Source organism: Myotis yumanensis, unplaced genomic scaffold (genome assembly GCF_028538775.1).
Source record: "Myotis yumanensis isolate MYYU_CA2020_CCGP unplaced genomic scaffold, mMyoYum1.0.hap1 SCAF_3, whole genome shotgun sequence".
Lineage (NCBI taxonomy): Eukaryota > Metazoa > Chordata > Mammalia > Chiroptera > Vespertilionidae > Myotis > Myotis yumanensis.
Window position 1 is genome coordinate 175024566 of NW_027223754.1, and position 523300 is coordinate 175547865.

General features: G+C 40.4%; 2 protein-coding genes, 1 long non-coding RNA gene, 1 other non-coding gene and 9 pseudogenes across 9 annotated transcripts; 5 read left to right on the forward strand and 8 right to left on the reverse strand.

Annotated features, from left to right (window-relative positions):
- Positions 1–14022: 14022 nt before the first annotated feature.
- On the reverse strand, positions 14023–234444 carry FGD4 (FYVE, RhoGEF and PH domain containing 4). The gene is made up of 17 exons (XM_070410470.1): positions 234340–234444; positions 88503–88655; positions 79439–79622; positions 74331–74838; positions 49824–49913; positions 45731–45876; positions 45137–45293; positions 41430–41568; positions 37785–37843; positions 37326–37472; positions 26611–26783; positions 22677–22707; positions 22069–22161; positions 21650–21775; positions 18620–18760; positions 16353–16493; positions 14023–14948 (listed from the first exon to the last, which is right to left on the reverse strand). Exons 3-17 carry the CDS (start codon positions 79528–79530, stop codon positions 14706–14708), a joined length of 2286 nt encoding a protein of 761 aa, XP_070266571.1. The 5' UTR covers positions 79531–79622; positions 88503–88655; positions 234340–234444; the 3' UTR covers positions 14023–14705.
- On the reverse strand, positions 61124–64391 carry LOC139005594 (cullin-1 pseudogene; annotated as a pseudogene).
- LOC139006450 (adenylate kinase isoenzyme 6-like) lies at positions 91396–92595 on the reverse strand (annotated as a pseudogene).
- LOC139006451 (leucine-rich repeat-containing protein 34-like) lies at positions 155049–162008 on the forward strand (annotated as a pseudogene).
- Positions 167704–170085, reverse strand: LOC139006452 (dnaJ homolog subfamily C member 2 pseudogene; annotated as a pseudogene).
- LOC139006453 (dnaJ homolog subfamily C member 2 pseudogene) lies at positions 169705–179967 on the reverse strand (annotated as a pseudogene).
- Positions 184686–204236, forward strand: LOC139006454 (large ribosomal subunit protein uL4-like; annotated as a pseudogene).
- Positions 216496–217707, reverse strand: LOC139006455 (keratin, type I cytoskeletal 19 pseudogene; annotated as a pseudogene).
- Positions 234326–235641, forward strand: LOC139007236 (uncharacterized). The gene is made up of 2 exons (XR_011470837.1): positions 234326–234439; positions 235283–235641. It is a non-coding gene; the product is annotated as an uncharacterized lncRNA (long non-coding RNA).
- Positions 235642–252390: 16749 nt separating this feature from the next.
- Positions 252391–443703, reverse strand: BICD1 (BICD cargo adaptor 1). Of its 6 annotated transcripts, none has more exons than XM_070410465.1 (10): positions 443054–443703; positions 349433–349645; positions 308283–308435; positions 301756–302181; positions 290347–291441; positions 284542–284693; positions 281342–281549; positions 280059–280224; positions 258502–258577; positions 252391–252610 (listed from the first exon to the last, which is right to left on the reverse strand). In XM_070410465.1, the coding sequence occupies exons 1-10, from the start codon at positions 443264–443266 to the stop codon at positions 252490–252492; spliced, it is 2823 nt and encodes a 940-aa protein (XP_070266566.1). In that variant the 5' UTR covers positions 443267–443703; the 3' UTR covers positions 252391–252489. The 6 variants fall into 6 exon arrangements, with proteins under 6 accessions (XP_070266566.1, XP_070266565.1, XP_070266567.1 ...); XM_070410464.1 differs by having other exon boundaries at positions 280059–280252; positions 281232–281549; XM_070410466.1 differs by lacking the exon at positions 280059–280224 and having other exon boundaries at positions 258502–258587.
- Positions 443704–471104: 27401 nt separating this feature from the next.
- Positions 471105–472952, reverse strand: LOC139005596 (probable ATP-dependent RNA helicase DDX5 pseudogene; annotated as a pseudogene).
- An 11997-nt stretch (positions 472953–484949) lies between these two features.
- Positions 484950–485055, forward strand: LOC139007785 (U6 spliceosomal RNA). The gene has a single exon (XR_011470947.1). It is a non-coding gene; the product is annotated as a U6 spliceosomal RNA (small nuclear RNA).
- A 6275-nt stretch (positions 485056–491330) lies between these two features.
- LOC139005597 (DNA-directed RNA polymerase II subunit RPB3 pseudogene) lies at positions 491331–492098 on the forward strand (annotated as a pseudogene).
- Positions 492099–523300: the final 31202 nt, after the last annotated feature.

Sequence of the window (523300 nt, forward strand, 5' to 3'; positions counted from 1 at the left end):
TCATTCAAACCAGCCAAAACGTATTAGACTGGCCTGGCGTAGGACTCCTCATCAGAGGAGCTGCCATTGCCATGTTACTTTGCTAGGGAGCAGGCTGGCTTTGATCTAAGTTAAAATCCTTAATAAGAGAAAGTTCATTTTAAATTAAATTAGAAACTGAGAAAATTTTAATAGTTCTTGCAAAAGACCATTCAGATGATTTTTTACAGCATAAGTATTCAGATTAATTTTATGCCAACATTTTGATCATCAGTCTTAGCCAAGCTGCCATTATCCATGTCTTAATACCTCTTTGTCATATTTTGGAACCTGCCAGTGTTTTGCAACGATGATAAACAGCTTTAATCAATTAGCTCAAATATTGTCCGCAGGTGCAGGAAATTGTCTGCAGAGGGTGGAGTGGGTCAGGTGGTCAGAAGCCAGCAATTGAATCCGGTGAGATACCGACAGCCCATTAGAGGGCAGTGTGACAACACAATTAAGAGTAGGAGAGTCTTCATAAAGAGTGAACTGGTGGTTGTCATGGGGGAGGATGTTCGGGGGACTGGGTGAAAGAGGTGAAAGGAATAAAAAGTACAAATTAGCCCTGGCCAGTGTGGCTCCATTGCTTGGGTTTCGTCCTGTGCCCTGAAGGGTTGCAGGCTCAATTCCTGGTCAGGGCACCTGCCTGGGTTTTGGGCTCAATCCCCCCAGTAGGAGGCAGTGATCCATGTTTCACTCCCATATTGATGTTTCTCCATCTCCCTTCCTCTCTCTTTAAAAAATCCATAAAAAGCCCAGCTGGCGTGGCTCAGTGGTTGAGCGTCGACCTATGAAACAGGAGGTCACGGTTTGATTCCTGGTCAGGGCACATGGGCTGGATCACCAGGAGGCAGCCAATCGATGATTCTCTCATCATTGATGTTTCTATCTCTCTCTCCCTCTCCCTTCTTCTCTGAAATCAATAAAAAACTATTTTTAAATATCCAGAAAATATTTTTTTTTAAAAAAGAAGTACAAATTGGTAGTTATAAAATAGTCACAGGGATGGTAAAGCACAGGGAATATAGTCAATAATATTGCAATAATTATGTATGGTGTCAGTTGGGTATTGGAAATATTGAGGACACTATGTAAAGTATAGATTATCTAACCACTCATTTGTACACCTGAAACCAATACAAAATAAAATTGAAAGTAAAACATAAAACAGCAGTAGAGCCTTGCATCTCCCTAGACGATTTTTTCCCTGTTGTTCCACACGCATACACCAATGGAACACCCTCAAACATGTGACATATTTAACTGTTTGAAATAATAGTGATTTTTACCTCATAGTAATGCCAAAACTGAAAATCTCTGTTAGACACCCCGGTCTTAAACTACTTTACCCTGTCTCCGGGAATTCCTCAGTAGCCTCTTTTCTTTACAACTGCATTCTAGGTTCCCAAAATGTTGTTTGGCGTTCTTAGAAGCCTTTCAAATTTCCTTTCTCTGTATTTCCGGCTTCCTTTTTGTCTTCCCTACACCAACTCCATTAGCTCACACTTAACGCTGAGGGACGTACAGCTTTCAGCCCCTGGTAAGCTGGCTTTGTGTGTCAGAAGCGCACTAGTACACTGGTGAGCAAAAGGGGCACCTGCCCTGCATGTCTCTCTTCAGCAGCCAGGTCTAGAGGAGACTTTGAACATCTTCACTCTCTAATTATTCCTCAACAATTCATCCAAACAGTAGTGGGCAGCGTAAGTCAATTTGAGTTTTAAGAACAAATTATGGTGGATAATGACACACACCAGTGACAGTAAACCAGTGACTAAGGTAGTCTATCACACAGTACTAAGCACAGCACATGTAATATGTCTGAAGGTTTACCCAACAGTTGACTTTTTGTTTCCTTCTGGTGGCTTTTATTTATTCTAATTCCTCTTCAGTTCCTGAATGTTTGACTCAATGGATGGGTGGGTGAATAAATGTTTTGCATATTAAATATACCTCATTGGGCTAGTCGGAGACTAAACTAATAAGTTGTTATTTTAGAACTAGTACAGGGTGAGAATAAAAGTTCTGAATTAATCATCCTCTTTAAGAAGCATGACCTTACTCCCAACCCCTGAGCTATGAAATGGGAATAATGTAACTACTAAAGATGTGACCTACAACCAAAATAAAAGTTTTTTTAAAAGCATTAGCAATACTAGCAAGTTAATACAAATGTAGAAAATGATGCAGCCAAAATCCAGACAGCAGTCTTAAATGTGTGCCTCTATTCACACCATTAGCAAAACCAAAAATAAAAAACAGATGAACAGGCATTAAATACTACATTAAGCACTCAAGATAGAAAGGAGAACAAAACACATTTATTGGCATTCCTCCAAACTGCTCAACTCTCCTTTCTTCTCATCCCCTCCTCTCAAGAAGAAAATGATAGTGTAACTGAGGTCGGCACATAGAAGGATCTAGCCTGGGCTTCCTGGGTTAAAGGATGAACAGGAGTTGACCCAAGAAAGAGGAAGATAAAGAGCTTCCAAACCAGTCAGAGCTCAGCAGCTTGTGCAAAAGTGAAGATGAAGGAATAAAATGATACATTCTGGATACTTTTAAATAGTTCAGTGTGGCTAAGTATCAAGCAGGAGGGTCTGTGAGGGCATGGGAAGCGGCAAAGCTAATAGCTGGTCAGTCAGAAGGAAACTCAGAAGAGTGAGGAATTGGAAATGTATTCTGATGGTAATGGAGAAAAGCAGAAGAGTGAGCAGAGACACATGACCTCATGAGTTTTATAAAGGTCACCCATGCCTCGTCCCACTGAATTGGAATGAGGTACGGGAGAATGGGAAACCAGATAGGGGATGTGGCAGTAATTCAAGTCAGAAATGATGGTAATGTATTCCAGGGTGATAATAATGGAGATGGAGACCCTTGGACAAATTTAGACCAGAGGCACTAAAGAATATAGTGCAGAGAATATAAAGAAAAAAATAGCCAAGGGCAGAATGGGCCATAAGAGCAGACAGAAGAAAGATGTTAAGGAAATCATAAAATAATCAAAAAGATAAAATAAAACAGAATGGCTTGTTCAAAACGTATTTTAATCTCGTTTTTTTGTTGTTGGTGGTGGTTTTTGTTGTTTTGTTTTTTGCTTCAGAAGCTAAAAAGCCAAAAAATACATTTCCAATATCTTTGCAATTAAGTGTTCTAGATGTAATCTTTTTTTTTTTTAAATATATTTTATTGACTTTTTACAGAGAGGAAGGGAGAGAGATAGAGAGTTAGAAACATCGATGAGAGAGAAACATTGACCAGTTGCCTCCTGCACACCTCCCGCTGGGGATGTGCCTGCAACCAAGGTACATGCCCTTGACCGGAATCAAACCCGGGACCCTTCAGTCCGCAGCCAACGCTCTATCCACTGAGCCAAACCGGTTTCGGCCTAGATGTGATCTTAATTCCATGAAACAGATGCATTCATGCAAGATTTCAATTCTGAATTAAATTGTGAGGACGTAGAGTTACACAAGGCATACGTTTTGCTGCAGAGGTCATGGGTGGCATGGCGTGGCTCTGGAGTTGATGGTTCTAACGGTGCTCTCCTGATTCTCAGATAGTGGCTAACGTGAAGAGATCCTGAGAGTAAGCTCCTGACCATGGTAAACGTAATAGTAACTTTGGTGCTCCAATTGTTTGGGGAGTAATTTCTGAATGCCTAACCTAGTCATTCTACCAGATTTAATTCAGTGTATTAAATCTTCATTTCCTAGGACTCCTATAGCAAAGTACCACAGAATGTTTGGTTTAAAACAATAGAAATGTATTGTCTCACAGTTCTAGAAGCTGAAATCCAAAATCAGTATGTCAGCAGGATTTGTTCCTTTTGAGGGCTGGGGAGGAGAATCTATTATTCCGTGCCTCTCCTAGCTCTTGTTGAGCCCAAGTGTTTCTTGGCTTGTGGCAGCATAAATCCAGTCTCAGTCTGCTCCCTGCATGTGTTCATATTGTCATCCTTCTGTGCATGTCTGTCTCTAAGAGAGTCCAAATGTCCTCCTTTTATAAAGATACTAGATGCCCAGTGCACAAAATTCCTGCATGGGTAGGGTCCCTAACAGCTGCTGGCTGCCCGCCAGGGCCTTCCTTCATTCTGTGCTGCCGCCTAGTGGTCAGCGCACATCATAGCGAGCAAGCGAACTCCCAATTGAACTCCCAAGGGGACACTTTGCATATCAGGCTTTTATATAGAGAGATTGGATGAGGGTTCAGTCTAATGATCTCATTTTAAAAAGAGACAGAAGATAGATTTCAATTCAAAGGAAATTTAAGTTGATTAGCTCTGTAAAGACCTTATTTCCAAATGAGATCATATTCTGAGGTACTGGGGGTTAGGACTTGAACATACCTATTGGGGAGAATACAATTCAATCCATGATAAGGAGTATGACAAGAACATTTGCTAGTCACTAACTATTCATATGGTTATTATTTCCCAGCCTCCTTTGCAGTCTGATTGGGGCCATGTGTTTCTTCTGAGCTGGGTCAGTGAAAAGCCTTGCTCACCCTCTCGCTCCCTTCCTCCACTTTGGCAAACTCTGAAGCTTCATGTTGAGTGAGGTAGCATGATGGTCAACCCTTAGCCTGGGCCCCTGAGTGTCTACATGGACTCGAGTTCCCTGCCAAGACATACTAGACATGTAACAAGGACAATAAATCACTCTGAATAAGACTTAGAGGTCTGTTGCAGCAGTTGATGTTAATTATCCTCATTAGTACAGCACCCTAACTCTGATGGACGCAATATTGGAAAAGTTCCTGACCTGTGAGTTCAGCTTGTTCTTAAAGTGGGCTTTTTAAATATCTGCTAAAAAAGAAAAAGAGGGGGGATGTCCTCTCCCAACAAAGACTATCCATGAATAAGAGTATAAAAATCTCTACATATCTGCATTAGTCTGCTTATGTTGCTATAACAAGACACCACAGACTGGGTGGCTTAAGCAACAGACATTTATTTTGTCACAGTCTAGAGCAGCGGTCCTCAACCTGTGGGTCGCGACCCCTTTGGGGGTCCAACGACCCTTTCACAGGGGTCGCCTAAGACCATCGGAAAACACATATATAATTACATATTGTTTTTTGTGATTAATCACTATGCTTTAATTATGTTCAATTTCTAACAATGAAATTGGGAGTCACCACAACATGAGGAATTGTATTAAAGGGTCGTGGCATTAGGAAGGTTGAGAACCACTGGTCTAGAGGCTGGAAGTCTAGGTGCCAGCAAAGTTGGTTTCTGGTAAGATCTTTCTTCCCAGCTTGCACATGGCTGCCTTCTCCCTGTGTCCTCCCACAGCCTTTGTTCTACGCATGTGTGGAGAGAGAGCGCCCTCTGGAGTCCCTTCCTCTTCTTACAAGGACTCTAGTCCTATCAGATTAGGGCCCCACCCTTATGACTGGTTAACATGAATTACCTCTTCACACACCCTATCTCCAAATACACTTACACTGGGTATTAGGGCTTTAATATATAGTATATTTGGGGGAGGGGGGAACACAATTTGGTCCATAGCAATATCATTAAATAAATATTGCAAAATATGAAAGGCTCCTTACCTCTGATCACACTCTCCAGATCAGAAGCACTGTTAGTAGCTTCTTTCTGTTCATACTTTTCACTGCTCTGATACAAACGTATAAATTAGATCACACCATACATATAGCTCTATTTTTTCACTTATAGTGAGATTATAGGTTTTTTTTCACTCATTGCTATATATCTTCTATATCAATACATAAAATCCCAAAATATTTTTTCAAATAGTTGCAAAGCATTCTCTTATAAGGATTCTAATTTAATAGTTTTTCTCTTGGTAGGTGATACATCACTTTGAATATATTACATTATGGATAATGTTGCAGAAAATATCTTTATACATGGTTGCATTTATACTTTTCTTAGTATTTCAGTAGGGTAGATTCTTTAGAAGTGGAATTGCTAAATCAAAGGGTATGCATCTTTAAAATCTGAATAGTGTGGCCATTTATGGTTCTAGCAAAAGTATATGGGTGTACCCATTTCCCCATACCCACCTTAAGGTAGTATCAATATTTTTTATATTTTTAACTTAATAGGTTAAAAAACCAATCATTAGTGAATTTTTGCATATATTGATCCTTTATATTTCTTTTCCTGTGAATTACCTATTCATATTCTTTGCCTACTTTTTCCATTGCACTTTTAAAATATTCATTTGTAAGAGCTTTTTATGTTTATTATGAAAAATAAGTTTTGTCATGGATGTTGCAAATATTTTCTCTCAATATACATTTTCTTTTAATTTTGTTAATGGTATCCTTAACTGTATGGAAGTGAAGTTACAGGGCTAACCATGGCCTTTTTACAGGTAGATGGTACCAATAAGTGTGTTGGGGGTTAGGAATCAGACTCCACGCCTGGGAGGTCAGCCAGGGCAGAGATGGCCTCTACAAATGCCTTCTCAGTGCTTAATGCAGCACTTAGAATGCCTTATCTGACCGTCAGCCCAGCCCATCAGCCTGAATAAAAACTGACTCTTGCAGAGGGGACTTTTATATGTGTATCAGCACGAATGCTTAACCCACCAGCTACCTTCTTTGTCCTTCCGGGACCTCTGGGCTTCAGCTGAGCGATCAGAACCTTCTGGATGAAAAGCCACAGAGAGCAGACTCTCCATACAACACTATGTTAACAAAGCATGTGAAGAACATTCAGAAAAAGAGAAGTGATTATACATACAGTGAAATTATACTTGCATATGATTCCAAATACAGGTTTTTAAAAAGGCAAGTGGAATCAGGGGAACAATGAATAACAAAAATATAAATAATAAGAATCTTCTACTACTGGAGCCTAAAGGAACATTAGCAATTCTCATCACTTTAAATTTTAGTCCAACAATAATAATGTACAAGTAAGGAAACCAGGGCTCAGCGAGGTAAAATGATGTGCCCAGATCACAGTGCCAGGTGAGACAGGATTAGAATTCAGTTCTCGACCCTGAATTTTTGACCAAAGCTCCCTGATTTAGGACTTCATTGTATCTCTGGATTTAAAAAGGAAACCCATACATTTAAAATAGGACTTTTAGCCCTAACCCGTTTGGCTCAGTGGATAGAGCATCAGCCTGCGGACTCAAGGGTCCCAGGTTCGATTCCAGTCAAGGGCATGTACCTTGGTTGCGGGCACATCCCCAGTAGGGAGTGTGCAGGAGGCAGCTGATCGATGTTTCTCTCTCATCAATGTTTCTAACTCTCTATCCCTCTCCCTTCCTCTCTGTAAAAAAATCAATAAAAAATATATTTAAAATACGACTTTTAGCAGAATTAAAAATTTGTGTTACTAATCAGCTTTCACAATTATTAAGTCCTTGTCGGAGACCCACCTGCACTCTTTGGTAGAAGATGAACACAAGCCCTGAAATCAACTCAAAGCCCCAGGAAGTAGCATCGTGAAGTTCTGCCCACACACTTGGACTTCACGTAGTTCCCAGAATCAGCAACTCAGAGCTGTGCTCAGTGTATGATGACGATATATTTAAGTGATCACCTAAAAATACTGTATCTTGTGAAAATACCATAACTGGACTATGTGGTGCCCTCTTAACCTCAGAGCATTTCCTTTTCTGAGACAAAACCACCTGGCTTTGTTTTTACTTAAAGGCAGGACCCAAACAATGCATGAATCACTTCCTCTGGAGGAGAGTAAACTGCAGACTAAGTGCCCATCATTCTAACCCCAGGTCAGGTCCACTCGGACCCACTTCCTCAGGACGTGTGTTTCAGCGCCGCAGGCTTTTTCTGGAACAGGGACCAGCTGCCTCTGATTTCCTCGCAGTCCAGGTGTGGTGGTGATGCTGGTGAGAGTGGGTTGAGACTGTTTTTTTTTAAAAAGCAAGAATCCATCATGCAAAGATTGCCTAAGGTTTTCACCATTATGTTTTGAGGAAATCCTTGACTATGTTTTTAAACCCTTAATTAGGAATCTGGCTTTGTTTATGAAAACAGCTTAGCTATAAAAAATATTGCTTTCTTTTACTCTCAACCACTATTCCAAGAGTCTGTACCCATAACATTCTTCCTTTTATAGAACCTAGTTTTTATAGGCAGGGCTTTATTGAGTGCCTACCATGTGCCAGGCACAATGATGAGAATGGGGACATCAGTGATCAAAACAGGTAAAAATCCTTACCTTTATGGAGCTTATGTTTTAGTAAGTGTAGACAAACAAAAACAAACATAAAAATAGGTAATTATTTAATTTGTTACAAGATTATGAGTACCATGGGGGAAAAATAAGATTAAAGATGAATGGGAGTGTTATGTTGGAATCTAAGATGCCAGGCCTGGTCAAGTGAGATTATGGTGGTGAGATTTGAGCAAAGACTTTAAATTGGCAAAGGTGTCAATCACGCAGAAAACTGGGGAAGGAGCGTTGCAAGAAGAGGGAACAGACAGTAGTGTGTGTGTTCTAAGGCTGGAGTGTAGTGGGCTTGGTTAAAGAAAAGCAAGGAGACATATGGTACAGGGTGGAGGTGAGGGAGATATATAGGGTCTAGTGAAGCCACTCAAAGGATGTTGGCTTTTATTCTGAGTGAAATGAGGAGCCTAAGGGACTGGGGTAGAGAAGCAACATGATCTGATTTGTGTTTTAACAGACTCTCCTGGCTGTGTATCTGACAGTAGTGGGAGGGAGAAGAACCAAGCAAAATTTGTGTGAACTGAACATATATAATCCTAGGTGAAATAACATCTAAGTCTTTAGAATTCATTTAAGGATGTATTTATTTACAAGATACAAATGTTTAATATTTAAGAGGAATTAAAGTGCTTAATTTTACAATGTTTCTGATTCCCCGCCTTTAGGACCAAATATACATATGTTACACAATATATACACTATCTGCAAGTATTTTACATTCATATAGCTAGAAAAGAAAAATTACCTTTATGTATACTTTTTTCACATTTGAGTTAACTCTAAAATTCTGATAACATACCTTTTCAAACTGATCAGCCAACAATTCAAAACCAGATCACACTTACTCAAAAATATCAGTCAACTGTCACTTACAAAATGAAATGCTAGTTTGGTAAAATAAAAACAGAAGACAGTTTTATATACAGACATGATTGCTAATGGAAACCCCCCACCCTCCCCAAGTGATACATTCCAACATCCATATAATGTGTAACATATAATGCAATTCAGTTATCATAATGGTCCCTACAGATTATTATGCCTCTCCCCCAAAACTACATATATATCACTCTATGTATTTGGTATTCACTTATTAAAATATGCTACAATGAGATTTCTTGAATTAATTTATCACTAAATCTACCTAATCTCACTAATTCAATCTACAATGAATTTTAGAAAGGGATAACCATTGGGTAACTCAGTAACCCCAACAAGTTAAAAATGATCTTGTCGAGGCATGTGCTATTTCATCTCAAATCACAGAAAAGACACTATATTCTGCCAAATGTTCAGTCCAGAAGTAAAAGACCAGGATGGACTTTAGAGGGATATTTTTTTCTACTTCAGTAAACAGCACTAAAAATGGCCCAACAGAATAAATTTATTTCTTTTATAGTCTAAAGGAAAAAGAAAGTAATTATATAGAGGTCAAGGTGAAAGGCTGGGGTGCAATAAATCCCATCAATATGCAATTATGTAAATTTATATTTTATATCCTTTCTGCAGTGTGAGTATTTTTTCTTATCTTAACACACTTTGCTCTGATCTGGAGACCAGCAGTCTCTTTCTGCTGCCCACCTCTCTGCTCATTCCTGCTTGCTTCAGTTCCTAATTTTATTCCTCTCTACTATAGCAGTAAAAAAAGCAAAGTTTTCATCTCATGACATAGATACAGGAATAAATAAGAATGAACTATACTAAAATTCATGGGAGTAATTTATGTTAAAATATTTAAACTAAAAAGAACAGTTTCTATAAAAATTTTGTTCCTATAAAAAAACAGAATTGGAAATCAATAATATTTTTACATATATACATATACTCAGAAATTCACAGAGTTTTAAAAGTAGATCTAGTGGTTTTTATATATTTTCCAAATCTGGAGAATCTATAGTAGAGAGGAATATGAAAATAAAAGTAATTTGATTCAACTAAAACTGGATGAGAATAAGGAAATACATGGTCCACTACGGATATCAATCCAGTCCTGAAAATCAGAACTGGTTGGCCACAGTTTTTATATTAATACATTCTTGAAGAATACAAAATTTTAACAATGAAAACACTAAGACATTCTTGTCTTTTGAATTAATTTTAGCTTATAAATACCATGTGCTTAGACCCGCTCACACGAACATCACGTGATGTAGAAAATTTTAATTAATCTTCTGTATTATAGCAAAGGTAACTACAAAAACAAAAACAAAAAAATATGAAGAAGACCTTGTTCCCTAGAAGTTTATTTGCTCCTGTTGGTGCCTTTTCCTCGGGATGGATCCAGCCCAGAAAGATCATTATCAGAGTTACCACAGACATTAAACTCAGAATAAGAACGTAAGGCTTTGAATAGAACCAGAATTGAGATCTAAAATTTAAAGGAATTTAAACACCCTGTTCCACAGATTAGACAAAAAGAAGTAAAGCGCAATTGTGAACTCCAAGAAGTATGTTTGATTTAAGGTTTTTAGAAGGCATTAATGAATCCTTAATAACCCTGAAGTACTATGAAGTTTTTTTTGTAATATACTGAGGACTACAGCAAATATTCTTTAAAAAAAATCCAATGTTTGTCTATAGATGGGGACAGGGCACATTTAAAAAACTAGTTCTTAAAAAGTTAAAAAATGGTGTATTTAAAAAAATGGGGGTAGGTCACCCAGTGAAGATAAGTACACCACGTGTATATTATTAAACTTCATGAAAAATGAAATGTTGCTTGATAAAGTAGTGCAGATGTGCTTTGTTTCATTATCCATACCCATTGCAAAAGTAAAATGGTTTTGATAGTTATTTGAATCCAAAGAATAATGCCCACTCCCCCCGACCCCCTACCCCCAAGCACACACACTTTCTCTTCCCTATACCAGGCAATGAGTTACATGATCATTTCTAGAAGTGAATTCTCTTCTAGAATGTGGCTAGGGGCATTCATGTTAAGATTTCAGTATAAAAACATACCCTGAAGAGTTTTATTGCTTGCATACATGACAGCATTATAGATGCCATTATTACAAAAGTGGCTGGTGGCAGTTTTCATTGTTGAGTCCCACTTAAAACCTGGAGATCAGTCTGCACTACATTTCATACTTAATATCCAAAATGGTAGACTTTCAATAAAGCAAAATTTAAGTTTAAAAAATTGGAATGTTTTATAATGAACAGCAGTTTTTAGGAAAGAAATATTTTTTAACTTTAAAGAAAAGATGAGTTGGAAAGCACCAACTGAGAGAAAACAAATTGTAAGACCTACACGATGGGATGCTGCCTTTAATAGGAAAGCAACCAATTACCTTCTTAGGTTCAGTCCGTCCTGACTGCTCAGGTGTCTCAGATAGCAAAAGGCGTAAGTTATTCTTGTAACCGATCATACTTTGAGGTCTTTTGGTTTAGTTGAATGCTTACTAAATGGCTGACTAAGCTTATTCCTTTGCCTTTCTCCAAATAAAAGCATTAGTGATTATTTAACCAAAAACAGGTAAGGCTGCTTCATTGCTTCTCTTTGTGCTTGGCTACAGAACAAGGGGTGGGAGTGAAATTGGTAACTGGATAATTAAAAGTTCTCTTCTTACAATAATATTTCTTTTTTTATCAAATTAAAGATAATATTAAGAGCATGATAATAAACATTGTCTTCATGAATATTCTTTCAATAGTCTAAATTAAATAACACAGATATGTATTGAGCCAAAATTTGTCCACTCCAGAAGAACTCACTGAAAGGGAAAGTGTAGTCTTCTTGCTGCTCAAAACAGTTTTCAAAAATAATCTGGCCAATAGATCTTCTAATTGGCCCTTACATTTCCATTGTTCTATCCACATTTACAAAAGTCACCTTCCCCTGGTAATCATTCCATATTTTTATTGCTTCTCTCTACTTGAGATTAAGAAAACCAAAAGCATCATCTATATAGCTATAGTTTAACCTTCTCAATAACCACCTATGAATACACATGTTGTGTGTACGTACACACACACACACACACACACACACGGCAACTAGAAAAGAGAAGCAATGTAAAATGCTTTTAAGTCTGCCCCTGATTTAATAGGAACAAGTTACCTTTTATCTTTTTTTGGCTCCAAGTGTTTGGTTTAATATAAATGATCTTGGTTGGTATTCCTTTTATGGAAGAAGGAACCCAATCATGTCAGCCATAATTAGTTTATCTGCTCCTTTGCAGAAAAATAAATGTTTCACATTTTCTTAAGAGGGCCTAAATAGATGAGTGAAAATCTCCAACTCTGAGCAAATCTATTCTACATTTAAGGTGTAATCCCCAGGCCTAGCTGGCTTGGCTTGGTGGATAGAGCATCATCCTGCAGACAGGGGCTTGATCCCCAGTGCAGGAGGGAGGGTGCAGGAGGCAGCCATTCAATGTTCTCTCTCATTATTAATGTTTCTATCTCTCTCTCCCTCTCCCTTCTCTGAAATCAATAAAAATATACATATTTTTTAAAAAGGTGTAATCCTCAAAGGCAGAGGATAGTGAAGTCATTCTTGTGGATCTCTAGACGATGCATTAAATGTGATAACATTTGAGGCATAACAGGGTAAAAAAAACAACAACAACAAAAAAACCCAAAAACGAAAAACAAAAAAACAGATCTAGTTAGAGAAAAGGGTTAAGTTAAATAGCCAACTTAATGTGAGATTTTAATCATAATTACAATATAATGAAGAGCAGCTTTTGTCACAAGAAATTATATTTTGTCTACTATGATTCCCCAGAAAGATAAACGAGAAAGGAATGCTCAGACTCTCTTCAATTATCTTGTACCTCCCCAAAACCTACCATTAAAACATTGCTTTTCAATACTGTGCTCCCGCCCCCATTTTTTACTGAGGCGGTTTAAAGAATTGAACATAAACTTCCTTTCATATCTATCCAGCCCACTCAAACATAGGTTACCACATGTGAATTTTGCATTATATCTGACAAAGGAACAGGCCCACACAGTTATCTGGAGTATCTATATATATAAAAGCCTAATATGCTAATTATCCCTCCGACTGTTCGACTGGTCGCTATGATGCGCACTGACCACCAGGGGGCAGACGCTCTGACCGGTAGGTTAGCTTGCTGCTGGTGTCCTGCCAATTGGGACTGGGTGAGACAGGCCGGACATACCCTGGAGCCCTTCCACTGTCCCTCCCCAGCCCGTATTGTGCATCAGTGGGGTCCCTTGGCCTGGCCTGCACTGTCTCGCAATCCGGGACCCCTCAGGGGATGTCAGAGAGCTGTTTCTGCCCGATCCCATCTCTAGTTAATTATATAGTCCTCATTTAACTATGCTTAACGTCTTAGAGAAAAAAAAAACAGTACAGGAAATGCAGTTTCCTGATGTCCCAATTCTGCTTAAGGTCAGGTATTTTGCACAATCCAGGTTTTTGTGAAGATTTCTGTATATGCTGATATTAACTGTTGTACAATTAGAGGATCATAAAATGAAAAACAACCTGTATGATTTTGACCATTCTGGTGACCAAAATGCACTTTATCTGAGTAAGCAAGACTGAAGCATTAATTAAACCCTCACCTTATATTTAAATAGAAATTATTAGCACCTTCAAAGAGAGGCACTGTTTTAAATAGGCACAGAACAAACAAAAAATAGTACTTTAAAAATACAGTTGGAATTCACTAGTATATCCCATGCCACATAAATTACTGCTTTTTCTTATTATAAAAATATCAATACCTTTAGATGTCAATCAGTTAAACATTTATCACCAAAAACATTACGTTTAGAACATGTCCAATTCTAAGATAAAACATGCTTTGTATTTTAAAAATAAATTAGAGACAAACATGAACCTAAAGCTGAAGAGAAAGGCATGTATAGTATATAGATATATTTATATTTAATACTATATATACATAATTGCTATATACGTAAGATATTTTATTTTTAGGAGTATTTCTACAAAAACAAATATCTTTTCTTAATAAGTCGAAAGTTTGAACACCAACAACCTGTCCTTTTTCTGTTTTAAAAGGACATACATTATTTATGCAGCTTGAGCTTTATACACTAAATTAAATAAGTTAACACAACAGCCTAAACTGTCCTTGTAATTCTTCTAACCATGGATCTATTTTGGCAACATGGAGGTATATCTTTCAAACTGTTACAAGTCTTACATGTGAAAGAGAAGACATTAAAATAATTCTTAAGTGAAAGTGGCCTATTCTAACCTGATAGTGACATAATCAATTGATACCATTTTCTCCAAGACAAAAGTACATGTTCAAGAAATAGCTCATTAAAAAATGCTCCATTTTTCACATTATTTCCAAAAGTTATCGGTAGAATGGCTCTCCACATTAATTTCACCAGAGTACACAAACAGGAAAAATAGTCCCCTATCAGATACATTTATGAGCCTATACTTCTCAACATAAAGTGCTAAGAGATGAGTAAGGAGAACTGGGAATGTCTTGAGCGGTGAATCTTGGGACCCCCACACTGTGGTTGGTCCTGGAGTTCAGCATTCTGATTTTTATTTAGGTTCAGGGTTATCGTCCAAGGTAGCTGAATGGTTGTTAGGACCATCAGGTGTCTCACCTGTGACAGCTAGAAAGATGATTTTCAGCCACTTCTGTTTCAGTTCCTCACTGTCTGCAGCAAAGCTGTGCACAGACTTGGACTGGGTCAGTTTGAAACTGTGTGGCAGGTCTGCACTCCTTGGCATATCATCCACACTGTAGCCCAGGAGTGGAATGGTGGCCTGGGCTCTGACATCCTAAAGAAAAAAAACAATAATACATAGGAGTGTGAGCATGCTAGACAAGTCCCTACTAAAACCTCTTTTCCTATGACTATTCCATACAGACTTGCACTGTGAAGTCTCCATGGTCAGAGCTGGTGAACCAGGAATAGCACAGTGCCTGTACATGAGGTCACTGGTAATACTGACTGCATGAATTAATGAATGAGAGTGGACACTTAACTCAGCTAGGATTCATTGACCCAATACCTCCTCTGTGTAAGAGCCTCCCCAGCTCTTCGTCAGTGAAAAAGGCAAGAAGAGAATAGTTATCTTATTGTATAAAACCAGCAAATGTTAATGACTCATTACCAAACACAGTTTTACTTGGTGTTTCATTCATTAATGAATCAATTTATTTATGGGCAGGAAAAAGTTATAGGAAAAACCACAACACAGAATAGAACATATACCTTGGCATTTTAAGTCTATTTCTAAAAAACAAAACAAAAAAAAACACACAAGTTTTACTAGTCTTTAATGTAGATATAGGCTAAAATACAATAGGTACATTGAAAAGTTTATGTATTTCCAGGTGAATGCACAATTGGTATACATGGCCTGTTTTTTTAAGCATTATATACTCCGTAGTATCTGGTGCTGCTCTGGTTAGAAGCTAAATCTGCATGTCTGTTGTTCCCACAGATTTATCTCAGATCCATGCACAGACAGTTCTCAAACAACTGTTACTGGATAATGTTAATCTAAGCTTGATTTACATTTTTCTTCCTCTCAATTTCTTTCTCTTTCAGGTATTCCTGTATTCAGGCGGGGTGGAGGGAAAGCTTGCCTGTTACTTCCTATCATTAAAAAGGCTCCTTCTCGCCGAAACCGGTTTGGCTCAGTGGATAGAGCGTCGGCCTGCGGACTGAAGGGTCCCAGGTTCGATTCCGGTCAGGGGCATGTACCTGGGTTGCGGGCACATCCCCAGTGGGAGATGTGCAGGAGGCAGCTGATCGATGTTTCTCTCTCATCAATGTTTCTGGCTCTCTATCTCTCTCCCTTCCTCTCTGTGAAAAATCAATAAAATATATATTAAAAAAAAAAAGGCTCCTTCTCCTTCCTGCTTCTTCCTCTACTTCACCCCCTTCTCCCAATGTCCTTTCAACTCATCTTTTTTCAACTCACCTTTTTTTCAAGCCCATAGAATAGGAATGAGAAAAGGGGAGAAAGGATCCATGGGGTGGAGAAATTATTGGTTATAAAAGGAATCCACTAGTTTAAGTAAACTTGAATTTGTTATTATTTTCTCCAATTATAATGAAACTGAACTTTCTTGTCCCATAGAGGGGTGATGGAAGGGTTTTGAGTTCACTATCTAATTGCCTCCCCCGCCATCCGCATGACCTCTGTCCCTTCAGTCAGATGTAGTTCAGATACCTGGGGGGCACCGTACATGTACAGCACAAGAGGGTCTTGTTTGGGGATCACACACCAAGCTTTCTGCCAAGGTTTTGACTTCTCCATATACTGAAGAAAGCTGCACACCACACTGTTTCCAGATACTTCTGCTGACTCAATCTAGAAAAATATAATGGAGTGAGAGTGAGTGAGTGAGATTGAACACAAAACGGGCCAGATAGAGAAGTAATTAAATTTAGGGCAACATTCATTAACTACAGTGTGTTTATATCAAATGTCTTCTGGGATCACCCAAAAAATTAATCTGCAATTATTATTTAAATATTCATCCAGATCTATTATTAGCATGGAAAAATATCTAAGTCAATTTTAACTGTCTCTATAACCAGACCTTGAATTTAAATGAAGTTACTAGTAAACATTTATTAATTGCTTACTATGCATGCACTTTTCTTAGCTCACTAAGAAATGTATCATTTCATTTAATCTTCACACCAACACCAAGAAGTTACAACTTTCATTATCTATGAGGTTCAGAGATGAAATAGCTTTCCCAAGATTATACATTTAGGAATTGGGATGCTGGGATTTGAGTCTGGATGCAGAGCCTAAACTTTTAACCACAACACATACCAACTTCACTTATGTAAGAATCCATAACAAAAAGGCAAATACTGGCCAGCAATCTTTGTCTTGGAACTGAGATAATTCAAGTTGTAAAAACTTCACTAAAGCCCTGGCCAGTGTGGGTCAGTTGTTTGGGTGTCATCCCATATACTGAAAGGTTGATGGTTCGATTCCTGGTCAGGGCACATGCCTGGGTTGAAGGCTTAATCCCTGATGGGAAGCATGCAGGAGGCAGCCAATTAATGTTTCTCTCTCTTCATCTCCTTTCCTTTCTCAAATAAATCAATTAAAAATCTTAAAAATCAATGAATAAATAAAAATTGCATTAACTGTTTGTAGAGCCATTTACAGTTTTCTGCTTTGCCTCCTAAATACATAAATCACTGGCTAAAAAGGGAACAAAACCATTTGACTAAATGATAGTTATTACACACATTATAGAAAGCATCAAATCCTTAGGGTATTGCTCCTCAGTGTCAGTTCATGAGTGCTGGTTTGTCAAATGTTTAGTTACTGGTTCAAGATAAGCACAGAAAGTAAGAGTAAACACTGAAAAACTTCCATAGAAATTTGACTTTGTGATGATACTCAAGCACATGATTGTGTGTTTTACAAAATTACTGAGCTATCATGAGGTTTGGAAATAAAACTGGCCCTTCATCACAGATAGGTGAAGAAGCACTGGCTGGCAAACTATGGACTACCAGCCCACCATCCGGGAGCTAAGAAAGTGCTTTCAGATAAACATTTAAAATCAATTTGATAATAGGAAACACTAACTTTAGACTCCAATTAAGGGAAATATTACCTTCCCTCCTCCCACTAAAGAATTCCATTCTTATTACCATATTAGAAAAAAAATCATACTAAATTATTGTATTTTAAATTTTGTCAATGTAAATTTGTGAAAATTTGTTTTCTCTCTTGTTAGAGAAGTAGTAGTCTCCGTTTTGCCTCTTGGCCTGCAAAAACTACAATAGTTATTCTCTGGCCCTTTACAGAAAAAGTTTGTTAAGACCTTTGGTCTAGCTAGCTCATATAACACTAGTTGGCACAAAGTGAGTTTCAAATATTGCATGTATGTGTGTGTGCACATGTGTTCACATGGTTAAGTAATTGACTCCCCCCAAGTTTTTTCTAGAAAACTCCCTTGAGGTTTTTACTTCATAGCTACAGCCTGAAACTCACCCCTTAAAACAAGTGATCACATTAATTCAGTTGCATCAGTTGCTGTTGTTAAGAACTGAGCCTGTGTCTTTAGGAGCCAATGAAGCATTTCTTTCCCTCCGACCTGCCTGAAGAAAACCCATTTTGGTCTGCCATTCAAGTGACATCTATACACCCGGGAACTCAGAGTTATATTTTAAGTTTGCAGACCTACACTTTAATCTTAAATGAATCTTGAAGTTCATGATCTTTTTCCAGTTATTCAAAATGACATTTGTGTACTCTCAACTGCAGAACACTGACCTTGTTCTTTCTGTATGATCCTAACATTCAGCAACACAGAACAAAAGTATGATTTGCTCATCGTTCTCAAAAATTGTTAAATACTAAGAGAAATAACAAAACGTTACTTGTCTTCTTCAGGGTTAAAATGCAATTCTATGTCCCTCATATAAAAATCTAAAAGACATCCAACATTTACTATTTCATACCTCTAAAATCCCTTTTCGTTTCTTTTCTTCACTGTCTGCAAATCCACTCAATATTTGGTAACAGTCTTTACAAACTTTGCTCAATTTACCACCATCATACTCCAGTTGAGCTTTGTAATCAGAACACTTCCAACAAACCACCTTAAATTAGAAAAGGTAACGAGGAGTCAATAATCATATTTTAAAAGTAATAAGATTTAAGCCATAAACATTTACAATGATAATAAATGAGAAAGAGCTATATATAAAAGGCAAATTTTTATTACACTAAGAACATCCCCGTGAACATTAGGATTATTATCACAATATTATAGTGCTGTTTGTAATGGGCTGTGCTTGTTCATCTTTTCTTTCTGACCCTAAAGGTAGGAGATCTTCAGAGGCTTAATCCAGACCCTTACTCTTCATACCTCTGGATGTTTCTTGGCTATCCCGCCAAAATGCGCTCATGAACTTCCTTGTCCTCAGCGCTCTCCTTCCCCCACCCCACCCTTCCCAACCTGCCCTCCTCTCCTCTTGCTCCCTGTAGTAGAAGATAGCACAGTCATTCAACCAGTCATGGCAAGTCATAAACCTAGGGACATCCCTGATACCTCTCCACGGCTCACCCCAAAGAGTCATACTATGACAAAGTCCTGCCAATTTTACCTCCTAGAGTTTTCAATCTATCCATTTTTCTACATCTTCCTTGTAATCACCCAAGTCCAAGCTATCAGTATCCCCGTTTGGACTATTATAGTCTCGTGATTGCTCCTTGTAGCATTCTTACTGGCCTCCAGGCTTCTACTCTTATATCCCTCCAAGCTATTTTCCAAATAGCACCAGATGCTCTCTTAAAAATCATAAACTGATATGTTTCTCTCTATTTAAAATCCTTCGGTCTTCCCTTTGCTGTTGGATAATGAACACACGCTACAGTGTGGCCTACAAAGTCCTCCATTATCTGCTCCTCTGACTCCCCGTATCTTTAGTGACACTGGCTTCTACGGCCCCAAAGTGCTATGCTCCCTCCCGCCTCATCTTTGCTTCATGAGGTAACTCGTTCATCCTCCATATGTTGACTAAAACGTCACTTCTTTAAGGAAGACTCCTCCAACTTCCAGTACAAAGCATGTCTCTTAGCACTGTGCTACTCAAGTTCCCTGTACTCTTTTTCATGTACTGATTACAAGTTATACTCATATACTTGTGTGATTATTTATGTAATGTTTATTACCCCGACGAGGCTGCCAGCTCTATGAGATTGTTCTTATATATTTTGCTCACCAGCACACAGTAAACATTTATTGAATGCCAAGGAATGAATAACCATAATGAAAATACATATGATTTCTTAGTGAATGGTATTTTCCTTAATTACTATAGGATAATTGTTAATAAAAAAAAAAACAACTTCCACTTAAAAAATTTATCTTCTTGCTTCTAGAAGCATATTTTCCCCCCAATTCATAGTAAACAAACTCTAAGAAATGTAAATATTTGTAAAACTTTTGGTTTAGATTCACAGCATGTAAAATTCATGATATAATTATAATAAAATTACTCTAGGATTCAGAATTAGACTTGTTTGTATATGTAAACTCCTATTAACTGATCTCTTATTTTTAAATCATATCATAGTATTTTGATGATCCACATTCAAACATTTTTGTTTGTTCACTGAACCAAATATATCAGTACCTAAAATCATTTCAAGCAAACTTGATAGATTTTAAAAAGTCTTCCCCGGGGGATCGGAGGGAAATGTTTGCTATCACTTCAATTTGACTACAAAACGGTCTTGCTGAGTCAAAACTTAGAAAAAGAGGAAGAATAAATTTATAGTGTGAGGATAATCTAAAAGAGCTATTAATAAGAATAGTTGCACTTAAGCACACTAATAATATATTACACTGCAATGCCTACCCTTCTATTTATTCGTTGCTTTTTAGAAGGAAGTATGTCATCTTTAACAAGGTTAACAAGGCCCTTCAAAACCTGCTGCTACCTCTCTCCAGCTTCATTTCATGCTTTGTTCGTTTTCATTCATTCCACATGAAACAACTCAATTTCTGAAAACCTGTTATATGCTTTCTCTGACTTGAGTTATAACCATACACCTCTAATGGGCACCCAGCAGTCCACCTTTATTTCTCTGACAGGCTCATCTTCCCTGCCCAGAGATGACTATTTCACCCTTAGTCCTTTCTCAAACCTCCTCCACCTTTCTTCCTTCCCCCTTCACTTCCAGCTGATGACATTTTCTGCTACCTCGATGAAAAGATACATAGCACCAGACCTAAATTCCCTCATTTCCCACCAGCAAATTAAAAAACCCCACATTTACAGCCATCTGTTTTGTTTTGTTTTCCTTTCCGTTACCATGGAGGGAAGTTTCCTTCTCCCCATCAAAAGCCTGAGCTTCCACTTATGCTAACAAGTTCTATCTAGTCTCTCAAAGCCATCAACTCCTTTGGTTTTATCATTTCTCTGCTGTTTCTTCTGCCACACTTTCCCTTACTCATCACACTCCAGCACATGGCCTTTGGCAGTCTCAAGAAAAGACCAAGCTCTGGCCTGCCTTGGGGCTTATAAAATACAGACTCTGCATGAAAGCAGGTCCCAACTCCCTTCTGTGGCTAGCTCTTCCTCACCTTTTAGGCATCAGCTTACATATCAACCCCTCAGACAGATCTTCATTTTTCTAACTAAAAGTGGTTCCAAATCCTCCTTCCTTGCCATTATTCTCCATTTTAAACTTCCTGATTGCCTCCTTATTGCATCTATAGTCATTTGAAATGCTTATTTGTCCATTTACCCGACTTTGGTCTACTTTTCTCCATTAGAATGTAAGCTACATGGAGCTGCGTATCATTTTGGTTACCATTTTTTATCCAGGACCCAGCACTGTGCTTTGTGGATACTTGTCACTAAAATAAGTTTATCTATGAAGTGCTCTACTGAATGAGTTTTGGCGTCTTTTCCAAGTTGATGATTTTACAATACTGATTGAGTTACTGGCCATCTTAATGACCAAGAAATCTCACTTACATGTCCACATGCTCGACAATGATGCCTTCTCCTTGTCAGTGCGTTGAAAGCCTCTTTGCATTTCATACACATCGTTACTTCATTATCTCGGATCCATCTTGGGGCTCTTTTCCCTAGCTCAGCAGTCTAAAAAGGGAAGAGAAATTCAATTTTAACAGAAAAGAACTGTCGTTTCCTTCCTGCCTGCCTGCCTTCCAAGCACCTTAACAACATTGCTCATACCCTGTTCTGGTAAAGAAGCAAAAGGTTCAAAGAAGTTTAAGCAGTATAAAAAAGGCACTCACTATTACATTCATCTAAGAAGGAATGAGATTCTGTCTAATAGCCAGTTGTGAAGGAAAAAGACTAGATAACAAAATGACCAGATAGATCTTTTGTAATTGCAAAGAGCCTAAAGTTAAGAATTTAATTCAACTTACAGAAACCTCTGACTGAATGTCATTATCCTTTGCAATCGCATTTCTGAAGGTTTCATACCTCTGATGGAAAGCATCGATAGTCTCTTGAAGGGCCTAAAATATAAATAAAATTCAAAGCACACATTAAAGTATCACATGAAAATTTATTAAAATACTATATTAAGCAAATATCTATGATGGGAATCACTTTAAAAATTAAATGACCTTGCCCTGGCCTGCAAGGCTTGGTGGTTAGAGCGTTGGCCTACACACTGGAGGGTCGCAGGTTTGATTCCCAGTCAAGGGCACATACCTGGGTTGCAAGTCCGATCTTGGCCCCTAACTGGGGGGCGCATGTGGTCGACAACCAACCCAGGTGTCTCTGTCATATTGATGTTTCTGTCTCTCTCCCCTTTCTCTTTCTCTCTTCCCTTCCCCCCCCCCCCCCTCCCTTCCACTCTCTCTAGGAATCAATGGAAAAAATATCCTCACTCATCGGGTACAGATTTAAAAAAATTTAAATGGCCTTGATCCGATGACTACATGTGCACAATACAACAATATCTGCACGTTTGCATACACATACAGAGATTGCCAAAACAAAAACTAAAAATAGAAATAAGGTTTACCTTGATCCATTCTTCTTTGTCTTGTTCAGAACTAAAACAAAACAAAATTAAACTGAATGCAGAGACCATCAATGAGTTACACCTGGTGAATAAAACTATGTTTTAATGTTCTTCCAACTTTCTGGAAAACTCAGGGATGTCCAAGAAAGAGTTACAATTAAAATTAAACAGACTCTCTGGCAATTGAACAAATAAATTCTTGAACAGAGTTTTAGAGGCTCTACTTACTTTGGAACAGATAATTTTTGATGGGGAGAGATAAGTTTACCTTTTACAATAGAATGCCCTGGCATTAAGTTTAACAACCATCATCTAGTTATAGACATTAGGCACTGGATATACAAGTAACCTTCAATTCACCTTTATAAAAGCACATGGGGCCTTTAAAGGCTATGGGCCACAGCCCACCTTAAGAAAGATTATAATTAGCTTTGAGAATCTAAAATATCTTTGTAAGATTTTAGGGAACTATTTAACACTAGTGCCCTGGTGCATGGATTTGTGCACATTGAAAGGAAATGAATTAGAAGGTGGCCAGCAGGGCGGGACTGGGTGAGATGGGCTGGACATGCCCTGGAGCCAACCTCCCGAGGTCCCTCCCCAGCGGCTACACCTAGGGCGGTGCCGAGGCTCGAATAGCATCTGCAGAGTGAGCGGGGTCCCTCCAGCAGGTGGTGTCCCTCAGCCTGGCCTGCGGGGATTGGGCCGAAACCGGCTCTCCGACATCCCCCAAAAGGTCCTGGATTGCGAGAGGGCGGTTCTTGGGTGACACACCCTGAAATCAGGCTCCCTCCTCTCTGGTTCCAAGGTGCATCACCTGAGAACCACCGCTGCCAAGTCACTGCAGCTCGGCAGCTCCTGCATCTAGCATCTGCCCTCTGGCAGTCATAGCTACTGGTCGGATGGTCACTTAGCCTTTTATATATATAGATTCCCTTTGATGAACAATTTAATTTTATTCTGCTAGAAGGCTTCAGGCAATACCATACCTAATCAATTACAGATAAAGCAAAACAAACAGTTTAAATGCCCGTAGGAAGGAAGTTGCACAGATTAATGGACCCCAATACTTAATAACGTTTTACTGAGAAAAATTTCCCTTGACTGTAATCAAATCCTATGGTTTTCCTGTTGAGGCCAAATTTTTTTTTTTTTTGAGGCCAATTTTCTTAATTCTATTCTCTCTTGCAGGTAGCTTACAGAGCTGGTTGTTGTCATATAACTATCTTAGAACAATCCCTGTTATTAGACTCTGGACTAAGATCTCCAAAGAGTGTGCTCTGTTTGCGTGTGTTGGGGAGGCGAGGGCTAAGGTTGAGTTCCGCTTGAATGTCACATGCCTTGGTCCCACAGGGATCACACATGCATGAGTCTGGCAGGAGGTTTGCTCCTATGACACTGTCCATCCTTCCAGTACATTTATTTTTGAGTACCACAAAGTCCCAAGAATGCTGCTGGAATCTGTACCTATAAAATGAAAGATTCTGCTTATTGTTCATCTGGGGATCCTTGGTTGGTGGGAGGTGTGGTGTGATATCAATCTTTCCCCTCAAAAAAGATTCCCCCTATTGTTGTGCCCTGCCCCCACCGAATCAGCTCTAGGACCCTGAGAGCATCCGTGTATGCTTGCTGCTTTTAGCTTTTTAAATGCTAAGGAACTTGACAAGTCTTCAATCCTTTCTTTAGTTTACTCGCCAGTATATTTTTATAACCATTCAGCAACCAAAAACCATTAAATAAAAATTACAGAAACTAAGAATACTTTATATTCTTTTGAACATGGAAGGGTACACAGAGTATACGAGGTCAGTCTTCAGGCTGACTCATTTAGCAAGAAAAGTAGAGTCCCTTCCCCCCGCCTCCCCCCCCCCCCCCCCACACTCAAGTGGCTTTAGAAGCAAATTCTCTTGAAATATCTCTAAATACGTACCCAATTTGGGGTTCCATGTAATCCCACTAACACTCTTACTTTCTGGGACTTTCAATGTTTGTCTCCATTCTTGAGTCATTACAGACCAGATGACAAATAATCACTTAATTTTGATCTTCAATTTACCATATAATCATAAATAGAACTAAAGCAATGATATGAGGGGAATAAAACATTTGAGGAAAATGATCGTGTTTTGATAACTAATTGGAACGTATCCAATACTGCATATTGAAACTCTACAAAGTGATGACTACCTGCAGTTAAGAAAACTCCCCATGAACCAGCCCCACCCTAAAAACAGCCCACGCTGCTAAAGAAAGGCTGGAGTCCCTGGTTAGGCAACCCAAGAAGCCTTATAATCTTCAGCTGCTCCAACACACCTCTTGGTTTATAGATTTGGAAGTATGCTGACATTTCAGAGCTGGCAGCACCTTCATTCTTCCACAATGGCGACTCCTTTAACAACAATCAGAACTAGGGGAGTCCTCCTTGTTGCCAGGTCCAATCACCCAGTGAGTCAACATCTACATTCTTCTCTTGGGTTTGATGGCTGGAGCCCAAACCCCATCACGATAAGGTAGAAAAACCATGATATTCAAAGCCAAGTCTTCCACCATTTTAAATCGTGTTTGAAATGCCACCTTCGAATCCTTAGCTCAGTCCCCTAGCAGCCTGCCACATCTTCCATAACTGTAATTTCACCAGTTCCCTGACTGCCAGGGCACACATTACTGCTAAAATGATTTACTCTTTTTTTTGAAAGTCTGAAGTTTAAGCTCTTATGTGGTCACTGAGTACAAATATCCAGGATGAATTCACCTGAGCAGCCAGAACCACATGCTATTGGTGCAAAGGAACAGAAGGGCTCTCTGACTCCCCACAGCTTCTAGGATGTCAGACCATCAGTGCTGGGCCCTGGCCGGTGTTGCTTGGTGGTTTGAGCGTGCACCAAAGCGTCTCTGGTTCAATTCCCGGTTAAGGGCATGTGTGCCTGGGTTGCAGGTTCGATCTCATGTGTGGGAGGCAACCAACTGAAGTGTCTCTCTCACATCAATGTTTCTCCCTCCCCCCCGCCCCGCCTCTTCTACTCTCTCTAAAAATCAATGGAAAAATATCCTCGGGTCAGGATTAACAACAGCAAAAAGAACCATCAGTGCTCGGATTGGTACTTAACCCTTTGATCTGTGATGTTTTGGAGCCTCCCAATTTTCACCAGGCCAGGCCTTTATAGGATGAATAGATAACCATCTTCTAAAGCAGGTATTTAATACCCAACAGCACTCTGTCCTGCAGAGGTTCACGCATGAGGTAGCTGTGATCTACTGCAGTGGTTCTCATATTTTCTTCTTTCCAAACATGGTTATGGTAGGAGGATGGATGCTGGAATTCCAGCTCTTTCTCTTCCATTCAGTAAAGCATGTAAGAAGAACCATCCCTTCAGAATTCCTGGTCACTAGAGGCCCCTACAGCCCCAAATGGCCTCCTTCATGTGTCCTCCCACTGTGGCAAGAGAATCATTACCTTTTCCAGCCTGCCTCCTTCGAACATTCTCTCCATCAAAGTGCTAATAAGTCCCATGAATGCAGAGCCTCTGAAGGACTGAGAGTTAAACCTCAACATTGAGCATGGGATAATAAGCATCAATGAACATGTGTGGACCACAGGAAGGATGGAGGGGAAAAGGGTTAGGGGAGAATCTTTTCTTCTAAGACTCAAAATGTTGGCTTAAATGCAACAACTTCGTTCTCTGAGCACCTTGTTAATCTAAAGAGTAAAAATAACTTACTGAGCATTAATTTCTGAAAACGACTATCCTAGGCACTGTAGGGGAATCAAAAGAGATGACATAATTCCTGCTTTTTAAGGGCTTCCATCTCTCCACTTATGTCCAACCAGACTCGCAGAGGTTTGTAGCATTCACCTGGGAAAGACTCAGCATTTTCTAATCTACAATTAATTCTGATGATTTTGAAAGCTGTGTGATAAGAATGGCTCTCTTACCTGGCTTGCAATTCCAGTGTTCTCTCTTTCCCAGATACCTGGAAAGTGTGCGGATACTCCTCATTGTGAGTCTCCACAATCTGCATTCCATCTAAGCCGACCCTGGTCCGAACTGTGAATTTGGAGCCCACCAAGCTGAATTTTGGCACACAGTACAGCAACATGTTGTTGAACTGCAAGGAGACAGAACACATATCAATCAAGAGGAACACAAAGAGGGAAGAAAGTGACCAATACTACCCTACACAATATTCCAAGGACTTCCCAAGGGGTACCAGACTGTCTATGTGAGCAAAATTATTTAAATACTATACAGTATTGAGATTTTGTGTTTGCACCCAAATTATCAGTTTAAAATGCATAGCTTATACTTTTCTTTGTTGGTTCATAAATATTTTATTGATATTTCAATAAACCAATCATTATTTTGAACCATTAAAGAAATTAATTCAATTCAGCAACATTATATTAAGAACCTTCCATATACCAGCAACTGAAACTATCAACCCATAAAGTTGAAGTACTTAGAGAACAAAATTTCTAATTGTTATATCTTAGAGAGCAATTCTATAATAGCTGTTAGAGGAAAAGTTTAATATTTAGTCATTCTTTTTATCAGTGTATTTATTGTTAAGTTAATATATAGCCAAAATTATTAGTTTAAATTTTATTCAAACATGTGGGGTTAGCACATTGTCAATGTAAAAAAACAAAACAAAACAAAAACTAAGTCACTGTTTTATATTCACCCACATCTTGCTTAAAAATTCATCCCAGTCCTAACCGGTTTGGCTCAGTGGATAGAGCGTCGGCCTGCGAACTCAAGGGTCCCAGGTTCGATTCCAGTCAAGGGCATGTACCTTGGTTGTGGGCACATCCCCAGTAGGGGGTGTGCAGGAGGCAGCTGATGGATGTTTCTCTCTCATGGATGTTTCTAACTCTCTATCCCTCTCCCTTCCTCTCTGTAAAAAAATCAATAAAAAAAAAGTTCATCCCATATGACTTAACAGAAAAGTCATCTATTTTAGTAAAAAAGTCTTTAAAGATCGTTATAGGATCTACTTTTAAAATGAAAAACTTTATTTTGAGCCCAGTCAAATTATGTGTAGTCCCTCTTTTCCAGTCAACAAGGAGCAGCTCCTGCTCATCAGGCCCAAGCAATGAGTGACTTTGGGAGGGCAATTAGTTCCCTTCGAATGTATTAAAATATGCAAAAGGATGAAAGAGTAAATATTTGGGTTAATTTGTGGGAAGATCCATACCTATATTCCTACTTCATACTTATTGTTTCTAGGGTTACATATATTTTTTAAAGACACGAGCAACTGGAACGTAAACCCTTATGTACCTTGTAACCTCTCATGTCTCAGGATCATTCTCTGTAAAAGTTACAGGTTGTTGACAGAATTCAAAGAGGAAAATGTCTGGTTCTACAAGCCCCTCTCTCTGGCTCCACACGGCCATAAAGACAAGAAATGGTGATGGATAGTTAAAGATATTTCCACATGTTTATGTGATCCCATCCTTTGTACTCATTCTGAAAGCCAATTTCTCACCAGTTGTTCCTCATACATTATTTTGCAACTTCCTGTAACCAGTGTCAGAAATTTCATTTCCACAACTGGATAATGTAGAAATAAAAGGATACTAAAATCTTATCAGATATATCTCAACACCACATTTCGCATTTACATTTCTAGAAGAGAACACTAAGGGCATTAATGACCACTGCCTTTGTCATGTCCGCTGTGTTCTAACTATGGCAATCAGAGCCTCACTGTGACACCTGGGATTCAGATTTGAAACCGCACTGCAAGGTTCTCAGCACCATCCCAGCTTGATTAAGGCACCAGCTCGCCTGCTACCTGTTCATGTTTAACATTTCTTTCTCTCTTCTAAGCCTTCCGGAAGGGATTTGGTCACACTGTGAATGGTGCAGGACAAGCTGCACCAAAATGGACTGGGCTCACACATTCAAGATGGCAACAAGAACCATTTTTTTCTGCATACTGAGTGACAAATGTAATGTTCTGTACTCAAGTTCACTTTATAAAATTCAGCAAAGTCTTATTATTTTATAGAAACACAAGTTGATAAATATGGAAGTTCTAAGTATTTGCTTTTTGGAGTTATGCTCATACAAGATGATAGGCTTTTTTAAAAAGAACACTCTTTCTTTCTTTCTTTCTTTCTTTCTTTCTTTCTTTCTTTCTTTCTTTCTTTCTTTCTTTCTTTCTTTCTTTCTTTCTTTCTTTCTTTCTTTTAAAATAGTTTATTGATGTTTAGAGGAAGAAGAAGGGAGAGGGAAAAACATCGTTCGGCTGCCTCCTGCATGCCCCCTACCAGGGATCAAACCTACAACTCTGGCATGTGCCCTGACCTGGAACTGAACCAGCAACCTTTTGGTGCATGGATGATGCCCAACTGAGCCACACCGGCCAGGGCCTGACTATCTTATACTGAACTAGAGGCCTGGTGCACAGGTGGGGTCCCTCGGGGAGGCCTGCAGAGATCGGGCCCCAACTCACGCCCCCAGCCTCTCAGCCCCGCAGCCCTGCCTTGACCTGGCACCACCCCCTCACCTGCTCCACCATCCCACCTGCGGGGCGATCGATCGGGCCTGGGTTCCCCAGGTGCTGAGGGAGCCAGGTGGTGGGCCCTGCCCCCTGCTGCTGGTTGCCATCTGTGGGGTGATTGGGCCCCTGCTCGTACCTGCCTTGACCTGGTGCTGCCCGCTCACCTGCTCCACCATCCCACTGCGTCCCGCTCCCGTCGGGGCCCATCAGGGCCAGCAGCGCCTCCACTGCCGCCCGCTGCCAGTGCCGCATCACTGATGCACGCCATGTTCCATGCCACCCCCTGGTGGTCAGCACACATCATAACAAGCAGTTGAACTCCTGGTCGAACTCCCAGTTGAACAACTGCCCAAGGGGACAATTTGCATACTAGGCTTTTATTATATAGGACTAGAGGCCCGGTGCACAAAAATTTGTGCACTCGGGGGGCAGGGGGAAGGGGGGTCCCCCAGCCCGGCCTGTGCCCTCTCGCAGTCTGGGACCCCTCGGGAGATAACGACCTGCTGGCTTAGGCCTGCTCCCGGGTGGCAGAGGGCAGGCCCAATCCCTAAGTGCAGCCCCTGGTCAGGCTCAGAGCAGGGCCAATTGGGGAGTTGGGGCGCTGCCCCATCATGCACAAAGCAGGGCGGATTGGGAGGTTGTGATGCCACCCTCAGTCACGCTCAGGGTAGGGCCGATTGGGGGGTTGGGGCACCGCCCCCTGTCACACTCAAGGCAGGGTCGATGGGGAGGTTGCGGCGCCACCCCCTGTCACGCACAGAGCAGGGCCGATCAGGGGGTTGGGGAGCTCCCCCCTGTCACTCACAGAGTAGGGCAGATAGGGGAGTTGAGGCACCACCCTCTCTCACACACAGAGCAGGGCGGATCAGGGGCTTGGGGCGCTGCACCCTGTCACACTCAGGGCAGGGCGGATCAGGGGCTTGGGGCACCGCACCCTGTCACACACAGAGCAGGGCCGATCAGGGGGTTGGTGTGCTGCACCCTGTCAAACACAGAGCCGCAGGGCAATCAGGGGATTGTGGAGCTCCCCCCTATCAATCAGGCACAGAGCAGGGCCCGTGGGGGAGGGGAGGGTTGGGGCACCACACCCTGTCACACACAGAGCAGGGCCGATCAGGGGGTTGGTGCGCCGCACCCTGTCACACACAGAGCTGCAGGGCGATCAGGGGGTTGGGGAGCTCCCCCCATCAGGCACAGAGCAGGGCTGATCAGGGGGTTGGTGCGACTTCCTCTGTCACGAACAGAGCAGGGCAGATAGGGAGGTTGTGGCCCCGCCCCCTGTCACACACAGAGCCGCAGGGCGATCAGGGGGTTTGGGCGCTGCCCCCTGTCATGCTGATCCGGGTGCCGGGAGGCATATTACCCTTTTACTATATAGGATAGAGGCCTGGTGCATGGGTGGGGGCCGGCTGGTTTGCCCTGAAGGGTGTCCTGGATCAGGGTGGGGGTCACCACTGGGGTGCCTGGCCAGTCTGGGTGAGGGCTGAGGGCTGTTTTCCGGAAGCGAGTGACTGAAGCTTCCAACCACTCCTTGTTTTCTTTTTTTTTTTTTTTTATTCTGGACCAGCTTTAGCTCTGAGGCCTCCCTGCTGAAAACATCGATACAATGTTGCTAAAGCCCTGCTGAATGAAAGCCGGTTTCTGGTGTTTTTTTTAGCTTCTTATTTGCAACATAGTACATAATTTCTTAGTGTTGTAGCTCAGAGGCCGGCTAGTGAGGTGGGGAACGTTGGAGTTCGCAGCAAGCAAGCCTCCCTGCTCGCTTCAGTGCCTGGCTGCCGGCCGCCATCTTGGCTGACAGTTAATTTGCATAAGGATACGCTGATTAGCCAATGGGAAGGGTAGGGGTCGTACGCCAATTACCATGTTTCTCTTTTATTAGTGTAGATGATATATTTCTCTTCCCCTTTCATGTTTTCAGGATTACATTTCCCCTATTATATTCTTCCTAAGTGGAACTTCATATTCATATTGTCAATAACTATATATTAACCTTTTATTACTTAGGTCACAATCTAATGCTAGTCAATAAATACTCCTTTTCTTCTTCCCAGAGATGAAGGTGAGAGCTCTTGAAGGAGACAGAATATTGCTTACAAAGAAGTGGATGCCATATCTGTAAAGGAATTAGGTATCTAGCCCTGCTCCCTCCGTGAACCTTGTTCCTGTGGCAAAAGCCACCGTCACCTTCTCTCTTGGTTCCCATGGACACTGAAAGAGGAAGTTAGAGCAACTGTAACTCTAAGTAGATCAACTTTCCTTTTCAGTGTAGGGGTTCCTCTTTATCCCATGCCCATAGCTCAGAAGCAGATATTGACAAAGCAATCCCTGGCTGGCGAGGTACGCTCTGGAGGTGCCAGGCTGGGCCCAAACCTAGAAGCAAGTCTCAAGTTTATTAAAAGTGTAGGGAAGTGCCTCCTTCTTGATCTCTAATATTCCTCAATTATTTATTTCAAGTTTCTTAAAATGTATTTATTTGAATGAAATAATTCAATTCCATGTCTCAATAGTGACTGTTCCATTAAAGTTTGGGAAAGTAAAAGTACATTGTTGGAGAAATTTCCAGAGCCTAGTCTGTATTCAAAATTTAAATGAGTTGGGGTTGGGGGAGGGTGGGAATCTAAATTTATCAAGCTACAAGGAAATAAGAAATAGAACTCCAAAGGGTCAAGAATAAAACCTCTTGGGTCATTTTATACTTTATAGGATAATTCAGATACTTTTTTTTTAAAACTTTCAGATGTCGGGAGAATCGAAGATGGCGGCATAGGTAAACACCGGAGACTGCCGCCGTGGACAACCACTTCAAAAATACAACTAAAAGTCGGAGCGGACATCAACCAGAACCACGGGAAGGCTGGCTGAGGAGAGTCTCTTCAACTAGAAGCAAAAACAACAGCATTCCGATGCTCAGCGGAGGCGCAGTGTGGAAAATTTAAAGGTACGGCGGTGCGGTGGTGAGGGTGCGCGCGCAAAGCGGGCTGGCGGCTGAGGGCGCGATTGTCGTTTTCAATCAGGAGCGAGTCTCAGACTCTGGGCTACAGATCCGGGCGAGTCTCTAGGGACCCAGACTCAAACGGGAGAAGCGGGACTGTCTGGCTACGGCCCCTCCGAGGTTTGCAGCGATTGCTGGGACAGAGAGGCAGAGCCCCTGGGGACGGACTGAGAGCGGCCATAGCTGCTCCCTCCCCCCCGCCCTGTTGAGCCCGCCCCGCCCAAACCCTGCGCACAGCCATTTGCCGATCGCCTCAGGCAAGGGCTGGACTAGCGCCTCCCCTGAGGACTGAAGTTTTCCCACAGCTGATTTCCACAGCCAGTCGGCCTGGTGGTCAAATCCCTCTAGTGTTAACTACAACAATTAAGGCTTGGCTAGAACAAGACTGCGCACAGAGACCACAAGGGGGTGCACCAAGAAAGCATAAAAGATGCGGAGACAAAAAAACATGACAGAAATGGAGGATATGGAGCTAAGAATCGCAATTTTGAGGGCTTGCCATAAATTTGTGCAGAGCCTCACGAAAACTAATGAGACCCTCGATGCTACGATAAAGAAATTAGAAAGTAAGCATACACGGACTGAAATAAAGAATATTATACCCAATAGCAGACCAGAGGAGCACAAGAATCAAACCAAAGATTCGACAAAAAAACACCCAATTGGAAAAGCAAAATGAAAAAAGAATCCGAAAGTGTGAAGATAGTGTAAGGAGCCTCTGGGACAGCTTTAAGCGGACTAATGTCAGAATTATTGGAGTGCCAGAAGATGAGAGACAGCAAGATATTGAAAACCTATTTCAAGAAATAATGGCAGAAAACTTCCCCCACCTGGAGAAAGAAATGGACTTACAGGTCCAAGAAGCGCAGAGAACCCCAAACAAAAGGAATCCAAAGAGGACCACACCAAGACACATCATCGTTAAAATGCCAAGAGCAAAAGACAAAGAGAAAATCTTAAAAGCAGCAAGAGAAAGAGGCTCAATTACCTACAAGGGAATACCCATACGACTGTCAGCTGATTTCTCAACAGAAACTTTGCAGGCCAGAAGGGAGTGGCAAGGAATATTCAAAGTGCTGAATACCAAGAACCTACAACCAAGAGTACTTTATCCAGCAAAGCTATCATTCAGAATTGAAGGTCAGATAAAGAGCTTCACAGATAAGGAAAAACTAAAGGAGTTCATCACCGCCAAACCAGTATTATATGAAATGCTGAAAGGTATCCTTTAAGAAGAGGAAGAAGAAGAAAAAGGTAAAGATACAAATTATGAACAACAAATATGCATCTATCAACAAATGAATGTAAGAATCAAGTGAATAAATAACCTGATGTACAGAATGAACTGGTGACTATAATGAATCAGGGACATAGAAAGGGAATGGACTGACTATTCTTGGGGGAAAAGGGGTGTGGGAGATGCGGGAAGTGACTGGACAAAAATCATGCACCTATGGATGAACTCAGTGGGTGGGGAGTGAGGGTGGAGGGTGGGGTGGGAGCTGGAAGGAGGGGAGTTATGGGGGGAAAAAAGAGGAACAAAAGTAATAATCTGAACAATAAAGATTTAAAAAAATAAAAATAAAAAAATAAATAAATAAAACTTTCAGATGTCAGGTGTGGTTATTTACTTAATCAACAGAATACCCTACCATTGATATATACGTATATATGGTGCAGAGACAAGCAAATTTGCAACACACACAAAGATTTGAAAGCTGATATCAGATTCTAAATATGATTTGGCTTTTCAGATAAATGTAACATCCCCAAAGTAGGAAACAAAAAACTGGCCCTCATTTTCTTTCTGGAGAGAAAGGAAAATAAAAATGATACTTCAGCCGAAACCGGTTTGGCTCAGTGGATAGAGCGTCAGCCTGCGGACTGAAAGGTCCCGGGTTCGATTCCGGTCAAGGGCATGTACCTGGGTTGCGGGCACATCCCCAGTGGGAGATGTGCAGGAGGTGGCTGATCGATGTTTCTCTCTCATCGATGTTTCTGACTCTCTATCTCTCTCCCTTCCTCTCTGTAAAAAAATCAATAAAATATATTAAAAAAAAAAATGATACTTCAGAAGTTTCTACATATGAAAAAACCAAGGATGCTCTATGGGAATTAGAGTGTGCTGGCCAAAGGAGAGACTCTGTGACAAGTACAGTATTAGAGAGGGAGGATTAGAAGAACAAACACTAGAGGAAATGCTTCTAAGATGGTCTTCAAAAGATGAATGTGGCATTTCTAAAATCCCTGCTGTCTCACTTTATTCTCCCTGGAGGCAAATGCATCATGAGAACATGCACTGGAACAGGAGGGTCCTTGCCTCAAAGTTACTACTGCTTTATCCTCCACTTTATCCCCCGCCCCCCCAAAGGCTCTTTGCCCCCTGTCCTCCAAATAGCTGCTTAATTGGGCTTTGCACCAAGGTATGCAACCTAAAACTATTTCCAGAACAATCCTCAAACATGTAAATTAAACTAAGGCAAGTGGTTAAAAGTTTAACTGCAGAAACTAAAACACTAATGAGAAAGAGAAGAAAAATTACCTAAGTACCTAAAGGCTTGGTAATGACACAGGGAAGAAAGACATTGACTCCCAGGCATTTTGCCCAGAAGAGTGTATTATGCATGTCTCTTTAACCTGTATTTTTGATGCTCTGACATCTTTGTTTTTTAAAATATATTTTCATTGATTTCAGAGAGGAAGAGAGAGGGAGAGAGATAGAGGCATCAATGATGAGAGAGAATCATTGATCAACTGCTGCCTGCACGCCCCCTACTGGATATAGGGCCCACAACCCGGGCATGTGTTCTGACTGGAAATTAAACCATGACCTCTAGGTTTGTAGATTGACGTTCAACCACTGAGCAACACCGGCTGGGTGATGTTTTGACATCTTGGGACCTTGCCGACCCTGAAGGGACTGCCCTCCCAGGGTTACCCCATTTCCAGAGCCAGGAAATGACTCACCTGCCAGCAGCCCTTTCCAATGGGAACCAACCTATCCAGAGTCCACATACCCTAAAGCCTCCTTTATCAGGCTCTCACTAGCTGAGTCAGAAATGCCCTGCCCTGATCACGTAGGGCCAGGTCCCTGACAACAGCCCCTAAGCACCAGAACCTGATAAAATTATGTACACTGGCAAATCCTAAACCTGTTCCCCCTGCCTGGCCCATTCCTTCTTGCAGAAATCACAGTAAAGCTCTTGCCCATGTTTTCTGCTTGTTTGTTCCCTCTGCCTCTTGACTCTGGTGCTTTCTCATGTAACACCCCTCCCACCGCCACCCCATGGTGTGGAATGCCCCCGCCCCCTCCTCCTCCTTTGGGATCTGTAGCATAACCATCTTTTCAATGGCAATCATCTCCAATCTGATGGCCTCACCACACCTAAACAACAAAATATACATTTCAAAATAAATAGACCTCTGACCCCTGACAGGACATGTCCCTGATTTATATGTAGGTCTCTACAACTTCTGAAAGGTAAAGTGCTTCTGCTGAGCTCAAATGATTTTTATAGTTAATTTAGACAATATCTATGTATTTTTTAAAGTTACTGAAATATAATTTATATACCATAAAATATATTCTTTTAAAATGCATAATTCATGGCTTTTAGGATAGCCATACATTGTGCAGTGACCACTACCATCTAATTCCAGAACATTTCATGACTTCAAATGGAAACCTTGTGTCCACTTCCTCCTCCCACCAACCCTAGGTAACCACTACTTACATCCTACCTCTATGCATTTGCCTATTCTGGACATTTCATATGAATGGAATCATGCAGTGTGGCCTTTTGTGAATGGCTTTTTTCATTTGCCACAATGCTTTCAAAGTTCATCCACGTAGCATGTATCAGTAGTTTATTCCTTCTTATTGATGTATCATGTTCCACTGCATGGATATACCGCATTTTGTTTGCCCATCATCAGTTAATGAACATTTAGGTTGTTTAGACTTTTTTACTAGTATGAATAATTTTGTTGTGAACATTCATGTACACGTTTTGTGTCGACGTATGTTTTCAAGTTTCTTGAGTTATACAAACTTGGAGTGGAACTGCTGGGTCATATGGCGATCATGTGTTCTTTTATTCAAAAATGAGACCACTCCTCTGCATGACAATTAGTTCCTAGAAATTTCCCATTTAAGGAAATTATAACCAGACAACAGAAACTTCTAAGCCCCCAATAACAGCTCATATTACAATGGTGAGATGACTGCCTTGCAGCAGAAAAGTCAGATGTAACATCCTGAGACTGGATGGTGTGCCAGTCATGGAGCAGCGTCTATGCCAATGTCTCTCTGTTTCTTTGCCTATAATAACAATCGCAATAATAGCTAACGTTTACTGAGCTATCACTCAACGTTAGCTTTCTGCTACTCAATGTTAGCTATTACGATGATTGTCATATCATTAGATAGGAAAAGGAGCTGGAACTACTAGTGACTAAAAATAAATCGCCTGGATTCCCCAGGAGAGATCTTACATGTCAGCCAAGCCCCTGAAATAACTAATGGTTATTTCAGGAAGTGCAGGCAGGGACAGGCCTGACTGCAGTGACAAGGAACTATGGAGCAAACTCGTACTTTTCACATATGAATTGTAGGTGCACGTTTTTCAACATAGCTTATATACTTCTTCAAACTAGAAAGGCTAAAAAGTAGTGTTTAGAAATGACTAGGAAGAAAACTGTTGTCAAGAAATAATATGTTGACACAATATCCAGGAAACAGTACCTTTTAGCCTGTAAGAATGAAAGGAGAAGAAACCAGAAAGCATGTCATACCTCATACACACACACACACACACACACACACACACACACACACACACACTGCTGGCTATGACCATCATGGAAAGGCTCACTTATCTTCAGGATGTGTTACCAGAGTAAATTACATATGGCAAATACACAGAAAAGTTATAGAAAAATACTTCAAAAATAAGGATTTGTGTCCTTGAAAGAACAACTTTCAGTTACTGAGGACTTTCCCGATGTGGAGTCTTGACAGTGGTGATGGCACCAGGTTAGATACCATTGTTTTGGAGAGCGGGCAAGCATCCTAGTTTTCCAAGATGTATATAACAATGCTTATAAATTATTCTTAAGCAATCTGCTCACATGACAATACTCACTAACAAAAGGTAGCGTTCCTGTGCTGATGTGTTCCGAGCAGCTAGTTTAAGGATCTGTCCTTCTTTTATTAGTTCATTGGAAGGATTTACAATGTCTTCCTCTTCTCCCAGCATTTCATAAATCTCTAAGAGTTTCTTTAGGTTATCCTAAGAAATGAAAACAAAGCACAGCAACATAAAATATAAGGAGGTTTCGCCTTAGTGGTTTTAATAATATAACAACCTTAGCTAAAATATGAATAACTCAGAAGCAATTGGAACTAAGCATAAATTTTGGTATAAAATACGTCACTTATGAGGAAATTAAGAGAAGGTTATTACAGATAACATTAAACAGTTTATAAACAATCCTTTTTGTTTATCTGTACCAATTCATTTTGATACAAACTTTAGATAATATTAGGCTATATTACTGGCAATTATCTAACTAGAAGATTCCCGTCTCCTCTTACCACTTACCATTTTTCTTATTGCACTATTAGAATGGCTTGCTGCTGTAGATATAATTTCCAGTGATTCTAAATGGAGAAAAATAAAATAAAATAAATATATGTTGTCCTTACTATGCAACTAGATAGCTGAATAACATATACTTTACACTACAATAAGAAGAAATCTGGAAAAAGAAAAAAAGAAAAGAAGCAGAAATCTGAGACCAAAGATCTATAATAATAAAAGCATAATATGCTAATTAGACCGGACAAAGCCAGGGCTATGACAGAAGTCCAGGGTCCCGGGTGCCTGCTGGCAGCCGGAGGAAAGCCTGGGTCCCAGGTGCCAGAGGGAAGCTGGTGCCAGCAACTGGGGGAAGGAATGCCTACTCTTTTGTGCATTGGGCCTCTAGTACATAATAAAAGCAGGAGGCAATTTCCATTTACAAACTGGATACAGATACTCCTCGGGTTATATCATTTCGTGGTTACGTTGCCATCTCCCATCCTATATAATAAAGAGGTGATATGCAAATTAATCCTCACATCCTCACAAGATGGCTGTCTATGACTAGGCTGCAGGGGAGGTTAGTGAGGGACAACCAAACGACTGAACAAGCAGGCTGCATGGGGTGACCAGGCCAGCGGGGGGAGCAGTTAGGGGTGATCAGGCAGGCAGGCAGGTGAGCGATTAGGGGCCAGTGGTCCAGGATTGTGAGAGGGATGAGGATCGGGTCTAAACCGGCAGTCGGACATCCCCCGAGGGGTCCCGGATTGGAGAGGGTGCAGGCTGGGCTGAGGGGACACCCCCACACCCACACCCGCACCGCCTTGTGCACAAATTTCATTCTTCGGGCCTCTAGTTTATTTATAAAAAAAAAAAATTAATCATTTCAACATATGTACATATGTGCTTTATGTTTTTTATTAATTATTTACCACAAGTAAAGGTCAGGAATTGTTATCTTTTAAATTTTTTTTACTGTTTCACTTCATTACTGCTGTGTATGTGCTCCACGTGAGTGACGTAGGTGCTTATGTAGGTGGGTTCCGATTTACGGCGAAAATCGTGTTATGTCGCATCATAGGAACGGATCTCCGACGTAACCCGAGGACCTACTGTACTTTTAAAAGCTCATTTGTAAGTAGATCAATACTTGGAACTTGAAGGGTATTTCCTCATTGACAATTATTAGGCTTACAGATAGATTTAATCCATAATGGAACTTTCAAAATCAGCAAACACCATGTACACTAGCTTGGGACAAGGCCCTCTGCCAGGTGCTTTCATAGGTATTAGGTCAATTACTTCTTATACAACCCTGAATGGAAAGTATATTTGTTTCATTTGACAGATTAAAGAAATGGAGTGTGATGTGTCTTGGCTAAAGTCACACAACTATGATATTAAAGGGCCACATTTAAACCCAAGTCTTCTGACTCGAATTTCTACAACATTTCAGTGGTATTATTTTATTGATTTTATGAGCAATTTAACCACTAAGTAGAACTAACATTCTTTGGGAAAAGACAGCCATAGTTCTAGCTTCAGCCAATGCTGATAGAGGGTTTTGCTACAGGGGTGGGTGGTATGGAGAGATGGCAATGGGAACTCATAGTCTGAGCAAGGTAGGAGGCCTGGGGCCCCCGGTGAAGCTGGGGAAGCTGAGGTCTCCTGCCGGCTCCACCCCAGGGAATGCTCTCAATATTAAGTCAGGTCCTACTCTCTTCCTTTCTTTTATATCTTGTGAATCCTGGTTGGGTTAATTCTGTTACAACAACCTATTGGCTCTGGACCAAATTTTCTGTCTTCTTTGTTCCATTACTAAACAAATTGCACTTTTGTTGCTTTCCCGACTTTTATGTCTCCCTCTGTGATTGCCTTAGAATTTTAGTGTAAGTAGCAACGGGAAATCAAAAAGAGTAATAAAATACCACGTTGCCAATTTTGTCATTTTTGACATTAGCACATAAGAGGAAGTCGGAGTCTTTAAGTATAGAAGAAACTGAATTTTATTTACATTCTGGAGAATTATGCGGATACGGGCAATTCTGTGCATTCCACACAGAATCCATGAGAGAGGGAAAAAAAGCAAGACAGGCTGGGGCCACTGCCCAGGAGACCAATTTGAGGAGTAGCAGTGGTAACTCCCACCTCCAGCCCAACCACCAGTTCTGCCACTAACACCAAGAACTCAGGCCAGATGTGTGGAAAGTGGAGATGAAATAAAAAGTGAAAGACAGCAAGTCAGGAAAGTTCTAAACGGAAGAGGGAGAAAGGGGAGAAGAGAAGTTCCTGCGGTCACTGACTCACTTGGATGGTGGGAGAATCAAATCAGAGCTTGTGTTCAAAAAAAAAAACCCAGGCTCCTAGACCAAAGATTGTGTTTTGTGATCCTCATCTCTTATCAAGGCACACTTATAATGGAAGACAAGAAATTATTAGAGGAAGTAGCAATGCTTTAAGATTATATACCAGTATTGTTAATACTTGTTGAATACAAACCCAATTCTATTTCTTAACTTTCATTCTTACTTTCACAGCTAATAGATTTTTTAAAAATATTTTTTTATTGATTTCAGAGAGCAAGGGAAAGGGAGAGAGAGATAGAAACATCAATGATGGGAGAGAATCGTTGATCGGCTGCCTCCTACATGCCCCCCACTGGGGATCGAGCCCACAACCCAGGCATGAGCCCTTGACCGGAATCAAACCCACGACCCTTCAAGTCTGCAGGCTGATGCTCTATCCACTGAACCAAGCTGGCTAGGGCACTAATTGATTTTTTTAAAGTACACAAGAAAGTAACATTATTGAAACCTTTAAGCTTTAAAGAAAGCCTTTCATTTATTATCTAAAAGACATACATGACAAGTCTTCTATAAAATAAAAGACAACTAGCAGAATAGGAATAACGTTTTCTCACAGGGAAATGTTAACTGACAGTATATAGCATCATTTTCTCTTCTGAACAGGTAAAGCCAACACTGCTTAGGTTATTTTGAGATAATAAATGCCATCTCATCTTTCTCGGTATGCATCAACCTATCTAACCAGCAGCACTAGTAATTCCGATAATTGTATTCTTCCTGTGAGAAGGTAATCGTGTGTTGCAATCCCAGATGTCTCTAAGACTATAGTTTGTTTGCTTATTTTGTTAATCCTCACTCTAGGGCATTTTTCCCATCGATTTTTAGAGAGAGTGGGAGGAAGGCGGCGGGGGGGGGGGGGGGGGGGGGGGGGGGCGGGGAGAAAGAGAGAGACATCAATGTGAGAGAGACACATTGATTAGTTGCCTCCCGCAGGCTCCAAGTTCCAGGCCAGGGATCAAACCTGCAACCCAGGTATGAGCCCTGGACAGGAAATCAAACCCACAACCCTATGGTCCGCAGGCCGACGCTCTAACTACTGAGCCAAATGGGCCAGGACTTTAAGACTATAGTTTTCTATTTCAGAGTTAGTGATTAATGAGAAGCCAGCATGAGAAATGTGATCTGCATTGCTCTAAAGTGCTTGCCTAATGGAGGTGCTGTTAACAATATCCAGTGAGATTATTTCCTGGCACCAATATTTTCCTGAAGTGCCTATCAGACCTATATCCTGCGTTGGAACCACAAAGCTGCTTGGCCACTACATCATCCCATAATGGAAAAGAGCGGGGAATGCATTTACTTTTCGCATCATTCCAGTCTGGAGAGTCAGGGGGCAATTTCCGCAGGTAGTCCTTCAGGAGCATCTCGTACCGAGGAATCCGCTGAACGGGCTCCAGCATGTGGTGCTGCAAGGTCAAATTCCCACACACCTTCTGTTTCTGTAATTAGAAAGGTTTGTAAAGAAAGATTTAAAAATCAGGTTGGCTAGTTGAAAACTGTAATACAGAGCTTTCATCAGGGGCAGTGTCTCCCTGCAAAGTACAGTCTATGTATCATCTGCATTAGATATAACTGCGGGTACTAATGAAAATAGGAATTTTAAACCCCACCCGAATCTATGAAACGATGATTTTTGAGGTTAGGGCCTGGGCATGTGCATTGGAATCCCTGATTCTTCCACTGCAGTTTGAAGACCACCAACCAAGGGTAAGAACAGAAAGGAAAATCAAGCAGCATTTTAAGCAAGAAAATTCCAGAGTGCTGGCAACCACTTCAATTAGTCATTACAAGTCTGTGTGAGGTCATATTATTAAATCATACTGTAGAGATTTTCAAAAGAAGCATCTACTATTTAATGAGCTTCACTAAGAAAAATTTTATTAAATGATTTTGGACTCAGCAGAAACTATTTTATAATAAGGCCACCACAAACATCATTTCCTTTGAACTTAAAAATACTCTACACAGAATGACAAGATCTGATCATTTCATTATCTGTCAGAATTTTTCCATTTTTCATTAGGTCATGGCATTCTTTTCCATTAGAAACCAAACTCCTTAAATAGATTTTTTTTTTTCTGGGTGAAATCGAGTCGATAGCATTTGTTTTCAATAAGCTGTTGACATAAGAAAGGGAAAAGATTCCTTGAAAAGTAAGATGTGTTCTTGTTCATATTAAACAAAGCATGAATCTTCTTAACATATTTATTCAACTCATAGCATGATTAAGGCAAGGTTATACAAGTCATATTAAGACACGGTTAGCAATTAAAGCAAACAAGAAACCAAAGGCTTTGCAGAGAAAGGAACATTTAACCTGAACATGGATGAGGGCAGGCTTTGGGTGGGAAGGTACTCAAGGAATACCAGGAGGCAAATGAAGATAGAGGGACCTTGGAGAACAAGCCCAAGGCAGTGGGGCATGAAACATGGTCAATAAAAGGGAACAATGGAGTTTTGTTAGCAAATAATATATTTGTATGGACACAGGATGAAGAAGAAATAGTAATCTGGTGTATAATGTCAAACTGAGTGTAGTATTGTTTCAGGTTTTCATGCAGGGGAGGGATATCGTTAGAGGTCTACTAAGATCAACCTATTGCAATATGGCTTTAGGAAGATGTGGGGAAGCTAGTTTGGAAGTCATTATTGTAGACTAGGAAATGTAAAAAGAGCCTGAAATTAGCGTGGAAGCTGAGGGGTAATGGCTTTGCTTAATAAATATTAATGTGCCCTAACTGGTTTGGCTTGGTGGATTGAGCATCAGCCTGCGGACTGAAAGGTCCCAGGTTCGATTCCAGTCAAGGGCATGTACCTTGGTTGCGGGCACAACCCCCCTGGTGGGGAGTGTGCAGGAGGCAGCTGATCGATGTATCTCTCTCATTGATGTTTCTAAATCTCTATCCCTCTCCCTTCCTCTCTGTAAAAAATCAATAAAATATATTTTTTAAAAAATAATAAAAATAAATAAATAAATATTGTTATAAGTTTAGTCATCTCTTTTGACTTTCTCTAACAAACGTATTACACACACAGGTCAGCGAAAATATTACTGATCCCAAAATTTGTACATAAAGAAACTGTGGCTTAGGAGAGTTAGACAGCTTTCTGAGGTAAAATGATTGTAAGTGGCAGGCGAGGATTCTAAATTAGGTTAGCTGATTCTCAACCCATTGCGCCTTTCCCAGTCTCATCATTTCCTCATAATATGGAGATGACAGACATTGTAGAGACAGATTTCTGTTTTGGTAAAATAATGACCACCATCACCAGCATCGTGCAGTGAGCACTTATTATGCAACAAGCTCCATGGTAAGCACCTTAGATACAGTATCGCCAGGCAAACAGAGAGAAGAGGAAACACAAAAGAGAGCAGTTGCCGAAACCGGTTTGGCTCAGTGGATAGAGGGTTGGCCTGCGGACTGAAAGGTCCCAGGTTCGATTCCGGTCAAGGGCATGTACCTTGGTTGCGGGCACATCCCCAGTAGGAGATGTGCAGGAGGCAGCTGATCGATGTTTCTCTCTCATCGATGTTTCTAACTCTCTATCTCTCTCCCTTTCTCTCTGTAAAAAAATCAATAAAATATATTTAATAAAAAAAAAAAAAAAAAGAGAGAGCAGTGAAGGGGCACAGAATTCCCAACCCCAGAAACGTATGTGATCTAAAGAATTTTTTAAAAATATTTAAACTTTGGCACAGAATAATTATTAACAACTTCAACTAGAGAATCAAATAGAAATTACTATGGTATTATTAAAATGTATTATTCTGGTGTCACAAAAAATTAAAAAATATTTTTTAATCATATAAAATCACAAAAAAATCCAGAATAATTATATTTCTAAAATATCAGAATTTATAACAATCATTCTTTTTAAACAATGTTCTTACTGATTTTAAGGAGAGAGGGAGGGAGACAGAAATATCAATGAGAGAAAAACTATAACCAGCATCTATATATATAACGAGCCAGGGGCCATCACATCTGAAACAACCGAATGGACGACCGAACAGGATGAGTGGGGCGACAAGGCCGGCAGGGGGGTTAGTGAGAGACAACCAAATGACTGAGCAGCAGGCTGCGTGGGGCAACCAGGCAGGCAGGGGGGTTAGTGAGGGACGACCAAATGACTGAACAGCAGGCTGCGTGGGGTGACCAGGCCGGCAGGGGGGCAGTGAGGGGCGACCAAATGACTGAACGGCAGGCTGCATGGGGTGACCAGGCCAGCAGGGGGCACAGTGAAGGGTGACCAGGCTAGCAGGGGGCGCAGTTGGCGGCAACCAGACCGGCAGGGGGGAGCAGTGAGGGGTGACCAGGCCGGCAGAGGAGGGCAGTGAGGGGTGACCAGGCTAGCGGGGGGGGGGGGGGGGGGGCCCAGTTGGGGGCAACCAGGCCAGTGTGGGGAGGTGGGGGCAGTTAGGAGGGATCAGGTCAGCAGGTAGAGGCGGTTAGGGGTGATCAGGCTGGCAGGGGGGCCAGTTAGGGGCAATCAGGCAGGCAGGCAGGCGAACAGTTAGGAGCCAGTGGTCCTGGATTGTAAGAGGGATGTCCGACTGGATCGGGCCTAAACCGGCAGTTGGACATCCCCCAAGGGGTCCTGGATTGGAGAGGGTGCAGGCTGGGCTAAGGGGACCCCCCCCTCCTGTGCACAAATTTTGTGCACCAGGCCTCTAGTTCTTTATATTCACTTCTATTCATTTCAACATTTCAACCTCTGAAAGAAAGCAAGAGAGGCACAGAACTAAATGGGAATTCACTTTGTAATTTACATGGACCCAAATAAAAGCACTCTCTTGCTCTCAAAAGCAAATGGAGAATTTACTGCTCAACACATGGCCTATGCTCAATATTTTAATTTTGCAGAGATGGTTTTTACATAATTCAGAGTTGAAGGAATTTGGCTAGGTATCTCAAACAGATACCACAATCTAAATTTTATATCTAGAAACTTTATGATTTGGACAGAACAACTGCTGCATAGCCTTAAACAAAAGAGTCATATTACCTGAATTTCTTCAACTACTGATTTGAACTGGGGAATACGCTCTGTCATGTTTTTAACCAATTCCATTGCGTTATCAAATCCTTTCACGTATTCTCCATACATCTTAAGGAATGGTGCCAATTTCTGGAGGATGTCACCAATTCTAGGAGTAGTTTCCCTGTATAAAATATAGAAACAAGTCATTAAGATTTCTTATAGAATGAGTGAGTTAACAGGACTTCAAAAGAAGTTATCACCTTTCTACACACAACCTATACTTAATCGGATTCACTCTGCTATGAGATTGGTAGAGAATGAAGGAAGGTAGAGAATTAAACAAAGTTTAGGAATGAAATAGTAAAAAGCGATACTAAGAAAATCTTCAAACTCCATATAACTCATAACATTGTATCTTCACTAGTAAAAACAGTTTGAAGAGATGAAACCCTTTTAAAGTTGAAAACGTACACCTCCTATTATTGGTCTATAGCATAAAAATTTAGCCCAAATATTTGGCTACAGCTCTGTGTAACATAAGTATTTCAGTTTAAAAGCTGAATAACACAGCATCTAGTATGACTGCCTTAGACATATCATTTGCTATCTACTCCTTACCATTCTTGCATTCGTTTCTCCAGTTCTGGCAATAGGAATTTACTATGGAAGGCATTTATTGATGAAATATTAGAAAAGATTTTATTCACCATCTCTGCTGGAAATGAGCCTCGATTGGCCTCTTCCAATAGTCTGCAATAAAATACCTGAATAAGAGAATAGAGCAAACATTACTTCAAATTTATTGGCTTACCACCTGGCACTGTGCTATGCACATAGTAGGTTCTTTAACAACTTTTTGTTGAATAAATGGAAAAGTTCATGGTTCAAGAAATCAATCATTTTTGAACTACAGGACTGAGTATGTACTTTGGTTAAGAAGAACCAGAAATTAGAATTAGGAAACTTTGCCTCTTTTTGTGGGATGCTAACCACTTTTGTGCCAGAGAATTTCCAACTGAGGTTAACAGAATTTACCCTTCGAATCCATAAGTAGAATTAAGAGATTAAATAATAAAAAAAAAACTTTACATACACCTCATAATTGTGGCATTTTCCACTCCTGTTTATGTTTTGAATGATTTTTGTGTCCTTTACTACATATTGCCTTTACTGGTATTGTCATTTGTTCGCATACGTCTCTTTTTTTTCTATTAAAACTATACAACTTGGGGAGGGAAGACATTATAATTTAGTTTCTATAGAAGAAAAGTACTTAATAAATAACTGGTCAGTGGATGAAAAAAGAATATTTCAGTTCTCTAATGTTTTCCTACTTTTTAGTAAAAAATGTCACAAAACTTGAAACACTGGTATTAGGACAAAAAAATCTTCTCCTGCATATGGATAATAATAGGTATCATAAAGAAAAAATCTGCAATCTTAGCTATACTCCACTAGGGCTACTATACCTCTTGCCATTCTGTTAAATGTAGGCAGAAGGAGGTCTGGTCCTTCATAATATCCAGATGGTTGTTAATTTTCTAAATTCCCCTCCACTGCATTTTCTTCAGGCAAAAAGAACACAAAATTATGTCCCTAGAGACTCCAATAGATAGGATATTGTAGTAATTAAGAGTCTAAACTTCTCTATCGTCAGCAACAATAGCTGAACAAGCTAATGTGGCTGGGGAAAAAAGGTGGAGGACACATCCGATTTTTAAAAAAGACATATCTCCCTTATGGGAATAACTAAAAGTTTCAGGTCTGTGATCCCCGTGAAGAAAAAAGTTGTTTCAAAGATACAAACTCAAAGTAACTTGATTGACATGGAGAAATTCTTTGGAAAGTATTACTTGAGTTGCAAACTCATTATTTCAAAGAACACAGTGTTAATTCGGCCCCTGGGGGCTCACTGTAACAGGAACTCTAGGAACTGATGAGAGGGAGCATGCACAGGATGACCTACTCCCATGAAGTTCCAGTTTTCCAATGACAGAAGAGGACAATTCTTCTTACAACTAATGCTCAAGCGTGGCAACTCTCTCTTCTAAGAGCAGTCTGTATTAGCAGACAATCTACCAATTATCTTGTTCTTTTATCACTGAAGCAGGATTGAGAGATCTTAGTTTTCAATAGTTACTCTTACAATACATTTTAAAATGTTTTCACAGAATTAGAACAAATATTTATATGGAACCACAAAAGACCCCAAATAACCACAGCAATCTTGAGAAATTAGAACAAAGTTGGAGGAGTCACAATACCGGATATCAGACTATAATACAAGGCCATAGTAATCAAAGCAGCAAGGTAGAGACTTATAGACCAATGGACCAGAATAGAGAGCCCAGAAATAAACCCACATCTTTCTGGTCAATTACTATTTGACAAAAGAGGCAAGAACATAGCATGGGGTAAAGATAGTCTATTCAATAATATTGAAAACTGGACAGACACATGCAAAAAAAAAAAAAATGAAACTAGACCACCTTCTCACACCACACACAAGAATAAACTCAAAATAGATTAAAGACTTGGATGTTAGACTTGAAACCATAAAATCCTAGAAGAAAATATAGACAATAAAATCTCGGACATTTCTCTTAGCAATATTTTTTCTGATATATCTCCTTGAGCAGGGAAACAGAAAAAATAAACAAGTGGGACTACATCAAGCTAAAAAGTTTTTGCACAGGAAAAGAAACCATCAGCAAAATAAAAAACAAACCACTGAGTGGGAGAGCATATTCACCAATAGTACATCCGATAAGGCAGTGGTTCTTAACCTGTGGGTCACGACCCCTTTGGGGGTCGAACGACCCTTTCACAGGGGTCGCCTAAGACCATCGGAAAACACATATATAATTACATATTGTTTTTGTGATTAATCACTATTCTTTAATTATGTTTAATTTGTAACAATGAAAATACATCCTGCATATCAGATATTTACATTACGATTCATAACAGTAGCAAAATTACAGTTATGAAGTAGCAACAAAAAGAATTTTATGGTTGGGGGTCACCACAACATGAGGAACTGTATTAAAGGGTCACGGCATTAGGAAGGTTTAGAACCACTGCGATAAGGGGTTAATATCCAAAATTTATAGAGAACTTATACAATTCAACACCAAACCTCCCCCCAAAACAATCCAATTAAAAAATGGGCAAAGGACCTGAATAGACACTTCTCCAAAGAGACATATGAAAAGATGCTCAATGTCACTAGTCCTCAGATAAATGCAAATTAGAACCACAATGAGGTATCACCTCAACCCTGTCAGAATGGCTTTCATCAATAAATCAACAAGTGTTGGTGAAGTTCTGGCAAAAAGAGAACCCTAGTGCACTGTTTGTTGGAATGAAGCTTGGTGCAGCCACTGTGGAAACCAATATGGAGTTACTTCAAAAAATTAAAAATGGAACTGCCTTATGACCCAGCACTAAAAAACCCAAAACTAATTTGAAAGAATATATGTACCTCTATGTTCATTGCAGCATTATTTACAATAGCCAAGATTTGAAAGCAGCCCAAATGCCCATTAGTAGATGAGTGGATAAAAAATCTGTGGTACATTTACACAGTGGAATACTACTTGGCTATAAAAAAAAGAAGGAAATCTTACTTTTGCAATAGAATGGATGGGTCTGGTGAGTATTATGCTAAGTGAAATAAGCCAGTCAGAAAAAGACAAGTACTGTATGATTTTATTTGTACATGGAATCAAATGACCAAAATAAACTAACAAACAAAATAGAAATAGACTCATAGATACAAACTGACAGCTGTCAGAGGGGAGAGGGATTGGTGAAAGGTTAAGCAAAAACAAAACAAAACAAACAAAAAACCACACACACACACAAATAAACCTCTTAAACACAAACAACAGTATGGTGATTACCAGAGGAAAAAGGGGTGTGGGGGGCAGGATAGGAAAGGATAAAGGGGAGGTGGGTAAATGGCGATAGAAGAAGACTTGGCTTGGGGTGGTGAACACACCATACAATATACAGATGATGTCTTATAGAACTGTACACCTGAAACCTATGTAATTTTATTAAGCAATGTTACCCCCAATAAATTCAATTAAAATATAAATAAATAAAAATAAAGAAATACCGGGAGAAAAAAACAACTTTCTTTGCAAATGTGCATCTGAAATAACACTCAAGGCTCTACCAGGATGGAAGTACAAAATGTGATAAAGTAGATTCACATATTCAACAAATACTGACTGTGCAACTTTGCATCAGTCACTGTATTAAACGTTTCCTACAAGGCTGAGCAAGTGAACTCTCAATATCCCCTCTGGCCCTATGACTGCAGCCACTCAGGTCATGCTCATAAGACTGAACAGCAAACAAGCCAAACAGAATCAGTGATATATTCACGTTAGTATCACATCAGAATCACAATCTCTCATTTAAATTATCATAGAAACATAGCATAGAGAATCACAATAATGGGTTGAAAGACATGGATAAAAGACACATGTGACTTGTACGAAAAGTCCGTCAGTCTGCTCTTTATGAAGTATAACACTTTATACCGAGTGAATTCACTGATAAACCTAGAAATGCTATAAATTTCCTTTCACTGGCCAAAAATGGTCAGGTCCTTCTCTGTAGTTTCTAAAGACTTTAATTATTAAGTTAAAGTAATGTATAGTGCCGAAGATTAAAATAATTCTGAAATGGAAAATATTACCTGATCTAAGAGGTCAAGTCGGTTGACGTAAGCTCTTTCTGTAAGCAACAGTTCATTGGCTATGTTGTGAAGTTTTTGCTCATTTGTCTCCTACAAATTGAACAGATATGCACATATTAGGAAATAAAGCTTGGACAGTATTTCTCAAGTAATAAACTCCTCATCGAATGGTTTGATTAAAACAGTTTTCTCAAGCTTCTCAAGTACCCAATTCCTTTCAGCCATCGAGGAACATCCAACCAGAAAGTGAGAAAATTAGAAATGGGCAATTTGCTAGATATAATGTGTAACAACTTTTTTTAAAAAAAGGATAGTTTATTGATTTTTAGAGAGGGAATGGGAGGAGAGACATCGATGTGAGAGAGCAACATCGATCAACTGCCTCCTGCACACCCCCTGCTAGGGATTGAGCCCGAACCCGGGGATGTGCCCTTGTGTGGAATCAAAGTGGCGATCTCCAGGTTCACAGTGATGCCCAACCAACTGAACCACACCAGTCAGGGCCAGTAACGACTTCTCCTGTGACGCCTGTAGCAGTCAGTTACCACTGTCACCCATCTTTGCCTTGAAACATCTTTTAACTTTTCCGGTTCCCAGACACAATACTTTTCTTGTTTTCCCCCCACCTCTCTTTGGACACGATTTCATCATTCTCTCAGTCATCTTCTCTAATTGTCAGCTTTATGCACAAAACTTTTTGTCCTTGCAAAAAAACATTGCATTGTGGAAAATTTCAATCTATAATAATAAAAGGATAATATGCTAATTAGACTGGACATCATTCCGGACAAAATCGGGGCCAGAGGGAAGCCTGGGTCCTGGGCGCCAGAGGGAAGCCAGTGCCAGCAGCTGGGGGAAGGAAGGCCTACTCTTACACAAATTTCATGCATCAGGCCTCCAGTCATATATAAAAGAAGAGAAAAGAGTGAAATGAACCTCCATGTGTCCATTGCGGAGATTCCACAGTCATCAACTCATTGTTAATCTTGTTTCATCTATGCCACCTACCTTCTTCTACCCATTTTGTTTTTTTTGAGAGAGAGAGAAACATCAATCAGTTGCCTTCCATATGTACACCAACTGGGGATCAAACCCACGACCTGGGTATGTACCCTGACCTGGAATCGGACCATCACCTTTTGGTATACAGCATGATACTCCAACCAACTGAGCCCCACTGGCTGGGGCCTTTTATCCATATTTTAAAATTAAACCCACACTTTATTATTATTATTTTTAAAGAAGAAAGGGGAAATGGGGTATTAAATTTCAGAAGTGAGAATGGGTGATTTATAGGTAGTTGAGGGAGAGGGGAACATACATGGCAGGCAAATTCTTTTCGTTCACATTCCTTTTATTCTTTTAAACATATTTTTATTGATTTCAGAGAGGAAGAGAGAGGGAAAGACTGAAATGTCAATGATGAGAGAGAATCATTGATTGGCTGCCTCCTGCATGCCCCCCACAGTGGATTGAGCCCACAACCCAGGCATATGCCCTTGACTGGAAGCGAACCCGGGAGCCTTCAGCCCACAGGCCCACACTCTATCCACTGAGCCAAATTGGCTAGGGCTCAAATTCTTTAAAAAAATATATTTTTTCATCGATTTTTAGAAAGAAGGGAAGGGAGAGGGGGAGAGAAAGAGAAACATCGATCAGCTGCCTCCTGCACACACCCCCCATCAGGGATCGCACCTGCAACCTGGGCATGTGCCCTGACTGGGAATCAAACCAGAAACGTTTTGGTGCACTGGACATGCCCAGTCAACTGGGCCATACGGGCCAGGGCAGATATTTACTTAAATATATCTGTGTAGACCCCTGCTAGTTCCATGAAGATGGGAACAGTTTTTTCCTTATTAACTATCTCCTGCGTCTACCACATGCTTCAATAAAATATTGACGCGCAATAAAATATTTTAAGTTTCACATACCTAACTATTGTTGGACACTTATTACCACTTTGACATAGTGTTAATGTAAAAGTAAACTCATCTTTTCTGGAAAACACCATCTCCAAACTTTACCATCTTGGCAATGGTGCCATCTCTTTCTGGTTATCTGTCTTTGGCATCTTGAATTACTTTACACTTAGCTCCCTACCACAAAACCCAGTCAGCTACCAACTCTTCTCACGCCATTATGTCTTTCTGTTTATTTCTCTCTCTCTCTATTTTTGCTATTATGTCTTTAGCATCCATCCCTTAAGTTTTCATCGCTGCTACCCTGTTTTGCTCAAGATCAGGCCAATCAATAGTTGCCAAATGCTCTGATTCCACTATTTTTGGCTCTAACCCACCTTGTTTCTGCCATATGAGGAGTGTTTCTAAAACTCCGCTTTGCCCAGGTAACCCTACTTTCCATAGAAAGAGAAGCCTTCAAGAGTCCTCTCCTCAATGACAGGACAAGATCCAGATTCTGGGTACCATTCAGGGTTGTTCAAACCTGGTCACTTCCTCAAACTTCTCTCTCACTGTATCTTCACAGGCACACTTTCCCCCAAACACACTAATCTATCCACCTTCATCCAAACATGTCCCCAGCCATCCCCAAACCTTTCTTTTATCCCCTCTGTCTGGCACATGCTCTCGCTGTACCTCTGTAGGTGTTTAAGACTTACCTTCCTTTTTGATGGCCGGCTGAATTTCCAGCCCTTGTCTATGGAGTCTTCTTTAACTATCCAAAGCCCTTCGGCTTGGTCCTATTAAAATGCATTTTATATTTTATACCTAAAATATGTTTTTTATTTAGAAAGTTCTACCTACTTTTCTGAGATACCCTTTCACTCTAGGAGAGTATTAAGTATAATAAAGGTTTAGTAAAAACTCTAGTACCAAAACAGACCAAAGTATATTTTAACCAGGGTTTAATTTGTGTAAATGTTATATTTTTAAACTGTATAAAATACTATTAAGCTGTAAGAATGCTTCACTGTATTCAACATATAGGACAACTACTTATGTTTTATAGGCAGCATCTATTCTAATGTGGAAAATGACCAAGTTGCTTCTTACAGCAGTACTGAGCTGAGGTATTTTTATGTGAAGTCTTTAGGTAAAGTAACTAATACTGTTTAAATAATTTGTGGTCTCAGAAATACTGAAATAATAACTATGTAGTCAGCAAATCCCCCAACTAGTTAAGGTTTTGTTTTAACTTAATAAATTTAGGGTAAAGCACTAGCATTGTTACTTACCTGCCTGGTATCCTTTGCCCCCATTTTTTTTTAAATCCTCACCTAAGTATATTTTCCCATTGATATTTAGAGAGAGTGGAAGAAAGAAGGAAAGACAGAGATAAACATCAATGTGCGAGAAACACATCAACTGGTTGCCTCTTGCACGTGCCCCGACCAGGGCCTGGGCTGGAGAGAAGCCTACAACCAAGGTACATGCCCTTGACCAGAATCGAACCCATGACCCTTTGGTCCACAGGCCAACACTCTATCCACTGAGCAAAACTGGCTAGGCCTCCCCCAATTTCTTAATGGTATCCAGACTTGGTTCACGTAACTCACCACTATGTAGCCTTTCTTTTGGGGAAGTAACCACTGTCCTCCCAGATTAAAAGGGGGTCCCTGATTGGTGTAACAATAACGGGTACACAGTGATTGGTTCAGGAAACAAGGAGACATGAGGAAATGTGTACAGCAGAGGGGAAGAGGAGGTTCCCTACTCTTAAAGGAAGAACCACGGAAAAAGCGCTCTCCCTTTGCTGCTCCATGTAAATGTGGGACCTATGTAGGCTTCAATGTTGAGCAGCCATTCCATAACCACAGAGGTGAAGCCAATAAAAGTTGCCATTGTTTAAGCCAGGTCGAGTGTTATTGTTGTTATTTGTAGCATTCTGATTAACACAGAAAACAAATACTCTGAAACAGATGCAATATATTCCATGAAATTTAAAAACTTTCAAGTAATTTTTAAACAATTACTACTTATAGAGAAAGTAAAATACTTAATGACCTAAAAATGTGACTTTGAAACTGTTACTAAGTGAACACAAATATACATTAAATACATAAGAAATCTGTCAACATTTCAGGGAAAGATAAAGCACTATGTTATTCCATACACAGGAAATAGTGATCTGCATCAATACTACAAGATATTTGTGTTTGCTTTGTTTTTTTAAAGCCAGATTTATTGATATAATGTACAAGTGATAGTAGAACTGACCCTTTTGGTATATAGTTTTAGTTTTGACAAATGCTTGTCATCATGTCACCACCACCCCAATCAAGGTGCAGAACACTTCCATCAACCTCATCTCAAGTCTCTTTGTACTCATTAGATTCCTTGTTCGTTTATTTTGATTTTTAGATCCAATTGTTGATATGTATTTATTGCCATTTTATTGTTCATACTTTTCCTCCTCTTCCTCCTCCTCCTCCTCCTCCTCCTCCTCCTCCTCCTCCTCCTCCTTCCTCTTCTTAAAGAATACCCTTCAACATTTCATGTAATACTGGTTTGGTGTTGATGAACTCCTTTAGTTTTATTCTAATAGTAGCGATGTATCTTTTTGATTTGCATTCTTTTATATGTTCTAGTTCTGACAAATATCTTTAAAAAAAAAAAGATCCTGCAGAATGTGTGCTATAATAAAATAATGTGTCTTTTATTTGTCAGAATCCATTAACCAACAGGCCAGACTGTCTATTATTGCCACGAAATGAAGCCACCCCTGAAGTCTTCCACATCCTATGGGATCTTAGGACACTTATATGCAACAATCTTTTGCTGACTGCAAATCTTATTTTAGCTGAATATGGCAAATTGTGGGTATACTGGTAATATTTTGCAAAATCCAAGGGGATAACAGCAGTTATTAACAAAAGCTATGTTCCTTCCACACAGATGGCCTTCTAATGTTAGGTCCCTTACCTTGCCAAAACTAACACAAAGATAAGCAAAAGTAAGCTTGCTGATGGGTTTAATCACTCACGTAGGTTTGTGAAAAATTACTAGGGATTTTGTGGCTGAGGTCAGGAAATCACTGTCTCAGTGGAGCCTTGTTTTAGGTCAATCAAAACAACAATAACAATGCCACTGTAAAACTATCTAATCCTTACAACGTCATTGTAAAATAGATACCATTATTATTCTTATTTTACAGGCAGTACCATACACAGAACAAAACAAAATCCCCAAGCTCAAAGAGGTCTGGGAAACTTGCCCAAGGTCACTTGGTTAGAAGGTAACTGAATCAGATTCTTATCTGTGGTATGTGATTTTAAGTAACTATTCACTAAAAGTTGGCTCTCACTCTAACCTTTCTTTGCAACAGAAAAACAAAAACAAAGCTGCATTAGTGCCTACAAGTGAACAGACTAATAAAATACTCTATCCACTTAAAAATGGAATACGGTACCTACTACACATTTTAATTTGTTATTTTTTCAATAAAAATTCTACTTAGCCCTGGCTGGTGTGGCCCAATGAATAGAGTGTTGGCCCAAGTGCTGAAGGGTCTGGGGTTCGATTCCTGGTCAAGGGCACATACCTGGGTTGCAGGTTCAATCCTCAGCCCCTGTTAGGGTATGTGTGGGAGGAAACCATTCAATGTCTCTCTCACATCAATGTTTTTTCCTCTCTCTCTCTCTACCTCTTTCCTTTCCTCCCTTCCACTTTCTCTAAAAAATCAATGGAAAAATACATCCTCTGGTTAGGATTAACAACAACAACAACAACAACAAAATTCTACTTAAGGCTGACTTTTCAGCATTTTAGTACTAATTATCAGGTATAAAAATTCATATTTCATGTAATAATATAATGGTTTCTGATTTTAGGAATTAATTTAGTTACTAAAACTCATCTGTGAGTACCTTTAGGGAGAAATATACAATCCCTCTGCATGCATGGGGTTCTTATTATTCTATCAGACTTATGCTAAAATAACGGACAAAATAGTTATAAAATTGTTGGTACATTGAGGCTGTAGCCTGATTTTTTTTAAAAATAGTTAAATAGGTCAAGTTATATAATATTGGTTCTTATTGTTTGCCACTTCCAAAGTATATAACCCCTACTTTGTGCTTAGCACTTTACTAAGAAGTCTTGTGATTTATTCTTGTGATTCCTTGGGAAACAATAATAGTTATACAATACTGATTAAGAAGTAATCCTATCAGATTCTATTGGAAGCTAACACACAGGCTTGACTTTTCAAAATAATGATAAGTATGTTATTTTAAAAGCATCTTACTTTTGATATCTCTCTATACAATAGAGGGATTGGGTTATATACTTGCATATTGAAAGCTGATTCTCAGAGTATTATTGCCTCAAACAAAAATACACTAGAGTAGCCCTGGCTGGTGTGGCTCAGTGATTGAGTCCTGTCCTGTGCACCTAAGGGTCTCAGGTTCGATTCCCAGTCAAGAGAACATACCTGGGTTGCATTGGGGTGCATGTGGGAGGCACATAGATGTCTCTCTCCCTCTCTCTCTCTCTCTCCCTCCCTGCCTCCCTCCCTCCCTCCCTCCCAACCTCCCTTTCACTCTTCTAGAAAAAAAAAAGTCAATGAAAAAAAGATCCTCAGGTGAGGATTAATAACAACAACAAAAATGCATTTGAGTATATGTCAAGTACCAGATCTGAAAAAATAAGATACACTCCTCTTATAAGAATAGACCAACCAATTTACTCTTCTCTGCTGCACTTCGCCTTCTCTCTGCTCACTGCACTGCCAAGGCTATTACTGTGTATTCTCACACCTCCAGTAACCTTTCCCAGAGATCTGCTCCATTCTCAATGGGGTTAGGTTCAACCTTGTTATCAGTCACCGTACCTGCTGGCTCATGAGTGTGCTCCAGGGTCAGTTCTGCCTCCTTAGTTGCAGATGTCACCGGCTCGTATAGTTCTTTTCAGACCTTTGACATGGCTGTGTATGGCAGGAGCTGGACAAAGAGCTCCCTCCCACTACAGTTCACAGAGTTCACTAATTGGATAGGCAGAAAATGCGTGTGTGGAGCCAGTGAGTCATTCTTCAAATCGTAGTGCCATACCCCCTGCCATATGCCTCAAAAACACCAAGTGGGGGAGTAGATATTGCAGAGAGATTTTGTAAATGATAATGAACAATTACAGTTTCCTGAAAGATGTTATAGGGACAAAATCTTCGTTTATTATTATTGTTTATTTTTATTTTATTATTTTGTTAATCCTCACCCAAGGATATTTTTTTCCATTGATTCTTAGAGAGAGTGGAAGGGAGGGAGGAGAGAGAGACACACACACAGAGAGGAACATCCTGTGAAAAAGACACATCGATCAGTTGCCTCCCACACACTAACCAGGGCCGGGAATCAAACCCAAGACTCTTCGGTACATGGGCTGGTGCTCTCACCACTGAACAACACCAGCCAGGACCAATTTTAAAAAAATGAATCAGATATTGGCATCATGCTTTATAACTCTTCAATACATGTTGTCATGTGATTTCATTTTAAGTAGAATTTTTTTCTAAAAGCATTGACTCAAATGCTACTAAAAGTTATTACAGCCTTTTCCACATATTAATGGGAAGTTATATTAAAAACAATCTACACTAATAAAGAGAAAAATGGTAATTGGCGTACGACCGCTACCCTTCCCATTGGCTAATTAGCGAGATATGCAAATTAATCACCAGCCAAGATGGCGGTTAACTGTCAACAAAGATGGCGGTTAATTTGTATATGTAGGCACAATGCAGGAAGGCAAAAGGGAAAGAACAGAAGCCCCCTGGCACTGACAGTGATCGGAAACCCAGGGGGGAGCTAAGAGCCGGGGGGAGCTAAGAGCCCCGCAACCCTGAGGGCCGCCTTTGCCCTGCCCCCCAGCCATGATCGGAGAATCCTGGCCTTTGCCGCACTGGCCAGTGATAGTGGGAAGTAGGGGTGGAGCCAGCGATGGGAGCTGGGCAGGGGCGGAGCCCACGATCCTGGGGTGGCTGCAGCTGTCGGTCTCCGCTGCCCGGAGCCCACTATCAGGGAGCGGTTGAGCTGGGTGGGGGGGGCGGCTGCAGCTAGGGGTCCCCGCTGCCCGGGCCTAACGCCTCGGCCAGAGGCGAAAGGCCTGGGCAGGGGCGGAGCGCACGATCGGGTCGGCTGCAGCCTGGCAGGGGCGGAGCCCACGATTGGGGGAGGCTGCAGCTTCGGGCTGAGGCTGCATGGGCGGTGTGGGCGATCGTAGGGAGCTGGGGGTCCCCTGCCCACCCTGATCTGGGACACCCTTCAGGGCAAGCCAGCTGGCTCCCACCCGTGCACCAGGCTTCTATCCTATATAATAAAAGGGTAATATGCACATGCAATTTTTTTCCCCAAATATATTTTATTGATTTTTTACAGAGAGGAAGGGAGAGGGATAGAGAGTTAGAAACATCGATGAGAGCGAAACTTCGATCAGCTGCCTCCTGCACACCCCCTACTGGGGATGTGTACGCAACCAGGGTACATGCCCTTGACGAGAATCGAACCTGGGACCCTTCAGTCCGCAGGCCGATGCTCTATCCACTGAGCCAAACCCGTTAGGGTGGTAATGTGCAAACTGACCCTAACAGCAGAACGACTGGGAATGACTGGTCACTATGATACACACTGACCGCCAGGGGGCAGATGCTCAATGCAGGAGCTGCCCCCTGGTAGTCAGTGCACTCCCACAGGGGGAGCTCTGCTCAGCCACAAGCCAGGCTGAAGGCATCACATTGGCGATGGTGGGAGCCTCTCCTGCCTCCTCAGCAGCTCTGTGGATGTTCAACTGCAGCTTCGGCCCACTAGCAAGTGGAAATCCCCCAAGGGATGTATCACTGCCAGCTTAGGCACAATCCCCCGGGGAGCAGGCCTAAGCCAGCAGGTGGACATCCCCTGAGGGGTCCCAGACTGCGAGAGGGCACAGGCTGGGCTGAGGGACCCCCGAGTGCACAAATTTTTGTGCACCGGGCCTCTAGTCTATAATAATCTATAATAATAAAAGCATAATATGCTAATTAGACCAGACAGCCGGACAACCTTCTGGATGAAGCTGGGGCTGCGAGGGCCGCAGCTGCGAGGGTCAATCCCCTTGCATGAATTTCGTGCAACAGGCCTCTAGTGTGTCTATAAATTATCAGGTTTTTAGAGGACCAGAATGACTATTTCTTGGTCTTGGGAGTTTCTGCCCATATCTGCTGTCAGTTAATTATATTCTCCATGGAGTAGGAAGATGTGGCTTTGTATAGGTACACATATCTCTGTGTTCCTAGAAGTCCATTCTCTCATAACAAGATGAGTCAATGTAAGGGAATAAACACTTGATGTTTATAAACACTTGATACATCTCCTGTACCACAAGTCAGGAGATGTATCAAAATTTTGACGTCATTTTTCATGTACTTCCAGACATCAAAGTCTTCCATCTGGCTCAAAAGTAAGTGATTGAGCCCACAGTCAAATCCAGGTCTGTGAAAACAAAGTTTTTGCTCTGTTACAGCCTTTTAACTAAGAGAACTTCCTCTGGATTTGGGGAATAAGAGAATGAAAAGGTAACGGAATAAAAACACAGATTCTGTGCTCAATTAAGATCAGGTAATAATCCCCTAAGTAAGGTCATATGGTCTCATGGAAGATTTGTAATCAGCAAGAAATGTATCACCAGGTTCACATTACAAGAAAAAGAGAATACCCACTGGGACACCCAGACATTACTCCTGCCCCAGTGCTTCATAAGGTAGTGTCACAAACATAATCAGGCTATTTTAGCATGATCTTCAAGAAACTTTGAGAGCAAAGTCTACACCTGCTTTGGACCCAGCACCAATGCTTTTCCAATCTTATGTCCTCTACACACAGTTGCAGCAGAAACAAACAAAACAAAACCAAAAAAAAAGGAGAAGAGGTGCCTGTGTGAGAGCTTTTAATCTGAAGGTTATAATGACATTTTTTTGAGGTAAGCAGGGGAGAAGGGAGAAACAGCTTGCACTGACAAGGGCAATTTGGTTACTTGCGTCAGATCAGACAGGAAGTAAGTGGTAGCAAAAAGAGAACTCTGCTCTTATACTCAACTTAGTCTACATTAGACTAAACTGTCCTTTGGGTTTTGCAGAAATTAAAGATCAGACACCAAGAAGAATTGAATAAATACAATCAATAACTGAATTAACCTATCCTAAGTCTAGGCAGAACATCAAAGAAATTAGGTCATTTATAAATATTTCTTATAATAATTCCCGGGAGTTAAAACCTTGTACATATTTATAAATGAGTGCCTTATGTGGTAATAGGCTACGGTTTTTAGGCAAGAAAAACAAAACATGGAAAACCTAAGTTTAAAAGGAAGAGGCATGCAAACTTATATTTGTGCAGCCCACAGGAGTACCTTAATTTAAATCGGAAATGACAGCAGGTGCTGGGATATTCACCAGGCTGGATATGTCGAATTCTGGATCTACTGAGGGACATCTCTGGTCATGGGTCTATTCATCTTGACTTACAAATGGGAAACAGGATTTTATTTTATATTTGATTTAACAAACACATAGCTCATATTGTGTTTCAAGGCACTGTTCTAAGTCCTTTACAACGATTAAATGACCTAGGCCTTATTACAATTTTATGAGGTAGTAGGTATTATTATCTCCATTTCATAGATGAGGAAACTGGGTTCAGAGAGGTTGAGTGACCTGCTCAAGGTCATTCAGCTCAAGGTCATTTGGCTGATAAGTGGCTGAGTTGGTATTCAAACCTAGAGTCTGGCTCTTGATCCTATCTTCCTAACCACCAGGTATTGTTTTCTTTTCCTTTTTGTAAGACACATTGTTTTTGTTTTTGAAAGCCACATACAACTGCTATGTTTTCAAGATCTGACCTTTCCATTCCTCTCACACCCACACTAAACTGGACCTACATGTGCATCGTGATCTTGATGTACCCAACTGTCCCAAATCTGGTTCATGGCAACCCCTATCCCTGACTCCGTTATTCCCATGCTCTTAGCACTGCTGAGTAGCTGACCCTGGTTTGCTCCCACTCCAGGTTTGCTGCTTCTCTTTCTTGAGTTCCAGGTGTAAGCAATGCTGGAAAGACTGCTGACTGGTCCTTCCATCTTTGACCTGGACCTTCAAAGTCATAGTCATACGTTATCACAGGAGCCAACCTTCTCTACTGTCCTCAAGCTCCAAGCCTCATCCCTTGAGGTCATCTCACTAGCTTCTACAGGCGCTTCCCAAATCAACACATCTAACATCAAGCCTTGGTACCACCTCTCTTCGTACCTCACTGAGTTCCAGGTCTGCCTGGCTTCTCCACTTCTGCTCACAACAGGGAATTCAGCCTCTCCACTATGCTCCAGAACCTTAGCTTACCTTGGAATTCTCCTTTCCCCTTCACCTCATGATATCTTAAGTAATGGTCACGTTGGGGTCCAACCCCAGCAGGTCCAGGGGTCCCCAAAGGTGTGGAAGGAGTCGGCGAAGAAGGAATGACACGGAGAGAGCGTTCCGTTGATCAGCAGCCTAGCCAGGATCTCTAGCCAGTATCTCCAGCCAAGTTCTGTCTTTATTGTCTTGTTATCTGTATTTATACCGGCTGATTTTTAAAAAAATATATTTTATTGATTTTTTACAGAGAGGAAGGGAGAGGGAGAGAGAGATAGGAACATTGATGGGAGAGAAACATCGATCAGCTGCCTCCTGCACATCTCCTACTGGGGATACACCCGCAACCAAGGTATATGCCCTTGACCGGAATTGAACCTGGGACCCTTCAGTCTGCAGGCTGATGCTCTATCCACTGAGTCAAACCGGCTAGGTCTATACCAGTTGATTTTATTTATTTATTTATTTTTTTACAGAAATCCTTTAATTTTCTTTATTTCACACATTAAACACACTATACAAATGGTTTTCAGAGCAGATTACACATGGGTCCATTCAGACTCCTCTCAAAGTGTGGCCGACACTCAGTGCTGCCGAGACGGAGGCAGCTGTTAGCACGTAGCTGATGTATTGATCTAGATGCAGTAGCATGCAGCCCTCAGCATGACAGTTCATTCTCCTCTGTTCTTAAATTAGGTTAAATGGCGTCGGTGTCCATATTTACAGACTTGAAATGTATCGATCCTGAGCAGTTCTGATGTACATCTGAGACCGGCTGCTGGGAGTCTTGGTCTCAGTTTAAAAAGGGAGGCCAGTGGTGCAGGCAGCTGCTAGGAACTGGTCATCATCCTGCCCACCAGGAACACTGGCCGCGGTGGCACAGTCAGACCCTCTACAAGGGTTAAGCCAAGTAACTGTAGGTGTCCTTTTCACCATCAACTCGCTCCAAATACTCTTTCTCGATCAGAATATCAATGCATTTCTTGATGACCGGGACCCATGGCTTGAACCGTGAGGACAGCTGAATGAGCACCTCCCCAAGCAGCTGCTGGTGCTTCAGGACCTTCCGCATCTTCATGATCCTCACAATCGCCGCCTGGATCAGCAGTTTCCGGTCCTCTTCAATATTTTTGTGTGTAGTTTCTTGTTCCTGCTTCTGTTCGGTTTTCATTGGCACATTGATGTTAACCCTTAATTTCTTATTTTTATAACCAAGATATAATTTTATCAAGGTATCTGGCTTCAATTCCACCTCATCAACATTTGCATTTCCATCTTCCAAGACCAATAACTTCGACTTCAATAAAATCTGTAGGACTTGTGCCAAAATGTCCATTTTGATATGAGTGCTGTCCGTCAGCTGCTGCACCGCATAAACATCATCCGTGTTGTATTGAAGCAGGATTGCCATCTGGAATGTAGATGCCTGCAAAGTGTACCTGTTCTTGAAGCAGTTTGTGACCAGATCTCCTTTGGAGAGTTGGTACAACCACGTCAGCTTCCTGCCGCTATGACGACTAGCATAGAAAGCAGTGAATTGCTGGTAGCTACGTTCCAGCTCTGACGGCAAGGCGAACGTGCAGGACTGCTGGAAGGGCCACGAGCCGGAACTCAGCACCTGGATACTGAAGTCCAAGTCCAGTGGCTCTGAATTTGTCAGGTGCTCTTTGAACTGTTCGTTTAAATCTTTGCTCACGCCAATGTCCTGAAACATCCGCTGAAGTTTAGAGGTATACTCATACCCACATGCTTGCTTTAATTTGGAGATCATGCTTGCTTCGGCATCATCACTCGCACTGTTCTGGTGCACGAGTCTTTTGGCCAGCATCTTCGCATAGAACTTCTGGAACACATCCTTGTCCTCTATGTACTTGAAAACAACCATCACTTGATTGAGTGTATCTTCTAGTTCTGCTTCTTCTGGGTTCTTGGAACTCTTCTTCAACAAGGAGTCACAGTATCGAGCCAGCAATTCGGGGGACTTACTGGATGACTGAGCCATCTTGGTGACAGCATTGTTGTTTATGAAGCGCCCACAAGCCTTGTCCAGGGCGGCCACGAAGCCCGCGTTGTTACTGAATGCTGACATGACCAGGGCGTTGTACTTTTTATGAACATCCAGCACTGTCTGCATGTACATTTTGGGATCATTTAAAGCAGCTTCGCCACACTTTTCAATTGCTGCAAGACCCTGACTATGAATATGTGTCTCCAAAAGTTTTTTCAGTTCTCCGAGGCCATCCTGGATTCGAGATACAAGATTATACATGCGACCTAAATCTTCGTTTTTATCAGCATCCAGCAAGTTCTGAAACTCTGTGTGAAAAGTCTCCAGGTGCTTCTCGATAAGCACCTGCTCGCACTTCCTCGCTAGCTCGTCCTGAGTGCTTTCGTGGAGGTAGACCTGCACTCTCCATTGCTCCTCGAGCAGACGGGCCTCTGCCTTGTTCATGTATTCAGTAACTGGGCTCTGCTGCAGGAATTCAGTACTCTCTCTGGTATAAAATCTCTCTGTATCAGCCAAAAACTGAGACTCAAAGGATTCTTTATACACTGTTAACATAGGACCCTTGGCAAATGCATCATCTTCATTCAGCCCCAATTCCACATAAGACTGTACAACTCCACTAATCAGTCTTGTACTGATGGTTTCACCATTTCTTTCCTTTTCAATCAGTTTTAAAACAGAATTGGTTACCTGTTTGTTCAAGGGCCTGAACAGACAATCTCTCCAAGTTACCAATGCGAGAGAATAGATTTCATATATTCCTTTTCGCCCTTCATCACATTCACGGTGAACCCAAATCTATTGAGGTAGGCACAAATTCCATTCAGAACTTTGCTGGAAAACCAGTAATCTTCCCACTGCTGAGTGTAGAACTTCAGTACACTCTCATCCATCAAGTCTTCTCCATCCTTAAGAAGATTTGTCAAGTAATTCTTCAAAAATTCTTTAAGTCGTTTGTATAATTCCAAGCCAACAAATTGCGCTCCTCCAGGCGTTTGCTCCTTTTTCGATTTAGAAGGAGGGACGCCATCCCCTCGCGTTTGGTTTGACTGGTGAACACTCGTGCAGTAGCTATAAACATGAGTGTAGAGCTCCATGTATCTGGATTTTGCCATACTCTGTCTGGTGTACACCTGCTGGGTTCCGGCTCTGAGGTCATCCCAGATCTGGTCAAGGCCAATCTGGGGATTCTGTCCATGGGGATTCTGACTCCTGTTCGATGACATTGTCAGTAATATTCTGAAGTTGTCCAGTGCAGCAATCCTTATTCAAAGATGGAAAAATTCCCCTATTGTTGTTGATGTATTTTCCCTCCACCTCCCGTGTGGTTCAGGGTTCGGGGTCTACTGATGGGTACTTGGATGTTGGGGTCCAACCCCAACAGGTCCAGGGGTCCCCAAAGGTGTGGACGGAGTTAGCGAAGAAGGAATGACACGGAGACAGCGTTCAGTTGATCAGCAGCCTAGCCAGGATCTCTAGCCAGGATCTCCAGCCAAGTTCTGTCCAGGATCTCCAGCCAAGTTCTGATGTTTATTGTCTTGTTACATCTGTATTTATACCAGTTGATTTTAATCCTGTCAATTTCTATTGCAAAGGTTAGGGCGTTTCTTATCTCCATTCCAGGGAGTAAAGATTATGTAGCTTAAGCGTGATTGTTTGTAGTTAAAGTGATTAATTACCTGCCTGGCACTTAGTTAAGGGGTTTTATCCCCTCCCTAACTTCAGGGAAAAATCCCTACCTGGGCAAACAACCTTTCTCGAAGAGGTGACCTTGGTTATAACACATAGCACTAAGGGGAGCAAACATATTAAGAACAGTATGCTATATACGCCAGGTCCCTTGAAACATATGCTGTGCAGATGTTTCTTTCCTGCAGCGACTGTGTCAAGCAGCAAGGATGGACCGGCTTCCGGCAGGTCATTTATCTTAATCCTCCTTCTCAACGGTTAGTTTCCTCATTGTATTCACTGTAGTACTTTGCACCCAGTATAAGTACAATATAAATGCACTCAATTTCATTTAATTACCCAGGTTCACTAAGCCAGTGGGCTGTATTATCCCTGGGAAGGTCTAGGGCTCCAGGTTAGCTGCAGTTCCATATTCTAAATGATGACTGTCCTCATAGGCTCACCAATAACCCCACATGTTCTACCCTCTCAAGCTCATTGGTTCTTACAACATCATTGTCTCTTCTTCTTTTTTCTTCTGTTAATTCACTGTGTTCCTCTTTTGATTGTTTGTGCTTTTAGGGCTTGGTCCTTGGCCTTTTCTCTGTTCCTACATATTTTATGTTGGCAATATTAATCACGCCCTTGTATACAGAATATCTCCAGAATATTCCACTTTTGTTTTAGACATTTTCACCTGGACAAGATGAAGTCCTTCAAATTCAGCATGTCTAAATCCAATTTATTTTTTGCCCCAATATATGTCGCTCCTTTTATTTCCTTGAAGTTCAATAATGGTATACCACCTGCCACCCATTCAAGCTAGGAGTTGAATATGACTCATTCCCCACATCCAGTTACCGGATCCTCAGAAATCTCTCTTCCTGGTCCTAACCCATCGCAGCAGCGAGGACCTCATCCTCTCACACCTGGAATACTGACGTTGCTGTTATGTGTCCTGCTCCATCTGTTTTTCCTTTCATCTGACTCATTTTTCTAAAGCCCACAGGTATAAACTCATGTCACTTCCATGCTTTGTCTCTGAGGCCAGTGAGTACCAAGTTTATGGAAAGTTTGAAATAACATGGGGGGAAAAACCTTATGCTTCATCCAACAAAACAGGATGCAGAGTGACCATACATTATGCTATTGAATATAGTCTTAATCGGCTCAGGAAAACAAGATGGAATGCTAAACATCAAAGCAGTTCTCTCTGGGTGGTAGAACTATGGATGCTTTGTGTATTTTCTATGCTTTGCTGCATTTTATTGATTTTCTATGAGAATTATTAATTTTTAGTTAGACTTTCAAAAATCGTTTTTTATAACAGGAGATGACATATAACTGGTAATAAGAAGTCTCCATTGTCCTAGGGGGAGAGAAAATACAACTTAGGCAATGCAAACCCATTTCGATTTGTCCTTAGCTTACATTCTCTTTTGAAGCCTCTCCCTCTACCCCTACACTCATTTCTCTAGCCCTCTGGCCTATTATCATGAAGCCAGAAATACCCCAATTATGGCATCCACTTTCTTGCCTCTACTCATTCCTCACGCCTTCCTTCTGCCTAGACACATTCAACACCTTCTTCCCTTCTAGTCTGGATCACCCAGCAACCTCCCACTCTTTCTTCAAGCCCAATTCAATTGCTTCTCCACAGCCTGCCCCTCATCTAGCCCTCCTCCAGGCACCTTTGTTTCTTCATCTGTGTTTCCAAAGCGCGTATACACTGAGTGGCCAGATTATTATGACCACCCCACCAGTACTTCGTTGGGCCACCTTTTGCCTTCAATACTGCGGCGATTCTTCTTGGCATTGACTCCACGAGATGTTGAAAGGTGATGCGAGGAATCTGACACCATGCCTGATGAATAGCACTGTCCAGTTCTGTGAGATTTGATGGTTGTGGAACCAGCTGCTTGATGGCTCTTTTAACTTTGTCCCACAAATGCTCAATTGGATTGAGATCTGGTGATTTGGGGGGCCACCTAAGCAAGGTAAAGTCTCTCTCATGTTATTGAAACCACTCCTGCACAACAGGAGCACTGTGGCATGGCGCATTGCCTTGTTGGAAGAAGCTATCTCCATTGGGATACGCCATCAACATGATAGGATGAACGTGATCAGCAACGATACTTAGGTATGTTGTGCTATTCAGACATTGTTCCACATGAATTAAATGGCCCAAATCATGCCAGGAAAACATGCCCCAAACCATAACACTGCCCCCACCAGCTTGAAGGGTTGTACTCATGCATGTGGGGTACATGCTTTCATGCTGTTTCCACCAAATTCTCACTCTGCCATCTGCATGATGCAACTGGAAACGTGATTCATCGGACCACATGACTTTTTTCCAATGCTCGACTGTCCAATCCTTGTGTTCCTGTGCAAACTGGAGACGTTTTATCTTGGTAACTGCAGACAGCAAAGGTGTTTGAACAGGCCTTCGGCTTCCATATCCCATACGATGCAGTGTACGGCTAATTTGCCTACAAACGTCAGGTGGTCATAATAATCTGGCCACTCACATTCATATATATCCCACGTTCAAAGGCTGTTAAATCGCGTTGTTTACCCATATCTTCAGAAAAAAATCACTTCTACTGTCATGGTAAACAACCTGCTTCCCTATTTATAATGGTCTGGCCCTCTAGCAACTTCAGCACGAAATTATAGCTAATTTTCCTACAAACATCAGGTGGTCATAATAATCTGGCCACTCAGTGTACATCATATTATGGTGATTTACTTGTGTTCCTCTCTGCTCAGTAGACTGAGGCTTTGTGGGCAGGGTTTGTGTTGTTCATTTGTTTAGCACCTGGAGACTGAACCTGGCACACTGCAGTTTCAGATTGAACAACAGGTGGTTTTTCAGGTACAGGTTCCATGAAGTTCATTTCTTCTCATTTCTTTCTTATATCTTGCCAACATACTATACAAAGTCACCACAAAACAAAGAAGTTTCTAAGTTCACCATTCAGTTGTAAATGAATAAAGAAGTTATCTACACCCTAGTGGTTAACACAATAGTTAGAGCATTGGCCCATGGACTGAAGGGTCAAGGGTTCAATTCCAGTCAAGGGCACATACTTCAGTTGCAGGCTTGATCCCTGGCCCTGGTCAGGTTGTGTGCAGGAGGCAATCAATCAATGTGTCTCTCTCACACCAATGTTTCTCTCTCTCAGTCTCTCCCTCTCCCTTCCACTTTCTCTAAAATTAAATGGGAAAAATATCCTTGGGTGAGGATTGAAAGAAGGAGAAGGAGGAGGGAAGGGGGAGGAGGAGGAGGAAGAGGAGGAGGAGGAGGAGGAGGAGGAGGAGGAGGAGGAGAACAAAGCTATCCTCAAGAGTGTATGAATTATCCAAATGGTTAGTGGACAACTTTCCTTATCCTGCACATTGTTTTAATATTCCTACAACTTTAGTTGGAGCTCTCATTGTAATAATCTATACATATAAAAGCCTAAGCGATTGGTATGACCAAACAACTGGAACGACCAGAACAACTGGTTGTTATGACATGCACTGACCACCAGGGGGCAGACGCTCAGCACAGGAGCTGCCCCTAGCCTGCAGGCCCTGATCACCGATGGGGCCTGCAGGGCAACCTCCTGGTCCCCCGCCCCCCCCCCCCCCCCCCCCCCCGTCAGGCCCCGATCACCCAATTGGGGCCAGGCCCCCGGGGCTGGGACAAGGAAGCAGGGGTGGGTGGCAGCAGATGCGGGCGGCAAGGGAAGGAGGGGGGGGTTGTGGGGAACCACGTGGTGGTGGCATGGGGGTGGCGAGGGAAGGAGGCGACAGGGAGGCAGGGAACCTGATCAGCCCTGATTGCCAGCCAGGCCTAGGGATCCCACTGTGCACAAATTTCGTGCACTGGGCCTCTAGTAGCAGCAATAAGAGGCTGACCAGTGGAGCTGGATAATTTCTAGGTGGTACTTTCACTTGCTTGGAATTACTCCTGATTTGGCAAGAGAAGAAATAGCTAAGGAGTGACTTACTATGTCTTCAAATCTAATGAGGCCTCAGCAGTTATCCTTATTTTTCAAGAAGTAAACTGAAAGAAAAGTAAAGCTTTACCAAAACCAAAACCAAAACCAAACCTGCTGCCTATCATAACAAATGGAGAACCAAAATAAGCATTGTTTTAACGCCCAGAAAACTTTGATACCTTATATCATATCCTGTAAATTTAATTAACAATTTTAATGATTAGAATTAGACTCAGTGGGGGGTGGGAAGTGGGGCATTGACAGAAAAAGAGGAAAGGTGAGTTGATTTGAATTATAGCAATAGTTTTCTATTCACAATTTACTTCTGAATTTGAATCTCTGTCATTCTTTTTCCCAAGGAGACGATTATCTTAATTTTGAGTATGTTCAAAAGTTATAAACCCTCAAGTCTTATGTAATAATATAATAAATAAATGGTAATTAAAAAAACAGAAATAACTAGGAAGTAAACACTGAGGTGTTTTTTTTTTTTTTAACTTTTAAAAATGTTTCCATAAATCTGTACTTTGTGGCTGGCCACCTCCTTCTTCATCTATCTCCTACTTTACTATATAATTTCTTTCATTGTTGGTGAAATGAAAGATTAAAATTTAAAAATTAGCCCTGGCCAGTTTGGCTCAGTGGATAGAGCGTCGGCCTGCAGACTGAAGGGTCCCAGGTTTGATTCTGGTCAAGGGCATGTACCTTGGTTACGGGCATATCCCCAGCAGGGGGCGTGCAGGAGGCAGCTGATCGATGTTTCTCTCTCATCAATGTTTCTAACTCTCTATTCCTCTCCCTTCTTCTCTGTAAAAAATCAATAAAAAAAAATAAAAATAAAAATAAACAAAAATTATCTCTAGGGAATGACATAACTAACATGGTGACGTGGGCTGTTCCTGACTTCACTCCCCCTGAATTAAGAACAACTACCAGCTATCAAGAAACCACTGAGAGAACCCTAGAACATGGGGTGAGGCTGAAGTGCCTCCCCGCACCCAGGGACCAAGGCAGAGTGCATCACAAGGATGGCATGGCCCTGCTGAGCTAGCTTGCCACATGCTTTTGGTTTCACTGAGAGACATCCATCTGCCACCACATTCAATAATGATTCCCAAAAAATGTAGATGGAGGAGGAGGAGGAGGAGGAAGAGGAGGAGGAGGAGGACAGAAGACTGTGATGAAGGCAATAATGTTGCCCATCAGGTGTAGTCTAGGATCTGGCCGGGTACTAGATTCCCTCTAGTCATGAAGTCAAAGGCAGACAATAGCAACTACATCCTCCCCTTCCCTGTGGCGATGAACTGAGGACAATGCAGTTCACTCAGCATGATTACTGATACAGGTTTAGAAAGAAGTCTTTGATATGAAAGTAAAAGCCAACAATCCTAGGGCAATTTAAATATTTTAAAGGAGTTTTTGGCCCAGGGACAGGGATTTAAAAAAAAACTTGCTTATACATAGTTCATTTACATTATTTTGCAAAAATTCCATACCATCCTGTGAGGGGTGAGGAGGTGAAGAAGAAAAGGCAAGAAATCAGAGACTTCTGGGGGAGTATACTTATATTGAGGAAAGTCTCTAAATCTATTTTGGAATTACATTTTATGAGGCAGGAAACCATCCCCAGTGGGTATTTTAACTCTACATAATAATATTACTCTGACTTAAAAAACAAAACAAAACTGCTTCTGCTACAGTCTTAAAAAAAACTGCTATTTTTAGAGGTTTAATATATTGCTACTTTGAGCTTATGTTGCCAGTAATAGAGATTTGTTATTTATTTAAACTTAGTCTTAAAAAGCTTATATCTACACACATTTATATTTGGCCTATAGGATAAAATTATAGAGGAAAACAATAAATAGCAGAAAAACATACTAATATAGTACATTAAAGTATATCATTGGATATTAGAAGGCTGACACAAACGAAAGAGAAGTTTATGTCTATATAGCATTCCACATCAGCGCATGCCTACTAAAGCTGACCCACCAAAGCCCACAAGTCTGAGACAGGGTGACCATTTTTAGTAACATTCATTCTAAAATGTATTGACTCATTTACTTGAGTCTCCTAATTAAGCTACTTATGATAACACAAATTAGTCATGCCAAACAGAAATTCTAATACTATTTCAACCCCTCATCCCCACCCCCCAAATCTCCAAGTATGCTTGCCTGTGCGGGCAGCACACGTACGCACACAATAGTCCTTTGCCTCTACCTTCCCTGGAACTTATGGGTTTCAGTTTTTCCTTATAACATCTCCCCTTCAGTAGATTTCAATCTTTTCATCTGCTGTAATACACAATTAACCTTAATTTAAAGGTACTGTAACACCTTGTGGGTGAGAGATAAAGGGATCGCAAAGTGTTAACAATTCTCCTTTGGCTCTGAGGTGTGTGTGTGTGTGTGTGTGTGTGTGTGTTTAATCTGTTTATGGTAGAGTCAATAGTTTCAGTAAGGTAGGTATTCTTTATCTTTTACAAGGTAAAAATAACAGTATTTTCTATTGACTACTGAAAGAGATTCTTAATCAAAATACATCAGATAATCAATAAAACAGTTACATAAGCTGAGACTGTTTTCAAGTCAGTTCTCAATTATTAATGATTGCTCAAGATGCACTTTAATATGTCTCTACTTTCGTGAAGTATCTTTGCGATTCTATTCTACTCCTACCTTCCAGCCCCCAACCCCCCCTCCTCCCATTCCTGGTGGGCACTTAGGAAATGTCCATTAAATTTAATTCTGGGACAAATGAAACCTATTTAATCCTTTTCTGATATAAATCTCTTTATCGAGTTATATAAGGAGAGACATTTTTTTTCAGTTGTCTGCATTGTGAAACTCAAATATTCCATTACCTCTTCGATGAAGTTCAACACATGACAGATTAAGAAGCAGCTGCCTATGTGGAGGGCGGTGCTAACAAAGGAATGTACCTACTTAGATGCTGATACCACTGAAAAGGGCCTTATGATCATACTCAGTTTATATCCTTTAACTAAAGGTACACAAAACTGACTTGCTGAAAGCCGTACCGTTAGTTAGTGGACAAGCCAGAAGCCGCATCCAGATTTCCTGGTTCTGGTTGTTTGGTTCACTCTATACTGCTAAATTAAGATTTCTGTGTTATGCTTAATTACAGTAAAATGTACATAATATAAAAGTTACCATCTTAACACTATTAACATTTATGTTTGTACTTTGGAACAAGGAAAGGCAATGCAACAAGCATCAGAGCAGCAAAGAGGAACACATGGTCACCACATAGAAATTAAATCCTAAGACTCCTTTCCGGATCGGAGACATGTGGTGTTCAGAACTACAGCTCTGCAGAGAAAAAAAATTATTTTCTTCCCACACAGAGCACGCGCCATCCACTACTTACATTCCCATTTAGGAGAAAGGCCAGCTGTACTCTCCTAGATTTCACTCGTTTAATACAGAAGCCCGATTAAGTCTCTCCCAAACCAATCTCTGAAAATGGATACATAATACTATATGACAGTGGGGGGGGGGGGGGGGGGGGGGGGGATTAGGACCCAGCAACCACAGGCATCCTTACCAACTAAAATATTTCCCTTAATAAGAATGGCTCTTACTGTTAAATAAATACTTGCTGGTGGCATCCTCCCAACAGTGAAAGGACAGCTGTCTGAGTGTTGAGTTTCTTGATTCTAACCTTCTCTTCCGTGCACCATGGCTCAAGCAGAGACACACTAACTCACTATCAAGATGGTAAGAGAGCCACTTTGCGTGTCCTGTCTCAGATGTTACCAAGTATGACTCACACTTTCTCCCCCCCACTTCCTCCTCTGAACTTTCCTTGCTTGAAAGTCAGCATTTAAAATCAATTCCCCAAACCTCGAGAAAATAAACCAGAGGCTCCTTTTTGGAATTTTCCTTTGTTTCAGGGGCAGGGAAAATTGTACCAGAAGGTGGATTTCACTTCAAAGTTCTAAACACATCCATCAAGCACTTTTTACTCTAATATTTTAGGATCAGTCCTTTTGAATTTCTGCCTATGTGAATGCCAGTTAAGACACAGCACCATACCAAAAAAAAAAGCACATAGATTTAGGACTTGGATTTGTCACTTACAAATTTTGATAGAATTATCAAATTTTCAATTCTCAACTCTCCTTCATAGATTGTTATTTGAAATTGATAAGAGACTAAGCAATGGAAACTTTTTTCTTGTCTTCAGAGATGGACACAACTTTCTTATTCCAGCATCTACCATGAGGCTTCCATGGCACCTCTAATCCAAGAAATTCCAAATACTCTGTAAAAAGCCATTATTTATTAATATTTCAAAAGCACTACACCGACATGGATAAAGAATACAAATGCAATGGTCTTACCACTGCAATTGTATCAAAGTTCTTGCTACAGCACCGGTAAATTATGAGCACATTTCACCAACAAATCAGCTCTCTGTTGGCTCAAGGGCAGAAATGCCACTCAGGTGGTTCTCAGGACTCTTCAGAAAGGATGTCAACTTCCAGTGTGCCACAGTCTCACCCCCCTCTAGTATGACTCATGGCTGCTGCACTCACTGACATTTCCCACATTTTGGCATTTATGTTTGTGACTCATGGCATCCGGGATACAACACTGGCCTGGGAATCAGGGCACAAGGGGTCTCGGCTATTATTATAACCCTGGAAAATCACTTCAGCTTTCTGGGACTGTTCCTACTTCTATAAATGGATTGCTGGCTCAGGCAATTTTTAAGGAGTCTTCTAATTATAAATGGTGTGTTAATTAGATTATTTTTTTTAAAAAAAACTTAGAAGCCTGGAAAGAGTTACAGATAGCTATTGGCTAATTTGTGACTACTTCCATATTCATGTCCTTACAAGACACATTTGCTAGTATAAGTTAATCTTCCAAGTCTATTTCTTCTATTAAATTAGAAATGTCTGAAAAGCAAAGATTATGCAATTTCCTCTTGCTTAGACCATAAATATTAGGGGTGCAGCCCTAATACCTAGCAACAAAGAACCTTTGCTTCCTCTGTAAACAAAGGCAATGCTGTGGTTTGCCTGTATCAAAGTCTACACACTCTTCTGACTCCTGAAATCACAACAGGTCGACAGAGCCTACAGAAAGTAGGGGAAAAACCCGTTCCAGCTAGAGCTAGAAAACTGCTTCCCTGGGACAGAGGGCGATCTGACTCATTCATTGCACGGGTGCTATGAAACAGTTTTAAAACAGTAGCGGAGCATCGACCTGTGAACCAGGAGGTCACAGTTCGATTCCCAGTCAGGGCACATGCCCAGGCTGTGGGCTTGATTCCACAACCGGTAGTGAGGTGTGCAGGAGGCAGCCAATAGACGCTTCTCTCTCATTGATGCTTCTATCACTCTATCCTTTCCTTTCCTCTCTCTCTCCACCTCCCCCACCCCTCATCAATAAAAACATATTTTTAAAAATATTATTTTTTTAAATGATCAGTGTTCCCTCCTACTTATAGGCCGGTCTCATGCTTTACCTTCATCTCCTGGTGCTGGTCCAGCTGTTCCAGTTCCGAAGAGCTTTCTCCATTTTCCTTCTCTTGACCCTTGGTGTCTGTGTCTGCCCTTTCTTCTTCCAGTGGGAGGGCTGGGTCCGCACTGGGCGTCCTGCAGCTGCTGTCAGAAGCATTTCCATCACAGTCATTTGTTGTGGGTGAGGCGGGGCCCGTGGTACTTTCGTCTCCTGCTCCATTCACTAAGTTCGTGTCCAGCAAGGGTTCAGCAGCTTGAGTAGGAGTATCTGGGCTACCAGTGGCCGCTTGGTCCTCCTCACATTCCACCTGGTTTTGTGCCTCCATCACACCGTTAGCCACACAAGTTTGTACACCCTGAGTTGGCTCCACATCACTTGCCTGCTTCTGTGGTGGGTCCTGGGAGGGGAGCTTTTGCTGAGGTGTGGTTGTCAGTCCATGCCTTCCTGTGGTTCTAGGAACATGTAGGTTCACAGCCGAATTTTTCTTCAAATCACCGTAACTTGATAATGTGCTAAAAAGACGAAATCCACAGGAAGTGTGAGAACACTGGCATGGACCAGCTCTAGAATAAAAACAAGTTTATTCCAGCGGAAAGGGGATAGTTAGTAAAGACATTTCCCCTGCTGATGGTTTTAGAAACACAGATAAGAATATTCCAGTGTAGTTTTCAGTCTCTGGCAATGCTATCTGCACTTCAAGAAACATTTAAATAAAGATGACAGCCCTGACCATTATCTATAAGGGCTGAAACATTTCCTTGGGCTGTTTATCAATATTGCTAGTTAGTAGAGACTTAAATATGAGAAATATTTATATTTATAAAACCATCTTTTGCCAAGACTTCTACCTTCTTAACATTTTAAAAATAAATTGCCGAAACCGGTTTGGCTCAGTGGATAGAGCGTCGGCCTGCGGACTGAAGGGTCCCAGGTTCGATTCCGGTCAAGGGCATGTACCTGGGTTGTGGGCACATCCCCAGTGGGAGGTGTGCAGGAGGCAGCTGATCGATGTTTCTCTCTCATTGATGTTTCTAGCTTTCTATCTCTCTCCCTTCCTCTCTGTAAAAAATCAATAAAATATATTTTTAAAAAAAAATAAAAATAAAAATAAATAGAGCCAGTCCTCAATGTATGAGAAGGTTAGAAACCAAAAGTTATTTTTGTTTGGGAAGTGAAATACATCTCAAAAACTTGATTGCACATGCTGCCATAGCCTCCTAACTCATTTCTCCGCTCCCACGCCCAGTCCCCTCCAATCTAGTCTCTCCAAGTTGGCTGCAGAGATCAAACTCAGTGCAGGCTTCCCCATACACTTAAAGGTCAATCTGGCATCCTGACCATGCCCCTGAGATTCTGTATACTCTGCTAGCCTGGCCTCATTAAATTCCATTTCTCCTCACTCCCCGTGCTCTTGCATTCCTGTCTCCTTGCTGTCTCCCCACCTCCCAGTAAGCGAACACACGCATCCAAGAATCTCTGCGCTGCTGTTCTCTCTGCCCAGGACCTCCTCCCCTAAGACACTGGCTGGCTTCCTCCTGCCCATCACTCAGGGTTCTGCTCAGATGTCACCTCCTGGATGGTTCTCTCCATGACAGCACACTCCACCACTAAATACACGTTTTATTTTATTTCAAGTTCTTATTATTACTTACCACCGTATAGACCAACAATAGTATGATGGAACCTAACTGCCAATATATTTCAATATTCCTATGGGAATATCTGTATAGCATTTTAATCTAGGATTCCAGGGAGGAAAAACATAAAACTCTGGGCTGCAGTCTTGGAGAGATTCCTATGACCTAACGAGGAATAAAGATAAATTTAGACTAATGCTCCAAGAGGGTGCAGAGCATATCTGTCCTGTTCTCTGCGTTATCCCGACTCCTTAGCACAGCACTTGCCATATGAAAAGTGCTCAGTAAGTACTCAATGAGTAATAAATAACTGTGGTTGTGATGATGATCATGGCACCAATTCAGTATTAGCAGCTAACATTTATTAATTGCCAAAACCTACACCAAGCCCTTCATAATGGTTATTTGTTTCAGCCTCATAATATTTCCAAAGTAGGGCCCCCATAAATCCAGGCTTTGAAACTCACATAAAGTGGCAATGTCACATGGCTAACACATGAGAAGGCCAGAGTTCAAACCATGAAGTCTGATGCTAAATCCCACAGTCTAACCCCACATTATAATCAATGCACTGGGCCATGAAGGAGGGAGAGAGGAGCAAGTGAGTAGGCCACATACAATTGTGAGAAGACAGCCCAGGGCTCGCATCCTCCCAGTGCAGGAAGACATCAGAGGGTAGAGATGGGAAGAAAAGGGGGGGCGGGGGGGGCGCACCAGGCACAGCAGCAAGGGCCATGGACGATGCTGAGATGTGTGACCCCCTCTCTTCTCACTCCACTCCTCCCAGACACTGCTGATCTGGACTGGAGAATGGAACAGGGAATAGCAACAGACAGCAGGAAAGTAATAAGGGAGGAAAGAAGACATGGTCAGTTTCAGCTCCACAGGAAGGAAAATACTGGTAGGAGAACACGTCATCTATGTAAAAGTTGGAGGTCATCAAAATAAATAAAGGTGACACACTCCATCAATGAAGGTTATCTTCTATGAAGTATACCCTTGGCCTAGATAATTTCCCAAATGGCCCTTGGAGAATGAATCAAACTGTATTCCTTTTTCTGACCATATCAGCAGCCCAGAAGAAAGACCCTCAGAAGATCCTCTGTAGCAAGCTTTGGGCTTGCTTAGGATTTCTGGAAAGGACTGCTGTGGATGACAGGAGGGAATTTCCTGCAATAAGTGACATCCAGGGGACATGTGGGGGGAATGGGGTAAGGGATGAGGGGTGGGGGGGGGGGGGGGGGTTAGTAAAAGTAGTGGTTAATTCGTAGGAGATTCCTGATGCTTTGGAGAAAAACAGTTGGCCTAAGCAGTGTCCTTGGGAAAAACCAATGTTCAGTTTTGTGGGGGAAATCTTATTTATTTCTAAAATCCTGAAATATGTCATAGGTTAAAAAGACTAGTTTCTCTTACCCTCCAATAAATAAATAAATAAATAAATAAACTACAGTAAAAAATAAAATTTCACTTGTTTCAAATACCTCCTCTATGTCACTCATCTTAATAAAACAGAGCTATCTAAATTATTGTAAAGAGTGAAACTCTGCTACATGGGTGAGGTCTTAACAAGTGCAATTGGTCTTCTATGATGTCACTGCAGCAGACATTGGTTCTTCCTGTCAATCTACTGTGGTAACGCACAGCCCGCCGAATCTCCCTCTAGTCCACAGAGTGCTGGTTCAAGCTGTAATAACTGGGGTATAACCCGAGAGCTATACTGCAGGCACATGGACATCAGTGGACAGGAAATACAAACTTCCCATTCAAGCCCCATAGACCCAAAGCAGTACTAACCCCTCAGGCACTTTTAGGGTCAGTGTCTACTCATGACACCTCACTGAGAACATACAGCTATGTTTCGTATTGGCAGTGGACTTGGCCACAAGTAACAGTCCTTCAGCAGATTTGCCAAAATGCTCACGTGATATCCTAGCTTCACTTAGGACAAGTTTTCTTAAATGTCATAAATTATAGCACATCTCTCTCCTTAGATCCAACCTTCTAGCTTTGCATCAAACTATGACTTTGTATCTGTGAAGTCTGAAAGAATAAAAGAAAACTGGTATCAATGAGTGGGAAAACTGTGTACCTTTTGCATATGGAGAGGAATGCAAAGAGGGGGTTACCAGATTTGTGAGGTTTAGAGGACTCAGCCTTTGGAATACTGACCCACTCAGGGGATTCGGGTTCTGGCACGCACCGTGAACAGGGGCCAGGGCTCCAGGGCCTCGCTATATGACAGTCATAGACATGGCCCTGGAAACCTACAAATATGAGGGGTCGTGCTCTCTGAGATTAAATCTACTTGTTCTGGGAAACAAAAATTTTAAGTGGGATTAAATCATTTAGTAGATTGCTATAATTTAAGATAGCAAAGCTATTAAAAAATCCTACTTCCGAGGAGGAGATGTTGAAATTTAAATATTCATGACTCAGGCTCCCCCAATTAACGGGGAACAAAAATTGAAGACAGGCTTCTGAACTAATTTTCTCCAGAACTTGTTACTAAATATAGTCTCATTTTAAATGAGGGACATTGCTGCTTTGTAATGGGTCACAATTTCCAGAAGATTTTGAAAGCATTTCCAAACTTTGGTTCATTACATATATAACAATAAATCCTGCAAACAGTAAAACCACCTAATATTCCCAAATATTACACTGGATTTAATGGAAATTAGTGGCTTCAAGGATGAGAGTAAACGTATACATATTCTGTTAAATTATATATAGTCTCTTGGTGACATAAAAATAACAAAATGCTTCTGATAAAATTTTTCCAAAACTCTATTTGTCAGTGATGGGAATTCTAAGAAAAAACAATTGAGGGTCATATAAGTAGAAAAGCAACTTATGTGAGTTTGTTTGTTTTTTCTTTAAGTGAGAAATACAGTGTCTCACCTACCTTTTTTGAAACATTAGGACTAAAGGGTATAAAACTATATCAATTGTCAATATCTCTTCACAATACCTAGTATATAGTAAGAACAGGTGTGTGGGGAGAGGGGAAACAGATACAGATTGGATACAGAAGACCCATGTTAAATACAATGGGTCAGAAAGAAGCCTGCAGAGATGGGACAGGCCCACTGGAGTCACATCCAGAAACATACAAAGCAAGAAACAGAGACAGAGACAACCTCCTGCCTTCCCAACCCAGATATCCAGCGACCAACACAATGACCCCAAGGACACACACAGATACCGAGGCGCTGAGAGGGCACGCCTATAACACACATAGCACACAATGTGAAGAAGCGGGTGCTATTAGTGCTGCACACAGGTAACGAACAGTAAATGACAGTTTCTATTAGGGCAAGATTAAATACGTTTAAAATTCACTATTTCTAAAGGCCTACCAAACCCAATGGGAGAAGATGTATGTTTGATTTGGAAAATTTATGGCTCTGTCATCTTTTTCAAAACTCAGCGTTCGTCTCCCCTCTGCCTTCTCCCGTTGTGAATTAGCTCTTACCTGCCTCCTTCAAAGCGACTGATGAGATCTGATATTTTACTGGATTTTTCTTTTGAGACACAAGAAGCAGAGGCAGGTTTAACTTCCTCCATCCTGGGTGCTGCACTAGATAAAGCTTTATGCTTAGGGGTTGGGTGTATACTGGACAAAGGTGAATTCTGCAGATGTAATGGCTTTGGAGGCACTGTAGAAAAAGAATTAATAGAATTCAGTATTTCCTTAACAAAACAAAGCAAAATCTGGTGTCCTGGGTGTAAAAAGCTTCAGCATTATCAAACTTTTGTCAAGAGGTCTGTCAACTTTGTATTGAAACTTAACCAAGGGACCCTTATCTATCTTGGCTCTGTGTCCTGTGGAAATTTCATCTCCAAGATTTAAGTGGTTCTTTTCATTTTAGGTCATTTGAAATATGGTATTATTAAACACCTAGGGGTCTGCATAGGGCCATGGCATTCCAATACTATTAGATATAACATAGCAGTTATTTATCTAGTCAGAAAAAAAGAGAGTGCTAAATTTAAAACTAATTCCTAGAGATATACTGCTTGCTTACAAAAGACATTTTTAATAACAGTGAATAACAGATACGCCAGAATCCAGACCAATAAGTTAAACATAAAAGCCAACAAAACAACAGCAACAAACAACAGTAATGTTGCATTACTATAGCATCTTCCCATTTAACAAAAGCATCTTATCTCATTTGATCTTAGATAAAAATGATCAGTGCATGGGCCAACACTCTAACCATTGAGCGACACCAGCCAGGGCTCATAGCTGGTTGGAGCATCTACCGTACACCAAAAGGTTGCAGTTTTGATTCCTGATCAGGGCACACACCTAGGTTTCGGGTTAGATCCCCAGTTAGGGTGCATATGGGAGGCAACCAATCAATGTTTCTCAAATCAATGTTTCTCTCATATCCTCTGGTGAGGATTAAACAAACAAACAAACAAACAAACAAAAAAACACAACAAAACCTTTCTCCTAACGTCTGGAAGAAGGCTGAGGAATCATGTCTCTTCCTAATCACATGCCCCAATTTCCCGGAGCTGGTTACCCTGGTTTTCAGTCCTCTCATCTTTTATAAACTCAGTTGACGGTTGGTTGCCTGATGCTCACTGGCCTAGATCTTACCATGTCTGTGCCAGTTATCAATTCATACAGAGAAGAGACGAAAATGTGTATCACAATGGGCTACAGGTGTAACAATTCATTTCATTCCCTTTCAATACAAATGAGAAGAAAATCCCAATGGAAAAATGATATTATTTATAAACATGATATTATTTTCCAAGATGTGCTTGGGGAAAGGGTTAATATAGTATCTATTGGGAAGGAGAAGGCTTACATAAGTGTGATATTTGTTAATCTTAAGGAAAAATTTCCTGTGTAGAATAAATACATACCGATATAGTAAACCAGGACAACACCCCACCAAAAAAAAAAGTTTCATCATTAGGAGTAATTTCAACATTCATAACTAGAATATTCAAAGGAAGCAAATATGGTTTTATAATTCTGTTTGCAAAGACTGTTATAAAATAACTCATCCTAATCTCGAGTTTACTCAGTAAACATTTCTTATTTGTTATGTTCCAGACACTGTCAGATGCTTGAAAGTTTCAAATAAAATGATGAGTTCCAGCCAGTCAGGTTCTGAGTGACTCTACCGACCCTTCCCATCTCAATTACCTCTACCTCTTAAACCATTTCATAACAGTGTGTACTTTCCCCCAAAGCGCTCATATTATTGTGATTATTAATTAGTTGTAAGTAGTATTAAATAATAGAGCAGCAATAAAGTATTAAATACATTATAGATGTAAAGCTTTCTCCCCCACAAGGCTGGAGTTCTGTAAGGGTAGGAACATGTCCGTTTTTTTGTTTTGTTTTTATTTTATTATTTTTTTAAACATTTTCTCTCTATTGATGAAGGTATTACATATGTGTCCTTATCCCCTGACTGCCCCCACACCACCCCATCCTCCCACTCATGCCCTCACCCCCCTGGTGTCTATGTCCATTGGCTAGGCTTATATGCATGCATACAAGTCCTTTGGTTGATCTCTCCCCCTTATCCCCACCCTCCCCTACCTTCCCTCCGAGGTTTGACGGTCTGATCGATGTTTCTCTGTCTCTGGATCTGTTTTTGTCCGTTTTTATCACAACTACATTCCCAGTAACTCTCTAACTGAGTCATCAGGACTCATAGTCTTGAGCAGAGACAGTTTATATGGATAAAGGTGGGCATTGGATACACAGTTATGTTAGAAGCACAGAGGAGGCATCTACTTTAGCAAGGGAGATGATCCAAATGTACAGAAAATTAGTAAACATACACATATTAAATAAAAGAGCACAAATGCCACCGTGGCTGGTGGCTCAGAGGGTTGAAGTGTCGTCCCCTACACTAAAAGGTTGTGGGTTTGTTTCCCCAACCAGGGGCATATGGGAGGTGAGAGATTAGTGTTTCTTTCTCACATAGATGTCTCTCTCTCTCTCTCTCTCTCTCTCTCTCTCTCCTGCCCCCCCCCATACCTCTCTCTCTAAAAAAAAAAAAAAATCAATAAAAACATCCTTGGGTGAGGATTTAAAATGAAGTTTTTATTAAAAGAGCATATGGCACATGAATGGCTGAAGTGTCACAATACACTGTCTTAGAGGAAAATAATGCATACTTTTGATCCTAGTGAGCAATGTTACCCCAATAAATTTAATTTTTTTAAAAAGAAAATGACTCCTCTCTTTCTCTCACCCTATCTGATCTTACTTTTATACTACAAAGGGTGTAAACATTTTGAAATGTTTTCTGAGTGTCTCCTAGGTGTCCTATCAGCACGTAGTCTAGTTCATTATGACTAAAACTCAAGAGTCGTTAATTACTGCTAACTTCCCCTGAAGCCCAAAGGATGTGAATAGGAGAAATAGTAAGTGTGATATTTACATAATTGTGATTATCCATGCACTGCTAATCAGGGAAATGCAAATTAAAACCACAATACGATATCACATCAACCCCATCAGATTAACCAAAAATTTTTAATGTGACAATACCAAGTGTCAGTGAGAATATGAAGCAATGTGAGGTCTAAATGTGAAAAGTATACATTTTCAAAGGAAATATAATTAATACAATCATTAAGAACTCGACATTTCCAAAATATATATCCTAGAGAAATCTTACACATCTATACTGTACAGGATTTTTAAAAAACAACATTTATTTATTGCTTTGAGGTGGGGGGAGAGGGGAGAGAGAGAGAGACAGAGAGAAACAGAGGGAAGGAGAGAGAAACATCGACTTGTTCTAGTTATTTAGGTATTCATTGGTTGATTCTAGTTATGTGCCCTGACCAGAGATCAAACCCAAAACCTTGGCATATGGGGTGATATTCTAACCCAGTGGTTGGCAAACTGCAGCTCGGCAAACTGCGGCTCACGAGCCACATGCAGCTCTTTGGCCCCTTGAGTGTGGCTCTTCCACAAAATACCGACTTCTGCGCATGGACCACGAAGTTTCAATCACACTGTACGTGCGCACCCGCACGTGATTTTGTGGTATTTTGTGGAAGAGCCACACTCCAGGGGCCAAAGAACTGCATGTGGCTCGTGAGCCGCAGTTTGCCAACCACGGTTCTAACCAACTGAGCTACCTGCCCAGGCTGTACAGGGTTGATGTTGTTAAGCTTACTTTTTCATTAATTCAACAAATATTATTCCTTTTAAGCTCTATGCACTTGACCATATCAATGAACAAAAGGAAAAACAAACAAACAAAAAAAAAACATAGCAAGTAAACCATATATCACACGGTGGTAAGTGCTAAGAGAAAAGGGGGGAAGGTTAAAAAAATAAGATAGCCCTAACCGGTTTGGCTCAGTGGATAGAGCGTCGGCCTGCGGACTCAAGGGTCCCAGGTTCGATTCTGGCCAAGGGCATGTACCTTGGTTGCGGGCACATACCCAGTGGGGAGTGTGCAGGAGGCAGCTGATGGATGTTTCTCTCTCATGGATGTTTCTAACTCTCTATCCCTCTCCCTTCCTCTCTGTAAAAAGTCAATAAAATATATATATTTTTTAAAAAGAATAAGATAGAAGGGATCCGGAGTGTAGGGATTGGGGGGAAAGAGCAGATTGCAGTATTAAGTAGGGTGTGCAAAGTGGGCCTCTCTGAGAAATTCTGATTTGACTAAGACTTGATGAAGCTGAGGGAGTGGAGGAAAAGCATTCCGTCACATATAGCAAAAGCTGAACACCAACGGAGACCAATGTGACTGAACCCAAAGGAGCAAGCACAGAGGAGCAGGTATTGAGATCAGAGGGAGGGCCTGATAACACAACTTTCTACAGATTTTGAAATTCGTGAAATGAGAAGTCGCTGCAGAGTTCTGGCCACAGGAGGGACATATGACATAAATTCCAACGGCCTCACTCTGGCTGTTGTGTTGGGAATTTATGGGAGGTGGGCAGAAGAGTCAGGAGGTTATTTCGAAAATTCAGGCAAGAGATAATGGTGCTTAGAAGGAGATAGTGAAATAGTTGGATTCCAGGTATATTTTAAAAGTAGATTTCCTGGTAGATTAAATGTAGGTCTGAGAGAGAAAGCGAGGAGTCAAGGATCCTTGACTCTGAGACCTTTGGCCTGAACAACTGAAAGGATGGAATTGTCATCAACTGGCACATAGTAGGGACATTCTTTTTGGAAGAAGGATTGATAGTGCAATTTTGGACATGCTAAGTTTGAGATATCTAGATGACTATAATAAAATGGGCTTTATTACAACCAATTTTACAGACAGTAAATAGAACAAAACAATTTAGTTATGCAAAAACTTCCAACTAAGCAAAGTAATTATTAAGAATGAAAGAGATGCTAATTGCAATTTAAGTTTGGGGATGCGCACTACATTTTTAAAAAATTGTTTTTATTTACTTTAGAGAGAGTGGAAGGGAAAGGTAGAGAGAAACATCAATGAGAAGAGAAACACTGATTGGCTACCTCCTGCAAGCCCCCTACTGGGGATCTAGCCCAGGGTGGGGATGCCCACTACATTTCAATTATTTTTATTTTACTATGAAAAACAATAGCTGGAAAAAAAAAGAAAAACAATAGCTGGCTATATATTAATACATTATAAATTTATAGCATTATACCTTAAGAATTGAACATTCCACATAGAATGCTTTACTTTAGAAGCAAATTAAATAGGTTCGAGTACTTTAAATATACTCAAATTATTCAAATAATAATGTCTTTCCAAGCTCATGAAACTTTTCTAAACATTTAGGTTTAATGATGAAGAAGTGACAAATAGTGGGTTTTATCAAAATAATTAACTATGCAGAAAATGTTGTGGATCAAAGCTCTTAAGGGAAAAAGAACTATTAGCTTTAATTGCTAAGAAAGTTATTTTGAGTCCTGTCTAGCATGGCAGGAAATAGGCCAATTTTAAAAGCAGTGAACAAGAGGAAAGACTTACATTTGAAGTTTCTCTGTAATTTATTTGTTTGACTGGTAGGGTTGGTATGAATTGAATAAACCATTGTTTTCCAAGCCTTAGGGTGTTTTCCAAGGCGAGGGAAAACAAGCCCTAACTATTGAAGGAACCCATTTTTAAATTTACAGGCTCCAATTTAGATTCAAATGGCAAGGTTATCTAATCTCTAATCTAAAATTTGGCTCTTTTATCCTTTTAAAAACTATAATGCTTAAAAAATATTTACGTATTGGTAATTAATAAACATAAACCTGATGTTGTTCTAGACACATTACTACATAAACACCACTAATGAAGTTATTTAATATTGTGTCTTCTTTTAAAATTTATCATAATAAACTATAGCTATGATCTTATTAGTGTTCTACAGGAGAAACAAACAAGATTTAATTATGAGCTGTTTTCAGGATCTAGATCAGAGTTTTATATCGGCATTTCAGGGTGGATAATTCTTTGGGGTGAGGTGAGGTAGGGGGACTGAACTGTTCTTATAGGATGTTGAGCAGCATCTCTGGCCTCTATTTAGCAAAAGCCAGTAGAAACTCCCACAAGTTGTATCAGGAAAAAAGTCTCCAGACAATACCAATGGGAGGACTGTCTCCCGTTGAGGACCACTGATCTAGACTAAGAGTCTTCAATTAAATTAGAAGACTAATTAAATCTGGAAGCCTCAGCATCCTCACCATTCATAACGATATAGTGAAAACACAGGGGTTGGTGTGATAATCCCTTCATCTGCACAGAAAGTGCCATTAGCATCCCCTTCCTTTTTCCGCCTTGGTCCCCCAGATGTTCTTAAGGGTTTGGAGAAATGAAAGTAGCTTCCTTTCACAAGAGGGTGAGGAACACTGCTTACTGGTAGATAAGTCAATAAGTGGTGCCCAATCTATTTGGCAGCTGACCTCATAATACCCAGATGTATCCTCACTTCAGGGACATTGGTCTCTATAGGGCACACATTCTAAGTTGTAAACAAAAAATAGCAGAAACAGAGAAAGTGGAGGAAACATGGTGATAAAGCAGGGATTCATTCAACAAGTATTACTGAAGATCTGCTATGCTACGTGGCAGGCATGGGGATGCAGCAGTGCAAAAGGCAAGGAAAAAAAATCATTGCGGATGAATAAAATATATAATAGGTCAGCTTGTAATGAATGAGAACAAAGAGAAAGGATGGGGAAATATGAAATGTCAGAGTTGAAGGTGTGGTTTAACTTTTAACAAGGGGGGCCAGGGAAGGGACAAAAACAAGAGAGAATTTTTTTTTCCTAATTTACTGATTTTAGAGAGAGAGAGAGACAGACCTAGGAGAAAGGGAGGGAGGAAAAGAGAGAAACATTGATTTGTTGTTCCACTTATTTATGCATTCAATCGGTTGATTCTTGTATGTGTCCTGACCTGAGATCAAACCCACAACCTTGGCATATGGGGATAAAGCTCTAACCAACTGAGCTATCTGTCCAGGTTAAAAATATATTTTTTAAAACATTTTTTATTTTCCAACTTATTAAACAACAATGAAGTACAGTTCATTATTTTTGGGGGAAAAGATTGTTTTGTTATACCTTACTTGTAATGTACAATAAAAGTGAATCTTGACTGATAAGTGTTAGTTTCCTCCTGTACAAATGTGAATTTGAGAAGGGAAAAGAAAGGAATATTTTTTAAAGAAAATAATATTTTTTAAAAGAAGTATAAAGTCCTTATTTAATTTATTGAGTGCAGTCATGAACTATAACAATGTTTCAGTCAATATACGACTGGTCCCTTTTAAAATTATAATGGGGCTGAAAAATTCCTATTGCCTACTGACTATAGCTGTCATAGGTGATGCTGGTATAAACAAACCTACTACATTGCTAGTCATAGAAGTATAGCATATACAATTTATGTACAGTACATAATACTCGATAATAAACAACTGTTATTAGTTTATATATTTACTGTACTATACTTTTTATCATGTTAGAGTGTACTCTTCATACTTAAAAGTATCACTATATTTGTAGTTATGTAACATTGTATGCAAGAATCCACACTCAAAATAGGAAGTAAATATGTACTGAAGTAGCAATACACTTACTTTCATATAACTACAAACATCAAAAGCAAGGTTAAATGTTGTCTCCCTAAAGAATATGATTATTTCAGCACACAGCTCAGGAAGGACACTTCTGTAATTTATCTCAGTGAACTATGAAAAACAATGAAGTAATGCAATGAAGCTTCCAAAAAAAGGCTTTATAAATAATGAAATTCTTCTGTTTGATTTGGGCAATTACATAAAATTAAATTATATTCTTTTTTTATATTCTTACCCTGTTTCATCTTTGTCAGCTCAGGTTTAATAAGCAAGATGGAATTTTGTACTTTGCAAATAAATGGCTTAATTAAATCATCATCAAAAATTGCTACATTCGTATTCACATCAATGTTACAGGGATGAGTATGGACAAAGGAAAAGGTTATAAACACATGAATAGACTATTCATTTGAATCACCAATTTTTTCTCCTTGCTGTATAGCCATAACTCATACTATCACCAATACTCCTAGTAGTGAGAACAAAAGAAAAATATCTCATAATGTGGAAGACTCAATTTTAAATCCTTTTTAAAATTCTCTTTCAGAAATCTTTAAAACAGAAGAACTTTCAAGAATAACACCAACTCTTTTATAATGCATTCTCTATAACACTTTTTTTCTTTGCAAGAACAGGAAAGAGACCAAAGTAAATACAAAATAAACCAAATACAAACTGATTTTTCCAAAGTATAGTAATTCTACAAATGCCCAGTTTGTTTCTTGGCTGAATGTTGAGCATTCAGTATAAATAAAAATCTGTTAGGAAGAAACTACACATTAAACCATAATGGAGCTTAGCTTTACATTACATTTCAAAGGGCGTCACTATCTTCAAAATTATAATTTGGTGCTTCTCAAAGTTAACATCCAGTTAGAGATTTATTGTAAAAAGAAATGGTACTGAACAAATTCACCACTATAATTGTTTTACTACTTGCTGGCTACTCCTTCCTTGAACCATTTATTTTTATTTTCTACGGATGATTTTATTAAGGTTTTCAAGCCCAAGCTCCTTAATATTGTAAAAGCACCTTCTTACTCAGTACGTTAAGCACTGTTTTAGAATGATCTGTTTCACAGATCCTCTGACATTTAGCAGGTCGTAAGAACTGCTGACAGTACTTCTAAACACACATTCCTTTGTCACACATGTATTACGCAAACAGTAAGTTAGGCCCTGTGCTAAGTCAAGCATAATGCATGAATGGACCTCTGTCCCTTAAAGGGGAAACGTAAACTATTTCCGAAACATGAAAAGAACTATGACAGAGAAATGTATAAGGTGTTTTAGGAGCAGAGGAAATACCCAACTCTGTCGGAGAGGGTTCACCGACTGACTTTTCTCCTGAAAACAATAAATGCACTCAATTCCTCCCATCTGTAGCTTAAAACTCTTCCTTAGTGGTCACCATTCTTCTGGGTTGCCTTCACTGATGAACAAAGTACCCAACCTATGCCAAGAACCCCTGATCAACGTACCTTGTGGCTTTGGACTTGCAGCTGAGTGTTTTGCTGGCGTTTTTCCATTTATTCCCTGAGCCTCTTCATCAGATACATTCTGATCAATCAGTGTGGTTGTGCTGCTTTTCAAAAAGGGTGGAATGATAGTGATCTTTGGACAGGTACTGCCACCTGTGAGAGTTCAAAAAGAAAGGGCAGGTGAATGCAGAGGCAGAGCACTACCATGTCTCATGACTGAAATTCCTCCTGACCCCATAAAACAAAAAACAATCTCAGTTACGAGGCTAAGCACAGAAATGCTTTTCCCATGTGTGCTGACCCTGACAAAAGAGTCTCCCTGGGAAAGATCTCATTCCATGTGCTTGGGAAACCTTATAATCCATATTGACAGACTGCTGTGCACACGTGCACACGCACACACTCGAACACACTCATGCACACACAGGCATTCTCTCTCACTCCTTCAACTCCTTTCCTTGCAGGGCTACAAAAACGGCATATCAGATGCAGATAAAACCGGCTAAGGAGAGGCCTGGAGGACCCCATACTAACTTGTTAAAAGCGTTCCTTTCCAGCCTGTGAGCAACTCGAAAGAGCAAAGCAGTTAAGTACCAACCTGACAGCTCACTAAAGACTGTGAGTGAGGAGAATGGCTCCATTAGAAATGAACACATACACACACACACACTCACTCACCAACTTACTCAACTCCAAATTAGCATAGACAAGCTAATAGCCATGCCCCTCCCAAAGAATGATTAGATTATAAGGATAACACCGTCCTATTCAAACCCCAGAATATTCTTTAAAACACTGAAATACAACATGAAAGATAGAGGAAAAATGGATAAATTTTTTGTTTGATTTCTGACATAGAAGTTAAATGTTGAACTTCAGAGACTTTAAAAGAAATCATATGCCAATGTTTTCTCTTTACACTCATATTAAATTTCCTTTTCTTCTAGTTGACATGGTGATATTAACAACAGATTGGACCTTGCTTAGGAGAAAAAAAATTTTTCTACCAGGGAATTCACTATTACTAAGTAAAAGTGTGCAGAGAAAATGTGATTTGGTTAAAAACAGTTTCGTTTTTACAGAATCAAAATATCTATGAAAAGAGAACTATTAGAAATAAAAAGCATTATTAGTCAAAACAAAAAAGCTAATAAAACCCAATCAACTTTCTTTTTTTTTAAAATATATTTCTTTTTTAAAAAAATATATTTTATTGATTTTCCACAGAGAGGAAGGAAGAGGGATAGAGAGCTAGAAACATCACTGAGAGAGAAACACCGATCAGCTGCCTCCCGCACACTCCCTACTGGGTATGTGCCCGCAACCAAGGCACATGCCCTTGACTGGAATTGAACCTAGGACCCTTGAGTCCGCAGGCCGACGCTCTATCCGTTGAGCCAAACTGGCTAGGGCTTTAATATATTTCTTTATTGATTTCAGAGAGGAAGGGAGAGGGAGAGAAAGAAACATCAATGATGAGAGAGAATCATTGATTGGCTGCCACCTGCACGCCCCCTACTGGGGATCGAGCCCACAACTCGGGCATGTGCCCTTGGCCGGAATCGAATCTGGGACCCTTCAGTCCACAGGCCGATGCTCTATCCCAGGGGTGGGCAAACTTTTTGACTCGAGGGCCACAATGGGTTCTTAAACTGGACCAGAGGGCCGGAACAAAACCATGGATGGAGTGTTTGTGTGAACTAATATAAATTCAAAGTAAACATCATTACATAAAAGGGTACGGTCTTTTTTTTTTTTTAGTTTTATTCATTTCAAATGGGCCGGATCCGGCCCGCGGGCCGTAGTTTGCCCACGGCTGCTCTATCTACTGAGCCAAACTGGCTAGGGCCCCAATCAACTTTCTATTGAGTAAAAAACAAATCCCTCTTATTTCAATTGATTGTTAAATAATATTGATTAAAAAAAAACATACTATTGCTTTCTTGTCTGTGCTCCCTTTAAAATTTATCTTGGTAATACTGATTTTAGAAGATGTTAAGAGTACCAAGGACTGTCTGAGAAGTTCTAAGAGACCCAGTGCAAAAACAAATGTAGAAAGGTTTCATCAGACAGCTTTCTGCTAAAGTGGGCTGCCCGCTGGATTAAGCATTTCATTATTTAGCCAAATATGACAAAGGCCTTTCTTGAATGTAAGATGCAGGAAAAATTATTTCACAGCATATTACTAAAATTGTAAAGAAAAGAAATAAAAGCTCAAATTTTTAAATGTGTGATCTTATCTACCTTCTTAAAAAACTGTGAATTAGGCCAAATATATTCCTAAAATCTGCAGCCCATAATCCAACTGGTTAGTCTTTTACTAGTAGGGGAGTGAGGGCTTTCATTCCCGTGGTGATCCCAAGAATGTGTTGGTAATCCTACAGGCCACCTGCTGGGTTCTAGTGAAACACAGCCAAGGTTGTGGGTTTGATCTCTAGTCAAGGTACTTACAGGAATCAACCAAAGAATGCATGAATAAGTGAACAAAAAATCTCTCTCCTTCTCTCTGTTTCTCTTCCTCTCAAAAAAAAAAAAAAATCAATAAAATTTTTTAAAAAAGGAAATATGGTAAAAGAAAACACTTTTTAAAAAATCTTTAGACTTGAATTTTAAGAGATCATGTTCATTTTCTTCTATAATAAACTTAAAAGATTATCCATCTACCCATTTGGTCAGATTTATTTATTCTTTAGCAGTCAAAGCATTCAACAATGACAGCTTTTATTCTCAACCTTTAATAACATTATATTCATTATACTTGAGATTGCTTTGCTTTCCTATGAAAACAAAAACAAAAAACACCCAAACTACCCACCTATTAGTTCTGCAGCACAATTTTAATAAAAAGTTTTACTCATATCTGGACAATTTATATGATGTGGGCAGAGGAATATTAGAGTGAGTTTAAAGTGTCCAGTCCTGTAAGTGAAGAGCTTTGTTCTTTGATCCATTCCTCAATCCACTTCAATATCTGATTGATATTATCCTCTAGATCTGGTTTATTGCTGGGCAGTTGATGCATTATTTCTTCCTTGTAGGATGCCAATGCTTCTTCATACAGAATTTGAAAAATTTCACATTGAATGTTACCTTTATTTTCTTCTCACTATAAATCCCTTGTGTCAAATCTTTTGCACAATACACTGTTATCTGTTTCCAGCACAAAAACTGTATGAAACCAGCATTCAGGGAAGAATTCACAACTGTGGTAGTCAACAGTAAATTCCACCTTCACTCATTTGGTTTTCTAACTCATCAACTACTCTATTTTCATCTAAAATGGGACAAGCCTACTCTTCATCACAGCCATCATATAACTGCCCTTCTCGAGCTAAATTGCCTACATCAGTGGTCGGCAAACCTCGGCTCATGAGCCACATTCGGCTCTTCGGCCCCTTGAGTGTGGCTCTTCCACAAAATGCCACGTGCGGGCACACACGTAGAGTGTGATTGAAACTTTGTGGCCCATGCGCAGAAGTCGGTTTTCGGCCTGGGCGAGTCTATTTTGAAGAAGTGGCGTTAGAAGAAGTGGGGGGTATCGGTCAGTTGGGCGACGGGAGACGCAGTGCAGGCGGGCGAGGCGCGCACGATTCATGCGCGAGTTGAGTGAGCCAGTCAGTCAGCAGTCTCATGTGCAGTGGTTAGTGCTAGTCGTGTCCGCAAATCACGTTTGGGTGACAAAAGTACCTACTCGAAGCATAAAGTTACCTGTATTTTTCCAACCAGCTGCAAATCCTACAGGTATTTTTGTCATCAATTTAAGAATTGTAATTCTTTTGTGTTGGTGGCTTTATTATTATAAAATGAAACATTTTTTTTTAAGGTGCCCTGTTTGAGATGGCTACAAAGAAGAAGCAAAGAAAAACAGAAGACGAAAACCATGAATTTAAAGTTGAATTTAAAGTTGAATGTACCTACCTATATAGTTTAAAAAATTTGGCTCTCAAAAGAAATTTCAATCGTTGTACTGTTGATATTTGGCTCTGTTGACTAATGAGTTTGCCGACCACTGGCCTACATTAATGTATTTCAATCCTGAACTTGATGCAAATTCTTTGCCTAGTGTGTTTTTTCCAACCCTTGGAAGCAACATGGCCCTCAACGTGATGGCTCTAGAAAACACATGCTTAAATCGTTGGGTTTTTAAAAAACCAAAACAAAAAAAAACCATAATGACAAATATGCAACAGAAACCATGTATCGCTGTGAAGCCAAAAATATTTACTATCTGGCCTTTTATAGGAAAGTTAGCTGACCACTGTTCTAGGTAAAACACATAAGGTAAAGGAAGTTTACCTAAAGGCAACACCATTTCATGCAGTACTTCATCTTCTAACATCTTGAATATTAGCAATAAAAAGTTAAACTTCTTTCTGCTTGTTTATGACTGACTCAGGCTGCTCACATTTGGAGACAGTCCTCTTTTGGATGCCAGTTGCATAACAGAGATGAAACCCAAATTGTAACCAGATGGTCCACCCATTCAAGACAATTTATATTAACTAAAGAGGCTTTTGGTCCCAATTTACCCAGAAGAACCAGAAGGAGTGATTAAACTGTTATCTTGGACACAGCTATAACTAATCACATTATATTAGTACTAGAGGCCCGGTGCACGAATTCATAAATGGGTGGGGTCCCTCTGGGTGGCCTGCAGGGATCAGGCCCAAACCCGCAGTCCAACACTGCCTGCAGCTCCTACCTGCCACTTCTGCTTATCCCAGCCCCCCTGTGCCTACCGTGGGCTCACGCCCAATCAGTCCCTATCGGGAGAGGCTCACGCAGCCACAGCAGCACTCACCAGCCATGAGCCCTGCGTCTGGGGCCCTCCCAAGGGGAGTGGCTGCGGGATTGGGCTGAAACTGGCTTTCCAACATCCCCCAAGGGGTTCTGGATTGTGAGAGGGTGCAGGCCAGGCTGAGGGACCCCACCAGTGCATGCTCTGGGCCAGGGAGGGAACGTGGGAGGGCTCCAGGGCATATCTGGCCTGTCTTGCTCAGTCCCAATTTGCCGGACCCCAGCAGCAAGCTAACCTACCGGTCGGGGCATCTGCTCCCTGGTGGTCAGTGCACATTATAGTGAGTGGTTGAGCAGCCTTAGCATATCATTAGCATATTACGCCTTTTTTGGTAGTTCAGTTGTTCTGCCTTTTGGTCTATTTGCATATTACCCTTTTATTATGTAGGATGGGGGTGGGGTTGTCCTATTTAAATACTGTTTTCTCTTAATGACTGGTCATCTTTTTTAGCCACTGGCCCTAAGCATTTCGAATTGCTCTGTCTTCAGGTTACTCACGTAAGCTTTCTGGGTCTTACCTCCTATAAGAAATGTCTAGACCTATGGTAACAGCAGGGGCTCCTCGGATTATCAATTAATCCAGCCTCATCTTTGACTGTATAAGGCAGTGGTTCTCAACCTTCCTAATGCCGCGACCCTTTAATACAGTTCCTCATGTTGTGGTGACCCCCAACCATAAAATTATTTTTGTTGCTACTTCATAACTGTAATTTTGCTACTATTATGAATCATAATGTAAATATCTGATATGCAGGATGTATTTTCATTGTTACAAATTGAACATAATTAAAGCATAGTGATTAAGCACAAAAACAATATGTAATTATATATGTGTTTTCCGATGGTCTTAGGTGACCCCTGTGAAAGGGTCGTTCGACCCCCAAAGGGGTCGAGACCCACAGATTGAGAACCGCTGGTATAAGGCTCCCTGTTTCAAGGCAAGAGTTTGCCCCTATGGCTTAACTTTTATTTATCTGTCTTCTTTTGCAGGACACCGGTGAGTGGTAAATAATGCTTCTGATGGGTTTAAGGTAACTTTGTCTCCTGTTTGCAAAACTTTGTATTGGGCTATGTCTTGCCACACCATTCTTGAATAGCTCTTTCACATTTTAAGGTTGGACTTACTTTTTGGCCATCCATTCAAAGAAAAGTCCACTCAGTTCTCGGATTCTTCAGACCTAATCTCTTGCCATGCTATCTGAGATTTCAGATCACATCTTTATGGTCTTGCTATGGCCAAGTCTGTACTGCCTCATCCACTCATAACATCTCTCCCAACTGCACCAAATCTCTAGCTCAGAAGATTTCAGTGGACTCCACCCCTCAGGACAAGAGGATTGCTTGGATTTAAGAGAACAAAAGTAGTTTTCTAGGGGAGGCAATCTTTTTAGAAGAACAGAAATAAAAGAAATACCTTAAAAAATAAAACAACTTTATTTTGAAATAATTTTAGATTTACAGAAGAGTTGTACCCAGGTTCCTAAGCACCTTACAAAACTATGATATATATATATAATCTCAACACCAAGAATTTAATATTGGTACAATACTAAACCACAGATTTCATCCCGATTTCATCAACTTTTCCACACACATCCTTTTTCTATTACAGGATCCAATCCAAGATACCAAGTTGCATTTAGTTTTCATTGTCCCGTGATTAAATTCAACCTGTGAATTACTCAGTCTTTGCTGGTCTTGCATGACCTTGGCACTTTTGAAGGTCAGCAGTTTGTAGACTGTCCCTTAACATGGGCACATACAAACAATGGAATTTTATTTGGCCTTAAGAAGGAAGGAAAGTCTGATGCATGCTACAACATGGTTGACCTCTAGGCCAGCGGTTCTCAACCTGTGGGTAGCGACCCCTTTGGGGGTCGAATGACCCTTTCACAGGGGTCACCTAAGACCATCGGAAAACACATATATAATTATATATTGTTTTTGTGATTAATCACTATGCTTTAATTATGTTCAATTTGTAACAATGAAATTGGGGGTCACCACAACATGAAGAACTGTATTAAAGGGTCGCGGCATTAGGAAGGTTGAGAACCACTGCACTAGGCTATTATGTTAAGTAAAACAAGACAGTTAAAAAATACTGTATGGTTCTACTTATATGAAGTACACAGTCAAAATCAGACAGAAAGCAGAATGGTGGTTGCCAGGGATGGGGGGAAGGGGAGAATGCAAGAATGGAAAGTTATTGTTTAATGGGTAGTTTCACTTTTGTAAGATGAAAAACGTTTCAACTTTGCAAAATGGGATGCTGGTCATAGTAGCACCACAATGTGAATGCACTTTAATGCCAATGAACTGTACACTTAAAATGGAAGCATATCTCTTGCTAAATGAAAAGTTAAGAAATATTACTACATTCAATTGCCTACTTAGCATCTTTACTAGTATGTTTACGAGCTTACACTCAACATACCCAAATATGGCTCTCTCATCTTCCAACTCTGACCCCAAACCAACGAGCTTCAGGTCTTCTCCATCTCAGTTAATGGTGACTTCATCTCGGCTTAGGGCAACAAGACTTGGAGAACCCTCAAGTCCTCTCTCTCTTTTTCTCTCACATTCCACATCTTTTCATCAAGTAATTCTGCTGACTCTACAATCTACCAGCACCACCTCCACTGCTACTCTTCTGGCCTAAATTATCACAATCTTTTAACTGTATTTCATCAGAACCCTCCACCTGTTCTCCCTGCTCCTACCCTCACCCCAGTACAATCCATATTTTCAACCAGGACTGGAGCGATCCCTTTTATTTAACCCAAGTCAGATCATATCACCCTGTGCTTAAAATTCTCCAATGGCACTCCGTTACTCAGAGTAAAAACTCAGCTCTTGACAGTAACTGACAGGCTCTATGTCATTGGTCCTAGTCCCCTTACCACCGACCTCAGTGCTAGTATTGCCCCCCTTGCTCACTCAACTCAGTCATATTGGTTTCCTTGCTGTTCCTCAGGCCAAGCACACTTGAGGGCCTTTGGTCTAGCTGTTGTCCATATGAGGAGTCTGACAACTCTAGTTTAGTACTACTCTTGTCATGTTTTATGGTTTATTTTTTCCAAAGCACCTTCTAACAAACTACATTATTTTGTTTGTTGTTATTGTCTGTTTCCTGTGGTTGTAATGTAAGCTCTGGGAAGGCAATGATCTTTGTTTCTGATATACTCAAGAAGCATCACCTATCACATAGTAGATGCTCAATAAATACTTGTTGAACAAATGAATTCTAGACCTTAGTCAAGTACCTCTTCACTTGCCTACATTCTTAGTGGCTATCTCATAAGAGATGTCTTCTAAATTCCAACAATAAGGAAATATATACCTGTCTTAGAGCCCATTCTATACAAAATTTCAAACATTTCCATTCTTATCTACATTTTAAAACATTCAAGGTTATTTCTACACAAATTATAAATATCTAGGAAAAAACTTGTATCCAAGTAATCTTCCCTTGAAATCCAGTTTTCTAAACATTGGGAATTGTGAAATCCATGTTTGTCTTGATAAACTCGGCAGCAGCTAAAAGTCCCAGCAACTGACTGAAATGTTTTCATTTATTATAATCTGTAATGTTACTTACATGTACTCGTCTCATGAGCTAAAATGCTCTAAAGGCTGCCAATATTTCAGACTCATCTGATACTACCTAAAATTGGAGGACCTGTAATACTGTCGAAAGCAATATGAACTCAAGCCTTGAAGGTAAAGTAACTATAGATATTAGATATTTTTAAAGATCCCACAGCTGGATGACACAATAAAATGTGTAAAAAGGCAACTGTTACTATTATATCATTCTTAAGCAGATGCATGTATGTGTAACGTAAAAGAAATGTGCAGCTTCAAAAAACACAAAAATAACTTTTGTTTTAAAACTGGAAATATTTGATTTTCCTGAAATAGAAAACATGCTCCCTAATTAATTACAGATTTTTTTTTTTTTTTGCTACCCTGAAGGGATGAAAAGAATAACAAAATTCTAAAGAATGCTGTTGTTTGTGGTCCCTTACAAGTTAGAATTCTGTTAGATGAACTGCACTGAAACACTTCTCATTAAGCCTGTTAGTTACCATGAATTTCTGCACAGGAAGCATGGAAAGTGCACATTCCACGATGACGATGATGCTGGGTTGGTGCCGGGACGGGTCTGGTCAGTGTGTTCTGCTGTGCCTGGGATTGGTGTTATTTCAGAGACCAGCTCCTTGCAGAATCCCTGTGTTGGGAAGGGAGCTGGAGGCAGCTCGCTCACCTGCAACCACGCACCGAGGGAGGTTCCCCTTTTATCTCCGTTCAAGTAAATATATTGGTCAAGATTACAGAAAGTTCTTGCTATTTAAAGCACCAAAATTAGTCTGTATCTGCAGCCATGACTAGAGTGGAAGGTGGAAGCAGAGAAAAACCACAATCAATTACATGTTTCTTTTCGCTTCCTCGAGAAAGATGGTTCTAGTTGACAACATCTTGAGTTGGAGGAGATTCACAGCCTGCTGTGCTTTCTTTGGCACATGGTTCCTAGTTTATAACACCCATTTCTGGGCTTATCCACACACCCTATGTTACTCCCGTGCTGGTGGTGAGAAAAGTCTCGGAGAAGCTGCCCATTCATGCAATCAACTGCTAAGTTTTGAAGCCGTCACTCTTTTTGCCAGAGCCTAAGATTCATCACAATTTTAAGCTTTGATATTAATGACTACAGCACAAAGATCTCTAGGTATATTACTCTGAGGGTGGACCTGATAACCGATGTTCAATTTCCCTGATAGAATCACCTATCAAAAGGGCGGCTCAGATGCTATGCACATGTGCACCCAGGCAGCTTTCCTTGATTTCCAGAGCTGGCTCTTTCCGTGCTAACTGCATGAGTTACTGTACATTACTAAGCATTATATCATCAGGCACTAAATATACCCCTACTGCAATGTAAACATTCTTCAGGGCACCTCAGTCATAGAACTATCATATAACTAAATCCTGGCTTCTACATTTACTAGCTGGGTGACTGACTTACTTTCTCTATACTTCAATTTCCTCATCTATAAATAAGAATTCATAGGATTCATAATTTTACCCTCCCCCAATAAGGTTGTTGTGAGAATTACGATTTCATCGATGCTAGTGAAAGTACTAGAGTAGCAGCAGGCACCTGGTAAGTGCTATATGACTACATGCCATTATTATTATTTGTATGGCACTCCAATCTATACAATGCCAGCACAGGGGATCAGGGGACCAGATCCTTAGTCTCTTTTCCCTGCAGCCTTCTATGGCCCTTACCTTTTTACCTCCCATTGATTTAAATTTGCCCTCACCACTGCCTAAATTTTTATTTACTGCTGCCCAGCACTTGCTCTTGCTGCCTTACTTTCTCAGTTTTGTAGCTGCCATTTGCTCTAGTGCCCAACCCCACCACTTTCAGGGATTTTCAATAGATCGTTTTGGATACGTTTTGACCAAATAATGACTCTTTTGTAAATTAATATAACGATTAATTATTTACAAGTGTATGGCCTGGTACATCAACTATGAATCTCTTATTCACTAAAGATAGTAACAGTATCAGTAATGATAAAATGATGTCTGACATTTGGAGAATTTACTGAAGATAATTTTAACACCAGACGATTTAATCATATTCTTCACTTTTTACCATGACTGCAACTGTGTGTCCTGGATCCATAGACTTTTTTCATTTTTCCTCCATTCAACATTTCTTCATTTGATACTAATCACAATGGCTGGTATTGATTAGCACATGTAAATATGCTTATGACCACTTAAACTTGGTGCTTAATCTTAATAGCTCTCATCTTTATGCTGCCAAAGCACCAACTAAGCACTGAGAATACCTAATGGTCAACTGCAGAGTGATAAAACCTACCAAGTGTCTGATTTATTCCACTCTTTGTTTTCTTTTTGTTCCTACTTAAATGTATTGACTGACAACTCCCTAATTAGAAGTGCCAAGTACTCTGTTTATTACTGGGGACAGGAGAACAAATACTAGTAAGACAGAATCCTCACCATCATGTAATCCATGGTTTAAATGGGGAAAGAGATGTACAATCCATAGAAGTGTAGAACACCTGCCTCCCTTCCTCTCCCCTCCAACTCCCTACCCCCACCCCCCCCACCCCCGCCCCATCCCCTTGCTAGCTGTGGTTAGGAAGCAGCAGCACCAGTCCTGAATGATGGCAATGGTTGAGGGTGAAGAGGAGGAACAGCTGTGGACATACTGAGGAGAAAACCATTAGGGGAGTGGCTGAAGGAGGAGGATCAGAGAGGAGTAAAGGATGATCCGTACTTAGGCTCCTGTTTAAGGTGACACGGAAACAGTGCCTTTCACTTTAAGTAAGAAGAATGCAGTTCCTGCCTAGGAGACTGTCACAGCGGTTCTCAACCTGTGGGTCGTGACCCCTTTGGCGATCAAACGACCCTTTCACAGGGGTCGCCTAAGACCATCCTGCATATCAGATATTTACATTACGATTCATAACAGTAGCAACATTACAGTTATGAAGTAGCAACGAAAATAATTTTATGGTTGGGTCACAACATGAGGAACTGTATTTAAAGGGCCAGAAGGTTGAGAACCACTGATCTAGAGTAGCCCATCTGCCCTGACTTTCAATAGGTTCAGCCATCCCTATAGACTCCATCTGCCTCATTTTCAACCTCATTGTTAAAGTTTTCAGACAGATCCCCTTTGATACGTTCTTTAAAATACCATTTCACTGCCTTTTAAAGGAGGGGGAAAAAAGGCTATTGGATGCAGGGCCGATGGCCAATTGTACAGAGGCTCTGATCCACGTTTTTGTTTGTTTCTGGTCTCGGTAATTACGGGCTAAATCACTTGTCCTTCCTATGTGGGCTGATATCCTTAATTTCATTACTAGGAGGAGCAAATGCCAGGTAAGTGATTAGGCTGGAGAGAGGAAAAGAGCATTTACTAGGAGCCTAAAGATCATTTTTGGGGTGTCTGTTGGTTCCTTCAGGACTGCACGGGATACAGAGCAGCTCCTTAAAGAGCCCACACCACACGCCCCAGGCTAGCTCTTCCCGAGGGTGTCCTGTAAGACACTGCTCCGGCCACAGGACCCTTCATCAGCACCCTCCCCTTCCCCCACCCCCACCCCAACCCACCATGGTTCTATATGAAATATAGGTGACCTGACAAATGTACAGCTTTATCGTGTATATTCATGATGCCAGTGGGCATATTAGAGGCTGTGAAAAGTCCGACAGTAGAAAAACCTGTTTAACTTGGAACCCAGTGTGTCCAGGAAACTTTTCCATCACATATTATGTACAAGTAAACATCCCATGGAGCTACTGTGACTTGAAACATTTGGGAAAAGTTGCCCCAGGAATTCTTCCCACGCCTGTCAGCTATCCCCATGGCATTTCCCACACTTTTACCCCCGCCCCCCGCCCCCCCCCACGCCGGTACCTGCTCCTGACTTCCCAAAAATCATTGTGGCTGCCCTCATGACTCTGACTCAAATTATGAACCGAAACTCTAACCTGCCCTCGGTTTTTGAATGTGAGCCTGCTGCCCGCAGCTTCGAGGCTACACAATCCCACAAGAAGAGGACCACAAAAGTGCACCAGGGCAGGTGCTCGAGTTCTGCTTCTGGAATCGCTAACTGGAGTAGCTCTCAGATTTAAAAAAATCAGGTGAAATCACATTCTGTAATTCTGCCAGTCCACTTTTTCCCCATTCTCTTCACCTCTCTCCTCATCTCAGCTGCAAAATCCACAGCCTAGCACACTTGGAGGCATACAACTTAGAAATATGGAAAAATCTTAAAGTGGTCGTAAAATGGGATCTAATGTATTGCACTAATTAACAATGCAGAGAATAGTCACATGTAGAATACCGCAGGCAGTTTTATTTCATTGAGACAAGTATGTTCTCTGTTTTGCCAAAGACTCCACACACCACATAGAAGCACTGTAGTGATCTTAAATCCAAGTGAATTAAAATACTGTTTTGAGAAACTAAACATACCATGAATGTAAAAGCACACCACTGCCCTTTCATTTTGCAGTCGCAACCAGATGCAACTGTTCCTATGCTCTGTGGTCTCCCTTAGGGTTTAAACCCCAAAATCAGGCAAAAAACTTTATTCAATAAGAAAATGAACTTCTTTCGAGGACTTATAGCCCATATACCAACAGCGGTCGCCAACCAGTGGTCCGCGAGGTCTGAAAGGTGGGCGACCGCTGGTTTAAGGAAATAAAAACAACTAGTCCTCAAAATGGCCTTTTCTCAATTGATTTGTTCTCTAGACACCAAGAGGAGTTTATGTAAATGCAGTGCAATGCATAGCTTCAGACTGGGATACATTGATGCTAAGAGATACGCCCTTCAGTAACATACCCTCAAAAACACCCTGAATGTTACAAAAATATTTACAATCAGGGAACTAGTAGCGCTTTAAACCTTACAGCGTTTACAACAAATTTGCTTGCAAATACTACTACGGTTCCTGCTACTATTCGCAATAATGGTGGTAATAAAATCTAACAATATTGTTCATTCTGTGCCAACTATGCACTAGGTGAAGCACTTTGTATGCATTATTTCATTTACTCCTCTTAAGTTTATGTAATAAAGTAAGGCTAGTGTTTTTTTATTTAAAGAATAGTTTATTGATTTTTAGTGAGAGAAGAAGGGAGAGAGGGAGAGGGAGGGAGAAACATTGGTGTGAGAGCACAACATCAATCAGCTGCCTCCTGCACATTTCCTTCTGGGGATCAAGCCCGAAACTCAGACATGTGCCCTGACCGGGAATCAAACTGGAAACTTCCTGGTGCACGGAGGATACCCAACCACCTGAGCCACACCAGCTAGGGCAAAGCTGGAATTTTTATGTCCATTATAAAGGTGAATAAACTGAGGTGGTGTTACGTGACAAGCTGATGTTAGATGTTACATATAGTTTGTACTAGTAAGTGCCTCTGGACAGGGACTCTAGCTCATACTCCTTTGACTTTCACTCAGCAGGTAATTAAATGATTACATCTCTGTTATATTACAGCTATTTGCTCTGACCCTGCACCTTTATATAAGGCAATACTGTGCAGCCAGGAGTTTCACAATACCCAACACACACAAAAATCCAAGTTAAGAAAAACAAGAGATCCAAGATAGCAGTGGAGTAGGTGAAAGTTACACTCACCTCCTCCCAGGACCAAACTGGAATTAATATCGAAATATAAAACAATCAACTTGAAGGACCTACTGAAGACTAGCTGAACAGAAGTCTTATAATCAAGTATTTAAAGAAGAAGCCACATTGAAACTGATAGGAAGGGCGGACACAAAAAGAGCTGGCTAGCACCCATGTGCCATGGTTGAGAATCCGGAGGGCTAGCTCAGCTGTAAAGATTCCTCTTGAAGAGCATGGAGTTGAGACCAGAGACCCAGAGCTGGAAGAGGCACCCACATAACATCTGGCTGTGAAAATCAGTGGGGATTCTGTATCTCCAATGGGGAGATACAGAAGTTTGTTAGAAACCCAAACACCCTCTTAAAGGGTCAACACACAAAATCACAGACACTCACCCTGGGCTCTGGAGAAGGGAGCAGCTTGGAGCAGAATAGAGTCTTGTGAAGAGAAACTGGGTTCTGTGGCCATGGAGAGAGAGCTGAAGGGACAGCAGCCAGGGTCCCTGTGCCGATTCCCTCTTCCAAACCCCAGACGCCACCATTCTTGAGTGAAGGACTCCCCTCCACAAGGTATCAGCTTGGAGGAATGCAATAGCCCCACCCTAACAACTCCATGTCCTGTGCCCTGAGGAGCACACACCCTGTGGAGGAGTCAGCTGCCTAGGCCCCGAGGGTGTAGAGGTTCAGAGTGTGTCAGAGACTATTTATGTTGCTGAGGGTGGAGGACGGGGGCGGGGGGGGGGGGGGGGGGGGGGGGGTTGGGATTGCCCTCCACCCTCACACTAGTCTAACCGGCACAACCTCCTCCTGAGAAATCCACTAGCCCCACCATCCCTGGAAGCCGCAGAATCCAGGACAGACTGAATTGTGTTCCTATAGGTCAGGGAACTTTTTTTTCCTTCACATGCCTGATAGGTGCAGAGCCCTTCCTTCACACCGCCACATCTTGGTCTGTTTGGGCCTGATAAAATCTGCTGGCCTCACCATGATGATTCCCTGAGACCCTGCCCCACAACAAAGGTCTGAGGCACCAGGTGGGTGGCAGCTAGCCTTGGTATACCCTGGGACTTCTGCTGAGTGGACCAAGACCCAGCACTGACACCGAGTTTGAATCAGTAACAGTCCGGTGGACACCACTGTCCTACCTTCTGACTCCTGAGAACCTACCTCATGCAACTTGCATACCACCAGAGGCTCTTTCAGTGACAGCCTCAGAGGAAGCCAGCAGGCGGAGGCAGAGGGAGGCAAAATGGGAGTGGCTTGGGCCTTTTGCTGACCTGCCCCTGGGCTAGGTGCTGGTGGAAGCTGGCCTTGGTGCTCAGCTTGGCCCTCGCCATGTACACCCAGGCCAAGCAGAGGGAGCCACAAACTATGGATGGCTCTGTAGCACCAAACAGGTTGCCCAAAGCCAGTCACAGGCAGCGACAGACATTAACCTGCACCAGAGTCCTTCCCAAGTGGCCCCAGAACCAACCCACCCAGTGGTGAGCTTCAGACAACATCAGAGCAGAATTAGCTCCTCAAGAGGGAAGTCCAAAGGAGATCTCAGTGCCTGCTGAGGCAAATTCTGCCTTGTGTGGTAAGCTCTCGCACCGCAGCTCATACACTGTGGTCAGGGTTGATCCTCAGTCAGCCTGCATGAGGGTCGACTCTATGCACAGCTGGGCCAAGAGCAATCAAGATTTAACTACAATAGGTGGGCTCACATAACCCACACAAGGGGACATTCCTGGAACACCCAACTCAAGTGATCAAGGAGACTGCACCACTGGGTCCCATAAGATACCTAATACATAAGGCCATCCTACCAAGATACACACCTAATATACAAAGACAAATACAGAGAGACAACCAAAATGGGAGACAAAGAAACATGCCCCAAATGAAGGGACACAGAAGAAATCTCTAGGAAAAAAAAAAAAAAAAAAAAAAAGAACACACAACTAAATGAGATGGAGACAAGCCATCTATTAGATACAGAGTTCAAAATAATGGTTATAACAATGCTCAAAAAACTTAGTGAGAACTTCAACAGCATGAAAAAGGATATAGAAACCATAAAAAAAACCCACCAGAAATGAATAATACATTACCTGAATAAAGAACAGAAGAGAAGGAATAAATACTGGGTTAGATAAAGCAGTGAATTGGGAGACAAGGTGGCAAAAACACCCAATAAGAGCAGCAAGAAGAAAAGAGAACTTTTAAATACAATGATAGTTTAAAGGACCATTGAGACAACATGAACACAACAACATCCAAATCATGGAAGTCCTGGAAGGAGAAGAGAGAGAGCAAGGGATTGAGAACCTATTTGAAGAATTAATGACAGAACTTGGTGAAGGAAAGACACTTAAATCCAGGAAGTGTACTGGTATACAGTCCTAAACAAGATGAATCCAAACAAGCTCACACTTAGACACATTATAATTAAAATGACAAAGGTTAGAGACAAAGGGAGACATATCATAATTAAAGTAACAAAGGTTAAAGACAAACAGCAGAAGAAAATCAGTTAGTTACCTCAAGGAAGGTCCCATAAGACTGTCAGCTTATATCTCAACAGAAACTTTCAAGCCAGAGGGATTGGCATGAAATATTCAAAGTAATAAAAAGCAAGGACCTACAACCAAGACTACTTTACCCAGAAAGGCTATCCTTTAAAATTGAAGGAGAAAGAGTTTCCCAAACAAGAAAAAGCTAAAGGAGTTTAATACTACCAAACCAGTATTACAAAAAATGTTAAAGGGTCTTCTGCCTTAGCCACTGTGGCCCACTTGGTTGGTGCACTGAAGAATCAGGGATTCTATCCCCAGTCAGGGCATGTGCAGGAGGCAGCCAATCAATGTTTCTCTCTTTCTCTCCTTCTCCCTTCCTCTCTCTAGAGAATCAATGAAAAACATTTCCTTGAGTGAGGGTTAAAGAAATAAGGGTCTTCTTTAAGAAGAAAGAAAGAAAAAAGAGAAATATAGCTATAAAAAATAAAAAAGGAAATAAATTTGTACCTATCAATAATTACTTTGAATGTAAAAGGCTTAAAAGCTCCAATCAAAAAGACATAGAGTAAATGAGTAGATAAGAAAACAAGATAGCTGAAACCGGTTTGGCTCAGTGGATAGAGCGTCGGCCTGCGGACTGAAAGGTCCCAGGTTCGATTCCGGTCAAGGGCATGTACCTGGTTTGCAGGCACATCCCCAGTAGGAGATGTGCAGGAGGCAGCTGATCGATGTTTCTCTCTCATCGATGTTTCTAACTCTCTATCTCTCTCACTTCCTCTCTGTAAAAAATCAATAAAATATATTAAAAAAAAAAAAAGAAAAAGAAAACAAGATATATATCTATATATATCTATACACACACACACATACATATACATACTGTCCAAAGAGACCCACCTCAGAACAAAAGACACATACAGACTACAGATAAAGGGATGGAAAAAGATATTTCATGCAAATGTAAATTAAAAACAAAAAGTTGGGATAGCAATACTTATATCAGACTAGAGGCCCAGTGCATGAAATTCATGCACTCAGGGAGATCCCTCAGCCTGGCCTGTGCCCTCTCACACTCCAGGAGCCCTAGGGGATGTCCGACTGCCGTGGAGGCAGAAGAGCCTCCCGCCACTGCCGCTGCGCTCGCCAGCTGTGAGCCCAGCTTCTGGCTGAGTAGCGCTCCCCCTGTGGGAGCATACTGACCATCAGGGAGCAGCTCCTGCATTGAGTGTCTGCCCCTGGTGGTCAATGCACATCATAGCAACCAGTTGTTCCGCCGTCAGGCCAAAGTCAGCCAAAACCGGCTCTCTGACATCCCCCGAGGGGTCCTGGATTGCAAGAGGGCATAGGCCAGGCTGAGGGACCCTACCAGTGCACAATTGGGGCTGGGGAGGAGCATCAGAGGTTGGCCAGCCAGGGACAAACCACGGGAGGGCTCCAGGGTGTGTCCGGCCCAACTCGCTCAGTCCTAATCGGCCAGACCTCAGCAGCAAGCTAACCTACCAGTCAGAGCGTTTACCTCCTGGTGGTCAATACACGTCATAGCGAGCGGTTGAGCAGCCTTTGCATATCATTTGAATATTACGCTTTGATTGGTTGAATGGCCAACCGGATGACCAGACACTTAGCATATTAGGCTTTTATTATATAGGATAAGACAGACTTTAAAACAAAGGCTATAAGAGAAAAAGAAGGACATTACATAATGGTAAAGAGATCAAACCAACAAGATAATATAACTCTTGTAAACATTTATGCACCCAACATAAGAGCACCTGAATATATAAAGAAAATCTTGATAGACATAAAGAGATCGAAAGTAATACAGTCATTGTAGGGGATTTTAACACCCCATTCATATCAATGAATAGATCTTCTAGAAAAAAATCAACCGGGAAACAGCAGCCTTAAATGACACACTAGATCAGATGGATTTAACTGAAATATTCAGAGCATTTCATCCAAAGCAGCAGCATACATATTCTTTTAAGTACACATGGAACATTTTCTAGGCTAGACCATGTTAGGACACAAAACAAGTCTCAATAAACTTAAGACGACTGAAATCATATCTAGCATCTTCTCTGACCACAATGTTATAAAATTAGAAATCTATTAAGAGAAAAAAACCTGAAAAACACACAAGCATATGGGGGCTAAATAACATGTTACTAAACAATGAATGGGTAAAAATGAGATAAAGGAAGGAATCAAAAGATACCTTGAGACAAATGAAAATGAAAATACAACTACCCAAAAATCGGTGGGATGCTGCTAAAGCTTTCCTAAGAGGGAAGTTCATAGCATTATAGGCCTACTTCAAAAAACAAAATAAAACAAAAATCAAATAAACAATCTAACCTTACACTTTAAGGAACTAGAAAAAGAACAACAAAGACCAAAGTGAGAAGTAAATAATAAAGATCAGAAAGGAAAACTAAGAAAAATAATCCCATTTACAATTGCATAAAATAAAACCCCACCTAGGAATAAATTTAACCAAGGAAGTAAAAGACCTGTACTTGGAAAATTATAAGACACTAAAGAAAGAAATTGAAGAAGGTATAAATAAATGGAGGCCTATACTGTGTCATGGACCGGAAGAATTAACATTGTTAAAATGTCCATAGTATGTAAAGCAATTTATAGATTCAATACAATTCTTATAAAAAACCAATGGGATATTTTATAGAACAAGAACAAATAACCCCAAAATTTTATATGGAACTACAAAAGAATCCAAATAGCCATAGCAATCTTGAGAAAGGAGAACAAAGTTGGAGGAATGAAACGTATGTGGATGAAATCAAAACACTGTTCGGATCTAGGAAGGCAGGGAGAGTTAAGGCAGAGGCATAGAAATTGCTCTTCCCCTCTCTTGTCAATCCATGTCTATGGTCTTTAAGATAACTTGTTATGTAAAATTATTTATTTATCTAAGATGCACCTACACTGAGTTTATCTGAAAAATAAAGAAGTCGATATTAAGAAAAAAATTGTAAATGGAAGATTATAAGAGAGGGTTTTGCGTGCCAGCAAAAGTTACTGGCGTGCCATGTTTGGCATGCGAGCCAGGGGTTGCCCACCCCTGGTCTATTCACTAAATGGTGTTGGAAAAATTGGACAGATACATGCAAAAACTGAAACTAGACCACATTCTTATACCATATATAAGAATAAATTCAAAATGGATTAAAAACTTAACTGTAAGACTCAAAACCATAAAAATCCTAGAATAAAACATAGGCAGTAAAATCTCAAACATTTCTCTTAGAAATACATTTTCTGATACATATCTTTGAGCAAGGATAACAAAAGAAAAAATAAGCAAATGTGAGTAATTAAGCTAAAAATTTTTTTCAAAGCAAAGGAATCCATCCTATATAATAAACCCTAATATGCAAATTGACAGAAAGGCAGAACGACTGGTCACTATGACGTGCACTGATCACCAAGGGGCAGACACTCAATGCAGGAGCTGTCCCCTGGTGGTCAGTGCACTTCCACAGGGTGAGTGCCGCTCAGCCAGAAGCTAGGCTCACGGCTGTCAAGTGCAGCAGCAGTGGTGGGAGCCTCTCCTGCCTCTGTGGCAGCACTAAGGACCCCTTGGGGGATGTCCGACTGCTGGCTTAGGCCCGTTCCCCGTGGGCCGGCAGTTGGACATTCCCCGAGGGTTTCCAGACTGTGAGAGGGTGCAGGCTGGGTGGAGGGACCCTTCCCCCCGCGTGTCTCCCCCCTCCACCCCCCCCCCCCAGTGCACAAATGTCGTGCACCAGACCTCTAGTCAACAAATAAAACAAAACAACCCACTGAATGGGAGAACATATTTGCCAATGATACAAAGGGTTAATATCCAAAAATGTTTAAAGAACTCATACAACTCAACAACAACAAAATCAAACAATTTGATTTAAAAATTGGCAAAAAATCTAAATAGACACTTCTCCAAAGAGGACATACAGATGGCCAATAGACATATGAGTGACCACATCTTCACTCATCATCAGGGAATGCAAGTTAAAACCACAATGAGATATCACCTCACACCTTTCAGAATGACAATCATCAATAAATCAACAAACAAAAAGTATTTGCGGGGAACTCTTGTGCACTATTGGTGGGAATAGATTAATGCAGCCACTGTGGAAAACAGTATGGAGTTTCCTCAAAAAATAAAAATAGAATTGCCTATGACCCAGCCATTACAGGTCTGGGTATATATGCAAAGAAGCCCAAAACAATATATCAAAAGAATATATGCACCCCTATGTTCATTTCAGTGTTATTTACAATAGCCAAGATATGAAAGCAACTCAAGTGCCCATCAATAGACAAGTGGATAAAAAGCTATGATACATATATACAAAGGAATACAACACAGCCATAAAAAAGAACAAAATCCTATTTGTGATTGTATGGATCTAGAGAGGGCATTATGCTCATTGAAATAAGCCAGTCAGAGAAAGACAAGTACCATATGATTTCACTTATATGTAGATTCTAAAGGACAATATAAACAAACAAAACAGAAACAGACTCAGCTATATAGAGAATAGACTATTGCTTTCAGAGAGGAGGAGGGTTGGGGTACTGGGTGAAAAAGGTGAAGGGATTAAGAACTACAAATTGGTAGTTACAAAATAGTCATGGGTATGTAAGTATAGTACAGAAAATATAGTTAATAATAATGTCATTACTATGTATGGTGCCAGGTAGCTACTGGAAATATCAGGGGAACATTTTGTAAAGTATATGATTGTCTAGCCACTATACTATACTATACAGTGAAACTAATCTATACTAATAAAAGCCTAGGTGGTCCTTGTGCCCTCGCGCAACACCCTCATGTTGTCACAGGATGGCCACCACAAGATGGCCGGCAGGGGAGGGAAGTTGTGGGCGATCAGGCCGGCAAGGGAGGGCAGTTGGGGGTGACCAGGCCGGCAGGGGAGGGCAATTAGGGGCCATTGGGCTGGCAGGGGAGCAGTTAGGTGTCCATTGGGCCAGCAGGTGAGCGGTTAGGGGCGATCAGGCAGGCAGGCATTAGTGGTTAGGAGCCAGCAGTCCCGGACTGTGAGAGGGATGTCCGACAGCCAGTTTAGGCCTGATGCCTGTGGGATCGGGCCTAAACCTGCAGTTGGACATCCCCCAAGGGGTCCCAGATTGGAGAGGGTGCAGGCCGGGCTGACAGACACCCCCCTCCCCCTGCATAAATTTCATGCACTTGGCCTCTAGTCTATAATAGTGAAAGCATAATATGCTAATTAGACTGGACGTCCTTCTAGACGACCTTCCGGATGAAGCCAGGGCTGCGAGGGAAGCCCAGGTCCTGGGTGCCTGCCGGCAGCCGGAGGGAAGCCTGCGTCCTGAGTGCTAGAGGGAAGCTGGTGCCAGCAGCTGGGGGAAGGAAGTCCTACTCTTGCACAAATTTTGTGCATTGGGCCCCTCGTACAAAAATAATATTAAATGTAAACTTTAATTGAAAAATATAAAAGGTAAATAAAATAAACATTTTTAAAGCATAAAAAAAGATAAGAATGTGAATCTTGATTTGGGATAACTGAACAGATCAAGGCAGAGTTCCAGATTTCCTTGCCTCTCACAGCTACGAAGCTCCTATACCCACTTGCTCTTCAGTTCTTCAGATTTCTTGCTGTACTGAGGCCGATAAGGCCTCTCCATTATAGACTCTTAGGTATTCTGTCTGGAAACCAATGGGCACACCTACTTAGGTTCTCTCTGTGCTAGTCTAGTCCTAGTTAGCTCTGGGCTACATGGGTCTTGCTTCTGCTAGTCTTGACCCAGATCTCTTTAGGGCAGTGGTTCTCAACCTGTGGGTCACAACTCCTTTGGCGGTCGAACGACCCTTTCACAGGGGTCGCCTAAGACAATCCTGCATATCAGATATTTACATTATGATTCATAACAGCAGCAACATTACAGTTATGAAGTAGCAACGAAAATAATTTTATGGTTGGGTCACAACATGAGGAACTGTATTTAAAGGGACAGACGGTTGAGAACCACTGCTTAAGGAGAGGTCAGAAAAGACCTCATGAAGCACTTTCACATCCATCACACCACATTTCACCTTCAGCATCCACAAAAGGTACATAGGACATTCATCTGCATATTATAGTTTAAGAAAGTAAGGTTGAGCCCTGGCCAGTTTGGCTCAGTGGATAGAGCGTCGGTCTGTGGACTGAACGGTCCCAGGTTCGATTCTGGTCAAGGGCATGGACCTTGGCCGTGGGCACATCCCCAGTGGGGGGTGTGCAGGAGGCAGCCAATCGATGTTTCTCTCTATCCCTCTCCCTTCCTCTCTGTAAAAAATCAATAAAATATATTTTAAAAAGAAAAGAAAAGAAAGTAAGGTTGGTAAATAGGGGTTAAGCCAAGAGTCAGACCAGGGCTTTTGATTCTGTGGCCAGTGCTTTCCACTACAGTTCTTTCTGGCCCTGCTGTCAGACTCACCTATGTTTTGCCTTGAAAATGGGCTCATGATCTGGAGGTGTGTTTCCAGTATTTCTGGGGCTGTGAGGACCCATCAGTTATTTGCTCCGTTTTGTCAAAGACTCTGCCCAACACATACATGCACTATAGTGATCTTAAATCCAAATTAATTGAAATACTGTTTTGAGAAACTACACATACTCTGTAAATCATTAACAACACTCCAGTTGTCACAGAAACAAGTTTAAGAAACACTCTGAGGTGTTTTTCTTAAATACATTTTTATTGATTTCAGAGAGGAAGGGAAGAGGAGAGAGATAGAAACATCAATGATGAGAGAGAATCATTGATTGGCTGCATTCTGCACGATTGGGGATCAAATCTGCAACCCTGGACATGTGCTCTGACCAAGAATCGAACCCTGACCTGGTTCATAGGTTGATGATGCTCAAACACTGAGCCATGCTGGCTGGGCAACACTTTGCGTTTTAATGTCTCAGAATCTGCTCCAGGAAATCAGGACAATAATAAATGTCTTCAGAGTAAGCAAAAGCTCTATTCACTTCAAGAATTCTACCAAACCTGGGAATTATAACCTGCCACAGACCTCTAAGAACTGAGGTGCACACCCTCTCCCTAGCTGGAATATGTGCCAACTTTTATCTCTACTGAAAGACTAGATATAAGAGTAGGTTATGGATAATAGAAAAAAGGTTGAGTTGCATGTGTGCAATTCAACAAGCATTTACAGAGCACCTTGTAAGGATTAGTAGCAGGGTCAGTTAGCGCCAGGCACTGTGTAGAACCATTAAGATCCTCAATCTGCTCTCAAGTAGAAAGACTACAATGCTCCTCAATCAGGGGACTGCAAACTACAGCACTCCAGTCCCTCCGTGGGAAGATTAAAACACCCCTGAACTGGAGGTCTGCAATCCACAGCTCGCAGGCCAAATTTAGCCCACCACTTATTTTTGTCAATAAAATTGTATTGCAATACAGTGACACTCATTCTTTTACATATTGTGTATGTCGCTTTTCACTACATTGGCAGCATTGAGGAGCTGCAACAGAACCCACATGGCCAGCAAAGCCTAAAATATTTATCATCTGGCCCTTTACAGAAAAGGTTTGCAGACCTTGACCTAAATAATCAAAGCAACAAACCATGGGTGCGTGCTATAAGTGCTATAATACAATACTATGTTATAATATATTAGAGGCCTGGTGCATGAAATTTGTTCACTTGGCGGGGGTTGGGGGTCCCCTCAGCCCAGCCTGTGCCCTCTCGCAGTCCAGGAGCCCTTGGGGAATGTCTGGCTGATGGCTTAGGTCCTCTCCCATGGGGAGCGGGCCTAAGCCGGAAGTCAGACATCCTTAGTGCTGCCGCAGAGGCGGGAGAGACCACTGCCGCTGCGCTCGCCTGGCTCAGGGCTTCTGGCTGAACAGTGCTCCCCCTGTGGAAGCACACGGACCACCAGGGGGAAGCTCCTGCATTGAGCATCTGCCCCCTGGTGGTCAGTGCACATCATAGCGACTGGTCGACCAGTCGTTCAGCCGTTCAGCCAATTTGCATATTAGCCTTTTATTATATAGGATTAGTACTATAAGTAACCTTGATTCTGTCCCCAGCCAGCAATGTGAACTTTGGCAAGTAAAAACCTGTAGGTTTCTTGGAACCACTGACACAGGGGACTCTAGGGTGTATTTGGTAAATTAACAGTGCTCTTTAGAGTATCTTCAATTTCTAATTGGTCTAAATCCCATAGGCATAGCATGCTACTGATTCTGTTGCCTTCCTAGTTATTTTTAGCAGAAGGGATCTTCCCCACCCATCTACTGCATGTGATCCAATAAGTCAATAGGGCATGCTTCCTGGTCAGTGGTGCTCAACCAGGATCACCTGTGGGGATGCAATCCCTGGGCTGCACCCCAAGCCGATGGAACCACACACTGGGGAGCGAGGGGCCCAACGATCATTGTGTCTTAAATCTTCCCAGGTGATCCCAATGTGCAGTCAAGGCTGAGCACCACCCTTCCTGTTATCATGGTAACAGGTTTGGATCAAATGAGTGTCTGCAGGGGAAGTTAAATGAAATGGATTCAATAATTTTAAACTGTTAAACTGAAGTTTCACCAAAATTACATCCTAAAGTGGGGATATCATGAAGACTTGGTGAAATTTTAATAGAAATGACGTAGGCTCACAGCATCGCCTGACTCCTCTGAAAGTCACAGCCAATAGCCCAGCCAGCATGGCTCAGTGGTTGAGCATCGACCTGTGAATCAGGTCACAGTTCGATTCCCGGTCAGAGCACATGCCCGGGTTGTGGGCTCGATCCCCAGTGTGGGGTGTGCAGGAGGCAGCTGATCAATAATTCTTTCTCATCGTTGATGTTTCTGTCTCCCTCTCCCTTCCTCTCTGAAATAAAAATATATTTGAAAAAAAAAGTCACAGCCAATGTATTTCTGTCCAGTGTGAGGCCTTCTTTATCATGTGGTAGACAAAATATGATTATCTGACTTTAGAATCTATTACTAAAAATAACCTAGACCTCACTGGTTTATACGAAAAGCTACCAATTAGGACGCTTGAGAATTCAGAAGAGGGAGATGATTTCTGGCTGATGCAGAGTATGGCAAGCTCTGTTATGAAAGGAGAAACTTCTGAAACAATTAAAAACTTTTACTGACTGACTTCATAAACTCTGAAAGAAATAAAAACAGATGTAGGAAAAGAACTTGAAGGGTAAGAGATAGTTGTGTGTGTGTTTTTTCTAAGAGCTTCAGCCCACACTTATTTCCTCAAGATGTCTGGTTCATAAATTAACAGATTCTTGGCTTTTCCTCTTCCTTCTACCCACTGCCAAACTATTTTCCATTTACTCACAATAAATTTATCTGCAGATCCAAAAAGAAGAAGAAAACCAAACTGGCCAAGGTTTCATAAGGCTGCAAAAGGATGTTGCTAAAACCAAACAGAATTGTTTTAATTATCTTCATCACAAGTAACCAAGAATGGGCTACTGTTTCTCTTCACAAAAGGGAATATACATGCTTTTTCTAAACAAATCCTTCCCGACCTTGCTTGGGTTTTTATTAATTTTGTAACTGCTTTTCTGGTTTATTTTTCTGAACCTGATTTCTCTAAGCCTGATTCCCAGCAGCTAAAACATCCCAGTCTAACACTCTCTGTAAACTATTTTCTGGGCATTTCTGCCTATTTCATATTGCCTATTTCAAATTACCAGCCCACGTACACTTCTCAGCTCACTGTCCTCTAACTCTTGGCTTTGTAGTTACTGACACTGTTCATGCACTTTTCAAACCGAAATTTAGCTTCACAGCAATAATGGAGAAAACGAACAAGGAGGAAAAGCTCCGTAAGGCCAGCCAGTTCTTCACTTTGAAAGCTACTTTTTTTAACGGTGCCAGTTCTACCCATGGACAGCGTCAGCCAAACCAGTCATAAGCAAGGCTATGTTTATTGGAAGAGCATCCTCCCTGCCCCCCACCCCAGAGAAAACAGGGTGTATTAGTAAAACTAGAGGTCAAATTTTAACATGATAATTTATTTAAGTTGGACCGTGAGAAAGTTATTTAACTTCCTTATAAATGAGAAGTTTCTATTGCTCTAGTGACATTGCTTAGATACCGGTCACGGGTAGGTAGATGCAGACTTCCAAATGCTTCCATTTGGCATGGCCATTTTTAAAGATATATCTGACAAAGGAGGTGGCTTTCTAAAAAGGTCTTGGTGCCAGGCTCTCCTGCATCCCAACCTTCCTAGTCATATTGATACTCTCTCCTTTAAGACAAGCATGGATATAAATCCCCTTTTACTTCAATTTTAATATTCCACAGCTTACAAAGTTCGATATTTGCTTTCCTTACTCCCTGCTGAGTAATCAGACCAGCCTCATATTTTTCCACCCCAGCTAGATTCTAGACCAGGAGCACAATAGCATTGTGTGTTCGGCTTCTAACAGTGTAGAGGATTGTTTCAGTCATACAGAACTTAAAAAACAAATACTGCATCTAGCTTATGTATTATTTCCCATATTTTCTCTGGCTGACAGAGGAAGGAAGTTAGGAAGAAAAATAAGCCAATTCATCAAAGATAACCACTTTTCTAATTCTGAATTTTAAAACTACATTACATAAAGTGAGGTTTGGTTAAGTCTAATATGATTGCTCCAACAACAACAAAAACGTTGAACTATTTTATTCATTCACTGATAAAGCCCATCTTATTACTCCCTTCCTTAAAATTCTTTATGCAGAACTGCAAGCTCTGAAGGAAAACTCTAATTTTCATAAAGGACCCTTCACCATCAGACTTCAACCGACCTTCATATCTACCTCCTCACAGCCATGCACCACTAATCCTCCAGCCACATTCCAATCTTCTCCATTCCTGGAACACGTTATCCTCTTCGGTTGTGTCTCTGCATGTTTTTGCATAAGTTAGTTCTTTTAGCTTGATAGTCTTTCTTTAAACACATTGAGTTCCAAAGTCACCATGTTGGAGGACATTTTCTTGAATCATATGAAGGATCAGTTGCTCCCCCTTTTCTATTCTCCAAACATGTCTTTCGTACCTCTCCTATGGCATTTGTCATGCACAATCACTGCTTCTAGATGTCTATGGTAGAAACAAACTTAAGGTTCCTTCAAGGCAGGAATATTAAAAGTTTCAGGATTGAGTCTAGTGAATACATTAATATTTTCTGTCTCTAAGCATGTCTTGTTACCATTGTCTTGTGTCTAATAGTTAATCTATTTTGAACTAAAGAGGTAGACAAAATATCTTCTTTGCTCAATATTCTTTTTTTCAGTATTTGCTAATTTGCACTCTAAATTAGGAACTGTGATAAAAGTCAATCAAGAAACAAAATTTTGTTGGGCAATGTTAAAAGAGAAAAACTGATGATATGGCATATAAATTTGGAACTCCACCAGTTCAACAATCCTTGGCTTATATTTATAATCATTTTCAATCTTTTTATATTTCTTTTTACTATGTAATCAAAATAGATTTCATATTTCTAAGAAGTCATGTGATCTAATTATGTCATCATTATTCAGATTAAGGATATTCTTATACAGCGAATAATAATTCACAAAATTTAACTGTTAGTTATAGATTTTAAAATGCAGGTCAATTTCTACTTATCCAGATGGATTTAGAAATGAATTGCATGAGTATAAATAAATATATAAATAATTCTCACATTTTAATTCATGCACTGGTTTTCTACCCTTTCAAATCAAGTTTTACAAGAAAATTTAAAAGGAAACATTTTTAAATTGTTACATTTTATTCTACCTTCTTTCTTTCCCTACCTCTCCAGGGGAGTTCAAAGAGTTAAATGCCTTTAGTGCAAGAGAAAAAAAAGAAAAAAGAAAAAAATGCACACCCTTAATACATAGCAAACCATCTTAAATAGTTTTTCTTCATCTTGCCACAATTTTCTCCATGTAGACAATCTGTCCCCCAAATTTCTTGGTCTCACACTCCAAAAATCCTTCCATCTGTTTTCTTCTCTCCCAACAGAGGCCCATAACTGTAATCCAAACCATTTCTTTCTTTCTTTTTATTAAGTTGCTCCGCTTACTTATGCATTCACTGGTTGCTCCTTGTACTGTATGTGTCCTGACCAGAGATCAGACCCCCAACCTTGGTGTATCTGGACAATGCTCTACCAGTGGTTCTCAACCTTCCTAATGCTGCGACCCTTTAATATAGTTCCTCATGTTGTGGTGACCCCAACCATAAAATTATTTTCGTTGCTACTTCATAACTGTAATTTTGCTATTGTTATGAATCGTAATGTAAATATCTGATATGCAGGATGTATTTTCATTGTTCACGACCCACAGGTTGAGAACCGCTGCTTAACCAATTGAGCTACCTGGCCAAGGCCCAAACCATTTCTAGTGGCCAAACCATTTCTTGAGCCCATCAGTAGACTCCAGTCTCATTACCCTCTCCTTATGCTCAGTTCTTTATAACTGATCAACTGAGCTTCTCAGGCCAATGAGAAGAAACTCATTACTCAGATTCTGCTCAACAAGTGAGACCAGAAAGTAGTAAGTAGAATATTTACTCTTCAAAAGGGAATTCAGGGGAAGAAACAGAGAACACTATAAATATTTATAATTAACTTCTCTTATTTTTTTTAATTGTTTTATTGCTTAAAGTATTACAAAGAGTATTACATATGTCTCCTTTTTTCCCCCCGCCCTTAACAATCCCCCAGCCTCCCCTACCCCCCAGTGTCTTATGTCCATTGGTTATGCTTATATGCATGCATACAAGTCCTTCGGTTGATCTCTTACCCCCACCCCCCCGCCCCTCAACCCTCCCCGGCCTTCCCGCTGTAGTTTTACAGTCTGTTCGAGGCAGCTCTGCCTCTGTATCTATTTTTGTTCATAAGTTTATAATGGTCTTTATTATCCATGAGTGAGTGAGATCATGTGGTATTTTCCTTCATTGACTGGCTTATTTCATTTAGCATAATGCTCTCCAGTTCCATCCATGCCATTGCAAACGGTAAGAGTTCCTTCTTTTTTACAGCAGCATAGTATTCCATCGTGTAGATGTACCACAGTTTTCTAATCCATTCATCTATTGATGGGCACTTAGGCTGTTTCCAGACCTTAGCTATGGTGAATTGTGCTGCTATGAACATATGGGTGCATATATCCTTCCTGCTCATTTAGCTTTAAATTTGCAAACAGAAAAGGTCTATGAATATTAGAAACATATGCATTCATTCAGCAAATATGAATGAAATACCCAGTATCTATCAGTACCTAGTATAAACCCTTCAGATATAGCTGTGAACCACACAACAAGCATTTCTATAACTGCTAGATATTATATAGTGCTAAGAGGACTGGCTGGTGTGGCTCAGTGGTTGAGCATCAACCTATGAACCAGGAGGTCAGAGTTCAATTCCCAGTCAGGGCACATGCCCAGTTGTGAGCTCGATCCCCAGTGTGGGGTGCGCAGGAAGCAGCTGATTAATGATCTCTCATCATTAATATTTCTCTCTTTCCCTCTCCCTTCCTCTCTAAATCAATAAAAATATATCTATAATAATAAAAGTGTAATATGCTAATTAGACCAGACATCCTTCCAGATGACCTTCTGGATGAAGCCAGGGCTGCAAGGAAAGCCTGGGTCCTGGGTGCCTGCCGGCGGCCCGAAGGAAGCTCGGGTCCTGGGTGCCAGAGGGAAGCTGGTGCCGGCAGCCAGCGGGGAAGGAAGGCCTGCTCTTGCACGAATTTGGTGCATCAGGCCTCTAGTTAAAAAATAAAGTGCTATGAGGAAAATAGAGCTGAGTAAAGGAACTAGAGAGTGCTGTTGGGTGAAGGGCCGCTATTGTTTGTAAGAAGTTCCAGGAAAGCTTCTCTGAACAGATGACAGCTGAGTAGAGACATGAAGGGAGTGAGGCACACAAATATTTGGGGGATTAGCATTCCTAGCGAAGGGTAAAACCACAAAAGTCCCCACAGTAACATAGTCAGTGATGTGTTTACAGGGAAATAAGGAAGACAACACAGGTAGAGGAGAATGAGCAGGGAGGAGCCGGTCTGGCACTGAGTCAGAGAGTTCACAGGACGGGACAGGTACGGCCTTGCATATCACGGAGAGGACAGAGAGGGAACCCACTGGAGGGTTGAGCAGAGGAGTGACAATAATCAGTTTTCACTCAGGCTGCTGGGTAGAGAAGAGACATCAGAAGAAGCTACTGAAGTAATCCAAGGGAAAGTTGAGTGTGGCTAGAACCAGGGAGGCATTGTGATATGGTCAGTGTGATGTCTTTTAAGCAGGATTTGCCAACAATTTCATGTGTGTAAGGGAAAAGATCCAAGCAAGACTAAGGACTTTGGCCTAAACATTTTTTTAAAAAAGTTATATGATGATATGGAGAAAACTGAGCCCATAGTGAGTTTGTGTTTTTATTTTTAGTTTAAATTTTAAAAAAAATAATCTTGTTTGTATTCATTGTCTAAGGGGAAATATTCATTTTCTCTCTACCAGGTTTTCATAATCACCATGTAGAATGACCAACTAATGCTGTATTTCTTATCAAAGGTGTTTTGCTTTTGCCTGCTTCAACATATGGCCAAGCAACTACAGACCTGAGTCATTTAAAGAAAAATCACCTCAGAAGAGTCTGATCTAAGTAGAGCTTACCAAGTACTGTGGTAGAGGGTCAGTCAGACAACATTTAAATCAGGGTGAAGTCCGGCTGATGTTGCTCAATGGTTAGCATCAATCTATGAACCAGTAGGTCACGGTTTGATTCCCGGTCAGGGCACATGCCCGGATTGTGGGCTCGATCCCCAGTGGGGGGCATGCAGGAGGCAGCCGATCAATGATTCTCTCTCATCATTGATGTCTTTCTCTCTCTCTCACTCCCTCTCTGAAATAAATTAAAAAAATATATAAATCCAGTGTGAAGACCTTTACAAATATATTTCAGGCCAATAAAAATTAGCTCCCTATTTTATAAAAAAGAAAGAGCACAGAGAGTGAAGATGATAAATCAGACAAGGGTAGGGATGGATAGATCTACAAGCACCTAGGAAAAAGCCATTTTATTTTCAGAATGAATGTTGTTCTAATGTCTAAGGAGAGTTGGTCAAAGTTAAATCTTAATTTTGGATTGCACTGTAATTTACAGTTTGGATACATATGGAGGACAATATTATCATCCTGCAAAGACAAAAACAATACTTCCTACTGAGTCATGCATCACAATCTATTTTTCAGTTTTTGCATGAGTTTGCCTACAAGCACAGGTTTTAAAAAGAAAAGTTTCTTCAAGTAATAAAAAGACGACAAAACTTTTAAAAACAACATGTATACTAAATATGTATATTTACATTTTTTTTCTGAGGCAATAAAAGAACCCAGTAGAGTGGAGAGGAAGTGCTCACTACATTACTGTCTGTTCAGTTTAGAAAACTTCAAAGGAACTTCTAAAGCCACCTCTTTGCAGCAGTGTCACTACAGGGAGTTGTCCATTACCGGAGAAAATTCTAGCAGCAGTTCCTTCTGCGGAGAGCTGCCTTCCAGGAGGGAATACTAATGCTCTCTCATCATCCCTGACTGTTTGAAGATTGAATAAGAAGAAACAGAAGCTGCTTCAGGAGAAAAGAGAACTTCACTGATGGAGCAAGAAAGTACTTCCCTTTGGCCACATTAAAATTTTTTCATATTTGCCCTAGCCGGTTTGGCTCAGTGGATAGAGCATCAGCCTGCGGACTGAAGGGTCCCGGGTTCGATTCTGAACAAGGGCACATGCCCGGGTTGCAGACTCCATCCCTAGTAGGGGGCGTGCAGGAGGCAGCCAATCAATGATTCTCTCTCATCATTGATGTTTCCATCTCTCTCTCCCTCTCCCTTCCTCTCTCTGAAATCAATAAAAATATATTTTAAACAAATTTCATATTTAGAATGCAATGATAAACCATGAAGAGATCATAGGAACTTTGAATTTTATGCAAAAATGGTGGAAACCCTGCAAAGAATTCGAGGCCCCTGCCTGGATGGTAGAAGAAACCAGGGCAGGCAGGGAGGGACTGGGCTACTCATTCTCTTTCTCTAGCCAGGCTGGGACCTGGGAACAGAGCCAGCCCAGGCGGTGCAGCTGCAGGCTGCGGTCCTGGGACCCATCCCACCCTTGGGCTTCCACACAAAGTTGAAGCCCCTCTGAGGAAAAGTTAACACCACCAGGAAGAGAATCCTGGTAACTCTGAAGACTGCCTGGCCCAAGTTCAGTTTGCCTTATTTAGCAGTGTAAACATTCTTCAGGAAGGTTTGTATCCATGCAGAAACAATGGGGAAAATAGCTACACAAACTAACCCATTTCAGTTTTTAAAAACATTTTTAGCAAACAGACTGTCGAATCTCAGAGGGAAGGTGGGGGTGGGTGGGAAGAGATGAACCAAAGAGCTTGTAAGCATGTACGCACAACCCATGGACACAGACAATAGGGTGGGGAAAGCCTGGGGGGGGAGGGGCGGGAATGGGCTAGAAGGGGTTAAGGGGGGGCGGGGGGAGGGGACATATGTAATACTTTCACAATAAAAATTAATATATCTTTTTAGCAAAAATTTCCTATCACATGATTACATTTCTACCACACCATAGCATTTCATTCCTCTTTGAAAGAATCAATTTCTCATTAATATACTGTAGAATAGTAGAGGAAAAACAGTGGCTTAATAGCACTAACAATTTAAAATAACAAACCCATGCCTGTCTCTACAATGTTATCTTATATGGAAAAACAAGTCACACCCACTCCCCTGAACTTTGCTAAAACAAGAAGATTGGGACTTTGTTTCAACAGAACAGTGCTCCCAAGCTGTAGAAGTAGGAAAGGATTAGTGGTAAACATTTCTTAGCTTTGCTCAACACCAGAAGCAGAAGAAAAAACGAAAACTTGCCTTCTTCTGCATTCAAACTTTCAAACTGTTTCTAAATGTAAATGTTACCAAAAGAATGAGGCAGAGGAACAGACTACTAAACAGATTTCAATTTCACAAGCCCAAAAGAAGCCTGCTGGAAGAGAAACCTCATGGACACAGTACATATTTCTAATGCTGAAGCTGAAAAATAATGTGAACCTTATTCTTAACTTTAAAACAAAACCAAACTGCCACTTCGATGTCCCTCAGCATACTGTATTCTAAACTGACCCACACATCTGAAGGAAAAACAAAACAAAACAAAAAACAAGAGAAAGATACACTAGAAAATGAAACTACTTACCTTGGTCAGTGGACATGATTTCACATAGATTGATAATTAGCCTACTCTGGTTTGATAAGAAAATATCTGGCTTCACTCTTTTAAAGTTCATGTGATAGAATCTCACTCCTGGCTTTAAAGCCTGTGGTAGACTGGAGATCACACACATCAGCCAGGAGCTCTGACCGGAGCGCTTTAACTTCAAGGCATTCTTAGACCTCGCGGCTCAGAGACAACCTCATGCATAATATGCCACACCTCCCCAGAGGAAGGGCCGGCGCAGTGTTTTTCATGAGACCAAGTAGATGAGGATGGAGAGACTGCTATTTATTACAGTAAAATAAACAACAACGGAGGCACATGGAAGTCTCAAACACACTACAAATACATTTGGGAATAGGATGGTTTAGAAACTAATTCCTTAACTATTAGTAATGGCCTGAAAAAGCTGACATGAACACAGTTTGTTTCCACTGTAACTGGGTACAGAAGTTACAGATTCAGGATTCACAGGCTTAAGATGTTACAGTGTCATTTTGTGTGACCTCAACTGTTATTTTACCACTTAGGACTTTCCATTTTAGCCCAGCTCGTGGATCTTGATGAATCCATAGTGCAGAGTGAATAAATAATTCTCATGAAACTTTCTAAGGAAACCAAGTTCCATATGTAATTTCAGAACACTGTTTTACTGGTAAAATATTTATTATTTCTTTTTGTATATCTTATAAGCTTATATCATTTCATCAGTACTTTAGGTCACTTGGATGGCATTGGAACATGCATGGCCTGTTCCCAGCTCCCCCAGAATTTGTATTTCTCACAAGCTCCCAGGGGTCACTGACACTGCTAGTCCGGGACTGTATTTCAGAGACCACACAAGGAGAACCACTGGCGCAGACACTTGCTTGTTTAAAGGGCGAACAACTCACTCCCCCGATGGCCGAAAGCTCTGGTTCAATTGCACCTGCTTAGGAATTGCTTAAAGTCAGGGCAAGGGACAAGGCTTAGGATAAGATATGAGGGAGGCTTCTGTGCATATTCAAATGGGGCGTACAGTTACTTCTACCTACTCATCAGGAAATGGGTTACCAACTTGACAAGTATGTGTGTGTTTTTAATTTTATTTTTCAGTTACAGTATACATTCAGTATTATTTTATATTTGTTTCAGGTGTACAGTCATAGTGGTTAGACCAGGGGTCCTCAAACTACGGCCCGCGGGCCACATGCAAATACAAATATTGTATTTGTTCCCATTTTGTTTTTTTACTTCAAAATAAGATATGTGCAGTGTGCATAGGAATTTGTTCATAGTTTTTTTTAAAACTATAGTCCGGCCCTCCAACGGTCTGAGGGACAGTGAACTGGCCCCCTGTTTAAAAAATTTGAAGACCCCTGGGTTAGACAATCATATACTTTACAAAGTGATCCCCCTGATATTTCCAGTGCCCACCGGGCACCATACATAGTTATTACAACATGATTGACTCTACTAGAGGCCCCTGGCCCCATCCCTGCCACTGCTACTGCTTGCCATCTGTGCAGTGCTGCCCCCCCAACCTCCCCCAACTCCGGCCACTGGTGGCCTCCCTCTATAGGCAACAGGCTGGGGTGCGATGGCTTGGCTGGCCTGGGCCTCCCTCTGTGGGGCGATCGCTGGCCGGCCGCACACCTGACACAGAGTTGCTGCCAGTGGCCTAGGCCTCCCTCTTTCTTTGCTTGGGGGCAGGGCCAGCAGGGGTAGTCTGACTACCTGATTGCCCCTAACTGCTGGCCTGCCTACCTGATTGCCCCTAACCACTCTGCCTGCCTATCTGATTGCCCCTAACTGCTGGTCTGCCTACCTGATCACCCCTAACCACTCTGCCTGCATGCCTGATCGCCCCTAACCACTCTGCCTGCCTACCTGATTGCCCCTAACCACTTGCCTGCCTACCTGATTGCCCCTAACTGCTGGTCTGCCTACCTGATCACCCCTAACCACTTGCTTGGGGGCAGGGCCAGCCCGGTGAGGGGCCATGGTGATTCTGGTCTCTGGTCGTCCTGGTTGTTCCGCTTATGGTGGCTGGCCTTTTATTATATAGGATTCCCTATGCTGTGCTTTACATCCCCGTGACTATTTTCTAACCACCAATTTGTCGTTCTTAATCCCGTTACCTTTTTCACCCAGCCCACCAACCCCTCTCCCCTCTGACAAGCATCAGCTTGTTCTATGAGTCTTTTTGGATTTTGTTTGCTCGTTTATTTTGTTCTTTCGAGTCCACATATAAGTTAAAATCATATGGTATTTGTCTTTCTCTGACTGACTTATTTTACTTAGCATAATACCGTCTAAGTCCATCTATTCTGTAGCAAATGGTAAGATTTCATTCTTATGGCTGAGTAATAGTCCATTGCATATATATACCATGAGTTTTTATCCACTTTTCTATTCATGGGCACTTGGGTTGCTTCCATATCTTGGCTATTGTAAATAACACTGTTTTAAACATAGGGTTGCATATATGTTTTCGAATTAGTGTTTTGGATTTCTTTGGATACATATCCAGAAGTGAAATTGCTGGTTCGTTATCAACTTCATAATTCTTAATAAATTTGTTTGCATATTAGGTATGAATAGATTTTTAAACTAATCTAAAAAGAATAAACATTGACAAAAGGAGTCACGGAAAGAGAAGAAATCTGAATTGCTTTTTATTTCCTTCAGAAACTCTACCCGTGTGTTTAAATTGCGCCGTGGCAGGAAAGCTGCTTGCATGTGATTCCAAGACCACTTAGCCTTGGCAAATTTCAGTAATGTAAAAAACAGAATGCTTTCCTGTCATAAAAATGCCCCAACTTCTGTACTTCCTGAGTTTGATAGCAATGTTTAAGTTACAATATCAGGTTTGGTTTTCAAACAAATACCATTTCTTTTTTGGGCGCCAATGTTTACTTTGTGCCAGCTGCTACGTTAAGCACTTTCTACATGGCATTTCATTAAATCCTCACTATAAGGCAATAATAACTCATTGTTATTTTACAAAAGAGAATCACTCTTCTGTAAACAGAATAATATAGGTAAGATAAGAAATAATAATTTATTAGCATTTTGCAAATGAGAAAACTAGATTTAAGAGGATAAAAATCTTGGCCAAGGACACTAGTTAAAATAACCTTTAAGAAATCTAATTCATGCTGAAACCGGTTTGGCTCAGTGGATAGAGCGTCGGCCTGCGGACTGGAAGGTCCCAGGTTCGATTCCGGTCAAAGGCATGTACCTTGGTTGCGGGCACATCCCCAGTAGGAGGTGTGCAGGAGACAGCTGATCAATGTTTCTCATCGATGTTTCTAACTCTCTATCTCTCTCCCTTCCTCTCTGTAAAAAATCAATAAAATACATTTTAAAGAAAAGAAATCTAATTCACTTTTAATGCAATTAAGATATAATGGAATCCATGTTGACTCTTTATAGATGAAAACTAGAAACCCAAAATATGATTTATATATAGCTTAGAAAGTTTTAATTAAGATAAAAATACAATTATCATTGATTTTCATTGTCCACAAGTAGATAAACTCCAATTGTATTCAGTATCTACCACAAACTAGTAAATAAACTCTAAGCTTCCCATTAGTAGCCACGGCAGTTTTTATAAAGTTAAACATGCATTTTCTTATGACCCAGCATTCACATTCCTAGGGTACTCATCCAAATGAAATGAACACTAACCTTCACATGAAAACCTGTACATGAATGTGTACAGAAGCTTTATTAATAATCACTAAAACCTGGAAATTGGGTCAATTGTCCTTCGATTCACAAATGGATAAGCCAACTGTGTTGAATCTACACAAAGGCATAGCACTCAGCAATAAACAAGAATACTCGCATGTACATTAAAAAGAAGTCACCTTAAAAGGCTGCATAGATATGATTCAATGTGCAGATGACATGATACTGTATGTGGAGAACCCTAATGATTCAACCAAAAAAACAACTAAAACTGAAAAATAAATTCAGTAAAGTAGCAGATGTAAAATACATATCCAGAAATTGGTGGCTATTTTATACACCAATAATGAACTATGTGTAAGAGAAACTAAGAAAACAGTCCCATTTACAACTGCATCAAATAAAATAAAGTACATTGAAATAAACTTAACCCACAGCTATTCACAAAATACCATGTACTGAAGACTTAGTGGGCTATCACCTGCCCTTATGCTTTTCCTTATAGTAGAGCAGGTTATTTATTTACAAACTCTGCTGAATAAAGAACTTAGAAGCCCAACAGTCACATGGTATTTCATAACTACTTGTTTTTTCATTATATGGAACTTACTTTACCTTTTATTAAAGGCTATCTCTATTATTTTCAATAACTTACCAGTCCTAATGGAAATAATCTAAAACAAAATTTGCAACCTGTGCTTCCTGAATTAAAATTTATTAATCTACCATGTTAAAAAAAAAAAAAAAAAGGCAGTTGGGGGAATGGGGACTAAGTTCTCTACTCCACCATTTAAAATTTTTTTTTATTTAAATATGATTTTACTGATTTTAGAGAGAGAAGAAGGGAGAGGGAAAGAGAGAAACATCTTTGATTGGCTAGGAATTGAGCCCGCAACCTGGACATGTGCCCTGACTGGGAATCAAACTGATAACCTCTTGGTTCCTGCGTAGAAGCTCTATCCACTGAACCACACCGGCCGGGCTGCTCTACCACTTTTATTTAAAGCTACCCAGCACACCATCTGTCATATAATTGAAAACTTCCATGCACTAATGACAAAGTTGGCTTTAATTATTATTTACTAATACACATTTTGGAAATAAAATAACAAAACAATTATATCAAGTTAATGTTAATATTTCACTTTGTTCAGCTAAAACAAGCTGTAGGAAAAATAACAAGTGCTTCTGACTTACTTTACATGTTTACTAGTACATACACAGTTCCGTAGTAAACACACTTTAAGTTGGTGATATTCTGTTTCGGCATTTCCTCCCATCATGGTCCACTCTTTTCTCTAAGTCTGGGGTGACTTTTATCTAATTTTGTTTTTATACCAATCTAGGATAATTAATACAAAGCAGAAACAAAATTAATGGATAAATATGGGGTGTGTTCCTTCTTTATTTATGAACATTATTATTTTTACAGAACTTCTTTGGATTGCATGTGCTCAATGCCAAGTAGCTACCCTACATGCGGAGAGTTATGTATTTCCTGCAGGGAGATCACATTCACTTCATTAAGTAGTAATTCTGAGATTTCAAGTACTACAATTCTCACCTTGCCACCACCTAGATTTCTTTCCTACTCAAAACTCTTAAATGAACTCATTCTTAGCTTTCATAACAACTTCACTAAATAACATACACAAGGCCCTTAATATTATGTTCGTTTGCTCCATCCCTTCCTGTCACAGTCCTTCTGTCTTACCGCCTCACCACAGAATCGCTCTTTACAAATGCTTTCTCTAGCAATACAGCATCTCCTTCATCTCTACCTATCATGACAATGTCCACCTAGAGGGTTCTGGTGGGAGGCTGCCATGTATTGTGAGCAAAATATGACAGCAACAATTTAATGGGAACAGAAGTTCAGTAAAGAAGATGGAAGGGTTCCAGAAATGGATGGTGGTGATGGTGGAAGAAAAATGTGAATGTACGAAAGCCACAAAATTGTACTTTAGCCACTTACAAATGGCTAAAAGGGTAAATGTTATGTAAAGTATATTTTTTACTGCAATAAAATAAATTATTGCAACTAGAATATTTTCTGCCATCAATTTATACTGCCCAACCAAGCTACCTCTACTGTGCATCTATTTGTCCATGCTTATGAATTTCCTGCCATAGGCTCTCTACTGCCTGTACTGTTCCTTTGCATTCTTCTCTTTCTTCATTATCTACTCTGGATAACTGACCACTGGAGGGCTGAACTCCTCGGCCATGCAGAAGACCCTAAAATGTCTATTTCCAATAGCAACCTCTCTTTTCAACTTCATGTTCTCACTCCCACATGTCTGGAAGGTAGCTACCTCCTCCAGGGATGAAGGAAAGTTTGAACTCTATCTTGAAAGGCAAGTGAGATTTCACTAGGCAGCAAAAGGTGGGAAAGGATCTTACGTTGGGTCTGTGATGAGGAAATCTGTAGCAGATTTGACAACTTCATTCTGGCCTGCAGAAATGTCCCTCACTCGCCACTGAGACCCTCCCTGGCTGCTTGCTGCACTTAGAATGAAATCCAAACTCCATACAAGGCCTCAAGGCTCTGTCCCCTCCTTACCTTTCCAGCCTCATCTCTTGCCATGGGCTTTCAAAATATGTTCCCAAACCATGTTCCCTCCATCAATCGCGGGTTTTGAGAAGGAAGACAAGAGAAATGTTTTCTTTTCATAAAGCTCCACAGGAACTTAACTATTATTTTTTCCAACTTTGAAATAATCATGCAGCTTCCAGAAAAGGCTCCTCTGAGGCTTTAAGAAAATAAAACGTAGGCTTTGCCCTTGCCAGGTCAGATAAAGGGTGAGGCACATCCAGGCTGGCTGCTACTTGGGAGAAAAGAGAAAAGCTTTCAGTTCTCTCTTTTTTTGGATCAGCTGCCTCATACAGATTTCTTTTAATAACTGTCTTCCTTTCCCTAAGACCCAATGCACAGTTTATGGGCGGCGTAACAGTAGCTGCTTAGGCCTTTTGTATTGGCCCAAATATTCTGAAAGGACAAACTCAGAGTGTGGAAAGAAAAGATACCCTAAATATAACCAACACCATCCTGACTTTGCCAATCATCCACTCTACCTATTTCTTGCCTTTTGTCCCACTGATAACGGCACACATAACCATGTAGTTTCCTTTTCGATGCAATCTCAAAAGTGTATTTCTGGAATAAAGGAAGTTCCAAAGGAAGAAAGAATCATAGTAGATCCAGATTTCAGTACACTTTCAGATAATTTATCTTAAGTTACTGCCTTTGTGGTCAAAAATAAGACCAAGGATAAAAAGGGAACTAATTTTTTTTTTTAATTCTATTTTCATCATATGGGCCTTCACTGATAAATGGGTACTTGATAAATTATAAATTTATTTGCTTGAAAATTTCAAATTATTATTCCTAACAATCTATGTATTGTGAACTTTACCAATAATGATGGAACATAAACAGGTTTTCAATATTACACTAAGAATTATAAAATATCCATGCAGTCTTTTAAAACGTTAGTTTGTACATTAATCACTAGTAGAACTCAAGATAAATAATCTTATATTAGTAAACGGCTCACTGTCTATAGAGTGTGGCAGATCTTTATCCTCTACACAGGATAGCAAAGGCTAATGCATAGAGCATCTAGGTGGATAACTCAAATGGGTAAGGATACAGGTTTAAAACAACATGAATTAAGATTCAGCCCTAACCGGTTTGGCTCAGTGGATAGAGCGTCGGCCTGTGGACTCAAGGGTCCCAGGTTCGATTCCGGCCAAGGGCATGTACCTTGGTTGCGGGCACATCCCCAGTAGAGAGTGTGCAGGAGGCAGCTGATCGATGTTTCTCTCTCTCATAGATGTTTCTAACTCTCTATCCCTCTCCCTTCCTCTCTGTGAAAAATCAATAAAATATATATATCTTTAAAAAGATTCACTTGTGGCAGACTGTTGAATGATTTTTTTAATTTAAATTTAAAACTCAAACACATTGGGTGGGCCAAAGAAAACTATAAATTTGAGGGCCTCCTTCTAAAATTGTTTTACCTGCTTATTTACAAAGAATTATTGAGTCCCTCCTTGGAACACAATATATTATACACGGCACACTGCGAGGCACTTGGGAATTTTTAAGAAAGTCCTGACCAGCACTTTCCTGTAATGTAATTTTCTGTCAGCCACATTATTCTTTTCCATGCCTATGGCCTTTAAGGTCTTCACAAATGACTAATCTCAGATCCCCTGTGGATTTCCCTTGAACACTTATTTACAACTGTAATTAAATGTTCAATGTCCTTGTTTAGCATTTGTCTCCCCTACTATTCCCAAAGCTTCTGGAAAGCAAGGACCATGAATGTCTGGCTCATCATTACGGGCCCCATGTACACAGTGTCAGGCACTTAATACAATCACATTAAGTGGTCCCTTCCAAGGAGTCAGAGGAAGAGCTGACAGTAAAATGGTGATTGAGAAGTTTGGTTGGGACCCAATTACCGTTGTAGGTGCATAGGGGAGGGTCAGGGAAGGCTTTCTAGAACAGTATCTTCAAACTTTTGATGACATATCCCTCTCAGTATGCAATCTGGATGTTGCCCTCCCATGTATGTATACACTTGTGTATAAGTTAAACACAACAATTACTGTCCTACAATGACTATTGCAAAACACAAAAATAGAACTTAAAATAGGATGAAGTAAAGAGAAAATACTATATTTTTGAGAAATAATGGGATTCCGTTTACTTTGTTTTTTAAAATGTTGGTTAATATTTCATGATTCAGCTATTTGAAAGAGCAGATCTAAGTGAGTTTACTGCCATACTTGGTTTTAATGATTGCCCTACCTGAGAAAGCATCCTGGGTGCATTCGCTAAATAATGACATACACTTCAAAAATCCCATCTACTGATCATGCACAAGTTTTCCTTGAAATCCCTTTAGTAAATTTCCATCTGCCTTGATGTCTTGGAAGTTTTTTGTTGTTGTGAAAAATCTGGTCTAGGGGACATCTGTAATACTTTCAACAATAAAGATAAATTAAGAAAATAATAATAATAATAAACATTTATTGAAAAAAATTTGGTCTACAGCCTACTACAACTATTTCAAAGATTTTTAAAACAAGGCTAAAAAGATGTGTATTTGTGTTTGTGCACAGAAGTAAGGGTCTTAAAAATAAATGAAAATAAAAGATATATAATAATTTTGGTGATAAAATTACACAATATTAGAAACATTTCCAAACAATCATTTCAAAAATGCTCTGTCCAGCATGCACATTCCTCTGCTGACTGCATTTACTTCACTCATTCAAATCTCACCTTTACCTCAAAAGGACAGGTTGTGTTTATTTTTTCAAATATATCTGTTAGGTAAGAACCTGCTAAATATTTACTGACAGACACTTGTCTTCACACGAGAGGTTAGTGCAAGGGGCACATCTGTGCTTTTGTGTGTAAAAAAGATACAATCCTTTGTTCTGACAACTCATTAAGGACTGTGCCATTATATAACCTACAAATCTCTGGGGTGGATGGGGCGGGGGGGGGGGGGGGGGGGTACAAAAGATGTTTATGGTCTCTTATTTCCAAGCATTCTCAGAATTCCATTATCTAAAGTAATAAAATCTCAGTCTGTTTCCTCAGCTAAACCTAAAATGCCATGGGCAGAAAGGACAGAAGCTGCCATGGCCGTCTCCCACCCTTCCTCTGGAATTCCTCACACGCACCTGCTACACTAACTACACTTGACACAGACACTGAATAAAGGTGGCAGGATAAGTCCATATGTATTAGAAATGATAAGGTGTTTTTTTTAAAAAAAAAACAACAAAAAAAACCCTACCAAAACTCCTTAGGGAAAATGTTCCAAGTTCTAGGATCAGCTTCCCACACTACAAGGGATTGTCTTTGGTTCATCTTCTGAGGTATATAACCTTTCCCGGGCCATTGCTCAGGAGAAGGCAACTTCTCAAAGATCATCTGTATTTATGTTCCCAGATAGTTTTTCACAGGGATCTTGCACATTTCATCTAATAATCCTTTGACCTACAAGTTATTCCAGAAATGTATGTCAAAAAGCTGCCATAAATGCTACTGTACCCATGTTAAAATGGTGATAAATGCATAAACCATAAAAGCTACAAAACAAAAACACTAAAATAATTTGGAAAAAATACACAAAAAAATCCCTCCATAATTATTTTAAATTGAATTCTTCTAAAACTTTAATCGTATCTCCAGATCATTCTAGATGATAGGAAGACTACCTAAACCGATGGTTTGATTCTAGGTTATCAATTATAATAATGAAAAATTAAGAAAATATCATAGAATTGAGGATGCCATTACATTTTCATCTAAAAGTAATTGTGAATAATATTGGTAAAGATATGTTTGAAAAAGAATGTCATCCCCATACTAAAAGATAGTTAAATCTGTCCGGTGTGGCTCAGTGGTTGAGCATTGACCTATGAACCAGGAGGTCAGGGTTTGATTCCCGGTCAAGGCACATGCCCAGGTTGCAGGCTTGGATACAGCCAATCAGTGATTCTCTCTCATCATTGATGTTTCTACCTCTCTCTTCCTTTCCCTTTCTCTCTGAAATCAATAAAAACGTGTTTTTTTAAAAGATAGTTAAAATATCACTTTTAAGCCTTGGATTAGAATAAATGCTTTGAAATGATAAGATCTAATCCTGAAGAAATTGTCATCTCAAGCATCCCCGGTGTCAGGTAAATTAAAACAGTCACCGAGGAAGCAAATATATATATATATATGAATGCAATGTCATTTGGAACAGGGAAAAACTCAAAGTAATTTAACAGTGTAACAAAATTATTTTTTATATTATACTCTCTTCCCCAAGACAAGGTCAGTTTGAAGAACACAGAAGCCACGAAATATCTGCTAATTTAATGAGTTAATAGAGCAGCTTTACTAAGCATTTACGCACTTTTTTGGGTACTCACTAAAATCATATGAGACCTGGAAGTGCCCAATTTAAATTATGGTCATTTTCAGATCCATTACAGTATTATATAGTAATATTCCCTAAATATGTCATAGATATATGTTGATTAGATAAAATTATCATCTCAAACCAAAGTACTAGGTTTACCATTCCTTTCTTCATTTGAATAATGAATTAAAGCTTTGTTACATACATAAGCCAGAGTCATTTTTCTCTTATCATCTATACCAGTGATGGCGAACCTATGACACGTGTGTCAGAGGTGACATGCAAACTCATTTTTTTGGTTGATTTTTCTTTGTTAAATGGCATTTAAATATATAAAATAAATATCAAAAATATGTCTTTGTTTTACTATGGTTGCAAATATCAAAAAATTTCTATATGTGACACGGCACCAGAGTTAAGTTAGGGTTTTTCAAAATGCTGACACGCCAAGCTCAGAAGGTTCACCATCACTGATCTATACATATAAAAGCCTAAGTGACCAGACGACTGGATGACCGGCTGGTAGCTATGACGTGCACCGACCACCAGGGGGAAGAAGTTCAACACAGGAGCTGCCCCCTGGTGATCAGTGTGCTCCACAGCGGGAGCGCTGCTCAGCTGACAAACAGGTGCCAGATGCTGGGCTGACAGCTGGCGAGTGCAACTGAGGCTGCGCAAGCCTCTCCCACGGACACTCCCCCTGTGCACTGGAGCGGTGGCGGCAGGTGCAGCGGAGCCGGGATGAGCCGGAGCGGCAGGGCGCCCAGCCCAGGCTCAGGCTCCTCCCCGGCTGCCTGCCACTTTGTGCACTACTTTGTGCTGTGCGGGATTGAGGTTGACAGCGGGCTGGAGCCCAACGAGCTGGTGGGTAAGGCTGGGCTGCTGCGGTGCAGAAGTCCACTGATCCCCACAGGCCAGTCCGAGGGACCCCACCGGTGCATGAATCCGTGCACTGGGCCTCTACTTTATATATAAATCATCTAATACCCACTCTGGAGTTTGAAATGAGAGATTTCTATTCTAGTAAAATGAACTTTATTCTATGTTAAATGTAACAATTTGCTCTAAAAGATCACTTTATAGCTTATACATTCCGTAGGCTATGGTATGCCTCAATGGAAGCATACATGCTTAGAATAGATATCCAGGCAACAAAATCTCAGACAGATGCCGAAGCAATTTCTTCACTGATACAGCTCCTAGGGCACTTGAAACTAAAGAGAAAATGAACAAATGGGACTACATCAAAATAAAAAGCTTCTGCACAGCAAAAGAAACCATCAACAAAACAACAAGAAAACCCACTGCGTGGGAAAACATATTTGCCAATGTTATATCTGATAAAGGCCTAATCTCCAAAATTTATAGGGAACTCATACACATTAACAAAAGGAAGATAAACAATCCAATCAAAAAATGGGCAAAGGATCTAAATAGACACCTTTCAAAAGAGGACATTCAGAAAGCCAAGAGACATATGAAAACATGCTCAAAGTCACTAATCATCCGAGAGATGCAAATCAAAACAACAATGAGGTACCATCTCACACCTGTCAGAATGGCCATCATCAACAAATCAACAAACGACAAGTGCTGGAGAGGATGTGGAGAAAAAGGAACACTCGTGCACTGCTGGTGGGAATGCAGACTGGTGCAGCCACTATGGAAGACAGTATGGAGTTTCCTCAAAAAACTAAAAATGGAACTCCCATTTGACCCTGTGATCCCACTCCTAGGAATATATCCCAAGAAACCAGAAACACCAATCAGAAAGGATATATGCACCCCTATGTTCATAGCAGCACAATTCACCATAGCTAAGATCTGGAAACAGCCTAAGTGCCCATCAATAGATGAATGGATTAGAAAACTGTGGTACATCTACACGATGGAATACTATGCTGCTGTAAAAAAGAAGGAACTCTTACCATTTGCAACGGCATGGATGGAACTGGAGAGCATTATGCTAAGTGAAATAAGCCAGTCAATGAAGGAAAAATACCACATGATCTCACTCATTCATGGATAATAAAGACCATTATAAACTTATGAACAATAATAGATACAGAGGCAGAGCTGCCTCAAACAGATTGTCAAACTGCAGCGGGAAGGCCGGGGAGGGTTGGGGAGCAGGAGGGAGGAGGGTAAGAGATCAACTGAAGGACTTGTATGCATGCATATAAGCATAATCAATGGACATAAGACACTGGGGGTAGGGGAGGCCAGGGGATTGTCAAGGGCGGGGGGGAAAAAGGGACACATATGTAATACCCTTTGTAATACTTTAAGCAATAAAAATAAATAAAAAATAAAAATAAAAAAAAGAATAGATATCCCTTGTCAGATTCACTATCATTACTATGGACCTGCATAGTGTCTAAGAGACCAGGCATACTCAGTGCAAATAGAAAATGCTGATGATACTTACCACAACTTTAAAAAGGGAAATTAGTTTCACATCCTAGAACTTTTCAAAGGAGTTTTTTCCCCCTTACTATTGCTTTTTTTACCCTGATTTCCAAGAAGAGTTTCAGAGTTTTTTAATTAAATTTGTTGGGGTGACATTGGTTAATAGTCATACAGGTTTCAAGTGTAGATTTCTATGATACAAGATCTGTAATATTGCACTGTGTGCCAACCACCCAAAGTCATATAATCTTCCATCACGAGATATTAGCTCCTTTTCACCCCTCAACAAGAATTTAAGTATTGATTTTGACAATTTAGTTATTACGTCATATAATAATTTTGAATTAAGAGCCTGTTATTTATGAAAACACATTACTGGTTATAGACTAAGGTTGAGTTATTCAATAGGTTACCTCTATTATTGAAAATTCACTTGACTGCCCTTCTAAAAGAGTACAGTAGTCTCCCCTTATCTGTGGTTTTGATTTCCATGGTTTCAGTTACCCGTGCTCAACCATGGTCCAAAAATATTAAAGGAAAAATCCTAGAAGTAGGCAATTCTGAAGTTTTAAATTCTGTGCTATTCTGAGTAGTGTGATAAATTTAGCCCCATCCTTCTTCCTCCTGCCCATCCCAAAGATTGTTGTCCTTATCTCTGTAGTTCTGACTGTAGAGATAGCTGGGTAAGACTCATGATTTTCCTTTTGCCTTCCATTTGATGCTTTATCTAGCACCTCCTATTTACTGGGCTTTGTGCAAGGGCCTGGGAGCATAAAGGTGATCAACAAAATCCGTGACCTCCAACAGCTCCCCAATTTAGTCAGCGAGAGCTGGACAAGAACAGACCCAGAATCCTCAGAAATTGGAGGAGGAAGTGTTTGTTTATTTTTGGTGGCGTAGGGCTCTTTCCCAAAGAGGAGACAGGGCAGCTAGATGAGGTAGTTACTGTAGTGTGGATAAGTTCCTTTATGTTACATTTTTTCTTTAGTCCTAGTTCAGTTCAACAATTTAAAAGTAAGCATGAGACCCTAACCAGTTTGGCTCAATAGATAGAGAGGGTTGGTCCTTGGATTGAAGGCTCCCAGGTTCGATTCTGGTCAAGGGCACATATCTCCGTTGCAGGCCTAATCCCCAGCCCAGTCAGGGCATGTGTCGGAGGCAACCAATCGATGTATCTCTCTCCCATTGATATTTCTCTCCCTTTCTGTCTCACCCCCTCCCTTCTACTCTACCTAAAAATGAAGAAAAAAATATGTCCTTGCGTGAGGCTTAACAACAACAACAAAAATGTAAGGATGGGGTCAGTGCTGAGCCAAAAGCTGGGGATCTCAGATAAGCAAATAGTCCCTAGCCCCAGGAACTCAATCTAGTTGGAGAGAGAGATAAAATAGCAGCCAAATGCAAAATACGTTGATGACTGATATAATCACAGAGTGCTCCAGGGGCTTAGAGAAGAGTAAAGGGGCTGTGAAAAAAAATGCTTTATTGGAAGACAAGTGGTTGAGGAGTCTTGAAGGAACCCAATTAACACTGAAATTTTTTTTCTGCCATTAAAATAAACTCCAATGTCATACAGGCATTTCTTGCTTCGACATTCACAATGCTTCAACATTTTATTACTGAAATATATATAACCAACAAACTAATTTCCTGCTTCAATAGATTTTAGACACTTTCTATAAATATAAATATTTGTTCTTCCAAGTTGTACTGTAAACTCAGAAGAACCGTTTTACTTCTGAAGTTCACTCCACAGCAAGGGCTCAGCCACCTGTTTATAGGCAACAATTTATTTTAAATGCTAGAAAGTACTAGAATTTGAAGTATGATATTCAAAGAAAAAAGAGGAGTTGTTCTTAAATCTCTGATTCTTTTTGCTGTCATATTCCTCCCCCCCCTTTTTTTTATGAAATGGAATCTCCTACATGTTATCACACTAAGAATTTATATGGACTTATTTGGCATTTCTTTTTGAAATTGTAAAAAATATAAATTTCATGCACAAAGCTAAACTAGTTAGACATGTGATAAAATATTTAATAGTATTCCCAAATCAAAAGTAGCCTGCTTTGCCCACAGCTAAGGATGCATCGCCTAGCCAGCTACCCAAGCTGAAAACTCTAGCGCGGTCCTTGATGCTTCCCACACCTCCACCCGACCCACACATCCTTTTTATCACCGATTCCTGACAATTCTCCTACAGACTTTTCAGTTCCTTATCTCTTCTACATCTTCGAGCCATTCCTTGTCTTAATTCAGTAACTCATCATCTCTCTCCTGGATCATCCGCTCCCTATCAAACGCCAGGGCTCCTACACCTTGCCACCCTAATCCTTCCTCTACAATGCTGTCCAGTCATCTTTCCAAAGGCACTATGTTGCTTGCCAGGGTAAAGGTGTATAAGCATTCTCCCCTGCCCATAAAATATAATCCCACCACGGCATGGTTTAGAGTCCAGCGGTTCTCAACCTGTGGGTCGCGAACATTGAAAATACATCCTGCATATCAGATATTTACATGACTATTCACAACAGTAGCAAAATTACAGTTACGAAGTAGCAACGAAAATAATTTTATGGTTGGGGGTCACCACAACATGAGGAACTGTATGAAAGAGTCGCGACATTAGGAAGGTTGAGAACCACTGGTTTAGACAATCTAATATAATTTGGTGCCAGTGGTCAACTCCGACACCCAGTCCCAAATACACCAACCTTTTGTACTACAAATAGGTGTTGTTCTTTTTATAGTTTCAAGCCTTTGTGTATGTTGTCCACTTGATAGGAAATGTCCTTAACTTTTCAACCTGGCAGACACCTCCTCACCCTTAACCCTTTGAGTGCCAACCAGTATCCTAGGAACTATGCTAAAATTGCCAAGGCATTTTTGCTGATTCTACAGAAGTTTAGGAAAAAATTATGAATCGCAAGTAAATGAAGTTACATATTCAATATCTTCCACAAAATCGTCATCTTCACAGCAAGAATTGACATATTTAGCAATATCATCATCGCTAATAAAAGCAGGCTTAGAACTGGACTCTGCAGGAGGAGCGCGATACCGCTCCCAGCACTTTTGGCGAAAGACAGAAGGAGCCCGATCGCGCTCCCCGGCACTCTAGGGGTTAAGACCGTGCAGCGAGCTGCCTCTGGCCTGGGCATGCATCCTTTCTTCTCTCTATGTAATCACAATACTTTGCCCTGACCTTTGTACAGTCTTACGAATCTGAATCAAACATGTTACGAAAGTGAGCTTCCTGAGAGCCAGACTGTATCTTTACTGCTCAGCACAGGGCTGGACACGAAGAAAACACTACATGTTTATTACATGAATAGCCAGGTTGCCTGGATCAGGAGATAAACCTATCCAACTTCATAAAAATGAGATTCCATTTGGTCTGCTTTCCACCACAAATTTTATGCACGCCCTCCCTTCCCCCTTTCTGCCAATACTCACAAATGATAAAATAGATTCTGTGGAAATATGTTATACTTATGGTAATCAAGAAAAAACAGTTCTGGATGGTCAAGGATGCGGAAAAGGTAGATAGCCTTATTTGCTTCAAACCATCTGTTTTTCGCTTTGTTCCCCTTTCACTTCCATCTGGTCAAAACAACTCAATTTTCACTAATGTTAAAATGTATATGCTTCCTGGAAGAGAAAGAGCTGGGCCTTGGAATAGCCTTTTTCAAAACTAATTGTGCACTTTAGGTAGTCAAACTATTGAATGAGCTTACTCTACCTGGTACAGAGCTGGCTCTTCTGAGAAGAGAAACCACCACTCCAACAATTTTCTACAAGAAGACAGTGACAAACTTCAATAGGGGCCGAGAGGTCCCAAATGTTGTAGAACCAACAGACAACTGAAGGCCGAAGCTAAGTGAGCTTAAAGTCATGAACACTCTACTCAGAGCCCCAAAGTGCCCATGACATTGAGTTTAGGTACATTCATCAGAATTAGTATAGAAGTTGTTTATCACAGACAGAGATTCAATGTACACAAGGATTAAAAAGCAGAAAGATAACTCAAGGAAGAGCTATATTAATGATCACTTTTACAGTAATAATTTTAGACCTATCCCAATTTTTTAAAAGAAGGGAAATTAGCTTTATAGAAATGCTAAACTAAGGTTAAACATTGAGATCAGCTTACTCTTTAAGGAGCTATGCCTTTTTCTAATGAACAGAAAGAATATACCTTTAGTATTACTTTACTTTGGTAAAAAGGCAACACATGCACACAGACACACAGCCCAGTAAAATGAAAGGCCCTTGGTTGCTGAGTAATTGAGATTTGGGGCAGCCATGGGTCCTGCCCTCCACACAGAGGGGCAGACGAGGCCAGTCTGAGGGAGCGGGAGTGGAACAATCCTGGGTCAGGCTCCTGTGAGGCCAGATGGTCTTCCTGTCCTGAAGGCTCTAGGACAGTGGTTCTCAACCTTCCTAATGCCGCGACCCTTTAATATAGTTCCTCATGTTGTGGTGACCCCCAACCATAAAATTATTTTCGTTGCTACTTCATAACTGTAATGTTGCTACTGTTATGAATCGTCATGTAAATATCTGATATGCAGGATGCATTTTCATTGTTACAAATTGAACATAATTAAAGCATAGTGATTAATCACAAAAACAATATGTAATTATATATGTGTTTTCCGATGGTCTTAGGCGACCCCTGTGAAAGGGTTGTTCGCCCCCCAAAACGGTCACGACCCACAGGTTGAGAACCGCTGCTCTAGGAGATACCTTTTTATTGTTTCTACTCATCTCTCTCTTATCTAAGTTTTAGGGGGATTCTTCTGTTCCTTCCAACAAAATGTTCTCTAAGATCACACATATTATCAAATTGTTTTCCAAAGAGTTATATCAATTTACATTGGCATCCGAAATATATAAGGATGCCAAATCCAAAATGTAAGCATTCAAGAAATTTTTGCCAATGTAATAAGAGAATATTTATTTTGTAAATTGATTGCCAGTTATAGAACACTTTTTTCTCATGTATTAGTCATTTGTGTTTCTTCTTTTTTGAAATATCACATTCATGTTCTTTGACAATTGCTAAGTACCTAAGGGCTTCTTAAAGGCAGCAACACAATTCTCCCTCTTCATCTCTTTGAATTTTTTCATTTCTATACCCCTTCTGCTACTGCAATATTTACATTTCATATATGTGTGAAACATATATATGTGTGTGTGTGTATATATACATATATACACACATATGTGTAAATATAGCCCAGGTTAATGCAATAGCTTTCTAATTAAAGAAAACTGAACATAAAAGCTAAGAATATAGAATTGAAGCCAGAATGGATCAGGGTTTTTATTCCAGTTCATCATTTAATTATTAGTGAACTTGAAAATATTATGTATCTCATAACAAGAGTTTTATTTGTTCAGCTAGGATAAATTCCACTTATTTCAGGTGTTTGTTAGAAATGAAATGAGATAATAAATGTACTTTGCATTGCCTGACACGTAGAAAACACTGCAAGTTTACATAGCAATTACAGTAGTTGTACTATAAGTGCATTAAAACGTGCTCAAGTTGATGCCGAATCGGTTTGGCTCAGTGGATAGAGCGTCGGCCTGCGGACTGAAGGGTCCCAGGGTCAATTCCGGTCAGGAGCATGTGCCTTGGCTGCGGGCACATCCCCAGTGGGGGGTATGCAGGAGGCAGCTGATCAATCTCTCTCATCGATGTTTCTGACTCTCTGTCCCTCTCCCTTCTTCTCTGTGGAAAATCAATAAAATATATTTTTTTAAAAAGTGCTCAAGTTGAACCATAGACACTTTGCAGATATAGAAAACAGATGTACAAGAGAGCTCACAAAAACATGTGTGAAAGTTTAAGTTGTTCAGGCAGCTTGACCCCAATTCTCACGTGCCCTGTAGTAGAAATGAGGAGGGGTCATGAACCTGCTGTTCAGCATGATCCCTAAATGAAAACACAGATTATTTCATCTCACGCCCAAGCAAAGCAGCAGCAATTCCTTCCAACCCTGGGAAGACACCCACTGGGTTGGACTTAATGAGAGAGTTGATTCCCCCAGCTATGGCTTTCTAAGGGATTGCTCAAGAACTTTTGGACTCTGCAGATTTTACTTTATGTGCGGCTTTAGAATCTAAATATCAAGAATAAAATATGACTTAGCTGTATTGTGGTGGTAATGATAGAAGAAACATTATTTCCTGCTACGGATGAAGAGGAAGAGGAAGACGATGAAGATGAAAAGAGTAATTCAGCCTGCCTTGGATAATCCCTCCAATGTTTGCATTACTTAAACTACCAGTTGTCTTTTTAGACCCCAAAACTGAAGATCTATTCTTTGAATGTTTAAAACTAGTGAAAGATTCCCCATTCTTTACAGGATACAGTAAAAACATCGATGCAAATCAAGATCTCCACTCTCAAATCCCGCCCTATCTTACCTCAAATTCTGCATTCAGATACTAGCACTTCCCAGGCCCATCATGCCGACTTACTTTTGCCGCCTAGGAGGAGAGGCCATCTCTCCTGCTTCTGTCCCCTGCACCCCTCCTCCACCGTGACACTAATGACAGGAATGCAATTGTTTGGTCAACAGATTGTTACCTGAGCACTGTGAGCGCTGACCAAGTCTAATCATGTTCTTTATCTAGAATCTAGCAAGGGCAGAGGGACATACAAAAAAAAGTTCTTTTGGAGGTAACGAATATATTTATGGCATAGATTGTGATGATGGCTTTGCAAGTGTATATTTATCTCCCAAACTCATCAAGTTGTATCTCTTAAATATGTACAGCTTTTTGTATATCAGTCATACCTCAATAAAGTGCTTTTTTAAAAAAAAGTTTGTTGAATAAATGAACGTAAGGGATGAGAGAGTGAATGGGAGAGAACAAATTAAAAATTATCCTGAATAGTTCTCTGGGCTTCCACTGCCAACGGTAGCAAATACTTTAACATCCACGGGATTATTATTGATGCCCCTTCAGAACATCACAACTATCCCCATCATCTCTAGCACTAAGTGGGTTTCTGAATATTAACTCCTTAAATACCGATAATAACCCTGTAAGTTCTAACAATGGGGAAACCGGTTTAGAGAAGTTAAGTAACTTGCCTACACTCCTCCAGGTGGCCAGTACGTGAGGGAGGGGCTAACTCAAGGTCTGCTTGTGCTCTTCACCACTGTGCCAACCCATTTAACTCTGATTTTGAAAAAGAACATATATTCAGGATCAAGTGCTGAAAGAAGAGACAACATGTGCTGTGGTGTTGCAGCACTAACTGAACACAGAATGAACCAGATGACAGGCTTTCCTCAATTTCCACTTGAATAAAGTGGAGATAACCACACACCTCCTACTCCTGGATTCTAATTATTTGTGTCTCGGCTTATCTAAGTCCTCCCCAGATACGCATTTTCTGATGACCCACTCTAAAGTTTGCTACCCGAAAATCCCTCTGTAGCACACATCGTGTTTGTCTTCATATACTTACCACTATTTGAAATTACATTGTTCACTTATTTGTGTATTATATCTCCCTTCTTTATTTTGTAAGTTTCACGAAAGACTGTGTCCATTGTGTTCTGTGTCCTATCCTCTGACACTGGCAAAGAATAAAATGTTAAATAAATATTTGATGAATGAATGCAAGGTCAACACTGGTAATAGTAACACAGCCAAAGAAAGAATGTCTCCATAGGTGGTAGGGTGGCCCAAGGTGCTCCCAAATTAGAGCAGGTGGGTGGGGTGAGGGGAGCAGAGGGAAGGGAGGCAGGGTAAGCAGCACAGGTTGTCTATCCATCAATCACTTTCCACAGAAGAGGGCGCATTAACCCACAATAGGAATGTACAATGCAGGTGACAAGCGTGCCCTAGAGTGGAACTATATTTGTCCTTCAGGCTGTCCTTCCTTTGTGCTCCACCTCACCTTATCTGGGCTTCACAATCACCAAGCAGCATTGTGATCATCATTTTACTTCTATAAATATGGATGTAAGGGAGAGAACTTGAAACTAAAAAGCACAAACATCTAGTTGGTTTGGCAGTTAAAGTTTTTTTTAAAAGCATAGGCATCTATAATGACAAAGAGATCTGTTTCTTATGACCTTGGTTATTGAGAGGATCATCTTTCAAAGCTGCTCTCCCTCTGGGCAGACTGAAAATCACATTTGTGTGACTTTAAGGTGACACCTTAGGGGTCCACTCCTCGTAAGGGTAGAAACGTAGGAAGACAGTTGATCTTGCCCCCTGTCTTTGCATTTAACACGCACTACTCAACATTAGCTGTTTCTGCAATGCAAGTTTGGTGACCCTGGGTAAGTTGCTTAATCTTTATGGGCCTCAGATTCTTCTCTGTAAATGAGAGAGCTAAAAATGAGATGATCCTGACAGATCTTTAAATTATAGGAGACTACACCTCTAGCAATGTATAATAGAAATCCAAAAAATCCAATACAGCCCATCTGTTTGCCTTCTGGGAATATATCTTGTCACATGATTTCATTAATCTGAATTCAGCACAAGAAAATTGGGGGGGGGGGGGAGTAAAAATGATTTAAACAGACAAGAAGGAAGAAGGGAAGGAAACAACTGTTATAGGGGAGTCAGTAACTCAACACATTTGTTACCAAATAATTAGCCCCATAGAGTGGGGGTTATTCACAAAATATGGAACTTTTCTCAGAATAAGGTATTGCCAGATATCCTCCTTCAACTCCATCAAGCCATTCCTGGGCTTCAAGTGGTGGCAACTGAGTGGGAAAGGAATAAGTGCATTATACCAAACTGTTCCAAGGATCTGCAGCTGCCTACATAGACCCATTTACTGCCAATTTATAGGAAGTCTGCCTTTTTGATTTTCAGAAAGCATAGGAGCAGTTATAAAAACAGAAGAGGAAGCATCTCAGAAGAAAACTGCTGCTGAAAATCAAATATATGGCACATTCATACAGAGAGAAATCCTGTAAAATGCAGCAACCCCCTGTGAGCCATAGCTTTTTTGGGTGAGTTTACACTGTTCAGATGCACACTTTATATACAGGCTTCACATCCTATAGTTCTCTCTCTAATAGAGAGAGAACTTTTTAATTTACTGACTTGAAAGAGAAACATCAATTTGTTGTTCCACTTATTTATGCATTCATTGGTTGTTTCTTGTATGTGCCCTAACCAGAGATCGAACCTGTAACCTTGACGCATTGGGACAACACTCTAACCAACTAAGCTATCTGGCAGGACCCTGTAGTTCTATATTTAACACAGCCATACAAAATTATACGAATGCACAAAATTAATTCATTCTAAATATTTCTTGAACCCATGGCAATACAGAATTGTGGGAGAGGGCAGTTTTCAGTATCTCTCTTTTTTTTAAATATATTTTTATTTCAGAGAGGAAGGGAGAGGAAGAGATAGAAACATCAATGATGAGAGAGAACCATTGATCGGCTGCCTCCTGCACATTGGACCGAGCCTGCAACCCAGGCATGTGCCCCTGACCGGAATTGAACCTAGGACCCTTGGGTCCACAGGCTGACACTCTGTCTACTGAGCCAAACCAGCCAGGGCAATATATCTCTTTTTAAATGTCATGTAGAATGAAAACAGCTTCAACACCAGAGACATGTGAACAAAGCAGCATCCGCAGATTCCTCTTCCCTTCAAATCCCTGAAAAGTCCATCTGTGAGACTTCAAGGTGACATTGACTGCTCTGCTCCTCATAAGGGTAACAATGCAGGAAGTCAGTTGACCTTACCTCGTATCTTTGCATTCAACATGCAATACCCAACATTATCTGTTTCTGCAATGCAAGTTTTGTGACCCTGGACAAGTTACTTAATCATTATGAGCCTCAGATTCTTGTCTGTAAAATGAGTTAAAAATGAGATGATCCTGAGCGCACAGACAGCTCATGGGCCAAATGGACCACGATGACCAAAGATGGTTAACTTCAAAAAAATGGATTATGAATCTATACCCCAAAAGCAAATAGAGAAACTCAATTTAGAGGTTAGACCAGCCGTGGGCAAACTACGGCCCGAGGGCCGGATCCGGCCCGTTTGAAATGAATAAAACTAAAAAAAAAAAAAAAAAGACCGTACCCTTTTATGTAATGATGTTTACTTTGAATTTATATTAGTTCACACAAACACTCCATCCATGCTTTTGTTCCGGCCCTCCGGTCCAGTTTAAGAACCCATTGTGGCCCTCGAGTCAAAAAGTTTGCCCACCCCTGGGTTAGACAGAAGGTGGCAATAAAACATAGGAGAAAAATGTAAGCTCTAACAGCTGTTCATTAACTCTGTAGTCTACTTGTCCAATTCTAAGTCAAGCCAGGCAGCATTTCAGCATCATGTGTCAAGGAAGAAGCAGAAAAACCTGACTATTTGCGCTGACCTAGTGGTGGATTGATTTGCTATCTGCTTAGACTGTTATAAATTTGAGTCACTCCAAGCACTTTATTCAGAGTTTCTGATTTGTCATCTATATAACACTTGTAAAATAAATAACTTTGAATAGGGGTAGCTTTACATGTTTATAAACACTACTGGAAACTTGTCATTTAGTGACATCTTAAAGTGGGACTGGAGGACTGAAAAGCATCGAGCCATCACAGAGTCTGAAAAGCTGGAAGAAGTCTCGGAACTCACGGAAATCGAGCACCTTTCCCCACCCTCACAGACAAGGACAACGAGAACCAGAAAGTCACTCTTCAGAGCAGCCCCGAGAACTCAGTATATTTTAAACGCGTTACCACAAGACTGTGGACACAGGGTGGTGGGTCTTACCACTGACAATGATTGTGAATAGAAGCGAAATCTCACCATGGGCAATAAAAAAAACCCACTAGGTCCAAAAGCCACATCCCCCCCAGTGAACTACAGGTCACACGGCCGTGCAGCCCTCACCCTCGGCAACATTGGCTGGGATCACAGGCGCTCCAGGGACTGTCCCTGCTGCCCACTCCTCTTCATAACTTCAGGAAGTATAACCCTAAGTTCCTGTCCGTGGCTATGGAACAAAGTTTTTTCTCTAACGTATCTTGAATGCCTCAGGGCTTTATTTATTTAATTACTCCGAAAACTCAGTCAAGGAACATAAGAAATATGTTTAAAAGTGCCTGCCCATATCCATAAACCATCGGGATCAAATGACAAACACCCACTTAAAAATACACAATTAAACTTCAATTCAGTAACAACAAAAATAGTAAGAAAACTCACAAACACTAGAGAACTTGAAAAGCGACAGATTTACGCAGCCCAACTCAACTGCTTAAGTAACTACAACCCAGGCACACGAATGCTCTCACACTTCACACCCATTCAATTGCAGGCTTTTTCAGGTTTGCTTTCACATGATCTTATTTCCTTCCGAAACTTATATTGCTTATGAATGACTGACATTTGTGGCTGAAAATTTCATCTCAACAACACAAGATTAGCTTAAAAAGTTTTTACAGATGCTAAGAAAAATTCCAGCCAGACATGCATCTATTATTATTGAAAAAATACGCTCTTTTTAGAGCTAGCAGCTACCTAATCAAATTTTGCATACTTAAAAAACTTAAACTAGTAGTAACAATAATAATGTATAGAAGTCAATAAACACAAAAGGTAAGAATTTTAAAGTCAGCCACAATTCATACCAAGAACTCACAACTGACAATCCTGAAAAGCTGTTCTTGAAGTAAGAACAGGAGTCCTTGACCAATACAAGGTTATCTAATTTTATACTTATCATTTAAAAAAAGAAAATTAAACAAGTAGGGTCTGTTAGCAAATGACCTTGTCTAGCCCTCTGAGCAGCCAGTGATGCGAGTGTCCAAGATGACAGCTGAACAGCACTATCAGAATGACTACAGCTGCATAAGCAAAGCCTGTCCTTGCAACCCTTCCTATAGCAAATAAAAATGGCAGACCCAGCCGGGCTCACAGCGCCCTGGCGCTGTGGTTTAAAGGATAGGAAAACTTACACAAAAGAAGTACCCAGAGTACAGACAGCACTCTTTTTGTTTTTCACTTTTATATGTTAGGGCACAGTATCAGGGAAGGGGACACAATGCTGCCTTGCAAAGGACATAGAAGTCCCCTTGTTTGAGCTACCAACCTCTTAGCCACCCAGAAAAATGTCAGTCATCCATCTGTGAGCACCCAAATCTCCTTCTACTGCTCACAATATGCATCACACATTTCCAGGGGCTGTTGAAACAGAAAAAAAAAAAACACAAAGGAAGCCCTTGAAATAGAAGCAGATCTTCCTAGCTTTGCCCCTTCCTGTATTAGTGTGCCTGCAAGCCTGCCCGCCCTTAAAAGCACTGTCACATTGTTTCCACATGCTCGGGCCCGTGAAACTTGTGCAAAAGCATTGCACAATAAAAGTGCATAAGCATCACATTTCACAACATGACCTAATGATGGTAGGTCAGTCTGATGGGCCAGAATAATCATTAATGAAACCATAACCTACAAATGTCCCTGACCTGAGACATTTTCTTATTTGAAGAATAGACACTGAACACGTGGCCATGGGAGTATTTCAAAGAGAATATCGGTATAATTCATTCTGAGAAACTATGAAAAATGACAGTCTTTTTGCCACTTTCAGAGGACATAAAACAATTACACAGGCACACAAAAAAATTGTAAAAGATGAAAGAATAATTCTCTCATTTTCCCAACATTAACATGTCATTGTACAGGAGCTGCTTAAAATCAATACAATAGAAGTGTGTAATGCTGGCAATTTCTTCCAGAAGAGCTTATAGCTCCCTTTGCTTGGACCGCATGGACATAATGCCCGACACCAAATGTGGTACAAACTGAATACACAGTACCATGGTTACTTACCTTATAAAAGCCGAATTTATTCCTCTTGGTGAGAAGTCACAAATGGTGGAAGCAGAACACCCTTCATTTGTTTTTCCAGCGAGCCAAATCTAGCCTCCCATTAACCCAATCCATTGCAGATAATTTCACAGGGCACGCACTCCCCTGCTTCCCCCAGTTCCCAGCCCAGCAAGGATAATCACATTCTGGGGGGGAGTGAACAGATGGTGGATTCCATGGTAACCAGCCCTCCTAAGGCGATTGGTAGAAGTGTGTGACTACTGCTTATTGGGTAACAATTGCTGTCTTTGTGCTCCAGCCTTGCAAATCCTAAAGGACGGAACATATAGCCCCACTCACGTGCACAGGGCTTGCCCAGCAGGTGTCTGGCTATTTAAACACGGCAATGCCGGCCAATTAAAAGCTTTCATTGGTGCGACAAAGTCCTAGCACTTCAGAGAGTGTCATCTGCTCCTTCAAGGAGAAAGGTCACAAGAAGCTTAACTGGCCACACAGGAAACAGAACTTGAAAGTTAACCTGAGAATTTATGGTAAAGCATTCTAGAAATCTAAGGTGCATCAGCACGTCATTTTCTGATTTGCAATCCACAGCAAAAGTGAAACCGGTTTTGTATTTAGAAAAGATTTTTCAAACAAAAACAATTTTCAAAATTGCAAAACTATAGTATATTAGTTTGAAAACACAAGTTTTCAAAAGCAATTGTTTTATGAATCATGTAATAATTATTTTTAAATACTTGTAGTATAAATTCATGTTTACTGTGCTGATGGGGTGGTGGCAGGCTATTCAATTTTAAATTTTCATCAAAGCCCTACTCAAAATCTCTTGGTATTACGTTCGTTCTACTGGGTTTTAATTTTTTTCTGTATCCATGAAAGTTAAGTGCTGATTCAGCAGGAGAAGAGTAACCATAATGATCAACCAATCAGAACATGTCCTTAGAAGAGCAAACAGCTGGAAACCAAATATACCAAAGTCAATCATTAGGGACATTGCACAAACCTAAAACAGATAAGCTCTTGGCACTCAAAAAATCTATCAAGCCTGGCCCATGTGGCTCAGCTGGTTGGGTGTGGTCCATGCACTGAAGGGTTGCCAGTTTGATTCCAGGTCAGGGCACTCGCCTGGGTTGCTGGCTCAGTCCTTGGTAGGGGGGGACTTGCAGGAGGCAGCCAATCAATATTTCCTCTCACATCGATGTTTCTCTCTCTCCATTCCCTTCCTCTCTCTCTCTCAAAATCATTATTTTTAAATCTCTTAAAAATAAAGTTTTAAAAGGGCAAGGCGAGGACTAATTGGAACAAGCCTAAAGCAAGAACAAAACAAAAGTGGTAAGCTGTGATTAGACTTTTAGGTATTAATTGCCTCCTTACTTTGCAGCTACCCCTTATCTTAAATTTAGGATTTCTTTTTTTGGCATGCCCAGAAATGAGACTCAAATATTGAAAGGAAAAAGACAAAATTATTATTCACAGGTGAATATGAGTCTATTCCTAGGGGGGAAAAAAATCAAAGAAATCAAGTAGGATATGAATTATAGTACTAGAAGTTTAATAAGTAGTCAACTATGTCAATGTATAGTAATTCGTTTATAAGAGCAAAACTATCAAAATACCAATGAAAAGGAGTTTACTGACAATGCCAACAAAAAGTAATGACACTTGGGAACAATATTACCAACAAATGTGTGTGATGTACGTGGAGAAAAAGAATGAATGTTTATTGGGAAAATAAAGGGAAAACCAAATGGAGAGACATAATGTGATACTAGACACAAAGACCCATTTTAATGATGCCAAGTCTTCCCAAAAGACTTCTAGTTTTCTAGTAAATATATTATATATATTATATACATATATGGTGGGCAAAAGTAGGATTCCAGTTGTGAATACTCAAAACAGTTTATTCTTACATTATATATTTATTATTGCATTATTTTCCATACAAACAATAGTAAACCTACTTTTGCCTCACCATGTGTGTCTGTGTGTGTGTGTGTAGTCTTCTAATAAAATTTCCAACATACAATTTTACAAAGCGATTGAAGTTTATTTGGATTTTTTAAAGATGAAGATCCCAACGAAAATTCTATGAAGGGAGTAATGGCTAAAATAACTAACCAAATTTTAAAAACATGTTATAAATGCCACAAATATACAGATACATCCCAAACTTATAATCTGGGGACAAACCAGACTCCTCCATCTAACTACCTATTGAACATCCCTACCTAGCTGTTTAATAACTATCTCAAACATACCATATTTCAAAACTCAGCTCCTGGTTTTCTCCCCAAACCTGCTCCTCCCTACATCCTTTACTATTTTAGGAATGGCAACTCCACCCTTCCAATCACTCGGGCTAAACGCCTAGGAACCCATCCTTGAATTCTCCCTTTCTGACAGCTCACATCCAACCTGACAGCTCAGGTTGTGGGTTATTCCAATCTGGCCACTTCTTACCACCTCCATCACTCTCAGCTTGTTTAGGCCACACCATCTCTCACCTGGATTCTTTAATAACTTCTTAATTAAACTCTGTTTCCAACTCGCCCCCTACAGACTGTAAAACCTAAGCAGATAATGCCATTTCTCTTTCCAAAACCAACTGCCCCACTGCACTAGGAATAAAAGCTCTGTTCCGTATGATGGCTTAAAAAGCCCTTCATAACTTGCTCCTTACCCCATTGTCTCACTAACCCATCTCCTATGACCCTCACCTGCCTTCCCCAAGCTCTCCAGGCAGAGTGTGACATTTTGTCCTCCAATCTGCCCTTTCGCAGTAATTTGGATAGTGATGTCATTTACCGCAGGACAGGAGTGACCTGCACACATCTCCCTCCCCAGACTGTGAGTCTCTCAAGGCCAGGACTATGCCATTCTGAGTTCTGTGTTCCCAATACCAAGCAAAGATCCTGGCACATAGTGAGCGCTTATCGAATCCGCTGACTGAGTAACAGTTTGCTGCAGTTTTTTTCCAAGTACAAATTCAGAGGCAACCTAAGAATCTAATAACAGATAAATAGTTAAGCAAATAAGAATGCATACAACTTGATGGAGTATCATGCAGATATTAAAAATATGGTCATAAAGACTATATGACGAAAGGGAAATATTGATGGCATATTAATAACAATGTACAATGTACTGAGTCCCTAGTATGTGCTAGGCACTATAATAAGAACTTGACAAATATTTTATTGAAATTTCACAGGGACTATGATGCAGGTATTAGTATCCTCATTTTTTTAGCTGTGAAAATTGAGATTCAGAAATTAAGCTCTGCCCTGCAACTCATCACTGAGACTAGAACCTCTCATTTGAAGCCAGAACTTAGGTCTAAGTCATTATGCTATACCACCTCCTAGAAATTGGGGGGAAAACACACACTCACACACACACACACAACTAAATAACTTACTATGAACAACTACGTAATAAGGAAAAGATTCTTAGGAACAAAAGCCTAGACTTATCTACCTCAAAATTTTAAGAACAATTGTGAAAAAGAAATATTGGTGACATTTTTCTTTCCTGTTTTCCAAAATTTTTAATGTCATAAATAATAATTTTCTAAAATTATTATGTATTCCTCTGATACATATTTTTCAATGTTCACTTCACTGTGTTCTTGGGCGAATCTGCCAACTAGCAAGACCCAATAAAAATACTAAAAAGAAGTTGGCTTGCAGTTTCTAGAAAATTGATTCTATGGGAATTACTCAGAAAGGAAAACAATGGCAGGTCTAAGAAAGGCAAGTACGTGTCCTCTTCAGCTCCAAGTTCACCTCTGGGTGCTCTGACATTGACTCCACAATAGTACTTCGAGCCACACTGCCCGGGACCTTACAAGTGGGCCCCCACATATAAGCTGTAGGGCACATGACAAAGAGCCAATAGTCCCCATAAAGGTTCTCGAGATAAAAAGGTATTGAGAAAGCAGGGGAAGCCCGATAATTTATCTTCTTCAAATACTGGGCAGGCAGCGGCGTTGCCTAGAATCTGCTGGAGCAGCCATTGTGCCAGCTAAGCACTGATCAAATGACCTTGGGACTGCTGTTCTCCCTCCCCTCACCATTGAATATGCCCAGTTTCATGCGCCCTTACTCAGCCTCTCTTTTCTCTGGTAAAAAGCTTACACAGGAGACACACGAAGTCAGAGGTTCTCAGACTTATTTGAAATTACGGAGGCCTCAGCATCTCAGTAACTTTTTCATGGCTCCCTAAGTCAAGAAAATACCTAAGTGCTCCATTTATTAAGTATTTCATATAAAAAATTTAGTAACTATTTTTGTCCTAGCAACTTAGCATCATTTTAAAATATCATAAGTGCAAGAAAATTTAATTTTTTTTATTCCATTCTTTAATCACTGATACCTCTTATTAATAAGATGTGGGTACCTATTGGGCCCTGCACAGCCTCTCACACCATAGGGGAGCAATTTTCAACCAATGTGCTGCAAGAATTTTTAAAACATGCAATGCCTGACTATTTAGTCAGGGGCACTGACCTCTTTTCCCTTAGATTGTCGAATAACAAAATGACAACAGCCAACAAACAATAGCTGTTGGGTGTGAATGAATCAAAATTATACCAAAAAAATTTATTTTGTCAGATTGGCAAAAAAAATATATTTTTTCTTGTGCCACAGAATTGTAGTAATTAGTTTATGTGTGCCATGAGATGAAAAGGGTTGAAAATTGCTGCCATAGGATCATATTAAACATCGTCATGCTCATTTCTTGCTCCACATTGGTTTTCACCAGGTACTTGCTTATTATCACTGTAACCTGCTAAAACTTCAGCTCTGCAAAACTAAGGTGTCATTGAAAGAAATACAATCTAATATTAAAACTGTGAACCACCATTTCCATAGTATTCGATAGATGTCTGTTTCCCTTGAACTTTTTAAATACCCTGCAGCTGGCACCCTGTGAATAGACAGCAGGGTCCCAGACCACCTAGGCACATGTTTTGGGAATGAAGTTTTTAAGCCCTTAGCTTTTGTGAAGCCCAATAATACAAAGACTAACTAGAAATTCAGAAACCTAAAATGGTTCCTGTAAGGACAGAAAAAAAAAGGGGGGCTTTCTTTTTCCTTGCTGTGGCTTTCCATAATTTATAAGAAGCACCCAGTAATTAAACTCCAAGATTATTAGCTTCTCTGATTCAAAGAGCCCCTCTATTCAAGCTGCAAGACAAGATAAACTACTCTCAAGGCTACATTCTTGCATCTTCCTCCTCCTTGCTGTTTTAACTACTCAGGGATAATTCACACCAAAGAGTCTCTAGTTCAGTGGTTCTCAACCTTCCTAATGCTGTGACCCTTTAATACAGTTCCTCATGTTGTGGTGACCCCCAATTTCACTGTTATAAGTTGAACATAATTAAAGCATAGTGATTAATCACAAAAACAATATGTAATTATATATGTGTTTTCCGATGGTCTTAGGTAACCCCTGTGAAAGGGTTGTTCGACCCCCAAAGGGGTGGAACAACCCACAGGTTGAGAACCACTGCTCTAGTGAGTAGAAATTCTCTACCCCACTCCTCCTCTTCAGCCTTTTTTGAACTCTTCATAACTTTTGCTCTAAGCATGTTTTACAGGCTTAGGAAAAATACTGATAAGACACCTCCCTAGGATATCTGCCTGGACTGTCACCTGAAAAGCAAACAAACCACACATACCCCACTGATGTCCACTCTGTTTCAGCCCTAAATCCTCCTCTTTTTTTTCTCACTTAGCAACAGCCATTACCCTTTAAAAGGGGAAACCACCTTTTGTTTTTTGCCCCTGTATTGATTAACAATGCACCGGCCTTTTCCTCTCTTAGAAAGTAAAAATGAACTTACTCTCTGCATCTCTTCTTTTAGTTGTGAATTCTTTCACAGCCCACATCACCAGCCAAACCCTAACAGTCCCTGCTTAGCTACTCATATGACACACGCACGCCATTTACCCTCTCTAGTCCTGCGCTTCAGTCACAAAATGAGGGAGCGAGGTTAGATCATCTCCAAAGATCTCTTCTGTTCTAAAATAATAAGAATAGACGTTAGAGGAGGGAGGGTTCTTTCTCATTCTTACTGGTTTCAGAGGGAAAGGAGAAAGGGTGAGAGCAGCAAGGACAAGAACAAATATTTATTTTACAGAAGGAAATGGCAAACTAAAATTTTCTGGGTTCAACCCTTAGGTGTAGTATGACAAAGATTAGAGCGGGAGGTGTGACTGAAGTACCAGGTGAGACAGCAACTATACCTGCCCAAAGATACCATGTAGGGTCCACTCTGAGTGACAGTGCCGCCAGCCCTGCTCTTTCCACGTTCTCTTTCACCTCTCCAAAGGCACCCAGCCCCAGTAGAAGAAGCCACAAGTTCTGGATTGCTGATAGCTCCAATCAGGGGACTCAGGCCAGTCACAAATAGCATCTTATATTGTCCCGCACTAGAGATTGGAACTTGTAGCCAATCTACCTAATACATAGACACAAACCCAAACAGGCAGCCAAAATGGGGAGACAAAAATACAAGCCCCAAATGAAAGAACAAGAGACTTCTCTAGAGGAAGAGCTAAATGAAATGAAGATAAGACATTTATCAGACATAGAGTTCAGAAGAATAATGGCAAGGATGCTCAACAGCATGAGAAAAGATATAGTAACTATGAAGTATGACATAGCACTAATAAACAACACAGTGGATGGAATACATAGCAGATTAGGAGAAGGTGAGGAATGGACCAGTGAATTAGAAGACAGGATAGAAAAAAATCACTCAATCAGAGAACCAAAAAGAAAAAACAATTAAAAACCAGGAGGATAGCTTAAGGGAGCTGTGGGACAATAGGAAATGTAATAATATTCATATAGTAGAAATACCAGAAGGAGAAGAAAGTGAGAAAGGGATAGAGAATGTGTTTGAAGAAATAATGGCAGAAAACTTCCCTAACCTGGTGAAGGAAAAAGTCATAAAAGTTCAGAAGGCACAGACAGTCCCAAGCAAGAAGAATCCAAATAGGCCCATGCCTAGACACATCATAACTAAAATGCCAAAAATTAAAGACAAAGAGAGAACCTTAAAGGCAGCAAGACAAAAGCAATTTTTTACCTACAAAGGAGCGCCCATAAGGCTGTCAGCTGATTTCTCATCAGAAAATCTACAGGCCAGAGGGGAGTGGTATGAAGTACTCAAGGTAAGGAAAAGCAAGTATCTGAAACCAAGAATACTATATCCAGCAAGGCTATCATTCAAAATAGATGGTGAAATAAAGAGCTTCCCAGACCAAAAAAAAGAAAGAAAAAAAAAAGGCTAAAGGAGTTTATCACCACCAAACCTGTCCTGCAAGAAATGCTAAAGGAACTACTGTAATGAGAAGAAGAAATACAGAGAGAAACTTAGTTGTAAAGAATTAAAATGGCAATAAATAAGTGCTTATCATTAATAACCTTAAATGTAAATAGAGTAAATGTTCTAATCAAAAGACATAGGGTAGCTGAATGGATACAAAAGGATACCCAATTATATGCTCTCTACAAGAGACCCACCTCAGAACAAAAGACTCACACAGGACGAGAGTGAAGAGATGGAAAATTTTTCCCATGCAAATGGAAACAAAAAGAAGCTGGAGTGGCAATACTCATATCTGACACAAAAGACTTCAAAATGAAGGCCATCACAAGAGACAATAAAGGTCACTACATAATACTAAAGGGATCAATCCAATAAGAGGATATAACCCTAGTAAACACATGTGTACCCAATATAGGAGCATCTAAATATATATATAAACAATTAAAAATATATATATAAAACTTTTAGAGGACTTTAAGGGAGAGATCAACAACAATACAGTCATGAAACCATAAAAATCCTAGATGAAAACATAGGCAGCAAAATCTCAGACATCTCTCATAGCAATATGTTTACAGATACATCTCTGAGGGCAAAGGAAACTAAGGAGAAAACAAAAAGCTTCTGCCTAGCAAAAGAAAACCAACAAAATGAAAAGAGCCCACCGTATGGGAGAACATATTTGGCAATGATACACTGATAAAGGTTTAATATCCAAAATAGAAAAGGAACTCATACAACTTAACAAAAGGAAGATAAACAATACAATTTAAAAATGGGCAAAGGACCTAAATAGACACTTCTCCAAAGCAGACATACAGATGGCCAAGAGACATATGAAAAAAATGCTCAGAGTCACTGATCATCAGAGAGATGTAAATTAAAATGACAATGAACTATCACCTCACACCTGTCAGAATGGCTACCATCAACAAATCAACAACTGGAAAGTGCTGACGAGGATGTGAAGAAAAAGGAACCCTAGTACACTGCTGGTGGGAATGCAGACTTGTGCAGACATTATGGAAAACAATATGGAGTTTCCTCAAAAAATTAAATATGGAACTGCATTTGACCCAGTGATCCCATTTCTAGGAATATATTCTTTAGAAACCCGAAACACCAATCAGAAAGAATGTATGCACCCCTATGTTCATAACAGCACAATTTGTAATAGCTCAGGTCTGGAAAACAGCCCAGGTGTCCATCAGTAGATGAGTGGATAAAAAAAAAAGCCGTGGTACATTTACACCATGGAATACTATGCAGCAGTAAAAAAACAACAACAATAACACACAAAAAAACAAGGATCTCTTACCCTTTGAGACAGTATGGAGGGACCTGGAGTATTATACTAAGCGAAATAAGCCATCAGCAAAAGACAAGTATCAAATAACGTCACTCATATGTGGAATCTAATGAACAATATAAACTGATGAACAAAATAGATCCAGAGACATAGAAGCATGGAACAGACTGTGGAATCTCAGAGGGAAGGGGGAGCGGGGAGGGAGGAAGAGATCAAGCAAAGAACTGGTATGCATATAAGCATAACCCATGGACATAGACAATAGGGTGGTGAAAGCCTAGGGCACGGGGTCGAGGTGGGTTAGAAAGGACAATGGGAGGAAAAAGGGGACATATATAATACTTTCAACAATAAAGATTTTTTTTAAAGGCAGACCGAAAATAAATAAAATGGACAACAGAGTGTTCAACAAAACTGTAATGTAAGAAACACACACACATTGCCTTCCCCTCCAAAACACACACACAAAAAACAAATTGCCATAGGTAGAAAGAGGACTGGTGTTACTTCTGGTTAACTCCTGTAAGACACTAGCAGCAGTTAGGATGTTAGGTTAAAGCAGTATGCCCGGGAGCAATATAGCCCACACTCATACCCAGCAAGTATCATTTCACACCTACAAGAAGTTAAAGCATTCTCATTTCAATATGGTCCATACGTTTTCTGAAATGAATCAGAGAAAAGATTAAAGATTCCTTACCAAAGAAAGAAGGTAAAAAAAAAAATTGTTCAATTTCTCAAGAGAAGGGAAATTCTCTACATAGTTCCATGTCATTCAATCAATTTAATTCTATTTAACATTTACCAAGAATGTTATGTCACACGTGGATCATCAAAAGAGCCGTGAAGGTTATTCCTTGCACTCATGGACCTCAGGGCCTAAGGGTGTGTGGTTCCTGGGCCAGTAGCATTTTGGCATTTTTTGTTAAAAGATTTTTAATTGCAAACTCAATGTTTTTAAGCTATTCAAATTTCTATTTATTCAGGGTGTTGTTTTTTTTTAATTCACTTTGTCCCTCAAGCATATAAGGTTTATATATACAGTGTTGCTGTATATATTGTTCCTGTTTTACAGTTTTGAGGTTTTTTATGGCAGGAAAGCATTCCAGTATACATTATTCCATTATTTTACAGGAGGAGAACCAAAAGTCTTTCGTGGAATCCTTTCTTAGAGCTTACTTAAAAATCAGGTTGGTTATTGAGAAGAACCAATGAAACAAAAAAATGAGGGGGGGGGGTGGTCCCCTCTGTGGTAAACTACATCAGGTTTATTGAGTACATATAGAACACATCAGATAGTGCAGCTAAAATAGTTGTAATTCAAAATTTGATCCCCAGAATATGTAAAGACAATCCAGTTTTTTTGTTTTATTTTTTAATAATGAGCAGAAGTCTTGATTGGGCACTCACAAAAGAAGATCTCTGATAAAATCATTAATTACCAGAGATATGCCAATTAAAATCACAAAACGATACCACACCGCTAAAAGTTTTAAAAACCAACAGAAAGTACTAACAAGGAAGTGGGACAACTGGAATATTCACACACACGAACCATTATGGAAAACTTTTAGGCAACATCTCCTAAAACTGAACATATCTATACTCTGTGGCCCAAAAATTCCACCAAAAGACATGTAAAATAATGTTCATAGCACCTTTCATCATAATAGTCAATGTCTATCAACAGAAAAATAGAAATCAAATACTACACACACACACACACATTATTGCTACAGTGTATGATGGATAGTCCAAAGCTCTGACAACAGATGATCTTGAATTTAATTCCAGTTGTACTATTTACATTATAATACTAAATATGTAGCTATGAGTGTTTACCCTCACTGAGTCAGCTTTCTCCATCTGAAAAAGAGGGTCATATCACCTCTCTTACAATATTATCCTAAGGATTAGATATAATGTCCATATAACACAAAGCCCTGTGACTAACAGGTACTCAAAAATTCCTATCGAATTTAGGAAATAAAACTTACACCACTTAGGACCAATGATCAACCCCTTTTATACATAAACTCTCCTCCTGTAAAATAAATCTGTAGTATTCCTGAGTTGCCAACTCAGGCATCAGTGAAATGAAACCATACAAGAACTGGATCATGGCCTTTTCTTCTTCAGCTACTTTATGAACCCCATATGCAACTGCAGCTGTCAGCTCTCATGCCAGAAGATCAAATGAACTGGAAAGATTAAACAAATGGGCAGGAGAAATGCCAAAATGTGTGTAACTGCTGGACGGGAGTCCAATTGGTTCAGTTACAAAGTCAATCCTCAGAACACTATGTGCACTGTATACACACTCTGGAGAGCAGCATATGCAGCGCGGGATGCCCGAAATACAAAAGCAAGAAAATGGGGGCAACAACAACAAAACACACTGCAGTTTTCAGCCTAAGTCTGTGTCTCCTTTAGTCTTATACATACATCTATTCATATTTGTTATTAGAGAATAAAAGATATAGGTCCCGTAATAAATCTCACTTCGACTTCTTTTTAATGGTGATGGTAATGTAATATATTTAGAACCAGATCCTAAGTTTTAAAGTTACAATGAAAATTAAGGGAAATGATTATTTCTAAGTGTAACACATTTTCAATAAAATTTTACTTGTTTGACAAAGAAAAGTCGGGATATTAATTTGTATTGCCATCTAAACTAGCAAGGGGAGGAGAGAGGCAGGGCAGAGAAAAAAATAAATACCCTGACATCTTGAAATCAGATTTTATGACCCAAAATAATAACTGAAGAATGAGGCTCTGAACTTCCATATTTTGGTTTCCCTAGCGATTCCTCCCCCATGAAAATTGATCTTCATGCCTTTAGAAGCGATAACTCAAAGTACTCTACCCTCAGTCCCATTCATTCCACCAGAAAGGTCAGCACTCCACGAGGGTGCAAGTCTGTATGCAGGTGCTCTCCAGGATGGGAATGAGGAACAGACAACAAGCTTTGCCTTTTCCCTGTGACTGAATTATTGGGAGAATCTCAGGCCATTTCTAACCTAGTGACAAAAGGAAAACTTTGGCCAAAGCTTTGTGAATTTTTTTTTTTCAGGCACCAGTGTTTGCAGAGCCCACGCTGGATTTACCTTGTATGCATGGGTATACTTTTCCATTCACATGAGGCTTTGGGCATAGAAGAACCTGCCTTGGTTAGGGAAGTCCTCTTACAATGTTCCTCAATGATCTATTTATAAAAATCCAGTTCCAGTTTGTGTCTATGAAGAAAGCAATGTAATTCACATTTTCAAAAGCTAGTATAAAGGTATCTGCCACATAGAAGTAAAAGTTTTTTTTTAAAAAATGAGATAAGTTTAAACAAACATGGCACCCAACAGGTTTGCTTAAAATCCTAATTCAGTGGTTGTCCTTAAAATCCTAGGGTTAGGCTATTAGTCTCTTAAACCAAGAATAAATTACAATGGAATTTTTTTCCCCCAAGGCGAGATAGGTTTTAAAATGGTGATTCGCCGAAACCGGTTTGGCTCAGTGGATAGAGCGTCAGCCTGCGGACTGGAAGGTCTCAGGTTCGATTCTGGTCAAGGGCATGTACCTGGGTTGCGGGCACATCCCCAGTGGGGGGTGTGCAGGAGGCAGCTGATCGATGTCTCTCTCTCATCGATGTTTCTAACTCTCTATCTCTCTCCCTTCCTCTCTGTGAAAAATCAATAATATATATATATATATATATTTTAAAATAAATAAATAAATAAAAATGGTGATGCTTCTTGGCAAGGCTGCCGCTGCAGCCCACAGGGTCAGAGGAGCAGGTCCTGCCCCCCATTCTGGCCCCTACTCCAAGCCCTACTCCTCATCCGGCCTGAGCTCAGGCCATCCATAGCGAAGCTCCAGAACCTACTGGCAGTGTCCAGGAACCTACTGGCAATCTCCAGGAATATTATAATAACCTATGTATGGGAAGAGTCCCAGAAAATTAATCCTTTTATATTGCATAGATTCCAAGCAGTGGAGGAAGAAAGTGAAAAGGGATTGGGAGGAATCACATTACACACTGCTGGTAGCAATCACTCAATGCCACTGAAAACAGTAACAGATGAAGATTTTTGGGTTCTTTCCAGAATTTTAGAGAAGAATCCATATATTAATGGTTTGGATGTTAGCTTTCACCTTGTAAGGGATGTTAGTGCATACGATGCTGCAAAACTCTGTCAGAAACAATACAATCTCATTTATTTAACCTTTATGTTTAATAATATTGGGCCCAAGGGAGAACTGATTGCTAAAGCTCTACGTAAGACTAAAACTCTGAAATGCCTAAGCATCGTGGACACGAGATTGAAAATAAAGGTGGAAAATTCTTTGCTGCATTGCTACAAATTGATTCATCCTTAGAGATTTAGATCTGGGTGACTGATCTGGGAATGCAAAGTGTGATAAGCACCAGGAACACAAACAATAGGGTGGTGAAGGCCTGGGGCAGGGCAAGCTAGAAGGGATCAATGGGGGAGGGCAGGAAGGGGAACGGGTGTAATACATTCAACAATAAAGATTTAATTTAAAATTAAAAAAAAATAAAACAAAGTGTGATCAACACTGGCTATAGTCCTAACACAAAACCAATCAGTTACAGGAATAAACCTAAACCGACCTACACTGTGTGGTAAAACAGGAAGCGTCCACAGTTCATCTAGGCCACGTGTGAAAAGAAAATCACTGCCTTGTTGAACTATGGGAGTAAAGCATGAAAAACTGTGGTGTGAAACAGTTATACGCTGCACCTGAACAAAAGCCTGCACTACCTTGATGTCAGCTGTAATAAAATAACTCGTGATGGGATGGGGACTTTTGCTGATGTACTGAAAAGGAACACTACCCTGGCAGCAAAGGATCTTTCTTTTAACAGAATAAAGAATGCAGGGGCAAAGAATCTCAGGTGAAACTCTGGCTTCACACAACAGGAGTCTTAAAGTGTTGTCAATAGTCAGCAGCAACATAGAGGGAGAAGGACTTGTTGCACGTTCACAATCAATGAAAACAAATCCCACAGTCTCTAATACCTACATTAGGGGCAACAAATTTGATGAGACTACAGATGTGGCATATTCATATTTCATTCAAATGAGCTGTCTAAAGCTAGACAATACAAATGTGGAGCCATGTGTGGGCGATGGACATAGGTATCGTGCAGAAGTCTGCAATGGCCATAAAAAGACCAGAAGGTCAACAGCCATGAAAAACAAGCTCTAAAAAATGTTCACACATTTGTCCTTTCACCTCCACAGAGAATAATATTTTATTGCCTATTAAATTTCTTTCATAAATTAGAACAAGTTACTTTTTATAAATGTGTAAAAGATATGAATATATTAAACTTTATATAACTATCCATTAAAAAAAGAAAGAAAATAGTGGTGTTCTCACAGTTAATTATAATCTAAAATCTTGAAAATTTTAAATGTCTAACAATAGAGGACATGCTAACTAAAATAAAGTACTACTTTGAATATCACACATTTATTAAATGTTTAGTAAAATAAAATAATTTAATGTTATGTGGGAGAAGGAAAGCATGATTTCTTTAAAAAAAAAAATCCATGTACAATATAACCACAACTTTCAAAACAAACAGATACAAAAATAAAACACATCAAAACGTCGCCAATAGTCATACTGGATGTTTAGTTTCTTTCTCTTTACTGCCCAACAAAAATTTGTTTAAAAATGTTTTTCTGAACAAAGACATTCACCTAACATGGTTTTTCAGTATGTATAAAAGACCACGAGGACATTAAAGGCATAATGACAAAAAGATCTAGTAAAGTCAACTAGACTTCATATTTTAATTTCAAGAAATCCTCACTTGTGTATTACCAATGTACCTTGCTAATGTTTTAGAAGTAGAGGGGATTTCATTCCCAAATAATTGGCGATTGAGAGAATAACAAGTTCTAAAAAACTGGCTGAAGTAGAGCTCTTGTACATCAGCCACAGAAACAAGAAACAGAAATAATAAATAGGAGGAGAGAAGTTGTAATAAAAAGTCTCACGTAAGAAAGGTTAACAGTAACTGCACTTCAAGCACAGCTCACTCTCTCTACTGTCAGGGAACAATGCTGTGCAAGGAATCCACGGGGAGTGTACATGAACCATAAAACTAAGAAAAAGAACAGCTTTGGGCTAAAATCACAACATAAAACCACTCAAAACAAGAGCCATAGTAACTTTTCAATAATGATACAAATTACCTATCATTTAGTAGTAAACAAAAAGGCAAATACCAGTTCCTTCACCCGCTCATCATATATTTTGTAGACTCGAAAGTTTCAAATGGTAACCGGAGAGATTGCAGAAACGAAAATTGCAAAAAACAATACTCACAGCCCCCCATAGAAGATTCCTTTTAAACATCCAGCAGCGCCTTTTACTCTTCTGATTAATCATTATTTCCTGCTTGCAGAGGAATTATCTGGATATGTAATTTGTGAGTAAAATCTATAGGCATTCTGTGTCAGACACCCACACGACTTCTGTTAGACGAGGTAAAGAACTAACTAATGGGAAGTGCACAGCTAGGTTTCATAACTTCATTTCTAGCAGTGATGGAGCCTCAAGGAACTACGCAAGCAATGCATTTCAAAATCCCTGAAGGTATTTCAAAACGTAGCGAGAAAGCGCTGGAATACTGTGGTGGAATGGGAAGCATGGCGCCAACTACAGGTGACTTCTTGGTAGTTACAGCCTTCAGATGTATAACAAACTATCCTTCAAAATTTCAGTGTTAAAGGATCTTTTATTTTTAAAAATATATATATTTTTATTGATTTCAGAGAGTAAGGGAGAGGAATAGAGAGATAAAACATCAACAATCAGAGAGAATCACTGATCTGCTGCCTCATGCATGCCCCGCACTGGGGAGTGAGCCTGCAACCCGGTTATGTGCCCAGACCAGTAATGGAACTGTGACCTCTTGGTTCAAAGGTCTACACTCAACCACTGAGCCACACCAGGTGGACTATTAAAGGATCTTGGGATTTTTTTTTTCATGGTGATTAGTCAATAGAATAATGAAACTATGTTTAGTTTTCCATCTTCCCCAAAGCAAGCAGGTTTCTGTTTCCTTCCCAGGTCACCTAGCCATCCCAAAAAACTTCATAAAAACATATCAGGATTTTAAAGAAGGCACCAATGAGCAAACTTCTCATCATTGCCATGTTTACTAAAGTAAAGGTTTTAGTTAACATATCATATTATATAGACTTCTCAAAACACCTAAATGTTTATCATCATGTGGACTGAATATTTACATAATAATTCAAATTCTAATTTTCCTTTTATGTGACATATAGATGCTGTAGCCAAAATCAAGCTATCAAACCCAGTCTCAGTTCAACTTAGCAATATTACTTCTTTTAATTACTCAGTTTCTGAAAGAATATCAAACTAACAATAGTAGACTACCTTAAAGCACTTGAGGAAACTTTAATGGGTAAAATTAAATAAACTTTTAATGACGCTTATGAGTCAACAAGTGGAAGAATGGAAGAAACTACATGGGGAAACACACACTAAAATCATAAAGTCTTAGAAATTTGAAATCCTCCCACTGTATGGGTAAGAAAACTGAGGCCGAGAGTGCTAAGATAAGATAGACATAGCTATGTTGATATTAATGAGACAAGCCATTTCAGATCTTCTGATAGATTTTTTTCAGTGCAATTTCCATTGCAAAATACACACTTAGACACACACACACACACACACACACACACACACACACACACTCTCTAGAGGCCCAGTGCATAGGATTTGTGCACTGGTGGGGGGCATGGCCTGCAGGGATCCGCCTGCTGTGGGAGCGCCACTCATCCCGGTCAGCCAAGCAGCTGTGGACTGCTCCCCAAGTGGCTGCTCCCTGGTCTGGCATCTTCCTTGGAGCCAGAGCACTCACCTCCCCAGGGGACCCGGGTGGGGCCAGGCCTAGGGACAATAGCACTGAGAGGCAGCGGAGGAGGCCTCAGTCCCGGAGTAGGCCTCAGTCCCGAAGCGGCCATGAACCCGCCTCCCAGCCTCTGGGGTCAGCTCTGTGAGCCCAGTGGCGACACTGCGCGGCCTGCAGGGAGTGAGGAGGAGGACCCTGGGGTGAGGAAGCAATGATCAGAGCCCGGGTTCCTACCCATCGGCCTGGGGTTTGCAGCAGGAGCAGCAGCTCATCCCGGTCAGTGGAGCCGCGCTCCCACTGTGGTAGCGCACTGACCACCAGGGCGCAGCTCCTGTGTTGAGCGTCTGGCCCCTGGTGGTCAGTGCACGTCATAGTGGCTGGTTGACCAGTCATTCTGGTGGTTCTGCCATTCGGTCACTGGGCTTTTATTATATAGGATGTATACTAGTATATGTACATATATTTTGGGCAGTTTTATAACTTTACTCACCAAACAGCAGTTTGTTCTTCTCCACAGTAACTGTTTGTAAATTTTTTAAAGTGGTGACAGGTGCGTAGGTAACCAACAAATAGAGCTTGTTTGGTGAATCTTCATCCTCATTCCATGTTCTGGACTACTGCATCCAGATACACTATGGGGCATTCCTTATTCCTTTGGCCGAGACAGCTTTGTTGAGCCTGGTGTCAATGCAAATGTCTGGAGTTCCCATCTTCTTTATGACAAATTTCTGGATGTCTCTGAGTGCCCAAGGGGCACGCTTCTTGAAACCCACTCCATGGATACACTTGTGAATGTTGATGGTGCATTCTCTGGTCACTACCTAGTTGATGGCAGAGAACGGCCCTTCTACTCTTCTTTGTGGGAGCCATTATGCCAGGCCCAAGTTGGAAAGAAAGGGCATTATATTTCTAAATTACCTCTTTCTTAAATATGCTGTCATCCAGCTTATTTTCATGAGAGTGAGTAACCCGCCTTGAGTAATAATCGCTTGCTCTAAATGAAAGTTATCAGAAGCTTTCAAAGCCAATCTTTATGAAGTAAAACGTACAGTAAGGAAACATGGCATGTTCCCATAACTGAGCGCTAATGCTTTCCAAACTTCATTAGTCCAAGCACCATCCCTAGCCAGGTCTGCAGAGGGCTGGGGTGTCCTCGGCAGTCAGAGCGGGTTTTGCACCGGAAGTGTTGGTGTATGTGCTCAGGCATGAGTGATGAAGTCAAATGAGGATGTCAGCACTTTTGGTTCCCTCTCTCCAGCTCGGAGGGTGCAGCAGGAAACTTCACACTGACCACATGCCAGTGAACCCTTCGCCAAAACTAAAACCGCCCCACTCTGCTACAGTGCACCAAGGCTGGCAGGGTCTTAATGTGGTTCTTGACCTCTTCTTTCTGTGCTGTAGCAGTTTAGTGGGCAAAGAAAATGCATGTGGAATAGTTTCTGATTATCTGACACTGTACACTGTAGATTTTCATATATCTTCATAAGTAACTAAATCTTTTCACTGTTCATTCGGATATTATGCGACTATAGCTGTAGAAACATGTTTTCTTAATTTATTTTTTAGTTTGCTGCTTACATTTTGGTTTGCTAGATTTTATAAAAACAGATTTATTCCTCTTGGCTTTAAATCAAGTGGCTTTGATCAGTCATATCCAGGTGTTTAGTTTAAATTTGAGAATGGCTTTAGGAATCATGATATCAACCCATGTGTTATAAAGATAAGTAACCCTTCCCCCCAAAAAAATTATGTGGCTAAAAAGAAATCTTCATAAAGAGAAAGTAAACAAAGCTATTTATCTTCTCCCAACACCACCATCATTTTATTCCATATCTCAATAAAATTAATATTGTTATTATAATTATAGCTGTATACTGCACTTATTATAATTCCCTTCTCATAACAACCCTAACAAAGTGGTATTATTTGCTCCATTTACATAGATGGTGAAATTGAGAACTAAAGTTAAATAACTTTGCCAGAGAAGTAAACAGCAGAACTACAATACAAACCCTGGACTGTTTAACTGCAAAACCAGTTCTCTAAAATAGAAAATGTCAGCTTATTCTCCCAAAGTTTTCTCAAAAATATTAAACTGGGATGCAAAAATAAAAACGTTCACCCTATATCAGAGTTTTCTTGCTTTTATCTCCAAATTCAAAACCTAAAACTGGTAAACTTCCTCTTTTTACATCATATGACTTTTCATAACTAAATTCCTCAAAACTTTGTAATTAATCTACTTGTAAGCAAATAGTTTTACACAAAACCTAAAATAGTAGGATCATTTTAGAATAACTTAGAGTTCACCTGAGCAATAATCATTTTTATTTTAATTCGCTTATTGGTTATGAGAAGAAGAGTAAATGTGTCACTTCCTCAAGGTCACTTTGAGCCAAAAATAGAATTCTGGTGTAAGGTCTGGTTGCTAAACCACGCTTCCTCTGCAATGGTAAGCTGCCATTGGTAAGCTGGTCACTAAGAAACAGAAAAGAAGAAGAAAAAGTATGGGATATTCCTACTGCTATCTTTCTCATACTTGTCCATCCTTTCTATTTTGTCCATTTCCCATACTGTAGATTCTATATTACAATTATGGGAAGAAACTGCAATGGCCCTGGCAGATAAGGAAAAAAATCTTATTCCTATTTCAAACATGAAACAAATGTTTCATTTTCTTTTCTGATTAAAATACGGGATATCGCCCAGCTGGCATGGTTCAGTGGTTGAGCATCGATCTATGAAGCAGGAGGTCACAGTTTGATTCCTGGTCAGGGCACATACCTGGGTATGTGGGCCCCCTACATAACTAGTAGGGGACATGCAGAAGATAGCTGATCAATGATTCTCTCTCATCATTGATGTTTCTATTTCAGCCGTGGGCAAACTACGGCCCGCGGGCCAGATCCGGCCCATTTGAAATGAATAAAACTAAAAAAAAAAAAAAAAGACCGCACCCTTTTATATAATGATGTTTACTTTGAATTTATATTAGTTCACACAAACACTCCATCCATGCTTTTGTTCCGGCCCTCCAGTCCAGTTTAAGAACCCATTGTGGCCCTCGAGTCAAAAAGTTTGCTCACCCCTGTTCTATTTCTTCCTTCCTCTCGAAAATCAATAAAAATTGATTTTTAAATATATGGGATATAGCCTCAAAAATTAAGATTCTTTTTAAAACTGTCTTGTTAAATTAATTTCTTCTATTAAAAATGCTTTTCTTTGATTCCCAGAGGAAGAAGAGGGAGAAAGAGCGAGAGAGAGAGAGAGAAACATTGATGTGAGAGAGAAACATCAATTGGTTGGTTGTCTCCTGTATGTGCCCCAACCAGGGACTGAACCTGCAATCTAGTTATGTGTTCTGATGGGGAATCAAACAAAAGATGTTTTGGTGAACAGGACAAGGCTCCAACCAACTGAGCCACCCGACCAGGCCTCTTTTATTTAAATTTTCTTGATACATATTATTATCTTTTGATTTATAGATTTAAGGCAGTTCACTAAGACATGTGTAGGTACCTGCACATATAGCATTTGGCATATGTCTAAAGCAGTACTACCAACTTTTAAAATATTTTTTTCATTTTTATTACATATACTAGAGGCCGAGTGCATGAAATTCATGCACAGAGGGGGTGTCCCTCAGCCGGCCTGCACCCTCTCCAATCTGGGACTGCTGGCTCCTAATCGCTCCCCTGCCGGCCTGATTGACACCTAACTGCACCTCTGCTTCCTGATCATCCACAACTGCCCTCCCCTGCCATCCTGATTGCACACAACTGCCCTCCCCTGGCGGCCTGATCGCCTACAACTGCCCTCCCCTGCCACGACCCGCCTCCTCCGCCAGGACCCGCCTCCACGCGAGGCAATGGAGACACCAGGACCGGCCTCCTCCACACCGTGCAGAATTGCAGGACCCCCCAGGCCTCACCATGCTGAGCAGCCACTGGGCCCCGCCTCTGCTGTGCGTGCAGCCATCTTGTGCTGTCTCGCGAGGGTGTCGCACAAGGGCGTGACGCCACCTAGGCTTTTATTATATAGGATGCACACACAAAAAAGATGTCATAAGTCATTTCTTGTGTCTACTTACATTCAGTCCTTGCTCTTGAGCAGCCTTCTTTGCTCTTACCATCTCGACAAGTTCCCTATCGCTTCAGGCAGGCCTTCTTTGTCCTTGCCAGTCTGCATAGAAATTGCAGAAGTCCTTGCAGATGTACTTACTGGTTGGTATGTTTCCAAAGCTTGTTCCAAAAGCTCTTGTTCTGTTGTCCAAGGGGTGAAATCTGTGCACATACCTTCAAATCATTGTGAAGGTGTTGCACTGTCTGCTTGAGGCACTGGACACTGTTCTTTTAAAAACTTATCAAAAATCTTTTTATGTCATTTCCTCAACGAGGGTCAAGTGTTTGAAGACTCTTTGCTTTTTTTTTATAACATCTTCAGTGGTTCTATTGATTCCAGAAGAAGAATGCATGCTCATGTAATTAGCAATAACTTCCCATCTTGAATTTTTGGCAGCAGGAAAGAGATTCGCAGACTTAATTAGTAACTGCTGATCATATTCTGACCAATTTTGACTGCAATTTCCACCTCCACCAGTTGATTTCTTAGATGCTTATCACATATGAGCCTCAGCTTCCTCTTTCTCGTTTCTAATTTGCTCATTTGTTTCTTCTGTTTTTCCAGAGCAGCCTTTTCTATTTGGAGAATGATGTAGTTCATTCAAACACTGTAAAGGTGCTAATTCAAGGTGCTCACGAAGTTTTCCCACTTCTATCATTTTTAACCTGCACTTCCTTGTTTTCACAAAAGCGATTCCAGGTCTTGCATGAGCTTTGAAATTTTTGCCTTTCCTTTTTAATGGCTTTTACCTGGCTATTTTTGTCCTTCTTTGCCAATAATGCTTGTTGTCTACCTTCTTCTTCTTCTTTCTCTTTAGCTAATGGAGCAGCTCTAATTCACTTGTCTTTGTTTTTCTTTAGCTTCTTGCTCCTTCTGTTTTGCTTCTGCTGTCTTTTCTGCTTTTTTTCCACATGAAAGTTCTTAGTTTATTAATCCTCTCATGAAAAATCTGCACAATCACCAGGGATGAAATCAGTGAAGAATCATTAATACTCCTGTTATCCAATCCCAGCTCACTTTTGAGAGCACCAACATTGGCCTTTGTAGTCCCCCTGACTTTCTTTATCCTGTTCTTGCATTCCTTTCTTTGTTTCCTTGGGGTCTTCTTCTCATACAGGCCATGTCTTGCAAGTCTATGTTTGGGTTCATTTTTCTTTGCTTAATCCAAGGAAAATAAGTCATGCCAAAGCCATTTGTCTTGCCACCACCAAAATGGGTTCTGAATCCAAACACAAAGATGACATCTGATGTTATCTTATACATTTTGGCTAGTTTTTCTCAACTGTCTTGGGTACTGTTGCCTTCTGAGGGTGAAGGACATCAATGACCATTGGTTTCCGCTGAAGTAGTCTGTTGGTCATGGACTTCCTGGTCCGGGTTGTTGCTGTGTCCTTCATGATGGCAGCCGCTACTTCTTCCTTGGCCTTCCCCTCTTCCTTAATTTTTTAAATTCTTGGACCAAAGCTATATGCATTGTCAATGAATGTCCTTATTCTGTTTGTTTCTTCTTTTTTTCATTGTGGCCCTGCTGCTCTGTTCTGCTTTTCAATCCATATCCTCTCATTACAATGTTTTTCTTTTTCTTTTTCTTCTTCATCTAAATGGGAATGTTCTAAGAATCAAAATTATATCAGAAAGAATAAAATGTATCTACATCTTCAAATCAGGAATTCATATCACCAAGTCTCAGACATTTTTAAAATTTGACCTTTTGGAATTCCTTTAAAACACTGGGAAAATACTTTGAAGAAACTGCATTTTGCTTCCCTTTAAGAAGCAACCGAGATATCAAAAGTACTTTGATTGGTTTTGGTGTAACTTTATATCTTACTTGGCCAACTTGAAGTACTGCCTAATGATCTTGGTTCTTCAGTGGTGGGATCAAGTGTTTTTAGAACAGGAAATTCTTCTCATTGCAATTCTTCACCTTCTGATTCCTCTGATAAATCTTTCTTATCCTCCAGTTCCTGAAAAGAGGCAGAAGAATTTCTGTTTCTCCTCTTAACAAAAGCTTCAAACCATCTTCCCAAAGGTTCAACTTGATAGTGTTGAGGTTGTGATTGAAAGAGTTGAGAGTTGGCCTTGGCTGGGTGCTCAGATGGTCAGAGTGTTATCCTAGAATGCCAAAGTTGCAGGTTCGATCCCAGGTCAGAGTACATACAACAATGAACCAATGAATGCATAAGTAAGTGGAACAACAGATTGATGTTTCTCCCTCTCTTTCTCTCTATAAAAAAAATCAATTAAAGAAAGAAAGAGTTGAAGGGCTTCAATGCTTTGCATGGAATAAATTAGAGGTCAGCACATGAGTGATGGTGGTGCCCTGGGTGTCCACATCACTAGGCAGCAGCAGCATGATGGTGCCAGGGCCAGCCCCAGGGGCACAGCAGTTCACATCCAAGCTGAGGGTACTCAGCGTCCCCCCAGGCTCTAGCAGTACTGCCAACTGACCCTTCTGTAGTGGTGGAAACGCTCTATATTTATGCTATATAATAAGATAGCCACACGACCGCTTGTGTGACCAAGGAACAAAAACTAATTTTATTTTACTTAAATTTAGAAACAACCTGTGGCTAGTAGACAGCATAGCCCTAAAGTCTGGGTATATATTTTATTCTTAAAACTTTATATTTTAAAATAGAGCCACAGGCAGTTGCAAAAATAGTACAGAGAAATCCAGTTTCACCTTTTTTTTTTCATAGTATACTAGAGGCCCAATGCATGAAAATTCATGCACTGGAGGGGCGGGGGGGGGGGGGGGGGGTTCCTCAACCCAGTCTGCCCCCTCTCACAGTCCAGGAGCCCTCAGGGGTGGGAAGCGACCCTGTGATCAGGGGAAGGTGACACCCGCATCACACCTATGCCGCTGCCACTGCTGGCAGCGCAAGCCTCTGCCGGCCCTGGTTACCTGAGCCTCGGGCGGCCCTAGGTGGCTGGGAAGCTGAAACCTGAGGCTTGCCTGCACCTCGGGCCGGCCCCAGGCGGCTGGGCAGCTGACATCTGAGGCTTGCCTATGCCTTGGGCAGCTGGGGGGCTGAGGGCGGGTCCGGCTGCACTGTATGCCTGCCATGCACCCCCCCCCCCCCCCCAGCTCCCCGGCTGGGCTGAAAGGACTGGGGGACTCTGGCGGGGCTGAGTACTGCCATCTTTGTGATGGAGTGACAGTCAATTTGCATATTCCCTTTTTATTATATAGGATAACTATAGTACAATATCAAAACCAGGAAATTGACATAGGTACAATGTATATTTAGGCTTATGTCATTTTTTCACTTGTATAGAGTTGTGTTGCCCTGGCCAGTTTGCTCAGTGGATAGAGCATCGGCCCAGGGACTGAAGGGTCATGGGTTCAATTCCAGCCAAGGGCACATGCCTGGGTTGTGGACTTGATCCCCAGTAGGGGGCGGGCAGGAGGCAGCTTATCAATGATTCTCTCTCATCATTGATATTCCTATCTCCCTCTCCCTTCCTCTCTGAAATCAATCAAAATATATTAGAGTTGTGTAACCACCACCTCAATCAAGATACTCAACAATCTCATCACCACAAAGAAGTTCCTTGTGCTATCCCTTTACAGTCATCCCTAGTACTCTTATCCCCACCATGCCCAGCCTCTGGTAGCCACTAATCTATTCTCTATTTCTATCATGTTGTCATCTACAGACACTGTGTAAGTGGAAGCACAGAGTATGTGACTTTCTGAGGTTGGCCTTTTTTACTGGGCATAATGCCCTTGAGATCAATTAAACTTGGCATGCATCAATAACGTGGTTCCTTTTTATGGCTGTGTCAAATTCCATAGTGTGGATTTACCACAGCTGGTTTTAGCCATTATAGTAATGAACATTAGGTTGTTTGAAGTGTTAGAATTTTATAAATGAAACTGCTATGATCATTCTCGCACAGATTTTAGTGCAGATTTCATTTCTCTGGGATAAAGGCTTAGACATGTGACTGATAGATTGTGTGATGAGTGGACGTCCACCTGTGGTTTTGGTTTTTGTTTTTTATATTTTTTTTTTATTGATTTCAGAGAGGAAAGGAGAGGCACAGTTAGAAACATCAATGATGAGAGAGAATCATTGATCAACTGCCTTCTGGACACCCTCTACTGGGGATCGAGCTGGTGATCCAGGCATATGCCCTGACTGGGAATTGAACCGTGACCTCCTGGTTCATAGGTCGACTATGTATATATCTTCATTTACTTAGATCTTTAATTACTTTCCTCAGTACTTTGTAGTTTTCATGGGTATATCTATCAAAAGCAACCTAAATAATAAATTAGAAATCTCTTACAAATGCTACCAAAATAAAAAGTGATAGTCCAAACTAGTTTTGAAAGTAAAAATTATCTTAATTAACTAAAGTTAAAAATCAAAAGTAACATAAATCCAAATATGTCCATTTGGGGCAAATAAGCAGATTTTTCAGAAAGACAGGGTTTATATAATTTACAAATAAATGAAAGGGCACCACACAGGGAATTTTGCAATTAAAACCATAAACAGAGCAGATTGGAAGTAGAAGGGAGGATAGATAGAATAAGTATCTTCCAATTATATGCAGCACTGTTTTCATTCCCTTTTTTTATTATTATGTTTATTCTATGTATCAAACCTGTTCATTACATGTGCAGTTATAGTGCAAGATTAGGGTTCTAAATTATATAACTACAATTACATAACTTTATAAAAGATATATTTAAACAGTAGTGGTAAAAAATAATGCTTTATGAATTTTGCTGCTTAGCTATTTACAGAAGGAAGGTCAAGTAGAAAAATAATTCTGTTGAATAATAAATGTATTAATATTAACTATTTAGACAATTTACTGAAGCTATGGGGAAAGTGGGATATGAGAAAAATCAAAGGGATTAAAATTATTTAGCCCAGAAATGAGAATTCTGTGAAAATACCTAGAAGATAATCAGGAGGTTATATATCTACCCAAGGGAAACAAAGGACAATTTTTTAACATATCCAAGAATACATCTGTAACAATTGGAGCTCAAAATAATGATAATGCAGTAAGTAGGTTGTACAGACCTTGAAATAAGGAAGGTCCTATTGATGATGAGTGAAATACAGTTGTGAAGGCCTGAGAGGACCAAAATAACGCACAGAACCCACGCCCCTCTCCCCAACATTCTACAAGTGTGCAATCCAAGCCTTCAGAAAACATGTCCAGTTTTCAAATCTGACTGAGAAAGAAGAATATGAAGACTGGACACTGAAGAGCAAATAACAGTGACCATTTTCTGTTCACCTCTATGTTTCCTAGATGCTTTACTGGTTCACACAATAATTGCTTGATGAGCACGCACTGAGGATATCCCAAAGCAAACGGAATTATAATTTGTGGAGAGACAACAGAAGATAATTTCTGAAAACCAAGAGTGTGGACATCATTTTCTAAACTATTGGTAATGATATCATGCCAAGGAAGTTTGACAGTGGATGGAAAGAATCAAGAAGAAGCTGGGAGGACTTCTCATACAAAATCAAACATGTGTATCTTAATCATTTCATCCCCACTACCCATAATCTCACTGCTAAATATATCTCACCACCAGACGTGGTAGGATATGAGTAGAATAAAGAAGAAAAACGTAAGTAGAAGAACCAATGAGAGAGACAGAAAAGGAGGAAGTATGTTATTAGTAATACTTAACAACTATTCAGATGTGAGAGAGTAAAACTAAAAGCAAGTAAGCAAAACTAATGCTGCCCCAAAAACATTTTTACAATCAAATGAAAGAAAAATATTCAAATTACCTCAATACTGAACAACCTATTGGTGCCACATGATAATGTATACTAGTAACCAAACTCAAAAGCATGAAACCAAAGCTAAAAACAGGAACCAAAGTTAAAGGTCAAAGATTGAATATCTGTCAGATTCTATGAATCTTAAAGCTACAGGATGTATTTAAACACCATTGAATCCCTATTGTAATACAGCATTAATTTGATTTTTTTAAATAGAGCATAAAACTGGATAGGGAAACATTTACTAATATAAGTGCTTAACAAATTCAGGAAGCCATTTACTAGCCTGTATGAGCTAACCTAATAGACCAGTGGTCGGCACACTCATTAGTCAACAGAGCCAAATATCAACAGTACAACGATTGAAATTTCTTTTGAGAGCCAAATTTTTTAAACTTAAACTATATAGGTAGGCACATCGTTATTAACTTAATGAGGGTACTCCTAAGCTGGCCTTTGCTAAAAACGTCCTCAATCTGATTGAGGTACGTTCGCTGAAGTCGACCCCTTCCAACTCTCCCATCTACACTCGTCTTGTATACTTGTTTCATCCAGGCCGAAAACCGACTTCTGCGCATGGGCCACGAAGTTTCAATCGCACTGTACGTGCGTGCCCACACGTGGTATTTTGTGGAAGAGCCACACTCAAGGGGCCAAAGAGCCGCATGTGGCTCACGGAGCGCGGTTTGCCGACCACTGTAATAGACCATTCGGGTGAGTAAACAACAGTAGAAGCCAACTCCTGCTGCCACCTGTTTTGTCCTCTCGTGACAATGTAGAGACAGCTGCACACAGAAGCTTCAAATGACAGAGAACCTTGGGATTCTTTCATCCCATTATCGCCCACTGCCTTTACCACAATCATTTCTACAATGTATACAGAGCCCGCCTTTCATTGTCCACAACTCTTAAACAGCATTTAGTCTGTATTTTAAGAAATGGAGTCTGTGGAAGGGGACTATTTCTCTGCATTCAGTAACATACAGTATGAGGCAACCTTTACTAAAAATAAAACAGTTCAGTGTTAAGACCAAGTAAGATACATAATGCATTCAGATGTCCCCATCACATAGAAATCTTGACACAACCAAAGTTGAAGAGTATGATTACGATGATGAGGAATTTAAAAATGTAATTCTACCAAAAAAAACAGAAAAAAATGACTTCTGTCCACCAGTGAAATATAACATTTAAAATGTCCAGATATTGAGAGATTCTGTCTATATGTTTTCTTTTAAACCTCCTTCTAGAGTTTGACCCTTTCTTCAAGTGATGAACAAATTACTTTTCACCAACTCCTAACTGTAGCCAAGAGTGCCTTTTCAGTATTTAAAACACACACACACAACACAAAGAAAAAAACCTTAACAGATTACAGAGGGTGAATGACAGCCACAAATCCTGTCACTACTCCCAAGAGGTGAGGTCTACTTCTCCACCTCCTAGAACCTGGGCAGGGTCTATGACGGTTTGTCCAACAGCAAAGGGCAGAAATGACATTGCGCCAGTTCTAGGCTAACACTTTAAGGGGCCTGGCAACTTCTGCTTCCTCCACTTTGGAATCCGATGCCATACTGTGAGAAGGTTCAAGCAGCCTACATGAGGAGAATCAAGGCCCCAGCTGACGACTTCAGCTAAAATCCCAGCTGACATCGGCAAGCACCAACTTGCCAGCTGTCTAAGTGAGCTATCTTGAAATAAATCCTACAGTCCTAATCGAGCTCTCCCAGCTGACAACATGCAGGCCAGAGAGGAGCCATCCTTATCAAACGCTGGCCAAATCTCAAAATTGTGAACAAGATAAATGTTTTCTTAAGCCAATAATTTTGGGGTTGTTTTGTTATGCAGCAATAGATTACTGAAACAAAATTTGGTACCAGAATTGGGGTTCCACTGTCACAAAAACCTAAAATATGTACTGGCTTTGGATTCCAGTGGTGGGCAGAAGATGAAGGTGACTGTTAATAAAGATTTGAAAGAGTGAAGAAATGTTATTGGTGGCTGAAGAAAGGGAACCTACATTATGTACAGCAGAATAATTAGTATACCCACTGGGTGCAGTAATGTGGAAGGTTGAAAGTTATCCAGTTCATGGATCTAAGGAGAATTCCAGGAAAAATGTTGAAAGTACCAACTGGTTTTTCTTAGCTCCCTGTAATAAAATACAGGAGTAGTGGGATGAACAAAAAAGAAACCATTCGGTTCCCTTCCAAGCAGAATTTAGAGGAAATAAACATAAAGGAGTTGAAATTGATAGGTTCCTAAATAAAACTATTCCTCATTTCAGTATCTTAGCAAATGACGCACAAAATAAGAAGTAGCTCAGGGCAAAGATCAAATTCTGTGTCCTCAAGGATGTGGTTGCACAGCCCTTTGTTGAGCCTCATAAAGATTTTAAGTGGTTCCTCATAGACTCTCTCCATTTAGACCAGTGGTTCTAAAACTTCATGTGTGTCAGACATAGCTCCGGGGTTTGCTGAAACCCAGATTGCTGGGCTGGATCCTCACAGTTTGATTCAGCAAATCTAAAATGGGTCTGACCTCTGTAGTCAATTTCAATTCCCAGATGATGCTAATGCTGGTGGTACAGGCACCACACTTTGCAAATCAGAGGTAGAGCAACAGGCTTGAAAGAATTTTAAGGATGCATCTTAAGGACTATCTCTACCAGACACTAGAGCTTCTAAGAATCTTAAAGGTATTTTCACACAACATTGACTTAAAGGTAGTCCAAGGTAGAGAGAGAGTTCTGTCTCAAAGAGATTTGTGGAAATGGTTTTTCTCTAATGCTGTGAACCCCAAAAAGATACATGGGAAAACCCACAAAGATTTTGAGAAATGTATCTGTGGAAGCATTATCAGTCTGGACTGAAAAGACAGAAATAGTTCAAGATAAAAAATATCAGTGCCTTATGCAGATACAAAGAGGCTGCAAACATGAACCATTTCTTGTGGAAAAGTAAGAAGAGTCAGAAAATACAGCCCAGAGCCTAGAGGGTGGAGATAAGAGCCATACAAACTGGCCCCTAAACAAGGAACCACAGACATATACCTAGCTGGGTTTTAGAGCTGTCTATGGGTGCCTCCCATGTCCCCCCTTCTGCCCTTTTTAAAAATTCACATACCACACAATTCACCCCAAGTTTGCAATTCAAAGATTTTTAGTAAATTCAGATACATACAATCAGTTACTTTTAGAACATTTTATCACCTCCAAAAGAAACCTGTACACTTTAGTTATTAAGCTCTCCCTCACACAACCCTCAGAAATCACTAATCTACTTTCTGTCTCTATTGATTTGCCTATTCTAGGTATAAATGGAATCATACAAGATGTGACCGTCTGTGGCTGGCTTCTTTCGCTTACTGTATTTTAAAGGTTCATCCACACTGTAATATGTATTAGTACCTCATTCCATTGTGTGGATATCCTAAATGTTACTTATCCGTTGTTCGGCTGATGGATGTTTGAGTTGTTTCCACCTTTTGGCTCTTACAATGTCACCATGAACATTCATGTACAAGTTGTGTATGGATACATGATTTCCTTTCTCTTGGGTTTATGCTTAGGTATGAAATTGCTGGGTACTATGACAACTCTCTTACAACTCTTAGGTTTTAACATTTTGTGAAACTGCCAGACTGTTTCTAAAGTGATTGCATCTTTTTTTTAAAAAAATAAAAATGTTTTTATTGATTTTTAGAGAGAGAGGAAGGGAGAGGGAGAGAGAAACATCAATGTGATCAAAGTGAGGGAGAAACATTGACCTGCTGCCTCCTGCATGTCCTCTACTGGGGATCGAGCCTACAGCCTGGGCATGCACCCTGACAGGGATCGAACAGGCAACCCCGTAGTGTAGTTTGTCCCTTTAGTTCCCAGGTGTTCAGTTGAGATTAGCTGTACCGAAAGAGCCTCATCAGCTCTTTGACCTGATTTAGACTAATCCTGAACTAAGCTGATGTAGTAATGAGGTGAGATTGTAAAGGTCTTGTGTGGAGGTCAGCACAGTTTACATGTGTGAGGGGCCAGAGAGCACACACCCTGGTCAACCGTTATTTTGGTGACTACCTCCAACAAACTACACTTCTGAGTATTCATGTCTTTGCATAGTCCCTTCTCACACTAACTTTGGGTTGGGCCTATTACTGCTTAGACCGTTAAAATAAGTCAGAAACGATGCAGCGCCAATTCTGGGCTTAGCCCTTAATTGGTTGGGCAGCATCCACCTCTTCCCTTGTGGAATCAGACACCACAAGGCAACCCAAGCAGCCGCTGGGTCCCGCTGAGCTCTTCTCCAAGCCTCAGAGGACAACAGCCATTCCAGCATCCAGCCAACATCACATGAAACAGAACTTCCTGGTCAACCCACTGAATCCCGAGGTTACAAACTGCTGGTTTAAGCTATTACACTTTGGAATGGTTTATTAAACTGCAAAAAATAGCCAGAACACAGGCCCCTTTGGGTATATTTTGAACTTCAATTCTCTCTAGTCATGATAAATTAGTTATTTATGAAACAATATAATGTGAAATAAACATTTTTTTTCCTGCCAAACATTTAATGCATTATACCTAGGACCAATTTAACAATCATTTAAGCAAATGAAATATACTTTCTAAATCTCAGGAGACTTCTCTTAGAGTCTATGCTAGAGACAGATCTTAGAGTCAAAAATAATGACAAAAGTTAAGAGTTTTTGCCCTGACTGGTGTGGCTCAGAATCGTCCTGTACAGCAAAGAGTTGAGTGTTCAGTTCCGGTCCCATACCTATAGCTCAGGTTCAGTCCCCGGTTGGTGCGTGTATAAGAGGCAACCAATCAATGTCTCTCCCTCTGTCTCTCTGTCTCTTTCTTCCTCTCTCTAAAAAAACAAAAACAAACAAAATTAAGAGTTTTCATTTTCAGTAGAAAGCAATGAGCAGCTCCACAGGGTATCGGGGGACTGGCCAAGGCTGGGCGACCTCAGCTGACTGGCATCTCTTGGTGCTCAGCAAGGACACGAGGGGTACAGACAAATCCAAAGAAAGGCCCCTGTAGATCAGGTAAATTCACAACAGGAATTTGAAAGTCAGGAGGGGATACACAGAAGCCATCTGTGGAAATAGCCAGGGACTCCTTAAGGCACAGTTACAAGGGTTAAGATGACAGTTCTTCCAAAGCCTGTTGTTATGGCAACCAGCAAAGATTTTTTAACATCAGTAGCTTCAATAAAAATTTGCAAACTCTGCTTTCTCTTATGCTGATGAAGCTGCTGTCCTCCTGCTTAGCTGCTTTGGATCTAAAGGCCCTCACTTGCCTCACCCAGGCACCAGGTCTTGCAGTCCATCCTATGGGCACCACGCTGGCATACGGGGAGCCTGGGGCTTCCTGCATCTCGAGAACAGGGGCGATAATAGTGAGCCCCTCAGAGGGTAGAATGATTCTTCTCATTTTCACCGAATAGAGCTTAAAAAGTTCCAGGCTCATAGTGAACTCTCGATATTATATATCAACATGTTACATTTGTTAAATTATAAGTGTATCTGCCCTAAAAAGAACTTTCAAGAAAAAAAATTTTAATATAAGAGTATCAAATCACAAGTCTATTAATAGGGAACTGGCTCAAAGTGTCGTACACCTATACAGTGAAATAATATGCTGCCTTGCCCTAGCCAGTTTGGCTCAGTGGATAGAGCGTCGGCCTGTGGACTGAAGGGTCCCAGGTTCGATTCCGGTCAAGGGCATGTACCTTGGTTGTGGGCACATCCCCAATAGGGGGTGTGCAGGAGGCAGCTGATCGATGTTTCTCTCTCATCGATGTTTCTAACTATCCCTCTCCCTTCCTCTCTGTAAAAAAATCAATAAAATATACAAAAGCTCCTCCCGCCCCCCCCCCCCCAAAAATATGCTGCCTTAAGAGAGATAATAAAAGAAAGGAAGAGCCATTCCAAAGATTTGATGTGGAGAATTCCTAATACTATATAAAAGAAAAACCGAGTTGAAGAAAACATAATTCCATTTTTGAAATAATTATATACTGTTTGTATATGTGTAGGGGAAAAAATCAGGCTATACAGACATCACAATTTGGATGGGAATTTCACTTTCTACATGATATATTGCTATAATAAATAGTAAGCACATATGAGTCTTATAATCAGGAAAACATTAATGTAAAGGCACATAAAAATCCTTCTTAAAACACAGCATGCTTTTACCTGAATTTGTTCATACAGTTTTCATTGTTCATTCCTGTTTAGCACGCAAGCAGCTCAAGTCTGTTTTTAGAACCGTGTCAGAAGCTGCTATATGAGCTGTTTCCTGTATCAGGCAGCTATTTTTAATTAATGAACATTTTGTTGTAAGAGTTCACTGGAAAATAAAAACACCACCATTTCTGCAAGTTGAACTGAAGAAAGGCTTACTCTGTAAAACACTATGAAAGATTTAAGTTATTAAAAAGTGCTCTATGTATTATTTAGTGATATATAATATTTAGTGTTAAGCCCTTTATTTCCAATGTGATATTGATATAAATTAATCTCATTAAAAATCCCTCGAGGAGCAGATCTACATGCTATTTGCTTAATTTCACCTAAAAGAATAACATAACATTCTTCACATACTAAGCACTCAAATGTGAGTTGCCAGAAAATCAGAGGTAAGAAAAAGAAAGAATACAGAACTAATACGATTTCTTTAAACTAAATATTTACTAAGCAATTAGATGCAAAAATACTGTCCTACACTGACTTGCAGCTGCTCTAGCTGAAAGTATAATTAGCAATACTCACCCCCTCTACTTTATTATATTGTTCCAAGGTTGATAGGAGATAATATGGCTCAAAAGATAGCTGCTATGTAAACAAATTATATTTTTCATCCATCCAATTCTTCAACCCAGGGGTTGCCAACACCAAAAGGAGTCCTCTAAAGAGCCTGCAGCAGTGAGGGTCGGTGAGAACTCAATGGCTGCACAGCAGAACCTGAGTTCCAAAGGTCCCACACCAAGCCATTCTCCCACAGAACAGCGATGGGATTTTCATGTAGATCTAAAAGAAGGTTCTAAGAAGGTCCCCGCTGCACCGTGTATGGCAGTCGAAAAAAAAGGGGGTTTATTGTTCTCTTGCCAAACTATAATCCTCATCACAGGTGGCAAGCCACCCAACTAAACTCTACCCCACACCCTCTTCACTGACCACTTCCCTAAATTCCTTGCATTTATAAACTGCTTCACAATTTTTAAAGTGTTTCCTTATCCATTAATTCAATTCAGACAGGTTATAGAATTTCTACCTAACACATTTAACTAAAAAATGTTGGCATTTAAGAGAAATTCTGAGGTTGGGGTGGGTTCAACACATGGCCCCCATAAGCATATCCCATCGAGGGGCTGTGATGGCTAATTCCATGCATCAACTGCAGGGACTTTCTGGATGAGATTAAAATTTAAATTGGTGAACTCTGAGTAAGCAGATTGCTCTCCTTAATGTGGACAGGTCTCATTCAATCAGTTGAGACAGAATAAACCAAAAAGCCCAGCCTGCCTGAAAAAGAGAAAATTCTCAAGCAGACTACCTTTGGACTTCAATCTGGACCACTGGCTCCCCTGGGTCTGGAACCTGTTGGCCCACAGTGCAGATCTGGGCTTGCCAAGCCCCATAAACACATTCGCCAATTCCTCATAAAATACTTGTGTGTGTACATGTGTGCGCACATGCACATGGACACACACACCCACAAATCCTATTGGTTCTGTTCTCTGGAGAATCCTAATACATGTAGTCCCCATGGGAAGTTATAGCCTGGCTACCAACAGTGTAACATGCACACAGGAAAAGTCATTTGACAAGGGACAAATGGCCTCCTGTGACCAGACATGTGTAACCTTCCTTCCTACCATGGTGCTCTCCAGCAAAACACATTGTGTGGGCCTGCATGAGTATGCCAGGAGTGGACATGGCTAGGCACACCTTACTCTCCCTTACTTATTAGATCCCGAAGAAGAGAAATGACCCAGCTAGTGTAGCTCACGATTGAGCATCAACCCATGCAGCAAGAGGTCAGGGCACATGCCCAGGTTGCAGGCTTGGTCCCCAGTGTGGGGCATGCAGGAGGCAGCTGATCAATGATTTTCTCTCACCATTGATGTTTCTCTCTCTCTCTCTCTCTCTCTCTCTCTCTCTCTCTCTCTCTCTCTCTCTCTCTCTCCTTCTCCCTTCCTCTCTGAAATCAGTAAAAAAACAAAACAAAAAAAGCATAGGATCTCAAGTCAGATCATACCTGTTCACCACTTATCAAAATATGACCCTCAATATTAAGCTAAACTATCAGTGGCTTGGTTTTCTCATCTGTAAAAAATTGGAATAATAATGGTATCTATCTTCACTGGGATTCTGAGATAAAAATCCCACATGAGATAAAATGTGTAAAACATTTTGAACACTGCATGGGACATAGGAAGCTCTCAACAAACTACCCATTCTTATTTAATCAGCCTCTCAATGTTTATATAATGTAAATGCCCTACTCACCCTTGTCCTTTTTCTTTCATCTTCTGAAGAATCAAGAATTTCAGCTGGATGAGGCCAAACGCATTTAGAAACTATATCTAGTCCAGTGTTTATTTACACAGCACGCTTCATTGGGTCACACGCAAATTAAGTGCTTACCAAAGCTTTAATAAAAACGGAGGACATAAAGAAAAGTCATGACTTAAAAAATATTTCTACCTGTTGAGTTGACTACTTCCTGGCTTTGTGAAATACCCAGTAAGTGCAGAACTTAACTTAATTTTTCCCTTATGGGGTCCCTTTATAGAACACTGACAAAACAGTCTTGGTGTGGCTGCATTCTAAGCCCAAGAAGCAAATGCAATGTGTGGTTCTCTCCCTTTGCCATTTGTGACATGTGGCCTTTACTTAAAACATTCAGTTACTCTGCCCACACGAAATTAATGCTTCTGCATAGCAGTGGGCAGGCTGAAGACCTGAGTTCTCATTTAAACTCGCACACAGCCCTGACTGGTTTAGCTCAGTGGATAGAGTGTCGGCTTGAGGACTGAAGGGTCCCAGGTTCGATTCTGGTCAAAGGCATGTTCCTTGGTTGCGGGCACATCCTCAATAGGGAGTGTGCAGGAGGCAGCTGAATCGATGTTTCTCTCTCATCGATGTTTCTAACTCTCTATCCCTTTCCTTCTCCCTTCCTCTCTGTAAAAAATCAATAAAATACATTTAAACTCTCACAGCCTTTTGACCTCAGTGTTGCCAACAATGACACCACCTGCTCCCTTACTTCACAGGTTTCTTCAGAACAAAAACAGCAAAGATGGTGGGCATTTAGCACAGGCTTCCAGGTTTGCTGCACAGAGGAAAAGAAAAACATATTTTGGGGACTGTATCAATGTTCCTTCAGTGAGGACTTCATAAATATTTGAAGGTCAATGTCAAGATGAAATAGTTACTTGCCTTTAAACAATGATGCACTTCTTGTGCTATACTCTTCAAACTAATTTCTCTCCCAAAGAATTCCTATTTTAGTATTAATCCACAACAAAGGTACTCTTGACACTGACACTTTTAATTACATATTACAAAGGATTTTGGAAATCAAGGTTTTTAGTAGTAAGGCAGAACTGTGTTGAAGCTTTATTCTCATCTACTAGCTACATAGTAGGATAGCAAGACTCTTGAATCCTTGGGTTTCGTTTGCTTGTTTTTTGGTGGTGGTGGGTGTTTTGAATAAAGACGACAATTTCATCTTTTCTCTGAGGCCCAAATAAGATCACACACACCGTTATGAACAAGAAGGCACCCATCAGCATTGCTGCCCTACTCCATCAGCAGCGCTGCCCTACTCCATCAGCAGCTAGGGCAGCAAGTGTTTCCTTCAACAGTTCACACCTGAATTGCTAAGGTTGTCTCAAGTAGATTTGTTAGGCGATGTGACTTAACACAAGCCCACTGATCCAAGAACTGCAAGAAATAAGGTTAGAATTCACCCACAAAAGACATATAGGGTGAGTAAAAGTTTTAGCAAAAATGTCAGCTGTGAGTCACAGTACTTACGTTGCATTTTCTTTCTGTTCTCACTGCCTTGCTTTAATCATCGTGATGACACAAGTAAGTGTGGGATGAGCTGACAAAAATGTCAGTGCCCCCAAATACTATGTGAAGCACCAAGGCCTAGGACCCAATGCTACATCTCTCAAGAGCTATATAACCTTCTCATTTTAAATGCGGCCCTGGATATTGCCAACCTAGAAAGTCTTCAGTTAAGAGAGGAAATAAAGCTTAAAAGAATGCTTTCTTATTATTTTTTTCTCTAAGGAAGAAGATTTTTTTTCAAACTGTGATCCTATCCATTTAGTGGGTCCAATAGTAAATAACCACGTGTATAAGCACACGGGAGAAGATCTATTTCAGACACACACACACACACACACACACACACACACACACACGCATGCATTGTACCCGCCGTACTGTACTGGGTTGTAGTTAAAATTTTTGAAAGTCACTATTTGAAAGCATAGTTACTGACTACTCTCCTCAAAATAACTGAAAAAGTATTTACATATTCAGTTCCCATGGTAACACTACTTTTTAGAAGCCCATTGCTATGACAAAGAAAAAGACGACAGTTTAAAAGGGTGGGCTCTTGAGAAGGAAGTGTTCTCTCCCACTTCAGGACTCTGGTTCCAACTGATCATCAGTATCCCCAGAAAATCAATACATTTGCAAGACAAGAGACAAACATATGAAAAGATTTACTAGGGAGGGGGCAGATGCAGAGGGGAAAACATTTAATTAATTCCAGGTATTGTACTAGATTATAGGCCAGCCACACATGCAGACTTTCTCCTTTAATCCTCACAAACCTGTAAGTATCACAGTGCTGAAGCCGCTATGCTGTTATAGTTTTGCCTGTTAAGTGATGACCTAATAAAAGTCATTTTCTTACAGTTACAGGACTGGCAAGTTTGGTCATTACTGATTGTTGACTAGCAGTGTTTGGGTGTGGATGAATAGGACCTACATTCAAGATTATGAATAACCAGCCAGTAGAATTTGGAACATCCTCCAGATTCTAATTTGTCCCATAAATAGACCGCACTCAAAACAATACCTTAATTGGCAAAGAAATGGAATTCAAGAGTAAGTCCAGCCAGTGACTTGCTATGAGGTCTTGCAAAAGCCAATTTCTCTGGCCCTCTAATTGTGCATCTATAGTCACCCTGAAGGCAGAGCTTTGCAAAGTTTGTGATGGCTAAGATTTTATGACTCGTGCCTCTAAGATGACACATGCTAAGTAATAAATTTCATTACCAGAAATTTCATCACCAGGGGTAAAATTAAAAGAGGTAACAAAGAAATAAACTCTAGGGCCCCAATTCTTTCCTTGTAGCACCCTGACTGGCCTCTCGTTACCCCTCCAAACCCTGCAGGTATGGGCTGACCAGTCTTCCTAATCTTATAGATCAGTGGTTGCCAACCTTTCGGACTTCATGGACCACCAGTGGTCAGCGGACCACCGGTTGGCGACCACTGCTTCAAAGGTTTCCTTAAATCTGTCTAGAATTCTTGCCTCTGTCTTGCCACCTAGTGGCAACAGAATTCACATGACTAAAGTAATGTTGACTCGTTATGTTCAAAAGACAGAAGGGGCCTGGCCTCTCCCTGAGCCAACCACATTCTTTCTCAGTCACCAGGCAGGTGCCACAAGACTCCAGTATAAAATGGGGATAATACATTCTATAATGTGTACTAAACAGCTAGGCACTGTGCCTGACATATGGTAGTTGTACTCTCTCTCTCTCTTATTATCATTCTGGTTCTACTTTCTTTAAACAACAGGGGGAGAGGTGATGCCCCTTAGGTAGCGAAGTAGAGTCCCAAGCATTTTTCACTGACGAATTGGCTCCAGTCTTTGGTCTATTTTTAGCAATATTTGGAAACCTAGTTGGATAAAAATTAAGTTTTGTTTTAAATAAAAGTATATAGTGGCTTCCTCATAGGTGAAAAATAAACTGACAGAAAGCAAATGCTAGTGCATGGTAGGGTTTCATCAGCATTGATGTAAAAGGTAGCAAACCCTGGAGAGAATATATGAAGTGAAAGTTAATAGCCTTCAACCAGAAAAGGGAGAGAGTCAAATGCAGGAGAAACTAATGTAATAATAGCAAGTGATTACTGAGTACTTAAAAGTTTTGTATGTGTCACTGTACTTGACACTCGCCAGAAAAGGCAAACCATGGAATAAGCTGTGAAGGCATTTAAGGCGGCCACATCAAAAATGGAAAAGTAATTTTTTTTGCCAACTTTCCTATGACACATATGTAGTGTTTACTTGTCATTAACCACCTGATACTCAACAGAAAACAAACCAAATTCAAGATGAAGAAGGTCACATCTTGAAAAAGCCAAAAGGAAGGCCCTGGCCGAAGTGGCTCAGTTGGCTGGGGTTCTCCTCTGCAGGGTGGGGTGGGGGTGGGGATTGCTTGTTCAATTCCCCTTCAGGGCATAGGCCAGAGTTGCCAGCTCCGGTAGGAGGGGGTAAGAGGCGTGCAGGGGGCAGCAGATCGAATGTCACTAATATCAATGTTTCTCTCTCTGTGTCTTTCCCTCTCCCTTCCTCCATCTCTAAAAATAAAAAAATTTTAAAAATCTTAAAAAAAGAAAAAAGAAAAGCCAAAAGGAAAGATAATATCATAGGGCAAAGAGCAGAAACCAGAACAAGAGACACAGTTACTTCTATTTTTAAAATTCACAACATTCTTGAAATTCCCCCAGGAAGGTTTCTGTTTGTTTTATAGCATCTCCCAGTACTTTGTGCAAATATGTTCGTTCAAATTCCACTCTGTGAGTTCTATAAGTTCACGGCAGACAAATATACCACCTGGCAAAAAGACATCAAAATAATCAGAGAAACAGATGAATAAAATGAAAGTATGACTACTAAACTCATCAGCATTGTGGCATGTAAGCCTTGTGGGCTTTTTCTTCATCTTGTTAGCTTCTAAGACTGAAGAAATCATTTGAAAACTTTCTTACAAGCCTAGAGACACAGGAGTCATAAGGAGCCATGAAACCCTTTATCTGAAAACGACAACAATCAGTAAATTTGTATTGACACGGGTTTTAGTTGCTTGAATAGTTATGTTTTCTCCTCACATTCTCCCGATTCAAAATATGATCATTTCCCAGAAGAAAAAATAGTTTTTCCTCACTGAATATTCCACTACCTAACACAACCTTAGAAGAATCAATATGAACTCTGAACACGGTGCATAAGTGACAGACCCCTCACACAGAAACAATAACACACCTTAGCTCTGGATTAGGTGTCTCAGGGAGGGTTACTATCAATACAGCCTCATAAAAAATTCATTAGTAATATGCTGGAGAAAATGAGTTACATGTAGTCTTTTTCTTAGGTTTTCCAGTGCCCTGTTATTCAAGAAAAACAATATGTAGAAAGACTGTGGGTTTTGAAGAGAGCTCAGCTGAAATGCAGAATCCGAAGTACAGTAACTGTGATCTCCATTTATAAAATGGCAACATCTATTTGGCAGGATTACCGTTAATGTTATGTCACATAGCATACACTAAAACGTAAGCCACAGATTACAACACCTGGTAGAATCTAAATAGGTCTTCACGTTAACGGAAAGAGGACTGCCCGAAGCAGGCCTGCCTAGGGATGGCAGCACTGTGGAGTTCTTGACTTTGTGCAGGAAAGATTTCACAATACGAGTCCAGATGATTTTTCAATTTTTCTCTTTTTAGAGAGAGGAAGGGAGAAGGGAGAGAGAGATAGAAACATCAACGAGAGAGAAACATCCATTGGCTGCCTCTTGTATACCCCCTTCTGGGGATTGAGTCCACAACCCAGGCAAGTGCCCTGACCAGGAATCAAACCAGTGACCTCTTAGTTCATGGGTCAATGCTCCCGGTGATTTTGAGAGTATGTTTATTAAAGCTAGGGACAGTGAAACAAAGCAAGGTCTTAGGACAGAAGAAGCAAGAGGAGAGAACCTATGTGAGGCTGCTGTGGCTTCCAAGAAATATTATAGGAAAGAAATGAGCCTAGGCAGGGCTGCTTTGGCTCACTGGGAAGTCAGAGAAAAGGGGGCTTTGGAGACAGGGTCAGGGGGTTAGCGGAAGATGAATTATGGACTCAGTATCAAGTCACATGGGATGCTTAGAGTTTAGGAAAAAGGGAGGGAAGGAAAAGTCATGGGCATGCTCCCAAATCAGATTTTCCAGGTGAGTCCTTTCAGGGTCGTGGTCTCCACTGATTGGCCAGCTCCAGGGGGTTATTAGTCATTGTAGCCCACCTGGTTTTGCTGCTTTTCTGGGCCTGGAGCTGAAATACAACTGGAGCCTAGATGTTATCTCCAGGGACCTTCTATACCTGGCTGTAAAATGCTCAGCCAGTTTAGTTTGTTCAGCTCTGTTTTCCCATTCCACTTGCAAAGGAATTTTCCTGGCTTCTTACTATCCTGCCTCACTCAAAAGACCAACCCCTCTTTGCCTTAGTTTTTCAACATCTTTCTCTAAACTAGTTACCTCCAATTTTTTCATCATACAAACCATTAAAACGTTTTGACTCTGCACCCCAGAATATGAACATTTCTAAATTCTATATATGTGCTTCAGTACTAATATATTACAAAATACACAAAATAGAACTGTTGAAAAAATGAAATAAAACAAAACACAGTTTTAAATATTGGCTTTGTAGGATTGTTAATAACTCAAGGCATAATAAAACGGAAGCCAAAGTTCATACTTAACAACAGTGGATGCCAACTTAGATTCCAAAGAATCATGACAATTCTGATTTTATTTTTGTGGTCACCTTCTTACAGAACTCAAAGGTTTCGCAGTTTGCAGTACTCTTATTCAAAAACAAGGCATGGTTGTCCCAAGGTAGCTTTATTTACTTGCAGCAAGTAAAGGAGATGCAATTCATATCCAAAGCTCTGCCTCTCCGAAGGAAGGCTTAACATTCTTATATACACTACTAGAGGCCCAATGCATGAAATTTGTGCAAGCGGCTCAGCCCCTGCCACCTCAGCAGCCACCTCTACCTCGGCCCCCACCGCTGAGTCTTCATCCAGCAGGTCATCCGGGAGGACATCAGGTCTAATTAGCCTATTACGCTTTTATTATTATAGATTTGGTCATTGGAGCAGAGCTAAAAGATCGAAATACTAGATATTCTCCAAGCTCCCTTTCAGCACTAGGACTCTGGTCTCTACTGAAATTTGCATTTGATTAGTAATATGCTACATACTGTTCTTGGCACAAATAACAATGTAAAATGTTTTAATAGTACCTAATAAGCTGACCATTTTTTATTAGAGGCCCAGTGCGCGGGATTTGTGCACTGGTGGGGGGCGTGGCCTGTGGGGATCGGGAGCATAGCTGTGGGAGCATAGCTCATCCTGGTCAGCCAAGTGGCTGTGAACCCGCCCTCTGAGCGGCTGCTCCCACTGTGGGAGAGCCGCTCATCCCGGTCAGCTGAGTGGCGCTCCCACTGTGGGAGTGCACTGACCACCAGGGGGCAGCTCCTGCTTTGAGCATCTGCCCCCTGGTGGTCTGTGCATGTCATAGTGACTGGTCGACTGGTCGTTCTGGTCATTCCGCCGTTCGGTTGCTGAGCTTTTATTATATAGGATGTTTTTATTTGTAGTTTGATTACAATTGACGAATTAAATATTATATTCGTTTTAGATGTATAGCACAGTGGGTGGACATTTATATAACTTATGAAGTGATCCCCAGTAAGTCTAGAACCCACCTGAAACCATATATAGTTATTACAATATTATTGACTATATTCCTCTTGCTGTACTTTACATCCCTATGACTATTTTGTACTGCCAATTCGTACTTCTTAATACCTTCACCTTTGTAACCATGATCATTTTTAAATAAATAAATATATATATTTTTTTTCTTCATTGATTTCAGAGAGGAAGGGAGAGGGGGGGAGAGAGAGAGATAGAAACATCAATGATGAGAGAGAATCATTGATCAGCTGCCTCCTGCATGTCCCGTACTGGGGGATCGAGCCCATAACCAGGGCATGTGCCCTGACCAGGAATCAAACCATGATCTTCTGGTTCATAGGTTGATGCTCAACCACTGACCACACAGGCGGGGCCCCATGATAAATTTCAATGAAATAGCACAGCCTACATATGTATGTACTCACATATAAACATACCGCAAAACACAACTTTTAAATCCGGGTCCACTGAGGACATCCTTGAAGCTCACAAAATGCTGCAACAATACATATTATTCCATATTAATTTGACAAACCAAGCACAGGCTGTCTTTTCTTACAAAAAGACCCTAGCAATTAGATGTTAGAAATTTCCCTCCTCACTCTACAGACTCTGCGGTGTATTTGTGATGTATACTTGTGGCATGCATTGGGTGGACTAGTTCCAAAATGAGGACAGTTGTAAAGGACAAGAAAAGTAATCTAGTTCCCACAATTCCCTAAGAAGATCATTATATCTTCAGGCTTTATTATTTTGGGTGTAGTAGTCCTGAATTAAGTTAATGGGCAAAATGACCCTAGATACGCTGGCTAAAATATAAAATGTCTCACAGTGATTCTCCCTCATTACCTCTGATTCTTAGTTTAAAATAAAAATGATAAAGCAAAATTGAGACAATACTTTTAAAAACAGTTTTTCTTGGTTGAAATTATATATTTACAGCTAAGTAACTTTCTAATGATATAAAATAGAATACATGAAAAGTAGAGAACAGAGGCTTATTTTGCTTTTTAAAATCTAAAGGTTTCCAAATAATTTACTTCCTTCATCAAGTACACACCTGCCCATTATAGAGCTCAGAACTGGTTATACCAGCTCATGTTCCCTCACTTCCATTTTGGCCCCAATATTACCCTGTTAATGCAAAAACAACAAACATTTAAATGAACATTTACTGAGGAGGAGATGGGGTGGGGGGACAGGTGGGGGAGGAGGGGGAAAAGGAGGAGGGGGAAAAGGAGGAGGGGAGGGGGAGGAGGAGGAAGAGGAAGGGGAAAAGGAGAGGGGGGTGGAGGAGGAGGAGGAGGAGGAGGAGGAGGAAGAGAAGAGGAGGAGAAGAAGAATCCCAGCTCAGATGATTCAAACAAGAAAATGCCAGATTATTTGTTCACAGGGACTTCCATTTTAAAGGACTGCATCCCTTTGTGCAAAAGGAACTCATGGACTTCTTTAGAATATATAACAGCTTTAATTTTTCTTAATGTCCATCAGCTCTTTCAGATTAACTTTGATTACTTTAGTTAAACAGTTCTGGATTAAGTTCATTCAAGGATTAAAGAGCAGGATCTGAACTTTAAGAGGTTTTGGTTGAAATGGGTCCAACATTAAATTAATGACAATAACAATAATATCAATCTTATAAATAAGGTTATAAATAAATCCTCCCACCAGTTCCGTTGCCTTCTAAACTGACCTTTGAGTGCTGAGCAGAATACCTTCTCCTAAAAGTGGCAATTCCAGAAGAACCAAGGGGCATTTTTCTTTTACTATCATACTCTCTCCAAGTCACTAAATACCAATTATTCAGGTGCCACAAGAACAGGAAAGGGAAGAAAAATAGGCTACAGGATGACTGCTTACCCACTGTCCCCTTAAAGCTCAGTCACAGTTCCTACTCTCCTGAATCCAGCAATAGTCACATCATGAGTACATTTTGGTCACATCCAAAATTATCCAATTACAGTGAAAAAACTGACATAATGTATTGCCTGGATTTCAACCAATTTTAAATAGTTTTGTTTGTTAATCCTCACCGAGGATATTTTTTCCATTGATTTCTTTAGAGAAAGGGGGAGAGAGAGAGAAAAAAAACATCGATGTGAGAGAGACACGTGGATTGGTTGCCTCCCACATGTGCCCCAGACCTGGATCAAACCTGCAGCCCAGGTACATGCCCTTTACTGGGAATCAAACCCAAGACCCTTCAGGACGAGGGCTGACACTCTAACCACTGAGCAACACCAGCTAGGGCTAGTTTTTAATAATAGCTACTAGTATAGGAGAACTATAACATTGCTAAATGATTTCATTTGAATTACATTTAAACAAACATAACGCAGTACTTTAGCAAAAACACCAGCTAGAAACAAGAGACCCAAACTCACTTTCATGACAGTAATGCTTGTAGAGCATTTGCCCCAAAGAATTGTGGTCTGCAAATGGACAAGTACCCACCCATTAAAATTACTAATTCCTTTTACTTTTGCAATCATTAGGCTAATGCTATGGCAATTACAATAATTACTCTTTCTTTTTAAATACAAAGAAAATAACATAATCACAATATCTCCTTCTGCAGGATTCTGTGACTAACAGCTGTTAGTTTATTCATTCCCAGTGTAACTTGATGATTCAGAGGACAAATATTTTCATGCAGGCCAAGTTCTTAAAATGAGAAAGGAACAAGTTTCCTTATTCAAAATCCAGAAATTTGAACTAGATTATGCTGCCTCCTAGAGGCCAAAAGTACATTAAAACACCCCTATATTCATCACAATGTCTAGTTTTAACTTCCCAGATCCTCAAATTCATCTTGATAATGACCACACAGAACATGCCCTGCTTGTCTTCTTATGTTAAGTGATTCTTTTTCTAATTTATAGGTGGATATCTCCTTGCATTTAAAAAAACTGAAATGGTTAGGGAAGAAGTCCACTGCAAATGATCCAACCTTGAAGAGATCGAGCAACTGACACAGACCTGCTGCTGTCAACCACAAAAATGGATTATTAATAAATGCGAAGATTTAAAAATGTATAATGTTATGTTTAAATACAATGATCCTGGTAGTGCAGAGCCCTATGCCTAAAAAAGCTCTAAGTATAAAGTAAAGCTTTCTCTGTCAGTATAATGTCCTGTTAAACAAAATGGATAAAGGTGCTTCTCAACCTGGAGAATATGTAGACAATGAACACACATGGCAAGCAACTGTTGCTGGGAAATCCTTGTTCACAAGATTACTGTTAAAGTATCCGGAGAAAACATGGAGATGAATAAAACTTAATTCAAGGAAGTCTAGTACAATGCAACCTTCCTCACTTCTTTTTGGCTGCATGCTGCTTCATTGTGTCGCTGTAATAAAAGTTCTGACAAGTGGGAAGTTTCAATGCATTCACACGGAGCAATTCTGTAGCAGTTACCCTGGGGATTCCAGCACAAAACCATCCTAAGTAGGTCAAAGCTCCCCAAACAGTATTTAGATCACCAAAACCTTCATAGGAGACTTTAATGCTCTGTCACTTCACCCAGAAAGGAAGAGAAATACAAAGGATCACAAGATGCTTTGTTAGAAACAAGGGCATTGAGGATTTTAAAAGGGCAGCTATTAAAAGAATTTTCTAAGATTCTAAATTGGAGTCTGGTCAACTTAAGTTGTTTACCAGCAAAACACTTGGTCAAAAGCATACTTACGATCCTGATGAATTAAATGAAAAAAAAGTAAAACAAAACTTCTAGATTACATATATACTAGACAAATAGAAATCGTAACTTGTTTAAAACAATCATTTGGTATGGACTCAGAAGCTGGACCTATGGCCTCGGTTCTGTTTATAAAACCTTCATGATTTTAAAAAATATTTTTTTAAAGCTTAAAAAAGACTAGTGATTGATGGAAGGGCAAAATCAGAGATTCAATCTGACAAAAAGAAACATTTTGAGATGTTCTAAATTAAATGACAGTGGGCTGGAGAGTGAACAAAAGAGACACGACATTTAGTCTGTTGGTAACTAGGGGCCAGCTATCAAGACTGCTCACATTCCTGAGTGTACGCTGGAACCCCGAATTAACTTCCAGGTGGCTATTTCCACTCCTATCTAAGACAGCACAGCAGCCTCTGCTTCTTGTTTACACATGAACTTTCCAAAATGTTGCCCACAACCAATCCAAAAGAGCAAACACCCCTTCCTTAGGGACTCTGCGGAGCCTATCCCAGAATTAGCCCTTCTCGACCTTTTCCCATCCCTTCACCGACAGCCAATGTACATTCTTTCAAAACAACTTACATCCTTCTCCCCACTACTTGATGTATAAAGAGGTGTTGGATCACCAATACCGGGCTGCGGAGATTTTGCATTTCCCCCTGGCACTGCAGATGGTGGTTTCAACTTCATGCCCCAGGACCTGGCCTTCTTTTTCTTGCCAGCAATGACCCAATAACCTCTTTCTTTTAGAAGACTTTTGGTCGTGGAAATTAAAAATTTTGTTTAACATGTCTACTAACAACCAGAACATATGAGTATCCTGTGGAGAACACTTGAAAAGCAAATAGTACATATGTTAAACCCTAATTATTCCAGTACTTCAACTCCAACATTGAGAAGTACTGTTTTCCTCATTTCTTCAACAATTTCTGGCTGCCTGGGCACATTAGATGGTGACAACGGGAACTAACTTTAAAAGTTATAGTGTCTTGCCCAGCTGGCGTGTCTCAGTGGTTAAGTGTCAACCTGTAAACCAGGAGGTCACGGTTGGATTCCCGGTCAGGGCACATGCCCGGGTTGCGGGCTCGATCCCCAGTATCGGGCATGCAAGAGGCAGCTGATCAATGATTCTCCCTCATCATTGATGTTTCTCTCTCTCTCTCTCTCTCTCTCTCTCTCTCTCTCTCTCTCTCTCTTTCTCTCTCCCTCCCTTTTTCTCTGAAATCAATAAAAATATATATTTTTTAAAAAGTTATAGCGTCTTTTTCCTCCATGATGCAACATAAATTCAAGGCCTTCATGTTCACCAAGACAACATGATGGACCTAGAAATGCTAAATCCTTATGACTATTATTTCTGTTCTAATGTTTAATGTGACCTCAGCATTATTATTTACATTAAAATAAACAAGGGAGAAAATTTGGAACTGATCTTTTTGGTTTTTTTATGTGTGTGTAACAAGTATCCAAGAACCCGTCCGTAGTAGAGCTAGCATAATAAGAGGTAAGTTTATGCTAAAGATAGACTGGTTTCTCACAGAACCCAAATGCAGGCCTGCAACTCAGACTCAGGAAAGAACTGGGAATGGGAAGGCCACAAGAAATCAAGGGAGTGCCTGCTTCTGGCCTCCATGTCTCATGTCAAGGACTATGCTTTTTCCGGTAATCTCTGTTATTCAGCCTCCCTGGCCTACCACACTGTTGGGAAAACTTCCCAGACGAGGGGCCAAAAGAGGCTGACAGCTTTATTACATTTAAGAGTATATTAAGAAAACTTGCATAAGAGGAGCCCGTGCTGGGTGGTGGTGAGACACCATGGATACCCTCCCCACTGTGCTGCTGCAGTGATTCTCAACCTTCCTAATGCCGCGACCCTTTAATACAGTTTCTCATGTTGTGGTGACCCCCAACCATAAAATTATTTTCGTTGCTACTTCATAACTGTAATGTTGCTACTGTTATGAATTGTAATGTAAATATCTGATATGCAGGATGTATTTAGGCGACCCCTGTGAAAGGGTGGTTCGACCCCCAAAGGGGTCGCGACCCACAGGTTGAGAACCGCTGTGCTAAGGGGTTACATGGGACTAGGCAAGACAGAAAGGGGTTTCAGGGTGTGACCCTGTGAAGATAAGGGGGAAATGCTTATCATGCTTGCCTGGGGTAGAGCAACAGCCTGTTCCAGGAACCATCACAAACCAGCTCGCTTTGGTGTAAGGCCTGCAAAATCATTTTGTCTGTCCTGCCAAGGCATGAGGGGTGTGTTAATTTAATGTTTGACCAAATACAGCAAGCTAATTTTTAAGTTGGTAATTTTGTACAGCCCTTGAATGATGTTAGAAATATCCAAATGGCCCTTGGCAGAAAAAAGTTCCCCTACCCCTGTTGTAGGGCCTAGGAGAGGGGTCCCTCAGGCAATCTTTGAGGGAATTTATTTTTCATCTGGATCTAGCTGGCAGCTCCAGCAATGCTCAGGCAGCACTCACATCATGGAACAGTCTTTCCTTTACACACACAGGCCCTAATTTCACATATTAATATGATTTTCGCAGTCCAACATGCACATTCCTAGAAGCATATTCTGTCTGGCCCAGCTAAGGTCTGTCTATTAAATTATCTGTGCTTAATCAAACAGAGAACCTGAAAGCCCATCCACTTGGTAATGAGTTATATGGGCTTTTGTATGTCTGACATCTAAAATGTCCTTATTTACCTGGAGAGTATTATGCTAAGTGAAACAAGCCAGTCAGAGAAAGATAAGTAGCACATGATCTCACTCATGTGGAATTTAATGAACAAAATAAACTGAAGAACAAAATAGATCCAGGGACATAGAAGCATGGAACAGACTGTCCAACCTTAGAAGGAAGGTGGGGGGAGGGTGGGTGGGTGGGAAGAGATCAACCAAAGAACTTGTATGCATATATAAATGCATAACCAATGGACACAGACAATAGGGTGGTAAAAGCCTGGGGCAGGGGGCAGGGGTGGGCTAAAGGAAGTCAATGGGGGACAAGGGGGATATATGTAATACTTACAACAATAAAGATTTAAAATCAATATATAAAATGTTCTTATTTTACCTATAATTTCTTTTTGTTTTTAATTATAGTCACAATACATAGTTATTATAATACTAGAGGCCCAGTGCACAAAATTCATGCATGGGTAGGGTCCCTAGCATCTGCCGGCTGGGGCCTCCCTTTGCACCCGCCTTGGCCTGGCACCACCCGCCTACCTGCTCCACCATCTCACTGGGGTCCCGCTCTTGTCAGGGCTCATCAGGGTCAGCAGCACCTCCACTGCTGCCTGCTGCCAGGGCCATATCGTCAATGCCTGCCATGTTCCACCCCACCCCCTGGTGGTCAGCGCAGTCTAACTCCCAGTCGGTCAAACTCCTGCCCATAGGGTCAATTTGCTTATTAGCCTTTTATTACATAGGATTACTGACTCTATTCCCTATGCTGTACATTACATACCTGTGAGATATTTTATAGCTGGAAGTCTGTACTTAATTCTCTTTCCATTTTCTGCCCATCTCCCAACCACCTCCCTATTTTACTTTTATTTTTGAAAGATATTTTCTATGAGTATAAAATTCTAGGTTTATAGTTTCTTTCTTTGAGTACTGTAAAGATGTTGCTCCTTTGTTTTCTCGCTGCATTGTTTCAGAGGAGAAATCAGCTATCAAAGATCCTTATCTTTATTCCTCCATATGTAATTAATCCTCTCCTTGCCCCCGAACCCCTCAACCCATCTCCCTGATGACTGTTTTAAAAATGTTCTTTTGAACAATCTGATTATGATGTGCTTCTGTATAACTTTCTTAGTGTTTCTTGTGCTTTCAGTTTACTGAGCTTCTTAGATCGATGGATTTAATGTTTTCATCAAATTTGGGAATATTTTGGCTATTTCTTCCATTTCTTTCCCGTCCCCCACCCCTGCCTTCTATCCTTCAAGGATTATGAGTATATTGTATCAGGCTGTTTAATGTTGTCCACAGCTCACTTATCCTCTTTTCCTCCCCAACCCTCCATTCTTCTCCCCTGTACAGGGGATGTATTTTTGATCATTTCTATTATGCCTAAAAGTTCAGTAATCTTCTGCAATGTCTAATGTGGCATTAATCCCATCTGGTATATATTTCATCTCAGATATTGTAGGTTCCAACTTTAGTTCTATCTGGGTCATTTTTTTTTTTTATATCTCCCATGTCTACACTTTACTCTTTTTAAACATGTAATAGAGTTATAACTTGTTTTAATGACCTTCTCTGTTAATTCTAACATCTGCATTACTTCTGGCTTGGTGTCAAGTGATAATTCTTCTCATTAGGGTTGTGTTTTCCTGTTTCCTTGCAATCATTGACTAGATGCCAAACATTTTAAAATTCACTTTGCTGGATGTTGGATATTTTTGTATTCCTATAAATATTCTTGAGTTTTGTTCCAAGAAATGCAGTTAGAAATTACTTGGAACAGTTTGTGCCTTACAGGTCTTGCTTTTATGATTTTTTGTACAAGACCAAGGCATTTCTCGGACTAGGGCTAATTACTCCCCACTATTATTGCAAAGCCATCCCGACTATGGGATGGTTTTGGGAAATATTATTTGTTATAATCTGAAATATAAGAACTCAAATCAGTCTCTATACAAGCAAATTGGGCAAGTTTATTAATAAGTGTAAACACGATTTTGCTTCTCTGTAGAAAGAACATATTATTTATTAGCCAAACCAAGACACTTACCCAGGACCAATGCTAAACAAAATGCGATATCAGTATAAAAACCAGGGAAGTCAATAAAAAGCTTTTGCACAGCAAAGGAAACCATCAACAAAACAACAAGAAAGCCCACTGCATGGGAGAACATATTTGCCAATGATATCACCGATAAGCATTTAATCTCCAAAATTTACAGGGAACTCATACAACTTAACAAAAGGAAGATAAACAATCCAATCAAAAAATGGGTAAAGGACCTAAATAGACAATTTTTGAAAGAGGACATACAGAAGGCCGAAAGACATATGAAATCATGCTCAAAGTCACTAATTATACAAGAGATGCAAATCAAAACGACAATGCGGTATCATCTCACACCTGTCAGACTGGCTATCATCAACAAATCAACAAACGACAAGTGCTGGAGAGGATGTGGAGAAAAAGGAACACTCGTGCACTGCTGGTGGGAATGCAGACTGGTGCAGCAGACTATGGAAGACAGTATGGAGCTTCCTCAAAAAACTAAAAATGGAACTCTCATTTGACCCAGTAATCCCACTTCTAGGAATATATTCCAAGAAACCAGAAACACCAATCAGAAAGGATATATGCACCCCTATGTTCATAGCAGCATAATTCACCATAGCTAAGATTTGGAAACAGACTAAGTGCCCATCAGCAGATGAGTGAATTAGAAAACTGTGGTACATCTACACAATGGAATACTACGCTTCGGTAAAAAAGGAATTCTTGCCATTTGCAACAGCATGGATGGAATTGGAGAGCATTATGCTAAGTGAAATAAGCCAGTCAGAGAAAGACAAATACCACATGATCTCACTCATTTGTGGAATATAGAAAACAATATAGACTGATAAAAAGGGACAGATCCAAAGACAGGGAAACAGCGATCAGACTATCAATCCCCAGAGGGAAAGTAGGGAAGGGTGGGGGTAAGGGGAAGAGATCAACCAAAGGACTTGTATGCATGCATATAAGCCAAACCAATGGACACAGACAACAGGGGGATGAGAGCATGAGTGGGGGGGGCGGGGGGGGGGGGGGGTGTTGGGGATTAATGGGGGGATGAGGACACATTTGTAATACCTTAACCAATAAAGAAATTTAAAAAACAAACAAACAAAACCTTTAAAGGAAAAAAAAAACAAAAAGAAGCAAAACAAAAAACCAGGGAAGTCTCAGGAGACTAGTATTATACAGAAAATGGGATAACAATATCTACCTCAGGGTTATTGCTAAATTGTAAACAATACTTTAAAAGATTTAACAGAGGGTTTATCATAGAAACCATCTATTTTATCATAATTGAATATAGTTCTGTAAGTTTCAAAGATCTGGACTATATCCTTCCCAACTCCCACCCCACCTTTGCCCTTCTAAATTTTACCACTCCTTCAAAATTAAGCTAAAATATCCTTTTAGGGGCATTCATTTAATGAAGTCATCTGTGACTACCCAAACCTAACAGCCAATTGAAAAAAAACACTATGATCTAAAAGACCAGACTCTAGAATGAGATCATCAGGGAGGAAAGAAGAAAAACAAAATTTAAACCAAGTCAAATAGAATTGAGTACTTGTACCACAGTACCCAGTCTGTACTACAGTGGGAGATGCTGTGCTCTTCAACAGGTTCTCTATGGAAAGGATTCTGGGAAGATTGCAGAGTAGAAAGTACCAGGTATCTGTTTCCTCTCCTAGACAACAATTTCACTAGCAGAATCTGTCTGAATATAACTATTTTGAAACTCTAGAGTGTGCTGAAGGCTTGCAACTTCCAGAGGAAGACAAGGATGGTAAACTGTACTTATTATAGGTCAATTTCAGCTCTTTGCACAGTAGCAGTAACCCACTCCCCACCCCCAGCCACTTGGTAGGCAGCTGTGCACATGTTCCTGGAGCAGCTGCACACAATTGATGGGAACCAGGGCAGACAAAAAGGATTCTATCCTCCAAATAATGGAGATCTATGCTTTCATTGCTGATTACTGCTTCTGATGACAAAAGGACAAAGGGGTGGGCAGCCTTTATTGTTATAACTTTCCATATTACCCTCCCCCACCAGATGAAGTGATTTATAGAAGATTTAAAGAGTACGAGCCCTGTTTTCCCAATTCATTTTTCACTTTTTCCACTGTCAGGAGGCAGACATTAAAGACTAGGAACAATAACACATACAGGAGAATTAGAAACTGACCAAGCACATTCCCACAGAAAGACTCAGAAAAGACCTGAGAAGACCATAAGTATACACTTCAGTCTGACCTCAGCATAAGACTAGACTATGAAAATAAGGAAAAAAAAACAACAACACACACACACACACACCAAACACACACACACACACACACACACACACACACAATAAAAACAATAACAAAATATGGGAAATTCTGAGAAAATGGAGAATCTAATCTCCTGAGTTAACACATTATTAGATTCAAATGTCCAATGTTCAACAATAAAATCACAAGGCAAACAAATAAACAGCAATGTATAACCCATTCAAACAAAGAGTAAGTAAATAAACAGATTTTGTCCCTGGAAAAGACCTAATGGCAGATATATAAGACATTAAAACAAATCTCATAAAGATGCTCAAAAACTAAAGAAATATGAGGAGAAAGTCAAGAAAATGTGTGACCAAAATGAGAATATTAATAAAGAGGTAGAAAACTTAAAAAGATATGAAAAAGAAATTCTGAAGCTGAAGAGTACAATAACTAAAATGAAAATTTCACTAGAGGGATTCAAAGGCAGATTTGAGCAGGCAGAAGAAATAATCACCAAACTTGAAGACAAAACAATAGAAATTAACAAGTCTGAGGAACAAAAAGGAAAATATTGAAGAAAGGCAAACAGAGCCTAAAGACCTGTGGGACATCATCAAGTGGACCCAAATACACATCCTTGGATTCTGGAAGTGTGAGTTGGCCAGTTTTGTTCTTTTTCAAAATTTTTGGGCTATTTGAGGCCCCTTGTGATTCCATGGGTTTTTCTATTTGTGCAAAAATGTCACTGGAATTTTGATAGGGACTGCACTGAGTCTGTATGAAGATTGCTTTGGAATGCATTGACATTTTAACATTTATGTCTTCCAATCCCAGAACATGGGACATGTTTCCATTTATTAATGTCTTTTAAGATTTCTTTCAGCAATGTTTTGTAGTTTTCATTGTACAAGCCTTTTGCCCTCTTGGTTAAGCTAATTCCTAAGTATTTTATTCTTTTTAATATTACTGTAAATGGAATTGTTTTCATAATTTCCTTTTCTGTGTTCACTGTTTGTGTATAGAATGCAGTTGAATTGTGTGTGTGGACTTTGTATCCTACTTTGCTGAATGCATTCATCAGTTCTAACAGCTTTTTTGTGTGAGGAATCTTTAGGGTTTTCTACAGAGAAGATCATATTGTCTGTAAATAGATAATTTTACTACTTCCTTTCCAATTCAGATGCCTTTTATCTTAAAAAAGAATAAAACTGGCCAACTCACAGTTACTAATTTCAAAACTTACTGCAAAGCTATAGTGATCAAAACAATGTGGTATTGGCATAAAGATTTAAACCATGGTAGACCAATGGAACAGAATACAGAGCTTAAAAATTAACCCGCATATGACCAAATGATGTTTGACAAGGGTGCCAAGATGACTCAGTGGGAAAAGAACCATATTTTCAACAAATGGTGCTGGGAAAACTGGATATCCACTGGATTAAAATGACTATCATCAAAAACAGAAAACAGTCCTAGCTTGTTTGACTCAATGGATAGAGCATCAGCCTGTAGACCAAAAGGTCCTGGGTTTGATTCCCGTCAAGGGCATGTACCTGGGTGCAGGCTTCTCCCTGGACCAGCTCTGGTCAGGGCTCATGCAGGAAGCAATCAATCGATGTGTTTCTCCCACATCGATGTTTCTCTGTCTTTCCCTCTCTCTTCCACGTTCCCTAAAAAAAGATTCAGTGGAAAAATATTCTCAGGTGAGGATTAACAAAAACAACAACAGAAAACAAGTGTTAGTGAGGCTCTGGAGAACTTGGAACTCTCGTGTACTTTTAGTGGGAATGTGAAATGGTACAGCCACTGTAGAAAACAGTATGGTGGTTCCTCAAAAAATTGAAATTTTTTTCCTGTGAGAGCCACCAAGTTGAGAGGAGCGTGGCCATCGCCTTTCCCCATCATGGCATGTTGTCGTCCAGATATCAATGTACTCTGACAAGGGGAAATAATCTGGCAAAAATGTCACTTTGCCTGCTATGTTCAAGGCTCTCATATGACTAGATATTATGAACTTTGTTCACCCCAACTTCCATAAAAACAATACACAGCCCTAGGCTGTGAGTAAATTAGCAATCATCAAAAACAATTGACAGCCCCATGCTGTTGGTGAATTATCAGTCATGAAACCAGTGCTGAGTCATGAAGTAGTAGCAGAGCTATGGCTGGAGTTCAAGGCAGTGGACTCATTGTTCTAAATGAGTGCTTTTGGCAGCATGTGCTGTGGGAGCCACACGTATGCACCAACCAAAACGTAGTGTCACTGGCACTACACAGTAAACACAACACAGAAATGATATGCCATCTGCTCGGCCCTGGCTGCCTCAGCCTTATCAGCCCTCGTCATGTCCAAAGGTCATTGTATTGAGGAAGTTCCTGAACCTCCTTTGGTGGTTGAAGGTAAAGTTAAAGGCTACAAGAAAACCAAGGAGGCTGTTTTGCTTCTTAAAAAACTTAAGGCCTACGCCCTAGCCGGTTTGCCTCAGTGGATAGAGTGTCGGCCTGTGAACTGAAGGGTCCTGGGTTCAATTCCAGTCAAGGGTACATGCCTGGGTTAGGGGCTGGATCCCCAGTGAGGGACGTAAGGAGGCAGCCAATCAGTGATTCTTTCTCATCATTGATGTTTCTATCTCTCTCTCTCCCTCTCCCTTCCTCTCTGAAATCAATAAAAATATATATTTTTTAAAAAAGAAACTTAAGGCCTAGAATGATATCAAAAAGATCTATGCCTCTCAGCAAATGAAAGCTAGCAAGGGCAAAACAAGAAACCGTCATCGAATCCAGCGCAGGGACCTTGCCTCATCTATAATGAGGACAACGGCATCATCAAAGCCTTCCGAAACATCCCTGGAATTACTCTGCTTAATGTAAACAAACTGAACATTTTAAACTTCTCCCGGTAAGCACTTGTTTCTGCATTTATACTGAAAGTGCTTTCGGGAAGTCAGGTGATCTGTATGGCACTTGGCGTAAAGCTGCCTCCCTCAAGAGTAACTACAACCTTCCCATGCACAAGGTGCTCAGTACAGACCTTAGCAGAACCTTGTAAAGCCCAGAGATCTGAATAGCCCTCCAAGCACCTTGCAAAGAGATTCATCACAGAGTGTTCAATGGTTATAGCATTTCCATTTTGCAAGATTAAAAGAGTTCTGGGGATGAATGGTGCTGATGCTGGCACAATAATGTGATTGTGTTTAATACCACTGAACTGCACACTTAAAACTGGTTAAGATGGCCCTGGCCAGTGTGGCTCAGTTGGTTAGGCATAATCCCAGGCACCAAGAGGTCGCCAGTTCGATTCCCAGTCAGGGCACATGCCTGTGGTGCAGGCTCAATCCCTGGTAGGGGGCTTGCAGGAGGCAGCCGATCGATACATCTCTCCCTCTCCCTTCCTCTCTCTCTCAAAGGAAAAAAAAAAAATTCAATACAAACATATTTTTTAAAATATGGTTAAGATGATAAAATTTATGTTATGTGTATTTTACCACAATAAGAAAGGGCTAGAGGGGGTTAGTTCTCTGTGGATGTCCTAAATGGACAGGGAAGTAATGGGAAAGAACATCACAAAATCAGGATGGGGATAGATCTTGCCATGCATAATATCTCCTTGAATTCTTTTAATTCATTCAGGTAGCTAACAATCATCAATGCTATAAGGATCTTATTTGTTTTACTTACTGTTGATTAGACCTATGGGAAAGTTTTTTTTCCAGAAAGTAATCCGAATGATTTCACAAAACAAAGAAGGGGAGTAAAGAGTTGATAGTCAAAGATGAACTGGAATCCAAGGGAAATTTCTTATTTGCCATATTGTAGACATTCAAGGTATACACATAGGAATAATTGCTTTAAATGTAAATTATTTTAGTTCTGAGAACAAAACATGCTAAAGGTTATAAATAAGTCCATTTCATTAAAAATATGCAAAGGGCTTTAAAAAATCTTTATGCCGGGCTGGCGTGGTTGCGCATTGATCTATGAACCAGGAGGTCACGGTTTAATTCCCAGTCAGGGCACAAGCCCAGGATGGGGGCTCGATCTCAGCGTGAAGTGTCCTGGAAGCAGCCAATTGGTGACTCTCTCTCATCATTGATGTTTCTATATCTCTCTCCCCTCCTCTCTGAAATCAATAAAATTATATTTTAAAAAAATCTTTATAACAAATTTATTTGGCCATATGTTGATAATTCTCAAAGCTGAGTGATAGAGCTAGAGGTCATATTTTCCTCTATATTGCATTAAGTTTGAAATTTTCCATAAGAAGTTAAATAAAATTGTTTATTTGGTGCATTCTTTACCATAAAATGTTATATTGCTTTTGGCTATTAAGAGTCACATGTTTCCATAGGACAACATGGACTGGACTGCAAAGCAAGGAGAATGCACAAATGAAATTATGCACCCACCATGTGATCATTGGAGCTCTCTACTTTTTGCTTCAGGATCTCAACCTCCAAAGAATAGTAAACATAACCAATCCAGTCAGTTGTATTACTTTGCAGTGTGACTATACCTCACAAACTGATACACCTGCACCTGTATTGATAACTTCTTCAGCAGTTTCCCACTTTTGATTCACCAAAATTCCATTCTTAGACAACTGAAGGCATTTACTTGCTTTTGGATTCAATGTTATCTGCCCACTCACAGGTGCAACAGTGATCTCAAGATTAAAAACAGAAAGGGATGGGAATAGTGTCTGGTATGTATTAAGACTCAGAATTCCACAAGAAGTTCCATGTACCACAGGGAGCGATATCAAATGCTTTTCCTATAAAACTATTCCCCAAATCACTAAGAAAAAAAAAATAGTGGCCAAAACCGGTTTGGCTCAGTGGATAGAGCGTCAGCCTGAGGACTGAAGGGTCCCGGGTTCGATTCCGGTCAAGGGCATGTACCTGGGTTGCAGGCACATCCCCAGTGGGAGATGTGCAGGAGGCAGCTGATGGATGTTTCTCTCTCATCGATGTTTCTGGCTCTCTATCTCTCTCCCTTCCTCTCTGTAAAAAATCAATAAAATATATTAAAAAAAAAAAAAGAAAAGAAAAAAAAAATAGTGGAATAGGATGGCTTCCCAGAAATGTTATGTCAAGACAGACTTAAGAATAGACAATATAAAGAAGAACGAATTTAAATGAACTTTAAAGTCAGTATGCTTTTCAATCAATTAGAACTTTAGAGATCAAAAGCTGTTCAGACTGCCGACATTTACACAGCTTCCTCCAAAATACATAAGTGCACATAAAAAAGGAACATCCAGGAAACTCCATTTTCCAACAAACTGGCTTGTGAAGAAGAATGTCCAAAGGATGTAGTTCAGGAAGGTAAGAAATCCTGTGATTGTTATCATTACATCAGCATGACCTTAATCAGTAACTTTCTCCTCATGCACATGTGAAAGAAAACAAAAACAGACATCTTTCTAAGGAATACCACAAATACCAAGGGAAATTAAAACACCCATGGTAATGTCTTTATATCATTTTAAAATCAGAAAAGTCACAAAACTGTGCAATATTCTAATTTACATTGCAATGGAAATGAGAATTATAGGTAGATTTTAGGTGGAATTTTAAAGCCACTTCTAATCTCTTTGCATTTTATGCTGCTATACAAATATATGGCTTTACTATGTATGCCTAAAATACATCATCATATATAACATTTATGTAATATACCACAAACTGTCCAATAATAGATATATTTAAGTATTGATATGAGAATCAAAATATCCACATGTAAAATATATTCATTGCTATTATAAAAGATACCTGGTTAGATGCGGGGTGGTATGGAGGAGTCTAACAACAAAAAAAGCAATTTAAGATTGAGAGAGTACAGGGAAGCTATCAGTTATCCCTTCGCGAAACTTTACCCAAAGTATAAATGAAGTAAACCAGTCCTTTCATACTTGCCACACTCAAAACTAGAACCAAACTCAGCCTGAGTCAGGAGGGTGTCTGCATGTGGGGGTCAGCCCGGCACAGTAGGTATCAGAACCCAAGTGGTGTGAGGGCACCTGCACAGAGATTAGTTATGTACAGCAGGATTGACCAAATAAATAAATACAGGGGTGGGGGTGGGCAAAAGTAGGTTTATAGCCCTGGCCAGGTTGCTCAATTGGTTGGAGCATCATACCATGCACCAAAAGGCTAAGGGTTTGATTCCTGGGCAGGAGACATACCTAGGTTGTGGATTCGATCCCCTGGTTGGGGTGCATATGGGAGGCATGTTGCTCTCTCTCTAAAAATCAATAAAAAACATATCCTTGGGTGAAGATTTTTTTTAAAAAGTAGGTTTACAGTTGTGAGTACACAAAGTCTGCACAGAGTTAATAAAGCTATTGTAATAATCATAACCTGCATTTTCCATATGAACAACTGTAAACCTACTTTTGCCTGCCCCTGTATATTAAGGATAATAGAAGCCAGGTTTCTCACTTCCAGGAAAGGAAGTTGCAAATATGGCAAGGGCAAAAATTGGAATGCTATGGTGTCAGATTAGAACTGGATATATCTGTATGAAAGATTCTGTATGATTTTTAGAAACATAGGCGAAGTGTAAGTGTGTATAGATACATATGTGTTACTGGAGAGCCAGCCAAGTCAAAGGAAGCTGGCTCTTCCCTCCTTGGCTCTTGTCAGATATGGAGAAAGAATTCAGATGACTGACAGAAAGCAGTGTTGAAACAAAGCAAGCAACTGCCATCTGACCCAGTTATCCCACTTCTAGGAATATATCCCAAGAAACCCGAAACACCAATCAGAAAGAATGCATGCACCCCTGTGTTCATAGCAGTGCAATTTACAGTAGCTAAGATCTGGAAACAGCTCAAGTGCCCATCAGCAGATGAGTGGATAAAAAAGCTGTGGTACATTTACAACATGGAATACTATGCAGCAGTGAAAGAAAAAAAAAAGAAGGATCTCTTATCCTTTGAGACAGCATAGAGGGACCTAAAGAGTATTATGCTAAGTGAAATAAGCCAGAGAAAGACAAGTATCGCATGATCTCACTCATATGTGGAATCTAATGAACAAAATAGATCCAGAGACATAGGAGCATGGAACAGATTGTCGAATCTCAGAGGAAAGGCTAGGGTAGTTGAGTGGTGTTAAGAGATCAACTAAAGAACTTGTATGCATATACACATAACCCATGACACAGACAATAGGGTGGTGAAGGCCTGGGGTGGAGCGTAGGGTCTGGCTAGAAGGGGTCAATGGGGCCGGGGAGACATATGTAATACTTTCAACAATAAAGAAAGCAAAACAAACAAATTTATTAATAATACACTTGGCATAAAGCACAAGTGGACAACTCAGTTTATCTGGGTGTCCCACCTGGTGGGGGTTCAAAGATTTTATGCTTTTCCCCCCTATAGGTTTCAAGCTTCCCCTGCCAGACAGACTACATTTCAAGGTCCCCCTTATACATTGTTGTGGCTTTTCCCAGAGTTTATGAGAACATCTGGTGATTTTATCTTGACAAGTCCCAAGACTGCTGACTTCTTTGTTCAGTGGGTGAGATAAATTCCCTCCCTCACTCTTCCCCTCCTCCTGCCCTAACAGCTCTCTTTTTTGCCTAATATCACCCCTTCTCAAGTGATACCATCAAATGCTTTCAGGGTCTTGTTATTTGTCCCTCAGGCTTCATTTGACCCACCTCTAAATCTCGCCTTCAGGGCCCCAGTCAGGGCCTCTTCCCCTGTGGACTCTTCCTTGTTGCCCCCGCTGCAGGTCTTTAGCAACCCTGTACATGCTGGGAACATCACTTCCCAGCTTGTATCACAAGCATTGATGTCTCTCCTGAGGGCAGGAGCAGGCCTCACACTACCTAGGCCAGAGAGTGCATGTGGACATACTGCCCATAGGCATGGTCTGTTTGATCCACAAAACAAAGTAACATTTTTTTTCATTAGTTGTAACCACTGAGAAATTTTACAATGAATTCCAGTGTTTAGGCTTCTCTAGAAAAACTGGAAGTTACACAGGCAGGAGGTCCTTACCAGAGCTATTTCGAATCTGTGTTTAACCAAGAAATGTTAGACTCTTGGAAATATGTATCTTATTCACAGCTCATAGTATCAATGTATGCCTCATTCTCAAAAATGATTGCTTACATGGGATGTGTAAGTCCAGTCCCAAAAAACTAATGCATTAAGACCTACTGATGAAATGTAACGAATACATTTTCTGACTGCCTATTTCAGCACCCACAGAAATAACAGATTTTTTTTTCCAACTACAGTTGACATTCAATATTATATTATTTTCAGGTGTAGAGAATAGTGGTTAGACATGTAGATAACTTACGAAGTGATCTCCCATAAGTGTGGCACCATACATAGTTATTACAATATTGTTGACTTATTTCCTATGCTGTACTTTACATCCCTGTGACTATTTTGTAATTGCCAATCTGTAGTTCTTAATTCCTTCACCTTTTTCACCCAGACCCCTAGTACCCTTCCCCTCTAGCAAACATTAGTTTGTTCTCTGTATCTATGAGTCCAGAAACAACAGATTTTATTCAATAATTCTACCATGAGTTGTTTCCTGCAGTCCTACCCATATAAAAAGCCATTATACTCGAGGCAAACCCGGTTTGCAACCTAATCATTCCTAAGCAATGGTCAGAGGGTAAGAATTATGTAAGCCAAGGTCACATTTCCTAAATCCCTATTTTACACCACAGAAATAGCAAAAGAAAATGAAAAAAAAGAGAGAGAGAGAAAATCTTGATATAGGCTTTTTCAGTATTAACTTACTTTCAAAGAGCCATATGATGAATATTGCACATCTCATTATGGCAAGTGCAAGCCTTCCTATCTTTCAAAGGACCTTTGAGCCATCTTCACACTTCATTGGCCGCATATTTTTTCAAGGCCAATTTACAAACACACACAAAAATCTTCAACTGGTAAATGTTAGATTTGCATGGGAACCTACCCATCAATGGTCCTTCTATCTCAATCTGCTAATAAGCTTTTGTGATATTCCAATAAGTCAACCAAATCTATTTACATTATCAATCACCATTTCAGATATGTGTCACACAATTTGGTAGAAAGCATTTAAACCGTTACAAATTTAGGACAGAGTACTGTAAAAGTTGCCCAAAACTTTCTGCTGAATTCGGAAGGAATGCTACCCATTCTCTGTTTGATCCTCACCTCAGGTCTTATCTTGATACAATTAAGCACTTTTGAAGAGAGAAAATTCCTCTGTCAAAAATCTTTGCCTAACTTGAAGTTCTATTGAACTATATAGAAACAATCCAAAGTTTTTCCATCTCAGAAACCAGCCTGCCTGTTAAAATGGGGAAATTGTATAGTATCTGAACTATATTTCAATAAAGCTGTTTTGTGTGTGTTTTTAAGTCAGTGTGTCAACTTTGTTTTAATCTACGATTTATTACTTTAGTTTGGTGTTAAGCCCTTTCAAATAAGCCCTGTTCCTTTTCTAACACTGTTAGCATAATATAAAAAATTGAACTTGAAGGTTGTATCGTTAATTTTCATCCCAGCTTTTTTATGACTACCAGTACTATGTTCTCCTAGAATAAGGTTTTCTTCAGTCATAACAACAAGCAAACACTTTGAGAAATGGGACAACTTACAAAAAAGGATGGAGCTCTGAAAATACAGCTTTTGTTTGAGGGATAGCTGAGGACAGGAATGCAATGAGCCACTGTGACCAGATCCCAGCGTTGCCAGTTCAATGAACTTTGCTTAACTAGGAAGGGCAGAGGAATTCATCATAAACATAAACTGCTCATAAATTAGAAAATTCCTTTAGGTGATCCAAAGAACTGATCCAGAGGTTTCATTTATGCTACTGGAAGTAGGCAGAGACAATAGTTGGAGATATGTCTGGGTGATTTACACCTTTATCTTACCAAAAAGCAACAGTTTCAAGTACATTCACTCTCCTCTCTGTCCTTAGAAATAAATTTTAAAAAATCTACCTACCTAGACTAACAGGCTACTACCATAACCAGGAAGCTAGGTGCACACACCCAAGGAATAAAGGAATGAGAGTGGAGTTCTGCTAGACATGAGTTCTCACACAGGCAAGGAGCACTATATGTTGACTCTCAAGAAATCTTTGGCAATGCCTGGAACTACTGGTATTTAGGGAGGAGAGGCTGGGGCACTGCTGAACATCCTACAGCTAATACATTTACATCCTTTAATTTTTCATGACTCAGATTCTATTTTTTTTAAAATAGGATTCCTTTAAATAAGTTTCCTTGGTACTTTTGAGAAACGATTGAATTGAAAAGTGCTTTTAACTATAACTCTAAAAATGTATCTGTTTTATGTAACAGGTATCCTTTCATTATAACTAGCTATTCACATCACTTTTAATTTTTTTTAAGACAAAGTTACATTTTAAAAAATCTCTATCATGGGTGGGGTGCGAGGGGGGAAAACCTTCAGTAAAGCAAAGGGATTAGCTATCTGGTATGTTTAACCTGACCTACATAACAACTTGAGCCTTTCCCTTTCTTTTCTAAGTTTCCTCACACACTCCAGCTCTTTCCAGCTCTTTTCATTAATACTACACTCTGAAACTTTCTGTCTACACTTTTAAAACGGAAGAGAACCTTAAGCCTCAGTAATTTACTCGGACTGTGTTAGCTTGCATTAGATCTTGCTTAGCCACAAAAAAGTTAGTTACCCTATGACTAAAAAGTGAGGCTCAGGTGAGCAGTAACAGTTTGAATACAAATAACTCTTTATAGCTGGAATATTTAAAATAGTTTCCCCTCTTCCTGGTAAATTCACACACATGAAAATAATTCTAATTATTAGGCTAAATTCATTTCTTAGCTACTGTGAAACGGTCTGGCCTTTATGAAGAAGAAAGCTTTACTCACACTGTAGTCTTCAGGAAGGTCATTTCGTTTATGTGAATTAGTATTTTTATGCATCTGGGCCCACTCTGGGTTCTTTATGGGTGTAATTAACTTATTCACCTTCTCAGTGCCTTATGCTAGGAAAATGGGAACAACTTGAAACTGTTGAAGATAACTGACATGTAGAATATGATTAACTTGTGAACAGGGTTCAAATTTATGCTAATTCAAAAATCTACACAATGTGACGAGGCACCACATGGTGCTTTGACAGAATTTGTCTGTGTACTGCATATAAGTCATGGAGTAGCGAATAAGATTTTTAAAAAACAAATATAATGGTGAATGACAGAAAATTTTTGTTCTGAGGAGAGCAGCTTCACTCCTTGATAGTGTGGTAAACGTGGTTAAGAGACCCGGCTCAGAATCAGTCAGGCCAGGTTAAAACCCTGCCTCTACGACTTTACGGCTTGGGGCGAGTTGAGTCTCATGACCTCCCTAAGTCGGTTGCTTTATAAAATCAGGATAATGGAAGTATGTGGTAAGGTTCTGAAGGATTAAGTAATGCATGTAAAGCTTAGTACATTTACATATTCAGTACTCAGTAATGCTAGCAACAAATGTTATTTACACACACACACACACACACACACACACACACACACACACGGCATTTGTGTGTATTTTAACTGGTAATTGGAATTGACCTGAGCCCTTTTGAAGACAGATAATAAAACTAATGTACTAAAACTTTTAGACAGATGCCTGTGTACTCATTTGAGTAGAACCAGCAGTTTTCACATTCTCAGATGTTTGCATTTGCTCCAAAAACCGTGTAAAGAGAACTTAAAATTATTTTTTTTTTAATTTTTCAATAACAGTCTACATTCAATATTATTTTGTATTAGTTTCAGGTGTATAGCATAGTGGTCTGACAATCATCTACTTTACAAAATATTCCCTCTGATAGTTCCAGTACCCACCGGGCACCATACATAGTTATTACAATATTGTTGACTATATTCTCTATGCTGTACTTTATTATTATTTTTAAATATGTTTTTATTGATTTTAGAGAGAGAGGAAGGGACAGTGAGGAACATCAATTGGCTGCCTCCTGCATGCCCCCTCCTGGGGGGTCAAGCCCACAACACGGGCATGTGACCTGATGGGGAACTGAACCGTGACCTCTGGTGCATGGGACTACGCTCAACAGAGTGAGCCATGCCAGCCCACCAGGCCCCTATGCTGTACTTTATATTACCACTGACTATTCTGTAACTACAAATCTACATTTCTCAATGCCTTAACCTTTATCACCCAGTCTCACAACACCCCACCTCCCTGGCAACCATCAGTCTCTTCTCTGTATCTTTGAGTCTATTTCTGTTTTGTTCATTTATATTGTTCTTTAGATTCCACATATGAAATCATATGGTATTTTTCTTTTTTTGACTGACTTATTTCACTTAGCATAATAAGCTCTAGATTCATCCATAGCAAAGTGAACTTATATTAACATGTTGTATAAATTCCCTGTTAGCCTTTTGGACATATTGTATGTGACCAGTGTCTTTATTTTCAGAGAAAGCGAGATACCTTTTACTCTTTTGGATGTTTTGCATTTCACCAGGTCTCTTCATTTTCAGCAAAAGTGAAATATCTTTTCTAGACACACAATTCTACTATTGCACATCATTTCACTGTATTATCTACGTATCACATACATGTTCCTTTCCATGGTGAAAATGACTTTTTTCAGGGTGTTATTGCTCTCCAGTGATGCAGGTAGGACTATGCAGTAGTGGTCCTTGGGGCATTTCTTCTCATCTTGGAAGACATTAAATTCTCACTTGCTTTATAGAAATGGCTTGGAAATACATAACATCTAATAACATTGGGATAACAGTAGTAACCATTAGGACATCAGACCAAGTCGAAAAAGAAAAATGTTATCTGCTCTTAAAATAATGTTGAAAACTCTGTACTTTACTCATGTTAGCCTTCACTTAGCAATTTCCTTAAGCTTGCTTTTAATTTTTCCATTGCTCACAGCAGATAAACAGCCACAGATTAGGAAAGAAATTAGAAGGGCTCTGGAGGGAAGGAGTTACAAGAGTGTGTACCTTTTAGATCAGGGGTCCTCAAACTACGGCCCGCGGGCCACATGCAGCCCGCCGAAAACATTTATCCGGCCCGCCGGGTGTTTTTGCCGCCACTGTGTGCATAGGAATTTGTTCATAGTTTTTTTTTAAACTATAATCCGGCCCTCCAACGGTCTGAGGGACAGTGAACTGGCCCCCTGATTAAAAAGTTTGAGGACCCCTGTTTTAGATATTAACAGGAATTGTCTAACCTGACATGATAAATAGAAAAAAAATATGACATCACCCATTTCAGTAATGAACATTTACAATTACATCCTTGTCATAAAAAATGTTTATGCTCTGCCAGTGTGCCTCAGTGGTTGATTGTCGACCTGTGAACCAGAAGGTCACAGTTCAATTCCCAGTCACAGCACATGCCTGAGTTGTGGGCTCCATCCCCAGTAGGGGGCATGCAGGAAGCAACCAATCGATGATTCTCTCTCATCATTGATGTCTCTATCTTTCTCTCCCTCTTCCTTCCTCTCTCTAAAATAAATAAAAACATATATATTTTTTAAAAAAAGATAAAGGGTCTTAAAGTTCTATACCAATGAAAGTGGTTGGTAAACAAAGGATTTTCTTTAACTATTGACATTAATTATGATGGTTAATATGAACATCAACAAGATTGGTTAGTATAGGCTTTCTCAGGTTGGCACTATTAACATTTTAGGCTAGATAATTCTTTGTTGTGGAGGCTGTTCTGTGCATTGTAGGATGTTTAGCAGCACCCCCAAACCTCTCCTCCTCTCTAGATACCAGTAGCTCCAAATATTCCTTAAGAGTCATGCCCAGGCTGAGAACCACTGGTTTTGTTAAGTGTATTTAAATTACTTACCGGACTGGCATAAAATATGCACTTTGAAAATGTAGCACTCAACATAGGATTTCATTCACTCACTCAGTTAGAATTTCACCAACAACTAATAGGAGCCAGGAACTCTTCTGGGTGTTGAAGAAATAGTGGGGAACAAGACAGGTATAGTCCTGCTCTCATGACACTAACATAAAGGTTCATCTTTGTGTTAAAGTGATTCGACAAATCACTACAAGAGGCGATGAAGGAAGAGTCTCTGTATACACAGCTCTCAACTTGGTGAACTTGGTGAACTGAAGGCCTCATGCCAACTCATTTCTCTATTCTTAAATAAGTTTGATCCCACGCTCTGCCTCCACCTGTTCCTGTCAAGATAGCAGCCCACGGTGACCCAGTTGCTGTAGCCACTAGTGCAAAGGGCCAGGCCTGCCACCCTTCTTCTAAGGTCTGTGCAATGCTCACTTTCACCACCCACCACAATCACCTTCCTCCCTGCCCCCGAGACCAGCTGTCCAGACCAAGTTCCAGGCCTAGAGTCCTGTGGCCTAAGTCCGGCAGTCTCCACACTGGGAATCTTGATTGTACCCTTCCTTTGCACAAGAGAATGCAGCAGGCAAAGCCCTGGCTCTCATGGGGTTTAGTGTACTGGGGTGGGGGTAGAGGTGGGGGACAAAAAATAAGATTAAAAAATACAGTTAGTGCCCTAGCTGGTTTGGCTCAATGTTGGCCTGTGAACTGAAGGGTCCCAGGTTCAATTCTGGTCAAGGGCACATGCCCGGGTTGTGGGCTCGATCTCCAGTCAGGGGTGTGCAGGAGGCAGCTGATCAATGATTATCTCTAATCATTGATGTTTCTCTCGCCCCCTCCCTTCCTTTCTGAAATCAATTTAGAAATATTTTTTTAAAGAGTAGGGTAGTGGTAAGTGTTATAGTGAAAAATAAAACACAGTAAGCAGTAGAGGAGCGGGGCTTCCAATTTTAAATAAGGTGACCAGGAACAGACCTCAGTGAGAAGATGCGTTGAAGTAAAGACGTGAAGCAGATGAACTCAATACTTTTGAACACTGAAAGTAAGGTTTCAAGTGACTGAAATTTTGTATTAGTCAAGCCTTCCAGGTCTACAATAAAAAGTGGTGTCACTTAACACGTGAGCAGAGAGAAAATACTAGAAAAAATATAATAAAGAAAAATTCCTTTTTTAAAAATTTTATTTATCAGTTTAGAGTAAGGCTCTTGAGAGAGAAACAGTGATTTTTTGTCCCACTTATTTATGCATTCATTGGTTGATTCTTGTATGTGCCCTCACTAGGGATCAAACCCACAACCTTGGCGCATCAGGATGACGCTCTAACCAACTGAACCACCCAGCCAATGCAGAAATTATTTTCTTAATCTATTTTGGGGGGGGGGGGGATATTTTTGAACAAAAGTAAGCAGATATAAACTATTAAACATTTCCAAAAGTCCATAACACAGCCTTTTGCCACCCTCCCCGCCCCCCCCCCCCCCCAACTTGGGCCATAAAATAACATTGACAGGTCAGAGGAACAGCCAGAGGTAAAGGTCCCTCCCCTCTCATGCCCCTACCCAGGAGCATCCACTCCCCTGCTGGAAGGAGGAAGCCTGGGAGGCTGCTGGGCTCAGGTTGCTGTAGTAGGCATCCTGGCCCTGGAGCAGGCTGCCTTGGTGGTGATCTCCTGCTGCAGCCCCATCTTGATGCCATGAGATTCTGGTACTCCAAGTTCTGCCACTCAGTGTCAGCACTAATGTCACACAGCTGGACTTGATACTGCTGATCAGTGCCAACTGGGCTCCAAAGCGAGCCTCCGGTTCTGCCAGTGTGTCTTCCAGGGCTGCTTTATGCTGAGCTGAGACTGCAGCTTGATCTTCAGACCAAGGAGGGTGAGGTGCAGGTCAGTGACCTCCATTTTGCTAATCTGCAGTTGTTCCGTGTGGCCAGCGACCTCCCGGTTCAGCTCCTCGGTCTGGCTGGAAGGATGCTGAAGTCTGGTTCACCAGCCAGACTGAGGAGTTTGGACAACCTCATACTGCTTCTCATGTCATTAGGATCGTGGCCAGGTCGTGGAATCCACCTCCACACAGACCTGGCCGCCCACCTGGCCCCTCAAAGCACTGATCTCCTCATGGTTCTGCTTCAGGTAGGCCAGTTCTTCCTTCAGGCCTTCAATCTGCATCTCCAGACCAGCTCTAGAAAGGGTCAGCTTGTCCAGGCTTGCCCAGGCCATTGATGTCAGCCTCCACGTTCAGGCACAGGCAGGGCCTGCTCTGTCTCAAAATTTGGTTCGGAAGTCATCCTCAGCCAGATGGGCACTGCTGACCCACAGGACAATCTTGGAGTTCTCAATGGTGGCACCAAGAATCTTGTCCCATGGCACCTCCATGGTCTGGTAGTAGTGGTGGGCCTGGGCCCCTGCTTCTGGTACCAGTTATGGATCTTCATCTCCAGGTCGCGGTTGGCTGCCTCCAGAGCACGCACTTTCTCCAGGTAGGAGGCCATGAAGTGGTTGAGGTTCTGCCTGGCCACCTTCTCATTGCCCACCAGAAGCCTATCGGACCCAGCCAGGGTGCCCACATATCCACCTCCCTAGCTCGCAGAATCAGATGAGGACACGAAGCAAGTGGAGGACACCAAGACACCATGGCCGCCTAAGCCCCTGAGGCTGCTGGGCACACAGTAGGCACCTCCAGCTCCGAAGTGCATGGTGCCACCAACCAGGCCCATGAAGGACGAGGAGCTCATGACTGGCGATAGCTGGAGGAAGTCATAGTGAAAGAGGACTCAGAGACCCTAGTCGCAGGAACTGTGGTCAGCAGGAGTCACAAAGCCTGTTTTCTGAATGAGTCACTATAACATTTGTAGGAACTAATCGTGAGACCCAAAGCAAGGAATCAAAATAAAAATCCTCTTCCAGATGAAAAAATATAAATTGCAGAGGGATCCAGGAATCTAGGCTAGAAATGGGCAATTAACAAAAAAATCCGGTGGAATGAATATTCTGAAAGAAGGGCAGTTAGTGCATCAGTGATGCATGCCATTGCCAATTTAGTTTTCCTTAAGTTTACAGAAATGAGTCACCATCAGGACTGTAAGTAAAGAAGCACCTTTCCCACCCCTGCCAGCTCATCAGGGAGCTTTCATGACATTATATGATGACAGCTACCCACTGAAAGTGGGGGTTATATGGATATCTTTTAATTTTCTATTCCTGTTTTTTTACCTTCCCAATGCCCACAATGTGGTTAAAGCAAATCTCCCAGGTTAACAAAAACATACAAGTTGGCCATTCAGTTCCAAAATTGGAAATGGGCATTAGTTCTCAATGAAAATGAGCTTAAACTGGGCACCACACTGACTTCAGAACAAAGATTTGCATCATTGGCAGTTGCCTCCTTGCTTCCTCCTGAATTCTTCCCTTCCCTTCTTTTCACTGTTTTCATAACCAGTGGCCTGAGTTTACCACTTTCTATAAAAGGACCATAGAGGGGCTCTAATTAGAACCCTAGTCAGTTCCCTAGTTCTTGCTCCTTAGCAGACAGCATCTCTGGGTATGACTACTCAAATCCAATTTTTTTTTTTTAATGTTAAGAAATATAAAACCTTTTTTAATTTTTTTTTTATTTTTAAAAACTTTATTTTTGAGAGTATTACAAATGTCCCTCTTTTTTCCCCCATTGCCTCCCTCCACCAGGTTCCTGCCTCGCCCCAGGACTCCACCATCCTATTGTCTGTATCCATAGGTAATGCATATCCAATATAATAAACACCTAATATGCAAATCGACCGAATGGCGAAACCACCGGTGGAACAACCAATAGCTATGATGCACACTGACCATCAGGGGGCAGACACTCAACACAGGAGCTTCCCCCAGCTTGCAGGCTCCAGGCCAGCCAAGGTGGGTGCCAGCGGGGCCCCCGAATTGCCCCGCAGAGGGAGGTGACCAGAGGTGGGGGGCGGGGCTGGTCGGCGGTGGCAACAGGGGGCGGGGCCGGCAAGCGGGTGCCAGCAGGGGCCCCCTGATTGCCCCGCCGATCACCCCACAGATCGGCCCTGATCGCTGGCCAGACCTAGGGACCCTACCAATTTTGTGCACCAGGCCTCTAGTATGCATATAAAATCTTTGGTTAATCTCATTCCATCCAAACCCCCCTTCCCTCTGAGATTCGTCAGTCCGTTTTATGTTTCCTCTGATTCTATTTTAATCATCAGTTTGTTTTGTTCATTGGATTTATTCTGATTTTAGATTCAATTGTTGATAGATATGTATTTATTGCCATTTTATTGTTCATATTTTTGTCCTCTCCCCTACCTTCCTCCTTCCCCCTTCCCCACCCTGGCTTCTTCCCCCTCCCCTTCCCCCTCTTTCTTCTTCCTCTTCTTAAAGAATACCCTTCAACATTTCATGTAATACTGGTTTGGTGGTGATGAGCTCCTTTAACTTTTTCTTGCCTGTGACCTTCAATTCTAAATGATAGTTTTGCTGGGTAATCTTCGTTGTAGGTCCTTACTATTCATCACTTTGACTATTTCTTGCTGCTCCCTTCTGGCCTACAAAGTTTCTGTCTGACATCGGGGCAGGAATTTGGGGGCAGCTTTCTCCCAGACAGGGATGGCTCGCAGAGGTCATTGAACCTGTACTGGGACCTCCCCCATCACAGAGCTGACTGGCAGCTATATCGGAGTTTCCATCAGCATTGCTCACACTGTTCACTCCACCCTGGTGATTCCCTTAGACCCCGTGCCATTCCAATATGCAGCCCCACCCAAACTGTTTGTAGCTGCTTTTCCATACGAATGGCCTGTCCTGGCTCAGGCTTCAGACTTTGCTAAAACGTCATAAACAAGCAGCAGCTGGAGTCAGCGTACCCCATACTTATCAATAAGAGGCCCAAGACCCAGCACTAGCACCATCTTGCCTTCCCTCACAGCTGGGCCTCGCCTGGGCACTTCCTAGCCCAATACAAATATCAGCCCTCTGCAAACTTCTCTGTAAATCCTGGCGGGGGTGCCCCAGGCAGTGCTTGACTTTGCACCTCCTGGGAGGCTCCAGAGTCAGTGACCTGGTGGACAGCTTCAAACCATACCAGATTGCAACCTACACATCCATAATCAACACATTCAAGGGGCAGACTCAGTGAGCACCAAAGCCCCACTGAAGCAAGTCCTGCTCCTTAGGGGTGTCTCCTGCATAGCAGCTCTTCCACTGTAGACTCAGTTGGTCCTCACAGTCAATTGGCCTAGAGGCCAATTCCTTCCAGCGATATCAAACAAGACTCAACTACAAGACTGTGCACACAGCCCACATAGGGGTGAACCTAGAGTGCCCAGCTCAGGTAACTGGGGTGGCTGAACCACTGGACCCTATAGGATACCTATTACATAAGGTCACTCTACCAATTCCAGGAGACATAACAGCTCTACCTAATACATAGAAACAAACACAGGGAAGCAGCCAAAATGTGGAGACAAAGAAATATGTCACAAATGAAAGAAATGGAAGCAAGCAAGCTCCTGGATACAGAGTTCAAAACAATGGTTATAAGATTATTCAAAGATCTTAATGAGGAGTTCAAGGGACTCAATGAGAGCTTCAAGGGACTTAGTGAGACCTTCAAGGATCTTAGTGAGAATGTCAAAGACAAAAAAACAAAAAAAACACACCACCAGTCAGAAATTAAGCACAGACTAACTGAAATAAAGAATAATTTATAAGGGCCCAGCCAGCATAGCTTAGTGGTTGAGCATTGACCTATGAACCAGGAGGTCATGGTCCAATTCCCAGTCAGGGCACATGTCCAGGTTGCAGGCTCAATTCCCAGTGTGAGGCATGCAGGAGGCAGCCAATCAATGATTCTCTCTCATCACTGATTTTTCTAACTCTCTCTCCCTCTCCCTTTTTCTCTAAAATCAATAAAAATATATTTTAACAAAAAGAAGAGGAATTTACAGGGATTGAACAGTAGAATAGAGGATTCAGAGAATCAAATCAATTATTTGGGATATGAGGAAGCAAAAAACATCCAACCAGAAGAGCAAAAAGAAAAAAGAATCCAAAAATATGAAGATAGCGTAAGGAGTCTCTGGGACAACTTCAAGCATACCAACATTCGCATTATGTGGGAGCCAGAAGGAGAAGAGAGAGAGCAAGATATTGAAAACCTACTCGAAGAAATCCTATATAATAAAAGGGTAACAGGCATATTGACCCTAACGGCAGAATGACCACTGGACCAGTCACTATGAGGCACACTGACAACCTCTTGGTCCCTTTCCCTGGCCGGCAGGCTCCAATCACCTGATGGCCACCTGTGGCAGGGGCAGGGCCAGCAAGTGGGCGGGAACAGCCGACCTCTCGGTCCCTTCCCCCGGCTGTCAGGCACCAATCACCCAATGGCGAACAGGGAACCGGGGGTGGGTGGCAGTGAGGGGTGGGGCCAGTTGCAGGCAGCTGGGGAAGATGGCCCTGATCACAGGCCAGGCCTAGGGACTGTACCCACGTATGAATTTCATGTGTCGGGCCTCTAGTAATGACAGAAAATTTCCCCTACCTGGTGAAAGAAATAGACTTACAAGTCCAGGAAGCACAGAGAGTCCCAAACAAGAGGAAACCAATGAGGCCCACACCAAGACACATCATAATTAAAATACCAAGGATTAAAGACAAAGAGAGAATCTTAAAAGCAGCAAGAGAAAAGCAGTTAGTTACCTACAGGGGAGCACTCATATGACTGTCAGCTGATTTCTCAACAGAAACTTTGCAGGTCAAACCCACCTCTTTATTACACTAAAAAGGTTAAGAGTGTGGAAAAAAAGCTATGACTAATTCTCTTAGAAACATTAAAGTGATTTGTCAACATATACAGGTAGGATCCTAATATTACTATTTAGTATTACATATAGACACATGCATGTGTGTATATATAGACATATTCTATTATGCAACCATCCATTATAGTCCTTTTTTTTAATGTGGTAAAAAAGAAATACAGTTTTGCCTGTTTTTGCAGAACACCTAAAAGGAACAGGATACTTAAAAATTAACACTATTCACATAACTTCTGAGTTTATTAGGCAACTGTCACCCAGCTAAGTGAGATATGATATAATGTAGTTAAACAAGTTCTCAGCAAAAAGGCAGCAGAGGGCTTGAGTTAGGTAGTCCCAAGAAATTTGGTTGCACATCAAAGACCAGAAGCTATTCTTGTTTCCATTTCCAGAATCTTTTCTAAGAATATGTTTCTTTTTCCTTGAAAATGGCTTTCCCCTCTTCCTCATTAGCTACAGATTATAGTGTTGCTTTTGTATTTAAATTCTGGATAAAAATATAAGAGGAAAGTGTTTCTTCATTACTAAAGATCCACAGTTAGTATCTTTATGTAAAAACTGGTGTGGCTCAGTTGGTTGGGTGCCGACCTGTGTACCAAAAGGTTGCCAGTTCAATTCCGAGTCAGGGCACATGCCCAGGTTGCTGACTTGATCCCTGGTAGGGGGTGTGCAAGAGGCAGCAGATCAATATTTCTCTCTTCTCTCCCTCTCCCTTCCTCTCTCTCTAAAAATCAATTTTAAAAATCTAAAATAATAATAAGAATGTTATGGGAGATAGAAAGTATGGGGGTTGAGAGCATTACTTTAAATCCTGGCTCCTTTAGCCATGTGAACTTGGACAAATTATTTAATTCTGTCTGGGCTTCTGGTTCCTACTCTGTACAATGGGAATAATGGGTCCTATTTGTGATAATTGAGTTTATGGACAAAAAGCACTTAGAACAATATCTGACCAACAAAGAAGGTGCTCAATAAATAATAGCTATTATTATTATGACTCTTACGATTGTAATTATAATTAAAAGGGCTGAAGCAGTAACCAGAGATAATGGAAGGGATAGCCACATAGAGTAAGTAAGTTTTCAGTTTATAGGAGCAGGTGAGGAAGTTGTTAGTCAATGTTTTCAATTTTTTAATCCAGGAATGTATTTCATAAGCTTTACTATTAGTCAGAGGCAGTAAATATTGTGCAATTATATTTTAAAAGTTAGGTCAACCTACATTTCAATGTCTCACAATTTTTAAAACACCATCAATTGAAAGAAACATTACAATTTCAGAGATATTAAAGTGTGAAAAAGTGTACATTTTAGAGTTGATGACAATACATTAAGAGATGGAAAATAATACAGTGATATTTCAGGTATCATATATACCCCAGGTTCATCTTTTTCTATAAGAGCTGGGAGCTAAAATCTAACTTCTAATCATTCCTAGTTTCTGCCTCTCAGATTGTTTTGTTTTTTTTAAGAGATGCCCATTAGAGGTGGCAGAAGAAAGGAGACTTTCATTAGGAGTTTTTTCCTTAAAAGCTAAGTCCTACTAGTGATAAACAATAGGCAAAGAAAAAGGCTATGAAAGGCGAAAGAAGACAGCAGATGGAAAATGATCTATATATATAAAAGCCTAAGCAACCGGCCGACCGGCCGACTGGCCAGTAGCTGTGACGCGCACTGATCACCAGAGAGCAGACACTCAACATAGGAGCTGCCGGGCTGTGGTCACTTGGTAGCGGCAGTTCTTGGCTGATGCACCCGGAACCAGAGAGGAGGGAGCCCAATTCCAGGGTGTGTCACCCAAGAACCGCCCTCTCCCAATCCGGGACCCCTCAGGGGATGTCGGGAGCTGGTTTCAGCCCGATCCCCACAGGCCAGGCCGAGGGACCCCACTGTACGAATCCATGCACCGGGCCTCTAGTAAAGCTATAAGATAATGGAACTCCTGACAATCTAAGAGAGTATTTGGGGGCCTTTCAGGGGAGGAGCAACCCCAATTATCTCTCCAGTCAAAACATCACAGCATCAAAAAGAATGCCAGGAATAATAAAAAACTGTTAAACCGAAAGGCATATCTATTCCATGAATTCTCAAAGAGAACAAAGTATGCTATTCCCACGCCTTTCTTAATACGCCCCTGCACAAAGTTGCTGCATGTTCCTGAGAGGAGCATATGAATGGTGCAGACACAGAGGAAAGCTGAGAACCACTGATGTTAGAATATTTTGTTTGCAAGCTGGGGTTACTGATCAGAAAGGGTTTCATCTGACATTCTCTCTCTTGTACGATATAGCCAATAAGTCATTCCGCCTCTCTTTGAGTATTCTCTTTAATAAGGAACTCATCAGGACCACCAAAGGAACACAACTTCATTTTCTAACAGTGTTGTCAGAAAATTCTTATATTGAAGCAAAGATGTGCTAAGCTAGTTGGGGTTCTTCTGTTTACTCAATATTTATTGAGCCCTTGAATGGACCCTGAGGACCGAAGGAATGGATGACTTGAGTTAGGGATTGGAGGGGCAGGAGGAGTAGAAAAACACGGAGGAGTATCAGTGAAGAAGTTGAGGTGGCTGGCAAGAGTGAATGCAGGGGGATTTTTTTCCTATAGGGGTAGAAGACAAATAGTCAGGGAGCTCTGTGGATCATGGAAAATAACCAGTTGCCGCTTGAGTCAATAGGGGATCAGTGATGAGAGGAGAGGAAACAGAAGAAGGTGGTGGTTCTGTGAGGCAATTCAGGCTTTAGGGGAGGTTGACACTGAAGTGGCTGGGGCTCAAAACAGCACAGGAGGAAAGACTGAGAGAGGCCAGCAGTGGCAGGCAGCTTTGGCAGGGACTAAGCAGGGGAGAGGGCTAAATAGAGTGCATTATGAAAAGCAACGAGAAGACAAGTGCCTAGGAGAGCGTGCACCTTGGTTGTTTGTAAAGAACCAATCACAATCCAGTAAGACAGTGCTGGATTAGAGACACACATAAAACGCCAAAATAAACCCAGACTGTGAAGAGTGCCTGTGTTCATCCTAACAACCTAACTTCCCAAGCACTGTTCTAAGCCCTTTAAGAATATTAACTTTTTATTCTTCTAACAACTCCACGATGTGGGTAATATTTATATCCCCATTTTATAGATGAGGGAACTGCCGGAAGCCGGTCCATCCTTGCTGCTTGACACAGTCGCTGCAGGAAAGAAACATCTGCACAGCATATGTTTCAAGGGACCTGGCATATATAGTATATTGTTCTTAATATGTTTGCTCTCCTTAGTGCCATGTGTTTTAACCAAGGTCACCTCTCTGAGAAAGGTTGTTTCCCCAGGTGGGGATTTTTCCCTGAGGTTAGGGAGGGGATACAACCCCTTAATTAAGTGCCAGGCGGGTAGTTAAGCTACATAATCTTTACTCCCTGGAATGGAGATAAGAAATGCCCTATCCTTTGTAATAGAAATTGACAGGATTAAAATCGGCTGGTATAAATACGGATGTAACAAGACAATAATCATCAGATCCTCATCAGATCCTCATCAGATCCTCATCAGATCCTAACCAGAACCTAGCCAGAGAACATGGCAAAAGATCCTGGACAGAACCTGGCTACAGAACTTCACTGGAGAACCTAGACAGAACATGGCAAAAGAACCTGGCTAGAACCTGGCTAAAGAACCTGGTGACTGAACCTGGCTGGAGAACCTGGAGAACCTAGCTGGAGAACCTAGCGAGAGAACATGGCAAAAGATCCTGGACAGAACCTGGCTACAGATCTTGGCTGGAGAACCTAGACAGAACATGGCGACCGAACCTGGCTAGAACCTGGCTAAAGAACCTGGTGACTGAACCTGGCTGGAGAACCTGGAGAACCTGGCTGGAGAACCTAGCGAGAGAACATGGCACCAGAACTTGGTTGGAGATCCTGACCAGAACTTGGTTGGAGTTCCTAACCAGAACTTCGCTGGAGATCCTGGAGGGAGAACCTCGCTATGCTGATGAACTGAAACCAGTTTCCATGTCATTCATTCTTCGCCGACTCCGTCCACACCTTTGGGGATCCCTGGACCCGTTGGGGTTGGACCCCAACAGGGAACTAAGTAAAAAAAAGAACCCAAATCACCCAGATAATTACTGCAGAAGGCTTCAAACCCAACCAGTCTGACTCCAGGGACCACACGCTAAGCCATCATAGTGTATTCTGCCCACTTTGATTTTCTAGGGCCCAACACAATGACTGGCCCATGGTAAACACTGAAATACTTGTTAAAGGGTTGAAGGATCCCTAGCTTTTGTGGGCTCATAGAGACAAACTAAGAAGGATCTAGGGATTTGAAAAAGAACATAGATCCTGGTGGAATTCATTGGCTCAGGGGTATGAACGGTACTTGGGAGAGCTATTTTTCCAGCCTGGTATAGGTTTCCAGGTTGTGTCAGCAGGATACTGCTCCCATCAAATGCATAAGCCAACAGACACAGGCTTACCCATGACCCTGAAGGTCCAAGTCAGCTGGGCAGTCTTTCCCAAAATTGGATGTAGCAGAGCACAGTGTGCCTTCCTCTGAACTCCAACCACTCTGATCACTGCTCTTACACCAACACTGACTTATATATCACCTGGTTCATCATATATAATCACACCGGTTTATTATATATCACATTCCCCCTTGTGGGCTGAAAATACTTAAGGTCAAGGCATTTGTATTATTCATCTTGGATTCCCAACACCAATTATCATATTAAGTCACCAATATAACAGCATTAAAGCAGCCTGTGTTTTTCATTGCGGGAGAGGGGGGGAGTTACATGTTAGTCAACTCTCTACAGAGGAAGTAAAAATCACTTTGTTTAAAAGCTTTATTGTTCCATGGAGGATATTTAGTAATAATTTTTAACCAAATTTGGCTATAATTTGATAAGTTCCTATACCTTATACTGCATTATATCTGAAATTATACGCAATAACCTCTTGTATTCTTCTGCTGGGATATCTTATAATTTATTTGGTTCTATAGCAGTGATGGCGAACCTATGACACGCGTGTCAGAGATGACACGCGAACTCATTTTTTTGGTTGATTTTTCTTTGTTAAATGGCATTTAAATATATAAAATAAATATCAAAAATATAAGTCTTTGTTTTACTATGGTTGCAAATATCAAAAAATTTCTATATGTGACACGGCACCAGAGTTAAGTTAGGGTTTTTCAAAATGCTGACATGCCGAGCTCAAAAGGTTCGCCATCACTGTTCTATATACTGACTTTTCACCTCTTAAATGTTCTCATTAGCACAAATTTTTTAAAAAAACAAATAACCCTATCCTAAAGGCATTGCACTTTTTTAAGGCTTCTATTAACATGTAGCCTAATACAAAATGTTGCCTCCCAGAAGCCCAGGGAACATCGCAGCCTTGCACAGCAGGCTGGATATTTACCTTGGTGCAGTCCCCAGAATAGTGGCTGTGAGGCAGGACAGTCAGAAGTTAGGAAAATTCCTTGGCCAAGTAGAATAGGGAAACTAAAACAGCTGAACAAACTGACGGAGCAATTTCCAGCCAGATACAGGTCACCTCCCTAGAGATAACATCTAGGCCTCAGTTGCATTTCAGCTCCAGGCCCAGAAAAGCAGCAAAACCAGGTGGGCTACACCAGGACCACTGGCAATGACTAATCACCCCTGCCCTGGTGCTCACCAATCAGTAGAGACCACGACCCTAAAAGGGCACACCAGAAAAGGGATGCGCATTCTGCTGAAAACCTTCGGAGACCTCCCCTAAGATTCCCGCCAGCAAGAGAGAGCTAAAAGCCTCAAAACAAAGGACCCAGTGTGTGTTTCCCCAGCCAGAAGAATGCCTGTGCCTTCTCCTTCCCCCTCATCTTCCCCCACAGGCAGGCATCTCCTGACTCTAAGGGTCCCCATGAGACTCGCAACCAGGGGAACAATGGGCTGTGCTAGCTCATGCTGAGCTAATCCCCTGAACCTGTCTCCAGGGCCCCCTTTTCTCTGACTTCCCAGTGAGCTAAAGCAGCCCACCTTGGCTCACTTCTTTCCTATGGCATTTCTAGAGAGCCAACCAGAGCACCACCTAGGTCTCTCCTGTTGCTTCTTCTATCCTAGGTCCTTCTTTGGGCCCCAGATTTTAAAAAAATACCCTCAAAGTCACCTGGCCTCCATGTTGTGAAATCTTTCCTGCATGAAGTCAAGAAACCATACTGGCCAGCCGTATGCAGACCTGCTCAGGGCCAGCGCCCCTGTCCTATAACAGCTGCAGGTGGTGAATTCTGGTGAATGGGTCATACAGCTAGGTTTATCTTCAGGCTATTGCTGCATAAGTGAGATAATAACACAAAACTGACTGTGGGGTCCCAGAATACTTCCTGGTGATAATGTCCACTGTCAACCACACTCCAAGGACAGATGACTACTTCTACACAATGCTCTGCAAATGATGTTAAATGTAGTCCTGAAAACACACACGACTCCTGAAGTGTGGGCAATGCATAACTAGTCCAGCTTTAGTAGTTCAAATAAGATTAAATATTTGTGTGAACTCCTAAAGGTCCATCTCTATACTGAGGGGTTACTGGTAAAAGTTTAACCAACAGTCAGTCAACAAGTGATCATTCTTGAATACAGAGTATCTCATTACAGGTATCAATAACAGCCAGTTGAGGAGCCATAGAAGGCTTCTGGCCACGGGAAAGATGTGATCAATTCCCAGATTTAAGAAAATTAATGGCGGGGGGGGGGGAGGGGCGGGTAAAGTGGATAGCAGTACTGCTGGGGAGAAAAGTGGGGCTGAAATATGACAAAGGTGCCATCAAGAAAGGAAGGGGAAGCCATAGTACTGGAGGCAGATTGGATGGCAAGTAGATAACAGAGCAGATTTAAAATAATCTTTGAAGGCAAAGGAAAGCAAGGTTGTTAATACCGCCAAGGAATGTCAGGAGAAAAGGCTTGGTTGCATCAGAAGTTGCAATTTGGTGCCCTTATGACATTTACATTTCTTAAGCAGGCCTTGAAAATAGCAGAGCAGTATAGATGACCTAGAGAAGCCCAGAGACTGAATGAGACCATTAAAGAACAGAGGTGGCAGGAAATAAGAGGTTGCAGGAGAAAAAGAAGAAAAATGAGCTAGCCAGAGGACGAAACTTTGAGATTTAGTGAAGTGGGAAAATCAGGCGATCACATGTAATCCAGACCCAAAAGAGAGCTTAAAAAAGAAGCAAATGCCACTGAAAAAATTTAACAATAAGGGCTGGAAAACAGGCTGTTAGGTAACAGAGTACTGATCCAGTTGGGAACAGAAGGTAGCCTAGAAATAAGTGGGGAGGTGGATAAGAAACGGAGACAGCAAAGGAAGTACTAGTACATAACGTAGTTTAAGTAAGAAAGCTGTTGGGTGGTAGCTTCAGAGAATATCAAAGTTTAAACTCGTTTGAAAAGAAGAGAGAGGGAGGAGGAAGTAAAAAGAGGTCAACCGAGCTCACATCAAATACTCCTGTTGGATATAAAAAGTATATCAGCATAAATTAAAGTCTATTTCAAGAGGGACAGGGTGGGGTTGAGAAACAAGAGCAAAGTAGAAAAGACGTGTAAAAAATGCAATGAAGAATCAACCAGAAATAGGCAAGAAGGTTGCCAAAAAGTAGAGGGCCCAGATGATGTGTTAGTTGAGGGGCAATCTGTATCATTCATTGCCTGGCACCAGCAAAACCTATCCTCAGGACCAACGAAGGAGTTTACCCATGTTTGGGAATGCCCAGTCGTTCAAAACTGGTTGCATTCGGGAAAATCTGGGCACCTGTTGAAAATACAGCTTCTCTCACCCTACTCCTGGAGATTCTGACTCCTACCTAGGGTGAGGCTGGGGATTTTTAACAAGCACTCCAAGTAATTCTGATGCAGCCAGTAGGATGGCATTTGGAAACCAAGCACATCATCAGAAGGATCTGATATACTTTTTAAAAATACAGGTTACCAGCTCCTGTCCTAGCCTAGTGAATCTCACTATGCTCACATCAACAAAATGAAACACATCTTGTTTGAGTCTTTTTTCAATCAACTTTCCAGCAAAGGCATGTTAAAATTTCTTTCAGTACAAACTACACCAGAATTGAACCAATTATTTTGAAAGTCCAGAGGTAGTGGCCTTGGGCAGATATTTCATGAATGGCTATTCATTAAAAGACAACTGACTACTCTACTCTTTAAACTGCTCTTGGAAGGAAATTCAAGTAAAAAAAAAATATATACTCTTCCTGGTTCCTGTTCCTCTAAGTGACTTTCCAATCTCAAAGTCCATCTTTAAGCAGCTTCTAACAAACATTAACAGATTGACATACGTCATCATTTTATTATAAATCTTTAAACAAATTACTTTTGTAGATCACTGTTTTAAATACAAGACACATTCATTCATGTCACAAATATTATTAGCCTTAACATATATGTAAACATATAGGGTACATTATCATTGCATAGCACTTTGCTTTTCAAAGCTCTGGGACATCTTAAAAACTAGTATTGCAAGTATGTGAGAAGGGAAGCCAGAGAGACCTGGTTCAAATCCTGCTTCTGAAACTTAGGCTAGTTGTACAATATCACAAAATTAAGATTTTCTGAAACTTGATTTCTTTCTTCTGTAAATGGTAATAATACCACCTATCTTGCTGGGTTGTCATAAAAATAAGAATTGTAAGTAAAACACATATAGTTCTGATTCAGAACCAGCATTTACCGTAATAAACAGTACTCTTATCCCTCTTACCCAGATTTCCATCGCAACCCCCTCTCAACAAAGGTAAAATTAGTCCTCTAGAAGTACTCATGATATTGGACTTTATGTTGAAAACCCAAGTATTCCAGCCATGGTGAGAACTTTAAAAAGAAACTCTTACTTATGGAAAGCTTGCATGTCATAATAATGTGAAGAGTCCTTTGTCACACATCACCCAGATGCTCAATAAATAACAAAAGATATACTTTTAAGTGTACTGCTGAGATAAGAAGATAATGAAGGTTCCTAAGGATAAGAGAAAAAAAGAAAAAGAACGACAAATCTAAACCCTAGCGGCAAACTAATTTGTAGGCCCACGCTGCCGTGGGAGCAATACTATTCCCTCCAGAAACCTGAGGGTCTTGTAAGGGAAAGGGACACTTGATCTTGAGCTTCTGAATGGGAAAGGACTGAACATGAGAAACAACCTCAATGTTCCACGCTTGAAAGAGCTACACCTTTGTTAAAAGGGTGAGGTAGGAAAAATCTGCCTTCCATCAAAGCAAACTAATGAGTAAATCTGCAGACCTACACCAAGCCTAGATTAATTAATGAAGATAATGACACTGATCTCCCCTGAGCAAGCCTAAATTCAGATTTACAACATCTTCAAGTCAGGGAAATGCCTGGTTAATAGAAGTGGTCTTGGAAGTAGAAACAAACAAGTATTTTCTACAGAAGGTATCTTCAATACACATCCTTCAGGATTCCCATAAAATTAAGGAAACACGCTACCTTGAATAATAGCAGGAAACACACACATTCAGTAGATAAGGTTTTCCTCTACCCCCAAAGGTTTCAGATATTCATACTATGGAAAGGGGGAAGGAACAGAAAAGTTGAACCAAATAAAACACAAAATAAGAAAAGTTCAATCCGACACCACACACACACATACAAAATGCCCTTTTAAATTTTTTTTCATACTGGAATTATGTGCAATAACGCCAGGTGTACTTGAATTTGAATCCTGGATAACTAAGCACCAGTTTATGATTCTAAGCAAGTTAGTAAAACTGCTGTGCCTCAATTTCTTCTACTGCAAAATGGGCATAATACTGTACTACGTACCTATTAAGATTGCTGTGAAATTTCATACACATATGTCTTCATGTGTGTATCACATAGCAGAGTTCTTTAATACACAAATGTACTTAATAAATAGTAGCCATTGTGAACATTAATAGAGTGTCTCCTGTGTGCCAGTGATAGTGCCAGACCCTTTGGGACAGAGATGGATAATGATTCCTTGCTAGGATACTACCTGGCATGCTTGCTTTGTGCCAGACATTTACCTATATAACTGTACTTCATCCTCCCAACAGTCCTATAAAGTACTATTTTCTCCATTGTCCAGATGAGGAAACTAAGAAATGAGTTAAGAGTCTTGGTCCAATTCACACAACTAGTAATGAAAGTGGGACTAGAACTTGGGTGCTATATGTCCCCAAAGCCTGTCTTAATTACCTTACCTCTCTCTTTTCCCTATTTGAGAAGATTCACATTCAGCTACATATGGAGAATGCAGTTGGTAGACTTCTTTTTCTTTCCTTTCTTTTTTCTTTTTTTTTTGACCAAAAAGCAGAGAACTCTAAAAATAGTGAGTTTCACAATCATAGAATATAACACAACACCATTAAACTGAATTCTCTGCTAAGTTCTTGACATCTCAGTTTTTGTTCCTTCTTTGAAAGGGAAAGTAATAACAATTTGATTATGAGTATGCAATGAGTCTAAACATTGTGGTTTTCATATGTAAGTACTTTTTTAGGGACTATAGATTGGCACTTCTTAGGAATTTAAACCTTGTTTACTTTTTTGATGAGAAGATTATATTTATATAATGATAGATAGTTGGATGAGACTTAATATTGAGTAGCAGATTTGATTAAAACAAGGAAGCACTTTCTAATTGTTTTACCCCACCAAATTGAATAAGGTGTGGTCATTCAATAGTTTAAGACTACCTGTCAAAACACCAGATAATTCTCCAACAGATACTACAGACTATATTATGGTAAAGAAACAACTGTACCCAGGAAGACACAGGAATTACTTTTCAGCCCTAATAATAATAGCAGCAAAAACTTGGAGTTCATGTTTAGGAAAAGAAAAAAAGAAAGGGGACAGGAGGTGCTTTGAATTTTCTCTGAATAAAAAATAGAATAGAACCCTAGTCAGTTTGGCTCAGTGGATAGAGTGTTGGACCCTCTGAAGGATCTTGGGTTCGATTCCAGTCAGCCCCCGATCTCACATCAATGTTTCTCTCTCTGTGTCTCACTCCCTTTCACTCTCTCTAAAAATTAATGGGAAAATATCCTTGGGTAAGGATTAACAACAAATAGAAAAGGAAAAGGAAAAATAAAAGAACTCTTTCTTTTATAAGCACAATACCTTGTAGAAATGTTTGTAGGCTGCCACAGCACTACTCACTCCTAGTTCGAGAAGGGAGATATTATCTTTTGCTCAGAATTTGAAACTATGTAGGTGATTTTAAGTAAAGTGATATAAAAGGCTTGGATTCCATTACCCTCAAGTTTGAAGACAGCTGATGATTAAGACATTGGGTAGCTCAAACAATTGAAAAATGGATTAATAAATAACTTCAACACAAAGCAATGCAGTTTCACTTTAAAAGGAAGAATGAATCACCTAAATCTGGAAGAGATTTCAGAGATTATTTCCCCAGTGTCTTCATTTTGCAGATGAGGAAATCCAGACCTGAAGCACTGTAATTCAGTTACTTGTTTACATTTTTTTCTCCTATCACTATTTCTGCCCTTAGCTATTGTGGCTATAAATTCATCATAATTGTAAGCCATCATCATATTTTTCTGCCCTATGACTACTACAGCTTCAGGACAATGGCTATTTTTAAACCTCCAACGCCTATCACATTGAAATCATCACAACAGCTTTGCTAAACCAGAACAAAATGAGTGAAAGTGAGTTAAAGTATCTGCTGCTTAAATAAGAGTTTTGCCTCATAACTTGGTCTACATTTGTGACGTGACATCTCTGGTTATGGCACAATAACAGCACAAAATAAGGTCCAGGGGGGTTGTAAAGAAAAGTTTTGCAGATCAAGAAAAATATCTCTAGTGTGTTCTACATAGTTTCACGTTCCCCTTGGGAGAAAGGAATGCCTTTGAAGAGCTAAGGCGATGCGGGCTTGCATAGATCATCTTGCTCATTTCTTCCAATACTAAGGTTCAATGAGAAGTCAGAACTCAACATACCGCATTGCTGATATCTCCACTTGTCAGCACGAAATCAGCAGTAAGAATTAAGTTTCTTGATATTAGGAACGTTTTTCCTTACGAGAGGCTTGCAGCTACTCACGCTCAGGGTGGGAGTCGAGGGGTTGTTTTCCAAAAGGGAAAACCGGGAGCACTCAGGTTAGCTGGTCCTCGGTCACTCAACAGCGAGGCTGCCAGACCAGGGTAACCATCAGCCTCCCCATCCACTAGTCCTTCACGGGGACTTGCCGAAAGCAAGAATTTAGCGAAGAAACGTAAACGTTGGTATTCAGAAAATGGGCACGATAACCAAACTTTTAAGAGTGGTACGTCTACTTCCGGAATTCTCTGAGAATTGACCTCCAAGGCAAGCTCAGCCTAGGCGGATTCCTGCCCATGCAAGGTCCGCAGGGGAAAGGGACAAAATAGGGAAGACGGGGGGTGGCCAGCGCAGCCCCAGGAAAACCTCCCGGGCTGGCTCCCCTTAGAGCCGGCAGACCGAGCGCACCGACAGGGCGCGTCCCACACCTAAGCCCACGCCCCCTGCCCATCCCTCCCTCCCGAGGCACTCACCTGGGGTGCCCGCGGGTGACGGGGTCCCGAAGGCGGCCGTCTCGGCCCATCCCGGGTGCGGCGAGGGCCGACTCCAGGGCCTGGGGGTCCCGTGCAGCAGGTAGGCAACATTGGACTTCCGCCGGATCGCCACCCGCCTGAAGTCGTAGCTGCCCTTGCTGCTCTCCCGGCCGGGCTCGCTCCCCGCTCCGCACTCTCTCCCGCCCTGGTCCGGGCGCGAGTGAGCGCTCGAAGCGCTCCGCAGGGGCAGCCCGGCGCGGGGGGGTGTCGCCTGCATGCCCACGCTAGGCGCGACTCGACGGGGGCGACTCGGGCTGCTCCGCGCGGCGCCCCTCGGCTCCGGCAGCTCCTGGGCAAGTCTTTCTCGTCCCTTCCTGCCCGGGACGCGGAGGGCCGCCCAGGGGGGCGCTCGCTCCCTGCGGCTCCGGCACTCACCTGGCGCCGCTACTGCAGCGGCCGGGCTGGGGCTGCTTCCACTCCCTTCACTCCGGAGCCCAACGCCGGAGGCCCTGGGGGAGGGACGGGGATCGCGCAGAGCTCAGGCCGCTGAAGCAGCCAGCGCCACGGCCTCCGCCTCCTCCTCGGGCCGGGAAAGCTGCCAAGGACGCGCGGTGCCTAGTGGAGCGCCCTGGGCGCGGTCTGGAGCGCGGTCGGCACTGGAGGCTCCGCCCCGCCGCCGCCCGGCGCTCGCCCATTGGCCGAGGGCAGCCGCGCGGCGCTCACCTGCCGCCGCGCACCTGGGGCCCCGAGGTGGCTGCGCTCACCTGCGCGCCAGGCTTGGGAGAGAGGAGATAATTACAGCTTCTTTGGACTCTGCCCCAAGGCTTCCTATTCTCACAGACACACACGGCAAGGGTCTCCCGTGTGTCTCAACTGCTGAACCGCGCCCTGAATAATCATCGTATTTATGTCGTGGAGCTAACCAGCGAATTTGGTGTTTTAGATAAGCAAACCAAGATGCGGAAGCGACAAGGAGCAGAGCTGATGCGTACCACCTTCAGACCTGGTTGCTGCACCCTTGCCAGGAAACTAGTCTTCGCCAAGTGCCAGCTGGAGTGCACAGGGGCCGGTGGAGGAACCTGGAGCCCTGGACCATGGGAGATCCACTGTGCACACAGGAGCTGGCAGCCCGGAATCACCCCTCCCCTAGGAATTCACACAGTGACAGAAGACTATGGACTGATTCATGCTCCTTACATTTAATTGTTATATTTTCCAATGTAGCAGAAAGTATATGTATACTGATGTGTTTTAATTCTAATTAAAATGTTTTAAACATACTATTTAATTTCATCAACATAACCTGTCTCAGACTGATCTAGTTCCTAATAAACAAAATAAAACCAAAAAAAGAATACTCAGAATAAAAATAATGAACTAATAAGTTGCTTCAACTACTGATAGAACATCACTTCCCACACTAGAATTTAATAGAAGTCAGCACTTTACAGCAGATTCACTCTTACTTCAATCTCATTGGAGAAAGATGAAAAATTTCTTTCATTTTAATAATAAATCGTGTTATTTCCTCAGTAAATGAATTATAAATGTTACTTATTTACTTTGATGCTTTCACTAGATATGATTTCATATAAATATCATTAAAGAAAAAAGGTCACTAAAAGGCATAAATGATGCTGACTTTATACAGCAGCATTAGGGGGCTGACATACAGCAGATAAGTTCATAAAGATCTAATTGAAGAAGAGGATACAGTTATATTTTAACAGGAACTGAATGGGAGAGCATATTTGTCAATAATACATCTAAGTTCTTAATATTCTAAATATATAAGGAACTTATAAGACTCAACAACAACAAAATAAATTAAACAATTCAATTAAGAAGTGGGCAAAAGATCTAAATAGACATTTCTCTCAAAAGGACATAAAAATGGCCAATTGACATATGAAACAATGCTCAACTTCACTAATCATCAGAAAAATACAAATTACAACCACTATGAGATCACCTCACATCTGTCAGAATGGCTATCAGCAAATAAATAAACAACAAGTGTTGGCAAGGATGTGGAGAAAAGGGAACTCTCTTGCACTGTTGATGGTTGATGCAGACTGGTGCATCCACTGTCACAGGCAGTATGGAGTTACCTAAAAGAATTAAAAATGGAACTGCCTTATGACTCAGCGATTCCACTTCTGGGAATACATCCAAAGAAACCTGAAGCACTGACTCAAAAGAATATAAGCACCCCTAGGTTCATTGCAGCGTTATTTACAATAGCCAAGATTTGGAAGCAGCCCAGTGACCATCTGTAGATGAGTGGATAAAAGAGCCATGGTACATGTACACAATGGAATATTACGTGGCCATAAAAAAGAAGGGAAGGAAATCTTATCTTGCAACAGCATGGATGGATTGAGAGAGTATTTTGCTAAGCGAAGCAAGCCAGTCAGAGAAAGACAAGTACCATATGATTTCACTTATATGGGGAATCTAATGAACAAAATTAACAAATAAAATGGAAATAGACTCATAGATAGAGAGAACGGACTGCCAACTGTCAGAGCTCCGGGTGGGTGTTTGAGGGGGCTAGGTGAGAAAGGTGAAGGAATTAAACAAAAGAACAAAACCAAAAAGCTGCTCATAGACAATAGTATAGTGATTATCAGATTATCAGAGGAAAGGGGAAGTGGGGAAGTAGAAGAAGAAGGTAAAGGGGGGATAAATGGTGATGGAAGGAGATATGGAGTGGTGAACACACAATAAAATGTACAGATGATGCATTATAGAATTATACACCTGAAACCTATATAATTGTATTAACCAATGTCACCCTAATAAATTTAATTAAAAAATAAAACCGAATAAATAAATACAAGGAGCCCATGGCCTACCCTCCCTCTCCCTACTCCTGCTTTTACATGTGGTTCTGTAAGGATGCAGATGTAAGTCCTGAGCTGCTACAGCCATCTTGTGACCAGCAGGGGAGATGTCATGGATCTACTGAGGGTAGCAGAACAGAATGATGAAAGGGCCCAGGCTATTGCTGAGTTCAACACGATACTGAAAACCCCCAGAAACTTCCCACCTCTTAAATCCTTGATAGGTGGAAAAATAAACTGTCCTTATTGTGAAGCCACTGTTAGCCAGATATTTTTGTTATTGTTTAGCCAAAAGCATACTCATACAAGGAAAGTAGTTTATCCAAAGTTTAGGAAATTTGTTGTGCAATTATAAAGCTATGTATTTAGCCCTGGCTGGTTTGGCTCAGTGGATAGAGCGTCAGCCTGCGAACTGAAGGGTCCCAGATTCGATTCCAGCCAAGGGCACATGCCTGGGTTGTGGGCTTGATCCCCAGTGGGGGGCATGCAGGAGGCAGCCAATCAATGATTCTCTCTTATCATTGATGTTTCTATCTCTCTCTCCTTTTCCCTTCCTCTCTAAAAAATCAATAAAATATATTTTTTTTAAAAAGCTATGTATTTAATGTTTTATTATTACTGCTTAGCACTGTTTTAGTTTAGGTATTACACATATTCCTTTGTTGTTTTCTGATGAGATCATCTAGATAAGGGTCAGCAAATTGTGTTTTGTGGGCCAAATCCAGCCAATTCCATGCTATTTTTGTTGACCGATGAACTTATGGATGGTATTTATTTATTTATTTCATTTAAAAAATATTTTTATTGATTTCAGATAGGAAGGGAGAGGGAGAAAGAGTTAGAAATATCAATGATGAGAGAGAATTATTGATTGGCTGCCTCCTGCACGCCCCCCACTGGAGATCGAGCTCACTACCTGGACATGTGCCCTTGACCAGAATCGAACCAGGGACTCTTCAGCAGCAGGCCAACGCTTTATCCATTGAGCCAAACTGGCTAGGGCCTGATAGATGGTTTTTAATATGCTAACTTGAGGGGAGGATAAAAAAAAAAAGAATATTTTGTGATACATGAAAATTATGTAAAATACAAATTTCTATGTCCATAAATAAAATTTTATTGAGCTCAGCCAGCAGTTTATGGCTGTTTTCCCACAACATCAGTATTGAGTAGTTGAGATAGAGACCAGATTGACAACAAATCTGACACTGGCCCTTAACAGAGAAAGTTTGTTGACCCCTAATATAGACAAAAATAAGAATCTTATATAAAAGTTTTGTTTCATTTTTGAAAAATTATTAAACTATTATCAAAAACTGTAATTTAAGCTTTGACATATTATGCCTTTGTACATTCCACAACAATGTCAACAAGTGACACACTGAAGCTACAAGACCGTAGCCAATCTATAATTGTAAATTTACCTCTTTCTCCAGTGACACCATTGCTTTATTACAAATTCACACATCTGTAGGCATTTGCTGTAGTCCAGATAACTGCATCATTAGAATACAAAATAAGCATATTCAAAACAGCCCTGAAATTATTCATGAAAAAGAGACAAAGTATAAACTTAAGTCAGTGATGTTATTTATGTAATACCTCAAATAGAGTTTTTTTCCAAAGTAGACACAAATATGTGATAAGCATTTTCATGAGAATATTGGCAATCAGAAATATTTTTAAAATCACGGAATAAACATTTTTATGCTAACATACTCAAATGATTATAAGAAAACAGACTCCTTATTTTTGAGTATCCAAAATGCAAACCTGAAACTCTGTGGAATGTGTCACTTTCTACCATATTCTGTATTTACATATAGCTTTGTCTGATTTTCTTTCTAGACTATAAGCTCCTAATGGCAGTCTAATTCCTATTTGTATGCTCTGTAGCATCGTTTATAGTAGCTTTTACAAGTAAAATACTTATTGAAACTAGCTCAAGACAAATGCATGACAGGAAAAACTCTTCATGACTGTAAGCAGTATTCTTCCTGAAGGAATGGATCCTAAGTAAATAGAAATTTAGATGACAATTTCTGTATAAAATTTTTTATAAAGTGTTTTTTTATACAATATATTTTTATTGACTTTAGAGTGAGAGGAAGGGAGAGGGAGAGAGACATAGAAACATTGATGAAAGAGAAACATCAATTGCTGCTTCCTGGGGATCAAGCCGGAAATCCAGGCACATGCCCTGATGGGGAATAGAACCTGTGACCTATTGGTTCATGGGTTGATAATCGACCACTGAGTCACACCATTCAGGCTTTGTATAAAAAATTTAAAAGCATCTTTATTTGTGATAGTAAAGGTATGGAAGCAATTTACATATCAATAAGAGTCTTCTTTTTTAACAAGTATAATTCATCCATGCTAAAGAATATTTTGTCAGCCTTAAAAATAATGTCATTGATAACTTTTAATAACCTAGAAAAATATTCATCCTAAAATGTTTAGAGGGAAAAACAGGATTCAGAATTGTATATTCAGTATGATTCAAGGAAAGGCACCAAAGTGTTAACAGGAGTTTTCATTGAAAGGTAAGATTATAAGTAAATATAATCTTCTTTTTACTTTTCCACATCTTCTAAATTTTCTACAATAAACATGTATTACTTTTTTTACTGGAAAAAGAAAAAAAGTTGGGGAAATAAATTAATGGTATGGGCAGAACCTCATCTGTGACCAATCTGCAGGAAAATAATCTGGTTGATTCTAGGTGAAATGACTGTTCTTATCCTGAACTGAGCAGGTCTCTCCCAGGCTGTGAGGGAGAGATGTGACTCCTGTCCAAGGACGGAGAAGCTCTGCCGGGAACAAGTATGATGAGCAAAACTGAGCTGTGAATCTTGAACTTAAAAGGCTGACACTGCCTCTGTAGCCTCATTGGTATGAGCTTCACTGACCCGGCCAATTATTACCTCTGTCTTTGCTGATCTAGAAGATATGTAAGAACAAAATCAGTGTTAAATAATATGCTCAATACCTTAGGCAGTTTAATAGACACAGTCAGAGGCTCTCTGTGCTTATTTTCAGATTTTTATCAGATGTATTCTGTTACATATTATAACTATATTATATTGTATTCATATGTCCTCAATAACGGACGGCTCTAGAAGCATCAATATTGTTTAGTATAGAGCTGCAAGCACCATTACTTCCACATCTTTTCCAGTTTTTCATGTTTGGTAGTTGGTATAATTTTGCTCAATTGGTTGATCTTAAAGGAAATGTTGAGATTCCACTGATGCATATAGCATGTGGTCAATAAATGTTCATCTACAAAACTGCCACAAGAGTTTTTAGTGGTGATTAGTTTATAGAAAAACACTGCAGGTTTAATAGTCATATGCAAAGCTATTACCATGAGAATGTAAGAACAGATTGATACCTACCTATTGAAATTATTGAAACCCATTTAACTATTCCATTTCCCTGATTTGATTTCACTTTCAAAGTTCTAAAAAAAAGTTTTAAAAAACCAACAAAACAAATAGAGTTCTAATGAAATATACTAAACAAAAAATATCCTTAAATGTCACACATATATCCTTTAAAATGTACAGAAACTGTACAGTAATATGCACAATATATTCAAACGTGGACTTTGAAAATATTCAACATCCAATAAGAATGTGTTTCTAAGAAGTATCTTGGAAAAATCTTGTTTTTCCCACCAATCATGACATGTGGAAATCAAAGGATCTTACAGGTAATGGTAGGTTATCATGGTCCAGTCCAAAGAATGGCCATTTTCCATATAAAGCAAACTTTTTTTAAAATATATTTTTATTTATTTCAGAGAGGGAGGAAGAGGGAGAGAGAGATAGAAGCATCAATGATAAGAGAGAATCATTGATCGGCTGCCTCCTCATGCCTCCTACTGAGGATCGAGCCTGCAACCCAGGCATGTGCCCCTGATTGGAATTGAACCTGGGATCCTTCAGTCCACAGGCCAACACTCTATCCACTGAGCCAATCCGGCTAGGGCATAAAGCACACTTTTAAGGGACAATCTCTGACTTGTTTGATGTGTGTAATTAAAATCATATTATTATAATTATACCTGAATTAAAGCCAGCTTTTATTTTTGCATCTGCTAGAAAGAAGTGACATTAAAAAACTTCTCACATGCCCTGACCGATTTGGCTCAGTGGATAGAGCTTCAGCCTGCGGACTCAAGGGTCCCAGGTTCGATTCCGGTCAAGGGCATGTACCTTGGTTGCGGGCACATGCCCAGTAGGGAGTGTGCAGGAGGCAGCTGATCGATGTTTCTCTCTTATTGATGTTTCTAACTCTCTGTCCCTCTCCATTCCTCTTTGTAAAAAAATCAATAAAATATATATTTTTTAAAAAAAAACTTCTCACAGGAGAAAATTAGACTTGTAATAGGCAATATTTTCATCAGTTCAATTTTGTTTTCATCTTTGTTTGATATTAAGTATACATACTTACCTAGGCATGTAATTTGATGAGGCCCTTTTCACATTACATACATTTAGTAGCATAGCCTTTATTTTCCAATAGATTGTTACCCAGGATTAGGGCAATTATTCATGAAAATATTTTTAAAAGCAATTTTAAATATATATGACTTTCTGCCAATCCTACTGAAATAGCCAAGCCTGAAGTTTGAATCTATACACATCTTAAGAAAAATGGTTACACTCAGCAGCAAATTAATGCAAAACTTACCTTTGTATTAAGAAGGAAGTTTAGGGGAGGGTTGGGGGGGTAATAGATCAACCGAAGGACTTGTATGCATGCACATAAGCATAACCAATGGACATAAGACACTGGGGGGGGGTAGGGGAGGCTGGGGGAATGTCAAGTGGGGGGAGAAAAGGAGACATATGTAATACTCTTTGTAATACTTTAAGCAATAAAACAAAATTTAAAAAAAAAAAGAATACACCTGCCAAAAAAAAAAAAAGAAGAAAGTTTGTGAGCATATATTTTAAAAGACAGCTCTAATGTTTAGAAAATTTGGATGAAAGAATCATTGAAAGAGGAGAGTTGGAATTAAGGACTAGAAGAAAACATAGCTTAGCTTCTGACTATGTATAGGGTAGGGCAAAAGTAGGTTATAGTTGCAAGTACATGAAACACAGTTTACTCTTGTATTATTAGTTATTAATTATTGTATTATTTTCCATATGAACAACTGTAAACCTACTTTTGCCCCACTCTGTATTGAAAAATAACATTATGATTTATTTTAAAAATTATTTATACAATTCCAGTTCATTAGAATTGACAGTTATAAATAAGATTGTTGAATAAAATTATTTGACTAAAATTTTTATTAGAGAAGTATAAATGGGCATGCCCATGCCCTAAACTTCCAAGAAAGCATATCTAATTCTAAAATAAATATTGGGATTTTTAAAGCAACATTGACAGGAGATAAAATATATGCATATTTTGAAATTGTTACTTCAAATTATTAGAACATTTTAAAAGACTAGTTTTTTAAAATGCTATTGCTTAATGTGAATTGCTGTTTGATATTTTTAAATGGATAATAACTTCTAAAAATTTGAACAAGATATATAATTTAATAATTTTAAAAAATGAAGCAGTCATGATGTGAGCAGGATAATTTTTATTTTTTTCTTTCAAATAAGATCCAACCCGACTGCCTCATTTCGTAACGCAATGTTTCACTTTCTCCCAGAACAATCTCTTTTCCCTCTTCTACTTTTTTCTTTTTCCACAAAAGTTTCACTATCTAATATACTTTGGTTTTTACATATTTATTATGTTTACTATTTTTTATATTTTCCCTCATTGCTACATATGATACAAACTTCAAAAAGGCATGAAACCATCTTTGTGTTGTTTTCTGACACACCTTAATCTGCTAGAGCAGTGGTCGGCAAACTGCGGCACTGAAGGGGCCAAAGAGCCGCATGTGGCTCGCGAGCCGCGGTTTGCCGACCATGGTGCTAGAGCAATACCTGGCATAAAATAGGTTCTCCATAAATATTTGTGAATGAATGCATGTATAAGTGAATGAATACATTTCATCATATAGGATTTTAATAGTGGCAGCTACTGTGTTATTGGAAATACTATTGGCTACCAAAGGCTAAACACTGTTTGAAAAATAGCTTAAACATATGTTTGAAAGATCTTACTTATGTATTTCACTTAATCTTTACAATAACCGTGTCAGTTAGGCATTTTTACCTCATTTTAAAAATGAGACAGTTGAGGGTTGGAGAGATTAAGTGCCTTTCCAGGATCTCAGAGTTGGTAAGTGCCAGGGCTAAAATTTGCACAAAATTCCATGCTTTATAAAAAACACTTCTGCTGACAGCCTGCTTTAGAACAATTATTTCTTTAGAATTCATGCTAATTTTTATTTCTGACTTCACTATGAAATATTTGAGAGCCCATATTTCTTTGTATTCTTACTAGGGGCCTGGTGTACAAAATTTGTGCACATTAAAAGGAAGTTAATTAGAGGGAATATTTTAATATTGCTATTTGCCCTTTCTCTATAATAGAAGTGTCAGAGATGAAAGAAAACTAGTAAAATGTATATGAAAATCTTCTTCCTGTCAGAGTCTGGGGCACGCCGCAGGACCCAGAGTCAAGTCCCCACTCACTCGCACGCATCTTGAAATCTCTCGAGACCCAGACCCAGCCAGCCCCACCCCCGTCAAGCCCCGCAGGGTGGGGGGGCACAGCCTCAGGTCCCCATCAAGCCCCACTGGGAGGGGGTGCAGCCTCAGGTCCTCCGGCCTGGTACCAGGGCAGGGGGCATGGCCTCAGGTCCCTGGGCCTCAGAGCGAGGGCTCGAGGGCACAAGGGCACAAGGGCATGATGATCATTTGCATATTAGCTCTTTATTATATAGGACTTTTGAATAGATACTATATTTCCATGGCTGAAATAGAAACTATAAAAAGATAATCAATCACCTACTGAGGAATCTGACTCCCCTCTTCACTCCCACCCCCCATTCCCTCCCATCAACCCTTTGCTCTTTTACAGGTAACTATTTCTATAGGTTTCTACAGTTACTTTATGGAAAACAAGAAAAAAGTATGTTCTTATTTTTTTCCATTTCTTACATATAGGGTAGCTTCTTATAACGAGACCCGATATTTTCAGTGTCAATGGATTTCAATGTGGTGAATAACTTGTTTCTCCTTTAATTTATTCAGGGAAAGACGTTTATATGACTGACATTAATCTTGGACTAATAGCTCTTTTAAATGAGGTAAATCATCCTGTGACATTTGATGGACATTATTAATAATTTAAAATGTCAAAGGAAGTCAACTTATGAAGGTATCAGTAGGGTTCTTACATTAGGTTTACTTTCATATGCACTAATTAAAATGTTTACTGCTCGTATTTTGAAGTTTTAATGATTTTTATAATCTCTCTACAACTTGACACATGAGGTTTTAGAAATTTTGAGTTGAAAAGCTGCATTGGAATGTGGGAGTATTGCAAGATTCAATTTTATTTTATTAAGTCTTTGAAGTAATAGCATTAATTTTTTTCCGAGAACATAAACACATTATTTTTTTCTTCTAAGCACAGAAACCGGGAAATCCATTGTTAAAAATGAAGCCAGATCCTGGATAGCTAAGTGCATTGCTGAGGGCCTGAATCATTATTTCAGCACAGTCTGGGCAAGGCTGACTTCATGGGCGTGCGGACCTGTCTGGTCACTCAGGGCTCATGCTTAGAACCCCCTGCTTAGTTTACTGCCGCTGTCTTAAAATTTTTAATAATTTTTGAACAAGGAGATCCATATCTTCATTTTCAACGAGTCTCACAAATTATGTAGACAGCTGCAACATTTTTACTATTTACAGGATGTCACTAGAGTTATGATTTATCTTTGCATTGCTTTCTACATTTCAATTATATTATAAATTGTGTTTACTTTTGACACTGACAATATTTTTGCCAGTGAGATTTATCTTCTTTGACAGTTATGTTGTAGATAAATTATTCTCAGTTTCTTCTTAACATATTTAAGTCATAGTTGATTCATAAAATGTTTAAGAAGGAACTCTGTTGGATAATTTCAAATACAATGTTAGAGATCTAGTTTTTAGATTGACAAAGAGAGAATCATAGGAATAATCATTCACTTAATTTAACGACTATTTCCTCCAATTAGTTGGTATTTAGTACCTGCTGACATCATTGTAGGTGACCTTAGGTTCTATAAACTCAATTCCAGATGTGTTATAAGAAAAGCTAGATGGCAAAGAACCCACTTTATTGAGTTCCTACAACGTACTAGTCAATGCATGTACAACCAAAAATGAAGAAAATTCCTTCCACAAGTTCCCATCAATTTTGGCCTCTTTCTTACCCACAGTGGGGTTGCAGAAACCCGCCACATGGCCCTCACAACAATATAGTGCTACCCAAGTCTCCTGAAAAATGTAGGGATGAGAAGAGATTTTCTTGACACTCCTGGAGGCTGGTCCAGCTGTTTTAGCTTTTGAATGTAACACACTATCAGTTTTATTGCATAAGAGAAGATCAAGGGTCACATAGACTTATACTAGTAGATTCAACCTCAAAGAAAAACAGTATTTTTCAGAAGAGAAAAAAGGAGAGATTTTTAGGAAAGTTTATGCTATTATTTCTAGTATTTTATACAACAGACAAGTGTCAACTTTAGCTGGGGTTGTTGCAGTGCCCATGGTGGATTATAATGAGGATTGCATTAGAGGTTTCAACTCATGAGAACTTCACAGAAATCCAATTCTGTCTGGTTCCCCACCTCCCCTGTCTCCCCCGACCCCCCACAGCCCGCCCCCCCCCCCCCCCACACACACAAAATATCAAGTCAAAGAACAGGATTCCCAACAGCAGCTGATTTGCTACAACACATATTTGTTCTTCAAAGAAGAAGCTAGTCAATGAACCTTCTCAAAGTTTTGGGACTCCGCAGTTCCTTCATGTAAAAGAGAACAAAGAAGAATTGTCTCCCCAAATAAAGCATACAATCTCCGTTCTTCTTTCATTAAAATCATGTTTCTTTCATTAGAATGTTTCCCTTTTCAGAACAGGTATTTCTTTCATGCTGGTATGTTCCTGATCTAATTCATCTAAGTGTAGCCTCTTGCAGAAATAACCTTTTAGCAAAGATTACAAGGAGGAGAGATGATAGATGGAGAAAATGGGCAAAGGTGATACACATTTCTTAATAAGGAATGTGCAGACATGTCAAAGCAAAGCATTCAGTTTTTAGTTCAAATAAGTGCTCACTTTGAATAAATATATAAATCATGTAGAAATTCACAAACTTATTTTGCAAGTACAAATCAAAGAGAAGTTGCTCAAACTGATAAAAAGGTAACATAGATGAAATGAACAAAAGATAACCAGTTTATTTACTGGGAAGAGTTATGCATCACACCATATTCAGTTGGTAACATAAACCAAGATATAAGAATTAATATATTGGCTTCAGTTATTTTCTTAGCACTGGAGTATCTTTTCCAACCACTTGAGTGCATGATCAGATTACAGAAATGCAAGCACATATATGGATTCTCCCATGAGGCATTCACTTAGGATTGTCTACAATTTAAAAAAAAAAATGAAAAAGGACAAGCAATGATAAATTAATAAGGAATTTTTTGAATTTAAAATAAATGCATATATTTACTTTGAGAACAAGTTTCCTTTGAAATTTGAATTTTTAAAAATAATTAGCAATAATTATTAAAAATACTTCCTTAGGTCAGCCTTTTAGTCATGTTTTTATATGATATTCTCATTATGTGGAAATGTTTCACATCATTTATCCCCAAAAGGCATAATAACAAATTTGCAATTAAAGGTGGAAATAGCAGAATAATTACAACAGTAATCATACTGTGTACAAATCGGAGTTGGCCACACATTATACAAATGTTAATGCTGGAAAGAAACACAGTATCAGAATCATGTACAGTTCATCCCATATACATAATCATGCAAATAAAAACACTGAGTAGATTATAAAAATGTCATAAAAGATTTTCAAAGAATTGTTTAATTGACTCTAACAGTCAAACCATCCAGTTTAAAAATGTCGTGGCAATGATGTTAAAGTCATTTACGTTCTCTAAGTTTTGGTGCACAATCACACTACGAACTCAAACAACAAAATGATTCATTCTATATCTCCATTATTATCGACTAATGATTTGTCAACAAAATGATGGAATTTCTCTCTATAGTTCTCTGATCTTTGTTTTAAAAAGACTTTGAAAAAAGAAAAATAGTCACACTAGAACACAGATTTTCTTCTCAGTGTTTTCAACCGTAATTATCAGAGACTCATTCTGAAAGAAAAAAAGTTAAAATCAGAATGTGCTCTCAACCAAGGTTACACAGCAAGTAAACTCCAATTGCAGAAATAACCTGGCTCAGCAGTTTATCCAGGTTTCAGTTTAAAGAGGACAAAATTTAAATAACTCCAGAGGAAAGGAATAAAAATATACTGATTGGAGCCATGCATTTCAATATGGAAAGGAGACCAGATATAGGTAACAATCTCCTTACATTCCTAATGGAGAAATCACAAGAAATAAGACTTCTATACTGTTCATATTACGAATATGGGAAAGCTTACATGATGCGAAATATCTCATGCAAACATTTTACACGGCATACTTTTATGCACTCATACCCTTACACTAAAGGCAGTTCATTGCTGCTCTTCTTCGTAAGTAGATTATTTCTGGAAAATCCTTGATTGAGGAACATATTGTAATACTAAATATCTTTTTTCAGTTATACTTTGAGTAAAAACTATAGAAGAGATGTCTAGAGGAAACCTTCCAGGTGTTAAATAATAGAATCAGGTTACAAATGAAATACATCAGGAACAATGGCAGTTAACCTGGTATTTAAAATAAGTTGAATTCAATTTCAGACACCACTCATCTGGAGGCATTATTACAGACAATGGAAAGGTTCATTCAGAAGCTGGATTAGTCTTGTATGTGCACAGAAATTGATTTTAAGGTGGAAATTATGTCAATATCAGCACTCACTATACTACCTATCACTACACCAGTTCAACAGCTTTTTGAAGAATTATGTTCTTTTCTTTATGTGGAAACATAGTTTGTGATATTAAATACAAGGACTATTTTAAAAACACTCTGGTTCATAAACAGATAAGTTATAGGGCAATATTTAAAATCGCAAACTTTTCTCTAAGAGTTCCTTTTGAACCTAGTCCTGCTTTATATCTGCAACATCAGTGCATTTGTGGCAACCTTGGTTGAACCAGCACAGTTGCTTCCTGGAAATCCATGTTTCCCCTGATGTGCCTTTCTGAGAGACAGTTTATGTCTTTTGGCTGATGGAACAGAACAGTTATACGTTAAACTTGCCATTCTTACCACAGTAGAAAATAGATTTCATTTTTCGTTTTTACATTTTGTAATTACCATTTGAGACTGCAGAGGATTTTATTTAATGCAGAATATCAGGGAATGTCCACATTTATGGTTTATTTGATCAACATTTCATGCTTGTTTGAGACAGAAGGACTATCTGTACATGGATATTTTCCAAAGCCTGGGAAAAGCAAATGTAGATTGAAGACTCTTTTAAGAAAACATCATGTTTGAGAGGCATTTACCCCCTTAAGGGAATGGGAACCTTCTATTTCCAAAGTATTCCTGAGGACATTTGTTTTTTTTTTTAGACTGACAATTGAGGCTTTTTATAGTAAAATCACTATATTCTGGATAACTTTAAAGATATGAAATACAGCTGCAAGAAAAAATACCAACAATCTTGTTTTATTTTTTACCAAATATTTTGGAAAAATTAGGATTGCTATCCTACTTTCAAGGAATAAAATATTTTATGGCTAACCAGAATACTTTATTTTTAAATCTAAAATAAAAGATCAATAGGATTATGAAATCCTAGAATTTTAATACATCATCATAAGATATGTTACCACTTAAGTTAATCCTTACTGGACAATAAATATTTAATTTTGTAAAAACAAATCATCATCATTATCAATTTTGATATTAATTTACCACTGTTAAGAATCTCTTTCCTAGAGTTAATATAAATCCCTCACACTGAAGACTGTTTTTCTTATTCTAGTCTTAATAACAATGTCGATAGCTGGTATCTATCATTGGTTACATTTTCTTGCAGATCAATAGTCTACGTCTTCCTTAGGCTAAAGTTTAATCTTTCTGAATAGGTCTTCTCTTAATTACTTAATAACTTTGATTTCTCAAAGTTATCCAAATTCCTCTTATTGAAACAGAATTGGATGGAAGGGATATGATTGGAAAGATTAATCCGAGGGTCCTGTATGCTCCTGGGCCCTCAGGCCAAAGACAAGATACCGCTCCTTTTTATTTTATCATTTAACTAAAAACAATCCTCAGTAGAAAGCATTTCTGCATATTGTCCTTTTCAGTGTGGTGATTGTGCTTACTTTTTAAAAATTACCTGGTTACTCTGCTAACCACACTTGCTAGTTACTTTTAATCTTTGCCCACTGTGTTTGAAATAATTAGCCGGTATTTTTGTATTTCTGTAGTCTTTTCCCCCCACATCTCTCTTCAAGTGGTTTTACTGAGGGTTTTTTTTTGTTTTTGTTTTTTCCACTAATACTTCAATTTCAATCATGATATTCTTTACAGGTATACTGATTTTTTTTTTTTATCAGCGCTACACATATTTATTCATTTTAAATAAATATAGATGAGGCTGAGTTCAAACTATGCTAAATGATGCCACAGTGTAAATACATGGAATTCTCTCTTACTGCTTGGGGACTATGACCTAATTTTGTGCCGAAAATTAGAAATTTATTTCCAAGTTTCTATACCTTCTTGGCAAAGTTTTGCTAAAATGAACCTTTTTATAGAATTGATGTTTCAAAAGAAATATTTCCCATTCTGTTCATAAAAAGGAACTGAAAAAAATTAATATAGACTTGATAAAATTTCTATTGGAAGAAAAAAAAGTGTTGTCCGTGACCTGGCCTTTCACTGGGGCATAAATACCAAGAAAGAGAGCAACAATGCAATACTGCACCATCAGTAGGATGACTGCTCTACAGTTATACAGAGACAATGCTTTCTGCTGAATTCCCTGCACCAGCAACAAAACTGATGAGGCCATACAGAAAGATGTTCTGAGGTACTTTTTAGATTGGCGTATTTTCCCCCAGGCACAAACAGTTTTTATTAAATGTCAGCTTTGCAGCTATACCACTTCTCAGGTCCACACACATAATACTTGAAAAAGAAAGAACAAAAAGGAAAAAAGAGAAAGCAGTGGTGAGGAGTAGCTACCTTTAATTGAACTCTGATACAATCCACACTGTCTCACTAACACTGGTACAGGGCAGATACAACACCAATAAAATGAAGAAGGTGTTCAGGAACAGCAAGGCCATTGCAGGTGGGGGAAAAACAGAAGGCTAGGCTGCCACGATCGAGACTTTATGAAGATTTGTCTCTTTTTCTGTTTCTTTAATCTGAATCTCTATGTATGGTGAAGATTTCTAACGACTTCAAGTTGCATAATAAACGACATTGTTGAAAATAGCACTCCTATATAAGAAATTACAAACCTCTTGGTTGCTTTGGTAATAGTGACCACAACTTCACAGGTGCATGACTGATGAAAGCTCCTGCACTGTGCTTTATGACTTACCGACTGGCCGCCATCCTTGATGGACCATTCCATCAGTGTTCCACCCACTCCTGCTCAATAGTCTGAGTGGCTCTGACGAGATCTTCATTATTAGAGCCCTGTATTGTTAACCATCTTCTATGTTAACAGTGAGGATTGTGTTTGTTTTAAAGAGAAGTTACAGATACTGTTACATGAACAGGTCAAACCGTTATGATTGTAAATAAGTTAAGGCTACCTGACTAGACAAGGAATCAGGGCTAGGAGCAATTGTGTGGGCAGCACTTGATAGTTAAGGAGCCCAAGAGTGTTAGACCTTTCAGCCCAATTAGCTGTTTTCCTTGTGTGTCAGATTATGTGCAAACTAAATTTTGCCATGAAAATCTACTGCCTTAAACCAAGTCATAAGTTACCCAGCAGAATTTGTAAATGAACTAGGAACATGTATGATCTCAATATGTATAATATGATTGTAGGCACCTGAGTGTTTGTCAAAAGTAGACAATGAGCTAAGGTTTATTATCTATTATTTTTTTGGCAAGGAAGATTCATTATGAAAAAACTAACAACAACAACACATACAATTTTAATCACTATTTGAACACTTTCTGGGTAAATTCATTAACTGAAAGCGAACTTACATCTATCTATGTATATATTTTCCCCATTTGTATTTGATACCTTTCAGTGGGAAAGACTCATAGGAGGACCCTGAATTTGGGAGAAGTAAAAAAAAAAACAAACTCTGGTCATTAAATAAACACACCATTTCCCCCCTCGTGTTTTTCAGCCTTCTTTAACGTCATCACACACACATATACACACACAAAGGAGCAGCACCAGTGCATCTACTCATCTGCAATTTTAAAAAATTAAAGATGCCGTCAAAAGTTGAATAAGTCAATGAATCATAACATAGTCTCTTTCTTAGATTTACTTAATGTCCAGTGAAGACTTCTAGTTAAAAAAAAATCCAGCAGTTAATGAGCTGATTAGAAAGTAAGTGCATAAACAATATCAGTGTAGCAGCAAAATACAGTTACTGTTAACATTCCGATGCACCTCATTTATCATTTTTGTGCAAGAAAAATGTCCACAGTCTGGCCCATACCAGATTTCAATCTCTATTGCAACTCATACTTAATGGAGCAAATGATGCTTCTTTAAAAATCAATGAATTAAGTTCACCTCTTAGAGAAATGATTTTTATAGACATAAACCACGTGGCAAATAAAAGCACAAAATAAATACCAATGGTGAAAAAAACAGTGGAATCAATTTCTACAGCCGAATGTGACGTTTGAGGAAGGATGATTTTACAATATATGTATTTTACACGGTCTTAGGTCTCTCTAATGCTATCGAGATAAAGCCAGTCGTCTGAGCTACGTGTCCTGTGTTCTTTGTTTGTTTGTTTTTTATTTCATTGAACTGTGGCCATTTCATTGCAGAAGTTCATCTGTGACTTAGAGAAACCATAATACGTTGTATCACACCGGAGTCTGGGCTTTGTGTTAATCTTCTCAAGTTTCTTTCATCTTCCCAAGTGACGGGCATTAATCCCACCACAACGTCTAACCACCGAGAAGCAAACAGCAGCTGGGTCTTGGGCAGTGTCCTGGGTGTGGCTACAAAACGTTCACCCCAGATGTTCGTCCGCGGGAGGTGCAGAGGAGGGGTCGGGAGGCTTGGAGAGACAGTGGAGCGGGGCGCACTGCGAGCTGGAATGTGGCGGCTCCTCGGGGAGAGCTATGTCAGGACTGAAAACGAGAGACAAGCGTGTCAGCAAGGAAGGCAGCGACAGGGGCCAGGCGAGGCAGGCACAGTATGTTCACTGAAACGGAAAAAGAAACATGAACAGAAATTCTGCAGGGGAGATGGTTTACATCGAAAGCATGCCACGACAACCGCCGCTTTTCGAAACCGCTCGCGAAACAGAAAAAGGAAACGTGTTAGGGAAACATGGAAACGCTTCCTTGCGATTCCCTTCTTTTTCCATTTTCGCACAGTCTCGTTCCCCTCGGTCTCTGGGTTAGGTGCAAGGTTTTTTAAGATCAGTCTGTCTCAGACTTTAATGCGTACTCCGGTCCCCGGGGGAGCTTGGTAAAATGCAGAATCTGCTTCTACAGGGAGGACCTGAGAACCTGCATTTCTGACAAGCGCCCGGGGACCAAGGCTTCTAGAGGATTCTAAGTCAGTTCTATGGTAGATCCGGATGCAACAGGATAATTAATCTGCCGCTGGATTGCTAATTTGCTCCAAGTGCTCCCCCTATCTGCTTTAGCTTGGCAGTTTAAATAAGACTGTAGAGAGTTTTAAATAAAGCCTTTTCTATCTGCTAAGTATATAATGCCCACTTCCGCAAGACCTCGCAGAGCCTCTGGTTTAAATAAACTCAGACATGCTCAGGCTCATCAGTACCATGAGAAATAATCCTGAAGAACAAGGAAGCAAAATTACTGCATTTCCTAAGGTAAAACTACAAATCGAATCTGGGTTCAGATTTTTTTGAAATCTAATGGAGGGGAAAAAAAATACCCACTGTGGGGATATTTGTATTATTGAAAGAGATCAGCATTTTCCCATAACTCTGCTTCCCCTCCCCTTATATTATGGAATTTAGTGCCATATAATTCATTTCTGACAGGAGTAATGTTTGAGAAAACTATTCAAGGTTCATTGTTATTATTATTACTAGAGGCCCAGTGCACAAAATTCATGCACAGGTAGGGTCCTTAATAGCTGCCAGCTGCCGGCCTGTCATAGTGAAAGATCAAACTCCTGGTTGGTAGAACTCTCGAGGGGACACTTTGCATATTAGGCGTTTATATATATAGATAATTTACTTATTTATACATAGCTTTTGAGCTAATATTATCATTGAAGTCAGTCAAAAATGATCATTAAAACAATTTTATTTATTTTTATTTTTTTAAATATATTTTATTGATTTTTTTACAGAGAGGAAGGGAGAAAGATAGAGAGCTGGAAACATTGATGAGAGAGAAACATCAATCAGCTGCCTCCTGCACACTCCCTACTGGGTATGTGCCCGCAACCAAAGTACATGCCCTTGACCGGAATCGAACCCGGGACCCTTGAGTCCGCAGGCCGATGCTCTATCCCCTGAGCCAAGCCAGTTAGGGCTACAATTTTAATCTTTGGTGCTGAAATGACCCTTCAGGTATGCATGCCTCAAAATATCAGAATTTTGATACGAAACCAAAATTATGCCAAATACCCATCTGCTTGAGGTCACTCTTACTTCCCAAAGTCTTTGACCTGCCATACATTTAGTTGAAAAGGAGATATGCTCTTCTGTAGAGTTGGGAGCAGCAGTAATAAAAATGATTTTTCCTATTTATTTTAAAAACGTGGTAGGTAAACAGGGGAGACCTGGTTTCAAGAGGACTGGGGGAATATTTCGTGGCAAGACTCTCTCTCCCCGCTCCAGACAGTCAGACGGCCCGGGAAACGCCGCAGCAGACAGACTTTCTCACAGACCCGAAAGAGTTTCTTTCTGTTAAATCCGCACGATTTAGAATGAGTTTCTTTTCAGGGCACCAAACATGTTCCTCAGCTAATGGCAAGTGGGACAAGGAATACATGTTGAAGGCCGTGTGTAGTTCAATGGAGAAAGGAAGACAAGCCTTTCTGCCTGGCCAGCTGAAGTGTGCAGCAACAGCTTACTCACAGGGTCCCGCTCACTTAGCCCAACCTTGGCAGTATGTCATTCATGATCATTTAAAAAGTGTTTTCAAGGTGAAGGGATTAGGAAGTACAAATTGGCAGTTACAAAATAGTCACAGGGATGTAAAGTGCAGCACAGGGAATATAGACAATAACATTATAATAACTACGTATGGTGCCAGGTGGGTACTAGACTTATAGGGGGAAATACTTCGTAAATTATAGAAATGTCTAACTATGCTGTATACCTGAAACGAACAGAATATTTAATGTCAACTGTAATTGTACAATTGGAAAAAATTTAAAAATTTTTTCCATTACTTCAGATTGCTTACATGGTATGATATTATAAATATCTTGTATTATAGTATTACTATTCTAAATTTGCATGAATGCAATCACACTGCACATATGTGGTAGAAGCATATTTTTGGTTTACAGAATAAGAAGTTATTTCTAAAATGTAAATATTTGACAGGTTCTAATGATTAGCATAGGAAAGAATTCAGTTTCAATTCTGACTGCTAAATATCTTTAGGAGCTCACTCATTGTTCAGTCTTTACCATTTACAAGTTTAATTTATGTAGGTAAAACCATGTTGTGAACAGTAGGTCTAGGGACTATTACTAAGTACAAAAATGGATATATCTTCAGAAAGGTTTCTTTTCCCAAGTAAGCAAGTTCTTGGAGAAAAATATGAAATACCAAATATTTCTATGTATTTAAATATTACATCCAACAATGCAATACATTGGGTAACCCTTTCGTATTATGGTTTTTATTATGTACTAGAGGCCCAGTGCATGAAATTCATGCACTCGGGGGTGGGGGTCCCTCATCTTGGCCTGCGCCCTCTCCCAGTCTGGGAGCCCTCAGGGGATGTCTGACTGATGTGGGGAGTGGGCCTAAGCCAGCAGTTGGACACCCTTAGTGCTGCCATGGAGGCGGGAGAGGCTCCTGCCACTGCCAGCCATGAGCCAGCTTCTGGGTGAGTGGTGCTCCCTCTGTGGGAACGCACTGACCACCAGGGGGCAGCTCCTGCGTTGAGCGTCTGCCCCCTTGGTGGCTGGTGCGCATCATAGCAACTGGTTGATTTGCATATTAGCCTTTTATTATATAGGATAAACAACTTTAGTAATTTAACTCTACACTGGAATCAGCCTGTAAAACACATATATGGAAAGTTCTATATTTTTAAATATGAGAACATGTTCTTTTATTCAAAACCATATACCTAAAATTTTATCCTAACATATATATAAGTTTTGGGAAGTATAAAACAATTTTTAAAGTGAGAAACAGAAGTAGAACACCTGATCTGAAATCACTCAACATTCTTAGCATGTTTTGTTTTTCATTGAACAAATGAACCTTTTCAATTCAGGGATAAAGAGTTAACATGGGTGGTTTAAGCACTCTCTGACTTTGCTTCTCACAGCATAACTAAAGGGGGAGTTATGCATCTCCAGGCAGTGCCCCGGTACATGGTGGTGGTTAGGAGAGTCATTGGGCTCAGTTGCTTTAAGGATGGGCGACCCTGAATAAGTCATTTTATCTCCCCAAACCACATTTTCCTTATTTTCAAATGGGTGTAATAACTGTTTACCTTATGGGGGTTGTAGTGATTAATAAGTATAAAGAATTTAACACTTGTGTACGGAAGAACTCGAAGGTTGACTGTGTTAAGTTTTCTGTCAGAAAGAAGTGAAAAGGGCAGTAAGGACATTTAATTTGATCCATTTGGCAGTGGGTATAGGTGGGAAGGAAGCCAGTCGTAATTCCAGCAACTCAGAAAAGGACGGTCTTTTCAGGTCTAAATGCATTTTGTCATTTCTCTGTGTGGACCACAATGAGGGACAGTGGAAGTCTGCTTGGGATCACGCTGTATTCATGTGGGTAGAAACCAGAAACATTTGCAATTCATTAACTTTTTTTTTTTTAAGTAAATCATTTGTGCGGAGGTAGCAAGCAATCTAAATTCAGTCATTTCAGAAGGTATGGGACTGGGGCAGGTAACCATTTAGTCAAACTGGTTCTCAAAAAAAAAAAAAAGGGCAACATGAAATAAAAGTAATGTTAAAAATATCCCCCAATAGCCGTCTCCACTCTTTGCCCACGCTAATTACAGAGAGGGCAGGTCTGTGTCTTGAGGAAAGGGCAGGCACTGAGCACGGTTAGCAGCAATATCAGATATCAAGAGCACACTGGGGGCCAGGCCTGTGCCTCCTTCTCATCCTTCCTTTATAAGAGATGGAACTCAGCCAGCAAAAGTAACTTTCCAAGAATGCACAACTGGTATGTGTTAGAGATGGAATTGAAACCCAAGCAATCTGACTTCAAAGCTCCTTCACTCCTCCCTGGAAGCAGTAGTTACTAAGCACCTGTCACGTCCCTGGCACCCTGTCCCAGGCCCTGGGAGGGGGGGTGCTGGGCGGAGAATGAACTGCAGGTGTAGAGCCCATGTTCTTCACCACTACCTGCAGAAAATAGACTGAGGTGGGTTTGAACATTTATAATTGCATTTCCTTACATAATTGAAATTAGTCTAAGCTGCCTACGGTAGACTAATGGCACTTGTACGTTCACGGAGAACTTTCCTGAAGGAAAACCCTGCTGCTGGAAGTGGTGGGGGAGGCAGGCTGAGATAGCAATCAGGAGACCCAGGCGTGGGGCCTCTTTAATCATATCCCTTTTCCTGCTGACTCAATGTCCCACTTAGCAGGCTGCACAACTGCCTCAGGGACCAAGTCACACTGGGGCTTTGGGGCCACTGTTTCTGGGCAACACCTGTGACACCCGCCCCCCCCCCCCCCCCCCCCCCCCACTCTCCAGCTAAGCCCCAGCCACCGCAGCCTGCTACAGACACCTACTCCTCAGACACACATGGAAGCACGTTCGAGCCTGCCCTACTCAAAAGAAGCCCGGCCTGGTAGAAGCAAGAACAGTCAGCAGGTAGAAAAGCCACGCCAGACTATAAAAGTTTGGCACCGTCAGAGATGAAATATTACGGGAGGAGGATGAGGTCCTGACGGGGTGCTCCATGCTGTGAAAGTTCACCCAGGACGAGAATTCATGATGGACAGGCAACGCTTTCCCTGGAGTAGAAACTGCCAGCGCCCTCTCTAGCTGAGTGTCCAGGGAGCATGGGGACCTGCCTTTTAATTTCTTCAGTTAATCTCGCATGAAGGGCTCTGTCACTGCAAATATTCCTTTTGGAAATGCCAATTACAAGTTTTTCTCCACCTTTCAATGTCAGCTTTAATGAGGGCACTGAATGGACAGAAAACGGAAACACGTTCATAATGTTGTCTTAGAACAGACATTACATATGCTTTATATCCTTCCTGTTTGTTTGAGGAATATATATATATATATATATATATATATATATATATTTACATATATATATATTTAAATATATTTTATTGATTTTTCACAGAGAGGAAAGGAGAGGGATAGAGAGTTAGAAACATCGATGAGAGAGAAACATCGATCAGCTGCCTCCTGCACACCTCCCGCTGGGGATGTGCCCGCAACCAAGGTACATACCCTTGACCGGAATCAAACCCGGGACCCTTCAGTCCGCAGGCCGACACTCTATCCACTGAGCCAAACCGGCCAGGGCAGGAATATATTCTAAGGACAATGGACAAACAAACAAACAAAAAGTAGGGCCAACATCCTCACAATTCCAGGCTTTCTGTTTGGGAATATAATGAAACACTGGGCTAGTGCAAATAGCTAGTCCTGCTAGCATCCAGGAAAACAAACGCTAGCTCTCTTGGATTTCCATTAGGTCCACATGGACTTCAGGTAACCACTGTGTGTTCATATCACCCATTGGAATAAAAGGTAGCAAGTGAAATGATGTATAGGCGATTATGATGTTGAAAAGGAGAGCTTGGGGTGTATGGCTCTGACATGCAGTTGGGTGGGGAGAGAAAGGGCGTCTGAATTTACCTGACCGTCGGGCAGTCTTGCCTCCCGGCTAGTTGTGAGCACTGTGGCGGTACGGAGGCAGCAGGCTGCTGACAATCTACAAGAAACTGATAAATTAGACATGTATACAAAGAGACGACAGAGCATCATGTTAGTAACTAAAGCAGTTGCCTGAGAGATTTAGTGAGGAATGTGTATTCACACAGAAACATCTGGATTAAGCTATTTACACCCACCCCCTCTGAATTCATGCCATTAGAAAAGACAAGACTTTTTTCTTAAATACCGTATTAAAAAATTAGTGACACGAAATTAGTAATGAGATTTCTCAAGCACATTAGGACATATGTGGCCATTCATATTTGGTGCTTCGATATATCTGAAAGTAAAGGGTCTTTTAATATAATGAAAAATCTTCAAGTTCTGAACTTGCCCATGATGGTAGTGACTTGCTTCGCACTTAGATCTGCTATTCCAAAATGGAATAATTTCAGGTAACTGACTTTATTGTCAGGACAGCTGGGCATAGTATCAATCCCATAGGTACACTGAGAAAAGCATTGAGAAAAGTAATCTTTCCCATTACTAATAGAAGGATATCAGGGAAGAAAATCATCTTTACAGTTTTCTGAAAATAGATTTCTTGTATTTATCACAAGAAATAATTGGTTAGCAGAAATCTTAGAATGTGTAAATTGTTAGTAACTTGGACTGATGGAGAAAACCAATCTGAATGGGAAATCCACTTTTGTTTTATTTTTGCCATTTAAAAGTATATAATGTATAACTCATGCTAGGTTAACAAAGTGCTAGCTAATAGAAGTCCATGCTTTAGCTGATCAATTACATTAATCATCTATCTACTCCAAAAAAGACCACTGGGTGTTCTCAAATAATCAAAGAACAGTCTTTACTGGTACCAGGCCGACCACACTAGAATTACCAAGGAAACTGGCTAAAAATACATAGATTATATTTTTGCCAAAAGATTTGGCAAAAAAGTTAAAATTCAAGTTAGACTTAAAAGTTCGATTATTCTTAAATATTTGCAAAATTTCCTCTTGCTAACTGCTTAGACTATGTGTTTGCTAGCCTGCCTCTTTCCCCATGTTATGTAGATAATATTTAAGATAAATTCTCAATTTACAGCCTTGAATTAATGGGAATGTATTTAAAAAATCTGTATTCCAAAGCTGTGTCCAAGTATTGCTTGTTCTAAAGCCAGTATATCCTCTATTATAACAAAACCTGACTATAGAACTCCAGACTATCAAAATTCATGAAAGTTGCTGATGCTTTTGTATAAGATATTGAAAACACACTAAAGCTGTCTGTGATGCAGAGTAGAACACAATAGAAGGCAGGCTTGGTTTGAGTTCATTCAGGAGAACATTATTGAAGGGACCCTTTAACAAGGTGGTCTTTGTTGGAGAGTAACTTATTAATTATTGCTTATTAATAGGAATGAGATCTGATTCTTGTTTAGTATCTGATATTCAGATTACATACTCAGTAAAAGTCCTTCAAATGTAACAAATATTTCTGTTTTCTCTGCTGTGAGGGATTCTTTTTGTTTTTAACTCTTTGTTTTCTCATTTTGCAGCTTGATTAGCTCAATGATTCCCTTTTGTAGAAACTCAGAGTCTTAAAGGATGAATTCCTTTATCCTCCTTTTATCTTTTCTAAAGGATTTTCTAAGTGATAATTTAGGAACATTTTGGACTAATTTAGATAAGGATTCTGATACAGCCAGGTGTGTGCTGCCCTCCCATGGTGCATTTGGGTAATGCAATGGATGCAAATGAACATGAATCCTTAGAAAACATGCTGGAATCTGGCCTTACGCCTTACATTGCAGGGGAGGTATAAATATAACTCTTTTATAGCAAAGTTTTGGCCTCCATTAAATGGCAAACCCTAGAATCTGTGCCAATGCGGTCACAGATTATTCATTTGAAATATGTTTTGTGTTGAAAATTGGAAAACCGGTGAGCAGGACTACAAGGCACTACCTAAATGAACTGTTTAATATGAGGTAGATATTCCTTCCATCTCTAGTGAATTGATATTCACTATTATGAATATTACTTCTTTAGAAGTAATATTCTTCATGAATATTACTTCTTTAGAAGTAATATTCTCTGGATAATTATTACTCACTTTTTCATTTATTATTTATATGTATTTAAGGAATAAAAAGTAAATTCCATAAATAAGATGGTGATAGATGAAAAAAAAAAAAGAAATTAAGAAAATAGCTGTATTGCTCCAACTCAATTTTCTTCTAAATTCTTCTCAGGTCAGTAGCCTCCAATCATGTCTAACCCCACTGAACAGCCCGTGTATTAGCATGTACTGGGTAAAATGAAAGGGATGGGTTGGGAGATTGAGAAAATCCCTTCCAGCCCAGAGATGCTGTGGGCTTTACCTGAACTCACCAGCTCGGTCTAGCAGCTGGTAAACTCACTCCTGAAGGAACTAGGCCTCGTTTCATAGTAGAGAGTGTAAAAAGTGAAAATTATGTATCTTAAGGAGGAGGCACTGCAGAACCCCAGCAGTCACTGCTGTTATCTGGGCCACCAAAATTCGCCTCAACCATTCAACAGTCAAGTTAAACTTCTATTATGTGTCTGAAACTATGTTTGGAGGTGCAGATAAAAGGAAAACAGAGAAGATACAGTCCCTGGTCAATTGAGAAACACAAGCACATTCAACAAGCAATTACAATAAAAGTGTCATGACGGTGATGATGGTGATGATGATGATGACAGCAGCTCACACTTACTGATTGATGGCCATGTACCCGGCACTGTGCAGGCACTGAAATGCAGGCCCTCCTTTAACCCTGTTTTATTATTCCCAAGTTATGGATGAGGAAAGAGGGATTTTGGTTAAGTAACTTGCCAAAGTCCACTAAGAGCCGGGCTGAGATTTGAATCTAGGACTGTATGATCCAAGGGCTGAGTTAAACCTATAGACACCTCACTGCCTTACTTCCCATGATAGGGAAGTTAGGGCTCTCAGAGCAGAAACAATGAACTAAATCTAAGTGGCCAGGGAACGCTCCCTGGAGGTTGTGACATCTGTGATGTACACTGAAAAATATGAGTTGTCCAGGAACTTCTTAGCAACGATTACATGTTTATGGTCTCTGCTAACAGTAGTTAAATATTTTACAAGATTAAAGTGTTTAGTTAAAATGTTCAGAACAGAATTAAATAACACTGTGCATTTATAGTATAAGGTCACAGGCCTGAGAAAGGTCATAGCATACCCAAGAGATTGTTAGTGCCTTAAGGGCAGAGATAAATAAAGGATGTTATTGCTAAAGCACCTGTGGGTCTGTCTTAATTACGCATGAAGAGTATCCTTGTACGACATTCCTCCATAAACAAAGGCCAAGTAGAAAGGAAGGTAGAAAAGAGAATGAGAACAAAGGAAGGAAATTACCAGCTGAATCAACATGAAGTAGTTTCTCCTGGGAACTTTATACTAGTTATCTGTCTGGAATAAGACACTCTGGAGTTCTTATTTTCACTGTTCCTACCATGAGGAAAGCAAGTATTTTTGGTATATGCGACAATATCAAAATCTCATGTATCCTGAGACTGTTTTTCTCTTTAACATTTTTCATGATCCTTGCTACTGAAACAAATGCAGAGCTTAGCATCAGAGCAGGTGGTCTACCAGAATTCATTGATTAATACAGATCACCATATATATTAACTTGCTCAAGGTCACGCAGCTGGAAAGCAGGAGAGCAAGGATTTGACTTCAGACTTTTCTGATGCTGAGGCCTATCTTCTATTCACTACTCTAGCTGTCTCTCAAATTGACACCAGCAGCCTCTAGAAAATATCAGGGTCATAGAATCAATGAGACATAAAAACTTCACCAGACATAGTAATTTGGAGGCAACCAATTACCTCAAAAACACAAAGCAAGAAAAAGGGTGCAGGGATGGGGATAATATCTAGTTTCTCTAGAGAGGTGGCTGAAATCCATGAATTTCATTGGCGAGGGAGGAAAGTCTCATCATATGTTTTCTCTTCAGGCTTCTACTATTTTAAAACTTTTCAATGCAATTTAGAAAACGATTCAAGTTTTTAAAAGTCAATGCCCACTGGTGGCTCTTTGGGTTGGGAGGGAGAGCCTCCGGTGGAAGGAGGCAGGGGACACCTCTGTTTTGGCTTCACACCTGGCTCAGAGGGCAGTGGTGGGAGTTGGTGAGGACAGTGTGGGAGAAGGATGATCTGTGGAGACCACACCCGGCTATGATGAGTAGTGGGGCTGCAGAATGGCGTTGGTGGTGGCCAGATGCTGGGCGAGAGGCAGAGCAGCAGCTCTGTGTGGCAAACAGCCTCCTCCAGAAGGGCTTGCACCCAACCCCTGGCTTTCCTGACTTGAGAACTAATGCAAGCCTACCGTTGCAGGAGATCTTATTTTCCACACCACATTTGCTTCCCTCATGACCATAAACTCCTCTGGGTGCTATGTACTTTCCCATGAAAACTATCTCTGTCCCTTGAGTTTTCCTTAGGCCAAGTTCTTTTCTTTTTTTTTTAAAAATATATTTTTATTTATTTCAGAGAGGAAGGGAGAGGGTGGGAGAAATAGAAACATCAATAATGAGAGAGAATCATTGATTAGCTGCCTCCCGCATACTCCCTACTAGGGATTGAGCCCGCAACCCAGGCATGTGCCCTGAACAGGAATTGAACTGTGAGCTCCCGGTTCATAGGTCGATGCTCAACCACTGAGACACACGAGCCAGGCAGGCCAAGTTCTTGCAAAGCACGATTTCAACTTCCCTCACTCTCCTCCTTGCTCCCTGACCATGTCCCAGTTTGTGCACTACCTTCTAAAAATGAGGTGTTCAGAAAGGAAATCGGGTGTGATAAGATGTGAGTGGCAGAGTGGAGTGGCAGAGTCTCTCCTTGTCTGAGACATCCTGCTTCTATGAAAAGAGCAGAAGCCCGTGTGGCATTTTTTCGGCAGCCACGTTTCCCTGCTATTTCCCATAAGCCTGCTTTATTTACAGATGGTGCTCTCAAGCCATGCTTCTTCCATTGTGAAGTTACAGTGTTCTGGCACTCCAGTGGAATATTTTATGTAATTTTAGCTTTCTGTTCATTTCTAATAAAAGTTTCACCTTTTCCTATCTGAACCATCTTTCAGATCTGATTCTGTCATCTAGCATATTAACTTCCTCTCCCTTTTATTTCTCTTCCAAATCAGAAAAATGTGATAAAATGATCTTGATATCTTTATATCTCAGACTAGAGGCCCAATGCATGAAATTCGTGCACGGGGTGGGGAGATGTATCTCAGCCTGGCCTGCACCCTCTCGCAATCCGGGACCCCTTGGGGGATGTCCAACTGGCAGTCAGACATTCCTCTCACAATCCAGGACCCCTCTCTCCTTACCGCCCACCTGCTCGCTCCTTACTGCTTGGCTCACTGTTCCTTAGTGCTGCCTAGGAGGCGAGAGAGGCTCCCGCCACCGCCACTGTACTCGCCAGCCATGAGCGGTGCTCCAGCTGTGGGCGCGCGCTGACTACCAGGGGGAAGCTCCTGCGTTGAGCGTCTGCCCCCTAGAGGTCAGTGCGCATCATAGTGACTGGTTGTTCTGGTCGTCCGGTCCTTCTGCCATAACGGTCACTGGGCTTTTATACATATAGATTAACAACTAATAGTAAGGCCAGGCTAAGTAGAGACAATACTTCATAAATACCAGTCTATGAATTCGGACCCTTTGAACATGTGCATTCAACCAGTTATGAATCCAAACAATTATAGTATCATCTAGAATTTCTCTGTCTAAAAAATATTGTAAAATACCTGGTTAGTTGTTTGCCAAAATTCAGGTATATTATGTTACCACTTTTCCTGGTTTTATAAGCGAGAGAATGAGGGTAAGTCTAGCATAAGTCATTCTTGATGAACTCATGCTGGTTTTTAGTAATCCCTACCGTATATTGAGCATATGAAACCCATTGCTTTCTAGAAATCTGCCAAGGATCAGCCTCAAAGTTGTAGGTCTACAGGTTAGAGAAACTACTTTCTTTTATAAGAAATTACATTTCTTCTTCTGACACGCTTAGGAATTCACCTTTTCATTTTCATATTCTATTTCTCCCTGGGACCTCTCCCCCTGTCTTTTATAAGGCCGTGATTTTTTTAGCATGTTTCCTTCAACAACAAAAAAGTGAGGAGAGGGATATATGCTTTCATTCCTTTCTCATTTTGAAAATGGCAACTCATATATTCTCAAATATTGGCAAGAGAAGTGAAAAGTCATGATACAAAGGGCAAATATGCCTCTTGGTGAGACAGTTAATATCTTTGATAACTTGGTGTACTGTTTCCAGGACTGTTAAAGAGAGACAGGCTTAATAATTAAAGAAAGAGCATGCAGAAAGAATGTAGAAGGGAGGGGAAAAGATGAAAAATAATGGTAGCATGTAAGAGTTCTTAAGTGCTGTATATATGCAAACACTAGGCTAAGCACTTTGCATGCAACAGCTCTTTCATCCTTACAAAGGAATAGGTTTTGTTTTTATTTTATAAATAAGAAACTGAGGCCTAAGTAGGTTAAGGAAATTATGCACGGTCACTTTCTGTATGGTTATTATAGTGAACAAAATCTTTTTAGTGTTCAGAATACTCAACTGAGTTTGGTTGTCATAATGCCCATTTTATAGATTAGAACACTGTGGATCAGAAGAGTTAAGTGATTTTTCTGAGGGCCCATGGAAAGAGGAACAGAGTGAGAACCTGAGCCCAGGTTTCTGACTGTCCACCCCATGCCCTTTCAGTAGAATGCCCCATAGTGCCTGTTATATAAACTGACTATGTGCCCCACCCCCCATTCATATGTTGAAACACTAACCCAGTACCTAAGAATATGACCATATTTGGAGATAGGATCTCTAAAGACATACTTAAGGTAGGGTGACTAATCCAATCTGACGAATGCTCTTATAAGCAGGGGAGATTAGGAGTTTAGCACACACCGAGAGGCCCAGGGATGCATTCACACAGATAAAAGGCAGTGAGAAGGCAGCCATGTACACATCAAGCAGAGGTCTCAGGAGAGACCAAACCTGCCCACACCTTGATCTTGGACCTCCAGCCTGCAGAACTTGGAGAAATATAAATGTCTATTGTTTAAGCTCCTCAGTCTAACTAATGCAGAGTCTTTATTCTTGATCCAAAGTGAATGCAGTTATTACTCTCTCTTACTCTGCCAACTCTTTTGTCTTAATAAACCAACAACTGAACTTCTCTTGAATTCTTCTAAGATCTACGAAGTCCAAGGGTTGAAATAAATAAATGTTTTAATTCAAGGAAACTCACATGAGAGGATATATACAGAAGGCCAGCGCACAAATTCTAAGTGAAAATCTGCACTTGAATTTCAGCAGACTTTCTTCTTAGCAAAAAGCACTTTAGAAAGATGTAAAGGTGGTCAAATCGGGGGTGTTGGGGAAAACGAAATCGATGATAGGATGTGAAATTTGAGTAATTAGGTTAGTAGAAAGTACAAGTTTCTCTGCACTGTGCACTGAAGGACAGAAAACTTGCATAATGGTTTTTAAAAGCCTCCCTAATGTAGGCATTCTGGATATTTGTGGATAATAGCACAAAGGTGCTTCCCATAGTTACTGACATATTTCTTGAGGTTTTCACACAACAATCTATGGGAATGGGTAATGGGTATATCACAATAATTTCCTTCTATTTGCCAGTGATGCTTCTATAGTAATTTTCTGTATCTCTTTGCCTTCCTCTCTCTTCTCCCCCCCCCCCGAGACCCCCCTTTGCTCCTCAACTTCCCTCCATTTTAGCATGAGATTCGGGGTCCATGAGAGACCTCTGGGTTTAGATCCTTGCTCCACCACCCAGTGAGGGACACTGAGGAACCGTTCTGAGTCTCAGTAGTTCTATCTGTGAAGCAAGGACATTAAATACCAGTCTTGCAGATACCAGGTGAAAGAACATTTGGGAAAGCACGTAGCCCGGGGTCCATTGACAGGAACTGGTCATTGATTAGATTAGGAGGGACCAAAGGGAGGAGTCAGATGACCTTGAGGTTTTCAGCATCAAGAAACAAAGTAAATCCCATCAACAAGAATGAACATTAAAAAGGCCCCAAATAGACTATATGATGAAATCATTTCAATAAGCCTTTGCTCCTCACAGTGCATTCATCTGAAATGGTCTCCCTTCTCTCTGACTATTCAGAACCGACAAGTTTCAGCCTGATCACTCCAGAAGGAAGTGTCTGCTTCCTCTAAACTCCTTCAGCACTTATCTCATCTCCACCAGCATTTCTCGTGTCCAGCTTGTGACCACTGCTATCTGCTCAGTAGACCTTATTTCCTCAGTCAGGGTGAGGGCGGCGAGGGCCTTGCCTTATAATTCTTACCATTCTTTGTTTCCCCACAGTAGTGTGCCTGGAGAATTTGCATGTGGTGCAAAAATATTTTCTAATATACTGACTACACTTCCCCTAACAGGTCTTTGGACTCGTTTCTTTACTAGTATTTTATTAATGCCATTGTCTGATGGATCCACTTGAAAAAGGGAGAGTTTACAATTTAGATATTCCTGTCATCAAAACCACATATTTCTAGTAAAAGGAATAAAAAAGAGGACATATTATTTGATAAAGATTTTAAAGCTAATTTAGTTATATCAGGTAATTAATGAAGACTTTGATGTATACATTTTAAAAATAAATTTTTAATTGCCATATTTAAAATGTGCCCAATACTAAATTATTCCTCACTAAATCTACAAAATGATTAATAGCATGTTACTGAATTAACAGAAAAATTAATGGAAAGAAGCATCAAAATACTTTCTCCTAGGAGTAACAACTTCAACAGTTACGTAGTCCTATGGATGCCTATACTTGTAAATTGAAAAAACAAACATAGGAAGTAAAAAAATTTAGGAAAAAATAAGAAAAATTTAAGGTAGAAACATTATATAAAGAGCAATAATAAGGAGAGCATGAGATAGAAACATTTATATAAATATAAACAGTAGTTAGAAAAATTCGAAATATTTTTAAAAATGAAATGATGAATTTAATGATGCATTGATTAAGAAAATGGAGATCTGTGAACAACTTTTAGCATTTTATAATCAAACACATAGAGTTAGCTATCTCATCCCTTTTTGCCAGACATATCACATATCCTATTAATACATTCATTTATCAGAAAGTACCCACAGATAATAGAATTATTTCCAACTACTCAGGGGTGCAATCTGCTAATTTATGTCACCAGACACTTCAGGTTTAACTTAACATCAATGTTTAACATGGCAAATCCCACATTTATATCCTTGATAGTCAGAAATAATCATTATTCATTAAATATTTCTGGAAAAGACAGAATTGTTGGAACACAAAAACATGTCAGTATAGACAATGCAAAAAAATATTACTAATAAATCTTTAAAAACATTTGGCTCTGCCTTTACATAATGATAACTGTGTATAGTTTATCACACTTTTGGGACACATATTAAAACTGCTTTCAACAATGTAGAATCGAAGCATGACTTGCTAAGAAGAGGGAACATTTTTAGACTTTCTAGTGATTATAAATTAGACCAAGAATGTCAAACTCGCGGCCCGCCGCATGCAGCCCACAACAAATATTTTTGCAGCCCAGCCAATATAACTATGCAAGAAACGTTTTAATAAAAATTTCATAACTTAATTTTTACAATATCCTGTTACACATAATTATTAATAACGAACTATAAGTTCGCTAATGCCTGATTATTATAATCGTGTTGTAATCATTTCCCTTACGTGCCTTACGTGCAGGCGCACCATTTCTCTCCACTAATACTAGCAGCGAATATTTTAGAAGCTGATTGCCATGTCATAGTCTTGGACTGACTTGTTTGGTGTGTGCAACAGGAAATATTTTGCTTTTGGAGAACAAGAGAAATAGGTTTATTTGCATTACATTTATTAATTTGTACAGTTATTCAGTGTCTGGTAAGTTAATGTTCAAGAAAAATATTAATTTTTATTAAATTTTCTGTTATTTTATGTTAACAATTACTCATTTATTTCAGCCCTTTGTATTTAGCATGTCTCTATCAAAATAAACTTACATTTCTATGAAAATTGAAGCTTTTGTTTTTTTGCGGCCCACATAAACTTAAACCTTGTTTATTTGGCCCGTGTTAGCCTTTGAGTTTGACATGCTTGGATTAGACAAAAACTTTCATCTAGCTTTCCATTTTCTGTCCTGAAGAATATCATCTGACTAGCTGGTAAGACAAAGCAATACTCATAATCCATTTTCATTTCAAACCTTGCAAAAAAGAAATATAAAAATGCCTGGTAGCAGATTAATGTTTTGCTCCTGAACAACTTACAATTAAACCACGAGCATGTGTGTAAGCAACAGCCTATGGTAGGAAAGACATGGGAGGTGAGAGGGAGGGTAATGAAATACAGTGGCACCAAGAGGTAAAAGTACATTTTGCTGCCAGATTCTTACACCAATTAAACATCTATTAGAAAATTATCTTTTCTTCAGAAATGACCTTTCCAAGAGCAATGGCACAGAGTGAACTGGCACAGAGTTAACTCAAGGTGGTTTGGTCGTCCGTTCTCCAGCAAGCAAAGTCAAGAACAGCACGTATCAGATAAAGAGCCGCTTATACCTTTGAAATGTCAAGACCAATTCATCATCAAAAAGAAAAGAAAGATAAAGTTAAACAAACTACAACCAAAACCTCCCTCAAAAGATCAATTGCAAAAATATACACCAAAAAAGAAAAATATATGAGACACCACTCAGGGAAATGTGTTTGATTTTCCTGTTTAACATTTCTTTTTTCTGTCATTTAAAAAAAAATCAGTGCTGGAAAATACTCTGAGAGGTTCAGGGCATCCCTTCTATAAAGTGATGGATCTGAAAATTATAGGCTTTCACCAATGTCAGTTGTTTCTTCTTTTCTTTTCTTTTGTTTTTTTAAGACAAGAAGAAAATCTTTATAACACATAACCCACATTTTTGGGGGAGAAACAATTCAGAAACCCCAAAACTAAACCAAGTGTTTCAAAATGTACTATGTCCTCATAAGCAAATTAAACCATAAGTATAGCCCAGTTAAAGGAAAAGCAATATGTTTAAATATTAAATATTTTTTTAAATCCAAGTTCACAAAAGGTGCTGATTCATTTTTCAAAGAAAAGAATAAGGATTTACAATGACAAGCTTTCTAATGTAAAAATATTTGGTTTGTAGAAATTTAACTGAAGCAATGCTATCAGGAATATATTTATTAAAGAAAATAAGATTCACCTCCAGTTTGACAGCCAACTTACCTCTTTTTGCTTGATGTCAAGTCGTGCATAAAAAGAGAAAAAAATGTATGTTTAACTGATTCTACTGTCATCACACAATGGCTTATTCTATAAATACCTACTCAGACTAAGCGACTATACTGTACTTGTTTTCTCTAAGGATCCTGTCAACAGAGGTGGAGCCAAGTCTGCCTGGAAAGCCAGAAATATGTATTTAAGATGAACTAAGCAACATCTGCCTTAGGAAGTCTGTGCCAGGGACCTGGGCACCTTTGGCCGGAGCAAATGGTGCCCCTTTCTACTCTAAATTTCCAATTTCATTTCTTATGATCCCAACTGATTATAGACTGGTTTTCAACTTTTTAGCAAGACATAATATTAAGTGCAATAAAGAATTGAGAGGCGAGGCTCCGTTTAGAACAAAAAATTGATTCGATGAACAGCATCAGAGCAGCAAAAATAGTTCTTCACATGAGCTAAATGTATCGCCTTCAACTAAAAAATGTACCTATCTCATATCCATTCTAAGTAGGTTAAGTTAAAACGACAGTCTGGTTCTAAATCCTTATCCTGCAAAACAAATGCATGTTTTCATATAAATCTTTAGTGAAAATACTTGAAGTCATCGAGGTCGGTTTTTTAATAAAGTTTTTATTTAAAAAATCTGACTGATTGTACACCTTTCCTGCCAATAAAAGAAACTGATGACTGCAAGTTGCAACTATGAGCAAAAAAACCTTGCCTTTTTAAGTAATTATTATAATTATATTCTAAAAATATAATTATAGTCTAATCTAGTCTACCTTTCAAGAACATTCACTGACTCATGCAATGGCAGGAGGGGCAGGTTCAAGAAGCCGTCCCTCAGAAGCGGATCTGAGTTGTGGGCCGGACCCACTGCAGGACATAAGTCACCTAAGCACCACAGCAGAAGAAGAGAGTCCTGGGAGTCCAGGATGCGTAAGGCCAAAACAAGCGTGGCTTTCACGTGCATGGCTCACCAAAACTTTAAAGTTGTGATACTGAGAGTATATCAGTGGCTTTCTTTTTGGCTTAAAGGACAATAAAATTAATAATTAGATGAACAATGGGAAGGAGTAAAGTCAACCATTTTGACTTGTGCTTCTCCTTGCATGCCTTTCAGGCGTAACAAATACACCGTTCACAGGCGACTACAGAGAGGGGTGCGCGGAGGAAGGGACAGAAAGCTGTGCAGCAGGAAAAGGAGAGGGTGGTGGGATGCCGCACTGCAGGGCACACAGCGCACTGTGACTCTTATCTGGTTGGTTAGCTGCACACGTTTGATGACCAGGTCACTTTCAGTAGGTGTCAGCGCTAGGGAACTGCATTGTCACTTTAAAACAAAGGAACCGTTAGCAGCATAGCAAGTGCAAGCTTTCCAGGAGCAGGAGTCCTGCCTGTCATTCGCAAGGTGCTCACAGCCAGAAGTCAGCTCCTCCGCCAGGCCCCGCCCAGCGCCCTCGGAGCCAGAGGAGCTGCAGAACCAGGTGCAGCGCAGCGAGGAGAAGGGTGGGTTCCCAAGCCGTTTATTAATGCGCAGAAGAGTCTGTTTGGCAGCCGTGTTGAAGGGCACCAGAGAAGCGTTTCTGAATTAAATCAGCGGCCCCTGTATCCAGTGTTAACAAACTAGGTCTAGGTTTGGAAGCGGAAGCCCGTCCGTTTTGAGAAGGACACCCAAAGTGTTAGCACACCGCAAGAAGTCAGCGTTCACGCAGAACACTGCTCTTTCCTACCCGGTACAGTCAGTTCATGACACAGGCATATTTTAAAGTGTTCGAAAATATGTTAGATTACAGGGATTTTCCTTGATGGAAGGTATTCTATATGACGCTAAGATAATTTCATATAGTTCTATTTAGAAACATGAGCTCCAGTCCCAGTCATTGAGAGAAAATTTGTATTCATGGAATCAGAGAGTCTCAGAGTTGGGAGAAGGTCCTTCCGTATTTCTTCACTCAGCTGTCCACACATCCTTATAAATAAATGTAAAGGGGATCCTTACAGCCATTAACCTAGAGATTGGCTTCACTGGGTACCTATTGTGGCTTTTTCTTATGTTTTTCTTAGTATTCTTTGTATGTAGAAAAAGTCCCTTTCAAAGCTGCAGTTTGAATATAGCAATCCAGGGAAAGCTTACAAATAATCCGAGGGTTTCTTAGAATAGAGGTTGTTATGTAGTTGCATGAGGCAAACAGTAGGATTCATAGACTAGTGGCAATGGATTGGATCAAATAGTGTAAGCATAGCATAGAGCAGTGATGGCGAACCTTTTGAGCTTGGCGTGTCAGCATTTTGAAAAACCCTAACTTAACTCTGGTACCGTGTCACATATAGAAATTTTTTGATATTTGCAACCATAGTAAAACAAAGACATATTTTTGATATTTATTTTATATACTTAAATGCCATTTAACAAAGAAAAATCAACCAAAAAAATGAGTTCGCGTGTCACCTCTGACACGTGTGTCATAGGTTCGCCATCACTGGCATAGAGGGTGTGGACAGCCATTTCCCCCTGGAATACAATGAGGAGGAGGTCCCCGCTGTCCGCCAGACAGAGTACAGCACTAAAACTCTTATTTGCATGGGGTTGGGGGCCTTTGGGATATAAAGCAAGGCCATGCCAATGGCAGACAGTTGTAGCACCTGATTCCCTGGCACAAAAGATATCAAAGAAACTAAGGGTTAGGTTCTGTAAGTAACTGATTGCAGTTTGGTAGAAAAAGGCTGTTCTCTGGCTTGAGAGTGGGGAGCATACATAGTTAGAAGGTGGTGGGATAACATGTGCCATTTTTTTAAATAAATGGAGCCTCTTTATTACTATGTTTTTTAGAGAGGAAGGGAGAGAGGGAGAGAGAAAGAGAGAGAGAGAAGCATATATCAGTTGACTCCTGTACACACCCTGACCAGGAATTGGGGGGGGAGGGAGGGAGAAACCAAAATAGTAAGAAATGTTTTTAAAAATCTGAAATACACTATTTATAACTCTTTAAAACAGAACTACATGTATAAATGATAAACCACAACAAAGCCATACACTGTAGAAAATTTGGACCAATTACCAGTTAGTAAAAAACTTGAGGATCTCCTGTGTGTGAGGTACAGGGCAAGATCGTAGGGATTAAAAGACCAAGGAGGCAGGATTCCTGCTCAAAAGGAGCTTACAGATTCATGGAGGAATCCGATTAAGATGAACTGTGACTGTGCTGTCTGTCACGGGGCACAGAGGAGGAGCAACTAATTCTGCCTACAGGAGGCCAGGGAACAGAAAAATCTTCATAATCTTTATGTATGTTTTTTAATCCTCAATCATTTTTCCATTGATTTCCATATTTTCCCATTGATATTTAGAGAAAGTGGAAGAGAGAGGGAAAGAAAGAGAGAAATATTAATGTGAGAGAAACACATCGATTGGTTGCCTCCTGCAGGACCCCTGACTAGGGCCCGGGGATACGTACCCTTGACCGGAATCAAACCTGGGACCCTTCAGTCCACAGGCCAACACTCTGTCCACTGAGCCAAACTGGCTAGAACTAATCTTTGTGTATTTACTTACACAATGATAAAACTGGTGTGTAAGACATGCAGCTTAATCCTTTGCAATAGAAAATAAGAAAATCTTAAAAATTCAATATATTTTTTGTATGAAATTAGTTATCTGGATGAAAATCAAAACATTCAGCAATATTTGAGGATACTTAGTATTTATCTAAACAAAGCAAATGTAGAGCTCTTTGAAAAGAAGTTCGATAAATTCCTGTATTTCTCAGTTTTCAATTAGGAATCTGTCACTACAGAGATGCTCAGAATCTAATGAAGAGACACATCTCTCAGATGACATTCTTACATTCTTAACATGGCACATTGCAATGGAAGATCATTCTATACTAAAAGATTTCCTGTAAAAATGAAATTAATGCTTGAAGAAATACTGAAATACATGAAAGGAAATTTGAGGGTGTTGTCTCTTTCTACTGTAAAATGGATCACGGCTAACCCAGAGCAAGTAAGGAAAATACTCTTGCAGCATCTCTAATTTCCTAAAATTTGGAAATCTGATGTAATTTTTAATTGCATACTACACTGAGGCAAGATAGAAAAATGTATTCCTCTACACGTGGGTGGTAATTTTGTGAATTAATATTTTTAAATTAATTTTTGTTTTAGCGGATTCTAAACATGCTCTAGCAGCAGGAAATGCCCAGGAAGAGCTCTGTGGAAGCTACATTACAAGAAAATACCAACCTAAAAAACTACAGATTTCAACAGAATATTGTTCACTCCTGCCACTTCGAGAATTGAATCCTGTGGAAAAACAAAGGATAATGATATGGGGAACTGGGACACAAATAGATGTAAAAGCCTCTATAGGATAATACTGTAGGGGGGAAACCCCACTGAGGTAGTCAGTTCAGAAAGTAAATTCAAAGAGCTCCATGGACTGAGCTCCTTCCACATACAAACCACCGGAAGATGACGAAGTAGAGGCAGTTAGATGAGGTTGTGTGTACCTGGGACACGCTGGTTTTCACACATAGTTGGACTTCTCTAACTTCAGATTCATGTAAACATTCACGTTCCTCACAGTTTTGATTCTGAGTTTTCACCACCTGTCATCTGCGTATTTCATTAATCTCTGTACATACTTCTTTACCTTTGGTGTTACCCACATCTAATCTATTCCCTCCTTGCTGTCAGGGTGATATTACATGACAAAAATCTGGTCTTGCCCAGCCAGTGTGGCTCAGTGGTTGAGGGTTGACCTATGAACCAGGAAGTCATGGTTCGATTTCTGGTCAGGGCATATGCCTGGTTCGCTGGTTCGATCCCCAGTGTGGGTCATACAGGAGACAATCCATCGATGATTCTCTCTCATCATTGATGTTTCTTTCTCCCTCTCCCTTTCTCTCTGAAATCAATAAAGGTATATTTTTTAAAAATCTGGTCTTATTCTTAACACTCTGCCCACAGAATAAAGTCTGCTTTCACAAAACTGGCCTCTGTTTTCAGACCCCTGCCCTCCTTTCCAGTCTCATTTCCCATCACTTCCAAGTCCTGCCCCAGTTTCTAGCCCCACGCTCATGACCTTTGCACAAGTTGGCCTGCTTTCTTATAAGGCTTTTCTCCTGATCCACACCTGCACCCCTACTAGTTCTAGTCACCTTTCATGACCACTGCTCTTCCAGGAGGATTCTCCTAAGCACCCTAACTCCTCTATTATCCCAAGAACAGCCATTAACATCATTACTTATTTACCTATCTAACTCCCATACCAGATTATGAGTTTCTTAAATAAAAGGGGTAGAGTTTTACTGGAATATCATTATCTCAAGAGCCAAGAAAAGGGCCTGACATATAGCAGGTGCTCATACATTTTGTTAAATTTTAACAAGTGAGTGAATGAGCAAATGGGTTAATGAAGAAACAAACATAGCTTTGGCACATGGTTAAGAATATAGGTTTTACAATATAACAAACACATAAACAAATGTCTACTTGTTTGAATGCAGTGAAATGTAAAGGCAACTTTCACTAATGAACATGTTCGTGTCTACTGTTGACTCTACATCCAAAGGTGTGATTATGTACCCAAGGGTAAGACCTTCTGTTAGCTGCTTTAAAATCAGTAAAGTCTAAAATAGCATAGAAAAATTTTTTCAGATTTCAAAACAATACCATTCTTTCCTACTGGTGATGTTGTCAGAGAAAGAGAGGGAGGAAAAGAGAGGAGTAGGAAAGGGCAGAGGGAATTGAAACCTAGGAAGGAAACATTCAGGAAGAAAAGCTCCTGCGTGGGAGACACAGTGTGAGAGTGAATTGCTTGGGCTATTCCTTCACAAAGAGAGCCCAAACTTGCTTTTGCAAGTCTGAGATTCCTTGTTTATCCTGTACAAGCAATGTAGTTAGGTCTTTACTACAGAAGTAATATCACTTGCCTATGAATTACAGAGATACCTTGTACATATTCTGGTAGACCACTTTTAATTATTGATTAAATGTGTGGTTATTACTATGTAGGCCTTGGTGGTTAAGGCATTGAGATAAAATGTTGGCTACAGCATTTTATAGCCAATGATTTTATGAAGATACTAGAGGCCTGGTGCACGAATTCGTGCACAGGTGGGGTCCCTTGGCCTGGCTGCCAATTGTGGCTCACCAGCCAGGGGGAGGGACCATGGGAGGTTGGCCAGCTGCAGGAGGTTGGCTGTGGGAGCACAGTGACCACCAGGGGGAAGCTCCTGTGTTGAGCATCTGCCCCCTGGTGGTCAGTTAGCGTCACAGCAACTGGTCGTTCAGTCGACCAGTTGTAATGGTCGCTTAGGCTTTTATATATATAGATACTATCCGCTGCCTGATTGCAAACTCATTGGTGACAATAGGGTTCCTTTTTTTTAAATCCTCACCCGAGGGTATTTTTTTCATTGCTTTTTAGAGAGAGTGGAAGGGAGAGAGGAAGGGGGAGGAGAGAGAGAAAGAGAGAGAGAGAGAGAGAGAGAGAGAGAGAAACATCAATGTGAGAGAGACACATCCACTGGTTGTCTCCTGAATGGTCCCTGCAACTTAGATATGTGCCCTTAACTGGGAATCAAACCTGCGACCGTTTGTTGGAGCCAACCCTCTCACCACTGAGCCATGGCGGTCAGGGCGGGTCCCTCTTGATTCCAGTGCATCAAAGCTGTTAGATATGTGTGGGAGGACCTGGAGTTTGTACATCAGGATAAGGATAAAGTCAAGAATAAAAAAGCCAACAAGCCATGCGCAGAAACAGAATTTCAGAGGCCGAGGCAGCAGAGACTGAGCCAAAGCTAAAGGCAAGGGCCAAAATTTTCCTGTAAAAGGTTGTAAATCAATTAGTACAAAGTACTAATCAATTAGTACAAAACATTCTTCTAATTTTTAAGATCCATGCCCCATCCTAGAGTTGATTCTCCAAAAATTAAGAAATTGTGCCTTGAAGAAGATGGGGCTTGCTGCTGACCATCGCATAGAAATATCTCTTATATATGGTAAATAATATTTTACATTCTGTGCCTTAAAATAGTTTTAAATATATTTTTATTGATTTCAGAAAGAAAGGGAGAGGGAGAGAGAGAAACAACAATGATGAGAGAGAATCATTGACCAGCTGCCTCCTGCATGCCCCATATTGGGGATCAAGACCTCAACCCAGCCATGTGTCCTGACTGGGAATTGAACCGTGACTTCCTGGTTCATAGGTCAATGCTCAACTACTGAGCCACGCCAGCTAGGCTGTTCCTTAAAATTTTAAATGTGATTTATAGCTCTATCAATTCTTCAACCAAAGGAGCTAAACTAATTTAATTTCATTTTATTGATTTAATTATTTCAATGATCCTAAATAGAAAAACAACCCATGAATGTGCTTATTAGACTAATTTAAATTACCTGAAAAGATATATTAAAAATACATTTTAGAAGGTTTACCAAAAACCATTCTGATAAATTAACAGTGAATCGTCCTTTAAAAATGATGACTATATATTGTTACTAGCCATTAACTTTTATAATAATCAATAACATAAATTTACAAATAAAAAATACTCATAAAATTGATTACTTCCCATGGGTTTAAGATATTTCTTGCATAGAACCTACGATTGGTTATATATGGCATATTTTTCTTTTCTCAGCCTAATTAAAATATTTTATATAGTAAAAACATCATAAATAATGTTTACTACATCTTATCCAATATAGTTCAGTGTATGAAAAAGAACATATAGTCAATAATGCAAATATTTTTATAAGCTACAATTTGGTATAGACAGTTACTCAGTTTCTACAGTAATTCATTTAACTGGAACCTTTTAGAAAATGCTGCTGGATTGATCTAAGAATTTATTAGGGGCGAATCTGGTTGATTTCATGATATACAATCAAAAATTCCTTGGGATATATTAACAACTTTACTTACTCCCCACTTTTACTATTAACTTCAAATAAATTATTAAAAATAAAGTTTATCAAACATGATGATAATCTATTTGTTGTCATGAAAGTGCTTCTCTGGCCTAAGGGTGATTCTGAATTTCACATTATTTGTATCTTTAATCTTGCATATAGCAATAATTTCTAAGTCCAATGTCATTTTCTGGTTATTCTAAACTAAACAGTTTAAGACAACATAATGGTACTCTCATTCACGTATGTTTACGAGCCTTAGAGTTGCAAGATGTGTAGTGTGTATAAAGAATCAGACTGTGTGAAAATGAGAAAAATGTTTTGTGGGGCTTTTACTACATTGATACACCCTTTGTGACAGCAATACCAAAATGGAGCAAACACATACAGAAGTTCATACTATTAACCCAGTGATCTCACTCAAGAAAAAATTGAATCGATGAGGAGTGGGAAGCATGAGGATATTCTCAGTGGTATTCTACAATATGATAAATAATGGAAAACTATCTCAGCGGTTAACAAGAGAGGAAGTAGTGATTAATGTGATAACATCTACATAAAATGTATGACACAACCTTTAAAAATAAGACTAGGCAGCATGGAAAAGCTTATGATATAATGTTAATGGTTTCCACAATGTAATGACAATAACATAAAACATATATTCATGAATACAATGATCAAATAGTCATATACAAAATGAAAATAGTTATTGTTCATCTTTATTATTAATTCTTAATCATACTGAGATGACACCTTTAAAATTAAAATACTAGGCTTACTCATTAATTATATAATTTCTTTTCTAAGTCCTAGTAGACAGTGCTACTCAACCTATGTGGAACACTGAAAAGACTTTTGGGGTTTTATTCAAGTTAAGTGTCCTAATGGATCCTTACCATGTTGGTAATTCACAGGTACTTCAAGGTACCTCCCAGTGGGGTCTAAAACAATAGGAAATGAGCTGTGGATGTAGAAACACCCAAGGAGTTGTTGCCTTTTTTTTTTTTTTTAGATGTACATTTTGACTTTCAGGCTCTTCCAACTCATTGTCACTATCGGTTTCCTCAAACATTCTTAGAATGTTAAACATGTACTGTAAATTTCCACACATCTTTTCATCCCAATCAATAGGCTGCTTCATGAATCAGATAAGGAAAGTATTAGAGATCCAAAGGCTGAGGTTTCCAAAAAGCAATTAAGGTAAAATTGAAGTAAATTAAGTAGGAGTAAATTAATTAAATTAAGAAGTAAATTGGAGGAAGAAAAAAAAAAAAAGCTGAGGCAAAAGTGGGAAACTCAAAGGCTACAGCAGGGACCAGACGTTAACAGAAACGAGTCCAGCAGGCTGGGTGCAAGTGATAGGGGGGAAAGGGGCGGTGGCCACTGCAAAGCTGGCCCTGTTTAAAAGCAGCAACCGGACCACAGTCCTAACAGGTTGCTGACATGCATGAAGCAGACCAAGCAGACCCAGGGCTGCCAGATATTCAGAATCGTTCAAGGGAGACCAGAAATGTAGATGCCCACGTGAAATCTCTGTGTTTCTGTTGACAACTAACTTAACCAATTTTAATTTTTCATTCCCTGAAGAGCCAAATAATGGATGCCCGTGGGCTTGTTTTGCTCCATGGGCTTCCTTGTGTGCTCCCTCTGTTATCTTTATTTGCCAGAAGTCACGTTTTCAATCGAGGCCCTTCACAGGCCAAAGAAAAAGAAAAATGCAAAATGGTGAAGCTGTAGTAACTTGTGAGCATATGGGCTCACAAACTGCAAGAACAGCACCATAAGACTTGAATGTTCCTGAGGAGCAAAACCTCGGAGGATTTTACTTTTATTTGTCTGTAATAATTGAGGAAACATTCTGAGTCACTACAAAAAGGAAATTAGCCCCAGGGGCTTTTTGTTAAGAACGAAACAACAAGTTTTGACCAAGATGGAATTGCTAGGAGCTACCAAATGGCAAATAGGATGCAGGTGTGTGTCCTGCTTGGCACCAGCCTATGGCAAGCTTCCAGTTACCTATCCTGTTCCCTCCAACTCTCATTTTCCATCCTCGGCGGCTAAAAGGAAGTCCCTGGAGACTCCTCAGGACGGGTGGTCTGGCCGAGGAAAGGAGGACCCAGGAGGCTACGTGTAAAGGTGTTCTCAGTGGAGAGGTAGGAATTTCCCCCGTCATCAAAGTGAGGCTCTGTGGATGGGTGGGCAGGAGTGGCTGGAAGGGAGGAGAGAGCTGTCTACTCAACTCATCATTTGCGTCACATGCACTCAAGGAAAAAATGTTTACCTGGTGGAGCCACCGTTAACCTTTTTTCCTTGCTGAGCCGGTGCCCTTGGATGAATTCACTCATGGAAGGGGGGCCCTTCAGAAGAAATGACTCTGTGGAGGTGGGGTCAGGGGGAACTCTTAATAAAGTCTGTAGGTAGGAAGCCCCTGAAGTCCTGGGACGGCTCTGATCACAAAGGGAAGGTGAAAATTGTCTTGCAGGAGATCCAAGAAAATACATATAGGAAACAAAAAAGTTTTACTTTAATTACCTTTCAAAGCCTCACCAGTGACAACATTACTTATATTGGCATTTAATTTTTTTAACATGTAAATCAAGATTTTTTTTTTGCTAATTGCTTCGTTTCCACACCAGGATACAACCCCATTTAGAAACTGTATTGGAAACTTCGAAAGAAATTTATTATAGTTAGTTTGAACCACAAATAAGAAAATATGGCTATAATTTGATTTCTTACTGAAAGCTCCTAAAATGAAAATCTTACTATTAACTGAAAATAGAGGGTAAGTAATTCAACATCCAGGACTCGGGGGAAAAGGTCAGAAAAGCCACTGACAACCTTACAGGTGATTTCTTGGAGCAATATCCACATACCAAATGAAAATGCACAAACACCTGCTTTAAAGAAAAGGACTATACACATTCCATCCCACTTTACCTAAATGTAGACATCTCCTTTAGTCAGCCATCAGTTTTGGTAACACAAACAAAAGTTCCCTCAGCGAACATATCCATATCCTTGCCCCATTAAAGAGAATGCCCCATTAAAAGCACCATTACCAGAGGTACAATGATTTTTAAAATGACCATCCATGTAAAATACAGCATCCTTCTTAATATCCATCTTTTATCCACTAATTTTTAGGCTGGAGGTAAGGGAGAGGTATATTTGTGTGTATAAGAAACAGCAAAAATGTTGACAGACACAAAAGTTATTTTATGGTTAATTAAGAGGTGGGTGTGAGGGACAGAAATGAGTAAATAAATATAATTATCAAACATTTTTGATTTAAAAAAAAAACAACCAACATTAGCAAGGCCCATTTATACACCCACTCCCAGTTTTTCTCTTCCTTCCCTTCCTCCATCCTCCACAATAAGAACACATCAATTTTTGCAGTTAACTAACATCTGGCCACTGCACCACACTATGAAGATTGCTGCATGCATACCTTTTCCTCTGAGTGCCACTGCTGCCCCGAATGATGGGTGTCTGTGGGCCCTGACTATGCAGGAGGTAAGTGTCTATGGTGGGCACGATGCCTGAGGCCTCCCCACTTACTTTAGGGCTGCCGATCTTGCTCTTTCCAAATTTGCCTTTGCTGCGTCTCGACTGCTCATGGTCAAATTCTAAGTCCTCCAGCCGCTGGGTCAGGGCAAGTTTTTGCTGGATAGCCATTCGTAACAAAGTATTTAGAGTCTTCTTCTCGTCCTCTGCGGCTGCTAACTGTCTCTGCATCTCATCCAACTGTGTGACATACTCATCACATCTGGAACCAAAACAGAAACATGGTCAGGAGAAAAACCTGGGCGAAACTGAAGTCGGATTTCAATGAAAAAGGAATGGATTTTACTGGAACACGCTGGTCTTCTTAGAGCAGAATCAAGGTAACCTACTCTAGCAGAAAATTAGAAACAGTAGAGCAGGCTCCATAATTGATGGTTCACCTACACCATGGAGTACATATGGGGACATTCTTTTTAAAAAAAAAATATTTTTTATAGATTTCAGAGAGGAAGGAAGAGAGAGAGAGATAGAAACATCAATGATGAGAGAAAATCATTGATCAGTTGCCTACTGGGGATTGAGCCCACAACTGGGGCATCGAACGGTGACTTCCTGGTTCATAGGTCAACACTCAGCCAAGGAGCCACACTGGCTGGGCTGGGGACATTCTTAATAGGTGACGTCTTAAACCCCTTATTGTGGGGGCTGCTGCATGGTGACACAGGATTAAGAAGGAAAGTCTCAGGCAGAGTGCATAGCATCTTAGGTGAGTTACAGGTGGCTTTTTTTATTGTATGATGTGTTCTTCGGAGGAGTGTGACAAGTTTGTTATAGGCTATGCCTGTAACATGCAAAAGAATAATAATGTTTGTAAAGAAAACATTTCCTTCTTTATCTATATTTATAGGTTCTATTTTAATAACTTTTTAAAAAAAATATTTTATTTATTTTTTTACAGAGAGGAAGGGAGAGGGATAGAGAGCCAAAACATAGATGAGAGAAACACGGATCAGCTGCCTCCTGCACACTTCCCACTGAGGATGTGCCCGCAACCAAGGTACATGCCCTTGACTGGAATCAAACCTGGGACCCTTGAGTCCGCAGGCCGACGCTCTATCCACTGAGCCAAATATAGGTTCTATTTTAATTGAATATAGATTGCAGCTGCCACTGCAAGCAGATTTGTTTGAATTAGAAACCTGAGTCTTTTCAATGATTTCTCAACCAGATGATTAAGCAATAAGTGTCAAAGAAAGCCAAGATGAGCCTAGGATTTGTGCTGCAGCAGGAAGATATGCTCATTGGTATTTTATCCCATCAAAGGTAAAACCTGAGCACACATACAGTTGGGAGAAAGAATCCTACATAATAAAAGCGTAATATGCTAAGTGTTCGACCTATCAGTTGACTGTTCGGTCAACCGCTTGACCAGTCGCTATGATGTGCACTGACCACCAGGGGGCAGACACTCCGACCAGTAGGTTAGCTTGCTGCTGGGGTCTGGCTGATTGGGACTGGGAGAGAGGGTCGGACATGCCCTGGAGCCCTCCTGCAGCCCCTCCCCACCGGCCGGCCCCCATGGCCCCAATCAGGACTGGACAAGATGGCCCAGATTGCCGGCCAGGCTGAGGGACCCCACCCATGCACAAATTCGTGCACTGGGCCTCTAGTTATTCACATAATTAGAGTTTTTTCTGAGTTTATTTACCCACTAAGATAATAATACTAACAAGTACTTTTTATGTACCAATAGATAGATAGTGACTTTGTGGAGTAGTCCAAAATGTATTGTACACACTTTGCAATCAGCACAAACCTTATGGCATTTTAAAGAAAAAAACAGACCCTATAGTGAAAGAACTTGAGATCTGGGTGGGTCCCCATTTTCTTTAACCTTGAATGTCAAGAAATATGCAGCGATATCATAAGAAAATCCAGGGCTTAGTAAAATACAATGTGAATTTCAGGATCCTGGATTTATTTTAATTGGTTAGATAACAATAGTTTTAAAAATACTATGGAGTAAATAAGGCAATTACTACCCCCAAAATAAGACAAATTTCTGTGAAAATGCACTATTTGGGGGAAATAATTCTTATATAAACCAGATTCAGACTTTTTATGTCCCTTTAAAAAGGTTTGATTTCTTTTTCAAAGAGGAAATTTGTGTTCTTGATTTTACACATCATCCTGATTGGTTTCTTTCATCAGTGAGGGGTATGTGCACCATCCGAATTCTCTATCCTGCCTCCCCTCACAGTGGCCAGAGGTGCATTTATTCTCCCCAAACTCTTATGCTTCAGTTCCCCACACCCCTGGGGTCCATCGGGCACTCAGCGTCCTCACTGCCATCTCTGAGAGTCAATCACAGAATACAAGCCTGAGCCTTTCTCTCCTGACACCCCAAGAAAGCTGAGCAGATTCCCAGGCTAAACCCAGGATTTTGTTTTATACTTATATCAGCTACATGTAAATTATTTAATGAATCTGCAAATAAAGGCATAGTGATGCTTTGTGAACTTTGTATCAAGTTTGCATCATATAAGATATATAACTGTTTTTATTTTGGCAATAAATTGTGACAGCAAAAAAAGGTCACATATTGAGAAACTCAGGATTTCAAATGCCTTGAATCAACAGATTCTTAATAATCACTTCAAGTTTAAAAACAAAATACAGTGGCACCACATAATGAAGAAAGGTGGGAGGGTAGTAATTAATAAGTATCTAATGACTTGGGCAATGTCAAAATTTGGTGATATAATTACACTTTAAAAGTTATATTTTCATCAGTGTATTTAAGTCTAAGTAATTAGCTGGTATGATGAATATTAATCTTCATTATAATGGTATCTTTCTCATACAATTTATTAATGATAAGCACTTTGGTGATAGTGAATTTCAGTGGTGATATTTAGCTACTTTAGCAAGTAGGACTTTTCCCCTTGTTGGAGATTTCTTTTGTGTGTTCTAATTCTTTTGGGTACATAAGTTCTATTGTAAATATTAAAAAAAAATAGAAAAAATGTCTCTTGTATTAATATTTAAAAATACTTCTGTGTAAAGGAATTGCTTGATCCAGTGTGTCCAGTAGAGGGCTCTGGAAAACAGCACGAGAGCTCGTATCAGGTTTGTCAGAGTGGAATCTCTCCTTTTTTTACAACTTACACACTCAGGATGCAGGAAGATACCCATGTAAATTTCAAAGTCTTCCCCCATGTACCACACCTAATTGCGGAAGAAAAAACAATTACCTTGTTGCAAACATTGCTCTCAGGGATGAGAAAGTTGCTGCATCTTCTTTCAGAGCCTTCAGTTCATTTCTAAGTTTCGTCATCGTTTCAGTCACCATTGCTTTCTCATTTTCATATTTGTTCTTGAGATTAGCTAGTGCCACCTCAGCTGTCTAAAGTGGAAAAATCACAATGCTTACAACTTTCATATCAGGAAAATCTATCACAGAGATTTCTTCATGCTGGGAGTATTACTTTCTTTCATAAACGGAGTGAAATGGACTTGGTTATCCTATCTAATAATAGACAAACATGGTAATTGACCATACCTTCGCTACACCTCCCATTGGCTAATCAGCGTGATATGCAAATTAACCCAACCAAGATGGTGGCCGGCAGCCACGCAACTGAAGCCAGCAGAAGGCTTGCTTGCTCCAGTGATGGAGGAAGCCAAGGTTCCCCGCCTGCCGCGGCCCAGCTCTGAGCTCCGAAAGCAACAAAGTTTCAATTACAGAAGCTAAACAAACCCCAGATACCTGCTTTCAGCAGGCCGTGGCCACAGAGCTGGAGCAAGCAGGAGCCGGCTCTTAGCTCCAGTGACGGCAACAAAGTTTCAATTATAGAAGGTAAATAAATCCCAGAATAAAAAAGAAAAAGAAAAAAAGGAGAGGCTGGGAGCTTCAGTCGCCGGCCAGCCTGAAAACGGCCCTCAGCCCCACACCCAGACTGACCAGGCACCCAAGCAGGACCCCCACCCTGATCCGGGACACCCTTCAGGGCAAACCAGCCAGCCCCCACCTGTGCACCAGGCCTCTATCCTATATAGTAAAAGGGTAATATGCAAACTGACCCTAACAGCAGAAAGACTGGGAATGACTGGTCACTATGACACACACTGACCACCAGGGGACACATGCTCAATGCAGCAGCTGCCCTCTGGTGGTCAGTGCGCTCCCACATGGGGGAGCTCTGCTCAGCCACAAGCCAGGCTGATGGCTGCCAGTATGGCGGTGGTGGTGGGAGCCTCTCCTGCCTCCTCAGCAGCGCTAAGGATGTCCGACTGCAGCTTAGGTCTGCTCCCCGCTGGCAAGTGGACATCCCCCGAGGGCTACCGGGCTGCCCAGAGGGATGTCTAATTGCCAGCTTAGGCCCAATCCCCCGGGGAGCAGGCCTAAGCCAGCAGGTGGTCATCCCCCGAGGGGTCCCAGACTGCGAGAGGGCACAGGCCAGACTGAGGGACTCCCCCCCCGCCCCCGAGTGCACAAATTTTTGTGCACCGGGCCTCTAGTATTTTATATAAACATAGGTATGTATTTTGGACTTAAGGCAGTTTTCCTTTAATGTCAAAACGTGTTGTGAATCCATGTGGTGAAATTGCCCTAGAAGCCAGCCATGAACCTGAGTCAGTATTAAGAGCAAAGGCAATGATAGTTCAGTAAATATTTAACGCAGATTGTTGAGAGTGTAGGGTTTTCAGACATGAAGAAGCCAAAATGAAACTTTACACAAGAAGAATTTTATCAAGGAAAAGTTAGGGGGAAAGTACTGCTTCCAACTGAAATGTAATAGAACTCAAATATTCTTGTGTCACCTGAGTCTGGGGGCCTGAAACAAACAGAATAAAAGATGTAGGCCAAGCATGTCAAACTTGCGGCCTGCAGGCCGCATGCAGTCTACAACGAATATTTTTGCGGCCCAGCCAATATAACAGTATGCAAGAAACGTTTTAATAAAAATTTTGTCACTTAATTTTTACAATATGCTTTTATACATGATTGTTAATAAAGAACTACAAAGTTCGCTGACTGATTACTATAATCGTGTCTCATTCATTTCCCTTACACGCCTTAAGTGTAGGCGCACCATTTCTCTCCACTAATACTAGCAGCGAATATTTTAGCAGCCGATTGCTATGTCATAGTCTTGGACTGACTTGTGTGCAACAGGAAATATTTCACTTTTGGAGAACAAGAAAAGTAGGTTTATTTGCATTATGCTTATTAATTTGTGCAGTTATTCAGTGTCTGGTAAGTTAATGTTCAAAAAAATATTAATTTTTATTAAAATGTATTATTTTATGCTAACGATTACTCATTTATTTCAGCCCTTTGTATTCAGCATGTCTCTATTGAAACAAATTGATGTTTCTATAAAAATTGAAGCTTTTGTTTTTTTGTGGCCCACATAAACTTAAATCTTGTTTATTTGGCCTGTGTTAGCCTTTGAGTTTGCTATGCTTGATGTAGGCCATTGCAATTTATGATGAGTACATAAACTATCAATCCATATTTTATGTTTAAGGAAAAAAATTAACAAGAACCAATGATTTTTGATGGCTTTGCATACAACTTCTTCAAAACAGTGAACTATAGTCAAAATTAATAATCAAATTTTAATAATCAGATAACAATAAAAATAATCAAATTTGAATAGTCAAATTTTAGTCTTCACAATCCCCATAAAAGCAAAAATTCCAAAATGGTGAATGAATTGAAATATTTATTTGAATTTGGGCATGTCTGAAGTTCTAAGAATAAGTAGTGTTTCAAATTGAGAACTAGCCTGACACATGGCAGGAAGTAAAACTTAAAAATGTTGAGTGACTCTATTAATGAAATGAATGTATATTTAGGGACTGTCTGTTAGGTGCATAGCACATGATATGCATATAGAAGCCAAACTGGAAACATACCATTTTTACAAACTGCTAACTACAGCTTTCAGGCTGTGTAAAAATATTCAATACTAATGAAAAAGTCCCTTACTAATGAAAAAAAATCCATTACTAATATGATTTCCCAGGAAGACTATCCTGGTTTTTAACATTTCTTTTTGTGCTTGAAATGGACAACTTCAGTTTTCTTAAGCAAAGCACAACTTCTATGGAGGTAAATGGATTCTTTTTTAATTAAAACAATGTTGGGATGGGGTAGTTTGTTCATGTTTTGATTATAAAGTAGTTCCTTATTAGTTTTGATTGAATTTAAATTCAAATTGAAATGAGAAATTACTCATAAAATAGTTCAATATGCCCTGTAGTGCTATCGCTTAGTGGAATCTTCAGAAATATTATAAATTCAGAAAATTGTTTGGAATGCAGAAGTTGACCTGGGGGAATGGCCGTTTTAAATTTTTAAAAATAAATTATACACATATTCATTTAGAACAGATAGTTAAGTTTAAGTTGTGCAAATGCAGATGTAACAAATTTGTAAGCATATGGAGCCATGTGGTCAGTTAACTAAGGAGAGCTGAGTGGCAAGGGTGAGTGGGGGGAACGACAGAAAAACAAGATCTGAAATAGAAGTACAAAGTTATTTATTATTTGTGAGAAATGCCCCCAAGGGATTCAGCATTGTTGATTTATTTGTCCACAGACTGTACAACACTTTTTCAGAATTAAGTAATTCTAAGTGTCTATATATAACCCATTAGTACATTTGTTGGCATCAGTAGCATTTGCTATATCCTTCAAACACTCCCAAAGTGTACTTTCTAAATAAAAATCTTGTTTCTAGCCACAGAGACCTTCAAAATATATGTCTTTCTATTCTGTGCCTCTACCGCCTACTGTTCTTTCTGTCTGGAATTATTTCCTCCTCTTTTACAAAACAACTCCTCGTCCTTTAAGAACAGACACAAGAATAATTCCTTCTATGAAGTTTTCTCGAACTCTTCTAAAAGACATTAGTTACTTCCTCTGCAATGTTCCCATAACTCAATTACAGCACGGATAACATCAAACTGTAATTATCTGTTTCTATTCTGACTTCCCCACTGGTCTCTGAGTCCTCCTCTGGCGGGGGCAGGGGCAGGGACCATGGATGAGTCTTTGAATCTTTAGCATCTAGCACAGTTTAGTACACAGATGGTACTTCATAAACATTTGCTTGTTCATCAGAAGACACTGTGCTTACAAAAAAAATCCTAAAGCATATTAAAAGATTCATAGAGAATGCAGAAAACTATTTTAAAATAGAAAATTCCTTTTCCTATATCACAGAATTCTTACCTGAGCCTTAATAATTCACATTCCACATGCAGAAATATAATGAATGTCACCTGTAGACACTTGAAGCTATTATGGCATATATGCATCACAGCAATAGGCCCAGCATCATTAAAATGTAAACTAAATGCATGGCTAGAAATGTGTTCTCATTTAATTTACTGAGTCCATAAAGGCTATGATGGTAACATAATGCAAATGGTACCATAGCCAGAAATGCTTTGTTCTGCTCTGAATTCCTATGGCACTGTTTATACCATTCTTAAGTGCTGGATATGTACTATCTTGTAGACAGTTATAGGAATTATTGAACTCCTTCCTACTAGATTACTAGTCACTTATTATTTCCTCCTTACTTACTGCCTGCCATGAAATATGTAATCAATGAGTGCTTGCTCACAAATTAGTCTTTCTTGACTGATCAACCATCCTTATTATCTAACCTCTGTGTCAGTTATGTGTCTTGACTTTCTTATAGATCAAGGTCTCTAGGTTATTAATATTCAACCTTCAGGAAAAAATTAGAGAAGTTATCTGAATGGTCTGATCGAAAATACCCAGGATATAATGTCCTGGAAAAAGGCTGTCTTATCTGATATGGTATTGATTATTTATGACCACTCTGAATCACTGGGTCTTTGGATTGTAGCAGAATTTATGGTAACAAATTCCTTAATTCTGACCTCAAATCTCAGATCTCTCACAAATTCTCCATTTACCCGAATCTTTTCTATTTTTCTGAACTGATGACACAAAAGAAGGACCTATTTTGCCCTTAGATTTATATAAAAAGTTTATAGTGTGGACAATATTATTGTTTGTGGTATAGACCTCCAAATTATATGAATGGGTTTATGGGAACTGAAGATAAAAATGCTAGAGAGCTGCAATGTAGATGACAAAATAATAGTGTGGTTTCCCCCAGACAAAGGTAAAAGAACTCTGAATCTAAAATTAACCTCTAACACCAGCCCTGCTTACATTTGTAAGAAGGTATCTGATGCTTTGTTGCTTCGCTTCATCAACACCCTTCTAGCACCCTCCTCAAATCTATGTCTCAAGGCTCATTTTCCAGAGAAACTAAAAGAAAGGTTAAAAATATTTTCCTGTCTATATTTCATAGCATAGCCACCCAGGTAAAGCTCAAGGCAGGAAAACAGATCCAGTCATCAAGGAGATCTTGGAATTAGTCAGGTAGAGTCTTGTTGTAGCACCCTTACTTATTCCAGAGGACAAGATCTGTGGTTAGGAAAAATTCTCTACTGCTTAAGCTCTGACCCAAGTGAGTTAACATCCCAAATGAACCTAAACTTCAGATATGTGGTCACTAGCAGAGCGAGTGCTCATTTTACCTCCATCTCTACCTCTGTTTCTCTACCTCTCTCTCTCTCTAGGTAACTCCCGTTTGCTCCAGCTGCCTGCCAGGTGTCTTTCTTGCTGTGTCTCCCTGGTGTAAGCTGCCATGCCAGCCTATTCTGTCACCCCTCCACCCCGTTTTCACATGCAATGACTGCTGGACTCCAGCTAAGTACTGCCTGAACTGCCTTTCTATGTCTGCATGGATCTCCTCTGTTCCTGCTTTAATGTCCTCACCTCTACCTCCACCTAATGGACCATACCGACTCTCCCATTTCATTCATTCACTGAATTAAAAATAATTATTACATTCTGACCTGGTACTGGAACTTAGTTTTTATTTCCTTACTGACCAGGAACCTGAACTCTCATCCTGATGATAGTGGACACTCAAAAACATTAAGGAATAAATGCGTTAGGAAGGCGTTGGCTAGCATGCGTGGTCAGCGGGAGGAGATCACCTGCTTGTTGGCTTTCAACACAGCCCTCAGTGTGGCAATCTGCTCCCGCTTGGTGCTCAGCAGGGACTTGAGCTTGAGGATCTCCTCCATTAAGGCTTCCTTGTCTTTATCGATCATGGGGGCCAGCTCCCGTGCCGCTGCTCTTTGACGAGACAGTTGCAAGGAACGGTCCACAGCTTTCTGCAGATGCTTGATTTGGTCCCGGATAATGGCATTAAGGTTGTAGATATTCATTGGCTCTTTGCGGATGTCACTTGTATCTAATACTGGAGATGACGGTGGGGCAGTAATTACAGGAGAGATAGTGGGGGTCTTGGTTGGACTTGGTTCTTTGCTGGCCTCAGTGTTTTCTTTTGTAATTGGTTCAGAGGAGGTCCTTGATTCTACTGGGGATGACACCCCCCGCCTGGCTAACCGTGGAGACAAAAGTCCCCTGGGATCATCGGGCCCTTTGAGGCTGCCACTACGAGTAACTCTGCTTTGCCTATAGTAGTCCAGCATGACCCTGTTGGGGGTTTCATTATTACACAGACATACGTGGTGGTAAAGCTGAGCTAGCTCCTCACTAAAGGTCACCAGCTCATCCTGGGCTGTATTAAGGGTATTGTGATTTTCGTTGGCTATGCTGGTCATCTTTTGCAATTCCTTCTCCATGTGGGCCATCTTCTCTCCACTCTCCTTGGTGGTCTTCTCAAGGCTTGTCACCTGCTCATCGTACATTTGGATCTTACTCTCATACTTGGTCTTTTCTTCAGTATAGTTTTCTACGGATTTGTTGTATTTCTCCTTTAAGGCTTTAATTTCAGCTTTCAAATCGATCACCTCAGTCACCGCCACCCTGTATTTGCACTCAAGGATCTCCAAGCCATTGATGTCCACCTCGTAGTCGTGTGCCTCTTCCTCTGAGGCCCGGCCCTTCTCCCCGTCCAGCTCGGTCTTGAGCTCCTTGCTGTTCTGTAGGCCCCTCATGGCATTAACGTGCTCTGTGAGACGGTGCACCCGTTCGTGCTGCTCTGTCAGCGCCCCCTTGGTGTGTTCCAGCTGCGTCTGTGACTCCTGGAGATTGGCCAGAAGAATGGCCTTTTCCCGCTCTACCTGCAATAACAAAAGAAAGTCTCTGAATGCCTTCAATGCGATGCCATTGATGAACTGAATCCATTCACTGTGGGGCATAAATACATTTAAAATAAGTGCAACAGAGCCAATGTCCCACTATTTCAAATTAAATTAGAGTGTGTTTTCTTATTTCAGCAGTTCTGGTAAGTCAATCACTCTGAACGTACATCATTCTAAAAGAATTATGCTATGCATATTTACCCACCCAAATTCTCATGCATTATACACATCCACTCATAAACCTTGAACGTTATTCAAACAATCTTATTTTTATCTTTGAACACTTCACAGAAAACATAACATGACTTCAAGAGATAGTACTTGGCATGGTCTTTATTTTGAAAGCCTTAGAGCAGTGGTTCTAAGGGGTCACCTAAGACCATCGGAAAACACATATATAATTACATATTGTTTTTGTGATTAATCACTATGCTTTAATAATGTTCAATTTGTAACAATAAAATTGGGGGTCACCACAACATGAGGAACTGTATTAAAGGGTTGCGGCATTAGGAAGGTTGAGAACCACTGCCTTAGAGTGTATCTGCTCCTTAGTTCATGTGGGGTAACTGGCTGTTTCAAGGTGCCTATGAATCATCCTTTCCTTCCCAGAGCTTAACCCAAAGTCAGGTTTAAACCCTAAGACTCTAACTTACAAATACTGCTGAGAACCTTAGACATTCCCTTAAAAATAAGCATTTACTCCCCCAAATAAACATACACTAAATTTGAGAGCTTTAAATATAAAAGTTAAAGAATATAGAGTTTTAGAATTAAAAGAACAATTTCCAAATCATTTCAATTCCTTCACTCCAAAATAAGAATTTTTAAAATTGGTAATTAATCTGAATAATATGACAATTTTATTATTACCAGTATATAGGTGGTATTAGTGTATGTTGAAAATATTCAGGTCTCAATATAAAATAGTGTCTCATTAAACATAAGTATATGAGAAATTATAATCTGAAGTTTTTAAAAACCATTTCTGCCTTACCTGCATGGCTCAGTGGTTGAGTGTCGACCTATGAACCAGGAGGTCACAGTTTGATTCCTGGTCATGGCACATGTCTGGGTTATGGGCTTGATCCCCAGTGTGGGTTGTGCAGGAGGCAGCTGATCAATGATTCTCTCTCAACATTGATGTTTCTATCTCTCTCTCTCCCTCTCCCTTCCTCTCTGAAATCAATAAAAAAATATGTATTTCAAAAAGAACCATTTCTGTCCCTCCATACCAGTAATCAGTATTATGAATTAAGAATTTTTACATGTTTAGAATGTAAATATGGTTTGTGAGAAGCAAATATTTTCATATTAAAGTATTATATAATATTTACATTTTAAAGCATTATATAAGTGGTCTCCTATCCTTCTGCACTTGCTTTCTTTTCTTTTTCTTCTTGTTTTTTAAAGTAAACCATCATGAGACCTGCTTTAAGGATAACAGATTGATGTTGAATGTCTTAACATCTAGAGAAAGTTATCAATTCAAACTTTCAAACTATCCTGGATCATACACTATATCTCTCCAAACTCTTCTAAATTCCTAGGAGACAAGTAAAAGTACTATTATAATTACATAATAAATACCAATTATTAAACTATAATAATTATTATTTTAACCAGTATATTACTTTAAAAGATATCTATCTATTCATAATACAGTAGAGTAGTACTTTTATGATCCTTTCTGGTACTTCAGAGCCTTCATATAATTATCATGTACAGAGAGTACTCACTTGGCAAGGTTCTAATATGGATGAATTTCATTGACCATTAGTTTTAACTAATTAAAACATCGGTCCCCCCAAAACACAGTTCAAATTTCAGTAACCAATATATTAACTGTGAGCAAATGTAAAGTACAAACTCTGACACTTTACAAAATCACTATAAAGTAACATCATGACCAGTGACCAATCACGTAATTGGTCATGACTTCATACAAAGTCTGTCAGTGATTGGTTACTATGTATCTGTGATTCAGTTCACTCATAGATAGCAAAGTGTGTAGCTTTGTCTTCTTGTCTCACAGTGATAAAACCACATGATGTTTTACAGAAATAGATCATCCAAAGAGGGAATTGGCAAAGGAAAGAAGAAAGGGAGGGAGGGAAGGGCAACAAAGAAACACAGACTGAAAACGTTGGTGGTGGTATTTGAATCAAACATAAATGGAGTTATAGAAGAAATAGTTGAATGTGGGAATGTGGACATTGATGATGTTGAAGGACTTTAGATATGCATCAAAGCAATTTGGCAAAGGAGAATGTATCAAAAACGAAAAATGTAGTTGTTATAAAAAGGATGAAAATTCCTAAAGGAAGTGACACCAGCACACTAAAGATACTCTCAGAGATATTTTCAGGCATTGAAAATGCAAAGGATAAAATGTTAGAAGCTGATCTAAACTTAGGTAGGAGAATGACGATTTGTCAAGGCATAAGAAAGATTTTTGCTCAGTATTACAAGTTATAGTATGAGAAGAAGGCAAGTTCAAATTGCTCTTGATAAGTTTTTTTCGGGGGGGGGGGTTATATTTTTATTTAAAAGCCTGAATAGCTTTGATATTTTGCAAAATATAAAGTTAATTTCCCTGTGTGCTTGTGTGTTTTTTTTTGAAGGGGCGGAGGGTGTTAAATTTTTATTTCCGAGGTGAGTTTTTTACAAAGAAAACTTCATTTCTAATTTTAGATTACAGTGTACTAAGTAGTTTTACTATTTTTTTCATTTCTCTATACATTTATAACCAGTTTTAATGTTTAACAAAAAAATTTAAAGATCACAGAACAGTTGTAATTTTCTTATTACTAAGTTTGTTTTGCCTAGTTTCAGCTTGCTTAATCACATTTATGTTTCTACAATATTATGCAAAGCAAGGACTGCCTGTACAGTGTGGCCATGTATATTAGAACTTAAAATATAGTTTTGTTACATTAAATCATTATTTAGAGGCTCCTAAGTTGTAGCTGTGATTTTATGAAATAGTGCCTGCCCATATCTATGACAGGAACATAATCCACAAGTTACGTATCATGGCTACAGAAACCAAAATTTCCCCGCAAAATAGTATTATAGGTAAAAAGCAAAACTGAGGCTGCAGCATCAGAGAACTCGAGTCAAATCTTGGCACCATCGTTTACTTAGCTATGTGCCTCTGAGCAAGCTTCAGTTTAGTAATCTATAAGAGGAGGACAAACTGTCACAATAATGACATTTTGATGATTTAGATAGTGGATTTTTGAATATGTATTTTTACTGATTTCAGAGAGGAAGGGAGAGGGAGAGGGAGAGAGAGAGAGAGAGAGAGAAACATCAATGATGAGAGAGAATCATGGATCAGCTGCCTCCTGCACAACCTACACTGGGGGATCAAGCCTGCAACCTGGGCATGTGTCCTGGCCAGGAAGCGAACCATGACCTCCTGGTTCATAGGCCAATGCTCAACCACTGAGCTACGCTGGCTGGGCTAGACAGCGAATTTAATGCTCAAGGTATTATGTTAGCTACTAGAGGCCCGATGCACAAAATTCGTGCAAGGGGCTCAGACCCCGCCACAGGGGCAGCTGCCTCGGACCCCGATGCCACGGCTTTGTCCAGAGGTCGTCCAGAAGAACGTCTGGTCTAATTAGCATATTACGCTTTTATTATTATGGATTGTTAACATTTGGTAACTGTGGTCCAGTTCCCATGACCAACATGATTCCACATGGCAAACACATCCGTTTTCACAAATTTGAATCTGTGTGCAAAGCAACTCTTTCATTTCAGAGTCAGGATATATTTGAATACAAATCCTTTAAGCTGGGTTTCCTTAGATATAAAAGATTATATCTCAATAGCTAAAGATGAATTGACTTATCTGGACTATTGGGCAATAATTTTAAGTGAAAAACCCAGGTAACTTTGTAATATGGTATTAGATGAAAAATCATTTGAATTTTTTATAAAGGGGGTAGAAAAATCTATCAATATTGTATTACTGGTATTATATACAATCTCAATGAAAATGGATTATTTCAGGAGTTTTGTTTTCTTTTTCTCTTGGAAATTAAGTGAATTTGCTCTGAAAGTCTAAATATATTTTGATTAGTATACATGATTACAAAAGTCAAAGCTACCTCCAAAAAGCCCTATAGTAGGAAAAGCCTTTAAATAAAATAGGATTAAATAAAGTAAAATAAAAATTGGACCAGAACAAAATGTACTGATTGTGTCTAAAGCTTGTTTTAGAGGCAAAAGTGTTAAAATGAATGAGGTAATGCCTTTAGGAGAGTTTCCATCTGAATTCTGCCAATTCATATTTAACACAAACATTCCCTAAGTCTAAAAGGATAAGTCTCTCAGTTCCTTCATAATAGCACCTCCAGAAAACATCAAATAGAACATTGCTCTTGTGTGCCTCCAATCCACATACAGTGCTATTTTCCACACTCAATACATTTCTGGGGAAATCACTTGAGAATGGAATGGTATCCAAATTTTACACACACACACACACACACACACACACACTTTCCAGATGATTAAGGTTGGTCTGACCAAAAAAATTAAAATTAAAAAATTACTCAGTTATGGATAATCTTCTAAAAACTCCAGCATTATATTTTTCTCTTATAAAGTAAGAGAATGTTATGTGGCCCCACTCCATAACAAAGAAATAGAATTTCTGGAGGATGAGGCCTGGAAATCAGGATTTTAAAAAGATTCCCAGGTGATTCTAATGTGCAGCCAAGGTTGAGAACCACTGCCCTAGGAGCTGTATCGGTGAAGATATTGCTTCGGCATATGTCTGAGATTTTGCTGCCTGTGGATTCCTCTAATATTTTTATGGTTTCCCGTCTTATGTTTAAGTCCTTTATCCATTTTGAGTTTATTTTTGTGTATGGTGTAAGTTGGTGGTCTAGTTTCATTTTTTTGCATGTATCTGTCCAATTTTCCCAGCACCATTATTGAAGAGATTGTCTTGACTCCATTGTATGCTCTTGCTTCCTTTGTCAACTATTAATTGAGCATAATGGCTTGGATCAATTTCTGAGTTCTCTGTTCTATTTCATTGGTCTATCTGTCTGTTCTTGTGCCAGTACCAGGCAGTTTTGAGAACCATGGCTTTATAATATACTGGTAGCTTGATATCTGGTATTGTGAAGTTAAAAAGAGGCTGTTTATCAAAAGTAAAAATTTTAGCAGAAGCATAGAGACTCCTTTAAATAGTTTAGATAATTTAGTTTTCCCAGACAGGTTCTACTTCTTTTCATTCTAATAAAACTAATTAAAGCACTTGACTGCTACTGGAAAATGTCAAAGGTAATATATTGGAAATAACTGAGTCTAAAGAGCACCAAAAAGCCAAAATAATTTATCCAATAATACCCTTAAAAATGTCTCTTAATGAATAAAGAATTATGCTAATTGAGTTGTTCACTATCAAGGTCTATTGTCAAGTTACAGGGACTCTTAGATGAATAAAATAAGTTTTCTTGGGGGACTGGGAGAAAGAGGTGAAGGGATTAAGAAGTATAAATTGGTAGTTACAAAATAATCACGGGATGTAAAATAAAGCACAAGGGATATAGTCAATAATATTGTAATAACTATGTATGGTGCCAGGTGGGCACTGGAAATATCAGGGGGATCACTTTGTAAAGTATCTGATTGTCAAAACACTGTGCAGTACACCTGAAACTAATACAAAATAATATTGAATGTAAACTGTAATTGAAAGATAAAATTTAAAGTTCTTTTAAAAATGTTTTCTTATATGTATTTTTCTTATATATATTTTTTAATTCATATGGGTTTGTGTTATGTGAAAGTTAGCATGACTGGCTAAACTTAAAATATTCCTGTAATTTATTGCATACCCAAGAAGAAATACAGTTCAGTGAAATGTTCACTCTGATTTTCTCTGGGGGAAAAAAACAGCCCCATATATAGATATAGGCTTACCAGCCTTTGCCCTTTCCTATACTTTCTATGCTTTATATATTGACTGTTTATATAAAGTGGAAGTGGCAATCTTCTTGACACCTCTAAAACTGATAGATGGTTCCAGTACAATCTTATAAAAAAAATTGTGACTTATAGATGGTTTCATATTTACCACCCATTTAGTCTTCACAACAGCTCTACAAAGGAGGCTTGGTTGGGATGCTCGCCAGGGCTTCAATGTAATTCTCTGCAGGGGGCACTACTGTACACCATACAATGCTAGGGGGCACTATTTAAATGATAGTTGTCCTAGATTTTTATATTATCTTTTCCCAGCAGATGGCAGTATGACATCTTGAGGAAGGGGACTGGTTTTTTTTGTTTTTTTAAAATATATTTTATTGATTTTTTACAGAGAGGAAGGGAGAGAGATAGAGAGTTAGAAACATCGATGAGAGAGAAACATCGATCAGCCACCTCCTGCACATCTCCTACTGGGGCTGTGCCCGCAACCCAAGTACATGCCCTTGACCGGAATCGAACCTGGGACCCTTCAGTCCGCAGGCCAACGCTCTATCCACTGAGCCAAACCAATTTCGGCGGGACTGTTTTTTTTTGTTGTTGTTGTTCTTTCCCGCCTAATTCCAACAGAGGCATCATAGAGAATAGTGATGGGGCTAATTTATCACCTTTCTCTTTATGTGCATGTGTCTCAGAGACCTGAAGCAACTCACCTAACATTCCTGATACCCAAGGCAGAAACACAGATTTTTTTTCTTCCCATTTCAGAACCAGATTAAGTAAATACTCGTGGGTGGGAAAACATCATTTGCGTGCATAGATGGAATCTTATAAAATAAGAAAAGGCTTTGGCCTGGGTATCCTGTTTCCAAAGGGTTTCTTTAATCCTTAGGAAGAAAATCTTAAATGCTGCACATTCCTGGCATAGGGTGTTATAACCCTGCCTGTGCCCCTTGACAGCTTCACAAACTGTCAACATTAACCAAGTGCAGGTGTTCAATGTGAAGGCACAAATGCAGTGCTCTGGACCCTGGCCAAAAGAGATCCTAAAGGAAAAGGAAACTATGAAAATAAAAACTCGCACATCAAAGTATGCTGAGGCTATAAACTGAGATACACAAAATTGAGAGCTGTCTAATAGTACAGCGATTGCTATACCAATGACAGCCACAATCTCAAAATCCTTTAAGTAAAAATGTTATCGTTATTTCACTTGGTGGCAACATTCAGACAGAACTAAATTCCCTGAGCAGCAAAATTGCACCTGACTGAGGCAAGACCTCTTAGGGTCCTCATTGTTTCCTCTTGGTGTGAAAACTCATGTTTCACCACAATACTGTTATTGTTTGATCATCCAGTGCCACACCTGACCCCACTGGAGTGAGGGAAGCAGCATTTGCCACCCAATATATATATGTATATATATTTATTGATTATTTTAAGCTGGTTGTTTTTAAGAAACAAAAGACTCCAGAAGAGCCTTTTTCCCCCTTCTTACCTGCCAAAAGGAACCCAGGAAGGGAGCTATCACCTTAACTTAATATGAACCAAGTGTGGCAGACAGGGAGGAGCCAAGCAAAGCCTGTTTGGTAGCCCACCCTCTGTGTTCCATTGTTGTGGCCAGTTAGAATTTGTTTACCCAAATGCTCCTTTTTCCTCACCTACCTGTGAATTGCCTACCTTCCCTTTGACCTCCCAGTCCCCTGCCTCCCCTTCCTTAGCCCAGAACTGCCCCATTTGTCCTCGGGTCCCATATTCTTATGGAACCCCCATATGTATACATGTAATAAACTTGGCTATTTTCTCCTATTAATCTCTCTCGTGTCAATTTTTTAAAAAAATCCTCACCTGAGAATATTGAATTTAGAGAGAGGAAGGGAGAGAGAGAACATCTGTGTGTGAGAGAAACATCAATTGGCTGCCTCTCCTACACACCCCAACAGGGACTGAACCTGCAACCTAGATGTGTGTCCTGATCCAGGAATCGAACCTGTGACCTTTCAGTGTACAGGATGATGCTTCAGCCAACTGAGCAACACTGGCCAGGGCTCTCTCTTGTCAGTTTAATTCTTAGGTAGGCCAGTCAGAAAAACTAAGAAGGAAAAGAGCAGAAATTCCCCCTCCCCTTCAATACCAACCTACTTGTATTAGTGAACATTTAGCAACAAGACATGGGAAAGTATTACCTGCAAAGAAGTGGACTTTGCAGTCAGGTAAAAGTCTATATGAAATTCATTTTATTCCATCCAGTGGCTATGCCTTCTTTTCTTGATTCAAATGAAACGTTGTGAAAATATTCTCTTTTAGCAGCCCAAAGCATTGAGCAAGTGAAGTGCAGGATATGTTCAATCGATGTAGTATTAAAAGTAAGCCTTATAATAAATTAACTTTATTTGTACTCTAGCGCCTTATTTATTTCTGCTAATTTCATTCTTTATTCATCATTTCTGTAGAGGTAGAAAATTGTAAGTGCTGTTTACTATACAAATAAATGATTGCTGGATTCTTAACAGCCTCTAATTAGCAGCTATATGTTAAACCAGATTCTTGGTTCAGTAGATTTGGGTGGAGCCCAACAATTTGTAGTGCTAAGCCCCCAGGTGATGGTAATGGTGGTGATGTTATCCAGATAAGATTTCCATCAGCACTGGATTAAGGTATAGCATATAGGCAAGACTCAAAGTAGGCCATTTTACAATGAGATTAGCTTGGACACGGGACTCTACACAAGACATCTGATTTGAATATGCTAAAATTTAAGGCCTAGCTTATGTTGGGATCAGAACTCCTTGGTTTTAGATTTATACCTGTTCTGCATTTTTAATCATATGGTTTCCAGGCTAGTTAACACATAGAAAGCCCAAAGCTTAAAGTACTGCTGTGAAATATAACCACTATTCTTTTTTCTTTAATATATTTTTATTGATTTCAGAGAGGAAGAGAGAGATAGAAACATCAATGATGAGAGGGAATCATTGATTGGCTGCCTCTTGCATATCAGAATGAGCCCGCAACCCAGGCATGTGCCCTTGACCGGAATCAAACCTGAACACTTAAGTTCACAGGCCGACGCTCTATCCACTGAGCAAAACTAGCTAGGTCTACAACCACTATTATTTTTTAAAAAAATATATTTTATTGATTTTTTTTTTACAGAGAGGAAGGGAGAGGGATGGAGAGTTAGAAACATTGATGGGAGAGAAGCATCAATCAGCTGCCTCCTGCATACCTCCTACTGGGGATGTGCCCGCAACCAAGGTACATGCCCTTGACCGGAATCAAACCTGGGACCTTTCAGTCTGCAGGCCGACACTCTATCCACTAAGCCAAACCAGTTAGGGCTACAACCACTATTTTTGAAGCTATATATTATAGATTAAAAGAGGCCACATGCTAACCTGATAAACTCAGGGAAGGCCTGCAAGGCAGCCTTACAAACTCAGAAACCTAAAGTAACCACAAAGGATGGTCTGAAATGAAAACTTTTTAACTAAATGCAGTTTTTGGCAGGTAATCATGTCCTAGGCCAGCATCTGCCCTGACAAAAGTCAATCTTTACCTTAACTGAGCTTGTCTATTGCGTCTTTTTGCATCTACAATAACATATCCTTGGAATGTCAAAGTAATTTTCCTTTTTCTGGACCCCTCAAAGCACAGGCACCACTCTGCGGAGACCACAAATCCCCTCATTGTTATTGAGTTAATTGTTGACTGGTAACTATTCTGTGTACCCACTTAAGTAAAACATGTATGTGCCTATCATTTTATTTTTCATCTGATCCCAGAGTTTCCCGCTTTGCTTTTTCCCACTTCCCTAAACTATCACCAATGGATTTAATGTAACCTACTTATATCTCTTCTTTTTATTATAATGTATAAAATATGGTGCAAAACTGGCATTCTCTGGAGCATTAGCTCAATCCGTTGAGATTTCGCTTCCCAGCAGCTGTTGGCAGTTTGGCTCAAATAAACTCACAAGAATAAACTCATAAGAATGTTTCTTATGCTGACAATATACAATTGCTTAAGATGGAAAGGATAATTTTCTGTCATTTTACTTGTATAGAAAGTCTTTGAATTCTTTTATCAGATGCGCATCGAGCTGCCTCCTGGCTGCGATCTGATCTGTGGCTCTAAAAAATTTCTTAAAGCAATGCAAATGAGATGTCTCAACACTTCTTCTGTTGTGTCTTTATAAAATACTGCACTTTCAAAGTTGCTAATTAAAGAAGCAATATTTAAAAAAATAATCTGGAGCTAAAATGTAAGATTAAGAAATCCCACAACATGCTATACAATCTATAAGAAATTCATTCTAATGGCCCTAAACAAAATTCTTACCTGCATAAGTTGCTGCTTCAATTTCTGTATTTCTGAAATGTTCAGCTCACTGAATAAGTCAGACACCGGGTGCAGAGACTCGCCTTTCCTCAAAGTGGGAGTCCGGTAGTCTCCGTTCAGTTTCACCAGAGGCCCGTGGATGTGGCCGTTCATTTTGTCATCATTGTTCGGTTCGCTCCCGTCCTCCGCAAACTTGAGCCCATCTACGGAGATGCTGATATGGTTGTCATTGAGGGTGATGTACTGGGACAGCTCCTTCCGCAGGTTGTTCTTCTGCTCCCTTTCGTTTTTCAAGGTCTCCAGGGCTTCTTCCAGTTGGTGCTCAGCGATCTCTTTCAGCCGGATGGCATCTTCCAGCTGGCTGTTCAGCAGCACCGTCTCCTCTTCAAATCGCTTAATCTCATGCTTTAAGCCTTCGTATTCAACCTGAATTAGATAGGACAGAGAAGATTCATAAAACTAAAATTTGCGTCTTACAAAACTGCCATTAGACACTCTAGTGGACCTAATCATTAAAAAAAAAAAATCAAAACGTTCGTCTACAAAATAAATCTATAAAGAACACAGTAAATATACCCTTACGGCAACACAGGATGGTTTCTTTAGAAATTATATATCAATATAAATTCAGTTCTTAGCAGAGATGAAAATGTGTTTTGTCTAAGGATTTCTTTTATGGGGTCCCTGCTGGCCTAATAAAATGGGGATTTTTTTCTTTCATAATTGTTTATGAGACTACTCACAACCAAGATTTCATCATCACTATTACTTGGTTTTCTTTAATTATTAATAATGAAGTAATTTTTATACCCAGAGATAAATTAGTTAAAAGATCACAATAAAAACATAATCTCAATAAAAATGTTTAAGGGTAAGATGAAGAAGCAAAGAAAAATTTTATGTGCTTAAGGACAGAATCTGGAATACCTATTATGAAATAATATATATAGTATTGTTATCAATGTAATATTCTTTTGAATTATATCAAATAAGAGCCTGCTCGAACACCCTCTTGGTCATGAAAGCGTGGAGGGAAAAGATTTCTACTCTAAACCAACATGCCTTCCTTGGGGCCTTTTCCATGGCACTTATCACAGGCATTTTTCAATAAATATTTTATTTGCACAACTACTTTGTAATCTCCTCAGAAAGGGGAAAGACTTTTTATGCACCTAGGTGTCCTTCCTAATGCTTCAATGTTTCTTTATAGTGTTTTTAACAGAATTCTGCTCTGCAATAAGTATTTGCTGAATAAACTATTGTGGATAAAAAAATTGAGTAGAAAAAGTAATATAATAAAGTCATTATGATATGAGGTACTAACATTACTTATGTGTTTAGTTTTAAATTTACTTTTGTTTATATTAGTTTAAGTTTGTATTTTAAAAAAGCTTTTAAAGACTAAAAAATAGGGATCATAGACCATTATCACTTTCATACATTTCTAATTCTCCCCCACCCCCACCATCCTTCTTCACATAATCTCAATGCAATGGCTTGTCTTGCAAAGGTTAGGATAACAGTTTTCAATATAGTTTTAGTTAGGATGTAGGTTTGGCTGATGTAACGGAGACCTAAATAAGAGCGATTAGTTGAGATAGGAGTTTGTTTTCCTTATGGAAATAGTCAATCAAGGATCAGTAGAAATCTCTGCTCCATGAGGTCATCCAGGAACCAGGCTCCTTGTATCTTATTGCACTACCTCTCATTTTGGTCCAGATGGTCCAAGGTGGCTTGCCATCTTGATTATGTTCCAAGCAGTGGGACAAGGTAAGGGGCATACCTTCTCCCTTTAAGACCTGTTTCAAAGATTGTCCATATCACTTCTCCCCATATCCCACTGGCCAGTACTAGTCATATGACACTTGGTTGCAAGAGAGGTGAAGAATATACTTTTTACTCTGTGTAGACTAGTGCCCAGTTAAAAACTGGATACAACATTGGGAGAAGGGAACAATGGATAATAATGGACAACCAACACTTACTGCTATACAGGGTCACTGAAATTTCACAGGTCCATAATAATATTATTTGTAAGAATTAAGTCATGGAAATTGCTTGGAATAACAGCATGTTGTATCGTGTTTTCTTCCAGGGCTGCTTATATACTATGAAGTTGTCTTCATCCTGACCTTCTCCTTTTCTTTCCATGGACAATTCAGGCCACCTTAGTTAATATTTCAACCAATCCTCTGACTGCCCCAGATTGTATAACAGCTTACATTTGCAGACATTAGTTTGCATTACAGACCTTTTTATTCTTTAATCCCTATTAAACTGATAACCTAGACCAGGGTTTTTCAAACATTACTGTGCCTTCTGGACCCAATCCAGCCCACCATGTATTTTTGTAAATAAAGTTTTAGTGAAACACAGTCACACTTTTTTGTTTATATATTGTCTATGGCTGCTTTTCATGCTACAAAAACAAAGTGCAGTGGTTGCAAGAGAGACTGTATTGCCTGCAAAACCTAACATATTTACTATCTGGCCCTTGAAAAAAAAGTTTGTCGACTCCTGGGCTTGATGACATAAATTTAGTGTGTTTTGTAGATTTTTTAATTCTGCGATTTGTATTCAATTGATGGTAGACTTCCTATGACACCTGATCTCTTTCTATTTGGGCAGCTTCACTCACTCCACTCACTGGTTCAAGCTCCTAATATTCAACCAGATATTTCTGTCTTTCTCTGCTTAGGCAAAGGCTAACATCTGGAAAACTCTTATTTATCCTTTAAGACCCAAATCAGGAATCTAATCCTAACTCCAGTCTTTGTTGACCCACTCAGGCTAACAGCTCACTCCTTCATGGTGCCATCATTGTAAGGAGGCCTCAGATAATTAGAGCCCCAGCAAACTGTATCAACCAAGAAACAGGATGAGAAGGCACTTAAGAATTGGTGTCCAATATTTTAAAAATAGCATCAAAGTAGTTACCATCAGAAAAAAAAATCAGTATTTTATTTTTGACTACATGGGGTTGGGGAATAGGTACTATAACTTTTTCAAAGTCTGAAACTCTAAAGATCTTAATGTAGCCCTGTATTGCCAAACCTAACACATAACTTTAATATGCAACTACATGGATGGCTGAGTTTATGACCTGCCTTCCTTACTGGGACTATACGTTCTTTGAGCCAGTGACCATGTCTTTGTCCTTAAAAAAAGTATATGGCTTTATAGAAAAATACCCTGGAAATATTGGTTCAATGAAATCAAACTGAATTGATAACAGTTCCCTAGGTCTCTTATGATATTATTGCCTGATATAGAAATATATCCCTGGAGGAAATGTTTTTCATAATAGACATAAATTGAATTATTAATTTTAACAAGTAGATAACACATATTTGAGTGCTTTAGTTCAATATGTGAGATATTAGGGAAATGGAATTTATTATTTCCCCCTCCTCTCACCATCACATCTCTAAAAATTAAAACCAACATAATTTCCTGCCCTATGTTAAGTAATTGTTTAATACTGCAACCAGGCAAATTTTCCAATCCCTCGTCCTCACTACCAATAATAGGACGAGGCATAAAAAACTTAGCTGCTTACAGGGACTGCTCACTCCTGGAAGATGAGACCCAACTAACACCGCTTCCGCAAGACTCACGTCAAAATCGTCACTCTGTTGTACTTTCCAACTCAAAGCTATTATGTCATAAACTTGGTCTATGCCAATCAGTTTGCCACCTGGCAAAACCCAGTCCAGATCCTAAAATCCTATGAACACTCTTCCCTAACGCTCCCATTTTGAGACATTACTAAGGTTTTGTCGAGGCGGTTTCTTTTGCAAGAGGTCTAGTAAACAGCTTTGCTTCATCAGTGGATTTTTTTGACAGTTGCCTTGACTGCTCTTTATCACTGCTGCTTTTCCTATGCTTTGCTTTGTTCTAAAACGCATAAAGGTGGAAAATTCATTCAGCATGATTTCATTTTGGGCACAGAACCAAATCAGCACACGGAGGGATGTGGCTCAAGTTTGCAGTCAACTCGTTGATGATGTTCCATATATTTCATATTTAGGAGCACATATAAAAATTGGTTTGGTGAATTATAATTTCCTCTCTCAGTTGAAGAGTGAATGAAACAGAAATTTAAGAACAATTTATTATTTCCTTCAGCAGGTATTTATTTAATGCCTTCCATAGGCCAGGCTCTATTCTAGGTGAGGTGCTACATCTTAGTGGAGGGAGATGGAAAATAAACAAACCAATACATAGAAACTATAAAGGAAATAAAAAGTGCTATTTAAACAACATCTTTAAAGAAAATAACCAATAAGGAAAATGGAACTTTAGAAGGAAAGAATCTTCGAGTTCTTTGAACTAAGCCTAGTATAATGCTAACAGCTTTCCGCTGAGAGAAACATCAAACCAGGCTGGGGAGTATATTTTGTATAGAGAGCTTCAGTTCAAAGCAACAATCAGACCAATTTTGAGATTGAAAGTCAACCATCATCATCTGTTTGGAAAAAAAATCTGTGGCATAAATTATTATACTTAATATTTCGTTAATTATATAGGGAGTTTATAATAGATGCTAACTCCTATAAATAAAGGCCAACAGTAGGAGACAAAAACCAAACCAGCATTTCCTTAATTGGAAGAGACTGTGACATGACAGTGTACCCCTTTGTCAGGGAATAAGCCAGAATGGCCCTTTGTCAGGGAAATTATTTCAAATTAATGAACTAGACACTTAATTGGGAAATTGTCATATTGCATCTAGAAAATAAAATTAAAGAAATGTATATATTTTTCTATTTGCTTTTTTTTCTTTTTCAAACTTCTGAGTTAAGCATTTGATTCCCACGTTTCAATTACCGGTGGAAGGGCACGGGTAAACTGTAAATAGTAATCTGCCAGACTGCTCGTACACACTCCCACCGAAACGGCATCTGGGTTAATGAGGACTCACAGGATACTTTGGCAGACTTTCAAGAATACGTAATACTGGCCTAAATTAACCTCCTGAGTAAATGAGTCTGCCACATGCAGTGATGGGAGGTTCCACAGCGAGGCTCTGGGCGCACTCCTGCCTGTGCAGAGAGCACTGAGGACTTTTAGGAATCACAAATAATGACCGCTTTAAATATTTGCACTTCAAGTATATTTGCTTCAAGGCCTTTACATACTTCATGAGCGACCAAAAAAAAAAAAAACCCCACCAAACAAAAAAAAACACAGACCACAAAAAATACCCTTCTTATTTTAAGAAGTTCATGAGAAGCATAGTTTCTAAAAAATTCTTTGAAGTATAATTTTCTCCACTGTGAGCTCAATGACCCCAGTCAAATCAAGAGCTGGAATGTCCATGGTATTGAGAGCCCTCTGCGCGCACACACAGTGATTCAGGCTTAAAGGGGAGGGAATGAGGTAAGATCACATGGTGACATCCTGGTAACCCTTTTTTCATGGTCTGAAGTCATGCCCGCACTCCTTAGAAGACATCTTGTTCCCCCATATTCCAAAAATGGGGGAAATGGCAATGATCAGAAATCAAATTTCAATTGTATCAATACCTGGATTTTTTTTTCCTTCTGGATATTTCCTTTCTTCTCTTAACCCCTGTATCTATCAAAAGCAATAATAGTTTGGGATCGAGCTACCAACTTGAGTAGAAGTAGAAGCATACATCTGTGCTGGCCTTTACGTCTCCTGAGGGCAAGGATGCTATCCTATGGATTTCATATCTTTCTAGCCTAGCACAGTGCCTGGTACCTAGTGTGTAGACCTGAACTGAGAAGTTACAATAGCATTTAGATCAGAGTAGAGGTTGTGGCTGAAGAAGCACCTTGAAAAGATCTTGAATATACAATCCAGCTTCGCTTAATTACTTGATAAAATTGTATTCATAAATAAATTCTTCTAAAATTACAGGTTCAAGAATGCTATAACTAATAACGGAAAATTAAACAATTAAGCTAAGCCTCACTACCAAAAAAATTTATTTAAACATACACATGCAATCTGTTTAGTCAGGTTACAGCTAAAAAAAGAAATCAGGCATTTTCTTTTTCTTATAATTTTGTTCTTACTGCTTTATATTTCTTAAGCCATTTCCTTATATAATGCGAATGTAATTTTCAGCGAGAGAGAGAGAGAGAGAGAGAGAGAGAGAAAGGATTGCTGGGAGACCTTAAGTTTGTAATACAAAACAAGCTTATAGATCGGGTTTTTAATAAGTTGTCAGGTTAAGTTATTATAATACATATGATTTACTCCTGAAAAACGTTAACATTGAGCTAAAGTAAAAAACTGAAATTTTTCTTACCCAATGGAACTTTATTGTAAATCATACAACTTCTAGGTTTGCCTTCTAAATCTTAGCTAAAATAGAAGGATTGGGAAATTTCTTAGCTAAAATAGAAATGCTGGGGAATTTCAGCACATAAATATTGTAGGGAGATTAAGGCATATTTTGACAGGTTCCCAACAAAGAAATAAAGAGAAGACTTAACCTTAATGGTCCAAAGACGTGGTCTATCTGGAGTGTAACCAAATAACTTCTTAAATCTTACCTGGTTCTGTTTTAATGTGGACACAAGTTTCTGCAACGTGATATTTTCTTCTTCCAGCTCAGTATAGTCCTGAAGGAGCCGGGCCTCTCGGAATTTATATTCTCGAATTTCATCCTTCATCCGTATTCTCTGTAGCTCCATCATTTCATTGTTCTGAAACAATACAATAAACCATCAATACAAACCTTTCTTATTCTAGGTATTATGAAGTGTAAAGTCTGGGTAGTTAAAAATACTGCCATTTAATAATGGCAATAGATGCTGAGAAATTTGTCTTCAGGCGATTTTCTTTGTGGCGTGAACATCACAGAGTGCATTTACACAAACCTAGGTGGTCCAGCCTACTACACACCTACGCTCTATGGTATAGCCCAGTGGTTGGCAAACTCATTAGTCAACAGAGCCAAATATCAATAGTACAACGATTGAAATTTCTTTTGAGAGCCAATTTTTTTAAACTTAAACTATATAGGTAGGTACATTGTTATTAACTTAATTAGGGTACTCCTAAGCTGGCCTTTGCTAAAAACATCCTCAATCTGATTGAGGTACGTTCGCCAAGGTTGACCCCTTCCAACTCTCCCATCCACACTCATCTTGTATATTTGTTTCGTCTATCTCCTTTCGTTCATCCTCTCTATATGTCCAAACCATCTCAACATACCTTCCTCATCTTCTCTCCCTCCACAACGTTCCCTAAAATTAACTTAATAAACTTTACTTAAAGTTTTAAGTCAACTTCGCACTGTACGTGCGCCTGCACGTGGTATTTTGTGGAAGAGCCACACTCAAGGGGCCAAAGAGCCGCATATGGCTCGCGAGCCGCAGTTTGCCGACCACTGGTATAGCCTATTGCTCCTAGGCTACAAGCCTGTACAGCATGCTACTGCACTGCACAAAAAACAACACAAGAGTAAATAAAACACAACAGAACATGATTCAATCAAGAGACACAGTAAATACAAGATGTATTTTATAAAGGAAGTTACAAAGTGTTTTATGCTGCTGCCGGCATAACACGGCATACTGTCTTAGAGCAAACTTCTTTTATATAAGTAGGAAGAGTACAATCTAATATAATGATTAAACCAGTACAATAGTCCTTTACTATCATTGTCAAGTATTATGTATTATACATAACTGTACTAGTATGTGTTATTCTTTTATATGATTGGCAGTGCAGTAGGCTTGTTTATACCAGCATCCCCACAAACATGTGAGTAATGTGTTGTCCTACTATGTTAGGACAGCTCTGATGTCACTAGGCGATAGGAATTTTTTTAATCCTCACCCAAGGATATGGGGTTTTTTAAAATTTATTTGAGAAAAGAGAAAAAGGGAGTGGGGAGAGAAAGAGAAGGAGCAACATCGATGTGAGAAACATCAATCAGTTGCCTCCCCTAAGTGCCCAGATCAGGATCGAACCTGCAACCTAGTTATATGCCCTGACTGAAAATTGAATCCCCAACCTTTAGTGTACAGATGACGCTCCAACCAACTGAGCCATCTGGCCAGGGCAGCGACAGTAATTTTTAAGCTCTATTTTAATCTTATAGAACCACTGTACATATGTGGTCCATCGTTGACCAAAACATTATTATGTGGCGCACGACTGTACCATAATTTCAAAGCAAAGACGGTATTGCAAAATGCCTGCAAGTACTGAGATGTGGTATGAAAATATTGATCACAAAGTAACAGGTGCTGCTAATACTACTGAAGTTCGTTGCCTACATTCAAATGGTAGAAAATACTAAGTTTCAGTCTGAGTTTAGTGAAAATAGATATGCAATTATTTTTCCCATCCACATTTCCCATCCTGAATTCTATCCATAGTCTCCGATGACCCAGATTAGGAAACTCTTCCGTTTCTACTTGTCTCTTAGGTCTCAGTTCAAAGGTCACCTTCTCAGAGAGGCTTCCCTGAATAGCTAATATAAAACAGCTCGTCCCTTTACTCACCATCACCCTATTTTATAGATCAGCATCTAGCACTGAGTAGGTACTCAAAAAATAATTGTTTTGGGGAGGGTGCTGGAGCAGGGTGGAGGGGGTCAATGGAGGACATCTGTAATACCTCCAACAATAAAAATAAATTAAAAAAACAAAAAAACCCAAACTCATGTTAATTCCATCACCCCGAGAGATCACTGTTAATGCTTTCATCTGTAACCCTTTACACATCTTGTCTATACATATCTGTACATATGTTTAAGAAATGAATCTTGCCCTAACCGGTTTGGCTCAGTGGATAGAGCGTTGTCCTGCAGACTGAAGGGTCGCAGGTTCGATTCCTGTCAAGGGCATGTACTTTGGTTGTGGGCACATCCCCAGTAGGGGGTGTGCAGGAGGCAACTGAATCGATGTTTCTCTCTCATCGATGTTTCTAACTCTCTATCCCTCTCCCTTCCTCTCTGTAAAAAAAAAAAAAAAAAAAATCAATAAAATAAAAAAATAAAAAGAAATGAATCTTACGATGCAAAGATATTTTACAGCCTATTTTCTCACTCAATAAATTGCATAACTCCTTCCATGTTAAAAAAAATAATAATACTAATTGTTGAGGGAATAGTGTAGCACTAATCATTACTTGAAATTGGTTCTTTCCTTACTGTTTACACTTTTTACACTGACTAAATTTCCTTTTCACCTGAATATAATAAACCTTTCTGTGTTGTTCATCAATGTGTGCTAATTTCTGGCACATTTTAGGCCCTCATATCCATGGAATGAAAAACAAAACAGTAAGCAAATGGTTAAACACAAAATTTTAAAAGAATATTATTGCACAGATGGTGGCGTTTTGTCTTGCATTGTTTTAGAGTGTGGAACAAAGGGAAAATAACGCACTTTGAACTAAAATATGCCTAAATAACTAGACATTTAATTGTTCTTCACTTCATAGTCTAGCGACTTGGAGGCAGAAACATTACTTTATTCCCTGCTCCCTGGACAATACTTTGAGCATACATGCTCAAAAGTATACAATAAAAAATGATAAAGTTTGGCGATAAAGCCAAATTATAAAATTTCATTAAATTATTTTATTTTGCAGAAACATGAATCCTTGATTTTTTTTCTACTTCTCAAAAGATCTACTATAACTGAGTGATATATAAATAGTTTTCCTTATTTATGTGTATAACAACATGAGGAAGCCTGGTAAATTGGATGCCAGTAATTTATATAAAATTTGTAAAGAAAATGTTAAGATACAAGAGATTCTGTAAAATGTGTGTACACTGTAAAAAATGTAATGGCCAGAGGCCTAGTTTGCATATACTGAGAATTAACCATAAAATTTTATATAGTAAGATAGTAAATGTCAAGATAAGTTTAAGACCATGGCAAAGCTAATGAGGATCTCTAACCAGTAACTCATAAAATAGCTAATGAAACTCCTGATGCTAATTACGGAAAAGCTTGGCTGGGAAGCTGGTTAAATCCAAAGGCTTGCTAGCAATAAAACACACGTAAGACCCAGAGAGAAAGAAAACTAGTCTTATTTGTTCTGCTGGAAATCCTTGTTTTGATTGCTAAAGATTAAATTCTAGGGGCAATATTCTTTGCTTCCATAATAAACTTAAAAGAGCGCTACTGTTGTTTTGTGCACCCCTCACGATATTTATCCCCCCCAATTTTTTTCTTACTGGGATACGATGGTGCTGAACTCTACTAAAACAATTCCATGAAGAATAATGAGAATGAGGAAAATAAAGCATGAGAGAAAGGGGAGAGAATGGCACAAGCAGGGACAGCGTTAGCCTTTGCCTTTCACCTCCAGAGACCCGAGTCTCAGCTACTCCTCAGGGGGGAGGGGATTAACCTGAAATGTGTAGGATAGAGTGTCCTCATTATTTTCATGGCACCTGAGCATAGCAGCATTCTTAACATTTTATTTTAATTAACAGTAAAAGGATTTCCTTATGTGGGAATCATAAATTCCCTCCACTATTGTCAAGAAGAAAATATCAACGTGAACACTTACTACCACACACCAGAGTAATGTATCAAAAATAACAATGCCTTCCAGTTATATGGCTCTTCGTCTTTTATCAATTAATTATATTCATTGTCACAGGAGACCTTAATAATAGCTTGTGTGAGGTAAGTGACAGACGTTCCAGTTTACTCATCTGTAAAAAATGGGGATCCCAATCCTTAATATGATATGGTCATGGTGAGGACTTAACGATAATACATGGGGATGTGAGCAGGGATGCGAGACACACATAATTTATCGTAACCGAACAAGTGCTGCTGCAAAGGTTCCCACCAAAAGGCTGAGTGATCAATACTCGCGGGGGCGGCAGGGAAAGCTTTATAAAGGAAGTTACATTTGAGCCGAACCTTGAAGGGCAAGCAGTTAACTAAATGAATGAAGGGGAGGATAGACTTTCCAGCCAGAGGTCAACTTTTGCACAACAGCGGAGTCAGATTTGTGGGGAGGGCAGTGCTACACAATCCAACAGTCAGACTGAACATTTCCTGGGGGCACCAGCGAAGCTGGAGCACTGCTAGAGAGGAAAGAGAAATTCAGAAAAATCTAGAAAAGTGCTCATTACTTTCAGCTTATGCCTAAGTGTGGTGTGATTTCCTACAATAAAATGTTAAATTACCGATTAGTGTTGTTAACCTGTGAGACAGTGGGAGGGGCCAAAATGTTTTCAGTGCTTGGAACCTTCAAAGGTCTTAACTTAGCTGTGGCTTGGGAAATACGCAGTGTCGTGTGGTTAGAACAAAGAACTTGAGACAGATTTTGCAGGAAATTCTATGTTAAACAAAGCAATTTGGGGAACCAGGGAAGTCTTTTAAGTGAAGCAGCCATGTGATCAGACCTATGTTTTGGCAAGTGACTCTGTTGGGGGAGAGGGGAGGAGCTATAAGAAGAACGAGCCACAGAGAATAAGTGAAGTTGGCGCTGGAACAGCCCAAAGCAAAAGATGATGAGGAATGTGGAGGAACATCTCAGTTAGATTGAACAGGACTTGGTCATTGGTTGATGTGATAATAAACAAATAAACAAGCAAACAAATAAAAAGAGTACAGTAAAAAACCCCAATGCCTAAATAAGGATCAAAGTGCCTGAATAGAGTTGTAAGAAAAAGAGAAAGTGTCCAAGGAAGTGATGTCCCTATAAATAATGATAATATTAATTTGGATAGTCAAACCAGGAATTTTTTGATCTGTGAGTGGATAAAGCAGCGGTTCTCAACCTGTGGGTCGCGACCCCTTTGGGGGTCGAACGACCCTTTCACAGGGGACGCCTAAGACCATTGGAAAACACATATATAATTACATATTGTTTTTGTGATTAATCACTATGCTTTAATTATGTTCAATTTGTAACAATGAAAATAGATCCTGCATATCAGATATTTACATTACGATTCATAACAGTAGCAAAATTACAGTTATGAAGTAGCAACGAGAATAATTTTATGGTTGGGGGTCACCACAACATGAGGAACTGTATTAAAGGGTCACAGCATTAGGAAGGTTGAGAACCACTGGGATAAAGTAAGACAGCTGCTCAGGTCCAAGCGGAGAAAGCTGGAGAGAGGAAAGGACAGGGAATGCGGTACCGGCTTTCTCACTTCCTTCCCTGAAAGGTGCCACTGCCAGGGAATTCAGGCAGTTCAAGACCGTAACAGTTATTTTCCTTCATTTGGCCAAAAATGAACACTTCTCTTGTGGAAGAGATGAGTCGACAATAATTCTCCTTGCCCCTCCCTCCCAGGACTTCTCTGCTGGAATGTTTGACACAGAGGGATCGATCACAAGAAGGCACCACCTCCTGCTCCATCAGGCAGGGCTGTGGGCTTCCGGTTCTTTAGGACTCAAGAGCCACCAATGAAGAAAACAGATATCCAGAACACCATACACTCAGCATTTCCAAATGCCATCCAGACGTAATAACTGGGCAATCACTAGAAAAACAGACAGGGCAAGTGTGAAGTGTGGCTGAAAACAAACATGCCCAGCAAGAAAAATAGAGAGATTTGTGATGGCTGGGAAAAAGTAATAGAGGAGGAGAGAATTATGACTTTGGGAGAGCATTTTCCACAGAGTTCTGAAGTTGTGTAGTTCACTCAAACATCAGTTTGGGCTCTGGCCAGGTGGCTCAGTTGGTTGGGTGTCATCCCGTGAACTGAAAGGTTGCTGGTTCAATTCCTGGGCAGGGCACATACCTAGGTCCGGGCACATACATAGGTCCGGGCACATACGTGATGTTTCTTTATCTCTCTCTCTCTATTTCTATCTCTATCTCTCTCTCCCCACCCCCCTCTCTAAAATCAGTAAAATATATCCTCGAGTGAGGATTAAAAAAGCAAAGCATAAATTTGGAAAATATTAGGTTAAATACAGTTACATATTTTTGTTGTTGTTCTCAGAGCCCTTAATATGCTAGCACGCACTGAGACCATCAGAGGAAGACATGGTATGCAGCGTGTGCTCAGGTTATTTAACCACAACACCTCTGCCTTCTTAAAGAAGCCTTTTGAACAACCCACAGACCAAAGCATCGGAAATGTCACTCTGAGACAATAGAAAACGACAGTATCTGTACAGATGGTGAGGTAAACCACCACGCTCCTTACAGCCCAACTCCAGATCCCTTCCAACCGTCCAGGGCTGAATGGACCATCAGACTTAAATAAGGGCATAAAATTAAAGCAGAGGAGTGGAGCAAGTGACTATACAAGAGTAACAAAGCTATAATGAAACCAAGACTCTGTAACTCTTACTGTGAGGTATATGCAAATCTTGCTCTGAAAAACGTGGCACCACGAAGGGTTAACTATCCTGGACTGAATCTGAAGCAATACAGGCGTCTCTCCCACGGGACTGCCCCCATTAGAAGTCAGGGACCAGTCCATTTCACAAGCAGTTCACATTTCAATGCCTCATTGCAAACATTTATCATTAGAAAAATCTTGACAGCCACATAAAATCTGCCCTTTTATTGTACGTACACATTTGCTGTAAATGGCACAAAATAAATAATACATGGCTGATTTCCTTATACTGTGATCTGTAGCTTTTCCTTCTTTTACTAAAACAACAACAACAAATAAAACCCAGATATTATTCTAAGTTTTAAAAATAAGAGTTTAACAAACATTTACATTGCATCTTAGTTGGGTGGAACATGTGTTTCATAGGAAAGCTTTTTGTGTAAGATGTTTTTGGTATCAACTTTATTAAGATATAATTCACATACCTATAATTCACCCGTTTAAGTGTACATTTCAATGGTTTTTAATATAGTCAGAGTTGTGACCATCAGCATAATTAATTTCTGAACATACTTATCATCTTAAAAAAAAAATTGTGTACCTTTTAGCTATTGTCCTTCCTCCCCACGCCCTCATTCCCTCAACCACTAATCTACTTTCTACTTGCCTATGCTGGACATTTCATATAAATGGAATCAAACAATATGTGGTCTTTTGAGACTGTAAGATTTTACACAGTTTGGTTACTGCTGACAAAATATCTTAGTTTTCTGAAGTCTATAGACAGATTTACTGCAGCAAGAAACATGTTTCACACTATTATCAGCAAAGTACTGCATTGTGCTGGCATTGATCCAGCACACATCAGACCCAGTAATCGCGATATTATGTTTCACAAGCACAGTCATTTAAATTTCACTCAATGGGCTGCAAGTTATTTTTATCAATAAAAATGTGGCTTTGTGAGTTGGTGTGGTAGCACGAATACACTGATTTAAGCTTTTGTATATATACTAGTAAAATGCTGGAATTTTTCTGTTTTCTATATAATTGACCTTAAAGTCAGGAAACCAAGATCATTTTCCATCCTAATTGCTTCGTGCTTGATCTTTCTTAGATTTGTCTGATTTTTCTTTTTTAAATGTCTCATTTATTACTTTAAAGATGCAAAACACCATAACGAGTGCTGGTATGACAGTTTTCTGATAGTATCTCATTATAACTATGAACATACATGCTGTCCCGATTACACAATTACTATAATAATTTATTAAATGGAAAAGGGAAATTTAGGTAATATACTAAATAGATTTAAAATCTACATTGTGCAATAATCATGTAATATTCACAAATATTATAGAAATAATTTGACCTCTAGCCAATCCTCCTTTCACCTCAGCTTCACAGACTTTACTGCGACCCTGCTTTAAAGAATGATCTAACCCAAGAGATAAATAGCATCAACAGTCTCAAAAATCCTTCATTATGATAAGTAATTTTAGTTCCTATCACTGTGGGAACACACTATATATAGATTTTTATTGAGAGGAGACATCGTAAAAGGAAAAGAACTGAACAAAAATGGAAGTAATGGTATGCATTAAGTGACTATTTAAAAATGGAAGTAAACATTGAAAGAAAATATGTAGAGCAATGAAAAAGGAGAGGGGATTGAAGATCACAAAATGCAAGATGAGCACCTACCATCAGGATGAAAAGACTGAACAGAAAGGAGGGATTAATGTCATTTATAACTTGCTTTGGAATGTACAAGTTAACCCCTCAAGAGACTGAGGATTATCAGAGACACTATTTTGTTTATACTTTAGGTACATGTGTACAGTGTGTCTTGTAGAAGTTTTTATAGGATATCTGGCAAGTCTGACCTAGCTGTTTATTTTGGTTGCTATAAAACATCTGTATTATCCAGTAAATAAAGTTTAGCCCAAACATTAGTAATAGAGGAGAAAGCTTAAAATAATAGTGAATATAGTTACTCAAATGAAGTCTTCACTATATGGAATAATATAAAAAATAATAGCTTCAAAAAGGCAACTGTTTTGTAAAGAGGTGGGTGGTAGAGTAAACATAGTTCTGGATTCAAACACTGGCTTCCACCAGAATAATTCCTGGGACTTTCCGTTTTCTTACCTCTAAAAGCAGAAAAACAGCTTTTCAACTCCAGAGTTGTCAGAAATAAGTGAGAAAGTATTTCTAAAAGCATGTTATAAATTGTAATGAGCTATCAAACATCTTTATTAATAAGTAGTTTTAAAAAAGTCAGTTGAAGGCTTTTGTGGGACTGAGTTGGAGATTTTTCAGAATGTTCTTTATCAGTAACCATTTGAAGATTCTTTGAAAGTGCCATTCAACATCCCATCTAATAAAGAGGGAATATACAAATTGACCATCATGCTGTAATGGTCAAGATGGCTGCACCCACAGTGGAGGCAGGGATTCCATAACGCAAAATGGCTGCGCCCACAGCGGAGACCGAGTTCCTGTAATGAGCCTTAACGAGCAATCAGCAGGGACCTGAGGCTGCGTGGTGCTGGGCCAGGGCAGGGGACCTGAGGCTGCGCCCCCTTCCTCGTGGGGCTTGAAAGGGGACCTCAGGCCACGCACCCCGCCCCGGGCCGGAGGACCTGAGGCTGTGCCCCCCAGGTGGGGCCGGCCGGGTCTGGGTCTCACATGATTTTGAGGCGCACATGGGTCGGCGGGGACTTGACTCTGGTTCCTGTGGCACATTCCAGACTCTGACAGGAGGAAGATTTTCATATACATTTTACTAATTTTCTTTCATCTCTGACACTTCTATTATAGAGAAAGGGCAAATAGCAGTATTAAAATATTTCCTCTAATTAATTCCCTTTTAATGTGCACAAATTTCATGTACCGGGTCACTAGTGTACATATGATTCTAACTCACCTCAAGAACAACTTAAGATGAAGAGATACCTCTCTTGAAATTATACAAACATATACAATGAGTAAAATCTCACTCCTACCTCTTCTTACATCAGCCTACTTTCCGCACCCCACTACCCATTGTTCTTAACATCTTTTATATACTTCCAGAGTTCCTTTATATCTTATTTTTAAACTTTATCTATAATGCCAACTTATTCCCACATGAAAATGGACAGGGTTAATATGTGCTTATTAGAATATGTTACAAAATTTGAAGTAGTGAGCTGTCTTAAATTAACTGGCATTCCAATTTCAACAATTGTATTACAAGTCTAAGAAATTCAAATATGTGTCTTCTAAGTAATTATTAAAGGTGATCAATTTTCTACTTCTTACATCTTCATTAAAGTTCCCAAAAGAACTCTCCTGACCAGGGTCTTCCTGGTATCAGTTTTTCCTGTTGCCTTGAAATAAGTGGAAACTGAACTTTGGAATCACCTAAAGAAAGGAATTTTGATGTGATAAGAGTGATAAAATGAGACACAGGGGAAGACCTAGGTAGTGAAATTTGGAAGCTATAAGGTCCAAGTGAGAGGTAAACAGTATTAACAAAGGACAGGGACTACTGGGTAAGCTTGCAGTTCACTTGTGGTCAAAGTTAGCTCTAGGCTCGTCTCCAGGGACCCCTGGACATCTGTGACTGACCCTGGGCCAGAACAAGGATGAAACAATCTAACTAGTGACTTATAATGTACTTTTTAAAAAATATATATTCCAGAGAGGAAAGGAGAGAGGGAGAGAGAAACATCAATGATGAGAGAGAATCATTGATTGGCTGCCTCCTGCACGCCCCCCACTGGGGATCGAGCCCGCAACCCAGGCATGTGCCCCTGGCCGGAATCGAACCCGGGACCCCTCAGTCCACAGGCCGACGCTCTATCCATTGAGCCAAACCAGCTAGGGCTATAATGTATTTTTTTAAAGGCTGAAACTCCATGACACACACTCGACTAGTTTGTTTATATTATTTGTAGGAAATGTATAGGCTGATGATTGGTTCTTGGCTTCTTAGATTATATTGTCTAATTTAGCCATATGAGCAGCAGGTACACATGTACCTTTGTAACCTTGAGTCCTAGCTTCCCTGAAAACTGGTATCTTGCGTGTATCTTAGTGGTTCACAACCTGAACACAAAGCATATATCATGAGGTTAAGAAAGGGCCCTGGAGCTGCGCCTGGAGATCAGAGACCTCTCTCTGTCGCCTGTTTTCTTTCTCCCACTGCACCACCTGCCTCCGTTTATAAAAGGTAAACAGTATTAACAAAGGACAGGGACTACTGGGTAAGCTTGTGCTTCACTTGTGGTCAAAGTTAGCTCTCGGCTCGTCTCCAGGGACCCTGGAGAATGACCCTGGGCCAGGACAAGGATGAAACATGCTAACTAGTGACTTATAATGTACGGAGCAGCATGCCCCTCCCCAGAATATGCCTCTCTGGCATGTGGGTTATTTCAAGCTGCAGACAACCGAGGTCTAGCACACTCAGGAAGAGTCCTTCACCTCTGCTTAACTGTCTAGAAGAATTCAGGGAGGAGGACTGGACCAGCAGGAGAGCTATTATCAGAGATAACTTTTTATATCAGAAAGACTTACCTGCAGGTCATGGCAACACTGTTTACCAAGCATTTGTTCTTCTCACCATCCTGTGAATTGCCTTCCTACCCTTTGAAGCCCCTTAGCTCAGGATGGGACATAAGCCTCTATTACCTGACTTCTGGGGAGTCTCCTATTTTTATGAGGCTCCCATGTGTATGAAATGTGTTTTCTCTCTGTTAACCTGTATTTTGTCAATTTGATTATTAGACAAGCCAAAGAAGGTAGAAGGGAAGAAGGGAGAAGTTTTCTCCCTTTGTTCAGCCTTATATGACTACACCCTTTGGTATCCTGTGGGTCCCTTCAATGATATGAACCCTTCTAATTGTTGCAACTTCAGTAAAAACAAAACCAGAAATTGTGACCAGGAAAGTGGAGTGCAATCTTCATGAATTCCCACAGCTGTCCAGGAAGACACTACACAGAAGGCGTCGTCTCCCTCCCTCCCTCCCACCTTGCGAACGCAGACGAGCCTGAACTACTCTGTCACCAGAAGGCAGGGTATACACATCAGCCTGTGAAGCAGTGTCAGGGATTCAAACTGCACCAGAAGCTCTGTGCCTTCTGCCCTAGCTTGTTTGGCTCAATGGATAGAGTGTTGGCCTGTGGACTAAAGGGCCCTGGGTTCGATTCCAGTCAAGGGCATATAACTTGGTTGCAGGCTTCGGCCCTGGTTGGGGGCCTGAGGAAGGCAACCAATCAACGTTTCTCTTTCACATCAGTGTTTCTCTCTGTCTCTCCCTCTCCCTTCTACTCTCTCTAAAAATCAATGGAAAAAATATCCTTGGGTGAGAATTAGAAAGAAAAAAAAAACAACAACAACAACTCTGTGCCCTCCTACGAGAATATTCTGGGGCACTTTCTTTACACACTCTCTAGTAGTAAGAAACATTTGCAATAGAACATTTTTCTACAAACTGTATCTTCACAGATAGACTTCTAAAACCAAAGAAAGTACCATAAGGCAAGATGAAGAGAAATATCTGAATACTACTCTCAGCAGAAATTCAGTTCATATTTGAAAGATATACATATATGTGTATGCATATATAAACATATTCAATAACATTTTTCCAGGCTGAGACGGCCCCGGTGAGGTTGGGACTGCTCCAGTGAGGTTGGGACAGATAATGGGGACCAGTATAGACTGATGAACAGGGGTAGATGCAGAGGCAGAGCAACATTGAACAGACTGTCAAACTACAGTGGGAAGCCTGGGGAGGGTTTCGGGGAGGGGGGGATTAAGAGATCAACCGAAGGACTTATATGCATGCATATAAGATTAACCAATGGACTCAAGACACTGGGGGGTGGGGGGGGGTGGGGGCCGGGGGAATGTCAACGGGGGGGGGGGCGGGGAGGAGACATATGTAATACTCTTTTTAATACTTTAAGAAATAAAAATTATTAAAAAAACAAACATTTTTCCTTCTTGGCAGCTGAAGGTAAGTAGATTCTAAGTCTGTGGTTTTCTCTTTCTTTTATACAAAAACAACTGCTTTACTGTCATTACTTATTTTACAAGCAATCAAAGTGATTTTTTTTTTCAAGCAATTACAGTGCCTTGGAAGTGGGAAACCTTGATTACTTAATGTTTTAATAAAACTTGTTTTAACCACAGACATATGACTTATCAGACATAAGAGGCTGAAACTGTCAAGAGAATGTTAGGATGCATCCATATATTAATACATGGTAATTAAACATATGGAATAAGTAGTTAAATAAAAAGAATTTGTATTGTATATTGTACTACAATAGTGAGTAAACTGAGGCCCAGAGAGATGAAGGGAATTGGGGTAGGGCTCAGAAGTAGGAAATGAGAGCTCTAGGTTTTGGGGGGTTTTTGAAAATATTTTTTTTATTGATTTCAGAGAGGAAGGGAGAGGGAGAGAGAGAGAAACATCAATGATAAGAATCATCGACCTGCTGCCTCATGCACCCTCCACACTGGGGATCAAGCCTGTAACCAGGGCTCCTGGTTCATAGGTCAACGCTCAACAATGAGCCACTCTGGCGGGCGAGAGAGAGCTCTAGGTTTTGATTCAGGCCATCCAGGTCCCTAAGTCTGAGCTACTGTGTATCATTAAGACTCCTTGACTCAGATGCTGAGGCAGAAAGGCAAAGCAAACAGACTGAGAGGCAACGAAGAAAATAAACAAGGAGAAAATGAAAAGTTCTCTGCAAAATGAATTCCTCATTTTCTGGGCCTCCAAACTCTGGAGGAGGCAGGGAGTACTCCGAAAACAGAGAGCGAAGGGGCCGTAGCCTTAAGCTCTGAGTACAGTCTTATTTGGCTCAAAGGAAGGGAGAAAACGGAGTATTTGAGGGGAGGAGAACAAGCTTTACTCCTTGGAGCCCCAGAGTGCCACACAGGAGCTCAAAGGAGGGCTCCCTTCCCCCCGTCCTGGGAAAGAACTTTAGAAAGCGCGAGTGAGCGTCTTCTTTTGGCACATGCCCCTTGGGGCTCCTCAGCCCAAGCTGCACTGTTGAGAGACATGAAGGCTTCCGGCTGGTGAGCAACTGGTGTCTATGCTGTTCTGGAAGACCCCACTGACCACACTTCACACACAGGGTCCCTCTCAGTCTGCAGAGAAAAGAAGCTTTTACAGCAAATGAAGTCTAATAAGAAGGCCTTTCACAGATAGACAAAGGCCAGTGATGTAGTTTCCCCTGCCCTGAATTTCAATTAGTATCTCAGGCAACAAAATGACTAATTGAGAAATGTCTGCAGTTAGCCTGTGGGCCAAGGCCAAAGAAATATTATAAAATATATATATTAAGAATCTCTATTAGCCAAATGGACTCTCAGTGGGAAGGTGGAGGAATATTTCATAAGAATATTCTATTGGAGTTTTAATATTTTAAAAACTCTTTCAGAGTTTTGCTTTAACACTCCTGATAATCACCTTTTTGCTTTAAAGTATTTAACATTTTAGTGAATTAAATAGTAAGATGCAATATGTTCCTGTCCACCATTTAATTAAAGTAGATGTGAGATCTCTTTGAGTCTTTGTTGGTACTTCACTTATTTAATTTCCCCTGTATCCAACTTGTATACACTTTCAGTAAAGCTCACATTCTCCAGAAACAATTAGATTAATGGACTTTTGAAATATGAATTTTTCAGTGAGCCAGAGCTGCTTTTTGAAAAGAATGAGCCATAACACAAATATAGTATCAATTATATTCAGATATTCATGACATATTATGTTACTTATTACTATTTATATATGAAAATGTAAGTAATGGTATTTTAGATTAATCACAATGTTAAATTAACATATGCCTGGGGCTTAAAACAAGTAAATTTTAAGCAAACATAAAATTAAACAGTATTTTTTTTAAAAAAAATCAAAGAGAACAGCCCTAACCGGTTTGGCTCAGTGGCTAGAGCATTGGCCTGCAAACTAAAGGGTCCCAGGTTCAATTCCAGTCAAGGGCATGTACCTTGGTTGCGGGCACATCCCCAGTAGGGGGTGTGCAGGAGGCAGCTGATCGATGTTTCTCTCTCATAATGTTTCTAACTCTCTATCCCTCTCCCTTCCTCTCTGTAAAAAATCAATAAAATATATTTTTTTAAAAATCAAAGAGAACAATTTTAGCATATATTCTGAATGAATTATTGACCAGTGTCTCAGTCATAAGATTTATGGTGACATCAGAAGGGAAGTTCAAAGTGTTATAAACCCAGAGAATTTAAATTTTCATCTATAAAACTGTTAGAAATAATAAAATGATGCATTAACTATTCACCTATCTTGGGTGAAATATTTTTCTATAATTTTTTTCTTTCTGAAAAATTTGAAATTAAAACACTGTCAGTTTAGACTAGTAAACTATGTAGAGCATAGCCTGTTAAACTACTCATCTTATAGTTTCTATATAATATTTAGGTCTGAAGAAGAACATGCTCTAAGTTTTCATAGTCTAGGAAAATAATTTACATCAAAAAAATAAACAACTCCTACTATTAAAGTCTAGGAGGACAGCATTCATATTTATATTATTTTTTAAAAATCACAGCAACATTTACGTTAAGTCCAAAATATTATGTATTCATAAACTTATTTCCAATATTATCCTTTAAATAAATCTGCCTTTCTAATGTGATGTTTAATATTAATATACAGTACTATTTAAATCTAATGATATTAATTCTAGGGGGAAAGGAATAAATAATGGCTACTGGAAGTCGCGAACATATTGATAGCCAGTAGCATCAACAGCACATGAAAACTTCTTAAAAATGAAAATTCTCAAGCCCCACCCTAGACCTAAGAAATCAGATAAACTCCAGCAATCTGTGTTTTAACAAGCTCTTCTTACGCACCCTAAGTTTGAGAACCACTGGAACAAATAAGAAAAATCAACTTACAACAGCTTAAGTTCATTTAAAAAATAGATGCTCATAGTAGATTGCTCTATTAGCTATTCAATGACATCAATTGTCTAGAAATTACAAATAAATAAATAAGATAGACAAACAATAGAACAAAACAGAGAGCCTAGAAACAGACTCACGTTGACATTAAAACTTAATAAACAACAGAGATGTCATTGGAGATCAGTGGGGCAAAGATAGGTTAGAAGAAATTATACAAGAACTAGAGGCCTGGTGAACGAAATTCAGGCCCTCTTGCAGTCTGGGAGCTCTCAGAGGATACAGTTAGATATTCTTAGTGCTGCCACGGAGGTGGAAGAGGCTCCCGCCACCGCCACTGTGCTCACCAGCCCTGAGCTCGGCTTCTGGCTGAGCAGTGCTCCCCCTGTGGGAGTGCGCTGATCACCAGGGGGCAGCTCCTGCATTGAGCATCTGCACTATGGTGGTCAGTGCGCATCATAGTGACCAGTCATTCTGCCACTCGGTTGATTTGCATATTAGCCTTTTATTATATAGGATATATATTTAAGACTTTGCAGCAGAGAATTTCTCAAATAAGAGACAAAAAATGGCTTCCCATAGATGAAAAGATTGATACATTTAACTACATTAAAATTCTATACTTCTGTTCATCCAAATATCATTTACAATAAGGGAAAAGATGAGATTAGATAGTCAACTAATTAATAGGAATTCTCTAACTATGAACTTATGTTTCTCACACATACTGACAAAGCTTTGTATTTCATATTTATTCATTTAACAAATATTCATTGAGTGATCACATGCCAGATACTATTACAAGTGCTGGGGGTATAGTAAACAACTTCCATGAACTATGAAGATTTCTGCTCTCCTGAACTTATATGCCTTGCTTACAAAAGACCTGATCAATAAATATATCATACAGTATGTTTATATAAATTATAGGTAAATTATATACCTTAAGTAAATTTACAGGGATTCAGAGAAAGTCTGGAGAGAGGTATATGGATGAATTCTTGTTTTTTTTATATATAGGGTGTCCCCTGAAATGTATCCACATACATTTTTTGGATAGTTCAAGTGATGCTTTTTCCTTTTCAGATTTAACCCATTGGAATTAATAATAATTCAAAGTGTGTATACATTTTTTTGAGATACCCTGTATTGTTATTGATTTTGGAGACAGAAGAAGGGAAAAGGAGAGAGAGAGAGAGAGAAAGAGAGAGAGAGAGAGAGAGAGAGAGAGAGAAACACTGATGTGAGAGAAAATCATCGATCAGTTGCCTCCCATATACACACCAACTGGGAATCAAACCACAACCTGGGCAGCGTCGTCCTATACACCAAAAGGTCACCAGTTTGATTCCCAGTTGATTACCAATTGAGCCACACCAGCCAGGGCTGGATGAATTTTTGGTAGTGGTCATGTAGTGTGGAGATCTTTGAAGTGAACTTAACACTTATCAGAGAATATCTACCCAGGAAGAGACACTAAACAACCAGGGAGACAGAATGATGTAGACACCTGACATCACCAGCCTCTGTCATCAGCTACTCTGTGCTGACACCAAGGAACCAGGAAGGCACTCGGGGACTCCTGTCTGAACATAACAGAATTCAAATCTCAGGGCCGGGGTTCTTGGGGCAGGGCTCTAACTTCCAAGAAATGACTGAGGTATTATTCATTAACTTCTTGCTCATTCTAAGGTGTCTCTCACTGTCATTATCTTGAATTTGGGGCCATGGAGGGTCCCAAAATATCTTTTGGCTGATGAGGTTCCACTGCTGTCATGGCAGCTCACATAAAAGCTTCTGAGAATCTGGTCATCATTAAGGAGAAAGTGAATTTTTAGAATGTCGACCGATTGCTATTACAATAGAGAGTCACTATACTGAAAAGAAAACCATCTGTTACAAAGTTGACAATTACCACATTTTAGTAAAATTTGAAATTTTCGAAAAACAGAATTTCAGTGTTTCTCAGAAATACCTTTGTTAGACAAGACAATCCTCTAGGGCAGTGGTTCTGAACCTTGGCTGCACATTAGAATCACCTGGGAATCTTTTTAAAATCCTGATTTCTGGGCCTCGTCCTCTGGAAATTTTGTTTCTTTGCTACTAATGTTGTGGTCCCACCCCATAACAAAGAAACAGAATTTCCGGAGGACGAGGCCCAGAAATCAGGATTTTAAAAAGATTCCCAGGTGATTCTAATGTGCAGCCAAGGTTGAGAACCACTGCTCTAGGATATATATATATATATAGAGAGAGAGAGAGAGAGAGAGAGGTAATATGCAAATTAGGCCAGGACACCATAACGGGTCACGACTGGACAGGAGGAGGTTGCATGCGCAGGTGAGGCCTGGAGCAGAGATGGAGACAGAGACAGGGGGGCCTACCCGAGCCGGCGCTTGGGCGACCTTGGAGCAGACACAGGCAGGGAGGCCAGGGGACGCTGTGAGTCAGGGGTGCCTCCTTGCATGATTTCAATCGAGTGCTGGGCCTCTAGTGATAAAATGACTCTCATTCCCATCTCCCCACCACCACTGCTTACAACAGACCTAATCAATCAGTAAGTTGTAAAATAGACTGTATGTGTATGATAGAATTATGGGGCTATGACCTTGGAGGTGAAATGACTAATTGCATAGAAATAACATGAACAGAAATGGTCTCTATGCTTACATGAGGAAATCTGTATGCATCATCATTAAAACTTTAAACCAGTTTGTGAAAAGCAATGGAAGATTCTAATAGACTATGGCTATAAGAATGGATGCATAAATAAATAGAGATGACACACTTATTCACCCTCCTCCTAATAAGCTAGTACAAGGTGTGCGTTTTGGTGTGGGTAACATTCTTTATACTTTAGAATTCCAGTGTTCATTCTTTTTTTAAATCTTTATTGTTGGCCCTGACCAGTTTGGCTCAGTGGATGGAGCGTCAGCCTGAGGACTCAAGGGTCCCAGGTTTGATTCCGGTCAAGGGCATGTACCTTGGTTGCGGGCACATCCCCAATGGGGAGTGTGCGGGAGGCAGCTGATCGATGTTTCTCTCTCATCGATGTTTCTGGCTCTCTGTCCCTCTCCCTTCCTCTCTGTAAAAAACCAATAAAATATATTTTTAAAAAATCTTTATTGTTGAAAGTATTACATATGTCTCCTTTTTTCCTCCCGTCCTAATTCACTTAAGCAGGAAGGGAAGATGAAAGAGTCTATTCTGGAAGTAAACTGCTGACGGAGACTGAAAATTTGCCAGGAGAGCCTCATCACCACTGAGTCACGGCACTGCAATTCTCAATCAATAAAAGAGCCAACTGCATGAACTGAAAAGTCTTAGTTTACAGTTACCTTTTTTCTTTTTCTTTTAACCAACACACTTGCATGGGAACTGCTTTTAGTCATGATGAAGTGGCAAAGAAAGGACTTAAACTTTCATGGTAAACAATTAGAAAACTGGACAAAATATATGAAACAGCTGTTCTCCGACTCTGAACAACAGCCCTGTAGGTCTTTATCTCTAGGCGGGAAAAAGATGAGGTGAACACTATGAACAACCCAACTCTCTACCTGGAAAGTGGTTCTCAACCTTCTGGCCCTTTAAATACAGTTCCTCATGTTGTGACCCAACCATAAAATTATTTTCGTTGCTACTTCATAACTGTAATGTTGCTACTGTTATAAATTGTAATGTAAATATCTGACATACAGGATGGTCTTAGGCGACCCCTGTGAAAGGGTCATTCGACCGCCAAAGGGGTCGAGACCCACAGGTTGAGAACCTCTGACCTGGAGGCAATTTATGGGCTGCAGGTGCCAGGAGGGGAAGCCAGAGAGCCCAGAGGCTCAGCTGAGGTGAGGAGGGAGTGCGGAGCTCAGGGAGCCGAGGGGGCTGGAAGTGTCGGGGTAAAATTACATAGAGAAAGAGAGCTACATAGAAAAAGACCTCCAGAAATCTGCATAAGGGTTTCCTTTAACCCTTCCTGTGGGCCAGGCTGCACATGCCTATTCTATGGAAATCATTGTGCAAGACACTGGAATTACAAAGAAATATAGGACGAGGTCTCTGCCTTCCAGGGCTAAAATATGGAGAATTTCACATTGGTAGTGATTTCCTTTTCTCCTCTTGATTATATCTACAGTTCTTTCATAATTTTAAAATTCTTTTTGTTTTGTGAATGAATTTTTTACAGTTACATTATAACTTTGTCAATTCTATGCCGGGAGCCGGTCCATCCTTGCTGTTTCAAGGGACCTGGCATATATGGCATACTATTCTTAATATGTTTGCTCACCTTCTTGGAGCTATGTGTTTTAACCAAGGTCACCTCTCCAAGAAAGGTTGTTTCCCCAGGTGGGGATTTTTCCCTGAGGTTAGGGAGGGGATACAACCCCTTAATTAAGTGCCAGGCGGGTAGTTAAGCTACATAATCTTTACTCCCTGGAATGGAGATAAGAAACGCCCTAACCTTTGTAATAGAAATTGACAGGATTAAAATCGGCTGGTATAAATACGGATGTAACAAGACAATAATCATGAGATCCACATCAGATCCACATCAGCTCCTCATCAGCTCCTCATCAGATCCTCATCAGATCCTAACCAGAACCTAGCCAGAGAACATGGCAAAAGATCCTGGACAGAACCTGGCTACAGAACTTCACTGGAGAACCTAGACAGAACATGGCAGGAGAACCTGGATAGAACCTGGCTGGAGAACCTTGCTACAGAACCTGGCGATGAACCTGGCTTGAGATCCTGGAGGAAGAACCTCGCCATGCTGATCAACTGAATGCTGACCCCGTGCCATTCCTTCTTCGCCGACTCCGTCCACACCTTTGGGGACCCCTGGACCCGCTGGGGTTGGACCCCAGCATTCTATACATATTTGATTGTTTATGGAGATACTGAAAACAGCCATTCATTCCTTTTATTAGTTCAATGAATAATCATTGCATATAATATATAAGAAATACTGTAGGTTCTGAGATTATAAAAAGCATAGGATGTTGCCTCTGTCTCAAAGTTTATAATTTAGTTGGGGAGTTGGTAATATGTAACATTTATTGAATCCTGGTATGCAAGTACTGTTCCAAATTATGAGTACTCTGTAAGATATTTATAGCCTATATATGACTAACAAAATTATTATGGATTCATATCTGAAAACATCCATAATATACTATATGACTCCTGCAGCAAAAAAAATGCATTGAGTTTCAAACAATTTAAATATGAATTAACTTCAGGAGTACTTTATTGCCAGTTAAGAGCTGGTTCTATAATGTGTTAGATATAATTTAGCAAGCTTTCTTTTATGATTAATAATTGAAAAATGACTTCATATTCTTTTCTAATATGTTTTTATTATTTAAAAATGCTCAGCAATTGTGAAATAAATGTTCCTGTGGGGCTGTATTGTCTTCTACGGACTGAGTTTCTAAGGCTGCCACAACAGATTACCATACACCGGTGGCATAAACAACGAGTTCATTCTCACAGTTACAGACGCCAGAAGTCTGATGTGAAGTCTCAGTTACAGAGACCAGAAGTCTGCTGTCAGGGCCACACCCCTTCTGAAGCGCTATGGAGAACCCTTCCTGACCTTTCCAGCTTCTGGTGGCCCCAAACTCGCTTGTCTCATGGCAGCAGAACTCCAATCTCTGCCTCCATCTTCACATGGCCTTCTTCCCTGTATCTCTGTCTTCCTCTTTTCTGTCTCTTATAAGGACACCTGCCATTGAATTTAAGGCCAGCTGTTATCCAGGATGATGTCATCTCAGGATCCTCACCTTCATTACATTTGCAAAGACCCTTATTCCAGATAACGCCACACTCTGAGGTAACAAGGGGTAGCAAGTGTTGAGCTGTGTGACATATATTTTGGCGCCACTATTCAATCCACTATACCAGTGGTTCTCAACCTTCCTAATGCCGCGACCCTTTAATACAGTTCCTCATGTTGCGGTGACCCCCAATTTCATTGTTACAAATTGAACATAATTAAAGCATAGTGATTAGTCACAAAAACAATATGTAATTATATGTTTTCCGATGGTCTTAGGCGACCCCTGTGAAAGGGTCGTTCAACCCCCAAAGGGGTCGTGACCCACAGGTTGAGAACCGCTGCTTTATACCCATCTTAATTATTCTTATTTTTTGTTGTTTTTGCTAACGTTAAAGGTGGTGGGAGGCTGAAGAGGGTGAATGGCCAGGATGTGGGGAGGAACTTGCTAGTAACAGGGACAGAGATGGAGAAGGAAATGGGAGAATAAATAGGAAAAAGAGGAAATAGAAGACACAGATAGCAGAATAGCCAAGGAGTTAATGACTGTCATCTTCTCAGGCTCAGATGCATACACAGAGATCAAGAACAAAAAAGGCAGAAAGGGAGACAAGATGAAGAAAAAGACACATTTAAAAAAAGGTCAAAGTTTGGGGACAGTGTTCAAGCATTCTTGGTAATGAGCTGCATCGGCACTGCTATGAAAGGGCATTGCAGGTAAAGCACCCACACGGACAAGGATAAATAACTGTTTTCTAAGCCCAGACTTAAAACATATTCCTGGCTCTTGCCTCTACCAGCTACTGCAATATCGCTAATGAACTAACCTCATCCTCATAATTATTTCTGGGAGTTCCTCTTAGTTGTTTCAAGAGCAAAACATTGATCGGTTGCCTCCTGTACATCCCCCACCGGAGATCAAGCCCAGAACCTGGGCTTGTGCCCTGACAGGAATCAAACCAGCAACCTTTTGGTGCCAGGATGACGCCCAACCAACTGAGCCACACCAGCCAGGACTGTTCCAAAAAAATTTTGCCCACAGCAGATAAGACTGAAAACAGTTAATTCAATTCACTGTTGGCTTTAGGAAAATCAATTGATCTTAGACAACAGACTGCTCACGTGGGCAAAAGGTTCAGGAATCACTCTAATTGAGCTTTAAACAGAGCTCTCAGATTCCCAGTAAACAAGTATAAAAGGAAACAATTCTAGTTATCTGATTTTTAAAAATACCATTAGATATTCAGGATAAACACATTTCTTCACTATTATTTTTATCCCCACTGTACAGATGAAGAAACTGAGGTTTAGAAAAATTATGAGATTTAGACAAGATTCCACTGGGACTAAGTGGTGGGATCTGAATTTAAAGCCAACTCTCATCTGACTTCCTGAGTTCCTATTTTTAAACATCACATCATACTGCTGATAAGAGTGTACAGCTTTCTAATACCTTTGTCAAGAGAAGAATAAAACTTAAGAAAAAATGGAGAAGTTGGTGGATTGCATGTCACTTGGGTTATGGCCCTTGAATATATCTGTCAGCTGGGTTTTGACAGGAATAGAATAACAAGTAGGCAACTGAAGGTAGCCCTTTCTGATGACAGCCTCTGAAGAATATTCTGTGTTGCAGATTGAAGAGAGATGCAGATGGTTTGAGTACCAGGCAAGCAGGTGGCAAGGCTGACATTCCATTAAAAATGATGAAAAGTCTCCTCTGATGATTTGATTGGATGTAGGGGTCATCTTATTTGCATAAGAGGGGGAAGAGCAAAGAGGAACACAGAGTCAAATGGTCCTTAAGAAGAGCTCTGTCATACTGAACACCTATTAGCAGAACAAAACTTAGACCGGGAAATTCTATGAGTAGGGTACTATTAGTTTTCTACTTCAAATACAAAAGAAACTTAGTGCTGACCTTGGCCATGTCGGTTGTGAATATCATTAGTTTCCATATTCATCTTAAAGAATATATCTGAAAGCAATGATTTTAATTTTGGAATTGTTGACAAAAAAGGATTCTTCTTACCGGTGAGCAACTGAACTAATTATTTCCTAAAGCCACTCCTACAAGAAGCAAACAACAACAAAAGGAAGCCGGAGCCTGTCTTCTGAACTGTCCTATTGATCAAGAATACAGGCATACTGTAATCTAAAAACTGAATCAGACCACTTAGATGTGAATTAGAAATGGAATGAAAGGGCCAGCAAAATAATTGAAGCAGAAGAAAAAATAAGAGGAAGATAGTACTAGTAAACTTTAAACACACTGCTAAGTGGCAATAATTACAAAGAGAAAACCAGAACTAACAGTCGGCAAATAGAATAACAGAACAGAACAGAACAGAAGACAAAACAGACAGAAATAGGGCAAATGGGATAGTGAACACAGAATAATGTAGGTGCCCTTGTGGAAAAGAACATAAGTGTCATTAAGAAAGAAATCAATTTTAGTTAAAGGGCAATTATGAAGAAAATTACTCAGACCAAAATTATCTATTTATTCAGAAACGATGTATGTAATTACCTTCTCAGACCTGGTAAGAAATCCGAAGACTACTGATATTTAGGATGCAGGAAGCTAATCAAAACCTATTGCTAACCAATGAGATGGGGAGATTTGACTATATTCTTGTGTTTTTCTGATATCCAAAGTAAAATTATTGAGATTGTCATCAGAAATATACACCCTTAAACTCTGGACTTATGCTAATTCTAGAAGCTTGTAAATCATTTCTTTAAAGACTACGTCAAATCATAAAAGCTATATATTGTAGAAAAGAGCAATAATGCACTACATATCTCTATTTTCTTCATTTGAATTAAAAATGGTCTTCCTAACAATTCTTTCTTTTCATTTCTTTTATCCTCCAACACTAAAAATATTCTGGGTGTGGTTTTTGATTTGTTTTTATTTTTGAGATTGTAATTACTTTGATTCTCCTGATTTTGAGATTGCAATTACTCTGATTAAACTGTTCTTAATACATTTAAAAAATAATAAATGAATTTGTAATATTCTTTTTTAACATTTTCAAAAATTTTTTTTTATTTATTTCAGAGAGGAAAGGAGAGGGAGAGATAGAAACATCCATGATGAGAAAGAATCACTGATCGGCTGCTTCCTGCACACCCCCTATTGGGGATCAAGTCCACAACCCGGGCATGTGCCCTGATCAGAAATTGAACCATGACCTCCTGGCTCATAGGTCCCTGCTCAACCACTGAGCAATACTGGCCGGGCTGAAAAATGTAATATTTTTATAAAAAAGAGGGGTACCATGTTGAAATGGTGCTGGGACATTTAGGCATTTAGGGGAAGATTTTAAAATATAAAGTCCCACATTGTTCTACATACCAAACTGAATCTCACAAAGACTAAAACATTAAAAGTAAAAAATTAAACAGTAAAACTGATAGAAATTAACATTAAATTATTATAGTTTTGAGAAGGATGACTAGAAGAAGGAAGGAAAAACATTCTATGATTATAACTACTAAAAGTAATCTCATAGGAAAAAAGTAGATTTAAAGTATTCCTCAAATTAATGAAAGTGGCAAATTTCTCATTTATCCATTTGTCCTTTTTTTCCCTGAGTGTCTATTATATACTAAGCTCTTTACAGCATATACTAAGGAATAAGATAAACCATATCCCTACCCCTCCATGACCTTATAAATTAATACTGAAATGCCATGATTCACGTACTATATAAGCAATCTGAAGTGCTACAAAGATTAATGCTTGTCAGGGCTCAGTGAAATTGCAATTCCTTGCTATTACTAATGGGAGCATAAATTGCTTTAATACTTGAGAAAAGCAACATGGCTATATGTATGACCTTGGAAAAAAAAGTCTTGTACCATGTGATATAGTAATTCTACTGCTCAAATAATATTCTTGAGGGGGTAAGAGATCAACCAAAGGACTTGTATGCATGCATATGAGCAAAACCAATGGAAACAGACCATGGGGGGTGGGGGGGTGAGGGCATGTGCTGGGGGGTGGGAGCGGCCAGGGAGAGGTCAATGGGGGAAAAGGAGACTCATGTAATACTTTAAACAATAAAGAATTTAAATTAAAAAGAAGAAATAATTCTAAATACATTTAAAAAATATATGCAAGCAGCAATTAAATTATACAACAGCTAATACTGACTCAGTGTTAACTATATGCCAGGTGCTGTTCCAAGTGTATCACATGTAAGAATTTATTTAATCCTCACGACAGCCCTAGGAGGTAGGTGTTGCTATTATTCTCACTTAATAGATAACAATATTGGCGTCCAGAGAAGATAATTCACTTGCCTAAGTTTACTCAATTAACATATGCATAACCATGGTTAAACCATAGCAAATAGGAAGAAAACACTGTAAAATACACTTCGCTCTAAAAATAAAATCCAAATCTTCTAACTTCAATTATTTGCAAAGTGTTAAGTAATTATTTTGTAAGGGATTTTACCTAATACAATTTTTCTTTTGTGCATCTGCTTTATCCAACATGAAATGCTATATTGCTAGGCATCAATAAAATTTCCTGGCAATCCAGTTAAAAAAAAATTAAGATGCCCAGGTCTTATATTCCCAAGAATAACAGCTGTTTTTAGCCTATGATTTGGTGGAATATGTTGAGGAAAGTCTGTTTCCAAAAGCAGTTGTTTAATTCATTTCAGATAGAAGTACAACTCACAGATTGCTAATAGATCAATTTCAAGGCCATCTAAGATATCCATTATATAAACAAAGAGGAAGCTGCCTAGCTGGTGTGGCATTTCCAGTAAGGTGAGATATCACTCCTGTAGTAGGCTGAATACTCCCTCTCTCCTTCACATCCTCCCCGCCCTCCCCCCCCACCCCCCCCCCCACACACAAGGATTTCCCGGTCTTAGTCCTGGAAACTGTGAATGTTACCTTATATGGCAACAGACTTTGCAGATGCGATTACGGATTTGAGATGGAGAGATTATCCTGGTAGAGCCTAAGTGTATCACAGTGTCCTTATAAGAGGGAGGCAGAAGAGTTGACACAGAAAAAGGCAATGTGGTACTGAAACAAGACACACTGCTGGCTCAAAAGATGGAGGAAGGGTCAGCAGCCCATGAAAGCGAAGAATGCCATTCTAGAAGCTGGAAAAAGGTGGAAACTGGAAGAGGAACCGGACGCTCCATGCCTGCCTCCAACAGGGAGTACGGCCTTGACAACACCTTGACCTTAGCCCAGTAATCTGCAGACTTCTGGCCTCCAGAACAATAAGAGAATCCATCTGTGTTGCTTGAAGCCACAAAACTTGAAGTACATTGTTCCAGCAGCCACAGAAAAGTAATACAGCCTTACCCTGCAAAATCTCATTCCTCAATATTTAATTTTGCAGCAATTAGGGAAAAAATGTCTAAAAAAAAACTCCTTAAGGAGATGATAAGGGGGAAAATAAGGTTTGGAACATTTCATTGTAAGCCATGTCAATGAAAGATTGATTCAAATAATGATGCAAGATTTTTATTACTCTCAAGGCCCAGTTTCATTATCATTAACACTTGGGAGTGAGAGGGGTGTTGTTATCCTGACAGGTTCTTTTATGTCCTTCATCCTAATATAATGAATATTTTACCATCCAGAAAATGGTTGCTGGCCCCTTCTTTATGCAGGTAGCCAAATCTTCCCTCGTTGTTTAAAAACAACTCTGGCCCTGGATAGAGCGTCGGCCTGCAGACTGAAGGGTCCCAGGTTCGATTCTGATCAAGGGCACATGCCCAGGTTGCGGGCTCCATCCCCAGTAGGGGGTGTGCAGGAGGCAGCTGATCAATGATTCTCTTCATCATTGATGTTTCTATCTCTTTCTCCCTCAATAAATACATATTAAAAATTAATAAAAATATATTTAAAAACCAAAACAACTCTGGGACTTTATTGTGTGCCAAAGCCCATCAGGAAACACATTTTGATATCCTAGATTTCTTTAAGGTAATGCAGGCGGTGAGGTTTTGTCCACTGTGACAGGCTCAGAAGAGACAGTTAGTTACAATTCTGCTTTTTGAAAAATTGCTTTGGTGAAACCAAAACTCTATCAGACTATTATTTCTAAACCTAAGTATTTTTATTATTGAACAAGTGATGATGAGGAAGATGCCCAGGTCCTATATTCCCAAGAATAACAGCTGTTTTTAGCCTGTGATGTGGTGGAATGTGTTGGGCAAAGTCTGTTTCCAAAAGCAGTTAAGGAGGCAGTCAGTATATAGCCTTTCTTCTGGGATGCATGGCATTGTACTTTAAGTCAAATTGAAAGTTAAAGTTTGGGTCTATTATCACTCTACCATCATTGGTCTATAATATTTATTTTAAAAAAATCTTTGTTGCCGAAACCGGTTTGGCTCGGTGGATAGAGCGTCGGCCTGCGGACTGAAGGGTCGCGGGTTCGATTCCGGTCAAGGGCATGTACTTGGGTTGCGGGCACGTCCCCAGCAGGGGATGTGCAGGAGGCAGCTGATCGATGTTTCTCTCTCATCGATGTTTCTAGCTCTCTATCTCTCTCCCTTCCTCTCTGTAAAAAATCAATAAAATATATTTAAAAAAATAAAAAATAAAATAAAATAAAAAAATCTTTGTTGATTAAGCATTAAAAAGTATAATCCAAGATATATACTAGAATTCATTATATCACTGAACTCACTAATTTGCTCTTTCTGTCTTGCTCAAGTACAAATTTCCTATAACCTTCAAGAAATTAGGTTTTGAGTAGATTGAGGTATCCTTGATTGTTAGATTAAGCCATAAATTCCCTTAGGAGAATTAAATGCCTGGACAGAATCTTAATCAGGCTAGATCTGCCAACCAGAATATTCTTTGGAAATAGAGGTCAAGATGTAAAAAAAAAAGAAAGAAAGAAAGAAAGAAAAATTAAAATTGTCCACTAAGCATTCCAGCTAAGATGCTGACTGTGCATTACTATTTCTTCCACCCAGTCTGCACAGGGAGCAAAACCTGAGCTTGGGTGGGAGAAAAAGCCTGAAACTGAATCGAGCTATTTTTAGTTCAAGAATCAATATGTATGAAGTGGATTGTGCACAGATCTTTATTCCTATATTCCAAGATGTAGAAAACTGGTGTCTGACCATATTCACAAGATGGGAAAAGGAAGGGAGGGAGGCCTGGGAGGAGGAGAGATGAAGGAAGGGAGGGAAAGAAGAAAAAAGAAATTCATAAATATGGTAATATGTGTTATATATATATAATATAAATATATATTATATATAATCCACATATATATATACTAAGTATATACCATACCAATTCTACATTTAAAAAAAATAAGCTGTCTTTTCACTATTTTTTATTTTTAAACAATAAAGGTTAAAGGTAACTGATAAAAACTTAATTATCCTTAAAAAAAAAAAAAGTAAAGAGACTATGCAAGATTCCTTTAAAAACAGACTTTTATTTTACCAGTGTCAGCTCCAGAGATGCCATTTCTACAGTCCACCTGAGACATGAATGATATGTTTCTAACTTTAGCTTGACCTTCCCTGTGGTTTCCGATTTAATTCTTCATTTGGCACTAGTTTAACGACTGGCAATTACAAAGGAAGTTGATGTAACTGTTATATCAGTCCAGAAGTTTATGCCCCTTATTATTGTCTAATGTAGGAAAAAGAGTGACAAACAAAAATGGTACTATTTTGAAGCCAAGTGCAAATGATGTCCAACATCTGGATGTTGAAAATATTTACATGTGTTTTCATTTTTGAAGTTTCCCCCAAATGTTCGGGATTATGAAAATGCAGGTCCTTATTACCTCCACAGAATGACGCCAAAAAAGGCTAAAGGGACTTCATTTTGAGAGCTATTCAGAAGCTATTGTATTGCTTCTCACTGGGAAATATAATAATGCAACTTTCCAAATCACGGAAAAAGTATTTACAATCGTCAAAAAGAGAATGAAGTGTCTGTGCTCCTTACAACAATGCATGTAGTGTAATCGATAGTCACTGACTCTGAGCATATATGGGATTACAGCAGGCAGTAAGGAGATTTTCAGATATGTATAATGCACATCCTTCTTGTTTTAATGGAAACTGCCTCTCCCTTGAGCACTCTGTTTCCCCTGCAACCCTCTCTGGTGCTGGCCTGGTTGACTGCTTTCAGAGCATTCTCCCCCTACACTTCCCCCAAACTCCTCTGCTTTAAATTTCAGGTCATCATGAGATTTCTTTTCAAGCTGGTACATGTACATTTTTTTGGAAACAAATGAACAGTTGCTTCCACTGTGACAAGGTCGTGGCAGCAGGGTAGGCATAGTCACTGTCCACTGTCCACTACCAGCACAGTTACTGTCACCTACCAAACACCAACTCCCTCCTCGTTTCTCCAAGGCTTCAGCACCTGGCTCGTTGCCAACATCCCCAGAACTTCTGGTCTTAATTCCTGGATTCTCAATATTCCTATCCATGATCTCGACTACTGGAATTCCTCCTCTTGAGGGACGTTCTCCTTCTGCTTCAGCCCATGCTCATTCCCATGCTAATACCTTAGTGACTCACTCTCCCAGGTGACTATCTCACCACTTTTTTCTCCTCAAATCCCCAACACCTCCTCCCATCTCCCCTCTCAGCTGCTGACCTTGCTTCCTGCTTCAGTGAGGAAACTGAAGCAGCCTGAAGAGGACTTTCAAAGGCTTCTCTTCATTCACACCTACTAAGGTACCCACATCTGCATACACATACCATCTGCTTTTCCAGGCATTGCCGTAGATGTTCGCAACACCTTGCTCCTTTCCAAAGGCAATCCCTCCATTTTTGCACCAGATCCTATTCCTTTCTTCTTCATGCAATGAAATCCAGTACTCCAGGCATGTTCCCCTTTTCCTCCTACATCATCATAATTTCCTTCCCCACTGGGTCATACCCATCAGCAATCGGCATTCCCATATGCAATTGTTTATTAATCTTAAAAACAAAAAACAAAAAAACCTTTCCCTTGAGCCTATTTTTGCCCCGTAGCTACCTCCTCCTTTCTTTGGTCCTCTGTAAACAAAACCAGCTCCTGAAAAAGTTGCCTCTATTCTCTTCTCCATTAATTCTCTCTGAAACCTACTCTAATCAGGCTTTTGCTCCCACCACTCCAGAGAAACTTCTCTTAATGAGGTGACCAATGACCCACGGGGTCAATTCAGTTTCCTCATTTTACTTGACTATTAGCAGCATTTCCAATATTGATCACTTCCTTTGTAGACATCACTTTCTTCATTTGGTTTCTGGGAGCCACACTCTCTGTTTATTTTCTTTCTACCTCATTAATAATAATAACTATTATTATTATTAAATTTTATTATACTACAATTTTATGGGGGTGACATTGGTTAATAGGGTCATATAGGTTCACTATTATTTTTAGTGTCACTTCTTGTCCCCAAAATCTCACTGCTGAGGTAGCCTAGGGCTCAATCCTTGGGCCCTTCTCTTTTCTACTAACACAGCCTGCCTTGGTGATCTCAGTGATAAGCCTTAAATAGCATCTATCTGCTGATAATTCCAAAATTTATATTTCTCTCCCCATATTGTTCTCTCAAACTCTCAGCCCTCATCTTCCACTACCCATTCAACATCTGCATGTGGAAGGCTAATTGGAATTTAAAGTTTAACATGCCTAAAACTTAACTTCTGATCTTCTCTCCTAAAACCTGTTTCGCCTGAAGCTTTCCCCATCTCAATTTTCAAGCTAAAATGCTTGGACTTCCTGTTATCTTTTCTCCTCCTTATCTCATATTCTCTACATCCAACCCATGAGAGAGTCATGTTGGTTTTTCTCTCAAAATATATTCAGAATATTGGTGACCTCTTTTCACCACCTGCTCCTGTCATCCTGGCCCAAACCACCATTTTCTCACATGTGGAGACTGCACTAACCTCCTACCCTTATCCTGGCTCATTAAAGTCACATCTCTCCTTTGCTCAACAGTTTCCAATAGCTCCCGCTTCACTCAAAGTGAAAGCCAAAATCCTTTCAATGGTCTCAAAGGCCCTACCTAAGTGACCTGGCTTCCTATTTCCTCTCTGACTTCATGACAATGTGGTATTAGCCACGTTGAGATAGACACATAGATCAGCAGAACAGAGTCTAGAAATAAACTCAAACAAATGTGGCCAATTGCTTTGACAAAGGTGTAAAGGTAATTCAATGGAGAAAGAATAGTCTTTCAACAAATGGCAATGGGACAATTGAACACATATGCCACAAAAATGAACTTCTACTGAAATCTCAAACCTTGTACAAAAGTCAACTCAAAATGGATCACAGATCTAAATTTGATAAAGCGTTTAGATAAAAATATAGAAGAACATATTCATGACTTGGGGTGGAGAAGTTCCTTAAATCTGATTTAAAATATAATAAATAAAAAACATAATACATAAAAATTTTATATAGTAGACTTCAAAGAAATAACAAAACTTTGTGCTCCGCAAAAGACACTTTTAAGAGAATGAAGACAAATACCATGCTTTCACTTGTATATGGAATCTAAGAACAAAATAAATAAACAAACAAAATAGAAAGAAACTCATAGATACAGAGAACAAATTGATGAATGCCAGAGGGGAGAAGGATTGGGTAGCTGGATGGAAAATGTTAAGGGATTAGGAATTAATTAGTCAATAATATTGTAATAACTATGTATAGTGCCAGGTGGGTACTGAAAATATCGGGGGAACACTTTGTAAAGTATATGACTGTCTCTAACCACTATGTCGTATACTTGAAACTAATAGAAAATAATATTGAATGTAACTGTAATTAAAAATAAAATTTAAATTTAAAAACAGAATCAAAAGGCAAGCTAAGAGAAAGTATTTGCAAATCATATATCCAAAAACAAAGGTCTTGAATCCAGCATATATAAAGAATTCTCAAAATATATCTAAGAAAAGAAACAATATAATTAAAAAATGGGCAAAGTCTGGAACAGAAACTTTATCAAGAAGAATATATGAAAAACAAATAAGCACATGAAAAGATGTTTGATATTATTAGCCATTAGGGAAATGCAAACTAATCCCATGATGAGATACCACTACACACCTACTAGAATGGCTAAAATAAAATAAAAAATACAGATAATATCAAGTGCCGGGAAGAATGAAGGGAAACTAGAACTTGGCTAGTGGAACTACAAAATGCTATAGCCACTCTGGACAAGTTAAATATACACTTACTATCTAACCCAGAATGCCCACTCTTCTAGTTACTTGTCCTAGAAAAATAAAAACTTTGTTCACACAAAAATATTCACAAACATGAACATATGTAGCAGCTCTATTTGTAATTGTTAAAATCCAAAAATAACCCAATGTCCTTCAATAAACGAATTGTTTTTTTAAAAAGAACAAAACTGTAGCCCAGCCAGAGTGGCTCAATGGTTGAGCGTCAACCTATGTATTAGCCAGGAGGTCATGGTTCGATTCCTGGTCAGGGTACATGCCCGGGTTGTGGGCTCGATCCCCAGTGTGGGACTTGCAGGAGGCAGCCGGTCAATGATTCTCTCTCATCATTGATGTTTCTATCTCTCTCTCCCTTTCTGTTCCTCTCTCTGAAATCAATAAAAAATCTATTTTTTAAGAAAGAGCAAAACTGTAGTATATCCATACAGTGAAATATTATTTGGCAATAGAAAGGAACAAATTATTGATAATTCAACCACTTAGATGAAATCTCATAGGCATTAATGCTGAGAGAAAGGACCGAATCTCAAGAGGTTACATATTGTACAATTTCATTTACATAACATTCTTGAAAAGACAAAACTTTAGTGATAGAGAACTGATGATTGGTTATCAGAGGTTGGGATGGGGAGGGTATGAGGACAAAGGAATAGCACAATACAGGGGAGGTCTTGGGGGTGATGAAACCATTCTGCATCTTTTTTTTTTTTTAATATATTTTATTGATTTTTTACAGAGAGGAAGGAAGAGAAATAGAGAGTTAGAAACATCGATGAGAGAGAAACATTGATCAGCTTCCTCCTGCACATCTCCTACTGGGGATGTGCCCGCAACCCAGGTACATGCCCTTGACCGGTATCGAACCCGGGACCTTTCAGTCCGCAGGCCGATGCTCTAACCACTGAGCCAAACCAGTTTCGGCCCATTCTGCATCTTGATTGTGGCTGGGGTTACACGAGTCTACATATGTGTTAAATTCATAGAACTATCCACAAAAAAAAAATCTGTGAGTCTATAATTAATTAAACAAATCCTACAAACCTATTTATGTAACTTATATTTCCCAAAAGCACAATCAAATCACAATTATTCAAAGGTGACTTGTCTGTATGTTGTTAAACCCTGCTTTCAAATTCCTGATGATGTTCATAGGGATATTTATTTACTAGTATAGTAGGTTCAGCACATGTTGGAAAGAACTTTCAACCAAAAGACATTATTTTTCTAGTGGAATCAAACAGCCAATAAGCAGGCACTAACGTGGTTAAGAGTCAGATTGCCTGGTTTAGGGCACCAGCTTCACTACTTTTGGACACGCTGGTTAGCCTCTCTTTGCCTCTCCTGTAAAGAGGGGAGAGAAACAGGACCTGCCTTGTAAGTTTTTTGAGAGAATTAAAAGCGATAATGAATGAAAAGCGCATGTGATAAACTATCAGAAACGTGAGCTATTATATTATTATTTATTTAAACCAATTAAAAACAGTGATAATTCTCTACTGTTTGGTACTTTGCATTATTTCAGAGAGGTGTGAGGTCCATCCCCAACAAGTATGGGGAGCAGGAGAGAAAGTGGCTCTACCCACACCACGCCTTTACAGAATGGTAAAAACATCTGTCAGTTGGAAATGTCAATTTCATCCCAATAACCTATTACTCGGCCAGAAACAACAAAGACTATAAGAAAAGCTTGGTTATTTATTGGATGCGATAATTACAGTTTAATCTTTTCCCCATGACACAGGTCGTCATTAAGCACATTCAATATTGTACTGAGTAATAATGCAGTGACCCTTTCAAGAACCAGCCAGGTATGAAAGGTTATTTACACTGATAATAAGATCACCCAGACGGCTCTCCTCTTCCAACCTATGGGCCTTTAAATATGTGCTGCTTATTCTTTTGGTGCCAGGATGTCAGCCACTACTTCTTGCTCCTATCAGAAGGTGCTGGGGCCTCTCCCTCTACCCCAATGCATCTTTCTAACTTATTGTTTCTGTCTTGCTGTGTGTGAATAAGTCTGATTACCAAACTCTGAAACAATAAATAACACTTACATAGTCCTCTATTCCTTATAAATCACTTTCATGAAAAATATTTATCTTCATAAAAATCATAGGGAATAGGATAGGTGTTATTATAATGTTTATATAGTAAATAATAAGTGTAATCACACAACCGGTAAATGGTCCAGTTAGGACCTAAACTCAGATTCCCTGATTTATAATTCTACACTCTCACCACACCACCATGGATACAACAGAAGCAAAGAGATGTTTAAAGACTGGCTGAAGAGCTCTCCATGGAACAAGGTGAATGTGTGCTGGTGGCTGAGGTCAATGGCATCTAATTGCTGTTTAAACGATGTTTTTCATTTACTCAGTCACAGCAGGTCCACCTATTTGCAGGTTTAATGAGAGACTAAGATGCGTGTGATATTACTGTACAAAATGTTACATGTTATCCTAGTCCATTTGGACTGCTATAACAAAATACCACAGGCTGGTCGCTTAAGCGACAGGCTTTTATTTCTCACAGCCCTGGAGGCTGGGAAGTTGAAGATCAAAGTGCCAACAGGTTCTGTGTCAGGTGAGGGCCCACTTCCTGGTTCACAGATGGACGTCTTCTCACTGTGTCCTCACATGGTGGAAGGGGCAAGGGAGCTCTCTGAGATGTCCTTTATAAGGACACTCCCACCCCATTCATGATGGCCCCCCTCTCATGACCTAATCACTTCCCCAAGGCCCCACTTCCAAATACCATCACATTAGGAATTAGGTTTCAACATATGAATGTTGGGGGCAACACAACATTCAGCCTATGGCATATGTTGTCTAAAACAGATCCCTTTCTATTTCAATGATACTACAGAGTGCAGGGAAATAGTTTCTAAACACTGAATTTTGGGCACTGAAGTTTCCCAGGCATCTGGCTTATAGTAAGTAAGCACTGAGGAGACCTCTGCTGAATGAATGAATGCATGACTGCAAGGTGGAAAATCCAAAAAGATAAAAAACAAAGACAAAATACTCAAAACCTAGGCCCAACGTTTCAAATTGTCAAGGATTCCCAACAAGAGTAAAGACAGTCAACAGTATCATGCTTTTTAAAAAGCAAAGACCCATTTTTAAGAGACACTGGATGCCAGTCTAAGACAGTCATAACCAGGACGCTGAGGCATCCTGCAACTGTGTTACATGAGGACGTGCTAATGGATCTAAATATGTTTATCCTGAAACAGAAGGCAAAAATAGTTCTTTCCAAATATTTGAAGCTGTTGGGCATGAACTAAAATTGTCAAGTGGAATAGGGACTTGTTAAAGTGTGTTCTCTATAGATCCGGAGGCTGGAAGTATGGCCAGCTGGTAAAAATTGCAGGGGTCAACTTTTCACTGAACAAAAAGGAGCAGTTTAAAAACTTGTCCATATCAACAGCTGGTAAGTGGTAGAGCTGAAATTCAAATCTAGTGGTAGATAAATGGCAGATAAAAGTCCTTTCTTAGCAGGACTCACACTTCATCTTCTCCGTAGTGCTAGAAGTGTCTGCGAAAAGGCAACATGACCATTCAGGTCTACTGGGAAAGAGTTATTAACCTTAACCAAATAATCATTATTGGTAAACTCATACCCTAAAAGTTTATAGATGTGGATTCTTTATGATATAATAGACATAGTTCTAAAATGTTGGCATAATAATAATAGATTTCTGGAAATTCAGCCACTGGCATATTTTAAAATATTAAATGGCCATATCCCAGTAAAATATTACCAACAAGTTAAAAATATAGCTATTGTGCCAAAGCTTCAGATATTGTGCCAGAAATTTCATTAGCTTGAGGCAAGATTCAGAAAAGGGAAACTTGTGCTCTTGGCAACTATAGTGACATGGCTTGGGGGTGTCTAGATCACAGCCAGGTTTTCTGAGTTCAGATCCTGATTGCCACTTATCACCCATGTGCTCTGGACAAGTTACTTGACTTCTCTCTGATTCACATGCCCCATCCTTAAAGTGAGATGATTTAATAATAGGACCTACCTCAATAAGGCTGTTGTAAGAATTTAGAACAGTGCCTGGCACATTGCTGGCAGTCAATAAACGTTCAGCTATTTGCACTTTAAAGTACAGACTTAATCTCTACTAAGGTCAATAATCCAGTGTGTCACTCCAATCTTCTGCCTTCCACCCACAGGGGTCCATTTTATGGGACATCTCTTTTTTTACATAAACGCCAGTTCTGGTTAGGAATACTGGCATAAGTGCAATGTATGCTTTGTAAATATTGCAGGAAATTCTGATTTATCTTACTAACAATTGAGACTACTCAGTAGTATTAGAAGTTTCACTATCCTATTTTGTGATTTCATCAATGTGGATATTAGTTTAACTTAGTACCAAGTAAGTGTTCAACAAATATTGTCCAAATAAGCCTATTTAGGCTATCTTCTAGTATGTTAAGACCTATAGTTTGGAGATTAAAAAAATGAAATTCCAACATGTTTACTAATTATCTGCTTAGACACTACAGTAATCTATTTGTTCTTGTTAAGCTCTCACCAAAATGATGCCCATCAAGGCAACCCAAGGATTTTTTCTCCTCTATTACTGGCCCTGAAGGATTAACTCCTAATTTGGTTAAGATTAATTTGTAATTTGGTTCTTTGATTTGGGTGATTATTTTATACTCCCTATACTTTAAAAAATTACTTAAAGCACTTTTCCATTAAAGATACACACACACACACACACACACACACACACACACAATAAGATTGATTAAAATGTTTAAAGATGAGAAGATTTATATGAAACATCTAGGTTCATATCTCAACGGAAAGAATTTTCAAGGTAACAAATTCAAAGAGGTATTTAATATTTCTTTAACTTAAGAAAATGGATCTACATAATAAGAGATATCTTCAACAATATTTTAATGAAATATGCAGAAAGTTACCAATGACAACAATTTATGTTTATTATGTATTTACTATATACTAAAATAATCTTTTACAAATGCCATGAATAAAATTCTAAAGCTTTTAGCAGAGTTGAGACCAAATATTGATTTTCTAACTCTAATGCAGAAAATTTTCCATTTTTTTCCACTATATTATCCTATACCTACCACATATGGAAGAAAATTTGACCTTATAATTATACAGACACGTGCATGCACACATGCAAACATATGTATAAAAGTTCCATAATTTACACACCACATATCACACACAAACACTTTTGCCACTACCAACTATCTTATTGAAGTAAGAGATGAGTCTTTTCAGTAAGTAAAAATGACTCCATTAATTAAATGATTAAATTCACACAGCATCTGTCAAGCTGATGATTTACTACATTTTGCATTGGTTACCCTTGTCCATTTCTCATGGTCAATCAAGTCATGATTTTTTTTCGTTTCATAATCTCTCTTGCAATAACTATACATCAGTCAATGCCCAGAATAAGAAAAATAAATAAAATTGAGCCTACAATAAAAACAGATCTTGAATTTTAATTTAATACCAGTCATCAAAAGTCTGGATCAATATACCAAAAAATAGAATTTATTCCTTTTCTCCTTTTATAAATGTAATCAGTTCTAAATACTAATAATAGTTTTATTAGCTACATTAAAACATGAGGCATGGATGAAAAACAGCAGGCCTTGGGGTGAAGTGATACCACTAGCTTTTAGCCCAGCAAAGAAAACATCAACAAATTACATTGTTGGCACACTCAGAAGACTAGGAAACCAACCAACAGCTTGCCTTTCCCCCTTTTAGTTACCGCACAAACCTGAATGAATACATTCATCAGCTAAATGGCCTTGAGCTATTTGAGATTAAAAATTTTGGATGTAACAAGTTATTTTCTTATTGCAAATCAACAAGTGAAAATGCACAGAAATTGAAGGACTATAACCAAGTGATTCATTCAGGAGATTATGGTACTTAAGCAATTCCCTGAATTGTGAGCCTATGATACTCCCTTTCCCAGCTTTTGCTTAGCCAAAACATCTAAATTAGTGGTTCTCAAAGTGTGGTCTTCAGAGCAACAGCCACAGATTCATGTGCTGTGAACTTATTAAAAATAAAAATTCTTGAATCCTGCTGAGACCCAGACCCTCTGGGGGTGGGGCCCAGGATTCATGCTCTGATGAGTTCTCTGGGTGATTCAGGTGGTCACTAAAATTTGAGAACTGATCTGAATAAAGGACTCCTCAAATTCTTTTTTTTTCTTTTTTAAAAAAATATATTGATATTTTACAGAGATGAAGGGAGAGGGATAGAGTTAGAAACATCCATGAGAGAGAAACATCGATCAGCTGCCTCCTGCACACCCCCTACTGGGGATGTGCCCACAACTAAGGTACATGCCCTTGATGGGAATCGAACCTGGGACCCTTCAGTCAGCTGGCTGATGCTCTATCCACTGAGCCAAACCAGTATGGCTCCTCAAATTCTTTTTGCCTTTGATGCCTCACTTTATTCCTCACTTGCATCCTCATTCATAATTACCAACTCCTGCTGCTTATGATAGATCTACTCATGGGAACTGCACTCAAGCACAGTGTGAGGATGCTCCGTCACTCACTGCTGTCTTGCCTCAACAGAAAAACATCTCTGGATTTTCTGCCCCTTCCTCAGCTGCAGCTCTGTGACTGTAGGGATGTACACCTTTGAGGATCCATCCAACTGGCAGTCATGACTGCTTGGCTCATTGGTCACAGTTCTCCACAAATGGCCTGCATGCGTGTGCACTTGGCCCTCACGTCGTTCATGTCACACCCTCTCTGCTAACTTGCCATGTGAACCTGCTGCTCATGCTGCTGAGGTTGCCCTTGTGGATATTCAATATCTTGTTTAATCAAGGATGATGGTTTATGTCGCTACATGACCTTCTGCAGTAGGCCCGTCTCATAGGGAAGCTTGGAATAGGAAGGGGGACTGGTAATTCCTTAGGAGGAGGAGAAGGGCTGGCACTACCAAGGGTAAGCATGTGATGCCCCAAGCCCAGCACAGAGAGATGCATCAGATAAAGAACTGGAGAGCAGTTTGGTTTTTAACAATCGTTTGCAGCTAAGGGAAGTGAGGCAAGGCATCACTTCCTGAAAACTATCTCACGTGCTTATTACTTAAGTGCTAAGAATACTAAATTCTACTTGGTTGGCTCCTTTCTCTGTCTCCACAGATCATACTATTATATTTGGGTATGTCCAAAGATAATGAACAGGGCAAAGCAGAAACTTTACTGTAGCTATTCATTGAGTTCGTTAAAATATGGACACGTGTAAATGAAAATTACTGATTAAATTCCAATAAATTCTGGATAACATATCTCAAAATAATGAAACGCTATTTGTAACATGTCACTGATTTTAAGAAACACATCAGTGGATTACTTCTACTATATTTCACAACATTAACATTTTTTCATCCTACCTTTTTCTATTACTAAAATGCTCACCTAACAAGCCCACTTGGTAGTGGACTTAACACCTGCTGGTCAACCTCTGCTGCACTGGTGTAGTAATTTGAGGACATCACCTCTTCTGCAGCTTTCATATCAAAAACTGGAGTAAATGATTTAATATGAAGTTTCCAAAAATGCTCTTAACAGGGTTTGGTGGATGAAGCTGCCTTTGGCTCACTGTGTCCCCAACATCACTGGCAGACTGACTCTGCCTGGCCCAAAATGGTCTGGCGCGTGATGCAGCTGTGGGAAAGCTGGAGCGAAACAGGGAGTCCAGGGGAGGCCCAGGGACTGAGGAAGGAAGGCTCCCAGACCTAATTCATACCAGCTCTAATTTGCGGCCTTGTCTACAACCAGAGAAATCGTCTATGGTTCGCCAGACTCTAAGAAAACTTCCCCAATGTCTCTTTGCCCAGTGCAAAGAGTCTTGAGCTAACCTCACTGTCATTTTGAATCAGTGCCGACACAGAGCATCACAGCCAACCATTCTCCTCCACAGCGTATTACAACAGGGAAATGGGAGAGAAGTGTTAAGGTCACTAAATGTATTTTTTAAATATATTTTTATTGACTTCAGAGAGGAAAGGAGAGAGAGAGAGAGAGAGAGAAACATCAATGATGAGAGAGAATCACTGATCGGCTGCCTCCTCACACACCCCACTGCGGATTGAACCTGCAATCTGGGCAAGTGTTCTGACTGGGAATCAAACAGTGACCTCCTGGTTCATGGGTCATCACCCAACCACTGAGCCACACCAGCTAAGTACTATATTTTTTAAACACCTTTGCGGAAGCAACAAGCCCACTTCCCAAATACTCAATAAGCAAAGGTTTTAATTCTTAGCAAACAATAAGAGAGAAGCTCATCTCAGAACAAGCTGCCATTTCACTAAAATTGCAGGGAAAGTGCTGGCATCGGAATTAGGTGCTTCTTGCTTAATATAGCTCCTCCGACAGAACTCGGTCCTATTTCTCTCACCCCCAGATTGCTCGCAGGGTGCTTGTTTACCTCCTTCAGGTCCTGCACCACCGCGGTGAGCCTCTCGTTCTCTGCCTGTATGTTAGTGACCACGGCCCGGCTCTGCTTCAGTTCGTTCTGCATCTCCAAGATCTTCCCCAGGTAGTAAGCTTCCTTCGAGGCTGACTCCTGCAGCAGCGTTTCCTCCCGAGTCTCTCCATCCTCAGCAACTTTCCGGTGGATGGAGAAGGACTGCCCAAAGGCCTGCAGAGCATTTGAAAAGAAAAAGAGTACACAGTGAAATGCCCCATAAGAATGCTAGCAAACAGGCGTGGGGAAATGCTTTGCTTGTAAGAAGAGCTGATCGGCAAGACCTCCAGAAGCAAAACTACATTTTTTATAGAACAGTCTAGCAGCTTTCATTGATACTTAATTCAAATTCAATTAATAAGGAAAAATAATTTTTAAATGTCTTGCTAAAATATATATATAAATATATATAAATATATATATAATGGGTTAAAGAAAATCTGAAAAACATTGCTGCTTAAACATTGCTGCTTGCTTTAAGTTACCTTTTTAATAAAAAACAAATCCTAAGAAACAGATAGTTCAGTGCTAATGAGCTCATCCAAACTCATGTTCTCATTTTCATTCTAGAAAAAAATCCCCAAAATATTTTTCAAAGAAGAAAGCAATAATTTCATTAGCTTTCTAACATATTAGCAGTAAGGATATACCAATCTTGAGCAGTAGTACCCTTATGACAAAAATCATCAAACAGCATTCAAATTGCCTGGTACCACAAAAAGACTTTGAAATATAGTCAATGTATAAGAAGACATATAGGTAGCTACTTATTTCTGCAAAAAGAAAAACAGAATAATAAATCAGAAACTAATGAAATTGGTGAGTGAGAAGGGGGTAGAAAGAATGGGGGAATGAAATGTGATACAAATGGTGGGGGTGGTGCTTTTCTGAGTATTTCTTCTCATATGATTCTGACTCTTAGAACTAAAGTAATGTTTCACATACCTCCCCAATAAATGATAATTAAAATCAACCTCCATGTGTCAGGGGAACCCAAATGGAGCACAGACAACCAATGATCCTAGCTGTATTGCAAATGAACAACATAATTACACTAAAAGGGGTGGAGAAGAAAAGACCTAATCTGAATAAATTTTGGAAATCAGTATTTTTACTATATTACAAAGCTAAACACAAAACGAACTGTACCCTAACACTACTGTCTAATTCATATATTTTTTCCTCACAAGAATTATGAAATCACAATTCTGAAACTTTTTGTTGTTGTTGTTAATCCTCACCCGAGGATGTATTTCCATTGATCTTTTAGAGAGAGTCGAATAGAAATGGAAAGACAGAGAGAAACATCTATGTGAGAGAAACACATCGATCGGTTGCCTCCTGCATGCGCCCCAACCAGGGCCTGGGCCAGGGAGGAGCCTGCAACCAAGATATGTGCCCTTGACCAGAAGTGAACCAGGGACCCTTTGGTCCACAGGTCAATGCTCTATCCACTGAGCCAAACCAGCTAGGGCTGAAACTTCTTTAGATGTAAACAAGAGTTGAGAAAATAAGTAAATATAATACAGATAATGAAAGCCAGATCTCTCACTGTTGGAGAAAGAAGTTGCAAACAAGGAAGGGGAGACGACTAGAAGGAAACTAGTGGTATTAGGTTCCAATTAGAAACGTCAGGATGAACTTATAGTCTTTAATAGGTAGATAAATATTGATAGATAAATAGATAGATAGATGGATAGATAGATAGACAGACAGAGGAAGGGAGGGGTTTATATGAGTTTACATACATATACATACTTCCTAGCTTTGTCAACTGAGAGGGCATAGAAGTAATGACATATCAGTAGCAATGAGCATACCTTGCACCCAAATTTTGTTCCTAAATATCAATCTCCAATGAAAAGAACTAGAGGTATTTGGAGAAATGACCAATTCTTAGGCTGGAGCAAAATGATCTTGGTACATCTTGTGGTACCAAAAGATTAAGTAACAAAATACCTTTTTTAAATGATGGGGCTATGTTAAGAGACACAAGAGCCTACCTGAAGGGGTTCCCATGGCCAAAGATGGGATAACGAGGGCAACAAAATAAATGTAGTAATGAATTATAATACATAGAATAAAGTAAATATCCACGAGTCCACATTGATATAATAACTGAATAAATGAGGGAAGAAACAGCTCTTATAGAATTCTAATTAATAAATTTGAAGGAATGATGGAAATATCATCTGGCAAACACCAAGTAATAACTGTTGCAGGTAAGAATTATTAGTGGAGCCCTGACCAGTTTGGCTCAGTGGCTAGAGCATCGGCCTGTGGACTGAAGAATCCCAGGTTCAATTCTGGTCAAGGGCATGTACCTTGGTTGCGGGCACATCCCCAGTAGAGGGTATGCAGGAGGCAGCTGATCAACGTTTCTCTCTCATGGATGTTTCTAACTCTCTATCCCTCTCTCTTCCTCTCTGTAAAAAATCAATAAAATATATTTTTAAAAAAAGAATTATCAGTGGAATATAAAATTAACAGGCAAAAAGTATGATGAGAAACAGGACATCTGCATAGTCTTAAAGCATCTTCTCCCAATAATTAGACTACAAACAATGAGACATATTGATATCATGTACCTTCTGATATAATCCACTGAGAGAGCACAGCATCACTTCTGTGATACTCTTGCCAAACATGCATATGCCAATTCTTAGCATAAAGAAATAAAATAAACCCAAACTGGGAGACATTCTACAGAATATCTGGCCAGGACTCTCCCAAGTAGTGAAGTTAGGAAAAATGGAAAAGACTCCTCCAGACTAGATGAGAATAAGGAAACATGACAATTAAGTGCACTTTGGGGTCCTGGACCTACCAAAAGACAATATAAAACAATTGGAAAAACTGAAATAAATTACTCCTACTGGTTGATATTATTATATCAATGTCCATTTTGTTTCCATAATTAGGTTATGATTATGTAAGATGTTAACGTTTGGAGAAGCTTTGTAAAGGGTACAATGAAATTCAGTGTAGTATTTTTACAACTTTTTTTCTGTGTCTAGAGTTATTTGAGAATAAGTAAGTATAATCTCTGCCCTAAAGAAATAGATAGACCTGCTAAAATACTGGCACATAGGGTTATAAAAAATGTATGTGCACAAACTCCAAAGGGATACTATATTCAGTTAGAAGTACTGTGGCTTTATTATGTAACGTGTGCTATTACATTTTGAGATTTATAATGTCGTAAGATGATGCTTCTGGGTTATGTATAATCCATGAGGAAATAAGGCAGGAATGAACCTTTGAAACTCAGTTTCACACTTGTTACAAACCTGAAGGCAGAAAAGGTATGTGTTAGTCATTTTAAGGACACCGTAAAAGTCAGGAGGAGACAGCTTGATTTAGTGATTCCAAAGACAATCTGGCACTCTTCTCCAAATTGAACTCACAGAAACAGAAGTTTTAAAAAATACTAACCTGAAAACCCATGTCTCAATAAACTATCTCCCTGAAAATCTCGACATGGATCAAAGATAAAGGATGGTTACTAAGCATCAACTAAGGAAGAAATACTCCAGGATCGATGTTCACCTGTACAGAGCGAGCTACTGCTGGTGTTAGGCTTTCCGTCTCTGGACAGAAATTATTTGAGAAGCCAAATTTCCACATGTGGTAAAAAGCACACTGACTCATGAATAGATGAAAAATTATTTTTGGAAATAATGTGTACGTTACTTTTCCATCAGTAGTGGTCAGATTCTGTGAGGTCAAGTCTGGATTCACTACATCAAAAAGCCTTTGGGGGCAGGGGAGAGAGTTCTGGAAGCAATCTCCCCACGTGACCTGGGAAAGTCTTTAGCAGACTCTCCCCAGCAAAGGAACCCTGATTCTATAGTCAAGTATCAGGACAATTTAAAATTAGCATGGCCTGGCCGGTGTGGCTCAGAGGTTGAGTATCAACCTATGAACCAGGAGGTCACAGTTTGATTTCTGGCTTGGTCCTGGGGGTGAGGGGGTGACGGTGGAGGGGTGCAGGAGGCAGCCAACCAATGATTCTCTATCATCATGATGTTTTTATCACTCTCTCCCTCTCCCTTCCTCTCGGAAATCAATAAAAATTTTTAAACAAATAAAATAAAATGAGCATGAACTGTGTGTCAAACCCTCAGCTAGTTTCCTTTTCACAACTACTTCCCTGCTTCTATGTAACAAAGAGCTTCCACAGGGCCATTTTCTTTACTTTGCCTGAGTCAAATCAATAGACTCAGACGGTCTATGGCTCTCACATTATTCTCAGCACACAGGGAATGGTCTCCTGGCGGCTAAAAACAACCCCTGAGGTCTTAACAGCAATGAACATATCTGATCCCGCACCAGTGGAAAGCTTTAAACTTCATATATATTCACAGAATAGATTTCCCCCAAAAAGTATCAAAAACTAAAATTGCAAATATAACAATTTTGATGAGTCTTTAATTCATATTTATTGCAGTTTAGAAACCTTAACTGAACATATGGGTTTCCAAAATTAGTCATTTTTAAATGAAGAATCTGGTCCTTCACTGGACCTGATTTTAAAACCGATGAAAGGTTATGCAAGGACATTTTTACTTAAAATAGAAAAATAACACCAATCCTGCACAGCCTACAGATAAATGCCCAATAATCTGCATTTCCAAATTTACTGATAACACTACTCAGAAAATATCTGCATTTTGGAAAGAGAGGGTGAAGGAGAAAACGCCCCCAATTTACCTAATTCCTAGTTGTCAGTAACTGAAATTGGGCATGACGGCCAATGCCACCTCTCATTTGGCTAATTGTGAAGGTTGACTATCAGACACCCTGGCTCTGTCGGGCACCTCCCTCCTCCGTCACCAGTCCAAGTATATCCCGACAATGCTGAGCCCAAGAGAAACAATCTTTTTTGAGGCTATTGAAGCTGCATCCTTGGCAGAATTCACAAAACTAGCTCCGATGTCTATTTATAGGCAACCCTAAGGTAGTCATGCTTCTAGCTATATTTTGTCCAGATAGCAAATTCCTTTCAGACACTGCAATCATTTCATGGATAAGTTTTATTTAAAAATAACTGAGGTAAACTGACATTTCTATAGAATGCATTATGATTTCTCCTCATGTGTGTAGCTGCAAGTGCACAATACCGCTTCACTATATTCCACTGCCATGTGTCACAGTTGCTGTAAATTATGTAGCAAAGTCCAATTAGCTGTATAATAAGTATCTTGTTTTTTTCTCCTTCCACTCACATGACTTCAGAATCCAAAGAAAATTGCTATTTTTAACATTTATGTTCAGGACAATATGTTAGCTGTTAAGCAAAACTTTCATACTTACTATCCTTCATCATATGAAAGATAAAAGAAATAAAAGTTTGGCTAGCATATTTAGTAACAACATTATCTTTAAAGTCCATGTCCTTGGTTACAGAATTTTCATTCTTTCATTAAAATTTGTGGGAGAACAGTGTATTAGGTCACCCATGGACATTAGACAAAATATTTTTTATTTGAAGTACTAAAATTCATTCATTCATTCAACAGTATTTACAGAGAACTGTAACAGATACTGCTTTAGACACTGAGCATCCAGCAATGTTCTAGGGGGGGAAACCTCTTCTATTGGGAGCATACATGCTAGTGGAACATAAATAAACCAGCCAGTGTGTGGCATAATGTTGGAAAAGTTCTAAAAAGAAAATGAAAGCCAGGGTAAGAGTATAATAAAATAGCACTGCCCAACAAAACTCTCTGGGATGATGTAACTCTGTTGTCCAATATAATAACCACTTCCCACAAGTGGCTCCTGAGCTCCTGATATGTGACTAGTGTGACCAAAGAATTGACTTTTTAATTTTATGTAATTAATTTTAATTGTCCCATATGGCTAGTGGCTACGGTGTTGGATAGTCCAGGGGAGAGAGAGTAGAACAGGTGCACAGAGAGGGAGCCTCATTAGTGAGGACAGTCAGAGAAGATGTCTGTGAGCAGACAGACACCTGCTCTGAGCAGACACCTGGACAAAGGAGGGAGGGAGCCAGAACCTGACCTTTCCCCAGAGGAGCAAGCCTACATTTAAGTGTTGCTAAGCAAGAATTACAGATAGCCATGGTGCTTCTATTCAGACTATCAGTGGCAGTTCTGTAAAGTCTCTACCACAGCACTTTAAGATCTGAGTGCTTTAGGGAATATGTGGACATGATTTAACTTGTAGAAGTGCAGGGTTGGCAAATAGCCTGTCACTGAAATTCATCCTCCCCAATGCATGATTTTTCCTTCTTTGAACATATAATAAACATTTTTTGACCAATTATATTTCTTTGTTGCCTCAGCTACCAGGAAATTTAGCATTATATGCCCTGTAGCAGTTAATTACAATACCTTAAGTCTCTGGTATAATTATCTCCTGTTTTCTGTATACTTTTGAGTTCTTATTGTTTTTACTCCCATTATATCACTTTAATCTACTTCAAATACTTTTAAAGTAGAAAGAATATAAGTTATAATCCCATCAAATGATTTGAATAATGTTTTAAATTAAGTCTTAAGAAAAGTCCATGTAAAAGAATGGAGTGTGAGCCTGCCCAGTGTGGCTCAGTGGCTGAGTGTCAACCTATGAACCAGGAGGTCTCGGTTTGATTCCCGGTCAGGGCACATTCCTTGGTCGCAGGTTTGATCCCCAATGTGGGGCATGCAGGAGGCAGCCGATCAATGATTCTCTCTAGTAATTGATGTTTCTCTCTCTCTCTCTCTCTCTCTCTCTCTCTCTCCCTTCCGCTCTGAAATCAATAAAAATAAAATTTTAATAAAGAATGGAGTTTGAGCCCTAACTGCTTTGGCTCAGAGCGTCGGCCTGCAGACTCAAGAGTCCCAGGTTCAATTCCAGTCAAGGGCATGTACCTTGGTTGCGGGCACATACCCACTAGGGAGTGTGCAGGAGGCAGCTGATCGATGTTTCTCTCTCATAGATGTTTCTAGCTCTCTATCCCTCTCCTTTCCTCTCTGTAAAAAATCAATAAAATATATTTTAAAAAAAAAGAATGGAGTTTGAGCTAAACTTGTTAGAACTGACTAAGAAGCATTTCCAAAACCACTATATTCCAGCAGCGAAATGTCCTGGAGGGTATGATCCAATTAGAAAAAAAGGGACCATTGGAGGTGAGACAACCCAAAAGTACCCAACTGGGAGAAATCCGTTTCCATGACTCATATGCTTAAACATTTAGAAGTCAAAGGTTTCCCTGACAATTAGAATCAAGCCTGATCCTTGAAAAGGGCACTTGTACTCACAACAGGCAAAAGAAGAAAAAAGTATACGCTACTGAGTTGGACTAACTTTGCCACTTACTAATTGTATGACATTGAGCAACTTACTTAACATTCTGTGCCCCAGTTTTCTATCTGCAAAATGGGGATAATTTCTATTTTGCCCAGCCTGTGTAGCTCTCTCCCTCTCCCTGCCACTCTCTGAAATGAAAAGAAATTATATATATACATACATATATATATATATATTTGTTAAATTTTTATTTCATTGCACTGTTGTAAGACTTGAAAGAGAAAATCTATTGTATCACTTAGAACAGTCTTGCTACAAATATAGTAAGTGCCCAATAATTATTGGCTTTTATAAAAGTAGGAAGAAGCCGTGCTTTGGAATTGCATGCATTTGGGTTTAAATCTGCCTCCTCTCAAATCTTTGGCAAGATTTTTTAATTTCTATGTCTCAGTTACATCAAATGTAAAATGAGAATAGTAACGTCTGCCTTAAAGGTAAGAACAGATTGGTCCTTAAAAGTTAAGACTATCAGATATGAGGTATAAAATCCACAGCAAAATGCCTGCGACACAGGAAATGCTTATTAACTATCAGTGCCCACCCTTCTCTCCTGACCTTTGGAAGTCCCAGACCTGACATTGGCAGGCTGTGCGGCCACTGGGGGAAGGTTTCCCAGGAGGCTGTTCATCTCTTTAATTCTGAGCAGCTCCTTACACATTTCAGAAACACCAAATGTGTTTCCAAAAAGGGAGCTCTGATGTATGTTCTGATGTATGTTCTTAAGCCATTAAAAATGAAAAAAAAAAAAAAAACACACACAGAGAATTTTCTCAAGATATAGGCTCTAAGGTTTATTTTAGCAAAGAATTCAGTTTTATCTTTTTAGTGAGAATTTTCAACTTATTTCTTAACCCCCGCCATCTTTTCTGGCTTTTAACCTAACTCCTCCCCAATTATAAATTCAATCCATCTGGGAAATACAGAATATTTGATTACCAGTTTTTTATTCTCATTTTGCATTTTTAAACCACTTCTCACTTATCATAAAAATAAAAAATGTGCATTTTAACTTGATGAGTCTGACTATAGTTTTTTTGTTTTTAACAATCTATTATAAATCCTTAACTGGTTTAATCACCATATTGTGTGGCTACAAGGCATCATTCTCATGAATAACATACCATATTTCTACCTATCTATGATTTATTATTACATCTTTAGGGCCTAAGAACACCCTTTGGTTTTTAGGATAGATGCTCAAAATATCTGATGAAAACTAATAAATGGATAAATAAAAAGGTCCACAGTGGTCTGATTAATTCAATAACATGATACTGAGAGATATTTTCCCCACTTCCCATAGGAAAAAAAAATTGGCATAGAATAATCTACTTATTTGGCATTTCTTTGGAAGAGCACCATACAAGAAAGACTATTAAGGAAGTTTGAGCAGATGATTCCTTATAGGCATACTTTTTAATTTCAGGGTCTCTAAGAAATTAATTATATATCACTTTGATTTAAAAATATTAGGTATCTGTTACCGAGGACAGTTTCAGTGTACTGCAAAATGATTTGTATACAATATAATTTTTATACCATGAAATAAGTCTGCTAATCAATCTCGTTAGAATTTTTGGAAACATGGTTTGGATGATGCCAGAGATAACCACTACAATTCTTAAAATTTATAAAAATGGCCAAAACCGGTTTGGCTCAGTGGATAGAGCGTTGGCCTGCGGACTGAAGGGTCCCAGGTTCGATTCCGGTCAAGGGCATGTACCTGGGTTGCGGGCACATCCCCAGTGGGAGATGTGCAGGAGGCAGCTGATCGATGTTTCTCTCTCATCGATGTTTCTAACTCTCTATCTCCCTTCCTCTCTGTAAAAAATCAATAAAATATATTTTTAAAAAATTTATAAAAATGTATGACAAATAAAATAACAGAGTAAGTTAATGTTAGTTTGAAATTATATGACAATAGTTAAAATATTCAAATGAGAATTTTTAATTACTGACATCTAATATTAATAACAATAGCTAATGCTTCCACAATGATTTTCACGTGGTCTCTGCTTTTTATTAGAACAACCACTGAAAATCTAGCTATGCAAAATATTTCATAATAGAAAAAATGTAGCAAGTCTAACATCGAAATATGCACTGAACTATCTTGAGCTAGTAGTTCACACAATGTCAACAAATGCCAAGAATCACTGTGTTCCCCTCGGACATGTAACATATCCCATGGTTCTCTGTGGGTTTGTGGTGGTGCTCTTGAGCACCCAGGTACACAATGTGGTAACCATTGGTCTGGGGTAAGGGCCAGCCTAAGTATTTCTGACATGCTCGTTTTGAGATTCAATGTAAGGAAAGGTTGATAACCACTGCTCTAGGGTGAGGGCCAGGAGGTAAATGACAGGGTTGTAATTTACACACAGATGCAGAGGTCTCCACCAGCAGTGTCTAGGGGTTCCTGTTGCTCCATATGTTTACTATTGACTTTTAACGTTTTTGCCACCTTGGAGAATGTAAAGGTGGTTTTCATTTGCATTTCCCTGATTACTAATAAAGTTAAACATTTCATATTTTTATTGGCCATTCACATTTCCACTTCCATCTAGTTTCTATTCAAGGCTTTCCCTCTCCTCTTTTTCTCAAAAAAAGACTGCTTTTTCCCATTATTAATTTGTCTGTTATACATGTGGCAAGTACCTGTCAATTTTGCTTCTGGACAGATCTTTTGAGATTGCTTGCTGAGCACACATTTTTTCCCTATGCAGATTCTTAAATTCTCGGTAATTTATTTGGTAGCTGTAATAATAAGAGACTAGCTTTTAATTCAGCAAAGGAGGCTGAAAGTGAACCATCGGAAATAAGATTGACCATATACAACAATTAGGGGACAATATAAGTATTTGCGGCTTATTCTTTCACTCGTTTTACAGTGTCTTTTGATGAAGTGAGGTCTTGTTTTTTTAAAGAACGAGTCCCTGTTTATTTATTATTTGCCAGTTATAAGTATGGCAAATATTTGCTCCCAGTTTCTGGCTTTTAGTGATGCCTTTTGATGACTTAACGTCCTTGATTTCGAGGGAGCTCAGTGACCAGTCCCTTGCTTCTGGCTAGCACTTTTTGCATCTCTCTCAAGATCCTTCCCTCCTCCAAGGTCATAAAGCTATTCTTCCAAATGGTTAAAAGTTGTGCCTTTTATATTTATATCCCTTAGGTCACCTTCAAATGATTTTTGTGTATTAAATAAGTACAGATCTATTTTCATTATTTTTATATGAATAATCAATTTCTCTAGCACCATTTAATGAACTGCCCTTCCTTTCCCACTGATGTCAAGGGAGGGCTAAGAATGCCATAAATCATATTGATATAAGTGTGCCTGTATTTAGGCTATGCCATAATGCTTTAATGATAAGGTATTGAAGTGAGGAGCAGTTCCCTATGGAAAAAAAGAGATAACTTGCATCGTCTAAACCTTATACATTAAGTTATTCAAACTTTGAGATATCTGCATCAAATTGGATGCCATTACTAACATATACTAACAAAATGTATATGTTAGTACTTTGAGAAAAAGAGAGCAAATCCATATTGATTTTAAAATTTAGTCAGCAATAATAGTACGTGAAACTAGGGTTTTTCCCCCCTTTATGTTAGTAACATATTTAATTATTAAAGAAAATATAGGTAATACCAAAAAGCAGAAAAGAAAAACAAATTACCCATTATACCACCTTCCCTCCCCCACCCCAACAATTTAGGCAAGTTCAGCACCTCCACATCTTTGCATTTGGCTTCTGGACAGATCTTTGCTTCTAGACAGACCACTGTCTGCTTGGTCCTGAGATCCTGAAAACTTGTTCTTATTCACTTGTACTTACCTGGTTTGGGTCTCAAACCAAGATCTGGTCTTCCCCTTCATGAACTTGGCTCAACCAAAAGGATTCCACCTGCACAGGCTGGCGGCCACCTGCGCTTCCTCCCCTAGTCCTCTCTGGTTTCCCATTTTTCTTTTTGTTGGCAGGGTAATACATGTTCATACGAAATCTGGGGACAAACACTGTCCCCTAATTGTTGTATATGGTCAATCTTATTTCCGATGGTTCACTTTCAGCCTCCTTTGCTGAATTAAAAGCTAGTCTCTTATTATTACAGCTACCAAATAAATTACCGAGAATTTAAGAATCTGCATAGGGAAAAAATGTGTGCTCAGCAAGCAATCTCAAAAGATCTGTCCAGAAGCAAAATGCAAATGCATACATGCTATGAATATTATAATCAGAAACTTTTTTAGAGATTATTTTAAGATAAAACATGTATAAAATATAGGTAAAATACTCTTTCTGGGCCTCATCCAATGAGTGTCTTTGTCATTAAAATGCAAATAAAGAAAGTTAACTTCTTGCCCTGCCAGTGTGGCTCAGTGGTTGAGTGTCAACCTATGAACCAGGTCAATTCCCAGTCAGGGCACAAGCCCGGGTTGCAGGGCACAAGCCCAGGTTGCGGGCTTAGTACCCAGTAGGGGGCATGCAAGAGGCCGCTGGTCAATGATTCTCTCTTATCATTGATGTTTCTATCGCATTCTCTCTCTCCTTTCCTCTCTGAAATCAATAAAAATATATTTTTAAAAAGAAAGTTAACTTCTTAAGTCATCATCTACACTAATAAAAGACAAAGATGCTAATTGACCATACCTTCGCTAAGCCCATCAGCCAATCAGAAGAGTATGCAAATTAAGCCAACAATGATGGCCATTAAATTTGCATACTGCAGGTGGGGCAGGCAGCGCCAGACGCTGCCCACAGGATCCAGGCCTGGGATTCGTGACTTGGCGAGCCGGGGCCGGCAGCGCCCGACTCTGCCCGCGGGATCCGGGCCTTGGCAAGGGAGCAAAGTGGCAGATAAGGGAGAGAGCCGAGGTGGCAGAAAAGGGAGGGAACCCTATTCTTGCAGAAATAGGCCTGAGGAAGCCCTATTCTTGCAGGAATCTTCCTGCAACGGGCCTCTAGTAAGTTATATTCTGGGTCCCCAAGTATAAAAATATTAAATTTCTTTTCCCAATTAAAATTTAAACCAATCCCGGGGGGGGGGGGGATCTTTTTGCTAACTTTCCTTCCTTCCCTTTCTTTTATTCTGCTATCCATCTATCTGATAAACGTTTATTGAGTGCCGATGCATTTAGGTACCAAATCACTGGAATGTCAAAGCCTCATTATATTATATGAAAAAAAATCAGGTGGCTATTTATATGCCAGTTTTATATAAAAATAAGTCTACCCCTTGAAAGGACAATTTATGAAGCCATTCATTCAACTGAGCCTAAGAAAATGAACTGAAATCAGCTCATGTGGAACGACCTCACTCCAATTCCCCTGGATAAGAGGGATCCCCCAGAGGAAATTATTCTAGTTCAGGGCTCAGAAAAGGAAAGCCTCAGAAGAAAGAACCATAGAGAGGAGGTTTTCATTCAGGAAAATGATTATTTCACACTCTATTCCCAGAGAATACATACACTGGGCTTTTCTTAAACCTAAAGAAGAAAGTAATGAAGAAATATTCCTGATCTTGCAATTATTAGCAAAAAAAAAAAAAAAGCAGTATTGACATAGAGTTATCAATATGACCTAGATTTTCTTAAAATTCAGTTGTTACTAGGATGTAAAAAGATAGCTCAAGTGACTTTTATTATTAATCAAGTAAGAAAAGAAAAAATGTTTCTTGGACATATGGTTTCCTTTGCTCTGTATGCGGGCACTTATGTTCTTATTGGTTAAGAAAGTGAATGAACTATTATGTTTTGAGTGGGTTTTCTTGTCTTCTTTGCATGAAGCATGTGATGTGTCACTTGAATTTTTTAAAATTGTCTCAGCCTAAAAAAAAATTATTTATAATAATAATACTGGTCCCTATTTGGCCTACAAGTGTCAGTAACCTGCCAGAGTCACGAGCTGGTAAGTGGCACAGTTGGGATTCCAACCTGATTCTCTCTATCAACTACTCCATACTGTGTAGAGCAGAACCTCAGCAAGGAATTAGAAATGAGGAACCAATAAGAAGTATTACTAAGATAGTATGAAACTTTAGCTGTAAGCTTATGGGAAGTTAGGAGACACTAAAGTAGTTTAAATAGAAAAGACATGAGTTTGTTTAGCTAAACTAGAGGGGAGCCATCATCTAGTGAGCTCTGCCCTAGTTTGCTGTGTGGAAGGGACTGTGAGTTGCCTACACAATATCCACTCTTCCCTCTTCCCTAGTAAGAAATGTTGATGTTATTTGCAATGGCCATGTCCCCAGTTTAAAGACTACCTTTCCTAAACTCCTTGGCTTCTAGGGGTGTTCAAGGACTTATAAGCAGAAGCTAAATAGATGGAAGCTAGGGAAGCTCTTTCAAAGGGGGCTGATTAGGTTCAGAGATATGTGCTCTTGACATTCCATTTTCTTCCACCTCAGAAGTTGGATGTAGTGACTGAAGCACTAGGGAGCATGTTGTGACCATGAGGAGAGTGTTGGCATGTACGCCAGCACTAAGGATCATGGAACTGCCCAAACAGCCCTGGACTACTTACCTCTGGACTTCTTTTATGTGAAGGCCAACTCTATTTGAGTTTTCTGAAAATGTGATTGAATCCTAATGCTAAGTGATGTAGTATTTTATGTAACTTTTTAAGTTATTATCCTCAAAACTTTCTTGCTAGAAATTTACAAGAACTCTTTTTAAAAATATATATGTACTTCTTTATTGATTTCAGAGAGGAAGGGAGAGGGAAAGACAGATAGAAACATCAATGATAAGAGAATCATTGATTGGCTGCCTCCTGCACGCCCCACTGGGGATCGAACCTGCAACCCAGGCATGTGCCCTTGGCCGAAATCAAACCTGGGACCCTTCAATCTGCAGGCCAATGCTCTATCCACTGAGCCAAACCAGCTAGGGCATACAAGAACTCTTAATGAATTGTGTTCTAATTCATAATAACTTCCTCTCTGCCTCGCATTTGTTTCTCTCTACAACTCAGCCCTACTGTGTGTTGACCTTCCATGGAGTTCGTAGTGTATAGTATTAACAGAAAAAATGGAATATCAGTAAAGGTGGGAATAAACAGTAAATGCAAACATCAAAAGCTCAGACGGAGTTGTCAAAGGGAAAGAAAACCAAGAAAAATTAAAGTTTAAGAAACCTTGTCTAGAATCACGGGTCCAGTCATTGATGAAACCAGGGCTCAAACCTAAAGACTCTTTTGTGATGTTGGTCTTAAAGAAAGCCAACAACTGATAGCCAGCTGGCTCCAAGGAGTGGAAGGATCTTCCAGCTGAGGGTGACAGGTACAGCAAAGGCCTTAGAGCAGCAGTTCTCAACCTTCCTAATGCCGCAACCCTTTAATACTGTTCCTCATGTTGTGGTGACCCCCAACCATAAAATTATTTTTGTTGCTACTTCATAACTGTAATTATGCTACTGTTATGAATCGTAATGTAAATATCTGATATGCAGGATGTATTTTCATTGTTATAAATTGAACATAATTAAAGCATAGTGATTAATCACAAAAACAATACGTAATTATATAGTATTTTCCGATGGTCTTAGGCGACCCCTGTGAAAGGGTCGTTCGACCCCCCAAAGGGGTCGCGACCCACAGGTTGAGAACCTCTGCCTTAGAGGGAGGAGGAAGGAGGTCGACAGTTCTTACTTAGACCATCAGAAGCCAGGAAAGCAAGGGGACCATTTTAAGAAAAGCAGATCTTGCCCTGACCGGTTTGGCTCAGTGGCTAGAGCATCAGCCTGAGGACTGAAGGGTCCCAGGTTCGATTCCGGTCAAGGGCATGTACCTTGGTTGCAGTCACATCCCCAATAGGATGTGTGCAGGAGGCAGCTGATCGATGTTTCTCTCATCGACGTTTCTAACTCTCTCTCCCTCTCCCTTCCTCTCTGTAAAAAATCAATAAAATATATTTTAAAAAGAAAAAATAGAAAACAAAAAAGATCTTGGTGCAGGGCAAAGAATAAAGGGAACGTGTGAAATAATGAAATCGGTAGGCTTAGAGGGGCTCTCAACCACCAGCATGGGGAGGACAGGAGTGGGGAAACAAGCTAATCAGCAGGAGCACCCAGCTATAAATCAGGGTGTTCAGACGGTCCTGCCAAAGTACATAATTGCTTTTTTTTTTATTACCAAGTAATGAAACATTCATCCTTGACCCTAAACCTTATGATGGAAGACTTTCAGGCTCCTCATTATTTTTCCTCATACTTTTGAAGCATTTATCAATATATAATCACATACCCCCAAATGTATTAAACAGTCTGTGAGAACTTTAAGGATATTTGGTCCTCTCCCCAAATTAGCATTATAAAGGATTGGGTGGGGAGAAATATAATGCATGCTGGTTACTCAGAGATCTATATTAGAGAGTTACAGCTATAAGATAGGTGAGGGGTAGTCACAATACCTAGGACTTGGAGATACTCAGACTATAAATCCTAACTCCTACTGGGTTAAAGGCCCTTTTTTGTCTTACTTATGGTTGATCTGTATCTTGTCATCATAAAAGTGTCCTAACTGGTTTGTAACAAGTTGCCATGAAGGTTAATCCTATCTCTTGGGGAATATAGTCATTAATTTTGAAGCTATACACACTAATTGGCTGTCAAGGAAGCTGTTTCAACTCTCTCTATGTAACATCCTTGGTAAAGTGCTTAAATTCCTTCATCAGTAAGAAAACCTTAAGAATTTTTGGCTTCCACCTTTGGGACTCACTGTAATAATTTGGTAACCGTAAGCCTATTTTTTCTTCAAGCCAACATTAATATGAGTTTTTCTTCCTATCCGGATCCCTTACTCAATCAGTGCCTTTAAGGGAGAAATGAGAAGTGGAATTTTGGATGACAATATTAAGATATAAGTAAAATTTCAGAAAAAGAAATGAATGACTGATGGCTTTTCCTGAGATGAGTAAGTGTGGCTGGTAAAATTCTGATGTCTAGTTATACGTGGTTGGCCTGCCAGATGGTATTTAACCCTCAACCCATCTCATACTTCTCTTTGGTTTTATGCCTTACCACTCCTCTGATTCACCATTATACCCAATATCAACAGGGCAGGGGTAGAGAGTAGGGGGAAAGAAAAGAGAAGGAAGGAAAAGTGAATATAACAAGCTGGTCAACAGTGGGGTGAGGCTCAGAAAGTGAGGTTGTTTGCTTTGCACATTAAAACTGTAACCTAAGGACAAAGCTCTTCCTATCAGCCTTCATGAGGAAATAAAAACATAAACGTGAAAATACTTTAATTCAGCCTGAGTTAAAATTAAAGAGAGATTTCATGGGTGATGAAGGTACTTAGGGAGAAACTTCAAGAAAAAATGACTTTGATACAGATTATTTAAGGTGCAGGGTCAAAAATACGATAAGTCGAGAAGTACTTTTATTTGATGGTTTTAAGAGCACATTGAACAAAGAACACTTAAGCAACAGGCAAAAATTCTGCTTTAAGTTTAAATGTGCACATGCTCTGTCTCTTGTCAAACTAGTAAGTAACTGAAATGTTGTGTAAGTAATGTCAGGGAACCTCTGTGGTATGTGATTTCAAACTGCAAAGGCTTTAACCTATAACCTTAAGACTATGTATGTTTTAGAAAACTGGATTTTCTAGAATGTATATCATAGACAAATGATCATTTACATAAAGTGGCAAGCTATGTTTGACATAGAAATTGGTTTTCCTCATCCACTTTGTTATGATGAACCTGATGGTTACAGACCATCACTAATCTTGTTATGATGAACCTCACCCCTACACAAACTATGTAGAGTGTCATGCTAGTCAGGAAAAAGAAAATAGCATTTACAGCAGATTCATTTTCCAGACCTCAATGCATAATGTCACTCTTCCATGTACTCGTCAAGCTGTTTGCCCAGGTGAGCAGCATATTGTTCTAATAACAGAGTTGTTTGCCCAGAGGAGCAAACTGTTTGTCTTAATAAATTGATTTGAAAGAATTTCCTAAAGTAAACAGTGAAGTTATTTATTAAGTTACTGTCTGGTCTTCTTGGGAAAGAATTTCCTGGAGCCGAGAGTTAAGTCATGTTGACACAGGTGGGCTCAGTTCTAATATCTCCCATTCCACATGTGAATTGAAAATGGTTAAAGAGAAAAAACCTGACGGAAATAAAGGAATGTTCAACCATATAATTTTAGAGGTTGGTCAGTAGTCTAAGCTCTTAAGTTCACTGTAGAAGAAATTGAGACTCGGGGGGTTTAAATAACCTGTCCAAATTCATATAGCCAGTTGGTGAGACAACACAATGTAGATATTTTCCTCCAAATCCAATGTTCTTTCCATTACATGATTCAATTCCTGCTTTGAAATAGTCCTTTAAACATAGCGAAACATAGTCTTTTTTAACATCTGTAAATGATCCCTAGGCTTGCAAGCATCTCCACAAATGTAATATAGAAATTCAATGAAAGGCACAGCATTTGTAAAGTCGTCAACTCTCATACATCTCACATACTTCACAAGGGAGAAATTCAGAAATGAGCGTGAAGTTTTGTTCATTTTACATTTATTTTATATCATTAAAGATCACACTCTTTGGCAAAAATGTCCATTCTCCCATTTGTACTTCTGTACTCTATATTTAGAAGCTATTAACATGAACCCTCAAGTCAACTTATACGAGTAAAGAACTCTGACTAGTACTCTACTATCACAACCAGCACCAATGAAATACTATATAAAGATGTGATTTCTTTCAACTGTTCATTTCTCAAAAAGACTATGTTTCGCTATGTTTAAAGGACTAAAAGGCTCGTAGTCATCCAGAAAATGTCTAATTTAGACAGTGAAACTAAGGGTCCTTATGACTTTAAGTTTAGCTTTAAATCCTAACACTAGAAATCATATCTCTTTGCCTTCTCTCTCTCCACCCTTCAGAGACCCAGCCTTTCCCCCTGGATAATCAGCAACCCCCAAGGCAGAAGAGAGTGGCCTGGACCTGACTAATGGTCACAGGGTCCAGACCTCTGACAGGCTACAGATAACATCGTAACCTAAGTTATGTTTCAGCTCCTGAGCCTAAGGTAGAAATTCCCCATGGCTACTTTCCCATGAGACCAGACAGAGGGACGCCGGAGCAAACTTCAGAGCTGTCCTCAAGACTTGCAGAAATTATTTATTACCCTTACCTCACCTCTAACCAATCAGCTCCCAGCACAACCCCAAGCCCCCTGACTCATGGTATCTTGTGATTCTGCCCTATATCATCTGTAACCTACACCCAACTGGGGAGTTGAGTCTTTAACATTAGCTCTTTGTCTCCAGATTGGCTAATTCAATAGTAAACTATTTTTCCTTCTATACTGAAAATGCATGCATTTCTTTGGGCCATTATGCACCGGCAGACAAACTCAAAACCAGTGGAACCCTGGCAACAACAGCATGTGTAGATTGCGGAGAAAGTGGAAAGATTTATAATACATCACATAGCCAACAAGCTTCCTACTGTCTACTAGTAAGGTTCCATGGTCCAATGACATAGCCATTAGCCACATGTGGCCATTTAATTTTAATTTAATTAAAATTAAATAAAATTTAAAAATCAGTTCTTTAGTCACATATTTATATTTCTACAGCAGAAATGTGCATGGTCTTTCGGTAATTTTTAGGTGTATGTTGTATTTGGCTACCACCACAAGATGCACATCACTAGTAAATATGCATCATTAAATAAATCAGAAAGCAAGGTAATATTGGTCAGGTTATATATTAGCAGAAACAAGGAACCATAAAATCTCAGTGTTTTAACCCAACAAAAGGTTCATTCGTTCTAACCTATAGTTCAAAGTAAATGTTTCTGGATAGGCAGTTCTGGATACATCTCTGAGCAGTGATTTGGAGAGATAGGCTCCTCTGTATTCACCCCAACGGTGATGAGAGGGGAGGCGGGGAGGGAAGAGGAGGGGAGGAGAGAAGAGGACAGTTTGCCAGATGTTTGAGAGCTAGGTCTAGAAGTGCACACATCACTTCTCTCCATAATCCACTGGCCAGAAAAAGTCTCCTGTCCCCAGATAGATACAAAAGGGTTGAGAAAGGCTAACTCCCTATAATCCCAGAAAGAAAATGAAATGGTGCGGTGATTACAAAGGGATGTCTGTCACAGAAGTCAGCCAACATCAGACCTCATCACACAACAGGTGAGAATCTGTTTACAGCAAGTGTCAAGATTCTATAACTATAGTAGACTGTTTCATTACTCAGAACATTCCTTGCCCCTCACCAGAGATTATACATCCCTGCCACACTGATGCCAGGCGTGGCTGCATGACCTGTGGTGCCCCTTTCTAGAGGACTGCACATCCCCAGTGGCCAACTGATTTGGTTTGAAAAATGTGTGTGGCACAATATGTGCCACTTCCAAATAGAAGCTTTAAGATCCTTTGTATGTTTCCATTGTAGGATTTTTTTCCCTCTGACAGGAGCCACTCCTTCAGCTCATGTCTCAGAATGACAATGTCATTGACCAGAGTCTTAGATACCTGCAGTGGATGAATAGCATGAGAGATAAACCTTCGTTGTGGCGAGTCTCTAAAATCCTGGGGGTTGTTTGTTACCACATTATAACTTAGCCCAAGTGACTAATGAGGTGTCAAAATCATAACAGTGGATGTGGCTCTTATAAGCATTATAAATCAAGAATGGGAATTGCTTATGATTTGTGATTAATAATAAAAACATTTCTGTGATTGGTAGATGTGACAAAAGCAATAATGTAAATTAGGCATGATGCTCACCTTGGACTTTTTTTTTCAGAAAGAGAGAGTTTTTAGAAAGAGAGAGGGCCAGCTGGTGTGACTCAGTGGTTAAGCATTGACCTATGAACTAGAAGGTCATAGTTCGATTCCCAGTCAGGGTACATGCCTGGGTTTTCTGGCTCCATCCCCAGTAGGGGGCATGCAGGAGGCAGCTGATTAATGATTCTCATAATTGATGTTTCTATCTCTTTCTCTCTTCCTCTTGGAAATCAACAAAACTGTATTCAAAAAAAGAAAGAGAAACATCTATTGTTATTCCACTTATTTATGCATTCATTGGTTGCTTCTTATATGTTCCCTGATCATAGATTGAACCCGCAACCTTGGCATATCGGGATGATGCTCTAACCAACTCAGCTACCCAGCCAGGGCACCTTGAACTTGTTCACTTGTAAAATTACTTCCCACGTCCTAGGGAAAGCAGAGTCCCTGCTTCCCCTGTCAGATAGTGCAGGCTGTGGAAGGAGTGGGGTTCCTGAGGGTGTTTCTGCTCTTATATTTTCTGGCAGATTAGCTCAGGCACATGAGAAGGTAGAGAGACTTCCATCTTTACAGAACTTATACATAATAACATGTTCCTAACCACTGATTTACTAATAAACTTCTGGAATTCAAATCATACTGAAAACCACAAAGTTGGTTCTGTAGGAATGCAAAGTTTAAAAGGAATAGAAAAGTTTAAAAGCTGAAAGAGAATTTCGCTATCTAATTTATCCACCTAGTTCCAAGGTTTCAGGCAAAAGGAGTCCTACTGCAAGAGAATTTCTATTACCCTCATTTTGCTGTTTTGAAGTCTTAAGTTCCTTTGCTGTTATTTTAAGCAAATTCTCATTAGATCTTCACCTAGAATGAAAAACAACCATCTTTCAAATAAGATTTTAGTTATAGTCAATTACTGTCTTTTTAGGGCCATATAGTAGCAGGAATTCAGTGCACAATGAAATCAATAAATCTGTTTTTCTCCTAGCAAAGTACTGCATTAGATACTATCACAGACCATTTAAATACTTTCCAGTACCCTGTAATGTCAGCTTTCTTCAACAGTCCTGACTGTCAGCATCAATTTTGCCACTTTAAAATGAATAGCAGAGGAGAGAAGCAAGATGGCGGCATAGGTAAACACCTGAACTTGCTGCTGTGTACAACCACATTAAAACTACAACTAAAAGACAAAACAAATAGCATCCAGAACCACGGGAAGGCTGCCTTAGTGGAAATTCTACATCTAGAAGGAAAGAGAAAAGCACATTGAGTCTGGCAAGAGGTGGAAGTATGGAGGTACAGAGGCGCACACAAAAGGGGCTGGCAGCTGGGTACGGGCAGCTGGGTACGCTGTTGTCTTTTTCAACTGGGAGGGAGAAACAAGCTCCCGACTGCTCTGAACTCCAGCTGCAGGTGGAAATTTGGGGACCCAGACTCATACGGAGAGAAACCATACTGTCTGGCATCAGGCCAGAATGTGAGGGCGGCTTCCTCGCAGAAGTGCTTGCAGCGTTCATTGTTCCTGCACGGGGCCGTGGGACACAGACCCCAGGACCTCTCCGAGGCAAAGCAGACTGGCAGCCATTGCTGTTTGCTCCACCCTGGTGATTCCCTGAGACCCCACCCCACCCAATTTACATCCCCACCCAAGCTGTGCGCAGAGGCTTTTGCCTTTCTCTGCCTAAAAACCTGTCAAACTGTAGCTGGGTCAGAGAAACCCAGATTCCAAAAGAAGGCCTAAGGCTCAGCAGCAGCCTGCATTACTTCACAGCTGCGCCTCATCTGGGCACCTCCAAACCCCAAACAAAGAGGAGGAATCTGCAGATCTCTCTGTAGCTTCTGCTGGGTGGCCTCAGACAGTGGTTGAATTTGCACCTCCTTGGAGATCCAAGAGCCAGTCTACCCAGTGGTCAGAGGGAGACCATTCAGATTACAATTCTTCACATCTATAAGATACACACTCAGGGTGCAGACTCAGTGAACGCCAAAGCCCCACTGAAGCAAGTCCTGCCCCATAAGGGTGTCTCCAGCACAGAAGTTCTCCCATTGTAGACACAACTGGTGCTCACAGCCAATTGACCAGGAGGTCAATTCCTCCCAATGATACCAACAGCAATCAAGGCTTAACTACAACAAGACTGTGCACACAGCCCACAAAGGGGTGCATCTCAGGTAATTAGGGAGGCTGAGCCACTGGGCCCTACAGGACACCTAGCACACAAAGCCACTCTATCAACACAGGGAAGCAGCCAAAATGCGGAGACAAAGAAACAGGTCACAAATGAAAGAAATGGAGGAAAGTAAACTACTGGATATAGGGTTCAAAACCACAGTTATAAGGTTACTCAAGAATCTTCTAGAAAGCTCTGAGAAATAGTGAGACCCTCAAGGATATGAAAAAGGACCAATTAGAAATTAAGCATACACTTACTGAAATAAAGAATAATATACAGAGATCCAACAGCAGACTAGGGGATCGCAAGAATCAAGTCAAAGATTTGAAATATGAAGAAGCAAAAAACACCCAACCAGAAAAGCAAAAGGAAAAAAAGAATACAAAAATATGAAGATAGCACAACTATCTATCTCTGGGACAACTTCAAGCATACCAACATCCGAATTATGGGGGTGCCAGAAGAAGAGAGAGAGCAAGATATTGAAAACCTATTTGAAGAAATAATGACAGAAAACTTCCCCTACCTGGTGAAAGAAATAGACTTACAAGTCCAGGAAGTGCAGAGAACCCCAAACAAAAGGAATCCAAAGAGGACCACACCAAGACACATCATAATTAAAATGCCAAAGGCAAAAGACGAAGAGAGAATCTTAAAAGCAGCAAGAGAAAAACAGTTAGTTACCTACAAGGGAATACCCATATGACTGTCAGCTGATTTCTCAACAGAAACTATGCAGGCCAGAAGGGAGTGGCAAGAAATATTCAAAGGGATGAATAGCAAGAACCTACAACCAAGATTACTCTACCCAGCAAAGCTATCATTTAGAATTGAAGGTCAGATAAAAAGCTTCACAGACAAGAAAAAGCTAAAGGAGTTCATCACCACCAAACTAGTATTTTATAAAATGCTGAAGGGTATTCTTTAAGAAGAGGAAGAAGAAGAAAAAGGTAAAGATAAAAATTATGAATGAATTGACAATAAATACATATCTATCAACAAGTGAATCTAAAAATCAAGTGAATAAAAAATCTGATGAACAGAATAAACTGGTGAATGGAATAGAAACAGGGGTATAGAAAGGGAGTGGACTGACAATTCTCGGGGGGAAGGGAGTGTAGGGGGTGTGGGAAGAGACTGGACAAAAATCGTACACCTATGGATGAGGACAGTGGGGGGGGGGGGGGTAATGGGAGGAGGTGGGGTGGGAACCAGGTGGAGGGGAGCTATGGGGGGAGGGGGGAAAAGAAGAACAACTATATTAATCTGAACAATAAAGATTTATTAAATAAATAGATAAATAATAAATAGCAAATTGTCCTAAAACCCTATAGAAACACAGAAATATGAAAAGTAGCGCAATCTTTAACCCATTGAACAAATAAAGCTCTGTGAATGATATTCACCAAACTTCATGATAAATTATGACAACACTTCCAACTCTCCTTCATTTCCAGTGGGGACTGCAAAGCACCCTTTTCTTGCAAATGAATCATCTGCTCAGGACTGAAATTTACATACAAGAAAAAATTAAAAAACTACAATACAACACAGAATGCAATCATCTGCACTGTAAGAAAACTGGTCTTCCTCCTTCCCATAAAATTAAAAGGAGAGCCCTGGCCAGTGTGGCTCAGTTGGTTGAGCGTCGTCCTAAGAGGTCACTCATTTGATTCTGGATCAGGTTTTGAGCTCAATCCCCAGTAGGAGGCATGCTGGACACAGCCGATCCATGTTTCTCTCTCTCATCAGTGTTTCTCTCTCCCACTTCCTTCCTCTCTTTAAAAGCAAGAAAAACATATTTTTTAAAAATCCAAAGGAGACATTCAGGTATTCACCACCACCTTCCTGAACTTGATTGATAATGAGCAGTTTCCTGTTTTACATTGATATTCTTTATATTCTCTTTTATTTGGAATGTAATAAATTTAAGTAGGTCTAACAAGCATACACTGGCAGTTTTTCATTTGCAACAGCTAATTAAAAACAGCTGCAACACTAGTCTTTGTAAACAGAATGCATCTTAGAAGAATTACCATCACAGTTCTGCCAGACACCAGGGTCTTACAGTGTGAACAGATCAGCAAATTACTTCCTCCCAGCAATCTGCTGTGCAGGGACTTCTAGTTTTGGTCTCGCTAAATTGATGAGGTACATACAGACGTAAAGAGAAAAACATAATTACACTAAAATTACATAGGTCAGTGTTTTACTCTGTTAGAGTCATAAAAAGTAAATTCCAATTATAAGCAAAAGTTGCTAAGAAAATCTAATTATGTTCCAAAAGCCAGTGAGTGAGAAATTATATTTTCCGATAGGATCATTAGCTTAGCTGAATCTGGAAATGTGCTAAAATATACTCTTTCATACAGTACATAAGATAACCAGCTGTCTTATTGCATTTTCATGCATAAAACGAAGGGCTCCCGATAGTCACTTTAAATGATTTCCAGTGTTAATTAGAAAAAAATATCAAATCTAAAAATAATTGCTTTCACTTTATAGCCAGAATTACTTTACAGCATGACATTCAATATGACAAATTAAACAACTGTTTAGTTTTTTTATGTATCTCTCAAAATGCCAAAAATATTCCTAAATTCATTTCTGATTCCACTATAAAAAGTAACATTCCATCTTCTGAGTAAACACAGATTGAAAACATTTATTTTTACTCCCTCCTAAAACTCCTCTAAAGCTACAGAATGCATTAAATATATATATGTATATAGATGGATAGGTAGATACATACATACATACAAGAGAACATAATAGGTAACAACAGTAACAAACTATTAAAAACTGGGATACACACAGATGAGGAGGCATGGATGTGGCAGACCTGAGAAAGCTAATGCTCCTTAATTAATAACATTATAAGAATGAAATGAAATACTATATGTTACCAAATATGTATCCAATAAATGTGAGCTTTTATTATTAATAAAATATTTACAAAGGATGACTTTTGGAAGACGCCATAACATTCTGAATTAGCAAACCAGGCTAGGGGAGCCAATGGTAAGAGGAAAATGTAACCTGCTGAGTCCAGGGTGGTGAATTATTATTTTAGTTTCCTCAAGAGAGCCATGTGTTTCCAGCAGGATGAGGTTAGCCTTGCCTAGGAAATCCTCCCCAGAGAGAAGGAAGAGACCCAGGGGAGAGTATATTTAGAAATCTGATAAAGTAAAGAAATAAAAAAATCTGACCACAGGAAACATCAGGAAAAGGCCCAACTCAGAATGCTAAGTAGAATGTGTTCTGGTGCCTGTTTTAAGGCTTCTGAGTCCCCCTTTAGACCAAGGCCAAGTGCAGCTGAGACTCTTCCAGAAGACATCCACCGTGAGGAAGGGGAGAAGCAAACCTAAGTTACTGCAGTCTAATACACAATCTGCACTAAATTTTATAAAACCAGCATTATAGCTATGACACTATCTTGCTTATTTCCATCGTTTGAGTAAAATTAGCACATTGGGAACCAAGAAAGTAGAAATTTAGATTAAGGTACTACTCAACCAATTGATGGGACTCAGGATACACTACTCAGAATAGGGTGCCTTGGCATATGGGATATTTTAAGCTGAAGGAGTCGGAGAAAATGGCAAAAGGGAGGGTCCCTCTGACCATTCTCCCTCCCCCACCTCCGCTCTTGAAACACGTCATAAAGCCCTCAGGTGAGACAAGCCCTGTGTCCTCCCTGCATGGAGAAAAAGAGCATCCTTATCTCCAAGGACAAAGGGAAATGGAGAAGAATCTGAGAGAACAGGTCTTGCTCAGTGTTACTCCTCAACCTATCACACTTCTCTACAACTGTCCACTCTTCCCCAAAATTAGCATAAAATCTCAGGTTTAACAGTTTCTTCAAGTCTTCATTTCCTAACAAAGGTTCCCATATCACATAAAACTTGTAAATAAGTCTGTTTGCTTTTGTCCGGCTAGCCTGCCTTTGTCAGCTTACTTTTCAGACCCAGCCAGAGACCCTGGAGGGTGGAGGAAAACTTTTCTCTCCCCTGCATGGTCGTCATTAGATTTTAAGCACTGACTAGCACAAAGAAGAAGAAAAACTATTGACCTCAAAATGTGCTTTTTCTATTTTTGAGAAAGGATCAATATTTCTCTGTCAGGTTCCACCTTAGCTAATATGGATTAATAAATATACCGATAATACAAAGTTTCTACTTTGTAAGGCATACTTCATCTAGAAATTGATTGTATCATTTATTTAAAATATGAGTACATTCTTGGAATAGTATCTGGTGGGAACAGCATCCGGAATCTGGTGTAAATGGCTTTCTCCACAGAATTGCTTCGTCACTTGAGGTGTGTCTTACTGCTTCCTACAGAGGCACAAACAGATCCCTTTACACAGAGAAATGCACAGCAGGGTCCCTTCACTATGGGGAATAACCCATCTTAAAGAATGTCCCTTTGAAATTTTATTTCCATTTCAATGGGCTTTTTAAAGAACTGTGAAATAATGGGACATTTACACTATGGAATATTATGCAGCTATAAAAAAGAGGGATCTCTTACCCTTTGGGACAACATGGATGGACCTGGAAAATATTATGCTAAGTGAAACAAGCCAATCAGGGAAAGAAAAATATCACATGATCTCACTTATTTGTCGAATCTAATGAACAAAATGAATTGGCCAACAAAATAAAACCCGAAGCATGGAGGCATGGAACAGACCAACGTACCTCAATGTGGGGCCGGGGGGCAAGAAGAGATAAACCAAAGAATTATATACTTATATGCATAGCCCATGGCCATGGGCAATAGGGTAGTGAAGACCTGTGGGGGTGGGTAGGGGCTGGGAGGAGAAGGGTAAAGGGTGGGAAAATGAGAAATATCTATAATACTATGAACAATAAAAAAATATTAAAAAATAAAAAATTTTTATAAATGAAAAAGAAAAAAATAGCAGTGAACCTTTACCACTGTTAGTCTAACATATTGAAGAAGAAAAAAAAAGCCAAAAACTGTGAGATGTATCATGTTATTTTCGGTTAATATTTTACATGCTCCAAAACCTATCCCTATCACATGTGGAAAAGTGGCTGCTCTCTGTTAAAAGTGAAGTACTCTATTGACTAAGAAACAGCTATTTCCCTAATATGAAGTGTGAACCCCTTAAATGAAAATGTAATATAAAAGCCTCCTTCACCACAGCTGGAAGGCACTGAGCTGAGTGACCCCAGTGCCAGCCTGTAGTGGCCAGCACAGACAGCAGCAGAAACACAGTAACTCCCTGCATTGGCATGAGGAGAGCCACCCAGTCGCCGGGCTTCTGTACACATTTAGAAACTGCTCAGAACCAACAAGCAACCTCCTGCCTGGCTTTTAATGTTGCTAAGTCATGAGATTCTCGCCTCCGTGGTCCACCCACCAGGCAGGATGTCCTGGAGTAGAGGCTCCAGTTTGCATAAAACCAAAGTTAACCAAATTCGATCCAATCCAATCCTAACTTTTGTTCTGTACATCAGGAACTAATTTGCTGACTTAGTGGATTGATCAGTCCCCTTTCACCCAAGTCCTACCCTACCTCACCTTACTGTCCTTTTCCTGGGAACTACAGCTTACGTCCCAGCAAGAACTGTGGTCAAGCCTGTGTCATGGCACCAGGTAGGCCCCAGCACTGCAGCCAAGTGGAGAATATCTTGACCACGCCCTGCTCTTCTGAAAGGCTCATGCTCCGACCTGTTTAATGCTGAGTCATTCTCTCATATGGGTTGTGTTCAACGGTGATCTCTTGATATTATGGATCAGAATTATTCTGAATTCTGAGGGTAAGACATAGTATTTTAAGAAGTGAACCCTAACCTCAATCAGCCTACTATATAATTAAAGACATGACTAAATCTCATGATATTATGCTCTATCAGGAAGAGTATAATTCAGGTAATACAGACTGTAAGTGCATTAGTAACACATACTTCCAGAAATAACTCCTGCTTTTTCCCCTCTAAAGTTAAAAAAAAAAAAAAAAAACATTACACAATCATATTACAGTGGTTCTCAACCTTCTGGCCCTTTAAATACAGTTCCTCATGTTGTGACCCAACCATAAAATTATTTTCGTTGCTACTTCATACCTGTAATGTTGCTCCTGTTATGAATCATAATGTAAATACCTGATATGCAAGATGGTCTTAGGCGACCCCTGAGAAAGGGTCATTCGACCGCCAAAGGGGTCTCGACCCACAGGTTGAGAACCGCTGTATTAGACCAAAGTAGCAAGGGTCATCAGATGCAGTCTTCTGCAATCTGAATTTTCTTTTCTTTTAATTTAATGCACATTCTAAACACATGTATATGACTATTTTTAACAGCTGCAAATACCAGTAATTTCACTAAATTAACCATTTATACTGTTTCCAAACTTTGTCATTATAAGTTTTCACAATAGTATTTTACAAAAATATTTATACTCTTCTAAAAATCATTTCCTTTCAAAATAATGTATTTTGATTCTTGTTTCCTTTTTTTCTTTTTAACTCAACTCCTTCCACTTCTCCTTAGCCATTCCCAATACTCCAGCCAGGAAACCACAGTTAACATCCCATTGGAAATCTTCTGAATGTTTTCCCTTGCCTATAAGATTGTAAACAAGTACACTCGTTTTTGCTTGTCTTATAAAATTTGTATTATACTATGCATATTTCTCAACAATTTATTTCACTGAAAATATTCCAGAAAGTCCTCCAGATCAATAGATGAAGATCTAACTCATTGTTTTTATTACCTGTATAAATTCCATAGTGTGAATGCAGGATGTGGATTTTATCCAAACATTCCTCTACTGATAGACTTCAGATTTTTTTAGTTCTTGCCATTATGCAAATAATATGTTATCTTCGTATACATATATTTGAGTCCTGGTGATTTTATTTCTTTAGAATAGATTCCATCCTTATTTATTTATTTAGAAAGGGAGGTGGGGAGAGATAGAGACAAACATTGACATGAGAGAAATATCAATCAGTTGCCTCCTATAGTGCCCTGACTGAGGATCAAACCTGAAACCTGGGTATGTACCCTGCTGGGAATCAAACCCACCACCTTTTGGTGTACAGGAGGAAGTTCCAAAAAATGAAGCCACATTGGCCAGGGCTACAGTCTGTCCTTTTTTAAAAAAAACTATAAGAATCTTTATTTTATTGGGCTAAATGATAGAAAAAAAAAGCTACATGTTTATATGGAACTAAATGATTTATAATTACATATATTAAAAAAGAAAAAATCTGGAAATAACCAAGAAAATTGTGAAAAACAAGAATAATGAAGGGAGCCCCACTGTCATGGCTCAGTGGTTGAGCCTTGACATATGAACCAGGAGGTCACAGTTTGAGTCCCGGGTTGCGGGCTTAATCCCCTATAGGCAGCCAATCAATGATTCTCTCTCATCATTGATGTTTCTATCTCTCTCTCTCTCCCTTCTTCTCTGCAATCAATAAAAAAATATTTTTTTTAAAAGAATAATGAAGGGAGTCTCTACTATTTTTAAATTTCTGTTAACAGAAAATTAACAATGCTTTCAGTGTTTGGTTAAACTGTCCTAATTATAGGAAGAAAGATTTGTGGAACAGAACAAGAAATCTGGGAAAGGATATGACTATAGACAGAGATGGCAATTCATTTCATAGAGCTGTATAGTCTAATTATGCTGACACAATTGGTTATCTGACTGGAAGAAAATAAATACAGGATAATTCTAGTGGATTTAAGCCTTAATTGGAAAATATAATTTTCAAATTTTAGAAGAAATTTATGAGTATCTCTAAAACCTAGGGATATGGTAAAAAGGAGAAAATAAATATATTTGACTATGTAGGCATCTTACATTTTTGTAGGGCAGAAGTTACATAAATAAACTCAATAGAGAAACAGTACAAAAGGAAAAACTATTTTCAAGACAGACAAAGTATATTATATTCATAATAGACAAAGAACGCCTACGAAGTCATGAGGGGGAGAGGGGGAATGAACTACCCAAAAGAAAAATGTGATGATGCCTTTTTATTTCTACCATAAACAAGTTTAAAATGTGTTCAAGATCATTATGCAAAAGCTGTTTTAAAACTCTGTAGGAAAAAGCAGACTAGTTTTTCATTTTGTTTTGTTTTAATACAAAAATAGCTTCTAGAGATCTTGGTAACTGATCATTTGTGAAATAAGTGATTCCTAAGAGTTCACATTCATTTATCCAATCAATATTTATTAGACTCCAATACATACATGTTTCTTAGAGAAGTGTTTAATGAATATATCTGGTAACTATATATAAGTTTAAGTAATTTTTCAGAGAGGAAAACCAAAGTAAAGTAAGTGGCTAATAATTTCTAAAGAGTTGATGAGAACTAGATTTGGAGGAAAAGATTGTTGTCTTAGGGTGTTTGATCTATCTTTGAGCTACCACATTTGTAAGAGAAGAGGCAAAACTTGAAAGAACTTAAAACCAGGTGAGCATGACTCTAGCAGTAGTTTCTCTCTCTCTCTCTCTCTCTCTCTCTCTCTCTCTCTCTCTCTCTCTCTCTCCTCCCTCTATCCTTCCCTCCCATCCGCTTTTCCCTTCCTTCCCTCTTAGATAATCTCGTCACTTCAAATTCTAAAATTCAATGCTCTAGTTATCTCTGTCCAAACCAATAAGATCCAAATTTGGGGCACACAAAATATACCACTCCAAGACAGTAATAACTATAATCTGTAAAGTGACACTTTGAAAGTAAGGCTTCACCTGCTAGAAACACAGCATGTAGATGCCTGAGCCTCCTCATATGCTGATATGCTAACTAAAATTCTGTAACCTTCAAAGAGTACAGCACAATATAGGGCATGAGCAAACAATATTCTTGCAGAAGGTGGGGAACCAGGTCTTTTTCTATAAGTAATGTTTAGGCTCTGCCCCAAGAAGCTTTCATTTATAAGTGGACATATTTTATTTATTGAATTTATATACTGCCTCATTCCAAAAAGCATTTGAGGCAGCTTGCAAAGATATATATATAATAAAATGGAAAGAAAGTAATAAAAATAGGGGAAATGGGTAAAGAACAAAGAGGAAACAAATATTCCAACCCTTTTTAAAAGTCAATATCATTTCTGTGATTGTGCATAAAACATAGGTCAGAATTTCAGGATGTCTGAGGAAAAGTTGGAAATAATTACAGAATTTGCATTGTCAGAGGAGAGAAAAATGTACTCATTCTCTATATAAATAAGGTTTTTCTTAGGATTAAACTCAGAGATATAATTCATGTGGGGCTTTTTGTGGGGAATATGGGTTTGAATCCTTATTCTACAATTTCATAGGGAAAAAAACCCAGTTCTTATATGAACCTTAAATATAATTTAAAAGCATAACTTTAAAACACAATTTGATGAAGGCGTTTCTTTGGGAAGGAAGCTAAAGCAACATGGGTAGCCTTAAATGATAGCTGTCCAGTGACTGAGGTGATCCAAGGGTAAGATGTTATTTGTAAACAGAGAAGTTTTCAAACTGTGGTTAGCAGAGATACCTTTTCTTCAAAGAGAACCTTCTAGAGAAGTCTAGTGTATAAAGGATCAAGACACAGCTACACCTTTCCTTCCTTACATGCTCTCCTTCTCAGGAGCCTCAAAGGCTCTTATGGCAGAATTCAAAAGCCAAATATACAGAGACTAAAACTTCAAATACTTTGAATACATTCAACAATTCAATGTATTGTGTTCCTGCTAAGTATTACTGTAAATGTTATTTTATATATTATTTTTCTTAAAAATATTTTTTCACCACAAAAATAAAAAATTTTTTCATGAGAAAATTGACAGTCCCTGATACAATTCTTCATTAGAGCCTAGAGTGCTGACTAAGCCCAGATCCTTAAATGTATCAGGATTCATCACTGAGCCACTTCTATGATGGAAATACTAGTACAGGCTCCAGTCCACACTTCACATCCAGGTACAAGTCTGTTCCATCTCCTCACAACAGCTAGGCACACAGTCAGAATTCTTCTTAGGAACCCATTCTGAGTGCACGCAGGACCTGACCAAGTGCTTGGCTCACTTCCAAACCTGGCTCCCTTTCAAACTAGGCAGATTGAGCCTAAACATTTCTCAGCATCAACATTACCAGTCATCAACCACTGTTAGGACTTTTTCACTTCTATCAGTCAAATGCCAGGTAACTGTTGTCCTCATCTCAGTCTCAAGCGCCACCCCACTTCTCCTCCCATCCTTTTCCCTCAAGGCCCAGAATAAAACCACCCCTGAGCAGCTGGCTTCCATTCCTTGCCCATGGCCCCTCACCTGGCCTTACTCCTCAGTCCTGAACTGAGCGGAAGGCCCACAGAGACCATGTCTTACCATGTAAAGAGAAAACAAGGAACAAGAAGCAGCACCAGGAGAAAGGGAACTTTGAATCCTCCACTCTCCCACCCAGAACTCCACAAAGTGTGCTTTCTCAGACTTTATTTCATGATTCAAACACAAAGTGGAGGCCCTCTCTGAGAAAGAGTGAAAGAGGTGAGGAAAGTGTTTGACCAAGAACTACACCTTGGAAAAGCTTCGGTCATGCATTCATAGCTACTTCTAAATAACATGATATTCTTGATGTAACCAACAGCATGAATGAGCCATAGAACACATACCAATGTTACTAAACTAATTAATGCAGGATTAATTAACATAGAGGCAGCAGTCTGGTATATCCTGTTTACATGTTGATGAATGTCTATTACCTTGTTTTATCAACATTAGTGTTTTTGTCTTCTTTTCAATAGGTTAAAAACATTAAAAATATGCCCAATTTTCCAAAATAGTAGTAAGCACTTACATAGTCCCTATTATGAGCCAGGCATTGTTTAAAGAGAATATATATATTTAAAGGGAATACACACACACACACACACACCCCTTTTTAAAGGTTTGGAAACTAAGTCACAACGAAGCTAAGTTATTTTCCCAAGATCAAGAAGCTAATTAGTGGAAGGACTGGGGATTTGATGCAAGGAGACCAGGCTGCAAAGTCTGTGCTCTTAACCACTACATGCCTCGTCCTGAGTTTCCCTTCATCACATCGGACTCGACATTAGGAAAATCCACATCAAATAAGAATGACTCTTAGCTACTTCCTTGTTTTTGCTATGTGCCTACAGAAGGAGAAATAATATTAAAGTCTAAGCAAAACTTGAATATATGTGAATAATTTCAGCAAAACAAAATCTTATAACCCATTCTCCAGTCTATCATAAACACATCATTGCTTTTGCTATCTCAGAATACTGGCAACCATTTTATTTCTCATTTTCATTTCATTCCAGGAACACAGCTTTCCACACACTCGTGAATTAGGTAGTAGCTGAAAATATCTGATTGTTTTATGATCCAGATAACCTAGACTTGACTCTGGAAAATAGAACAGAATATTTAGAATGTATGGAGCCTAAGCTTCCTTTTCAGTTGATTTATAATGAGTTTATTATTTTCTAATTATAAAAAAATGTATGTTATGGTAGAAAAAAATTTAAATACAATCTAAGAAATAGAAACTTAAAACCCATGACACAGGGATAACCAATGCAAACATTATAGTGTAGATCTTTTCAATTTTATCTCTATGTCTATACTAGCTACCATTTATTGGGCATTTAAAGATTGTCGGGCACTGTGACAAGCACTTATGTTTTCTCATTTAATTGTCACAGAAAATTTCAAGGCAAGTACTATTATTATTATTCCCATGCTTTTAGTAACTGAAGCTGAGAGGGTCTAGAAATGTGCCCTCAGCCAAGGGTTCCAACCTAGGACTGCAGGGGTTGCTGATCCTATGATCTCACTGAGGTAGGTAATACCATCATTAATCCCACCTTAGGCACTGTGCTGGGTACAGGCTTAACAAATGTGCTTAGCTTTCATTTCCCAATTTTATTCCTCTGTTCATTTAAATGTAAGTTCTCTGGTTTACTTTAACTCAAGGTTTTTCAACTTGGCAGGCATGACATTGTTAGTTGAATGATGTGTGTGTGTGTGTGTGTGTGTACATACTACCCTGTGCAATGTAAGATGTTTGGGTGTTTAAAAACATCCCTGGCCTCTACCCACTAGATGCCAGTAGCGTTCCCCTAGATGTGACAACCAGAAATTAGGGCTGGAGGGCAAAATGGCCTCCATTTGAGAACTATCACAGTTTAATAAATTCTGTAATAGTCTTTGGAAATTCAAAGTCTGATTAACAGTCTGTTAACTGAGACAGACCTTTTTCATAGAAACAATTCAATAAAGACGATCTACAAATTTCCCTTTATCAAGAGCCCCCTCAGGATTCCTGACCGGGTCCCCATGCACTTCTCCACAATTCTGCATTGCTTTATTGTGTTTTGTTTTTGAACAGTTAATCCTTGCAACTCTGCAAATCAGTCAAGTGAGAAATGAGCTTGAGGCTACCGGCCAAATCCTCTGGACAAATAAATTTTGACAGAACCTCTCCTCAGATACTGTTCTACACATCTGAGCAGTCAATCCTGGGGTCTTTTCCAAATGTCTTCCAGTAATTCTAGTCTTTCCTCTCATAATATTCTATTTTATACTCATGAACCCAATTCATCTTTATTGCAGTTCCTCTGACCTCTAATGTGAAATGCAAGCTCTCAAGGATGCTTTGTCTGACTTATCATGGTCCCATGTGGATCTTTCTCAACGGGAGATCTCCCGCTGGTTCAGCAAAAGCCAGGCAGTGTGAGCTGATTACAGCCCTAAGACCCCAGACTTGCCATTCCACCTCCACTGTCAGGATGCACAGCTAACGGGGAGCTCATTAAAAATAATTTTGATGAAGAGCATAAATACTGACAATTAGCTTCTGTGACCTTCTAAAATCCATTTTGCCTCTTGATATTTTCCCCCTGCAACAGTTAGAGTGCTAATGGATTCACTTTTGTCCTTTGAGGCCCTTGAAGAACAATCTTTTTCTTTAACCATCAAATGCGCTACTGAAAGGGATTTCTGAATGCACACTGCAACTTCCCCCTTTGACCCTCACAACTAAGGAGCAGACAGAGACAGGTTATATTTGGCTTTTTCTAATTACCTTAATTGCCTCTAAAACAAATACCATAAAGTTTCATTTAGCAACAGGGACTTTCCCAATCCATTTATTTTCCTCCACTCAGTGAAAATGTTGCAGTCTAAAATATTGACTGATTTGATATCAATAAAAAAAAAGAGAAAAGAGACAAAAATAGATTTTATGATAGCTAGCTTTCTTTAGTCTTTCACTTTTGAACCATATACTCTGATTTATCTTCAGTTTACGTGGTGGAAAGAACTGAGTGTTAAGCGCACTAATGAGAATTAGTGTATAAATAGCCTGGCTGTTAGGACTGGGGGGAGGGGGCGGGGGGTGGGGGGGGGGGGAAGGAGTATGACAATAAATCAAAACCATTGGTAAACAAGATAAATTACATAACTTATCAGAATAATAAACAGAAGCTGCTACAATGGACAGATCTGTAAATCTCAACGGTTTAACTCAACAAATGTTTATTTCTCACTCAGGTAAAGTCAAAAGTAGATTAGGCAGACCTCTTCCAGCCATGCCATCTGAATATACCACCTCCAAGTTCATTTCAGCAGGGGAAGAAAGAGATAAAGGAAACACACTAGCTCTTAACTGCCTTGACCTGGTAGTGACCATTAGTGAATTCTGTTCACAGATGATTGTCTAAAACAGTGACTGTCAACCAGTGTGCCACAAGCATTTCTAAATCATGCAATACCTATTTAGTCAGGGATACTGACCTCTTTTCCCTTTCCGTGGTCGGCAAACTGTGGCTCGCGAGCCACATGCGGCTTTTTGGCCCCTTGAGTGTGGCTCTTCCTAAGCCTTAGGAGTACCCTAATTAAGCTAATAACAATGTACCTGCCTATATAGTTTAAGTTTAAAAAATTTGGCTCTCAAAAGAAATTTCAATCATTGTACTATTGATATTTGGCTCTGTTGACTAATGAGTTTGCCGACCACTGTTTTGTTATGGGGTGGGGTCACAACATTAGCAACAAAGAAACAGAATTTCCAGAGGATGAGGTCCGGAAATCAGGATTTTAAAAAGATTCCCAGGTGATTCTAATGTGCAGCCAAGGTTGAGAACCACTGCCTTAGATTGTCAAATTTAAAAAATGACAACAGTCAATATAACAATAGGTGTCAGATGTGAATCAAAATTATACCTATGATTTTAGTCACACCGGGAAAAAAATATTTTTTGGTGTGCCACAGAATTTTAGTAATTAGTTTGTGTGCCATGAAAATGCAACTTTTAATATTCCAGTCTCTGTTAGAAAGGAGGCTCATTAGAAAGAAGTTGGAATGGATCTTAAGCACCAACCTACTGTGTCTATTCCACCTTCTCCACAATTTATATTCCATTAGCAATCTTTGGAAGAATGTTATGTAGGTGAAAATTTTTCAGTGCCAAAAGATAATAGACATGTGTAGGGTAGTGGTTGAGCATATGGGCTCCAGAGACTTCCTGCTATCTGAAGACAAATTCTCTTTGCCCTCTTTGAGCCCCATTTTCCAAATCTGTAAAAGGGTATAATCTTGCTTCAAAATGACAAATGGTAACTGAACAGTAAATGTTACGCACTGTAATTCTAACCATTATTCATCAAATTTGTTTACTAATAGGAAGTGGAGATTCTATGATGAAAAAAACACACACGAATTTTACATCATAATAGATTTTCATGTAAGAGTGTATTTTCCAGGCTCTTTTGCAGCTAGGTTTTTGAATGTGATTTAGGGTCCACCACAAACACACTCATGTGGGGATTTAGACAGCAGAAATTAGGCTGAGCCTACAGCTGTTTCTGCTCTCAAGCCTGACCATGAAGGTATTTTCCCTCTCTGAGACAGTGCTACCAGAGATTGCAGTGTCTATTCCCTTGTTTCATGGGTCCGATTAAGGGGTGTCCATTTGCTGGTGCACAGTATAGCAGGCATGGCTTGGTTCTGAAACCAGCAATGATATGTGCAGTTTCCTGAGCCTGTCAGATTCTAGAGCAGTGATGGCGAACCTTTTGAGCTCGGCATGTCAGCATTTTGAAAAACCCTAACTTAACTCTGGTGCCGTGTCACATATAGAAACTTTTTGATATTTGCAACCATAGTAAAACAAAGATGTATATTTTTGATATTTATTTTATTTATTTAAATGCCATTTAACCAAGAAAAATCAACCAAAAAAATGAGTTCGCCTGTCACCTTTGTCACGCATGTCATAGGTTCGCCATCACTGTTCTAGAGTATAGAGGCTGGCAGCTCGCAATGTCAGAAAACTGAACAAAAAATCCATGCAGTCACATATGTATTAAAAAATATTTACCCAAGCCTAACTAATGGACACAGACAACAGGGGGGTGAGAGCATGAGTTGGGGAGGTCAGGGGGGTTATGGTGGAATAAGGACACATATGTAATCCTATATAATAATAGAGAAACATGGTAATTAACCATAGCTCCGACACGCTTCCCATTGGCTAATCAGCAAGATATGCAAATTAACTGTCAACCAAGATGGCAGCCGGCAGCCAGGCAGCTTGAAGCGAAACAGGAGGCTTGCTTGCTTCAGTGATTGAGGAAGCCAACGTTCCCCGCCTGCCGCTGCCGGCCTCTGAGTTTTCAGTTTAAGAAACATTGTTGCAATTATAGAAGCTAAAAAAAAAAAACCCAGAAACCTGCTTTCAGCCAGCCAGGCCTCAGAGCTGGAGTTGAAACAGTGTTTCGATTATAGAACCCAAACAAACCAGATACCTGCTTTCAGCAGCCGAGGTTTCAGAGCTGGAGCCGAGCGTCAGAGAGAAAGCCGGCTCTCAGTTCCAGTGACAGCCATAGAAGGTTAATAAATCCAAGAATAAAAAAAAAAGAAAGAAAGGAGAGATTTGGAGCTTTAGTCGCCCGCCAGCCTGAAAACGGCCCTCAGACCCTCACCCAGACTGGCCAGGCATCCCAGTGGGGACCCCCACCCTGAAGGAGGTGTGAGCAGCTGCAAACAGCCATCATCCCCTCATCCAGGCTGGCCAGGCACTCCAGTGGGGACCCCCACCCTGATCCAGGACACCCTTCAGGGCAAACCAGCCTGCCCCCACCCATGCACCAGGCCTCTATCCTATATAGTAAAAGGGCAATATGCCTCCCAGCACTGGGATCAGCGGAGCAGCGAGGCCTCACTGCCCCTGTGTCAAGTGGAGCCAAGAGGCCTCCCAGCACTGGGATCAGCAGAGCAGCGAGGCCTCCTAGCACCGGGATCAGTGGAGCCGCAAGGCCTCCTGGCCCCTGGAGCAGTGTGACAGGGGGCAGAGCCCAAACCCCCTGATCGCCCTGCAGCTCTGTGTGTGACAGGGGCTGGGGCCACAACCTCCCTATCCGCCCTGCTCTGTTCGTGACAGGGGAAGGTGCCCCAACCCCCTGATCGGCCCTGCTCTGTATGTGACAGGGTGCGGCACCCCAACCCCGCCATGGGCCCTGCTCTGTGTGTGACGGGGTGGAGCCACAACCTCCCCATCGGCCCTGCCCTGAGTGTGACAGGGGGGAGTGCCTCAACCCCCTGATCGGCCCTGTTCTGTGGGTGACAGGGGGCGGCGCCCCAACCCCCTGATCCGCCCTGCTCTGTGTGTGACAGGGGGCGGTGCCCCAACTCCCCTATCGGCCCTGCTCTGTGGGTGACAGGGGGCAGCGCCCCAACCCCCTGATTGGCACTGCTCTGTGGGTGACAGGGGGCAGCGCCCCAACCCCACCATGGGCCCTGCTCTGTGTGTGACAGGGGGTGGCGCGGCAACCTCCCCATCGACCCTGCCTTGAGTGTGACAGGGGGCGGTGACCCAACCCCCCAATCGCCCTACTCTGAGCCCGACCAGAGGCTGCACCTAGGGATTGGGCCTGCCCTCTGCCACCCAGGAGCAGGCCTAAGCCAGCACGTCGTTATCTCCCGAGGGGTCCCAGACGGTGAGAGGGCACAAGTGGGGCTGAGGGACATGCCCATCCCCCCTCCCCCCGGCCAGTGCACAAATTTTTGTGCACCGGGCCTCTAGTACCTTAATAAAAAAAATATTTACCTTCTATTTACCAGACACTATACTGTACTAGGTGAAGAGAATTCAATGGAAAAGCAAAATACATACACCCTTGCCCTTAGGGAACTTACAGCCTAGTTGAGAGAAGAGAAATAAACAAAATAATTATACAAATAAATATTTATTTACAAACTCTGACTACTCTTAAAGTCGTGCCTGCTTTCCTTTCATCTTATTCCCTGGGCAGCGAATACTATCAGGAATTTCTGGAATTCATATCAACTTACTGAATGTTTAGTTCAGTTTTAGATCTTAACCGTTAAACTAAGGGAAGTTACAATCAGTGTAGATATCAAATCAAGACCAATTGAAACCAGTAATGATGACAATGCAAAACTTTCATGAAGGCCTTCTTCTGGCAAATGGCTACAATTTAACGGTTACGGTAAGCAAAACTATTCTCTCCCACAGACAAAGGAAAAAAAATACAATCAGGATGTCAGTGCTGAGGAAAATAATTGGTCATATTGACAGAGCGTTAATGGAGCCTGTGTCTCTGGTTGAATGATATTGATTTCACTAATGTTCTTTCCAGTGTCAGCTCCCTTTCATTTGTTATACAGCACGCCATCTTCCAGCTGGAAGGGTTACCACTGAGCATTTCGACGGTGATGATTTGGCAATGGGTATCTTCAGGCTCAGATCTTTTACCATGCACGTGGGGGGGCTCAGTAGGTCAGGTAAAAGACTGGATTTGGGTGAGTCTGAAGACATGATGACATTCAAATCATTTTTCCTTCTGGATCTGAACAGATTATGGACAGTATTGAGTATTATTATATCGTTAAGGCTTCCAGACAGATAATAAAGATACTGCTTATGGAGTCATAGAGTTAACCCACCCTGTAAAAATGTTTTGCTTTTAAAAATTAGCTATTTATAAGGTTATGTCACAGTCTTATTGACAATCAAGAAATGTATGTAGATGGAGCTTAAATACAATTAAAATATCTATCTACCTTGCTCAGCTGGTGTGACTCAGTGGTTGAGTGTCAACTCATGTATCAGGAGGTCACGATTCAGTTCCCCATCAGGGCATATGCCTGAGTTAGGGGCTTGATCCCCAGAAGAGGGTGTGCAGGCGGCAGCCTACTGATGATTCTCTCTCATCACTGATGTTTCTATCTCTCTCTCCCTCTCCCTTCCTCTCTCTGAAATCAGTAAAAAAAATATTTTAAAAACACATCTACCTTCATTTGTTTTAACTTTTAATTATATAAGGGGGAAAAGAAAAATTAATACAAAATGTATATATGTGTGTGATATCTAAAACTTAATACAAAAAATATGTTTCACCCAAAATAGATCCAGAGACATGGAAGCATGCAACAGACTGACAAATCTCAGAGGGAAGGGGAGCACTCCCCCCACCCCCCAGGACATTAACGAAATAATTTATATGCATATATGCATAACCCACAGAAAATAATGCAGTTGAAGGCCTGGGGAGAGAACAGAAGGTGGGGGGGGGGGGGGGGAAGGGGTCAATGGGGAGGAAGGGGAACAACTGTAATATTTTCAACAATAAAGATAAATTTTAAAATATGTAGGTTTCACCATTAATAGGATATCTACCTATCTCAGTATCTTGTACATAATAAACCCTAACTTGTTACATGAATGAGTGAATGAATAGGAAACACAAATGCAATGTGTTTTAAGTGGCAGCACTGTCTTTTAAGATGATTCAGATTTTCATACCAGATTATAAGAATTAAAGCTAATTTTTAAGTCAGACAGCTCTTTTTACCCAGATAGCCTCAATAAGAGTGGTTATTTTTATTTTAAGCACATTTATGGGAATATTTTTAAAACAGAAAAGATGGGGAGCATCCTTGATTTATCATTCTTAAAATTTTGACACAAAATGTACAGGTTTCCATTTGTCCTCTTGTCCTAGGTCTCCAACATGTTTAGGGGTAGGTCTGAAAATCTGTTAATACAAACTATTCAAAAATAATAACCAAGAACCCGCACTGGCACATCAGCAAAATGTCTGTCCTACCAACACGTCATGCTCTCTAGAGAAGGTAAACTCCTAGCATCCATAGGAGCGGGCCTGGGTCCTTCACTAATGTTTGCATCCATACACAAAGGGCACTGTAAAAAGGCGTAAGCATAAAAAATGAAATTCAAATTGACACACATAGGCAGGGATCAAGTACTTGTCTCTGCAAATAAGACTCTAGACTCAAAATAATTATAACAGAGTGATTTCTAAAACAGTTCATCTGCTGAGTCAATCTCTAATATTTTCAAAACATGTGCTAATTGATATCCAACATTACTATATCTTAAGCCTGTGAAAACCAGAACTGTAGTTTAGAAAAATAATTATTATAATGTATACCTACCAGTAATTATATTCCACGCAACAGTTCAAAGTGTTTTATATTTACTAACTCATTTAGTATATGTATATGCTCACTTGTCTTTCTCTCTCTCTCTTTCTCTCTCTCTCTCTCTCTCTCTCTCTCTCTCTTTCTCTCTCCCTCCCCCCTACACAAATGTATTCAGATTGATGACAGTTGATTTACACTAATCCAGAGATAATCAACCTTGACACTATTGACATTTGGGTCAGATCATTCTTTGTTTTGGGGGGCTGTCTTTTGCACTGCAGGACATTTAGCAGCATCTGGGCCTCTACACAATATATGCAGGTAGGAACTCCTAATTGTGAACAACCAGTAATGTCTCCAGACATCAGCTAAAGTCCCCAGAGAAAGAGGGGAGAGTAAAATTACTTCCAGTTAAAAACCTCTGATATACACTAGCTCATTCTGTATATGTATGTACATATAGGTGTCTTCTAGAGAGAAAGAGGACAGAAAAATATGATGTATTAACGCATACATAAAAATGTACAGATGGATAGACAAATACATAAAATCCTAAGAGGCAGATACCATTATCTACAAATGAATAGACTGAGGCATAGGGATATTAAGTTTATACAGCTTAGCAAGTAACAGATCCAGAATTTACTCTGGAAACCATACTCTTCAAAACTGAATTACACCATGTAGCATAAACTGTTTAAGGAATAAATAATTTAAAAGTCTAAACTAGAGTCCACTACTCTCTTTCTTGGAAGGCAACAAGGTACAATAGATCAGTGCTGACTGTGAAAAGTAGTCTGCGAGTCGGAGAATCTGCTTGACTACAAAAGTATTAGTTGATTTATAAATGTCAACATTACAGTTATTGTAACAGTCGATAGCAATTACTCAGCATAAAATATTACCATCATGTTAAAGAAATTGTTTGGAGAGTTAAAATTTGAGGGTTTCCTGAGATTTAGTCTAGGTCAGTGTTATAGTGTCAATACTGTTAAATGGGTAGTAATCTTAAGATATAAAGATATAAGCACACACACATTAGTAAACACAGAACCTCACACACATAAAACACAGCATCACACACTACATAAGACTAAACAAAATGTCTCACAACATACGAGTTGTGTATGTAATGTATTATATGTGTGTAAATGTGCATACAAATATATACATCTATAATAATAAAAGTGTACTATGCTAATTAGACCGGACGTCCTTCCGGACAACCCTCCAGATGAAGCCAGGGCTGTAGCCGCAAAGATCAAGGCAACTGCTGCAGCTGCGAGGGAGGGATCAAGGCAGCTGCTAGGGCTGTGAAGACCTACTCTTGCACGAATATCGTGCACGGGTGGGGTCTAGCCAGCCTGGCCCCAATCAGTGGATCGGGCCCAGGCCTTTTGGGAGGAGGAGATGGCTGGAGGTTGGCCGGCCAGCCCAACCTGCTGGGGCTTATTGGGGGCCAGCAGCCTGGGGAAGGAGCCATGGGTGGTTGGCCGGCCGACCCTGCCCCTGATTGGGGTGGGGGGGGGCCAATCTGGGGTGGGCTGGGTGGGGGAAGGGGCTGCAGGAGGTCGGCCAGCCGGCCTCACCCTTTGATCGGGCTGGTTCGGAGGCTGCAATGGGAGCCATAGATACCGGTCGTTCTGGTTGTTCTGGAATTCCATTCACTGGCTTTTTATATATATATAGATACATACACACACACACACACACACACACACACACACACACACACATATATATATAACAATTTTTCAGATTTTTCCCTGTTTGGAGAGGAGAATTCAAATACAAGTAATTTTCAAATAATTTACTAAGAGTATAAAAGCAGCTTTGACTGCTTCTAAGACTGTGTCACACGAAGCTCTCTGGTTGATCTAAACACCCGTGTTCTGAAATACATAGGTTCCCTGCTTGTGGTAATATCAAGACAAGATTAGGAATGTCATCACTGAACTATTTTAAAATGTAAACTTGCAACTTGACAGGGAATTCACAGCTCTTGAGAAGAGAACAGTAAGTATTTGGAGCCCAGAACACCAAAAACATATTGAAATTTTAGGGCAAATGATCTAGGTCTCCGGTGCCAAATAACTCAAAATGCTGTCATCTGGAGCCAATAGAACCCTGCTGTGCTTCCCTTCAATTGCTTTAAGCATGTCTTTAGATTTCAGCAATATGATAGCTGGGAACCTGAGCCCCAGCTGAAACTGCCCTCGACTATATCCCTTTATCAATTTGTCCTGGAGCTGGGACTGAGCAGAGAAGACGGCACGGTGTCCTCCCTGGCAAACACAGGACAAAAGCAGGCACTTCACACACAGAGAGATATGCTGTCCCACCATTGAAAGAATGATGTTTGCCTGCTGCCTGGACCGCAGTGCACCTTAACAATGCAAACAAATACCCTTGGAGGAGCCATCATTTTTAAGTGCAATTTGATTGCAGAAAGGCCTGCGTGTGCTGTTGTCCCCTTACAACTGTCTGATAATCCTCTCCTGTCACAGACTGACAGGAGCTGCTATTTTACTTCCACCCACTGGGGCAAACCTCAGGAGAATAGTTATCTCTCAATGGGCTGCAACAGCAGGGCTATTTCAAGACCTCACGCCATTTTAAAGGTATTATTTGTCCACACAGACACATAAATCACCATGGAGCATCTTTTCTGAAGTATACGCTGGTCTGTAGGAGTCCTAGATAATTCCAATTGGGCTGGCATCGCTGCAAGGGCTTTGTACATCTAGCCAGACAGCGAAGTTAAGTACTCTCTCAGGGTTACATGTCATAATAAAGGTGGAGAACATTTTCGAAGATGCTAAGGCATTGTTATAAAACCCATTTAATATAAGCAAATATGCCTTGATATCTTAAAAAATATTGCTCCCAATAGTTTCTTTTATTTTAATGCAGTTGAAATGGTAGAATAAAGCATATTCTTTTTTATCTCTCAGGGATCTTGGAATGCAAGCAAATATATAAACAGAGAAATGGACTGCTCTTAGGGTATTCTATAACAACAGTGGCAACCCCCTTGCATTTTACAAGGACTTTCCTTTCTCTGTAGAGTTTTATTTATTTTTTATTTTTTTGCAGTAAACATGTATTAAAGAATATACTTTCAGATGTTCTTAGTGGGGAAAAGGGCTGTTTTCCTCTCTTTGCAAATCCTAAAACAATGAGTTATTGAACTAGATACTACAATAAGAAATTCAGCTGAAATGCTCAGCCAACTAAAGGTTGAATTTTAATCTCCATAGCTGGACAGCTGAAATTCTGCTTTTTTGCATATCAATTAGATTTAGCCGCTCATCATTCTACCTTATGGTGCTACCATTCACAGATGGTTACTCCAGGGATGGATGCGTTTCAGTAACAGTTTGAAATGCCCCTGGGTAATCAGGAGTGTAAATGATTGCTGTGCGCCTTTGAAATAATGCATCCAGACTGTGAGTGGCTGATGGGTACAGCTGTGGGCAAAGTCCACACTTGCTTTTAGGGCCCTGTCTGCACTGCGGATTAAAGAAACATTAAAATATGTTGATTGAAAAATAATAATAAATGTCTCTCAAGATACTGAATTGTAAGAAAACCACAGCTCATTTTTTAAAATTGCATTTCAAGTAAGGGCAGCAAAAAGGTTAATTTGACAGATGCTCATCTTTCTGCCTAATTGCAGAAATGATATGGGGGAAACTGCTTGACTTAGCGGAAAACCTAAAATGGGATCATTTTAATGGGATACAGGATAAAGCAGGAGGAGGTTTATCCACAATCCATCAGTGCAGGCATTATTTAGTGAATGGTTAAGCTAATTTAGAATACCTGGCTATGCTAGACTGTGTACAGATAACCAAAAGCTTTCCTACTCTTAAGAAACTGAAAATCTTCTTTGATAGAAAAGATTTCGTATATCCAAGACAGTACATAACCAAGTATTAGGTTATCAGCCATACAGATGATGATAATACCAGGGAATTGGGGGCAAGAAAGAATAATATGAGCTAGACCCATTGGAGAAGCTTGGGGAAGAAGGTTAGAGAGTTAAGGAAGACCTACTTTAATGAGACCAGTAAAGTCACAGAATGTGAATGTGGAAGATACTAGTAAAGGAAACACTAGCTGCTCAGAGTTCAGGAGTCGCACAAAGGGATAGTGAGTGCTGCATGCCAGACTAAGGAGCTTGACCTTGACCTAACAGGTGTGTGTGGAGGCTGCTGAAAAAGGAAGGTTTTAAGAGGTGTTTAAGCCCTAGCCAGTGTGGTTCAGTGGTTGAGCATCGACCCATGAGCCAAAAGGTCATGGTTTGATTCCCAGTTAGGGCACATGCCTGGGTTGTATTCTCTCTCATCATTGATGTTTCTATCTCCCTCTCCCATCCTCTCTGAAATCAATAAAACTATATTTTAGAAAAGAAGAAGAAGTGGTTATGTGAGAGATCAGAGCTAGAAACACCTTCTCAGCACCAAGACACTTGAAAAACTTAGAAAAATGAGTGAAAAAGAAGAGCAGAGAAGTTAAGGACTGAGCCTGAGCCCCTATTCACAGAGTGGGGAGATAAAGCACATTTGGGGAACTTTGGAGGAAAAGATTTAGGAGGAGACTAAAGAAAACAGAGTCACTGAAGCCCAAAGAAGGAGGAAGTAATTTTAAAATGTGAGGTCCAGAATATTCAACATGGGAAAAATAAATATTGACTTTGTTTAAAATAAGGTCCATAATGAACTTGGACAAGACCATCAACAAATTGCAGAGTTAGGTGAGTCTTGAGTCTGCCCTCTGACTTCAAGCACTGGGAATCTGGTCGACCTGGACTGATTTATGGGCTTTTTCACTTTTTCTGTTAGGTGGGCCTTGCTGACTCACCTAGTAAGAGCAGTTTTACTACTGAAGCTTCAGGAATGTAACCTGCACAGCCCTCAGATCCAGGTGTCAGGTGAGCAATCAAATCTAACCAGATGTGGCTTTCCATTTCTTTGGCTATATTATTACTATAGGAAGAAGGTTTGATTTCTTCAAAAGAAAAAATAAATAAAAGGTTGTAACATATGCCTCCAAAAGTAACTCCTCAAACAGAACTTACTCTCATGTAGCTCATATCTCTGTTTCCTCAGGGCTGGGCCCCAGCAGCCATGTTTATACACACAAATCTGCCTCCCTGGTTATAGCAGAACAGACCAGCTGTGAACACCTGATCCCAGGCGGGTCAATCAATTTCTCTCTGCCTGGCAGCTGCACTTGGATGTAAAAACACTAGTCTCGGCTGGCTGCTTAAACTGAAGACGTAATCTCAGAAACTGTGGAGCATCCGTCTTCCACCGTGGCCATAGGGAAGGAGAAAGAGGCAAACCGGAGGCAGGAAAGGAAGACGCAGATGTGCAGGCAGAGGCAGGGAAGCCCGCCAACCTCAGTCTACTTAGGTCAGTGGTTCTCAACCTTCCTAATGCCGCAACCCTTTAATACAGTTCCTCATGTTGTGGTGACCCCCAATTTCATTGTTACAAATTGAACATAATTAAAGCATAGTGATTAATCACAAAAACAATATGTAATTATATATCTGTTTTCCAATGGTCTTAGGTGACCCCTGTGAAAGGGTCGTTCGACCCCCAAAGGGGTCGTGACCCACAGGTTGAGAACCGCTGACTTAGGTACTCGTCACCCTCTGACTCAGAGTGCTTTGACGCGGTTGCTCTTGGCATCTGCTCCTCTTCCTTCTGCTGCCTCTGCTGCTCACGTTCCTTTCTCCTTGTCTCTCACAAGCTCCCGAGGGAGATCTGATCGAGTTTGGTTAGTAATCACCCCATAGGAAGGAATCATAATGTATAGCTATACGCCTAAGGATGCCTGAGAATGTGACCTTCAATTCATCCAGTCTTGCAATGAATACTGTGCAACTTATGCTTGGGTTGGCATGTACATGTCTCCAAATTAGTAAGAGTGACAAATGTGCCCAGCCTGCATGGCTCAGTGGTTGAGCGTCAACCTATGAACCAGGAGGTCATGGTTCAATTCCAGGTCAGGGCACATGTCCAGGATCGATCCCCAGTGTGGGGCATGCAGGAGGCAGTCAATGATTCTCTCTCATCATTGATGTTTCTATCTCTCGCCCTCTCTCTTCCCCTTCAAAATCAACAATTAGTGAGCTGCAGCTGGTGAGCAGGAAGGCATGCAGCCAGCAGCTCCAGAACAGTCAGAAGGGCTGTCAGGGTACAAAGGCCACCTAAGAAGAAGGTGCCCATTGGTGGACTCTGTGCAGGTCCCAAGAGTGGCAGCTGCACTTCTGTAGCATGGGCTCTTGAGGAGCTAGACTTGTTTCCTCTGTTTTGGAACGTGCTACACTGTCACCTGCTCTGTGCAAGAAATTTCCAGTCATGTAAATCTCAATATTCTTTTGAAAACATCAAGGAAATCTTATGTCTTTAAGCAAACCGTGTCTGCTACCATCTTTCCAACAATGCCACCACCATCTGTTTCAATGCCTACACATAAACCCATGGATTCTATATTTTATGGAGTATTTGCTGAAGTACAGACTTCCCAGAATTGCTGAGAAGCTTGATACAGTTTATATTAAGATTACAAGGAAGGGCCATCATGAAAGTGACATGGAAATGCTCAGATAGAAGAGTCAGTGAATTTACCATGAGTCTTGTCTGCCTCTTTACCTATGGAAAGAGTTTTTTTCTTAGATTATTATCTCTAAACAATAGTCTGCATGTTCTTATCTATTTCTTAAGATACTGGAGTAGCTCTACCCTACTTTAGTGGGTATCAGAGTATCTCTCTCTCTCACACACTCTCTCTCTCTCTCTCTCTCTCTCTCTCTCTCACACACACACACACACACACACACACACTTAGCACTGTCGTGGACCAACCCAATGCCTCCGAGTCAGGCTGTGCAGACCTGCACTGCAGAACGCCAGGTGTGCCATTTCCATCACTACTCACCAAAGCTGTACAACACAACAGCCCTGGAAAGGACCTGTCTACAGCATGGAAAAGCCAGGACTTGCGTTCAAGCAAAGAATTCATACAGCTAACAAGAAGCATCTCACCTGGTGTCTTTTCAGATCATCATTCTCTCTGCTCAGCCCCCAAGCCCAGTTCTTCTAATCCTATCCCCATCCGCATGCCTCTCCTAGGATCTTCCCGTTTGTACAGGGCAAACCCAGGTTAAATTCTCAAGGTCAAGAAGAAAAAAAATGTGCTTTTTATCTTATTTCCTAGATATACCATCAGATAGTCAAAAATGATCTACCAGACTACCAGGGAACCCAAACTGGTCACTTATTCTTCTTAGGATCACATGACCAGAATTATCCCAAGTCTGACCGGGTCAATGTTTTGCCTTTGCATCTACTCTCATTTTGCATCTATTAAACTCTGACACAAGTTTGTTTGTTTTTTCTTGGTTCACTTAAAACATTTAAAGCCCTAATTTTATTGTTCTACATTTCAGAGTATTTTCTGACAATGCTTCTCTGACAAAGCATACGAATTTAGCAACATGAAATGATATATATTTCTTGATTTCAGAAAAAAATAATTTATCCTATAAAACATATAGAAACATATAAAAGGTAAATTGCTATTAAATTGTGTGACCTATATAACTTACTAAAAAGTTACATGCATTAAGATATATATAACACACATGAATATATAGTTGTATAAATACTATCATTCATCACTAGAGAGAAAATCTTTATCGACAACCAAGCTTTATCAATGACTCTGATATTATCCATGATCTGCATTTAACACATGTGTAGGAGCATCATGGCTCCTTATGCAGACGATCAGGCTACAGAGAAATGGCCTGGCCCATGGAGTTGAGCACAAGCATACGAATATGGGACAATCATGACATGCTTACAAATGACCAGTCGTTCACTGCACATTAGATAATATGTTTTGCATCTTTACAGTTACAGAACTAAATCTAACTACATTAGAAAAGTAACAGGAACCTGTAAAAGTTTCCAGTAGGCCTTATGGTGACACGGAGGAGTTCACCAGGAAAGCGCCACCTGCCTGCCTACTTGGAGACCTTAACAGGGAGCATAACTTGGTGAACTTGACATGGTTCAGGTACGAGCCATGGACCAGGAAAGTTCATCCCATTCCAGACTCATTCAGGCCCCCAGATGCCCTCGCACATGAATGGAGCCCACAGGAAGGAGACTGCTGCATGAAGCCAGAACAGACATTTATTTTTTTAATACATTTTTATTTATTTCAGAGAGGAAGGAGAGAAAGAAACAGAAACATCAATGATGAGAGAGAATCATTCATTGATCAGCTGCCTCCTGCATGCCCCACACCGTGATCGAGCCCACAACCCAGGCATGTGCCCTGACTGGGAATCAAAGCACGGCCTCCGGGTTCATAGGTCGACGCTCAACACTGAGCCACGCCGGCTGGGCTACACATTTATTTATAATAGAAATTATATAACTGCCAGGAGGTCAGAGAAGGACATCAGAAGGAGAATCACATTCTCCACTCAGAGGCAGGCTCTCCAGCACCCAGCTCACCAGGCGCCAGGTGGGGGAGCACGGAAACAGATGACCATGAGCTCTGCCGGATTCGGACGTAACTGCATCAGGCCCTGAAAACCCAGTACGTCTGCCGCCACCGCACAGCCTGTCTGGGAACTGACCACTACGGGGCCGGGCAGGGTGCCCCCCTGCTCAGTGCCCACAGCCAGCTTCTGCTTCTCTTTGTTCTCTGCTTCCCTTTTTAAACATCCCTGCCTCTGATTGCGGCAGTTTTGATACCGATATTAATGTTTCTTCTTAAGATTGTTGTCAAAGCTTGCTGACCTGGAGCCACTCTGTCTCTGAGATTTTTCCTTCTCTGCTCTGGCCCCTTGTTTATTTTATTCCTTCTTTCCAAATCACAGCAGGCACTTTGCCGTCACACCCATGCACTTACTGCCCACGTTCGCTAAATTATTGTGTACTTATTCATGTTTCTAGAAATCCTGAAAAAGCTTTTTTAAAAACTGTCACCATAGAGACCATATAAAGGGAGTAACCTTGAAGTACACATTTTAAAAAAGAAAGAAGAAGAAATTGAATGAGCAGTGAGGTGAAAAATGAATTGAATGGCTTTGGTCACAAATCATTTATCCTTAAATAACAAAGAAATTGTTCTTGATAAATCTTAACTATCAAAAAGTAAGAAGTTTAGCTGTCTGATAATCAAATACCCAAAGGTGGCCCAGGGCAATAAAAGCCCACCACCCACCTGCCCCTTTAGTGAGAGGAGTGCTGCGGATTTTAGAATTCAGACCCCCGCTCTTGTTCCCAGGAAGCAACCAATCCAGCTGCTTGCCAGTGCTGCTCTTCCTTGGTCTCTCATTCTCCAAGTGCTAGCTTCCCTGAGCCCCATTCTGGTCCTCCTCCCACCTCCTCCCAGCTCCTCCCAGCTCCCACCTCCTCTCTCACTTTCCACTTCCTCCTGCTCTGCCCTGAAGGGCTATGCTTCCAGGACTCCACCCACAGCTCTTTTCCATCTTCCTCTCGCTTCATCTCATTCCACTCCCCTGAATTCAAGAACGACTTATGTGCAATAATTCGAAACCATATACTTCATAACCAGGGCAAGACACATGTTCATGGTTCCTCACCGTTCATTTTCTTGCTTTTTCACGAGTCCATCCTGAGATTCAGAAGTGTATCTGCACCAGCCTGTTCAGTACCACCACTCCAATGTCTTATAGTTCCCTTAAACGCGTGGGTTCAAACCATTATTTTTTTTTTCTTAATCTCAAATCTTCCCTCTTATGTTCTCTATTTCAGTTCATGGCCTCTCCATCCACCTGCTTTCCCAAGATGAAAACCTGGAAGCCATCAGGGATGTGAGGTGCTACTGGCCAATATGTAAGAGTGACTAACAGTAGTTGTTAACAAAAATGCGTAAAAGAAAACTGCAGAATGGGTTACTAAATAAGCCTGACAAATGACTGTTAACTTGTGCAGATGGTATAATTAGGAAGAGTAAAAGGAAAGAATGAATGGGTTATGAGATAAATTTTTTATTTGTATGTTATGTCATTTGTAATTATAAGTATAGAAAATTGGTTAATTCCAATTTTCCCACTCAATTCTAATTACTAGTATGAGGGCAGGACATGTACCTGTTTTGCTCTCATCTTTGTATGGCTAGCACCTAGGATAGTGCTTTACATATAGTAGTTACTTAGTAAACACTTGCTGGGTACATAGTTGACTAAAAACACAATTGATTTCTACTTTGATTTGTCTATCAAGATCAAAGTAGATTCACAGAATACCAATCAGTATGCAATATCAGTCTAATACCACTACAAACACTACAAAGTGCCTAGTGGGATGAATAAAATGTCCCTGGCATAACTGTTGAGTCTTCGGTTCATCATTTGACCAGAAATTTCTCTATTTTCCTAAAGACCCTGATTATGATAGTAATTTTCACCTCAGCAAAACTAAACTGACCTTCAGGGGCATTTATTATCTTAAAAACCCCTTTCAAAGATTAAATAATGTCCTTAATATCAAATTTCCTGGGTATCAATTGATCAGGAAGGTATGAGACAAGCAGAAAGCTCTAATCAAGATCCTTGAACTAGGGGAAAAAAAAAAAAAAAGAACCAAGAGAAAGGAATTTCTTTGAAAGCATTCCACCCAAACACCCACTGTAAGAGAAGCCGGCTCCTTAATTTCTACACCCAAAGCTGACGACTCAGACTGGGTGAAGGTAAATATTGTATGAATAATTTGTGAACGAGGATGAGTGTTTGTGTCTATGAACAAACTGTCATGATACATACACACACAGAAAACAGAAATCAGCTGTCTTCTGGAACTTTGTTCTACAGTAAGCCTTTCTCCCTAACACCTGCATTTATAGAAATAATATTCACTCCAGCCTTAAAACAAACAAAAAACTCCCTCTCCCTAACTCTATCAACTTGGTCCTCTAAGAGCCAGCTCAAAAACTGCTTTCTCTGTTCTTTTTACTCTCTCTTTGTTCCCAATGCATCCTGTAAATTATCATGTATTGTAATAATAAATTATGTTAGTATCTCCATCCTTCTTCCCTCTTTCTTTTTTATTGATTTCTGAGAGAGGAAGGTGGAGAGAGAGAAACATCAATGATGGAGAGAATAATTGATTGGCTGCCTCCTGCACACACCCTACTGGGGACTGAGTCCACAAACTGGGCATATGCCCTGATGGGGAATGAACCATGACCTCCTGGTTCATGGATCGATGCTCAACCAGTGAGCCACACTGGCCAGGCCCTCCTTCCCTCTTTTAAGACCAACAGCTACTTAAAGATGTTCGGGATCTCCCATACTGGGCTTACCACAGAACCTGGTAATTTAATTGGCACTCAATAAATTATAGTCAAAAGGAAGAAGAAAGGGATTTGGAAATATAACCATAGGAGTTTAATAACAAAAATGAAATCTTTCATCACTCCTACTTGGCCCCTTTCCATGGCCTTTTCCTCTACCATTTTTGTTATATCCATGCCAGAGAGCCTTTCTCATGATTTCAATGATGTGTGGCTGTGGGCACTGCAAGGATGTACTTGTCATTAAGGCTCCTTTACTTCCTCATTCCTGTCTTATTCACTCAGTCCCTTAGCAGAAGCAAAGACCTAACATGTAGGAATCCAACACAAGGTGCTAAAATATGCAGAGAAAATGTATGCACAGTGGTACTGATTTAAAATACTGCTTTCAAGAAAACTTAGGTCTCCCTCTATGTCTATGTAAACTACTCGACCATCAAGAGACATCCATCTCTTTTTCTAGGTAAGGGAAATGGCACTTGTCCCACCCACACTGATGCCATTGGTATCTGTCCGTTAAAGGAAATCAGTGGCCTAGTATGTGGATACAAGAGAAAGCCCTGAGCTCTGTGATGACTAATAATACTATTTGGCCTTTCTTGTAGGGGAGGTGAGGGAGAGAAAGTGATTCAGAGCAGTTTGGGTTAATATTTGAATCCATCTTTATGAAGGAAACAAGATCTTAACTTGCTATTGTGGGGGGTGCAAAAAAATTTTTTTGCCTCCCACTCCTATGTTCTTCTAGCTGGGCTAATCATCAAATTCATATGAGACAGATTAACAGGAGAAAATGTCCAAAGTGTATTTTACAGATGAACACTCAGCAGTCCATAGACTATGAGACCCAAAGAGGCATTGGGCAGTTGAGACTTATATGTCACTTTGGACAAAAGAGAAGGGGGCAGGGGTCTGGGATTTTGAAGGGGAAGTAGGCAATTCACAGGTAGAGGAAATGGTGAACACAGGGCAAACAAATTCCTGCTAGGCAACCCAGAAACAGTGAGACACAGGTGGAAATCCAGAAGAACACGTTTTTGCATGGATCTGTCCAGTCTACCATACTTAATTCAAAATGCTAAGGTTCCCTTCCTGAAACAGGTATTTCCATCGGAATTTCCTTAGGCAGGAAAGGGGAGAGTCAAAGGTTCTTTCTGATTCTTTTGTTTCTTAATAACCAGCTTAAAATCAATATCCCAAAAGGCACATTTTGAGGTGGCAAAATTTGATCCCCTTCACTATATAAAAGGTTTCAGTAGATAACAGATTTTTCAACATTGTAATGCAGGCAGATAATAAATTAACCTGCCTTGATTAAAGCAATCATTATTATTTTTTTATCCTCACCCTAGGAGTGAGGATATTTTTTCCATTGATTTTTAGAGAGTGGAAAGAAAGGGGGGAGGGAGGAGAGAGAGAGAGAGAGAGAGAGAGAGAGAGAGAGAGAGAGAGAGAGAGAGAGAACATTGATGTGACAGAGACACATTGATTGGTTGCCTCCCACACACGCCTTAACTTGGGCGGGAATTGGACCTGCAGCACATATAGTACATGCCCTTGATGGGGAATCAAACCCATAACCCTCCAGTGCACAAGCTGACACTCTAACCACTGAACCACACCAGCCAGGGCTGAAAGTGGTTATTAAATGCTGTTACCATAAATAGGTTAATTTTACTGTATAGCATCTCCTGGTGATTATTCGTTTGGCCCAGATGAAGCCAGATGCTATTTGACAAAATGTTTTTGTATCTAAGAAGGTATATTTGGCTACTTTAAACCGTAATCTTTGGCATTCACATCTACTATAGATGTATACTTGCATACATTCACTTCTACTTTAGCAAAATCATTTTCATGAATGGGAAAGGAAACATACTGTATTAGATTTTGCTAGCAAAAAAGAGACATTATCCTATTGTGATATGCTAATACTCACCTTAGAAGGAATAATTTATGAACTCAACCTCTATATATGCAATTCAACTACCATGGGTTCAAAGATTTATTTACACTTACAGATTAAAGAACTATGGCCCTGGCTGAGTGGCTCAGTTGGTTGGAGTGTCGTCCCATACACCAAAAAATTTGTGGTTTTGATTCCCAGTCAGGGCACATACAGGAGACAACTGATGGATGTTTCTCTCTCACATCAATGTTTCTCTCTTTCTCTCTCCCTTCTTCTTTTTCTAAAATCAATTTTTAAAAAACACATATGCTGGGGTGAGGATTAAAAAAAATTGTGGAAGACTAAAAGAATCTCATGCACTGCTGGTGGGAATGCAGACTGGTGCAGCCACTGTGGAAACAGTGTGGAGTTTCCTCAAAAAACTAAAAATGGAACTCCCATTTGACCCAGTGATCCCACTTCTAGGGATATATCCCAAGAAACTAGAAACACCAATCAGAAAGGATATATGCACCCCTATGTTCATAGCAGCACAATTTACCATAGCTAAGATTTGGATACAGCCTAAGTGCCTGTTAATCCACTCAAACAGCAGATGAGTGGATTAAAAAACTGTGGTACATCTACACAATGGAATACTATGCTGCAATTAAAAAGAAGAAATTCTTACCATTTGCAACAGCATGAATGGAACTGAAGAGCATTATGCTTAGCAAAATAAGCCAGTCAGAGAAAGATAAATACCACATGATCTCACTCATATGTGAAATATAATGAACAACATAAATTGATGAACAAAAACAGATCCACAGACAGAGAAGCATCGATCAGACCGTCAAACCTCAGAGGAAAGGTAGGGGAGGGTGGGGGTAAGGGGGTGAGATCAACCAAAGAACTTGTATGCATGCATATAAGTCTAATCAATGGACACAGACACAGGGGAGTGAGGGCATGAGTTGGGGCAGGGGGGAATAATAGGGGGATAAGGACATATATGTAATACCTTAATCAATAAAGAAAAAAATCCAAAAAATAAAAATTAAAAAATTAAAAGTAAATTCTAAAAAAAAAAAGACTAAAAGAAGACACAAAATACATGAGCAACAACGGAAAAAATTAATACATTCAATTACATTAGTTACATTAAAATCAGAAATTTTATTGAAGGACATCACAAAAAGAGAGAAAAGACAAACCACTGCGTAGAAGATATTTGTAACACATACAATTGATAATAGACCAGGATTAAGAAAATATATATAAAGAACTCCTATATGCCATCTTTTAAAAGACAGATAACCTATGCCAAAACCGGTTTGGCTCAGTGGATAGAGCATCGGCCTGTGGACTCAAGGGTCCTGGGTTCGATTCCGGTCAGGGGTATGTACCTGGTTTTCGGGCACATCCCCGGTAGGAAGTGTGCAGGAGGCAGCTGATCGATGTTTCTCTCTCATCGATGTTTCAAACTCTCTATCTCTCTCCCTTCCTCTCTGTAAAAAATCAATAAAATATAAAAAAAAAGACAGATAACCTAATATTTTAAATGGCTAAAGACTTAGGCATTTCATAAAATAGGAAATTCAAATAAACATTAAAAGTTGTTCAATTTCACTAGTAATCAGGGATATGCAAACTTTATGATAGGATACTACCATTATACACCCATCAGAGGAGCAAAACTTTAAAATCTGACACTATCCATGATGGTGAGGATAGAGAATTCTCATACGCTACTGGTAGATATATAAATTGATATGATCACTTTGATTTATTATTTTTAACAACATATTTTCATATGTCTATAAAGAATTCCAATTAATCCCCTTATCTTCCTGACTATTTACTATGAAGTGCTGGTCCTCATTTTTAAGTGAATTTATTTTGCTTTGACTTTTTCTCTGTCAGTTATTCTCAGATACTATAGCTTCTCAAAATAGATTAAACTGTAACCCCTCACACACCTTTCCTTTTAATATATTAGGCTGACCCATGTGGAGTTGCAATATTCTATCATCTTTGACTGACAAAAATGGCAAGTCCATATGATTCATACTAGCACACCAGTGGCCTCCACAGTCTCAGCTGTGCCCTCCTGCACGCAACAACACAGGTCCTGCCCAGTGGAGTTTGAAGAGTTGACCATCACGTAGAAGTAGGTGGGGAGACTTCTGTGTTTTTCATTATAATTTTTCCTCCCTATTAAAAGGAATCTACTATCTCCTCTTTTGTTCAGCAAAATGAAAAATATTGATGAGATTTATACCTTTTTTTAAAAAACTAGACTATGATTTAGCTCCTACATTCAACCAACATGTGTTGATCACCTACCGTGTGGTAGGCCCTGAGGAAAGACAAAAACAAGACAAGGATCACTGCCTCATGAAGTTTACAAAGATGGAGAATAAAAAAGGCAAGAAAACCAGTGTGTACAGCATACTGTAGTAGGTGCTATTCAAAAATCTGTCCAATGGAGGGACCTCTACATCAAATTTCTCACTGAGCATTAGAAATAAGGGATTTTGTTCTGAGGTATCTTTTCATACATTTTTAGCTTAACAAAAACACATCAAATGGGTCAAAAGCAGATATCAGGACAAAAAAAATCAGAAACATGAATTCTGAATAAGCTATACATGAGATAATCAGATCTTTGAATAATTCCATTTTCTTAATTTTAAGTTGGTATCGTATAAGACAGGAGTATAAAATCAAACCGTGTCTTGTTGGAATTGTGAATCCCCACTTTGGAAAGGGCAGATGGAGCGCCTTCTGTTCACAGAAAGAGAGCCAAGGGCTCAGAGAAGGTAACCGCTTGGCTAAAGGGAAAGAAGCAAACCAGAGAACTGTGGTTCTGAACTTCTATCCCCTCAAAGGGTAGAGAAGACTCTGAACTTGAGAGATGTTTACAGAATTAGAATGGAAACTAGCATAAGCGTCTCTCATGTGTTTTCCTTTCTGAGTCAAGGACACATGTACATGCTTAGGAAGATTTCAATTACACTGAAAAGTTCTGAGTTCCCAATCATTGAATGTAAGTCAACACATTTCCTCTGGTATACACCATGCTGTTATAGTTACATCTTCTTTTTTTTTTAGTTCTATTTCTTCAGATGTCAAAGCTACACACACTTAAGTATACAATCCTATAAGAATGAGGAAATATATGTAAATTATTATTCATCAAAAAAAAACTAAACCCCAACAATTTGGGTCTTGTTTGTAGATCTAGTTCTTATAAATGTTTAATCACATAAATAAACTGCTTAGAAAAGAAAGATACTCTCAAACTCTGGCACTTCTTTCAATGAAGGTGTTGACACGCAGTTTGATAAGGCCACACACGGCAAAAACAATTTGTCAGAAGAGGAATTTTAAGTGGTTCAATAACATAAAAAAATTTTTTTCAACCTCATTAATAATTTAAAAATTCTAAGTGGCATGGCATGCCATGTTTTACTTATCCAACAAGTAAGGATTTTTGGAAAAGAAAACAGATTTCGAGAGAGAGAACCAAGATGGCGGCATAGGTAAACACCGGAGACTGCTGCCGCAAACAACCACTTCAAAAATACAACTAAAAGACGGAACAGACATCACCCAGAACCAAAGGAAAGCTGGCTGAGGAGAGACTCTTCAACTAGAAGGAAAGAGAACAGCAAACTGAGGCTCAGAGGAGGCGCAGTGTGGAAAATACAAAGGTTTGCAGCAGCTGCCGGGGTTCTGAGAAGCAGAGCCACTGGGAACAGGACTGAGAGCAGCCATAACTGCTCCCTCCGCCCACCCTGTTGAGCTGGCCCCGCCCAAGCCCTGCGCAGAGCCATTTGCCGGATCGCCTCAGGCAAAGGCTAGATTAGCACCTCCCAGGGGACAGAAGTTTTCCACACAGCTGATTCTCACAGCCAGTCAGCCTGGTGGTCAAATCCCTCTAGTATTAACTACTACAATCAAGGCTTAACTAGAACAAGACTGCGCACAAAGACCACAAGGGGGTGCACCAAGAAAGCATAAAAAATGCGGAGACAAAAAAACATGACAGAAATGGAGGATATAGAGCTAAAAAACGCAATTTTGAGGGCTTGCAAGAAACTTGAGGAGAGCCTCACAAAAACTAATGAGACCCTCGATGCTACGATAAAGAAACTAGAAATTAAGCATACACGGACTGAAATAAAGAATATTATACCCAATAGCAGACCAGAGGAGCGCAAGAATCAAGCCAAAGATTTGAAATTCGAAGAAGCAAAAAACACCCAACCGGAAAAGCAAAATGAAAAAAGAATCCGAAAATACGAAGATAGTGTAAGGAGCCTCTGGGACAGCTTCAAGCGCACTAATATCAGAATTATTGAGGTGCCAGAAGATGAGAGACAGCAAGATATTGAAAACCTATTTGAAGAAATAATGGCAGAAAACTTCCCCCACCTGGTGAAAGAAATGGACTTACAGGTCCAAGAAGCGCAGAGAACCCCAAACAAAAGGAATCCAAAGAGGACCACACCAAGACACATCATAGTTAAAATGCCAAGAGCAAAAGACAAAGAGAGAATCTTAAAAGCAGCAAGAGAAAGAGGCTCAATTACCTACAAGGGAATACCCATACGACTGTCAGCTGATTTCTCAACAGAAACTTTGCAGGCCAGAAGGGAATGGCAAGAAATATTCAAAGTGCTGAATACCAAGAACCTACAACCAAGATTACTTTATCCAGCAAAGCTATCATTCAGAATTGAAGGTCAGATAAAGAGCTTCACAGATAAGGAAAAGCTAAAGGAGTTCATCACCACTAAACCAGTATTATACGAAATGCTGAAAGGTACCCTTTAAGAAGAGGAAGAAGAAAAAGGTAAAGATACAAATTGTGAACAACAAACATGCATCTATCAACAAGTGAATCTAAGAATCAAGTGAATAAATAATCTGATGTACAGAATGAACTGGTGATTATAATGAATCAGGGACATAGAAAGGGAATGGACAGACTATTCTTGTGGGGGAAAGGGGAATAGGAGATTCGGGAAGAGACTGGACAAAAATCGTGCACCTATGGATGAGGACAGTGGGTGGGGAGTGAGGGCGGAGGGTGGGGCGGGAACTGGGAGGAGGGGAGTTATGGGGGGAAAAAAAAGAGGAACAAATGTAATCTGAACAATAAATATTTAATTAAAAAAAAAAAAAAAGAAAACAGATTTCAATTTCCTCTGTGTACAGTTCAGTAACATCTGTGAGCACAAGTAAATTCCAGCACTTCTCATAATTTACACTTCTAATATGTTTGTTCCTATTAATAAATCCTTGGAGCAATAACAGAATTCCAAAACTCCAGCCAGAAATGAAAGTCGTGGAATGCTTCTTGGAAAACTGAGGAGCATTTTTACTTGATTTACTAGACATTTCATGGTGAAACTGTGCATCTCAACAATGGAATATTATTTCTACCCTTAAATATCCAAATTTTATATTATCATTCTTGGACCTGCTTTGTACTCAGCCACTTAGTCAGAATTGAGTGCTTATGAATGAAGTTATACGTTTTTTGTGTTTTTTTCATCCTCACCCAAGGAGTGAGGATATTTTTTCCATTAATTTTCTAGAGAGCATGGAGGGGAGGAGGGAGAGAGGGAGGGAAGAGGGAGGAGAGAGAGAAAGAGACATAAGAGAGAGAGGTTGAGAGTGTGAGAGAGAAACAGCAATGTGACAGACATGTTGATTGGTTGCCTCCTGCACTTGCCCAAAAGGGAGCAGGGATGGGATTTAAAACCCAGGTATGTGCCCTTAACCAGGAATCAAACTCTCTGGTGCACAGGCCAATGCTCTATCCACTTAACCACATGGGCCAGTCCTGAAGTCACATGTTTTCATAAAAATATGAAAGCGTCATGCCGTAACATACTTGTATCACCCCATCTTAGCTCTTTCCTTGAGTTCTAGTCTTTCTCACTGAATTCTTCAATCAAACTAGAATAAAGGCAAGAATGCCTAGCAAAAGCAGAGGCAATGACAAAGAAATGATGGAATAATAAATATCATTCTCTGTAAGTATTATTATAGAGAATAATAATGGTTGCAATGTGGCGGGGTTGGGGGTGGGCAGGGAGGATATACCACTGTCTCTGGATTCTTGAATTTGAACGATGTGTGAGAAAGTGAGCAATATCTCCTACAAAGAGCTGCAGGGAAGACAAGTAAACCGAGTCCAGGAGATGGAAAGAATATTCTGGGAAGAAATTAAGTTATAAGAAAGTTTGTTACAGAGAAGTAGAATGGGTGGGAGGGTAAGAGAATGGATGAGCAGAGGGAGCTTTGGTTGAAGTAGGGAACACAAAGCCTTATGAAATTAAGAATAAATAAAAAAGATGAGTAAAGGATATTCAAGTCTAATTCTAACAGTCTCATTTATGCCTTTTCTTTCAGTAGACCACATTGAGATGTTTATAAAGATGTTTTATTCTTGACTTTTAAGCATTTTAAAAACATTACAACCCTGCCAGTGTTTCTCAATAGTTAGAGAGCATCAGCCTGTGCACCAAAGGGTCATGAGTTCAATTCCGGTCAGGGCAAGTGTAGGAGGCAACAGATCAATCAATGTGTGTGTGTGTCTCTCTCTCTCTCCCTTCCTCCTTCTCTCCCTCCTTTCCTCCCTCCCTCCTTACTTTCCCTTCCTTCCTCCCTCCCTCCCTTCTACTCTCTCTAAAAATCAATGGAAAAAATATCCTGGGGTGGGATTAACAATGTAATATATATATTGCCAAAGTAAGAAGGCAGCCAGTGAACCAAGTAACTCATTGGGAGTATAATTACAAACATTTAGCATTGTTTTGAACACGATAAAAAGAAACGCTTTCATTTAAAATAGTTTTTCATAATCTCAAGAAAGAATTCATCCACCATTTATTTTCAGGGAAACGTGCTGCTTCTTGGAAGAAGCCCAGAAGATCCTGCTGTTAAATCAAGACCCACGCAGGAAGAAAAATTATCCGCTCCACAATAACATGGCATGTGACACAAAGGCAGTGGTACTTACCCAGCAGGGAGAGGCCCCTTCCACACAGGGACTCCCACCGGCTGACTTAATTACTGCGCAGCAAGGAGAGCCACTACAAAGACAGGGCAACCCAAAGAGGGCTGCTGAGAGCCCTTCTCCGGACGGGGACAGATGGCTCCGCTGCTTCTCATTTGGTATGAGACCTTCTAGAAAAATCTGAAAATGGATACATGCCAACAAGTTTTTCACTACCAGATTAAAAAAAAAAAAAACCTACCATATGCTACTTTAAAAATAACCCAAGTACTTACTGAGCTGTGACTACATACTAGTAGTATAAAGGTCTAAAGCAGCTTGCCATCTTGTTTTGATTTTTCATCAGGATGGACACAAAAGGAAGAAGTGCAGCAGAGGCCGTAAAACTACTGCCTTAGAAATTGTCAGAAATGATCAATCACAAACAATTTTACAGAAACACAGTGAGTCCATGGTGTACTGAAACCTAATTCAGCAGCAAAGGTAAATGAACACCGTTCAACAGTCACCTTAGCAACCACAGGGACTAGGCACCAAACAGGTCGTTAGCCCTTCCAATTAGGAAGTTGTAATACATTTGCTAAATAATAGCACTGTGTGAATTCTATTTTGTAAAAAGTTCTAAAGAAAATGGAAATTGAACTACAAACTTACTAAAGAAGGACCAAGCTATTAATGTCATGCTGTTTTGTGAAATTAATATACATGTGGCTTTCCTACATGCAGCAAACTACCATCCTGGTCACTTTAAGGACTATAAATTAATCAAAATCACTAAATTCTTCATTCTCATGTGTGAATGTACAGTAATGCCACCTAAGGAATTTACAGTTAATTTATAAATTCCATAGCAGTTGTATATATATACATATAAGTATACACACAAAGTCATGTTTAATACTCATAATAATCTTCTGACCTAAGAAAGCACAGCTCACTTAAGGTAGAATGAATTAATATATGTAAAACACTTGACACACAGCCAGCACTATAAAAGTCCAAGTCATTATTCCTACCAGTACAGGAGTATTATTGTTGTTATTACTTTAAAATGTAAGTTTTGAAGTCACACTGCCTGTCTCAAATTTTAGTTCCATCACTAACTAGACAGGTACTAATCTATTTGACTCAATATTTTCATCTATATAATGGCAGTAATAATAAAAACATCTACTAGTACTTCAAGGCTATTGAGGGTGTCAAGGTGAGATGTATTAACTCTTTGGCACAATAACCACTCTGCGGTAGGCAGCAAACACAATTGAGCCTAACAGGGCTGTGTCAGCATCTAGACCAGAAGTCGACACTCAAATGTCAACAAGGCAGTGACAGATGATGTAAATGAGGGAAGTGGACAGTAAGATGATGCAGATGAGATGGAATGGCGGGGGCTGTGGCAAATTGGAGACTTGTGCCCCTCCTGAAAGAGAAAGACTCACTCAGCTCCAGCCCTCTGATGTCAGACAGTAACGCAGGCCGAGCACTTTGTGAAATCTTCCAATTTTTTGAGAATGACCTGAAACTCAGATTTTTTTATGACTACTTTTTTTTTTTTTTTTTAAGCAGCTCCCTATATCAAATGTTTCTAAATCGCTGGGCTGGATTCTGCTCACGGGATACCTGTTTGCAATGTCTGCTCCAGAGGGGAGGTGGCCAATCTCTCTGGGATTTCTCTCTACCTGTAGAGTTTAATGACTAAGCAGCCATTGCAAAGCAAACCACAGGCCTGGTGTAACTGGTGTTATCAGGACTTTATTTTAATTCTGAGGTATGAACGAGTCAGGTACACTTAATGACAGAGTCAGTGCTGAAGCAGTGCAGACATCCTGTCCAAATTCATTAAGTGCCTGCCTCACTTCCTCAACATCCCTACCAAGTAGCTTTTGGCTTCTACTTAAACATTTCCGTTAGCCAACAGGCGGGTCTCTCCTCCGAAAGCCGCCTATTTCTCACTCTGCTCTTAGTCTTCTGTAAGGAAGGTCCTTCTTCACAGTAAGTTGAGCTTTGTATCCTAGTATCTGACACCACTGGTTCCTGGATCATTATACTTAGAACAATATTCCAGGAGTGGATGAATGAAATTTATCATCATATTCTTGACAGTGTATCTATTAATGCAGACCAAGATCACATCACCTTTTTCTGGGGTCTTCCTCACTTGGCTCCCCGACCCTTGGGGACTGTAGCAGGCTCTGGCACTGTGAGCGAGTCAACAAAGGTCCACGGTAGAGGGGAAAGAAAGCTGTTCTTTGTGCCAGTCACATTTTTTACTTTAATTAGAGTGGAAGGACATATTTATGCCCCACTCTCCATGTTTCTACTCTATAGTACACACATTGCTTCCTAGAAGTAATTATTTTAACTCTGGTTTAAAAATTACTGTCATTGGCAGCAGAGTACGTGGAAACTACACTCACCTTCGCCCAAGACCAAACTGAAATTACAACTAAAATATAGAACAATCAACCTGAATAACCAACTGAAGGCTGGCTGAAAAGAAGTCTTATAACCAAGGGTTTACAGAAGAAGTCACATGGAGACTGGTAGGAAGGGCAGAGATGCAAAAAGGACTGGTTTCGCTCCCAGGGACAGTAGCTGAGATTTGGGGGTATCTCAGCTATGGGGTTTCCCTCTGAGAAGCATGGGGTCTCAACCCCATGCCAGATTCCCCAGCCAGAGCACCAGAGCCAGGAAGAGGTGCCCACATAACTTCTGGCTGTGAGAACTGGAGGGGATTCAATCCATCAGGGAGACACAGGAGCCAGCTACAGTGACAGGCGCCCTCTTAAAGGGCCAACACACAAAATCTTGTTTGTTGCCACTCACTCTGGGCTCCGGTGGAGGGACGAGAGTCACCTGAAGAGAGTCTGGGGTTTGTGGCTCTGAAGAGAGAGCTGGGGAGACAGCCGCCAGGATCCCTGTGCTGAGTCACTCTCCCATGCTGCAGACACCATCTTCCTTGGGTGCAGCACTCTCCTCCTTACGGCATCAGTATGGGGGAAAGCAACAGCCCACACTCTGGATTCCCTGTCACCCCACCCTGCGGAGCCCAGTTAAGGAGTCAGCTGCCTGGGCTGGGGTGTAGAGGTCTGGGCAGATTCAGGGGGTGTCAGTGGGCTGAGTTGTGTGGCTTTGGTGTGGGGGCCATTCTTCCCACTTTCCCTGAAACCAGACTGGCTCCTCCCCATCACAGGAGATCTGTTAGTCCCACTCCCCTGACTCCTGGTGGCTCCACCCTGCCAACGTCTGGGCAGAATCTGGGATAGATTGAGTTGTGTGGCTCTGGGATAAGGGCCATTACTTCTACCTCCCCCCAAGCCTGACAAGAGATCCACTAGACCAGTGGTTCTCAACCTTCCTAATGCCGCGACCCTTTAATATAGTTCCTCATGTTGTGGTGACCCCCAACCATAAAATTATTTTCGTTGCTACTTCATAACTGTAATTTTGCTACTGTTATGAATCGTAATGTAAATATCTGATATGCAGGATGTATTTTCATTACTACAAACTGAATATAATTAAAGCATAGTGATTAGTCACAAAAACAATATGTAATTATATATATGTTTTCCGATGGTCTTAGGCGACCCCTGTGAAAGGGTCGTTTGACCCCCAAAGGGGGTGCGACCCACAGGTTGAAAACCGCTGTACTAGACCCTTCCTCCCCAATCCAGGTGACCCCACCCTGCTGAGACTGGGTTCCTGGCAGAATCTGGGACAGACTGAGTTGTGTGGCTCTAGAATGGGGTCATTTTTCTGTTGCAGAGCCCTCCCTTCACACAACCAAATCTTGGTCTGTCTGGGCCTCATAAACACTGCTGGCCTCACTTGAACAATTCCCTGAGGTCCTGCCCCACCACAAAAGTGTGTGAGCACCCAGTGGGTGGCAGCTAGACTTGGTGTACCCTAGGACATTTGCTGGGTGACCTCAGACCCAGCACTGGCACCGAGTCTGAACCTGTATCTGGTGAACACCACTTGCCCCTACCTGGTGACTCACTGAGACTCTACCTTATGCAACTCAAGTACTGCCAGAGGCTCTTTCAGTGACTGAGCCTAACAGGCAGCCAGCAGCTGGAAGCAGGCAGAAGGGCATCTCGGGGTGCCTTGGGACTTTAGCTGACCTGCCCCCAGGCCCGTTGCTGGTAAAAGCCAGTCATAGTGTGCAGGGTGGTCCTTCCTGAGCACATTGAGGCCCAGCAGAGGCAGCCACAAACTGCGGATTGCTTTGCAACTCCAAACAAGTTGTTAGGGCCAGTCACAGGCAGCATCTGACATTGCCTATACCAGAGGCCCTTCCAAGAGGCCCCAGAGCCAGCATACCCAATGGCCATCTTCAGACAACATTGGAGCAGGATCCAATTAGCTTCCAAAGGGAGATCTTGGTAGGCACCACACCCTGCTGAGGAGAATTCTGTTTCGTGTGGTCAGCACCTGCACAGTAGCTCGTACACTGTGGTTGGGGTCAACCCTCACAGTCAGCCAGCATGAGGGTCGACCCCACACACAAATGGGCCAATAGCAATCAAGGCTCAATAAAAACAGGAGGGCCCACATAACCCACATAAGGGACATTACTGGAGCACCCAGATCAGGTGATCAAGAGAACTGTGCCACTGGATTCCACAGGACACCTACTATTTAAGGCCACTTTACCAAGACTGGGAGTCATAGCATGCTGTAAACCAATTCCAGCATGTCATAATTTCAAGAGTTCCATCAAAAGGTTGATGAAACTTGGGGACTCAACAGGGTTGAGTCACACATGTAGTCACCTGTTGGGAATGGCTAAAGGCATTTCCCCAAATCTGAATAGGAAACTGATTGTGGCTGCCAGACAGTTAAAGGGCATCTTAATCTACATGTTATTGCCTTCTACTGGCCAAACACCTGAACAGCCGTAGGCTATTCCCCAAACTGACAATGCTTCTGTAACCTTTGAAACCTTACCCTTTGAAGTGTATTATCTCCATGTTGCCTTAGGACAAATTGTGTTAATAAAAGCAAGGGTCCTAGACAAGGAGAGAGTCTTTAGTTCCTTTAGCTGAAGGTTCTCTGACCCCCAATGACTTTCAAAATTATATCTCATCTCCGGACTCTTTATTAGTCTCTGGATTTCTATGTCATCTACGCACAGCCTTTTCCAGATTCCTGAACCCTTCTTGATGCTGGGACAAGAACCCCGGCAATAGCAGATCTTCCTAATACATAGAAACAAGCATAAAGAGACAGCCAAAATGGGGAGACAAAGAAATGTGCTCCAAATGAAAGAACTGGAGAAATCTCCAGAAAAAGACCTAAATGAAATGGAGGCAAGCAATTTATCAGATATAGAGTTCAAAAAAAAAAAAATGATTATAAGGATGTTCAACTTGAGAGCTCAGAAATAGGGAGCTCAAAAATAAACTCACACCTCTGCAGTCAAGTAATATTTGGCAAAGGAGACAAAAATATACAACGGGGTAAAGATAGTCTATTCAATAAATGGTTTGGGGAAAATTGGATAGCGTTGTTAAAAAAAGAAAAACTAGATCACCTTATTATACCATACACAAGAATAAACTCAAAATGGATTAAAGAATTAAATGTCAGACTTGAAACCATAAAAATCCTAGAAGAAAATATAGGCAGTAAAATCTCAGACATTTCTCATGGCAATATTTTTTTCTGACCTATTTCCTCAGGCAAGGGAAACAAAAGAAAAAATAAACAAATGGGACTACATCAAACTAAAAAGTTTTTACACAGCAAAGGAAACCATCAACAAAATGAAAAGACAACCCACTGAATGGATGAACAAATTCACCAATAAGGGGTTAATATCCAAAATTTATAAAGAACTTATATAACGCAACACCAAAGAAAATAAACAATCTAATTTAAAAATGAGCAAAGGACCTAAATAGACCAAAGAGGATATACAGATGGCCAATGGACATGTGAAAAGATGCTCAACATCACTAATCATCAGACAAATGCAAATTACAACCACAATGATATATCACCTCACACCTGTCATAATGGTTATCATCAATAAATCAACAAACAGCAAGTGTTGGCGAGGACGTAGATAAAAGGAAACCCTCATGCACTGTTGGTGGGAATGCAGATTGGTGCAGCCACTGTGAAAAGCAGTATGGAGTTACCTCAAAAAATTAAAAATGGGCCCTAACCGGTTTGGCTCAGTGGAAAGAGCATCAGCCTGCGGACTCAAGGGTCCCAGGTTCGATTCCGGTCAAGGGCATGTGCCTTGGTTGTGGGCACATACCCAGTAGGGAGTGTGCAGGGGGCAGCTGATCGATGTTTCTCTCTCATCAATGTTTCTAATTCTCTATCCCTCTCCCTTCCTCTCTGTAAAAAATCAATAAAATGTATTTTTAAAAAAATTAAAAATGGAACTGCCTTACAACCCAGCAATTCCACTTCTGGGAACATATCCAAAGAAACCAAAAGCAGTATTTCAAAAGAATATATGCACCCCTATGTTCATTCCAGCATTGTTACAATAGCCAAGATTTGAGAGCAGCTCAACTGCCCATCAGGAGATGAGTAGATAAAAAGCTGTGGTACATTTACACAATGGAATACTACTCAGCCTTAAAAAAAGAAGGAAATCTTACCTTTTGTGACAGCATGAATGGATCTAGAAAGTATTATGCTAAATGAAATAAGCCAATCAGAGAAAGACACAGACCATATGCTTTGATTATATGTGGAATCTAATGAACAAAATAAACTAACACATAAAAACAGACTCACAGATACAGAGAACAGACTGATGGTTGCCAGAGGGGAAAAGAGTTTGGGGACTGGGTGAAAAAGGTGAAGGAATTAAGCAAAAGATAAAATAAAATAAAATAAAATAAAATAAAATAAAATAAAATAAAATAAAATAAAATAACTCATAAGGCACAGACAACAGCTTGGTGATTACCAGAGGGGAAGGGGGTAGGGGCAGGTAGAAGAGGGTAAAAGGGGATAAATGGTGATGGAAGACTTGACTTGAGGTGGTAAATACAGAATACAATATACAGTGATGTATTTTAGAATTGTACACTTGAAAGCTATATAATTTTATTAACCAACTAGTAGCCCTGCGCACGAATCCGTGTGCCAATAGGTCACTGCTGCCCTCTTGTAGCTCCCCTCTCCCCCCTCCCCCCTCTCCTCTTCCATAGCTTGCTGCCCTGCCCCCTCCTGTAGCTCTCCACAGCCAACTTGTACCTCGATGGCCCACCCTCCTGCTGATCTGTGATCGGGTCATGACGCTTGGTCGTTAAGCCTCAGAGCATAATGGCTAATTAGCATATTCCTGTCTTATTATATAGGATGTCACCCCAATGAATTCAATTAAAAAAAATTTTTTTAACTGGCATCCATTTAGTAACTGGATGGGGTTGGCTTCCCAGAATATTAAGAGTATATATGATTAGTTTGTTTGATTTTATAAGACAAAAAATGACTTTACATTTTAGCTTTGTAATAGGAAACTAAGAAATATGGCTATAACCTCAATGTGTATCATGAAATGTAGCCAACTTAAGTCCAGTAAATTACATCATAGAGCATAACTATAGGATGATGCTTGTTTTTCTGTCAAAGTCATGAATCCCTTCCAAACATTAAATGCTTTTGGCAGACACATTTTTTAATTCCCTCTAAACAAAACATCAAATTTGGGATCCATAGAATTAAATTCAAATAAATAGGAATATTTAATTTCCTAAATTTAACTGTGAAATATTATATTTTATTCCTCCTTTTTCTTACCTCCTTAGCACAAGATTTCTTTATATTCTTCGTAGCTAGGAGCCATCCTGATTTCTCCCTTTCATTTACTCTCAAATTCAATTAATTAGCAAATCCTTCAACATACTACAGTATATCCTGCATCAGATCATTTGTCACTTCTATTAGATTCTCCCCAGTCCAAGCCACCATCATCTAATTCTGGAACTACTGCCAACAGCATCCTAAGTTGGCTCACTCCTCCCACAGTCTGTAAGGAACTGCCAGAGTGATCTTTTTAAAACATTTATCAGATCACATCACTTCAGTGGCTGCCCGTTATGCTGAAAATAAAATCCAGACTTCTTATCTGGGCTCAAGGACTGGGTCACTGTCCACCTCTCCTTCCTCCTCTCTAACATCCCCCCCGCCTCCCTGGGTCCAGCTTTCAGGGCTTCTTGATTGAGAGTACTATTACCCTCTGTGGGGAGAGGGAGTGTTTATTTGAAATATGTGAGAGTGGGGTTTTTCTTTTTTTTAGACATATAATATTGTATTCATTTTAGGTGTAGAACATAATGATCTAATATATATTTATTTAATATTTTTATTGATTTCAGAGAGGAAGGGAGAGGGAGAGAGAGAGACAGAAACATCAATAATGAGAGAGAATCATTGATCAGCTGCCTCCTGCATGCCCCATACTAGGGATCAAGCCCACAACCCGGGCATGTACCCTGCCCCAGAATTGAACCAGTGACCTCTTGGTTCCTGGGTCGATGCTCAATAGCTGAGCCATACTGGCTAGGTGAAAGGAGGCTTATTTTATGAGCACAGTATATTTGTAAACCTGTGCATAAACATGTATTTTCCTCTGCCAATATGGTCAGTAGAGCAATGGGAGGACTGCCTCGGGGGGAAAAATGAGCACACGGGATAATGGTGGTCCCTTTACTTTGGGAGGAGCAAACTCCTGAATCCGCCAGAACGATGAGCATCACCTTTTGTCAAAATGCTCACAAGCCAGGCCAGCATGGCTCAGTGGTTGAGTGTCAACCTATGAACCAGGAGGTCACAGTTTGATCCCAGGTCAGGGCACATGCCCGAGTTGCAGGCTCAATCTCCAGTGTGGGGTATGCAGAAGGCAGCTGATCGATGATTCTCTCTCATCGTTGATGTTTCTATCTCTCTCTACCTTTCCCTTCCTCTCTTAAATTCAATTTTTAAAAAATGCTCACAAACATATTTCCAAAACCAAAAAGTTAAAAAAAATAACGAAACATATGTTTTTAGTCACATTTTGAGAGTGCTAAATCAAAAGTTTAAACCAGGTCTAAGAAATGGGCTCAGAGAGAAGGGAGAAGTGGAGATGTGTAGGATCAGTTAGATTTTTAAATATTACTTTATTTAAATGTACAAAAGCATTATTTAAGTATACAGAAGTCTGTAAGAGATGTTAAAGAAGAATGAGTATAATCTAATTCTTTTTATGTTCCAGATATATGTGATCTATGCTTAGATAAGTCTAGATTAGATATTAAATGCTAAGCAATGCTTTTCTTTGACAGGTGGCATTTGGGCACCAGTATACAATTATCTATGGTTTGTGTGAGATTGTTGGGCCCAAGCATGGTGTGCATTTTATATCTTAATACAGATCACATGCTCAAAGCTCATCATAAGTCACACTCCCACAGACCATGCATGAGAATGCTCACATTTCCACAAACTTTCCAACACTGTGTATGATCAATATTTAACATTTTTGTGAATTATTTTTTAAAGTGAAAACTAGTCAATATTATTACTCTGTATTCACTGACTACTAAGATTGAGCATTTAAAAAAATGTTTATTGATCATCTGTACATACTCTTCAGTTGGGCTAGTTACAGTCTTTGTCTTTTTTTTCCTACTGTATTATTGTTTTCAGTCGACTAATAGGAGCTGTACATTAGAAATAATAATCTTTGTCCCAGGGTGGGAATGGCTGGGGGAAGTGGGGGTCAATTGGGGAAAAAGGAGACAAATGTAAAACTTTAGACAATTTAAAAATTCCTATATAATAAAAGAGAAACATGCAAATTAACCATCCATCTGCTATGCTCAAGCCACACCCACCAGCCATGCCCACCAGCCAATGAGGAGTATGCAAATTAACCCAACAAAGATGGCAGGTAATTTGCATATACAGAGCAGAGTGGGAGAGCTGGAGGCTTGGGGGGATGTGGCTCCCTCAGTCGGGGAAAACCCAGCGTGTGGGGAGCACCAGGAATTCTGGGAATAGTTTTGGTAGCAGCCTAGGACGGGAAGTGGAAGCCCAGAGTGCAGGGAGCACCAGGAATGCTGGGAATTGTAGTTCTCCTAGACACTAGAGCAGCCGTGGGCAAACTACGGCAGTTCACACAAACACTCCATCCATGCTTTTGTTCCGGCCCTCAGGTCCAGTTTAAGAACCCATTGTGGCCCTCGAGTCAAAAAGTTTGCCCACTAGAGCAAAGTGAGCCTGGAGCAAGTTACTGTTGCGGTGGGGGATGGAGGGAAAGCAAAGGTGAGAGACATAAGTAAAATCAGAGTATCTAGGAAAAATTAAAGGGAAGATATCCTAAAACTTCCAGGAAATCTCCACCAATGGAGCAAAGAAAAAAAAAAATGCCTCTATTATTCTGTGAGCAACAAACTAAACTGGGTTGGGGGTCTCAGACAATTCGCTCATATGATTGCAAAGACAGACAGAAACTCCCGAATTGGAAAGGGCTCCCAGATTGGAGAGGGTGCAGGTCGAGCTGAGGGACCCCCTCATACACACACACACCCCCTCCCAGTGCACGAATCTTTGTGCACTGGGCCCCTAGTAATAATAATAACTAGCTTATCTATGAGCTCAAAAAAAAGAAATAATAATCTTTGTGAGTCATCTATGTAGCATTATTTTTCCAATCTGTTGCTTGTATTTGACTTTTGTTTGTGTTATCCATCACCTTATTTTTTACATTTCTGTGTAACAAATGTGGCAGTACTGCCCTTTGATGCTAAGATTTATATCTTGCTTTGGAAGGTTTCCTCCACACTGATGTTTAATAAACATTCTCAGGAATCTTCTCCTACTTTGAGCTTATTCTTTAATGATCCATTAAATCCTTGTTATTCTAGTGTAGAGATCATGAAGATTGAGGAGATACAAGAAGATGAGAAAGAAAAGCATAAGGGGGAAAAAGGGACTGGAAGAATCTTACTTTTAAATATTTTAAACATGATTCCTTATTGCTGAACTTTTCTTCTTCATATTGTCAATGCTATAAAAAGAAAAAAGTTCAAATATGTTGACTTGAAAATACAAACTATAAGCATAAGAAAAAAAACTTGGGTTTAAAACTATCTGAGCATGGGCAGTGCCCTGGGTGGTCCCGGATCTGTCTCTTGCTTCAACAGTGTTTGGACAGAACAGACCCAGGGATGCCCCTTCTCCCAGCCTCCGGCCACTCTCCTGCGTCTTATCCAGTCACCACCTCAGAACCACCTCCGGACCAGCCAACACACCGGGGTCTTTTTCTACCTTAACTCCTTATTGCCGAACAACCATGAGCCCCCAAATTTGTCAGAATTATTCCACCGAGGTGGAGGCTGCGGGCCTGGCCAGCCTGCACCTGCGGGCCTCCCGCACCTACCTCTCTCTGGGCTTCTACTTCGACCAGATGATGTGGCTCTTGAGGGCGTGGGCTGCTTCTTCAGAGAGTTGGCGGAGAAGAAGAGTGAGAGCGCTGAGCATCTCCTTAAGTTGCAAAACCAGCGCCGTGGCCGCATTTTCTTCCAGGACGTGCTGGTGCCTCCCAGGATGAGTGAGCAAAATTCAGGGCCATGGAAGCCGCCCTGACCTTAGAGAGGAGCCTGAACCAGGCCCTTTTGGAGCTGCAGGCCCTGGGTTCTACCCGTGCAGACCTTCATCCTGTGACTCCTGCAGAACCACTTCCGGGGTGAGAGGGTGAAACTCATCAAGAAGATGGGCGACACCTGACTCACCTCCGCAGGCTGGCCACCCCCCAGGCTGGGCTGGGCGAGTATCTCTTCCAAAGGCTCATCCTCAAGCAAGACTAGCAGCCTTTGGAGCCCAGAGGCCTTTGAGAGGCCCCTCTGCGTCCCCTGGTGTCTGGCTTTTACCTGAGCCTCTTCCTGAAACTACCAGTCATTCTTTTAACCACCCTGAAGCCCTCTCCCATGCATCGGACCAAATGAAAAAATAAAGCTTCTTGCATCAAAAAAACCCCTCCCCTCTCTGATCATGAATAAATAACAATGAATTTTTTTGTAAGGAGAGAAACAATTACAATTTTCAAAATATTACAAATGAAATGTATCAGGTAAAATGATTCAAAAAAATTAATTCCTACTTAGGTAATATTTCATCTGAATCTGTTCTATAAAAGTTTTAAATTTTGAAGGAGTATGATGTTATTTATATCAAAACAGACATGGGAATTAGTGTCGAAATTTATTTTTTCAATTACTGTGATTTAAAAAAAAAAATAACCACAGGAAGAATTTTTAGAGAGCTAGAGATAATAAGATATTTCGGGTACCTAAGTTAGAAATATGCATATGCTTGCTCAAAAGCCACAAAAGGGACATTGAGGAATTAGAGCTTAGGTTTTTTAATACTTTATGAAAAGCCCTCAATATATTTCTCCAAAGTGACTTCTGGAGAATTAGGTCAGAGATCCCATTCATGCTTCTAGTTAACATCTAATTAGACAACTGAGTTCCTTTGTTGGAGCTTGCCTCCTTTGCTTAAGACGTACACAACTCTAGGATAACCATGCTTATTGAGGACCTGGAAATAAACAATGTGATCTACCCTTATTCACTTAAGGCTTTTTTGTAAATGTTACAAAAAAGCATGACAGCAAAGAGCCAATGGGAACAAGAAGACTCTTAAAGCCAATGACTTCTACAGAAGAAAACGCTAGGGAGAAATATCCCACCAGCAAGACCATACTGTACAGCTGTAACAATAAGACAATATGGTGTTAGCATAGGAATGGGACAACAAACCAATGCAACAGAATAATCCGGAAATAGACCCATGCCTATATAAAAACTTGACTTATAATAAAGTAGACACTGAAGATTAGTGGAGGAAAGAGAGTGTTCAACAACTGGTTGTGTTGAGATAACTGGCTATCCAATATTATGGGGAGAAAATTATGGTGAAAAATTATAAACAAAATTAAATTAGATATCTATCTCACATCAAACACAAAAATCAATTCCAGGGAGAATTAAAGATTTAAATAGAAAACTATAAGATATTCTAAAAGTAACATAGGTGGATATTTTATGATATAGTGAGAAAAGATTTCTTAAATACGAATTAAAAAAACCTTATAAACATTAAGAGTGATAAATCAACTAAATTAAAATTATGAAGTTCTCTCCAACAAAGGTCACCCCAGAGAGAGTGAAAAGACAACCACAACTAGAAAAAGAAAGTTCTGACATATATAGCTGGGAAGGCTTAGTGTACAAAACACAGACATATAAACAATCCCAGTAGAAAAATGGGTAAGAGAAATAAGAAACCATTTCAATGAAGAGACACATTTCAATGCCAGTAAACATTTAAGAAGATGCTTCACCTCATTCATAGTCACAAAAATGCAAACTAAAGTTAATAAGATACCCTTTCCCATCTACCAGTGAGGCAAAAATTCTAAAGTTTGACAATACAAAGTAATGACATGGATGTAGAGCCAACAGTACCCTGCTCCTTGTATATTTTACAACTGGTTTTTGTTGTTGTTGTTATTGTGGGCTCATTTTTTTTTTTAGAATATTATCTGTGATGATTCTTTGTCAACCATTATGATGGTAGGTTTCTTCAAAGCAAGTCTGCTTTTGCTTCTGAAAGATATTTGCAAGTATGACTAACCTGGGATCACTGTAAATTCTGACCTTAATGTTTTTTGGATTTCATCCCCTCTATACATATACACGCTCTGTGTGAGTAGTCTGCAATCCTAGTGAGAGCCAAAAGGTGGTATGAGGTCTAACAGGACATACCCAACTTTTCACATAGTCACTTGTTGGAGGTGGTAATGGCGGTAATATATTTTTCCCCTTACACTGAGTGTGAAGTCCCACTTTGGGGCCCAACTCTACGCTTTGTCTCCTATTTCTCTCAGTTTTACCTGATTCAGCAAATGCACTCAAAGCAAAGGTCAGCTTGGATGCACTACTTACTTCTAAAGGTTCTTGCCTTCAATCAGTTTTAGCCGCTGAGCATCCTTACTAAGAAGTCAATGTACTCATGCATTTGAAGGGCTAGTTTCATATTGTATCTAGCATTTTTAACTATTGCCAGCAGAAGGATTAGTCAGAGGTGCTAGACCACTGTACTGCCAGAATCAAAAGCCAAAATTAATTTTAAAACATAAAGCTAATTATATTAATCTCCTGCTTTGAAATTTTCGATGCTTTTCCAAGGCATCACCCGTAACACAATACAATAAAGTTTAAGCGCCTTAGCATGCCCATAAGTGGCCTGATCCTGCTCCAGAGGCATCAGGAAGACCTTTCCAGAGAAGCAAAATGAAGGCTGAACATGAATCAGTGGCAACTGAGAGAAAAGACAAGAGAGAGGAGAAAAACGGCAATTAATCCTAATTAACAAAGCAATGGGCGAGGGAATATTTAAGTCTAGTATAGACAGAGCTCAATATGCAACCTGTCTGGTCAACGGGTTAGAGAATCTAAATCAAGACACAGGACATGTGTGGCTTTCAAAGCTGAGAGAGTTGAGAAGCAGAGGGACGTGTGAGAGATCGGGGTCATCAGGAGCAGTTGCAGCCCAACCATGTGGAAGGACAGTGGGCCCCGAGGACCCAAGTGAACGGCAATTAGGCAACCTGGTCCCAATGTAGGGAGACTGGGAAGCTGCCACCCTCTAATTCACATGACGCTAGAACAAACCCTAAAACACAAGCAATGGGTATGGGAGCAGCAGACCCCGGTGTAGTAGCTGTGTGATCTTGGGCCTGGGACGTCCAGGCCATTTGTTAGCTGGAGGTATATATATATTATTGATTTTTTACAAAGAGGAAGGGAGATGGATAGAGAGTTAGAAACATCAATAAGAGAGAAACATCGATCAGCTGCTTCCTGCACACCCCCTGCTAGGGATGTGCCCACAACCAAGGTACATGCCCTTGACCGAAATCAAACCTGGACCGGACCCTTGAGTCCACAGGCCGACGCTCTATCCATTGAGCCAACCCAGTCAGGGCATTTTTTTTCTTTTAAATATATTTTTATTGATTTCGGAGAGGAAAGGGGAAGGAGAGAGATAGAAACATCAATAATGAGAGAGAATCAATGATCAGCTGCCTCCTGCACGCTCCACACTGGGATCAAACCTATAACCTGGGCAGGTGCCCTGACTTGGAATCGAAATTTAACCTCCTGGTTCATAGGTCGATGCTCAACCATTGAGCCACACCAGCCAGGCTGGACATACTTCTTGTGGTGTCACTGGACCTGGCCCTCAAAGGCAACGCCTTCCCGTGGCAGACACCATTACAGTCAGCTACGCCCAGGACTGCCTAGGAGGGACTGACAAGCCTCATTACAGGCCTTTCACCATCGGCCCCAAACCTTGTCTCCAGCTCACTTTCCACCTCCCATTCTATTGCAAATACCACCTACTGCAACAACACAGCTGCTGACAAGCAGCCATCTCTCCAATCTTCCCTCCTTAGCAGGCTGTTTCCTCTTCCTGCATGAGGCTGCCCTCTCCTCAACCTGGAAAACCTCTACCCTTTCTTCATGCCCCTTCCCTGTTCTCTTGATCTGGAAGTTTCTCTGATTCCTTCAAGTTGAGTTTGCTGCTCTCCACTTTGGTGCCCTATCAAGCATAGCTAATGCATTATTATTTTAATATTATTATTAATTATCATTACCACCATCACATCCATCATCTATCAGGTGCCCACTCTGTGTCAGGGACTGTATTAATTGCTTTCCATGAATTTTTCGTTAACACCCATCGTTATAACCTTCCTCCATTTACAAAGGAAAAGAGTGAGGTGCAGAGAGTTCAAGTATTAGCCTAAGATCACACAGCTACCAAACAGATTGAAATACAGTTCATTCTGACTCAAAAGTTCATCATCTTTCAAATAAAATATCATACTCACATGTATTCAAGTCTGTTGCCTCCAACAATAAATAAATAACTTAAAAATGAAGAGTACGTCTTCCTCATTATTGTATACCAGCATAATGCTTGGCATATAACTGATGCTCTCTAAATATTGAATACATAAATGAATGAAAGAATGAATGACCAGCATTGATTCCAGTCTCTTGGGAGCTAAAACATCAACTGTAACACAGAACCAGGGAAGAATGTTTAAACTGTCTTTATGTCACCTTAGCCTGGCTCTTATGGTCCAGAATAAGAGACCGGGAGTAGATGAAAATCAGGTAAAGATTCGGGTACAAAGAACCAGGTAAGTCAGCACAGTGTCTTTTACTAACTGGTTTAATTCGTCAAACATATGGTTAGTTTTTAGAACAAGTAGTCTATGCTAAACTCTCCTCAAAATAGCTGGCTATCTTAATAACTTCATCTTTTTTTCTAGCCTAAATCAATGCAATACCATCAACATCACACAGAATGTGAGCTTCATGAGCGTGGAGATGCTCATGGATTTGTTCTCTGTCATATCCTCCGCACTCACATGGGAGGTGCTCAATATGCGGGATTGAACGAAAGAACGAATGAACCATTATTTAGCTTTATGCAATGACCTGTCTGCTCACAGTATTTACCTTGGTATCCACTTTCCTCATTTCTAATCATATTGGCATCACAAATTAAAATGCAATTTAAAATTTTTTACTTGGAATTGATCAATGATAACCACAATCTCATCGGTCTAGAGTTCTTTTTTTTTTTTATTAGTATCTAGAGGTTAATTTTATATTATTTATTTATTTATTTTAATCTTTTTTTTTTTATTGCTTAAACTATTACAAAGGGTATTACGTATGTGTCCCTTTTTTCCCCCCGCCTTTGACAATCCCCTGGCCTCCCCTACCCTCCAGTGTCTTATGTCCATTGGTTATGCTTATATGCATGCATATAAGTCCTTCGGTTGATCTCTTACCCCTCTCCCTCCTGCCCCCCAACCCTCCCCGGCCTTCCCGGTGCAGTTTGACAATCTGTTTGAGGCAGCTCTGCCTCTGTATCTATTATTGTTCATAAGTTTATAATGGTCTTTATTATCCATGAATGAGTGAGATCATGTGGTATTTTTCCTTCATTGACTGGCTTATTTCACTTAGCATAATGCTCTCCAGTTCCATCCATGCCGTTGCAAATGGTAAGAGTTCCTTCTTTTTTACAGCAGCATAGTATTCCATCGTGTAGATGTACCACTGTTTTCTAATCCATTCATCTACTGATGGGCACTTAGGCTGTTTCCAGATCTTAGCTATGGTGAATTGTGCTGCTATGAACATAGGGGTGCATATATCCTTTCTGATTGGTGTTTCTGGTTTCTTGGGATATATTCCTAGAAGTGGGATCACAGGGTCAAATGGGAGTTCCATTTTTAGTTTTTTGAGGAAACCCCATACTGTCTTCCATAGTGGCTGCACCAGTCTGCATTCTCACCAGCAGTGCACGAGTGTTCCCTTTTCTCCACATCCTCTCCAGCACTTGTCTTTTGTTGATTTGTTGATGATAGCCATTCTGACAGGTGTGAGATGGTACCTCATTGTTGTTTTGATTTGCATCTCTCAGATGATTAGTGACTTTGAGCATGTTTTCATATGTCTCTTGGCTTTCTGAATGTCCTCTTTTGAAAGGTGTCTATTTAGATCCTTTGCCCACTTTTTGATTGGATTGTTTATCTTCCTTTTGTTAAGTTGTATGAGTTCCCTATAAATTTTGGAGATTAGGCCCTTATCAGGTATGACATGGGCAAATATGTTTTCCCACGCAGTGGGTTTTCTTGTTGCTTTGTTGATGGTTTCTTTTGCTGTGCAGAAGCTTTTTATTTTGATGTAGTCCCATTTGTTCATTTTCTCTTTAGTTTCAAGTGCCCTAGGAGCTGTATCAGTGAAGAAATTGCTTCGGCATATGTCTGAGATTTTGTTGCCTTTGGATTCTTCTAGAATTTTTACGGTTTCCCGTCATACATTTAAGTCCTTTATCCATTTTGAGTTTATTTTTGTGTATGGTGTAAGTTGGTGGTCTAGTTTCATTTTTTGCATATATCTGTCCAATTTTCCCAACACCATTTATTGAAGAGACTATCTTGGCTCCATTGTATGTTCTTGCCTCCTTTGTCACATATTAATTGAGCATATTGGTTCGGGCAGATTTCTGGGCTCTCTATTCTATTCCATTGATCTATTAGAGTTCTTTTCATTGTCTTTTCCTGACATGTCTTACTTTGAGCATTGTCTAAAAATGTAATTGTAGTTTTGAGGCTCTCGTCTAAATTTCAGCAAATAATAGTTCATATTATTCCAAACAATTCAATGTGACTTGCAAAGGTATATTATTTATTTCACTAAAATGAAAAAGAAAAAAAAAAGCACCTAAAATTTGATTGGAAATAACTATAGTGATTAAGATAGAGGGCTTGAGACCTGAGAACTCTTTTAAGAAAAGGTTCTCATTCTAAATTACTTTAAAATATTAACAAAATGGGCCCTGGCCAGTGTGGCTCAGTTGGTTGCAGCATCGTCCTGTACACTGAAAGGTCACAGGTTCACTCCCCAGTCAGAGTGCCTACAAGAAGCAACCGACCAATGTTTCTAACATTTTTTTCATTCATTCCCTCTCTCTTCCTCTCCCTCTTTCTCTTTCTCTCTCTCTCTCTCTGAATGTCTCTAAAATTAATAAAACCATATCCTTGAGTGAGAATTAAAATAAAATTTAAAAATAACAAAAAGGGGATCTTAGTATGTAGATCATTAAACCATAGTTAATTCTGAATTGCTAACACTAATTAAAAACCTTATTAATTTTTAAAAAACAACAAAGAGCTGAAAGGTATTTACAATTGGTTTTCAAAATTCGAAAGGTATTTCTAATTAGTTTTCAAATACATTATATTATTGCCTTTTTTCTCTAACTGCTGCTTTTCCTTCCTAATTATATTTTCTTGAGGTTTTGAGCCTAAAGGCTCTGTGTACATGCCAGCATTAGCAGAAAGCAAGCCAGATTGTGATTTAGCAGGGAGGAGGGATAGCTGTGGGTGCCAAAGAGATAATCTGCAAGATGATAGTATCTTCAGCTCAACAAAAAAAGTCGTGTACAAGATTAAACTTATCTTGTCTCCTTCTAGTTACCTCACACCAAGGTCAACTTTGAAAAATCTCCTAAAACCATCTACCAAATGGTAGTCAGTGAGGCTTATCAACAAGGCACATCCACATTATAATATAAACCTCTTTCAGTTCCAAAAATTGATGGCTAAGGGCTCTTCAGCAGTGGCATTTGATTCCACATTAGTCTGCAGTATGCAAGAGGAAAACAAAGACCCATCATTCTGAACCTTCTATTACAGACCCACGCCAAACTGCAACAAAACATTCTTAAGGAAATTGCTACTGTTATTGTGTATTTCCCATAAATGTAAACAGGTTTCTTACTCTTGATTCTAAATTTAAAGATGAAAACAACCAATAAATATTATATTTTAGAGTAGTGCTTTTTCTCCATAAAATGTTTGAAAATGGTAAGCATATATAACCGAAACGACAATGGAAATTAACCCCAGGCCCTAGACAGTTTGGCTCAGTGGATAGAGCGTCGGCCTATGGACCAAAGGGTCCTGGGTTCTATTTCAGTCAAGGGCACGTACCTCGACTACAGGCTCCTCCCTGGCCCAGGCTCTGGTCAGAGCGTGTGCAGGAGGCAACCAATCGATGTGTTTCTCTCACATCAATGTTTCTCTCTGTCTTTCCCTCTTTCTTTCTCTCTCTTGTAAAATTAATAGAAAAATATCCTCCGGTGAGGGTTCAAAAAAAAAAAAAGAACTCCAGAAGTTTAAGATCAATCTATCAAAGCAATTCTTTTTAATATTCCATTTCTAAACTTGTAAAATTGGCATAAACAACTGGAAACAGAACAGAAAAACAAAATGGACGCAATAACAGAGACGAATAACTTTAAAAAGAAACTTTAACAACCCTGACGACAGAATATTAAAGTCTCATTTAACATACATCTTAACTGTCTAATGCAGGTTTTGATGATGTTTGATAGTTTTCTGAAAGCCATTAGAGAGTCTTCATTTCCAGAAAATAGAGTAGTAAAAAGATTGTGCAATGTTTACATATGAGCTCATAACCTCTCAGCTCTTCTTACCAAACACTTCTATCCCTACAGTTATCTGCTCCTGGAACTGGCATTCCTAGGAGAGCGATTGTCAGCCCTGCTGCACCTACGAGAGGGGGTTAACACCCTGAAGCCACAGCTCCACCTCCCAGGACTCTGATGGAACTGTCCCAGAGTAGGGTCCAGGCAGCAGTATTTTTTTAAAATAGATTTTTATTGATTTCAGAGAGGAAGGGAGGGGGTAAGACAGAAACATTGAGGAGAAACCAAGATGGTGGCGTAGATAAATGCCTGTACTCACCACCTCCCACAACCACATCAAAATTACAACTAAAATACAGAACAACCATCATTCAGAACCACCAGAAAGCTGGCTAAATGGAAGTCCTACAACTAGAGAAGTAAAGAAGAAAGCGCACTGAGGCTGGTAGGAGATGCGGAGGCACAGAACGGGATGGTCTGGCACCCACATGTGCCGCTTTTTTAATTAGGAGGGAGCTAAGAGGAGCAAGGGAGCAGAGGCAGCTAGAAGGAGCAAGGGATCCCAGGCGCACACCAGACACCCAGCCCAGGGTTCCAGAGCTGGGAAAAGAAGTCTCTACAGGCAGTAAGAACTACAGGCTGTAAAACCAATGCCAATTGAGGATCAGTGACACAGAGGCTGCTGGAAACCCAGCTGTTCCTCTTAAAAGGCCGGCACCACAAACTGGAACTTACAAGGTCCTGCTTCCTCTGAGCTCCACACCAGGGTGAGGCTCTGGGGGACACATTTGTCTGGCGTCAGAGCAGGAACTTGGGGGCAGCTTTATTACAGATGGAGGTGCTTGCAGGGATCATTGTGCCTGTGCTGGGACCTCCCAGGGCTGACTGGCAGCCATTTCTATTTGCTCCACCCTCTTGATTCCCTAGGACCACGCCTTATCCAATTTACCACCTCACCCAAGGTGCCTGCAGCAGCTTTTGCATATGAATGGCCTGTCCTTGAAAATCTCAAACAAGCTGCAACTGGGTCAGGGAGCCCCAAACCTATCAATAAAAGGCCCAAGACACCCTCCCCCACCCTACCTCACTCCCCCCCCCCCCCCCCCCCGACACACACACACACTGGCACCAGCCTGCCTTGCTTCACAGCTGGGCCTCATCTGGGAACTTCCAAACCCAATACAAAGAGGAGGAATCTGCAGATCTCTCTGTAGCTCCTGCTGGGTGGCTCCAGGCAGTGGCAGACTTTGTACCTCCCTGAAGACCCAAGAGTCAGTGTACCCAGTGGTCTGTGTCAGACCATACCAGATTACAACTCTACACATCCATAAGCAACACACTCAAGGGGCAAACTCAGTGAGCACCAAAGCCCCACCAAAGCAAGTCCTACTCCATAGGGGTGTCTCCAGCATAGCAGCTCTCCTAGGAGCAGCTGGTCCTCACAGCCAATTGGCCTGGAGATCAATTCCTCCCAGGGATACCAACAGCAATCAAAGCTCAACTACAACAAGACTGTTCTCATAGCCCACAAAAGGGTGTACCTAGAGTGCCCAGCTCAGGTAACTTGGGAGGCTGAGCCACTGGGCCCTATAGGACACCTAATACACAAGGTCACTCTACCAACTCAAGGAGACATAGCAGCTACCCAATACATAGAAACAAACACAGGGAAACAGCCAAAATGCAGAGACAAAGAAACATGTCACAAATGAAAGAAACAGAAGAAAGGAAACTACTAGATATAGCGTTCAAAACCACAGTTATGAGGTTACTCAAGAATCTTCTAGAAACCTCCAAGGAACTTAGTGAGACTTTCAAGGATTTTAGTGAGAATGCCAAACACATGGAAAAGGACCAGCAAGAAATTAAACATACACTGACTGAAATAAAGAATAATATAGAGGGATTCAACAGTAGAGTAGAGGATTTTGAGAATCAAATCAACGATTTGAAATATGAGGAAGCAAAAAAATACCCAATCAGAAGAGCAAAAAGAAAAAAGAATCCAAAAATATGAAGATAGTGTAAGGAGCCTCTGGGACAACTTCAGACATACCAACATTCACATTATGGGGGTTCCAGAAGAAGAGAGAGAGCAAGATATTGAAATACTATTTGAAGAAATAATGACAGAAAACTTCCCCTAACTGGTAAAAGGAATAGACTTATAAGTCCAGGAAGCACAGAGAGTCCCAAACAAAAGGAACCCAAAGAGATTTCCGGAGTTAGCACAGTAAGTCATAATACAAGTGCTAAAATGAAATATTGTTAAATATAGAATAAACATGCTTGTTTCAGAAATCATGTAATACTCTAAAAAAAAAGGAACCCAAAGAGAACCACACCAAGACACATCATAATTAAAATGCCAAGGGCTGCCCTAACCGGTTTGGCTCAGTAGATAGAGCGTCGGCCTGTGGACTGAAGGGTCCCAGGTTCAATTCCAGTCAAGGGCATGTACCTTGGTTGCGGGCACATCCCCAGTAGGGGGTGTGCAGGAGGCAGCTGATCGATGTTTCTCTCTCACTGATGTTTCTAACTCTCTAACACTCTCCCTTCCTCTCTGTAAAAAATCAATAAAATATATTTTAAAAAAACAAACCAGAAACAGTCTAGCCGGAGTGGCTCGGCAATTGAGTATTGACCTATTTACCAGGAGGTCACAGTTCCATTCCTAGTCAGGGCATATGTCCAGGCTGCAGGCTCCATCCCCAATGTGGAATGTGCAGGAGGCAGCCAATCAATGATTCTCTCTCGTCCTTGATGTTTCTATCTCTCTCTCTCCCTCTCCCTTCCTCTCTAAAATCAATAAAAACATTTTTTTTAAAAAACCAATAACATCCAGAAACATATGAAATTACTTGGAATACCTGGTATAAGGTCAAAAATATTCAGACTAGAAAGGGCACATTAGAGATTGTTCGATATAAACCCCTTTCCAAACATAAACCCACCAGGATGGTATTCCCAGCATATGGTTGGCTAGAATCTCCTTAAAATTTTTTGTGACCGGGAACTCACAATTTCCTAATGAAAGCTGCCTGGTTCCATTCTCAGGAAGCTATACCTGTTAGTTCTTCATTTTGATCCAAAATCTAGCTCCCAGGAACCCACTGAGCCTTGTTCTGCTCTCTGAAGCCATGTACAAAAATGTCAATGAAAAGTAACTCAATGGGTCAGTTCCATAATAGTATAGGCTTGATTAGAGAAGTAAAGTGAATCCATAAGGAAAATGAGTTTGGACCAGGTGTTTAAAGGAAAAGAGATCTATAAAATTTTGTCTTTTCTTAAACTGTGGCCCAGCTAACGTGGCTCAGTGGTTGAGCGTCAACCTATGAACCAGGAGGTCACAGTTCAATTCCCAGTCAGGGCACACGCCTGGGTTGCAGGCTCCATCCCCAGTGTGGGGCGTGCAGGAGGCAGCCGATCAATGATTCTCATCATTGATGTTTCTTTCTCTCTCTCTCCGCGGCCTGCCCCTTCCCCCCCCCCCCCCCCACTTCATCTCTGAAATCAATAAAAATATATTTTTTAAAAACCTGTGGAAGGGTACAGTACAGGTGTGAAAACAGGTGGATTTCCCTGGCTGCAGCTGAATAACCAGAGTGGAAATGGAAAGGAGGGAAAACACCGAGAAGAGCTGATGCCTATCCCTGAAGGCTAGGTGGAAATTACTGCAATTAAGCAAGAGTAACCTGTACTTTGTTAAAAAGTAGAATAAATGTGGAAAGTAAAGCACAAGTAGGTAAATAAGTAGACTACATTACTTTAAAACACAGTGTCGTGGAAGTTTAGAGCTAATAAAAATCATAGAGATTATCTATTCCAAACCCTTAATTTTATAGACTAAGTAATTAAATCCCAGGAAGAAAAGGTATCAATTGCTACAAGGAAGGACAGCTTTGTGGAACATTTTCCTGCCTTGTACCCTCTTCTCCCCATGGCCTGTATTCACATGCTGAATCGGAGATGCTGTAGAACAGTGGTCAGCAAACTCGTTAGTCAACAGAGCCAAATATCAACAGTACAATGATTAAAACTTCTTTTGAGAGCCAAAGTTTTTAAACTTAAACTATATAGGTAGGTACATTGTTATTAACTTAATTAGGGTACTCCTAAGGCTTAGGAAGAGCCACACTCAAGGGGCCAAAGAGCCGCATGTGGCTCGAGAGCCGCAGTTTGCCGACCACTGCTGTAGAAGGTCCTAACCAGCCATCTCAAAACTCAAGTATCACCAGGCAAAGAGGGGATGACGTAATGAGCCCCAACTGCCTGAATCATCCTGGCTTCTCACCAAGACCCTGTGTGGACAGGATGTGGCCACACTGCGGGACCGGCTCCTGCTGGCCGTGGACACCAGCCACCCATTATGCCGATACACATACCTCCCTCCAGCCAAAAAGACAAGGAATCAGATTCTCTGCTAATTCGCCCACAAAACTTCCTTTTTCCTTGGTATTGACTGCTATGGGGCAACCAAACAAATTCCATCCATTTCTTTTAAACACACCTACACTTGTGTTCTCTGTCACTTACCACCCAAGCTATTCTCAGGGGAGAACACAAGCCACCCACCTGCACCCCCACTACCACCCCCACTCCCTGAGGCTTTCTGGTTTTCTTCCCGAATCCATCCCATTTTCTTCTCACTTTAAACATCAGTGCCTTAAAAATACAGTCCTGCCCGGCCAGTGTGGCTCATGGTTGAGGGTCGACCTATGAACCAGGAGGTCACACAGTTCGATTCTCAATCAGGGCACATGCCCGGGTTGTGAGCTTGGTCCCTAGTGTAGGGTGTGCAGGATGCAGCCAATCAATGATTCTCCTTCATCACTGATGTTTCTATCTCTCTTTCCCTCTCCTTCTCCCTTCCTCTCTGACATCAATAAAAATATATATTTTTAAATACAGTCCTGTCCTACAAAACACTGCATTTTAAAAGTGCATACTAGTAAATGAAAAATGCCAGGTTGCAGAGTAACAATTTCACTTCTATAAAAACAAGAACAAACAAACAAACAAAAAAACCTGCATATGAATTTGTATGTTTAAACGTATTTAAAACAAGTATAAGAGAATACCCACCATAGTAGTAGCAAAACAGACAGATTTGAGAGGAGAGGAAGGGGAATTTATTAATTTGCATGTGATTTTATCTAGCTTGGATGAGAGCCAGAAACTGTCATAATTATACAACTGTAAGTTTTAAAGTGCAACTAACCTCTTATAAAAAAATTTTTTTAAACACTTAAAAGCACTAATGGAATTTCAAGTACCAGTCAGTGAGGGAGGTGCTGCTGCTCCCACTCCTCCCTCCAGAGAGGTCAGCGAGGGCTAGTTTTCCACTGAGGCTGTCCTGGAAGTCCTCACTGTGCCAACCCAGCTTCTCTGCCCACTCTCTACTAGTCTGCACATCTCCTAATTCAGAATACAATCTGAATTAGTTAGTGAACATGTAGTTAAAGTGTTCCTATATTCCATATTCTGGAAATTAGGTTTGGGCAACCAAGTACGCAGATTATTCATTTGTTTTATTGAAAGTTGAGTATTTGAAGTCCTCTTGCAACTCATGCCTCTGAGTTGAGTATGAATTAAAGAAAACATGAATTAAAAGGACTCACGTATCTTTGGCATCAACTCCATTCTCTAAAAGTGCTCTGGGCCATGGGACCTTCCTTCGTGAATGGAACTATCTATCCATCCCGAGACTCTCAACTCACTACTTCCAGTCACATCCAACACTGAGTTCTGCCCTACACCTCCCAGGTTCATCCCCTCCTCACTATCCCTTCTGCCCTGGCACAGCTTCAACCCACCCTCTGTGACCAACACCATGACCTTCTAAACTGCACTGGGACTGCCCAGCCGGCATGGCTCAGGGTTGAACACTGACCTATGAACCAGGAGGTCACAGTTTGATTCCCGGTCAGGGCACATGCCCATGTGCCCGGGCTGTGGGCTTGATCCTCAGTGTGGGGTGTGCAGGAGGCAGCTGGTCAATGATTTTCTCTCTCATTGATATTTCTACCTCCCTTCCTCTCTGAAATCAATAAAAATATTTTTTTAAATAAATAAACTGCACTGTGACTGAGATGTTTCACTCTTTGCAGTGACAAGAAAGTGGGCTTCTTCCCAAACTAGGTTCACCACTTGGCTTTGCAGCCTGAGAAGAATCCTTAACCTCTCTAAGCCCAACGTATTTTCCTTATCTTTCAAGTATAATTCAAGTAATATCTCATAAACGGGTATTATAAGAAATAAAGATAAGGCATGCAATGTGCCTACAAGGTGCTTTGCTCATAGTTCAATGCTTTATTCTTACTTTTTTGTTACCTGTAAAAATGGGCAAGAAGCCTCCAAGTTACTTTGAGGATTAAATAAGATAAGATGTAAGGCACCAAACACTTCCTTTTAATGGTTCCGCAGTCCCAAGACCAAATGTAGCCACTACCACTTCCCCTCTTTCATCTCCTGCCACCTGACTGCACATGCCTTTCTTTACCATAATGAATGATTTCATGGTAAGACTATGCATCTCTTCATGTCCTCCTCTCCTTCAAAGCCATATTTATAGGTATAACCATATGTGTGAGAAAGTCCTTTACTGTATTTTTCAACATACAGGTAAATATATTGTCAACCTGGAACACAATATCAATACCCACAAAGTACAAGTGCATTTAAAGGGACAACAGGGAAGAATATTTGTAAACATGAAATTCTGAAAAAAAATCTTCAAACCATGGCTTCTGTCCATGTTCGTGCAAACATGGTAAATGTGATGAAAGAGTATAAAATCTCGTGAAATTATATCTGAGAAATAACTTTGCCACAGCTGAAATGTTGAATTGAAATAAAAAGAGGGGATGATGCAATGTAAAGCAATTGGGTCCAAAAAAAAAAGAGAAATGTGATTGAAAGAAGTAATGATTGTTTTTGAAGTTGTTCACAGTTTCCAGAGCTTATGTTGATATATTTTAGATGTTTGATTAATTTGATAATAAACTGAATAATAAATGTAAATGTTTCTTCTTTAAAAGCAATAAGGGAAAAATAATAGCTTAAGTCAAATAAAGTATTAACTTTCTCTATGTTTATTCATAGATTGGAAAAAAATCTGGTGTTTTTTTTACACCCTCCCCCTCAATATGATTTCATGATTCAAATTTACAGGCATAAAATAAGCTAACAATCTTTCTTAAGCATCTGGGGGGGGAGGGAGATTAGTTCTTTAAAGATGAAGGCAGATAATTAAGTGGCTTTCATCGGGTCCCTAATGTGACAATTTCTAAAAGTAAGTTAAATATTTATTTATTGAATGATTTCACTATGGCCCTCGGGGGGGAAAAAAAAAAAAAAACCTGTCCAGTGCCCAGACAATGCTTCTTCAGCAGGTGGTGTCTATCCTTGGTATCAGGGTTGAGGAACAGACCAAGAAAACGAGTTGAAGATTCTTAGTCCATAGTCTATTGTAACCTAGCTGCGAAACTTTTCTGAAGTTGTCCTGTCATGTGGATATGTTTTCTAAAATGATACCAGAAATGCTGAATCATTCCTCTCTTAGGGGATCTTTTTAAACTTTACTACATTTAAAATTTCAACTATATTTTTAAGTTTAAAAGAAATCCTTAAATTTGAAGGCTATGGGGTTTTTAAAATACATTTATATTTCTGTTTTTCAAGTTATCTTAGAATCATGACTTCTTCAAATACTATTTTGGCCTGGGGACAGACCGTGTTGATTTACGCACATCCCAGACATAAAACCAGCCAGGGCATAATTGGGCATGGGTGCCCCTCAGGTCACAGAAAAGCAAGCATTATCTGTGAACTCAAACCACGGTCAAGTCTTCTAGTGAACATGCTGCTTTGTCCAGCTGCCCAAGTGTAATAAAAAGGAGACCATGGTGATGTCAGACGTCATCCTTTTTTCAGATCCTTAGTACTTTTCTTTGAAGTGTGTTCTTTTGGGAACACAATTACAGCAGTCATGTAGGCACAGGGTAGAGGCCTGAGTGTTATCAGCCCAGGCCAAAAAGCTATCTGAACTGAGAAAACACATTCTAAAAAAAAAGTAATAACTTCATCATCTTAATTTTGTACATCTCCAGGCAATACTGCTCACTCGCATTACTGTCAGGGCAGTACCTGGCCTGGGAAGGAAGGCGGCAGCATTGCTGGATGCTGACTCTCAAAAACAAAATGACCTATAAAGACTGAGCCAAATTGCTACAATGCAAACTACTAATGTCCAACTTGGACTTAGTACAGTATTTTTCTATTGACATTCCCATTCCAATTATTTTGTAATGAATCATATTTGTTGCAAGAGCCTAGAAGCAAGCCAAAGATGCCCGGCTGGTGTGGCTCAGTGGTTGAATGTCAACCTATGATGAACCAGTAGGTCAAGGTTGGATTCCCAGTCAGAGTCCAATCCCCAGTAGGGGGTGTGCAGGAGTTAACCAACCAATGAGTCTCTCTCATCATTGATGCCTCTATCTCTCTCTCCTTCTCTCTTTTTCTCTCTGAAATCAATAAAAAATATTTTTTTAAAAAAATAAAGAAGCCAAAGATGTATTTTATACTTAGTGTTCTAGATATACATTATTTGCTGTATATACCTGAAAATGAACAAAACTTCCTCTTGAAAAATCAGAGCACTCAGAAAGCATGTTTTTCAAAAAATGACTTCTATGTGCTATCATCATTGGAGTATTTTAGTTTGCACAATTATTTTGAATTTACTTTTAAACAGGAAATATTTTTGAGACTGATTTAACTCATTTAAAAATGCTCCTGCTCTGGCCAGTGTGGCTCAGTTGGTTGAGCATTATCCCCTGCACCAAAGGGCTGCTTACTCAATTCCCAATCAGGGCACATGCCCAGGTTGCAGGCTCAATGCCTGGTTGCATGTGGGAGGTAGCCAATCGCCATTTCTCTGTCACATTGATGTTTCTCTCTCTCTCTCTCTCCCTTCCTCTCTCTTTAAAATCATATATATTTTTTAAAAAGCTAAATAATACTCCCAACCAAAGTATATATTGTAGTAAAAGAATAAAAATAACAGGTCTCACTATCAAATGATCAAGTATAATTATTTTATTACCCTAATATATATTTGTTAATATATTTGTATTGATTTCAGAGGGGAAGGGGAGAGATAGAAATACCCATGTTGAGAGAGAATCACTTACCGGCTGCCTCCTGCATGCTCCCTACTGGGGATCAAGCCCACAACCCGGGCATGTGCCCTGACTGGGAATTGAACAGTGACCTCCTGGTTCATTTGTCAACACTCAACCACTGAGCCACACTGGCTGGGCTACCCTAAAATATATTTTATATAGTTGTATAAGCCAGTCATTAGGAACCTAAAATTGAATTACATTTATGCTAAATGCAACTCAAAACACATATGTAAACAAGTATCATTTAGTAAAAATCCTCCTGATAAATTCTATTACCCTCCTGCTATAAAGAACAAAATATGCCTCAAATTTCTTACATAAACAAAAATAATTGGTGTTTGCATTATTCTCTGTTAAGAAACCAGTGTTATACTATTCCTACAAAACACTGTTTTGTCATTTTCCCCACTATTGCTGAAGAAAGCAATACAGACAGTTTCTTAACATTAGTCCCTTTCCATACCTCCTCATTTTCTTGGTCTTTCTCTGACACTAATCAATATTGACTAGTGAATGCTTGATAAAGATATCTTCTTCCAGTATACATTTATTCTTTCTTAAAATTCTTATTGCACACTCACTATGAGAGGCTTTGTGTTAAAGACTTTGGAGACAAAGTAAATTAAGTCAGATTCCTTGCCTAAGAGCTCATGGTCTAGTAAAGGCAAAAAACAACTGCATTAAGGTTTACTCTACATGGTCAGTACAATGACACAGAAAAAAAAAAACTGGAAGGGTTATTTAAATCGAGCAGGAAGGTCAGGTAACCGTTCTACTCCATTTCACTAAATTAAGTCTTCCTCCTTTATCAAGGACGTGCTGGCCTAACACTGCCTGGTTTGCACTTCCTTGTCTTGGCAAAGCCATGATGATAGATGTAGACAACATCAAAATATCTCTGAGAATTACAATCATCATCCTGTTTCCTGACTTCACAAGGTTTAGTCTGACTGGGTTTAAACACATCAGCCCAAGACCCAATCTAAACTGGAAAATACCAGTAAGTCCAGCTGTTTTTAGAACAGACATGTACATGGTCAGAGAAACATGAACGAGAAATTTACAGCCTAGTACACAAAAATCTGATTTCCAGGTAGAATTTTTACTATATATTAATTTGGGGGACATTTAGGCATCAGAATAAAAATAAGAGGTACCTGAAAGTATAAATGCTTACCATATTATGTCCTCAAATAGAAGGCAAATTGATCAGTTATGCCATAAATGTTTTAAACTGTAACAACACAAAATAAGATGCCCCCGCCCCCCCACAAAAATCTGAGTGTGTTGTAAGAAACGCATTTTTTATATCATATACAAAATCAGAATTAACATTTCAAATGCCAATGTGCACCTAAAAATAAAGACTTGCCAAGCATTGTGTACATTTAAATGTATTTACCAGCTACTTGCTACCCATAGTGTCTCAGAAATGGGATGAAACAGGCTGAGTTCCTTCAACAATATGTATATTCCTATGAGTGCTGCTGATAGGAAATCAAAGCATATGTATTCTTTTCTTCCAATCCATTAGCCAGTCTCTAAAAGAAGCCAAATTCCAAAAGACTAAAGAGGACAAGTGTCCATTTGTGACAGTCTCGCTTTATAAATACAGTCATTTCAAACACAAGAGCCTCCTGTGAAGTGCAGGTCTACCCACGTATCTGATCTATACAATTCTTCAGACCATTTGTGCGGGAGTTAAACTGTCCCTGGTCAGGGTGACCTCATAAGACCTGTGCATGGCCCAGCCGGCCTCACTCAGGGGAAAGCAGGGCAGTGGGACCATCCAGCAGAGTTGTTTTTCCCCCTCAGCCAGATGACAGGAATAAGTACAGCCCAGGAGAAGGAAGACTGTCAAATGGGATTGGCAGGGACTTCTCCTAACAGTTCCCTCTCTCATCAAGAAGCGGTTACCTTCAGCAGAAGGCAGAGGTACCCTAGATTCTACCTCCTGAAATTGTGGGTCCTGGTCACAAACCTACTCATCGCCTTTGTGGATTATGGGATTGTCGCTGAAACCTGGGTTTGCAGTAGCAGCAGTTTTGTGAAGTTGGGTGTATACGTTCCTACCCAGTGGAATGTCGCCTCCGAGTGCTGCGACTCCAAGGCTCATGAATCTCCCACCCCCACAGCCACTACCTCCCAAATTCCAGCTTATGCATTCATTTCCTGGGCAATTTTTCTCTTGTGAGGAAAACAATGGACCCTTTCAATTTCTCTTATCAACAAAGGGCTCTAAGATGAAGAAACAATCCTTTCAATAGCATCCTTTCCGACTTCGTGATAAATGAGTGGAGATGAGGTTGGGGATGGGGGGGGGGGGGGACGGGAAGGAAGGGGTGACAGGCGACTCACCTCTTTCAGCTGCTCGAGCTCCTGCTTGAGGCTGTCGTACTCAGCCTCCAGCTCGTCATACTGCTGCTTGAGGGTCAGCTTCTCCTCCAGGACCACCAGCCCGTACTCAGCAGCCTGGATCTTCTCGTGGGTCGTCTCCGTGAGCTCCTTGGTCAGCCTCTCTATCTCAGTCTTATAATGGTCCACCGTCTGCAACACCTCTTCTGCGGCCATAGCCCCGGTGCGCGCAGTCGGGAGGGGGTCACAGGGCGGGGGAGATGGATGCCAGGCAGGCGGAGCAAGGGAGAAGGAAATGGGGAGGGAAGGGGCTAAAAAATGGAAAAGAAAAGTGTGGCTGGACGAACGAGCAGAGCAGGGTCCTGTCTGCTCCTCTGGCAGCAGCAGTAGCTACACCGCCCGAGACACTGCCGTGCAGCGCAACATGGAGAATGCAGCGGCGAGGACAGGGGCGAGGCGGCCGCGGCTGCCGCGTGCGTCCTCCCGGCCGGCCCCTGCGTGCGCTCAGCGGCCGAGCCGCATGGCCCCGGCGGCGGCCCGGCGGCCAGGGGCTCGGGATTCTGCTTATTCAGAGGCGCCGGGCCGCCATGTCTCCCGGGCAGCGTCACTGCAGTCGCCGCGACCCCGCGCTCCGGTCTCTGCCCGCCGCTCACTCCACCTGCTCCCTCTGGCCGCGCCGCAGCCGGTGCGGAATGATGCAGTCCGGGCCCACCCCCTCCCTGCGCGCCTGGCCCCAGCGCCCAGCGGGAGGCGGGGAGGCGGACAGAGTCGCGGGGGGCGGGCGTGGGGGGAGCACCCGACGTCCCGAGGCGCGTCCCGCAGGGGCGTGCGAGGCCGCAGCCGCCTCCCACTGCACCGGAGGAGGCGGCGGCTGCTGGACGCGGGGAGGGAGCCTCCGCCCCGCCCGCCCTGCCGGCTCGCCTCGGGCGGGAGATCCTCCAGGGCTTTTTACCCGGTGGACATCCAAGCCCCCGACAGTGGCGTGGGCGTCCCGGCTCTGTCCCTGACACCAGAGCCCCAGCTCTGCAAACTGCCTGGACTCAGCGTCTTCCCCAAAGAAAAGCAAACAGTAACTGATGCGCTCCGGGCTCGCGCATCTTTCCAGCCTGGGCTCTCGGGGCTCTTCCCCAGCCAAACGCTGTGCATCCCACGCCTATCAGACGTGCCCCAAGACGCCTGCTTTCTCCCCACTTCCTTCTTCCCTCTCCCTCCTCCCTCCCTTGGCCTGGTTCACCTCACACTCAACAAGGCAATTTCCACCCGAGGAAAGTCTTTGCAAAAGATGTTTGCCCTTGTCCAAGTTTTCTGTGCCCAGCTTATCACAAGATCACTATCTACTCAGAAAAAGGAGAAAAGAAAAAAGTCTCTATGATGCCTGCACCCAGGAAGCCTCTAAGTGCCATTGTTTCTTGCCCCAGGAGTTCTCTGGATTCTTCAATAAAAGAAAGTTGCATGAAGTTTCTTAAGTATAGTATCAACAATCCCCTACAATAAACACTTTCAAATAATAGGAGCGAATCCTTATTGAGACCACGTGCCAAGCAATCTTCTGAGTATGGCACATGCATTCTCTCCCATCCTAACAGCAACTCTTTGAGGTAGGAACCATTATCCCCAATTTACAGATGGTGAAAGAAAAAGTGGAATGATTTCCCAAAGTCAGGCAACTGACTGATGAAGCCAAAAATTGAACCATAACTCCAAAGCCCTGAACTGGATCATTATGTTGGCTTCCATAACTAAATGTTATATGCTCTTAAAACGGCCACTTGAATCAATATGAAAAGCAATGATGAAGAGTCACAAAAGGAGGTGAAGGCAAAGTCAGAGTGAAAGAGAATAAAGAATAAAGAAGAGTCGAGAATGGAGAACTACCGAGAGGAAAGAAGAGATAGAAGTGGGGAAAAAGCAATTTCTGTTTAACCAGGAGGCTGTGGGATCAATAGGTCAGCTTTTCCTCAGTGGCCAGGAGTTGTTCCACACACACACACACACACACACACACACAGGAGCTTTTTCACTTAGAAAGCAGGACTCAACTCTCCCATCATTGTGTACATGATAAAAATTTGTAAAAAGACAGTTGCTGATGGTGTGGAAAGAGAAGCAAATGATCATGCCCTTACAAAACCTTGACTACTAGGCTCTCTGGATGTGATTTCAGTGCCTCTGAAACAAACAAGAAAGCTTCCTTCCAGATGCTGACTATTGCAACATAATATTCTCTGATAAGTGATGAGAGAGATGGAGGAGGAAGAAAGAGAGAGAGAATACTTGAAACTTGCAACCACCATGAATCCAACCTGGCAGAGAAGCAGGGATGATAATGACCCATCGTGCCACCTATATCATTCCTAGCTCTGTCTTATATCCCACCATTGCTTATCTTGTTTTATATTGCTCTGCCTGCTGTCTTAACTCTTTTTCAGAACTAGGCAGTGGAGCAGAGTGGTTCAGGGCCTGGCTCTGGAGTGCCCTTGAGCCAGTAAGTTACTTAGCTTCTCTGTACCTCAGTTTCCCCCTTTGTAATCAGGGAGTAATAGTATTGCCTCATAGAGTTCTGATGAGGATTAAATGACAAAATACATGCAAAGATATCAGATTTGTGCTTAGCTCATAGTCAAGTATTTAAAATAAATTTTGCCCAGTGTGGCTCAGTTGGTTGAGTGTCATCCCATGCACCCAAGAGGTCACCGGTTGGATTCCCAGTCTGGGCACATGTCTGATTTACAGGCTCGATCCCCAGTAGGGGGAGTGCAGGAGGCAGCTGATCAATGTCTCTCTCTTTCTCCCTGTCTCTATAAAATCAATAAAAACATCTTTTTTAATTTTTTAACATTTTTTTTTAAATAATTAAAAAGAAATACTTGCACTCGTTCTCCTATTGTAAGAGTTTTACCTGTGTAGAACTTACTCCGAGTGGAATTACTGGGTCAAAGAGCATGCATGTTTTGAAGGCGCTAATTTTCACATCAATTGAAGTTGATCCTCCAGTCTTCCCATGAAGGAGTAAGTTCATCCTGTTGTGGAGATGAGTGTTATTACTTTTACCAGTGCTGCGGATTATTACTTTTAAAAATCCTTGCTGGAAAAAAAAAATAAAACATACATTAAAAAAATGTCTTGCTGATTTTACAGGCAAAAAAGAAGGATCATCTTACTGTCATTTCAATCTACATTTTGTTGATAACTAATGAGACTGAACTTTCTGACCAAAACCATTACTATTAGTTATTTACCATTGATATTTCTTCTCTCTTTCCATCTTGTGCAATTTTCTTATTGAGGTCTTTGTGTTTTTTCCTTTTATCTATTTAAATAAGATAAGGAGAAAATTTTAAAAAATAAAAGGTTAGGAACTCTATTTTTTCTGCTGTCAGTCTGCTGAGAGAGGAGAAGACAGGGTAATAGAGGGAAGTAATAGTCACAGGCAATGGAAAATGGGCGACCTGGAACACATAAGTGGATGCTGGGGTCAGTGTGTGGGCCCTACAGAGTGACCTGCCTGGATGTGTAATTCTAAATGCAAAACATACTGCACGCAGTTGACATCTCCATAATCTAACTTTCTCCTCTTATTCTTTTAAATTAGGAACAGTTCAGAAAAAGAGTTAAACATTCAGTTTTGCTCTTTAGGTTGAAATAAAATTCCTTGAACTACAAAACAACTTTAAGAACATAATCAAACACTTCTCTGTTGCAAAGATTATAGAAGAGTAATTGTTTTTGTAACCATAGAAACCCAGCTGATGCCATGGTTACATAACCAACTTGCATAAATAATTTTTAGTAAACCAAGTCAAACAAATCACTATGCCTCCTAAAATCATTTCATTTTAGAAATGTGTTCTCTCGTTGCCAGTGGAGGAAAGTTAGATGATTTGGCACTGTGTTGCATGCCCAGCTAAACTGCTTAGATTTTTTGACATTTTCTTTTTTCTGCTATTTTTGAAAGTGTTTTTACTCCTTGCCCAAGAATATGTTTCCATTTATTTTAGAGAGAGAAGAAGGGAAAGAGGAAGAGAGAGAGAGAGAGAGAGAGAGAGAGAGAGAGACCGAGACTCCCATACAACTGGGGATTGAACCTGAAACCTTGGTATGTACCCTAACCAGGAATCAAGTCCATAAAGGGATGATGCTCCAACTGACTGAGCCACCTGGCCAGGGCTTGAAATTTTCTAATAAGTACCAAGCACATGTCATAATAGTTCTCTACTCTGTCCTCTGATTTCTCCTACTGAAGTTCCTGGATATACCAGCCTATTTTCATGAGGATACTGAGAGACCAAAAGATGCTATGCCCTGTCCATGGCCACATGCTAGACAGAGCTACACAACCTCATTGACAATTTATTTCAACTACAGTCTTTGGGTGATTCAGAAAAACCCCTTACAAACTCTTGATGTTCAAGTTAGTTAACAGATATAAAGGTTAATTCCAATTTGTCATTTTCTTCAACTTTTTAAAAAAGATGTATCTTGAATGCTAATCTATAATAAGCCCTGTTCTAAGCATTTTTAAAGCATTTTTAAATTGATTTTTGGAGAGAGAGGAAGGGAAAGAGAGAGAGACATACATTGATGTGAGAAAGAAACATCAACTGGCTGTTCGAACCTGCAACCTGAGTATGTACCCTGACCTGGAATCGAATTCGCAACCCTATGGTTCATAGGACAATGCTCCAACCGAGTCACACTGACCAGGGCACTTCTCTGTTGCAACGATGTAAAAGAGTAATTATTTTTTGTAACCATAGAAACCCAGTTGATGCCATGGCTACATAACCAACTTGAACAAATAATTTTTAGTAAAACAAGTCAAACAAAATCACTATTTCTCCTAAAATTAGTCCATTTTAGAAATTCTTTTTTACATTACATTTTAAAATTACATCTTACATATATTAACTTATAAGAATGCTAGGAAATGACAGTAATCATAATATGACAATAATAATATTCCTATTTTACAGATGAGGAAATTAAGGCACAGAGAGGTTATGTACCTTGCCCAAGGCCTCACAATTGGCAAATGATGTTCAACTGTTCATATAAGCTTCTCTCCTAAGCCATGTACTCCTCTCTCACTTTCTACCACTTCCTCTTCTATCCCCAATGTATATCTAAGAATTACAAGTCATCTTAAGCAATGCAAAATAAGTCAAGTAAAATATCATTGATGATTTTTGTTCATGTTTCCAAACATCACTCCTGAAGCAGTTAGTAAAACTGAAAATTGAAATAAACCACTGAAGCAATGGGAGGTAGCAAGGGCGTGAGGGGTAGGCTTTCCAGACTATGGAAACCTATAATGAAGCTGAACATGTAGGGCCCCGAGAAAGGACAATTAGTTGGAAGGATGTGCACAGGAACAGGGGTGGGGATGGATGACATAACTCATGTTACAACACACCAGATTAATTTTTTTTAAAATATTTTTTCACTTTAGGACCAAAAGTTTTATCAGTCATCCATAAGACAAAACTTAACATTTACCTCTAGTGCAGTGGTTCTCAACCTTCTGGCCCTTTAAATACAGTTCCTCATGTTGTGACCCAACCAGAAAATTATTTTCGTTGCTACTTCATAACTGTAATGTTGCTATTGTTATGAATCATAATGTAAATATCTGATATGCAGATGGTCTTAGGCGACCCCTGTGAATGGGTCATTCGACCGCCAAAGGGGTCGAGACCCACAGGTTGAGAACCACTGCTCTAGTGAGATCCAGTAGGGAAAAAAACATAAAAAGCATACTGTGCATGCTTCAGATAAATACAAAGGCAATTATATTTAAGTGAATTTCTTTCTCACAAGAACCAGAGCCCTCACCAGGTAGCTCAGGATAAAAGCATTATCCTAATGTGCCATGTTGTGGGTTCAATCCTCGGTCAGGGCACATACAGGAAGCAACCAATGAATGCATAACTAAGGGGAACAACAAATTCTCTCTCTCTTCTCTCTCTCTCTCTCTCTCTCTCCCCTCCCCCTTTCTCTTTCTCAAATAAATAAATAAATAAATAAATAAATAAAACAGGAGCCACATTTATAATTTTATATACTGTTGGTTCACTAATTTATGACATAAACATAGCTCAGCTATTATCTATTTTAGGAAATTAGACTTCAGGTTCATAGAATGAACTGAGTCATCACTGTGGCTTCTATCCAGACCAAAAGCAAAGTTGAGATGTAACAATAATCATGTATTTTAAGTGTGAGAACTTTAATGAATATCTATATTTTGTATAGAAAAACAAGTAACATTTAAAAGCACATCTTGTAGTATATGTTTAAGAGCATATGATGAAAGAATTTAAGAACATTTTGGTAAAAAAAAAAATTAAAATATGTAGACATTGGCCAGGATCTAGTTGTTTTAGGAATCTCTACAGGGGAAGAAATATTATAAGATAATGAGAATCATTTTAAGTGTAAATCCAGACATATACTTTTTATAAAAGAGAGAGAGAACACAAAGTGGAAATGAAAGCACTGTTGATAAACGTCAATGAAACTATGAAAAGTCACATGTAAGCACAAATCCTTTAGGTTAGCCACAGTATTACTTGTGCAAAGTAGACCTCCTCAGACCCCAGGGTGAAGGTGTCCTGATGTAGTCTAGAGAGGAAGTCTACTTAAGCCCAGGAAGTCAGCCCATCAGAGAGGACCCTAAGAAAATAACTACTCCATGGAAGAAGTTCTTCTTCCCCAAAACCATCTCTATGAATTTAGGGGAACAACCACAAGCTTAGAGCATTGTTCCTTAGGGAATTGGAAAGGCAGTTAGTACAGAGAAAAAGATAGTGTGTGTGTGTATATATATATATATATATATATATATATATATCAGGCACTATACATACTCAACTTTTTTAGACTACACAGTACACATCTCAGAAGTATTACCCCTATGTTATAAACGGCAACACAAATGCTCATTAAGTTAAGATATACAAACAACAGAGGCAGAATCTAAACCCTGGTTTGCCTTCTATTAAGTTCTCTGCTCTTTCTGGGCCTCTTCTATTGCAGACTTAGGTATAAACCAAGACCCTCCCTTTTAACCAGATGCCACCTCTGAGATCAGATTGGGGCTCACCAAGATGTGCACAGAATAGGGGCGTGTAGGCAAGGAGAAGAAAGAAGTATCAAAACTTAAACTCAGAAGTCTAGTCCACAACCTTTTGTTGCAAAAGACCAGATAGCAAATATCATACCACGTGATATGATCTCTGCCACAACTGCTCAGTTTGGCCTGACAGTCTGGAAGCACCCACAGACAATACTCAAACAAATGGGGCAGTTGTGTTCCAATTAAATTTTATTTATGGACGCTGACATTTGAATTTATTGTAATTTTCACATGTCATAAAATACTTTTTTCCCAACCATTTAAAAATATAAAAACCACTGTTCACTCATGGGTGGTACAGAAACAAGCATTGGGCCAGATTTGACCAATGATCCACAGGTTGCCAGCCCCTGCTCTGGGTTAAACCAGTTCCCGATTAGCAGCTGTTCAAATATTCTTATTGCCCAAATTTCTCCTAGTTTCTTCTCAATGATCTACTTACTTCCTTCTTTTCCTCACTCCTTCCTTCTCATCTTTTACTGTTAATTACTATATATTATGCCATTTAAATAAAACTTCCTATGCTGGCATACAAACTTATGGAAAAAAAGTAAAGAAGTGATTATTTTCACAGCATGCAGGGGTTGAGGTTAACTCATTCAGTCCCTGACAATGTATTAGGGGTCAGGCCTGGTTCTAGAGATAAGGCTCATCAATCCTATATAATAAAAGCCTAATATGCAAATTAACCAAACAGCAGAACGAGTGGTCACTATGATGCACACTGACCCCCAGGGGGAAGACACTCAACGCAGGAGCTGCCCCCAGCCCACAGGCCCCAGGCCAGCCAAGGCGGGTGCCAGCAGGGGCCCTCTGATCACCCCGCCAGTCACCCCACAAATCGGCCCTGATCGAAAGCCAGGCCTAGGGACCCTACCCATGCAGAATTTCGTGCACCGGGCCTCTAGTAACAGCATAAAACTCATATAAAAGGCACCAATTGAGCATTTTATCTATCAGATGTTCTGACCTACTGTACAAACAGAACTCATAGATAAAATAAACCACGTAGATAAGCAAACAACAAAACACAACCTTCTTTGCAACAAATGGCTAAAAGGATTACCTAGTAACTAGGCCTAATAGCCTAGGAGGATTAATGTGCAAATAATATCACTTCACTCTAACAAACTCAAAATCTGATATCTCTGCTGAAATGTGCTAAAATTGTTATTACTGATGTTCCCTTTTCCTTTAAAAGTTCTTTTTTTCTTAATTTGCTGCATTCTGCTAAGTGCTTTTACTTTATATTGACACTTGTTTTTAATGAGCATGAAATTCCTCCTTTGTAAGATGGTGGGGTTTGGGGTTGTTGTTTTTTCTTTTTAATGTGATTTTTTTTCCCTTTTTATTAAATGTATTGGGGTGATGCTGGTTAACAAAATTATACAGATTTCAGGTGCACAGTTCCACAGCACATCATCTGTACACTGTATTGTGTGTTCACCACCCCAAGCCAAGTCTCCATCCATCACCATTTGTTCCCCCATATCTTTCTCCATCTCTCTCTACACACCCCTCCGAATCACCACACTGTTGTCAGCACTCATGAGTTTTTTCTTTTTTGCTCAATCCCTCCACCTCCATGTCCCACCCAACCTGTATGGTGATGTTAATAAAAAGAAACATGGCTTGTTTTTAACATAACCTCATAGCAAATTTTATTAAAGATATGCAATCCTGCAAAGACACACTTCATATTTTGAGATATTCATTAATGAAAACTTGCTCTGATAACCTTCAGTATAGCTACCATAATGAATACATCAAGAAAATGAACTAAAAGCTGATACGTTTGAGGATTTAAGACAGTAGACATGTTGTTGTACAGCAGCAAAGTAGGAAGAGAGAGTTCATTTGTATACTTGTCACCATCCTCTCTGAGAAGCATCATCAAAGGAAAAACAGGCTCTGAAAGTGAATGAACGGGGGAGGTGCTGAATGCTAAGAAGAGCTTCACTGTAAGGTATCTGGCTTGTGGCAGCAGCAGAAAATGTTCCAGCTGCCACTTGGTGACACCGCGACAGTGGACTGACATTTTCTACTGTCAGTACCCTGTGAGTGGGGTGAAAGCCCCTGGAATCCTTCAGGAAAAGCAATATCCTTGTCACTTGTCAATGCTCTTGACAGGCTATAGGACAACCTGTCAGCCAGATGGTGGTACTAAATTAATGAACATTGACCTTGAGGGGAGGGGGGGCAGGACTAACAGTTTAGCACAGAATAATCAATGAAGAAATTTACATGTTTTTTGCAAGTTGTTAAAATGTGCCCATTACCAAGGTGGTGAGCATGGGAGCAGTTAGAAGGTATTCTTCCACTCTTTCACTTCAACAAGACCTCCCATAACTAATTAGAGGGCCTTTGATTCAAAATCTCATATAAGATCACAGCAACATAGAAGAGAGGTCCCACAGGTTGGCTTTTCACATACTGATGTGTGAGCAGAAGGAAGGCTTTATTTGGCCAAGTTCCTCCAGAAGTAAATTTAAAACAGATAAAAACAAAAAATCTGCCTGGCCAATGTGGTTCAGGGGTTGAGTGTGACCTATGAACCAGGAGGTCACAGTTCAATTCCTGGTCAGGGCACATGCCCAGGTTTTGGGCTAGATCCCCAGTAGGGGACATACAGGTGGTTGCTCATCAATAATCCTCTCTTATCACTGATGTTTCTATCTCTGTCTTTCTCCCTTCCTCTCTGAAATCAATAAAAAATATATTTTAAAACAAAAACAGCCTTAGCTGATTTGGCTCAATAGATAGAGCATCGGCCCTAGGACTGAAGGGTCCCAGGTTCAATTCCAGTCAAGGGCACATACCTCGATTGCAGGCTCAATCCCTGGTCGGGGAGCATGCAGGAGGCAATCAATTGATGTGTCTCCCTCACATCGATGTTTCTCTCTCTGTCTCTCCCTCTCTCTAAAAAAATCAATGGAAAAATATCCTCAGGTGAGGCTTAACAACAATAACAAAAAAATCTAAGTATTTAATTTATTTGAACCGATCATCATCCTATTTAAAAAAGAAATATGTGGATATTTTAACGAGTTTATATATGGAGCTACCTAAAAGAAATTTCAGAAATAACTCCTTAATCTCTGGCAAAGAGCCACTATTTCCTTCTCCTCAGCTCACGGGCGGCATCATTCATTCATTCATTCATGTTGGCCCTCATGTCTGTAATTCCTTCTCAAACATTCTATCACTGCTAGTTTTTCTGGAGTTGCTGCTGAATTACAATCCATTTGCTCTCTGCCTTGTGGCAGTAACCAATTAAATAGCTCTTCTATAAAGAAAGATCTTCCTTTAAGAAAGTCTATGGCAGATCCTCCTGTTCAGTGTCCATTCCAACGCCTTCCCACCTGCCACCTGCACTCTATTTGCTGGAAAACTAAGGACTCGGTTTTTTAGACATGTACTATGTATAAAGAAGTTTTTAAAAAATCATTTTGGGATCTGGAATGAATTAATTCAATTTACATTTTTTCTAATGGGGAAAATGATTAGGTTTTCAAACAAATCACTTCTCAAACAGCCTTCTGGAATGGATTAAGTTCAAGAATTGAGGTTCCACTGTAAAAAAACAAAAACAACTTCAGGCTTAAACAAATAATAGGTAACGTTTCCCACAAAACAAGCCCAGCTACAAAATGATGCCATGGGGACTCAGCCCTCTTGCCACCCTGCTGTGCTCAGCTGTTGGTTTTTGTCCTCAGGCTTATCATCTCAAGGTTCTGGAGGACAGCCTCTGCTGCCCCAGGCATTCCCCCAATCCAAGCCAGTAACAAGGGGAAGGGGACAAGAGGTTTTCCTCTCAGGTCCTCGTCTTGTTTTTCAGGAGCAGAACCCCTCCCAGCTCAGCTCCACTCCCATCTCATTTGCCAGAATTGGCTCATGTATCCACTTTAAATAAATTATTCATCAAGGGAACAAAATCATAGTAACACTTTTATTTTTTTAAAAAAAAAAATAGCATGCTAGTTGTGTGGCCTAGATAGGGAAAGCAAGATACTCCTTTGTTTCAAAGAAGTGGACAAGCAGGGAAGATCGAAGCAATTCAATCAGGCTCCTTTTTGCTACTTATCCCCTGAAAGTCCCTGTGCAGTGCCAAGGAGAGGAACCTTTCTCATAACCATGCACAACCCTGGCCTTGAGATCTGCTACAAATCCAACAGTGAACTAGCGGAGAGATGGAGCAAGCCCAGGGACGAATGATCCGTGACTAAGACAGCATACTGGTAATAGAATCAATCCCCAAAGTAAGACAGTATCTTAAATTGTAAAAGTCCAAAGTTGTGTGTGTGTGTGTGTTTTAGGAGGGAGGGTGTTGATTCATGTCTGACCCAGGTTGGAAACTATTTTAATTGACAAAGATTTCAGTATAAGAATCAATGGATACCAGCAAAACTTGCTGTCAAAATCATGGCATCCTTGTGGTTCAGGAGCCAGGACACAGAACAAAGCTGAGGATTTGAGAATCTGTGGCCAATTCCATGAGGGAAAAAAAAGAGAGCTGTGCAGGGGATCTGGTCCATCACCAAATGGGTTGGCTAATGGTAGGACTCAACTCCCAGTGGGCACTTGAGAAGAATCTCATTCGATCAAATTAGACACATCAAATGTGGAGTGAAGAAGGGAAAGAGGGAAGGCTATACCTCTGAACTTAACTCTGGGTTCTGTTAGGAAATCAACTCCTAATCCTCCCCGTGTGAGATGTTGGGGGTCCTAATCCAGTCGGGTTTACTTTCCATTGACTTGGAGGCTGTGCAGGCCTAGAGCAAGGCTGTGACATTCAGTAGGAAAAGACAGTTCCTTCCACAAATGGAGCTTCCATTATGTGACAAACTGAGGATACTATAGTAGGCAAAACAGATGTCACCCCTGCCCTCATGGAGTTCACTGGTTTCCCCTGAACAATTGTGGGAGAGAAAAATAACCACGGGCCAAGGCCACAGCTTACCAAGGCTTCAGCATCCTCTGATCTGAGAGGAAATGTGAGTCCTGTGTGGAGGTTAAAGGTGTGCAAGATACGATGCCTGTCTTCAAGGACCTGCCAGCATAAAGGGAAAGTTTCAATCAGGAGACTCCCCCAGGAGACGTCTACAGAGACATAACCACTAACACGCAGACCACAGCAGCTTCAGGAAACCAGTGCCCCTGCCTCTCAGAAAGTGTTCCCACCCTTTAACACAGGGCAAGGACTACATCTAGAGCTACCCTTAGTCTAGTATGGGGAAATACGCTGGAGCACCCTACACATACCACCAGTCCCCAACCTTTGATACTCCTCTGGCAAACAGTGGGCATTATCTAGTTAACTGATGATCAGTATACATCAAGAACAAAAGAGTTGGTGAGATATGTTATCTTATATAATATGTAAATCGACCAAATGGCAGAACGACCAGTTGCTATGAGCTAGAGCTACCCCCTGGTGGTCAGTGCACTCTCACAAGGGGAGTGCCCCGCAGCCAGAAGCTGGGCTCATGGCTGGCAAGTGCAGCAGTGATGGCAGGAGCCTCTCCCACCTCCACAGCAGCTCTAAGGATGTCCAACTGACGGCTTAGGCCCGCTCCCCATGAGGAGTGGGCCTAAGCCGTCAGTTGGACATCCCCCAGGACTCCCGGACTGTGAGAGGGCACACAGGTCGGACTGAGGGACACCCCCCCGCCCCAGTGCAAGAATTTCATGCACTGGGCCTCTAGTTAATAAAACTGTGCCCAGCTGGTGTGGCTCAGTAGCTAAGTGTCAACCAATGAACCAGGAGATCAAAGTTCAATTCTGGATCAGGGCACATGCCCAGATTGCAGGCTCAATCCCTGGTAGGGGGCATGCAGGAGGCAGCTGATTAATCATTCTCTCTCATCATTGATGTTTCTATCTCTCTCTCCCTCTCCCTTCCTCTCTCTGAAATCAACAAAAACATATTTTTTAAAAAAATAATAAACCTGTTATGCAGATGGCTACACTTCTAACATCTGTGATCAGGGCTTTGCTCTTTGTCCAATTTCTCTGCCATGTGTCTGAAAACGCTTTCCTGCCAATGATTGTTTGCCTTACTGACCCAATAACCTCAATTACAAATATGAACAGAAGCATGGAAAACAGTTCAGAAATGCAAACTCACTCATGCAAACCACCATTTTCTCACTCCATTCCCCAGAGTCTGTTAAAGCGTCTGTTATCGGGGCACGTAACTTTCAGACAACACTCAATTTTCCAAGGTGGTAGAGGAGAAACTTAACATTTAACTAGTCATAATGGTGAACAACCAGCAAATACAGGATGGGGCAAAAGTAGGTTTACAGTTGTGAGTATGTGAAACAAAGAGTTTATCCTTGTATTTTTATTTATTAATTATTGTATTATTTTCCATACAAACAACTGTAAAACTACTTTTGCCATGCCCAGTAGTGAAACTGACTAATTCAGTTGTTTTTATTACGTTTTCTTACTGACTGCCTAGTCAGCTAATGAGGAGAGCATTAATTATTGGTAAAATAGCCACAGATCATATGACACAAGAAGGAAGAAAGGGGAAAAGGGTTTAGCTAATCCATGATATAGATAGCCAATCTCTGAATTTACATTAATTAATTTGTAATTCAGATGTAATTATATTTGATCAAGAATTCAACACAGAGCCCTGACCGGTTTGGCTCAGTGGATAGAGCGTCGGCCTGCAGACTCAAGGGTCCCAGGTTCAATTCTGGTCAAGGGCATGTACCTTGGTTGCAGGCACATACCCATTAGGGAATGTGCAGGAGGCAGCTGATCGATGTTTCTCTCTCATCAGTGTTTCTAACTCTCTATCCCTCTCCCTTCCTCTCTGTAAAAAATCAATAAAATATATTTTAAAAAAAGAATTCAACACAGAATATAATTAATGTCAAATCCATGTAATAAAATCCATTTCTCTTTCCAAGGATCAGCAGTACTTGTTAAAAGGCAAAATTCATAGCATTAGCAATATTCCAGAAAAAGTAATCTTTGAAAATATGGTATAAAATATAAGTTAAAAACCATACCAAAATACTATTTACCACCTATCTGTTGGCAGAACTTCAAAATTTGACATTATATTCTATTAGCAAGGTTGTGGGAAAAGTAGGCTCTCTCAGACATTTCTGAAGGACATGCAAAATGGTCCAGGCTTTGTAAAGGGGAATTTGTCAATATCTAAGGAAGCTACAAATGCATTTATCTTTTGGCCCAGCAGTCCCATTTCTAGTAAACTATCACAAATATACAAGTGTAAGTAAACAAAAAATACTTGCTTATATTTGCAGAATAAACCAATGGAAAGTTGATGAAATATTGATTAAAATAGTACTCATTAGGGAATAGAATGGAAGGGACAGTGATGGAAATGAGACTCGTCTGAATGTAGTTATTTAGTTTTAACTTTGAAATAATAAAAATATTTATACAATCATGAACTAATTTAAATTAAAAGTCAATATCTAGAAATTGAAAATAAATGAAAACAAATGAATCTAACTATAGCACAGTCTTTTTTTCTTTTTAAAGAGAGGAAGTGGGTGAGATAGGAACATCAGTGATGACAGAAAATCATTGATCAGCTGCCTCCTGCAAGCCCCCCACTGGGGTTTGAACCCGAAACCATGACTTCCTGGTTCATAGGTCCACGCTAAACCACTGAGCCACGCCAGCCAGGCATTGCACAGTATCTTGACTGAACATCTTGACAGAGAATATATCTAAAGATTAAAAAAGTGTAAAAAAATCTTGAACTTCATTCAATATTCTTATTGTTAGCAATGATATTAATATTTTGAAACAAATATATATTTTTGATATTTATGTATTTTGATATAAGTATATTTATATTTGATGTGAACAAACAAGAGTTAATCATGCTACTGATGTGAGGAACCAGGGTTTTCAACATGAGAAGGGAGATACATGTAAATTAAATTGTTTTAAGTAAAACCCAATAATCTAAAACTTGAATTGAAAATATGGCCCTGGCCTGGTAGCTCAGTTGGTTACAGCATCGTCCTGATAAGCCATGGTTGTGGGTTCCATCCCCAGTCAGGGGGTGTGAGGAGGCAGCTGATCAATGTCTCTCATCAATGTTTTTATCTCTCTATCCCTCTTCCTTCCTTTCTAAAATCAATAAAAAACATTTTCTAAAAAAGAATCAACCACTGAAACCGGTTTGGCTCAGTGGATAGAGCATCAGCCTGCGGACTGAAGGGTCCCAGGTTCGATTCCAGTCAAGGGCATGTACCTTGGTTGCGGGCACATCCCCAGTAGGAGGTGTGCAGGAGGCAGCTGATCGATGTTTCTCTCTCATCGATGTTTCTAACTCTCTATCTCTCTCCCTTCCTCTCTGTAAAAAATCAATAAAAAATGTATATTAAAAAAAAGAAGTTATATAAAAAAAGAATCAACCAATTAATGCATAAAAAAATTAATAAAATCTGTTTCTTTTCCCTTCCTCTCTCTCTAAAATCAACCAATCAATCAATAAAAGTTAGAAAATATCAAGGTATAGTCATGTTTTCTTCCTGGTGCTATCCAATGAAAAACCCTTGAAACAATAACCCAGTAGCAATATATGTTCCTAAAATCTAGATTGCAGTCTTCAAATAGTATTCCTCGTCTACAAAAAGTAAAGCTAATAGGTGAATTTGGCAAAGTCACAGGATACAAGGCTGTTAAACAAAATTCAATATTATTTATATATGTTAGCAACAAACAACTGGAAACTGAAACTAAAAATACCATTTACAGTAACATTAAAAATATGAAATACTTAAAAAATTAAACATAATATGTATGAGATTTGTACATTGAAAACTACAAAACATGTCTGAGAAAAACTAAAGAAGATCTAAATAAATGGAAATTACACCGTGTTTACAGATGGAAACAATCAATATTGTTAAAATGTCAATACTCCCTAAGTTGATCAATAGATTCAATGTAATTCTAATTAAAATTCCAAAAGTTTTTTGTAGATATTGACAATTAACATGGAAATTCAAATAACCTACCAATTTTGAAAAAGAAAAAGTTCAAAGACTTATACTACTTGATTTCAATACTTACCATAAAGCTAGAGTAATCACGACAATTTTATGTTAGCATAAGGAGGACATATAGATCAATGGGATAGAACAGGGAGTCCAGATGTAAACCCAGTCATTTGTGATTGATTGATTTTCAAAAATGATGCCAAAGTCATTCCATGATGGAAGAACAGTCTTTTCAACAAATGGTGTGGAAACAGCAGTATATCCATACGGAGGCAGGGTGGGTGGAGCATGGAGTAGGGCAGGAAGTGGGGGGAAATGAACCTCAATTCTTACCTTACACTATACACAAAAATGAACGCCAAATGGGTCATAGACCTAAAGATAATAAAACCATAGAATCCCTAGAAAACATAGGAAAAAAATATTTACAGTGTTGGGGTAGTGAAAGATATCTTAGGATATTAAAAAAACAAAACAAAAAACAGAAACCAAAAGTTTCAAAACGTTTTTTAAAAATATTTTTTTATTGATTTCAGAGAGGGAGGGAGAGGAAAAGAAAGATAGAAACATCAATAATGAGAGAGAATGCAGTAGGCTGCCTCCTGTACACCATCTACTGAGGATCAAACCCAAAACCCCAGGCATGTGCCCTAACCAGGAATCGAACCATGACCTCCTGATTCATAGGTCGACACTCAACCACTGACCCACACTGGTCAGGTTCAAACATTTTTAAGAGACAAAAAGCAAATATGATAAGTACCCTAATTCAAATAAACCAATAATATGAAGGAGTTCATTTACTGGGTGGACAAAAAATTGATAAACCCACAATCCAGACGAGGCGATAAATTTCAATGAGTAGTCATAGCTATATATAGCCATGGATAATTATGCAACGTGGTTACATGAAAGGTTTTCAGGATCTTTCTGCATTAATTGCCCCCATTCATTCATATCTTCAACCTCTCCATATCTGTTGGTTCATCCTATTTAACTAAAAATATTCAACCTCGCGAATTATTAAAACACTCTTTTTCACCTATCATTCCATCTTAGATCAAGCCCAGGTAGTCCCTTACCAGGAAAACAGCCTGATGACTAATGTGTCTGCTTCTCCTCTTGTCTTCCTGAAGTCTCTCTACCACATCTGTCTGGTAGATTTACCTAAAGTGGACGTTATACCACAGCCCCCTTTTTTGCCTAAAACCCTTTAAACCCTCACTTACTGTTTATTAATTAAAATCCATTCCCCTCTATTAGCTTGCAAGGTCTTCCATGAACTGGCTCCCCAGGTTTCCAGTTTCATCTCCTTTTCCTAAACTCTCAGGTAGCACCTGATGGCTGGTGGTCTCCTGCTCACAGCTCTCCCTCCCCCAACATCCCACAGTAAGTCTGAGATTTGTGGTACGCTCTGGGATTGTTCTCACCTTGAGATGTCTCCCAATGTTCTTTGCTCGGCAAACTCTTGCTATTCTAAAAGCAGTTCAAGCAACTCAGGCCTCATCAGCCCTAGAAAAATGTCCCTGATCTTCCATTCTTGGTCTAGTCCTCTTATTGCTCCTATGGTACCATGTACATACCTTCAGCTTAGCCGTATTTGTGGGAATTTCTATTTGTGTCTTTGCCCAACACAACAGACTCTTCCAAGGCCACACAGAGCACAGAGCTTGGCATCTAACAGGTGCTTAACAAACGTTTGCTGAACTGAACTGAATTATAGCAAATGCTACTGGAAGATATAAATATTAATCAATCAGTGCTAAACTAATAATGAAATTATTAAACTATTTTCCCCTGAAATAAAAATAATTGGAGGCTCAAATGATTTCAGCAGCATGTTTTTCAGTCTATACAATTAGCTAAGAATTGTAATTACAGTAGACTCTCTTCTAAAGTGATTAATAAGTACGGAAACCTTATGTGATTTAAAGGATAGGTATTATAACATTAAAATGCAAGCCATGGCCTACTAAAGATTGCAACATTAAAATCCAGAGTTCTTAAAGATTCTGATAAATTCTAACACAGATACGGTGGTCAACTAATATTCTCTGTTGGGGAGTTTCTAGCAGACTATTACATGGAAGATTTTCTCCCTCTGCTGCCATCTTTTGGCTGAACAACAATAGAAAATCTTAAACAGAAAGTAGAGAAGAAATTTTATCTTAATCAACACATTTCACTCCAGGTACCAGCTTAGGGGATTACTAGTATATTATTTTATTTTATGCTCATAGCAGCCTTCCATAGATGTTATCATCCTCCTTTTGATAAGGAAGAAAACTAAGTGTAGCAGACACTGTTGGTCCTTTATCCGGAACCAGATTTTGTTCATCATGCAGACAAATCCTACAGAGGAGTGTGAGCCCCTCCCCAGACTAGGAGGTAAATTGTAACTGGCTGGGACAACCATGGAAGTGTCATTTGGTTTGCCAAGATACTGATTTGAGCAAAGGCATGGAATGAAATCTAGCCAATGAGGTTGGCTTGGGGACTTTCAGGAAGGTTTCCTTAGCTCTTAAGAAGAAAGCAAAGTAGCCCTAGTTGGTTTGGCTCAGTGGATAAAGTGTCGGCCCGTGGACTGAAGGGTCCCAGGTTCGGTTCCAGTCAAGGGCACATGCCCGAGTTGTGGGCTTGATCCCCAGTGGGGGTTGTGCAGGAGGCAGCCAATCAATGATTTGCTCTCATCATTGATTATTTCTCTCTCATCATATCTCTCTCATGATGTTTCTATCTCTCTCTCCCTCTCCTTTCCTCTCTGAAATTAATAAAAGTGTATTATTTAAAAAGAGAGAGAGCAAAGCAAAGATATAACATATTTCCTGCCTCCGAACATTATCATTCATATGTGACTAGAGCACCCATTTGGAACTATGAGGGCAAGCTAGCCTACGGAGACAAACCAGCAGGCTGAGAATGGCACAATGGAAAGATAGAAAGAACTGGGTTTCTTGATGACGTCCCTGAGCAGCTGCTCTAATTCTGGATTTCTTTTATGTGAGATATTAAGTGAATTGTTTAAGTTATTTTTATTTTTTATTTTCTGTTACTTGCCTCCAAAAGCATCCTAATGGATTCACTGAAACTGAAGACTTCAGAAATACAAAGATTTGAGTCAAGTACGTCATGCTGTTATCTACCTGTTGCTTTCCTACATACAGAAAAGAGGCAGAAACTTTGAATGAAGAAATGTTTAAAATGTGAGCTCTCCTGGCCAGTGGAGAGTTCAAATTCCTAAAAAATGAATGTGTAATCCTTGATCGGATTTTGAAGCAAAAAGAAAAAAAAATAAGAAAACCTATAAAGACATTATTAGGACTGTTGTAATGTGGACAATGTATTAGGTGATAGAATAGCTTACTGTGTACCTTCTAAATTTTCTGAGTGAGATCATTATATTTGGATGTGTTGGAGAATGCCCCTGTACTTAACCATCTAAATTAAAATGTTTATTATTTTTTAAAACTTAGAGATATAATGTTTATGTCAATTATACCTCAATTTTAAAAAATTAGAAAATGGCTTTGCAACCTAAGTTTTCTCACAGAAATGCTCTAAGAATACTCTAAGAAGGGTAACAGGGAAAGGAAAAATTAATTTTAACACAATGGATGGGGAGAAAGAGGAAGAGGGGGGAAGAGAGAGAAAAGTTAAAGCAAATGTGATAAAAATGTAATGATTGGATCTAGGTAAGTGGCCTAGGTATTCATGCACCTTTTCTAAAGGTTTGGAATTTTTCAAGATAAAAAGTTGAGAACTATCAAAGTATAACTTTTAAACATTTAAAATATAACTCTCATATAAATATAAAAGTTTGGTTAAAGATTTATTTAACTCATTAATGAAGAGGATCAGATGAATGAAAGACTGGTTCAAAGGAGAATCTGAAACTAGTACATACAGACACAGCTCAGAGATGCTGAGGGTTTGGTTCCAAGCCACCACAATAAAGCGAGTATCACAATAAAGTGAATTGTAATCTTTTTGCAGGTGGAAGGTCCTGCCTTCAGTTTGTTAAAAAAAAAAAAAAAAAAAGCAGTACCTAAGAAACGCAAGAAAATGAGGTGCAATGAAAAGAGGTGTGCCTGCGCATAATCCCTGGGGGAGAGGGGGAAAGATTGCCAGCATATGATAGCTAAATTGGACACAAAAATGGCTTGCCTGGCCAGTGTTCCTCAGTGTTTGAGCATCAACCTATGAACCAGGAGGTCATGGTTTGATTCCTGGTCAGGGCACATGCCCGGGTTGCAGGCTCAATCCCTGGTAGGGGTTGTGCAGGAGGCAGTCAGCCATTGATTCTCTCTCATCCTGATGTTTCTATCTCTCCCTTACTTTCTGAAATTATTAAAAATTTATATATAGCCCTAGCTGGTTTGGCTCAGCGGATAGAGCATCGGACTGCGGACCAGAGGGTCCCGGGTTCAGTTCCGGTCAGGGGCACATGCCTGGGTTGCAGGCTCGATCCCCAGTTGGGGATGTGCAGGAGGCAGCCAATCAATGATTCTCTCTCATCATTGACGTTTCTATCTCTCTCTCTCCCTCTCCCTTCCTCTCTGAAATAAATAAAAATATATTTTTTAAAAAATTTATATATATACTAGAGGCCCGGTGCACAAAAATTTGTGCACTCGGGGGGGAGGGGGTGTCCCTCAGCCCGGCCTGTGCCCTCTCCCAGTCTGGGACCCCTCGGGAGATAACAACCTGCTGGCTTAGGCCTGCTCCCGGGTGGCCGAGGGCAGGCACAATCCCTACGTGCAGCCCCTGGTCAGGATCAGAGCAGGGCCGATTGGGGAGTTGGGGCGCTGCCCCCTGTCATGAACAGAGCAGGGTGGATCAGGAGGTTGCGATGCCACCCTCAGTCACGCTCAGGGTAGGGCTGATTGGGGGGTTGGGGCACCGCCCCCTGTCACACTCAAGGCAGGGTCGATGGGGAGGTTGCGGCACCACCCCCTGTCATGCACAGAGCAGGGCCGATCAGGGGGTTGGGGCGCCGCCACTGTCACACTCAGGGCAGGGCCGATGGGGAGGTTGTGGCTCTACCCTCTCATACACAGAACAGGGCCTATGGGGGGAGGAGGGGTTGGGGCTCTGTACCCTGTCACACACAGAGCAGGGTCAATCAGGGGATTGGGGAGCTCCCCCCTATCAGGCACAGAGCAGGGCTGATCAGGGGGTTGGGGCGCCTTCCCCTGTCACCAACAGAGCAGGGCGGACAGGGAGGTTGTGGCCCTGCCCCCTGTCACACACAGAGCCACAGGGCAATCAGGGGGTTTGGGCGCTGCCCCCTGTCACACTGATCCCGGTGCCGGGAGGCCTTGCTGCTCTGCTGATCCCAGTGCTGGGAGGCATATTACCCTTTTACTATATAGGATAGAGGCCTGGTGCACGGGTGGGGGCCGGCTGGTTTGCCCTGAAGGGTGTCCTGGATCAGGGTGGGGGTCCCGCTTGGGTGCCTGGCCAGCCTGGGTGAGGGGATGATGGCTGTTTGCAGCTGGTCGCACCCCCTTCAGGATGGGGGTCCCCACTGGGGTGCCTGGCCAGTCTGGGAGAGGGGCTGAGGGCCGTTTTCAGGCTGGCAGGTGACTGAAGCTCCCAATCTGTCCTTTTTTTCTTTTTTTTTTAATTCTGGGCCAGCTTTAGCTCTGAGGCTTGGCTCCAGCTCTGAGGCCTTGGCTGCTGAAAGCAGGTATCTGGTTTGTTTGGGTCCTATAATCGAAACACTGTTTCAACTCCAGCTCTGAGATCCTGGCTAGCTGAGAGCAGGTTTCTGGGGTTTTGTTTAGCTTCTATATTTGTAACAATGTTTCAAACTGCAAGCTCAGAGGCTGGCAGCCGCAGGCGGGGAATGTTGGAGTCTGCCATCACTGGAGCAAGCAAGCCTGGTCAAGGTGGTTGCCAATGGCCCCCCCCCCCCCCCCGCCATCTCCCCGCCGGTCACCCCACAGATCGGCTTTAATCGCTGGCCAGGCCTAGGGACCCTACCCATGCAGAATTTCATGCATCGGGCCTCTAGCAATTATAATAATATACTGTAATCAAAATTACGTGAATATGGCCTCCCTCTTTCTCAAAATATCTTAATTGTACTGACGTCACTTCTTGTGATGATGTGAGATGATAAAATGCCTATGTGATGAAATGAAGCAGGTGAATGACAGTAGGCATTATAACATAGCCTTGGGCTACTATTGAGCTTCTGATCGTTTGTATCAAGCACTTAAAGGCTTCTCTTTAGCATATCAAAACTTCCAGCATCACTACTCTTATTCTTCAGAGCCCTCATTAAGTAAAATAAGGGTTACTTGAACACAAGCACTGTAATGCTGCCAGTCAATCTGATAAGCAAAATGGATACTAATGGGTGGGGAACAACTACAGCATAGACAAAAGGATGATTCAAATTCCAGGTAGATTAAGCAGGACATCCTGAGATTTTATCATGCTACTCAGAATGGCATGCAATTTAAAACTTATAAATTGTTTATTTCTGGAATTTTTTATTTAATATTTTCAGACTGCAGCTGACCACAGATAACTGAAACCACAAAAAGCAAAACCACAGATAAGGGGACTACTACTACTATTACACACACACACACACACACACACACGCACACACACATAGATATCCCTTTATTTATTCCATCATTTTTATAGGGAGGGGATTTTTTTTAACCAATATATATATATTTTTAATCTTTATGGTTGAGAGTAATATCTCTCCATCGGGTTCCTGCCCCGGGCCTTCACCACCCTATTGTCTGTGTCCATAGGTAATGCATATAAGATCTTTGGTTAATTTCTTCCCATCCTCTTCCTTCTCCCCTCTGAGATTTGTCAGTCTGTTCCAGGTTTCCATGCCTCTGATTCTATTTTTTAAAAATATATTTTATTGATTTTTTACAGAGAGGAAGGGAGAGGGATAGAGAGTTAGAAACATCGATCAGCTGCCTCTTGCACACCCCCTCCTGGGGATGTGCCCGCAACCAAGGTACATGCCCTTGACTGGAATCGAACCTGGGACCCTTCAGTCTGCAGGCCGACACTCTATCCACTGAGCCAAACCGGTTAGGGCTCTCTGATTCTATTTTATCCATCAATTTATTTTGTTCATTTGATTTCTTGTTCATTTATTTTGATTTTTAGATTCAATTATTGATATATATTTATTGCCATTTTTGTTCATATTTTTATCTTTTCTCCTTCTGCTGCTTTTTCTTCTCCTTCTGCTGCTTTTTCTTCTTCTTCTTCTTCTTCTTCTTCTTCTTCTTCTTCTTCTTCTTCTTCTTCTTCTTCTTCTTCTTCCTCCTCCTCCTCTTCTTAAAGAATACCCTTCAACATTTCATGTAATTCTGGTTTGGTGGTGATGAACTCCTTTAAGTAGTTCTTATCTGTGAAGCTCTTTATCTGACCTTCAACTCTAAATGAGAGCTTTGCTGGGTAGAGTAATCTTGGTTGTAAGCCCTTACTATGCATCACTTTGAATACTTCTTGCCATTCCCTTTAGACCTACAACGTTGAAAAATCAGCTGACAGTCCTATTGGTACTCCCTTGTAGGTAACTAACTGCCTTTCTCTTGCTGCTTTTAAGATTCTCTCTTTGTCTTTAACCTTTGACATTTTAATTATGATGTGTCTTGGTGTGGGCCTCTTTGGGTTCCTCTTGTTTGGGACTCTCTGCACTTCTTGTACTTGTAAGTCTATTTCTTTCACCAAGTAGGGGAAGTTTTCTGTCATTATTTCTTCAAATAGGTTTTCAATAGCTTGCTCTCTCTCTTCTTCTGGAACCCTCATAATGTGAATGTTGGTATGCTTGAAGTTGTCCCAGAGGCTCCTTACACTGCCTTCATATTTTTTTATTCTTTTTTCTTTTTGCTCTTCTGATTGGGTATTTTTTTTGCTTCCTCATATTTCAAATTGTTGATTTGATTCTCAAAATCCTCTACTCTACTGTTGAATCCCTGTATATTATTCTTTATTTCAATTTGTGTATGCTTAATTTCTGACTGGTCCTTTTCCATGTATTTAGCATTCTCATTAAAATCCTTGAAAGTCTCACTAAGTCCCTTGGAGGTTTCTAAAAGATTCTTGAGTAACCTTATAACCATTGTTTTGAACTCTGTATCCAGTAGTTTGCTTGCTTCCATTTCTTTCATTTGTGACATGTTTCTTTGTCTCCACATTTTGGCTGCTTCCCTGTGTTTGTTTCTATGTATTAGGTAGAGCTGCTATATCTCCTGAAATTGGTAGAGTGGCCTTGTGTAGTAGGTGTCCTGTAGGGCCCAGTGGCTCAGCCTCCCCAGTTACCTGAGCTGGGTACTCTACATGCACCCTTTTGTGGGCTATGTGCACAGTTTTGTTGTAGTTGAGTCTTGATTGGCTCACTGGGAGGGACTGATCTCCAGGCCAATTGGCTGTGAGGACCAGCGGTAACTATAGTGGAAGAGCTGCTGGGCAGGAGATACCCCTATGGAGCAGGACTTGCTTCAGTGGGGCTTTGGTGCTCACTGAGTCTGCCCCTGGAGTGTCGCTTGTGGATGTGTAGAGTTGTAATCTAGTGTGGTCTGAAACTGTCCACCAGGTGCACTGGCTCTGGGACCTCCTGGAAAGTGCAAAGTCAGCCACTGCCTGGGGCCACCCAGCAGAAGCTACTGAGAGATTTGCAGATGGCTGCTTCTTGCATTGGGCTTAGAAGTGCCCAGGTGAGGCCCAGCTGTGAAGCAAAGCAGGCTGGTGCTAGTACCAGATCCTGGGCCTTTTATTGATAAGTTTTGGACATGCTGACATGAGCTGCTGCTTGTTTGAGAGATTTCAGCAAAGTCTCAGGGATGGGACTTTTATTCTAGCTCTCTATGCCAGGAAAATTAATGAAAGAAAACTTAAAATGTATGAGAAAGGTGTCAAATGTTACCTCAGTCATTTCTTAAGTAAATGCCTCAGTTTGCCAGACTTCCCTGAGGGCTAACAAGAAAAAATATTCCTTTGTCCCTACAACTCACTCCAACCCAAAGCCAGCCTCCCAGGCCACAAAATAATGCTGCCCTACCTTAACCCCACAGGAAATGACAGATTTGATTTGTGGCAGATCCTCTTAGTTCCGCAATTCTCCAAAGCAGCAGTTCTCAACCTGTGGGTCGCGACCCCTTTGGCATCTAACAACCCTTTCACAGGGGTCGCCTAAGACCATCCTGCATATCAGATATTTACATTATGATTCATAACAGTAGCAACATTACAGTTATGTAGTAGCAATAAAAATAATTTTATATGCCTTAACCGGTTTGGCTCAGTGGATAGAGCGTCGGCCTGCGGACTGAAAGGTCCCAGGTTCGATTCCGGTCAAGAGCATGTACCTTGGTTGTGGGCACATCCCCAGTGGGGAGTGTGCAGGAGGCAGCTGATCGATGTTTCTCTCTCATTGCTGTTTCTAACCCTCTACCCCTCTCCCTTCCTCTCTGTGAAAAATCAATAAAATATAATAAATAAATAAATAAATATAAAATAAAGGGCCAGAAGGTTGAGAACCACTGCTCCATAGAAATTATACTACCCTCTAGAGGGAAATTTTTGAAAGTCTTTTTGACTGTCCCAAGGACTAGGATTTTTGAAGTGAAGGGATTTGTATGAGCACTACTGTCATTTAGTAGGTGGGTATCTGGGACACTAGATGTGTAGAAGAGTCTCACCTTGCGGGGGCAGGGACAAGGGTAGGGGTGGGGGTGGGGGCAGCAGAGGAACTGCTATGATAGGAGCCAGAGCTGCTCCCCTACAGGCCAGTGGGCGCCCTCTGTTGGGGTCCTGCCCCAGTAGGTCCAGGGGTCCTCAAAGGTGTGGATGGAGTCGGCAAAGAAGGAAGGACACAGGGGCAGCGTTCAGTTGATCAGCAGCCTAGCGAGGTTCTCCAGCCAGGTTCTGTCTTTATTGTCCTGTTACATCTGTATTTATACCAGTTGATCTTAATCCTATCCATTCTACTCCAAAGGTTAGGGTGTTTCTTATCTCCATTCCAAGGTTCCTCTATTGTTCTATTAAGCTACAAGGAAGTAACTGAAGGAGATTATCCTAAGTAAAGATTATATAGCTTGCCGAAACCGGTTTGGCTCAGTGGATAGAGCGTCGGCCTGCGGACTGGGGGGTCCCGGGTTCGATTCCAGTCAAGGGCATGTGCCTGGGTTGCGGGCACATCCCCAGTGGGGGATGTGCAGGAGGCAGCTGGTCGATGTTTCTCTCCCATCGATGTTTCTAACTATCTGTCTCTCTCCTTTCCTCTCTGTAAAGAGTCAATAAAATATATTTAAAAAAAAAAAAAAAGATTATATAGCTTAAGTGTGATTGTTCCTAGTTAAAGTGATTAACTACCCACCTGGCACTTAGTTAAGTGGTTTTACAGATTTATTCCCTTCCTTTGTCCTGTTCATCCCTATCCTGGGGAAACAACCTTTCTTGGGGAGGTGGTCCTGTTTAAAACACATAGCGCTAAGCGGGGGAGAAAACATATGTATATGCCGGTTCCCTTGAAACATAAGCTGTGCAGATGTTTCTTCCCTGGAGAGACTGTGTCAAGCAACAAGGGTGGACTGGCTTCCAGCAAATTCCCCCATTTATTTATTTATTTATTTATTTATTTATTTATTTATTTTAAATATATTTTTATTGAATTTTTTACAGAGAGGAAGGGAGAGGAATAGAGAGTTAGAAACATTGACCAGCTGCCTTCTGCACACCTCCTACTGGGGTTGTGCCCACAACCAAGGTCCATGCCCTTGACCAGAATCGAACCTGGGACCTTTAAGTCCTCAGGCCAACACTCTATCCACTGAGCCAAACCGGTCTGGCCCATTTTTATTTTTTAAATGACAGCGCATGTAAATCAGCGGCCACCTCTCGGATTGGGTTGTTTAAGACTCGGAAGAAGACTTGTTTGTGACTTTGCCAACAGGTCAGTCCGAGGCTTAACCCTATATCGGCTTCCCACATCTCACCCTTCTTTTATTTTTTAAGCTACTATAATGACCGTTTTTAAGCATCAAGAACAAAAAGCTACCATAATGAAAATAAAACTTAAGCATCAAGAACAAAACTCCGGCTATTAAAACAATAACAAGACAATGCCAATGCAAAACCCAAAACATTTTTTAAAATATATTTTATTGATTTTTTACAGAGAGGAAGGGAGAGAGAGAGTTAGAAACATCGATGAGAGAGAAACATCAATCAGCTGCCTCCTGCACATCTCCTACTGGGGATGTGCCCGCAACCAAGGTACATGCCCCTGACCGGAATCGAACCCGGGACCTTTCAGTCTGCAGGCCGACGCTCTATCCACTGAGCCAAACCGGTTTTGGCTAACCCAAAACATTTTAAAACTAAGAATAATAAAACAATGGCAATGCAAAACAGCAATCAGCGAGTTTCTGCTAAAGGAAAGTTTCTTTTGCTGATTTACTCAGAGTCCTGGGACTTGGCTGAGAGAGTAGCTTTCACTTCTTGCTTTTCCACCATCTGCTGGGCCTCAGTTGTTTAATTTCTTCAGCTGACCCCATGTTGGCACCTCAGTCCCTTGCATAGCCTAAACTCTTGTCTGGTTCTTTTTCTGTAGACTTTTTTTTTTTTCGGTCTTCAAATATTTGTTATTGGAAGGCCATGCATTGCCTTCATTCATTGTATTTCAAATCACTGTACATTTACTTTGTGAAAACACTGTCTGCATTTTCTAGTACCAAAAAAAAAAAAAAAAAAAACCTAAAAATTGTTTCAGGAATATAGAGAAATATCCAACTTAAATAGCAAAAAAGTGCACCATAATTACTGCTGCACTGCAGTCATTTCTGCATTTCCCATGTTCCTTAAATAACTATCTTGTCTGATAACACACAATATACAGAGCAATTGTGAAAAACAGACATTTACATATACTTCTAAAGTCTTATTGAGAATATCCTGTTGGCATCGGATAACCGATCATAGGTGCAGCTGCAGTAGCAGGATATGCATACGCCTGTTGGTTCATACCATTGTGCATATTTGGAACATTACTTCCATATTGCTGAGTGCTATCATAACCAGTCTGGTAAGTCCCTGTTGGATTACCAGTCCCAAAACTGGTGTGTACGCCAGCAGACACAAAGTTACTTCCAAAGCTCCCATGGGTGTAATTTGTAGCACTGAAAACACCATTCTGGGTCTTTGCCCCAAAATCTCTCTTAAGCAGACTAGAGTAACCTCTGTCATAATTTTCCCTGTCTCTAAAGGCGTTAAATCCACCCCTTTTGCCTGCAGAGTATCTGTCCCGACGGTCATCCTTCATGCCTCCTCTACCCCTGGAACGACCTGAACCTCCGTCTTCAACCAACTGAAGCAACTTGGGATTGACTGCTTGATTAGCTTCACGAAGCACAGAGATAAGGTCGCTTGCTTGCTTTATATTATTAGGTGTAAAGAAAGTGTATGCTGTGCCCATTTTGGTACTGCGAGCAGTTCTTCCAATTCGATGAATATAATCCTCTGAGGAGTTAGGGTAGTCATAGTTGATGACAAATTTCACATCTTCCACATCTAGCCCCCTGGAAGCCACATCCGTAGCAATCAGAATAGGAGCTTTTCCATGTTTGAATTCACTTAGAACCCAATCACGTTCCTGTTGACTCTTGTCACCATGAATACCCATGGCAGGCCACCCGTCTCTCCTCATTTTTCTAGTAAGTTCATCACATCTTCTTTTGGTCTCAACAAACACAATGGTTTTACTCTCCTTCTCACCCATGATCTCTTCCATCAGACGAATAAGTTTTTCATCCTTTTCTACATCATGACACACATCCACAATCTGAAGAATGTTGTGGTTTGCACTCAGTTCCAGTGCACCAGTGTTTATATGAATATAGTCTTTCAGGAAATCTTCAGCAAGCTGTCTTACTTCTTTTGGCCAAGTTGCACTCCACATCAGGGTTTGCCTGTCAGGCCTTATCTGGTCCACGATCTTTCTTATTTGGGGTTCGAAGCCCATGTCAAGCATTCTATCTGCTTCATCAAGGACAAGGTAGGTGGTTCGTCTCAGATTTGTTTTTCCACACTCTAAAAAGTCAATCAGTCTTCCAGGTGTTGCAATACAGATCTCCACACCTCTCCCCAAATCTCGTATTTGTGGTCTCTTGGGAGCACCACCATAGATGCAAGTAGACTTCAATCGGCACGCTCTACAGTATTCAGCAGCCACTTGCTGCACCTGCTGGGCCAGTTCCCGAGTTGGTGCCAGCACCAAGCAAATAGGCCCATCACCTCTCTCTAGGAACGGCTGATGATTGATGTGGACAATGGCAGGCAGCAAATAAGACAATGTTTTCCCAGATCCAGTCTGTGCTACTCCAACCATATCCAATCCACTTAGGGCAACTGGCCATCCCTGAGCTTGAATAGCAGTGGGTTCAGTAAAGTTCTGTCTTGCAATCGCATCCATGACGTTTGCAGGGAAGTTTGCTTCGTAAAAATTCAGAACGGGCTTCGGGCAGTTGTGTCCTCTAACTGTAATTTCCTTGCTTCTTCTGTATGTCTCTACCTCTTGCGCTGTGCGCCTGGCCAAATCAGGGTGTTCTTGGTAAAAATTCTTCTCAAATTTGGGCAGCTCATCAAGATTCCACTGCTTTTTAACTAGTTTCTCCCCAGGGTTTCCAAACTTCTTTCCTGATAGAGGCCCTGCCCGACTTCCTCCAAATCGAGGTGCACCAAACCCTCGATCCCGGCCACTCGAATAGCCCGACATGGCGTCAATGATTGAGGTTGGCGGGGAACGAAGTGGAGAGAATCGGGTGCGACGAGGTGCTGGTGGAGGCTTTGGCGATAGAGAAGCCTTGCCCGGGTGGGGGCGGCGGAGGGACTGCGATGATAGGAGCCAGAGCTGCTCCCCTACAGGCCGGTGGGCGCCCTCTGTTGGGGTCCTGTCCCAGCAGGTCCAGGGGTCCTCAAAGGTGTGGATGGATTGGCAAAGAAGGAAGGACACAGGGACAGCGTTCAGTTGATCAGCAGCCTAGCCAGGTTCTCCAGCCAGGTTCTGTCTTTATTGTCCTGTTACACCTGTATTTATACCAGTTGATTTTAATCCTATCCATTCTACTCCAAAGGTTAGGGCGTTTCTTATCTCCATTCCAAGGTTCCTCTATTGTTCTATTAAGCTACAAGGAAGTAATTGAAGGAGATTATCCTAAGTAAAGATTATGTAGCTTAAGTGTGATTGTTCCTAGTTAAAGTGATTAACTACCCACCTAGCACTTAGTTAAGTGGTTTTACAGATTTATTCCCTTCCTTTGTCCTGTTCATCCCCATCCTGGGGAAACAACCTTTCTTGGGGAGGTGGTCCTGTTTAAAACACATAGCGCTAAGCGGGGGAGGAAACATATGTATATGCCGGTTCCCTTGAAACATAAGCTGTGCAGATGTTTCTTCCCTGGAGCGACTGTGTCAAGCAACAAGGGTGGACCGGCTTCTGGCAAATTCCCCCATATTTATTTATTTATTTATTTATTTATTTATTTATTTATTTTAAATATATTTTTATTGAATTTTTTACAGAGAGGAAGGGAGAGGAATAGAGAGTTAGAAACATTGACCAGCTGCCTCCTGCACACCTCCTACTGGGGATGTGCCTGCAACCAAGGTCCATGCCCTTGACCAGAATCGAACCTGGGACCTTTAAGTCCTCAGGCCGACGCTCTAACCACTGAGCCAAACTGGTCTGGCCCATTTTTATTTTTTAAATGACAGAGCGTGTAAATCAGCGGCCACCTCTCAGATTGGGTTGTTTAAGACTCGGAAGACTTGTTTGTGACTTTGCCAACAGGTCAGTCTGAGGCTTAACCCTATATTGGCTCCCCACATCTCACTCTTCTTTTATTTTTTAAGCTACTATAATGACCGTTTTTAAGCATCAAGAACAAAAAGCTACCATAATGAGAGTAAAGCTTAGGCATCAAGAACAAAATGAAAGTAAAACTTAAGCATCAAGAACAAAAAGATACCATAATGAAAATTAAACTTAAGCATCAAGAACAAAACTCTGGGGAAAAGAAAATGGTGGTGGTATAGATGGATGTGTCCTGTGCCTTGTCCCAGATCAGATAAGGGTGAGCAGCTGAAACAGGTAACCTACAGCCTGAATAAGCAGAGGATATTCAGCTGAGAGACAGTTTGCAGCCGGGAAAGACAGAGGACTCCTGGAAAAAGGGGACAGTTGGAGACTGCGGCTGAAGTCACTCCCGGAGCACTGGCTCAGACGCAGAGACCTCGCCTTCTTTTTACCCTCTGTCTAAATTTCAACTTACTTATATATCTAATTTCCAATCCCTTGTTCTAAATCCATATACACCTCTCTCTTATCTTTCTTCACTGGCATCCAGAGATCGGCTACTAACCCAGAAACAACGGATCTCAAGCAGCGCGACTACGTGAACTCAGACAAGCCCTGCTTCCCTCCACGGAAAGGTTACACTTCCCCTAAAGGTGTGGTTTGCAATTCAGGTTGGAGAGAGGAACTCGCGAGGGGGAAAATCTGCACCCCACAAAGTCCACGGCCGTTGGGGCCAGCGTGATCCACGAGTGTGGAAGGGCTCCCGCAGGGCTGCTGACAGAAGGGAACGCTGAAAATGAGCCCATAGCTGGACTGGATGCAAAAAAGCAACCTCGGATTTTTCCAGTCTGCCGGCCACTTGGTGCCAGGGGCGAGAGAGGGCGAGGAGACTGCACACAGACCTGGAAGGTGGAGGCTTGCGAATTCACAGAACTTCTCAGGCTCTTGTTTTTACACTTCCCCTTAAATCAATGTGTTTGATTATTAAACCCAGTGCATGGGATTGCCCAGTTGGGGTCACTCACAGAACCTGTAGGGGAAAGTTGTTTTGGGGGAACCTGGGAAACAGAGCGGGGAGTAACGATTAAAGAACCAGCTCTGGGCAATGGACTTTCCCAAACCAGTTTTAAGTACAATAGAGAAAATAAACCCTAACTACTGGATAGAGAGGACTTATAGCCTCGGAGGTCAATCCAGACACACTGCCACCCAGAGGCAGAGCCACGAACTGATGCTTCTGTAAACACAAATAAAGGCAGTCTGGGAAACAAATACAGTCTGCCTTAAAATCAGGACTGTGGTCTACAACACGGAGGAACAGTGTATCACAGAGAAATTCAACACACTCCTGAATACGTGGCAGGACTAAGGCGTGCCAAAAAGAAGAGTAGAAGATCTGAAGCACCTTCACTACTGCACATTTTTATTTTTATTTTTAATTCTTTTTTCACCTTTTAATTAAGAAACTTTTTTATTTTTATTTTTTAATTTTTTTCATCGCCTGATTTTACCTTTTTAATTACTACATTTTTATTTTTAACCAGTATTATTAGTATCATTTTACCATTTGTCAAAGTGTCATTTTATTTTTTCTTTATTTTATTTTGGGATTAGTGTTCTACACTCTATTTTCATCGTTCCTTTAGCATCATTTTTCTCTATCTCAACTTTACCTTTAAGCCAAAACTCTCTTCCTCACTTTTCCCCATTTGTTGTCCTGTTTCTCTTACCCTATTCCTGCTTTAGATTTTCCCTTTTCCTTCTTTTTACCCTCTGTCTAAATTTCAACTTACTTATATATCTAATTTCCAATCCCTTGTTCTAAATCCATATACACCTCTCTCTTATCTTTCTTCACTATCCAAATTTCTCTCTCTCTCTCTCTCTCTGTCATTTTGCTATTGTTTGCTTGATTTTGAGTATATTGGTTTTTTTTAATGCTTGTTTGTGATATTGTTTTGTTTTTTATTTTTATTTTTCTGGGTTTTTTTTCTTTCTCCAGGTATTTTCGTACTTCTGTTTTCCTTTGCCTCGCTTGATATTAGTGGTTGTTTGTAGTTTGCATTCATCTCCAGGGATCTGTTGCTGGAATTCATTGAGATTAGTGGCGGATCTATTCGAGTTTTCTCCCCATATAAATAGTCTCTTCCCCTCTTCTATTTTATTCTCTCTCTTACTTTTTTTTCTCTCCCTTTTCCCAATCTCATTTCTGCACTCTTTTTTTCTTTTTCCCTTTTATCTTTTTCTCTTCTTTCTTCTTTATCCCCTAATTCTCTTCACTAGGGTTGTCTCCTTTATTTGGGGTTATTAATATTGTGAATACATTTGTGTTCAGTGCCTTGTACATTGTGCCTTGTTGTGTTGTATTTTGTGCCTTTAAATAAATGCAGCAGAGAGAGAACTACATAACCAAACACCTGGAGAAGAGAGATCATGGTGAAACAAAGAACCAACCCACATATGAAAGAAAAACAGGCATCATCAGAAAAGGAAGTAAACGAAATGGAGGCAATGGAGGCAAGCAACCTGTCAGAGAAAGAATTTAGAGAAATGGCCATAAGGTGGATGAAAAGAATGGAAGAAAAATTCAACAATATGTGTAAGAACCAAGAGGAAATGAAGAAAAACCAAGAAGAAATGAAAAATGACATCACTGCTATAAAGAACTCAATAGAAAGCATCAATGGTAGACTAGAAGAAGCAGAGGACCGCATCAACGAGCTAGAAGACAAGGTAGGAAAAAAACACCCAAGCAGAGCAGCTTCTAGAAAAAAAAATTAAAAAGCAGGAGGAGAAGAGCCTAAGAGAACTCTGGGACAACACAAAATGAAACAACATCCGAATAATAGGGGTGCCAGAAGGAGAGGAAACAGCAAGGAATAGAAAACCTGTTTGAAAAAATAATGACAGAAAATTTCCCTAATATAGGTAAGAAAAAACTCACACAAATCCAAGAAGCTCACAGAGTCCCAAACAAAATGAAGCCTAAAAGACCGACGCCAAGGCACATTATAATTAAATTGGCAAACACCAACAATAAAGTAAGAATCCTAAAAGCAGCTAGAGAGAGACAGAAAGTTACCTAAAAAGGATCCCCCATTAGACTATCGACTGATTTCTCAACAGAAACACATCAGGCAAGAAGGGAATGGAATGAAATATACAAAGTCATGCAAAGGAAGGGTCTGAATCCAAGAATACTGTACCCAGCAAGGCTATCAATCAAAATTGAGGGTGAAATCAGGAGCTTCACAGACAAAAACGGTCTATGGGAGTTTATTACCACAAACCAGCAATGCAAGAAATGCTAAAGAGTCTGCTGTAAAAAGAAAAAATAGGGAAAGAAGAAGGAACACAGCGGTAAAGAACAAAAATGGCAACTAACAAGTATCTATCAATAATAACTTTAAATGTAAATGGATTAAATGCCCCAATCAAAAGACATAGGGTAACTGAGCAGATAAGAAAACATGACCCATATATCTGCTGTCTACAGTAAACCCACCTCAGAAAAAAAGACGCACACAGACTGATAGTGAAGGGATGGAAAAGGTTTTTCAGGCGAATGGAAGGGAAAAAAAGCCGGGGTAGCAATACTTATATCTGACAAATTAGATCTCAAAGTGAAGGACATAAAAAGAGATAAAGAAGCCACTTCATAATACTAAAGGGAGCAACCCAACAAGAAGAAATATCTCTGGTAAATATATATGCACCCAATATAGGAGCGCCCAAATATGTAAGAAATCTTCTGGAGGAGATCAAGGGAGAGATTCACAGCAATACAATCATAGTAGGGGACTTTAACACCCCATTATCACCACTGGACAAATTCTCTAAACAAAAAATCAGCAAAGAAACATCAATCCTAAATGACTCACTAGATCAGATGGAATTAATTGACCACTTCAGAACATTTCACCCCAAAGCCACAGAATATACATTCTACTCAAGTGCACATGGGTCATCTTCAAAGATAGACCATATATTGGGTCACAGGCAAAGTCTCTTCAAATTCAAGAAGATTGAAATCATATCAACCATCTTCTCAGAACACGATGGCATAAAACTGGAAATCAACTACAATAAAAATAATCCAAAAAAATCAAACACATGGAGACTAAATAGCATGCTATTAAACAATGATTGGGGCCGAAACCGGTTTGGCTCAGTGGATAGAGCGTTAGCCTGCGGACTGAAAGGTCCCAGGTTCGATTCCGGTCAAGGGCATGTAACTGGGTTGTGGGCACATCCCCAGTGGGAGATGTGCAGGAGGCAGCTGATCGATGTTTCTCTCTCATCGATGTTTCTAACTCTCTATCTCTCTCCCTTCCTCTCTGTAAAAAATCAATAAAATATATTTTAAAAAAAACAAAAAAACAAAACAATGATTGGGTTACCAGAGAGATCAAAGAAGAAATAAAAAACATCATGGCAACAAACGACAATGAAAACACAACAATCCAAAACCTATGGGACACAGTAAAAGCAGTCTTGAGAGGGAAGTTCATAGCTCTACAAGCCTACTGCAAGAAACAAGAAACAATGAGAATAAATGACCTAACTCTACAACTCGAAGAGTTAGAAAGAGAGCAACAAGAAAAGCCCAGTGTAAGCAGAAAGAAGGAAATAACAAAGATCAGAGCAGAGATAAATGACATAGAGACCAAAAAAACAATACAAAAGATCAACAAAACCAAGAGCTGGTTCTTTGAAAGGATAAACAAGATTGATAAACCTCTAGCCAGGCTCACCAAGAAACAAAGAGAGAGGACCCAAATAAACAAAATCAGAAATGAAAGAGGAGAAATAACAGCAGACCCCACAGAAATACAAAAGATTGTTAGAAAATACTATGAACAACTCTACTCCAACACACTAGACAATCTGGAGGAAATGGACATATTCCTAGAAAAATACAACCTTCCAAAACTTAATCATGAAGAATCTAAAAATCTCAATAGGTCAATAACTATGGAGGAAATTGAAGCAGTAATCAAAAAGCTTCCAGCAAACAAAAGCCCGGGGCCAGATGGCTTCACAGGGGAGTTTTACCAAACATTCAAGGAAGAACTAAAACCTATCCGCCTCAGACTACTACAAAAAATTCAAAGGAAGGAACACTTCCCAGATCATTCTATGAAGCCAGCATCACCCTAATACCAAAACCAGGTAAAGACAACACAATGAAAGAGAATTACAGGGCAATATCCCTCATGAACATAGATGCCAAAATCCTCAACAAAATCCTAGCAAATCAGATCCAGCAGTACATCAGAAGGATTGTACACCATGACCAAGTAGGATTTACTCCAGGGATGCAAGGATGGTACAATATCCGCAAATCAATAAATGTGGTACATCACATAAACAAATTGAGAGATAGAAACCACATAGTCATATCAATTAATGCAGAAAAAGCATTTGACAAAATCCAACACCCATTTTTGATAAAAACTCTCAGCAATATAGGAATAGAGGGATCATACCTCAACATAATAAAAGCCATATATGACAAACCCACAGCCAACATCATAATCAATGGGCAAAAACTAAAACCATTCCCCCTAAAAACAGGAACAGGACAGGGATGCCCCCTCTCACCACTCCTGTTCAACATAGTACTGGAAGTTCTAGCCATTGCAATCAGACAAGAAGAAGAAATAAAAGGCATCTAGATTGGAAAAGAAGAAGTAAAACTATCCTTATTTGCAGATGACATGATACTGTACATAGAGAACCCTAAAGACTCCATCAAAAAATTATTAGACTTAATAAATTAATTCGGCAATGTAGCAGGATACAAAATTAATGCCAAGAAATCCATGGCATTTCTTTACACCAATAGTGACCTTACAGAAAGGGAAACTAAAAAAGCAATCCCATTTACCATCACACCAAAAAAATTAAGATACCTAGGAATAAACTTAACGAAGGAGGTAAAAGACTTATATGCGAAAAACTACAGGACACTGAAAAAAGAGATAGAGGAAGACATAAACAGTTGGAAGAACATACAGTGTTCATGGATTGGTAGAATCAACATCATCAAAATGTCCATACTACCCAAAGCAATCTATAGATTCAATGCAATCCCCATTAAATTACCAACGGCATATTTCACAGATCTAGAACAAACGTTCCAAAAATTCATCTGGAATAAAAAAAGACCTGGAATAGCTGCAGAAATCCTGAGAAAGAACAACAAAGTAGGTGGGATCTCAATACCAGGTATCAAACTGTATTACAAAGCCACTGTTCTTAAAACAGCTTGGTACTGACACAAGAACAGACATATAGATCAATGGAATAGAATAGAGAACCCAGAAATCGACCCAAACCACTATGCCCAATTTATATGTGACAAAGGAGGCAAAAGCATACAATGGAGTCAAGACAGTCTCTTCAATAAATGGTGTTGGGAAAATTGGACAGATATATGCAAAAAGATGAAACTACACCACCAACTCACACCATACACAAAAATAAACTCAAAATGGATAAAAGACTTAAATGTAAGACGGGAAACCATAAAAATACTAGAGGAATCCACAGGCAGCAAAATCGCAAACATATGCCAAAGGAATTTCTTCTTTGATAATGCTCCTAGGGCAATGGAAACTAAAGAGAAAATAAACAACTGGGACTACATCAAAATAAAAAGCTGTTGCACAACAAAGGAAACCATCAACAAAACAACAAGAAGACCCACTACATGGGAGAACATATTTGCCAATGATATCACAGATAAGGGTTTAATCTCCAACATTTACAGGGAACTCATGAAACTCAACAAAAGGAAGATAAACAATCCAATAAAAAAAATGGGCAACAGACCTAGATAGACACTTTTCGAAAGAGGACATGCAGAAGGCCGAAAGACATATGAAAACATGCTCAAAGTCACTAATTATACGAGAGATGCAAATCAAAACGACAATGTGGTATCATCTCACACCTGTCAGAATGGCTATCATCAACAAATCAACAAACAACAAGTGTTGGAGAGGATGTGGAGAAAAAGGAACCCTTCTGCACTGCTGGTGGGAAAGCAGACTGGTGCAGCCACTGTGGAGAACAGTATGGAGCTTCCTCAAAAAACTAAAAATGGAACTCCCATTTGACCCTGTGATCCCACTTCTAGGAATATATCCCAAGAAACCAGAAACACCAATTAGAAAGGATATATGCACTCCTATGTTCATAGCAGCACAATTCACCATAGCTAAGATCTGGAAACAGCCTAAGTGCCCATCAGTAAATGAATGGATTAAAAAACTGTGGTACATCTACATGATGGAATATTATGCTGCTGTAAAAAAGAAGGAACTCTTACCATTTGCAACAGCTGGATGGAACTGGAGAGCATTATGCTAAGTGAAATAAGCCAGTCAATGAAGGAAAAATACCACATGATCTCACACATTCATGGATAATAGAGACCATTATAAACTTTTGAACAATAATAGATACAGAGGCAAAGCTGCCTCAAACAGATTGTCAAACTGCAGCGGGAAGGCCGGGGAGGGTTGGGGTGCAGGAGGGAGGCGGGTAAGAGATCAACCGAAGGATTTGTATGCATGCATATAAGCATAACCAATGGACATAAGACACTGGGGGGTAGGGGAGGCCAGGGGATTGTCAAGGGTGGGGGAAAAAGGACACATATGTAATACCCTTTGTAATACTTTAAGCAATAAAAAAAATTAAAAAAAGAAAGGAAAGGATTTATGCACCCCTATATTCATAGCAGCACAATTCACCATAGGTAAGATTTGGAAACAGCCTAAGTGCCCATCAGCAGATGAGTGGATTAGAAAACTGTGGTACAGCCGAACCTGTTTGGCTCAGTGGATAGAGCTTCGGCCTGTGGACTCGGGTTCGATTCCGGGCAAGGGCATGTACCCTGGTTGTGGGCACATCCCCAGTGGGGGGCGTGCAGGAGGCAGCTGATCGATCTTCTCATCAATGTTTCTAACTCTCTATCCCTTTCCCTTCTTCTCTGTAAAAAATCAATAAAATATATTTTTAAAAAAAAGAAAACTGTGGTACAACTACACAATGGAATATTATGCTGAAGTAAAAAAGAAGGAACTCTTGCCTTTTGCAACAGCATGGATGGAACTGGAGAGTGTTATGCTAAGTGAAATAAGCCAGTCAGAGAAAGATAAATACCACATGATCTCAGTCATTTGTGGATTATAGAGAACAACATAGACTGATGAAAAGGGACAGATCCAAAGACTGAGAAACAGCGATCAGGCTATCAATCCCCAGAAGGAAAGTAGGGGAGGGAGGGGGTAAGAGGAAGAGATCAACCGAAGGACTTGTATGCATGCATATAAGCCAAACCAATGGACATGGACAACAGGGGAATGGGAGCATGAGTGTGCTGGGGGGGAGGGGGGATGAGGACACATTTGTAATACCTCAACTAATAAAAATAAATAAATAAATAATAAAACCTAATAAATAAATATAAATAAAGGGCCAGAAGGTTGAGAACCACTGCTCCATAGGAATTATACTGCCCTCTAGAGGGAAATTTTTGAAAGTTTTTTTGACTGTCCCAAGGACTAGGATTTTGAAGTGAAGGGATTTGTATGAGCACTACTGTCATTTAGTAGGTGGGGATCTGGGACACTAGATGTGTAGAAGAGTCTCACAATGCAACATTGTCCCTCAGCCAGCATGAACTTTATGTCCCTCTACTCATTTATGGAGCTTAAACACCTGTTTAAAATTATCTGAGCTTAAACCTTATTTTGTTTCACATATATGCAAAATATTTTTGCATGGTTTTACTAGACACTAAATTTTCCAGGAATACATCCACTGTGCAAATCTGGGAAAGATTGTGCTTTACCTGGCTCAGGATTTCATTTAGTTATTCACCATTTGGAAAATCCTTTCTCTGAAGGCAACTTCAGTTATGGTAGGTTATGGTATTTGAGTTGGTGATATTGAGACAGAATTGTAAGAAGCTAGGGAAATTCCTGGGCAAGTGGAATGGGAAACTGAGACAAAATAATTAAACAATGTGAACTACTTACAGCCAGCTAGTGAATCCCAAGACCTTATCTTCCCTAACCAAGGACATTCTAGAGCAAATGGTTTATACCTCTCCCCCTAACCAGAGTATAAATCACTTAAATCACCCTGGTCAGGAAATGGAGAACAGTGACCCAATCAAAGCCACTTGTACCAGCCAAACCCAAGGACGGATGAAGTCAGGGAAACAAATAACAAAACCCCAATTAGAGCCCGAGAGACCCAAGATAAAAGTAAAGCAGTGAAGCTGGCCAGAAAATAATCCTGCACTCCCCTATGTGCTCATTTTGATGCATCAGTGTATTAAAAATGCACTTGGTAAACTGATGAATATTCTGCTGAAACCCTCCCCTAAGATTCTCACCTGCAGAAGAGAGATAAAACCCTCAAGACAAAAGATGGGGGCGGGGGGGAGCCTCCAGATTACATCTGTGAACTTTTTACTTTCTTTCTCCTAAACTCTAAGGGACCCCACAAGACTTGTAATCAGGAGAGCCATGTGCAGTGGCAGCGGGTCCTGGGCTAACTTCCGGAACCTGTGTCCAAGGCCCCCTTTTCTCTGACTTCCCAGTGAGCTAAAGCAGCCCCCCTTGGCTCACTTCTTTCCTGTGGCATTTCTAGAGAGCCAAGCTGAGCACCACCTAGGCTCTCTCCTGTTGCTTCTTCTATCCTACGCCCTTCCTTGTTTCACAGTCCCCAGCTTTAATAAACATACTCTCAAAATCACCTAGAACTACATTGTGAAACCTTTCCTGCATGAAGTCAAGAACCCACATGTTACCAGCGGGCCCCAGTCCCGTCTGGTGACAGTATTATCATAACTGTTTCCGTATGCACTGGTGGCCATCGCACTCATTAGCCTACATAGAGGCCCAACCAGCTCTCTATTCATTATACCTTCTGACCTGATCATGCCAAACATGTACATATTAACTACATTTTTATAATTATTTTTTTACCACTTTTGTATGTTACATTTTGAGCATTATATTGATTTTTTGAAAATAATGTTATCAAGAGGTGCATTGTAAAAAGGTTCTTACAACATATTTGTACTGAAAGGAGGTACATGAGGAAGCAGTGTTTTACACTACTGAGCAAAACAGCCTGTCTACCCATTGCCTGAGACATTTCTATTCCAAAATGGGACTTTAGTTTTACTTTTCCATAATCAAAAGGCCCAGTGAAGTAGTATTCCTAAAACCAAAGTCAATTCAAATTTCTCCCTCTAGTAATGTTAGAGGCAGAAACAGAATAGTGGGGACTAGCTATTATTATAAGAAATATTAACCCTGCTCTGTTAACCGTGATTGTTCTGCTCTGATTAGAGAAAGCACATTCTAACCTGGCTGAGAGTTGTCCACCCCGGGACATGGGAGCCAACATCGGAATGAAGTCCATCCTCCTTTTCCGAGAACTGCCTATTATTATAGAAAGATTAACAACCTTGTTGCTAAAACAATCTAGTCCCAGAGGCACCTGCCCTTTGCCCACGCTTTATGACCCAAGCCCACATTACCTGTAACCTGTAACCCTTGTACCTTGCCTACTTTCCCAGGCCTGTAATCTTACTTTCCCATGTAATCTTTGTCCTTCTATCCAATTTAAGCAGCTGGTTTATCGGGTAGGGCAGAACAGATTTTTGTGGATGACCTGCTGCTCTCCCATACTGCTGGCAGTATTGGAATAAACACTTCTACATGACTCAACACTGTCTCTGCTTAATTGGCTCAAGTACGGATAGGCAGCCTGGACCCATTGGTTGTCAGGTTTCAGAGATTTTTGACTGGAAGAGATGCAGATAACTCATCGGTGGACAGAATATGGCAGAGATGCAAATAACTTTCATCCAAAGATGTGTTGCTAGTGCTCACTTCAGCAGCACATATACTAAAATTGGAAGGACACAGAGAAAATTAGCACAGCACTGCACAAGGATGACATGCAAATTCATGAAGTGTTCGATTTTTTTTTTTTAAAAAAAGGTGGCTAACTGGATATTAATCAGTAGTACATCCTATAAATCTTATGGAATAAATAACCTTGCTTCTTGAATTGGTTATAACATCTTCACTGGTTCCTTCATTTACTTAATTAATGAGTTAAGTAACATCTTTGACACTCGTTCATCTTATATTTGCCAGAAAGTTATGAGTTCACCTTTTTGAAAATTATTCTTTAACATATCTCATACCTGTACATAGATGCTGGTCACAGGTCTGTCCCACTATAACAGGGAGAGGACCAGGGACTGTATGTGCTGCACTTCATGAATTTTGAGAAGGCTGAGTTAAAACTATGAAATAGTGATGTAAAGAACTGGATCTAAGTTCAATTTATTTCAAATCTTAGTGGGCAAGTGGCTACAATAACCAAAACAGTTATCACATGAAACCTCTTCCTACACAGCAATTGGGGTGAGGCTCATATTGACAATAGTTAAAGGGAGTCCATATTTCAAACAGTGTGGGAAGCCACCGCTTGCCAATACTGTCAGTGCACCAAGGAACTCGGAAGGCCAATGGACCTTGGGCGTTAGCAGGGCTGAAGCTAAGCACCCAATTGTTGAGACAGTGGTGGCTCAAGGCAATTCCCTAACCTGATAATCCTTTTACTGTTTACCAAACTTTACCTTTGATATGCCTGTATGCATTGCTAAAGGGCAAATGTGTATTCAAGTAAATAAGTAGCAGACCATGCCAGAAGTCGGGGTGTCTCTTCAAGAAAGAGGCTCCACCTGGCCCCCAATGCCTTCTAAATTCATATTTCTTGTATAGCATTTTCATTTGTGCGTCAAAGGTCACAGCAAAACAGTGTTGACGATTTTGAATGTTTTTACCAACCTCTGGTAAAATAAGTTAAATTTTTGCTTTTATTTTTTCTTGTCAAGTAGCTGATAAAAAAAACTTCTACTGTAAAAATACTTGTCAGTGACACATGGCTTCCTGTTTGCTGGTTCATGCCCTATTAGGATTATTTTCTAAATCAGCAGTTTCTCTGTAGGAGTCCTCTAATGCCTCCAGTCCACTGTGTAAAGGTAGGTTTAGTTGAAACTAGGTAATATTATCTGCAATTAAGCAACCACCCACGATCTGCAATATGTTACTTCACTCTGAAGGGGTCCAGAGAGGAACTCTGCCAGTGTGTGAAGCTTCTACTCTTCTCTGAGAAGGCAACGTGTGGCAGATTCAGAGTAAAGAACCCAGTGCAAACTGGCAGTATGATAAATATCAGTAAAGTTTAAATTCTTGCTTGCATTTTTCAATAAAAATAAAATGAAGTGGGAATCATGGTATTTTCTTCCTGCATCCCAGCGGCTTTTCTTGCACACTCCGAGGGTACACACAGCCTACAGGAGTCTGAAAAAGGATGTAGTTTCTTTTCCATTCTGAGGTTTGGCAGTGGCTACATAGATACCACCACTTGGGGGCAGCAGTGTCCCACAACAGTGGGATCCATGTTTCAGAGATGGAATAAACCATTTCTAAAAAGAGTAACTGTAACTAGATGGGGAGGACAGCATGAGCCCCGCTGTACACAGATCCTTCTTCAACTTGCCCACTTGACGGTGCTGAACTGCACCTGAGCCCTGCGCTTCTAGAGAGCAGCGATGATAAAGAACACCTCCCCAACCTTTTGTTTCCAGAAATCCCCCATTCTTTGTGCTGTAGGAAATGGCTTACTCAAAGAAATACCCTTCCCTATAAGACTGAGAACTCACTGTCTACTCTCTCATGACACCCATAATTCTCAGCGTTGACACCTCTGTTTACTTGTGACAAATCTGCTGGTAAGATCACAGATCCTCCAACTTCCCATTCTTTGTTATAATTGATTATCGAAGGTTAGACCGATTTGTTCCCTTGAACTTGCTAACAACAGATAAAAACACTTCCTGTTCAGCCACCTGACTGAGACTTCTGATTACAGAACAAAGCAACTATGAATCACCCCACCTATAGCCTATTTAGCCTTCTCTCTGTAAGTCTAAGACAAAATGAACCTTCTGAGGCACTCTGGATGCTCTCCTTATCACAATAGCCTCAATATAGTTCATCGCTTTACTTGTATAGTTTTGTCTTTGATACATGTCTTGATTCCCCCTCCAAGAAGCTTCAGCAAACCTCAGCATGCCGTCCCGGCAGACAGATTACTACATACTTGCACAATTATTTGCCAGGCAAACCTTGTCCAGAAAGAAATAACGTTTCGTGTTCAATACCAAACTTCATAAAACATGTCTTTCTCAATATATTTGCAGCCACCATTTACATTATATAAAATCTTCCACTTACATCTTCAACATAATACAATATTTTTAACAAAAGGATATGCAGGAAAAGTGTTTCATTTCAAATACTATTGGTATTTCTTCAGAGTCAGTTGTGGGTTACACTGTGCTCCACCCCACTCACCCCCCCACCAAAAAAGAGACATTGTGTAAGTTAAGATGAGGTTGAAGCAGAATTTCTTGGACTGGAACACACAGTGTTCCCCTGGGCAGACTAGTTCCCGGGTTCTTTGTCCTTGGGAATCAAAGAATGAATCCACGGATGGAAGGTGGTATAGTAAAGGTGGACATTTACTGAAGAACAATTATGGACTCCCACATGGGGAGGGGGAAGAGTCCCACTGAGTCCCTGTTTCCATGGTTTATAAAGGCTATAGATCAGTGATGGCGAACCTATGACACGCGAACTCATTTTTTTGGTTGATTTTTCTTTGTTAAATGGTATTTAAATATATAAAATAAATATCAAAAATATAAGTCTTTGTTTTACTATAGTTGCAAATATCAAAAAATTTCTACATGTGACACGGCACCAGAGTTAATTTAGGGTTTTTCAAAATGCTGACACACCGAGCTCAAAAGGTTCACCATCACTGCTATAGATCTTGGTGCCTTGATATCCCCTCTGATTGGTCACTATTTCCTTGAACTGGTTATTATAGTAACTTCTGAGCTCAAAGGTCGAACCTCACATGGGACAAGTGAGGTTTTTCCTCTCCTGCTTCCTTATTGTTTTCCTATTCCCTTTGGGGTTTCTTCTTCTGGATGAAGGGCTTCCTTCTCTTTTTTTGTAAATATAGACCTTTTGCTGTTTCCAGCTCCGTCGTTCTATGGAGATATATCTGTTGCAGCTTTTCAGCTTCCCTATTCTATGGAGATACACCTTTTACTGCTTTGCAGCCCTGTGCTTCTTCCATGGTCCCCTTAATTTCTAAAATTTCCTAAACCTGTCTTTTTCACCACCAAAAATTCCTGTTTCAAGGTCATACTCAAGTATTGTGGTCCCTACAGATCTTGGCTGGAGAACCTAGACAGAACATGGCGACCGAACCTGGCTAGAACCTGGCTGGAGAACCTGGCTGGAGAAGCTGGATGGAGAACCTAGCAAGAGAACATGACTACAGAACCTGGCTGGAGATCCTGACCAGAACTTGGCTGGATCCTAACCAGAACTTCGCTGGAGACCAGAACTTCGCTGGAGATCCTGACCAGAACTCGGCTGGAGTTCCTGGCTTGAGATCCTGGAGGGAGAACCTCGCTATGCTGATCAACGGGAAAAAAAAAAAAAAAGTATTGTGGTCCCTTGTTCCAATATGACTGGTATCCTTATAAGAAGAAAAGAAGAGCCCAGCCAGCATGGCTCAGTGGTTGAACGTCAAGGTCTATGAACCAGGAGGTCATGGTGTGATTCCCAGTCAGGGCACATGCCCGGGTTGCAGGCTCACTCCCCAGTGTGGGGCATGCAGGAGGCAGTTGATCAATGATTCTCATCATTGATGTTTCTATCTTTCCCTCCCTTTCCTTCTCCCTCTCCCTCTCCCTCTCTGAAATCAATAAACTATATATATATATATATATATATATATATATATATATATATATATATATTTTAAAGCTGGATATATATATATATATATATATATTTTTTTTTTAAAGCTGGGGTGTCACAGGAATGCCCTAGGAAGGGGGCCAGAATGCCCAAAACTACAAGTGTGGACACTCGGGTAAGGACTTCACCTGGACACCGATATGAGTGGGACCTCCACCCTCATCGGCGATGATAACTGATAGCTCCGACCACCCAGCGCGGGTGCTTGCTGTACCACAGCTCACATCGGAACCCTGCTGGACTTCCACTCCAGCAGACACGAGCTGCCACTGCAGCCGCCTGGCTTCAGATGGACGCCCGCCTCTCCAGAGACCTGAGGCCGCTGCCAGTGGCCAGGGCATTGCACTGAACATTTGCTCTGCTCACTTCCGTCACCTAAGCTCCCCCTCTCTGTATGTAATGTGCATGTGACTCTACTGGCTTCCTGGGGATGCCTCCCCTAACACACCTAGCATTTGTGCTAGAGTGAGGCACTGCGGCATGGAAGGGTTACGGAATGTGCTCAGGGGAGGGACTGCTGCCTGGAAAAGGTTATTGATTGTGTCAGGGTCAGGAACCGTGGCAGAGAAAAATGGCTAGATTGTCTTAGAAAACAATGTGTTATGATTAAATCCAGCCAGGTGTGACTCCGTTTACCTCCCCTTTGTGCTTATGAACTTTCTGTGAACTTCTAAGGAACAGCTAATGAAATGCTTTGTATTTTTTTAACACTGTTTTGCTATAAAGGATCATAATGCAGCACCCTTGGTCTCTGCCACATGCTGCAAACCTTCCCAGAGGGCGAAGGTGCGGGCTGTGGTCAGCTGGCCAGCTTAATAAAGGCTCTTAAATTTAAATTCTGAGTCAGTGGTCTATCTCACTGAGCCAACCCATAACACATTGTGGAAAGACACACGTGTGTGAGTGCCTCCTTTTGGGGGTGCTTCCTTGCTCAGACACATGTCAAAGAGATGATTTTCAGGTTCTTGAGCAAGACCTCCCTGGGTTGTAAAACTCACAAGAGGCATTTAAGAATATTTACATCTCAAAGGGGCAGAGAAAGAATGTGTAATTATCTTTCCTAAAGCAAATACTCTAAAAGAAGGGAGCTCAGGGGGCCTAAAGTCAGAGAGAAGCCTGTCTAAGGTTAGCCAAGCTGAGAACATTAAAGCCATCTTGCTCAGTGGCCTTCCACTGCGTGAAAGCTGTTGTTTTTATTGACCCTATTAATTATTTGGTGATAAAGAAACAATCTATTAAGCATTTTACACCTAACAAGATAGTTTGGATTTTAAAAAATTATATATATACAATGTATTACCACACTTTACTTACCTGTTTAAAAAATTAGTTGAGGGCTTGGGGTTGACAAAGTATAATTTTTTCTATCTGAAATAAAATGAGAAACAGACTCTAGTTTATCATTTTCATGCAAAACAACTGGTTTTTTTTCCCAATAACAGATTATTGTGTACAACAGGAGCTAACATTGTTTGTTTATTTATTTATTAATTTTTAGAAACTCTTGAATCAAAGATACAAATTTTCTTTAAACAATAAAGTCTCGCCCTAACCAGTTTGACTCAGAGGATAGAGCATCGGTCTGCGGACTCAAGGGTTTCAGGATCGATTCTGGTCAAGGGCATGTACCTTGGTTGCAGGCACATCCCCAGTGGGGAGTGTACAGGAGGCAGCTGATCGATGTTTCTCTCTCATCAATGTTTCTAACTCTCTATCTTTCTCCCTTCCTCTCTGTAAAAAAAAAAAAAAAAAAAAAAAGAATAAAGTCTCCAGTCTGGCAGGTCAGTGGTTGAGCGTCAACCCAAGAACCACAAGGTTCCAGATCAGAGCACAGGCCTGGGTTGTGGGCTCGATCTCCAGTAGGGCGTGAGCCGGAGGCAGCTGATCAATGATTCTCTCTCATCACTGATGTTCTATCTCTCTCTCCCTCTCCCTTCCTTTCTGAAATCAATAAAAATATTAATATATATATATATTAAAAATAAAAAGAATAACCTCTCCAACAGAGTAACTCAGTGCCACATTCCGAATCCCAGAACAAGGTCATATTTAATGAGCTTTCTCTCTGCATTCCCACGTCTACGCCCACTCCTGTCAAGATCCAGGACAGATGGGCCATCAGTTCAAAGACCCACAGCAGGACAACCCCCATTGGCATCCTGCCCAGGACGTTCTGGAGCGAATAGCAAACATCTGTTCTCACATCTGCAACCCAGATCTAAGAAGGAGACAGCTGCTAGCCACACGCCCTCCACCCCAAGACAAAGCTTTAAAAAATGCTGATGGAAGCCAAGAATTAAAACACCAAAACAGCTGACGCCGGCTGCCGGCCGGGCGGCTGAGCGCGATGCCGCATGCTAGCCAGCCCACCGTGCGGATCAGGGAGCTCACCAACGAGAATGTCAAGTTCGTCACGGAAACTACGGACCTAGCGGTGGCCAATTCTACTCGAAGGGTCTTCATGACTGCGTTGCCCACAATAGCCATTGACTGGGCTCAGATGGACGCCAATTCTTTAAATTCCTCAGTCCTCGCAGGCTTGGATGAACCCCCTCACTCGCAATGACATTGTGGACTAGCTGCAGTACTCCGGGGCTGCACGCATGAATTCTGCCCGAGAGCTCGGTGGAGTTCACTGTGGACGTGCGGTGCCACGAAGACCAGACTCATGACGTCACATGACCTTCATCTCCAGTAGCCCCCAGTTGTTCCAGCGACATCCCGGAGCCGAGATAACGACCCCAATGACTACGTGGACCAGGACTGACATCCTCGTCGTCAAACTGCGAAAGGGCCAGGAGCTGAGACCGCGCGCCTATGCCCCAAAGGGCTTTGGCAAGGAACATGCTCAGTGGAACCCGACTGCAGGGGTGGCTTTGGAATACGATCCCGACAGCGCCCCGAGGCACACAGTGTACCCCAAGCCAGAGGAGTGGCCCCAGACTTCACCCGACCCCAGCAGCAAGCCAGAGAGGTTTTACTACCACGTGGAGGCCTGTGGCTCTCTGCGCCCTGCTCCATCGTCCTCTCAGCCCTCTCTGGGTTGAAGAAGCTGAGTGATTCACAGACCCAGTTAAGCCACGAGATCCAGAGGGACGTCCTCATCATAAATTAGCCGCAGCCCATCCGCCTGAGTGGAAAAGGATCCGAGCAGCAGCTGTGTTCAGGTCTCCTGAGACTCTCCTAGCTCCTGAAGTCCCGACTGCTGTACTTAACTCCTTGGCAAGCCATCAGCACCAACTAGAGAGGTAGCAGAGGGGAAGGGAGCCCCTCCCAGCTTTGCTTGGTCCCAGGTAGATTACCAGGTGCCCCTGGTATTTGAGGGAGGACAGTCATTCACTGAGCATGCAGCATCCCTGGCCCTGCCTGCTGATGGCCACTTCTCACCAGAACCCAGACCTTCCTTCCCCCCTGACTTGCTTGTAGGGGTCATACTGCTTCTCTGTTGAAAACCACTGAGCTAAACCCTCCTCTTTAGGTCTAGCTCTTGACTTACTTTCTGTGTGAAAGTTAGCATTTTCAGAGTTGTACCTTAGGTTTCTGCTGTTAGGATTGAGTGTTAGAAGTCTAATTCAGGCTGCCTACAAACACACCCCTGCCCACCGTCAGCCTATGCTTCGCTCACATCCCAGGTGTCTTTAGACCCTGGCTGCCTCCTCCCCCACCCCACTCCACCCCACCCCCAAATAAATCCTGTATTTCATTCTAAAAAACAAAACAAAAAACAACAAAGAAACCAAAACATAATAGAATAGAAAATAACATAATGTTGTAAGGGTAAGTATTGAGTCAGGTATGTATGTATATATGTATGTATGTGTCCCAGTGAGAAGGATAACCCCTATTTTATAAAACTACTGTTTGGAATTCTCTGCTATTCTTTAGACGGCCTCTTATTCTAAAAAAATACAATAACTTTGCTTTCTAGCCTGTTTTAGCTTGCTTGAATAATGAGGAAGATAAACTTAACTGTCTGACCTTGTAGGCCCAATACTCTCAATACTCTCAATGCCATGCCAGGTGCATTTTTTAATTGGGTAGAACTGCGTAGTTTTCAAGGCCACCAGCAAGATAACCACTAAGCACACAGAGGGCTGGCTCTTTCATAAAAAGGGAAGTTCTGCTTGTAGCTCTGCTTAGAATTTGAATTCATTTTCTCTAAGCCCACCTCGGTGAATAAAGTGTAACTCCAAACTCTCTGAGCATTGCTTGATTTATTCTGGTTCTCTGTAACACCAGGTCATAATATAAGGTGTATTCCTTTGAGAACTGTTCTAGAAAATCCACAATAGTTACTTGAAGAGAAGGGGGAAAGAAGTCAGTTAATCCCTTCTGTTTTACATAACAATAGGCCAGGTTTTGAGATCTAGTCCCACCCCCTCAATTAACCTATTAATTGATATTACTGGTATTCCAAATCAATCCAGGAGTTTTGGGCTACCCGTTTGACATTTGAAAGCCAGGCTCATTTCATTTCTATTCTCATTCACCTCCTGGCAAGCAGCCTCTTTCACTCACTTCTGGTTGGCCTGTATAGAATAAAGTGAACAGGTAAAAAACAAAAATCACATCACTCTTGTTTCTGTAAGTGGATAGATACGGACACATAAAAATAATCTCAAGGTGTAAGGTCTGGGGCTGGGAAAATCGGGTCTTTCCTGATCCCACCAGCTGAGTTGGACAAAACAACCCAGAACTGCCGAGCCACATCCTGCTGGACAATAGCAGCCATCCTGGGACCCACCAGAGCATCCTGTTGTGCTGATGGCCAATAAATAACCACCGGAGACTTCTCAAGATGGCCAGGGTGCAGCTGCACCAATTTCCCGATCATCAATCACCAGCCACAGGCTACCTCAGATAAACCTGATTGGTCCAACAGCAGCATAAAAAATCTCTGCCAGGCATAGGCGGGTGTGACTCCCCCGGCCTGCACCCCCAGACCGTGGGACCTCACCCGAGAGCTTCCAATAAATGCGATATTTCGCTCTTACCCTGCTTGTCTTGGTCAATTTATTGGCTTTGGTCAGATTAAATCTTACATCTCAGATTAAACCTTACGTTAAACTTTACACTTATGTATCATTCATGTTGTTGCAAATGGTAGGAATTCCTTCTCTCTTATGGCTGAATAATATTCTATTACATGTATATGAAGCAGGAATTTTAGGGAAATATAGGCAGGCTTAGGGATTTTTTTTAGAATTGGGGTACATGGAAAAAACACAGGGAGAAGGTACATTTCCATAACACAAGAAAGCCAGGTGCAGTTACATCTCCATAAGACAAGGGAGTGGCAACAGGTATATTTCCATAAGACAAGGAAACTGGAAGTAGCCAAGAAAGGTCTATATTGACAAAATGGGGAGAGGGAAGCTCTTCATTCAGATGGAAAAGAAGAAAGCCCAGAGGGAATAGGGGAACAGTGGGGAAGGAGTGGGGAGAACCTCACATGTCCCATGTGAGGTTCAACCTTTGAGCTCAGGAGTTAATATAGTAACCAACTGGAAGGGGAATATTGACCAATCAGAGGGGATGTCAAGCACCAGGATCTGCAGCCTTTATAAAGCCATAGGGAAAGGAACTCAGTGGGACCCTTTTCCCCCTCCCTACGTAGGAGTCTGTACTTGTTCTTCAATAAATCTCCATCTTTGCTATGCCACTTTCTGTCCGTGGATTCATTCTTTGATTCCAGTGGACAAAGAACCCGGGTTCCAGTCCAAAAATTCCGTATCATATATGCTACATCTTCTTTCATCCATTTGAAACCAGACAATCAATGGGTCCCGGTTGCCTATCACTACTTGAGCCAATTAAGCAGAGACAGGGTTGAATCATATGTGAATGTTTATTCCAATAATGCTGGCAGTATGGGAGAGCAGCAGGTCATCCACAAAGATCTGCTCTACCCCCCACCATAAGCCAGCTGCTTATAATGCATAGGACAAAGATTACATGGGAAAGTAGGAATTACAGCCATGGGGAAGTAGGCAAGGCATAATGGTTACAGGTTATAGGCAATGTAGGCTGTGGGTCGCAATGATGCATTGCCTCTGGTAACAGATTCCTTCAGCAACAAGGCTGTTAATCTTTCCGTGATGATGGGCAGTTCTCGGAAAAGGAGAATGGACTGACTGCATTCCCAGGGTAACTCCTATGCCCCGGGGAGTACAGCTCTCAGCCAGGATAGAATGTGCTTTCTCCAATCAGAACAATCCTGGTTAACAGAGCATGATGAATATTTCTTATAATTATAGCTAGTCCCCATTATTCTATTTCTGCCCCTAACACATTCATCTGTCGATGGACACAGGTTGTTTCCATATCTTGCCTATTGTGAACAATGCTGCAATGAAAATGGGGTGAAGATATCCTTTCTAGTTAGTGTTTTTGTTTTCTTCAGATAAATACCCAGAAGTGGGATTGCTGGATCAAGTCATGGTTTTATTTGTAATTTTTTGAGGAGCCTCTATTTTTGTTTTCCATGGTGGCTGCACCAATATACATCCCTATCAACAGTGCACAGGGTTCTCTTGTCTCCACATCCTCGCCAGCACTTATCTCTTGTTTTCTTGATGATTGCCATCTTAACCAGTGGGAGGTGATATCTCATTGTGGTTTGGATTTGCTTTTCCCTGATGATTAGTGATGTTGGGCACCTTTTCATGGGCCTGTTGCCTATTTGTACATCTGCTATTCAGACCCTCTGTTTATTTTTAAATGGAACTAACTTAAACATAATATATTATTAGTCATATAAATTAATTCATTTTGCGTGAGCAATACACATCATTTCCAACACTCCTTTCCTTGGACCCAAATCAAAGCTTTTGTAAATTTCTCCTCACAACGAATGTTTTGTGCAACACAACTGGACAGAGTCCAGATTTCAATTCTTATGGCCAATCCATTGTAAAGGTGGCAGGTGGCCCCTGTCAAAATCCAGAAACTGCTAAAAATAAAACCAAATCAATATAATTGTCTTTAGTAAGAGTTTATTGTGTGTAGATGGACAGTTCACAAAGAGAATTGTCAAACCAATCGTGTTACGGAGCCCAGAGCTATATGTTGTTATAGGATGGCTTATAATGAAAACACTGAGGCTAGTCAATCTTTATAGTTACTTATAGCATTTGGTTTTCCCCCCAAATGACAGGGGATTCATTAAAAGTGGTCATCTTATGCTAATTTTGGAAAACAATTTATTTTTAAATATATTTTCATTGATTTCATAGAAGAAGGGAAAGGGACAGAGAGATTTAGAAACATCAATGATGAGAGAGAATCTGCTTCCTGCACACACCCACTGGGAATCAAGCCTGCAACCCAGGCATGTGCCCTGACCAGGTATTGAACTGTGACCTCCTGGCTCATAGGTCAACACTCAACCACTGAGCCACACCAGGTGGATAACAATTTAGGTTTTTTAAGTGACTTTCAGAGGCATTTATAAGAAACAACCCTAGTTAGGTTTTGCTTACACTGCAGAATAAGCTACATTAGATTTCAGTTACATGGCTTAGCTGGTTCTGCTGTTCAGGGAAGTTTCAAGTCTGGTCTCTATTTGTATTTTGTTTTAACTCCTATATTCTTGTTCATTCAAGAAATTATCATAAGCTCTTTCCCTTGTAAATGAGCATTTAAGGTAAGATACAAAGCCCCTGCCCACCAAAAACGTAAGCAGACAGGTTTTAAAATTAAAAGTTAATTTCCCAATGGTATTTTTCACAGAAATAGAACAAACAATCCTAAATTTGTATGGAACCACAAAAGACCCCTAAATAGCCAAAACAGTCGAGAAAAATGGAACAAAGCTAGATGCATCATGCTCCCTGATGTCAAAGTATATTACAAAGCTGCAATAATCAAAACAATATGGTACTAACAAAAAAACATACCTATCAATGGAACAGAATTGAGAGCCCAGAAATAAATCCATGAATTTGACCAAAACCTACAACCAAACAAAAGCTTTACTTGGGAGCCTTTTTAGGTACTGCAAATCTGGAAGACACAGATATAGGTAGAAACCCAACTTTATTCTGAGGGAGAATGAAAGGATCAGAGTTTATAAAGATAGAGAAAAGGGAGTTTCCAGAGGGGTTGCACAAGTTGCTTTGAAAGAGCTATGATTGGTGCTGGCAAACCAACTTATATTATGGTATAAATGATTAACTGCTAGGTATGTCCTATTGCTAGTTAAAAAAAAATAATAGAGTTCAGTGACGCAGAGCCAGTTCCAGAAACTGTATCCCCAGCTGGCATGGACATTGGTTGAACATTGACCTATGAACCAGGAGGCCACAATTTGATTCCTGGTCAGGGTAATGCCCAGGTTGCCAGCTCGATCCCCAGAGGAGGCATGCAAGAGGCAGCCAATCCATGATTCTCTCTCATCATTGATGTTGTTTCTATCTCTCTTTCCCTCTACCTTCCTCTCTGAAAACAATAAAAATATATTTAAAAAAGAAACTGCATCATGATGTATTGTTGGTTTTAGCCCAGTTCAAAAGTTCAGTTTCACTTGGAGGGAATGTGTTAACTCAGCTTCCTGAATGCCACCCATTTTAAATTGCTCTCTGGAGAATACCAATTCTATTTTGCTGTTTTTCTTCCACATGGTCAATTAATTTATGATGAAGAAGCCAAAATCATACAATGGGGAAAGGACAACCTATTCATAATGGTGCTGGGAAAACCTGACAGCCACATGCAAAAGAATAAAACTGACACTCTATCTTACACCATACACAAGAATTGACACTAAATGGATTAAAGACATGGATATACAACCCAAAACTGCCGGAAGCCGGTCCATCCTTGCTGCTTGACACAGTCGCTGCAGGAAAGAAACATCTGCACAGCATATGTTTCAAGGGACCTGGCATATATAGCATATTGTTCTTAATATGTTTGCTCTCCTTAGCGCCACGTGTTTTAACCAAGGTCACCTCTCCGAGAAAGGTTGTTTCCCCAGGTGGGGATTTTTCCCTGAGGTTAGGAAGGAGATACAACCCCTTAATTAAGTGCCAGGCAGGTAGTTAAGCTACATAATCTTTACTCCCTGGAATGGAGATAAGAAACGCCCTAACCTTTGTAATAGAAATTGACAGGATTAAAATCGGCTGGTGTAAATACGGATGTAACAAGACAATAAACATCAGATCCTCATCAGTTCCTAACCAGAACTCCGACCAGAACTTTGGCTGGAGATCCTGGCTAGAGGTCCTGACTAGGCTGCTGATCAACTGAAGGCTGTCTTCGTGTCACTCCTTCTTCGCCGACTCCGTCACACCTTTGGGGACCCCTGGACCAGCTGGGATTGGACCCCAGCACAAAACCATAAAACTCCTGGAAGAAAACATAGGAGGTAAGTTCCTGACGTCATTCTTCAAGATGAGTTTTTACATGTGACACCAAAAATAAAGACAAAAAAACAAATGAAACTACATCACATTAAAAAGCTTCTGCAGCTTGGCCAGTGTGGCTCAATGGTTCAATGTCAACCTATGAACCAGGAGGATTGGATTCTGATCAGGGCCCCATGCCCAGGGTTGCAGGCTTGATCCCCAGTAGGAGGCATGCAGGAGGCAGCCGATCAATGAGGCCCCAGCAGTGGAGGACCCCACATCCAAGATCCAGGAACCAGAAAGGGCCCCAGAAGTGGAGGGCCTGATGCCCAGAGGCCCAGCTGTGGCTCGCCCCGCAGACTCCCTCCGCCTGTCGCCCTGCAGGAGGAAGGAAAACTGGAACCCAGACATCAGTGGGACTGTTCCTTCCAGCATCGCTCTCAGGTGCAACCACTTTCATGGGGAGAATGGCAGCAGCAGATCTGAGGTGCAGTGGCCAGGAAGATGACCGGCTGCCTCCACCCTGACCCTTCATGGAATGATCCTCTAGGACAAATGTTCTTACAATAACACTTCTCAGTTGAATAGTCATGTAAGACATTGGTCTTCATAGACATTTGTACATTTTTCTTTTGGTTACCTAATAAATTATGCAAAAATTCCAACATCTTTCTCCTGTGTGTCCCTCCTTTGGTGACTAGGGAAGGACTAAGTGAGGGTCCCCATAAGTTGCCTGACTTTGGGCACTGGTAAGGCAGTCGAGGGACGTAGAGGGTCATCAAACCGGGACTCGTGTTTGGGGCCTCCAAGAGTCCAGCAGAAGGGCAGCCAGCAGCCCCAGGAACTCCTTAGCCCAGAACCCCTTCAGCTCCCTGGACCCGCCCCTTACCTCTGCCTCCAGATTCTGGACTGGGCATGCCAGTTTCCAATCCCCACTCCCAAATTAATGACTTACCAAGGCTCATTGCTGATAAAGAACCAAAATTCAACAGAGTACATTTAAAGATTTAATTGGCTTTATTAAAAGATTCACAAATAAGCTCGGCCTGCATGGCTCAGTGGTTGAGCGTGGACTTATGAACCAGGAGGTCACAGTTAGATTCCTGGTCAGGGCATATGCCCAGGTTGTGGGCTCAATCTCCAGTGTGGAGCATGCAGGAGGCAGCCGATTGATGATTCTCTCTCAACATTGGTGTTTCTCTCCCTCTCCCCTCCTCTCTGAAATCAATAAAGACATCTCAAAAATAAAAAGATTCATGAATCAAGCAGCATCCCGCCTAGCAACTAAAATGGCTTGTACAAAATGAAAGTTTTTTTTATAGGGAGAGGCTATGTCAGAGGCGTTATTAGCCAAAGAAAGGATTATTTTTACCCAGCCCATCTTCTTTGGAGGAGGAGGAGGAAGAACAGAAAGGGTTTTCCTATGCAGATGGTATCTTTGGGGGGCAGGGGGATGAGAGAGATGGACAGGGTCCATGTGACAGATTACCTACCTGGTGCCTGACAGGAGAAATCTAGTCTGGTTGATTGAGATTACATTTCTGGGAGAGACTGAAATTGCAATTAAATCAGGTATAAAATCTAGGTTCGGTATCATGGGCTTTTAGCGGGAGTGATGCCATTTGGGGCCTGTGGTGTTTTCTTTCACATTACCAAATAGAGTAGAACTATTGTATCCAACATATCCGGGGTTTAAACCAGGCACTGACTTAAACAATGCCCAGCAAAGTGTAAATGCTCAATAAATGTCAACTACAATTATAACCAGAGGCCCAGTGCACAAACTCAAGCACAGGATGGGGAGGGGATGTGGGAGGTTGGCCAGCCGGCCCCACCCACTGGTAGAACTCCTGGTCAAGGGGAAGATTTGCATATTAGGCTTTTATTATATAGGAGGATTGCTCAACTGTGATTTCTCTGGGACCAAAGTAATCCACTGGGATTGAACTCACAGGAGTCTCAACGTGCAGACTTTTTCCCTCAGGGGCTATTCCTGTAACCCCTTCACTTGACCTCACTAGTTTCTGGCATCCCACCCTTTCCCAGCTTCCCTTTAGGATTCTATGTGTCACCTTCAGTCCTCAGACTAACACTCCACCCCCTGAGCATACCAGCTAGGGCTGTGTCTGCTTCACATTTAATCATATTCAAGAATTTGCTCATAAAAAGGCTGTGGAGTGTTGCAGTATAAGGAAATCAAAGACTATTTAAAAGTTATTCTCATTAGTTTCTAATGGCAGGACACGAAGAATTATTTTTTTTTAATATATTTTATTGATTTTTTACAGAGAGGAAGGGAGAGGGATAGAGAGCTAGAAACATCGATGAGAGAGAAACATCAATCAGCTGCCTCCTGCACATCTCCTATTGGGGATGTGCCCGAAACCCAGGTACATTCCCTTGACCAGAATCGAACCTGGGACCTTTCAGTCTGCAGGCCGACACTCTATCCATTGAGCCAAGCCGGTTTCGGCGAGGAATTATTTTTTACTGGACACATCATACCACAAGTGCCTCTGATATTAATTTTTTAAATAACTCCACTTTTAAGCATTTCCTGACAGATATTCAACAACTGCTCCACATAGTGATACATGATGAATCTTATATTTTTGTAGGACTTTATATGCTCATTAATGTGCCACGAAGGAATAACATAATGGTTCTTTCATCCATACATAGAGGAGGCATATCAGGAAAATGAGGAGCACAGGAGTTGAGTCACAGAGCTGGGTCTGAATCCTGGCTTGGTCACTCACTTTAGACAAACAATTTAACCTTTTTAAAACCAAATGTTCACTCAATAGTCAGAAATTTATACGTAAGATAAATATTTATTAAGAAAGTCAGCCAGGCCCAGCCAGCATGGCTCAGTGGTTGAATGTCGATCTATGAACCAGGTTGGTCATGGTTCAATTCCAGGTCAGGGTACATGCCTGAGTTGGGAACTCAATCTCCAGTGTGGAGTGTATAGGAGGCAGCCAATCAATGATTCTCTCTCATTATTGATGTCTCTCTCTCTCTCTCTCTTTCTCTCTCTCTCTCTCCTTCTCCTTTCTAAAATCAATAAAAATATGTATTAAAAAAACAGTCAGCCAGGAATTGGATAAACAATGGTGAAGAAAATACATGGTTTAACAATGAAGATGATAGTTACATCTTCAGGTTGTATGTGTATTAAATGAGATAATATATACCAAGTATCAGGCAACATATTTATTGGCAGAACACTTGACAAAATTCTCAAAAAATGAGAAGTACTGACAGATACTTGAGAGTACCTTTTTAAAAAAAATTATCTTCTGCTGTGCAATTCAGTAGCCAGGAGCCACATATGGCTATTTAGAATCTGAAATGTTCATCTGAATTAGGATGTCCTGTACAGAACATGTAAAATATACACCAGAATTCTGAATCTTCGTATCAAAAAAAAAGGGGGGGGAGTAAAATATCTCACTAATAATTTTTATAAACATATTCACAATATATTTTAAATATATTGGATTAGATAAAATGTATTATTGAAATTAATTTCACCAGTTTCTTTTTACTCTTCATAATGTAATTACTAGAAAACTAAAATCACATATTTGCTCACATATCACTTCTATTACACAGCACTATGCTAGACAACAGGTACTCTGAACACAAATATAACAAAGGTAGAGCCTAGGCCAGTGATGGCGAACCTTTTGAGCTCGGCGTGTCAGCATTTTGAAAAACCCTAACTTAACTCTGGTGCCGTGTCACATATAGAAATTTTTGATATTTGAAACCATAGTAAAACAAAGATGTATATTTTTGATATTTATTTTATATATTTAAATGCCATTTAACAAAGAAAAATCAACCAAAAAAATGAGTTTGCGTGTCACCTCTGACACGCGTGTCATAGGTTCGCCATCACTGGCCTAGGCACTCTAAAGAGCTTCTAATTTATCTGGGAAATGAGGTTAATTGCTATATAACATGATAAGTACTCTTACAGCAGTATAAAAAGTCAGCAAAATCTTAGAAGCAGAGTCACACTTTATGACCCCTGAAGAGTTTTGGACCACTGTATATATCAGATAGGAAAACCGGAGCAACTGTTTTGCCCATAGATCTTATTAAGGAACATTTTGGGTACCATCTGAAACATTTTGGGATCTGCTGGATCCAGATATGTTACACATGTCAATTCCTGGGTTTAGGAAAACATTGTAATGTTTGCTGTAACAACTTCAATTGTTAAGATAATCTCGTACCTTGTTAGTGACATTTACCCGTTTCCTTAAAAAAAAAACATGAGAAATAGTCAGAAAGGTCCAAGTTTGATTTGTTCATGAAGTTCCCCGTGGACACGACCATCTTGTTAGGATCTGATTTGCAGTTGTCTACAGGACTATGATCCTCAATTACTTTAACCACAACCTCTCCAAATCTTTCTGCATAAAACTCCTCCAACCTGTGATATATCTGTGCAAGTTTGGTTATTTTAGGATCCTTGTAAACAAATTCCTGTTTATCCAAATCCCTGAACTTGGTTCCATAAATACCAAAAAGAAAACAGGTGCCAAATATCTGCCGATGAACAATCTTGATGAAGGCTTCTTGAAGCTGGTTTGGGGTATTATTACAAATGAAGAAAAGGGAGTCATGCTGACCCAGAGAGGAAAAGTTAGAAAATAAATGACAGGCCACTAGAAATTATAAGTGTAAAGCCAAATACAGGGGGGAGGGGGAGCTAAGGGACATTGTGTGAGTACTGTGCTGGAATGCCTTAGGAGATATATTTTAGCCAATTTCTAATCATGGAGTAAGGACAAATACTGACATTTATCATGTTCCTTGGTAAAAACTGGGCTGTAACTGCATATTTTAGTGCTTGGAATCAAACACTAAAATAGAATAATAATTATATTAATTCTTAGGGGTACCTTTGCTGTTTAAAAGCTGTTTGAGTTACTTTTCTGTTTATGAGTGTTCTCAGTTATATAGCAAGGGCAATATAACTGCCTGGTTTATTGTGAACAATCACTAATGAGAGATGAATAAGGCTAATTAATAAAGGATTCAATTGAATTTAAGCACAAAAAAATATCCACGAACTTTAGCTTCCCATGAGATTCTTTAAGGCACCTAAAAGAAACTGAGTTAAGATAATTCTCCCCATGTATAACAACTTGATATTATCCTCAGCCCATGTAGCCTTAAGTGAGGGATTTATTTTTCTGGTATTTTGATTTCTTAAAAATAAACAAGGAGTTTGGAACTCAGGAATTTATAACACAAGGTAGGAGCCATATTTTGTTTTGTTATTTTAATTGAATTTATTGGGGTGACATTAATAAATTGTTTCAAGTGTGCAACTCATCTGTATACTATACTGTGTGTTTACCACCGAAAGTCAAGTTGCCTGTCACCATCTGTTCCCACTTTACCCTCTTCTGCTTGGCCCATTTCTCTTTCCCTCTGGTAATCACCATACTGTTGTCTGTGCCTATGAAGTGTGTTTTTTTTGTTTGCCCTTTTTGTTTTTTGCTTAATCCCTTTACCTTTTTACCCAGGCTCCTAGCAACCTTCCCCTCTGACAGCTGTCAGTCTGTTCTGAGTTTGTTTCTATTTACTTTTTTTCATTAGATTCCACATATAAGTGAAATCATATGATATTTGTCTTTCTCTGACTGGCTTATTTCACTTAGCATAGTAGTACTCTCTAGGTTCATCCATGCTGTCCCAAAGGTAACATTTCCTTCATTTTAACTTTGTGTAAATGTACCACAGCATTTTTGCCCACTCATCGACTGATGGGCATTTGGGTTGTTTCCAAATCTTGGCTACTGTAAATAGCACTGTAATGAACATAAGGGTGCATATACTCTTTAAAAAAATTGATTTTAGAGACACCCAAGATGGCGGCATAGGTAAACACCAGAGTTTGCTGCCTCGAGCAACCACTTCAAAAATACAACTAAAAAACGAAACGGACATCACCCAGAACCACAGGAAGGCTGACTGAGTAGAAATTCTACAACTAGAAGGAAAGAGAAAAGCAAACCCAGACTCAGAGGAGGCACAGTGTGGAACTAAAATACTAAGGTTCAGAGTGCATGCGGAGCGGGCTGGCTGCTGAGGGCACAGTTGTCGTTTTCAATCGGGAGGGAGTCTCAGGCTCTGAGCTCCAGTTCTGGGCGAGTCTCTAGGGACCCAAACTCATATGGGAGAAGCGGGACTGTCTGGCATCGGTCAGAACCCTAGGGCAGCTTTCTCTCCGAGGGGCTTGCAGCGATTACTGGGACAACGAGAAGCAGAGCCTCTGAGGGCAAGACTGAGAGCAGCCATAACTGCTAGCCCCACCCTGTTCATCCCGTGGGACTTGCCCCGCCCAAGCCCTGCAGGGAGGCTTTTGCTGGATAGCCTCAGGCAAAGCCTAGATTAGCACCTCCCTAGAGATCCAAGAGCCAGGAAGCCCAGAGGTCAGAGTGGGACCATCCAGTTTGCAGCTCCCTGGAAACATAAAGGGGGCAGACTCAGTGAGCACCAAAGCCCTATTGAAGCAAGTCTTGCCCCAGACTGGTGTCTCCAGCACAGAAGTTCTCCCACTGCAGACACAGCTGATTCTCACAGCCCATTGGCCTGGAGGTCAATTCCTCACAGTGATAACTACAACAATCAAGTCTTAATTACAACAAGACTGTGCACAAAGCCCACAAGAGGGTGCACCAAGAGTGTCTACCTCAGGTAATTGGGACACTTAGCACAGAAAGGCACCCTATCAACACAGTGAAGCATAAAAAATGCCAAGACGAAGAAACAGGACACAAATGCTAGAAATGGAGGAAAGCAAACTGCAGGATATAGAGTTCAAAACCACACTTTTTTTTTTTTTTTAGTTTTATTCATTTTAAACGGGCCGGATCCGGCCCACGGGCTGTAGTTTGCCCACGGCTGGGTTAGGGTAAGTCGGGCAGGCAGGCAGGTGAGTGGTTAGGAGCCAGCAATCCCAGATTGTGAGAGGGGTGTCCGACCTGTGGTCAGACATCCCCTGAGGGGTCCCCAATTGTAGTGGGTGTAGGCTGGGCTGAGGGAACCCCTCCTCCATGCACGAATTTTGTGCACTGAGCAGACTAGAGTCTAGTCCGTTGTATAAATAATCTATATATCTAGCCTATGTTAAAACTGAAAAATGACATCAGATAAAATGAGAGGAGTTTGGGGCTGCGATGGTTACGGGATGGTCCAGGGGAGGATGCAGGAACAGCCTGTGGGGAAAGCCCTGCTCTCTCTCTTCCCTGGGCTGTTTGTGGGGAGGGCGGCTAGGAGAGAGTGACAGAGAAAGGGAAGCCCACCTTTAGTTCTCTCCTGCCTGCATCCACAGAAACGAAATGATTCCAGGGACTCTTGGGTTCCTCCAGAGCCAGGACACCCTCCCAAGGCCCCGCCGGCTGAAGCCAGCGTGGAGGAAAATGTGCTAGTCATGAGGTTGCTGAGCTCAGGTCCAAGCCCCGCTCCTCCGCTTCGTCCTGCTGTGGCTGGGGCTCTGCCAGCCCCGTGGCTCTGCCCGGCGCTGCACCGCCTGAAACCAGGAGGGTGAAGGGAGCCGCGGGGGTGGCTGGCGCGTCTGGGAGCCCCTGCTTCAGTGCCGCACGCCCTCCTCTAAATGACACTTATAATCCCAGCCCCGCCCTGCTCTGCCCACCCTCAGGGGCAGCTGGTTCTTGCTTTTGGACCCATCGCAGGGCGCACAGTACACTAATGACTAAAATCCTGTGGCACCAAAACATGTATTTTTTGCCAATTTGACCAAAACACAGGTGTATTTTTATTCATTCCCACAGATGGCTATTGTGCTGGCTGTTGGCATTTTTCATTTGACATCTAAGGGAAAAGAGGTCGGTGCCCCGACTAAATAGTTTTAAAATTCCCGGCACACCGGTTGGAAATCACTGCCTTTGAGTAATATTTTTACCTTTTAGTTACCTAAGCAATAACTTTCTACCGAATTAACAATGATTTCTATTATATTTTACTGTGTGGTTTCTACCTTCAGGTCTTTACTTATGTAAACTCACACCAGGAAGGGACCCTGGGGGTGCTGGAGGGCTCGGTGTGGTGACAGATGGCAAAGCGACGCTTCCTCCGCGTGGGAATCGGCTGCCGACCCCACAGCAGGAGCAGCCACTCCGCGGACTGTGGCCTGGGCTGCTCTCACCGTCCACTGGGGCCTTTACAGAAAGAAAATGAAAAGGTCTCCGCTCAGGTCCTAGTCAGACCACCAGGGAACGTCTATCACAGCCTAAAACCACCACCTACGTCTCACCCTCACGGGGCTTATCTTGCTGGAAACAGACACAAACCTCATTGTGCAGATGGCGAAATTATAATGTACCGACCAGAGCAGAGAGCGCTGACCTCGTCACTCTGAGCCTAGCTTCTGAGCAGAGAGAGTCCGTCCTCTGGCGTCTGAGGAGACACCTCCCCTCCGGGCACCCGCCTGCCTCAGGCCGCTGACCTGCCCAGGGCGCCTTCTCCCGAGACCCGTCCTTCAACCCCGGGCCCTCCGCACCCATAATGGGGACCTGATTTCAAACTGCCTGGCAGGTCCGGACAGTGACTCGGGATGAAGCAAAGTTTGGATAAAATCCACGGTCAGATCCCTGCGGCCCGGGAGAGGGTGGGGGAGGACCGCGCGCTGGGCTGAGCCCAATGCCAGGCCCGCAGACAGGCGGGCAGACGGGCTGCTCGCGGTGTGTCCTGGAGCGGGAAGTGGCTGCACAGTGTCCACGGAGGCGGCGGCTCGGCCTCACGTTTATTGCGCTGAGATGCCCGAGATCCCCGAGCAGGAGGCAGAAGCAGCAGCCAAAGGCTCCGAGGCCGCACCGCTGCGTGAACGCACCATGTGAGCCCCGCGCCCGGCGCCCGGCTCCCGCCGCCTCCGCCTCCGCTTCCGAGAGAGCGGGCACCTGCGTCGGAGGCTTCCAGCCGCTCGGAGACACCGAGGGAGGCGGCGGGGGGTGCGGGGGGTGCGGGGCGGGGGGGGGGGGGGCGCGGCGTGGATTGTGGGAGACTGTCCACAGCACAACACTCGGACCCACAAGGACCGTGGCAGCAGCTACTGAATGAGTCTAGGCTTGAAAGGGCGTCGCTTGTTACAGGCAATTAAAAAAGACCAGGTCTTGTAACCAGGAAACTGACTCGAGTAGCCAGTTTCTAACAGCAGCTCAGCCCCAGGGCGTTTCCTGCGGGGCTGGCTGTGCCCTTGGCGAGGAGCCATCACCACCGCCAGTGCCTGTGGTCCCTGCCACGCCTCCCCCAGACACGGGTCAGTGCAGAGCGAAGGGCAGCACGATGCCTCCACCTCAGGGTTCATAGAAACTGGCTCTCACATGTGCTAATTCCCGACTCCAACTTCCACGGGGGCCCAGAGGTCCGCGGTCCAGGGGACAAGCGATGGCTGGCCCAGCACCTACTCCCGTGGCTCAGGGACCCGAGGGCCCGCGCTGGAGTCACTCCCCCAGGGCCTGAATAGACGATCGGACAGACATTCTTGGCAACCGGCCAAATGCCCACATTGCTCTCTGACGCACAGGGAGGTGGGTAGGTTTCCGCAGAGGCCCCTGGAAACGACCAACAGCAATGCCACTCCCGGGAGGACTGCAGGGGATGGCGCCACCACCGCCACCGCCACCACCAAGAGTCTCACAGACGCACGAGTGGCCAGACCTGTCCCGTCTTTGTCCTCTTGCCTGTGTGCTGAGTGTGGCGGCTGCCCCAGGGCAGCCCCCGCTTTCTAATGGCGGGAGTGGGTAGGAGACTCGTGAGCTCTGAGGCCAGAGAGAGTCCAGACGGACCAGAGCTCTTCAGTTCTGCTCAGGTGACAGGCAGCAGCCAGCGGGCACCTGCAGGCGGGCACCTCAGGGCGGGCACCTACAGGGGGCACCTCAGGGCGGGCACCTACAAGGGGCACCTCAGGGCGGGCACCTGCGGGGGGGCACCTCAGGGCGGGCACCTCAGGGCAGGCACCTGCGGGGGGCACCCACAGGCGCCCCAGGAGCAGGCAGCACATGGACGTCATAGCATCTGTTCTGCACTGTTGGGGTCCAGGTCCAGGGGTTCCCAAAGGTGTGGACGGAGTCGGCAAAGAAGGAATGACAAGGAGACAGTGTTCAGTTGATCAGCACAGCGAGGTTCTCTAGCCAGGTTCTCTCCAAAACCACACTTTTAAGGTCTTTAAAGAACTATCTAGAAGCCGCTGATAAATTTAGTAAGGCCCTCGAAAAGACTGGTGAGACCGCCGATAAATGTAGTGAGATCGTCAAGAAATCTAGTGAGACCCTCGATGTTGTGATAAACAACCAACTAGAAATTAAGCATACACTGACTGAAATAAAGAATATTATACAGACACCCAACAGCAGACCAGAGGATCACAAGAATCAAGTCAAAGATTTGAAATATGAAGAAGCAAAAAACACCCAACCGGAAAAGCAAAATGAAAAAAGAACCCAAAAATACGAAGATAGTGTAAGGAGCCTCTGGGACAGCTTCAAGCGTACCAACATCCGAATTATAGGGGTGCCAGAAGAAGAGAGAGAGCAAGATATTGAAAACCTATTTGAAGAAATAATGACAGAAAACTTCCCCTACCTGGTGAAAGAAATAGACTTCCAAGTCCAGGAAGCGCAGAGAACCCCAAACAAAAGGAATCCAAAGAGGACCACACCAAAACACATCATCATTAAAATGCCAAGAGCAAAAGACAAAGAGAGAATCCTAAAAGCAGCAAGAGAAAAAAAGTCAGTTACCTACAAGGGAGTACTCATACGACTGTCAGCTGATTTCTCAACAGAAACTTTGCAGGCCAGAAGGGAGTGGCAAGAAATATTCAAAGTGATGAGTACCAAGAACCTACAACCAAGACTACTTTATCCAGCAAAGCTATCATTCAGAAGTGAAGGTCAGATAAAGAGCTTCACAGATAAGAAAAAGCTAAAGGAGTTCATCACCACCAAACCAGTATTATATGAAATGCTGAAAGATATCCTTTAAGGAGAGGAAGAAGAAGAAAAAGGTAAAGATACAAATTATGAACAACAAATACACATCTATCAACAAGTGAATCTAAAAATCAAGTGAATAAATAATCTGATGAACAGTATGAACTGGTGATTGTAATAGAATCAGGGACATAGAAAGGGAATGGACTGACTATTCTTGGGGGGCGGGGAAGGGTTTGGGGGGTGCGGGAAGAGATTGGACAATAATCGTGCACCTATGGATGAGGACAGTGGGTGGGGAGTGAGGGCGGAGGGTGGGGTGGGAACTGGGTGGAGGGGAGTTATGGGGGGGGGGGAAAGAGGAACAAATGTAATAATCTGAACAATAAAGATTTAATTTTAAAAAAATAAAAAATAAAAATAAAAATATTTTCGCCAAAAAAAATTGATTTTAGAGAAGAGAGACAGACATCAATTTGTTGGTCCATGTATTAATGTATTTATTGACTGTTTCTTTATGTGCTGTGATTGGGGATCACACACACAATGTCAGCATATCACTAGTGTTTCGGGTTTCTTTGGAAATAGTCCCAGAAGTCATAATGCAGTTTCATTATTAACTCCATACTATTTTCCACAGTGACTGCACCAATCTGCATTCCCAACAACACTGCATGAGGGTTTCCTTTTCTACACATCCTCACCAACACTTGTTTATTGATGATAGCCACATTAACAGATGAGTTGATATCTCATTGTGGTTTTAACTTGAATTTCTCTGATAATAAGTAAAGTTGAGCATCTTTTCATTATGTCTATTGGCTATCTGTATGTCTTTTTTTTTTTTACTTGCTTACTGATTTATTTTTTTTATTGCTAAAAGTATTACAAAGGGTATTACATATGTGTCCTTCCCCTCCACTGCCCCGCCCTTGACAATCCCCTGGCCTCCCTTACACCACAGTGTCTTATGTCCATTGGTTATGCTTATATGCATGCATACAAGTCCTTCGGTTGATCTCTTACCCCCCCTCCATCCTGCCCCCCAACCCTCCCTGACCTTCCCGCTGCAGTTTGACAATCAGTATGAGGCAGCTCTGCCTCTGTATCTATTATTGTTCAAAAGTTTGTAATGGTCTTTATTATCTATGAATGAGTGAGATCATGTGGTATTTTTCCTTCATTGACTGGCTTATTTCACTTAGCATAATGCTCTCCAGTTCCATACATGCTGTTGCAAATGGTAAGAGTTCCTTCTTTTTTACAGCAGCATAGTATTCCATCGTGTAGATGTACCACGGTTTTCTAATCCATTCATCTACTGATGGGCACTTAGGCTGTTTCCAGATCTTAGCTATGGTGAATTGTGCTGCTATGAACATATGGGTGCACATATCCTTTCTGATTGGTGTTTCTGGTTTCTTGGGATATATTCCTAGAAGTGGGATCACAGGGTCAAATGGGAGTTCCATTTTTAGTTTTTTGAGGAAAATCCATACTGTCTTCCATAGTGGCTGCACCAGGCTGTATTCCCACCAGCAGTGCACAAGTGTTCCTTTTTCTCCACATCCTGTCCAGCACTTATCGTTTGTTGATTTGTTGATGATCCAGGAATATGTTGAACAGGAGTGGTGAGAGTGGGCATCCCTGGCTTGTTGCTGTTCTTAGGGGAAATGGTGTTAGTTTTTGTCCATTGAGTATGATGTTGGCTGTGGGCCTGTCATATATGGCTTTTATTATGTTGAGGTATGATCCTTCTATTCCTATCTTGCTGAGAGTTTTTATCAAAAATGGGTGTTGGATTTTGTCAAATGCTTTTTCTGCATCAATTGATATGACCATGTGGTTTTTTTTCTTTCAATTTGTTTATGTGATGTATCACGTTTATTGATTTACGGATGTTGTACCATCCTTGCATCCCTGGGATAAATCCTACTTGGTCATGGTGTATGATCCTTCTGATGTACTGCTGGATCCGATTTGCTAGGATTTTGTTGAGGATTTTGGCATCTATGTTCATGAGGGATATTGGCCTGTAATTCTCTTTCATTGTGTTGTCTTTACCTGGTTTTGGTATTAGGGTGATGCTGGCTTCATAGAATGATGTTGGAAGTGTTTCTTCCTCTTGAATTTTTTGTAGTAGTCTGAGGAGGATAGGTTTTAGTTCTTCCTTGAAAGTTTGGTAAAACTCCCAAGAAGCCGTCTGGTCCTGGGCTTTTGTTTGCTGGGAGTTTTTTGATGACTGCTTCAATTTCTTCCATAGTTATTGGCCTATTGAGATTTTTAGATTCTTCCTGATCAAGTTTTGGAAGGTTGTTTTTTTCTAGGAATTTGTCCATTTCCTCCAGGTTGTCTAGTTTGTTGGAGTAGAGTTGCCCATAGTATTGTTTAACAATCATTTGTATTTCTGTGGGGTGTGTTGTTATTTCGCCTCTATTGTTTCTGATTAGGTTTATTTGGGTCCTCTCTCTTTGCTTCTTGGTGAGCCTGGCTAGAGGTTTGTCAATCTTGTTTATCCTTTCAAAGAACCAGCTCTTGGTTTCATTGATTTTCTGTATTGTTTTTTTTGTCTCTATGTCATTTATTTCTGCTCCTATCTTTATTATCTCCTTCCTTCTGCTCACTCTGGGGTTTTCTTGTTGCTCTCTTTCTAATTCTTTGAGTTGAAGAGTTAGATGATTTACTACCATTTTTTCTTGTTTTTTGAGATAGGCCTGTAGAGCTATAAACTTCCCTCTCAGGACTGCTTTCATTGTGTCCCATAGGTTTTGGATTGTTGTGTTTTCATTGTCAATAGTGTCCAGGATGTTTTTAATTTCTTCTTTGATCTCATTGGTAACCCAATCAATATTTAATAACATGCTATTCAGCTTCCAAGTATTTGAGTATTTTGGGTTGTTTTTATTGTAGTTTATTTCTTTTCTTTTTAAAAAAAATATATTTCACTGATCTTTTACAGAGAGGAAGGGAGAGAGACAGATAGTCAGAAACATCGATGGGAGAGAAACATCAATCAGCTGCCTCCTGCACACCCCACACTGGGGATGTGCCCGCAACCCAGGTACATGCCCTTGACCGGAATCGAACCTGGGACCTTTCAGTCCGCAGGCCGACGCTCCATCCACTGAGCCAAACTGGTTTCGGCTGTAGTTTATTTCTAACATTATGCCATCATGGTCTGAGAAGATGCTTTTTATGATTTCAATCTTCTTGAATTTGTGGAGACTTTGCTTTTGACCCAATATGTGGTCTATTTTTGAATATGTCCCATGAGCACCGGAGAGGAATGTATATTCCATGGCTTTGGAGTGAAGTGTTCTGAAGATGTCAATTAAGTCCATCTGATCTAGTGAGTCATTTAGGATTGCTGTTTCTTTGCTGATTGTTTGTCTAGAGGATTTATCCAGTGATGTCAGTGGTGTATTAAAGTCCCCTACTATGATTGTATTGTTGTGGATCTCTCCTTTGATATCTTCCAGGAGTTTTTTTTATGAATTTGGGTGCTCCTGCATTGGGTGCATATATGTTTACCAGGGTTATATCTTCTTGTTCTATTAATCTCTTTAGTTTTATGAAGTGGCCTTCCTTATCTCTTGTTATGGCCTTCACTTTGAGATGTATTTTGTCCGATATAAGTATTGCTACCCCAGCTTTCTTTTCCTTTCCATTTGCCTGAAAGATATTTTTCCATCCCTTCACTTTCAGTCTGTGTGAGTCCCTTCTAATGAGGTGGGTCTCTTGTTGACAGCAGATGTATGGGTCATGTTTTTTTATCCATTCAGCCACTCGATGTCTTTTGGTTGGAGCATTTAGTCCGTTTACGTTTAAAGTTATTATTGAAAGGTACTTGTTTGTAGCCATTTCTTTTTGTGTGTGTGTGGCTGTTTTCTTTCTGAGCTTTTTATTTCTTCTTTTTACACCAGTCCCTTTAGCATTTCTTGCATAGCTGGCTTGGTGGTGATAAACTCCCTTAGCCTTTTTTTGCCTGTGAAGCTTCTTATTTCCCCTTCAATTATGAATGATAGCCTTGCTAGATAGAGTATTCTTGGATTTAGTCCTTTGCTTTGCATCACTTCGTAAATTTCCATCCATTCTTTTCTGGCCTGATGTGTTTCTGTTGAGAAATCATTTGATAATCTAGTGGGAGATCCCTTGTATGTAACTTTCCGTCTCTCTCTTGCAGCCTGTAATATTCTCTCTTTGTCCTGAACATTTGCCATGGTAATTATGATGTGTCTTGGTGTGGGTCTTTTCGGGTTCACCTTGTTTGGGACTCTCTGGGCTTGTGTGACTTTTTTCTTCCCCACCTCAGGGAAGTTTTCTGATATTATTTCTTCGAATAGGTTTTCTAATCCATGTTCATCTTACTGTTGTTCTGGCACCCCTATTATTCGTATGTTGTTTCGTTTCATGTTGTCCCAAAGCTCCCTTAGGCTCTCCTCCTGTCTTTTAATTTTTTTCTCCAATTGCAGTATAGTTTGGGTGTGTTTTGCTCAACCGTGCCCTCAGCCACCAGCCCACGCCGCGCGCACTCCGCACCTTAGTATTTTTCTTCAGCACTGCGCCTCCTCTGATTCTCGGTTCCTCCTAGTTGTAGAACTTCCACTCAGCCAGCCTTCCTGTGGTTCTGGATGATGTCCGTTCCGTCTTTTAGTTGTATTTTTGAAGTGGTTGTTCGAGGCAGCAAACTCCGGCGTTAACCTATGCCGCCATCTTGGTTTCTCCAGAAGCAAGAGTTAAAAAAAAAATTTAAAGAACTCTACAAGAACCCTGACCTAGTAGCTCAGTTAGTTAGAGCATTGTACCTATAATGCCAAAGATGTGGGTTTGATTCCTGGCCAAGGTATATACAAGAGGCAACAAGTGAAAGCATAGATAAGTGAAAAAATAAGTTGGTGTTTCGCCCTAACTGGTTTGGCTCAGTGGATAGAGCGTCAGTCTGCGGACTGAAACCTTGGTTGTGGGCACATCCCCAGTAGGAGGTGTGCAGGAGGCAGCTGATCGATGTTTCTCTCTCATTGATGTTTCTAACTCTCTCTCTCTCCCTTCCTCTCTGTAAAAAAATCAATAAAATATATTAAAAAAAATAAACAAAATAAATTGGTGTTTCTCTCCCTTACTCTCAAGAAGTAAAAGAAGAAAGGAGGTGGTAGGGGAGGAAGAAAGAAAACTCTATCAGAACAATCTGGCCCCAAAAGAAAGCAATCCTATCTAATAAAAGAGAAACATGGTAATTAGCCATATGGCCACTACCCTTCCCATTGGCTAATCAGAGCAATATGCAAATTAACTGCCAGCCAAGATGGCGGCCGGCAGCCAGGCAGCTTGAAGCGAACAGGGAGGCTTGCTTGCTCCAGTGATGGCGGATTCCAACGTTCCCCGCCTGCCTTGCCGGCCTCTCAGCTGCAACTCTAAGCAACTATGTTGCAAATATAGAAGCTAAACAAAACCCCAGAAACGTGCTTTAGTCAGCCGGGCTTCAGCCAGCCGGACCGTAACATTGTATCAAATACAGAAGGTAAACAAAAGGCCAGAAACAGGCTTTCAGTAGCCGAGGCCTCAGAGCTAAAGCTGGCCAGGAATAAAAAAGAAAAAGAAAAAAAGGAGCAGTTGGGAGCTTCAGTCACCCGCCAGCCTGAAAACGGCCCTCAGCCCCTCACCCAGAATGGCCAGGCACCTCACTGGGGATCCCCACCCTAATCCAGGACACCCTTCAGGGCAAACCAGCTGGCCCCCACCCATGCACCAGGCCTCTATTCTATATAGTAAAAGGGTAATATGCCTCCCGGCACCGGGATCAGCGTGACAGGGGGCAGCGCCCAAACCCCCTGATCGCCCTGCAGCTCTGTGTGTGAAAGGGGGCGGGGCCACAACCTCCCTATCCGCCCTGCTCTGTTCCTGACAAGGGAAGGCGCCCCAACCCCCTGATCAGCCCTGCTCTGTGCCTGATAGGGGGGAGCTCCCCAACCCCCTGATCGCCCTGTGGCTCTGTGTGTGACAGGGTGCAGCGCCCTAACCCCCTGATCGGCCCTGCTCTGTGTGTGACAGGGTTCAGCTCCCCAACCCCCTGTGGGTGATAGAGGGCGGCGCACCCGTCCCGTTCTCCCCCCCCCCCCCCCCACCGGCCCTGCTCTGTGTGTGACGGGGTAGAGCCATAACCTCCCCATCGGCCCTGCCCTGAGTGTGACAGTGGTGGCACCCCAACCCCCCTATCGGCCCTACTCTGTGAGTGACAGGGGGGAGCTCCTCAACCCCCTGATCGGCCCTGCTCTGTGCATGACAGGGGGGAGCTCCTCAACCCCCTGATGGGCCCTGCTCTGTGAGTGACAGGGTATGGAGCCCCAACCCCCCTGATGGGCCCTGCTCTGTGAGTGACAGGGGGCAGTGCCCCAACTCCCCTATCGGCCCTACTCTGTGAGTGACAGGGGGGAGATACTCAACCCCCTGATTGGCCCTACTCTGTGCATGACAGGGGGCGGCACCCCAACTCCCCAATCGGCCCTGCTCTGAGCCCGACCAGGGGCTGCACCTAGGGATTGGGCCTGTCCTCTGCCACTCGGGAGCAGGCCTAAGCCAGCAGGTCATTATCTCCTGAGGGGTCCCAGACTGCAAGAGGGCATAGGATGGGCTGAGACCCCACCCCCCACGAGTGCACAAATTTTTGTGCACCAGGCCTCTAGTATAAAGATAATGGGTACACCAGTAGAGAGGGAGCTAACAATTGATCAGAACTTCCCAAACCTGTAAAAGCTGTACATTCAAATACAACCTACCAGAACACTAAGTTAGTAACTCAATAGAAAAACATTTTCTCTAAGATACATTATATTAAAACTGTCAAACCATAATGACAGTGTGCTCTCCATCCTGGAAGCACACTCACACCTTTCCTTTCCCAGTCTTCTTCTCCAAAATGTGTACATCTTCTAAACTCTAAGGAGGCCCATGAGACCTGCAACCAGAGAGCAATGAGCAGCAGCAGCTTATCTCGGGCTTAACACTTGAACCCATACCTCAGGCACCCCTTTCCATGACTTCTTGGTGAGCCAAGCATGCAAACAACATTCAACTATATTTCCCTTCAGAAGACCCATTTCAGCTCAAAAGACAAAGACAGGCTCAAAGTAAAAGGGTAGAAAACGATGCCTCAAGCAATTAGCATCCAGAGAAAAGTGGTGTAGAGAAACTTGTATCACACAGAACAGATGACAAGATTTTTTTAAAAAGGTAAAAGAGCCCTAGCTGGTTTGGCTCAGTGCATAGAGTGTCGGCCTGCACACCAAAGGGCCCTGGGGATTCAGTTGCAGGCTCCTCCCTGGCCCAGGCCCTGGTCAAGGCTCCTGCAGGAGGCAGCCAATGGATGTTTCCTCTCCATTGATGTTTCTCTCTGTCTTTCCTTCTCTCTCCCACTCTCTAAAAATCAATGGAAAAATATCCTCAGTTGAGGATTAACAACAACAACAAAAAATGGTAAGAGACAAGAGACAAATTGTTACAATAATAACAATTACACAATAGTAGAGGAAATTAATACCCAACTTACAGGAGAGATTGGTCATCCAGACAGAAAGTCAACAGGAAAGTTTTAACTTTAAAAGACACATTAGACCACGTGTATTTATTTGATCTTTAGAGAACTTTCCATCCGAAGAGGACAGAAGACCCATTATTTTCATGTGCACATATAAATAGTCTCAAGGAAAGACCATTTGCTGGGACACAAAACAAGTCTCAATAAATTTTAAGTGTTTCAAATCATACCACACATATTATCCACCCACAACTGTATGAAACTAAAAATGGACTCCAAAAAGAAAGCAGAAGAACCCCAAATATGTAGAGACTAAACAACATGTTACTGAAGAAACAAAAGCGAAAGAAAAATACACCTTGGCCAGTGTGGAGCGCTGTTCCATACAAGGAAAGGTCCTGGGTTGGATTCGCAGTTGGGACCACGCCTCAGTTGTAGGTTGTGGATACAATCCAAACGAGAGGCAGCCAATCTGTGTTTCTTTCTCACATCAGTGTTTCTCTCACTCCCTTACTCTCTCTAAAAATCAATAAACATATCCTCAGATGAGAATTTTAAAAAAAGAGACAAGTCCTTGCTGGTTTGGCTCAGTGGATAGAGCATCATGGGCCAGCAGACTGAAGGGTCTCAGGTTCAATTCCAGTCAGGGGCACATGCCTGGGTGAAGGCTTGACCCCCAGTAGGGGAGGCAGGCAAGAGGCAGTCAATCAATGATCCTGATCATTGATGTTTCTCTCTCTTTCTCCCTCTTCCCTCCTCTCTGAATTCAATAAAAAAATATATTTTTGAAAATTTAAAAAGAGACACAAAAATACAACATACCAAATAGTTTAAGGTGCAGAAATATAATACTATGGCCTACATAGTAATACAGAACTATATGAAGAAATTGAGAAAAATCTCAAATGAGCAACCTAACATTACATTGTAAAGAAACAGAAAAAAAACAAAGCCAAAAGTCGGAAGTAAACTATAAAAATTAGTAGAAATAAACAGAAAAGACAATAGAAAAAAATTAATGAGCCCTAGCCCAGTTTGGCTCAGTGGTTAGATTGTCAGCCCACAGACTGAAGGGTCTTGGGTTCAATTCCTGGTCAAGGTCATGTACCGCGGTTACAAGCTCAATCCTTGGCCCAGGCAACCAAGAGATGTGTCTCTCTCACATTGATGTGTCTCTCCCACATTGATGTCTCTCTCTCTCTCTCTCACTCTCCCCCGCCCCCCAGCCCCTCCCTCCCTTTCAACTGCTCTTTAAAAAAAAAAAAATCAATGGAAAAATACTGGTATCCTTGGGTGAGGATTTAAAAAATTACTGAAATGAAGAGATGAATCCTTAAAAACACACACACACACACACACAAAAAAAAAAAAAAACATATTTTACAAACTTCTACCCAGACACACTAAGGAAAAAAGAGGAAACTCAAATGAATAAGAAATGAAAGTTACAATGAGCACCACAAAAACAGAGAGTATATAAGAATACGATGAAAGGCTATATGCAACCTAAATTTGAAAACCTAGAAGACATGGATAAATCTTAGAAGCATACAGAAAAGGAAAACCCAAGTTAACCAATCACTAGTTGGGAAATAGAAGCAATAATAAAAAATCTCCCCCAAAAAACAAAAGTCCAGGGCCAAATGGCTTCACTGGTAAATTCTAGCTAACAATCAAAGATATAATACCTAGCCTTTTCATATACTTCAAGAAAAATGAAGAAGGAATAGTTTCCAACTCATTTTATAGGGCCAACATTACCTTGATATCAACCAAGAAAGTATATCACAAAAAAAACTATAGGCCAGTATCTCTAATAAATATAGATGTAAAAATCCTCAACAAAATAGTACCAAATCAAATACAACATTACAATAAAATGATCATACACCAAAATAAATCAAGGAATGTAAGGATGGTTCAGTATCCAAAAATCAATACTATACAATGCATTAAAAAAAAGAGAGAGAGAGAAAAAATAAAATCATCTAAATAGATGAACAAAAAGCATTGACAAAATACAAGATATATGGGGGGAAAAACTCTCAATAAACTGGGTATAAAGGTATCTTTACATAGTAAAGGCCATATATGACAAACTTTCAACTAACATCATATTCAACAGTAAGAAATTGAAAACTTTGCTTCTAAGAATAGGATGTGTACTCTAGCTGCTAACATTCAACAGAGTATGAAAGTCCTAGCCAGAACAATTAGGCATAAATAAATTGGCATCCGAATTGCAAAGAAAAAGTAAAATTGCTGCAATTTGCAGATGACCTGATTTTATATATAAAATAATCCTAAAGACTCCATCAAATACCTAAAATAAACAAATACAGTAATGTTTAAAGATACAGGATGAATATACAAAATTCTGTTGCATTTCTATTATACTAAGAACAAAATAACCTAAAGATAAATGAAAAGATCATTTCCAATTGCAACCAACACAATACAATACCTAGGAGTAAGCTTAACAAAAGACTAAAGGGGCACAGGACAGGAAACCATCACAAAATGAAGCAACAACCACTGAATGAGAGAACATATTTGCCACTGATACAGCTGATAACGGGTTAATAGCCAAAAAAAATTTTTTAATGTATTGATTTTAGAGAAAGTGTAAGGGAGAAACATGGATTTGATTTGCTTTGACTGAAGATCAAACCAGTAATGTTGGAATATTCAGATGATATTCTAACCAAGAGTTACCTGGCCAGGGCAATATCCAAAATTTACAAAAATCTCATACAACTCAACACTAACAAAAACAATCCAATTAAAAAGTAGGCAAAAAAGCTGAATAGATACTTTTCCAAAGAGCACATACCCGATGGCCAATTGATATATGAAAAGATGCTCAATGTTACTAATAATCAGAGAAATGCTGCCCTGATCGGTTTGGCTCAGTGGATAGAGCGTCGGCCTGGGGACTGAAGGGTACCAGGTTCGATTCCAGAAAGGGCATGTACCTTAGTTGCGGGCACACCCCCAGTAGGGGGTGTGCAAAAGACAGCTAATCAATGTTTCTCTATCATCAATGTTTCTAACTCTCTATCCCTCTCCCTTCCTCTCTGTAAAAAATCAATAAAAATATATTTAAAAAAAATAATCAGAGAAATGCAAATTAAAACCACAATGAGATATCACCTCACCTGACAGAATGGCTATCATCAATGAATCCACAAATCACCAGTGTTGGCGAGGATGTAGAGAAAAGGGAATCCTTGCACCTGTTGGAGGGAATGTAGATGGTGCAGCAATGGTGGAAAACAGCATGAACTTTTCTCAAAAATTTCACTGCAGCACTAATTACAATTGCCAACATTGGGAAGTAGCCCAAGTGCCCAACAGTAGATGAGTGGATGAAAAGGCTGTGGTGGCTTGACTCGTGTGGATCAGTGGGTTGGGTGACATTCATTGTGCCAAAATGGTTCAATTCCTGGTAGGAGGTGTAGAGAAGGCAGAGGAATCATGTTCTTTTTTTCGCATCAATGTTTCTCTTTCTCTCTCCCTCGCCTCTCCCTAAAACAGGGGTCCTCAAACTTTTTAATCAGGAGGCCAGTTCACTGTCCCTCAGACCGTTGGAGGGCCAGACTATAGTTTTAAAAAAAACTATGAACAAATTCCTATGCACAGTGCACATATCTTATTTTGAAGTAAAAAAACAAAAAGGGAACAAATACAATATTTGTATTTGCATGTGGCCCGTGGGCCGTAGTTTGAGAACCCCTGCTCTAAAAAATCAATGTAAGTGTAAAAAAAAAAAAAAAAAGTCGTGGCACATTTGCACAATACAATACTACTCTGCGGTAAAAAAAGAAGGAAATCTGGCCTTTTGCAACCGCATGGATGGACCTAGAAGTTAACCCAAGTGAAATAAGCCAGTCAGAAAAATACAAATACCATATGATGGTAAACACACAAAACAATTTAAAGATGATGTATTATAGAATTTTACACTTGGAACCTATATAATTTTATTAACCAATGTAGCCCTAATAAATTCAATTATTAAAAAGGAAGTAAAGAACCTACACTTATATCTAGAATCTAACAACGTATACAAACAAAATAGAAACAGACTCAGAGATATAGAGAACAGACTGACAGTTGTCATGAAAACAAGGGGGTGGATTTGGAGGGCTAGGTAAAATAGGTGAAGGAACCAAGCAAAAAGACAACAAAAAACCACCAGGCTGGTGTTGGGCACATGCCTGGGTTCTGCTCTTGGAGCCCAGGAGGGGGCATGCAGGAAGCAGCTGGTCCATGTTTCTCTTATCCTTCCTTGATGTTTCTATCTCTCTGTCCCTTTGTTTTTGAAATCAATAAAAATATTTTTTTAAAAACATAATAGACACAAAAAACAATATGGTGATTACCTGAGGGAAATGGGGGTGGGAACAGGTAGAATAGGGTATACAGTGGGGCCTTGACTTACGAGTGCCCCAACTAACGAGTTTTTCGAGATATGAGCCGTCTCTCAGCCGATTTTTTGCTTTGAGTTTTGAGCTGAAATTTAGGTTACGAGCCAGCTCCACTAGTTGGCGCAGCGAACGTCACAGTGAACGCCACAATATCAGCCCAGCATCATGTGTCTCACTCGTTCACTTTAATGATTTGACATATGAGTAATTTAAGTTACGAGCTCCGTCACAGAACGAATTAAACTCGTAAGTCAAGGCCCCACTGTATTCAGGATAAATGGTGATGGAAGGTGTTTACACATAGGATGGTAAACACACAAAACAATTTAAAGATGATGTATTATAGAATTTTACACTTGGAACCTATATAATTTTATTAACCAATGTAGCCCTAATAAATTCAATTATTAAAAAGGAAGTAAAGAACCTATACACTGGCCCTAACTGGTTTGGCTCAGTGGATAGAGCATCAATCAGCCTGTGGAGTGAAGGGTCCCAGGTTCAATTCCGGTTAAGGGCATGTACCTTGGTTGCAGGCACATACCCAGTAGGGAGTGTGCAGGAGGCAGCTGATAAGACGTCTCTCTCACCAATATTTCTAACTCTATTCCTCTCATAAAATCAATAAAATATATTTAAAAACAATAAAAACCCTATACACCAAAAACTGCAAGGTATTGTGAAAGAAGCTGAAGACCCACACACACAAAAAAAAGATATTCTATGCTCATGGATTAGAAGAATAAGTATTATTAAAATATCTGTATTAACTATAGCAACCTACAAATTCAATATAATCTCTACCAATATCCCAATGACAGTTCTCACAGAAATCGAACAAAAAAAATCCTCCAATTTGTATGGAACCACAAAATTCCCTGAATAACCAGTGCAATCCTGAGAAAAAAGGCCTAGGTATCCCACACCCAGACTTCAATCTAAAACTATGTACTACTACATGCCCTAGCTGGTTTGGCTAAGTGGATAGAGTATCAGCCGGCTGACTGAAGGTTCCTAGTGGATAGAGTATCAGCCGGCTGACTGAAGGTTCCTGGATTTGATTCCTATCAAGGACACCTACTGGGTTGTAAGCTTGATCCCCGGCCGTCATGGTGCGTGCAGGAGGCAACCAATCTACGTGTTTCTCTCACATCGATGTTTCTCTATCTCTCACCTGTTTTTCTACTCTCTCTAAAATCAATTGAAGCCTAGCTGGCGTGGCTCCGAAGTTGAACATCAACCCTAGAAGCAGGCAGGCACGGGATCAATTCCCGACAGGCCAACTTGCTCAGGTTGCTGGCTCAATCCCAACTGGAGATGCATGAAGAAGACAGCCAATCAATGATGTTACTCTCTTATCGATGTTTCTATCTCTCTAACCTTCTCTCCCTTCCTCTCTCTGTAAAAATCAACAAAAAATGTACTTTTAAAAAAAAATCAATTGAGCCCTAGCTAGTTTGGCTCAGTGGATAAAGCACTGGCCTGTGGACCAAAGGGTCCCAGGTTTGATTCAGGTCAAGGGCACATGCCCAGGGTTCTGGGCTTGATCCCCAGTAGAGGGTGTGCAGGAGAAAGCCAATCAATGATTGTCTCTCATCGATGTTTCTCTCTCTCCCACTCCCTTCCTCTATGAAATTAATAAAAATATATTATTTAAAAATCAATTGAAAAATATCCTCAGGTGAGGATTAACCAATAATAATAATACTATACTACAAAGCTCTAGTAATCAAAATGGTATAGAATGGGCAGAAAACACACACACACACACACACACACACACACACACACCAGGTATATCAGTTAATAATGCCGACTTCTTTCAATAGATGGAGTTACACATACCTATACTAATAAAAGGGTAATGTGCTAATTAGATCGGGAGACCTTCTAGACAAAGCCATAGTGGCGAGGCTGAGGCAGAGGCAGGGGCAGGTTAGGGGTGCTGAGGCCAGTGGGCGGGGGGGGAGGGGGGGGGCGGAGAGCAGTGTGGTGGAGCAGTTGGGGCAAGCAGGCTGGCGAGGGAG

Coding starts and splice junctions, on each gene's coding strand:
- FGD4 (XM_070410470.1), bottom strand. CDS start 79,530: ATGGAGGAAGTTAAACCTGCCTCTGCTTCTTGTGTCTCAAAAGAAAAA. Junction 45,294..45,730: donor GAGAAACGAATGCAAGAATG/GTAAGGAGTAGA, acceptor TATTTTATACAG/GGAAACTACTCCTAGAATTG. Junction 37,473..37,784: donor ATAGTGCAATAAGAAAAATG/GTAAGTGGTAAG, acceptor TTCATTTCTTAG/GATAACCTAAAGAAACTCTT.
- BICD1 (XM_070410464.1), bottom strand. CDS start 443,266: ATGGCCGCAGAAGAGGTGTTGCAGACGGTGGACCATTATAAGACTGAG. Junction 284,694..290,346: donor TGTTGAAAGCCAACAAGCAG/GTGATCTCCTCC, acceptor TTTCCACTTTAG/ACAGCTGAGGTGGCACTAGC. Junction 252,611..258,501: donor CAAGACTGCCCGACGGTCAG/GTAAATTCAGAC, acceptor TCTCGTTTTCAG/TCCTGACATAGCTCTCCCCG.